This window comes from Meleagris gallopavo, chromosome 28, assembly GCF_905368555.1.
Source record: "Meleagris gallopavo chromosome 28, MGAL_WU_HG_1.1, whole genome shotgun sequence".
NCBI classification, from domain to species: domain Eukaryota; kingdom Metazoa; phylum Chordata; class Aves; order Galliformes; family Phasianidae; genus Meleagris; species Meleagris gallopavo.
In genome coordinates, this window is record NC_139431.1 from 45,290 (window position 1) to 521,538 (window position 476,249).

General features: G+C 53.7%; 26 protein-coding genes and 2 long non-coding RNA genes across 87 annotated transcripts; 16 read left to right on the top strand and 12 right to left on the bottom strand.

The window, feature by feature from the left end:
• Positions 1 to 1,657: 1,657 nt before the first annotated feature.
• On the bottom strand, positions 1,658 to 9,814 carry TULP1 (TUB like protein 1). 2 transcript variants are annotated; one of them, XM_085210611.1, is made up of 14 exons: positions 9,624 to 9,814; positions 9,178 to 9,223; positions 7,798 to 7,915; positions 7,549 to 7,695; positions 7,008 to 7,136; positions 6,811 to 6,924; positions 6,502 to 6,633; positions 6,325 to 6,413; positions 5,967 to 6,137; positions 5,369 to 5,481; positions 5,127 to 5,235; positions 4,880 to 4,978; positions 4,453 to 4,624; positions 1,658 to 3,650 (listed from the first exon to the last, which is right to left on the bottom strand). In XM_085210611.1, exons 1-14 carry the CDS (start codon positions 9,668 to 9,670, stop codon positions 3,517 to 3,519), a joined length of 1,620 nt encoding a protein of 539 aa, XP_085066737.1. In that variant the 5' UTR covers positions 9,671 to 9,814; the 3' UTR covers positions 1,658 to 3,516. The 2 variants fall into 2 exon arrangements, 1 of the variants encoding a protein (XP_085066737.1); XR_014879959.1 differs by having other exon boundaries at positions 1,658 to 3,094; positions 3,204 to 3,650; positions 7,798 to 9,741.
• A 909-nt stretch (positions 9,815 to 10,723) lies between these two features.
• Positions 10,724 to 28,166, bottom strand: FKBP5 (FKBP prolyl isomerase 5). Of its 5 annotated transcripts, none has more exons than XM_010724100.3 (12): positions 28,037 to 28,166; positions 26,189 to 26,257; positions 21,609 to 21,737; positions 20,796 to 20,940; positions 20,536 to 20,678; positions 19,825 to 19,939; positions 16,197 to 16,353; positions 15,516 to 15,606; positions 14,536 to 14,619; positions 13,808 to 13,993; positions 13,091 to 13,330; positions 10,724 to 11,624 (listed from the first exon to the last, which is right to left on the bottom strand). In XM_010724100.3, the coding sequence occupies exons 3-12, from the start codon at positions 21,711 to 21,713 to the stop codon at positions 11,541 to 11,543; spliced, it is 1,350 nt and encodes a 449-aa protein (XP_010722402.1). In that variant the 5' UTR covers positions 21,714 to 21,737; positions 26,189 to 26,257; positions 28,037 to 28,166; the 3' UTR covers positions 10,724 to 11,540. The 5 variants fall into 5 exon arrangements, with proteins under 5 accessions (XP_010722402.1, XP_085066738.1, XP_010722401.1 ...); XM_085210612.1 differs by having other exon boundaries at positions 26,080 to 26,257; XM_010724099.4 differs by lacking the exon at positions 28,037 to 28,166 and adding an exon at positions 27,096 to 27,113.
• Positions 28,167 to 30,906: 2,740 nt separating this feature from the next.
• Positions 30,907 to 37,235, bottom strand: CLPS (colipase). Of its 2 annotated transcripts, none has more exons than XM_085210632.1 (3): positions 36,176 to 37,235; positions 35,841 to 35,963; positions 30,907 to 33,036 (listed from the first exon to the last, which is right to left on the bottom strand). In XM_085210632.1, exons 1-3 carry the CDS (start codon positions 36,263 to 36,265, stop codon positions 32,968 to 32,970), a joined length of 282 nt encoding a protein of 93 aa, XP_085066758.1. In that variant the 5' UTR covers positions 36,266 to 37,235; the 3' UTR covers positions 30,907 to 32,967. The 2 variants fall into 2 exon arrangements, with proteins under 2 accessions (XP_085066758.1, XP_003212872.1); XM_003212824.5 differs by lacking the exon at positions 30,907 to 33,036 and adding an exon at positions 35,584 to 35,757.
• Positions 37,236 to 37,368: 133 nt separating this feature from the next.
• Positions 37,369 to 40,458, top strand: LHFPL5 (LHFPL tetraspan subfamily member 5). 2 transcript variants are annotated; one of them, XM_003212812.5, is made up of 3 exons: positions 37,369 to 37,927; positions 39,528 to 39,764; positions 39,897 to 40,458. In XM_003212812.5, exons 1-3 carry the CDS (start codon positions 37,516 to 37,518, stop codon positions 39,911 to 39,913), a joined length of 666 nt encoding a protein of 221 aa, XP_003212860.2. In that variant the 5' UTR covers positions 37,369 to 37,515; the 3' UTR covers positions 39,914 to 40,458. The 2 variants fall into 2 exon arrangements, with proteins under 2 accessions (XP_003212860.2, XP_085066757.1); XM_085210631.1 differs by having other exon boundaries at positions 37,369 to 37,774.
• A 514-nt stretch (positions 40,459 to 40,972) lies between these two features.
• SRPK1 (SRSF protein kinase 1) lies at positions 40,973 to 63,345 on the bottom strand. Of its 2 annotated transcripts, XM_085210607.1 has the most exons (16): positions 63,042 to 63,345; positions 62,904 to 62,964; positions 53,831 to 53,949; positions 52,865 to 52,973; positions 52,642 to 52,729; positions 52,375 to 52,462; positions 50,865 to 50,971; positions 50,012 to 50,177; positions 49,033 to 49,058; positions 48,348 to 48,561; positions 47,650 to 48,072; positions 46,186 to 46,286; positions 45,188 to 45,295; positions 44,494 to 44,563; positions 43,981 to 44,073; positions 40,973 to 43,422 (listed from the first exon to the last, which is right to left on the bottom strand). In XM_085210607.1, the coding sequence occupies exons 1-16, from the start codon at positions 63,328 to 63,330 to the stop codon at positions 43,238 to 43,240; spliced, it is 2,247 nt and encodes a 748-aa protein (XP_085066733.1). In that variant the 5' UTR covers positions 63,331 to 63,345; the 3' UTR covers positions 40,973 to 43,237. The 2 variants fall into 2 exon arrangements, with proteins under 2 accessions (XP_085066733.1, XP_085066734.1); XM_085210608.1 differs by lacking the exons at positions 62,904 to 62,964; positions 63,042 to 63,345 and adding an exon at positions 56,630 to 56,667.
• SLC26A8 (solute carrier family 26 member 8) lies at positions 62,940 to 85,155 on the bottom strand. 9 transcript variants are annotated; one of them, XM_085210600.1, is made up of 22 exons: positions 84,690 to 85,000; positions 83,417 to 83,595; positions 83,038 to 83,270; positions 80,414 to 80,553; positions 79,951 to 80,067; positions 79,019 to 79,194; positions 78,336 to 78,500; positions 77,521 to 77,670; positions 76,480 to 76,562; positions 75,960 to 76,107; positions 74,919 to 75,032; positions 73,521 to 73,598; positions 72,284 to 72,379; positions 71,786 to 71,892; positions 71,467 to 71,536; positions 70,536 to 70,628; positions 70,322 to 70,456; positions 69,611 to 69,970; positions 68,485 to 68,539; positions 68,156 to 68,354; positions 66,836 to 66,924; positions 63,994 to 64,409 (listed from the first exon to the last, which is right to left on the bottom strand). In XM_085210600.1, the coding sequence occupies exons 2-22, from the start codon at positions 83,489 to 83,491 to the stop codon at positions 64,093 to 64,095; spliced, it is 3,000 nt and encodes a 999-aa protein (XP_085066726.1). In that variant the 5' UTR covers positions 83,492 to 83,595; positions 84,690 to 85,000; the 3' UTR covers positions 63,994 to 64,092. The 9 variants fall into 9 exon arrangements, 6 of the variants coding, with proteins under 6 accessions (XP_085066726.1, XP_085066728.1, XP_085066727.1 ...); XR_014879956.1 differs by lacking the exon at positions 63,994 to 64,409 and adding an exon at positions 62,940 to 62,964 and having other exon boundaries at positions 66,836 to 67,095; positions 68,176 to 68,354; positions 83,417 to 84,998; XM_085210602.1 differs by lacking the exons at positions 83,417 to 83,595; positions 84,690 to 85,000 and adding an exon at positions 85,019 to 85,155 and having other exon boundaries at positions 83,038 to 83,236.
• Positions 85,156 to 85,277: 122 nt separating this feature from the next.
• MAPK14 (mitogen-activated protein kinase 14) lies at positions 85,278 to 108,068 on the top strand. Of its 2 annotated transcripts, none has more exons than XM_010724093.4 (12): positions 85,278 to 85,547; positions 90,761 to 90,890; positions 93,724 to 93,782; positions 94,143 to 94,254; positions 94,779 to 94,808; positions 95,278 to 95,325; positions 95,493 to 95,607; positions 96,656 to 96,727; positions 101,823 to 101,902; positions 104,501 to 104,579; positions 104,872 to 105,045; positions 105,703 to 108,068. In XM_010724093.4, the coding sequence occupies exons 1-12, from the start codon at positions 85,432 to 85,434 to the stop codon at positions 105,768 to 105,770; spliced, it is 1,083 nt and encodes a 360-aa protein (XP_010722395.2). In that variant the 5' UTR covers positions 85,278 to 85,431; the 3' UTR covers positions 105,771 to 108,068. The 2 variants fall into 2 exon arrangements, with proteins under 2 accessions (XP_010722395.2, XP_085066756.1); XM_085210630.1 differs by lacking the exon at positions 101,823 to 101,902 and adding an exon at positions 103,888 to 103,967.
• Positions 108,069 to 109,394: 1,326 nt separating this feature from the next.
• MAPK13 (mitogen-activated protein kinase 13) lies at positions 109,395 to 121,399 on the top strand. 2 transcript variants are annotated; one of them, XM_085210628.1, is made up of 12 exons: positions 109,395 to 110,300; positions 113,281 to 113,410; positions 113,763 to 113,821; positions 114,853 to 114,961; positions 116,105 to 116,134; positions 116,530 to 116,577; positions 117,495 to 117,609; positions 117,941 to 118,012; positions 118,539 to 118,618; positions 119,074 to 119,152; positions 120,403 to 120,576; positions 120,928 to 121,399. In XM_085210628.1, the coding sequence occupies exons 1-12, from the start codon at positions 110,182 to 110,184 to the stop codon at positions 121,005 to 121,007; spliced, it is 1,095 nt and encodes a 364-aa protein (XP_085066754.1). In that variant the 5' UTR covers positions 109,395 to 110,181; the 3' UTR covers positions 121,008 to 121,399. The 2 variants fall into 2 exon arrangements, with proteins under 2 accessions (XP_085066754.1, XP_003212875.1); XM_003212827.5 differs by having other exon boundaries at positions 109,400 to 110,300; positions 120,400 to 120,576.
• A 2,692-nt stretch (positions 121,400 to 124,091) lies between these two features.
• On the bottom strand, positions 124,092 to 128,289 carry LOC146542608 (uncharacterized). Of its 2 annotated transcripts, XR_014879963.1 has the most exons (3): positions 128,141 to 128,289; positions 126,945 to 127,016; positions 124,092 to 126,862 (listed from the first exon to the last, which is right to left on the bottom strand). It is a non-coding gene; the product is annotated as an uncharacterized LOC146542608 (long non-coding RNA). The 2 variants fall into 2 exon arrangements; XR_014879962.1 differs by lacking the exon at positions 128,141 to 128,289 and having other exon boundaries at positions 126,945 to 127,279.
• BRPF3 (bromodomain and PHD finger containing 3) lies at positions 127,354 to 150,305 on the top strand. 5 transcript variants are annotated; one of them, XM_085210593.1, is made up of 14 exons: positions 127,647 to 127,965; positions 132,648 to 134,053; positions 135,062 to 135,218; positions 136,648 to 136,779; positions 137,861 to 137,989; positions 138,364 to 138,676; positions 139,670 to 139,936; positions 140,091 to 140,582; positions 142,609 to 142,702; positions 142,791 to 142,826; positions 144,063 to 144,160; positions 145,429 to 145,526; positions 146,813 to 146,967; positions 148,046 to 150,305. In XM_085210593.1, exons 2-14 carry the CDS (start codon positions 132,669 to 132,671, stop codon positions 148,227 to 148,229), a joined length of 3,540 nt encoding a protein of 1,179 aa, XP_085066719.1. In that variant the 5' UTR covers positions 127,647 to 127,965; positions 132,648 to 132,668; the 3' UTR covers positions 148,230 to 150,305. The 5 variants fall into 5 exon arrangements, with proteins under 5 accessions (XP_085066722.1, XP_085066719.1, XP_085066721.1 ...); XM_085210594.1 differs by having other exon boundaries at positions 127,659 to 127,786; XM_085210596.1 differs by lacking the exon at positions 142,791 to 142,826 and having other exon boundaries at positions 127,354 to 127,786.
• A 1,531-nt stretch (positions 150,306 to 151,836) lies between these two features.
• TBC1D22B (TBC1 domain family member 22B) lies at positions 151,837 to 166,269 on the bottom strand. Of its 3 annotated transcripts, XR_014879958.1 has the most exons (14): positions 166,024 to 166,269; positions 162,276 to 162,332; positions 160,884 to 161,197; positions 160,146 to 160,325; positions 159,617 to 159,687; positions 159,071 to 159,199; positions 158,635 to 158,700; positions 157,677 to 157,791; positions 155,165 to 155,271; positions 154,680 to 154,755; positions 154,241 to 154,368; positions 153,928 to 154,023; positions 152,797 to 153,416; positions 151,837 to 152,691 (listed from the first exon to the last, which is right to left on the bottom strand). XR_014879958.1 is itself a non-coding variant. In XM_085210609.1 (13 exons), the coding sequence occupies exons 1-13, from the start codon at positions 166,077 to 166,079 to the stop codon at positions 153,288 to 153,290; spliced, it is 1,524 nt and encodes a 507-aa protein (XP_085066735.1). In that variant the 5' UTR covers positions 166,080 to 166,269; the 3' UTR covers positions 151,837 to 153,287. The 3 variants fall into 3 exon arrangements, 2 of the variants coding, with proteins under 2 accessions (XP_085066735.1, XP_085066736.1); XM_085210609.1 differs by having other exon boundaries at positions 151,837 to 153,416; XM_085210610.1 differs by lacking the exons at positions 162,276 to 162,332; positions 166,024 to 166,269 and adding an exon at positions 161,532 to 161,688 and having other exon boundaries at positions 151,837 to 153,416.
• A 5,077-nt stretch (positions 166,270 to 171,346) lies between these two features.
• On the bottom strand, positions 171,347 to 174,770 carry PIM1 (Pim-1 proto-oncogene, serine/threonine kinase). Its single transcript, XM_085210378.1, has 6 exons — positions 174,663 to 174,770; positions 174,470 to 174,576; positions 174,336 to 174,386; positions 173,526 to 173,892; positions 172,742 to 172,918; positions 171,347 to 172,566 (listed from the first exon to the last, which is right to left on the bottom strand). The coding sequence occupies exons 1-6, from the start codon at positions 174,742 to 174,744 to the stop codon at positions 172,409 to 172,411; spliced, it is 942 nt and encodes a 313-aa protein (XP_085066504.1). The 5' UTR covers positions 174,745 to 174,770; the 3' UTR covers positions 171,347 to 172,408.
• A 20,026-nt stretch (positions 174,771 to 194,796) lies between these two features.
• Positions 194,797 to 224,572, top strand: CACNA1S (calcium voltage-gated channel subunit alpha1 S). 2 transcript variants are annotated; one of them, XM_010724087.4, is made up of 44 exons: positions 194,806 to 195,178; positions 198,290 to 198,395; positions 201,665 to 201,804; positions 202,578 to 202,711; positions 203,247 to 203,399; positions 203,635 to 203,840; positions 204,377 to 204,480; positions 204,973 to 205,121; positions 205,630 to 205,711; positions 205,906 to 206,066; positions 206,657 to 206,882; positions 207,236 to 207,443; positions 207,713 to 207,833; positions 208,137 to 208,251; positions 208,376 to 208,469; positions 208,618 to 208,687; positions 208,829 to 208,961; positions 209,119 to 209,248; positions 209,384 to 209,443; positions 210,000 to 210,106; positions 210,479 to 210,566; positions 210,810 to 210,917; positions 211,389 to 211,441; positions 211,665 to 211,811; positions 212,064 to 212,265; positions 213,181 to 213,339; positions 213,606 to 213,716; positions 213,965 to 214,048; positions 216,137 to 216,193; positions 216,595 to 216,723; positions 217,010 to 217,075; positions 217,335 to 217,426; positions 217,784 to 217,943; positions 218,364 to 218,491; positions 218,919 to 219,015; positions 219,523 to 219,625; positions 220,550 to 220,651; positions 220,774 to 220,898; positions 221,278 to 221,406; positions 221,804 to 221,994; positions 222,643 to 222,707; positions 223,148 to 223,245; positions 223,721 to 223,825; positions 223,994 to 224,572. In XM_010724087.4, exons 1-44 carry the CDS (start codon positions 195,018 to 195,020, stop codon positions 224,252 to 224,254), a joined length of 5,520 nt encoding a protein of 1,839 aa, XP_010722389.1. In that variant the 5' UTR covers positions 194,806 to 195,017; the 3' UTR covers positions 224,255 to 224,572. The 2 variants fall into 2 exon arrangements, with proteins under 2 accessions (XP_085066421.1, XP_010722389.1); XM_085210295.1 differs by lacking the exons at positions 222,643 to 222,707; positions 223,148 to 223,245; positions 223,721 to 223,825; positions 223,994 to 224,572 and having other exon boundaries at positions 194,797 to 195,178; positions 221,674 to 221,808.
• Positions 224,573 to 225,768: 1,196 nt separating this feature from the next.
• On the top strand, positions 225,769 to 257,408 carry KIF21B (kinesin family member 21B). 3 transcript variants are annotated; one of them, XM_085210296.1, is made up of 35 exons: positions 225,771 to 226,049; positions 234,972 to 235,194; positions 235,395 to 235,577; positions 235,738 to 235,887; positions 236,085 to 236,219; positions 236,559 to 236,726; positions 237,220 to 237,335; positions 237,794 to 237,989; positions 238,551 to 238,740; positions 238,850 to 238,913; positions 239,308 to 239,532; positions 239,815 to 239,896; positions 240,349 to 240,472; positions 240,714 to 240,905; positions 241,432 to 241,631; positions 241,838 to 241,945; positions 242,248 to 242,316; positions 242,468 to 242,697; positions 243,006 to 243,153; positions 243,227 to 243,421; positions 243,841 to 243,942; positions 244,057 to 244,222; positions 244,494 to 244,554; positions 244,860 to 244,917; positions 245,011 to 245,216; positions 245,694 to 245,768; positions 245,953 to 246,066; positions 246,703 to 246,741; positions 248,396 to 248,532; positions 248,802 to 248,982; positions 249,770 to 249,934; positions 250,441 to 250,558; positions 251,534 to 251,704; positions 252,072 to 252,271; positions 253,454 to 257,408. In XM_085210296.1, the coding sequence occupies exons 1-35, from the start codon at positions 226,012 to 226,014 to the stop codon at positions 253,506 to 253,508; spliced, it is 4,884 nt and encodes a 1,627-aa protein (XP_085066422.1). In that variant the 5' UTR covers positions 225,771 to 226,011; the 3' UTR covers positions 253,509 to 257,408. The 3 variants fall into 3 exon arrangements, with proteins under 3 accessions (XP_085066424.1, XP_085066422.1, XP_085066423.1); XM_085210297.1 differs by lacking the exon at positions 246,703 to 246,741; XM_085210298.1 differs by lacking the exons at positions 252,072 to 252,271; positions 253,454 to 257,408 and having other exon boundaries at positions 225,769 to 226,049; positions 250,713 to 251,676.
• Positions 257,409 to 259,872: 2,464 nt separating this feature from the next.
• On the top strand, positions 259,873 to 263,875 carry ELF3 (E74 like ETS transcription factor 3). The gene is made up of 9 exons (XM_010724086.4): positions 259,873 to 260,028; positions 260,597 to 260,765; positions 261,052 to 261,273; positions 261,445 to 261,531; positions 261,619 to 261,738; positions 261,911 to 262,000; positions 262,375 to 262,491; positions 262,632 to 262,827; positions 262,932 to 263,875. The coding sequence occupies exons 2-9, from the start codon at positions 260,603 to 260,605 to the stop codon at positions 263,050 to 263,052; spliced, it is 1,116 nt and encodes a 371-aa protein (XP_010722388.1). The 5' UTR covers positions 259,873 to 260,028; positions 260,597 to 260,602; the 3' UTR covers positions 263,053 to 263,875.
• A 10,437-nt stretch (positions 263,876 to 274,312) lies between these two features.
• GPR37L1 (G protein-coupled receptor 37 like 1) lies at positions 274,313 to 290,016 on the top strand. 7 transcript variants are annotated; one of them, XM_085210699.1, is made up of 4 exons: positions 274,313 to 277,234; positions 278,177 to 278,551; positions 284,876 to 286,729; positions 288,769 to 290,016. In XM_085210699.1, exons 3-4 carry the CDS (start codon positions 286,055 to 286,057, stop codon positions 289,579 to 289,581), a joined length of 1,488 nt encoding a protein of 495 aa, XP_085066825.1. In that variant the 5' UTR covers positions 274,313 to 277,234; positions 278,177 to 278,551; positions 284,876 to 286,054; the 3' UTR covers positions 289,582 to 290,016. The 7 variants fall into 7 exon arrangements, with proteins under 7 accessions (XP_085066825.1, XP_085066824.1, XP_085066828.1 ...); XM_085210698.1 differs by lacking the exon at positions 274,313 to 277,234 and having other exon boundaries at positions 277,573 to 278,551; XM_085210702.1 differs by lacking the exons at positions 274,313 to 277,234; positions 278,177 to 278,551 and adding an exon at positions 279,419 to 279,492.
• Positions 290,017 to 291,581: 1,565 nt separating this feature from the next.
• On the bottom strand, positions 291,582 to 301,886 carry ARL8A (ARF like GTPase 8A). The gene is made up of 7 exons (XM_085210709.1): positions 301,551 to 301,886; positions 296,640 to 296,720; positions 295,803 to 295,876; positions 294,996 to 295,089; positions 293,799 to 293,866; positions 293,064 to 293,134; positions 291,582 to 292,933 (listed from the first exon to the last, which is right to left on the bottom strand). The coding sequence occupies exons 1-7, from the start codon at positions 301,671 to 301,673 to the stop codon at positions 292,884 to 292,886; spliced, it is 561 nt and encodes a 186-aa protein (XP_085066835.1). The 5' UTR covers positions 301,674 to 301,886; the 3' UTR covers positions 291,582 to 292,883.
• A 2,347-nt stretch (positions 301,887 to 304,233) lies between these two features.
• On the bottom strand, positions 304,234 to 312,178 carry PTPN7 (protein tyrosine phosphatase non-receptor type 7). Of its 12 annotated transcripts, none has more exons than XM_085210705.1 (11): positions 312,076 to 312,177; positions 309,959 to 310,023; positions 308,623 to 308,851; positions 308,304 to 308,487; positions 307,952 to 308,036; positions 307,511 to 307,587; positions 306,709 to 306,849; positions 306,334 to 306,444; positions 305,821 to 305,978; positions 305,367 to 305,480; positions 304,234 to 304,964 (listed from the first exon to the last, which is right to left on the bottom strand). In XM_085210705.1, the coding sequence occupies exons 3-11, from the start codon at positions 308,751 to 308,753 to the stop codon at positions 304,871 to 304,873; spliced, it is 1,095 nt and encodes a 364-aa protein (XP_085066831.1). In that variant the 5' UTR covers positions 308,754 to 308,851; positions 309,959 to 310,023; positions 312,076 to 312,177; the 3' UTR covers positions 304,234 to 304,870. The 12 variants fall into 12 exon arrangements, with proteins under 12 accessions (XP_085066831.1, XP_010722382.1, XP_010722380.1 ...); XM_010724080.4 differs by lacking the exon at positions 312,076 to 312,177 and adding an exon at positions 310,437 to 311,317; XM_010724078.4 differs by lacking the exon at positions 312,076 to 312,177 and adding an exon at positions 310,437 to 311,317 and having other exon boundaries at positions 308,623 to 309,418.
• Positions 312,179 to 312,196: 18 nt separating this feature from the next.
• LOC104914459 (uncharacterized) lies at positions 312,197 to 314,819 on the top strand. Its single transcript, XM_010724074.4, has 3 exons — positions 312,197 to 312,691; positions 312,807 to 312,878; positions 314,363 to 314,819. The coding sequence occupies exons 1-3, from the start codon at positions 312,197 to 312,199 to the stop codon at positions 314,729 to 314,731; spliced, it is 936 nt and encodes a 311-aa protein (XP_010722376.1). The 3' UTR covers positions 314,732 to 314,819.
• Positions 314,820 to 317,611: 2,792 nt separating this feature from the next.
• LOC100548214 (receptor-type tyrosine-protein phosphatase V-like) lies at positions 317,612 to 346,033 on the top strand. 5 transcript variants are annotated; one of them, XM_085210694.1, is made up of 40 exons: positions 317,633 to 317,864; positions 322,372 to 322,448; positions 323,330 to 323,393; positions 324,404 to 324,670; positions 325,170 to 325,439; positions 326,041 to 326,307; positions 327,200 to 327,472; positions 328,019 to 328,279; positions 328,763 to 329,035; positions 329,518 to 329,787; positions 330,312 to 330,581; positions 330,921 to 331,193; positions 331,402 to 331,671; positions 331,917 to 332,186; positions 332,551 to 332,823; positions 333,506 to 333,778; positions 334,015 to 334,287; positions 334,923 to 335,192; positions 335,351 to 335,629; positions 335,811 to 335,945; positions 336,031 to 336,241; positions 337,570 to 337,637; positions 337,823 to 337,949; positions 338,295 to 338,342; positions 338,471 to 338,564; positions 338,836 to 338,926; positions 339,074 to 339,150; positions 339,886 to 340,002; positions 340,146 to 340,268; positions 340,824 to 340,984; positions 341,261 to 341,396; positions 341,779 to 341,858; positions 342,508 to 342,595; positions 342,695 to 342,785; positions 343,120 to 343,193; positions 343,282 to 343,416; positions 343,510 to 343,632; positions 343,757 to 343,914; positions 344,361 to 344,496; positions 345,598 to 346,033. In XM_085210694.1, exons 1-40 carry the CDS (start codon positions 317,831 to 317,833, stop codon positions 345,655 to 345,657), a joined length of 6,840 nt encoding a protein of 2,279 aa, XP_085066820.1. In that variant the 5' UTR covers positions 317,633 to 317,830; the 3' UTR covers positions 345,658 to 346,033. The 5 variants fall into 5 exon arrangements, 3 of the variants coding, with proteins under 3 accessions (XP_085066820.1, XP_085066819.1, XP_085066821.1); XM_085210693.1 differs by having other exon boundaries at positions 317,635 to 317,864; positions 339,868 to 340,002; XM_085210695.1 differs by lacking the exons at positions 317,633 to 317,864; positions 322,372 to 322,448; positions 323,330 to 323,393; positions 324,404 to 324,670 and adding an exon at positions 324,690 to 324,851 and having other exon boundaries at positions 339,868 to 340,002.
• A 3,120-nt stretch (positions 346,034 to 349,153) lies between these two features.
• LOC104914458 (uncharacterized) lies at positions 349,154 to 353,787 on the bottom strand. 2 transcript variants are annotated; one of them, XR_014879965.1, is made up of 5 exons: positions 353,279 to 353,787; positions 352,658 to 352,777; positions 349,581 to 351,808; positions 349,380 to 349,489; positions 349,154 to 349,288 (listed from the first exon to the last, which is right to left on the bottom strand). It is a non-coding gene; the product is annotated as an uncharacterized LOC104914458 (long non-coding RNA). The 2 variants fall into 2 exon arrangements; XR_796017.3 differs by having other exon boundaries at positions 349,592 to 351,808; positions 353,279 to 353,785.
• Positions 349,186 to 418,486, top strand: LGR6 (leucine rich repeat containing G protein-coupled receptor 6). The gene is made up of 18 exons (XM_085210654.1): positions 349,186 to 349,381; positions 374,064 to 374,135; positions 380,985 to 381,056; positions 385,760 to 385,831; positions 395,359 to 395,574; positions 400,925 to 400,996; positions 407,687 to 407,755; positions 408,160 to 408,231; positions 408,953 to 409,024; positions 409,759 to 409,827; positions 410,714 to 410,785; positions 411,652 to 411,717; positions 411,980 to 412,051; positions 412,161 to 412,232; positions 412,559 to 412,684; positions 413,205 to 413,365; positions 414,878 to 414,958; positions 416,096 to 418,486. The coding sequence occupies exons 1-18, from the start codon at positions 349,191 to 349,193 to the stop codon at positions 417,322 to 417,324; spliced, it is 2,856 nt and encodes a 951-aa protein (XP_085066780.1). The 5' UTR covers positions 349,186 to 349,190; the 3' UTR covers positions 417,325 to 418,486.
• Positions 418,487 to 419,223: 737 nt separating this feature from the next.
• On the top strand, positions 419,224 to 434,104 carry LOC100545138 (zinc finger CCCH domain-containing protein 11A). Of its 8 annotated transcripts, none has more exons than XM_085210660.1 (18): positions 419,224 to 419,376; positions 421,898 to 421,953; positions 422,721 to 423,173; positions 423,450 to 423,646; positions 423,848 to 423,967; positions 424,438 to 424,561; positions 424,998 to 425,201; positions 425,704 to 425,820; positions 426,310 to 426,390; positions 426,827 to 426,937; positions 427,640 to 427,702; positions 427,950 to 428,033; positions 428,545 to 429,042; positions 429,617 to 429,690; positions 430,288 to 430,432; positions 431,170 to 431,333; positions 431,681 to 431,748; positions 432,440 to 434,104. In XM_085210660.1, exons 4-18 carry the CDS (start codon positions 423,593 to 423,595, stop codon positions 432,702 to 432,704), a joined length of 2,172 nt encoding a protein of 723 aa, XP_085066786.1. In that variant the 5' UTR covers positions 419,224 to 419,376; positions 421,898 to 421,953; positions 422,721 to 423,173; positions 423,450 to 423,592; the 3' UTR covers positions 432,705 to 434,104. The 8 variants fall into 8 exon arrangements, with proteins under 8 accessions (XP_085066786.1, XP_085066788.1, XP_085066784.1 ...); XM_085210662.1 differs by having other exon boundaries at positions 423,121 to 423,173; XM_085210661.1 differs by having other exon boundaries at positions 419,234 to 419,357.
• Positions 434,105 to 434,553: 449 nt separating this feature from the next.
• On the bottom strand, positions 434,554 to 437,720 carry NELFE (negative elongation factor complex member E). The gene is made up of 10 exons (XM_085210672.1): positions 437,215 to 437,720; positions 437,053 to 437,125; positions 436,721 to 436,866; positions 436,110 to 436,184; positions 435,984 to 436,018; positions 435,687 to 435,841; positions 435,227 to 435,371; positions 434,917 to 434,971; positions 434,737 to 434,839; positions 434,554 to 434,652 (listed from the first exon to the last, which is right to left on the bottom strand). Exons 1-10 carry the CDS (start codon positions 437,287 to 437,289, stop codon positions 434,570 to 434,572), a joined length of 945 nt encoding a protein of 314 aa, XP_085066798.1. The 5' UTR covers positions 437,290 to 437,720; the 3' UTR covers positions 434,554 to 434,569.
• Positions 437,298 to 448,194, top strand: SKIC2 (SKI2 subunit of superkiller complex). The gene is given in 31 exon segments (XM_085210147.1): positions 437,298 to 437,327; positions 437,410 to 437,534; positions 437,726 to 437,828; positions 438,294 to 438,403; positions 438,645 to 438,762; positions 438,848 to 438,911; positions 439,013 to 439,087; positions 439,177 to 439,230; positions 439,341 to 439,552; positions 439,633 to 439,767; positions 440,212 to 440,357; positions 440,783 to 440,929; positions 441,148 to 441,232; positions 441,686 to 441,792; positions 442,162 to 442,311; positions 442,524 to 442,623; positions 442,740 to 442,952; positions 443,280 to 443,390; positions 443,469 to 443,580; positions 443,782 to 443,900; positions 444,119 to 444,256; positions 444,653 to 444,758; positions 444,761 to 444,789; positions 445,085 to 445,189; positions 445,527 to 445,674; positions 445,945 to 446,071; positions 446,441 to 446,651; positions 446,991 to 447,101; positions 447,272 to 447,490; positions 447,568 to 447,708; positions 447,965 to 448,194. Coding segments are annotated over 31 exon segments (3,852 nt in total). The 3' UTR covers positions 448,166 to 448,194.
• A 115-nt stretch (positions 448,195 to 448,309) lies between these two features.
• Positions 448,310 to 460,599, top strand: KLHL12 (kelch like family member 12). Of its 2 annotated transcripts, XM_085210668.1 has the most exons (12): positions 448,310 to 448,499; positions 448,729 to 448,926; positions 451,704 to 451,857; positions 452,477 to 452,694; positions 454,292 to 454,441; positions 455,078 to 455,192; positions 455,995 to 456,101; positions 456,990 to 457,185; positions 457,593 to 457,751; positions 458,014 to 458,112; positions 458,840 to 459,026; positions 459,121 to 460,599. In XM_085210668.1, exons 2-12 carry the CDS (start codon positions 448,741 to 448,743, stop codon positions 459,245 to 459,247), a joined length of 1,698 nt encoding a protein of 565 aa, XP_085066794.1. In that variant the 5' UTR covers positions 448,310 to 448,499; positions 448,729 to 448,740; the 3' UTR covers positions 459,248 to 460,599. The 2 variants fall into 2 exon arrangements, with proteins under 2 accessions (XP_085066794.1, XP_085066793.1); XM_085210667.1 differs by lacking the exon at positions 448,310 to 448,499 and having other exon boundaries at positions 448,616 to 448,926.
• A 270-nt stretch (positions 460,600 to 460,869) lies between these two features.
• RABIF (RAB interacting factor) lies at positions 460,870 to 462,074 on the top strand. The gene is made up of 2 exons (XM_085210673.1): positions 460,870 to 461,116; positions 461,203 to 462,074. The coding sequence occupies exons 1-2, from the start codon at positions 460,928 to 460,930 to the stop codon at positions 461,443 to 461,445; spliced, it is 432 nt and encodes a 143-aa protein (XP_085066799.1). The 5' UTR covers positions 460,870 to 460,927; the 3' UTR covers positions 461,446 to 462,074.
• A 35-nt stretch (positions 462,075 to 462,109) lies between these two features.
• Positions 462,110 to 473,224, top strand: LOC100548827 (tubulin alpha-1C chain). 2 transcript variants are annotated; one of them, XM_085210670.1, is made up of 5 exons: positions 462,110 to 462,244; positions 467,955 to 468,177; positions 470,442 to 470,590; positions 471,937 to 472,617; positions 472,835 to 473,224. In XM_085210670.1, exons 1-5 carry the CDS (start codon positions 462,140 to 462,142, stop codon positions 473,126 to 473,128), a joined length of 1,452 nt encoding a protein of 483 aa, XP_085066796.1. In that variant the 5' UTR covers positions 462,110 to 462,139; the 3' UTR covers positions 473,129 to 473,224. The 2 variants fall into 2 exon arrangements, with proteins under 2 accessions (XP_085066796.1, XP_085066797.1); XM_085210671.1 differs by lacking the exon at positions 462,110 to 462,244 and adding an exon at positions 465,385 to 465,539.
• Positions 473,225 to 476,249: the final 3,025 nt, after the last annotated feature.

Consider the following 476,249-nt stretch of genomic DNA (forward strand, 5'->3'; position numbering starts at 1 on the left):
CTTCTGCCCTGTGCCAGCCTTCATTGCCCTCTATGCACATCCTCATCTTCCTGTGCTCGCCTTCCGCACATCCCTATTCCTTCCCGCACATCTTCATCCCATAAACACCTTCAGCCCCAGTATACATTTTCACCCCCTGCACACACCTTCGCCCCTTCCCCTACACTTCTATCACCCTCCACACACCCCTATGCTGTGCCACACACCTTCATCCTCCTCCACCCCCTCCTCATCCTCACACTCTCATCTTTCTGCAAATACCTTCATCTTACCCTCACACCTTCATCCTCCTCCACACATCCTCATATTTTTCCTTGCTCTCATATCCCTATCCTCATCCTAGACCCTCATCTCTCTCCAAACACCTTCATCCCCATTCTCTTCCTCGTCATTGCCACGCTCAAATCCTCATCTTCCTTCGAACGCTTTCATCCCTTTCCTCATCCCCCCCTTCATCCTCACCCCCTCATCCCCCTCCAAACATCATCCCATTCAAAATACTTTCATCGTTATCCTCATACCCTTATCCCCATGCTAGACCCACATTCCTCCCCAAACACCTCCATCCCCCTCCTCTCATAACTTCATCCCTCGTTGCATTCCCCCACACACCCACAGTCCCCCATTTCCTGAACACCCATCCTTCCCTGTGGCACCGTGATGAGGATTTCAGCCCATGCGCCTGTGATTTCCCAGTGGAATCCCAGGGAACCCAGCCAGCAGCAGGGCTGAGGGGTGGTAACACACTGATTGCATGCAAGTTCCTGGCCATGGCCCAGCCTCAGTGTTGGGATCTGTGGTCCCAATGGCAGAAAGCCCGGTGCTGCTGAGCACAACTTCGGCACACAGCAAGGACAAGGGCAGGTTGGGCTACACATGGCACAATGCACGCAGACATAGATCAGGGAATGGGATCCTCCGGGCACTTCACTCGGGATAAGGATGCTCCCTGCAGCCCATCCCTTTCAGAAACATATTTTTCTAATTTTCATGCCGAACTCAGCTGTACTGAAGCATTTCGGGACAAGACAGCCAATGGTGCAGCTCTCCACACGCCCATCCAGCACTTTCAGCAATCTTGGTGATTAATATGGCCATATCGCATTCTTCCACCCTTGGCCTGGTGCTGACTGCAAGAATCTGGACCAAGAACTGCAACAAAATGGCTGCAATTCTCCAAGGGCCGTTCGGAGCACTCGTTACTCATCCCATACTTGGGCAAAAATGACATTGACTGCTCCTGGAGATGACAGACTTAATTGAGTTCAATAGGAGTTTAGTCTGAGTAAGGCATGAGCAAACAGGCGTGCGTTAGCCCATGAAGAAAAGCCTGATCTGCAAATGTTTAGGAACACATGGGGTTCTGCGCAGGGGATCAGCAGTGGGGTTACTGCTGTGCCGAGCTGGATGTGTGCAGTGAGTGGCTGCAACATGGTCTCATCCGTTCCAGTTCTGCCCTCGGTGCTTTGCTGCGGTGCTGCCTATTGGGGCTTTTTCCTAAACTTGGTTTCTGCTATTCTTTGTCCACTGGTGGGAACAGCAACTTCCTTTCCCAAATTATAATATAAAAGAGCTGTGAGCATCAATGCCATAAATAATATTTTCTTATGGCTGGAACATCCAAGTCTAGGCAACACACCAAGAACAGCTACAACACTGTAAAACTCTGACACTTGTCCAGAATGGATTCACTAATTAAAAAATGATTCCTTTCTTAAAGCAGTTGAAAAATATCAGCTTTCCCAGTGCTGCCTATTGGTTATCATGCCGAGAGGAGCATGTCCTGCACACCCATACCACTGGGATGTGACCCAGAGCAGCACCATTCCACTTATTGGAGAGGGATGGGGTGGGGTGCTCAGCATCAAGATAGGATATGCAGCATCAAGGTGGGATGTATTCTTCTCTCTTTTGCTTCCATCTTTGCAAAAAATACAATGCATTTCCCTGGAGGATCCTGGGATGAGCTTATGTCCTCCATGGGGCTAAACCCATCCCCACTCCACAAGCCCAACTCCAACTCCTAAACTCAACCATAAGAAGCCTCAAAGCCTTTGCCTCAGGGTAAACCTCATCCCCTGGATTCAGAAAAGCATTTCTCTGAGGACAATGCACACTTTGGCCTCAGAAGTTGATAAGCTCCCTCCTCTTTTTCTCTACTTTTTTTTTTTTTTTTTTTTTTTTTTTTTTTTGATCTTTACTTGCAGCAAGCATTCCTTCCACACCCACGCACACATCCTCATCCTCACCCATTGGTCTGCCTGAGCATCTGTCACACTTTCCATCGGCCAAAGTAGATACACATTGCAACTGCCTCAATTCTTTATCTCCACTGGTGTTAACAGCCAGCGCAAACAAAGGGCCCGAACATCCAGCACCCTATTAAATTGCTTTCATTTGCTTCTTATGCAGCAGTTGGTTTGGGTTAGGAGGATTTGTGTAAGTGATTTGGGGGAGGTGGCTGATGCTGTAATTGCTGTGGGCTGTGCGTACAGTGCTTGCACATTAGGCTCACTGCTGCTGGCAATGGGTTTGGGATGGGATGATGTTGTGTCTCCAATCCAATGGGTGATGGGTATGGGATGGGATTGCACTGCATCTCCAATACAGTGCTGCTTTTTGCTCTCTTTGGCTGCACCCCAGGCTGGCAATTTGGGGGAATTGCAAGTAATATTTGAAAAAATGTTGGGGTTGCTGGAGGGAGGAACTCCCAGAGAACAGTGATGCTCTGAAACGGTGCACTCTGGGGACCCCAGTACCAAACCCCACTTTCTCACCAAGCTTTGGCTTCCTGCCTCCCACAAATGCACAGGAAACTGAGACAAGTGCAGATGGAGGCAGTCCTCAACCATCAGCTGCTCCTTTCCCAATCTCAAAGAAAAGTGTGGTTGGCAGCTGGATTTGGGCAGCAAGTTCTGGCTTTCCCCCACATTTGCTGGCCGTACCTAGCCAGATCCAGGCCCTAAACCACAGCAGTTGTTTCTCCTTCCAGCTCTCCCACGTGGGTAAGAGATGGGGCTGTCCATGCACCCATGTAGGGCTCCATCTGCCCCCGATGCAGAGATGACTCATGAAGCCCAAAGTCATGCAGCTTCTGGAAAACAGAAGAGCATCACTAGGCTGGCATTATGGGACAAATCTGGAGATTTGTCTCCAAGAAACAGGACTGTGCCTGCTGACAGTTCTTAAATGAAATCAGGTACTGGGTGCTGCTGGCGGCTGGGGGTGACCTTGAGCATGGGTACGAAGAACTGCAAACCAAAGGAGATCACGTCCTCTTCTTGTTTAAAGATTGTGCTACAAAATACAAAACAGAAGCTAAAAAAAGAGAGAAATTCCAGGTTTAACTCTGCCTTCTGCCTGAGACCAGTAACCAGTGCCCAGGGAAGGTGTCCACAGCCAGGCAAGCAGCGCCCAAATGGTGCCTGACAGAGTGGTGCCCAAAGGAGCAGTGCCCAATGGAACGGTGTCAGACACAGGAACCGGGGGAGCGGATGGGGACAGGACAGCATGGAGCTACTCGCAGGCCAGCTTCCCATCAAAGCTGGAGAGAGCAATGGCAAAGGCCTGCACAGCACACAGTGGGTAGTTGTAGTCCATGGTGAAGGCGTCATCTGCCACACGTCCAAACTGCATCACAATGTAATCAGCTGCAGGACAGAGTAGAAAGCGTGTTGGTGTGGGCTGGATGGCTCCCACACCCACACTTTCCCTTTCCAAGTGGCACTGCGAAGAGGGCATCCATGCCCAGCTCATACACTGGCTGCTGCTGCACTGCATTGCAGCTCAATTAACCAAAAAGCAGCGTTTTTCCATTGCACCTCAGAGGAGACGTGGCGCTCTGGGTCCCCCCAGCACCCCATCCCTGGGAGCCAGAGCCTACTGCCCCCCATGGGACACTTGCTGTTACCAGAGCACGGGTGGCAGGAAATCTGTAAAAATAACCGGGGGCCCCCGACAGGTTTTTTTCTGTCCTGTAACTCAACACCCGCGGGTGCCGATGGCTTCTGACTGCGCGGGACAGGTGACGAGGGGTTGAGCGCTGCCCCACGCCGGGACGCTTGCCATGGGGCTGTGTCTGCTTTGCCGTGGGGCAGGCAGTGCCACTGGCAAAGGGGGAACAAATGCTACCCCTGAGCCACATCCGGATCCTGTGCCCGTCACCCCAAAGGGTCACCCTAAGGGAGCATCCCCAAGGCACGATGCACACCAAAGATGCGCATATGGGGAGCACACATGGGGTGCGTGCTGGCAGCGATGCTGCAGTGCTGTGGGGCTCAGCACCCTGCAGGATGCAGTCATGCCCTATTTTGCATGACCATGCACGACCCACGTGCTCCCTCTGCCGGAGCAGAACGCAGGGAAACCCCAGAGCAGTTGGGCAAGAAATAAAGAGCAAAATGGGTGCTGGGAGTCAGCTAAGCCCCCCCTGCGCCCTATCCTTCCACTTACGGTCACTGCCGTGCACAATCTGGAAGTTTTTGACGGAGGCGTGGGTGACACGGCCGTGGAAGTTGAGGACATAGGACTGGGTCTCGTCATTCCACACCGGCGCCTTGTTGTGCAGCTCGATAATGTTGTCCATGTTCTTGTTCTGCCACCTCGTGAGCAACCCGTCATTGTCCTGGGGAGGGCAAAGAGGGTGAGACTTGGCACACAGGGGGATGCTGTCCCTGGGTGCTCTGGAACACACAGCTCAGACGCAGGACATGGCTGGGAAGAGACTAACACCACACCTCCACCTCCCACCAAGGTGCCTTGAGACTGAGGGATGCCTCAACCAGGTGAACCTCAAGTGAACCTCGAGTGAACCCCATCAAACCCAGCCCAGAGGGCTTGCTGGCTCCATCCTCACTTGATCCTTGGCCATCTGACTCACATTTCGGGGCCGGATGGGCACCCGCTCGTTGTCTGAGTTCATCCCAGGGATGATAACTGTCATCTTCCGGGGTCCTTTGAACCCCAGCACATTGGTCTCCTGCAAGAGATGCCCCATTCATAAAACAAGCAACTGCTGTGGGCTGCAGCCTCACTGCACGGCTCCATGGCTCTGCAGCCCCCAGTGATGCCCCAACAAAGGGGTGCAGGTTGGTGATCCCTCAGTCCCTGCTGAGGGCAACTCTTACATAAACCACAGCCGACAGCTCCTGACGCACATTGGACCAATCGGCACTGGCCCGATCAGGGTTAGCGCCATTGTCAAACACGGTGAACTTGGTCCCCATCAGGTTGGACCTGCAGCACAAGGACAAGATTTGGTGCCACCAGCATCACTGTCACACATCAAATCCCACCATGCAGAGCCTCTCCTTTTGCACTGATCCCACTCCCATCCCACATCTGATGTGCAAAAGTTGGTGGCACCCACCTCAGCTTCCCTATGAAGTTCTCCCCACCCCGCGACAGGTCTGTAGGATCGATGGAGATGAGGTAGTTGGAGGTTTTGCTCTTCTTACGCTTCCTCCCAGCAAGCAGGAAGACCTGGAGGCATGACGTGGCCAGAACAGGGCTGTCACCTCACCTTACCCTCTGCATGTTGCATTGTGCAATGGGAACACGGCTGTGACGTTGTGCAAGTTGTAAAGTCATCGAGCCATTAAGTTTGGAAGTGACCTCTAAGATCATCCAGTTCAACCATCAACCCATCCCCACAATGGCCACTAAGCCATGTCCCTAAATAGAATCACAGAATCGTTAAGGTTGGAAGAGACCACTAAGATCAGCAAATCCAACCACCGACATACCACCAGCACCACTGTGGCACAGCTGAGCCCCAAAACACTGTCAGTGTCCCCATGCATGGCACGAGCATTACCTCTCTGGCATCATACCATGCAGCAACATTGGCATTTCCAAGGAGAAATGGAACAGAAGTAACTCAGTGGGGTCATAGTGGGGTGCACATAGGCATGCCCTAAAAACCGTGTGGATGCAGTCTTTGGGTCTCCAGCCCCCTGCCTGCTCACCTTTTTGTCGTTATCCAGGTGCAGGTAGTAGGTGGGGTACAGGCCCCGGTCCATACCCCTCTTGTCCCGCGTCACTCGGCACTTGATGGTCACCCCCTGTGGCGCTGGGGACAGCACAAACTTCTCCAGGTTGTCCACCTCGATGACAGGTGACAGCGGCCTCTCCTCCTTCTGCAGGGCCACACCACAGCTTTTTTGGGGGATCCCAAGCCCTGTGCCATTTACTGCCATCTCCCAGCTTCTTACACCCCACGTGCCCCCAGGAGTTGGCTCTGGGGACAGTATGGCCATGCAGAACCTACCCCAGGAGATGCTCCTGACCCACTCTATGGGTGTCTCTGCCATTTTCCCCCCTTACCTTCTTAGATTTCTTCCCTTTGCCCTTCTTGTTGGAGTTCTTCTGCTGTGTCTCCAAGGTCTCCTCTTCGCTCTCTGCTGCTTTAGGGACTGTAGACAGGAGGGAATGCCAACACATCATTAATAATGCCCCATAGCCAGGCCCCGTGCCCCTGGAGCCCCCCAGCGCTTCTCCCACCTTTCTTCCTGGTTTTTCTCTCCCTGGGAGGATCCCCACCGGTCTGGAAGAGTGACACCGGATTCTTCTTACCCGATCGGATAGGTTTGGTACTGGCATCGGAGTCATCCTCCTCATCGCTGCCAGTGGCAGCTGGGGGGCACAGGGATATGGGGACATGAGGACATGGAGACACGGGGACAGAGTGACACAGGGACATGGGGATATGGGAAAATGGTGCATGGGGACACAGGGTTATGGGAACATGGGGACACCATCACACATCGTGGGTGCTGCTGGATGAGGATGCCAATCCCTCTCACCTCATACCTTTCTTTTTGCTCTTCTTTTCCTTCTTCTCCCCGCTCACATGGAACACGGATGTTGGCTCCTTCTTGGCGCTTTTGGTGGATTTGGCTTTGCTGTCAGCATCACTTTTGTCACCTGGAAGGCCAGACCAGGGTCGGGCAGTGACAGAGGTCACATGGTGACAGTGGACTGGGGCTGTGCCACCCCCATGTATTCACCCTTTGCTTTCAGCTTCTTCTCCCCTGAGGGTGGCTCTTTGGTCAGTTTCTTCTTCAGCTTTTTGGGAGGATCTTTACTCTCCATCTCATCTTCCTCCTCCTCCTCCTCCTCCTCCTCCTCAGATGCCTCTGCCCAGTGGGACACAGCAGAGAGATAGTGGTGGCACACAAGGGACAGAGGGACCCACATGGATCTGGAGGGTCCCCACCTTTCATGCATCAGGCTGATTTGGGGACAAAAACCACCACAGGGTTGTGCAGGGTTCCTGCAGATATCGGTAGCGTGGACATAGGGATGTGGTGAGTGCGGACATGAGGCGTGGGGGCATGGGGCTGGAGTTTCCCCATCCTTTTTGGATGCGTTAGGCTGATTTGGGGGCTGTGGATATGAGTGGGGTGGGCAGTGGGGACAAAGAGCTTGCGATTGTGACACACAGGGATGTGGTTCGTGGGGACACGCGGTACGTGAGGGAACGTGGTTGTACCATGCTGTGAACTGGTGCCTATGGAGGGATGGCTGCTGCCCGCCATGTCCCCTCACCTTGCTGCTTCTTTAGGCCTTCGGCCACATGGGATCGAGGCGCTGAGCTCTCCTTTTTCTTCCGAGGCTCCCGGAGGGGTTTGGAGCTGGGCTGCTTATCACCCTCCTCTTCTCCTTTCTCCTTTTTCTTCCCCACTTTCTTCACCCCTACACATTTCAAGAGCCCTTGTGAGAAGGAGCACCATGGATGCATGGGGCATAAGCTTTGGAGGGAACAGGAGCTGGCAGAGGGCCCCCTAAGTTGCTCACCCTGCACTGGGCCGTGGGGCTCCTCGGTAGCCCTGGGCTCACTCGGCTTCTTCACCCGCAGCCGTCGTGGTTTGGCTTCGGGCTCCACTGCTGGCTCCTGCCGCTTCTTCTTCAGCTTCTGCCCCACAGATGATGCTGCAGAGACCGTGCCATGGTTCAGCATCTGCTCTTACAGCAGCTGGAGCACACTGGTGCATTTTGGAAAGGGATGCTGTAAGAGCACAGTGGCTCTTGCATTGTTCTTGCAAAAGCTCTTGCAAGAGACGTGCTGCACTCTTACATGAACAACTTACCATGGGATCAGCCCACAGAAGGATAGCGGGAAGGAAACAGAACGGGCTGTTAGCAGAGAGATTGGAGGGCAGCAGTACCACACTGTGCTTGTCCAGGGGATGGGGGACATCCTGCTATACCGCCATATGAGAGCCGCAAGGAATACACAGGGGTGTGGGGATCAGAATCCCCCCGGCTCCTCTCGCCCACGTGTTTCCTATGGAAACCGGACTGTGGGGTGGAGATTGAAGGCCATGTGCTGAGACAGGCTGGGGACACCAGAACTGCAGGGATCGAGGTCAGCCGAAGCAGGGCAGGAGGAAGCGGGGGATTAAAGGCAGCACACCTAATCCTCTTTACCCTGGGCTATAAATAATGCTGATTTACCAAATGCAGAGCATGTGGTTCAGCACCAGGCAGGGGACATCAGGGGAGAGGGTACCTGGTCGGGGTCCCCCAGGAGTGACACAGCACTGATTGCATCAGCACTGGTCACGTCTGGGTGCAAAGCATTCCTCCCTTTGTGAGGGATTTGCTCTGGGGGGGGTCCTTCCCAGGCAGAGCCCCCAGCACTTCAGCACCACAAAAGGATGGATCTGCCCCACAGCACTAACCCACTGCCATCTCCCAGTGCATATTCCTCAGGGTCTTGTGGTGGGGCTGCAAATCCCAAATTCTTTCAGCTGGCTACAAAAAAAGCTCTTTCTCTCCTTTAATCGCTTAAGCAGCACAGGGGCAGGATGGCCCTTCACTTTGTTACTTAACAAAGTCTGCTAATTACAGCAGAGTACTCAGATTGCTGCAGAGACCCCTCTGTCAGGGGCTGTCCCAAAGGGCTGCCTCAAAATGCAGCCATACCTAGAAGGGGTCACAGCCTGGAAAGTGACACTGCTGACAGCTGAAAGGCTTAAATAAAGCACTAATTAAGAGCTGAGACCCCATCTGATGGGATGGAGATGGGCTTGGGAAGGATGCACAAATCAGAAGCAGAGTGGGGTCCCACAAATGCCTGCACTCACTCAGGACTGACCAACCCCACTCCACTCCCACCACAGCGTGGGCCAGGGGGTTCACCCATCCTCAGCCCACAGAAGAATTTCTCCTCACCTGCTTCAGCCGCTGCTGCTGAGGGCTGCTCGGCTCCTCGCTGGGGCTGTGGGCAGAGGAAGCAGATGGGTGAGGGCTGGCCCCATTGGAATGCTTGAAAGTTTATTGTTTGGTGACCATGAGCCAAAAGGGATAGCAGTTTTCCAAAGCAGCTTCCCCATATTCCAACAGGACCAAGCACAGGCTGGGCTCTGCTTTGGTCAGTGCTGATGGCAGTGAGGTTAACCAGAGGGAATGTGCCCTAATTAATGCTTTTCCCGTTGCATATAGCACATAGAGCAAGGTGAGCCTCCTGAAGCCACCAAGCACCATGGCACTGACCATTCAAGCAAGCAAGCAAGCAAGCAAAAAAAAAAAAAAAAAAAAAAAAAAAGAAAGAGCAATAATTTGACAGAATAACGCTAAGACAAACCATTAAATTGAAAAGGGAGAAAAAAGGACCTCACCTGTCGGTGGCCCACACCTCACGCAGGATCTCTGTCTGCAGTGGCATCGCTGCAGCGCCTATAGGATCAGAGCAGGTTCCATGGGTGCAGCCTCAGCCCCAGTGCCAGCAGCACAGGAGTGCGCAGAGGAGACGATTAACTTTTTCTTTCTCTTGAAACTCAGTAATAGGATTTCAGGGCTGGCTGGCCCTGCAGGGAGAGTGACAGCTGCCGCAGTAATCCCAGTTAGAGGGAACCTGAGGGATCTGTTTGTGGATTGCCTCCTTTTTCGCACCCAATGTTGGGGACAGAAACACAGGATTTGGGTTGGTTTGCACAGGAAACCCAAGGATCCCTGCTGGACTTATTGCCTACCTAACTCAACATCATGGCAGCACCAAACCTGTTGCTTACCCAACTCAACCCCACTGCAGCATCAAACCCATTCCTTCCTCAACACCCCACTGCAGCACCAACCCACTGAAGCCTCGCTCCCTGCAGCACCCAGTGCCACTAGGTGGCATTTGGACACTGCACACCCCACGCAGAGAGGAGCACCCTAAGCCATGGGGTGCTCAACACTGCCACCCTCCCGCCAGAGTTGCAAGTCTCTGTGGAGCAAGCCAGAGTCATTTCCTAAGGAAAACATGACTTTGGCTGACCCAAAGTGACTTCTTTGCCCTGCTTGCAAAAACATTTTTTTGCAGAGCCATCACTTCCATTCGGCTTTTCACCCCAGCACCAGACCTGGGGCAAGTGACAACCCCAAAGCACCAGCCCCAAATCTCCCAAACGCTGGTGCTGAACAAATAAAGGCATCAGGACAAACCCCCCAGGCTGGGAACACTGCACTGCTGAGACCCCAAAGTGGCACCTCAAAGCAGGACCCCAAAGCAGCAACACAAAGCAAGACCCCAAAGCAGGACCCCAAGCAGCACCCAAAGGGGCATCTCAAAGCAGAACCCCAAAACAGGACCTCAAAGCAGCATCCAAAGGTGCACTCTAAAGCAACACCCCCTAAGCAGGACCCCAAGCAGCACCCCAAAGCAGAACCACAAAGTAGCACCTCAAAGCAAGACCCCAAAGCAGAATCCCAAGCAGGCCTAGAGGACAGCAGTAACTCCATAACACACTCGAACTGCTGCATCCCCACTGGGATGGAGCAGAGAAGCACTTTTTTATTTTAACCAATTTTTTTTTTTTTTTTTTTCAGTTCTTTATTTTCCAGCTTCCAAAGGGGTATTACAAAGATCAGACAGTAAAAATAAAAACCTGAAAGCTGTTCTCTGCAGGCAGTGCCCGCATCCTTCTCACGGGGCTGGAGGATGGCACCGTGCAGCACTGGCTCCATGAGAACCTCCCGTTTGTGCCTTGACCACTGCTTCTCTCTTTTTCTTTTTTTTTTTTTTTTAATTAATTTATTTATTTTTGTTCCTATGGGCCATGACCATGCCATGAAACCTCTGTTGAAAAATTTGAGCCCACAGCTCTGCTGTGGCCAAAGGGAACAGGGAACACAACCAGTGAGCAAAGTGGGGTCCTGCTGCAGCTCCCCCAGCCCTACAGTGAGGAGAAGGAGGAGAAAGGCAGTGCAGGAGGAAGGCTTGGTCACATCCTGCCACACTGCTTCCACATCCCAGCTCCTCCCAGAGGACATAGAGCAAGGTGAGCCTCCTGAAGCCAGGAGTTCCAGCTTGGATTTCTTTGTCCCCCCACCCCTGTGAAGGTGGTCGTTCCACTGGTGATGGTCCCACACCATCCAACTGCTCGCAGCCGGCAGCAGCACCGGGCTGGTCTGATCTCTGCGAGGCATTTTTGCATCCACAATCACACAAACTGGAACAAACTTTACAAGGAAACACCAGCAGGTCCTGAGTCCTGGCAAAGTTCGCGGCACAGGCTGAAGGCAGGAGGCTTGTCCTTCTGCCATCCCCTCCATCATACGTGCCCCTCTGTCTCTTTGTCTTCATCACATGTTGCTGCCGCTGCCTCTTTTTCTATTCTGGTTTTGCTGGCTGCTTCCTGAAAGAGAAGCACAGAGTGAGAAACAAGGATGGGCTATGGAGCCGCAGCCCATGTGCTGGGCAATACCTGTGGTCTATACATGGAGATATAGCTGCAGCTCATACACGACCTAGAGTTGCATCCCATACAGACTTACAGCTACAACCCATGCATAAGTATAGCTGCAGCCCATATGGATCTATAGCTGCTATCCATATACAAATATAGCTGCATTCCATATACAACCTATAGCTATAGCCCATAGATAGACCTATAGCTGCAGCTCATGCAGACCTACAACCACACCCTACACAGACCTAAATAGGTGCATGCCATATGCAAGTATAGCTACACCCCATACAGATCCATAACCACAGCCCCTACATGACCTATAGCTGCACCCCATACACAATCTATTGGTGCAGCCCATACACAACAACCTATAGCACCCAGGTGCAGAACAACATCCTGCAGCCCCTGTACAGCTGGCAGCTGAGCACAGCCCCACTCCCTACCCAACTCCTGGTGCTGGGCCACAGCTGCTCCCTGTCCACTGCACTCACATATTCCACCACCTCATTTTCAGACTGGTTCAGAAGAGATTATACCAAAAATGACTCACACAGACTGCAAAGTTGTGCTCTCCTGTTACGGTACACTGTGCATTGGTTTTTGTTTGAAGGAATTTTGGATAAGAGCCTATTACAAGAAAGAGAACTCTTGTATAAGCAGAGGAGCAGAGCGTTGGGTTACATGATTCAGGAAATCCATACTATCATGTCTCAAAATCCCCCCGGCCTTGCCAGAGAGCAGCTGACATTTCGCTTTACCCATGTCATCAACCGCCACAGGCAGGGGACAGCACCTGGAGCATAAACACCAAATCTGTTGCCAGCTGTCATGAGCCCATGTCCTAAACACTTTAATCGACAAGTGAGCACCTGACAGGAGCTTCTGTGTGCAACAGACCAAGAACCACGGGGCTCCTTCCCATGCTGCTCTGTCAGCCCACACAGAGCCTATAGCTGCAGCCCATTCAGCCCTACGGCTGCAGTCCATAAATGAACTACAGGCACAGCCCATACAGACCTATAGCTGCAGCCCATATACGACCCTCACGGCCTGAGGTTGCACCAGGGAAGATTCAGGTTGGACATTAGGAAATACTCCTCCAAGAGAGTGGTCAGGTGCTGGAAAGGGCTGCCCAGGGAGGTGTTCAAGAAACATTTAGATGTTGTACTGAGGGACATGGTTTAGTGGAAAATATTGGTGATAGGTAGATGGTTGGACTGGATGATTTTGTAGGTATTATCCAACCTTGGTGATTCTAAAATTCTATGAACTCATGCATGACCTTCAGCTGCAGCCCACGCATGACCTATAACTGCCATCCAGACCACCGTCCTTGTCCCGGTCTTCATTTGCTCTGTTTCAGCCCCATCACCATGTGAGCATCCAAAACCCAACCTCCAGGCACAACAAACCTTTGCATCCCTCTCAGCAAACTTGGCAAACATGTTGGCGTAGATCCTCCTGTCCCGCTCATTGTGCTCCTTTGTCTTCTTCTGGCAGACGGCAATCTGCGACCTGGCCGCTTTGTTCTGTGGGTTCACCTCTAGCACCTTCTGAAAGTCACATTTTGCCAGCTCAAACTCGTTCATCAGCAGCCGGGCCTCACCCCGCCGGTACAAGCCCTTCTCGTTGTCCTGGTCCAGCCCCAGCGCCTGTAAGCACAAAGTTCTCCAGAGCCCAGCAACCCTCAGCAACGTGTTCACTACGAATAGAGTGGGTTTTTGTCCCAGCTTCGTGTTATTTCCTTATAGTGAAAGCTTCCTGAGAGCCACAGATGCCTCTCATTGGTAACTTCCTTTTGGGTTAAGGCAGCAAGCCTCATGCAATGAAGAACCAGAGGCAAGATTCCTAAATTTTGGTGGATGCCTAATTCTGAAGATATCCAAGGTCAGGGCTGGACGGGGCTCTGAGGACCTGATGGAGCTGTGGGTATCACTGTGCAGCGCAAGGAGTGGGACCAGATGGCCTTCAAAGGTCCCTTCCAATTCAAACAATTATAAATTTGAGCCTTTTATAAAATAAATAAGTATTCTTAATGCCACCAACACAGTGCCCTTCGGAAACTGCTGCTTGTGCAAAGACAAACTGAATAGGAAAGGAAGAGTAAAACAGAAGCTGTGCTCCCATACCTTATCACAGCACTCAACAGCTTTGGTGTACTCGCGCAGCTTCAGGTAGCACATGGCCAGGTTGAGGAAGGCAGCCAGCAGGAAGGAATCGGAGGCTTTCGACTCCTTCTCTGACAAGCCATACTCCATCTCCAGCCAGGACACGATCTTCCCATACTGAATCACCGCCTGCAGGTATTTGCCTTCCTGAGGTGGAGCAAGGACAGGACACGGGGAAGGGTTTAAAATTAAAAGAGGGGAAGTTTAGGTTTGATGTTAGGGCACAGCTCTTTACCCAGAGGGCAGTGAGGTTATCCAGCACTTCTGCCCAGAAGGCGCCCCATCCCTGGTGGTGCTCTGGGGGGTGGATAAAGGGCTTGGGGGGGCTGTGAGGGCCCTTCTGACCGAACCATTCCATAGTTTTATAGTCTTTAAGTTCTCTTCCACCACAATTAATCCATGGTTCTGTGATTCTATTTTATGAACCCAGATTCAAAAAGACAGTGGATCTGCTGAGGACAGCGAGCAGCCGGGCAGGCAGGAGTGAATGGGGCTGCATGGCCCCAGTAATGCTGCATTGCCTATGCAGTATATTTGTTACGCAGGGAAAGGAACTGGCAGAGGGCTGGCATTTTTTGGGAGGGGACATTTCTGACATTTTTACCCCTTGAAGACCCAGTGAGGTGAACCAGGACTTGCTCCAAGCTCCCAGCAGTGTGGCTTCCTGCTTCTGCCCAGGTGTCACAAACCTTGAAGTACATTGTCCCCTTCTCCTTGACGATGGCAGCCTGCTCCAGCTTCTCTTTGGTGTCCATCTCCCATGACTCTTTGGCCTGCAAAGAAATGCTCAGAGCCACCACCCCAAGGCATAGCAGCAATTGCATGGTAGGAACAGCACCAGATCAACACACCATGCAACTCCAAACACCAGACCTACCTGCAAGCGCAACCTTAGGAAGTGGTAAGAAGAGCGAAATTAATGGGATGCCACAATCCAGGCAGCCCCAGGACACTTTGGAGGATTTCTCTTTAATAGAGTGGGGCTCAGCAAGGTGGTCTTGCATAGGACAGAGTGCTGAATTTGAGGGAGTGGAGAGGATAGGGAATAGGAAACATTCATGGAGTACACAAAGGGCATGCCTTGGGGTGCAGAGTAACCACTGCAGGGATGGGATGTACTCTGAGCCCAGCTATACAGCATGGTTTGTTCACTGCAGTACACCCACAGCAACCCCACAGAATGAAAAATCCCAGCATAAAATAAACCCCCAAAAGATTTTTTTTCAAATAACAAACATAATTTAAAAAAAAAAAAAAAAAAGATCTCTCCCCAGCATAGGGTCTTGGCACCATCCCTGTTCCAGCCAAGGTTAGGGACCCAGCAGCACCTGCCCTATCCCTATGCTGTCCCCAGTCCCTGTCCCCGTCCCCAACCCCTCCAGCATTCACCCCAACCCTCTCCCATCAGGACTCAAAACTTAACATTTTTTTTCTGTGCAGCCCAAGAAGATAGGAAAAAAAAAAAAAGTACAAAAGGAACAAGGTTAGGAACAAATAAGAGAACCAGCCTTGGAGCTCGGCCAGAAAAATGAAACAAACCAACACAAGAACAAATTAAGAACACAGCGATCCTTGCTGACGTCTCCACCTCGGCAGGGGCCGTGGCACAGCCACGCCAGGGACAAAGGGTGAGCACAGTGTGGGGAGTGCGGGGGGGTCCTGCCCTCACCTTCTCAAAGCTTTTCAGTGTGACCTCGTACACCAGCTCAGCATTCGCCTGAATGCCATACTTGGGTTTCCCCGCCTCGCCAAAGCCGTATCTGCAGGGAGGAAACAAGAAGCTCTCAGGGGGGGGGTCAGGGGCACCCACAACCTCCCCCCGGGACCAACCTACCCCCAGCCCCATCCTTTCTCTGCTGATTCCATCATTCTCCTCCTAAATACCCCTCTTCATCAACCAGCATCTTTAAAAAGCAGGAGGAAAGCTAAATCCCCTCTATCTTCATTTTAGCAAGCACACAACCAAGTGGCTTGCTGTTCTCACAACTGCCTCCATGCTAACGCTGTTGGGTTGGAGCGCTATCATCCTCCAGAAGCAAAGATATGCTGCAGCATATGAGGCATTACACATGTGCATCTTCAGATGCACACAGGTGCTCCAGACCTGGCTTTACACAGCTTTCATCATTCATCAGGACAAGGAATGGTGATTTCCTGAGCCCCGACAGCTGGATAAAGCCCCTTTCAAGTCCCTGCCTCCCACTTACCCCTCTGGCATTCCCTGCTGGTGACACTAACATGTCCCGGAGAAGCTCTGTTGGCACATTTGCATTTTCACAAATGCTCTAATGGCCTCCAATGTTGGAAGCTTCAATCCTGCACCAAACAGCGTGGGCAAAGAATCCCTTACCGTGGCCCTAGGTAGAGGACACAGTGCTCTCCCCTCTGCATCTTCTCCAGCGCTTTGTCGATGCCAATAGGGATGTCATGGTCCTCCCCTTCGCCCACCACAAACTTCACATCCTTGCAGTCAAAGCGGGTTCCACCACAGAACCCCTCCAGGTGAACTGTGGGACAGAGTGAAGACCGCAGGCAGTCAGCACTGTGTGGGCACTGAGCCCCGTGGCTCCCCATAAACCATTTTCCAAGGGATTTTTCATTTAGGTGGCACTTAAGGAAGTGGGAGCAGAGATGGGGGAATTCCACACCACAAGACCCCAAAATCCCACATCCTCCCCCAAGCTGAGCCAGAGCCCTGGAAGCACCAGGGGAGACAGTGAACAGAGAGGGGTGGGAGGGCTTGGAGAACATTGCTAAAAAGCAGTGCAGCCGTATCTCATCCCAGCAAGGACCAGACAACAGATAAACATTATGACTAATATGTTCCTCTTGTGCCGCACTGCACGAGTCAGCCTTACTGGAACTGGATACTGCTCCTGGCACACTGCCACGTGGAGTTTATCACGGTGATTACAGATCTCCTATACAACACTATACGCTCGCATTACACCTCAAAAACAAGGCCATGTTCTCCTGCCTCTACTGAACTGAAAGTACAAAATAAACATTTATTTTTTTCATCTTCAACCAATAGGCACACTGTTCCAGCCCATGGAGCTGGCAGAACGGACAGCAGACCTGGCAAATTTGCCACCTGGTGCTCCTGGCATGATTTCCACCCTGAGATCGTTCCTCATTTATTCAATCCTGAGGATGATGTGTGCCTGGGGGACAGTGGGTGTTCCCTGCACTCAAAGCAAACAAAATAGAAGCAATCTCGTAAGACACTCCTACCTACTGCAGGAAAACTCCCCAAAAGCCTTCAACAGGGGGAAAAAAAATCATGGTTAGGCATTAATGCTGCCAAAAGTGCTTCAGTATGTTGCAGCTGCTCATTGCAGCAGAACCCAACAGCATGGATGGATGCACGCTGCTGAGAAGCCAGAAGGGCTTCTATTGCCAATATAAATGCCGATAAAATGGGGAGAGGTGAGAGCCCTGGGAAGACATTAACCCCTTTTCTAAGTGGGGATAGTTTGGCCATTCATTGATGCGCTGCCGAGGACAGCACTCTGCTTTGTGCAGCCAGGCTGCATGATGGAAAACACTCCTGCAAGTCCACTCCAGGGCTAAACCCTGCTGATCTCCTTGGGAAAATGGAATGTTCAGCCCAAAGCACAAGCAGCCCACCAACCTCACGGCTCCTTGCTGTCTTTGCTTGTGTTTTCTGCGCCTGTTGTCTCTGGCCCTGCACCGAGCACATGGCACTGCAGATCCCTGGGTCACCTGTCACCAGCAGGACACAACAGTGATCCCACAAGCCCTCCTCACAACAGTATGCCCAGAAGAACGTGAGCTCCCAGCCCTTGCTTCAAGAGAAGCAGAAGAGTTTTCCTTCTATTCTAATTGCACACTAGCAACGGGGAAATCTCTGCTCTGGTTTCCAGGAGCATTTCAGCGCTATCTGAAGCAGGTCAGCTGGCTGCGGTTGCTCTTGGATTACAGCAAGAAAAGCCCCCGCCGGGCTCTGCACATCCCTTCGGCTGCAGTGCTGACTTATTGTTCTCCCGGTGCCTGCAGTGATTTTGTTTTTGAAGAGCTCAGAACACAGTGTACCGAGTGCGGCTGGCACATGAACTTGATGTGCTGACAGCAATTTGTACTCAGATTAAAATGGAGAGGAGGGGGAGGGGGTGGGGAAAGGTTGTAACAAAAGCTGGAATGTGGGATTTTGACTGCAGCCCGTGTTTTAGGAACTGAACCTGCAAATTATGGCCTGTAAAACTCAAACCTGTAGAACTGCTTATGAATCTCCAGCCTGGAGGTGCTCGCCCTGGTTAGTGCACGTGTTTCCCCAGCATGGTTCAGAGTTTTGGGCACCTGGGAGCTATCCCTGATGCAGGATTTGGTGGGGAGTGAGAAGGACAGAGAGGTGCCTGAGCACTCCCATAAACCAAGGCTGCTCCTTGGGGTCCCACCTCTGCTGCTGGGTGACCCTGCAAACCAGCCTCGAGCAAAATACTCCGAGGTAAACAGCAACGCATTTGGAAAATAAAAAGTCTCTCTGCACCCAAACCTGCAAGGCTGCCAGGTTGGCTCACTGCTCCTCTGCATCTTTTCTCCTTGGGATGTATTTATGGTCTCTGGTCCCAGACTGCAGGTTGGTGCAAAGGACCCGCAGCCACCTTGGCGCAGTGCTCCTGCTCTACGCAGCTCTGCCCCCGAGGGCATCCATCTCTATTATCCTGACTGAGCGAGTGCTCCTGTTCTCTGCGTTCACTTGGAACCGAGCATCCACTTGAAATAGGAACAGGTCAGCCTCAAGGTGCAGAGAAACATGGCCCCACACAGAGCTCCAGTCAGTGCATCCTTTCAGAGCAGCAACTGCTCACAGTATTTTCCCCAGCCTATCTCCATCCTGCTCCGAGCAACCACGCTGTCACTGCATCTGAGCAAAGGGAAAAGCAGGTGGGAAAGCATGGCTCTGCCCTGCTCTCCAGGCACGTGTGCTCACCCCTCAGCCCCTTTGGATAAAATAAAAGAGTGTTAAAAAGGCAGGAGGGAATGGGGTCGGTTGTCATTTTTTCAGCCTGTTTCTCAGGTTAACCTCAGAGACGGGGAAGGCAGCCTGAAACCCTACTCCCAGCAGGGTCCAGCCATGTGACAGGCAGATAGATCAGCATGAGACAAGAACATCTCCTTAAAAAAGTCTGTGAGAGGAACAGACAGTGAGTTTTATGAGTTCAGATCTAATTTCACCTTCACTAATGGAAGTTAATTGGACCCTCTTGAATGAACAGGAGCTCTGGAATGGGGATAAGAAACTAGATGCCTTATACAGATGGCATGTTAGCTCCACTTCTATGGCTGAGTTGTTCGCAGGAGAAGAAAAAAAAGCCTGGCTCTCCCCACCTGGGTAAGACGCTTGCTCCATAAACATGACCAGAATCACTCTGTCCTGCTTACAGAGAGGGAGCAAGGAGCTGGACAGAATGAACTGCAATGGACTACGGACCACACTGACTCCACAGACCCCTTTTGCGTTAATTCATCCCCCTCATCAGAAGTTTGAAGCTGTCCTCTCGTCACATGGGAAGGAAAAGAGCCGATGCTGCAGCAGATGCAATAACCACCAAAACAGCGATAAGCGTCGCAACAAGGAGACCAGAGAGGCTGCTGCCTCCTCCTCTGGACAAAAAGATGTGCCCCAGGCACCTGGCAAGCTGCACACTAAGTGAAAACCTCGGCAATCCCAGTGCTACAGGCTGAGATCCAAATCACAGCCTGAGTTTTCAGCGTCCACCACACCAGTCCTGGATACAACTACATCCTGGTGCCACTCACAGACGAGGGAGGGCCAAACAAAAAAGACCCCATAGGAACTGGAGAAACGGAGCGCAGGCCGTCCTTGAGCAGTCACTCCATCCTCAGCTGGCTGCTCCTACACCTCAAGGTTTTCCAGTAAAACCCTCCGAGCCAGCAGTTCTGGAACAGCCGTCACATGCTGTGCCAAGGGCAGCTCCTAACCCAGTACTCACTTTCCACTGTAGCACCTTCGTTGGGGTTGGAATAGCCTTCTCCTTTCCTCTTGATCCTCCGGATGATCCCTCCATCCTCAAACAGGTCCTCGCCTTTGAAATCAAGCAACTCTATCTAAAGGATTAAAGGGAAGGTAGGCAGAACTGTGGGTGGAGAGGAAGGAGAGAAGAAAAACAACAGAAAATCCACAAAGCAACAGTTCATCCCCAAGCCAGAGAGCCAAGCAAACTAATTCTCCGCTCAGCTGACAAGCAGAAGTTGCCCATAAAAGCCAGCTCCAAGCCACAGCATAATACACCCAATTTATTAGAAATTGGGCCACATCCAGTACCTGAAGTGCAGCACAAAATAACAGTAAAACCGAGTTTATTAATCCTGCAGGGCAGAGCGCAATCGTGGCTGGGAGGTGCAGGGGGAGCACAGGAGAGATTTTTAACCCCTGGAGGTGTTCCCGAGCTGTTTCCCCACTCGCGTGCCTTTGCACAGCCAGGCTGTGCCGGCTCTCCCCGCAGGGCTGCTCCCCACCGCAGACACTCGGCTCACACACACACTGCTGAAAAAACACTGGCATTGGTTCCTGGAGCAGAGGGACACGTTTCAGGAATGCAAGCTGTTTTTTTGTTTGGTTTTTTCTTTTTCCCTCTTTCTCAGAGCTGGCTGGCAAAGCAGAAAGCAGAGAGATCTCCCAGCTCTCCCAGCCCTGTACTTGCCTCGAAAAAGAGGGTGGCATTGGAGGGGATTTTAGGAGCACTGCCAGCAGCCCCGTAGGCGTACTCCGGTTTGCACAGCAAGTAGCAGACCTCACCCTTCTTCATGGTAGCAACCCCGATGTCCCATGCCTTGATCACCTGGCCTGGGAGAGAGGTGGCATCAGGAGGGAACCCCCAAAAAAAAAACCCACACAAGAGCGGGACCCCAAATAGCATGGGATTAAGATCCCATGGGGACATGGGAGTCCCCGTCCCCTTACCCTTGCCCAGGCTGAAGACAAAGGGCTCGTTGCGGTCGCGGCTGGAATCAAACTTCTTGCCATTGGACAGCTTGCCCTTGTAGTGCACATACACCTTGTCTCCAATCATAGGGAACTCATCCTCGTTCCCGGGTCTCTTGATGATCTACAGAGAAAACCCACCCACAGGACAGAGGCTGTGGTGAGCTTAGGATATATATCCATTATAAAAAAAAACAGGTGTGTGTACACATTTAAACCTTCCCCTGCAATGCTGCCCTAACACAGGGGAAGGCAGTAGGCAAGCCATCTGATTCCCCATTCCTAAAACCCAGCCCCACACCAGCGCAGTTCCCCCTGCACGGGGCTTTACCCATGGGGGTGTGTTGTTTCACTCCTTGCTTCTTGTCAACGCTTGTTTTTTTTTTCTTTTATATTGCTACAGCCTGGAACAAGCAGTTCCCAACAGGGGAGGATGCTATTATTAGAGGGAAGGTCCTGTTCAGCTGGAGAAGAGCAAGTGCTGGTAAGCAGAACTATCCAGAAACGGCCCCGAATGAGAACCAGGAGCTGCGAAGCAGACTGCATGACCTAAGTAATGTGCTCTTTCTAATGTCTGTGAGTCACACGCAAAAATGCTTTGTGGATTTGATGCTAATAATCTGATTAGAAACACAATAGCAGTGAAATTCATTCAGCAGACCGAACCCGTGTGCAGTGTGTTCGCTCCATCCTTCGATGCTCCAAAGTTCCCCAAGGGTCTCACCAGGAACACAGGGACAGAACACAGCCACAGGGCCACGACAAACGGCCACAACTGCAGGTCCCACTCACCTTCAGCACGCCGCGGTCACGGGTAGGTGTGATGTCCTCCCCACGCTCCGCCAGTGCGGCCGCCTGCACCTCACCTTCAGGCTTGGTGGCCTCATCAGTTGTCATCGTCCCCAGGCAGGAGCAGCACAGCTAGGGAGAGGATGGAGGGGCAGGAGGAGGGGGAAAGGGTTAAGAACTACAGAGCCCTAGTGCTGCTGGCCGTGCAGGAAGTTTAGAGAACATCTCAAGCATGCAGAGCGGAAAATCCCTTCCCAGGGGCCACCCAAGCTCAGCGCTGCTGAACCACAAGCACACGCAGCTCCGGCGGCAGGCACTGAGCTGCCCTGGCAGCCGGAGCCGCGCTGTGGCACCATAACGGAGACGGTCATGTCCTGCTAGTTCTCACCCCTGGGTCTTCTCACACTGCTACAGAGAGTCCCCCAGAAAGGGTTCTACCAACAAACTGTGCCACCAGGTCAATGCGTGCCGACCAAGTGCACAGCATAATGCAGGAGCTCAGCGCTGTTGGCTGCACCCAACCCACTGGGGCCTTCTGGGGGGACGCTCCACCAGCAGGACTGCAGTCCCAACGGGATGCTGGCCTTCAGCCCAAGGAGTGAGAAACACCAACAGAGAGACTTCAGGCACCTTCATCACCAGACACCACAAACAGTGGTGAAGCTGAGAGGCTGAGATGCTCAGAGGGGAAAAGCAGAGCCCTCAGAGCTCTTCCTTCCCTCAACTCAGCCCCTCTTATATGCCGTCTGAAAGTTTGCATAATGCCGTGCTTCGAGCTACGCCACACACTGATGAGGATTATTTTCCACGAGGAACGACTTCCTGTTCTGTCAGAGGCTGCATTATTCTTAAGCGAACGGCCCAAACCCCGGGATGCATTGTTCTTCTTGCCCCAAAAGACCCAAAAAGGTGCTGAGACTGTGGGTCAGCCCCGAGGCTGTGGGTTACCACATGGTCTGACCCCAATGGGAAGACGTAAAGGCAAAGCAGGGCAATGCAAACCCAGTGCCAACAGAATTCCAACAAAGAAAATCTGCTAGAAGACCGGAAGAAATGGGTTTTTGGGGCAAAGTGCTGCCCAAAGCAACAACTGAGCAGGAGAAGAGCATGCTGCAGCCAGCAGACCATGCCCACACCAGTATGGCAGTGAACGTTTTGCTGAAACAAAATACAAGTGGAACGCAGCACAGTTTGCATGCGGAAGCACTGCAAGGACACGATGCAAAACCCATGCAGCCAGGCACCAGAACTCTGCATAGGCTGCAGAACGCTGCCACGGCGATGGACAACCGCCGCTTTCATCCGTGGCAGCGTTTGTCCAGCTCTGCCCGGTGAGAACATAAATGCTTCTGCTTGAGGAAAAAAACCATTTCCTGATGATTTCCCTTAGATGGGATGACTTGTTTTGGTAGCCACACTACTGTGCAACACGTAATCAAGGAACCATACAACATAGAAATAGAAAGCAATGGGTTTTGAAACATAAAACAGAACTATAAAAGTCAGTGTAATTGCCAAACTTTCCCACAGCCCTTGGTGTGGAAGCTGACGCCAACCAACATTAGAAATCATCCATTCAAGGCTTCATAAACAGCACAGAAAGGATGTTTTCAGCTCCCAAGGCAGATCAGTCACACTGCGAGAACAACTGCGCCTGGGCTGAGCGGGACAAACCCAACTCCAGCCTTCCCAGCACAGGAAACCAGCAAGACACAAAGGGCTCCATGTGGAAGGAGTGAACAGAGAAAGAAGGGAACTGCAGCTGCAGTCTTTGGGGCTATGTTTGATGAGATGCTGCATCTGCTCTGCTTACCCTGCTCTGCAGAGATTTTGGATGGCAACCCCTAAAAGCACTAAGAGCACTGGTACAAGCAGGGCAGTTGGGAAGTTCAGGGGTATTTCTACATTGCTTTCAGCTGAATGGCCCATCCTGCAGTCATCCGCCAGCTTCCCGCCTCTTTCTCTAAGGTGCCCTGCGTCCAGCCCACGTGCTCCTGGCTGCAGCCACCAGCACGCTGTACAGCAGAAATACAGCAAGACCCCATGGAGCTCAGGTCATCCCCATCCATGTGTACAAAGAACAGTGAGCCTTCCAAAGCCTGTTGAGGCAGAGCTTCCCTGGGTGTATCAAGCGTCACCATGGGGGCAGAGAAGATGGCTCGGGAGGTGCCAGCTCTGTATCACCAGTTGCCAAATCCCACCAAGAGATACCTAAAAATAAACCAGACGCATCCTCCTCGTTATTTTTCTACGTAAGCAATTAGTGCAGCTATCCAGGGCAGCTGGCCAAGGCACGGAAGGAGTGGGGGGGCGACGCCCTGCGTCAGCAACAGTGGGAGGGATGCAGCCCACAGGACCACTCTGTACTGGGACAGAGCCCAGGAACCTTCGTCTACCAAAACAGAGAGAGAAGGTGGCTCTGCTTCTGCTCATCTCCAGCCTTGTGGAGGCACAAGCACAGCCAGGGAAGGCTGGTAGGGATCCAGAGTGATTAACAGGAAGCAATCCATCGGAGGAAGGCTGCTGCTCCCTGAGCTCTGCTCCACGCCAGGGCTGCTGCTGTCTCAGGCCAGAATGATCGGCCGGCTCCAGCATCACCTTCATCCTCCAAAGCTGCGCCCAGCAGCAACTCCCTGCTGGGAGCCGTGTACCGGAGGCTGCAGGGCCAGGAGGGATCCGTGTGCACGTGGGCACAATGGGAAATGTCCTGACTGTGACATGTAACCACAACAGGGTGGCTTCATACCATTTCAGTGTACATCTGTAACTTAAGAGCTATAATAAACATGTTTTAAAACCAAGACAAACCCAGAGGCTTCAGTACCTGGACACATAGCCTCTGAGAGCAACATCCCAGGATCGCATTGGATATGGTACCAGCACCGAAACCTGCCCCATAAAAACTGGCCGCTCATTCCCAACATTGAAAGGGGAGGCCAAAGTCTGACAGGTCCCCATTCTGCCACCATCCCAGGCTGCATTTCCTAGAAATCACAATACCGGGAACTTTCCAGCTACAAGTGGAAACTTTGCAGTGTCTCTCCTGGAGGTTGGCAGGAGCTAGGGGGGAAAACATAGTGGGGGGAAAAGGGAGGGTCCTGGCTTGGCATACAGACAGCCCCAAGTGGGACCCCACTGTACCCAAATGCTGCCCCATATGGTGACAAGGGACACGCTGTGAGTGTGTCTCCTCACCACACTGCAGTTTCGCTTCCCTCCAACAGAGCAAACGGTTTTCACTAATAAATACTGTGCAAAGGGTTGCAATGCAGGAGGGAGGAAAGAACACCCCCCAACAGCACCCAGTGACACACCAGGTGCTGCTCAAGGGCAGCTTTCATCAAAGCAAATGTCAGCTCCTGTGCTTGCAAGGAATACCCAATGCCACATGCAGTCGGTACGGCCTCGCAGGTCAGCTTTGTGCCCCTGGGGCTGCAGCCAGGACAAAGCGTGGTGGCAGCAAGGAGCAAGGAGACCGCACATCCCTCTGTGTAACCGTATGTATCATAGACAGATGATAGAATGTGTGTAAAACCTATATAACATGACTCAAAAATAGAGAAGTGGTTTGTACATCAATGGGTATCTATAAATCTCTGCTCTGTGGGCAGCAGTGCTTCCATGAGCTCAGTGCTGCTCACACAAAGGGGAACGTGGTCTCGTTTCCTTCCAGGTTGAAAAAAAACAGAACAGATTTGCTCCTGTCTGCTCATCAAAACACAGCCTGCAGGCCACGGACAAAACTTAACTGGGCTCTGCTGCTGTGTCCCTGCTGCTCTGCATCCCTATGCACGAAGAGTGCATGTCAATACAGCATGGGGCAACCAAGGGATTTCTCGTATGCCAGTTCCTTTCCAAGTTAGTGTTTTTTCCTGGATAAATCCGGAAAGAAATATTATATAGTTATAAAGGCATCTTGCTGCTTGTAACAGAGGGCTTTCTGCAACGCATCTGTCCATTTTGGCCAGGTGATCCTCAACTGCACCAGCTTCCCCGTAATCAGTGGGCTCTATTTCATCACTGACCATCCTTAGCAGCATTTTGTGAGCACAGTGTGAAATCCCAACACATCAATCCATGCACACCAAGAGCCCTGCACACCTGTATGGGGCACAGACCTCAACCTCTGCCTGCAAAGCAGTGCTCAAGAGAAGGTACAGTTGGATGCATGGAAGCTGAAACCTCTGCTGAGCCACACATGCATGCAAATGTGCACAACTATATGTGCATGCACAATATGGACAGCCACCTATGCACACACATGCATAGTGTAATCACATACTAGTATGTACAAACCAGTGCTGCATGCACAAGGGTGCACATACCAACAGCGCACACTGTGCTGCCTTTCACTGGCAAGTGGGGTGCAAGCCAGAAACACTGTTACTGGCAAGCAAGACAACACTGCTTACAGCCAGTTTTATTTAATCAGGCAACTAACATAAATTTAAAAAAATCCTTGAAATGGGACTACCTTTAATTAGGGTAATTCTCCACGAGCAGCACTACTGTTTGTGAGCAGCTCCTTCCCAGAGCTCTGGAAATGCCCCACTTTGCAGAACACACCGCCACCAGCGCCTTACCCCCAATTTCTGCAGCTCCTTAGCAGGTCTGCTCCTATCTGGGCAGTGTTTCCCGGTGTTCTCCCTGTGCTGGGGATTAAAGATTGACATGAGGCTCTGCGCAAGCGCCCAGGGATGCTTTTGGAATGCACGTCCCCACCTCCTTGCAGCGCACAGACCCCCACAGTAATTAGAGTAGAACGTAACGAGCTGGGAAACACTGGCACAGCTCAGAGCTCAGCAAAGCCTTCATCAGCACTAAACAGTGGGGTGGAAGCACTGGCCAAATTTGAGCCCGCCTCTCCCTGGGCTCATCCAGCAACTAATTACCCTCCAGGCACTAACAAAGGTGGGCAGGACCAGGTATCTAGGTGGAGCGACTCAAAGCTTTCCAGTGAGCTTTCTCCTTGTGCATGGCTATAATTAAAATCCACCTAATTGCAGAGCAGCACAGGGATGTTCTGAGCAGGGTGGTTTGGGGTCTGCTTTCTAGAAATCTCCAGCTCTGCTCTCCTCCTGCTCAGAGGGAACTGTCCCACGTCCCTCCTCATCCCAAGGGGACATCAAGAAAACATGCAGTCCATGTCCTGCAGGTCCCCTGGCACCGGGTCCCACGTATGGCCACCTCCAGAGTCACACCAGGGCCACATAATGGCCACACCACAGCCACCTCTGGAGCCAAACCACAGCCATCACTGAGGCTCTTCCAGCACCACCTCCAGGGTCACACCATGGCCACATCCAGGGCCCCTCCCTACTATCTCACCATCATGTGTGCTTTTTCCCTCCCAAGGTTCCACTAACAATCACTTCTCCAGCACCTCCACAGAAACCATATTCCTCCTCCTGCCCCATATTTCCTCCTCTCACCCTATATCTTCTCCTCTTATCCCATATTTTCTCCCCACTATCCCACATCCTGGCTCACCAAGGCAGTGTAATGTCACACAATGGGGTCCAGAACTCACGTGGCACCTCCTGCCACAGCACCACGAGGACACTGGCTTGGCTCAAGCCTGGGTTACTCCTTACAGGTTGTAACTTCCATAGTTCAGGACACCCAGGGGACACCTGGTGTGACAGCAGCACATCCTGCCAAGTGTGGGTTGGGTACAAAAAACAAAACAAAACAAAATAAAAAATAAAATCCAGATGATTTGGGAGACCCACACAGCTACAGAGGGAGGAAACAGAGGGATCTGAACAAGATGCCCCATTTACTTTGGCCATGCTGCTGCACTCATCCTGAACGAAACCATGCACTGCTGCCTGCACTCAGGGTATTTTTAGTCAATGCCGTTAGGAAACTCATTATATCTGAACACAGCTGCCTCATCTTCAGACAACTCTGAAAACAAATTCCCTCTTTGGGCACTGCAGTACCGATGGGCCCCGGTCCCCATCTCAATTGTAACCCTGGTCCCAATCCCAATCTTAATACTGATCCTAATCCCAATCCTCATCCCAGCCCCAATTCCGTTCCTAATCCTGGTCCGAGTCCCGAGCCCAATCCCAATCCCGATCCTAATCTCAGTCCTAGTCTCAACCCCCATTCCAATCCCGACTCTCGTTCTGCCGCGAGGGATGCGCTGCGCTGCGCTGCTCCGTGGGAACGAGCACCATTCCTCGAGCGGAGCGAACCCAAAGGCACAGCGCTACGGACGCGGACCCACCCCCGCGCCCCTCCCTCGTCCCCTCCGTGTCCCCTCGGCCTCCGTGGGCGTGACGCTCCGTTCCACCCTCTCCTCCCTGGGGCACTTCGCAGCCAGCACGAGTAGGGGACCACTCGAGCCCACGCGTGATGCTCTTTCCAACCCTTCTCCCCAATCCCATCCCGCAACGCCCCACCTCGCGCCATTCTGGCCCCACCTGCCCACCGCTGCCCACCGCTGCCCACCGCTGTCCACCGCTGCCGCCCGCGCTCCGCCGCCGCCCGGCTCCGAGTGGCACCGGGCGCTCGCGCCGGCCGGGTCTCCCAGTCGCTTCGCCCCGCCCCTCTGCTAACCTCCCATTGGTAGTTTCGTCCGCCCGTCCACTTTACGCCACTAGCAGCGCTTTTTCATTGGCTGGAGTGGAGGCGGTATGGAAATCAGAGCGTTTTCCCGCCCCGCCGCCCGCTCCGTACCCGCGGAGCTCCGCCCTCCCGCGCGCTGCCCGGGGCAGCAGCAGCGGAGGGGGTGGGATGGCAGAGGCCCCCGTAACGCTCCCGGGGGTGGCTGGAGATTCTCATTCCCACGCAGTGATCTTGGGAGGGTCCTTAACTCCGTGCAATGCCCCCCGAAGGGAGCAGCTCCATGCCACGCCTCTGGGGGCGATCTCACCTCCGTGCAGTAACCCCGGGGGGATCGTCTCATCCCTGCGCAATGGCTCTGCGGAGCTGCAGCTCCCCGGGGCCCCGGGGCTTCTCGTCCCCATGCAATACCAGAGCTCCCCCCCAGGTACTGCGAACCGCTCCCCGCCCCCCAGTCATCATGCAGTGCGCCCCCGGCCCTGAGCAGAGCCTCTGGAGGGATCGGGCAATGCTACCGAGGCCACAACCACCCCACGACCCGGCAAACTGGGACGGACCCCCTCCGCTCCCCCAAGAGCTGCCCTATTCCAGGAGGTGCCCCCAGTGTCCTTCCGTGGACCCCCAGACCTGGGTGATGCTCCACGGGCCCTCAGCACTCCGATGTGAGACCCAGTGATCCCGACTTCTGCTCAAGGGCATTTCCTGCCCCCAAATCTTTGCATTTCTCTCCACCAAATAGTGAATGCCTTGGGGGGGTGGGGGGGGGGAAGAGGGGGAAGGTGTCCTCACTTACACAGCTACACTTCGTGCAGAATCCTGTGATAAAGTCCTAAAAAGCAGCAGCTGTGGGGGGCTGCAGCGGGCTGTGCAACAGTAATGCTCTATTTGTTTATTTGCACAGAAAGAAAAAAAAAAAAAACCACGAAAAAAAACCCGCATACAATAATGTGCATAGGATGAGAGCACTGGGGTGTTTCTGTAACAGAGACCTTCCAGTGGCCGTAACATCAGCACAGTGTGGGGGTGCTCTGTCCTCCCCCACCCCAACTTTGCAATTCGTATTTGTAAGGAAATTCGATGTTAGAAGAGCACGAGCTGACGTCAACTTCCCCACGCCAGGAAACGCACGGTGCAGCCCTGTCCTCGCCTCACCCGCCCGCAGTGCCTGGGTGTTGTAGCACAGCGTTATGCAAGATCCCGCTGCGCTGGGCTGGGAGCAGAGTTGCAGCCCCCAGCAGTGACATGGGACGCAGAGAGGTGATGGCAGGATTGGGACCCACGGGACACAGCTGTGGGCACAGGAAGAGGTGGGACGTGCTGCAGCATGGCGCTGCAACAAGGGGAAATCTTGCATGGTTTGGGTGCAAAGCACTGGTGCTGGGTGTGTTGCCCCCCCGAGTGCCTACCCCATCCCAGGAGGAAATCTACTCCTCTGGAGCAGAATTCCAGGAATAATCTCTGAAGGCACTGCACAGCTGCCAGGGCACTGCCTGTCCCTCGTCAGTCATCCCACTGGCACATGGATGTCCCTGATGGGGACAGGGATCAGGGTGAAGCCTTGAAGTTGGGCACTCCAAGTGACAGCTGGGCATGCTGACACCTGGATACCCCAAGGGTGACAACCTGGGCATGGCCCCCAGACCCTGTGGAATGTGATGGCAAAGCCTTCTGCCCAAAAGTAATAAAACTGAAAAAGGGGAAGGAGAAAAAAAAAAGAAAAAAAAAAAAAAAAGAGGAGGGGGGAGGGAGAGGAGAGGAGAGGCATTCCCTGCTCCCTCCTGCAAAGTGCAGCACCTCTAAGCCCAGCACACTGTTGCTCCCTGAGTCCTTCCTGCAGCAATGGGGCTCCCTACACCAAACTGAGCCCCTTGCCCCTTTTGGGGGTGCAAAGCAGTTTGTTGGGTGGTGCCCCCCTTGCACCTCTCCCCCTCTTCCCTGTAAGCTCCCCAAGCTCCCCACTTTGTGTCCCAGCCCAGGTTGGGGGCTGAGTTGTGCCATGGTGTGAGCTCAGCCCTTTGCTGCAGCAGTCGGGTGTTTACGGAGGCGAAGGGCTGGGGTTGCACAACCGCAGTGTGAGTACACCGTGTCCCTGCTGATGGCTGAGGTGCAGCTGCAATGGGGACACAGGGGCAAGGGGGGCCCACAGGGGTGGGGCCAGGCTATGGGGTGCATGGCTGCATGCTGCATCTCATCCCACAAATCTTTCCAGCAGAGAAGTGATGGTGGGATGTTGCACGCAGCCATCTACATGCTTTTCTCTGAAGTGTGGAAACAGTGCTGGGAAGAGCTCACCCCTAGCAACTGCATGTGGGGACCCAGTGTCCCACTGCTGCTCCATCACAGCCCTGACCCTGCCACCATGCACCCAGCATGCACTTCAACGCGTGCTGGGATCCACTGCTGTTCCCTCACAACAGCTCCCTGTGTCCCACTATGGTGGCACAGACACCCATGGGAATGCACAGCAATGCAGCAGGGGTGTGCAATGCAGTGGGGTGTGCAGTGCAATGGGAGTGAGCAATGCAATGGAGGTGTGTGTTGCAGTGGGGGTGTGCAGTGCAGTGGAATGCTCCCCGCAAGGATGAGTAGCAATGCAATGGGTGTGTGCAATGCATGGGTGCCCCACTCCCCTCCTGCATGGACAGCTTTATGCCACCCGAAGGGTAAATTATACCTCTGGATTATCTCCTCCCCGAGGGAAAGGGAAAAAAAACACCAAGAATGTATATATGTATATTATATATATATTATAATTATACATTTAAATACGTATTTTTTAAAATATATATTAAAAGCGGTGATGCTGCTCTGTAAATGAATGGCAGGAGGGCAGAGTCCAAGGCTCCGGCACGGCACTGGGGGGGCCCAGCATGGCCCCAGCGCAGATAACGCCGTGAGTGCCGGGCGCAGGATGCAGAGAGCTGAGTGGGAGTATAAATAACGGCCGCTGCGCGTTCTGGCTGGGGGCCACTTCTAACACAAAGTACATTCCGGTCTGGACGTAACGAACTGTACCAGCCTCTGCCGGGGCGGGCACAGGGGTGGCGGTGCTCCATGCCAGCCACCCCCACCCCCAACTCAGCCATGTCCTGGGGGCACTGATGGAGATGGGGTGTCGGGGTGGGAGCAGGACCCCCCGGGGTATGCAGTGCAAGGGAGGTATGGAAGTGTGCTGTGCGCTGTGGGTGTGCAGTGCAGTGTAGTGGGGGTGTGCAATGAATGTCAGTGCAGTGCTGTGGGAAGGGGTGCTGGGGACTGCACTGGGGAATGATGCTGAGGGTGATGTCACACGGTTGATTGGAGGGGGTGCGTTGCAGGGGGTGAATTGAGGGGGATGCTGGGGTTGTGTTGCTGAGGGTGATGTTGGAGGCCATGCTGGGGGCCATACTGGAGTGTGATGCAGGAATTGTTGGCATAGGGGTGATGCTGGGCTGATGCTGGGGGCTGTGGTGCGGGGGGGGGGGGGTGATGTGGACGACACTGGAGTGCAATGGGGTGGAGCAGGACATTGAGGACAGAGGGAGCCGAGCGGTTCCCACCCCCACGGGACACCCCCAGCACGGGGATGGGGGTTTCCTGCCCCTTCTCACCTACCCCCCCCTCTCCTCCCCGGAAAAAACAGCTCTCCCTTTGACCCAGCGCTGCCCGCAGTCCCGCGCGGCGGTTTCCCTCGCCCCCTCTGTCGTCGTCCCTCCCCCCCGCTACTGCTGAGTCAGGGCTGTTCCCTCCGCCCGGTACATCGCGTCCCCACGCCGGGGCCTGGCGCCCCGCCCGCCCCCACCCGCGGTGCTGCTGCGGGGTCACGGGAGGCCCCGGGCAGCCCCCCTCCGGAACCCCCCAAGAACCACCCCGGGAGGCTCTGGGTTACAGTTGGGAGCGGCATTTTTTGTAGGGAGAATGCGAGTGCAGTGCGCTCTGCTTTGCACGGGGTGACGTGGCCCTGCTGCGTGTCCTCGTCAGCATGCGTTGCACACAACCATTGCATTGCTCTGTATTGCAAACACTCATTGCATTGCTGCTCATCCTTGCGGGGTGCATCCCCGTTGCATGCACACCTCCACTGCACTTCACACCCCCATTGCATTGCACACCCCCATTGCGTTGCACTTTCTCATTGCACTGCACACCCTCAGAGAATTGTACACCCCCAGAGCATTGCACACCTCCACTGCACTGCATTGCACTGCACACCCTCATTGCATCACCCCTATGTCAGTAACCCCCAGTATCACATCGCAGTGCAGCTCACAGCATTGCCCACAGCACTCCCAGATCCCCCTTCCCCCCAATCACAGCTCAGCACCACTCTGGGGAATTCTACCCTAAAAACATTGATCCTGGAGGATTCCACTCCAGAGTCTCCCCCTATCCCGGAGCACTCCCTATGCTAACACAATCCCATCCCCCCTCCAACATATCCCTCTAATTAATTCCTCCAGTAGCACAAAGCATTCAGCCAGCAGATTGGGGGAATTTGCTGCTTTGGTCCTTCTGGAAATCATCAGTGGCTGCTGCTGTGCTCCTGGGGGAGGCTCAGGGCAACAGCATGGTTTGAGGGGTCCCCACCACAGCACCCCCATATGCATATCCAGGTGATGTCCCCCTGCTTTATAATAGGGCAGTGAAGCGTGGGGTGGAGTGGGATGGGATGGGATGTGGTGGGCATGGGACAGGCTGGGATGGGAGTGGGATAGGAGTTATATGGGATGGGATGGGGGTATGATGAAATGAGATGGAATGTGGTGGTGTGGAGAGCAGTGGGATGGGGGACACCAGCACCCACACTCTGCTACCATCCTGGGGGGCCGCTCAGGGTCTGCTCCCAATGTGTCTTCAGTGTGTCCTCCTCCACCTCCAGCTGTGAGGAAAACATAGGATCAGGAAAACAGGCGGTGACATTGCTCCCTATGTCCCATGTGAAGGCCAAACAGGAGAGGCTGGGAAAAATCTGCAACAATTGCTTTTGGCACGAGGAGAAAAACCAGACCGCTTTTCAAGAATTTTGTTTTTCTTTCTTACCTTTTACCTTTCATTTTTTGTCTTTGTTTTCTTTTTTTTTTTTTTTCTTGAAAGGTCTTTATCCCTACAGTGAAAGTTGGAAACGCCGTCTCCACACCAACATTGTCCCTGAGCTGTGCAAACTCCACAGAGCTTCAGGCAAACCCCAAAAGGGGTCCGTGCCCAGGGTGGGGGGCCATGTGGAGGGGTGCCCCTACAATCAGCCCCATACCCTTCCCCAGAGCTTTGGGTGCACGCAGCAGGACCTGGGGTCACCCCAAGGATTAAAGTTTCCCTGCAGTACAGATGAGACCCTCTCCATCCCAAAGCCACCCACCCCAGTAGTGGATGTGCACCCAGGGGAGTCACTGAGCCCCCCCAGCTGCAGCTGGGACACACTGCAATGCAATGACCAAAACCAACGCATGCATTTCTGCAGCTTTAACCCCACTTTGGGGTGCACTCATGGGGCCCTCCATGGCACCGTGGCACCATCAGATCCTATTGGCACCAGAACCAGTCCCAGTGTGCTGTTTGCCCCTCAAACCCCTCTCCCACCAGTACTCATTGTGCACCACTGGAAATAGTGGGTGGGTGCAAAAAGCTGCCTTTGTGAGAGGGGTACGGTTAGGATTGGGGTTGGGATTGGGGTTAGGGCTGGGACTGCCCAGTGCTATCAGGAAGCATTTGCCCACCCTTCCAACCCCTTCCCCCCAGAGCAGTTCTTGCTGGGGGTGTTTAGTGGATGAGCACTGGGGTGGCACCTGAAGTGACTCCTGCACTGCAGTCCCAGGCATTACATGGGGTGGGGAGATGTAAGGAGAGATCCCTGCAGAAACATCGCGTGAATAACGACAACAGTCACCATAGAAATAATAAGAGAAGAGGTGAGGCTTGCAAAAATGGTGGTCCTAATGTTAACAACAGGAAAATTTATTTTATTTATTTAATTAATTATTTATTTGCAAGAAAAAGGGTTAAGTAAGAGCAGAGAGAAGGAGAGGTGAAGGCCATGGGGCCAGCAGGAAAGGGGGGGGGGGACAGGGGGAGGAGAGAGGGAGGTTGAGGTTGTACAGAGCAGAACATCCTGTACCCTCGTGTTAAAAACAGCACAAGCGGTGGGGGGGGGGGGGAAGACATGACACGCACATGCAGCAATGGGGATGCGGGGACATCATTATATCCCTCTCCCTCCCCCCTCATGTGGCTTAGGGGAACACCAGGGGTAGTTCTCAGCTCCAAATGAGATCTGGTGGCTGTGGCCATCTACCTCCTCCACAAAACCATCTCAGCTGGACTGAACAGCCCTCCCAGCATCACCGGCGCCCACGATTCAGAAGGTCCTGGCTGCTAGGGATGGGGTCCCCTCTGCCACTTCCCTTCCCTTGCTTCATTTTCCCCATTTGTGGCACATGATCCCAAAATGTTGGGACCACATGCCATGTTGGTGTGACAGCTGCTCCCTGCTCATTCTCAGGGCTGAGCATTAAGGAGATGAAAAGTAGCACAGGGAGCTTAAGAGGATGCTGGCGCTGCTGGGCGAGCAGGAGGGCCCCTCTCATGCCTCCGTGCTAAACAGCATCACCCGCTGCATCCTCCTGCTGGAGCCAGAGTTGAGAGATGGCTGCGGGGACCACATTGTGCCCCAGCAGGGTGCTGCTGTCCCTATCCCCATCTCTATCTCCATCCCCGTCCCCTTTCCTGTTCCCACCTCCACCCCAGTCCACCCCTACTCCTATCCCCACCCCACTCCCATCCCATCTCTAATTCTCATCCCATCCCATCCCAACCCTCCCACCCCCAGCCCTGTCCCTGCTGTTCTGTGGACCTACACCTGCTGCTGTCCTGCATGGACGACCCCAGTTGCCATCAGCCTGGTGCTGTATGAGCTGCTGCTACTGCTGGAGGTGCTGCACAAGGGCTGTGCACAACCACGGTGCATTGCAGTGCATGGCAGCACCGACACCTTCTCACTGCACGAGGCTCTGTTCAGGGACAGCTTGTGGCTGGTCGAGCTGCTGCTGGCCACATTCTTACAGCCTGAGGAGGAGGAGCAGCTGCAGGCATGCAGGGTCATCCTCAGCTTGCAGTTCTGCATGCTGGGCTGCAGTCTGGTAGCCACCACCACCACCACCACTCTGAGTGACCACAGCTTCACCACCACCTTTGAGTTCCCCGCATACCCCACTGGCGAGCTGAGAGCATTTCCTATCAACGATAGTGCTGACAGCCAATAAATCCCCACTGCTGCATCCAGCTGTCTCCCCACATCTTTATCTTGAGTGACCCCATTGCTTATTGCCCACCTGTGTCTCAAACTAATAGCTAAATGCACCACACACACAGAACACATGAAGCCCTCCCTGTTCTGTCCCCTCTGCCCCACAGTGATGGCACGGCACAGAGCTCGGTGGGGGATGCTCTTTACTGGGACACATGTCTGTCACCGCGATGTGGTGGGGTCACGTTTGTCATAGCAGACCCCGTAGTCGGTGTTGGTGATGGAGCCCACGATGCTCCAGTCGGCGTCACAGGACAGGCCGCTCTCACAGGGACATTTGTAGTAAACCCCATAGAGGCTCTGGGGGGACAGATGCACGATGGGGCAGCACCCTTTGGGGCCACTCCTGGGCTGGGAACGGGCAGAGGATGCACAGCACCTACCTTCCGGGAGCAGTCCTGGGTCTCGGCAGCCTTCAGGCTGCACCGTGCCAGGCTCAGCCCACTGTCCCGCTGGCAGCAGCCACTCTTGCACTGCGCGCTCTGCACGCACAGTTCTCCAGTGTCCTGCAGCATCAATGGAATCAGCTCACACCCAGAGCCCCACACCCCCCACAAACCCAGCTGACCCCACACAGCCGCATTCTCTCCTGCCGCCCCACAAACCCGGTGAACCCCCTCTCCCTCTCTATCTCCCCATCTGCAAATGAGTTTTTCTCTCTGTCTTGGGGCACCCCAAAATGTATGCTGAATGGTGGGGACGTGTGTTCCCCTATTACCAGGTTGAAGATGAGCCCCCGCTCACTGGGAGCGCCCAGAGCCAGGGCGATGAGCAGCGTGGCGAGCAGCAAGCGGAGGGTCAGCACCATGGTGGGTGCTGGTGGGTTTGGGTGCAGGTGGGTTTGGGTTCAGGTAGGTTTGGCTGCTTTATAGTCAGCACCTGCCATACTCCCTCCTATCGCACCCGGCCTCGTGGCACCGCACTGCAGCTCCAAGGGCGGCTGTGTGGCACTGTGCTGTCCCCAGGTGCTGCTGCTCCTTCAGCCAAAGCAAATGTCATAACGGTGCTGCACTTCCCACGAGGGGATCCGCTGTGCCCAGAGCACAGGAACTGAACCTGCTGAGACGTGGGGACAGCTCTGGGAACGGTGCAGCTTTCAGCACTCGGCAATGATTAACGCCAGCATGGCGGTGGCCTTCTTCAGTGGCCTTTGGTGGCCTTCTTTCGTGGCCTTCAGTGGCCATGCAGTGACGCTCAGGCTGGCCCTGGTAGTGGCCTCCGCAAATGGCACGAGGACAAAGCCCTGTGGTGTCTCTGCATCCTGTCCCCTCCCTGTCTGCACCTCATGTCCCCCTCCCGTGCACACCAAGCTGTACTCTGACAGGAGTACAGAGTTTGGGGTGCACAGCATGACCTGGGGGGCTGCTGGGGGGAACAGCACACATCCTATGGTGCACCCCAATGCAGGCAGCAAGGACATAGGCTGCAGACAGGGGTGGGTGTCACCTCCTGGGCACACAGTGGGGGCACAAAGTGCATCCTGGGGGCACATATCCCACGGGGGTAAGATGTGTCCTAGGGACACTTCCCAGGCGCATGGGCTGTATCCTGGGGTCACATCCTGAGGTTGGACCTGTGGGCACAGAGTGCATCCCCGGTGGGGGCACAGGGAGGCTTTCATCCCTGGGGGGCTCATTCCGGGGCCGTTGGGCACATCCCGGAGGTGGGCACATCTCAGGAGGGAGGCTCATGACGGGGGGGCGATCATTCCAGAGGAGATCTAATCCCGCGGGGGAGGGTCTCGTCCTGGGACACTGAGCTCATCCCGAGGCGGGGGAGGCAGCACATCTCGGGGGTGTCTCACACCGGCTGTCCCACTCCGCGGGAGGAAGGAGGCGGTCTCACCTCAGGGGCTCATCCTGGGCCCGGACCCGCGGGCGCAGAGCGCATCCCGGCGGCACCTCCCCGCGGCACATCCGTCCATCCATCCCCGCCGTACATCCATCCCCGGGGCGGTCCCGGCCCCGCGGCCCTCCCCCCCCGCACCGCCGCTCTCCGCTCTCCTCTGGCGCTGCGGGGCCCCGGGAGGCGGCGAACCCCCCCGTTCTCCCCCTGGCCATGCCCAAGCTGCTGCCGGCTCAGGAGGCGGCGCGAATCTACCACACCAACTACGTGCGAAATGCACGGGCCATGGGTGTGCTGTGGGCCCTGTTCACGCTCTGCTTCTCCATCCTGATGGTGGTGACCTTCATCCAGCCCTACTGGATCGGTGACAGCATCGACACGCCGCAGGCTGGCTACTTCGGCCTCTTCTCCTACTGCATCGGCAACGCGCTCACTGGAGAGCTCATCTGCAAGGGAAGCCCGCTGGATTTCGGTACCATCCCCTCCAGCGCCTTCAAAACGGCGATGTTCTTTGTGGGCATCTCCACCTTCCTCATCATCGGCTCTATTCTCTGCTTCAGCCTCTTCTTCTTCTGCAATGCCGCCACTGTCTACAAAGTGTGTGCCTGGATGCAGCTGGCGGCGGGTGAGCGGTGGGGAAAGGCACTGCGCTATGGGGTGGTGGGCGTGGGGTGGGTGTGGGGTGGGCTCCCTGGAGCGGTGGGCACTGCCATGAGCTCAAGAAACATTGGGACACTGCTGTCAGCTGTAAGGTTTGCATTCTTTCCCCATACCCCCTCCCAGCATGTCAACACCTGATCTGCTGGTAACCCAATCCAACTCAACCTGCGCAGCTCCTGCATCATTCATGGTGTCCCTGCACTCCCCGGGTGGCTCTGGGGACAGGCCGCCGCGTAGGTTTGCTCCAGTTCCCAGCTCAAGCTCAAATGAAGATTAAGATAAGAGGCTTTGGGGCAGCTCAGCCCTGCAGGGAGCTGGGCATGGAAGGGCTTTGCTGCTGGATTCAGGGCTTTTATGGACATTTTTGTGACCACCATTCAAGGAGCCAAAGTGGGGAAGGTCACTACAAGGGTTGGGCTGTGCTGAACCAAGTGTTTTTGTCCCCTCCAAACCTGTTCCCCAAGCTCTCTCTGCTCTTCCTTTTGCTCTTCCATGTAGCTGAGGTCTCCTAAGTGCAGCTCTTCCCAATGCCTGGCACTGCAAAGCCGGGAAACAGCAGCAGTTCCATCTCTGTGCCCGCTCCATGTTGGGGCCAACCTCCACCAGGGCAGCAGCTCCTTTCCAGCTGCCCTCACCTCCTGTGCCCCTCCTTTCTGGCTACAGCAAAGCTTAATTAAATACACAACCAAGCAGCTGGTTCTGAATTGTAAGAGATGCTCTGTGCTGTCCCAAGGAGCTCCCCATGCCTGGGGACAAACCCTCAGCGCAGCACAGAGCAGCTCCCCTCGCTCCATGCACCACAGGTACCTACTCGAGCAACAGCAGTGACTTCTCTGAGCACAAGGATGCAGAGAGAAAAATGCACCTGGAGGGGCCGGGAGCTGCACTGCACAGCAGGTGTCCCCAGGCAGTTGGTGCTGCGTTCCCATGGCAAAGCCGTGCACATGTGGCAGCTCAGCTCCCAGCCCCGCTGGAACTGCAGCAGCTGAGCAAGCGGCATCAATCTGCATGTGAGCCAAAACCCAGCTGTGCACAGAGAAGCAAGGTTGCACAAACACACAATGTTCCAGCTTTGCTCAGAGGCTGCATCTCCTTGAAGAGAGAACTCTGTTGTGTGCAGTGGTTGGAGAGGAGCAAAGTTGCCCAGGCAACAGTGTAATGGGAGCTGGGGCAGTGGCCCGGGCAGTGGATGGGAAGTCAGTGCTGTACCATGCCCATGCTGCTCTTTCTGTGTGTTGCATTGTCCTCACACTATATTGTCCTTGTACTGCTCTGTCCATGTGCTCCATGTGCTCATGCTGCATCATCCCAATACTGTTCTGTCTCTGTGCTGCTTTATTATCAACTACATTGTCCCCTGCTGCTCTTTCCATGTGCTGCATCATGCCCGTACTGCTTTGTTCTTGTGCTGCATTGTCCCCATGCTGCTCTGTCCCTGCACTGCACTGTCATCCTGTAGCACCATCACAAAGGGAGAAGAGCCCAAAGCTCCATGCCCACTGAAGCCCCTTCAGCCAGTGCCAGCGATTGACGTTCTCACACGCCATTCCCCTTTTGCCTTGCAGCCACTGGGCTGATGATCGGGTGCCTCATCTACCCTGACGGCTGGGACTCGAGCGAGGTGAAGCGCTTGTGTGGGGACAAGACAGACAAATACACGTTGGGCGCCTGCACGGTGCGCTGGGCCTACATCCTCTGCATCATCGGCATCCTCGATGCCCTCATCCTCTCCTTTCTGGCCTTTGTGCTGGGGAATCGCCAGGACAACCTCCTGCCATCGGATTTTAAAGTGGAAAGCAAAGGTGAGAGCAGCAGGCTGGGGTGGGGGGAGGTGAACCTTTTGGAAAACAAAGCTGAAAAACACACCTACACCTTCATTACGAGCATTATTAGAACCATGACCCACTAACACAGTGATTATTTTTGTTTTACAGAGGAGGGCAATGAGTGACAGCACTGACCACTGTGTGAATGCTACAGTGATTCTGATGTTTCTTGCACGTGCAACGCCACCAGCATAGCTGCAGAATTACTGGTGCTGTATTCAGATGGGGTTTGTTCGGAGTTGAATGGGAAACAGGCTTTGCTTTGCCTCCATCTGGGAGAATGTAAATCCTTGCCAGGCAACAGCATAAAATGTGATGTTGTGCTCTACCTGGCAACAGTGACTGCTCTCCTTCTCTCACAGAGCTGCCTGGAGTTCTTTGCATCAGGAGATGCGGTCCTTTCCTTTTGAGTGACTTTTCCTACATGTACCATCACCTCTGGACTTTCTACGGCTTTCAGCTCTCATGGAATTTGTGTGATGGGAAGAGACTCACGGGACATCAGCTTTTGGTGGCTTTTTTTTTTTTTTTTTCGGGGGGGGGGGGGAGAACGGGGGAGTTGTTTCATTTTTTGAGTCCGTAGCGGGAGGTCTGGGGCCACAATTTGCTGTCTCTTGGGGTTTGTACATCTTTTGAGGAAATGACTTCTGAATTAAAAGCTGGCCTTTTAGATTGTGTGCCATTTCCTTGAGGCAGGGGAAACCCTCCCCACACTACGGCCAAGGCTGTCCGTGTCACTGCCATCCGGACAAAAACCGCGAGAACAAAGCGGCCTCGACGGGCGCTTAACGCAGCCCTTGAGGGCGCCGCGCACCGCTGCAGTGCCGCCGTTATGCGGCAGGTGGCGCCACGCACCACTGCTCCGCAGTTCCGCGCCGCCTCTGTGGAAGGCAGCAGAGATGGCGGATGGCAGAAAGGCGACACGTTAGAATAGCAGCCTATCCCACTATCCGACGCTTCTACCCCCCTTAAAAAGTGGATCATAATATGGACAAAATCTTTTACCAACACCCAACCCAGTGAGTCTCAGTCTAGAGAACTGGAACTACACACCTGTATAGACCTAAAGAGCCTGGAGTGGAGAAAACAGACCTGCAGAGGGAACATAGGGAGACTACGGCTGAGTAATTAAATAGTCTGTTTATTGTATAGCCTTCACAAAGAAAGACGACGAAGCACCCAAGTAGAAAGAATAAAAATGTATTTTCCTTCAGGTTTTAGACTGACACAGCAAGTACAAATCCTTTGTGAGCACTTTACGGCAATTTGGGGACTTAACAAACCCAAAGTGAATGAGCACATGGAACAAGGCTGAACCCCGACAGCTGCTGCTGCAGTCTCCAACTCACACGTTGGCTCCATCCTCAGCAACCGGGGTGAAAATGTGTCCTCCTGCAGGTGTGGGAGGGGGAACTGCGGCAGGAAGGGAAGGAGCTCTCGATGTGCAAAGCTCTTCCAGGAAAAATTCCTGCACCAGCTGGGCTGAAGCACAACAGGATGGGATGGGCTGTCAAGACAACAGAAATCATTCGCCCTGCCAATATATCTTCACAGTCTGTAGGTGGTGGGTGTTTTGGAATCCAGTCTTGACTGCGGTCCTTCTGTAACAGACATGGAAGTGATACGCAGCTGGAAAAGCTCCGAACAGAAGGGAAAGAGGTCAAATCAGCAGTTTAAACCCATTTGGTATGTTATTACCTTCATTAATGTTAGATTATATGCATAGACAATCCGACCTACCCCTAAAAGAACATGCAGCATGATCTGTGTTAATTAGCCCAGTCAGGCACTAGACTGGAGCAACTCTTTAAGTGGATTAAATGACACCGAGGTTTATGAATGAACAACTCTCATGAACCAGGATTTTCAACACACACAGTGACAGTAACAGCCATCTTGGCAGCTTTGGCAACGCAACAGTCTCAGATCACATCTGCGTGGCCTCCAGTGAGTTCCTAGAGGAACTTCAGTGCTCTGAGAGCAACCACGAATCCATAGCCCCATTTGGTCCAGGGAGAAGACGTGTCTCTGAAGCCTCAACACTGCCAGCTCTTACTTTAGAGCTGGATGCACTGAATCTGCAGTAGGATGGGTGAGCCTCAAAGAAGTCATCATAAAACTATTATACGCCACAGTGATTTAGATTTAATTAAAATTAATTCATTTACTTATTACATCCAACCCCCTCTGAGAAGTTGACACAGAAATCTCACAGATGTTTTGATTTGGGGTAACTCTACAAGCAGCTAAACCAGTATCTACAGAGGAAAGTCCATCAGCTCTCTTCCACCCCGCCTTGTGCTAATGGCCCAGAAAAGAAAAGGCAATCCCAATCTGGGAAGTTATTCCTGAAGGCCATCACCTGAAACAAATTGAAAAAAATAAAATCTTAATATCAGGCTTTCAAGTGTTGAGTTTTGAAGTCGAGGGTGATAGCATGGCTGTGATACAGATGCTGCCCACTCTTTCCGGGAAAAAATGTGAATGGTCAAAAGGGCCAGAGCAGACTGCATTAGTGAGAGCCACTCTCTCACAGGTGCAGCAACTACCTCGAGGAAGGCATAGAAGTGCCAGGAAGGGATAAAAAAAGAATGTACAGCTCGCTAAAGCATGAGAAGTCACCTGCATCACCTCTCTGCAGCCAAAGGGCGCACCTCTCTGCATGCTGAAGGTTGTGCATTGATTAAGCTCCAGCTTTTGCTTTTTTTGCTTGTCACCTTTTAGTCGCAGGCTGAGGTGTTAGAGAACAAGTAGAAAGCGTCACTGAATTCAGAAACTATTCTGACTATGAGGACAGGAGGGACAAGTAAAGGGAGAGGGCACTTCAGAGGAAGAAGCAAATGATACTAAAAATCTAGATTTAAATAGCTCATCTCAAGAGATTTAAGCAGCTAGAACTAAAGAATTATGTGACTGAAAAGCAATGAATACAGCAGACACCTAGAAAACAATGGAGGATTTTGAGGTCTTTGCTCTACAAGGAACTAACACCACCACGGTGCCATCTGTTACTTCTCACCCCATTGCTAGCTACTGGACCAACAGTGGGAAATTGACTCCTGAGTCAGTGAGATGAGTTCAGATCTTCACATCCTCCTTATGATGAAAGGAGAGTTGAGATTTAGTTAAGGGAGCATACATCCATAACACAGTGCATACCATACAAGACGACTCAGGGAAAAGTTGATGTTTTAGTCAATTAGTCTTTGGTGAAGCCCAATCAAGGCAAAACAAAGATGACGCGCACTGGATAAGGAGAGTCCCCACTGAGTCACACCAGCAAACTCAGCAGAATGGGTTAGATTTATCTAAAATCTTGGAAGCCTTGAAGGAAGAACTTCACGCTCAAACTGAACAAGGAAAAAAAACAGATCTGGGAAGGGGCAGCTGGGTGTGTGTATCCTATACTGTAAACCAGAGTGCAGCACAGTGGCACTGGGTTGAAGCCCCTAAGAGAGAAGCCAGGGGTGCCTGAGACATTCTGCTGCTGTGGCTCGCTTCTCTGGGATCAGCTCCAACATCGGTAGTAAGAAGTCTGTGAATGCAGCTGCCTCATCCTGGGACCATTCGTATTTTTCCACCAAGACTTCGAAAAGGCCCCAGGGCTTCAGTTTAGTGATGTGCTTCAGATCACCTGAAAAGCAAGACAGATATGTCAACTGCAAGGCATGGTAGTAGAACAGCCAAATAACCGAAATAACAGCAAACAGCACAGACTGAATTCAAAAAGCTCTCCCTAATAGTTAATTGTGGGGAAGATAAAATTGTGGGGCATGCGGAAGGAAAACTACACTAGAACCTCTTGCCTCCTCCAGTCTGAAGAAATTACGGTTGGACCAGATGACCTTGGAGGTCTTTTCCAGTCCTGGTGATTCTACGATAAACATCTGAAGCACTGTTTTTCAATCTGCTGCATTTGATCTACAACCAAGACGTCAAGTAACAAGGCACCGTGTATTTTTAGCAATCAGACAAGGATATTTTATATTTAGCTGCAGTTTTGTCTTTTCCTTTTTTCTTTTTTTCTCCTCCAGAGAAAGCCTCTCATAAAACAGAGAGACTTTAAAAGACCCATCTTTGCTGACATCTGTTGGTAAGAGCTATTTTCAGCAAGGTACTTTTGTTTGTTTGGGTGTGGGGCAAAGGGAAAGAAAAAAAAAAACAACAAAATGTTTGCTTCATTTCCTTTTACCTTTTTTGGTGAAAAACTCCTTGGAATACTTTCCTGCCAAAATGAGCTTGCGAGGTATTTTCCCCAGAAGTTCTATGATCAGAGCAATGTGATCTGCATTTTTTTCCAAAAGAAAAGACAGTATAACATATCCACAAAAGACATCTTTCTGTATGTCAGTTTCCTTCCCTGGAACATTATGGACAAAGACACAATCTCTCTCAGAAACTACTTGGGCATCCACCCAAAATCAGATTACAACAGCAAAGACAAGAACTCGGAGTATGAAGATGAAGATGTGGAGGAATGATGAGTTAGAGAAGCAAGACAAGAGATTCTAGAGGTTAAAGGAATGGAAGATACCAGGAAGAAGAATGTGAACTTCTACTGCACATGGTCAAGCACAGCAGTCCCTCAGCATCAATAATTTGGCCAAATGATTTTACATTGTTCATAAGAGAAGGCTCTCATTCTGAAGAAGGATTTGTTATATTTCATATAACAATTTCCAAAAAAAGACTTAGATTAATGTACCTTCATCTCGTGAGTAGTCTTCCCCAGAATGAGGCTCAAACAGATAGTCTCCTGTTGCTAATTCAAAGGCCTAAAAGAGAAATAAGCAAAATTAAATCACTTTAATGCACTTCACATGTTGCTAGATGTACTGCAGGTTGATTCTATCTGCCTCTGCTCAACAAAACAAAAGCAGACAAGAGAATAACCTGCACAATTCTAGTATGCTATTACCATCTCAAGATGCACAATCGTTCTGTAGTTTTAATGACAGCACTAAAAAACATCACAGGCATAGCTATGGTAAATTTTGGAACAGATTTTCTAATGATTTCAAATATGCAGAGAACGTATGAGATTAGAATACTAGTTACCCTAATTAGAATACTAAGACATCTATGAAACAGTGCTGGATGTGGCAAGAAGGTCCTTTATATAAAGGCTCTCCAGAATTGTGCAGTCGTCTTGCTCTTCAACAAAGCATGACGTTAAAGTACAGTTCTATTTGAATTCTGCTAGCATTGTACAACAAAACCCTGACTTTCAAAGGCTGCTGTGTTTGTCTGTTTTTTTTTGGTGTTTTTTTGGTGTTTTTTTTTTTTTTTTTTTCTAGATCTGGCTCGTGATTCAGCAGGCTGCAGAGTGCACAGAGCACACAAGTTCACCAGAACACTTGACAGCAGCAGCCTACAATCCCCTGGATGCCAGCACTCACCATACAAGCCGTGCTCCAGATGTCAGCAGGGGTGCTGTACCCCGACCCTATCAGCACCTCCAGGGATCGGTACTGTCTGGTCTGGATGTCTTCAGTGAAGTGCTTGTGCTAAACAGAAGAAACGTTTTACTCAATGGGTAGGGATTGTTTAAAGGAGAAAAATCAATAGCCTGGAAGGCCAGAGCAGATCAAAGCTCGTTTCCATTAAATTTCACCTAAGCTGCAGATCTTTGTTAAGTTTTTCCTTATATTCCTACAAGTACCATTTAACTGCTCTACATGAGACATCACTTTAGAAAAGCAGTCCAGCAACTCAAAGAAGCCACAGAAGTAGAATAGGGAGAACTGTTTCAGAGTCTGCACCCTTTTCTCTCAGATCCTATCTGCCACCATACAGCAGAGCAGCAACACAGACAGCCTTGCCAGCCACTGCAAGCTGACACAGAACTGAGTCTGAAACACTTTATTTTCCTTTAAGATCAAGTATTTTGCCCCTTTAAAAGCCACGTAAAACAGACATTTATTCCACTTGACATTTCAAACATTTAAAAGCAGCATAGAACAATCATCAAAGAATAAAACTATTTATGAGTCTCTTTCATGTACTCATGAATTCAGTGAAATGGTTTGACAAGCTAATAAAGCACACAGTTAGACACAGTGCAGTTCTTTTCAACCTTCCCCAGAGGAGCTGCAGACTCCCTCAGAAGTTTCACATACACAGATTTCTACACACTGTATGTGACACTGTTCAAAGGCCTAATTAGAGTTAATCTAATGACCAAAGAGGCACCCAAAACATAGGCTGAAATCTTACATTAAAGGATCATTTCTCTCTTTGGATCACCGGTCCCAGCTACTTTTTTTCAAGCAGTTTAAAATTATGACTGCTTTCCCAAGCAGGTATAAAAAGGATTCTGTTTTCATATATTCAGCCTTGGCACCACAAACGAATCAGCAGATTTAAAGAGTTGATGTGAGAAGTTTTTAAAACTTACCACCCAGCAGGCATTTCCAAGGTCAGCTATCTTCACCTTAAGCTTATCTGCATTCTTGGGCTCAAGAGGATTAAGAAGGAAATTCCCAGCAGTTGATTTTCCTAGAGGCATCATGTACAACAGCTGATTAAAGCTCTATGGACAGATTCACCATCTGTCATACAAATCCTATAAGCCTCTCCCCACCCACAAGAGATTTTTGGTTAAAGATCTGAACTTTTCCCTCCCTGAAGCCAAAGTATAAAAATCAACTTCAGTCTGCGCTATGAACAAGAAGAGACACCATTTTTAAGGAGAAAGACAAGCAAACATATGCAGGGAGGATTGTTTTCCAGTACAGACTTAAAAGTTTGCCTGTATCAATACGTGCTTTTTAAATAAAGGCACTGCCAGAAGTAAAACCAGTCTTTAAGAGGTCCTCCTAAACCCTTGAAGGAAAAGAGTCCACATGCAACAGCATCTTCTTGACAGTCATCAGTCACTGTAGTAACACAGACAGCTGCAGGAGCTGAAGTATATACTGGGAAAAAAACCTCACTGAACCTGGTGGAGAGCAACAATATTGGCTCTCTAAATTACATCCAGCTGCAGATCTTGAATGCAATATGGGGAGAGTTCCATGAAGTAAAGCTAGTAATCTGGCAGGACCGTTCAAGTAAATGCAGCCAAAATGTCAATATCTTAAGTTTCACTTGCTGCTTTTTCACATAGTTCTGTAGCAGTGCTCTGTCAAATAAGTGCTACTGAGAAATTTAAAAGAATTACAAGTGGGAGCTTCTCCCTCCAACTCCAGGCAGATATATTGATCTGACCCTCACTCAAATATGCAAAAAAGATAGATTCATCAATTGATTCAATTTCTTAAACTCATTCCATGTTGTTTACTGTTAACTGCAGCACATTACTGACTGTCATATCTTTTCTTAAACCCACATGCCTTGTAGCTTCTCCTCTCCCCCTTAAATCACTTTAAACAAAACTACTGAAGCGTTTTTTTTCCCCCCTGTATAACCTTTATTTCAGACTGTCTGCATTTCCAGCTCTGGGAAACTACGTCCTTATCTCAAATAACTGAGAGAAGTCAGCTCTGCTCATATTGTGGAGCAACAGCTATCCAAAGACACCTAGCTACCTAGCCTACAATGGAAGAGCCAGTGACAAGTAAATTTAAGTTCCTAACTACACTGAAAAATCACAAAAGGAATACTTTTTCAAGGAAAAATGTATTTTTTCAGTGGAAGCCCTTGTGGATTCTAAGCTACAGCCACAACTGGAAGGTACAAATGACAGTATCAGAATAAGACTGCCAGGTTAATTACTCCTGGCAGAAAAAGGTTCAAATTGATTGTTCTGATAACTTCAGCCTACAAAATGGTGGTTTCTATCACTATTCTGATGAAGTGTTGTACCAGGTCTCCCACATCAGGGAAAAAGGAGCCCTTTCTCACATGGCTCCTCTTGTACCTTTGTTGTCTGCTGGGCTATTATTCTCATTCTCATCCTCTGATGGCATCTCTGTCCGGATGCTTTCTTGCAAATGGCTGATCTCCTGCTGGTTGAATGATTGCTCTTCGCTGGAAGTAGGCTGACACACCATGGAATCTTCTGAAACTAAGGGCACGAAACAGTCCGACACTGCAGCCCGAGGCCCGTTCTCTACATCACCATTACGTTGGCTGTAATTACAGCTATGGAAGTTCTCCTGTGTGTGAGGGTGATCGCCGCAGTCGTTGGCATTGTGAAGGTCATCCTCAAGTCGCACAGACCCTTGACTGCCAGAGTCTGGGAAGTCCGACATTCGTATCACACCATTGCAATTTATTTCTGCTACACATTTTTCTATGCTGCTTTCCATTAGAACGGACTGTTCATGTACGATGACTTCAGCTGGAAAAATGGGAAAGGAGAAGAGAGCAGAATATTCTATAAAAAGTAAGAGCCGAAGCCGTTTGAGGCCTCAGAAATGCAGAGTTCTCAAAATGTACCTGAACACAATCATTAATTAACTCAATTTATAAAACCATATTGACTAGCCTCTTTAGACAAGTAGAGTGTCACGCAAGCATGCTGAAGAAGAGCCACCTCTCTTAGAGATGCCCAGTCTGTTCACACCAGTACGAGTGAAAGAACGCTGCCACCCCAGCAATATTTTTGGTCCATACCTTTCTTTTTGTCTGCATTTTCATTGGGTGGACTAACTTTTATGAGCATTTTCAGAGGGCCCTGAGCTTCTTCCTCCTCCTCAGGATGTGCCTGCCCAGGGCTTGCTTCCTTCTCCATTTCCTCTATCTCTTGCATTCGCTTCTCTAATAGCTCCGCCTGACGCTTCTGCTTCTTTTTCAACTTCTTTTTCTTATTCTTTGACATTTTGTCAGCCTACAAAGCAGCAGTCACATTTCACTTTATTTCGTATTTCAATCTAACACAAGTTTTAATTTATTCAACATCAGAGGAAGCAGTCTGGGATGAAAACTCTGGGGACAGTTCTCCCAGAAGCAAAGCAGACTCTCAGGTTTTTAGAGCAGACTCTAAGGCTTTTAGAGCAGTTGTCTTTTGTTCTTATCAGTACATTTCTGTCCTGGCCCTGCAAATGAGGGACCCCAGACTCCACAGACAGCAGTCACCTTCACAACAGACCCCAAACCACCAAAGAGATAATTGATGGTGATATATTTGAGATAGAACTGCTCACATCTCTAAGACAGTACTGAATCTGATGATTACAGTTATGACAAACAAATTACACTTTTCCTTCTGATCTTATAAGAAGTTTGCTCTCCTTTACTGCCAACCAGATTATGAAACAATGCAGTAGATGGATACTTACATATGAGCCATTACACTTACTGGTTTTGGCTGTGGTGCAGTACTCACTGAAATGGAAAGCAAGATTAGTAAATCAGTATGTTTCTATTCAAAAACTGCAACCAGATTCTTTATCTTAAGATAAGCTTTTTCCTATGAGAACCAGTAACATTTTCTCTATGCAAGTAAAGCAAGAATAAAAAAAGATGAGAAAATCATTAAATAAGCAAATGCATAATTAAAATCCCAGATTATAAACTTGCTTGACGGATATCAAAGACTTACACTTCCTGTCATGCAGCTTCATTTACTGCATACATTACGCATCTTACTGAAAAGAAAATGCAAAAAATTAAAATACCGTGGTTCCCTAACCTAACCCAGCTAAGCCAGGTTGCAATGGGCTCAGCAAAATGCTGATGTTTTAAAATTAAGACTGATAGAGCTTTTCAGTACTGCAGTAGTTCTTGGGAACTACTCACTGATACAGATGAATACTCTGTAGACCAACAACTGAAAATCTGCCCTCAGCTCTTTAGAAACATCAGTAAGTGAAGGAAGTGATTTCTATTAAAAGCTCTCTGACTTCTTTGAACAGCTTGAGAAGGTAAGTCGTTTTGGTGAGACTTTTGATCCCAAAATGGACTTTATCAGCATGATGCAATAAAGGAAATACTTTGGTAGAAAATGCTGAAAGTACCTCCCCGTATTCTTACTCTAGTAGTTTTGACAGCATTAATATACAGCTGTCCTACCATTTACCTACACTCAATAAAAATAAAACTGCATTAAAAGCAGATCTCAGCATGGATGTATCCCCGCTCCATTTTTTCTTATGCAAATGATTACACTCCTAGGCACTTCCGAGTTAAAATGGTTAACTTCATAATTTGCATTTGCCTTTTCAATAGTTACTTCCGTTATTGTTCCACTGTGCTCAGTGCAGAAGTTTTCCCTAGTGAAATCAGTTATGTCTTGGGGAGAGATGGGGAAACAGTACCAACGTTTATGAAAAAAGCACCTGCAGAGCCAGACGGTGGGGGGGCCCCAGATCTCTGCCATTCTGTTGCTTCTGCAGCCAGTCTGCGGATATACTGGTCATTCACACACAGAAGAATGTTTTCAGGTTTAATATCTGTATGGATGATCCTACACTTTGTGTGCAAGTAATCCAAACCTTGAAGAACCTGCAGACAGGAGAGAAGGAAACCGACCATTAGAAAAGCAAATAACTATAAACCAAAATTGAGCGAATTTGCACAACCAGAATTCACAGCTGCCTACAATGGTCTGAACCTGCTGAGCCTAGAGGACGGCTGTCTTTCAGAATATTCCAGATTAGTGCTAATGTGACCAGTGCTAATTTTGGAGTTCTATAACATACAGATTTGCATAAAGATTTTAATTATGAATTCAAAATTGTCTTTTTGCTGTCATTATTTAACTTAGCACAGCTGAAAATCAAAATTTCAATGCCATACAAAAACTCATGCTCTCCTCAGCCCCTCCATTTCACAAGTAGAAACAGGCAACCATGCGGGAGGAAGAACAGGTTTCACTTGCTAGTCCACCATTGAGCACTGCACTGTGACAATTTAAGAATTACTTGCATTTGTGAGGAATAGTCAGGGTAAGAAGAGGTTAAAAGCAAAATTGGCATTCCATCAGGGCTTAAGAGACAGAAAATATCTGCAGCAGAAGATTTTTGCAGTAGAGAAAGTAAATATTAACCCAAAAACGACTTTGCTGCACAAGAGACATACTACTGATTTTTAACTTTTGTTTTCTTGTACCTGAAAAAGACTTTCCCACCCCCCATCATCAAAGACTTCTCACTGGGTCATGGGGAACAGTGCACCAGAAGTGGAACATACCTGCTTGATGATCTTTTTGACACAAGGGAGTGGGAGCCCCTGATAATTTGACTTGATGATCCACTTCAGGAGATGATGCCCTAAAACTTCAAACACCATACAGATATCTAGAAGAGAGTCAAGAAAAAAGATGGAACTCCTGACCCAAGGAGCCCTACATTCTCAGGACTGAGAATTGAAATAAATCTACCAATCCTTTGTTTCTACATTGAAGAACCCTCATCCTTCTGACACAGCTAAGAGCAGCTGGCTTCCAAACAGCACCACCCTATTACAGACATCAGTGCTGTCATCTAAAACGTAAAATAGAAAAGCAGGGAGCTGGTTACAATAATGGTCTAAAGCAGCAGTAGCAATCTCCTGCTTTGGGTGGAGGCCAGCTACACAAGCAACTGCGCATTGCTATTTCCTGCTAGTATTGAAACAGCTTCAAGCTAACAATGTCAGCTTTGGAACAATTCATTTTCTTGCCCCAGGCAAAACCCAACACTAGATCTCTCTGCACCAGTAACATCTGAAAACATAATCAGATCTCTATTTCATAAGTCACCTCCAAACAATGAAGTTACCCTAAGTTACCAACCCCACCAGCAAAAGAAACTTTTTGCAAGCCTGGGCTTCAATAATATTTACATTATTTGCCTTTTTTCTGTAAGATCTCAAGAGTTCACACTACTCCTTTACACTGGCAGAAGCATGTGTGTGTTTCGTAAGAGTGAAAGAAACACAAGATCAAGTAACATTTACTCAGAGCTAGGTTCTGGAAGAATGTTTGAGGAAATGCATTATGGAAGTACTCAGTTTTCTAAAAGCTTTAGAAAGTTTGTAACTTACAGCCTGATCCTTTCCATCAGCACAGTAACTCTCAGTGATATAAAGCTCAAGATGCTGCAAAGCACAAACATACAAAAGGAAATCCAGCTTTCAAACTGTAAGGATGCATTACTACCACTTCCTACAAATAGCTGCCTATTAGAAGGTAATTCATGAAATTGTATTGTTTTGAAAATATCCTATATTTTAGACCTCTTAACGCTGTTGGTAAAGGCCAACGTAAGATGTTTCCCTAACTAGAAAATCTCTTTATCAGGTTACAGACCACATACATGCTTGCTGTTTTTAATGATTCACCTTGACATTTTGCAATGCTTTACTTAAGTAAGAAGTTACCACTAGGCTGCCTGCAAAATTGAAGAGCTGGGATAGATGGGAAAGGTATTTTGACCAGTAAGCCACTCAGACCTGTTTCACAAATGAGATGTAGCCACCTCAGCTCTTACGTTAAAGGCATGACTAAGCAGCATCGTCTCCACAACTGTGTCATATCACGTCAGGCTGAATGATTCTAGGTTTGAGCTTTGCAGGCAACAGATGCCCACAGAGAGCAATGATTTCAAAGCAGGTTTCCTCAGGCAGTGAAATGGAAGCCTAGGCCAGCCCCTGGCATGACAGCTACACAGGGAACTCACACCTGTATGCAAAGCTTTGACTTTCTTCTACAAAAGGATACGAGAACCATTAACTCCTGAAATCTTGAAGTCATCTAATAACTGAACAACTCTCTCTTTATTTGGATCATTTGGATCACTGTTGCGAACCTGCAGAGAAAAAAGAGGGTCATCTTCGTATGCCTTAAGGTGATAACCAGGCAAGAACACACTTCGCAGAGCACATCTATTGCACTGGGAAGCGCTGCAAGATAATCCAGAAAGATCAAGAATGTGACTAACCTGAACTCCCAGAAGTGAATTAAGTTGAGCCCTGCTCTCACACTCACCGATTTTAGCAACTTGATTTCATCCAGTGCTGTTTCTGTGTAGTGCTCCGCACTCTTCACCACTTTCATCGCCACAAATCTCTTCCCTCTACACAGTAAGTAAACTGGAGTCTGTTAACGCTCCTAAGAAGTTAGTCTCCAGAATTATCCTAAGTAGCTCTTGTATGCAAAAGAAATATATCAGCAAAAAAAGGCTGAAGCCCTCTTGCAAAGGAACACTTACTGGATGTCCCATGCCAGCCAGACAGTGGAGAAGTGGCCCCATCCGAGCTTCCGAATCACATGGTAGCGTCCATTAAAGAGATCTCCAATTTTCACAAGGTGATAACCTCCTGGAAAAACAGTGGGAGGTTGGTATAATAAGGGATCATACAAGCGCTAAAGAACAGATATGTGGAACAAGCATCACAACTTGAGGCATACATACTTCATGTGTTTAAGTATCTATAATCACATACACAAATACAAATGTTTATCTAACCGGGTCATGCCAGAATATAAATTAGAGGCAGAGCAGTGTTGAGCCCTATAGCTGGACTGAAAAATATCTTAGTATAACTGAACTAGGAGGACCAATCATAGAAACATTTGAGCTGGAAGGAACTGTTAAAGGCCATGTGACCCCACTCTCTGCATTGAACAGGGAGGCCCACAGCTCCACCAGGTGCTCAGAGCCCCTCCAGCTCTGACCCTGGGAAGCTCCAGGGATGGGGCAACACCATCGCTCTGGGCAGACCAACCTGATCAACTTCTCCTTATTGTTAGTGCAGGTCATCACTGCAGCAGCAGGAAACACTTTCCTCAAAGAAAGCATCCGAGGTTCACTAGGCTAACAACCTTTGGAAAATGCAGTTTATGAAAGCTCAAATTTAGCTCAAAGTATCATTTTTTCTAATGAAAAAGAACTGGATGTCTACATTTACTCATTTGGAAAGTCCTCTGTCAGATGAGAAGCAAATATGCATTAAGCACAGCTCTCTAACTCGAATCTTGACTGACAACAGAAGCAATCTTGAAGAACAGTTTGTTTCAGGTTAGTTTGAGAACCATGATTATTTTCATCTGTTTCAAAAACTACTTAAAATAATCAAAGAAATGGTCTAATTTTAACAGTCCGCAGCAGATGGGAAAACAAAGGAAATTCTTAATTACATTGAAAAAGCCACACCTTAAACAGGTAAGTTCTTACCTTTACAGTAATCATTTGGATCCTCTTGTTCATCATCATCTGATCCCAAGATCTCTTCTTCTTGCTCTGGAAGATCGTTCTCAGAGGGAGCAGCAGGGCCGCGGTGCTGAGGGTCGGCTCTGAAAGAGGGCACAGCTCATGTCTCACGTTACACAATTCAGTACCTGCTTTTTGTATAAGAGATTGCAGATAATGAAGACGACGGATTCCTCGGCCTCCAGAAAAAAAACGTTTACACGCTTTTACTCCGGAAGGAGAAACATTTTGTCATATGCCAGCAGAAAGACAGCTGAAGGCTCCAGATTCACTTTTACAGTAGAACAAAAAAAGGTCAGACAAGAGTAAGAGTCAAAAGCTCAGGGAGTCCATCAAAATATCAGTGCCTGTGAACTCCTCCTCAGTCCTCAGTTCAGAGAGGATCCTTCTGAAGTAAATTTGGATTTTGAGATGCTCTCACAAAACCTGAAGATTTAAATGCTCATGAAGGCTATTTTGAATACTACCTTCAATTAACCCTTACTCCTTTTGAAAAAAATTAACCTCATTTTAGAACCCGTGCCCTTTGCTCCCTTCACTTTCCAGAGACGAAATGAGCATTCAGCAATTCTGCTGCCTCTACGACTCCAGACGCCCAGTCTCCATCAGTGTGAATCAGCAGAAGTTTCCTGTATTGAGACTATTTTCCCTGAGAAGCAGTAGGTATATTCGACTCTATTTCAAATCCAACTTGTTTTCTTCAAGGGAGGATTAAATTCTGAGACAGCTGCAGGTTACCCAGCGGTACTGTGGATGCACGTGGGCTTTGGGATGCAGGTTCTGCAGCCCCTGAGTTGGAGTCGGGTCACATCCACTGCATCAACTCACGACAAAAATGAACACGACAACTTTTCAGCAGTTACACAGCAGAACGCACGTTCAACATTCACCTGCTGCGATTTCATACATCAACTACGTTCTGTTTCTACACATTAAGACTGTGGTTATCTTCAGTACTTACAGAGCATAGAAAGGAGAAAAAAAAATTGCTCTTTCCAATAGGATTGTGACTGAACGTGTAAGCATTTACAGCAGGAACTGAAGTTCATTAAATACAAGAGGAGCCACAAGGTCATCCCAGACACAACCACAGCACCCCACAATGCCTTCTGCTCTGTGCTCAGAGCCACAAAGCCCTGCTGACTGCCAAATTCAGGAACAGATAAGCAAAGCAGGCAGTGGTTCAGGATCGAAGGAGCTGGAAGAGACCTCAAGAGATCAACGAGTCCAACCTCCCTACTGGAACAGGCACCCTACAAGAGGTTCTGAGCCTTCCAACAGGACTGCCAGATGGACAGACAGACAGACAGACCGACCGCCATTCCACTGCCCTCAGGCTGAGGCATTTATCAGCTGCCCCATAGCTTGATCCAGCTCCAGGATGTTTCATACCTGGATCATTTTTGCCCTAAGCCTTAGAGCTACGAGTCAGGAGGCAAGACAATCAAAAAAAAAAAAAAAAAAAAAAGGGAAAAAGTCTTGGAGGATAAAAATCTTCTTAAAATAAAAGTGCTGCATTCCTGCAGGGACAAAGGAGCTGCAAACAGCCACTGACTGCCTCCGAATCACAGCAGGTAGAAAAGGCACGAAGGGGAGACTGGATGCTAATATGCAGAACCCTACAAACAGGGAACAGAACAACGAACTGGTGGGAATGGGGAATTGAAGCCCAGCAGCCACACCCACAGCATAAGTAATGCAGAGTAATTCTCCCCAGTGCGTTTCCAGATTTCCACTTTGTGACTCTGCAAGATCTAGCAAACAGGAGTGGGTTCAAAAGATTATTCCTCTTCAGAATCACTGATGCAGACAAAACACCGTGCTGCTCTGCAGTCCCAATGCTTTTCAATAAGTTATTTTCAATAACAGGTTTTGTGCACCAGGGCAGAAGTTACTGGAAGCACTGCGCCCGCCTGTTCAGCTTTCTGCACCCATCCTGAAAGGGCTGAGCACAGCAGCCCGCAGCTCAGCCTGTCCTGGGGATCCAGAACCAATTCCTATGAAGCACTTTGCTTGTATTTTACAACCCATTACTCCATAATGTGGTACAGAGCCCTGTTCAGGTCACATACATTTCTACAGTGCTACTTCCTTTATGAAATGCCCTCTAAAACACATCTCATTCCTTGTCTTGCTGCAAACATCCATCAGATGTCAACACATTTTACCACCTCCCTCCCCTCGAGTGACCACATCAACTGCAGATATGGATTAAAGGAGCCTTCCTCAGTGCAGATATATTAATACCAAAGAAAAAACAACCCACAGAACCACAGCCCTCACCTGCCTGCACCCTCTGCGCAGCCAGAGCTCTGCCAGGCACAAAAGGCTGCAAAGGACAGCAGGAAAATCCATGCCCTGGATTTAAAGATGACAGCTGAAAACTGCTGTCAGCAGCACTACAAGACGCAGATAAATGTATTAAAACCCTTCGGGGAAAAAAAAGATGGTTAACAGCTTTCCCTCCAAGAAAAATAAAATCAAACATTTTAAGGTACTTTTTCTCCCCTGAAAACACCTCCATCACATTTTACTTTTGCTCCCCCGATGTCCAGAATTAACCACCAGAATTAACTACACCACAACAAAGTAGTATTTTGCTGAAGGAAGATAGGAATGCTGAGGCAGAATGCCAGCTCCTACGGAACTCTCACGAACCCATCCCCATAGACCATCCCTCCCCTCCCCCAAAAAAGTCCTCATCCTCCCAGGAATGCCCAAAGAACTGCAATTCACGACACGGAGTAAATGAGGGTAGCCCACCTGCAGGAAGCGCGGCCTCCCATTGACACGGATATCCCTGAAGACAGCCCAACAGTTTTCAGAAAAGCCATTAAAAATCGGATGGCACTGCTGAGGAAGGGGAGGACATGGATGGCCAAGGGTTCCTGCCGAACGCCGCCGAGCTTTGTGCAGGAGGAGGAGAGGGACCAGCCTCCACCACCTAGCTGCAGATGCACAGCACTGCATTGCAGGTGACGGCCTTGCAGCGAGACCAGGGGCTGCTCCCAGCCGAGCTCCTGCAAATTCAATCAGGCCGGGGGTTGGCTGAGCATAGACTCATCTCCTCTTGATGTTTACCTGTCTCCATCTTCCCTCTAATAAAATTAGGAATTTGGGCAGATGCTTCATCTTCCTGCACCAGCCGGTTTTATTTGCCTATTCAAAACCCCTGGATTCAAAGCGGGACGAGCAGCAAGGTGGGGTGGCTGCCGACAGCCCAGCCCTTCTGATACAGCACAGCAAGGGCGTTCAAAGTGAAAAAGGCATTTTCTGAAGTAATTCCAAATCTCTTCCTGCAGCGCTACAAGAAAAATGTACCCTTTACTCTCAGAAATACAAAAAAAGTGGGAGACAAATCTTCACCAGATCTTATTAAAAAAAAAAAACAGAAGGAAAAAAAAACACAGAAAAAAGCGCAGAGAACTGAGTGTTCTTCACAGGAATCACTTCACACCGTTCTCCAGCAGTGTAAAGGAATTAATAGCCATTTCCTGTGCCTGATTATCCTGCTTGCTTGTGTGACAGGGGAGAGGTCAGCAGTGTGACATTAGCAGGACGGATGCAGAGCTCTGCTAGAAGATGGTTATTACAGGAGGTGCTCTTCTGAAGCCAGCTCTGTGCTTCTAAACCAACAGACTCAGAGAAGAATGCCATGCAGCTGGCTGTGCACCTGAAAGGTTTGCATCCTGTAAGCTCACACAACACGATGCACTGCAGGGACAGCAATACCAGCTTGGAAGAACTCAGAGTTCGATCACTTGTTCCTCTCAAACCTTTCAAAGAGTTGAGAAAACACACCTTGTTTTCACTACTCGGCCTCCCACGGAATCTGGTCTGCACTACAAAAACGAGGCCAAAAACCACGAAGCAGCCCTGATTACACAATGTGTGCTCTTGCAGATTTGCACAGAGGCAGAGCCAACAACAACAGGGAGACCAGCATGGTCTGCACAGGGCAAAACCAGGCTTTGTGGTGCTGCTGCACTGCTGCTCCCCGCAGAGCGCCGGGAAGGACAGCCCAACCTCCAGATCTCTGCATGCAGTTCCACCTTCACAGCTCAGAACTCCTTTGTTTTCTCCACCTCAGTAACAAGATGCTTCTAGAAGGCAATTTCGTGGTTTAACTCAAAGCCATTAAGAAAAAGTGACTTCTTCAAAACAAGTATTTTTCCTTGTCTTCAAACCACTGTGTGATAATAAAACCCAACAAAGTACTTCTTGTATTCGTCCTCTTCATCTCAGTTGGTCACTCCTTTGCTACCTGGAGAACTGATGCTCATCTGCAGGAAGTTGAAGACGACTGGTTACCCAAATGATTTTCGGACTGCCTCCAGCATTACCTTTACAAACATTAGCAGTCCTTATTTGGGAGAGAAATGACACACATGAAACTTGCATCCGTAAATGTAATTCAGTTTGGAGAATTTAAGACTGAAGAGTAGTCTGGCCCATCCTGTAGGACACACAGGCACGAGCTCTGCAGCAATCTGAGCCTCCTGCTGAAGGAGCACCTTCACCATCCACCCAGGGATTTCCAGGGCTCCAAACCACAGCAAGACTCTGCTTCAAGCACTGTAAGGTGCCTTGTTTTTATCGGGGTGGAAGGGAGTAAGAGGGGGGAGGGGGATCCAAAAGCACGAAGCTCCACACGGCAGGATAAAAAGTCCAGATTTAATACTTCTCCCACTTTCACATCTGCACATCACAACGTCTCTGTAAGGGAAGTGTGCTCACCAGACTGCACCTCATTCCGTAGCGTGCCTGCAATTTCAGGATCATGTTAAGGCACATCTAGTCAGATAAACGGCCGCTTCTGATGCCAGCCTCCGATGTGCTTACATGTAGAAGATCTGCAAGCAAACCCTGAAATTATAAGTACTTTCTTTCTTGTATGCATTTACCTCTTTCTATCCTTTTTTAAAATATATATATTTGAGGGAATTTTTGGGAGCCATATTTTGTGGGGGAGTTCTGAGCCTATAATCCACGTTATTTTGCAACTCTATGCAATTCCTTCGCTCTGCCATCCCTGTTTTTCTGAATGAAGAACTGGCGCTTGCCGCTAGGAGGGCAGATCTGCCGTACTCACTGCTGCAGGTCGATCACTGCGGAGCTGAGGTGTGCAGGAATACCACTGCTGAGAGCTTACAGGACCAGAGGCAGAACATTCCGTTCTGAAAGAACCGAGCACAGAGGCACCAACATATACTTCTGTTCAATAGATGGTGGGAGTTCAGTTTGAAGGTAAGTAATAAAGCATTTCACATGAGAATGGCACTAATGTACAAATAACAGAGGCAATTAAGTTTCTCGCTCCCCAAACCCACTCCCCCACGCAAGCACTTAACAAGCTGTTTGCGGTTATTTGCTATTCCAGCAACACAACCCGAGGGACTTCCATGGAAACCAGCAGAGCTTACATCCTGCCATGCAGAAGTCTGGTCATGACTGCTTATTTGAATGAAAAGTCTTGAGGGCGAGGCATCAAGTTCTGACTCTGCTTTAGATGTACGTCCAAAATACTTAAAGAAATGCAGCTCCGGTAATAACGATGAAAGACAAGTGGGAAAAACACAACCTGAGATCCTGGCCCCAGGAAAAGCCTTCCAGAAGCAACTGAAGGACCCAAGAGGGCTGCCAGACCTCCAGGGCTCTCCAAAGGCAACAACGAAGTGACACAAGAAAGATGTGCAGTAATGAACCGAAAGTACTGGAGACGCTACGAGGAACTTTCTTCGTCCCAGAGCGCACAAAGAAGGCTACCAGCTTCCTGATTGCTCCTCATCCAGCAATTCTACTGTTGTTCAGTTGGAGAGGAAGAAGAAAGAAGATAGGTTTCACCACACGGTGAAAGTCTGTCCAGGTTACAGGTATCTGTAAACCCATCTGCTTGAAGATGCTGAATAGTGCACCCATGTGGGAAGAGGGAGAGGTGGCAGTGCCCCAGCTGAGCCCTGTCACTGCCCTCCCTCCTCCAGCAGAGGCAGCTGGAGGAACTGCTGGAGGAATTGTGAAAAAAAACATCTCCTACTCAGTGGAGCCCACGAGTCGGACCGAGTCACCAGGCACTCCATCAGAAGAAAGTACTGCAAATGTATGTTTCTCAACATGCCACACACCATAGCTTTATGGCTACCATTACCTCTGCAGTTAGTCATGCTTACAGCAGTAAAGCGTACTGCTCTGAGGAACAATCAGTTTGTCCCCCTCATTCCCCACACACAGCTGCTGCTGTTTTTATTTTCCTGGAATATAAAAGACGCTGCTAAAGCAAAACACTAGACTTGATGAAAAACCCAATGAACCAGGCAGCACATAGACTCACAGCCTGGTTCTATTAAGATGCTCGTTTTACTCACTTCAGAAAAATTGAGTTGTAACACAGAACTATTTGTTCTGTTTCTTGTCTAGCTGCTCTCAATTTAGATATTTATTTTGAAGCCTAGTTTTTTAAACCCTGGGTCTGAGACACAGCAGTATCCAGGACAAAGAACAGCTCAGTGATCCCAGAGCTTGCGACAGAGACAGAAAGAGCCACAGACTGTACCTGCCAGCAAAACGCATGCTGCCACAAGTGCTTAATTCCATTACAAATTACCAGAGACATCAGTAAAATGCACTTGCATTTGTATTTTTGGTTAAATAACAGCACAGTTTTGTATCAAGTCTTCCCACTTTTATCTGTCTTCCCACTTCATGGGCTTTCATTCACACGGTGCAACATTTACAGCATAGGAAATGACACTCCAGCAGAACAGTGTAATGTGCCAGCCTCACTTCAGCCACTAACAGCTGTTCTGTCTGCAGACTTAACTACCAGCAATGCTCCCCTTCAAACAGCACTGAGGAGAGGACTCAGAACCCAAACAGCAGCCTGTTGCTCACCTGCTCTGCTTCCAGCACACCAGCTCCACAGAACACACAGCAGCCACCTTGTGGCTGATGGAACACCTATCACACAGCTCCCCACTGCTCAAAGCACACCAGAACACAGAAATTCCATGATTAGTTCCTCAGAAGTCACAGGAGAAAAGTCAGCACAAGGACACAAAAGAGCACCATGCAGCTCCAGACCTCCCAGTGCAAATGCTGTGCCCAACACACCTGCCTGCCAGTGCTGAGATCTGCAGAGATCAGAAACTGCTTCAAACAATGAAGCCATGCCAAAATCTGCATTTTTGACAGTTAAGTAAAAACAATGACCCAAACATGTCTCAAGATCCAGCTGCCTGAAACGTTTGTGGTCAGACCCATAAAAGTTTTAGTTTTGCATTTCTATATTTAACCATAATAAGAGAATTCCTAATACTTACCAATTTTACCCTGACAAAAATCAGGTTGCTAAGCTTTCTTACTAACTTCATACAGAAAAACTTGTAAGTAATCAAGTCAAATAGCATCGAACATAAGATGTTAAAAAGACATTCCTTGTGGCTTCAAGCCTAGATTTTATGGAAGGAACCTTACAAACAACCCGGCTAAGCTTATTTTAGAAGACTTAAGCAGAGCAGCTTTGTATTTTAATAGCATAACTGTTGGGGAGTTGTGCCTCAAAGTTGGAGGCTGAGCTTTTACTGCACCACGTAAAGCACAAAGTATATGTAAGTTTCTTTAACTTCAGGGGTAGAAACCACTGAATATGCTGCTTGAAAAAGCACTGAAGCAGAAGTTTAAGAAAATAAGCACACCATTTTCCAAATAGCACAGTTCTCCACTCCAGTCAAAGTTAGTGGCAATATCAGTCAGCAGTGCTGGAAAGTAGCTACAGTCGCTGTGTGGTTATGAAGTGCATTTAAAAATAAATAAAAATATGTCAGCACTGGAAGTTACTGTTCAACAACATCCATACTATGTAGAAAACAGCCTTTCCAACCACGAGCACTAGTGGTGATCAGCACTGTGTGTTTGCAGCTGGACAAGAGAAAAAAAGAAAGTAGGTAAGTCCAGAACAAAACAAGTCGTTATTCACTCAGAAACCAGGACACAGCATTATAGCAGAGCTCTCAAAAAATTATCCTGATGGTATCTTTAAAAGACACATGGCACAACTACAAAACTATGTGGAAATATAACGCACATCTCCCCAAGAGCTGAGTTCAGCCCTTCACCTCTCCAGAGCCCTCTGAGAACAACCGAAAGTCTGCTGGAGACAGAAACCAACAGAAAAAACTCTAAAACAGCACAATTTGTCAGAGGAAGTGACTAAGAACGTGCTGTAAAGAAAGATACCCAGAACCCCCTGCACCACTAAAGCTTCTATATAGGAACCATTACGAGGCCTAATAGCGATAGGACAAGGGCAGATTCATGTTAGACGTTAGGGGGAAATCCTTCACCTAGAGTGGTGAGGTTCTGGCTCACCAGTGCTGCCCAGAGCTGCGGGTGCCCCAGAGCTGCAGGTGCTGCAGGCCACGGAAGGGTCCTGGGCAGCCTGAGCTGGGGAGCACCCAGCCCACGGCAGGAGAGGGGCTGGAGGGGCTGTAAGGTCCTTTCCAAGACAACCACTCTATGGTTCTGTGACCTTTAAGGTTATTTCCAAGCCAACTAACTACTCCATGGTTCTGTGATCTTTCAGGTCCCTTCCAACCCACCACGCTGCAGTTCTGTGATCTCACTCCACGACAGCAAAGCGCTCACACGCCGCGCAGCGCACAACCAGCCCTGCAGCCAGCTGTTGTTCAGCATCCACTCGCGATCCTCTAATTTCTCTATCTGTACGCCGAACCTCGCCACATGTAAGGCCCTGTAACATTCCTGCGGCCCGAGGGCGGCCACAGGAGAGCATCAAAGTCAGACAGCGACGTAACCGCGCCGTCAGAGCGCCCTACGAGGAGGATTTTAATAGGATGAAGAAAGGGGCGCGAGGAGAGGGCGATACCTCAGGGAGCGGCGGGAGGGGCTGCGGGGCTCCGTTACCGGGACAAAGCGGCTCCGTTCCCCGCCCCCCGCCGCGCCCCGGCCCCGCGAGCGGCGGCCCAGCGCCCCGAGCGGCCCTTCCCGGCGGGGTGAGGAGGGGGAGCGGGGCCGCACTCACTTTCTCTGGGCCTTGTCCTTCTTGGCTTTGGTCCGCTTCTTCCGGGCCTGCAGCGCCAGTACTGAAAGAGACAGAAAGAGCGTGAGGAGAGCGCGGGGCCGCCGGACCGAGGGACCGCGAGGGCCGCGCGCCGCTCACCTTTCCGCTCCATGGCCGCCAGCGCCGGGAGCCCAGGGAGTCCCACGCGCCTGCGCGCCGCGCCGGGCCCCTGCGCCGCGCCGGGCCGCGCCGGGCGGAGCATGCGCAGTGCGAGAGGCTGCGCGCGCCGCCTGCCGACCCCGCCCGCTTCCTCCTCCTCCTCCTCGCCGCTCCCGCTCGAGGCGGAGCTGTGAGGGGAAGCCGCGCCCCCTCGCTGCTGGCACCGCCCCCGCCCGCCCGTCGCGGGACGCAGCTCCGAAGGCTCCGGGCGCGCTTCCGCCAGCAGCATGGCGCGGGGCGGCGGGAGGGGAACGGTGCGCGTGTGACGTCACCGTCGCAGTTGTGACGTTGGCAACTGACAGGCGGGAAGCAATAACGCAGGCTCCGAAAGTAACGCCTCCTATTTATTTCCACGAACGCTCCAACACAGACGGAGAGCACAGTAACACCGTTCGATGGAGCAAACTCTCACCTGCAAAGCGCTGTTTCTCATACAGTCATTGCCATTAGCCGAGCGTTTTTGCCGGTGACAGATAAGAGCTGTCCTGCCACGTCCGTCAGAATCCTAACCGGCGGAGGTGACCCACTGACACCACTGCTGAAACGCCCCCGACTGCCACACTGCGCCCACAGCCGCTGCTCAGCCTCCGTAAACTCTCACCAAGCATCGATGAATGTCATTCGGTGCCATGTTTTCCGTATTCAGTCACACATCCTTGCTTCATTTGTGCTCCCACATCACACACAACATTTTGCCCCTCTGCTGCTACCTCGTGTGCAACAAAACGTAACGGAATACTGCAGGGAAGGTTCAACCTCTCCTGCCATACCACCATCTGCCTCTGGCATCGTGGCCCAACGTAATAAAATAGGAGGCATTACTTTTGGAGCTGCTCTTGTAGCTTTGGCATCAGAGATGTGGATTGGAGTAGCCATGAGAGTCAGAGAAGAATTAAGTACTAACACTCGTTTAATAATTATCACAAAAAGCAATGTGTTGGCTGCTAGGCTGTTGGGGGATTTTTTGCTGTGAGTGCAGACCCACTACTGGTCATAAAGACGTTGATGCATCTCCCTTAAAACTTCTGTCAACAACCAGCTCTGTCAGCAACCGTTTAACATCACGCGGTTCCCGCAGCTCCCGCAGGGCTGCCGCACACCTCTCACACCGCAGCCGCGGCTCTGGTGCTGCTGGATGCCGGCAGGGGGAGCGCGACCCGTCCGGCTCAGTACTGGGCAAGAACCGCACAGCGCAGCCGGGCATCAGATACAAATATTTGCAGGGAAAGGTGGGTGCGATTTTGGAAGGCGGAAAAATCCTTGTGTGAGCTCTGGGGATGACGGGTTCCATTCCTCTGCCTGTTCCCCCTGCAAAGAGTTCTAGGTGAGATACGATAGCACAAAATATGGCAATAATGTGACACGGAGAGGGATAGACTCAGTCCCAGATTTCAGCCTTCCACAACCGCTGTGCTAGAAGTAACACTGAGCTGGAGACCTCAAGCACGACAGAGCACGCTGCTCGCATCCAACAGCAACCATGTAAGAAAGTTCTTTCCTCAAAGAAGTCACGCTACAAACAGACCACAAACATGCTGCGTGTTCGGTGCATTGGCTGCCTGTTCCTGTTGTGGGATCTACTGTCCTGTATTAGCATTGGGACTCCTGCAGTTGGTCCTATCAGTGCATGTTCACACCTCCTGTGTCCAATGTTGCACATCACACTTCAGTGGATTTGGCCCTCAGAGGGGTTCTGAGCCAGCCCTGGACCCAGCTAAGGTCAACTTCCCACAGCTAGCCTGGCACTCATTTTTAAAGCAGAATGAATGCCACCAAAGTATGCCCACACACAACCAGTTTACCTGGTCCTTCCTCATAGCTCCCACAGTGTGACACATTGCAGCCTGTTGCCTAAGAACTGCTCCTGCCACGCTCTGTGTGGCTCCTGAGGTTTCTCTACCACTTTCTGTTTTCTGCAGCCATGTGTGTACCAAAGCAATATGTCAATAAAACGCCAACAGGCAGGGCTGGCAGGCTGCACACACTCTGCATTTTGCGTGGTGATGTTCTGGGATCTGCATCCTCTAATTCAGCACAGTGAGAAAGCTGCCTGGGATTCTGCAGCATGCCCTCCTAGGAAAATGTCATGGGTTTATACTGTTCAGAAGGGCATTAAAAAGTTGCTGTCCGCACAAAACAGCTGCATTTGTTGCAATTAGGTCAGGCGAGAACATCAAACTGCCTCCAAACACACCACTGCAGGCAGGCCTTTGAACTCTGACTCTGAGGTACAGGTGGAGTCCTTGGCCACAAAGTACGTGCTCTGTCACTTCACCACCTGTGTCCAGGGATTTGTGCTTGGTGAATCACAGAAGCATTCTGCATGCATGCAGGAGCTGAGGCACTGTACAGCTGCATAGGAAAATGATCAGGTTTGTCTGAACTTCCGCTCAGCAAAGTATTTGTTTTGCAACAACAATACTCGTAATTTGACAACTAATATGCTGACGTCCGAGTTGTCCCCCGGTGTTCCACTCTGCAGAGTCACGTGGTAGGAAGGAAAAACTCTGAACTCTGCTCAGTAAGCCAACAAAAAAACTCAAGTCTTTGGTTTGTAGTGGAAGCTTTCCACGGTGCCAACAGCTACGAAAGCTATTTCACCTTAAATCAAGGCTGCCATAGTAGAGCCAACAGAATCTGGAAATGAGGACTGTGATTTTCTTGGGTTTTGTACTACTCTGTTTTGAACAGAACTGAGAGGAGCTTGGCATGAAGCCACCGTCCAAAACAATGCAGGGAAGCATATGTGGTTTGAAAATTACTCAATACCATTTGAGCTTTCAGTTTTTCCTATCTTTCAATCCAAACGGTAAGAGGGCTCCAGCACTCAGTTTCCTCTCCAGTAAGTAACTTGGCACAGTTCACCAAAATCCTTTACCACTGTAGATCACACATACAGAACTGCAGCTTTACAGACAAACGCTGTCCACTCATCTAAAATTAATTTTACCTGTGTCCCTTCACAATGTGCAGTCTGTGCCATGGAACAAATAAGAGCATGGCACAGTTCTGTGACATACACTGCTGGTGCAGTTAAACGCCGCTGCTGGCAGTACAGCCCTAGCTCAGACTGATGCAGAAAATATGAGTTTAAGCTGATTTTTTTTTCCTTAAGCATTACCTATATCTTAGTCTACAATTTTTTTCTGGCTCTTCAGAACAGAATAAATACATTCCTCCGTTCTTTATCATTTCAGTAAGAGACTACAAAGAAAATGTAATTAAAATTTTTGTTTACTGCGATTTCGTTCAGGTAAATTAAACAGAAAAAATACTCATTATGTTAGTGCTGACAATATCAACTTCAGCAATTTGTTGAGCAGCAATAAGAAAATGCTTTCCTTTGAAGCTCGCATCACTCTGCACACTCTAAAGATAATGAATCTGCCTGCATGTAATCTATTCAGATATGGCAGATGAGTTTTACTTACTACCAATCAATAAATACATAAGAAGTGCTCAGTTGCAGCATTTAAATTAACTTCTAAAGAATTTCAGAGAAGATGCACAAATCATTTGCTAGAATTCACCAAAACTAAGAATTCTTTTGTGCATTGCTGAAAGTATCCTATCTACTTGAAAATAATTATCCAGATGCTCCTTTTTGATAAGAACCACAAAATTACTGTAGGCACTGGTCAAGCTGTCTATTCTAAAAACAGAGAGAAAAAAAAAAAAAAAAAAAAGAGCACCAAATACTGATAAGAACGACCAGAACTGTTGCTTAACTGTACCTTTCTTCCTTCTACTGAAATCCCAATTCCCCAGTAGTTGTAATTCACGTGTTGCTGTTACACTTCTATTCCTTGTCCCATGCGGGGTCCTGGAAATTCAGTTGAAGGGACAGAGTTTCAAACTGCAGGAGGGAGCTTGACTCTGCTGCATTCTGGGCTGAGCATGAGCTATCTGATATTGCCTCTTCACGCAGGAGTTTGCTGTTAGGCTTCCTTGCAGAGAAAAAGCCCCCATTCTTCTCCGTAAGCAAATTTATTTCCTGAAATGTACACAAACATTACTGTAGGCCAGGGGTGGCCAGTCTGCTGAGCCAGTCATGTTCCCATGCCAAAGCAATATCATGTGAGCAGCCAGAGGGGCACGCTGGCATGGGAGCACAGGGCAGGTCAGATACCCAGCTGCCAAGGAAATGAGCTGGCAGCGCTGACATCACCCCACTGCTGTGGGTCCCTTCTGCACACCCAGCCCCGCGTGGTCTCAATGCACACTCCTGGGGAACCACAGTCACCTCCTGTATGGAAGCAGCTCACAGTCTGCCCTCCACATGCACTAAAGGGAAGGTGGTGAATATGAACTGTCACCTCCATTCTGTGAAGACCTTTCTATGGGAGAGAGTATCAGGAAGGTCAATATCCTTGTGTTAGACTATTCTGTACAGTGCTAAGGTAAGAGAGGCAAACAAGCAGAACAAAAGAAACCTGTTTCCTACAGATTTTGATAGTTGTTTTTTTCCTTCATTCTTCCCTTGTTCAGCCTGGCAGCATGCAGAAGACGATTACCTAAGGTTGGGCTCTTTCCCAAGGAGGGGCAATTAATGAAATCTATGCAGAATAAGAGCTTTTCCTGGAACTTACAACTGTCTACCTTGTTCAAACTTGGCAGAGACATCTAGTGAGCTTAAAAAATTACTGCAGAGGATGACAGACAGAAAGATCACGTGCACAAGCTTCAATCTGTTGGGAAATCAAGTCAGTGCCGTCCTTCACTTCTCCAACCTGCCCCAAGGAAGCTGGTGCAGTAACCTCTGGAAATAAAAAGCTTGGAACTTCGGCTCTGCCCTGGCAGAGTCCTTGCCCGATGCAGGAAATGGAAACTGTCTAAAATACAACAGCAATTCCCTACTGTAAGACAGAGCTGAACTCCTTTCCAGTCTGAATGCAAAGCTGTCTTTCCCCAGGCAGGGACAACAGGACCCTGTCCATTGCGAACAACCAAACAACTGGAAAATTCAGAAGAACATCTGCTCTGCCTTATTTCCTCAATCACATCACAAGACCTTTAAGTTACTGACAGAATAATTTAACAACAGTAATGCTTACATGTAAGCTAAATACTCTACCATCTCATCTTCAGCTTGTAGCTTTTCAGCATGCTCTTCTGCAGTAAGTTCTATCTCATCTGGCTTTTGATGCCTCGCCAAAGCAGCCAGCAGAGCATCATGAAGAGTTAGAAAGAACAGTTCTTTGGTGACACAGCTGTCAAAGAACTCGTTCTTCTCAAAGGCTGCTATCACAGAGGCTATAAAAAATGGGAGAAAATAAACAAAGCAGCAAAATTCATACCACGCAGTAGGGCTATAATATTTCACTGCAGTTTAAAACTTATCCCCAGCGATAAGTCAATATTAATAAGCAAATTCTATACTCACAGTGGCAGCCAGCTACAAGGACCGTAATGCCGATATTGAAAAACATATGGAAGATCTGTGGAAAGAATTCCATGTCAGCATTAGAACAATTTTACTTTATACAAATGCTCTAGAAGTTCAAACATAAATGGGAAAAGAAGTCCTTTGTATGATTTATCCCTGAAGAAAGTCCTTATTCCAGAGTCTCAAACCAAGATTCTTAGTTCAGAACTAAATAGCAAACTATCAAAATCTTCATGAATGAGCGTTACCTCTTCACTTGAACAAAAGATTCTTATAAGTACAGGCAAATTCCAAACATTTCTACATACACTGATGCCACACTCATGTATAAAAACTTTTTTTTTTTTTTTTAAAGCATTAAAACTCATTATTTCAGAGAATTACAGAACTTCAGAATATGAAGCTGGAAGGAATCTGGAAAGACTTATCTCCTTTTCCAACAGGAAAGGCATTTAATAGATGGCACATAAATCTTTAAGGACATCAGCTGGATCCACAGTTATTCCCAATAGGTTGTAGATTAAACAGAAATCTTTGAAGATGAGTTACAGACTTTGAGGAATTTGAGTAAGAATCCATTTGTAACTGTCTGAGAAGCACGGCTACATGAAATTTAGTTTTGCTACATATATATCCTTATTGGCTAGGATCCCTGCTCGAAGACTAAAAACCTCAAGACGTACATCAAAGAAAAGAATATAAAGGCATTCATCAATACAAATAAAATAATTCTAAGAGAAGACAGGAGGCAATTGTAAAACTGACACTTATAAAAAGGGTTTTTTTAAGTGTCAAGCTCGAAGAAAAAAGAAACAGCCAAACTTGAAAGAGCAAATTAGACCTTTTTAGAAATACAGTTTATAGTACAGCTTTAGTTTACACGATTTTAGGACTGGAGATAATGGATGACAGGTTTTAGCTTGTCCTTTGTGTTGATAACAAGGCTTTTGTTTTTGAAAAAGTGACCCTATGGGAAGCTGCTAATTTCTGAAAATAGTGCCCTTGTACGGGTCAACTGGAACATATCTAGATGGCCACGCAGCAGGGCGCCATGGGCCAACAAGAAACATATGACACTGGGTAAACTTTAGGTTTCACATTTAAACACAGTTAAGTTGCTTACCTGTCGCAGTAAGTCTGAACCTTGCAAATCCACAAACTGGACCATACTGAAGTCCAAAATAATGGTGTGAACTGGACCTGGCAAATGCACTGGCTGTTCTTCCTGATCAAACAGTGCTGAGGTATTACCTACTGCAGAGCTCGGTGGAACACCAGTTTGTTTCCCTTCATCCTCATTCTTTTCAGGCTGAAGCTGTGTGTTAATGCCTGGAGATGCAGACTGTGCATTAGCTGCTCCCAGCAAGAGCATCCCATAGTTCTGTCTAACTCCATACTTTGACCAACGTACCAAGTGAACTGAAGATGATGTGGAATTACCGTCTACATGACATGACTTCACCAGTTTCTCTGTATATGGTATCTAATATGGAAAATGGAGAGGAGTACATCAGTGGTTAGAAGTAGTAGGCCCAAGGGTGGATTATTTTTTTTCCAGTAAATAAGCACTGTAAATTGCGTGATCTCTCTTCTCTCCTGGTAAAAACACATCCGAAGGAACACCAAATACAGCAGAAAGCCACAAGAGCATGCAAACTAGCAAGTGACTTAGCCAAGCTTCAGGTATGGTTAGCAGAGTGCCTTCAGCTGCTGGCTGGTACTCTCTATATAAGCATTTACAGCCTTTTAAATTCTAGCAAGAACACTGTGCATGGTGACAGAAAAATAGGTACCTCAAACAGACAGATTAGATAAATATACTTCTAAAGCTTACCCGAGGTGGTGGTAAAGGTGGATCACAGACACAAGAGCATTTAAAATCTTTGCTTTCCACTGAAATATCAGACAGACTAGATGAAACTAAGGCCCTCATTTCACTTGGATTTAGAGGCACTGTTTTCATGTCCATCTGAAAGACAAAAATAGTTTTACTGCAGGGGTAATACTAGCTTTTAGAAACTTTATCTAGCCTAAAAAGTGGCATTTACCTTGTGTAACAAGTAATTTTTGAAGTTATTCATATTTGCAAAAGAAATGGAAGAACAGCACTGGAAGATTTTGACACCATCAATCTCCATTGCCTTCAAAACAAAAGTTGGATCTGTGAGAGTTGTACTTTGTAGGAACAATTTTTCCCCACCTAACCCTCTATGCAGTAGACTGCAAGGTGATATTCTAAGGACAAAGTAACACTGCTGACCACACTGCATGCTGGTAGGAGCATTGGCAGTGTGGACCCAATAATGTGCTAATCTGGAAACATCAATCAGTTCCTCCTGTTTTAAAGACCTCCAGCAGATCTATCACTGATGACAGTCGGCTGGTATAATATAAAACCAGCCAAATTAGATATATAGTTTGATATTATATATAATGCTCTTTGCAGAAAACATACATTATATCACTCTTGTATTTCTAACCTTGTCCTCTTTTGATTTCTGCAAATTCATCAGCATAGCTTTGGGAATGTACTCAGATGGCAAAGACAAAGCTCTTTACTATTGTATTACCCAGTTTGGTATGGTTCTGTCTTCTCAACAGCATATTACAAAGGCCTGTGCCCTACTTTACATCCCTTCACTGTAAGAATCAGCAAGTCAGTCTGGCAGACAGTTACTGAGAATGTCTTGTGTGGACATAACCAGACTGAGAAAAGCAGGTAAAACACCAAACAGTTCTGGAAATGTCAGCAGTGTGGCTTCCACCACTGGGACGGCACTGATTGACACAGGGAGCTCCATGTGGCACAAGCAGGTTGAATGGGCTATCTGAATCGCTTCACACTACAGGAATTTAAGCATTCTTCAGTTTGAAAGTTTTGAACCAAGTGAACTGAGTCCAAATGGTCATTCCCAGGCATTTAAGGGAAAAAGCTCGATTACAGAGAGGTGGAACATTTGTTTTTTTGTTTCCTCTTACAGCTCTGCAGGTGGATAAACTTCTATAAATATTCGTGTTTGGAATCTGTCCCAGCTCCATCATCTTCATTCTGAAACAAGATATTTATTAGACTTTCACATAAAGCAGAGGGAAAAAAAAACTTCCATTCCCAAAACCTTGATCTCCATTTCTAAAGAAGTTACTGGTTTGGGACAGTAATAGACAGATTCCAGAATGACCTGACCAAAGTGTTTCCAAGTATGAAAATACTTGTAAACTTGTTGTTGTATGTACAGCAGCTATCTCTAAAACATCAACTCTATAAGAATGAGTATTTTGCTCTAGGAGTTACAAGTACCTGTGTGACCTGATGCTGAGTATGAAGAATGCAATTGCCAGGGCGATCAGTAAACCAATATCAAGACCAAGACAAAGCACTGCAGCAAAAGTTCCAAGCCAAATTGCCTTTGGTCAAGAGACAGAGAGAAAAAGATATAAAATGACCCCCAACTCAGCCCCAGTATTTGGAAATTAAAGAGATCAAAAAGGAAAAAGAAAAAAAAAAAAAAAGAGCTAGAAATGGTAGTAGTTGAAAAGCCTAGCTGGCACCTTTAGGCCACCTAGTCCTGAAAACAGTCACACAGAAAGATCACAGGAAAGTAGTGCAGGACCTCAAAACACATAGCTCAGCTGTTGTTACTGACAAGGTGGACCTCCCACTTTCCTTTGCCCTGCATCTGCAGATACACAGTGGCAATACACACACCTCCACAATTCTGGCCTGCTCTAAAAGAACAAAGAAAAGTATTTCTCCCTTCAAACACATTCCAGTTACTGGTTTTTTTACATCACTTACTAAATGATACTTATCCTTTCTCCACAGGGTAGGAATGTCCAGAAATTTTTCAAGAAAAGGTAGCATGTTAAATACTACAACAGCAGCCAGCACACTCTGTGCAAATAAGAAAAAAAATGCATGTTATTTATTGCATCTGAGATTTATTGCACCTACAACACAGTAAGGAAGAGATATCCAAGACAAACTGCTTAAAATTTAGATCTTATTTATGTATTTTTTATAAGTAAGTATAGCAGTTGTCAGATCTGCAAACCAACCAATCTTATGTGATTTCACAATTACTTCTGCCAGTGCAACCGGACTTTCTCTTGAAATGCTTTGTGTGGTTTCCACTGCAGAGCTCTCCAGTGAATCCCTGTGCCTCCTGCAGCACCACGACAAATGACAACACTGTCTACAGAATTGAGTTGCTGTATCAAAGAATGGTTTCAATTAGCATGGGCAGTTTGTTGCCAGGTTTGGAAGTTGTTTGACACCATTTGTTGGAAAAGCGCACCTTAGCAACAAAAAGAAGACTGAAGGGAAGTAGATAATTAAATTCTGTTTTGTAATTAATTACAAAGTAAGTAATTCTCCCAACTTACAAAGAAGCCAGGAAAATATCAGGAAGCAATGCCAGAAGTTCCCTAAGAAAATTTACAGAAAAAAAAAAAAAAAAAGTCGAGATAAAATTTTAAGAGAGAGGTGAAATACTGAGTATTCAGAGCAACCTGCAGCAACAAAATGCTTACAGTGTGGGAGTGCATACGATTTTAAAATAAACCCCAAAGACCAAACTAGGATCAGAGATACTAAACCTAAATTTCAATTTTGAATATTTTATTTACCCCCTTCCACTAAAGATTTTGAAACATCTATCCCTGTAATTACTCACACAGATGCAAGACAGGAACTTATGAATGTTATATAGTTGTGTAAAACCTTTAAAAAATGGGAAACCAAAAGTGAAATACAACATTTAAATCTCAGATCCTGGCAGTAAAATTTCAATTCATTTCTAGTCAAGGAATTTTAGTTTGTGCTGAACAGTCAGATATGGGAGAGAGATGCAGTGTTAATTTCCTAATACTTGACCATGCTGAAATTTAGGACAGTTTAAAGTCATTGTTTTGGTTCAGTCTATCCCTTGAAACAATGAAACAGAGAAAGATACAGCCCCAACCGTTAGGGTAATCTTCATATTATGCTTTAAAAGTAAGTAGGCTGCTACCATAACTATTACAAGTTCACTTACATTAGGTATCATCTGGAAAAAGTGTCCTAGTTTCAATGCAATCACCAGCATTATAGATGCTCCCATCAGTGCTGCTATCTGAACAGAGATACTTTATTAGAGAGGCCTTCCAGAACCAATTCCTAGTCTTCTCTAAGCAAACAGGATTATACAGTCCTTTAACACCATCTAATTGAAAAAGCAACCAGGAGACACAGTCCATGGGTGTGTTGTAATGGGCAATATGAATTCCAGAATGCTCATGTCAAAAAGCTTCTGAAGACACAAATTTGGCCTAAATGGGCTATTCTTATGTACAGCAACACAGGATTTGGATTTGATAGTTTAATTTGAAAAAGAAGATACTACTCTTGCAAGTCAGCCTTAGGAACGTCATCCGAAATCCAGGAAGAAAACTCTCTAACTCCAATGTGGTGTTAGAGAGCAGCATTCCTTTATTCCTCATGATTGGGCGACTTGACAAACAAGGGCGCTCTCTTAGAGTTCAGGTTCTACCTCTAAACAGTTAAGACATGCACATGCAGCACACTGGCATACACATTCATTCTTCTCCAAGGAAGTATTAACATCTGCTAACATCCCTTTGGACGTGCTCAGTGGTATCTAGGGTGGTCAAGTGCCCACCTACTTCTTTCCTGCTTTCCACCACCAGCTTCATCACGAAGACCTTTGACTCACTTTCAGCTGCCTTTTCCCAATTTGGAAAATTTCCATTGCTTACTGGGCCTAGTAAGCCACTTTTAAAACAATATATGTGGAATCCAAGAGGAATGTCCTTGCACCTCCTGGGTGCAAAAGATAAAAGTATTCTGTTATGTGCCCATTCTTGAGGAAATCAAGGCTGCTCACCCACTAAAGTTGAAATTGAAAGTTTTAAAACTACTGAACTATCATTTATGGATTCCTTTTGATAAACCAATATTCTTATAACTTACAACTTTCTTATAAACTAAACTTATTCTTATACTAACGTACTAATCCGTATTGCTAAACAAACCAACCCATATCAGGCAGAAATGTTTTATTAAATCAAGTAACTTCTACGATGCAGTGAAGCATGTACAAATACTCAGATAAGAAGTATGTTAAAATCTTCCTAAAAATAAATAATTTTTTAAAATAATTTTAAAAAAAGATTAAGGTCATAACGTCCAGTACTAAAAAGTGCACAACAATTTTCAATTCTGGGCATATTCACTAAAATACAGTTTACAATTGTGTGAACACATCTTATTCACTCCATAGAATTCTGGCTTCCTCAAACACACATCATGTCCTGTAATATCCTACCATTACAGTACATAACAGAGAGCGTGGGAATATAACTTTACTCCTCACAAACTGCTTGGATGAAATGTCAGCCTATACTCAGCCTAGAATGATTTTAGCCTGGCTCACCTGGGTTGTTCCACCTGTCTTCTCTTGAATGACAGTTCCAGAAATAGCACAACTGACAGCAAAGCTTCTGAAAAATGAACTGCAAATATTGCAAAGCCCCACAGCTATTAGTTCCTGTAAAAATGAAACAGGAGGAAGTAGAGAGAACCCAAAATTAATGACTTACCTAAATAGAAGTGGCTTAAAAAGAAGTACATCTGCTCACACTTGCTGGCTGTTCAGCTCAGAAAACTTTCTGGAAACCAAAGACTCTCATGGTTAAATTTCTCTCAAAAGGCACAAAGTTTTCACAGTTGAGGATCTCACGGACCAAAAAGTCAAGTTCCTGTTTACAAAGTAATCTACAGAGAACCCCAAAGCTTCATGCTAATGCTCAGTAAATCTCAGTACACAGTATAATAGAGATGGGACAAGAACTCAAGTACAAAGAGAATGTCTTTTCCATTATCCCCAAAGGCTATAGGAAGTCAGGGCAGCTTTCTGACTGGATTAATTCCTTTCTAATGAAGACTCAAAGCCATCACAACAAGTTAAACAAGGGCACTGCAAACCAGTTAGTGCTTACTCAATCTAGCACACTGGAAACCTACAGCTTTAGCTTAAAAGGCTCTCAGAGCAATCAGCTTAGGCTGAGAATTCACCGAGTTGACAGACACATATAGACAAGAACTACAGCTGCTCTGGCCACTTACAATTACAGCTATTATATTTGTGTGCTATTGTAAGTCTCACAGATTCAGGATAGCAGTGGCCCCCAGGAATCAGCAGCAGCAGTGCGTGTGAGGTGGCAGGGAGGTCATCCCAACCCATGGAGCTACACTAAGGCCTCTTGGTCAGTATGGTCATTGGAGATATTTTGGCCTTCACATATAGATGGCATCTGTCCTTCCATAGAGAAGAATAACAAGTTGATACAAAACAATCAGCTGGCATCATTTGTTCTATCCTTGCATTTCTATCACTACCAGTTAACTAGTGGCTTTACTAATCTGAATTCAGTTTGCTTCTTGGCCTAAGAAGTATGCATAGCTTTGTTCTCACCTGACTGCTGGAAATGCTGTAGTTATGAAGCAAAGCATACTTCTCTCCAATAAAAACAAGAAGGAAGCAGCTTACAATAGCAAGGGAGAAAGCATGCAAGATGATCTTGCTCAGGTTTGATAAATCTGGCAGTGTAGGAGGTAGAAACCTACAGGATCAGAGAACAGAAAGGTTTAAACCTGCTCTGGGCTCTGTGCAGTCTATACCATACCCAGGACCAACATCAGAGGCATCACCTACCACCCCATGGGAGACGTCCTGAACATGTAAGAGTTTGCTTCCACCTCACAAAAAATACAGTCCTTCCTCTGTGTGCTAATAAAGCCTGAATCTAATAAAGAAAACTGTAGTTCAAATTCTGCATATGCTCTGAAATGAAGAGATCTCAAAGCTCTACTGAAGAGTTATTCCTATAACTGCGCTTCCCAGTAAAAATCAGCCTATGTCAGATTTCAAGAACAGACTGAAACATCTTTTGTGTCTCAAAAGTATAACCTCATTAACAGCATAGATAACTAACCTCTGAGGAATCATACTGACCACAGCACTGCTAGATTCAGCATGAAGATGAACACAATTGGCAATAATGGTGGCTGTGATGATCTGGGAAAGAAAACAAGAATAGCACAGATTATACAGCATTTGCACCTGGAACTGCACACAGTGAATCTAAGGACAGTTACTCGTGCAGGAGAATTTGAAGGACCTAAGCACAGATTTTATTCAGTGTATAAACACCGCAGCGTTCTGAAGTAATGTATTTTTGTGGGGTTTTATAAATATATTATACAAATACTTCCTAGCCCTTTGCTAATGTCTATATTGTAGTAACATCTGATAAATTCTGTGCAAAATGTGGACTTTTTTTCTTATTCCAATTTTCTTATTAGCTGTCTGTTACTGTGCTCTGTCAAAGGTTTTGTCCCAAGGCCACTGTTAGGTAAGTGGCAAATGGCTTCAACTCCAGCATCAGCAAGGGGGGACTCCGGGTAGCCTATTCCTTAGAAAAAGAAGCTATCATCTTTTAGACTCCTAGATTGTCTGCAAAAGTCAGAATTTTCATTTCAGTAGAAAAAGTTTTGATTAAAAAAAAAAAAAAGTCAACTCTTCCATTTTCTAGGAAAGAAAAACATCAGGAGAAAACAGCAGCAACAAATATTACCGAATTTACAGTAAGACCTGCCTTTGAATGTAACAAAATTGAATATCTCCTTCCAACAATTCCAGACAAAAAAAAAACCATAACTGAATCAGAACTCCGAACCTTCAAGTCCACAGTTCTAATACCATCCTAATAAAGATTAAAAAAAAAAAAAAAAATCAGTCTGGAACATGGTGGTTTCACTCTACACACTGCTATTTACTCATGTAGCAGTTCACCATGATTTGTGCCCATGCCTTTTCATAGGCAGAGATACCTTATTTTCACAGTAGCAGGGGAAAAACTTAGGAAGTTCACTGGTGAAAGACACCTCAAAGCTCAGTGACAAAGGCTGCTTATGGCAGACAGGCAATCCCTGAACTGTTATTCAATTATCACAACAGCACTGAGAACACTTACCAAGAGAAGCTCCATAGGAAATGCAACAGGACTATAGAGGTAAGTTATCCTGATAGTTTTACTGATTTGTAGTATGGCCATGCTAAGCAAAAATAGCAGTATGCTGGTGGCATTAGACTTTGGGAGAGCCAGTAAATAATAGAATACATTCTGAAAAGGAATTATCATAGAGAGGATCAGAGGCAGGTACTGCAAGTATTTTTACATTCTAGAAGACTGAGACCTGTTGCCCTCACACTTTAACTTATCCTTTACTGCTACGACAGTACCTTCAGTGGGAAGAAAGATGCTAAGAGCAAAACAGTATTTTAAATGGTCTGTTGAGAAACACTGCCACAAGTAACTCAGATCTAGTACAATCACTCTTCTCTACACCATCTTTCTCTCTAGTTGTCTGTCTTTTCTTAAGAAAATTAGGAAGACTTATTTTTAACTTATCTTTAGCTAGGAGACTGCTGCATCTTTGTCAGATATGTCATAGATACTGTGTGCCCACAATGATCCATGGAGGAAAAATGTTCCTCTTTCTCTAACCTTTGCTCCAGAATGATTACAGACATGCTGAAAATGATAAAGCTACATAAGTAATTAAAAATACTCCCTTTTCCTCTTGCATGTCACACAAAAAACTCCATTCATCATTCAAGACAACAGAAAGACAAAGTAAACCACAGCTGAGACTTGCAGAAATATCCCTTAGCAACTGACATGTTGAAATTGCCTTCAATTTTTGTTACTGTTCTCTTGTTTATTCCACAGGAAGCAAGCATTTGTTTATTTATTTATTTTTTTTTACTAATAATGAATTTACTCACATAGAAAATGTCTTGAGAGTCATTATGGAAGTCAAGCACAACGTCAAAGATAAAAGTGAACTGTGATACAATGACAAGCAATGCTGCTGCAGAGAGGTAAGCATCAATGAGAGCCTGTGGCAAGTATGCTGTTACAGACTTCAGGCAGAAGCAGCCTAGCAGCAACTGTATGGAACAAACAAGAAGTGAGGTGCAATATAATTATCTATGTCTAACCTGCCTTTCTTGTTTCCATATTTGAAAAGCATGACTTCTCACTGCCAAACTTGATGGATAGTTATTTGAAAAGCTATATTCATTATGCACAATTAAGTAGGATGCTGCCAAACTAAAATAGGAGCACTTCAAATCAAGTGTGTGCGGTTATACAGGACTACTTAAGGGTCTACAGGTTGGAGAACTGGTCAAAAAAAGAACAAAACAATTGGTCAATAAAAGACAAAAGTAATTTACTTCATGTACTGCTAAATTAACCAGGGACACACAAATCTGAACCTATCCCACATTTTTCAGACATCGTGAGAGAAGGAGGCAGACCTTCATGTTCCATTTCGTACAACATATGTATTCAAGTGCACTGAGCTTGGAACTTGTAAGAACACACAAGCAGTCTCACTTCTTACATTTGTACAAAGATAAACATAAGGACACATCAGTAAGGATATAACAGATTCATCTTCTACCTGAATTATGCCAGTCATAAATGTCACTGACGCAGTGAGCGTCAAGGTCTCCATGTAACCTTTCAAAAGTGTAGGGTCTGAAAAATTGACCAGTGAACTGTTGAAGGACAAAGTTTTGTTGAGATCAACGGACTTAAGAATATTTTTCACCACTAGATTTAGGATGCTGAATGAGCCTGAAAGCAACAGAACAGAGTAGAGAGAATGTAACTGCATGAGGTGCTGCAACAAGGATTTATCTTAGAACTACACATCCATCTCTATGCCCCACCATCAAACACGCAGTATGAGACAGTTTAATAATCCATTTTTGCTGTTTCTGAATAAGCACCAAAAGCTTCTAAAGTTCCATCTGAAAATTTCAGACTCCTGTAATTCTATAAGCGAAGTCTTTGTTTGGTCAGATGCACAAAAGAAAAAAGATTTTAATGTAAAGCACAAAAATGAATGCACTACAATGAACTGCCAGAAAGCCCAAGAAATAAGGTTTGTCTGAGAAAGAACTGCCAAGTTACCTAAGAGGCCAGAACTCCACAGATCCACTTTTATGATGGTGATAAGGGCCTTCTCACATAATAATCTAGTTTCTGAACAAATTAAGAATGTAAAACCATCAACAGCTCAGTCATGGCAAGGAACTGCATGACCCCTGGAGGAAACCAGGAGCTAAGTGGGAAGCAGCTTGCCCTGGCCTTCTACTTTATGCAGGAGACACTTCCATGATGCACCAGCTGCCCCCTTTGCACTGCTGTCTGTGACAAAGGAGCTGTGGCAGTCTGTGCCTTCCGGGGCAGAGGTGGAACAATGAATCGAGAATCTGGAAGTCTGGGTTCTCCCCTAAGTAACGCCTGCACATGAGATGCTTTTTGAAGCAGCACTGAACACAATCTCTAACTCCTGTAGAAACATTTGCAATGCAGAATAGAACTCACCAATTGAGATGTGATGTGAACTTCCAAATACAACATAGAGCATTGAGCAGCAGAATGCAGAAAGGAAGCCATTGATTGTTGGAAGAGGTAAGCCAGCCAGCCAAACTCCTAATAGCCCTAGAAAGCAAAAAATCTAACAGATTTTGCAAGGTGGATTTAAAGATTGCTATTTTTCTTGCAATACAGGGAAAAGGTGCTGTTAGTATATATTTATATACTTAAATCAGAGGGAAACTTTATGAAAAAAGGCAGTGTATTGTCCTCAAAATTGCACTATGTAACATTTGATTATAGAATATGTTTTCTTGCAAGTATGGAAATTAATAAGTTAATGATTTAGGGAATTTGTGAATTAAAGTTCCCACATAATTCGATGACATCTGAAGGAACAGGATAACACACATTATGAAAAGGATGATGTACAAAAGAAGCAAGAGTGTTTTTTTCTTTTCTCTCTGCCTACCTTGAGGAACCTGAACTAACCCAACACTTAGGCCTGCATGGAGGTCCTTCAAGATCCATTCTCTGAACTGATAGGAAAAAAGCCAATTCAGGATAGGGAGCCTCTTGTATATGATCTTTTTGCAACTTTCCCAGGAGAACCTGAAAAGAATCAGATAAGATAAGCTGTGTGTAAAGTTTTTCATGACCACCATGTCTTGCAGCCCTTTTGCATGACCTCATACTCTGCAGGAATAGAAGCCACACTGCTACTCTCAGATCTCTGCAGGCACTGTGTACTCTGAACCCCCTCTGCCTTCTGCAGATCCAGCTGGTGCATAACAAGAGTCCCATACAGGCACTCCTGTGCATTTGCATTCCTTTCAGATGAATCGCGAATACTTTGTGTGCCATTCATATGATACCCTGTCAGCACCAGAGCACAGAGCACTGAATGCATCAAGTACCTGACCTCATTAACACACTGAAGAAAATCAGGAGACAGCATTTTGATACGTCCTATCTAATCTAGAAGGAAAACATACAGCTGCTACATTTGGAAGGGAAAAAAAAAAAAAAAAAAAGAGAGAGAGACAAGCCCATTGCATCTCCAAAAAAGCAGTCAAATGTTTCCTGTATTACACTTAACATGGGAATGCAAGCAGGACTTGACCTACGTGATTTTTCTGCCTAAATGTCTTTGGATCAATATTTCCAGCAGGTAAGCTCTGAGCAGTCATAAAGCCCTGTGCTCCCCCTTCCCTTTTTTAATCCCCTGACCATAGTGGTGATCTTCTACTCACAAACCAAAGATACACAATGCAGTATCTGCCCAATTCTTCTGGTAACCCTGAATAGTGGTTGGGGAGACTGAGCCCCAGTTAGCATTACAGAGTCCAGACCCTTTCCATCATTTATTGTCTGAGGTGATTACATGCTGGGATGACCAGTGAATACAAAACAGAGAACAGAGAAAATACATGAGATGGGGAAGTGGAAAAGAAACAGAGAAAAGAGTATGAGGAAGCAAGAAAAACACAAGTCTTAAATGGAGAATTGAGGGAGGGCAAAAAGATTTCCTGATAAAGCAGCAAGTGCAGTGATAAAGATTCCAATAATACTAGCGTGGCTTTAAAGCAAAATTCTCCCTTTGACTTCTGCACAAGACTTATTTCATTGCATCAGGAATTTGTGAGTGGCAGTCTTAACTCTAGCTCACATATCATAATTATACACAATTCAAGCCTTTCTGTTAATTTTGTTCCTCTGACTCCAATCTTCTTCAATACCAGAAAAAAAACCCTACCGTACATTCCAAAGGATCTCACAATTGCAGAAATTAATCAACAGTGAGTGAGTCTTCAAGGTGAAATGAAAAACTAGAAAGCACAGTAATAACTCAAACTCTAGCTCCACTTGCCTTCACTTATTACCAGGAAATTCCTTTGCAACAGTGCCAGTAAAACAAGATCCATGGTTTTAGGCTGCAGTCACACTCATTGCTGAGCTGGTTTTAAGAGCTAGTTACACAGAAGAGAGAGGTCTGGCTCTTCTGTGCTGCTTTTCCTTCTGTGTCCTGTCCCATCTGGCAGCAGCAAGCTGTTAGGTAGTTCACCACACCTTGCGGAACCTCACCCATAGCTAGACTTGAGTCTCAAGGCATGTCACTGTCCCAAAATAAGAGTCTGAGTTTCAGTATACCTTCAGAATACATGCTGAAACAAAGCTTAGAGAAATGATGAATCAGAGATTTTTTTATTTACTTTTTTAATGAGGACTCTGTAGTGTAGACTCAGCCATAACCACTAGCAGTCCACTCCACATCCAAAGAGATTCACTTGGAAAACCAAAAGCATTCACAGTCAAACAAAACTAAAAGGGAAGCTGATGAAAGAGCTTCCTATTTTTGATTATATTTGCCTTGCTGGAAGAACACCAGGAATTCTCCTAAGTCACCAACAAAGACTGCCTTCTACTGAGCCTGCAGGGATCCTCCGGCAGAAGATATGCTTCTGTCCCTAAGATAATGCCCAAGAGAATTTTGGCAGATGGGAAAATCAGACTGTGGAAACATTAATACTGTATAGGCAATACCATCACCCATTCTCCTCAAAGAATGCAGGAACATAGCTCCAAAATAATGCAAAAGCAATTCAGCCAATCTTAGCCATACCATTATGCAACTTTTCATGTACCCAGCTAAGAAGGAACAGAAAACAGCTCTTGAAATTTAAGAAACACAAGTATCTAAAGGCAGAAATCAGAAAAAATGCAAGTGAAAGCTTGTGTCTGACAGCTGGGCTGAGGGAAGCACTGGAGGGGCTGCAAATATTAACAACTTCTCCTTAGAATGTATATATCCCTCACACTATCATAGTCCTGAAGTGAACAAACACTCCTACAGATTGCTAAACTGGGGGGTAGTGGAGTGCTGTTCTTGCATACTTCACTGCAAGTTTCTCCAACTGGCTGTTCTGCTTCAGTTATCAATCAATACGATTCAGCATTTTAATTACAAGCTGCAGGAAGACATGAGCATCTTTCCAGATTTGGGCTAGAAGAGCCTCCTTAGTTGTTTTTTTTTTTTTGTTGTTTTTGTTTTTGTTTTTTTTTTTACACCTGTCAAATTCCTAGCATACAGCTCACCTGCAATGTAGCCGTGTCTTCTTCTCAGGGATCTGTGGCTCTCCACCAGAGGTGGAAGGTAGGTTTCTTTCCAAGAATGCTTGTATGTGTTCCTCAGTCCACACTTCTCTCGGGATTCTGTAAAATGCCGGTTGCCTCCTGGTACGGACTGTATCACTGTCTAGTTCCATATTTTCTTTTTTATGAGGAATATCAAATACTGGAGATGACAACAGACAAGGTGACTGAAATACCTATTAAAACCAAAATCAATAACAAGCATATGACATCTGTCCACCCCAGCATAATTCCTGTGAAGCCAACAGTACAGCAAGGTAAGTAAGGCTCTGGAGACTAAAATCCTTGGAAGGATACTGCTGTTAGGATCAAGCAAACTTACTGCCAGAACATCAAGTCCTTCTGGAATTTGTCTTGATTCTACTCTGTAGGAAAGACCAGCATGGATGCCCTCCATTATGGGATCCCCAAAGCAGGTCTGTGTTAAAGGAAGAAAATACGGTGCCTCTCCATAAACCTATCACAACTGAGAAACAGCCTGAACTCTCCTTGTTTCCAGTGCTGGAAGAAAAAAGGCTTAGATTGAATTATACAGATCATCTAAATCAGAGGCCATACAATGCCACAGTTTGCAGTGAAAAATTGGTATCTGATAACATTCAGGTTTTTAAATGCCGCAGAACTTCGACTCACATTCCTCAGCATTTAAACATCAGGAAGATCTGAATTCAATCACTACTGCTCGGATTAGATAAGATGTAAGTTCCCAAAGTGAATATTGAGTAAGAAGTCCAGTAAAAGAGCAGATGTAAACCAAAGTTCTCATACTGACAGCTGAGGCAGAATAAAAAATTCAAATCCAGAGTTATCAACTAAAAGTACAAAGACTATATAGGAAAAAGGCTGTGCCACGTGGAAAGGCAGTTTTTAGCTATTGACAGAAAAAAAAGAAGGAAAATGAGAAGCATGAAAAGGCAGAAAGTCTAGTCAAAATGCAATATAAGTACCAAAACCTAGGGGGAAAAAAAGTTTTCTCCTCATTTTTTTGTTTCCTGAATTGTCAGGATCTGTTTGCACAGGTCTGGTGTTTTGCACCACTGAGATATGCCATTTCTTACAGAGCAACAGGGACCCCGGCACCCTGGAGACATTCCCACCAACACACACACACACCCCAGGCGTTCCAAACCACAGCCAGCAGCAGGCAGCCTCAGGCATGCTCCATTCCTAGGACATGGTTTCTTTAAAAAGGAGACACACAAAGGTCTTCCAGAAGAGAGTTTAAGAGACATTTTGTTCATTAGCTCTGCACACCCAGTACAAGTTGCTGTTTAGCACAATCACTTTTTTTCAAGGTAACACAACAAAGAAAGCTAAAAAGAAGCTCAAGTTTGCAAACTGAAGCCTAAGCAGACAGGGATCCAGCAGTACCAGCTCAGCTCCCTGCACCTCCACAGTCCTGGAGACCCCCAGAGGGAACAGAGCACTCCAGTGAACCCTCTGAGGCTCACAGGAGCAGCACTGCTAGCACCTGAGAACGTTTCAGCCTCGCCGAAGGCCCTAGCAGGTCAGCATGGGCCTGCTGCCTTAGGTCAGCATTCTCATGGATTTTCATATTTTGCCTAAAGCACGCCCTCAAGGAGACAAAAGCAGACCTCAGGAAAACGCCACACGCGGGCTGTGCCGCCTTAATTTTAGCCTGCGTGGGCAGAAACACCTCACAGCATCGCACTCTTCGTAGCACCAAACGCAGCGAGCCCGCAGCCCGCGTCTCCCCGCTCTCGCGAGAGCTCCCGCGCGCCACTCCGCATCGCCTCCATATTGGGGCATCTCTGCCCGCGGCGCCTCAACTCTCGCGAGAGCGGCCGGATCGAACGAGAAGGCCTCAGTGGGGAGCGGGGAGGCGGTGCGGCCGGGCCCGGCCCAGCCCAGCCCGAGCTGCGCCGCTGGGGGGCGGGTCGGGGCCTCGTCTTTTCCGTCCTACCTGCGGCGGAGTGCCACCCCCGGCCCTCCCTGTCGGCCGGCCCCTCCCTCACCTCCGGGGGTCGGCCCGCCCCTCGCAGCGCGGAGGAGGAGGGAGAGGGCGAGGCGTGCGTGCGGGGAGGGGGAGGTGACGGCGGCGGAGCGAGGGCGGTTGAGAGGAGGGGAGAGGGGAAGGAGCAACCGCCCCGCGCGAGGCTCGGCCCCGGGCGGCGCGAGGCGGGGAGGGCGCGGGTGGGGCGGCGGCCAACGGTCGGTGTTAGGAGACGGCGGTGTGAAGGGGCGGCGTGGGAGGAGCGAGGCGGGGAGAAGGAAGGAAGGCAGGAAGGCGCTGCGCTGCTGCTGGAGGCGCTGCCGCAGCCGCGGGCACAGCCGCCCCCTCCCGCCGGGCCGGGCGGGGTGGGCTCCGCAGCCGAGATGTCTCAGGAGCGGCCCAAGTTTTACCGCCAGGAGCTCAACAAGACGGTGTGGGAGGTGCCCGAGCGCTACCAAAACCTCTCCCCGGTCGGGTCCGGGGCCTACGGCTCCGTCTGGTGAGTGGCGGCTCCGGGCCGGGTTCTGCCCTGGGCGCCGCTCCGCGCCGCTCCCCGCAGCGCCGGACGTTGCAGCGCACGGCAGGTGGCACCGGGATATTTTTGCAGGGGAAGATAATCGCGTCCCGGCCCCCAGCGTGATCTCATTTCGGCATATTTCGCAGTGCCTTCTCGCAGATGGGAGGTGGGGGTGGAGAGGATGCGGGCTGGCAAGGCCACGAGCTCCGTACAGCTCTGCTGCTATCCCGGTTTCTTTCTGGACCCGAGGATGGATCGTGAGCCGGGAGCTGCAGAGAGCTGCTGCGTCCCCTGGCAGGCGCTGCAAGAACCATTTTAGCGGCGGCAGCGCGGCTCCGTTTGCTGCTCAGCGAGCGCTGCCTGCAGGAGCAAAGTCTGAGGTTGGCGTGCAGGAGTAAGGAGAGCTCGGCTCGGAGTTGAGCTCGGTTTTTAATGCTTGCCTCGTAGCAACGCGTGCCTCGCTTGTGATTTCTCCGCAAAATATATTGGATCGTGAAATGCAGATCAGCTGGGCTGCTGGCATCGTTTAATCTTAAAGACGAGGCTGTGTCCGGATCGCGTTGACGTTCTGACTCAAGCAGTCACGTAGTAGAGGTGAATAAAGCAGCACAGGCTGCTGACCGTTCTGGTTTTTGCTCTGTCAGTGCGATCGGAGTTCTCACACGGGTGTGTGATGACTACATCTGTCTGCTGCTGTCTTGGAGCAGCTGTGCCTATTTTTTTCGTGAACGTAACATACAAATTTATATCATGACTGTCATTTATATTTTAAGGAGCAATGCATGCTGACCTCTATCAGTAGAAAAAGGAGTTGCTTTGCATGAGATGCAGTTTTAAAAAAGTTCTCTCCTGTTCTGCTCTCAGGAAGCTCTGCTGGAATAATACACGTTTCTTAAAACTGTAGTGTCCCAAGTATGTAAATGCTTGTATGTCATAAAAGACAGAGCCTAAGCAATTACAGTGCCCAGGGTAACCAATATATCTTCTGATTTATTTTTTAATAATTGAAGGATTTCTTTCTAGTGAAAGAAGGGGCTCAGTGCCCCAGCTGATAAATGCTCCTTTAGCTGCCGCGGTTACGTAACTCCCTCGTGCAATAGGAAGTGGATTTGCTCCGTGTCTGTTGTATTCAGGCCGGCCCTCTGTGGTGCATGCAGCCCTTTCCTCTTCTGTTCTCCCCCTCCCGATGGTCTGTTGTGTACGTAATGCTTCCAATGTTTGTTTTCACAACCAATTACTGAAGAGTTGGCATCACGAATTTCCTGTCGTGCTGCCTCCGAACTTTCAAAGATTGTGCAACCGCGTTCGGCCTGGATTGAAGCAGTTTCAGATGTGTTGCACGTGGATCTTAGCACAGTCTTTTTCATGATTTTCTTTGTGTTCTACCAAAAATGTGTTTCAGACAGACAAGTTATAGAGAAAAGAATTACCTGTGCATGTATAATTAACTTTGTAATATCAAGCTCCAAACGGTGATGCACAGTGTTGAGGACGTTCCTAGAATGGCTGGTTCCACTCTGTTCCTCTAGAGAGTTTCTTCCCTGTTCCTTATCCTGCTTTGGGAAAATGTACCTGCGCTTGTTTCAGACTGGAGTTTGGAGTGCCTTCTATTTTGGGACAGCAAACTGTGGGGCTTTAACCAGCCTTAAACAGAGCACTTAAATGCACTCCTCTATCTGTCTGCAGCACTGTTAGATCAGAATAGTGAGACACTTTATGTAGTTGTCAGGATGAGAGATTTAAAAAGGAGGACTTTCTAGAAAGTGGAGGAAAAGTTAATAAAAGAATTAAGCCTGCAAATGAATCAATTAGACTGTGCAGTGTCTGCTACAGGCTCCTTTAAATGTCTCACTAACTTGGAACACCATGATAGAAAATCCCGACTTTGTTTTTGCAGTCGGTGGATGGAGAATGGTGTTCTGTGCAGGCAGCCAAAGCATGCGTCCTTAGTGTTAGAGTGAGTGTTCTCATGTCTTCTGGAGCGCTGGGAGAAGGATATTCAAACAGCCAGCTCAGGTGTTTTTCAGGGTCCATATTTAAAAACTGAAAATATGTGGAGATTACAGTAGGACTTTGGTGCCAAAACTTTGAGAAACGTCAATATGTACCCTCAGATCGTTCATCACTAAGCCACATTAACAATTGTGGTGACATCTGTTGTGTGAAGTGATATTTCAGTTCGTTCTTGCCAGAGTTTTGTATATTCATGTAAGTCTTCTGCATTACAAGGATTCTGTCAAAATCAGAAACAAGGTCTGCACTGAAACATGTGTGGGTTACTGAAATATCAGTCTTGCGTACTTCGTGTAAGGGAGAGGTCGATGCAGCATCTTGCAGTGGGAGCTGCTGGGCCGCCTGGGATGGGTGGGCGGTGAGCGGTGGTTCAGCAGGGGGGTGGCTGCTGTTGGTGTCTGCAGGCAGCATTAGTTCAGCCCCTTGTAAGCACAGAGGTGCTCTGAAGCTTGTTGCCATTGGCTTATAAAATGTGAAGGCAAATTTGGTGTGCTCCTAGCAGCTTATTTTATTGATTTTTTTATTTTTTTTCCCAACAGCTATTTCTGAACAACAGTGTATTTGCTTTAATTGCTTTGCAGTCTGTAAACTGCTAAGTCTTACTCTTGCTCAGAATCTTGCATAAGGGTCCTTCAGCTTCTCCTGTTTGCAGGCGGTCAGGCTACAGAGCTGTTACACAACTGAGAGGTCTGCTCCTCGCCTCCATAGTTGTACCAACACGGACTGAATGTACTGGGAGTGACGAAGGTACTGAGATGATCCCCCTGTTTATAAACTAGCAGAAGAACGCAGTGGGTTTAAGACATATTAAACCATCACTCTGGAGGAAATGAAATAACCCTAAATATCACCTATTTAGCAGCAGTTCCTCTCTATGTTTTTTGTGCAGTGTGTGTCCCTAGGCTTAGTAATCCCTTATCAAGATGTGCAGTGCCTCTGTACACAGGAGAGGTACCAGCTTCTGCAACCAGGCGTGCGGGGGTACAGAAGGAGTTGCAGCTCTGTGAGTGGGACGGAGCAGCCACGCAGGTGTCAGAACAAGGGAGAGGAAGGAAGGTTGGCCAGCAGCAGCAGGCGTGCTCAGAAAAGCAGGAAGCAAAGCTCAGGAAGGGAAGGCTGCTGGAAACCTGGTGTGCTAAGGAATGAAATAAGGGTGAGCCTATGTTTCCTACAGGGAGTTTTTTATTGCAAGGTTTATGGAAGGAGAATCCTAAACACCTGAGATACTTGGCAGCTGGTTGAGATTCACAACTAATCACAACAGTCTGTACTGAATGAAGATGGCTAACCTTACTTTTGTGCAAGTCCCAGAAAACACCTCAAGTATTGTCCTCCAGTTAGTCTGAATTAGGTGTGACTGCATATTGCAAAGCGGTGTACGTGGAACTTTATTTTAAAAATGTATTCTGTATTCCTGAGCTGCTGTATCTGAAATATCCATTTTATAGTGATGTGTGAAAACTTAATGTAGATCATTTGAAAGCAAGATTAGAAGATGAACACTTAATTGCATTTTCCATACATGCAGGCTGGGTGAGGTGAGTACTAATGGGCATTCTTGTGGACAGTGTGGAGTAGCTCCAGTAATTCAGCTGTGGCAATTTGGTGCTCCTGTGATCTTCCTTCTAGCTATGTTTTCATACCTCTTCCAGAAAGTTCCTTGTGCTGTGTGTACAGATATCCCTTACACAGAAGGAGATGCCCTTTTCTGTCACACGTGGAGGTTTTCCCATTCCCTTGCAGAGGGGATTGCTGTTGGTAGAAGCAAGTCTGTTATTTTCTAGCTTTAGTTCTTGTAATCATAATACAACAAGTTCCTTGAAACTGCAACTTTGAGATAAGTTATCTTTCTGCAAGTGAATTCATATTAATATATCTTTTCAGTTTGCTTTTCTTTTTTTTTTTTTTTTTTTGGTCTGTGCAATTGTGAGTTTGTTCTAGAACTACTTTTGTGTTTGGTTTTGAACCTGTTAGCTGAATCGCTTCACATTTTGTCTTTGTAAGTGTAACCTTTCCTTGTCCCTCCGTGCAAAGGCTGCACATTCTCTTGTTATGCACTGGGAGCTGCCCTGCGTTGGACTGCAGAAGGAGACTCAACAAATGTTGTCCTTCTCCAACTTTCTCACTTCCACCCTTTCCCCACGTTTGTAATCTTGTATCAGTATAACCTCAATTTCACATCCTGCTTCTGCTCCTTCTTCCTTTTTGACAAGCCAGAGCTAGTTTTAGATAACAGCATTGAAGACAAGACAAAAAGAGTGATCTGATTGCTAGCTAAATGCCTGCTTTTCCTTAGGTCTCTAAATATGCAGCCCTGAGCTCTGGAAGGTTCTGTGCAGCATATCAGGCTGGTCACATCTTTCTTCCAGTGCTTAAAGCTTTTGTTGTTTCACAAGTATTGGACTTTTGCTTCTGAATTGTGTCGTGAAGAGATTATGGAAGAGCTTCCAGGAATGACCTTGCAGTACAAAGTGTCTGTTATGTGCACATGCAACAAGTTATCACACAATTAGTGATTTTTAGTTTTTATGCATTATAAGGAATATTATTTTAATGTTTCTGCAAATTTTAGTAATGTACACTGAAGTTTCACTTATGCATGTACATTTTTTTTGTAGCAAGTGCTGAGGTGCAATATACCTGTGAGGTTTGATTGAGACGAACGAGCATCATCCGTGATTTCTCCTAGCAGCAGGCATGAGATTTCTGTATGGACTTAAAACCTTAAAAGATGGTATCTTGAGCACAGCAAATAATTTTGTGATGAAGTGTGCTTTATGAGAATAGGTTTAAGAATATGGATAGTATTTACAAGTATTCTTCCTCTCTCCAGAGTTTCGTTGCCTTGTTAACGTTTAAAATCATAACTATGTTATAGGCAGAAGAGTCATAAACATTTCTTTCCCTTTTTTCCTGCGAAATTACTTTCTAAAGATACTATTTTCCCTTTAGTAGGTGAACAAAATTCATCTTAGAAACACTTTCAGTAAGACCCAACATTTGTATCAATGTGTGTGAAATTGCAGACCTGGATGCCTGGATGTTATTGGTGGTGGAGAGAGGGAGAAACTGAATCAGCCGTGTGACTCAGTCCCTGCACAGTTGCTATCTGGAGTTGCTAAATGGATTTGAGGGTATTTATAAGTGATTCATTTTGACAGTTTGATTACTCTTTGTTGTAGTTCTGCCTTTGACACAAAAACTGGGTTGCGAGTGGCTGTAAAGAAGCTGTCCCGGCCATTTCAGTCTATCATCCATGCCAAAAGGACCTACCGAGAACTACGGCTACTGAAGCATATGAAGCACGAAAACGTAAGTTGAAGGAGATGGTATCAGAATTGAGCTATCCAGCATGATTGCATTCGAGGCTGATGGCGCAGGTTTTTCAGATAGTAAATACACAGCTTGCAGTCGTCCAGTGAATCATGGTTGAAGGTTTTTTTTCTTGCATGTCATCGTGTCAGAAAGAGTTGGAGCACTTGCTCACTAGATTCCTGTAGATAAACGGGAAAAAAAGGGGAGGGGAGGATATCAGACGTCTGTTCTTGCAAGCCATCCATTTCAACAACAAAGCAGACCATGAATGGTTATGCTTAGCTATGCTATATGCTGTCTAACCATTTTTTTTGTTTAACTTCCATTTGCTATAGAAACCAGTTGAGCAATTCTCTGTGTTTGTGGCATTAAGACACTAGCATATTACTATCGTATGCTGTTCAGAGCAAATATTGCCTGCAATTGAACAAAAATTCTCTTGCCTTCTGTAGAGCTGTCAGTGTCAAGAGGAAAGGAAGGCTCTTAATTTTTGTACAAGTGAACTCCAATGTAGCAGAAGGGAAATACTGTTTTGGAAGAGGACTGAGCAAGCCTAGTGTTTTAACGCAACAAGCAAGTCCAATTTTGATGGAGGGTTCTCCCTGGATGGTTGGATGAGAACTTCTTTTGTGGCTGTGCTGGCTGTGTGCTGTGGCTTCTTACTGGCACAGCGAGCAGATGGTATCCCTTGAATCTTGTTTGCGTTGTCAGTGTGGCTGATGTAATTGGACCTTTTGGTGCACACACACACACTGCACTCAGCAGCACTTCCTCAGTGCCTCTATGTGATGCTGTTATCTTAATAACAGAGGTAGCGATCGATCTTGCTTAGTATCCATCTCCCAAAGTTTTTTTTCTGTACCTTTTTCATACCTGGAATATATTCAAAGTTTTCCTCTAGAATTGTTTGGAGAATGTGTTTAGATGTGTCTCTACATCAGCACATCAATCCGTTTTGTCCAAGCTAATTAGGTCAGATTTCTATGATTCTATGATTACACGGTGGGGGCTAGCCTGGTGCTACAGCAGTTCTGTGTCTGGTGTTCAGTAATATTTTTGATTAGTGTTGCAAAGTGCATATTAGCTTTGAGAGTAAGAGATGATGACGTTTGAATGTTTTGTACATAGAAGTGTTTATTATCGGTTCATCGTACCGCTGTGTCCGTGGGAAGTTTCTCTGGGTTGCGGTTTGAAAATCCTGCAGATGCAGAGATGCTCAGAGCCAGTTCAGGCAGGCTGCTTAGTTGAAGTGAGCTGACTATTCAGATCTTGCTTTGGAAGTAAAATACACTGCTTTACATGACTCGGAACACTTCAGTAAATCTGGTAGGTACAGCATTTTCAGGATCTCGAGCAGGGCTGGTTTTCTCTCCTGTTTATGGGCTGATTGTGTTGATCTTGAGCAAATAAATCGGCCTGTGGAGCAGTCAGGCATGGCTGTGTTATACTTTCAAGCTCCAGGAGGCCTCGTTAGCTTGCCTAAGGCAGATTACTAAACAGATGTGACAGTGAACTTCGGTTTGGTGTCACATGAAGAAATTAACAATCTAAAATTCAAGGGGTGTGCAGAAACTCAGGAGTTGATTCCCAGTCCGTGGGTGACCAGCTTCCTTAGAACTGTGTCAGTGATGTGCTACAGAGTAAATGGATTTGTTTGTGAAACTTCTCAGTGAGAAAGATATGGATAGCTCAGTAGTGTGCTTTACACTGTAGCAAGATGAAAATGGTAAGGGAGGAAATGGAAATCTTGGTAACAAAGTCAGTTTTTGGCTTTTTCCTGCTAAGCTGGGAGGATAATGTTGCATATTTTCTGTAAACATTGGTATGGAGGAGTCCACGGAACAAAGAAAGTGTGAGAGTTATTTTGCAGCATGGATGTTAATGGTAAGAGGTTGATTTTTGTCATCCTTGACAATTGCAAATGATGGGATAAAATTGTGCTGAAAGGGAACCTTGGCATCCAACTCCTGGTTTAATGTGCACACTGGAACCATTGCTGAGGTTACTGAAATGCGTGAAAATTTGAACAATTTATGGACCAGATGGATTGTTTTCAAAATGAAATGTAACTACCTTCTAGGTTATTTACAGGGTAATAAGGTATAATCGTGCATTTCCATGAAGTAACAATTTGTTGCCTTTTGCTCTCCACTGCTGGAACAGTTTAGCTGTGAAAATGAGGGGTGGAGTGGAGACTCTTAGGGCAGCAGATATAAATGGCAGTGTGAAGCTGTCAGCTCTTGGTGAAATTTGGGTCTGTACTGCAGTGTGCTGTTCTTCTGATTTGTTTCACTTCTACTTATTTTCCAGTGTAGACATTTATTATTTGCTGCTTGCATTAGAGATCCTTGGTGGGTTTCTTCCTCTAGCTATTACTCAGTGCAAGTGAAAAAAAAACCTGCTTCTGATCTAACGTGTAGTCAACAGCATAACTAAGAACATAGCAGGAAGCAAACTGATTTCTGCCTGGTGTTTGCTCATCCCTTTATTTCCTCACCAAACTTTAGCTGGGTTTTAAAGAAGGTATTTTTAACCAGTGCTGACACTTGCCTTTTGTTGACTTGGCTTGCTGTGGCTCCTGCTTGATGTTTTAAGTGGATGGTTGGTTTGAAAGACAGCTGTTATATTTGGCTGTAATTTTTTTTACTCAACATTTGAACGCTTGTTTCTGACCCTGTATGAATACTAATTTGCTTGCATCCAAATGATTCATGTAGTTGGAAATGAAACGTCTATTGGAAGGAGTAGTTTCTGTTCCACGAAGGACCTCATTAACTGTATCATTTATATGATTGATGTATTTCATGGCTTTTTCACTTTGCCTTTCCAGGTGATCGGCTTGCTGGATGTGTTCACCCCTGCCAAATCGCTAGAAGAATTCAATGATGTGTAGGTAACTTCTCTGAAAGTTGCATTAAAACACCTTGTGTATCTTCCTCCCCTCTCCCAGGTTATTGTAGGAATTTTGCCGCCTTAATTTGTCTGCCATTATTTTGAATCAGCTGAAATTCAACACGTTACTGGGGCACCCTATGCTAATGGACTCTTCCAGCTTGTTCACATATATTTTGTTGGCCAGTGCTACAGGAATCAGTGCACTGATCTGCTACATTATTTAATGAGCTATGAACTGTATTTTATTCAGTAAAATGCTGAGGAGGCTGCCATGCTACTGGAGCTTTGTAAGGAGTTCTTATCCTAATCATGTTGAAGGGATTGCTTCATAGCTGTGTTTCCTTTTGTTGACAGGTACTTGGTGACACACCTCATGGGAGCAGATCTAAACAACATTGTGAAATGCCAGAAACTCACAGATGACCACGTGCAGTTCCTTATATATCAGATTCTTCGGGGGCTGAAGGTATCTGCTTCTGTCCTGTTTGAATGGTGATAGCTCCTCAGTGGGAAGTAGAAATTGTTGATGAATGTCATATCCAGAATTTCGTATGAACGCACAGAGGGGCTTCCTTAATGTTGCTAAGTATTGTAGGATAGCCTGTTATTGTTTTGGCCTTTCGTACCTCTTTGGGGCTTTGTATCAATAAAGCTATGCATGGTTTCAGAAGATATCTATGTATGTTCCTGTGGACAAAGTCTGGAAAGTTATGACGTGTGCTGTCCTTTAATCTTCCACATCTGTGTCTTCAGTCTGGTTTTCTTACATTGTTCCACTCCTGGCAGTAGTGTTCCTGGATATTCCTAAAGAGAGACTGAAAGCGAAACACTGATGTACTTGCAAGCTCTACAGATGCTGTACTTGGTTCCTTCTGCAAACAAGCTGTAGCTTTTTTTTTGTGTTGGGTGGGGTAGGACAGTGTTGTTTAGTGAGGAAATGAGAAGGCTATTTGAGCTGTCATTTGTAATCTTTGATGTTTTGCCTTACAGTACATCCATTCAGCTGACATAATACACAGAGTAAGTATTTACTCTAAGATTACTTCCTATACTGAACAAATGTCTTTTAAAATTGTAATGCAGAATCTTACAAGGTAGCCTCTATTGGATCAAGAAGAAATTTTCTGAGAATTATTTCAATAGAACAGTGGAGGTTAGTAATGGTTCTCCTCATCCTTAATTTCTTTTCCTACCTCTTGTTGGCTTGTGTCTTTCTTTCTGAAAGACTTTCTGAAATAGGCTCTCTGTTTGTTAAATATTATACCACTACCCTGAGTGCTGCAGATATCTAAACATGCATTTTTGCTTGTCTTTGACACCTCTGCAGACAGCACAAAATAGAGCTGGTTCTGGGATAAAATTATTTTTCTGAATATGGAGAATTGATGTTGAAAGCCACGTAGAGAGTTGATTTTTCTACCTTTAGACTTTTGCAACAACTTATATACCGCCATTAATGCTGATACTGTTTAATTTTTTTTTTTTTTAGGATTTAAAACCTAGTAACTTAGCTGTAAATGAAGACTGTGAGCTGAAGGTAATACAATCATGAGATATGACTAGTTTGACCATGTGAATGAGTGAATGCCCTGTCTGTCCTCCACTCAGTCCAAGACTTGGAAGCTAGTAAGAGTAAACAGCCAGACATGGTACCACTGCAGTAATTGGTGGATGTCTTTTTTTGTTGTTTTTTTAATTCTGTAGATCCTGGATTTTGGCTTGGCTCGACACACAGATGATGAGATGACTGGGTATGTGGCTACCCGGTGGTACAGGGCTCCTGAGATCATGTTGAACTGGATGCATTACAACCAGACAGGTAATGCATTTTACTAATAAAAGGCTTCTGGGTTCCTGAGTTCCTTGTGGGGAGGTGCAGGGAAGGTTCATGTTCTGTTGCACTTGATTGTGTAAATTGACAGTTACACTAATTACACTTCAGTGAGGGTGATTAAAAGAAGTAAGACATAGAATTAATATTAAAACTGCAATCTCATCTCTAAGGTATGAATCATTATGGCAGCATTTGCAACACTTCCTTAAACTTGAACCTTTGAAACTGCAGTCAGCAAAATCTTGTCACTGCTCATCCCTTTCCCTAGCACAACAACTTTTAAAGTAAGCGAGTAGAATGTATCTAGGTGAGAAAGAAGGTGCCTTTCTAGGAAGATGCTGGAAATGCATTTAAAAAATGCCTGTGATTATGGGATAAAGAAATACTAAAAATGCACAGAAGTATTTCTTCCTTTCTTCTTATCCATTTCTTTCTAATTATGTCCTCCTCCTGTTTGGATGGCTTCCCAGCAATGCACCTTTCTTCCCTAGAATGCTTTCAGATCAAGCACAGAAAGGAGAAAGGAGAAAAAAAAAAAAAAAAAAAAAAAAAAGGCAAACTTTTTCTAGTACGTGAATGCATATGAGTCCAAACAAATAACGTGCTGTTCTGATTTCACACCCTACTGATTTTGTCTTTTGTCTTTTCCTCCTATGTGTATGTGGACCTGTCTTGTCTGTAATGTAGTAGTTGGTGATTGTTCAGGCAGAGTTTATGTAAGATCAGATTTGTTCCTTAGAGCTGCCTTTAACAAATTTCTTCCTCAATTCTGTAGGTGCCTTTGTAGCTCTTTGGTATCCAATGCACATTACCTTCTGGAAGGAAAAGTTGCCTGATCTTGTCAGTATTGTGTTATTGGGAAAAGTCTTACATAGAGAGGTTCCTGAGCAGTGTCAGTTTCCTTGCAATCTCAGATTGTTTCAACACCGTGAGATTATTGAAGCGTGAAGTTGGTTGTAATTGTTGGATAGGGTGATTCTACTGAGACTTTATTTTTTTGCCTTATGATTTTTTTTTTTTCTATTTTGTTCAGTTGATATTTGGTCAGTGGGATGCATTATGGCTGAACTGTTGACTGGAAGAACGTTGTTCCCTGGTACAGACCGTATCCTTTACAAGTGACGTATTTTCCTGAAATGGAAGTTAGAGGTTTTCTCTTTGTTGTACTTCACAAGGAAACAAGTTTTGTGTTGTTTGGTTGTTTTTTGTTGTGGTTGTGCTTTTTTTTATTTATTTGTTTTTAACTACCTAATGGCTTCTTTTACTCGCAGTATGATGGAGTTCTTAATTTTGCTGCACGTGGAGTCATCGCAGTGTGCGAGGAGGCAAACCTGTTCGCATCCATTGTCTGTTAGCATCACTAGAGTTGATCATTTCTGGGAATGAATTTCTTTTAAGTTTATCTTAATCCACCTCTTGAATTTGTAGGAGAATAACTGCTTGGAGTAGTGTGTTTGCTGTGAATCCTCTCATGCTTCATGTTTGTAGGAAATGTGAAGTGCCCCTTCTGGCCTCTCTTCTGTATCTTGCTGCTATCTTGGGTTCTGTATCTTGGTATGCTATGAAAGCAGGGAATTTGCAGACTTTCGTGCCAAGGACCTCATCCCAAGTCACTCTGAAACATTTAGATTCTACTTCTGTGCTTGCATGTAAACAGTCTGTAGCTTTCTTTGATCACATGCTTGTACTGACTTGAAAACACAAGCATGGAAAAAATCTTCTCAAAATCATTTTTATGGCATCAAAGGGAGCTTGGTGGGACACCGGCGCGTTTCTGAGGGGTCACTTCATTCCACAGGAGGTCAGAACTGAGACTTGTTCTGCTTAGAATAAGCTTACAGATAACTAACTTCTGTCGGGATTTTTCATTGCCTAAAAGGTGGAGTTTCTTTGTGAAAGACAGTGCTATTGCCCACCCGTAATCAAACTTAATTCTTTTAACTACAGATAGTTTATAAATAGCAGAAATTATTAAAATTATTATTTCTTAATTAAAATAGATTAGATTAAAAAGAAAACTGGTGTTGGAAGTGCTGGCCTCCGTGTACTGTCACTTCTAGAAAACATTCAGGTTCCAAAACTCTATGGAAGAGGGAGCAACTCTCATTCCAGCTTTAAGAGTCTCATTTCCCTTTTCAGTATGCTCTGGCTTCATCATTCTTCTCTTTTTATGCCCATCTTCATATAATCTCTGTCTAAATTTGTTGAACTCTCTGTACTCCCCTGTTTAGTTATCTTTGGCGCGTTTGTCTGTTGTTGAGAATAGAAGCAGAGCTAGCGTGGAAGTGGTGGAATAGGATGGGATGAGTTGCCTTATTTCTACCAGCTGACTTAGCATGTGTAGTTTGGTACAAGCAGGTTTTCTTCGAGAAGAAAAATAATCAAAAATTGGTGTAGCAGCCAGGGCCTTTCAGCTACTGATACATTGCATCCCAGTAACAGTGGCACTTTAAATTTAAAAAAAATATTGATACTTGCAAGTAAGCCATTTCCTGGTAGGATTTGTAACGTAAGAAATGCTTCATAGTGTGTTCTTGATGAATTGAGAAAAATTCTCAGGCTTGGCAGATAACTGTTCTGTTCTTCAGCTGGAATAGATAATAATACCCACAATGCAAAATAAAGGAAAATAAGTTCTAAATGACTTGCTTTGTCAGATTAGAATAGTTGACTGATTTCTGTCTCCCTGAGGATGTGTGCTTACAGTTCTTTACATTGAACACTGAACTTCTTTTGTAAATTATAGTAACGTTTTTTATTTAAACGCTTTTCCTGTTCTGAATTGGTTTGGTATAAGAAAAAAACAGGCTCAATCCTTTTCCATTGTTAGTAAAATTTTGGAGCATTGTAGTTCTTAGAGTTTGCATAACAGTTCCCCACTTCACGTCACGTGCATGCTGTTTGCTCCTGAGGCGGAACATCAGGGGAGTTGTTTGTGCGTGCAACATCTGGAAAGGCAACAAGCTATCAGCTTTCTCTGCAGTTCTAATGTCCAAAAGCAATTAGAAGTGACTGCAATTGACATTCTTGTTGCTTTTTGGTCCCATGGTAGTGATTTTCTAATCTATATAGCCTCACACTTCCAAAATGAAAGAGAAAACAGACTGTATGGACGATGTCTTCAGCATGTCAGGACAACCCTCTTCCTGTTTGAGTGGCTCTGTGTTTGAAATACGGATCCCTCTCACCAAGGACGGGACAGAGGTGATGTGATGTTACTTACAGTCCCTTGGGTGTTTTTTGCAAGGCCTGGAGAAGCACCCAGTGCTTGGTTTGTTCTCTCTGGTAAGTAAAAAGATGTATTCAGAAATGATGTTCAACTTGTGTGTGGTGGTTATACCTCTGACAAGGTAACGCCAAGTCAGTTTGAAGGATTTGTCTGTAGAGTTTCAGGATGTGGCTGTCATCAACTTAGAGCAGTGTTTTAGATACACTTACAGAATAACTCTGCTGTCAGTAGAGGCTGAACTTTCCAAAATCATTACAATATTTCTAACTCAATCTTGAATGTAAACTGTGTCCTTCCTTTTGTGGTCTGTGAATGGAAACATCTGTGTGAAAGATAAATTTCTAATATTGGTAACATCGCAGCAAAGAGGTGCAGGTGGGGAGCAGGGCTGTGGGAAGACTAGAGACTAGTGGCAAAAATAGAGGTAATAAGAATCGGTCCCTGGGGATTTTAATGCTGGGCATAGCTAGAGGCTTCCTTTCTGTTACTAATGTATCTGACATTAAAAATATATGTTCCTGATTGTTGTTTTTTTTAACAGCTCTTGTGATATGAATAGTTCATACAGATAAGTAGGCAAGTGGACCTCGACAGTTCAACTTATGTTAAAATGATAATGCACGAATAAAAAAATGTTCTGTACCAGCTTAGCCAACTTTATATTTCTGTATGTTTTAAGTTGACTGTATTCCTTTTAAACTAACTCTGAAGAACATAAATATGTATACAGATTTGTTCAGTAGTGTAGGAGCTCCATCATAACCAACTAGTCTGAAATTACACGTTCTTCTGGTGCATCTTGGCTTTGTCTGTGCTGGCAGTTACACCAACTTTTGGACGTGGCTTTGCCTGGAACAGCTCTTGTCTTGTTCTGCTGCTGCTGATGGTGGATGGAAGATGGTTTCCTAAGTTTCAGAGTCACTGAGATGTATCAGTTTGTGGGTGTACCATGGTGATGGCATTCGGGATTTGCATGCTCTACTTTTCTTCTCCACGCACATGCTTTTTTAATTTGCTCTGTATTTCCTAAGTTTGTTTTCCTGTCTGTAGTTGCTTATGGGCACCAGAATGCTGTAGGCCCTGTAGTTCAGCAGGTTATAGTGGCAGATGTTCAACTAGATGCAGTGTTTGGTTTTGGCATGCTGTGGCAGTGTGGATTACACGTTCTGTGTCTTCTTGTTTATCTGAGATGCTGAAGTGTAATACACAAAATCTTCCTATAGCATGCTGTCCTTTGGGAAGAGCCGACAGCAAAATAAGCAACAGTGCTGCTGGCATGCCTGATACATTAAACACATTTTAAAGAACTCAAACATAGAAGCCAACATAATGGGATGTAACATCGGAGGTGTGTTGGCAATCCTGTGCTTGCACAACTGTTTCTTGCACAGGAGTCAGTAGAAGCTATTAAGACTGTTCTAAGTGGCACTAAGGAAAAGCCAATTTAAACGAGCTAATTATAGTCTGCTCATTCTCCTGCATCAGTAGGTATATTGATCTCATTTTAAATGTTGATATTTAGTTGACAATTCAACAGGTGAGTTACATCCAGATAGATACAGTGGATTTACTGTTAGGTTTTTAGTGTTGAGTAGGTGAAAGTTGGCCAAGCTGCTGGGTAACTGGGAAATTAGTTCAAGTGTTCTGACCAAGCACTTCTGCCAGAGGCTTTAATGTTATGTAAAACTTTAGCTGGAGACTGCTGAAACCTTTATCTCCTAATGTTAAAGTGTTGGTAGTTTCCTCCATATACAGTTGGCCATTATCACAGGAACTTTGATCTGTTTTAAAAAATCAAGCAAACAAAAACCTTCCCCAGCATTTCTAAAGAACAGTCCCTTGGCAGGGTGCTTTTATGTGAGTAGAACTCCTTCACCATCAGACAATTTTAGAAGCAAATGTAGAGTTCTTCCAGTATGTGAATTAAAAGCCTTTTGAAGAAGGAGTAGTAACTGTATCTGGAAACATCAAGAAGGCATTGATCCTGGGAACAAATACTGTCTAGTGGGTAGATTGCTCCCATTGAAGATGTATAAAGTGCAATATAATTTTGAGGACAAACAAATGTTACAGACAGTCTGGAATCACAGGTAGCATTTGAAGGGCTGCATGGAGGTTAATTCAGAGAAAGGGGATGATCCTTTAAACAGTTTTTGAAAGATATCTTTTCTCTGTATTATCTTGAAGTTTAGACATAATTTTGTATGTCTCGTGTTTTCTCATCAAGTACGTTTTGTCACATATCCTGAATACTAAATGTTTTTGCATTTCTAAGAGGGCAGCTCAGAATGATACGTGGCCTCGCAGAGGCTCTGCTCTGGGTAAACCTTTCTTTGCATCTTCAGTGTTATGAGCCAGGAGCCCTTTGCATAGAGGCCTTACACCTGAGCCTGAGCCCCCTCTGCCCCTTGGTGCTGCAGAGCCGTCACCGAGCCGAGGGGCCCCAGGGTGCTGCAGCAGAGCTCAGAGCTGGGCAGAGCCCGGTCACTTACACGGCTTAGGAAGCAAGGAAGTGGCTGAATTGCCTTGGAAGGTGTTCACAAAAGGCCTTTGCTTTCTTAATGTTAGTGCCTACCCTTCTCAACTTCTGCTTCGCTTCGTCTGTCACTGACGCGGCCTAATCCTGCTAACTGCTGCCACTGGTGGGGCTGCGAGGGCAAGTGTGTGACTGATGTGTGCTGGGGGGCAGGGCGCTTTGGCGTCTGCCCCACACTGGGTAGGGATGCCGTGACCAGCACAATGCATGCCGTGCTTCTGTATCAAGTTGTTCAGCCTGTTTGATGCGGACAGAGATGTTATAAGCGGGCACTTGTCTTTATTTTTATTTTTCCAGGAGGAATGAATGCAGTTTACTTAAAGTAGCTTCTCAGTTGAGGTCTTGGCAGACACCAACTTTCAGTATTACGAAGCTGATGTTTTGCGCTTTTCATTTTGATTTGTCCCAGCATTTTCCTTTATGGTCCATCATTAGATATTGATCAGTTGAAGCTCATTTTGAGACTCGTTGGAACCCCAGGGCCTGAGCTTTTGAAGAAAATCTCCTCAGAGTCTGTGAGTTGACGCTTTGATTGTAATACCTGCCCTGTCGGAAGTCCCAAGTTTGTGTTTTGCCCTCCTGTAGTCCGTCTGTAGTGTGTGTTGGGATCTCTCTTCTGTTGTTTTTCTTTACTTCTGGATGGCTTTGAGTTCATACGCTGTTTGTATCTGCTTTTTACTCCTCTTTACTCTGCCTGTGGTATAATTTCTTCATTCCTTATTCTTTTTTTACTGCTTCATAATTTTTTTTTTCAGTTTGTGAGTTTATGCTTCGTGATCCATGGTACGATCAGATGCTGCTGGGGAGGTATTTCTCATGGCAAAGAACTTGAGGCTTCTCTCAGTTGTTATTTCTCCAGATTGCATACCAAGGATCTTTCTGGTGAGGGAGGTGGAAGGAGAGCAGTCTGTTATCCTAAACGTGCACAGTCCCTTCTGTAGCGTGATTAATCTCTGAAACATCACTGCAACTGCCTTTGGTTTTGTAGTGCGAGGCCCGAAGTGCCTATCAGATACTTCTGTGTGTGTGGGGTCCCTTTGTCAGGAGAATCACGAGCTTCCTTGCTGAAGGCTGACCTCTGTGTTCAGCTGTACTGCCATTTTTATAGTATTTCAGTCCTGGGTTGAGAACTTCTGCAAAGACGGAATGAAAAGACATTTAGTGTTACATGTTTCTCAAGGTGATGTGCATAAAAGTCAGAGCAAAGGATGGTGTAGCGGCGCAGACTAGCAGGGCAATCCGTAGCGGGCAGTGAGCCCGTTTCCAGGCAGCTGCCGTGTGTCCAGCAAGCTGCTCCTTGCTGTGTCTGCTGAGTAACGGAGGAGAGCGCGGTGCAGAGCAGTAAGATGTTCTGTGCTCATCTCGTGTTCCTTCTCACGTAACTGGCAGCAAACGCCGGGTGTGAGGTCAGCCTGGAAGTACATTTCTGTGCAAGTTTGAATGAGTTGGTAAATGTACTGAATGTCACATTAATTTTAAAAAGCACTGGGGTGTCTCTTGGAAGGATAGAAACCCAGGTCTCTGGGTGCCTGCAAACCGGCCCTGGGGACTCTGAGTGGTATCGAGGTATTTTAAGTACAGCAGATTACTGGGAGAGAGCAGCTTTAAAGGCTGACAAGGTTAAGCAAAAGATTAGCTTGTCTATGTAAGACTGAAGTGTCTTCTTTTAACACTGTGCAATAAAAATTGCTCTTAGCTAGGTTCAAATCATGAGTTTACTTTAAAAAAATGAAGTACTATTTCTACTATTCTACTATTTTTTCCACTGTACAGAGATAACAAAACTATTAAGAATTTGAAGACCTTCAATGTGTCACTGGAACAAATTCTGTATTTGTTTTTCTGCTGCATTACTTTAGTGTCCTCTTACTTTCTCCATCCTGATCACTGACATCAACTAACTCTTGTCTTGTGCAGTGCTAATGTTTTGCTAATTTTGCACTTATTGCCTTCTGTCACATCTCCCACGTATCAAAGTGCATTCGAAGCTGTTTAGGAGGTGTCAGTTGTAAGCTGCTTTCACTACACACCACAAGGAACTTAAATTCTTTCTCTGCAGGAAGAAAAAAACTGGTAACCAGAGTGTAGGATAAGATTTTTATTTTTTTGTTCATTTTCCTGAGGCTTTTTGTAGCTGCAGCAGCCTAGGAAAGTTTTCTGAGGAATATATTCAACCAAATGAAATGTCTGCTCTGGCGGCTTAGAACTGCTGGGAAATGTGAAAGCAACTTTGTTGTAGTGTAACGCTGCTTATGGCAGACAGAAATACTTCTTTTCTGTACTGATGCTGTTACCAACTGATCAGTGATTCTGCATTGCCTTAAGTGTTCAGTTGTGCATTTGCTGAGCTTTCACAAGTATTTGGGAAAAAAGTAATTAGTGGACCCTGCCTGTTTGGCTTGTGCCTTGTGGTTTGCAGAAGTGATACTTTGTATGCAGCTATTTTCTGTTTAAAATGGTTTTTGCACTGTTTTTAACAAAGCCTTGACTAGGCACTTAGATATTAACCAGCTTCAGCAGATCATGCGTCTGACGGGAACGCCCCCTGCATATCTCATTAACAGGATGCCCAGCCACGAGGTGAGCCCTGAGCAGATGAGGGGGTGGTTTGCAGGCAGGTCACCACTTGCAGCGTTTGCTGCCTCTGAAAATGATAGGCTCGCATGTGACGTGGGGTGGGCCATTAACCACCTGTTCTTCAGCAACGTTCATGTACTAAGTGAAGACCTGAGATTGGACAGTGCATACTCACCCACAGACTTCTGAGACTCAGGAGAGCCTGGACGTGGGTTGGTTTTGCACTGTGTGAAACACGTGGTCTGCCAGCAGACACCAACTGCACACAGCCTCATCAGTACTCCAGGGCAGGCAGCTCTGCACCTCTTTGCTTCCCAGTCTTGCATGAACCTCAAGTAATGTCAGCTCTTGCTCCACTGTCCTGAGTGGCCTTTAGTTGGGAAGGGATAGCAGGGATGGGCTTAGCAAGTATCAGAGTAAGTACAGAGGAGACAAAGCAAGAGACAGACCGTAACGAGCAGTGCTTCAGGATGATTGAAATGTACTGTCTTGGTGGCTGGGTGGTGTTATACTTAACAGACTCTCTATTTCCACAGGCGAGAAACTACATTCAATCTTTATCTTACATGCCGAAAATGAACTTTGAAAATGTGTTTATTGGTGCCAATCCATTAGGTAAGGCTTGACTCCTAAATGGGCTCTTCCTAAAGCTGAACTTGGCACGTGTTGGCAGGCCAAGATTTTTCCTAAAGTTGCGGAAGTTGTTGAGAACAGGGATGCACACATTTTTCAAGGTTGACAAAGAATGGACTGTAAGGTGTGAGGGAAGAGACTGTGGGCAATGGGGTGGCTCCAGAGAAATTAGAGTTTCCTCATGTACCTTTTATAAACTTGCATTTCAGAATGTGTCACACAGCTCGCTATGTAAAATTCTTTCTTTCTTTCTTTTTGTCTTGGTGATTTTTAGCTGTGGACTTGCTAGAGAAGATGTTGGTACTGGATACAGACAAACGAATTACTGCAGCAGAAGCGTTGGCTCACGCCTACTTTGCTCAGTATCACGACCCAGATGACGAACCAGTGGCAGACCCCTACGACCAGTCTTTTGAAAGCAGAGAGCTTGAGATTGAGGAATGGAAAAGTGAGTCTGGGGAGCAGGAGAGAGCCAACCTGATTCCTTTGCAGTCTATTCCATGAGTTGCAGTTTGATTAAGCCACGGAAGTTACAGGCACAAAAGAAGCTCTTTGAAAGGGTAGATAACAGCAGGACAAGGGGAAATGGTTTTAAGTTGAGAGGGGGAAGATTTAGGTTGGATGTCAGGGGGAAGTTCTTTACTATGAGAGTGGGGAGGTGCTGGAACAGCTGCCCAGAGAGGCTGTGGATCCCCGTCCATCCCTGGAGGAGTTCAAGGCCAGGTTGGATGGGGCCCTGAGCAGCCTGGGCTGGTATTAAATGGGGAGGTTGGTGGCCCTGCATGCGGCAGGGGGGTTGGAAATTCATGATCCGTGAGGTCCCTTCCAACCCTGGCCATTCTGTGATTCTATATGGAGTGAATCTGTCAACTACTGTGCACATAAGTAGCATAGGCCTTGGTAACTCCTACTGTATGCATACAAGCATAGGGTGCCATGGTTGCTTACATGTTTTTCAAATGTATTTCCACATTAGCGCTCTGGAAGTATCTCATTGTGCCTGTTAGTCTCTGAGATGGTTTATCCATTATTTAAGGTGGTTAAGGTTTTTTGCACGAGGGATGTCATTAGTACTTTCTTAAGTTTCCGACACTTTTCCCACCAGGCCTGACTTACGATGAAGTAATCAGCTTTGTGCCACCGCCGCTTGACCAAGAGGAGATGGAGTCCTGAGAAACTGCTCTCTTCTCTTTGTCCCACTTCACTGTGAGGGGAAGGCCTTTTCGTAGGGACTCTCCAACTATCATTCAAGTGCCTCGCCACAACAATATTCTCCTTGGTGGAAGGGTTTTGTGTGTGTTGAATTGGGGAGGGTGGGGGGAGGGAGGAAAGCTGAGTCTATGTAAACATGCTGCATGCTCTCTTGTGTTCTGTGTACAGCCTGGAGCAAGTCTCTGAAGACCTGTTCTGACTGCTCTTTAGTCCTTCCACAGGAAGCTTCAACCAGTTTGTGCTGCTGGGGTGAGGAGGAGAAGGTGACATTCGAAGTTGGTTACAGTTGTTGCCATTTATCAGTTGTTCTACAACTAACCTCAAAATGAGGAAAGTTGGTTCATAGGCTTAGAGAGCCCTCTTGTTTTTTTCAGGAGTGAATGTAGGGTTGAGGGATGTCCTTGTTCCATGCTAGGTGGCTGATTCACATCCAGGTCTTCCTGGTACAGGAGAACGTACAGGTTTTCTGACAACTGTCTGATTTTGGAATGTGAAAAGATTTTGTATGAAACTGTAAATATGTTTGTGCCTTAAATGAATGGGGAAAGAGGGGGAAGGAAGTCTGGAGTGGAAGTGTCTGGCCCTGCTGTTTTTCAGGGTGAAGGCTCCCAGACAGCCAGGCATGAGCTCTGTGTGTTCAGGAAATAACTTTCCGAGGCAACAGCCTCTCCTTGGATTGGTATTCCATGTTTTTTTCCCTCTTTCCCTCCTCTAGTTGTGCAGTTTCTCAGCATTAGCTCCCAGGAGATGGAGGTTGGAGAAGATTCTTGCTAGCCACGTTTGCGTATCTTGTTCCTTAAAAGGTGGGGTGTTCTTGCATGTCATAGCTGTCTGCGCATGTAGAGCTGCTTGGTGTTCGTTGTTACATTGTGGGGGTGGCACTGGGGCAGTCAAATCATCAGTGGACCATTCACTGAGTACCTCAGCCAGTGCCACAAAATCACAGCATCCTTCCTCTTGTGCTGCAGCTCAGCGTGAAATATCTGCCAGTGTGGAGACTGACGAGAAAAGGGTAAAACATAAAGCATAGAAATGCACATTTTCCTTTGTTCTGATCTTTTGGCTGGAGGAGAGATTGGGATGGAGGGCTTCTTGTGAAATCAAGTGTAAAAAATGTTCTTTGAAGAAACAACTGTGGCATCTTGTGCCAGAATTTAATTCGTGGATTTTTTTTCTAAAGATGTTGGAATATGTTGGAATCCAAAGCAAAGAAATAAGCATGCATAAAAACAATCTCCCTGTTGCTGTCCATATAGGTATTTATATAATATAAAACTAACATTTACTAGAGGATTTTTTTTACCCTCACAGATAAGAGCTTCTTGGCTGCTTGTAAGCAGGTTGAGCTCTGATTGAGGAAATGGGAGAAGGGAGTATGTTTGGATACAAACATGACAGAAATACTGATATTTTACAGGACTCTACATGAATTCAATGCCCAGTTAGGTACTGGCAGGAGGGGCTCTTTCTGTGTTTTTTTTTCTGTGCTAGAACTATGCTGTGGATCTCAGGAGCCTGATTGTAGGATGTGGGGAGGAGACTTTTCAGACATTTATCTGTTGCAGGCGTCCTGTACACGCAGCATAGCAGCTGTGTATGTGAGGAGAAGGGCTTTTGCAGTATTTTGCATTCTTGTTACCTATGGGATGGAGAGGAACTGTTCGTAGTATTTTTACCACGTGTCTGAAGAGGTGGCACAAAGGGATGGGACACAAAAGATGAAGCCATCGATTCTTGCTAGGCTACTTTCCAGTGATCTCTTCAGGTCAAACGTTTTACAGAGTCTGGGGTGAGATGAACAGGGAGTTTGTGCTCTGTGATAACGCTCTCTTCAGACCCACAAAATAGAGATAAAACCTCCCTGCTGGACAAGCAGTCCGGGTATTCAAATGAAAAAAAATGTAGATAGACTCTGTAAACCTACAGCAAGATTATTTTTATCAGCCATTTTATGTGTAGATGCTACAGTGTGATTCCATGCGGAAATACTGCTAAAGATTTTAAAAATATAGACATTGTGTGTATGCGTGCGTCTGCGTGTGTGCGAGGGGGGAGGTTTCATTCGCAGCCCTGCTCTGAGGGAGCCGTGGCACCCCTGCTGCAGTGCAGTGCTCTTGGGCCGCCTGCAGTCTGAACGGGAGGATGCACTTCAAAGAAGAGATCTGCTATTTCGTTTCTATCCATGGGTTTTGTTGTAATTGGTTATGCTGGATAAGATGTCACAATACCACTGGTTAAAAATAAAACCTATTTTTCAGATTTACTGTGCTGATGGTTCTTCTAACCCCTTGTGCTAAACAAACGGTTTGGGTGTGAGATGAACTCCTCCCTCGTTGTACAGAATCCTGCGTGGTGGAGGGGTGGGCAGTGCTGCTCACCTGCAGGCACGGTGCTCATGTCCATGGGCCCCCCAAGTGGCTTCCTTAGTACAAACCTAGCCTGGAGTCTGCATGACTACTGGACGGTAAAAGTATGTGTAGTTGTTGTTTTGCTTAGGGAAGTTGTTTTTTTGTTTTGTGGTTTTTTTTACTCAACACAATAAATGAGAGTTCTGCTACTTGCCTGGACCTGGGACTTCTGGCTGGTTGCAGTGATTTGCAGATGTCTGCTATTTAGAAATGAGTGGGTTTGTTTCTGTCTTCAGCTGCCATCCAGTTGGTAGGGGGAGCAGGAACCCATCGCCATAATGGGGATTTCTGACTGCTGTCGTGTGCCAGCACTATTCAATCAGGAGGACAATTAGAGGAATAATTGAATAAAGCTGTGTTCATCACACCAACAAAAGCCTCAGTGCTGGCTGTGATAGAGCAGCGCAGTTGGTGCTGATCTGAGTCAGGTAACTGCTACTGCACTTTGTGTTTTCCTCTGCGGTGCTGCACAGGTTGGTTTGAAGAGGCACAAAGAAAAGGGTGCTTGCTGTGGTGCAAATGGAGAGGAAAGAGGGGAAAAAAAAATCCTAAATGGGGTTTGTCACTTCTTCTAGGGAGAAAAATTCCCAAATCCTCAAAATTCCTGAGTTGTGTTTGGTTACAATATACGTTGGTTAGCAAAAGACATTAAATTCAGCGAGAAGTGAATTAGGGACTTAGACCAATTTAGAGAAAATAGGAAGCCTTAGATTAACTCATCTAACTACGGCCGTGCCCCAGATACTCAGAACTCCCGAACCGTGTGCCAACAGCTGTGTGTGTGTGAGCAACAGCTCTCCATGCTCATGAGGTGACAGATGAGTTACATGTGCTTCTGTCCCAGCAGTTCTGGCTGTAACTCCTCTTGCTCACTGATGTATTTATAGAGCCCAGCCCATTCTGCTTTGTTTCCTTACTATGCAGTTGGTAGAGCCGGGGTTTGTTTGCACCTATGTGTACAAGCAAAGTTAAAATGCTGCCAGTACGCAGACCCTGACTTGTTTTACAGAACTGCAGGCCTTACCACTGCTATCTGGAGAATGCGTGTGCCAATTCTAAAACGTGCTGCGGTGGTTGCATGTAAGCAGGTAAAATGAATCCTCCCTAAAACCGTAGCAGTGCATTTCCCTAAGTCCCAGTTGTCAGGCAGAGCTGAGAGTTGGCAGAGCGTGGCTCCTCAGGCGTAGCTTAGTCACTTCCTCTGGAGGGAGGGTGCACCCCAAGAGCTCTGCTGAAGTCGAAGCAGAGTGCTCAGGCCTCTGCTCAGCAGGAGGGGCTGGGGGCTGAGCGATGGGACTGACTGCTGCAGAAACAAGGCTGGACCCCCCGGACCTCAGCACCTGCAGCTCCCAGGATGGTCCCATCTCGGAGCAACTCCTGAACGTCTCACTGCAGTCACCCGGATGAAGTGAAGCTCAGACAGCCTTCTCTGCGCCCATCATGGGAAACCATGGAGGAAATACCCGCTGCTCCTCGCTCTTCAGTGAATTTAATGCCCTGGACTCCGTCCTGGAGCTCTCCTCCCCTGCGGGGCTGAGTCGGTGCTGTGGCAGGTAACCTGTCCTCTACGCCAGGCATGACCTCAGATTCCTGATGCACCCTTACTCAGCCCATCGGCGATCTCATGAGACCCCCGTGAGCCCCATACGGCACTCGTGGGGGTGGCAGCCGCTCTCCTCGAAGCCCCGGCTGCGGGTACGTCTGCGTTGGGGCGCCTATTGGAGCACCCAGAAATACCTGCACACGGCCGAGGCGTGTCTGGAAACCTGATGCCTCATCCCCGCCATGTGGAGGCGGAGGGAGGAGGGCTGTGAGACATGTCCCTTCTCGCTCACAACAGCTGAAAGCACAGAAGGCAACTCGCTACAGGCCTTCTCAGCAGTGCAGGGCGTCCCGGTCGCATCCCAGGGGCACCACCAGACGCTGGGACTCTGGGTGGGTGGCAGTCCCGCAGCCGCCGGGCGATGAACATCGCAAGGAGAAGAGGCTTTTACAGACAGGAGCTGAACAGAACCGTCTGGGAGCTGCCCAGGAGGTACATCTCCCTGCACCCCGTGGGCTCTGGGGCCTACGGTTCTGTCTGGTGAGTGGGGCCCGGGGGGAGCCATGAGGGCTGGGGGTGAGAGGGGCCTCAGCACCCCCTGATGAAGGGACTTTGGGTGTGACGAAAGCGGTTCGTCTCCTGCTTGTCTCGGCGAAGGGTTGCTTGAAAAACGATTCTGTGCCTCCTGCGGTCACCCTGATAGGCAGTGGGGAGAGTCGTGCCTGGCTCAGCCCTGCGGGTGTCCTGCAGGCAGGGATGGCCTCAGGTCTGAGATCAGGGTAAGGCAGTGATCTGGTTGGCAGGAAGAGGGAAACGCCTGAGAGCTGAAGAGTTGGGCACGGCTGCGACAAAGCGCTGAGCTCTGGGCAGAGCTACAGCAGCTGATGCTCTCGTGGGGGAATGGAGCTGGGTGGTGCAGCCGCAGCGCTGCTCCAGCTCCCTGTTGTAAGGCAGCAGCTGGCTGGGACTTCCTGGCTGGTGGCAATCCCTGGCTGACAAGGGAGCAGCAGAGCTGCTGTTAATTAGTTACTTGGACAAAGGTACCCATAGTGAAAGTGAGCAGAAAAGTCGGATCTCATTTTGTTTACACTGGTGAGTAGGAGGAGGCTGGTGACTTTTAGCAAGGGCAAATCTGAAGCAGCCCATTGTCAGTACCCAAACAGAACCTCACTGCATAATAACGTAAAAAGGAAAAGGAAAGAAGTGTGCCCTCTTTCATGGATGTTCAGCAAAACACCTCTTGCTGTCCCAGAGGAATCCCCAAACCGTCTGGCTGAAGCTGGGGCTCTGTCAGTGCACTGCAGGATGCAAATGGGGACCAGAGGCTTCCTTCCCCACTTTTCTGCTTATGTGCCAGGCAGGGTCCTGGGACACCTCCTGAACCCATAACACTAAACTTGATATTTTTCATATGATAAAAAAAAAAAAAAAAAAAAAGATAAATTCCTCCAAAGTTTTCTTGATGGCAAAACGTCAGTGCCCAAACCAACCCGTTACTGTGGGAGTCTCAGCTGCTCTGCAGACTGGAAGGGATGGGTTAGAGCAGACTGATGGGTGAGGGGGGCTTTGGTATGGGATGGATGGTGCTTGGCAGGGTGGGATTGTGCTGGTTCCTGTGCACAGTACAGGAGGAATGCTGTGCAGTTGGGATTTGCTGTCCTCTGCTGGGAATCACTGGGAAGCTTTTCTATCACAGCACTGTTTGGAGCTGACAGCTTTTGCACATCTTTGAACAATGAATAGGGGCTGAGAAACAAATTCTGGGAGGCCAGCATGGGCTTGTTTCTTTCCCCATTAATTCTGCAGTGATTCGGTAACTGGGGAAGTTTTCTGATGCCCCCGGCCCTGTGCCGTGGGTGCAACGTGCCACAATTACCCATGGAACCTTCATGGTACGCTCATGACCTCACCTCGAGGTCGGCCTTGGTGTCATCCTGAGCTTCCGGCTGCTCCTTAATCTCTGCTGGGAAGAACGCCGTGGGCTCTGCCGGCTGTGGCAGCGGAGTCACCTCTGGGCTGTGCCTTATGGCAAAGGCAAAATAGCTCCATTTGTCCTGGGTGGAATGAAGCTCCAGCTCCTGCGTGGAGTGGTGGGGTTGGATGTGTGTTCTGCAGGCCAAACGCGAGGAAGGCAGTAAGAGCTGGCACTTGGAGGTTGGGAAATCTGCCCTGAATTCTGTGCTTGACTGAGTGGTGCTGGATCCTTCCTCTTTGTTCCTTCACAGCTTGGGGTTCTCCAAGCTGTGCTGTCCTGCCAGCAGCTGCTAAAGGATGAATGGAACTGAGACAAAATTTTCCATTCCTCTCAAGATATCCTTCAGTGTCACTTCCAGTGCTTTCACAGCCTGGTGTGGCTCCCTTTGCTTTTTCCAGCTGACTACATTACAAAAATGCAGTCGTACCAAAGCTCTCAAAGAGTGTCTGCTCTCATCACTGATAGCTCAGAGCAGCCATAAGGGACCTCAGTAGCCATGAGGGGGACGATTGATTGCTTGATGGCATCAGAGATGTCTCTGCTCACTTGGTGAGACCTGCTGGTGAGCTGGACCTCTGGCAGCCATACCACAGTGAATTGCTGGTGGCTGGAAATCAGAGAAAGCTGTTAACAGGCTCCTGAGATTTGCACCAAAGTATAGCAACCCTTCCTTGGTGTTACACCAAAGGGGAAGCTGTGCTGAGCGGGATGTTCCCACCTATTTCCTGCCTGGATCTGCAGTGGGAATGGATGGGAATGGATGGCACATCTCCTTGGTGGGTGAGAGAATCCTTAAAGAGCCTCAGAGAGAGGGAGGGGGTCACAGGATCGTTCCACCCAACTGCAAACAGCCGATGTGATCAGAAGGAATAGCTCGTCTCCAGCTGTGGTGGCTGTACCACCTTCTCATAAACTCATGGAACAAACCTTATTTGCAGCCATACCTGCTTTTATACAGAAGCATACAGAGGACTGCAGGGGAACTAAATCCAGCAGACTGTGTTGTTTTCAGTGTGACATCCCAGCTTTGCTCTGGAATACAGTGAGGAATGTTGACATACCTTCAACAACAACATCTTGCAAGCAGGTGGCAAGGAGGAAATTGCTCTATTCCCTTGTCTCTATGACTTAAAGGAGGAGTAGGCAGAATTAAAACTCATCTTGACATTTGACCATTTGTGTAATGTTGCTCCGTTAGCTTCAGCTTGTTGCTGCAGTTTAAAGCAAGTGTTAAAGGGAGTAAAGACTGGCACTAGTGCTTTTCTTTCTGTTCCATCTAGTCCTCTTAGTCCTCCTGAAATCATGGGCAGTGCTCTAACAGCCCAAGTGATACAGAGGGAAAATCTGTGTGCGAGCCCCACTGAGTTTCAATGCCAACCCAGAGAGATCAAGAGGCCTTTTCTTGCTGTTTTTTTTTCTTTTTTTCTTTTTTTGGGGGGGAAGTCCAGCATTAGCTCTTTTCTCAGAGGGAAATTGATCTGGTGTTGCAAAGTTTGTTAAAACACATTTGCAGTGTGAAAACTGGCTTGTATTTGTCTGTCGCAGTTCTGCCATAGACAAGAAGACAGGAGAGAAAGTGGCCATCAAGAAGCTGTGCCGCCCGTTCCAGACAGAGATCTTTGCCAAGAGAGCATACAGAGAGCTCATTCTCTTGAAGCAAATGCAGCATGAGAATGTAAGTATGCATTTCTCACTGTTTCTGCTAAAGCAAGGGGAACTCCCCTAGGTGCACGCCGACTTTGGTGGCAGCACCTTACCTTTGAGAGGTCTCAACATCTGCCATGTGGAGCAGTCTCAGGGCCTGACTGCTGCCCAGCTGGTGCCACATCGGCTCAGGCAGATGTGTAATGGGTGTTCCTGTGTCTTAGTAAGGGGAAAAGTAGCCGCACAGCACAGCGAGGAGTCCTCACGTTCCTCAGATAGAGCTCTCAGTGCTCACGGATGTGCTGGTGGAGAGCTGTTACCCGAGTTTCACGTGCAAAGCAAATGCCTTCTAGGTTTATGTTTGGGCTTCTCTTGTCTATCAGGTCATTGGGCTGCTCGATGTCTTCACCTCCGCCCCTTCCTACCACGGATTTCAAGACTTGTAAGTGTGGAGTTTGTGTTGCTTTGCCTAGGCTGAATTGTTGCCCCCCACACGTGCAGGCTTTGCAGCAGCACGATGGATCATGCTGAGGTGCAGTTCAACACGCTAATTGGAAAAGGGACAGACTAAAGCCAGACATCCCCAAATAACAAGGAGAATCAGAAGCAGTTCCCGTAGCTGAAAGGCCCACGTGAACAGATGGCATGTCCTGTTCACAGCTGGGAGAACGTGGGATAGACAGACCAGCATAAATACCTGAGGCATTTTGTTCCATGGTGCATTATGTGAGCCATGCTGATGCACGGTGTAATCTAGAGGCTGTAGCCAGAACGGGGAGAAGTGGCGTTCACCAGTCCACAGGGTAATTGAACTTCGGAGATCTCATTTTCTTTTCGCTTTGATTCTGGCAGTTCAGACACCTTGGTGTTGGTGGTCAGGTCAGACAAGCTCTTCTCACTTCTCATCCCTGGGCAGCATGCACCTGCCTCTGGGTTTGCGGCTGCTGGCTGATATTTGGCATCCTGCACAAAAAGCATCCAATGGTTCTGAGATGTTACTGCTGCTAATTACGGCCTCAGCAGGCAGGCTGAAGGAACTTGCAGGTTGCTTTCCAAGGCAGGGCCAAGGAATATTATAAATTTGGGACCAGTGCTGCAGCTTTGCAAGACTCTGTAAAACTGCACAAGACACTTCTGCTGCCGGGTGAACGTAAGCTCGTATAGATTTGAAAATTATTATTTAAAACCAAACTAACTTGAGGTTGTTAAGATTTGGAAGATCTTCTTAATTTATATCATGTATCTGATCTGAGGGGAGGAGAAAGAGCACTTTTCAGAGTAAGCAGAATCCCTATCATTGCTGCAGGCCATGCCAGTTGGCTAGGAATAGCCACAGCCACCTGTCCCAGTTGCACTGATTTAAACAGCCACAGGAAAACAAACCACCCAAACAACAACAAAAATGAGAACAAGGCCAGCCTGGCTCCTTGTGCTTTTCTTCTAGACTCAGAGCTTTGTCTTACTGCCTTTTAGCTACCTGGTGATGCCATACATGCGGACAGATTTACAAAAGATCATGGGACATGAGTTCAGTGATGAAAAGATCCAGTACCTGGTCTACCAGATGCTGAAAGGGCTGAAGGTAGGTGGGGCTGGAGAAACAACACAACTGGACTTAGTGACTCCTTTCCAGTTGATCTTGCTTTGTCATCTCTGGGCTGACCACAGCAACAACCCCTGTCTGGGGAAGATTTGTTTTTCTGTGTGTCTTTTGTTTTGTTTTTTTTTAATGGCACACACTGAGATACAGGGATTTGCCCTTGAATGACTCCTGTCCTAGCACACATCAGTCCAAATGGCTGTCCTTTATGCTAGTCAATCAGGCATTGAAGCTTCTATCAGTTGTAGAGCTTGGAGTGGTTTCTCTGTGACAGCAGCTGTGTTCCCGACTTGCCAAAACCCTGAGCAAAATTCTGCAGGACCAGGAGCGAGTGGGGCTCCTGCCGAATTTCTCACCTGGGCTGTCAGTAAAGAAGATGGAGGGAATGATTTTCTGTTCAATACAGTGAGCAAGAAATGTACTTCTTTAGCTGCCCTTGGGAGAACAAAGCAATCACTCCAAACTCTGAAATGCAGAGATAATGCCCTAACATTGCCATCTGTAACACCCTCCATCTGGAGTTTAGAGCTGTGGTTTCTGAGTGTTAATAAGTACACACTAATAACACCTTCCCCCACATCACTGCTACCTCGAGTTTAAATAAAACAAGGGGAGAATAATGCCACTGGTCTGACTGGTGTGCAAAAGTCACAATCGGTGTTTGAAACAGTAATCTGATTTCCAGTTTTGGTTTAATGATGAGATTGTTGTTTCAGATGTTAAACCACGGGGGAAAAAAATGAATCAAAGTTTTCACGCTATCCAACTGACCTCAGCTGTCTGTAGTCTGGAGGTCTGTTTTGATAGTTCTAAGATACTAGTTAGCTCTGAGGCACTGTTGCCCCGTACCCCACTTCTGCTCTATGCTACTTCTTTAGAGCAGCAGTGTAACTGCAAAAGCTGTCAGAAATGCAGTTGGAGACTTCAGATTGCTCTCGGGTGGCTTTCCCCCATCAGCCACTGCTTCTACGGCTGTGGGTTCTACTGTGGGGTCGTATTCTGGGACACGCAGTGGATGCCGGCACTGCGTTCCCATTGACTTCCTCTTTGGAACTCTCATTTTTCCGCTGGAGAAAACAGTCTTATCTGCTGGTGACCACACTGTGGCTTCTCTTTTTATTGCAGTATATTCATTCTGCCGGAATCGTCCACAGGGTAAGTTCATATGCACCAATACTCTGATTTTGTCTGTTTAGGAGAAATGCAGCTTGGTCATAAAATTAGCAAATTTCTAAACATCATTTTGCTAATGGCCTCATCAGCTCTGAATTCTCTCAGGCTCTGCTGTTCTCCTGTACCCAGTGCTTATTCAGATTTAGCAGAAACGCTCTATTTACTGGCAAGCTGTGAAGCACTTTATGATTTTTGAGTGAAAATGGTTTAAGGAAAAAAAAAGTCACTGCAATTTAAAGCTGTACGGTATTGCTGTATTGGCACTGGGCTCAGGATGTTATGGGAAAGCATCCCAGGTGAGCTGAGGCTTGACTCAGGCTTGTGTTGATGAACTGCAAATCCAAACATTCCACTTATTCTGGTCTCATCTGTTTTAGGACCTGAAGCCAGGCAACCTGGCTGTCAATGAAGACTGCCAGCTAAAGGTAGGAAAAATGCAGGTAGCAGGTCAGAGTGCTCATAAGCTGCTCCACAAGAGGGAATGCTGGCGTGCAGGTGTCATCGTGCTTCCCCTGACGTCCAACAGCTCAATTTGGGGAGCCGCATTACGCAGCGGTTGTAGTCAGCAGGAAGTATTCACCTGCTTATGCAACTTGCTGAATCAGGGCCCAAGCCTTGGAATGAACATCCTGCCACTCATTCTGGCTGCACTGAAATTTGCAATGACTTCCTAAATTAATGTAATACTACTGAGCCATACTGGTGTTAGGTGGATAATCCCTGAAGGATAACTGGATACAGCCCCAGTTACCCTTTGGTTCTTGGCTAGGCCCTGAGACATAATGGCTGTGATTCTAGACAAAGTTATTTTCAATATATCTCTGAAGAGACTGCTTACAGCTCAGTGGGGTGACAGTCTCCCATTTGTTTCCAGTAATGTATATTACTGGGAAAGGCTCTGTTGCCCGTAAAGGTTGGGTCAAGCCATGTTCATCTTCAGTATTGAGAAGTCATCTGCTGTCAGCTGCCGGGTGTTATAGGAAATGGTGAGTCACGGGGAGCATGCCTTGGCCTCCACCTTCTAGAAGTCCATTAAAAAAATCTCATAAGAGTTTAAACTTAAGCTTCAAAGGAAGTGACCTTCCAGGTAGCAGCGCACGACACAGATCCTCTCCACAGGGTCTCCACAGAACAACCAGCTCTGCAGCTGGCTTGCAACTTTCAGTGGAATTAAGACAAACTTGCAGGTCTTTGAACCACCCCATGGGTGGCTTTGGTGCAGACAGAGCTTCTCTCCGACCTGATTGGATCTGCTTCATTTAAAAGCAGATTATTGCGTGTAGGATTGATTGATCGATTCTTTCCTGCCTTTCCTTCTCCCTCTTCTTTTGGTGAGTTGCAGATCTTGGACTTTGGCTTAGCAAGACATGCTGATGCTGAAATGACAGGCTATGTGGTCACACGCTGGTATAGAGCTCCAGAAGTCATTCTGAACTGGATGCATTACAACCAGACAGGTGAGTTGCATTGCTTCAGCTATGTGACTGTCTGGTGACAAACCCAAAGCCCTCTCCTTCATGCGTAGGTCAAATCTCACCTAATCTACCAGATGTTTTTGCTCTTTGTAATCAGTGTCTCCTGACATGGAGCAAGTCACAGCTGGTGCCTGTGGGAAATGATGAAAGCAAAGATTTCAGTAGCATAGAAAGAACTGGGGAGGGCAGAAAATGGGACTGAAATTGAAATGGGTGCCTGCTGCAGACTGAAAATGTAGGCAACAGCTCATGCAATCCTTTTTTTCCTAAAAAATTACTCTTTTTAAATTTTTCCTTCTTTCTTCCCTAACAGTGGATATCTGGTCTATTGGTTGCATCATGGCAGAAATGCTGACTGGGAAAACACTGTTTAAAGGAAAAGACTGTATCCTTTCAAACGAAACCTTTTCCCTCAGAGGGGTAACAATTCTTGGCATGTGTGAAAGAGCCTTAGGAACGAGGCTACGGAGGGAAACCAGTCTAGTTTACTAAGAGATAATCACAGGGGATCAACGTAGTATTTTTGGTGAGGAAAACAGAATATAGAAGGGGGACAAGACACCCTTGGAAATGCACTTTCTCTGTTAGCCACGTACTCTCTGTATCAGCAGCCTAACCTCGAATTCCCCTAGTTTTATACGCAAGCCCTTCCATACTCTCAAATCTGTGGGCATATACTTTGGTAGAACTGCACAAACAGAACTCACTGTTGATGAGGACTGCATCCTAGGAAGAGAGGATGCAAACAGCGTAATGAGTCTCAGTTTGTGTAGCTTTGCAGGTCTGTATCATTTACCTGCTCAGAGCTGCTGCTGTTCCTGGGACGCTCCTGCGCACAGCCCATAGGTTGAGCTGCTGGGTGGAGCCCAGGGCTTGCTCCCAGGTGGATAATCTTTAACACAGCCTGGCAGACCTTGATCAGCTGACTCAGATCCTGAAAGTAACAGGGCATCCGGGAGATGACTTTGTGGAGAAGCTTGAGGACAAGGCGGTAAGGAAGCTCTGTGGCCATTCAGGTCTGCTGCCAGAGGTGTGGTGGGGAGAGGTTAACTCACAGCGAGATGGGCCATGGGGTGCTGTTACAGCAGCCATGAACAGGAGAGATGGCAGTCTTTCCCATCATCAAGGAAAGCATTTTTGTCAGTGACACCTCTGATGTATTTGACTTCAACGCTTGTCACTGAGAACTGGTGTGGATCATGGGGGCTGCTGGGCGAGGAGTTGATGCTGCACCTCCTGCCTCTGTTCTGCAGCTCAGCTGTTCTTAAAGCATCAGCATTTCTGTATCCCAAGTGATAAAAATAGTTCCTCACAAGCTGGCCATTAAAATGTGATGTGAGATAATTTGTTCTCTTCTCCTAAATAATGAGACCTAGGAGCTCTATTTTACAGCCCCCTCACACTTGTCCAGTTGCAGTAAATGCTCTGCCTTCCTTTCTCTTTCAGGCTAAAAGTTATATCAAGTCTCTTCCAAAAATGCCCAAGAAGGATTTGTCTGTGCTTTTCCCCAAAGCCAATCCTCAGGGTAAGTAATCTTGAGCATTTCTCACAAGTTCTCACAACTGAAAAGCAGCTGGGCTGGCTGCCACAGCTGCAATTTTGTTGCTCCTCTTTTTCATAACTTTTCACTGCTTCCTCCCTTGCAGGCTGTATCCCAGCAGGAGGCTGCCCTTCCCAGGGCAAATACACCTGAATTAAAAGTGAAACAATCCTTTATTGGCACTGCAATGTCAGTGTTCTGTTGTTAATGGCCATTTACCTGTTTCATTTTTGTTTTTTGTTTTAAAATGGCACGGTGTGTAAAATATAAGGAAGAGGTAAACTTCACATTCTTGTATTAAGAAGCCAGAAGGAAGCATATGCTATATACAACAGGGATGTCTAGGTCACAGAAAGCAAATCATGGGATCAGGGCAGTTGCATGCAGTGGTACAACACCTTTAGCTCCACTTGGTATAGGATTCGAGATGAATTTTGGCTGATGTTAGCTTTGAGAGCTTGTTGCTCGTAGCAAAGCAGATGAGATTATGATTCAGAGCACTTAAAATGTCTACCCAGCCCCAGATCCAAAGTATCGCAGGTTTTGATGAAGTATGAGAGAGCCCCACAGTCCACTCTAACAAATCTTTTCCTGCGGGAGGAGTTCAGCTCGGATCGCAGCTGTCTGTTGAACACCCGCACCTTTCAGTACATAGCAGGCAGTTGAAATGTGCAATTTTCAGGGTAAAAACTGATCTCCACGTGGCTCTTTCCCCAAGTAGATTACAGACAAGAGAAAAACTCTTCTAAAAGGGGAGCAATATGCTATTAATACCAAGACAGAACAGGGATGACAGACCAGTCAGTATCTGAGTTTCCTGCCTTCCTGTTTACCAGGGATGTATAGGTTTCTATATAGATTACTCAAGCTATTACTATTTTGAGTTGCAGGGGTCAGAATGAAAGCAAGTGACTGAAGCTGCAAATCATCATGAAGTTAATGGTTTGCCTTCACATTCCTGCAGACTATCCATGCAGCAATGCCTACCTGAGGCTAGTTTGTTACCTCTGCACAATGTATACCTCCACTTCTCTTAGTAAAAGTTACCTGCGGCCACTGCTTGGCAGATTTGGCAGATTTCCATGCTGCCTTGGCCAGATTGAGGAATTTGTTTTGTTTTTAGGTATGGAAATGTCTTAGTGGAAACGCTAGCCCTCTCATTTGCAGGGTTTGTGCACAGGATGGCTGTGCTGCACTGTACCCACTTAGCATGTTCCTGTCTTCTCCCACAGCAGTGGACCTGCTGGACAAGATGCTGCAGCTGGATGTGGAGAAGCGCCTTACGGCCACAGAAGCATTAGCCCACCCGTACTTCGATCAATTCCGAGACATCGAGGAGGAGACAGAGGCACAACAGGCCTACGATGATTCTCTGGAGCATGAAAAGCTTTCAATAGAAGAATGGAAAAGTAAGTTTATTTTATTTGACACTGCATAGCACAGACTTTCCTGCCTCTTTCAGTTCCTGTGAGCACGCTGAGTAAGGCCAGCTCTGCTGCAGCCGCTCAGTAACGCCTTGATGATGGCACACAGCTCCCTTTCCTTGCTCTTGCTGTCATGTATTCAGCAGAGATTCCTTCTGCCTCCATCTTTTCAGGATTCCATTTTTTCCCCCATCTGTACTTCATCTCTTCCTCCCAGCTTCTACCTGCTGTACTTCTCTCTGCACACGGTTAATGGTCAAAGTTTCAATTGTGACCTCTGCAATAGGAGATGCATGCTAAAGGTATTCATTATTTGTTTTTCTTCTGTTTTTCAAGAACATATCTATAAGGAGATCTTATCCTTCAGTCCAATTGCACGGAAGGACTCAAAGAAGCGAAGTGGAATGTCGCTGTAGTGACTGCTGCAGCTGTGACTGGGATTCATGTCTCATGCTGGATGACAGATGGAATTTGTTCCACACAGCCTCTTTTGTTGCCATCACTTGGCCTATGGAACTCGTGTGTGTGAACATGATGTCAACGCTGTGACTGTGGGCATTGGACTTTCTTCTACTGATGGGGAAAGTGCGCCTAAATAGTCTTCAACTCTAAAGATAAATATGCTCTCACTGAAACTTTGGGAGAAATTGCTGGTATTTTTTTCTCCCTCCCCCCTCTTCTCCCTGCATATTGCCAGGTTTTTGTTTCTCCTTTCTTTCTAAGCACAGGTTTTTGGACTTGAATTATGTATAACGTAAATAAAATGGTAACACTGTCTGGGGACTGAGTCCCAAGCAAAATAATGAAATGGTGAAATTTAGCATAACAAGACTTTATCCATGTTCCCTTTCCCTGAGCTCATAAAGAGCACCAGCACAGCCAGGTTGCTGACATGATGTTCATTGTGGGTATTGAGTTCTTCGTACACACAAGCTACATTCAGGGCACCTTCTCCCCTGGTTTCTTGCTATGCACAAAACCCGTGCTAGGGTGCTGCCACCTCTGGGCAGGTACTCATTTTTCCTTTTTGCTCTACTTCTCTCATCCTTAGGTTTTGATAGGTGCTGTTTCTTCCTCGTGGCTAGCTGCAAATGCATCCCTGGGAGTCAGACTACATTCCCACATTCATAAACTTGTGATCCCAGGGAGCTGGGTTACCAGCAAGCAGTCCTCCTGCCCTCACAGGGGCCTCTCCTTCATGCTCAGTCTGGTTCATCCCCCAGTTCCCTTAGCCAGGCTTATCTCTGCTGAGCACCCTCTCCCTGGAGCTGCCCTGCCTCTGCAGGTTGCCTTTATCTCTCAGCAGATCTGGTATTTTGTTACACACTCCAATGACATGACCTCTTACGTACTCATTCCCTCTGCTCTGAGGAATCCATTTTACCATTTGTTCTCTGCTGCAGTTCTCTTACAGGGCTGTTTGTTCCTTAATAGGAAGAGACTTTAAACTAATTGTTTGGAAATGTCTTAATAGGTGATTGTCTATCCCAAGGCTCACATCCTTACCTTGAAGTAAGGATCAAAAAGTTTATAGATTGGAGAGGAGGAAAAAAACAAAGAAAAACAGTATGTTGCATGAACAATTCAGCACCATCAGAAACAAGAACACAATGATTCAATTCAGTGAACATGGAAAATAACTTCAGATATTCTGGTATCAGATCAGTTCCTGCAGTCATCAATCTTATAAACATCATCTGAGATGATCTTATTAAATAGAAAACCTCACAGAAACCAGGCTACAAATCATCTTTGTGAATAAGAGTTTCACAGATTCCCATTAATTAATTCACTTTAGTGAGTATTTCTTGGCTATGAGAAACTGCCACCTCTGAGATGCTCATCATATCTGTGTGTGACAAAGGTTGGGAATATGCAGTGCTTCTGGGGAAAGTACCCTGGAAGAGAAAGTTTCAAATGCTGTTACAGATGATGAACTTCTGGAGTCTTGCTGCAGTTGGAAAGGAAGCAGCTGAGGGCCAAGGGCTCACAGCTCAGGATTTTAGGGACCCTATGTGCACCCTAATGCAGACTCCCTAAGAAAGGCCAACTTAGTGTCACCTTGTGGGAACTGGTGACCTGAAAGAGAGCCCTGCTGTGCTGCATCCACAGCCAGCTGCACCCAGCCTTGCCCTCAGATGCTGTTTCTTTAGTAGGTATAGAGGTTTGTATGAGTTGAAGAACAATAAAATACTATCATTTTGCTGTTTATCACTCTGGATTAAGCATTTTCTCACATACAACTTGTCTGGATTTTAATTGGTTTGCAAAGGTGTTCAGATAGTATCGTGATAAGAAGAGTGACATAGACAGAGGGAGGTGATTTTATGAGCCTGGCTGCTGTTTACCAGACTAAGCAGCTCGGCATCTGCAACCTCCCTCCAGGGAATGTTTGTTCCACCTTTGCTTGTGTAATACGCCAAGTAGTTCATTCAAACATAAAAGTATGTTTTGATCCTTGAGGTAATTCGATGTACTAGAAGTATTACTAATGTAATCTGAAGCCTGGAACTCTTGGTATATGCGTCAGTATGTCCCAAGCCCATACTCATGTACATAGGTGTTTGCTGTAAATGTTATTGCTACTGGAAGAGGAGAGATGAAAAACAATTACAGGAACAAAATAAGCAAACTGGATCTGAAAGTGACTCCAGTCTTATTACTATATACGCAGGTCTTAAAGAACCACAGTTTGAGGTAAGAAACCATTCTCTCCTCCTACTCCGTGTGATGCAACCTGCATATTCCCTGGACATAGGAAGGGAGGAGTTCCTGCTCTATCAAAGAACAGTGAAATATCGTCACTTTGAACAAGAACTCTGACTTGGCTTCCCTGTCCATCATGTAATCCTTAGCAGAGGTCAGAGAGGAGCTCTCTGCAGCTGCCGCAAACATCTCAGAGCTGCATGTCTTTGTACTGAATATACTTCCAGAAAATATTTTATATCAAGTCCAGGTTTCGGACTGCTTTCTCTTTTGTGAGCTTACACTGAATACTCTGAAATAGTGAGAACAACCACGAAGTTGTGTGTGTGGACTCCACGCTCTGGGAATCTTTCATTCGCCCACTGACAATGCACAGTGGTCTTCAGCACACTATTCTGTCCCCTAGGGAGCAAATAATTCATGTACATTCATTTTGCTAGTTTTTTTTTTCTCCTTGTGTAATTTACATGACTTTAAAATACAAAATCCAGTGACAAAAATCACTCAACCATTTAGTGAACATCCAAAATCCCATAAATCAGGCCAGATGAAAATATGCTTGCTATTTACACTGAAGCACAGTAAAAAAGATGCTGATATAAATTATTTGTGCCCACCTCACATAATATGCAGATGCCCATCTTGAAATACTTTTTATATCTTAGTCCTGCATTTATTTTTGAATGTAGGAAGCACTACTGTTTTTTTATTATTATTTGGAAAGTGAAGCCTTCATCATAAACAATCTTTCTGTGCAAGTTTTTTGGCAGCCAGTGAGATCTGTGAGTTACAACTTTATGAGAGAGATCTTATTTATTAAGTACTTACAGCTGAGAGAGCGTGAGAAGAAGTGGATGAAGCAATGGTTTTTTTTTCCATAAGAGACACCATAAAGTTATAAGGATTTATCTTTTTTTAAGCAGACACACAATACTCAGCACATTTTGGACATCATCTAGAAAACTTTCTGTGCAGAGCTTTGAAAATATCTGCAGCTTCTTAAAAAACCCTACACTTATTTTATCCCATAAGAAAAAAAAATTGTTTTCATATTTAACCTTTTCACATTCTAAATAACATTCTAAATAGACTAATCATTTTCAGGTTGTATGTGTGTGATAATGGGATAGAAGAAAAACATAGGAAATGATAAACACATCTGAGAACTCGAATGAGATCCTTTAAGAAGGACTGCAATATGTTTTCGTATTTCCATGCCTCACTTGCCTAAGCAGCAAGGGAAAGTTCCTAATCCTCTGCAGTTTCCCATGTCACTGTGGAGTGTGGGCTTCTAACACGATCGTGGCTTTTTGTTTTTAAACCCAACTAAGGAAACAAAACACAAAAGAAACACCGGAAAATTGCCAGCACCAATTCATTTTCACCCCGAAAAGGATGAACATTTACTTCACTAACTGCAGCTGTGTTCATCAGCATCACTCTGCTGTGGAAACATCGGTGTTTCCAAGCAATTGTGGAATATAGGATGTTTTCTCTAATTTCTCTCATGCTAAGTCATTTTCTGACTACATGGTTTATACAACCTTTCATATGATGGCCAGCCAATGCTGCTTCTCCATTGCGTCAGACAGCTCTTTGGCTGATTGATAACTTCTTTCTCTTTTGTTGGGTTGCGCTCTATTAAATAATGTTGAAAGGTAAGCATTTATCTTTAACCTCTAATAATTTTCAGTTGAGTGAGAGCTAACTCCTTTTAGCCAAGTTTGGCTAGAAAAATTAGAATTATCCTACTATCAACCGTAATTTCAGTTCTTTCTTCAGAAAAACCCAAAAAGGGTTTTAAAACTGATTTGCCCATTAAGATAAAAAAGGAATACCATTAATTACTAAGGTGACAGTGCTAGGTGCTTGTGCCATCTCTCTGAAGTCAGTGGGTCTGAAGAGGGCTATAAATACTTCCCATAAAACTAGGATCTCAGGAAGTGCACTTGCAAATCCAGCTGAACTGTACTGCAGCCAAGGCTAATCACTTTGAGGTACCTGGCTTTTAACCTTTAGCGTGCACAGGTCCTTTTTAGCAGTGAAAATATTCCAATAGTTCTGAAGAAGACAGCCACAGAACAAACAACCAAAACACAGATAACAGAAGTACTCATTTTGAGGCTTAATGGATCAACAAATAAAAAAAAGGTCATTTTTCAGTTCTCAATTACAAATGATAATTTTCTCCCTCTTTAAATATGTTTAAATACTTGAATAAAGACGAAGAAAATTATGACTGAATGTGCGTAGCTCTGTTTGAAATGTCTTGGCTGCTGTTTTCATTTGAAGTGACATCCCTGGTTTTGAACTCGTACCATTTAAAAACTGTGAGAGCCAAGAAATTGAATTAAGCTGTGCCTCTGGGATTTCAGATAAGTCCAGAATGTTTTTTCAAATAACACATTAGTTCCACAGCTCTATTTTAAAATTAAATGGTGGATAACTTGTTTTAATGCTCTAACATATGGCCCTCAATCTTCCAAGATGTCTGAGCACACTTCATGTTGTGCAAGAGTCACCCAACTGAACTTAATAGGACTATTCACACAGTTGACATTAAGCACGCATGCAAATCTTTGCACGACGTGATTATAATAAGCCAATTTCAGTGGAAATCTAAGTATAAAGGGCTTCAAAACTGAGGTCAAAATAAAAGAACTTGGACAAGCCTGTCATAATAAAAGAACACCAAAATGCTGAGAAAAAAATACGCACACTAAAACCGTGTGATAAAATCCAAACTATGTTCTCACATAAAGAGGGAAAATTAGGCAAACTGCTCATTGCAGTAACTGAAATGATTTTACTGTGAAACTGTCTTTCCCCAACAGTCAACTCATTTGCTGAAATGTCTATTTTATAGATTTTTTGTTGTTCTTTATGGATAGGACTATGCTTTTGCACAAATGTACTTTGGGGGTGAGATGGGATTTTATGTAAAATGATATGCTTTATTTATCTCCAATTTCTTTTCATGCAGTAAAAAAAGGAATATACTTAATATCCTTGAGTTCCGATGTGTTAACAATAGCTTCTTCAAGAAGTAAACACAGAAATGAGTACTGAGAAGTTCTGAAATGCAAAATCTGTCATAACATTACTGTTCTGCATTAAGTGAAATGTTTTCCCATGTTTTCCCATGTTCTTAAAGCTTCACATTCCAGTCCAATTTGAGTACTTTGCAAAACAAGGTTGTCACAGACTGCTTGGCTGCTCTGATATTCCACACTTAACATACAATGAAAGACAAAAGATCCTATAGTTGTAACTGAGGGAAAATTACATTTTTATCTTTGAAAACAATTCTATATTCTATTTATAATTCTATATGTTCAGATGCCAATATTATGCAATATTCTGTATGATTGTAAGCGGGAAGTGCATATGCACAAGTACGTGCTATGTTCTGTGAGTGTAGGAGACTCTGGAGCTCCTATCTCACCACTTATCTTAGTTGCAAGCACAACTCCTTCCTCATTCGTTCCTCTCTGTCCCTCTCTCTGACCTTCCACCTTGTCACACCTCTGAACGTCAGGAGGCCATCCGGACCTGAAGTATCACACTAGAAAATAATGCACTCTCATTAATCCCATCATTTGTCTGACAGTGCTGTTTGGGTGCAGAGCAGCAGGGACGAGGCTTACATGCTCTCTGGGAGAGCTGCGCTAACTGGTGCCGGGTGATACTGTCATGTCGTTTTGATGTTCCCATGCTTCCTGCAAGAAATACCGGGTGTAGGATGAAGCTCTCATAAACTCATGGCAGGGATGTGGCCAATCCCAGGGGCCTAAAACAGGTCCCTCACAGCCGCAGCTGAGGCCGCAGGCAAACCCCAAACCCAGGGACCGTCACAGAACCCTGAACTGGAGCGCCCCTGGGACCCCCAACCCAACCCCGCCCCCCCGTTCCCGCTGCCCGCGTCCCTCCGCGCCACGTTTCCGCAGTTCCGAGCCCCTTCGGGGACGATGACTCCCCCCACCCCCCCGGGCAGCTCGTCCCGATACCCGACCACTCTCTCCGATAAGAAACTTGCGTCTCGTCGTTCCCCCTCGCCCCTCCCGGCCGCTCAGAGCCAGCAGCACAGCCGGGAGGCGGACGCCTCCCCCCGCTCGCAGCCCCCGGGGCCCTCCCGCTCCTGTCGGCCCGGGGGTGGGAAGGCACCGGGAGGGGCGGGCGGTCTCTGCCCGCGGGCTGGGGGGAGCGCAGCGCGGCAGCCCCCTCCCCCGCCGCCTTCCCTCACCGCTCGGCCGGGGCTGCACCGCCGCCACCGCCTCCATTTTGTGCGTGTCCCTGCGCCCCCCCGCCTCTCCTCACGCAGCGCGGGAGCGGCGCTGGAGGGAGCGGGGCCCCGGGAAGGGGGGAGTCGGGGGTGGCGGGGGGCGAAGCGGCGGCGGAGCGGAATGAGAAGGCGGCGCTGAGGCGGCAGCGGCGGCGGACGGAGCGGCCGGACCGACATCTTGTGCCCTCCCCTCCCGCCGCCGGCTGGGTGAGCCCCAGGGGGGAGGGGAGGGGAAGGCGGATTTAAAGAAAAAAAAAAAAAGAAAAAAGGAAGAAGGAAAAAAAAAAAAGCATCCCCCTTCCCCCACGCCACGAAAAAAAAAAAAAAAACACCAAAACGATAAGGAGGCGGCGGTGACGGCGGAGACCGCGCGCGGAGACGCTGAGGTAACGCGCTGCGCGGGCCGCGGCTCCCTGCCCTCAGGGGTCTCTGCTCCCTCACGCAGCGCTGCGCCGGGGTCGCGGGAAGGTGACAGGGCAGGCAGCAGGGAGGCCACTGTGCCGCGGCTAGAGGAGCTTCCCGCTCGCTCGCCGCGCGCAGGGAGCGACCCGCGGCCCTCACCGAGCGAGGGGTAGCGGCGTTGAGCGCGGGAACGGGCATCGGGCAGCACCGCGTCCACCGGCCCCCCCAGCCGCCATCTTGGCTGCCCGTCGCCGCGGCGCTGGAGGTGGCCCCACCCACCTTCTCCCACGCTATTGGCCGAACGCGCCCCGTTTTACCCCCGCGGCGCTATGCGTTGCTATTGGTGGTGGTTCTGGGACGGGCGTTGGCGGTAGCCAATAGCGTCCTGGCTTTGGTGTGCGCGCTCTGTCGCTCTTTCCGGCCGAGTCCTGCTCCTCGGGGACGTTTTTCGCTCCCCGGGGATGGCGGCCCGCGGTGCTAAGGACCCTCTCACAGGCGCGTTCGTCGCTGTGTTTGTGCCCGCTCCGTGCTCTGTTTTGACCCACATCGCTGCCAGCAGGGTTGCTGTGGCCCTGACAGTGCTCCTGAGAGGAGCTCTGGGACAGCGCCTGCCACAGGTTCCTTCAAAGAGCTGCTTAAAGCCAGGCTGTGCCTTACGCTTCATCCACAGCCTCACGCGACCCGCATCTCCGCCCGATGACAGAAATGTGAAGGGATTCATAAAGTGTGTGTGGGTATCAGAGAGGAGAGTGGGCCCTTGGCAGCCCTGCGGAGTGTGTTGGTGGTGTGGGCCTGTGGGAAGTGCAGCCGTGGAGTGTGGCACTGTGCTTTGGGTTGGGGAGAGAGGAACCTGGAGAGGAGACGGCTGCTGCAGGCCATTCATTTCCTCTGGCATTGTTGCTTTAGTTTCATGGATGTGTTTCTTAAACACTTCTGCAGGTGTTTGTTCCCCCCCCCCCCCTCCAGAGCTGAGGGGTGGGAGGAGGAGAAAATCTCCTGAGCCTGTGTCTGCTCTCTGCAGACACCGGGCTGAGCCTTACCTAAAGCTGAGCTTAGGGTCCCTTCCTCGTGTGAATCACTGAGATGTTCACCGAGGAGGGACCTTGCTTTTTTCTGACATCCACATAGAATCATTAATGCTGGAAAAGGCTCTCAGATTCCCAAATCCAACCCCAGCCCATCCCCACCATGCCCCCTAACCATGTCCCTCAGTGCTACATCTCCACAAGCCGAAATCGAAGCTCCCCCAGCCTCGCTGCCTTTAGCTGCAGCCTTGCATCCTTCAGAGGCTCGCAAAGACTCCTGCTGCCAGTGAGAAAATCCTTGTCTGAAAGCATGGGAAGGAGAGAGGTTGAAGGAGGCTGAGGTCTTCTGAGGTGTGACTGGATGCTTCTGGTCCTTGGTTGCATGAGTGTGGATCACAGCAGTATTTAGTCCTCCTTTTAGAAAATCCACTTGTGCTGGATTTTTCCTGTGTTGCAATGATATTTGATATGTGGATCTCTCACATTTTTTTTCTGTGAAGCTATCTGTAGTAAATTTGAGCCTTCTGATGGGGTTTGTTTTTCTTAGTTCCCTTTTGCAGACCCCAGGCATCTCTGCGCCACAGACATGAAAACTGCTGCTCAGAAGAACTGAACCATTTCAGAACAAACTCGTGAAATAGAATTAAATTTAGCTCCGGCAGCTTTTTGCATTACAGCCCTGTTGTTCATTCAGTTGTGCTCTCTAGGAACTTATCCCTCTGTTCTTGGCGTAATACTCAGTGAAAGTGGATTATGGGGTGTTCTTGGAAAGCCTAAAGCACACTGGTGACAGCAAGAGGACAACTCTTTCAACTTTCTGCTTTTTTATCAACAACATTTGTCCACGGTAGGACAAAAGCAGCATAGGCTGAAGGAGTGTTTAACCCTGCTGAAGTCAAGGCAGTTTAGCATTTCAGCATGCACAGATGCTGTTTTCAGAGAGATTTTTTATACACCTCTAGGGAGGTGTTTTCAAGTGTGCTGAGAAGATCATAACATTCCTGGATTGCTTCTTAGAAGTTGCTGTGTTGCAGACAAGGTGACAGGGTCTTGGCATGTCTGAATTTGTTTTATTGCTGCTTTCGAGGCTTTCCGGAGGTGGGTAGTTGTGTCTCTCCTGATATCCAGATGCCTTTTAGAAATGAGCTGGAATTCTTATCCCAGGCACTGAGTGAGTACTGGCTGGCAGCAATTTCAGTGCTGTTTTAGATGCTTCTATGTAGTGTTAAGTAATTGCGTGTTTTACGAATGGGTTGGTTTAGAGCAGCCAGTTAGTGTGGTAAAAAGCCTTCTTGGGGTAATTTCTCTGGACAGTAAACTGACTGTTTCTCTAAAGCTGCTACAAGAACACCATACTCTTCTTTTTCCTGTCAGCAGGTAAAATAACCCTTCCTCGGAGTGCTAGTTTGGCTGAAATTTGCTCATCTCAGCACAGCCAGTCATCAGCTAATGTCTTGTTTTTCCTGAACACAATGTTAATAATGGCTGTGGTCAGGACATTCCAATTACTTTATCCTCCGCTGTCTTTATGCTCATATAACTTCTTGCACCCACTATCTTCTTTGGTTACACCAGTCAGGTTATACCCAAGCCATATGTCAGCAGGATGTTCTTGGTTTCCCATTTGTTGACCAAGCTGCCTCTAGATGCTGGTTATAGAACTCTTTTTCCTACTGTTTGAAGCAACTGTACAGCTGCACTTCTGCAGTATGCAGGTCAAAAAGATCCTGGAAATCCCAGTGTCTATGTTTACAGGTGTAAATTGTTATCTCATATTTTACATCTGAAAACAAATGATGCTTTCAGGCTATCATTAGAGAAGTGCTTACTGAAAGTGGCACCTGCAGCTTATTTCTGTGGTTGCAAAGGAAATTTTGGACTCTTTTTCCAAAGCCGGTTTGTTTCTTAGTGGAAGTGTCGTATCGTGGCAGACTCATGGATAAGAGGGGCGGTGCTTCCAGGAGAAGAGTGTCTCCAGGAATCCGTTACTCCTTTCTGGAATAACTTCATGAATTCTTGCAGGCACTGATCCATGTGGTGCTGCTTGCTTTGACTCAGTTGATGTTTGTGAGGTTAAGTCCATCATGGAGCAAAAAATAATGTGACAGATAAATACAAATGCTTTTTCTTGTCTGCAGGTCCCACAGAAAGGGGCTGAAAGTGCTGTGCTCTAACTAAGGGTGAGGTGCTGGTTCAGGCCCCTGCATAGCAACAGATAAGCTCTGGGCTGACTTATCTTCTTGGGGAGATTTTACATTTGCTTTTCTTTTTTTCATCTCCCTCTTTCCTTGGCCTGTCTTGTTACTCTGCCTGGTGCTTTCTGTGCTTTGCGCTCTCATCCCTGACTCTGCCCTTCTCCCTTGCATTGCTCACTTGGCTTCTTCTCCACTTTCCCTCTTTCACCCTCGGATCTCTGGGATCCTGCCGCTGCCTTTCCATCCTTCTCCAGCTGTTCTTGACACCTCAGCTTCATTGTTGGGCAGCTCCTTAAAGGCAGAAACTGACTCTCAAATGATTATCTTTGTTGCTGATTAGCAGTTTGTGAGGGCAGAGCTGGCTTGGGCTTTTAGTTAAGGCTCCGTTTGAGCCCCGTTGCACGGTTTCCAGTACAGCTTGGTCTAGATGGTGTCTTGCTGCTTTCCTGCTTATATCCCCGTGGATCCTGCATGCTGAACCAGCTCGGTTGAGGTTTCAGAGGGGCAGATGCTGAGCTAGCGCCTGTAAGTCCGTCTGGATCCATATTGCTCATTCCTATACTTGTTCCCTTTTATTTCTTTGTAGATCCTGCCAAAGAGAAGAAGGGATGCACATCTAGCACCCATTGCATTGCTCAGTTCATCCTCTGGTTCTTCATAGACTTTTGTTGCCCATTTTGCATGATGACATGGGTTAGCTCAGTGCACATTCTGTCTGCAGGGTGGTGTGAGAAACCAGCTGCAACTTCAGGAGAAAGGAGGGCAAAGCTGGTAGATGGTTTTTCACCATGGAACTCTTTCTCAGTGTGGGTGAAGGAAGAAGTGGCAGTGAGATGGGAGGTTTTGGTGAACTTCCTTCTGAACTGAGGGAGCACTGCTGGTGTACGTTCTCATGTGGAGCTCAGCTAAAAAAAAAAAAAAAAAAAGATTGGCAGGGGGCTCAGCTTTTGTAGGGCAGGAAGACTACTTTCCTTCAGGCCTGGAAAACCAGATCTAAGATTCAGTGCATTATGTGCACTGCTGAGAACTCACAGGCAAAAGGACAGAGAGAACTCCTTGCCCTGTGTGAACTAAACATTGAGTTGTGCAAGCAGGTTTAATAAGTTCTGTCTGCATTTCTGAGGATCTGGATGGTTTGCTGATCTCAGTGCATAGCAGAGTGTTTAGATGCTATTCTCTAAAACCCATTTCAACTCTTCTCATCTGTTAGTACGGGAAACATTTCCTGCTTGCAAGTAGAGAATATTGGAGTGTGCTGTGCCCTGCTCTGATATGCACTGCAGAAATGATTGATATATCCAATACTTGCTCGTATTTGAGGTGAAGTAAACTCTGCAAGCCTGAAATTGCTGAGGCCCTTAGTTGAAATGCTTTTCTATTCTGATGCTGTGTGTGTTTTTCAATCTGTGCTCCTCCTTGACTCATGCTGGTCCTGGTTTGTTGCAGGGTCTCTGGTGGACCGCAGCGATGAGGAAGCCTCAGAGAAGATCTCGGCAGAGCCTGGAGGGCTGGCGTTCTCCCTCACCCTACAGCCTCAAGTGCTCGCCCGCTCGGGAGACGCTGACGTATGCTCAGGCCCAGCGCATCGTGGAAGTCGACATCGACGGGCGGCTTCACCGCATCAGCATCTACGATCCCTTAAAAATCATCACCGAGGATGAACTGACTGCCCAGGACATCACAGAATGCAACAGCAATAAGGAAAACAGCGAGCAGCCCCTTTTCCCTTCAAAATCCAAGAAAACAACTTCCAAAGGCAAGAAGAAGGAATCCTGCTCCAGACACACATCAGGAACATCTTTACACTTACCCCAGCCCAACTTCCGTGTGATGGACTCCTTCAAGCAGTCCGATGCCCCTCCTCTCCCTGCCGCCTACTACCGATACATTGAAAAGCCTCCCGAGGACCTTGATGCGGAGGTGGAGTATGACATGGATGAAGAGGATCTGGCATGGCTGGAAATGGTGAATGAGAAGAGAAGAGATGATGGTTATGGGATGGTTTCTGCTGAAACTTTTGAGCTGCTGGTAGACCGCTTGGAAAAGGAGTCATACCTTGAGAGCCGGAACAACAGCACTCAGCAGTCCGTCATTGATGAGGATGCATTCTGCTGTGTCTGCATGGACGATGAGTGTCACAACAGCAATGTCATCCTGTTCTGTGATATCTGCAATCTGGCTGTGCACCAGGAGTGTTACGGTGTGCCCTATATTCCTGAGGGGCAGTGGCTTTGCCGCTGCTGCTTACAGTCCCCTTCTCATCCTGTTGATTGTGTCCTCTGCCCAAACAAAGGTGGAGCCTTCAAGCAGACCAGCGATGGCCGCTGGGCTCATGTGGTTTGTGCCATTTGGATTCCAGAAGTCTGTTTTGCAAACACTGTGTTCCTGGAGCCCATTGAAGGGATAAATAACATTCCCCCAGCTCGATGGAAGCTCACATGCTATATCTGCAAGCAGAAGGGCATGGGAGCTGCTATCCAATGCCACAAAGTGAACTGTTACACTGCCTTCCATGTCACCTGTGCCCAGCGGGCTGGTCTCTTCATGAAGATTGAACCCATGAGGGAAACCAGCATCAATGGCACAACATTCACTGTGCGTAAAACTGCCTATTGTGAGAGCCATTCCCCACCTGGAACAGTGAAAAAAGGGTATTCAGCTGCTACCAGTGAGAGGCAGGAGGGCATTGTGAAGGAGGAGAGGGAGGAGGAAGGCAATTCTGGCCCTCCCAAAGGGTCCCTAAAGAAGAACCAAGTGAAATTGAAGCAGAAGATCAAAAAGGAGCCCAGTGAGGGGACTGATGGGCGTTCATCTATGCCCACGGTGTCAGTTGCACAAATTCCCTCTTACAGGTGAGTGTTGGAGCTGGACAGCAGAAGATGAACAGGGTCTGTTCTGAGGACTCGGTCCCTTTCATTGTTGAACTTGGAAGCACTCTCTCCAGTCCAGACCTAGCAGTAACTGTGTTCAAATTGTGCTCTGCAGGAACATTCCTCACCAGCATTCTTCCATGTAAGTGCCAGTTGTGCACTGGTTTCCCTGCTTTGCCAAGCAACAATCCCAAAATGTTACAAAGTACAGATCTTTGGTGGTACCTAACAGGAAAGCACGCATCTAGGATACAAATTTACGTACATGGCTGTGAAAATGTTTTTAAAATACATCAGGCTTTACAATTGGCAGCTGAATGGAAGTCATCTTCCTATTGATATATATTTTTTTAATCCCCTCATTTCATAGCATCTTAATTGTTCCTTTTATTGCAGAACATGTTAAACATGTAAGTGTTGCAACCAGCTTAGAATCTGGCTGAATACTTTTTCTCCAAGCTCTCATTCAAACAGAACTAGGGAGTGCTGAGTTTTTGTTTGGTGGCTGAGGAAGTGTGGTGATGTGTTGCCAGTATTTCAATAGGCAAACTTTGGAAAATTGCTGATAAGACACCATGTATAATCTAATGAATGGTTTGAAAAGATTAAAATAGGTACTGTATTATTGTTGGGCTCCTGTCCCGGAGTCCAGCTTAAGAACATCACAGTGACCCCAGTCAAGTTCTTCTGGCACTGAAAATAGTTTTGAAGTTAATGCTTAGAGCTGAATTGGTGATTGCGTACTTTGCTGTGGCAACTACAGTTAGAACCTCCAGCCTCATTGCTGCTGAAATAGGGTTGTAGTCTGAAAAGTAAGTATATATATCCTCACAATTTAGAGGCCCCAGATGGTTCCAGTTGCAGGTGTGTTTCAGAGCACAGATCACCACAAAGCTGCACGCCATAAAGCATCGTTGGGAAGCCAGATGGTATCACCAGGCCTCTAATTGCTTTGCAGTTGTTTCCATGACACCTCTTTGCTTCCTTTAGGCTGAACAAAATCTGCAGGGGCATCTCTCTCCAGCGGAAGAACCAGTTCATGCAGAGGCTGCACAACTACTGGCTGCTGAAGCGGCAGGCAAGGAATGGGGTGCCCCTGATCCGACGTCTGCACTCACATCTCCAGTCCCAGAGGAATGCTGAGCAGGTACAGCTCTGCCAGCCTGTCCCCTGGCTCCAGAGCATGGCAAGCATCAGGAATTAGGAATGGGAAAGCCCTTTGAGAGTTTTAACAACAGAGAACAATAGCTCTTCTTGAGTCACTTGTTCTCCTGTTGGTTTGCTAATATCTGAGTTAGTGTATCAGTGGGATGTCACGGTGTCACCAGAATTGGTGTTGATGAGCCAGCAGGTAAGAGTTTTCCACCTGAGTCAGGAGACTTAGGATTGTGCAAAGGCATGATGGGCCCCTGCTGGCCTGATCTGTCAGATGAGTCAAAGAACCACATTCCTCACTAGTGATTAAAGAGGCACTCATTGAGAAAATGGGTGTTAGCTCCAGAGTCCTGGCCAAATTCCAGTTTGGATCATTCTTCCTGCAGCTTGAATTTCTGACCCTTCCATGAACACTCATAAGCAAGTTTAGACATAATCATTAGCTCTGGCCTTCTGTCCTTCCTCTGACCTGGCATCCAGGGTCCCTTGACGCTGTAAAACAGTACTGTGTTTGGCACGAGCAGTTGGTGCAGTAATGAAATACCGACACTCTACCCCGTGACACAGCCAGTTAGTTATTGTGCGTGTTGCACACCATCTTCTTACTGTAGTTGCAGGAGTTTATAGATTTTTGGTTTGCGTAAAGACTGCTCTGGATGAATAATAAAGAAAATATTTCCCACTCATCAGTTTGAAGCCTGGGGAAGTTCGACATTTTCGTGGTGCATTAAGTTAAGTACTTACCATAAGCAAGTTCATAAAAACAAATGTTCTATAAATATACGCCATCTAGATCATGTGAAGCATTTTTCATCCTTCCCTTGGCAGTCGTGCAAAAATGTATACACTTCAGCTATAGCCTCAAAACCATTTGGAAAGCTACAGATTGAGGAAGGGAAGGATGAACTACATTGTGAAACCAACGAACTGTGTCCTGGAAACTGTTAGCTCATCTCCCCGACTTAGCTGTTCCTCTGTGTTTTGGTGAATCTCTCTGTGGCTCTATTTCCTCAAGGACAGTAATAGCTTTCTTTTTCTGCCATACTTTTGCCTGCCTTGAGTTTGTACTGTAAACCCTTTGGGCTGCTTCTTCAATGTGTAACAGCCAACAGAAAGAATTTCCAGCCTCTGTAATTAACTTTGATATAAAGGCAGGGAGAGTGTAAATAAGCACGCAGTATGTTCTTGGAGTGTAGCTACAGTATGACTCGGGCCTAACTTCTGAGATAATGTAAAATCCAGAAAGGCTGATGTTGTGTGTTCTACAGCTAAACACTGTGAGAAGGAGGTGATATAATCTGAACAACGAGACAAGTAGAGAAGAGGAAGACTATGAGAGCATGGAGAAAACACCTATAAAAGAGGAGAAAACAAAGGAAGCCAGTTGTGTCCTCATCTTATCCCACTGTTATGTGTTACAGAAGGAGCAGGATGAGAAGACGAGTGCAGTGAAGGAAGAGCTGAAATACTGGCAGAAACTACGGCATGACTTGGAGAGGGCCCGGCTGCTCATTGAGCTCATCCGTAAGAGGGAAAAACTCAAACGGGAGCAGGTAGGTAGCTTTGGCTGTCGAGTTGCTCTTCAGCACCATACAAGCACCACGTGCTGTGGAGCCTCTTTCTCTTTTCCTGACTTCTGGATGTGCAGAGCAGTTGTCTGTCCCTCAGTCACAGGCTTGTGCTGCCCAGCCTCCGTCCTCAGAATCAGTGCTGGGCTGCAGAGTGCTGGGAAAGTGTATTTGCATAACTAATGGCAAATTATATTCCCGACCCCTATCATCCCTTCTTGAGAAGAAGCAGTTTTTCTCTTTTTGATGCTGCCTGGTTGCTAAGCACGTCCTAGTAAATGCAGTTTGCTTTGTGTACACAGACTTGCTTTCCTTTGCTATTGAAGTGGTTGATTTAATGATATGATGAGGGAATATAAGATCAAAGAAACTAAAACGTTAAAAGAGAAATAAATGCTATTATCCTGTTCCAATCTCCTTTGAGTGGAGTCGCAGTGTAAGAGATCAAACCAATGCTACAAATTGTTTCCTTGAAATCAAAACAGTATTAGAAAACCCACAGAGTGTAAAAAATCTGTTGGGAAACTTGCTTGCTCCAAACCGGTGTTGTTTGGCCCTGCCTTGACGTGTGAGATCTTGTATCTTAAGCTTTGTGCTCACTGCTCTAATTATGAATATTGTTGTTTGTGTAAATGCCTAAATAGTTTTAACTTTTTTATAATGTTGCTAATTGGCATTGTAGTGCCAATCTCAAGATAAGGAGTTCCACAGGATGATTTACCAGCACAAAAAGCATCTTGTCTTCATTTCTAGATGTATTATCTTGTAATTTCATAGTGTGTCCTCTTGTTTTGGCTCTATGAGATTGAATCAAAAGGAGTTCCTCATACAGAAAGTTTAGAGTCTACTTTGCTGTCTATTAATGTGCATCCTGCACAGGGAGAGGAGAGGACAAGCTGTTTGCCAGAAATTTTTCAACAGTGAGTCTGCAGGCCAGTGGTGTGATGATGACCCAAGGTTTCCACCACTGAGTGGAGCTGAGTTGATGTTTCAGGAGAAACCAGAAGAAAATAGTTTGCTTGTCCCATCCTTGAGAACTGTGCTCATTGCTGTTTCCTGTTCCCAGGTGAAGGTTCAGCAGGCTGCTATGGAGCTACGGCTGACGCCATTCAATGTACTTCTGCGCACAACACTGGACCTGCTGCAGGAAAAGGATGCTGCTCAGATCTTTGCAGAGCCTGTTAACTTGAACGAGGCAAGTCTTTTTCCTAGGGGTGTCTGATGGGTCGGAGATGAGATATTGCTGGGCACAAACTCATGTACTGTCATAGTTCGGGAAGCACAAACCACCTTATCCCAAGCTGCTGGTGGACTAAAGAATATTTCAGAGGACTCACAGTGTGGGTATCTTTCTAGGCCAAAATAAGGTATTGTTTTTTGGAAGCTTCAGTGCATCTCAGATAAGTAATGTTTTGGAGAGACAATATGTGTGCCTTGACTGGATGACACAGAAGTAAAGTGCTGGCATTGTCCCTTGCAGGTGGAAAGGGCATTCAGAGTGCTTATGATGGGTGCGCTCTAGTTGGCTAGTAAATGGTTTTTGTAATTGTACAGGTTTTATATGTTTAGGTTCCAGATTACCTGGAATTCATTTCCAACCCAATGGATTTTTCCACCATGAGGCGGAAGCTGGAGTCCCACCTGTACCGAACATTGGATGAGTTTGAGGAAGACTTTAACCTTATAGTTACCAACTGCATGAGGTATAATGCTAAAGACACGATTTTCCACCGAGCAGCTGTCCGGCTCAGAGACCTTGGAGGAGCGATATTGCGTCACGTGCGGCGGCAGGCTGAAAGCATTGGCTTTGACACTGATGTGGGGATTCACCTGCCCGAGTCACCCCAAACCGAGGACTTTTACCGCTTTTCTTGGGCGGATGGTGAGTATTTATTAACCTTCATTTTCAGGACAGATCGTAACCGTGTACCTTGTTCTGAGCGTGTCATTCAGTTTGTGTGAAAATCATAATGGTCGTTCAACAAAACAGGATTTTTCCATCCATCCATGTACATAAGCATGCATCTGACTCCTTCATAGCCTCAGGATTTCAGGCAGGCTGGAGCTAGGTGCAATTTAGCTCCAGCTCTTCTAGTGCATGTTTGCATCAGGAAAGTATTTTATCTGCCTGTGATATCTGATATCTGCCTTGGATGTATTACAAACTTAGTATGTTAAAGAAGAGTGCAATGTGGGTCTAGAGTTTTTTGTTCTGAGCAAAGATCGTATGTTTCCATGTAAATCAGAGCAGTGATCATTGTGTTCTTGTGGCAGTTTATTATGAAGACAGTTCTGTGTTGTTCAGGGGCTGAGGTGAAGCTATTTTCCTTCTCCATTTCTGTGATTCTCCTGGTTAAAACGTGGCAAATAATCAGGGAGAACACAATGGAAAAACTGACGTGATTTCACCTGTATTCTAGGATTGCACAGGAGGTGCAAAACATTTCACGGTAGGTAGCAAATTGACACGGAGTAGGCCAACTAGTTTAGATGGATTACTATGGGCTGGAAGGGGATGATATGGGATTATGGTACTAGGACCCAAGCAGTCCTAGGGAAGACCTTCCATTCCCATTCATTTTTGCAAAGGACTGCAAGCTGTCTTGTGTAGGTTGCAGACACTTCTTCAGCTTCTGTGTCTGGGCAGTAATGGGAGCAGGAAGGCAGTGCAAGTTAATTCAGCTGCTCGTTACCTGATGAAGGAAGTCTGCACTCTAAAGTTAACAATTCCTAAATACCCAAACTAAAGCAATTGGTTCATAAATAGCATTGATGGTAATGCGGCATGGCTGTGGTCCCAAATATCACGAGTGGAGTTCCATTCTCCAAAAAGCCATGCTCTTTCCCTTCACTGTTGCAATTTCTTTTGATGCAGTGGACAACATCCTCCTGCCGGAGAACAGGGCTCACCTCACCTTGGAGGCCCAGCTGAAGGAGTTGCTTGAGAAGCTGGACATAGTGAGCCCTATGCGGTCCAGCGGCGCCCGGACACGACGCATGCGGCTCCTGAGACGGGAGATCAACTCCGTTCGGCAGAAGTTGGCCCAGCAGCAGAGCAGGACCATGGCCAATGGGGAGCCTGTTCTGTGGGAAGAGGGGCTGGATAAAACGTCGAGAGAAGAGGACGAGGAAGGGGACAGAGGTGAGACGTTGTAGCAGGGTACTACCTCCAGTTCTCTTAGTGCATGTCAGCAAGCAACACCTGCTGTTCATACTAAAGGGACAGGAGTGGTCTTGATAGCTTTAGGAATAACTCTTTCTAAAATGTTCAAGTGGATTCTTTATTCCTTTTGCAGATGATGCCAAGCTCCCACATCCTCCCACCCTGGAGCCCACAGGACCTGCACCCTCCTTCTCAGATCTGGAATCACTGCAGGACCCTCCGAAACTCAAACCCATCCATGACAGCAAGACTTTGAACCAGCTGCAGAAGAAGGTGTTGTCAGACAGGGATTTCTTTGACAAGAAGGCACTGCAGCGGGAGAGCCAAGCTTTCCAGCGCCTGCTCAGTGACAGCAGCCTGAACGGACTCACCTTGCCACCTGCAGACAGCCTCATGAGCCCCCCCTTCAGTGGCGTGGGCCGACGGACATCTGTTCTTTTTAAAAAAGCTAAAAATGGGGTGAAGCTGCAAAAAGGCCTGGACTGCTCCCTGGAGAATGGAGAGGACCACGAGCAGCTTTTGCCCTCCTGTGCCAATGGGGAGCGACAAACCCGGAAGCGGCCACAGGGCAGGAATTACAGCGAGAGCAATGGAGAGAAGTCACCCAGGCAGGCAGGGCAGAGAGGTGATTCCATGGGATTTATCTTCCCTTTGTCCACATGGAAACTGCAGATTTAGAGCTGAGAGAGTAGGAATACTGTGTCTGAACTGCTTATGTGAAACTCTGTGTGGAGGAGACGCAGTTGCCATAACCAGAGGTGCCTGAGAAAAGCCCATTCTCTTCCGCAGATTCCTAACAAAGAGCTGACAAGAAATGTCTGTAATGAATTGCACCCTTATTCTGCACTGACTGTTCATGGAGTTTGTGGTAACTTAGCTCAGCTATAGACACCTCTGGTTTAGATATTTAATAACGAGATGAAATCCAGGGTGGGTCACAATTCATTCTTCTTTTTGCCAGTTATAACAGGGTTACTGTAAGAAAGTCTTCCACCTTAGTTTAGGTAGGGCAAGCCACCATGCACAGGTGCCTGCAAAGATGCTGAATGGCCTGGCTAAAGGCTCTGGTGTTTCCAGTAAGGGATGAGAAATGTTGGCATTCCTGCACTCATGGGAACGTTTGCATAGGCTGCTTTTAGGAATGAGTTTCTTGCTGCAGAAAGGAGCCTTTGGTTGAAAGTGTGCATTGGACCAATACAGTAATGAGATGGTAAACATTGCTTTTAAACCAGCCGTAACCCTCAGTTCTGAGATTGAGATAAAATTATTGGGAAGACCGAACATGTTCTTTTCAAATTTGACCTGCAAACATCTGAGATCAAATTTAGAAAAACATGTGGTAAAAAGGAACATTTGAATGACAACAGTGTGATTGCTTTTCAGTTCTTTGTTAACTGCCATTGTGGGACAGTTCCCACGTGAAATACTTGAACTAGCTCATACTTCAAATATTTTCTTAAAGTTACTTGGCTGTCAGAGGCTTGTTAGCAAACAGAGTGGGAGGAAAGCAATTGAACACTGGGAATGACTCACCTGAACAGGTTAAAGGAGACGCAAACAGCTTCTCCAAAGAGAAGCTGCTGGTGGAGGGACTGTGGTGGAAATGCTAAGTTGGGGCTTGAAGCAGTGATGGAGCAGCTGGTGGGGAGGCAGGGTCAACCAGGAGAGCTCAGGTGCAGGCAGTGCAGCTGATTGACTGGAAGGAGTGGAGCCAGGATCCACCCATTCTCAGACCTCATTTAAGGGTTGGCAGTGAAGGTGAGGGTATCTTTCTGGAGATACATGCCTACCTGAGGCCTTCTGAAGGTAGGCAGCTTTTCTTCCTTCATTTCTGCATTTGTGGCTGCTACATTTGGGCTTATCCTTATTTGCTGCAGTCTAGGATTGTACCACCCTGCTATTATTACTGTACTTTCCATCACATTATAGTGTTACAGGGACTTGCTGTTGTTGCCTGCCAATACAAAAAGCAAAGAGGAGTTACTCACAGTGGATAAAGCTTAGAAAGAGAAGCTGAGATTAAAAATGGAATAATGTAGGCATGGCACAAGAAAATCACTGATAATTAGGCAGCGATGTTTTTTCCCTGCTGAAGAAGCAGGTTTTTTTTCCTAAATTGCAGCACTGCTTTTGTGATTCAGTTCCTTCCACTATTTCAAACACAACTGATGTCTCCTAACTGAGGGAGTGTCTGGTATGTCAAATCTGTGTTACTGCAGAAGCAGGTCAAGGTGATCAGGATTGTCAGAACAAGGTGTTTCCCAGCAGTGTGCTCCCTGTGTTAGTTAAAGCTGGAAAAATAGTAGTAGCCTTGGCATGTATTTCCCCTTTGTGTGGCTTTTGGGCATTCGATGAACCCGTGGGCTCCTTTGCTGTCCCCAAACAGTGCTTTTCTAGCACTTGCTTCTTCAAAAGCTGCCTAGTTTTTCATGCGTGGGGAGTAGAAATAATTTTCATTAGTCACCTTCTGCTTCCAGCTGAGTCTGGAGAACTCAATGCAGAATTTTTCCCCTTTTAAAGCACTCAGCATCTTTGTGGCTGATCCTGCCTTTCTGGAAGCAGATCATCAGGCAGCGATGCTTCCAGAGCCTTGGTGGTATCTGTGTGGTGTTGGTGTTCTCTGAGCTGGTCCCCATTTGTCTCCTTGGCAGGAGTGACCAACGGCTTTGCAAAGCACGCAGAGAGCAGCGCAGACTCTGAGCACAGCCCTAGCGTGGGCAGTGGGCTGGTGTTTGAAGCCTGCAGGTAAGACTCTGTGCTCAGCTCTTCCCCAGAATACCTCCTTTCTGGATTAATTGGTCTGACTTTTGTCATCTGACTTCTTTGCTTACAGCTTAGCTTTTCAGGCTCCATGCTGTCCTGTTATGCCGTAAGTCTCAAAACAGTGCTTGGTCTTAAAGTGTGTCTGTTACACTTCTGCTTCTCAGTATGAGTATGTTCTCTTTGCTGATGCGTATTTTCCTGTGCTTCTTGGGAGCCGGAGCTGCAAAACCCTTTGGTCTCAAATGACCAGCCCAGCACTGCAGGTGAAACTGAACATTCACTGCCTTCTCCCCGTTGCTATGTGCTTTGTGCCCAAACGTTCAGACAAGTCGTCATTGCCTCTTGTACAAGGTGCAGATCTCCCACAAAATGATTTCAGTACAGTATTGTTAGGCAAGGAGCTGCCTCAGTGGGTACAAAAAGGAGAGACGTGGATCTGTGCATAGCTGTAGTGCCGTGGGGGCCCTTGAAATCCTTCATGGAGTGAGGACGAACTCCAAACAGGACCAGTAGCCAGAAGCTCACTTTAAAACCACGTCTTGACCTCATGGATCCACCATATTTACCTCAGGGAAATGAGAGAGGAAAATCTGAATTCACATGGGAGTGTGGGGGCTTGTTAGTTGGTGTTTATGAAGTACTTTGAAGACAAAAAGTGCTATATAAGTGCTTATTATGGTAATTGCAAGCAATTCACGTAGCAAAAATTACGTTAGAGCTATGCTACACCCACAAAACAAGGAATTAAAAAACAAGCTTATGTCTCCTGGATAACTTGTACGATTATTCCATTTATGAGCAGCTCTGTTTACTGCTTTTTCTCCACTCTTTTTGAGTATCAAATCCACTCAGACTGGGGTGGTTTTTAGAAAATTGTGAAAAAGAATTACAGTAAGTGGAAAAAACATGATTGCTTCAGATGGAGATCATTTTCTGAGATGTTTGTAATAATGAAGTGGAAGCATGTTTAGGCTGTGGACTGAGAGTTCAGTTGCTGATAGATAGCAGATGTTGGAGCGTTACTCTGTCCTCTTTGAAGTCTGTGCACAACTGAGTGAGCTCATGTGACTTCTGAACATCACTGTGTCAGCCGTGCAGTACGAAGCCTTTGTTGGGTTCCTTCTTTGTGTTAACAACAAAGCTTTTGTTGGCCCCCTTCGCTGCTCATGGAAAAGCTGAGATGATGCCCTGCTTGCACCAGGGGAGACATTGTGCTCAGGTATTCAGTATTCTTATCACATCAGGGATGCATTAGTGCAGTTAACTTCTAAATTATAAACAGCTGGGGACGGTTTACTTGGCTGTGTTTTTAAGGGTGATCTGTTTTTCCCTATTCTGGCAGTGGTTTGATGCCTCCTAAGCGAAGTCGAGGGAAGCCAGCTCTTTCTCGGGTGCCCTTCTTGGAAGGTGTGAATGGAGACTCCGATTACAGCAGCTCAGGTGAGAATGGCTCACAGGAGCTCTGCTTTACAGAACACCTCTGTCATGTCCTGCAGCACAGTAGAGCTGACATCCTACCTGAACCAGGGAAGCAGGTCTCAGTGCATGTTGGAAACCAGTCCTGCAGGTTACGTAGTCAGGATGCTGACCTGCGTTGTGTTAACACACTGCTTCTGGCTAATTTAGGCTATTGCGTGTTTTCTTCTGCTTTCACCTGTGCTGGTTGCCTGTGCCCTGAATTCTCCTCAGATAGGTGCTTACTGTTAGTCTGGGGTAATGTGCCTGGCACTGCCCTCCCCAGATTTACAACTAGTTCTCTTTCATGACGCTGCGATACAAGCAGTAAATCTTAATTATAAGAGATGTCTCTCTGGAGATGACTTCGTAGCTGTTTCCTGTCATATTGCTATCTTTCTTTTCAAGGACTTGGTAACAAAGTCATTATCTTTGTCAGACTGTGCTGTGCAGCAGTATAACTAAGTCACACTCCTCTAATGTTACCCAAAGCAATGCACTGATGTAGCAGCACTCATGTGACCAGATTCTCATCTTGGTTATGGTTTGTCACTGATAGAGTTATTGCAGGTTTACAACGGTGCTGCTGAATCGGAATTCAGCTTTGACTCCTCCCACAGGATCTAAGATAGAATCCCTTGACTGCCTGCACCCTGTGTGCTCACCGCCCTGCTTTAGAGAGAAGCTTACAGAGAGGGGCTGGTGTTGGTAGAATTATAATGGTATTATCATATCATTCTGTGTTGTATAAGATTATTTCATTAACAGATGAATATGTTTGTCATGTAATAGTGGTGAAGCCCATCAGATCTGGCTTGGCTGTACATTCGTTGTATTCAGTGTTTTCTAGATTCAGTTTGACTTCTGGTGAAGTCAGTGTATCGTCCATTCCCCGGGATGTAAACACTGCTTGCTGTAAGATTTTGCAGCAAGGAAAGATTGCTCCTTGACCAGGAACTAGCAGATGAGTTATTTGTGTCTTGAAAGGATCTCCTGCAACATTTCTGACCTGAGTCTGAAAAAATGGTTAGCTAACACTTTTGTCAATGAGAACCAGGCATTTCCTGCTAGAATCAAAGTCCCAAAGCCAGTGACATCGCAGCAGTCTGGGTATTTGCATTTTTGAGGAATGAAAAAGTGCTCTCTGAACAGTGGCCCAAAGCAATCTCAGATACAGCTTCAGTTTCACTGAGGACAGATCTGGCTTGGTGAGCCTTGGGCCCTCCTAAGCCCTGTATTCTTCTGTTCTTTAGGGAGAACTCTCCTGATGTCCTTTGAGAGTCAGGCTGAGCTGGAGCCCTTGGAGCTGGTGTGGGCTAAGTGCCGTGGTTATCCCTCCTACCCTGCCTTGGTGAGTATCTTCTGCTCTCTTGCAGTCTGTAGCAGCAGTGCAGGCAGCCCAAAACACAGCAGTGTAGCCAGACATAAAGGAAAATTTCCCAAAACCATGTAGCACGTGGCTGTTATTTTTTTTTTTTCTTCCGTTTGCACTGTTAGTTTTTCCTGTGCTCATTGTTTCAGAGCATTGGAGAGGATTCACAAAGCTTTGATCTCTTGGTGCCAGGGACAGGAGAAGGTCTTTCCTCTCCTGTTCACTCTGCAGTCCACTCTGCCAACATGTATGGGCTGACACAGCGTGTGTGTGGCCATGGCTGCATACAGGTCTGATACTATCAGAAAGGGCAGGTTCTGCTAGAAGAGTGAACCATGCCCATGCTTTTATCCTAGGTAGGAACCCAGAGGAGAGAACAGCTACAGATCTGCTTGCTGTATTGACCAGCCAAAGCATTTTCAGATCCTTATGTGGCTACAGCTGAAGTTAAATTGTGCTTTAGCATGGTGAGGTTGCCCAAAAATGAGGTATTTTTAGAGCAATCTGGTGGAGTGTCTTAATAAATTCCTACAGGTGGCTGGTTTCAAAGCTTAGCTGCTTTGTCGAGCCCTTAGGAGCTAAGGGAAGATCTAGTACTGAATCCATCTTTTGTTGTTTCATTCGTATGTCATTGTACAGCACAAATGCTGGACATAGACATTTTTGCTTTGTATGGGGAGAACTGAGAATGCATCTGGTGTTATTTCTCTATGAAATGACGTGTGCGATCCCCTAGTCTGATAAAGCTGACATTGCTTGTCAACTCTCTTAAAACATCAGGCCTGATTCACATCTTGTAACAGTACAAATCTGAGCAGTGCCACTGAAGCCAATAGAACTGCACCAAAATGGATCTGTTGTGAAATAATGTTATGCCTCCTGAGTGCAGCAGTGATGTTGAATTTATTGTGCAAGTTTGGAGAGAGGGAGGGAAGGCCTTTGCTGAACACAGTGCTGACTTTGTACTAAATTACTAATCATATGTGCACCTATATCCACACAGAACCACGTACCTACATCCTTTCCCTTTTTCCAAGTTCACATGCTTGGTTTTTGGACTGACTGGTTTCCCTTCCACAGGGGAAGCCTTGAAGATAGGATGGGTGAGCAAAACTGCTTGCTCTGCCTCAGTGTCTCTTTGTAAAGAATTTTCCTAAGTGGATTTTAATAATCTAGCTTGGATAAACTGAAAGAGCAGGAAAAAGAACGCATTTTCTGCAGTTCTTGAAAGGGTTTGTGCTTAAATGTCCTTCCTGTGTCACCAGATAATTGATCCCAAGATGCCACGTGAGGGGCTGCTCCACAATGGAGTCCCCATCCCAGTCCCACCCATGGATGTGCTGAAGCTGGGGGAGCAGAGGCAGACAGAGGCAGGCGAGAAGCTCTTCCTTGTCCTTTTCTTCGACAACAAGAGAACCTGGTGAGTGGATGCAGACAGGCTGGGGCCTCTGGTGAGTGCCATGGCAGAGAGGAATGTTTTAATTTAATCTTTGTGTATAGGGGAACACACAGGATTCATTGTTATGGTAATGTTTCATGGAAATTGGCAAATTTAAATATGCAGTTGTCAAGAAAAGTCTAAATGAGGAAGATGGCCTGCTTTTCCCAGTCCCAAGAACGGGACATCTGACTGCTCCATTTCCATGGTGAACAGCACAACGTCCTCAACCTAGAGATCACATCACCACAAAATTACTGAAGCACATGAAGAGCCCTGGGCTGTCAGTGTTGGCTGGCTGTAAAATGCGTTGAGCTGAGATATATGTAACTCACAGGGGCTGGACTTCATTCAGAAAGATGCCATGTTTCTTAGTGTGATACTTAACCTGGGCTAATGAGTGCACAACAAAGACTTGGTACAGGCTAAGCACTTGCAACTTGAGACTTGTTTTGGGTCAGTGTGGACATGGGGTGTCTGTACTGAAAGCTGCCTGTTTCTGGAAGATACTCAGGCAGTTGCACTCACCCCAGCCGTAGTGCTTACAGGCTCTTGGAAAGCAGAGCTCTCTCGGTGTACTTTCCATCATGGAATTCCCTGTATTTGCTGCTCTGTGGGATACGAAAGTTTCCCCTGGAGCTCTAAGGAGAATTGAAAGGCTTGAGGAAGGAGAGTGGAGAGAAATTGGTGCTCATGCAAGAGGGCAATGCTGGCATTTAAGCATTCATAGCACTACTGTAGGGGGTTAATTTTAAAAAGTAAATCTCATGAAAGTATCTGTTCCTGGGGAGAACAGTGACCAGTGACTAATTGCTCCTGAGATCTGTGGAGTGCTTGAGGGGCTGGAGTACTTGGCCACGTCTTGGTGGCTCTTGGGCAGATCCCTTGGCCTGCTGCAGCCGTGCAGCACGTAGTAGAGCCAGGCACGTGGAGCAGCCGGCCTCCTGCAGAGAGCTCAGCCATCACGTTGCAAGAGGCCTGCAGGTATTTGCTCTCCTTTCCCCCATCCCTCTCCCGATGCCCTTGGTGACAGGGTTTTGTGCTCTCCTCTCTGCTGCAGGCAGTGGCTTCCACGTGACAAGGTGTACCCTCTGGGCGTAGATGACACTGTGGACAAGCTAAAGATGATGGAAGGAAGAAAAACCAGCATCCGCAAGTCCGTGCAGGTGGCATATGACAGAGCCATGGTTCACATGAGCCGTGTGCGGGGAGATCATCCCTTTGTTCCGTCCAGTTATCTGTGATGGGTTGGGGCGGCCGGTCCTCCAGACGTCGCTGTCTGTCAGCACAGGGAGCCTGGCACCGAGCGGCCAAAGCGCGCCGCCTTCCAGCACTTGGCAGCGCTCCCCGAGGTACCTGCGATGTGCCAAAACGCCTGTCCAGCTTCTTTCTGAATGTGTCTTGCTGAAGAGCTGGCAGGAGATGAAATGTAGAGTCTGCAGGGCCAGGAGTAAGGTGTTAGGAGAAGCTGCTGGGTGACAGGAGCCGTGGTGAGCTGGTGCAGCAGAGCTCAGCACTTCGATGTTTGGACCTCATGCACGCTCTTTGCTGCTGCCTCCCCCGTGCTGCCAGGAGTTCGGGTGTCAGTCAGCCCCGAGTCGTTCCCTGAGCCCATCACCTCTGTAAGCAAACCAGGATCCTGTATGGAAATCCCAGCTGGACTTTCTTGTGCCAAACTTACCTGGCCCTCACTGGCCTTTTTGTTCTTCTAAATGAAATCAGTTGTCCCATCATGTCACAGAAGTGGTAGCTGGGAGGCAGTATCATGATTTTCCTGCCTACATTCACAGTGCTTTTACGTTAGATTTCTTGCATTGCATTTAGAAATGAGATATTTTGGTAACTTTCCCCTCTGCTGCACACATACATGCAGATGCACAGAGCTTTAAATATGAAAAACAAATTTCCTGTGGTGTTTTTTGGTGTGCATTTATGGCCTAGAAATGTATTTGGTAGTTTCACACTTGAATTCTGATTTCTGTGACTGTGCTCATTGCAGTAGCAGTTCATATCATGGTTTAGTACAGCCTTGAGTCTAAGCAAAGATAACTTCTTTTTCTGAAGAAACAAAGCTGATTCTGGAGGTGTCTGTGCTGGAGCAGCTCTGCAGGCACTGAGGTTGATCAGGGTTGGAGGGAGACGCATCGCTTGTGTTGCTGGATGCACATTTGGTGTCAGGCTCCTCTTCCTTTCTTCTTTTCTGTCTCTTTCAAGTTCTCCTCTGGCTTGGTTTGGGTTGAAACCGAGCACTAAGTAGAGCACACGACCATTTTGCCTTTTTGCCTTCTCTCACGTACGTGCATCCCTTCCTGGTGTGTGGGTCTCCAGCGTTGTCATCCATTAAGAAACAAACCAGCCTGGCTCTGCTGCAGCCCCTCTTTACTTTCTGAGTTTGCGTTGCAGAACTGGGCAGCCAATGTTTGGAAACAGATGACAAAACCTTTTCTATTAGCCAAGGACTTACAATTTCTCTGATCTCTTCTGTTGTGTGTTCCCCTTTTTTTGCTTTTCCATTTTAAGAACCAAAGGTGCAGAGCAAGATTGTAGATTGAATATCACCATTTTGCTTTTTAACTCGGTATTTTTTTATTATTTTAACTTTTTCATACTGAAGAGAATGTGGGGTCAAAATAATAATAATGAATAGTGGGGAGTAATCACTGCCATTTCTACGTGGTCTACTTTTTTAGAAATACCAATTCTTATACATTGGGACACGGAGCCACACTTTATGAAAGATTCCTTTCCCATATAGAGAAGGGGCGTAGGATTTTGTAAAAATAGTAATAATAATAATGCCTATGGAGTGTGGCGAGGGAAGAATGTTGTGTATATAGTTGTACAGTACTGCTCTAAATTATTCAGACTTACTGTCACCATTCTTGAAGTCCTCAGTCGTGTTGCTGGATCTTTTATATGCACACAGTGTAATTTATTTAAAGGAACATACACTTTTCTGGGTGGTAACTCAGCTGTGGACTTGTGACCTGTGTATATGTTTTCAGAATTTGGGATATTATTATTTTTTTGGTTGGTTGGTTGTTTTTAAATGACATTTTAGAATGGGAATTGGCTGATCTGCTGTTTGCTACGGGACCGAGACGTGACTGTCACTGCTGTAAAGCACAGATTGCTCTATTTATTGTAGAAAGTGAGTTTATTTGCTTTCTAGAGTTGTTTATATCAGATGGTATAAGAGAGGTAATAAGAAAATCTATGCTTGTAAAGAAAAAAAAAAAGCTAATTTTACCTACTATAATCTGACTGTCTGAGACTATATTTTCTCTCTGAGAAATAAATGTTCTAAAGTATTAAAAAAAGGATTTCTGTTGTGCTTCTCGGGTATGCGATGATGGCAGCAGATCCTGGGGTGTGTGGAGGCTCTGCTCAGTGCCACATCCCTGCTGAGAGGGAACTGGAGGCAGAGCAGGGCTCTCCCTGGTTCCTGCTCAGTCAGTGCAGTTCCCACTCATTCTTTTCTTCCTCCTTTAGCAGAGGGAGCTCAGCCCACCTGCTGCTGCACTGCTGACACACAGGGGTTATGCAGGCATGGAGCAGCTGTGAAGAGGAACAGAGGGATGGAGGACTTGGAGGGAGGGTGGCCTTATGTTGCCTCCAATGCCTCCTGCGGGTGAGTTTGTTCCCTGCTGCAGGAGGGGACCCATCTGGCAGCCCTCGGCTTGGGGGGGCTGCAGAGCCCCCCCATAGGGATGGGAAGTGGGAACATGGGGTGTGAATCCCATCTCTGGGCTCTGCTTGTGGGCCTGGGGGCTCCTGCAGCTATGACGCAGGCAGAGTTACCAAGAGATGGAGATGGGAGCTAGGTGCTCTCTGAGCATCACTCTACCCTGAGGAGCATTTTCTCCCTGGGCAGATTCCAACCCTTCTCCTTTTCCCTCCACAGGTGTGACCTGACCCAGCAGAATGGATGAAGGACAGTTTCTGTAGCCAGGAGGGCTTTGTGGTGCACAGCTGCCTGGCTCAGGGAGAGCAGCAGGTGTCTATGAAGGCATATGAATGCATTAAAAGGTGAGTTATTAACATCTTTGTTAGTGTTGTCCACCTGTTGCAAGAAGATTGGGAGAATGAAGATCTAAGGATCAAGCTTCCTCCAGCTTCTTCCTATGGAAGGTCTGAAAAGCAGTTACCTGCAGCCCTACATCAGTGCCTGCCTCTCCACTTCCCTGCTGCCATTTTTGGGTGGGATTATTACACACCAATAAAACACCTTCCCTCCACCTCCTTCATCATTTCCTCCTTGAACAAATGAAATTACGATTTAGTGAATTACTCTGTGGATAAAAAGTTTCCATGATATTGGCATCTCCCATGCCTGGAACCATCAGCAACTTGCCCCCAGCTTCTCCCTGTGAGCCAGAAAAATGGGAAATGAAAGTGAGGCACTGCAAAGGATTAAAATCACAAGAGCAGAGACCTTGCAGTGACTTTGTAGGGTCTCAGCTCAGGTTTTTGTGGGTTTTTTGGGGGGCGGGGAGAAGGATGAACCCATGCTGTGACTTCAATTCTCAGACAATTACTGCTTTCTCTTAGTATGGTGCTAAAAGGTTTTGTGGAGTGGGAGAGTAAGGTATGAGGGAGGAATGTGACTCACCCGAAGGCCCTTGGGACAATGCAAGGAGCTATGGTGCAGTCCAAACACAAGCACGTGCCAGACCACCCTGTCCTGCACACAGCCTGAGCTTCTGTTGATATATTTTTTGTCTTTTAATGAGTTATGTAAAACTGCCAGAGAGCAGCTCTGGCTCAGGGAAACCACAGAAGGTACGCACTGAAATAAAGGAGAAGTCTAAATGCCCAAGAAGAAAAAGCAACTCTGGATTAGGAAAGCAGTTTCTTGAGACACTGGAGTTTTATTGGCAACAAGGCTCTGCCTTTCACATGCTCAGCCCCTGCTGCCCCTTCCCACCGGGCACCTCCATGTTCCGCCCCAAGAAATGGGGGGGTCATATCTTCCTTCCCTCCCCCTACCCCCCCCCAGTCCTCTGCAGGAGGGGGACAGAAGGAAACCAGCCCAATAAAACATTCACAATTGGTTTCATTTAAGAACCCAGGGTGGTTTCTGGCTGTGTTCTCTCTCTCAGAGGATGCATCCACACTGTAGGGAGCAGTGGGCACAGCCAGCACCGGACTGGGGAACCTTTGGTGCCCAAGAGCCCGCTGGTGGCACTGGCACCATGGTGCCCTGCAGCACCATACCCTGTATCTCCTCGAGCTGCTCTCAGCTCCCGTCCCCTTCCAACTCCTGCGCTCCTCTTTGCAGGGGAAGCCTCGAGATACACATTCCTGACACCCACCTTCCTGACAAACTCCACACTCCAAACATGTCAGGGCAGAAATACCCGTGGCTCTGACTTCACCCTCACCTCCAGAGGGGTCCAAAACCCTACGCTGCCATGGAGAGGACAGGGAGAACAAGGGACCCACGTTATAAATATAAAATCATATCTGCTACAAATGGAGGACATATATTGTACATCTTTGACCCATATACACAAGAACACAATATACACAGAACGCCTCGGAAGAATGGGGGCTTTGCAAGGAGGTTCCAGAAGTCCCCCTGCTGCCCTCACGCTGCGAGGGGCTGCGCCGATGGCACATCAGAGCGTCTCATCACAGCGGTGTGCATCATGCAGACCACGTGGGTGGGGTAACCCCCACCGTGCCCACCACACTGCCTCATACCTGGAGAAAGGCAAAGAGGAGGGAGAGGAGAGGGCAGGTGTGAGCAGCTCCCTCGTGAACCCACAAGGCTTGAGGAATGAAGCTGGGCCCTGAGAAACTTCTCACCCTGCAGCCTCAGGGAAGTTCTCCAGCCAGTCACTGATAAGGCATTTTTGTCTGGGAGCTGGATCAAACTGCAGCTGAAGAGAGAAGGGAGCAGACAGGGCAGCACACACATGTGAGGCACGAGCATGTGTGTACACAGGTGCAGCAGTGGGCAAACATGTCACAGCATAGCAAGGCAACCGGCAGCTGGACAAGCCCAAGGCAGGGCTGGGAGAGCTCAGTTATCTGTAAAGCTGTCCCCTGCCCCTTCAAGCCTCTCTCCCTGGCTCAGGCCACCAGCACAGAGTGAAATACTGACAGTGGTTGGAGTGGCACATCCAGGTGTGTGGAGTGGCAGACAGGCACGCAGAAGAGTTAAGTCAACATGAGCTTTGTACAGCGAAGAGCAGCTCCCAGCTGAAGCATCCGAGGACGTGGATGACAAAATGCCACAGTGATCAGATCGGGCCAGGAGGAGGAGGTGGGCAGAGGAGGGAGTTGAGTCCTGGCACCTATCGGCGGTAATGATTGGGAGCATCTGCAAACATGTACTTGAGTCTGTAGGCTTCAGCAAGGAGGAGCCCGATTTCTTCATTGCCCCAGTGTATTGTCGGCAGGTTTTGTAACAACATTAGAAGGCCCTGGAAGAGAAGATGCTCACACTGGGGCAGCTGATGGCAAAACACAGGCCCAGAGGAACCCCAGGGATGGAACGAACAGAGGCAGCAGCATTCAGGAGCTTTGGGTCGTCATGCTGGCAGGTCAGAAAGGCTCAGGAGAACATTAAGATGTGCTCATGTCAGCTCTGAACAAGTGAAACACCCTCAGAAGCCCTCAAACCTCTTGCAAGAAAGGGTGCTCCCATCCAGTGTTACAACCAGACAGCAAAAGGCAGCCACTGTGGGACTCACTGCGCCAAAGCTCAAGCCTAGGAAAGAGCTGGTATTTGTCCAACTGTGCAGTTCTCTGCCCTGAGCACAAAGGCTACGGGTTACTTCTGAGCAAAACTCCTGAGACTGGATGATCTTAGAGCCAGTTTTGAGATGACAGCCGAGCTGTCATTATATATCCATATCCATTGCTGGGTTCCCACCTGAAGCAATTCCCTCCCCTTTTGCCCAGAAGAATTAGCCCCACACTCTGGGGACTTACCTGGAAGTCTTCCTCATCCAGGATCTCCTTCCGCCACTTGATCAAGAAGGCGGCACAGACATAGAGGTGGAAATGCGAGAACCCCTCTGGCTCTGACTGGAGGCAACAAAACCTGGGGTCAGCTCCTATGGCTCTGCTGGAGCACAGCTCCCCCTAACACGTGTCCACACATCACCTTCAGCTGTCTATAAACACCCCAGGGGCCACACTTTGTTCCTCTAATCTCCCCAGCTGCACAGTGCTTCATCTCCCTGTGTGAGGAAGGTGGCCCTACAGTGAGCAGCCAAGAAGGGATGGCAGCAACTCCACATACCTGGTAGGTGTCCCAAAGGCGGATTGTGCAGCGAAGAGGCAACTCCCTCATGAGCAGATTGTTCATCCAACGAAAGGCAAACTGCAGGTATTCAACTTCATACTTCCTAAAGTGATTATGTACCTGCTCTGAAACAGCACAATTCACTTACACACCTGGGGATCACAGCACCCAAGCTCCTGCATAAGGCACTGTCCAAATCATGCTGGCTTACATGTACTTCCAGGCTGAGGTCTCACAAACACCTCCACCACTCACCTCATCCTACCTTGCCAATGAAATCCCAGCCCCAGGAGCCTTTTGGCCAACCATGCTCTGCCCCTACGCACTGTGGGCAAGCATCTACCCCTTGTACAGAGGGTTCCTTCCTACTTGCAAAGAAAGCCTCTCACTGTTGTGACAGAAGTCCTCCCCCCATTCAAATTCCCTTGTCACCTACCATCAATCCGACTCACAAGCTCCTCCAGAGCTTTGACTTTCTTCTGGATTCCTGGCTGTGCAAAGGTGTAGTTATCCTGCAGGGAAAGGCCATGAGTCAGAAGCAGCAGCTGCAACAACTGGAAATGACCAAAACCAGATCCCCAGCTCTGCACCAGCCAAGGAGATATGGCTCCTGATTGCCAGGGTCAGCTCTCTGCTGTGAAGTCCCCAGTAATTGGGAAGTTGGGACAGTGCTGGCTGCGCAGCTCAGCTCTTTTTTTCCCCTGGGATTTTGCCCCCAGATCATGCCCAAAGCAGCAGAAGTGTCCATTAATGCTGGGATACACCGTCAGAGAACTAACATAGGCACAAAACTCCAATTTTAAATGCTAAGAGTGCTGCAGGCCTAGCTAGTTACTCGCTAGTTCCAGGGGATACAGCGAGAAGGCAATGGTGCTGCTGCATCAGGCAAGGGGAGACATCTCTGCAGCTCCAGTTGCTCACCTGTATCCCATCCAGCAGCTTGCTCATGCACCAGAAACTATCAGCTTCAATACTCCGTAAAACATCCTGTGACAAGTTCGTCACATCAAAGTTCTCCACGTCCTCTTCTGCAAAACAGACAGGGAGGAGAATAAGGGGGATGGAGGGCACCAGATGGTTCACAGGAACACCAAGAGGCTTTAAGGCTCCTTGCATGCAGTCACCAGCACAGCTGAAATGAGCAGCTTTTCCAGTATAGAGTAGGACACCTCTGCATCAACCTGCTTCTCCAGGCCAGGTGAGCACCAGCACCCAAAATACTTAGCAACCATGATCTGAACCCAGCCCAGCTCCTCAGGGGACCAGGAGAGGGTCTCCACTGCTGTTGTCACCTGAGGGGCCAGAGCAGTGCATGCATGAAGGCTCTGACATGAGTGACCTCTGCTGCTAGGGCAAATCCCTCTGTGGGTGAGGCAGCTCTGCCAACACCACGGGAACAACCAAGAGAGGCAAATCCAGCACTGCTGACACTGCTGAGAAAGAGTAACAAAGCTGTTTCCCAGCTGTAGGTCATCATCCAGAATTACCAGTTACTCTTCTGCTGGCTCCTCAACAGCCATCCTTAAGTCCCCAGGTAATTATAAACAAGAGTTTTTGCCTGCCTTTAACAGATATCTGCCTCCTTTCCTCAATCACTTCCCCCTAGCAGGAGTATGGGCAAGGTTAAGGAGCAGAACGAGGCCAAGTGTGTACAGCTGGTACTGGTGGCTCAGCCACACAGCTGTCACCTCATGCAGAAAAGCTCCCTGCAGGGCTCCAGGCACAGTGAGTTCAGTACAAGTGTGACAAAGAAAAGGAGGTGGTAATAAGCCTAGGTAACAGGGAAGAGCCTGCCGCTTGCACAGGGACAAAGGGACAAGAGCAGCAACTCTGACAGTCTCAGCAAAGAGGCTGCTAGGAAATCCTGGGCATGCTGCAAGAAGCTTTGGGGGGGAAAAAAAAAAAGAAAAAAAAAACCTAAACATAAAAATAGTCTCCAGAGGGCATGGCTCAGCTCAAACATCTGTTCAGAGGCATCATTAAGAGGCCCTGTAGAAAGGAGCAAGATACTCAACATATGGCTCTGAAAGGGAGCTGGTGGCACAGTGGCAGCCACACAAGGCAGGCTGGGGGCAGCCAGGACACTGCACCAGTGCCACAGCTGCCCAGGGGCTTGGGAGGGGGGGCAGAGCTCCTGTGAGTGACACTTCAGTGGGGTTTCGCTGGCCGCTGAGACGTGAGTACATCATGCTTCTAACCTAACAGTTGGCTCTGAGTCCCAAATTCTGGGGACTGAAGGGGATGTGTGGTATTGCTTGGGTACGTACAGCTCTCAGTGTCAGACAGAAGGCCACATTCATTCACAGGATAAAAGGGGCCTGAAAGATGGGAAGAAGTACGGCCTCAATCAGACAGGTCCTAGCCATGAACAGAGAGTAGAGACCCAATATCCAACATGGCACATGACTGCAAGAAGTCGTACGAAGTACCTAAAGCAGCTCCAACATCACACCAGCTCTCTTCTGGCTCAGCTGACTCACTCTTTACTTCCCAGAACAGGGAACTTGCTCCAGGTAGCAGCAGAGCCCCACACTGCTTTCTCCTTCAGACTGTAAGGAGCAACAGTATGGCTTGGAGACTGGCCCTGATCACATGGCTCTCGCAGTGCAAACTGAGGTGGCTTAGCTCTTCACAATGCCCTCAAAAGACAAAGCTACTAGTTTACAAAGCTTTAGATAGATAGTGGAAGGCTTTCAGTGACTTCAATGAGCTGTGGATCAGATCCTAAATCATTCGGCAAAGAGGATTTCTCTGTCATTGTCTTAGAAAATCCTTTTCCTTTCTCTTTACAGTGAAAAAATAATCCTTATGCTTAAACATTCTTATGGCATCCCAGTGTTCATGTCAACTCCAAAACTCAGCAAGAGCTGGAGAAAGAATGAAAATCCCATGGGTGAAAATGACTTGCTCTCCAGCTAAAAGCAACCGGCTGACAAGAAAGCCAAAAGCAGCTGGGAGAAGTCAGTTTAGTTTCTGAAACTCTCAGCTTGACAGAAACACCTGCACTAGCAGCACAGGACAGGAATCATTATTTGCACTGTTTATTTTACATTCTCAACAGGGTCTCTTTATACTTCTGTCTGTCCTCCTAGAGCAAGAATGAGCTCCAAATTCAAGCTTTGAGAGCAAGATCCTCCCCACCACCCCAAGGGCACCAAGGCTTTGCCTAAACTCCCTCAGCACCTAGATTGGAGGAGGGTGGGCTCTTCTGAGTACGTTCAAATGCAGATCTACCGTTACTGCTTCAACTTCTGCAGAGCTCAGCGAGGTTATGAAACTGAAGTCAATTCAGCCAGGCAGCAAAGATGCACTAAGAGATGCACAAGATGCATCTCTTGCATGGCACAGGAGCTGAAAGAAAACACATCACCTCCAGCAAGGCAATGCCAGCACTTCACACCATGGCAGTTAAGAGGCAGTGAACATCACTTACCAACATACTCAGAGAGGAACACAACAAAGAATGGAGTGACCAGGTCATTGATTCCCTGTACATAGCCACTGGCTGGGTGTCGAATGGCCCATATAAACAGGATTCTTTCAAAGATCTAGGGAAGAATTGAAGGAAAGCAGGTACCTGCATTAGCCGTGCACAAAGGAGAGGCAGAAAAGCATAATTGCTAAGCTCAGGGAGCAAAGATCATGCACTGACAGGCTCTTCTGCAGCAGTATGGTTAAGATAAGAAGATACCAGTCCTAAGAGACTCCTGCATGATGCACAGATCCCCACAAAGGCCAGCCCACTCTTCCCAGAGCAAGACAACCCAGACTCCTCATCAAAACTGCTGCTTGAAGACCAGACACCAACTTTCCAAGAGCTGCACATCTTGCTGAACATCATGTGGACAGCTAAGGCTGTTACCTGTGCTCTTTATCCATCAGCTGTCAGCACAGCATTCCCAGCAGAACATCACAGATTACAGTACCCAACAGAGCAGCCTCCATGACCTACATATTTTACTCCCAGCCAGCCCCAGGATATCATACTCTGACATACCGCAAACACACCGAGGCTGTTTCCAAAGACAACAGGTGCTCACCTCCTGGCCACCTCTCCAACAGCCCTACTTGATTTTCTCACACACTGCTTTGCACAGAGGCGTATTTGTAGTGAAACACAGCTGATGTCCTGCTCTGTTTCAAATTCATTGTATTTGTTTCAGAACAAAAGCTTCAGGACCATTACCAATTCTTCCCAGAAAAAAATGCTGACCTCACAGCCCCTGGTCTCTAAGACTGATGTGTTTCAGAAAGTTGAAGACTAGACCTGGCAGCGTGAGCACGTATTTACTGATCAGCTGGACAAGGTTTCGGGAGCTGTTGTCCAGGATATCTGGTCTGCAGAGTTAACTCAGTCTAATGACACTGTTGGTCCAACTCTGTCCCCTTACCTCCTGGACAAGTGGCTGCTGAAAGAGGGGGATGAGTGGGTTGGTCCTTGGAATGTCGATGTGAATCTGGAAGAGAGCATAGGTCAGACACATCAGCCATGCTTTTAAGGGGCACAATAACTAAACATGACAGAAGAGCATCCACCCTGCAGTGCCTCTCAGGCAAGAGCTGCACTTGTTGATGAGTACTATGAGTGCTACAAATTACAGCCATGTAGGGAAAGTCACCTACAATTCTGCGTTCAGCGTCCTTTGCTCAGAGCTGGGCTGGTGACAAGAGATGGGCTGGGAAATCCAGTTATTTGGTCAATTTAGGGAAGGCTTAATCCAGTACTTGTAACTTCTACCTGTAACTAACAGGTAGAAGTCCTGGTATGACCCCAACTCAAAAACATGCAGTGGCAAGGGGCCGAAAAGCCGGGCAGACGGCAGGTACCTGTCGGTAAGTGTCCTGATGGTGCTCTTCGTTCCGGGAATCGTAGTACTGCTGGATGAAGCCAAAGTACTCCTCCCGCTTGCGCTGTAAGGTTAGCTTCCGACGCTCCATGTTTGCAGGGAGATAACCCTGCAGGAGGAAACCCAGGTCAGGGCAGCCCCTACTCCCTCACCACAAACCAATCCCTAAAATCCTGCCCGGCAGCTGTGCACATAATGCAGCAGATATGGGGAATCTGGAGCAGGAGAAGAGTACTTGTGGTCTTCGGCTTTCCCACACTCTGATGCCTTTTCTAATCTGATACAATCCAACTTTACAGGATTCAGTTTCTTGAAACAACAAGCGACATTCCCAGCACCTGCCTGGGGTTTGTGCTCGGGAGATGTAGCAATTACAACCCCTGACCAGAAAAATCCTACAGCTCATTGGTAGGCTGGCCACAGGTACAACATGAGCAGAACCAGATACAGATTTGCCCCACGAAGGTGTACAAGCGAGTGCCCCAGATTCCCTCCAGCCTCCTGCATCCCAGCTCCAAGTACTCACTGAGAGGAGACGCCATGTCACAGGCCGGACCTCTCTGGGCACGCCAGGCCAGCTGCATTTCCTCAGCTCATCTGCAAACGGACAGTGGTGGCAATGGATTAGATCCTAGCCACGTCCAGGCACCACTATACCTAAAAGGAGAGGAAAGCCCAGTCTGCTCCTGCAGGCTCTGGAGACACTGAGCCTCCAGGAAGGCTCCACATTAGCAGTGACTGGGGATGTGGGTCTGTGGCTGGAGAATGGGGACACTTGGCTCAGCACTGGGACAGGAGCACTGGCTGCCAGGACACTAACCACTGGTCCCTCCTCAGCGGGGCTCAGTTCTCATGCGAAGCCCAGCAGCCCCGTGACCACAACCAGCACTTGTGACCAGAAACAAACTGGAAACATGCAGCTGCTGGAAGAGGTCAGCATCTGCCAACACGCAAGTCATTTTTTTTCAGCCTGGAGTAGAGAGCGAACCACGTTTCACAGAAGCAGCAGGCTTCCCTCTGCCTCCCCACCCACAGGCACCCATTACGCCACTCACCCAGGTCCGTGTTATGGCTGGAAAGGAGCTGCCGAAATTTCTCCAGGCGGGTTTTCTCCCTCACCGTCATGGGGGGAGCACCCGAAGCGTTCTGGTCGGAGATTCGGGCGACAAGTGGAATGACAGGCCGAAGGGGGAGGGACTGCTGCTTCTGGAGGGGGGTCCGCACACAGGTCTCCTCTGCACAGAGCAGACACTGCAGTGAGGATGGGGACAGCAGCTCTTCAACCCCACTGTGCTCCACTGACTACTGCCAGAGGCTCGGCACAGCAGGCGTTCTCTCTCTTGCCCAACCCCAGCATACAGAGCACTGCTGGCCCACTTGGAAGAGCAACAACAGATCTCTGGGAATGGCTGATCCATCACTTCCCCCCATTTCTTTTCCTTTCCTTCCTTCTGCGTCAAGATATCTGCCTGCCAGCAGGTCAGACCTCCCCTATGAAATATGGGAGGACATGGGACAGACAGAAGATGAGGCAGAAGGAAGCTGAGGGAACCCCAGAAAAACCAGCTTGCAGATATGCCCCAACGAGCTTCAACCCAAAGAGTGAACAAGCTAACTGCAAGGTCATCTACAGGGTCTCATCCTGACCTTGATTAAGAGCAGCACATGCTGACCAAGAATTTAACAGACTTTCAAAACTCCTCAGTTTGTCTCTCTTCAAGGACCCTTGAAGACAGACATGTCTGTACCTACGATATTGAGCTCCAGAAGCTGCTCCTAAAGACAGCTCTTACCAGACATCCTGGAGAGCTGGGCCTCGCTGCTGGACTTGTTGACCTTGCAGTTGGTGGGCACCTCACTGAGAGCAGGCTGAGTCCTCTCAGGTTTCACCCGCATCTTGCTGTGGTTCTCCAGGACCTGTGCAGCTGTGGCCTTGGCCACTTTAGAGTTCAAAGTTTGCAAAGAGGAAGAAGAGGAAGTGAAGTCTTCATCTTCATCATCACCAATGTCCCAGGCATCACTGGTGTTGCGGGCAAACTCATGAAAGCTGGAGGCCTTCTTACTTTTCATAGGCAGCGCACTGGCTTTGGAGCGGTCCTTGATGAAGCTGGAAGCCAGAGAGAAACAATGTCAGAGTAGCACTGTTAGATAATCCACGTTCTTTTCCTTCACTGAGTTCCAGCTCCACACAGGCAGTCCCTGGCTTCCCCCAGTTTCCTAGTTCCACCTCCGAAACCCCAGGGCACGCATTAAGCTCCTCAAAGCTGCCCAAGCTGGTATGATCTCAGGGCACAGAAAGCCACAGTGCCAGCTAACAGCTGGAGAGGTGCCAGCCTCCTCAGCTCAGAAGGGCAAACAAGAGAGACATACAGTTTCTCCAGCTCTGCTTCCTCCCAAACCACAGAAAACAGGCAGATGAATGCAAAAAGAAGTCTTGTGACCTGGGGAGAGGCATGCCAGAACCAGTCTATGCTCCTGGAAGCTCCTGGCACAGCTGTAGTCGCTCCCAGCAGACAGACCAGGCTGTTTCTTTTCTCAGGTGCAGGAGGAGCCTTTCCATTTACCCTTAAGCTGCAGGAGTCAAAGTCCACCAGCTGAAGCGTCACGGACAGGAACTGCTGCACAGCACAAGATAGGGACAAGGAGGCCGTGCAGATCAGTGCAGTGCTGCCTCTTCCTGCTGGGAGGGGTGCTGTGGTTGTGCTGCTGACTCTGCCTGCTTTACCTCGCCCTTCCCTCAGCTCTTCCCTATCCAATGGGTGCAGACATCACTGCTAAAGAATGCAACTTCTCCCTTCTTGTGCCCAGTGCTAGATCTCTGGCTACAAAGGCAGCAGCAGATAAGCTTTCCTGCGAGCATTCACAGAGCCCAGGACAGCACCATACTCCTCTGCAGCCCTTCCTGCACATGCCTGAATCACAGCTGCACCAGAGAGCTCAGACTGCACGGAGCAGGGGGACGCACAGCAGGGCTGTGCTGGTGCCATCTGAGTTTGCTCAGGAAATGTGAATGAAGCTGCAACATCATTTCCACATTCCCAGCAAAATGAACCAGTCCAATCAGGAGGAGATGGAATATCACAGTGCTAGGGATGCTGGAGACTCCTACCGAGACTGTGCCAAAAAAAAGAAAGACAGAAAAGCAAAGCACACAGGCCATGCCTCAGGGGACAAACTGCACTTACTTTTTGGTGAGGCGGGAATCCAGTGGAGGATGCTGTGCTCCATAGACAGGCTGAATGCTGCAGGGAGGGAAAAAGAAAGAGACAGTGCAAAATATCTCAGGGCGCCCACAGTGGTCTGCTCAGCCTGAACTGGGATAACACTTCTTGCACGCTGTTGGGAGCCAAATACAGACCAAAATCAACTTCATTAAGCTTCTGCCTTCAAAGCCTTAGATCCAAAGAGCCACAATTAGCTGAAGATTTGTTCTTTGCAGCAGCAAAGAGAAGCTTTGTTTAAAGTCGTAGGCTCTTTCCAGCCTGAACTGGGATTTGCTTCCTCGAGCACAGATCTGCTCTCTGCTCATTTCAGCCACCTGCCACAAGCATTGACATTCATTCTCTTTTTCATCCAAAAGTTGCCCGGGTTAGAGAACCCACACCTCTGAGCCCTCCACAATAGGGAAGGACTCCATCCAGCAACACTGGGACTCCTCAGCACTGAGGGTTTGACCCCCACACTGGCACTCAGGCTTGCAGCCAACGTTACAGCAAAGCAGCCTCCAGTATGGGGTTTGATGCAGGTCCAAATCCCAGCTTAACCACTTCCTATGTGGTCTGGAACAAGTCATGGCTCAGCCCCTGCGGAGCTGGACGAGTGCTCCAGGGCACAGAGAGCCTGAGGGCTGCTGGCACTGCATGGGGAGCACTGCCCCAAAAAGGAGCTGATAGACACCACTCATCGCTAGTTTTACAGGCTGTGGAAGTGAGACAGAGATCCTCAGTTATTACCTCAATTTGGGAAACTATTCACAGCCACGCCGCCACACTTGAATCTCTGGACACAACCAGCACTCTGTAGCCCCAGTACACAGCACACCCTACATCCCACAGCAGAGACAAGGGCAGATTCAGAGCCAGCACACAAAGGACAGGCTTCCCTCAGGTCACCTCAGGAGCCTCAGACGGAGCCTGGCTGTGGCAGGGGAGGATCACAGCCTGGCGCAGTTGGAGAGCCAGCAAAGGACAAGCGGGTGCCAGGGAAGTGACAGCAGTAGGTCCATCTGGAAGGGAGAGGCACGGAGACCCAGGGCAGAGGCTGGGAACAGCTGCAACACAGCGAGAGGCCAAAGAGGGGTGGGCTCCAGCTGCAAGGGGCGGCTGCTGGAAGTGCTGAAAGACTGTGCTGGCACACCTCCAGTCAGGGCTAGGAAGGAGTCCATCGAGTAATTAGCATTGAGGAGTCGGGACAGCTATTAAACAGAGGCAAACTCACGGGTGGGCAGAGCAAAAAGATTATTGGGGTTAAAAAAAGCTGTTTCCAAATGACTCGTGGCAGGTCCCCACAGGAGGGGAGCCCTGCAGAGTCTTTCCAAAGCTCAGCACCAAGCTCACAACATCTCCTAACAACAGTCACAGCACTGCTCTTCCCTGCGAGGGGACCGGCACCGCCCAGGAACATCCGCATGCTTTGTGGTACACGATCTGATTCCCATGTGAAGGGATGAAAACCACACATGGGTCTGTGTGATGCTCATCAGCAAAATGAACAGTCAGAATAGGGGATGTGGGAGCCAGTAGTGGATGAAGAAATCCCTTCCTGATGCTCTGAAGCAGTCGGATGATGCTGTCGCTGCTAACGGCCGACACGACAGCAGTGTTCCATCTCCCAGGCAGATCTGTGAAGAGCCCAGGCTCCCACAGATGAAGTGTCCTGGGCTGATCCATTGCACAGCACATCAGCTGGAGCTCCCACACAGGCAGCTGAAGTTGACAGGTAGAGCTGAGTACCACCATTCCACATATGTTTGTATATAAAAATATACACATATATATAAAGCAAGCTGGAAAGGAAGCAGAGCATGCAACAGGTGACCTGAGACATGCACGCACCTTCACAGCTGCCAGGTGGCAACTCTGCACCACAGAGCCCGAGCAGACTCAGTGCCTGATCCTGCTCCTCCAGCTCAGCCCATCACTGACTCTCAGCACATCCTAAAGTGCCTCACAAAGCTGCATCAGCAGATCCCACTGCTACAGCTCAGAAAACAGAGGCAGGGCAGCAAGAGGCAATCTGTAAATACTTCATTTATTCACTCGCCTGGCTCTCCCTAGTGCATCAGTTAGATGAAATGGCTGTCTCCAAGCTTAACTGACCTTTGCACAAATGGGAAGCTCAGGGCAAGCACCATGTGTTAGCAAATACCACTGAGTCAGGAGTTGAGACCTGTGCTGATGCTGTGCTCCCAGATTGACAGCACAAGTCCCCGTCCTCCTTTAGAGCTCGGTGGGACAAGGTATTTCCCATCACCTCCCTACCCAGTGCCTGATGCAATCTGTGCCTGAGCTCTGCTGTGGCACCTGTGTTACAGCTCTTATGGGCAGATCATGGCAGGGCTCGGGTTACGGGCGCTGCAGCAGAGAGCACATCTTCAGCATGTTAGGGCAACTGCAGAGACTGAAAATGTTTTATTCCCAGCAGACTCTCTCAGCTTCTCCCTTTTTTAAAAGAGCATTTAAACAACGCATACACTGATGCCTTACTACTCAACTCTCTATAGGGCAGGAAATAAACAGTGCATCACACAGGACAACGCGCCAGACCAACCTGCCAGCACATCCCAAAAGAATCACAAGGTTGAGAACTCCCAGTGCAAAAGATGCAAGGCAGCACCGAAGACATGAAACACCATTTATTAGTAAGAATCTCTGGAAAAGACTGGCACGCAGAGCATACAGAAGTGGTAATGAGCCTCCTCCACACCACAGGACAGAGTATTTGTAAACTTGTCTGTTAGGAGGGGAGAGCTCTGACAAAGCCTTGATGTCGGAGCACACTGTCTGTGCAGGACTGGCTGCCTCCCAGACCGGTTCACCTGGTTTGAGCTTTCCAAGCTAGCTCTAAAGTCATCAGTTGTGCAAGAGAGATGCTGGCAGCATAGCCCAGCACAACATCCAGGGATGGGACCACGGGGACACAGAGCAACCTGGGGGCAGCACAGCACCGTCCTCCCATAGGAGAGAGAGGAGGGATGCACAGTGCTCAGTGCTTTCCCTTTAGTTGCCACAAACTTAGGCTGCCTCACCAGTCCAAGGGATGTCACAGAATCATTACGGAAAAGACCTCTGAGATCACCAAGCACAACCATCAGCACCACATCCACTGCACAACAAAGGCTGAGCCTATGGGGAATCCGTCGAGCTGGGACAGCTCGTCGGTTCCCTCCACCTGCTTCGAAAGGCCCCAAAGGCTGCACTGCAGACCGAGCCGGGAGAGAATTTTTCATGGGCAATCCCAAATCTAATCGCCCCCGCAGCCAGCTAAGAGCACCGGGAGGGGAAGGGCAAGCTCCAGACGAGACTACTGAGCGTAAGCGAGGCGGAAGGGAGCACCAGAACCGCGGGCGTCCCCACGGGCTGCTCTGCTCACACGGCCGCTCAGGAACCTTCCTCTCCTCCCCCCCCCTTCCTACCCGAGGCCGCGCGGCCCCGGGCGCCGCTCCTTCCCCTCCACCGCCACTACGAAGGCCGCAGCGGGAGGGGAGCAGCCACAGCCCAGGACCCCCAGTGCGGCCTGAACCGGGAGAGCGGCACCCCAAAGGCTCCACTCGGGGCGAATGGCCGAAGACCCGGACCCGTTCCTCCGCTACAGCCCGCGGGGCTCCGGCCACGCGCGAGGCACACACGCGGCCCCCGCGGCCGGGGCGGCCCCACGGAGCCCAGCTCAACCCCACGAGTCCCCAGCCCCGGGTCGCTGCCAGGCCCAGCTCACCTGCCCGGCAGCTTGGCGCTCCGCTTCCAGAACTGCCGCCCGCTCTCAGCCGCCATAGCGGAGCTACGCAGGGCCGGGCCCGGCGGCCAGCCAGGCAGCGGGCCCACCGGGCCGGCCGGCCGGCCCCGCGGCGCAGCGGCGGAGCGCGGAGAAGGCGGCGCGCCCCCCCCACCCCCAGGCCGCCTCACCACTGCCCGCCTGCGGCCCCTGGCGGCGCCATCTTGGATGAGGGCGGAGAGAGCGTCGCCATTGGCCGCTATGCTCCAGGCCCGGCGGCTCAGCCAATAGGAAGTGGGAGCATTTGTGACGTCAGGGCGGAGGAGGGCTGGGGTGGGGCTGTGGGCACAGGGAGAGACCATTCCGCCCCGTAGGGGGGGAGGAGGGGGCTGAGAGGGAGCGCTCCATTAGCGCCGGGGGGGGAGGATGGGAAAACCCACCCACCTCGCGAAGGGGAGGGCGGGGAGCGTTCAGCACCGCCCTGAGCGGGAAGGGCCAATCTCGTAGCGCGGGGGGAAACGCGCCAGGCGGGCATCTGAGCTGCGAGGGCGAAATCATCGCGAGGGGGCGGGGGGGCAGCGGGTTAAATCCGGGGGGGCTGCGGGGGGCGGCGGCGGAGCGAAGGGCGCACGGGGCCGGGCCGGGCCGGGCCCTCTGCGCGGCCGCTCTGATCGCCGGGGCAGCCCCGAGGATTTCGGGCCGTTTCCAGTCCTGACGGCCCCGCGTTGTCCCCGAGGTCCGTCCTGCCGCGGGGCGCACGGAGCGCCGTCACCGCGCGCTCAGCGAGCGGCCGCCAGGTGGCCGCAGTTGCCGCCTCCTCGAACCGCTCGTAGGGCCTTCGAGCGATGGGGGTGCTCCAAAAGGGGCAAAAAGACGCATAATTCTGCACAAAAGCGCACGTTTCTGTGTAAAAAAGCGCACGTTTCTGTACCGAAGCGACCTATTTCTGTACAAAATCGGTTCCGGAGGACAGCAGGGGGCGGCACAGCCCCGCACCGCGCGCTGCTGGAAGCCGGCTCTGCTCTGCTCGCTGCTCCCGCGCGGGATGCAGGGACGTTTCGGGCCCGGCAGCTTTCAGTTCTGAGCGAGATCGAAAGCTGAGAGGGGAATCGGTTCCTTTTCCCGTCCCGAGGCTGAAGCGGGGAAAGGAAACTTCGGGCTGGTAAAAAATAAGCGCGCGTCGAGGCGCCCAGCTGCAGGTCGCTGCCCTCCGTCAGCGGGCCGGGCGCTGCTGGGGACGCTCGGCCGTGGGAGCCCCGCCGCGCACGGAGCTCGCGGTTGCTGTGTGTCTACGAGATGTGTTCAAGGCTGGGTGTGAGGGAAAGGCTCTGCCTCAGCGGGCACGGCGCGGCTCCGCAGCATTAGGACGGCGCTCAGCCATGGAGTCTGGGTTCGGGTGGGGCTGTGTGGGGTTGGACTCGGGGTCTGGAAGGATCTAACGTGGGATTTTCTGTGGTCCCGACCTGCTTTGAGACGCGCACGGAGCAGGGCTGGTGTCCCCGAGGACACGCAAGCTGGTGGTGGGAAGTTTGAAAGCTCAGCGTTCATACAGGGAAATGGAAGTGTCCCTGGTGTCGGGGAGGCTGAGCATGGCGCTTGGGTGCGAGGCTCTGCTGGTGCTCAAAGCCCCTCAGTGCTGTTGTCCCCTCCACCTTGCAGGGTGGGTTTGTTTGCTGTCCCTCCCCAGCCTGAGCGATCAGTCCTTGTCAGAAATCTCCCTCCTGCTTTGCGATGGCAATTCACAGGTCGTCTTCGCGTGATTCATTCATTCCCAGGCTTTATCAAAGACTTTGGAAACGCCCTGGGGGAAAAAGCATGGAAGGGTGCTCATCAGCTCCGTTCTGCCCCAAAAGAAGGGATGGGGGATGAAAGGATGCCAAGGACAAAATCCAAGCATCTGTAGCTGCCTTTTGCTGGCAATAGCAGCCAACCTGAGCCAAAGCCATCCAGGTCCGCCTGCTTAGGGAGGATTACATACACTCAAGCAGGCGTGTGCCTTCCTGTACCCGTGCACATGTGCAGCAAGCAACAGGCTATGAGCGGTGGCCTGGGGCAGGTTGCAAGCGCAGGGCAGTTTCCATTGGGGTCAGCACTGCTGTGTGCAGGCCCTGCCTGCACCCCTGTGGGGGGAAAGTCTGAAGAATTTCAGCGTGGGTTGACCTGAAATGACATTTTGCTGCTTCTGTTTTTCTCACAGCCTTCTCAGTGGGGTGAGATCTCTGTTCCTGCAACCCGCTCTCCCTTCAAACGCTGATGTGTCCTGTGTGTCATTTCAGGTTAACTGAACTGGCTGCTTGGGTTTGAAACGAGAGCTGTTTCATTTTTCGGGTCGCTTAACACCCTCCTAACTGTAACAAACACAGTGATTAAAAACATGAAAAATTACCCTGGAGGAAGGGGAAAAGCTTGGAAAAGGATGAAAAACACTCTGATTACCCCTTTACAAATATTTTTCTTTAGCTGAAGTTGCTAAATTTGACTCAGCTTTACACACTGGAAAGGTTTTGCGGTGTGTGGGGTTTTTGGTTTTTTGTTTTGTTTTGGTGTGCTTTCTTTTTCTTTTTTTTTTTTTTTTTTTTTTTTTTTACGGTGAATAAAGTGTTTCTTCCTTGCAAAAACCCCCACCAACTCTCAGCCCAGTGATGCAGTTTCAGTGTGTCACGGACGCAGAATCAGCTCAGGTTCCATCTTGGTAAAATTGGTGCAAACCCCACAAGGCTTCAGGTGCCTGAAACCTGCACCTGGGGTCACAGCACAGGGTTTTTCCAGAGGTCTGGGAAGGGACATCTCCCCCCGCTTTGTTCATTTTTGCCAGGGTTGAAATGAGTGCAGGGCTTTGCCCTCAGCTCCCGTACCTGGGGGACATGGGGACATCGCTTGGTGGCCGGTCCCACCCAAAGAAGGGTGCTTATGCTGCTGGGACAGTTCTGCCTGTGGTCTCATCTTGCTCGTTGGCTGCAAGCTCTTGGCACTCATAAACAAAGCCGGGAACCTCTTGCTGCACACTTTCTCCTGGCTGACATTTCCCTTGTGGGAGTGATAGGGCAGGGAAAGGCTGAGCCCTGCTCTTAAGCTCTGCCACAAAATGTCTCCAGCAAGCCAGTGTGCCGTGCCTCAGTTTCCCCACACGCCCCATGGAAATGATGCTATTGCCACACAGGACTTTGGCAAAGCACTGGGAGATCAATGTTCACACACAGTGCTTCATTACCAGGGAGCTGTGGGATCTGCTGCTCATTCCTCTCGTCCTAAGGCAGGGGTTTAAAATAGCTTCTGTGACTCACTGTGCCCAGAAGGGCCCAAAGGTGCCACCTCCAAGCCCGTGTGTGCATTTCCAGCATGTCTGGCTGCTGCTCACCTCCCATTCCCAGGAAGCGATGTGATAAAGAGAGTTTGTTGCCTTTGCTGTGGCTGAGCACCGTGCTGGATATGGGAAGGCAAAGGTGTGTTGAGTGCTGACCCTCTGCAAGTCTGCAGCTGTCTGTTCAGCCCTAGATCTCGAGATTGGGTGGCATGAAGACTTGTCCTGGTCCTGTTTCATCCTTTTTGTTTTTGCTCTTTTGAGGTTGGATGTTAGGATACATTTCTTCTCGGAAGGAGCGGCGATGCATTGTCACAGGCTGCCCTGGAAGGTGGTGGGGTCACCATCCCTGGAGTTGTTCAAGATGTGGCACTGAGAGATGTGGTCAGTGGGCTTGGTGTGCTGGGGTCGGACTTGGGGATCTTAGTGGTCTTTTCTGACCTTAGCGATTCTATGATGTAAAAGCAGCAGGAACAGCTAGACGAGTAATAAAACATCCATCATCTCCAACCCAACCCTGCTGTTCTTGTCTGGGAGAAGGGAAACTTGCCTATTGTGACTGGACAACCTTCGAGGTCCCTCACAACCCAAGCCATTCTATGCTATTGACTTTGGGTCTCCCATCGCCATACTCCTAGAGGTGCAGGACATGGATGGACCTGGTGGCTCTTGGCTACACGAAGGTGCCAGCAGGAGGGAAGGCTGCAGCGCAGGGCACAGCGATGGTGGACGGGATCACCAGCGGCAGACGGAAACGCCGCAGCTGTCAGCGCGCTGAGCAGCGCCGGACCAACTCGGCCCTTTTCTAAGAAACGCCGCAGCAGTTGTGAGTGTTTACGGGAAGGGTGGGCTGTGCTCAACCCGGGCAGCCGCGATAGCAGCGGGAGGATGCGGCGCGGGGGCTCTGCGCTGCTCTGCTTTCGTGTAAGAGCTGCTTCCCGGATGGTCCGGAGGAAAAGCGAGAGGGGAGGTTCAATGCAAACCGCATCTCTAAATAGGGCTGAACTTTGAAGGCATTCGGAGCAGTGCTTCCTGCTCTGAGCGGCCTCGAGGAGGAGATGAAAGATGCAGCTGAGCAGGGAAAAAAAAGCTAAACAAACGGAATTAACGCTTTGTGCAGAGATGCAGCAGCGACACAACACGGGATGCATCCAGAGCTGGGACAGAGCTCTAGGAACCCCAGTTCCCAAAAAGCAGCTCTACTTGGAGAAGAGAGCATAGGGAACGGGATAGGAATGCTGTTTTTATGCGCTGGCATAAATCAAGGAATGGCCCGATTGGGTTGAGCTGGGGGTCTTGCAGAGTAACTTTCAGACTGCTCGGTGCCCTTCCTTGCGGCAGGAACAGCACAATCCCGTGATGGGCATCCTCCACAAAGCAGCACGGTGCCAACAGCTCAGTAGTAGCCGAGTGCCAACATTCTCATGACATCAAATGAAACAAAACAAAACCTGACCAACAGCCCCAAAGCCAAAGTGTTGCAGAGCTGGGAAGTGGGGTTTGACAGCTCAGAAAGTATAACACGAGCAAAGTGTCACCGCTGCCGACCGACAGTAACCGACTTCCCGTAACCTGGCCATGGGCTTCCTCTGGGGCTGGAGGTGGGGACAGCACAACGCCAGCTGCCTGCACCCCGTGCAACACCCCCAGCACCCACACAACACCAACATCCCCCGCGCCGACAGAGCCGGAGCAACAGGCTCGGCAGTGCCCGAATGTAATTGGGCTGACAACATCCGGTGTTTCGCAAGCTGGCTTTGATGTCTGTTTACTCTCCATCCCCAGCACATGCTCCTCAGCGGCCTGCAGCAGACAGGAGGGCTCTGCACTGCTTTGATCTCTCCCAGACCTGCGGGGAGTGGTTGAGCTGAAGACACCCTGGAGGGCCGTGCTGCCCCACGGGGCTGGAGCCTTCGGGGCTGGGCTGTGTCCTCCTCTCATCTCCATCGGGATGCTGCAGCCCCGTGAGGGGTCAGTACCCCACTTGCTCTCCGTCCCACCCTGCGTAATAAAGGGATGCCTCCGTTCCATGATTTTCTTTTTATTTAAAACCGCATTGTATAAAAAAAATAGGATTTCTGAATTCCCCTGTACAATATTAACTATTAACAAAAACCCGCCAGCGACACGCAGGTTGCATGTAGAGACAACAGCGCTCTCTGCAAGCTCAGCCCAAAGAGTGCATGGGCACACACAGCCCCCCCCAGCCCCAAAAACCCCAAATCCATCCGTGATGTGGGACAGCACACATGGACACAGAGCGAAATCCGACTGGGCACCGAGGGTCAGCAGCTGCAGAAGCAAGGCATGAGTCGGGGACCCACGTGGGTTATAAATAAATAAATAAGTTATCCTCCTGGCTCAGGCTCTTCCTTGCAAAAAACAAACAAACAAAAAAAAACAAAACAAAAATAATAAAAAAAAAACAAAAATAAAAAAAAAATTATCCACAAAAATAAATTAAAACTTGGATGGGGAATAAAAACGGCAAAAACATTACCATTATTAACAACTGTACACCAAGCTTTGCTCCTGTATAATAACTCTGTACACGCATTTACAGCTCTGTTGGGTTGCATTGTTTGTGCATTGGGAAGCAGAGGGCTCGGGGAAGGCATCGCCGCAGGGCTCTGAGCTCCTCCTGGCCTGCTTCCTTCTGGGAAAAGTAGCTCTGCACCCAGGTGAGGCATGGAAAAGCAGCAGTGTAGGAAAATTCAAGTATTTCCTCCAGCACAGCCCACGTCACAACTGAAGGCACTCGAAGATGGTGACGGCACACAGACCAGAGCACCTGCCCTGCCCTCCCCAGACAGCCTTCCCCCCATTGAAGCTTTTCAGAGTTCCAATCCTCTCACAGTCCCGAATTCAGCAGGCCAGGAAGACTCACGGGAGCCCCCAGAGACAGAACGAAAACCCCAAAGTTTACTGAAAAAAACATCAAGTGAGACAGGACCACTGAGTCCAAGTCCAGCTGGGATCCAACCTCTGGGTGCGTTTGGCTCCGGAGAACTGCACCGAGCGATGATCTCAACTCAATCCCACAGTCCCAAGACGACGGTCCGTTCCTTACGGGAGACACCAGAGACGTTATTTGCCCGTCTCCTGAAGCAAGCTGTGCAGGTGGATCTCTGCCGCCTCCTGGGATAGGTGGACGCTCTGCATCCAGGAGTGGTTGGAGATGTCCTCAAATGAGGGCCTGTCGGAGGGGCGCTGGGAAAGGCACCACCGGATGAGATGCTCGCACTCTGGGGACGCAAAGCAGGGGTCAGGGTGGGCGGGGGGCACTCAGCACCCAGCCTCCCCGTCCATCCACCACCACGTGCCGGAGGACCGCAGGGCACCGAGAAACGCGCCGCCCCCTCCAACTCCCCAGTGGGTGACAGAAGCCCCGTGCTGCTCCCTCTCCCGTCTGGCGCCCACCTGGAGAGACCCTGTGCCTGAAGTACACCTGGCCGCGCAGGATGTCCTCGTCGTGCTCGAAGGGGATGTCCCCGCACACCATGTCGTACAGCAGCACGCCCAGGGACCACACCGTCGCCGAGCGCCCGTGGTACCGATGGTAGCGGATCCACTCCGGCGGGCTGTAGACCCGCGTGCCTGCGGAGAACGGCCACTTTTGTCCCCAGACCTTTTGGGGACGGCGGGGACGCGCGGCCCGCGGTGGGGCCGGCTGAGGACGGGTGGTGGCGGGGGGGTCACCGGGCGTCGCACCACCCCCGCCAGCACGTGACTCTTGTTTACAAACTTTGGGTTGTAAAATAAAGGCGGTGGGGCCGGAAGGTGGCAGCACGGGGTCGGGGAAGGCCGGGACCAACCGTTACATGCAAAAAATAAAGCTCCCGAGGGAGGGGGGAAACCACACCTTCTTCCCACCCCTTTGCCAAAAGAAAAATTAAATAAAAATTTTAAAATAATTTTAAAAAAAGCAAACAAGGGGAACGGAGGCCTCCTCCTGTGCCGCACGCCAGGTTTTGCAACCTGCCATCCCGTCCCCCCAGGAGCTGTTTGTTTTTGTAGGGTGCCCTCCCCCCGCCCCAGCCCGAAGCGTTGGTTGGGTGCTCAGGCCGGGAGCCGGCTCCCATTTCACAACACCGAGTGGTGCCAAACACTTTGCGGGCAGCTGAATAACGCCACATTTCCACCCCCCACCTTCCCACGTTGCTGCATACAGGGGGGACGCCTCCGGCGCACGGCAATGTCTCACCATCAAAATCAGTGTAGACGGTGTCCTTGAGGAGGGCACCGGAGCCAAAGTCGATGAGCTTGAGCTCGCCGGTGGCGAGGTCGATGAGGATGTTCTCGTCCTTGATGTCGCGGTGCAGCACGCCGCGGTCGTGGCAGTGCTGCACGGCCTCCAGCACCTGGCGGAACAGCTCCCGCGCCAGCTCCTCCGCCAGGGCCCCCCGTTCTGTGATGAAGTCGAAGAGATCCTGCACTGGTTCTGGCCGCTCCAGCACCAGCACAAAGCTGTCGGGACGTTCAAACCAATCGAGGAGGCGGATGATGCCGCGGAAATCTGTGCCCACTTTCTTCAGCAGAAGGATCTCCATCGGCACGCGCGTGCCACTGGGCTGCAGGGACACCGGTGCTGTCAGCGCCAGGTCCCTTGGTGCATCCCCCAAAGCCAGGGATGCTCCCTGCCCCATCCCCCGTCTGGATATCCCAGTTAGCTCCGGTGCCCTCAGATCAGGGATATTCCGGTGGTTCCCCTTGGCATCCCAGAACCAGGGATGCTCTGGATCGCCCCACTCCTACTGTCCATAAAACCAAGGATGCTCCGGATTTCTCCCAACCCATGTCCCAGTCCAGGGATGGTCTGCATACCTCCCAGTGCCTTAAAACGAGGGATGCTCCGACCCACCCCCCCATGCCCCAAAACCAGGGATGCTTCCAACCTATCCCCCCATAGCCAGGGATGCTCCATCCTCCCCGCACCCCTCCGACCAGGGATACCCCAGCGTTTCGTCCCCTCATCCGCAAGCCCCCCCCCCTTCCCCCGTCCCCCGATGCTCACCAGCTCGCCCCACTCGGAGATGCGGTCCCTCGCCACGTGTTTGATGGCCACCTGCGGGGCGATGCGCGGCACTGAGCGGGGCCGAGCCGGGCCGAGCCCCGCTGCCCGCTGCCAGCAGCTCACCCCGCACTTACCGGGGCGCTGTCGGAGAGGCGGATCCCCGAATAGACGGAGCCGAAACCCCCGCTGCCCAACAGCGGGCCCACCTGGTACAGCTTCTCCAGCGGCTCCTTCTCCTTCCCTGCGGGAGGAGCGCGGCGTCAGCGCTTCCCCAACCCGAGCCCCACACCACACCGCACCGCCTCGCACCGCCGCGCGGCGCCTCACCTGCGGGCAGCTTGGCGGCGTGCAGCTCTGCGCCGGGCCCGGAACGGAGATGGGCCAACGAGTTGATTTTGGAAAGCAGCATCCCCGCCGCCGCCGCGCTCCGGCTGCAGCCCCGCCCGAACAAACCCGACCCAGGCGGCTCGGGCAGCCCAGCCCGGCTGGAGGCGGGCGAGGGACGGCGAGCCGAGAGGAGGAGGAAAAAGAGGAGGTGGAGGGAGAAGGGGCTGGGGGGGGGAGGGGGGCGCCGCGGGGCGGGCACGGCGCGACCGCTCCCCGCGCTGCCGGGCTCTCGTGTGGCGCGCCGGCCCCGCGCCGGCCGCGGGAGTAGCGAGAGGCGGGGGCGTGGCCGGGGAGAGCCGGGCGGCGTGGCCTCCGCTGGGCGCGCCGATAGGACGCCCCGCCCACTCGGCCGCTCCTCAGCCAATAGGACGCGTCCCGCGCGGCGGAGCGACGGCGGCGGGCAACGACGTGGCGGGAAGGAAAAGGCGCCAAAGGAGCCGGGGAGGGAGGGGGGCGACGCCGTCAATAGGCGAAGGGAGCGCGCGGGTGGCGGGAACGTGGGGAGCGGCCCTGCGGGGGTCCGGGGGGAGGGGCGGGCGTTACGGGGCACTGTGCGGTCATGGCGTGCTGTGCGGTCAGAGCACCGGGGGGGGGGGAGGGTGAAGGGTGAAAGAACGCGGGGACGGAGAGCTTCGTGAGCGGGACGGGGGGTTATGGAGGGGAACGGGGGCTCACGAGGAGCAGCAGGGTGTCGTGAGGGCAGCGCCGCGGGGAGTGGCCGGGCGCGGCTGTGAAGGTGACACCGCCTGTAGAGCGGGGGGGGGGCGGCGGCTCCGCCCAGCCCCGCGCCCCCCGGCAGCGATTCACGCCGGCTGCCCCCCCGCACAGCGCCCCCCCCGCACAGCGCCCCCCCCGCACAGCCCCCCCCGCTCCGCCGTGCCGGGACGGGCGCTGAGCGCCGGCGCTTCCCGTCCTCATCGCAGGAATCCCCCACGGCAGCTGCAGCTCTTCGTCTCTTCGCATCGCGTTTCGCACCCCGGCTCTCCCTGCGCCGTCCCGGCCTTTACTTCATCCCTTCCTTCACAATCCGGGCAAACCAGCGCCTGAACTTTTCCCTTTTCTAGTAAAAGTGGAGGTTCCCGCTGGGGCTCTTTGATTAACAGCTTTCTTTTATCCTTTCCTCTCCTTTTTTTTTTCCCCGCAGAAGTCGCAGCCCGAAATGCTTCGCCGAGTTCCAGAGATAAGATAAATAAAGCCCTGGACGGAGGTCTCTGATTACTCACGCTGTTACCACGCGGAGCAAAGAGCCGCGGCCGCTGCTCCAGACGGAGCCCATCTGTGCCCGAGCGGCCCCGAGGAGTTCCCAGCATCCCACACATATTTGTGGGATGAATTGCCGAAATTGAATGGGTTTTACTGGAAGTGCTGGTGAGCGCCGGGCTCGTTCTGTGTTTCTTTTAAAAGGAAAAGACTCCGGGATGTCGCCCGCCCCACCCTGCCGCGGCGCAGGAGACGCTCACTGCCTCTTTGGGGCTTACGGGGGATGCAGGGCGTCCCAAGGGCTGAGAACACCTCAACCTGCCGGCGTTCTCGTTTTGATAAAGCGTGGAGAAGTCTGACGCGGCGGCCTCCCTCCCTTTTGTTGTTTTTTATTATTATTGTTGTGGTGTGGGGGTGATGCAAGCTCGGGGTGGAGCAGGGCTGCATTTCTCCTGCCCTATTCCCCACCCGAAGCCCGGGCAGGTTCGGGATGACCGGTTCTGCCAGTCCTCCATGGGCCCGCCTGACTCAGCACCGGGCCCCAAACTCATTGCCGGATTCCTGACGGTGAAAGGTGCCACCCGGGCTGCCCTGGAAACGGAGACTCTTTATTTACAAACAAGGCTCACCCTGGGAGCAGCAGGGCTTTCCTGGGGGCCGCCTTCCTGACCTCCTCCGGGCCTCTTCCTCACCCTGCCCAAACCACTCCTTAGCATCCAGGGGAGCAGCACGTCTTGCAACCCGGATGATTTGGGGCCAGCTCATCGCTGTGCCCAAGCACTGAGTTCCCAGGGCCTGAGTCAGTGGCGGCTCCTCCTGCGGGTGCGGAGGGCTGGCAGCTCTGTCCCGGAGGTGAAGGGAAGGCATTTCTCCACGTGGAGCAGGGCGATGGGCGGCACGCTGCCCTATTTCCCAACCGCATCCCCTCTGTTCCTGGAATATCCCACCCAGCTGTATCCCAAATGACCCCAGCCCATGCTGGGAGCTACCTGTTACCCCAGGACCTGACCTACATACTCATCTTTCCCTCGTGCCAGCCTGGCCGATGCAATTGGGATGTGTCAGGCATTCAGGCTAACGTGAGCCGAAGCTCATCCTGCAGGAATTGCCTCTTTCCCCAGCCCGCTTCCACTTAATGAAAGCTGTCAGCAATGAGGGCACAGCAGAGCAGCCCGCATCCTCTTGCATGCTTTGTGCTTGCGTGGATGTGTGGGTCGTACATCCATAGAATAGTTGGGTTGGAAGGGACCTTACAGCCCCCAGCCTTAACCCTGCCATGGGCTGAGTGCCCCCCGCCGGACTGAGCTGTGCGCACCTCCAGGGATGGGGCCCCACCCCTTGAATGGCCCTTTGAAGGTGGTCTCAGTGGCCCAGCATGGCTCTTTCTACACCCGGGTCAAACCCAAGAATTGGGACGGCCAGTGCTTTTGAGGGGGGTTGTGCAGGGCTGCGAGGAGGAAAACCGAAGGGGTGAAGCAGAACCCGGCTGTGTGTAGTGCTGGGGGCAGCCTGCAGGAGAGCAGCTCCCAGCAGATATCAGATCAGCTCTCTGTGCTGCAAACAATCCTGGCAGCTTTTGGGCTCTTCAGTGGCATTCCAGTCTAACCAGGGCTGTCTTGCATGATAATCAGGCTTAATTACTGCTTTATCGCTTGATTGCTGTGCTGGGCCCTTGGAGCTGCAGTCTTGCTTTCTCAGTTTACTTTTTGTTTCCTCCTCTGCCTCCCGCCCTTCCCCACTGGCACAATTAGCAAACAGGTGACGATGGGGAGGGGAATGTGCTGGGCTGTGCGGGGAGCAAACAGATGTGCAGCCCTTGGAGGAGAGACCCCCGGTTTGCTTTCACCCATGTGAGGTCACCCCAAGAGCGGCAAAAGTGTGCCCTGCTGTCACCAGCGGTGCAGGAGACGCGATGCGCACAACACGCCGTGCGCTGCGCTGCAGGACGCGGCCACGCACGGGGCACGTGGGACCATGGCTGCTCGGGGCCGGTGTGGTCCATGGGGTTCCGACACTGGATGAGCACCAAAAAGAATAGGACCGTAGAACGGTGGGGTTGGACCTTTCTCCCCATCCTGAGGCTCCCCTGGCCTGGCTGGGACGCACACGTCCCATGGTGGGATGCGTCCCGTGGCGCATCACCCCGAGCAGCACCGCTCCTGTGGTTCTGGGCACCGCTTCCCAGTGCCGGCTGCGTCGGCCTACAGAGAATGGGGCGAAGGAGTGGAGCTGGGAATGGGTTCTTTCTGTATCGTCTGTTTTTCGACTTGATTCTTTTTGTTGGCTTTCAGCGTGGGCTTTTTCGGGCGCGGAGGTGCGCGTGGAGCCGGCAGCGTGGCTAATCTGCTCCGTGAATGGAGCCGCACGGGGGGCGGCGGGGGGGACCGGGAGGTTGAGAGAGCCGCATAGTTGGGATGCCTTCATCTGGGTGGGCTCCTTCTCCCCAGACTCTCAGGATGTGGGAAATGGAAGATGAAAGGCGCTGCATTTCCAGCCTCTCGGGTTACAATGTCTAAAGGGGTGGCTGGGGAGGGGGGTCGGGGGGGGGATGCTATAGGGAAACCTGGGTTGGGAAATGGCCCCGGCGAGGTTGGGGCCGAGCCGCTCGTGTTTCACATCACGTCAGGGCTGAGGAATTTCCTCTGCTCTGGGGGTGCCTCGAAGAGAAAGGGGGAGGCTTTAAGGTTAGCGGGGAGGAATAATAGCCAAGAGGCGACGGATTAGAAGTGTTACCCGGGGATCGCTGTTTACAAGCGAAACCCTCTTGCAGAGCGGAGGGGAAAGGGGGGCTCGTGGGGGCACGGGCCCACGTGCTGCCACGGTGCTGAGGCCGCGCGTCCCCTCTGCTGGGAAGGTCCTGTGCAGGATGGGGCAGCACCGGGTTTAGGGTTGTATGGGGCACAGCTCCTGGTGTCATCCCACAGCGCCCCGAGCTATGCCCCGGGTCCCATCTCCATTCGCTTCCATTGCATTTCCCCTTTGTTATTATTTTGGGTGATGCAAGGTCAAGGTGGAGGAAAGGGGAAGGAAGTGCATTTCTCCTGGATTTTTCCCTGTTAGCCTCTGCCTCTGGTCCTGACAGCCAGGCCAGGACTCTGCGGGACCCTGGGCTGTGCCTGGAGAGTCAGGATCCATTCCAGAAACCAGCACCACAGGCTGGCACCCGTATGGCATCCCATGGGAGAAAGGACACAAACCACAGCCCCGAACAAGGCTCAGTGCGTCTCTGCAGCTCTGGTCCCTTCTGTAGAGCTCTTGCATGAGTGAAGTGCCTTTTAAAAGATGATAGTGATGCATTTGCTCATCTCCCCTGCCCCGCTGCCCTTCTCAGGTACATTCCTGGCATTGCTCTGTCCGGGAGTGCAGGGGGGGACTGACCCTCCGAGCATGGGAAAAATGCCGCTCCGTGTGCAGGGCAGCAGCGCGCAGCACGGGGTGATGGGGTCGGCCAGGAGATCCCTTTCATCTTTTCGCGGGTTTTGGCGGCCACACATCTGAGCAGCGCGGGACTGAGAGGGTTTTGTCTGCGGCTGCGGCTGGGGGGCTGCGCTGCCACGTGGGGCGGATGGAGCGGCGCTGGGAAGGACAGCGGTGGAGGGACGCCGCATGGGTGATGGGCAGTTGGCTTTGGGCTTTGTCTCTTTGCACAGCCCCGGGAGTTGGAAATCCCAATGGAAATTCAAACCTGTGGCCACGAGGTTGACAGCAGAGGCTGGGAGCAGCCCTGGCACGAGGGCTGGGCCTGGCGCAACCCCGGGGTGTCTGCGGCCGCCCCGTGCTGCCGCCCGCCCTTGTTGGCCAAAGGAGGAGTCCCAGCACAGCTCTGCCCCGCACAGAGCCGGATCCTGCCTGGCTTCCAGGAATTGGCTGTGGATGACAGCTGGTGCCTGGGCTGGCATCCGCTTCTCCGAGTGTACCCAGGGACGGATGCTTCCATTTCCTAATGGGCTCCACCCAGCTCTTGGTGCGCCCGTTTCCTAACGCAGCCAAGATGTGATGCACCCACTTCCTAATGCATGTCCCGGTGCACTCATTTCCTAATGCACCCTGTTCCTTGTGCGCTCACTTCTACCCGATGCACCCAAGTCCTGCTGCACCCACTTCCAAGTGCGCTCAGTCCCTGGAGCACCCATTTCCTAAAGCACCCATGTCTGATTGCACCCAACTCCTCCTGCAGCACCTGGGGATTCCCCTTGCCTGGCCCTGGCTCTACCACACGGCACAGGATTCTCCTGCAGGCACAAAGCAGATGGTGAAACACGGTCTAATGAGATCAGAGATTAACCTGCGCTTTGCTTCCAAATCGCATAATCATGCAATTATTCTCGGTATCGGGGTGGAGCGAGCCCTGCTCCCTGCTCGCTCCCAGGGCACCGCAGCAGTGCTGGGTGCAGGCAGTCAGCTCCCCTGGTGCAGAGCACACCCAGCGACTCCCAGTTTCCACCAGTATGAGGCAACAAGGGTGGAAATGGAGCTCCGCTCGGTGCCGCCGCACACCCCATGTGCAGCCCAGGCTGCTGCCTCCCCAGCACCACAGTGGCCCTTTAGAGGAAAGGAAATGGGAAAATCTCGCATTTTGGGCAGTTTGTGCGGCCAGCAGCCCCAAATTCCTGCGCAGCGGCGGCAGCATGGCCCCATTATCAGCAGGCGAGGGCTGTTTGCTGGAAAAGGGCGGCAGCGGGGGCCGGGTGACCCCACACTTCCTTCCTTTCCTGGAAGCCGAGCATGACGCCAGCACGCCGATAACGGGCTGCTTTCACAGCACAGGGCCCCGCTCCTCCTGCAGCTCGTGGCACACACTCCGTGCCTCAGTTTCCCTTTTTTATCCATCTTATTGCCAGAGGAAAGCTGTTGCGGGACCTTTATGAGGTGTGGGGCAGCACGCGGTCCGCAGGGTGCCTGCTGCCTGCAGGGTGGTGGGCATGGAGCATCCCCAGGCCAGCACCAGGAGCCTTATCAGGGCTGAGCCAGGAGGAAGTTTGCAGGGTGGATTCCAGCAGGCAGGTAAACAGCGGCCAGATGGGGCCCAGATCTCTGCCCCGAGACGCCCGCCAAGCTGGATTTGCACAGCCCAGCCAATTATTTGCTCTACGAATGGCTTTTCCCTCTACCGAACGTCAGCAGCAGTGCTGGGACGTCACTGGGGCTGTCCCACGGGCTCCTCCATCACCTCCCTGGCCCTATGCCTGCATCCGGGGTGCAGGCAGTGCCATGGCACTGTGGGTGCTGTGCAGCATTGCAGCCCTGCATGCCTCCGGTCGGGGTGCTGCATCCACCATAGACACGGCTCAGAGGGACACCCACAGCCAAAAGATTTGGGATGCTTGGGGTCAGGGATGCACAGGGGCAGGATGTAGTGTCCTGGCCCCATAGACCTCTTGGCTCTACCATTTCACCAGCCAGCAGCCGACTGGCACATGTAGGGCTGCATCCATTTCCTCATGCGTCCATTCACCCATTTCCTAAAGCACTCATTCCTACTGCTCCCAGCTCCTGGTGCACCCATCTCCTAACATACTCCATTCTTTGATGGGACACGGAGGGCACTGATGTGTCAGGGAGAGCCCAGCAGCTGCTCGGGGCATTTGTTGGCTGTGTCAGAAGGAAAAGACGTCAAGTTGCCCGCTTTAATTGAAAGCCGCTGCTGTGGGTTTGGCTTAATCCGCCCTCCTCCTCCTCCCTCATTAGATAACGTCTCGCTGAAACCACTTTGCAAACTCACAGCATTCCTGCGTGCTGAGCCCACTGCAGTGCACAGAACTGACCCGCTCGTGACATGAGTGGGAATGAGATGGGTGGGTGGAAGGGAGGGATGTGGAGGAGAAAAGGCATCGTGGGGCTGGCAGGAAGGGGACCGAGTTCTTTTAGGGAATAAAAGATTTTTTTTAGAGATTTTTCTGAGCAAAAGGGCAGAATGAGGTCCTCCAGGGGTGGATTTGAAGGGCTCAAATTGGAAAGTGAAGGGGAAACATTCAGGGTGAGGGCAGCTCTGAGCAGTGTGCCCAAAAACAGCGCAGGGCAGAAGCAGTGGTGCCCCGACCCCCACAGAGCATCGCCCAACGCTGCGACGTGGGGGTGTTGTGGGGGGGCCTTCCTCTTTGTGATTCTGCAGAAACGGCCAAAGAGGAACCCTGCAGGCCCAGGGGAGGAGGTGCATTTCCCACTAACTGCCCACATTGCCCTCCCCAATTCAAGGACACCCCAGCACTGTCAGTTGTGGGGAAAGCATCCCTGCTATGCAGCACATCGCGCTCCCAGCCAAGCACAGCGCTCCAGAGCTTGGGTTTGTTTGGCCCGGGGGGGGCACGATGCTTTCAGGACCCCATCCTGCAGAGAAACCGCACCTGGCCGAGGGGTGGCCGCCCCGTGGCGTCTGGCCGCAGAGGGGACACGAGGCTGGAGACCACCCAGGGCTGCCCCACGGCTCTCCCGCATGGCCACCTACATTTGGAGGCACGGAAGGGGTAGGGATGCTCCCGGTGCTCTCGACTTTATCAGCTCGCCGCAGCTTTGTGCCCGGCCTTGGGGAGAAAGGTTTTTTTCCCAGTGGAGCCTTATCGAGGCGCCGAGCCCTGGATGGTGCTTTGTTTCAGCTCAGCGTTAAATGAAAGATGGAAAAACGGCGTTTGGGTGAACAATCGAAATTCCTGGAAGGTTATCTGAGCGCTGCAGCTGCCCCCGGGGCTGGGACTGTGCAGAGTGGGCACAGGGTGGGCACAGGGCAGGAACACCACGAGAGGGGGAACCCCTCCGTGGGAAACTCCAGAGCATCCCTCCCTGGGGAGCATCGGGGGCACAATTTCACAGGAACGGCCCAGCCGTGGGGCTGGGGGAGATGTGCAGCCGTTGGGTGATAAGGGAGGGGATGATGGTGGCACTGCAAGATCGCCTCTCAGTGCCTGTCCCCCGCCCGGGGGTCTCCGAGGTGCCACCTCTGCTCCCCACCCCTCTCCTCCCATCCGCCGCTCCTCTTTGCAGGAGGAGCAGAGACCCGATGCTCTTGTGACACCTAATGGCAGTGAGCGACCATCGCCACCTGCCGCACCCGCTGCCCTGAGCAGCTGCAGGCTGTTATCAGCGAGCCAAAACCAGAGGTTTGGGAAAATGAGATCTGCCCAGGGAAGAGGAGCTCGGGAGTGGGACGTTCCCCTGTTCCATAAGGAAACGTGGTCACACTGCTGTCCCCAGGATATCTGGCCATCCCCAGCTGCAGACACAGTGAGCAGCATCGCTTGCAGATATGGAGGGGAAGGTCCCAGACTGCCCTGAAGCCCTGTGCCAAATGGGGAAAGCCTTTTAATTACGGGGGCTGATCCCCCTCTGCAGCCCTGGGGCCGCTGCCCTCAGCCTAATGCCAACCACCACCCTGAACTCATCTCTGATTTTCTCAGATCCAGCCCATCTGACTGCAGTACTCCAGTCCCTCTTGGTGAACCTATTCAGAGGGAATAGGCTCATCCTGACCCCACTGGGGTGTGGGAGGAGAGCAGTTCCTTTCCCACTGAGAGCAATCCCAAGTTATGCTGCCAGCCGAATGCTTTTCATTGCTGGGTACGTTCAGCCTAGCATTTATCTCAGCTCCTCACTCCAGCTCCTGCAGCAGAGCCCCTTCCCACCTCTGTGCCATCCTTGTTCAAACGTGGGGCCAACCTGGAAGCAGGGAAGGATCGGTTTGGGGGAACTTTGCTACCAGCACACGCACTGCATTCACCTCTGCTTCCTTTCCTGGAAAGAGAGGTGATGGGGTCACGCCATGGACACCGTGTGGATGCAACGTGGGCAGCACTGGGTGGGGAAACTGAGGCATGAGGCAGGTTTAGGGGAAATGTGGGTACTGAAGGAGGTTGTGAAAATGCTGTTCCTCACTGCCAACCGGCCATTTCCCTTCCTGGAGAGGCTCTTTGCAGGGTGGTGGGCAGAGGGGGGCACTGCCTTTAAGTGTATCTGATGGATAATTCCTCATTACTTTAATGCATTTTCAAGCTGGGATAATTGATGGATGTTTAACAGGATGCGCTTCCGACAGTCGGCAGGAGAAATGGACTCCCATTACTCTGCAAACGTTTCTTTTTGCCATTGAACTCCTTTGTTCCGATTGATCCTCGCCTTTCCCATCATTCGCTGCTCATTAATAATCCCCAAAGCAGCTGCTTCCCCCCCGACCCGCGGTGCCGATGGCTCTCGCAGGGCTTCTGGGTGGATTTCATCCCAGTTTGGAGATCTCGGCTTTTCCCCCAGAACGCGGGGTTTGAGGCAAAGATTCTCACCCAAACCTCATGAGAACAGAGGGGGAAGGCATGATGTGGCAATGTCCCTGCTGGTCAGCGCAGATGCATCCTGCTTTTCCAGGGGGAATTTTGGGGTGAGACCTGGAGGTGGTGGGGCTGAGCCCCAAGGGAGAGGTCAGCATTGGGGTATCAGTGTGGTGCAGGCACAGAGCTGTTATCTGCAGCTGCTGCAGCTCAGGACGGGCTTATCGGGATGGGGCCGTCAGTGCTGGCCCCACGTCCCCACCCTGTGGGACTCAGCACCGAGCGATGCCGAGCCATTCCTACAGCCAGGTGCTCCCCCCAGTGCTTGCCCTGTGTGCTCAGGTCACCGCTGCTCACTTCTCCTTTCCACTTTCCTTCAGGAACACTGCAGCATCCTTGTGGGATTTCTGTAGGGTTTGCCCTGCTCTCGGCCCCATTAATAACGCACAGCCAAGATCCTCTGCCACCACTCATGTACCCCATTTGCACCATCTGACCCTGCCCTGCATCATCCCCAGAGCTTTCAGCCCTTATGGAGCAGAGGAGTGCTGGCACAGCAGGATGAGCAGCCATGGGTCTGTTTTAAGACAGAATCAGGGAGATAGGAGCCCCACAAAGACAGCTGGGGCTGCTCAGGTCTTATATGGTGCCAGGCAGGTGGGGAGGGGGATTGGATTGGATGGGAAGAAGTGATGGAGCAGGGCTGGGAGACCCCTCTGGAGAGGTTTCTGGGGCTCTGCCTTTGGGGATCTTGGCAGAAAGACATGGGGACTGTACGACCCACATCCATCCTGATCTGGATGAGGCCCTTTTGGATGCAGAGAGGTGTTGAGCAGAAGGAGGACATAGGCACATTCAAATCTCTGCTAAAACTGAGGCTGCCATGTCCCTTCTCACATCTCAAATGCCAGTGGGGTGAGGAGGAGGGCTGGAACCCCATGTCCTTGTCCTTACCCAGTCCCTGGTGTCGATCCCACAAAGCCAAAGGGGATGATTGTGAAGGGTCCAGGGAGCGCGAAGGGTTTGGATGGTTCAGCTGAATACCAGAGTGGGGACGGCACAGGGGTGGCATGAGGATTGTGTGGGAATGGAACACGGATGGCATGGGGATAGGCCAAGGATTGCATGGGGATGGCACGAGGATGGCACAGGGCTCCGGCACAGGGATGTGTGTGCAAGGACACCGAGCTGCCACTGCTCTGCTGTTAGGGCACGCGGGGCCATTCCCTATGGCAGGACAACCCAGCAGGCTCAGAGCCTCTTTCAGTGGAGCCCCAAAGTCACCAATGGGGACTGAGAGCCCTTGTGTGTCAGGCTCTGCCCTGCATCCCCGTGGGATGTGCAGCACTAGCATTCACCCCGTTCCCATTTTCCTTTGAGCCCTTTGGGTACAGCACAACCCCATGCACACAGCAGGAAGGACAAACCCATGGAGCTGCTTCCCTGCCCTGAGCCCCCGTGTCAGCTGCCCATTCCCCCCGGTGTCCCCCAGAGCCCCCACTCTCTGCCTGTCAGGTTTGTCCCCTCCACATCCATCACTCTGCTGCGGTCCCGTGTCGGTGCATTTTCCCTATTCCCAACCAAACCCGGCTGAATCTGCTCCTTTTCTGCCGCAGCGGTGGATGGGGCACAGCCTTCAGCTGCTGGAGGGGGGAGAGCGCGGAGCTCCCCGTGCTGCCTCATGTGAGCATCTCTCATCCCTGCACGAACGCGCTCGCATTTAGGGCGTAATCACCGCGTGACTCAGCTTAGCGGACGCTGGCAGCTCCGTGCCCGTGTGCCCCCATTCCTCCCCAACCCCGTGGGCGGGGGGGCAGCTTCCAGGTGGGGTTTGGGGGACGTGGACTCACGCATCCCCCACTCGGCTCCTGGGGATGGTGATGCATGAGGGATGCGGGAGTATTCTCAGCGCGGGATGCGGCGGTCCAGCATCCCCAGAGCATCCTAAAGAGGGGAGCAGGGGAGGGATGGGCGGCTGCGATCCTTCAATCTGGAGCAGCCCTGACCTGCTGACAAAGGCAGAGTTATTTTTAAAAAGCAGCCACTCAGCAAAACGCACCTCCGCCGTGTCCTGCAGCCGCTGCCCGCCGAGGGATCAATCCACGCCGGGAAAATGGGGATGGGAGTGCGGTCGCTGCCCCGCACGCTGTCACGCTCCCCCTCCCCATGGCTTTTTGGGGCTGCCAAAGCCTCGTGGCAGCACCGCAACTGCTTTCCTGCACTATTTATAGCCCGGGATGCGGCGGGGGGGCACAGCACTCAGCCCCCGGAGCATCGCCCGCTCCCTCCACAGCACTGCAGCCTGCTCAGCCTCGTGGCCCTTTTTGTTTAATTTCTCAGATGATTTTTTTTCTTTTTTTTCTTTCTTTCTTTCTTTTTTATTTTTTTTTTCCCCACATTTCCAGGGCAACCGCCAGCCCCACGTGGAATGTGCCGGGCGAAAGGCACCCCGCGCCTCGTTCCCGTTGCCTTCAGGTGGTCGGTGCTGCCCAGCTCCATGGGCAGGGAGCTCTGCCCGCAGCTGGGTGCTCCCACTTTGGAACCCCTCAGGTCTGAACCCCAAAGCTCTCGGGATGATTTCCTATCTGGGCTTTTTTTGCTGCAATGGGGCACAGCTTGGCCCTCCCCAGGGCCCAGCGCTCTGCCTGGGAGCCCTCCTTCCCCTTTATTGCCTCGATGTGAATTAATACCCATTTCCTGAAGCTTTTATGGTTTCCTCCCAAATGGCTCTTACATCAGGGGGATATTGGGTTACAGCAAAGAGCCGGGGCTCTGCGCCATCCCAAACCCATTGCACCCAGGGTCGGGCGGTGCACGTTACCCCATTGGGACGGAGAGGAGCACCCAGGACCCTCCCAAACCTCTGCAGTGGGTTGTCTGAATGCACGGGGCATTGTGGCTGGGGGCGGCCAAGGGATTCAGGGGGGTTCCCTGGTTTCAGGGTGATTTCAGGGCTTTGCTCTCTGCTTTGCTTTGTGCCATGGGACCGGGCGCACGCACACCTCTCAGGCTGGTTACTGTAGAAACGAAATTAGCACAGGGAGGGAATGCAATCCCAGAGCTAATTAAGGTAATTACAGCTTCACACCAGCTGCTCACGAGGTCCAAGGACCTTCTGTAACTTGTGGAGGGGATCAGCCGCTGCTGGGGAGAGTCTTTAAACCCTGGATTCTGCTGCGGTGCCACCCCTGGGCTCCCACGGACCCACTGGGGACAGGATGTGCCACACGGCACCAAGTGACACCGCACAGTCAGTGCCCCAGCTGTGCTTCCTCCAGGTGTTCTGGCCCCATCACAGTAACGCAACCCAGGGTGGGTTTGGGATTTGGGGTCCCAGCAGCAGTGCTACCACTTTGGGACATCCATCTGGCACTGGCAGCACGGGGACGAGAACCGGGGATGCACTGACCGGGGGTGGGGGGCTGCATCCCCCAGGGTGAGGCTGCAGGGAGGCAGCAGAATCTGGGGGTGTCAAGGATGCTGGGGGGGGATATGGGGCTGCGAAACAACGGAGATCAGCCCCAAGGTGGGACCCAGCGGGTGGGGACAAGGCAGCAACGAGGTGGCTGTGGGGTCTGCAGCGGGGACACATCCCAGAGGAGGACAGGAGCGTCGCCACATCCCCGCAGCATCTCATCACCCATGGAAATACCATTACCTAGCGGCTGCCTGCCCACAGAACATGATTTGGAGCCGATTCCCGGCACCGTCCTGGGGCGGCAGCCAGGGGAACGCGGCCAAACATATTTGCTGCGGCCAGCACGGCCCCGTGGTGGGGCGGCGTGGGGCTGGGGGTAGCGGGGGGGCCAGGAGCACTCGTGTCAGCAGGCGGTGATTCACCGCTTACCAGAACGCCGATATTTATCACCCGGCTCCGCCACGAGGCGAGACGAGACGCTAAAATAACCGACCAAAAAAATGAATAAATAATAATAAATCTAACGCTAAGGCTTGGGTGGCAGCATCTCCTCTGCAGAACCGAATGGGTTTCCTCATCTCCTCCTCCCCACCCCGGTTCTCTCTGCGGCGGGTGGATTCGGATGGAAGAAAATAAACGCAGCCGCTCCCTCCCTTGCGTGTCCCCGATTGCCCCGCGCTCGGCAGCTCCAACGGGACGCGCCGGTAACGGAGCGGGGAGGGATGTGGGGGAGCCAAAGGGCAGCAGGCGGGGACCCCTCTGCCACCCCCCCACCCCGTCCCCCGCCCCACAGCTGCTTGTCCCCTGGCTTCGCTGTGGCTTTTGATGATCTGGGGATGGATGCGGACGGATGAATGCGGTGCGGAGGGACAAATGCAATGCGGAGGGACAGATGCGGATACGGAGGGACGGGGCTGGCTGTGGTGCAAAGGGACGGACCCATCGCAGGGGCTGGACCCGCTGCAGGGGCTGGAGCTGCTGCAAGGGGACGGCTCTGTTCAGGGCTGCAGCTGAGGCGGGCGGCACACGGTGGTGGCTTTGTCCCCCTCGCTGCCCCCACCCCTTCCTCACCGCCCCACCTCCCTCTGCTTCCCCACCCGGGGGCAGTGGCTCCGTCCTCATCTTCCCGTCCGCCCCTCCAGCGGCACAGCGGGGCGGGGGGCGCCCGCCTTTACCGCAGCGGCCGGGGGGACGCGGGGACAGCGTGACCCCACCCCCATAGGCTTCTGATAACCTCCCCCCTCCCTTCAGCAGCGGCGCGCAGCGATATTTGCAGCCGCCTGCGGAGAATTTCGGCGGTCACCCCTCTCCCACCGCCCACCCTTTTGGGGGAGGAACCCCCCCATGCAGTCCCCGCTCCCCCCGCCGCCTTCAGCATCCATCCACGGGCGGGGACCCTCAGAACGGCACCTCCGGGGGGTGCAGCCCCGCAGCCGGGCGGGGGCTCTGCGGGGGCTGCGGCTGCTCCAGACGGGGAAGCGGCACTGTCTGCATCGCTAATGGAGCGCTCCGGCGGCTCCTCCCGTTCCGGGGGGGGTTCGGGGGTGCAGCACCACTGCGGGAGCTGCGGGAAACCCGAGCGAGGGCAGCCCTGCCCGGTGCGGCCCCGCGTGTGCGTGAAGCTCCCCCGCCCCCCCCACCTTGCACGTGGTGGTGCAGGGAGGGGTGTGTGCGTGACGGGATGGGGGTGGAGGTGGTACCGGAGCCGTGCCGCAGATGCAGGTGGGGAGAATCGCTCACGGGGATGAATTTAGTGGGCGGGGAAGCGCCCCCATTTTGGACACCATGGATGGGGTACAGGGGGCGATGGCCCTGCTGGGAAGGAGAGGGGAGGCTCCTCTGCCACCCCACACCCCGTGCGCAGGGCCGCTCTGCAGCATTACCCAGCGCAACCCCACACGTCCCAGCTCCTCAAGCCCACACCGCAGACCACCCCGAGGCCCCCACCCCAGCGCGGGGTCGTGATGCCAAGCGAAGCCCCCATGCTCCAGGCAGCCTCCCAGTTTCCTCTCTCTGTCTCCGCTGGGGTTCCAGCTGGCAGGACGGCACTATAACTGTGCAGAAGGGGCTCATTTCCACGGCGGTTTATTCAGGAGCGCATTCCGCAGCCGCCCGGCAGAGGCTCCGTGCCCGGGGACACGCTGTGGCTGTGCCTCAGTTTCCCCATCTGCACATCGTGGCGTTTTGGGAACAGCTTTCCCTGTGTTTTTAAGATCTATTCCTGGAAAGCTCTGCGTGTCATTATCAAGGCTATTTATAGTGTGGTAAATGGGTTATTAATCTGATTATTCGCAGCGTGGCGATGGGGAATCGCCCCTGGGAGGGGGTGACAGCAGCTGTGCCCAGGGGTGGTCCCAATCCACCCCATCCCATGGGAAGCCACCCCAAAACCCCAATGGGGTCCTGCTGGGGTTGGGGGTTCACGGCGCCAGCTCTTGTTTCAATCATGATGATGAGCTGAGTCACAGCTGGGGTGCTGCTAATTAAATGTATTTCTTAATTAACAAGATCACAGAGAAGGGCCTGCCAGCCCAGCTTGGCTTTCCATCACGGCTGACAGAGGCAGCTGAGGCCATGCCTGGGGTGTGATGAGAGTCACGGTGCTCAGCATTGTCCTTGGACCCCCAGAAACCGTCACCATGAGGACAAGGAGGGGCAGCACGTGGCCATGGGATGCAGTGAGAGTGCTGGGGTTCAGCATAGGATCTCCCCATGCAGTGCTCTGACCCCGCGCTATGCTTTGATCCCACGTGCAGTTCAGTTTCCATTGCACTGGGGGTCTCCCCGTGAGAAATGTGGGTCTGAGCAGCACTGCAGGGCTGTTCCCCTCCTTTGGCATTCTGCATTCTGCTCATGTCCTGTGTGAGAGCAGCGGCACTGAGTCACGTTCCAGTGACTCACGGCTGCCCCAGCCTCCCCGGGAGCAGCACATTGCAGAGATTCCTGGATGGAGGCAGGAAAATAAAATTAAATAATAACAACCTCCCCCCCTCCTCCCCCGTTCCCCAACACACGCGCAAACAGTGAATTCCTGCGCCAATGGGAAACACCTCCTGCATCTTCGCCAGACGCCGCAGTGTACGACCTGGTTCCATTGCATGAGACGCCCTTTGCTGGAGGCCGTGGAAAGGAGGCAGAAACTGCATCCTCCCAAAGCTCCCCTGAGCCTGGGGAGAGCCTGCAGCACGCACTGCAATGCATAAGGGGTGCAGTGCAATGCAGAGGGCGTGCAGTGTGGTGTGAAGGGGGTGCAGCTGGGTGGGTGCTGGGGAACCCTCAGCTTTGCATTGCTCCCTGGGGGGAATTTGCGGGGTGCAATTACTAGAGGCTCCCATCTTTTTGGCCATGCTTCAGAAAGGGCTTTATGGGAATGCTCACAGAGCAGCGCCAAGCACAGGGTTGCAGATCCATAGGGCAGGTGTGGAGCAGCAGTTCAGCTCCAAACAGTGTGGATTCCCCAGCTCTGCTCCAGCAGGGATGCACCTGTGAGCCCAACAGCTAGCGAGCAAGCCCCTTTAGAGCCCAGCTTTTATATATCCCAACCCAACCCAGCACAGATGCTGCCCTAGTGATGCAGTCTGCTAAAGACCTCACAGAGACAAAAACAAAACAACAAAACAAAACAAAACAAAACACAACCCATTTTGCACAGCAGAGTGCAGCATCTGCAATTACCAAGCAAGAGAATATCCCCAGCAGAGTAGCAACTGTAGAGAGGGAGTGCCTATGGAAAGGAAAAACCCTACAGAGCCTGTCCCTTTCCAGCCCCCACCCCACAGGGCAGACTCCCAGCGATGTCAGTGTGATGCTGGGATAGCTTTGGGGAGGTGACAGTAGCCACACACCTTCCTGCATCCCTGTGGGCTGTGGGACCCAGCTGGGATATGGGGTTGTGGTGTGGGATTTCGGATCGGGGTCCCTGGCTGGGGCTCAGGGCAAGCACAGGGTGCTGCAGCCCCTGCAGGGATGCTGCTACCCCCAGAGATCCCTCTTTGCCACGGTTTTGGGTTTACTCAGTGATAAGTGGCCCAGCCCCCCATGCAGCAGCCGTGTGTGGGTTTCACAATGTATTTTGGTCAGTGTTTACAAGAAAAGGCTGCGGCGAGGGCTGTGGCTGGGGATTCCAGTAAATGGCCCCTGGCCTTCCTCATTCTCAAGAATAGGAAACTGTGTGACTTCTGATCGGGGTTTTGCTGCGCTGCTCCTGCGAGGGGCCAAGAGGAGCAGAGAAAGTGCCATAATCCACAGTGCCTTGCCGAGTAAGGGTCGTGTCCTGTGTGCAAGGCCCTCTTCCCTCTGGGAAAACACACCGGGGGATCGCAGCGCTGGGTCCCACAGCGCCTGTATGGGGGATGCTCAGGGCCCACAGCGTCCAGGGATGCTCCGTGCTCCCATAGGGAGCGGGGTGGGCAGGAGTGGCAAAAATAGCACCGGGCGCCCTCTGCCCCAGCAGCTCCGTAAACAGGAAATCTATTCTTAGCCCCATTCATGAGCCGTGTGCCGGTGGCAGCTCCCCGCTCCAGGCTTGTTTTGTTCCGCGCCGGCACGCGGTGACGCCAGGGCGGAAGGCGGCCACGCCGCGATCCGACCCCAGGGCTTCCCCTCGGCTCTGCGTCCCTGAGCCGCTCGGCCCCTCCGGCTGTGGGGCTTCCAGGGGCGGGCGAGGATCTGGGAAGCGCTGCGCTGTGTCCCAGGGACGTGGTCAGTGGGCATGGCGGGACGGGCCGAGTTGGGTGACCCTAAAGGCCTTTTCCAACCGTAGCGATTTGATAATCCTGTGAATGGGCGTAGTGGGGGTGGGCTGGTGGTTGGGTTGGGTGGTCCTAGAGGTCTTTTCCAGCCTCACCGATCCTATGAGTGGGCACGGTGGGGACGGGTTGCGGTTGGACTCGATGACCTCAAAGGTCTTTTCCAGTCTTAAGATTCTCTCGTTCTGCGGTGGCTCTGTGACTCTGCTGGCCTCGCGCCGGGCGGCACCGCGGGTCCAGGCGTCACCGGGGGCTCTGCCCGCAGCTCCGAGCTCCTCTCACTGCTCCTCAATGGCACAAATTGCTCTGGAGGAGGCGAAGCCATCACGGTTTTCCCGCGCTTGGGATGGGCTGAGCTCGGTCGCAGAGCGGCGATGCCACCGCCCGCACGTGGCTGCGCGTGGACCCGGCCCCGACCCGGAGCGCCGCTCCCCAGGAACCGGGAGACCGGGAGCGGAACGGGGCGGGGCGGGGGGCGCGGTGCACGGAGCACCGGGGACGCGCGGAGGAGCGGATCGCAGCTGCCGGGCGCGGAGCGGCGCTGGGGCGCTGCTGCCCTCGGGCGGCCGCTGTCAGCACTGCGGGGCCGCCGCCCCCTGCAGGACTCACCCCGCGCCCCCGCCCTCCCGCAGCGGTTCCGCCCTCGCTCCCCCTCCCCTCACGTAATGGCCCCGCCCGCTCCCCCCGCCTCTCCCGCGAATGGTCTCGCCCACCCCTCCGCGTGGCACCGCCCGACGTGATGACGCACGACGCACGGCGCGGGGCCCACGCGGCGGTGTCATGGCGGCCGGCGGGGCGGGCGCGCGGCCTGCAGGCGCCTCCAGGAGGGTCCTGTGGGAGGGGTGCTGCGGACGGAAGGCCCTGGGAGGCGTCTCTGCTGAGGCAGCTTTAACCGGCGGTGCCCGAGGGTTGGAGTTTCCTGCAGAGGCCTCTTGCGTGGGGCTGTGGGGCCGGGCGGGGCCCGCGCTGCGCTGCCGCGGCCTCACCTGGCTGTAAGAAGGGAGAAAGTCGTCGGAGAGCGTCCGAAGGAAGGCAGCGGGGAGAAGGAAAGGAATAAAGGGCAGCAGGAGGAGGGGCGGCGCTCACCTCTGCTTTCTGGTGGCAGCCGCACAGCGATGGCACGGAGCTGCGTCGGCGGTCCGGCCGTGCTCGGCCCGGGGGCGGTGGGCTCAGCCCCGGACTGCCGGAGCTCAGGGAGCGTCGGGGCGCCGCTCTCAGCCGTAGGGTTTGGGTGGTGCCGAGAGTTGGACCCGGGGATCCCTGTGGTTCCCTTCCAGCTCGGGATGTTCTGTGGTTCTGGGAGGTCCCGTGCTGCTGATGTCCGTTACTGCAGCCCGCTGCTGTTTCGCCACTAGGTGGGCCCCCAGTCCTTGCTGCTCTGCAGGAGGCAGTAGCAGAAGTTAAGCTCTAGCTTCCACAAAGGGATAGGGGGAAGAACGAGGGCTAAATGAGATGAGAGATCTTCCCGGTGCCCAGCAGGGCCAGCTCCACAGCGGGTTAAGCGAACCGTGCAAAGTGAAGGCAAGGAAACTTTGGGCAGCACCATGCAGTGGGCAGATCGGCTCGCTGTGGTGCAGGGTATTGGCTGGGACATGGCTGTGTTGGACCATAGCATCTCAGGAGGATGGGTGTACAGTGACTGTTGACTGCTCCAGCAAAACCGCTTCCTTGTGCCTTGGTTTCCCCTGTGGCAGGGAGGTGCTGACAGCCCACCTCTGCCAGCACTGCTGTAATTCCTGTGTCTTTCATTCACCCCCAGGAACGGCAAACCAGAGCGTGTTTTGGACTCACTGGAGTCTGAGGTTGGGGTCTAATCCCTGCCTGCATCAATGTGGTGTGCTCAGCCTCAGAGACCTCACAGCTGCAGGATGAGGGCTGAATTGAGCAGTGCACACCAAATGAAGCTGAGAGCCTACAGAGGGAGGAGTGTAACAGTGTGGGCCACGTGTAGAGATTGCAACAGTGGGTTGTGAGATTCTGCAATGCACAAGGGCATGGAGGTGCTATTTCCCTTTTATTCCAGGTTACCACAAACCACCGCTAGAAAATATAATTAAATATAATAAATATAATTTTTTAAAAGGCGGATGTATCTGGATAACTTCTTATAGCTATCACCAGGAAGTGTGTGTGTGCATGTAGGTGTACATAGCTCACCTTTGTGGCTACACCCGAGAGGCCACAAGAATATTTCTTTGGGAAAGTGCCCCACTGGCTGGAGTCCTGTTGTCCATTTCACCCCAAAAATGTGATTTAACAAACAGGACTGCGTGTGTTTCTTCTGGTTGCCTGGATTTCCTTGCTGGCTGGGGCACTGGGGAAAGAGGTGACAAGGGACAAAGCACTTTTCGTTTGGAGAAGATGAGCGTGGTGCCAGGCAGCCGTCCCCACCCCCAGCCCACTCAGTGGCATGCGAAGCACTCGCCCGCCTCGCAATGCGCCGGGTAAGGAAGCAACAGCTGCTGGGGTTCTTTTGCTGCCTCAGGAGCTGCGACAGCACCCGGGAGCCAGGGATCTAAATTTAAATCTGTGCTTTGTGTGCTGTGCATGCGAACGCAGCCTCCAGCCCCCAAAGTCCGGCTCCTCTAAGAGGGGGATCCGGAGGAGTTCTGGCTGGCTGGGGCTGGGGGCTCAGCCGTGGGGTGAGAGGAGGAGAAACAGCGTGGGGAGAACCGCTATGGAGCCTGTGTCCCACCAGGATGATGCAAAGAAGAGGCAACAGAAGGAGAAGTCCAAGAAACCGGTGCCACCAGTAGCCCCTCGGCCAGCCAGGGCTCTGTTCTGCTTAACCCTACAGAACCCACTGCGGAAGGCATGCATCAGCATCGTGGAGTGGAAGTATCCTTCAGGTGGGGGTGCTGGGGATCAAGACCCTCGATCTGCAGGAGGAGAGCTCACAGCACGCTGCTGCAGTGCCATGCTCTGAGCTCGGGCTTTGAGCTTGGCTGTTCCACTGAGCCACTGGGGGAGCAGGAAAAGCAATTGGGGACACCTGGAGGATGTGTTAAAGGCAATGGTTGTGCCAGTTGGGGTCAGATGAGCTTGTATGGGAAGATGGAGCTGTGAAGCCGCATGGATCTTTTGTGTGGTGGTGTAGGAACAGCCGGGGTGGCAAGGGACTGCTGGGTATGAATGTATTTTGTGCCTGTAGAAGCTGTGCTGAGAGAACCAAGACGGCCTGCTGGGATGGGAGAGGTGTGGTGGGGATGGGGATGGGGCCAGGCAGAGCAGCAGAGCCAGCCTGGGAAGCAGCAGCTGAAGATGGAGCTGGAGGCTGCAGTGAGAGGGGTTGGGGTTAGGCAGTGAAACCATGGTGAGCTGCTTGGGATAGCTGTGTGCATCACCTCTTGCCTTGTCCTGCACCCACTCCTTGCCACATGGGGAGGGCTGCCAGTGTCCCCCAAATCCTTGCCAATGCTACTGTCACCTTTTCCCAGCCCTTCCTGGTACTGATGTCACAGGTGAAGATTTTTTTGAGCGATGCTTTTCAAGGGGATGTGACCTTTCAGTGCCCTTGGTTTAATTCAGGGATGGGCTTCTGGGACTTGATTGTTGATTGGCCACCTCCTTACTGGGATGTTTTAGCATGGAAGAAAAGCACAGCCTCTATTCAGCCTTTCTGCCACCCTAGGCTGAGAGTAATGATACTGCCCGCTCTCCAGCTGCCTGGAAAAGATCCTGTCCCATGTCAGTGCCTCAGCTTTGTGGCTCTGACAGCAGACGCTGCAAAGCAGAGATGAGCCCCACTAATGGGAATGTGTGCAGCGATACCAAACCCATACACTAGGTATCCCCACAGAACATGGTCGCAGCTAATCCCCACTTGGCAGCTCTCCTGGCCTGACATCCCTAACTGTCCCATGAGGGCTTGTACATCCTGACCCTGAAATGAGGGCAGTCAGGTGCATGGGGGTATAAATACAGCCGGGTGATGCCGCTGAAATCCAGTGCCCAGGGTTCTTTGTACTACCCAGGTGAGAAACACCTCCCTGGTGGGACACCACCTCTCCCCCAATGCTCCTTTCCTGATGCATTGATGTGAGAGAGGTCCTGTGTGCTCTGCACACTCTGGCATGTGCTGACCAGGATAAGGAATGTGTTTGAGAGTGCTGGAAAACATAGGGCCTGTTTCCAACTCTTCCCCTGTTGCTCAGCTGTACGCATAAGTGCCCTCCACGCCCATTGCCCATTTGAGACAAACAGCTCAGGGAAGGATGTGCTGGTGAGGCATCCCAGAAGCAGAAAAGGAGAATTCCCCGATTTGGGCTCTGCTCTCCTTAATGGTCAGAGTCCCTTTGCAGCGTGGGAACAAGAGATCAAAATCCACTTCCAGCACTGCGCTGCCTAGCTAAAGTGGCAGGACCTGAGCCGTGATTCCTGCTCTGCTTACACAGCTCTCACCAAATAGTCGCGCATCTCCCTCACCCTCCATCCCTGTACCCACACAAAGGCTGTGATGAATGGTGGCAGGGTGGGCTGCCCCTTTCACCCCCGTTGAGCAGGCACCCAGGTGTTGCTCACCTATGGTGCTGAATCAGACAGTGGCATGGCCGCTGCAGCTCTGTGCTGCATAATTATCTGGGAATGCAGCTAATTAGTTGATTAACCATAGGGTAGGGAAATGGTAGTATGGCTTCAGGGCTGCTGTACTGGGATGCTGAATTTCAAGGGCTGAGCTCGCAGGAGGCTCTGCCCAAGGGTGGGATGGGACTGCGGGGGATTTGCAGTTGACAGTGTAGTTACAGGTAGGGAAGGGGATGGCAGATCTCAAAACAGCTCAGGAGAAGGCACTGGCTGTGGTTGTAACAGTGGTGTTGGAGAGGAGGAGGAGCCACATGGAGCGTGCTGATTTACAGGTGGAGCAGCACTTTCATTTCCTTCACCTGCATTTTGCTCCAGTGCTGCTGATGGGCGCAGTAAGGGAAACGAATTGGAAGACTGGGAAGCACTCAGCAGTGAACTGGAACCAAAAACTTTTACTGTGTTTTGTGCCATGCTGTACCTAGAGCTGGCAGTCATAAGGTCACCAGGTGCACAGAGAAGACTCCTTTGCTTTTAGGCATGTGCACAGCTGGAGCACAAACCTGTGTGGCCTGGATGCGACCAGCAAAGGGCAGCAGAAGAGCATGGCTGGCTCTTCCAGGGTGGCATGGGGTGGTGGGTTTGAGCTGTGCTGAAAGAAGGAGAGGCTGCGGTCCATGGGGTGGGAGCCTTGTCATGGCCAAGGTCCTGTGGGAGTGTGAGCCCTTTTGGGACCGCTGGAATGTGACAGCTGAAGCTTGACCTTGAGGTTTCAATGGCCCAGCAGAGCAGGGACCAAGTGTCTGTCCCTGGGCCTTGGAGGTAAACAGCATCCCCTTTGCCATCCCCTTTGTTCAGAGGTGCCCCAGGGCCCAGATGACCCAATTCTCTGTTCCATGGAGGGAAAGAGACTCTGGCACTCAGCAGAACAGCCATGAGTGCGCTGCCTGTGTGGGCTGTGGGACGCTGAGGGGTGAGCCGTGTGTCTGCTGGCTCAGCTGCCAGCCTGGGGTGGCACAGTGCACCTGAGATCTGCTGTTCTGCAGCATCTCCCTCCTGGCAGCTGAGCACCTCAACGGCAGCCAGGGCCAGCATGCTCTGGAGTGCAATGCTCTGTGATCTCTGTGTTATGGGAGAGGATCTTGAGCCTTCAGAGTGGCTCGCTGAAGGATGAGTAGGGGGAAGTCCCAGGTTTCCAAGTCCTCAGCTGCAGCCTTTCACTTTGTGCTTTGCCCCCTTACGTCCTGTGCAGGTGCTGCCCCTCTCCAGGTCCTGTGTCTGACCCTGCTTCATTTCCCTCTCCTCTCCAGAGACCCAGGAACGGGCAGAGGGCAGCTGTTTCCCTATGCCTCCCCCACATACACCCCAACAGGCTACAGGCAGGGACTGCTTTCCCATCTCTCTTTCTGCTCCTTAACGCTGTTTCAGACCTTTCGAGATCATCATCCTCCTGACCATCTTTGCCAACTGCGTTGCCCTGGCCATCTACCTGCCCATGCCGGAGGATGACACCAACGTGGCCAACTCCAGCCTGGTGAGATTCAGCCCTCCTGCCACCCTCCTGTCTGTAAAGCTGCAGTCAGCCTTCAGTGCTCCATGGAGCTCATCCTCAGTGTGTCTGGGTGCCAGGCGATGGCATCTGTAGGGCTGCTGCGCTGCGGGGTGGCATCACGTCAGTGCAGCGAGACGCCACAAATCAGAGAGACGCCACTGCAGAATGGGTTGGAGAGTGGCTGGAAAGAAACTGTAGGTTGAGGGCAAAGGCAGCAGAGTGGTGCGAGAAGTACACGGGAAGGAAGGATATATCTCTTCCTTTTTTTTTTATTTAATCTCAATGCTTCCAAAGGGAAACTTCCAGAAAGGCTGAAATGCTTTGTTTTAGCATATTTGGGACTGAATTTCCTGGCCATTCATTTCTAAACTGAATTTTAATTCTGGGACATTTTTTTAAAGAGGAAAAAATAAACTACCCAAACCTCTGTTAAGGAGAGATCACTTCTTCCCAATCCATTATTTCATTGTTTCCAGTCCCTCCATCTTGGAATGTTTTGGTGTGATCCAAATCAATAGCTGTCATTATTTTTAGTTCACTGTCTCTTTCCCCCTCTTAGATCCCGACTGTAGTTCAATCCGTATTGATTTCTATTGTGAGTCTGAGTTTGGGCACTGAATCAATGCATCCAAATGTGTTGTTTATACCAAAATGTTCTCTTTTCTAATTTCAGGACTCCCCAGTGCTGGGGTGGATGTTGTGTGCAGGTAGTGCTGGTGACTTGTGGCTTAAAAACGCCTCTCTGTATTCCCTCTGTCCCTTACAGAAAAATCTTAAAGCAGTCCAAAAGTTTGAGATATGGAATAGAAAGAAAGGATTTTATTTGAGCAGGTTTCTTCCCTGGCCGTGGGAATGTGACAGGGTTTGAAAGGTGCAGAGAGGTTACAGAGGCGAAGAGGTCCGTACCAAGAGATGGGGTGCAGTGATGGGGGAGAAGCAGGAGGTAGGGGTGGCAGCAGTGGATGGGATTTGGCTGAGACCAGGACGCAGGTGTGTGCAGAGCCGTGGGACAGGGACACGTGGCAGGGCGCTCACCGAGCTAATTGTATGAAGAAATGTCATCTGCTTGTATTTATTACAAATTATTTTTTTAATACTCTGCTCAATTTTATTTTTCTCAGCCCGTTGCCATACCAACAGCCCTGGGTATCAGCAGCCTGGCAGCCCCACTCTGCACATTTCTTTGTCTTCACGTTCTGGTGCCTTTGGATGAGCAACCCCTGCTGTGAGCAGAGCCAGATGCCCATTGCTGTGGGTGATGCTGTGCTCTGCACAGGGCTGCAGACAGAGCAGCAAAGCCTCGTTGGAGGCATTCCTGCCAGCAGCAATGAGATGCTGCAATGGCTGGGGGCTGTAGGGAAAGACGTGGCCAGTTTTGGAGGGTCCTGTGTGGCCTCAGGGACTGGGAGCTGATGTTGCTCTGCAGGCTGGAATTGTGTCGTGTTGCATTGCATTGGTGTGGTGCACGGTGTTATTCCTGCTGCTGGGTCTCATTCAGAGCCTGCAGGTCAGGTTACTCCATGTCGTCTAACATTGTTGAAGCATGTCTGTGCAGCAGCCCAGCAGGCTATGAAGATCTGCAGCTTTTTATAGTACTTTTTAAAGGCTGGGCTCGTTGTGCACCCAACCCCAGGGCGGTGCCAGAACAGGTATCAACCCTGCCAGGACAAAACGTCCCCTGGCTGCTTTCTGCTATCCAATGGCAGCAATAAGTCTGTCCTGGCTCAAGACATGGCTTTGTGGCCTTGTGAGTCTTCTGCTCAGTGTGTCCTGCAGCTACACCCATAATGTGGGAATCCAGGGGGTTTGCTGTGATCTGCCTGAGTGAGAGGCTGTCCCTCCTCAGCCCAGTGACACACTGACAGTCAGGACCTGCTTTTCCTCTGCTGACATTAGCATCTGTCTACAAATTACAGCTAGACAAGGGAGGAGAAACCAGACTCGCAGCCGTAGGACAGGTTGTGGGGGGATCTCACCAACCAGCACTGATGGAACCCTGCATAGCACTTAATGACCATGCTGTGAGCTTTGCTACTTCCTACAGAGGTTATACCAGCAGGACAGGTCAGGATGATCCAGCTCTGTGATTGTATGTGATTGGGTCTGCAAAGCACAACACAGAGCTGGAGCTGTACGGATGCTTGCAGTCTCCAAGGATGGAGGTAACTCAGGTAGCAGGAGCTGCCTGCTGCCTCTCTCTTGGCCCAGGAGTTCTCTTTTGGATGGCTGGGTGCTGATTCTGGGACCAGCCTGGGCCTTGACAGCTACTGATCTGAAACGTGTGTGGTAATTGTGTCTGTGTACCTGGGATTGCAAGGATGGGCCACGGGGGATCCATCACTGATAAACAGGAAAGGCAAGCATTGAATTGGCTTAGCTGAATGGTTGAAGGTGCAGCCCCGATAACACCCATAAGTGCAGTGTTGAGGTCTCTGTTCTCTCCACTGCTTCCCACAGACCTAGCGAGATCTGGTGCTGTAGGATGGCAGTCATGCAGGGACACTTGGCATGCCCACTGCTTGTGGACGTGGTAACTGAGCAAGCACCGCGTCTGTCTGAGCCTTGGCTTTGGTTGCTGGTAAATGGGCAGTGTTTTCTATTTGTCAAGGCAGATGGCCCTGGGGGGGGTGCAGAGCCACGGAGTGCTGCTTTCCTCTGCCCTCTGGGCGCCGTTCCCTGCAGAGCCCGGGGCCGCTCCATGCCCTCCATGGGGTGCACAGTGAGGAGAGGTGCTGTGGAAAACCAGAAATATAAATATCCCAGTTCATTCGACTGCTTCAGAGGCATTTTAATCCTGGCCTGGAAAGAGCCATCGGCATGGCTGGCTGCAATGGCAGTGACAGGCAGAGCCAGGTGGGCACCCAGCTCTTGGCCGTGCTCCCATGGAGCCAAGCTATTCCGGGCTGGTGGCTGTGCGGGGTGCCAGGATTCAGCTGGCAGCAGGCACGGCTCTGCGTGGTGAAGCCCCAGGGCCGGTTTCCTTCCAGCAGCTCAATCTGCCATACTGGTGTCTGCTGTTCAGCGGGGGGCCTTGAAGCCTGAGAGGCACCAGGGAACCACAGCACAGCCAGCTCGTGTCATGGCGGCTGTGGGATGGCTGCAGGACGGGCCCAGCATGGCCTCAGCAGGAGAGGCTGTGGGAGGAAGGCCGTGGGGCAGTGGTTACAGCGATGCCGTAGCCGTGTGTGGTGTGAGGCTGAGGGTGGTGGCACTGCTCTAACAGAGTGCATTCTGCTGCTTGCAATCCCCAGGAGAAGTTCGAATATGCCTTTCTGATCTTCTTTGCCATCGAGGCCATGCTCAAGATAATAGCTTACGGGTTTCTGTTCCATACGGACGCCTATCTCCGAAATGGCTGGAATGTGCTCGACTTCTCCATCGTGTCCCTGGGGTAATGAAGGGGGAAAGCTGCTGGCATTCCGGTTGCATGGTCCATAGCCTGTCAACCACGCTCTTCTTTTCTGGTGATTGCAGTGGGTTTTAGGGCAAGATCGTGGAGTCACTAAGATTGGAAAAGACCCCTGAGATGCCCAAACTCAACCCCAATCCATCCCACCATGCCCACTGACCATGTCTCCCAGTGCCACATCTCCACATTTCCTGAACATATCCAGGGACGGTGACTCCACCACCTCCCTGGGCAGCCTGTGCCAATCTTGACCACTCTTTTGGAGAAGAAATTGCTCCTAATATCCAACCTGACCCTCCCCTGGTGCAGTGTGAGGCCATCACCTCTCGTTCTATCACTGTTACCTGGGAGCAGAGACCAATCCACGTTGCTCCAACCTCCTTTCAGATAGCTGTAGAGAGCAATAAGATTTGTCCTGACCTCAAGTTGAGGTGTCAGCTCATGGCCTTGTCCCAAAGCCCCATTTTCTTGCCCTGGAGCCCTCTGTAACTCCTGTTTCTTCTTGCCTGTCTTCCCAGTGCCTGTCAGATCTCCTTGCCCTGGGTAGCAGGAGGGCACAGTGTCTTCCAGTGTTTGGCACAGGGGATGGGCCCACTAGGGATAGGATGGGAGGGCCCCTGGGTGCTCAGCAGAGCTGCTTGCACCAGCTGCTCCAGCAAAGATTCCTGGTCTCCATCCTCATGCGCTTCTCTTCCTCCTCGTCCTTCCCTCCTTCTCCCCTTTCCCTTCCCTGCACTGTACCCTGGCTCTTTCAGGCTTGTCACCATGACCCTGGAGCAGATCAATGCAAAGGAGGGAGGGTCTCTGGGAGGGAAAGGTGGCTTTGATGTGAAGGCCCTGCGAGCATTTCGTGTGCTGAGACCTCTGCGCCTGGTGTCTGGAGTGCCAAGTGAGTGCCGGGCCCTCGTTAATAGCAGGGGCTGTGGGTGGGTTGGCTATAGGACAGATTCCATTTGCTGCTGGTCCATGCCCAGCCAAAATATGGATGTGGAAGAGCTGCAGTGTCACATCTCCCTGCTGTTTGAATTTGTCAGTGCTGGGATCTGCAGGTCAGCATGCACATAACTCCCACCGTGGCTTGGTGTCAGCACCTTTGGGTGGTTGGTGCATTCAGGGTCTCACTCTAGTTTCTCTTGGTAGAGCTCTCATTTTCTTGTAGCTTATGTAGAACAGCCGTGAAGAGAGCAACAAAACGGATGGATGGGCATGAAATAGTCTCCAGCACTGCCTGGAGAATGGCTCTGCTGGGGTGTTCCAGGTGCCTGTGTGGTGGGTGGAAAGTAGCAAGAAATTGCTGCAGAGATTTCAGTTCATGTTGGGACTTCACTTGGTGTGGGGCATTTCAGAGGGGCTGTCAGGAACGCAGGGTGCATCCAAAGCTGTTTGGGATGTGGCTGAGACCCTCTCCTTTCTCCCTGGTGCAGGTCTGCAGGTTGTCCTGAACTCCATTATCAAAGCCATGGTGCCTCTGCTCCACATCGCGCTGCTCGTCCTCTTCATGATCATCATCTATGCCATCGTGGGCCAAGAGCTCTTCAAGGGCAAGATGCACAAGACCTGCTACTACCTTGGGACAGGTGGGGCTGTGGCAGGGGTATGAGAAGTCAGAGATACCTCTGTGTGGCTGTGGGGACCACGGAGCCTCTGTGGTAGCAGAAAGCCTGGGAGTGTGGTGTGGCAGGCTGGAAAGGCACGTGGTACAGGACGCAGACGGTGTGAGGAAGTGGTGAAGGCCTCTGCAGGAGATCTGGGGGTGCTGGGAACTGCTCATCTTGCCCAACCTGCCACTTATGTTATGGCTTTTCCCCACAGATGTGATTGCCACAGTAGGGTCAGAGAAGCCAGCCCCCTGCACAATCTCTGGCCATGGGCGTCACTGCTCCATCAATGGCACCGAGTGCCGAGGCGGCTGGCCGGGACCCAACAACGGCATCACTCACTTTGATAACTTTGGCTTTGCCATGCTGACTGTCTACCAGTGCATCACCATGGAGGGCTGGACCGAAGTGCTCTACTGGGTGAGCTCCAGTGGGCTGGGCTTGGTGCCCAGCTTGGTGCTGGTGAATGCTAGTTCTGCCTGGCAGGACGCAGGAGGACCCTTTAGTAGGGTTAGATCAGCCCCCACTGAAAGATGCCCTTCCCCAGCAATCTTCATTCTGTGGTGCACATCCCATCACACACCACGCGTGTCCACATGTCACTATCCAAGAAGCCTTTGCTCTCCAGATAGACAGACAGCAGAGAGCTTTATCTCCCACCTTTGGGAAAGGTTATAGACCACTCAATGTTTTTTTATTGGAAAAACATGTTTTTCAGTCTTTGGGAGACTGTCTTGTTGAGGCTTAGGTATGAAGCTGATGTGTAAATCTGCTCCCAAATGCTTAGGTCTGGCTTTTCCTCCACTAAGGTAAGGAGTTAGGCTCTCAGGTGAATTTACATCCCACCCAAACACTCCCTTCAGAGGAACAAAGCTTCTGCAGCCTGTTGGGGGCTCCCAGGAAAGACAGCTGGAAGAGCATTTTGAGGATACATCATCTGCCTCTCTCCTTGCCAGGTTAACGATGCCATTGGGAATGAATGGCCCTGGATCTACTTTGTCAGCCTTATTTTGCTTGGTTCCTTCTTTGTTCTCAACCTGGTGCTGGGGGTGCTCAGCGGGTAAGTGCCCCGGTCCCTTCTCTTTGCCAGACTGGTGAGCAGAGTGTGGGCGTTGCCTGTGTGGGAAGAAAGCCTTGATATGTTTCTGTTCTTTGTCCTCTTTCAGTCAGCCTTTTTCCTTTGTATGCTTGAAACACTGAACCTCCAGTTACCTTTTGTACCAGCTTCTGTGACCGTCTGAGATTTTAGCTCAGTGCAGAAATCCTTTTCCTGTAGTACAAGCACCCATCAGCAGATGCAGCATTTAGCCCTAACTGGCCTGTCTAGCCGCAGCCTCCTGCAGCAAGGAGCTGCACTGGTGATGGGGAGGAAGCCAACAAGGAGTTGGTGATATCCCATGATCTTGGATCATGGAATGAAGCCAAGAGAGAGAACAGTCAGTAGAGCGGTCTCTTGATGCTAGGGGAGTTCAGGCTGTATCCTTGTCCAAGGACCAGTCTGCCATAGGACTGTGGTACACAGCTCCTCTCTCTGCTGCTTGCCTTGTCCCAGGGAGTTCACCAAAGAGCGTGAGAAGGCCAAATCACGAGGCACGTTTCAGAAGCTGCGGGAGAAGCAGCAGCTGGAGGAGGATCTGAAGGGCTACATGGACTGGATCACCCATGCAGAGGTGATGGACAGTGACCGGACCAGAGGAGAAGGTACCAGCAATCCGTGTGGGTTGGGTTCCTGGGTGAGCATTGGAAAAGTTGCAGACTTGTTTTGCCTAAAAACCCAGGAAACAAAATGCTTTTGCAGAAGCTCTACCTCAGCCACTGTCCTTAGCAGACTGCAGGGTTACCACTTTCCCACAGGCAGATGCATGAGTTTCCCAAGAGGGCTTGGGGAAAGACCAAACACAACTTCCATGCCTGCAGCCAGTGCTCTCCTTCTGTTCTGCATTTACTCACATCCCGGCTGAGCCCAGTTTTCTCTGTGCTGGTGACGCTGCTGCTCTTGTTGCAGGGAGGCTGTTCCTGGGCCTGCTGGGTGTGCTGCATCTGGCAGCAGCCTCCTGCTCAGCCTGTCTCTGCTGTCTCACTGGGACAGTGGTTCTCCTCGTCACTTCTGGTGGGGGCACTCTTCCAGGCATGCTTCTGGGAGAGATGCCCTCCTGCATGTTCTTCCCAAGGGCTCTGAGGACAGCCTGGGCTGTTGTTCCCTCTGTAGGTATGATGCCGTTGGATGAAGGAGGGTCGGAGACAGAGAGCTTGTATGAAATTGAGGGCATGAACAAATGGATTCTTTACTTGTGAGTATGCACAGGCTGAACCATCTCCTGGGTTTGCTGGCAGCCCTGGCTGGGCCAGGCTTTTTGTTTTGTGGAGAAAGCCAGGGGCTGTGTGCTCAGGAGGAGCAGAGTCACAGGAGAAGGAAGCAGAGGTGGCTTTGCTCCGTGTTCTGCTGGCACTGATGGCCCTGCTGACCCTGTGGTCTTCTCTCCAGCCGGCAGTGGAGGCGTTGGAACCGAATGTTTCGTAGGAAGTGCAGGGATGTGGTGAAATCCAAGTTCTTCTACTGGTTGGTCATCCTGCTGGTGGCACTGAACACCCTCTCCATTGCCTCTGAGCACCATTTCCAGCCTGAATGGCTGACGATTGTACAAGGTAAGGTCCAGGGAGAGGGAGGATCCGGGACACCTCACTACCATGTAGACGTGTGTGGGTTCTTACTGTGCGTGCACAGCCACTGGCAAAGCACAGCGACTGTCAGACACGTGCAGACATGCACACGGTGTGTGTGCACCATCCACACGTGCACAACTACACATTGCACACACATGCTGTGTGCACATACGTGCATAGAGTGTAGTCTTTGGCACAGTGAACAGGCAGAGTGCATACATTTACAGGTGCACATGCCTAGTGCACATAAGCACACATTGCATACACTCACAGTGCAGACATGCGGGTGTCTGTGTGTTATCACACCACACATGCTCACAGACACACGGCGTGTAGCACACACACACAGCTCAGCCATGCGTACACGCACTGCATGCAGACACACTCTGTGGACTCGAACATGACTGCATGTGTCACTCTTCTCCTTCTCCTTTCCTGGGTCCTCCTTGGAAAGTTGCTATTGCTGCAGTGGTGGCAGGGCAGGATGTGGCAGTACTGTCCTCCTTCCCTTCCTGCTGTGCCGTGCTGAGATGAACAGGTCCATGTTCTGATGGCCTGAATCTCCCCCCCAGACAATGCCAACCGGGTGCTGCTTGCACTCTTTGTGGCCGAAATGCTGCTGAAGATGTACGCACTGGGCCTGCGCCAGTACTTCATGTCCCTCTTCAACCGCTTCGACTGCTTTGTTGTGTGTGCGGGGGTCCTGGAGACCATCCTGGTGGAGCTCAGCACTTTGTCACCCCTGGGCATCTCTGTGCTGCGCTGCATCCGGCTGCTCCGCATCTTCAAGATCACCAGGTTGGTGTGGGAGCTGGGAAACAGAGCTGGTATCCCCAGGTGTCAGTGGCTCCTGGGGTGGTGAACGAGGCTGTGCTGGCGTTCTCTTTGTCCCCAAGATGTGGTGTGAGAGTGAGGAGGAAGACAGAGCAGGGATTAGTGGAAATCTCATGGCGTCCCTTGGAGCTCTGGGTGCTCAGCTTAGATAAATGGGGGTTCTGGGGCCCAGGACCAGTGGCTTCAGACTGTCTTGCCTGTCACACCACTCCTGGAGCTCCATTTCCACCTCCTGGGGCCTGGCTGGAGGAGTCCCAGCACTCAGAGCCCATTCACTGGATTGCCTCATTCTACCTCTTGCACACTCCTCTCTCCAGGTACTGGACATCACTGAGTAACCTGGTGGCCTCTCTGCTCAACTCGGTGCGCTCCATTGCCTCTCTGCTCCTCCTCCTCTTCCTCTTCATCATTGTCTTTGCCCTGCTGGGCATGCAGCTCTTTGGGGGCATGTATGACTTTGAGGACATGGAAGTCCGACGCAGCACATTCGACAACTTCCCCCAGGCCCTCATCAGTGTCTTCCAGGTATGGGGCTGCAGCAAGCAGGGCAAGAGAGATGTAAGATGGGGTGCCTGGATTTTCCCTGGGCTGTGGGACTCCTCGGGATTAGGAGAAGTATGGGTTCATGGGAGGTGGTCTGGCTTTGAGGCTGGAATGGGAAGATAGGAATGGGGTCATGAAGAGTATAGGTTCAGGGGTGGAGCAGTATGTGAGATCTGGCAGTGACATTGGAGCAGGACTGAGCTTGAGGTTCTGTCCTGCTTCTCCTCACATCGTGTCTGCTCTTCTCTCAGATCCTAACTGGAGAAGACTGGAATTCAATAATGTACAATGGGATAATGGCTTACGGGGGCCCATCCTTCCCTGGCATGCTGGTCTGCATCTACTTCATCATCCTCTTTGTCTGTGGGAACTGTATCCTCTGATGTCAAGGCTGTGTCCAGGCTCCGTCTGCCCACCCCCATTGACTGCTCCAGCTGCACAGGACTGTGCAGATTGCTCTGTGTCTGTGTGTGTGCGTGTAAGGACTGAGCTGAAGGATGGGGCCATCAGCCCAGAGCTCAGCACTTGAATACACGGGGTCAGGAATCACCAGCCAAGGCTGTAACAAGAGCTCATCTCCAGGAAGGTTTCTCAGAGCAAACCGGAGACCACAGACAGCCCTGGCTATATCCTCCAAACATAGCCAAGTTGATGTCCTTAGTGCTAGCCCTCCAGATATCCTCCTCAATGTCTTCCTGGCCATTGCAGTTGATAATCTGGCTGAGGCTGAGAGCCTGACCTCAGCTCAGAAGGCCAAAGCTGAGGAGCGCAAGCGGCGGAAGATGTCCAGGTGAGTGCTGCAGCACAGGGCAGTGGGAACTCCCCAGCCAGGTGCTCTGGGCAACAAGACCGAATGGTATTACCTGTGTCCCTTCCCTGAGTTCTGCCCTTGTTTTCCTCTGCCCTCCACTCAGAGGTTACCCAGAGAAGTCTGAAGATGAAAAACAGATGTTGGCAAAGAAGCTTGAGCAGAAAGCGAAGGGAGAAGGGATTCCCACAACAGCCAAGGTCAGTGCTGGTGGGTTGGGCCTTGAGGAGGTCTTGGTGAAGGAGCAGGTGCCTCCTGCCACCAGCCAGGGCTGACAAAGGCTTGGAGCTCACCTGAGTATGGCACGCTTACCTGCATGTCTACCTCTCGGTCTCTCCTTTCTTTCAGTTAAAAGTGGATGAATTTGAATCCAATGTCAATGAAATCAAAGATCCCTACCCCTCTGCAGACTTCCCAGGTCAGTCTTGTCCCCAGAAATGCCGGGGATGTTGCAGAGGGACGATGCCGCAGCCTGGCTATATAATGAAGGTTATGAGATCGGGGCACTGAGGTTACACTGCCTCTCTTGCAAAAAATCTTCCTATTGACCACCCTGCAGGTGATGATGAGGAGGATGAGCCTGAAATCCCCCTGAGTCCTCGGCCACGTCCTCTGGCAGAGCTCCAGCTGAAAGAGAAGGCTGTGCCTATGCCTGAAGCCAGCTCCTTCTTCATCTTCAGCCCAACGAATAAGTAAGCACTGAGCCTTCTCCCTGCTACTGGCACAGATATCCCTTTGTGCCCGGGGCCTTTCTGTTCTCAAGACGTAGCCAGAATTCTCTTGCTGGCTACCACAGCCTCCATCTAACGTCTCTCTTGTACTGTCTTACACTGTCTTTGTCCCCTGCAGGTTTCGGATGCTGTGCCACAGAATCGTCAACGCCACTTGGTTCACCAACTTCATCCTGCTCTTCATCCTGCTCAGCAGCATCTCCCTGGCAGCTGAGGATCCCATCCGAGCCGAGTCGTTCCGCAACCAGGTGCCTGTGTGGCTCTGCAGGGCTGCGCTCCTCCATGCACAGAGCGGAGGGCAAAAAACAGTGCCAGGCCTTTGGGAATTACTGCATTTCTCATGTCACCCAAATCTCATCTAATTCTGGTGCTTATGCCCCCAGATTCTTGGATACTTTGACATCGGTTTCACTTCTGTCTTCACTGTTGAAATTGTCTTGAAGGTAATTCTCTCTGCTTCTGTGGTCCCAGCACATGGGTCTAGATGTGCGCTGGCCATGGGCACAAGCGCCAGGCCCCACGAGGGGAAGCTGTTAGCTGAGCCTGAAGTTCTCAGAGCTCATAATGTCTTGGCAATGCGTGTTCTGCCCCAGGGGCCTCGTGCAGTCAGGTCAGGCAGCTGTGTCAGCTGTGCTGTGGTGCTGGGACAGATGGGCTACAGCGACAGTGTTTTTGTTAAGGAAAAAAAAATCAGAAAGAGTAAGCAATGACAATCTGTGAAGTAAAACAGTAATTCAAGCAGCTGCTGCATATTGCTCTCACTGCAAGACATGCACTCTTCTCCAGTTTGCTGAATGACTGGAAGAATTTTTGCTTCCAGCCAGTGCTATGCAGAGGATTCCAGCTGCAGCCAGCTGTCTGCCTGGCTTCAGAGCCAGGGTGTGAGCAGCACAGAGCCCGTGGAGCTGCAAGAAGCTCCCTGCACCCTGTCTGCCTGGGGCTGCAGAGGGACACTGCCCTGAGCCCTGCCTGGCTCTGCTAATCCCTTCTGCTCTCCAGATGACAGCATACGGTGCTTTCCTGCACAAAGGCTCCTTCTGCAGGAACTCGTTCAACATCCTCGACTTGCTGGTGGTTGCTGTGTCCCTCATCTCCATGGGATTCGAGTAAGCACCTCCATGCTTTGTGGAGCAGGCACTGATTTCTTGGCCTGGTGGGGCAGCTGGGGTGGTGCAGCTGGTTCTGTTGGGTAGAAAAGGAGCTGCTAACCCTGGGCACCCAAAAATTGTAGCTTTGTGGCCATCAGGCATGGGTGACTGGGAGGCTGGGAAGCAAACTCCTTGAGTAACAAAGGAAAAGTTCTGGGTGGGAATTCAGTCTGGAGTTGCTTTGTCCGAGTGTGGTGTCCCTAACCCTGATGTGGGATGACGGCTTTAGTGACATCTCTGCCATCCCTCAGCACTGGAGCCTTTCTGGGGCTGTGCTGGGGTGCCAGCATGGAGGGAATTGCTCTGTCTCAGTCCTGCCTTCCTCCTCAGGTCCAGCACCATCTCTGTGGTGAAGATCCTCCGGGTGCTGAGGGTGCTGAGGCCTCTGCGAGCCATTAACAGGGCGAAGGGGCTGAAGGTAAGAAGGTGGCTGGTGTCCTCAACCCATGGGAGGTTATGTGTCAGGCTTTGCGCCCTGTAGGGTTCACAGGGCTGGGAAAACAATTCCCACACCCCATCTATGGAAGGAGCCTGCTGCATCCCACTGCCCCTTGGCAGATTCCTGCTTTACACGTCTGTCCCTGCTGTCAGTGGGCCAGGAGCGCATGGTGAGACCTTGCCACAAGCATACTCACGTGTCCTCTGTCCTCAACCTCTGCAGCACGTGGTCCAGTGTGTGTTCGTGGCCATCAAAACCATTGGTAACATTGTGGTCGTCACGACGTTGCTGCAGTTCATGTTTGCCTGCATCGGGGTGCAGCTCTTCAAGGTGAGAGGTGTCTCGGATGGGCAGGAGATGGGCAGCTTTGTCCTAAAAACTGAGCCTAAATTCCTAACTGATGTGGGGATGGCTTCCAGGACTCCCTGCAGGCTGAGCTGACCTATCAGCATCTGTTAACTTCTAGTTCATTTACTTTGGTTGCATCTTTCTTTATTTTCCAAATAGTTTGCTGCCAGGCAGAATGAGCTGGTTATGTCTCAGCTTGGGGCTCTGGAAGAAACGTCCCCACTGCATCACTAGGCAGCGTTTGTCCGTCTTGACCTAGGATTGACCAAAGGGTCTGCCATGGCCCCAGGGCACCCTGTGAGCTCCAGGCTGGGTTGTGCTGGCAGCACATAAGCATGGTGGGCTGAAGCAGAGCCAGAGCTAGCATGGTGGCTGGGAAGGGACTGATGGGTCTGTGCAAAAGTCGAAGCTCACAGCAAAATCACAGCTTTTTCTGATCTCTGTCAAATGCAGGGCAAGTTTTACAGCTGCACAGATCCCTCCAAGCTAACAGAGAAGGAGTGCAGGTAAGAGCTCCATGCAGTGCAGTCCAGCAGGGCAGCAGCAGAGAGTATGGGGACGTTTTTGTGCCTGCATGGGGATCTTGCAGATAAAAATAAGGGGCTGGGGGTCCTGTGCTGCTGCCCCTCATCCTGGGGTAAAAATAGCACAAGGTCACGTCCTCTCCCAGGGGTAAGCAGTGGGTGGGCAGGGGCTGTGCTGGGTGAGTCCCGCATCTTTTCTGTGCAGGGGGCATTTCATCAACTACGTGGATGGGGACCCAACACAGATCGAGCTGAAGGAGCGGGTCTGGTTCCACAATGCCTTTCACTTCAACAATGTCTTCTCAGCCATGATGTCGCTTTTCACTGTCTCCACCTTCGAGGGCTGGCCAGAGTGAGTCTGGTGTGTGCAGGGCCAAAGGGCTGGGTCTGTGCTGTGAGCTGGGGAGCCTTTACCAGGGAAAGAAGAGCTGCCCAGGCTGAGGAGCAGGGCTAGCCTGGTAGGGGCTGTAGAGCCAATGGGATAATCTCCTGTTCCACCTCTGTTGGATTAGGATGTCCCCAGCGTTCTCCGTATCCTTCAAAAAGACAGATGGACTTCCTCCCCTTAAATGGGGTCTCTATTGCCTTATTTTCCCTCCTGTAGGCTGCTGTACAGGGCCATTGACACTAACGATGAGAATAAAGGCCCTATATACAACTACCGGGTGGAGATCGCAATGTTCTTCATCATCTACATCATCCTCATTGCCTTCTTCATGATGAACATCTTCGTGGGCTTTGTCATTGTCACCTTCCAGGAGCAGGGGGAGAGCGAGTACAAGAACTGCGAGCTGGACAAGAACCAGGTACTGGAGCTGCTGGGATGGGGTGAGCTGGACCAGCCCTAGCTCTAATTGAGCTGCATCAGCTCTGAGTGCTGGCACTGCTGCCCCGGGATGAACTGAACCTTCCCCAGGTCTCAGCACGCTGCTGGGGCAGGTGCAGCTGCACTCCTGGCTGGCACAAAGAAAGCCTGCACCAGGTATCAGCTTTCCAAGGGAAGAGCAAGCTTGACCAGAATCAAGAATGGGATTTGTGGTGTGGCTGGGGTGCCCACTGAGCTGGAGCAGAGGGCTGTGCCCTGTTCTGGGCTCCCCAGTGCAAGAGACGTGGGCATGGGGTGAGTCCAGCAAAGGAATACTGACATGTTAAATTGTCAGGAGTGTCTGTCATATAAGGAGAGGCTGAGAGCTGAAACTATTTGGTATTGAGAAGGGAAGGCTTCTAGGAATCTTACCTATGGGCATAAATACCTGATGGGGAGGGTGTAGAGAAGACGGAGTCAGACTCATCTCAGTGGTACCCAATGATAGGACAAGAGGTGATAGGCAAAGACTGAAGAAAACAAGAAAATCCATTTAAACATAAAAAAATACTTATGGTGAAGGTGGTCAAGCACTGGAACATGTTGCCCAGAAGTCTCCATCTTTGGAGGTGTTCAGAACTCCTTGGGCCTGGGCAACCTCAGGGCTTGGGAATCAACATGGCCATCTGCAAAGGCAAGCGGTGGCTTTGGAAACTTGTCCCCACTGAGTGCCACCTGGCTGCCTCTGCAGAGGGCACAGCAGATAACAACCACTGCTGTCCCTGCCCCCTGTCACAGGGCTACAGGCTGGCATCTGTGGGGTCGTGTGCTGTTACCAGCCATGCTGGCTCTGTGCCTGTACCCCTGGCACTGCCCCATGCAGCTCCATCTGGTCACACTGCCCTGCTCTCCCCAGCGCCAGTGTGTGCAGTACGCACTGAAGGCTCGCCCGCTGCGGCGGTACATCCCCAAGAACCCCTACCAATACCAGATCTGGTACGTGGTCACCTCCTCCTACTTTGAGTACCTCATGTTCTTCCTGATCATGCTGAACACCATCTGCCTGGGCATGCAGGTAAGGGATAGAGTGCAGGGCTCGGCGGGTGGAGGGGTGTCCATGGCTCCCAGAAACCCTTCCTGGGGTCTTTCTTACATGGCCATGCTGCTGGCAAGGGACAGAGTGGGGGAGATTGGATGAGGGGAGCTGCAGGGAGTGGATTTTTGCTGATCCCTCCTGAGCCACGGGTCTGGAAGAAGATGGACTTCATGCAGCCCACGCCTCTGGGCTTACAGGGGAGGCTGGGACTGCTGTGGTCTAATGGGGTTCTCCTGCCTTCTCAGCATTACAACCAGTCTGCAGAAATGAACCATGTCTCAGACATCCTCAATGTGGCCTTTACTGTCCTCTTCACCCTGGAGATGATCCTCAAGCTCATGGCCTTTAAAGCCAAGGTGAGAGCAGGCATAGCCTTTCACAGAGCATTGCATTTGGCAGTGAGGTGATCCTCCTCATCCTGGATGATGCTATTTGGGGTGCTCACTTTCTTGGTGTTCCTTGCTGCCAGTGGACCACTGGGCTCTACCAGCCCTGTGCTTGGGGCAGCACCGCAGCCTGGCAGCTAAGGTGTGGGATCTGCTAAGCCCTCTTGTTAGATTCTCATTTCTATGGGTTCCAGCACAGGTCTGCTCTTTCCTGGCAGGGCTACTTTGGGGACCCCTGGAATGTCTTCGACTTCCTCATAGTGATTGGCAGCATCATTGATGTCATCCTCAGCGAGATTGATGTAAGTATCAGGCTGGTTGGGCAGAGGGTGTCCCAAAGAGCATAAGTGCCTGCAGCACCTGCCCCAGGGTGAGCTGGTGATGCCCCAGCTCTGTGGGGCGCAGGCATCCTCTCTTCTCCCTCTGCCATGCTCTGAGGAGGGACAAGCCAGGATCAGCCTGTGGCATGGCTATTTCATGGACACAGGGGTCTGTACCCAGCCTACCAACATGTCACACTGTTGTCACAGCTCACACTGTGTGCCCTCCCTTCCCAAGAGCCTGTAGACACTGGGATCCCATGGCAAGCAGCATACCTGGTCCCGGCTGGATGCGTGGCAACCCCAGCCCCACTTGCCCTGCTTATCTTCCACGTGTGCACCTCTGGGCAGGGAATCTCCCATGTGTCCATCCTCAGATCCTCAGTGCACATGGGCAGAAAAGGTGTTCCCCTCAGTTCCCTGTACTCACAGCGCACTGCTGGCCCGCACTGCGGGTGGATCAGACACGTCAAATTTCAGTGCATTGGCTTTGTGTGTGTCCTTGTATACAGCAATCGATACATGTGCACATGTATGCACTATACGCTATTGCAGAAGCTCTGTACCACATACACTGAGGGAAGGGGTGAGGGCAGGCAGTGGCTAATTGCTGAATGCTTTATTGGGAGCACTTTCAGAGCAGTGTTGGTAAGTCAGCGTGCCACTGCCTGTCACAGCACCGGGACTTCCACACCCCATGTGGAAGGAGGGAGGTGATGCACTGCCTTTGACACATCCCACAGTAACTGTGGGGGCAGCTGTAGGATCAGGTGCCACAGCCATGGTGCGCTGAGTGACCTCCAGCTGCTCTCAGTGCTGGGCAGAGAGTGCTTAGGGGCTCTTTGTTGGAAACCGCCTTCCTCTCTGGAGGATGCTCCAGGGCTCACGGAGCCTCAGATATTCCACCCTGCATGGCCATTCTTGGAGCCTCTGTGCTTCTCAACCTCACTGTGCTCCCAGTGAGTGCCCAGGAGCTGTGTGCAATCACTGTACCCACCACTGCTCACCTTGCTGCTGCAGGGTCCTTGGTGGCTGATGCTTTTTCAAAAGTGTGACCCTCACAAAAGAAGTCTGTGCCCACCTCTCAGTGCTGAGCCACTCCTGAGTGCCCCAAGGCTCTGGTTTGCAAAGTCTGTCCTCTCTTCCTCTCTTTCCATTCTGCTTCTTTTCTACTCCTTCATGTCTCTGTCGGGGATGAGAATGTGCTATCAGGAGACCTCGACTCCTCCCAAAGCCCAAGTTCTCACTGTTGTTCCATCACCAGGTTCCCACAGACCCCATGGGATATTCATAGAATCATAGGAAGGCTTGGGATGGAAGGGACTTCAAAGATCATCTAGTTGCAACCTCCCTGCTGTGGGCAGCGTTGCCAGCTGCTAAATCAGGCACTAGATCAGGTTGCCCAGAGCCCCACCACCCAACCTGGCCTTCATCACTGCCAGGGATGGGGCACCCTCTGGTCTCGGGAAGGGGGAAGTGGAGATGGGAGACCTTCTGGCAGTGCTACCCGTGGAGAACATGGGGCTGGCAGTATCTGTGCCCATTGGAGCTGGCTCCCCAGCAAACCAGTGCTGTGTGCTGGGTTTTCAAAGAGGCAGAGCAGGAGCAGCACAGCCTGCAGGGCGGGGAGCTGTGGGTTAGCTTCAACCTGTCAGCTGGAGTCCAGATCCCGCCTGCCACAGTCCTGTGCCTGGTCTGGGAGGTAACTGCTGGCAGGCAGCTAAATCCCCCTGTCCTGAGCTTTTGCACAGATTTCCTGGCCTGTGTGCCTCTGTTCCAGGTGCAGTGAGTGAGGTGCAATGGGGCACGGAGGTGATAAGCCCCTCGTGGGCACTGTGTTCCTGTGGCCATCTGTCTGCTGCCTCAGCCCCACAAAAGACACAGTGCCTTGTCTGATGAGCCCCCGTGTTGGCTTCCTGCCCGTCCTTCCCCTGTGCTCCTCTCTCAGTCTCCTCCTCCTGTCCCCAGTTTCTGTCTTACTCTTTCTTCTGTATCTGCACCACCACCTTCTGCAATCATTCCTCTCTTATTTCTGCCTCCCTTCTGCTGACTCTCTTGTTCTCTTGACAGACTGTTCTTGCATCCAGTGGCGGATTGTACTGCCTTGGCGGAGGCTGTGATAACATTGTAAATATCAGCTGCATGTGCTTGCAGTGGTTCCCTTCCCCCTTTGCTGCCCTTACCCTTGCCAGCCTTCCTGTGGCCAGCACATGCATGTGTCCTGCATGTCATGAAGACACACCAAGCCCTGCTGCTTTCCCTGGTTTGCAGATCTCCCCTCTGGAAGCCCAAGTGCCAAGCTTCAAAAGCGAGTAGAGCTTGGCTGTCAGGGTCCCACGTGCAGCACTGGAGGCTGGTGCATCCCTGCGCCCCCAGTTTCCCCCAGGGAATCTTCTTGGGGGTGCCAGGGTGCTGGGCACTGGAAGAGGCTGTCCAGAGAAGCTGCGATTGCCCCACGTCTGTAGGACTGGGGACCCCTACCCCCCAGATCCGTTCCTCTCTTGTCTGCTGTCCTCTTCTGCCTGCAGGATCCGGATGACAACTCCCGTGTCTCCATCACTTTCTTCCGGCTGTTCCGGGTGATGCGGCTGGTGAAGCTGCTGAGCCGGGGAGAAGGTGTCAGGACCCTCCTGTGGACCTTCATCAAATCCTTCCAGGTCTGTGAGGAACAGCACTCCCCTCCATAGACAAGCACCCACCTGGGCTGGCAGAGAACTCCTCCCCTCAGGCTGCAGAGAGCTGGGCATCCCAGGCATGAGAAGTAGAGAGTGAGGCTGGTGGGAGGGTGTCTGGGGGGGGGCTGAGGGGGGCAGAAAGCTGTCTTTTCTTCATGTGCAGACCAAAGTGCTGGCCCCCTGAGCAGCTCCAGAGCCAGCCTGTTGTCCCCGGGTCACCTTGGTCCTATGCTGATGTCTCTCACGCGCTGTGGTCCTTTTGTCACAGGCTCTGCCCTATGTTGCCCTGCTGATCGTGATGCTGTTCTTCATCTATGCTGTGATTGGGATGCAGGTGAGAGGGGCACAGGGCATTCCTCTTGAACAGAGATAGACCTCAGCCTGGTAGCATCTGGGAGATGGGATGGAGAGGGACTGGCTTCCCAGGGACTGCATGTGGCGGGACCATTTTCCCCTGGTCTACAAGGATGCCCCCAACCCCAAAAGCCTCAGCACCCAAAGCCAAGCAGAAAGGGAACTTAAGGACAGAGGGGCTTTGGAAGGTAGAGAGTGCCTGAGGAAGGATGCTGGAGACCTGAAAGTGTGATTTACAGATGTTTGGGAAGATTGCCATGGTGGACGGAACCCAGATCAACCGAAACAACAACTTCCAAACCTTCCCACAAGCTGTGCTGCTGCTCTTCAGGTCAGTGCTGGCAGCTGCAGAAGGGAGCTGGGCTGCAGGTCAGTGTGGAAGCCCTCTGGTTTGGAGTAAGGGACGCCAGCATTTCTGCAGCTGATTTAATTTGCTTTCCTCAAGAAAAATGTCTTGTAGGAATGGAAGCATTTTAGGAGTGGCTCCTGCTTTGCCTGGTGCGGCTGAGCTGCAGACCAGGAGCCCTGTGGGGTTTCTGTTCTGAATGTTTCCTTCCAAGACTAGATTTTAATCAGTGAATTTTTCAGAAAAGGGGAAACAAAATAGCAGACCAGGGCTTCCCTTGACTCCACACACTTCACAGCGGAGCATGCAATAACAGATCCAAGCAGCAACCCCTCTCCCCAGGTGTGCCACGGGGGAGGCCTGGCAGGAGATCCTGCTGGACTGCAGCTATGGGAAGCGGTGCGACCCTGAGTCCGACTACGCAGAGGGCGAGGAGTACACCTGTGGCACGGGCTTTGCCTACTTCTATTTCATCAGCTTCTACATGCTCTGTGCCTTCCTGGTATGGCAGCTGCTGCGGTCTGAACTCCCCTTGACACACCGGTCCTGGTTTGGGGCAGCTCCTGGCTGCTGAGCATCTCATGGGGCTGAGCCCACAGCACCTTCCTCCCAGAGGCACAAATCCCCCAGCCCGTCTCCCTGGCCATGTTACACCTGGTGCTGTACTCCACTGAGGCCCCAAATCCTCTGAGTTCCATCACGCAGCTCCATGTGCTGCTATCCAGAAGGGCACTGAGTGTCCATGTTGTGTCGTGAGGATGGAAGGGGGAGAGCTGCCCCGAATTGCTGCAGCCTTTCACATAATGCCCTTGGATGGGAGATTCAGCTCCGTATGGGGTCATCAGAAACATCCTTGATTCTGAGGACCCTGAGCCCATTCTGACTCAGGACAGCAAGCTTCAACCCTCTCCTTTGCCCTCAGATCATTAATCTCTTTGTGGCTGTCATCATGGACAACTTTGACTACCTCACACGTGACTGGTCCATCCTGGGCCCCCACCACCTGGACGAGTTCAAACGGATCTGGGCTGAGTACGACCCTGAAGCCAAGTGAGTGACCATGTGGCACGGCAGGTGGAAGCAGTGCCAGGACCTGGGGCTGCCCTTTGCTGCAGCCCAGGGCAGTGTGAGCTGTAGTGCTCCTGGCATTAGATCCCACAGTAGAAGTGTGTGTGGACTTGCCAGCCTGTCCCAGACTAATAGAAGCCATCAGGAGGTTTGGGGACCCCAGACCTCCAGTCCTAGCCTCATCCAGTCCAGATGCTGCTGCTGACTCTTTCTATGCCACTGCTCACCTTTATCTACCATCTGTTGCCTTGGGGAGCAGTCATTTCCCCCAAAAGGAGCACAGAGAAGGGATTTGCCCACCGCAGGAGTACAGGGCAGGCCATGAAGATGATCCCACACAGCCCTTGCTCAAAACCCTGTCCCTGTTTGCATGCCACAGCCCTGCTGACACAGCTTGTCTCTTCTGCAGGGGCAGGATCAAGCACTTGGATGTGGTGACCCTGCTGAGACGTATCCAACCTCCCCTGGGCTTTGGGAAGTTCTGCCCTCACCGTGTAGCTTGTAAGGTAGGAGTCAAGGAGATGGGAGGGTGTGTGGGCAGAGGGCACCTTCCCAAGCTGCATCCTCCCCTGGGAGGATGAGGAGGAGAACTCAGCTGGCTTTCCAATGTCATCATTCATGCTCATACTCTGACTTCTGTTATTTACTGGAGAGGAGCTGTCAGGGAAATGAGCAACACTGCAACCTGGATGGAATTGATGCATTTCAGGGTTCTGAGATTCAGGACCTGTCTGAGCTCAACTCCACCCCCAGGGGGAATGGCACTGAGGTGCTGCTCCCCCACAGCCCTCATTGCAGAGAGTTTTCCAAGCTGTGCTGGGGTGCTCCCCATCTGTGCATCCTCATCTCCACCGGGAAGCCTCCAGCTCTACAGTCTTGGGTGCACTGCTCCTGGCGTAGCTCTGCACAAAGACAGGGGCTGTGTGAGGCTCAGAGGGAGGGCAGCTTGTACATTTGTGGGGAGCTTACAGCCTGCTCTGCCACCCAGCTCACGGTTGCTGGTTGTTTTGCAGCGCCTGGTGTGCATGAACATGCCCCTGAACAGCGATGGCACTGTCACCTTCAATGCAACACTCTTTGCGCTGGTGAGGACAGCCCTCAAGATCAAGACAGAAGGTATGAATGCTGTTGTCTGCTTCCCTGGCATGGGGAACCATCTCCTTGTGCTGAGGGTGCACGTTATGCACCCTTCCCTGCCCTGTCTGAGGACCTCAGGGCACCTTGCTGGTGGGGCAAGACTCTCTGTTCCAACCCACAGCCTTGGTCCAGAGACCATTGGCACATGTATGGGGATCAGGCCAAGCCTGGAGGTTGTTAGTTGCAGGGCTATGTGTTGCAACCATGATGAGCAAACCAATGCCACCCCGCTGTGTAACTTCACTGTGCAGCTCAGGAGTGCTTCTGACCCAGTTCCAGTTCCTGCCTCAGTGCTCAGCTGCTGGAGTCCTTCCCACACTGCTGAGTGTAGTCTGATCCCCTGCACCTGCCATAGCACTGGTTGTTCCAGTTCTGCATCTCCCCAGGTGTGCATAAACCTCAGACTGGAGTGGAAAAGGATGGCTCCTCTTTGAATTTAGCTATGCTGGGGAGGAGTTGCTTTCTTCCTTGCCAGCAGCATGGTTTGCAAAGCTTTGCTTTGGTAAGAAACCACACCAACTTGTTTCCATGCCTGTGGGTTAGGCAGCAGCACATGAGAAGCCAGCACAGCAGGAGGTGGAGCTGGGCAGTGGGGCCAGCTGAGGCCATCATCTCCCAGTAGCAGGACACGGTGCCTTCCCTTCAGCTGGGGTGGGGAACACAGCATCCAGCACGATGCAGGGAGCATTGGGAGGATCACAGGAGATCTGAGAGCATGGATGAGCACAGGCTTTTTGCTAAAATCAAAGCCTAATTCCTACAAAGCTCATGTCTGCTGGGTGGGGAGACTGCCGAGGAGCTGTCACACCCTGCAGGAGTCTGGCCAGGTTTCCATACGCTTTGTCTTTGTTCATGTCCATATTCCCCTGAGAATGAACCTCTTTGTCCTCCCTTTTCCCACAGGTAACTTTGAACAGGCCAATGAGGAGCTCAGAACCATTATAAAAAAAATCTGGAAGCGAACCAGTATGAAGCTTTTGGACCAGGTCATCCCACCTATTGGAGGTATATCACCCACTGGTACTTCCCCAAGGGCCCGACCTCCCCCTGCCCGGGGGGCTCAGCTGCTGCAGCAACTCAGGGCATCATGGTGGGCAAAGTCATCAGGTTGGTTTCCTCCCCTCCAGATGATGAGGTGACAGTGGGCAAATTCTATGCTACTTTCCTCATCCAAGAGCATTTCAGGAAGTTCATGAAGCGCCAGGAGGAGTATTATGGGTACCGTCCCAAGAAGAACCCTGTAGAGATCCAGGTTGGTAGCGTGGTTGGTGGAGCAGTGATGCTATGTGAGGACAGGAGGGCACGATGGGGCATCCTGCAGACAGGGAAGGGGGCTCTCCCAACTCTAGAAAGCCCTTGGTGACTGGGAGAGACAGGGCTGAAATGGACATGGGGACCTCTGTCCCTGAGGTCTGGCAATGAGGTGGCCCCAAGTGAATCAGTGCTGAGTTGGTCACCAAGCATAGAACCAACCAGCCACAGGGTCCCTGGGAGGGACAGCTGGCAGGGCAGCATGGTTCACCTGGAACCATGGCCTGGAGACCAAACTCCAACACGTTTCCCTCTCTAAAACCCAAAGTGAGAGGGGTTGTGCCAGCCCACATCCAGCCATGCTTTCCTGTCCCCACCAGGCTGGACTGAGGAGCATTGAAGAAGAAGCCGCTCCTGAAATTCATCGAGCCATCTCTGGGGACCTGACTGCTGAGGAGGAGCTGGAGAGGGCAATGGTGGAGGCTGCCATGGAGGAGGGGATATACAGGGTGAGCACAGCCAGGTGGGAGCTGTCCTACCCAGCCCCACTGCCACGTACTGGGGCTCAGCATGGGTACAGCAGATAGAGAACAGTCCTCAGAGATGAGCCTGACCACGTGCAAGAAGTGTGTAACAGTGCTCTTCCCTGAGGATCAGGACATCCTGGGCTCTGGTCTCGCAGTGAAGGATTTCTGCTGTGTCCAAAAGTGCTGCCAGTCCAGAGGGTTTGTCACACCCCAGTGCTGCTGCGTGACATTTATTTCATCCCCTCTCAGTTTCCCCTCCTGGGCAGTGCAGCTTAGAACACCACGAGGCTGCCATTCCCACGGGCACCCAAACACATCTCCTCCACGGGAATGCCCCAGAGCTCTGCAGCCCCTCCTGATGCCCTCCTGTTGCTTGCAGAGGACGGGCGGTTTGTTTGGCCAGGTGGACAGCTTCCTGGAGCCAAGCAGCCCCCTGCAGCCCCACGTGGCCAGCCAGAGGCCCCTGCAGTTTACAGAGGTGGGCAGCGAAGACCTCGACTCTCCTGTCTTCCTCGACGACTTCCCCCAGGAAGGCAACACCAACGTCAACAACGCCAACTGGCTGCAGGGGTAAGGGCTGGTGAGCTCCCTGCGGGCTGTGGGTGCCGGTGCAGAAATGACCCTGCAGACACAGAAGCTCTGTGGAGAAATTTGGCTGTTGGGATGGGAGGCGCTGCCAGAGATGTCCCCAGGATGGGATGTGCAGGGTGAGCGCGCTCTGGATGTGGGCTGTCTTACCTAAACCCCATTGCAACGTGTTGGGGCAACAGCAGTTATGTTCCTCAGAGAGGGCCATAAAAACCAGGAAAATGTCAGTGTTTCTTTCTTCTCCCTGAGCATCAGGACATCCTGCATGGCCTGTTTCCTGCCTCAGTTTCCTCCTCTATAAGAGGAGACCCTAATTATTAACGTATAGGGTTAACGTGTGGCTACATGCACTGTGTGCCCTAAACACCTTTCTGATCATTCCTTCATCTTAGGGCATTAGGATCAAGGTGGACACGGGAAATGCAGGGATGATCCTTTCCCTTCCCCACCAATCTCTGAATGCCAAGGGCCACCAGTGCCTAATGCGAGTATAAGGGTCACCAGTGTAAGAGAACATCCTTATCCTGATTCTTGGGGTCTGCATCCAGAGTGGAGAAGATGGGGAGGGCTGCATCCTGGGTTCAGGGTGGTGGTCCCTGCTCTGCTGACCCCTCTGCCTGTCCCTACCAGGTTGGAGTACGAGGATGAGGTGCTGAGGAGGGCAGTGCCGGCAGCACCCAGGCCTCCAGCACGGGGTGAGTGTCAGCATCATTCCTGTTCTGGGGCACGTCAGGCTGTCCGGGGTGGTGGAAGGGGCTGGTGACAGAATGCAGGAGGAGGAGGTGCAGCCCCTTGCAGCTCGGAGGGCCAACTGAGACTCCTGAGGTCTGGAGAGTTCCAAGGGACCACCTCCCCCCTGCATGGTGGTGGAGCGTGGAGCCGTGCCTTGGGCTGAGGCAGGACCAGGTACCCCATGCAGTGAGGCCACGAGGCCATGTTCATTTCCAGGAATAGAGGATCATGGACTGTTCCTCCTTCCTGACTCGGATTGAGGAGCAAACGTGGGGCAGAGGCGGGAGCTGGGATTTCCACTCGTCCCATCCCCTAGATGCAGTCTCCTCGATCTTGATCCCCTCTGGGCTGTGATGGCCTTGCTTGTGTGCCCACCTGATATTCCCACCTTTCCCTCTCCTAGAGACTGACCTCCCCATCCCTCTGGAAAGGCTGCGGCGGAGACGAGGAGCTGCCTCTGAGCATCACCCAGCATCGGGGCAGTGCCTCCATCCCCAGCAGGTAAAGGGGACAGCGTGAGTCCAAGGGAAGCAAAGTGGGGTCATAGGTTAAACGTCCTGGGAAGGAGCATCTCCCTGCCATGAGCCCAGCTTTGCTGGGGCCTCCTTTCCTCATCAGCTCGGGGAAGGAGCCCCCACTCGGTGCTGATCCATGCTGGGGAAGCTCAGAGCAGCATCCCTCATGCTTCTGGAGACAGGTCAGAAAAAATAGGGTCTCGGAGTTGATCCCACACTCCTCTGCTGCCCTTGGCTGTCTGTGCCCTGTCACCTGGGTGCTTGGCTCTTGCTTCAGTGCCCAGGTAGGGGGGTAAGGGTTGGTTCCCTGCCAGTCCCATTGATGGTGTTGCACTGGACCCAGGAAATTCAGAAGGATGGGAGTCCTTGTGCAGCCTGGGTTGCGGCTGAAAAAAATAACACAGAGGTGTTCCATGATCATCACCATGCTTGAGCTGCAGCTCCTTGCTCCTTTCATCCAGGACAGCACAGTGACAGCAGCAGCATCCAGCTCAGAACACCGGTGGCATGAAAGCATTGACACAAACACATCTTCCACCCCTGCCATCACCTTCCTCATTCAAGAGGTAATGTGCAGACTGACAGAGGGAAAAGGGGCTGGTGAGATTCCATGGTGGGAAACTGAGGGGAAGAGCTTAGCTAGGGAGGTGGGCAGCAGGGCGAAGGCAGTGAGTGTGAGCCCTTCTGCTACAGATTTATTCCACACGGGGCTGTGATCCTTTCCTCTGCTGCAGGCTCTGATCTCCGGGGGCCTCGCAGCTCTGGCCCGCGACCCATCCTTCATTGCAGTGACCAGGGATGAGATGGCAGCCAGCAGTCAGCTGGAGGTGGATGAAGTGGAGAAAGCAGCAGTGGAGCTGCTAAAGGGAAGAGAAGCACTGCGGGACACAGAAAGCAGCTTTGCCCCCCGGGACACCTTGGCTGCATCAGGAGTCAGCACCCCAGGGCTCAGTGTGGCCACATCCCATCAGACCAGCTCTGCTGCTCGCCTGTGAGCCGCCTGCCATGCAGCCCCATGGGTACAACCCCATTAGGGGGGATAACAGAGCAGTGCTGCACCTCTCCCCATCTTTGCCTGTGGGGCTGCTGGGCTCTGTCTGGCCGCAGGAGGCTTTTTGAACTGGGTCTGCAGGATGCTGGTGACAGGACAGGGTGATGCTGTGCCAGAATGGTCTTTGCAGGAGCTGGACAGATCATTAAAGTGTCCCTGCTGTGTGACTCCGTGGGTTTCCCTTGTCCCCTCCTTCCTCTGCTCTCCTGGCTGCAGGCTGCTGCCTGCCTGAGTTGGCAGAGACTCAGACCAGCTGAGGGAGAGGGCTTTAAGAAGAGCTGGCAGTGATTAGAAATGTGGTTAGTGGGCATGGTGGGGATGGGCCAGTGGTTGGGCTTGGTGGTCTTAATGCACTTTTCCAACCTTAATGATTCTGTGATTCATGTGGCAGCCCCAGTCCTGTCCTGAGACCTTTCCCCACTCCCGTGTGATCCTGCCTCAGTCAGTCGCTTTAAGGATGGCTACACACTGGCATCCCAGCAGCTGCACCCTGTGTCACATCCCTGCCAGTCCCTGTTCCTCCTCCTTGCAGCCCAGCCTGACCTGTGGGAGGAGATGGGCACCACCGGAGGAGCATGGCTGGGAGCAGATCTGCCTGAGGCTGGGAACTTTGCCACTCGGGGCAGAGGGGTCGTTGCTCTGCAGGAAGGGGTCTGCCTGAGGGTTCAGGTTTACAGACTTCAGTGCCCCAGAAGAAAAGTGTTTGCCAAGCGCTGGGGCAGCCCTGTCCCCCGGGTCAGCTTTTGGCAGGGTTCTTGCTTCAGGGGGCCTCCAGCCCATCCAAACCGAACACTGCTGGGCTTTTCCTTGCCTAATATCCATCAAAATGCAGCAAACTGATAGGTCCCAGGAGACATACTGAATCAACGGGGCATGTCTGCTCTCCAGCAGGGCATTTTGTTAACTTAATAAAAGGGAGATGGCTGTTGCTGAGCTCCATCTGCAGCAAGAGCTGTGCTTGCAGAGGGGACGCAGGCAGGAGAGACCCCATAGGGACAGCCCTGCCCCCCACGGTGCTGCCCCAGGGCAGGACAGCCCCTGACACCCCTTGAGTGCTGCGGAGCTGTCTGGCATTTGCTCTGCTCGGTGGATATTGAGGATGTGCTGCTTTTCCTACAAGGTGGACAGGGGTGGTTTATGGGTGAGGTGCAGAACTCTGCGCGTCCCTTTTTCAGGCTGGGGACTTTGTGCAGCCCGGGAAAACCGGACATCCCAGTACAGCCCCGCACAGCTCCGTACAGCTCTACACACCCCTATAAAGCCCCGCTGCAGCCCCGCACGACCCGGCGCAGCCCGGAGCGGTGCCGCTGACCCGGCAGAGGGCAGCAGGGACCGACGGCTGTCCGCGCGCGCGCGTTCATGCGAGCGTCCGTCCGCGCGGGGCCGCGCACCCCGCAACACCTCCGCGCCCGGCGGCCTCGTGGCCGCGCTGCCGGTGGGCGGATCCCATCTGGCCCCGCCCCGCCCCTCCCGGCCCGGCCCCGCTCTCTGCGGCCGAGGCGCGGCGGAGCCCCCGCTGCGGGAGCGACCCCGGCGGCAGCGCCCGGCCCGCCCCGCGGCACCTGGGGCCGCCCCGCCGCCCCCTCCTACTCCTACTCCTCCGCCTCCCTCCTCCCTCCCTCTTCTTCCTCCTCCTCCTCCTCCTCCCGCAGACGCGGATGCTCTCGGGCAGCGGCGGCCGCGGTGCGGGGCGCTGGGGGCATGGCGGCCCCGGACAGCTGCGTGAAGGTGGCGGTGAGGTGAGCGCGGAGCTGCGGGGTTCGGGGTCCCGGGGCGGGCGCGGCCTCCGGGGGGGAGGAAGGAGCTCCGTGCGGCCCCGGGGGCTCCGTGCCCGTCCCCTCTGCGCCGGCACCACCGAGCCGTGCCCGCTGTCCCCCGTCCCGCTCCGTGCTGCCGTGGGGCTGCTCCGACCCCGCAAGACCCCGAAGCCCGCAGTGCGGGGGGACCCCCGGGCCGCCTTCGTGCGGTGCGGCCGGGGCTTAGACCCCTTCCCCTGCATGGTGTCAAAGGGACGTTGAGGAGGGGGTCCCCCGCAATGTGTGCGTGTGGGGGGGGGACGGCGTCTCTGCAGCATCTCCGTGTCCTTTGTGCCGCCTCTGAGCTGCGAACAATGCGCCTTACGGCTCCTGCACCTAAATAAAGGAGCTGCCGGCAGCACCTCGTTCGTGGGCTGCAGGGGGGGGTCGGGGCTGAGGCCCTGAGCGGCACTGCAGGCGGTGGGCACGTCCCAAACCTCCTGCACGGCGATGGATGGAAGAGGGATGAAAGTGGGGGGCTCTTTGTTAGCGCTGGACCGGGCTGGGTGTATTCTGAGTGCTGCCGCTGGGGTCCTGCAGTTCGGTGCTGTTCTCTTTGCTTCTCTCTATTGAGAAAGGAGGAAGGAGTCCCCGCGTCCCCCGCCAAAGGGCTCCTGAGCCCATCAAGCGAGGAAGGCAGGGACAGACCCGGAGCTGCCATCCGCATGGTGTGAACTGCATGTGTGCGTTCCCGTTCCTCCCACTCACCCTATGGTTGCCCTGGCTCAGCCCGTGCCTTCCAGGCCAGCCCTGGGAGCACTGAGTCCTGTGCAGGATGAGGGGATGTTTGGGCCCTTCCCCATCCAGCTGCTCCTGCATTGCTTTCCATCATGGAGCTGTGGGATGGGGCAGCTCTGTGGGGGGCAGAGGGTGCTGTGTTACTGCTATGGGTGTGGACCCCGTGTGTGGCACCATGGATGCTGATGGGATGCTGCGGTGGGACTGCATAAATCCTTGATGGAGGATACACAGAAGTGCTGCCCTGGGCAGAGCAAGAGCACAAAAGATGCTTTGGGTGCAGTGTCAGTGATGAAGGGGAAATGGTGGGTGTGTGGCTGCGTGTACCGCATGTCTGTGCACCCAAACACCTCCCAGCACCACTGCCCTGCAAATAGCATTGGGGTTTTCTGCACCTCTCCATTCAAGGGGCTGAGAATTGAGCCAGGCTGCAGTCTCACAGGCTGGGGAGCAGCGGGGAGGTGACAGCATCCTTGTCATGTGGGTGTTCCTACGGTGCCTGCGTGGAGGCAGGACGGGGTGTCCATGCAGGACACTGACCCGGGGTCCGAGTGATGCCGGCGGCTGCGGGTGGAGATTTCCTGCTGGCCAGACTCTTCCCATCCTCCATCCTGCGCTTTTCTTAGGATGGAGCCTCGTAACAAAGGTCCGGGGCTGTGTTCCTTTCTCAAGCAGTGCTGTCATGGGTGGTGGCTGTGGGGCTGCTTTGGTTGCTCTGTTTCCACCTCATCTTTTAGCCCCCGTCTGCCACGGGGCCAGAGCTGTTCTGTGCATGAGGGGATCGCGAGCAGAAGATGTTGGAAATGCACAGCCTTCCCTATGCGGTATTTTGGTGGGGATGGGGTGTCCACGGTGGGAGCTGGGGTGGGAAAGGAAGGGTCCATCCTTCTCCCACCCCCTCCTTGGTGAAGTGATCCCCGCTTGGTGCAGCGCTGGGGCGATCGTAGCAGAGGTGAAGACAAAGGAGGGCTGGGAGTGACGATGCTGCCAGACAAAGCAGGCAGCAGGCAGGTCGGGGGCTGGCGAGAAACAGCCTCTCGCCCCACTGCTTTTGTGTCAAAGCAGCCCCGGGGGGCTGGCGCTGGGTCCTCTCCCAGCACAGCGAGGATTCTCTTTGTGTGGCACCTTGCGGGGGAGCAGCAGGGCTGCGGAGCCCTCAGACCCCCACCCACCGTGCAATCCGTGCAGTCCCAGCTCCTGGGATGGGGCAGCAAGGAGGAGGATGAATACCTTTGGGTGTGGCAGAGCGGGGACAACGTCTCCCTTTTGTTCCTTTATAATAACGTGAAGGTGCAGCTGTGATGTTTATTCAGTCTCTGTCGCTGCTGTTGGTGAGAACGAGGTGGGCTCACCAGTGTGGGGGAAAGGGATGCTGGATACTGGGATTTTGGGGGAAGGTGCTGTATGCTGCTGGGGTTAAATGGGTGATGTGCGTGGTCCCACTGCTGTCAGGAGGTGCTGCAGCCACCAGGCAGGACCCAATTCTGGCGTCCCTGGGGTTGGGTGGTGGAGCTGCCCCATCCCTGTCGATCCCCGGTTCCCGCAGCCGTCCCGCCCTGGCACAATGAGGCAGGGGAGATGCCGTGGTGTTTTTCCTGCTGTCAACCTCAACGCACAGCTTAAATCTCCTCCGTTCCCTCCAAGATCCCTGGCTGGCGCTGGGGTCCCGCAGCGCTGGATGTGGGGGGGGTTATTTAGGGCACAGGGGGGTGTGTTCGTGCTTCCTGTGTGCCAGCAGTGAAATGGCTGGTGGCTGCCGCAGCGCTGCCGTCAGCAGGGAGGGACGCAGGCCCAGTGGCTGCTGCTGGCCTCGCGGCAAGCTTGTGGCTGCAGGCAGGGCTGCCTTCCCTTTGCCATCAGCATGAAGCCTGACGCATTGCTTTGTGGGCACCTCGGGGCTGCCTGGCTGGGGAGGGAGTGAGGGGCTGAGCCAGGCGCACTGTGCCACATTCGGGTGCCGGGCAGGGAGCCCAGGGCTCCTCGTGCTCTGGGTGCTCGCTTGGAGTCCTGGGGAGGCACAGCGTCTGCTTCCTTTGGCAGGTGACCTTCACAGTGACTGCTGCAGCTCGCTCTGCAGCTGCTGCTCCATCCCGGAGCACACTGGTTACCTGGGGGCTGGGGGCACCCCTCTGCTGGGCACGTGGGCTTGCAGGCGGCTCCGGCAGCTGCAGAGCCGTGTTCTGGGGCTGGTGGCCAGACAGGGCCCTGCTCTCCAGGGTGTGTGGCTTTGCTGTGTCAGGATGGTGGTGTAAACCTGGAGAGCGTTCAGCCCCGTGGTGGGGGGGGCTGAGGAGTGGGGGTGGCTGCAGAAAAACTCCTCGAGACCCCAAATGTGGTGTCGACTGGGGGACTGCAGCACACGAGTGTGCCCAGCCAGCAGCGACTCAGGAAGCAGAGCTTGTGAAATTGGGGAAGGAAGTTGAGTCGGGTTTCAAGTTTATTTAAACCCTGCAACCTCCAGTGCTCTGCCGCTCTCATAAACACTCCTGCTGAGATGCTCCGTGCCCCTGCACAGCAGCATGGGTCCTGGCTGCCTCCTGCCCTGGGAACTGATCCAGTCTCCTTGGGAGCAATGATGGGATGTTCCGCTCAGGGACAGATTCCTGCAGCCATTGCAGCGTGCCCTGGAGGGCCTCAGCTCAGTGGGAACGGGGTTGCAAAGCATCCTGCCCGCATCCTGCTGCTGCGTGGCTGGGGCTCCTCTGCTTGCTGGGTTGGCTTCTGCAAACATGAAGCCTCTGGGACCAGCTGTGTTTCAGGATGATTTTGGATGCGGGTGGGGAGGTGTCATCAGCCTGAGCTGTGGGTGCTGCCTGAGGTGATGGCACAGGGAGGGGGATGGTGTAACCCAGCACTCACTGTCATCGTGGTGCTGCGTCATTCCTGGGAGACCATCTATGGAAAGCGTCCCTGGGGTTGAAAGTGAATGTTCTTTCAGTTTCCCTTCCAACCCAAGCCATACTGTGATGAAATGACTCCCTGGGGTGACCCATAGGACACAGTCCTCTTGTGATTCCGTGACACCTCCAGGTCTGAGTGGTGTTGGATCGGTTTTGTTCAGGCCATGTAGGGCGAGCTTATGAGGTGGATGTTTGGGCAGAGAGGGAGGTGGGATAAAGCTGGGGATGTGCCCAGCTCCCGGGGTTACAGTGCCATGGGATTTCCTTTCTGCAGGCACAGGGTGCTCCCCAGAGAATGGCACTGACTCATGGCTGCACCCCAAGACCTGTAAGGGAAGCAGCATCACAGGCACAGGGACCCCAAACCACCTTCCCCGTCCTTCGCCTCCCCCCGGGTCAGCCTCGGGCTCAGTCCTGGGGGAAATGCAGAGCCCAGGTGTGTGGGCGAGAGGGTTTTTTCTGCGCCTGGCTTCAATCAGGCGCACGCTTGCTGGCTTTTACAGCGGAAATGTTAGAAAGGAGATGGAAACATTGCTGGTGCAGGGGGGGAGCGCGGCTCCGCTCTGCGGTTCAGTGCAGAGACGGCGCTGCCTGCAGCCCTGCCCCAGGCAGCGCGGCTTTAAGAAGCTTTTAGTGCCTGCAGCCAGTGCCCGTCCGTGGGGATTTAAATCCTTAATGCCCCGAAGTACCAGGAACGAGGGGCTCCCTAAGCCAGAGGGCAGGACCGGCTGTGGCATTCCTGCACCAGGAGCGAAGTTGGAGGCGGGCAGGAGCAAATTGCAGGAGACAGAGCTCCAAACAAGAGCAAATCACAGGAGCCAAAGCTCAAAACCAAGCTGTCAGAAGCACAGCTCCTGGTCTCGCAGGGGGAAGGCGATACTCCCACCAAGCCCGTGCTAATTGAGGAGCCAGCCTTGTCTTTTGTGCCCTTCCCACTGCCCCGAGTCCCAGGGGTCTGTTTCCTTCCCATTGCTGTCAAAATAGTCCCTGCTGTGGGGTTAAACAGCCAGCAGGTTTGGGATGTGCTGGATTGCACGGGGAACTGCTGCCAGGCTCTGCTGGCTGCATCCCTTTGTGAGCGACTGTCCGGAGTCGGTCTGCAGACATCCTTGTGGCATCACCCACCCCAGGTCCATCATGAGGTTGATGGCATTGCCAGCTGCTGCTCATCAGCTTATGGGAGCTGAGGAGGAGTGCAGGGACTTTGCAAACTCAGCCCCTCCAGGTGATGCTCTGGGTAAAGCTGAATTCCCTGCTTCCCCAGGCCCTGCCAGCCTTTTTCTGTGGCCTTAGGTTGGGGTTCCCCAGCGAGGGGTTCCTGTGCAGGCTGTGTGTCCCCTGTTCCGTTGTGGGTCCTGGTGCCGAGCAGATGGTGCAGCTTGGGGCCAGTTGCTCCTGCCAGAGCTAATGAGCAGCACACGGTGGCTGCCAGGACCTGATTGAAAGGTTTCCCTAAGCCTGAGGATTAGGGGGCCCAGCGTCCTCTGGGGTTCACAGCAGTGGAGATTGCCCCATAAAGCTGGGCACAGCCAGCACCCCGTGTTTGTGGCAAGCAGAGGCCTACGTTGGGGTCACTGAGGGGATGGATGCAGTGTGGTGGCAGGTCCCTCTGCTGAGCCGTGTCCAGCAGGTCTCCATACACCCCTTGGCTCTGCAGAGGTTCTCTCATTTCCCCAGCAGGGGTGTGGGGACCTGGCAGCCAGCCCTGCTGTGTCCTTGGTGCCAGCCACACGCTGGTGTGGAGGGAGGCTGAGCCCTTCCCCGTGCTGTGCTCGCTCCTGCTAGGAAATGCCTTGCTATATCTCTTAATCTGCGTGTTTTCTGACCAGACCTGGCAATCCCAGGAGAGCCTTATTCAATTTTCTCTGATTGCTGAGCTGCTTCCCTGCTGTGGTAATTAAATGCTTAACTTTGTCTTGATTTGGGTCCAGAGCAACCTGTGTGCCAACAGCCGCCTCTGGGCAGCAAGGATTCTCCCAGGACTCAGTTGGGAGTGGGGCTGGGCTTTGTCCTCCTTAGGACCCTGTGGGACCAGGCCATACCAAGCTGATACTTGGGAGCTGCTATCTGCTGGCAGGGATGGACAGCAAGGTGCTTTGCGTGCTGGTGTGGAGATATGGGAAAGCCTGGAGTTCTCTGCTCTGATCCTATTGCTGGTGGTGTGGAGTGCTGTGCCTCGCTGTGGAGAAGTGGGGTGTGGGGGTGTGCTGCCGTACCCTGCAGAAGGGAGCTCTGGAGCCTTTGGGGTTTGCTGTAGCCGTGAAACAGGGAGAGGAGAAGCTCAGGCAGCAGGAGGCATGAGGACATGATTGCAGCCATCCACTTCACTTGAATTGAACCTTCCTGTGCATTGGAGGCTGTGTGGGGTGTCCCAGTGGGTGCAGCCCCTTTTCCTGGCCAAGCAATGGGTGAAGTGGGGATGTGGGCTGTACCCCTCCCAAAGCCCGTTCTGTTGTCTGCAAGGCCAAGAGATGCTGGGTTCTTCCTGTGGGCTCTGCTTCTTCCCCCAGGCAAGAGGGACCCCGAGGGCTGCCTGTGGGATCTGCTTCCCCGTGGCGCCCATCGGGCACTTGGCTCCCAGCCTGGCCCCAACAACCCTGCCTTTGTATGTGCCCCCATACTCCCTGCCCTGAGGGTGCAGCCCCACTCCGCCGCTTCCTCCCAGATGCTCGGTCGCCCTGGCAGCCGAGCCATGGAGACGAGTGCTTTCACAGCCTGCCAGCATGGCAGGAAAGGGGAGGAGAGAGATGCTGTGCCTCTGCCGGGTCTTTGTGTCCCCTGCTCGGCTCTGGGCCCTGCCTGGCACAGGGGCTGCCACTGCTGCGGGGTTTGTGTGCCGATGCCAAAGCAGGCAGGATCTGCTGGGCCGTCTGTTACCCCCTCGGTCCTTTGCCACCAGCCCAAGTGCAGGGCTGTGAGGGGTGGTTGGAGTGCCTTGGTTTGGCCCCGAGAAGAGGAGGCTGATGTGATGTGACCCACCTGGTCAGGTCCTGCATTGCCCAGTGCCTGGCATGGCGATGCTCTTCCTGGGGTAGGAGGGGATAGAACGGTAGAACCATTTGAATTGGAAGGGACCTTTGAAGGCCATCAGGTCCCACTCCTTGCAGTGAATAGGGACACTCACAGCTTGATCAGCTGCTCAGAGCTCTGTCCCCCTCACCTTGAGTGTCTGCAGGGGTGGGGCAAGGATGGGAATGGATGAGATCCCCCCAGTGACAAAGAACTGGGACTGTCTAATGACTGTGAGCAGGAAGAGCAGCGTCACTGACCCAGAGATTTCCTCTGTGCTGGCTCTTGGTGGTGGCCACATAAATCTATCTCCCCATGCTGGCTGGTAGGGCTGCTGGTGACGGTTGCTGTTTCCCCAGAACATCCCATGCAGGGTTGTGTCTGCTGGAAGCTGCTGCTGCTTCCTGGGCCCATCTCTGTTCCCCGGCTCCTTGTGCTGCTCTCATGGTGCGAGGAGGGGCTGATGTTTGCACCGTCTGCAGCAGCTTCCAGCCTGTACCCAAGTGGCCCTAAGTTGCACCGGGGCAGGTTCAGGCTGGATATTAGGAGCAATTTCTTCTTGGAAAGAGCGGTCAGCATTGGCACAGCTGCCCAGGGAGGTGATGGAGTCACTGTCCCTGGAGGTGTTCAGAGCTGTGGAGATGTGGCACTGAGGGATGTGGCTGTGGGCATGGTGCGGTGGGTTGGGGTTGGACTCAGTGATCTCAGAGGTCTCCTCTAACCTCAATAATTCTACGGTTCTATGAAATGACATTTGGGCCAAGTGCTGAGGCTCAGGACCTGCCTGTGGGGCACCCATGTCCCCAGCCACTCTTGGGGACACGGGTGGTACAAGGGGATGCTGGCACCTGGGTCTCCATTCAGACCCTTGCAGGTCCCACAGTTGTGGTCCCCAGAAGTCCTATGGAAAGTCCATATGCAGTCGCACTGTGCTGCTGCACAGCCTCTCTCCCAAACCCACACGCACGTATTAAACCACTTTCTGGGGAGGGAAAGGAAAAAAAGCCTTTTGCTGAAAACTCTGCTCTCATTTTTCTTGAGAGGAAAAATTTTCCAGAAATACAGTGGTTGCAGTTTGTTGTTCTGTCTGTTCCTCAGGAACGCTGTGCGTGTCTGGGGAGGGGCAGCACTTCATGTCAGTCAAAAAGTAATTAAGACTGGGGTTCATTTTCCTGCGGGAGGGTGGGACCCTGGGAAGGCGACAGGAGCGAGTTGGGCTGAGCACATCAGAAGCTGCTTTTTATTGTGGCTGCGGTGCTAAATAGACCCTCTGACACGGGTAGCTGTTCCCACACGTCTGCTCTGCGGCTTCCCGGGGGGGTCGTGGGCTGGTGGTCCCCCCGGCTCTCACTGCCCTCAGCCTGGTGAGACACGGGAGCCCCGACCTGCAGAGCCTCCGCTGCGGTCGCTGCCAGCCGTGCGGCTTTGGAGGAATTAATAGCTGTTTTCATGAAGCATCCAGGGAGGGGAGATGTGCAGTCATTAAGCTCTAATGAGAGCTGTTTGCCAGGGCGTTTGGCTTTGCGTTCCCTTTCTCCGCAGCTCCCTGGGGCACCCGGCTGCTTCCCGCAGCCAACAGATCCCCAAAACCTGGAGCTGTGCGGCCCCGATGTGCGCCGCTCTCCGATGTGCAGCAGATCCGCGTCTGCGCGGTGCTCCAAAGCCCTCGGGGTGGGGTGCAGAGCGATGGTCACGGCGCTGCTGGAGCCCAGCACGGCCTCTCCTGTCCTGGCTCCACCTGCAGAGCCCACAGCCTGGGACAGCCATTGGGCTGGGCGGTGCTTTGGTTCAGGCTTTGTTTTGGCGCTGGGACCGTCTGGTTGCGTTTTGCATTTCAGGCTTTTGTGACTGCGGTTTGATCTCGCTGTCTCCTGTGCGGGTGCACCCATGCTGTGTCTGGCTGCCCTGCATCTCTTCTGCCTACCGTGCCCTGGCAGGCCGGGTTGCTTCCACGCATCAGTTAGTGCCTACGTGCAGCCCGGAGCTCGTTGCCTGGCTGGGGACACTGCAGCAAATGAGCTGCTGTAGGTGTGGGTTGGTGCAAGGGAAGCTTTAAGTGCAGCCTGTGGGTTGTTACCCCATCCTGCTTTGTGTGCTGTTTGCTGGCACTGCTGGGCCTCAGCCTGGAGCGGCCACAGTCCCAACACAGAGCGTGTCCCCAGGGCCACGCGGTGCGGTGATCTCCGAGGCCGTCCTCAGCGTGTTCCTCCTCCTGCAGGATCCGTCCCCAGCTGTCCAAAGAGAAAATCGAGGGATGTCACATCTGCACCTCCGTGACGCCCGGTGAGCCCCAAGTGCTGCTGGGGAAGGACAAAGCCTTCACCTACGACTTTGTCTTTGACCTGGACACGTGGCAGGAGCAGATCTACACAACGTGCGTGGGCAAGCTCATCGAAGGCTGCTTCGAGGGCTACAATGCCACCGTGCTGGCGTACGGCCAGGTACCCGCTTCACTCTGCCCTGGGCTTTGGGTTCTCCCGGGGCAGCATCGCAGAAGTTAGGAGCAGGCAGGGGCGTGAAGTGCAGGGTGTGGAGGGGTCGGAGCTGTCTCAGGTTGGGTGGGAGTTGCAGCAGGGAGAGAAGAGGTGGCGGGGCTGGGGTGTGGGCAGGGGAGGCGTGATGGCCAGCTCCACCTTTGCAGACTGGTGCGGGGAAGACGTACACCATGGGCACTGGCTTCGACATGAACATCTCTGAGGATGAGCAGGGCATCATCCCGCGGGCCATCGGCCACCTCTTCAGCGGCATTGAGGAGCGCAAGCGGGCGGCACAGAGTCAGGGGGTGGCAGCGCCTGAGTTCAAAGTCAGCGCCCAGTTCCTGGAGGTGAGCGACGAGGAGTCGGGGGTGGCGGCATGGCCTGCGTCCTCTGCACAGCTTCCTCCTAGCGAGGATGGCAGGAAGGCGTCCTCTGGCACGTTTTGAAGTGCCCGGCTCTAGCAGCCTCCTCTTCTCTTTTATTCACGTGCATCTTCGCGCCATTCAGCTCTACAACGAAGAGATCCTGGACCTGTTTGACAGCACCCGCGACCCAGATGCACGTCACCGCAAATCCAACATCAAAATCCACGAGGATGCCAGCGGGAGCATCTACACCACGGGGGTCACATCGCGGCTCATCAGCTCCCAGGACGAGGTGGGTGCAGCATCAGTGAGTGCAGAAGAGGGAATGAAGGCGGGGATGTACTTTGTGGGCAGCAAGAGAAGGATGAGCTCATCCGGGATGGGACAGGACAGCGCCAGCGTGGAAAGGTCAGGACTGCCAAGAGATGCTGTCCTGATTCTTCAAAAGGGTGCTTGAAGGTTTTCTTTCTCTGCTGTGTGTTGTTGCAGCTCATCCAGTGCCTCAAGCAGGGAGCTCTTTCCCGCACCACTGCCAGCACCCAGATGAACGTGCAGAGCTCCCGGTCCCATGCCATCTTCACCATTCATCTGTGCCAGATGAGAGTGTGCGCCCGCCCAGAGCTGGTGAGACTGAGGGGCCCTGCCCCTCCACTCTTGCTTCCTAGCTGGGCTCTTCCTGGCTCTGTGTGGGTTCCCTGGGAAGGGGAGAGGGTCTGAAGTCTCCCAGAGAGGCAGGGTTTTGTCTTGTTTCTTTGTAGTTGCAGGGAATATTAGCATTTATTGGGAGCTAAGATATTCGCCAAAGCAGCCCTGTCCCAGGGATGGGGGTGACCTGCAGCAAGTTGCTGTTGGGCTCCTCTCACCTGATCATCAGGGGGCTGCAAGCTGAGGGTAAATGCTCGTGGTTGAGGGGGCTCCTGCAGGGTCTGCGGTAGTGAGCCCACTGTGTGTGCCTGGCTGCAGGTGAACGGGGAGATGACCGGCCTGCCGGATGGAGCCCAGCCCACCACTGAGTATGAGACCCTCACAGCCAAGTTTCACTTTGTGGACCTGGCTGGCTCGGAGAGGCTGAAGAGAACAGGCGCTACTGGCGAGAGAGCCAAGGAAGGCATCTCCATCAACTGTGGGCTGGTACGACCCTGGGCACGCGAGGGGCAGCATGGGGAGGGCAGGGGCTGCCTGGGGACCCAGGGGACCTTTGGGTCCTGCTTGCAGTTGCTCCACGCTGCTGGAGTTGCTGTGGGTTATGCTGCCTGGAGCTGTAGGGAAGATTCTGTGATCCAAAATACTAGTGGTGAGGGCATGGCTTAACTGCTAGGGCAGGACTATGGGGTACAGCACAAGTGTGCTAGTCCCCAGAAAATTGAGGGCGGCTAATTTGAGCTTAAAAACTACCCTGAATTTCAATGGCGTTCTTCACTGCTCTGGTGCTTGTGAGAATGAGAGGCACAACACAGGGAAGGAGGGCAAATACTGAAACTGGCTGGGAAAGCCCCATGCCTTCCCATCTCGCACCGCGTACGTGTGTCACAGTGTGCGGTCTCAGCCTGAAATTCTGGCTGTGTGGCAGCTGAGTACTCAGCAGGGGCCGAAGTTGGATGGTGGCTTTCCTTTGTGTTGGCAGCTGGCGCTGGGGAATGTCATCAGTGCCCTCGGAGACCAGAGCAAGAAAGCTGTGCATGTGCCCTACCGCGACTCCAAGCTCACCCGCCTGCTGCAGGATTCCCTCGGTGGCAACAGGTGCGGGGACCCCAGCATAGGGCTGTGGTGGACAAATGGGCTGAGGGGCCATGGAATGTGTAGGAGCTATTTCAGATGACTCGTGGGTTGCCTGCTGTGGGTTGAGTGCCTCCTGACAGGGAACGTGGCATTGCAGATGTGAATGCCTTGGCTGCTCGTGAGTCCCAGCTGCAATTAGGCAGCTTTGGTGGCACTAGCTGGTGTTAAATGCTCCGGAGCCCTTGCAGATCTGCGACGCAATGGGTGCTGTTGCGTGGCCAGAATTCTCTGCCTGCTGTGAGGGCACTTTTACGTAGAGCCCATTCCCGATGGTGCTCTGTCACTAGGAGGGATTGAACCCAGTTTATGCATCAGTTATGAACCATAGGAGGGCCGGGATGGGTGTCGAGGCTCAGGGCTTGAGCTGAGTGTACTGAGTGAGGAAACCACCCCTTCACCCTGCCCTTCACCTTCCCAAGCCAAACCATCATGATCGCCTGTGTGAGCCCATCTGACCGCGACTTCATGGAGACCCTGAACACTCTCAAGTACGCCAACCGGGCTCGCAACATCAAGAACAAGGTGGTGGTGAACCAGGACAAGACAAGTCAGCAGATCAGTGCCCTGAGAGCTGAGATCGCCCGTCTGCAGATGGAGCTGATGGAGTACAAGGCAGTGAGTGCCCAAGCGAGTCCATGCAGGCGGAACGGAGCCGGGAGGAGGAACCCTTCTTGTGTTTGGTTTGGGGCAGTTTTAGCAAGCAGGACCCTCCTGCCCTTGATTCTTCCTCCCACGGATAACGTGGCCATCTCCGGCCCTGTTGTAAGACCCTTTCCCCTACAGAGTGTGTCCTGTGGCCCTGGCCAGTTGAACTTCACTCTGGATGAGTGTTTGGATGACAGTGGGATGGTGTGAGTGAAGCTGAGACACTGTGAGGATGGCACTTTGCCATTGCTGATGATAGCTGCTGAGCTGCTAGCTGCCCGGTACTCCTGTGGGGCAGAAGGTCGGATTGGTGGATCAAGCTTAGAAGGCTCAGACTAGGGCTCAGGGATTCTAGGGCACAGAGAAGCCTTGAAGCATCTCTGACCCTCTGCCTGTTGAGTTCAGGCTTTCCTGGTCCTTAGGTTTTTCATTCTCCTGCGTTGGAGACTGGGGTTGCCCTCAGGAAGGCAGTGGTGGGGCTCCGTGTCCTGGCACACCCCATGCTCAGGATCTGTCCGTGTGTCCCCACAGGGCAAGAGGGTCATTGGGGAGGACGGTTCAGAGGGCTACAGCGATTTGTTCCGTGAGAACGCCATGCTGCAGAAGGAGAACAGCGCCCTGCGCATGCGGGTGAAGGCCATGCAGGAGGCCATCGACTCCATCAACAACAGGGTCACCCAGCTGATGAGCCAGGAGGCCAACCTGATGCTGGCCAAGGCAGGTGAGGCTGGGCACACGCGTGTTGGCCTGGTCCACCCAGTGTGGGAGGGACGGGTGCTGCAACACTGTCAGTGTCTTGCCTTGAGCCCCTTAAGCCTCTGCTTCTCCAGGTGATAGCAATGAGGCCATCGGTGCTCTCATCCAGAACTACATCCGAGAGATTGAGGAGCTGAGGTGAGCCGGGCACGATGTCTGTTGGGTCGTTTGGGCTGGTGGGTGCCAATGCAGGGTGCGAGTCAAGATGCTGCTCCTGGCTCTGTGTTTCCACCATTTTGTTTGTAAACCTCAAAGCAGCTAAGACCACTGGACCTGTAGTAGTCCCAGTCTCAGTGCTGGGCAGTGCTTTGGCCAGTACCACTCTTTGCATGGCTGCTGATGGATGCAGGGAGTCTCTGTTGTCCCCCACGGGCTGACCCACAAATCTGGGTCCATCTCTGCCTCATATGACCCATGGATACTGCCTCTCTGCAGCATCCTGCCTTCCAGTCCGAGGTGTCTGGGCACGGTTTGTGTTTGACACGTCAGTGGCACGTCTCCTCATTGACCACGTCTCGTCTCTGCTCCCCAGGACAAAGCTCCTGGAGAGTGAATCCATGAATGAGTCCTTGCGTCGCAGCCTCTCGCGCCTCTCTGCCCGTCCCCCCTACTCTGTGGGCTCATCCCCAGCTCCTGGCCTGGCTGGGCTGGGCAGCCCTGCTGCCCCCGTGGAAACTGAGGCCTCTGACGTCCTGCGACGGGCCAAGCAGGACCTGGAGCGGCTGAAAAAGAAAGAGAGGAGGCAGCGGAGGAAAAGGTGAAGGCTGTGTGATGCTGGGAATTGGGGGGTGCCCCGCATCAGCCCTCTGTCCTCACGAGGATGGATATCTCACTTTTTCCCCTATCCTTGCTAAAATCAGAGCACCCAGACAAAGCCTGGGCACATGTGTTCCTTTCCTGGCACTGCCTTGGTTAGCTTTTCACCCACCAAGTGTCTGGAGGCTGCTTTCCCCATAGAATACAAGAGCAGGAGGTTGGTGGGTCCCTGCAGGGCTCATTCTGACATTAAGACTCATCTGTACCCACTGCTCTCCCCCAGCCCAGAGAAGGAAGCATTTAAGAAGCGACCAAAGCTGCAGCAGGACAACGGGGAGGAGACAGATGAGAATGAAGCAGAAGAGGTGAGAGGGGTTTCATGTTCTTATGGAAGGGATGCTTGCTTATGGAGGACTGTCATCACCCTGAGAGGGAGGGTGATCAAGTTCTGGCCTGGCCCTGCAAGGAAGGGTTGTGGACGTGCAGACACAGCCAGGAGTCAGCCCTGCTGTGCAGTGAGGAGCCCATGTCTCTTTGGGGCCTGGTTTCACCAGAGGTAGCTGAAGGAAGGCCGGGGGGCGCAGTGCTGTTCAGCTGGTAGGGAATGCATGTCGCACAGAGCTGTCCTTAGCTGTGGTGTGCACTGTGGGCCCAGAAGTGATGCTTCAGCCCATGGGCATCCCATGTAGGAGACTGAGTCACTCTGCAGGGGCTGCAGTTGCTTGCTGTGGGGTGAGCTCAGGTTTGGAGCAGGGGAGAGGCCACAGAGAGAAGGGCAAAGCCATGCTGCAAGTTGAAATATGGCACTTTCTCTTAGGAGGAGGAGGAGGAGGAACAGGATGAAAGTGGCTGTGAGGAAGAGGATGGACGTGAGGATGAAGATGAGGACTCAGGCAGTGAAGAAAGCCTGGTGGACTCGGACTCAGATGCAGAGGAGAAGGGTAAAGTGCAGAGCCCAGAGCACGGGGGTGCATTTGCTGGACTGGGCTCCCGTCCTGGGAAGGGAGAATTCCTCAAGATGTTGGGTTGTGTCCTCACTGGGGGACGGCAGAGCACCAGTGCAGGGAGCCTCCAAGTTCCCATCAGCCCCCCCCGCTCCCTCCTTGCACTGTGGCTCTGTGGGGCCACGGGAGCCAAGCTGTCCCCATCCCTCTTGGCCTGACTCTGCTCTCTGGCTTCCAGCGGTGAATTTCCAGGCTGACCTTGCAGATTTGACTTGTGAGATAGAGATCAAGCAGAAGCTGATCGATGAGCTGGAGAACAGCCAACGGCGCCTGCAGACGCTCAAGCACCAGTATGAGGAGAAGCTGATCCTGCTGCAGAACAAGATCCGGGACACACAGCTGGAGCGGGACCGGGTCCTGCAGAACCTCAGTGAGAGTCACCTCATCCCAGCAGCACTGGGTCCCTTTTCTCCTCCTGCCCACCTGGCTAAGGGCTGACACATCCATCCCCTGCATGCAGCCACAGGCTTTGCCATCCACCCTGCTCTGCTTGAGCAGCTGGGATCCCAAGGCTGTGCTCTTATCACTGTGTGAGTGGGAGGTGGGGACTGCTGGGGAGGATGGTGAGGCGAAGCCTTTACTGAACACTGCTCTGTGGGGTGTAGGTATTCCTGGGTGAATTGTGCTGTGGGCATATGAAAGAGGCCAAAGACCCACAGTGTAGCTGATTTCCAGGCCCAGCATCAGCCAAGGAAGCTGCACTTGGCTGTAGGTCCAGGTCCACGTCTCCTTTCAGCCCAGCGATGGTGTAACCGACTGCCCCTGCTTTGTGTCAAGTCCCAGTCTGTCATCCCACTGGGTGCTCCAGACGGACCCCAGCCTGTGCAGCGTGACAGAGGGCTTTAGTAAAACAGGGGGCACAGTGACCCTTACAAACTCTCTCCCTACTCCTGCAGGCACCATGGAGTGCTACACAGAGGAGAAAGCCAACAAGATCAAAGCAGACTATGAGAAACGGCTGAAGGAGATGAACAGGGACCTGCAGAAGCTGCAGGCTGCCCAGAAGGAGCATGCCCGCCTGCTCAAGAACCAGTCCCGTTACGAGCGGGAGCTGAGGAAGCTGCAGGCAGAGGTGGCTGAGATGAAGAAAGCAAAGGTACTCGGGGTGGGAAGGGCATTGCTTGGGGACAGCGAGGCTGAGACTGGTTTGGCCAAGCCTAGCTTCCTTCTCAGTTCAAGGAAAAAGCTGTTTTCTGTTCCAGGCAGGCATCCTGTGAATGCAGGATGCCTGCCTAGTGGATGGCTGTCCTAGCTGCCGGGAACACCAGATGCCCGTGCAGACATCACACCTTCCCTCTGCAGGTTGCGCTGATGAAGCAGATGCGGGAGGAGCAGCAGCGGAGACGACTGGCAGAGACGAAGAGGAACAGGGAGATAGCACAGCTCAAGAAGGAGCAGCGCCGGCAGGAGGTGAGAAGGCAGCCTGCCTGCGTGCTGCTGGGTCACCTGGTGCCAGGGACGATCCTGAATCTCGCAGTGTGGTTGTTGGAGATCCGTGAGCTCCCCACCGTGTTCAGGGGAATAGTGCCAGCAAAACCAGCCTTGAGGCTGGAATGGAAGCTTCTGCACTGTTAAAATCACAAGTGATACTCATGCCAAAGCAACTGCTCTAGTGTTTGGTGGTGGAAGTGCTGGTTCTGCAGCCATTGCTAGGGTGTCTGGGCAGCTTTTCTTTCCCCAACAGGACCTCATAGTCTGTCTCTCCTATGCAGTTTCAGATCCGGGCTCTGGAGTCTCAGAAGCGGCAGCAGGAAATTGTGTTGCGAAGGAAAACTCAGGAGGTGAGGGGGGACCACCTTTGTGCAGCCCTTAGCCCCGAGGGGGACCCCAAACAGTGGCTCAGTGACACCAAGTCTGGGAGCTGAGGTCGGTGATGGGTTTTTTTGGGGACGGCTGTGTGATGGCAGCACGCTCAGACTGTCTTCTGGGCAGGTGTCAGCGCTGCGCCGTCTCGCCAAGCCCATGTCAGACCGAGTTGCAGGCAGGACGAGCCAGAAGCCAGCCATGCTGGACTCTGGTGCAGAGGTCTCAGCCAGCACCACCTCGTCTGAGCCAGAGTCCGGCGCTCGCTCCGTCTCCAGCATCGTGCGCCAATGGAACAGGAAAATCAATAACTTCCTGGGAGACCCCTCACCTTCTGTCAATGGAGCTCGGCCAGTCAGGTCAGGGCAGTGGTGGCACTGCGGGGCTGGGTGAATGAGCGACGGGGAATCCCAGGGCTCACGGGTCTGCCTTTTTGGCTGATGGCAGAGGCTGGAGATAAAGTGCCAACACAGGGATGGGCTGTGCTTGGAGTGTGCTCTCTGAGGAGCTGTTAGAGCGGGGAGGGGTGACAGCAGAGGTGGGTAATCCAAAAGCGAGACAGACTCCTGTGATGCAACCAGCACTTAGGCATCTTTTGGGGACAGCACAGCTTCCCAGACATGGTGAAACTGGGTGCCCATGTGACTCTGCTCCCCTTGCGCTGTAGGAAGAAGTTCCCCAAGAAGGGATCGAGTCAGACCTTCAGTAAAGCTGCCCGCCTCAAGTGGCAGTCGCTGGAGCGGCGCATCTTCGACATCGTGATGCAGAGGATGACCATCGTCAACCTGGAGGCTGACATGGAGAGGCTCATCAAGGTGAGGGTGGCGGCCGTGGGGCTGCGGGTGGCCGTCTCAGCACAGTGCCAATCCTTCTCCCTTTTCCCCTCAGAAACGAGAGGAGCTGGCACTGCTGCAGGAGGCCCTGCTGGGCAAGAGGGCGAAACTGCAGGCAGAGAGCCCTAAGGAGCAGAAGGGGCTGCAGGAGCTGAACGAGGAGATTGAGGTGCTGGGGGCCAACATTGACTACATCAATGACAGCATCTCTGACTGCCAAGCTACCATCATGCAGATTGAGGAGACCAAGGTGGGCAGGGGGAGGGGCTGGGAGGGAGATGGGAGCATCCCTGGGAGGGAACTCGGGCATCACGGCACTTCCTGAGTGTGGGAAAGTCGCTCCCCACTTCACTGGTCTCCATGCAAGCTTTTGTGGGGCCTGTACTGGAAACTTGCTGGGAAAAAAGCTGGGCCTCAGCACAAACCCCACAGGTTTTGGTGCCCGGTTCTGACACCAGACACAACGTGCACGGCTCCTTACCCCTCTGTCATCAGGAGGCTTTGTGCTCTCTGCAGCCTCTGGGACAGTGGCTGTGCACGGCCAGGACCCAACGGGCAGCGGTGGAGCAGCCTCAGCCCCGAGTGTCTGTGCAGGCTGTGTTGCCCGCTCTGTCGGGCCCTGCCCTGTTGCCATTCCCCCTGGCCTCATCCAGTTCCTTCCCCTTCCAGGAGGAGCTGGACTCCACGGACACCTCGGTGGTCATCAGCTCCTGCTCCCTGGCTGAAGCCCGGCTGCTGCTGGACAACTTCCTGAAGGCGTCCATCGACAAGGTGCTGCTCCTGTTTGGAGCACTGTCTGCACGGGGGGGCTTCTCCCACCTGTGGGATGTGCGGTGGGGATCCCATAGCGCCTGTCTGAGGACGGTGTGATCCTCCATCCGACAGGGCCTGCAGGTGGCACAGAAGGAGGCCCAGATCCGCCTCCTGGAGGGACGGCTGAAGCAGACGGATGTGACCGGCTCCTCGCAGAACCACCTCATCCTGGATGCCCTGCGGGAGAAGGCCGAGTCGCACCCTGAGCTCCAGGCGCTGATCCACAATGTCCAGCAAGGTGGGCCAGAGCCCAAACCACCCTCCCTCACACTGGTATGGCCTCCACCTCTTCCCCGTGGGATAGAGCTGGACTTTCTGTGTTGGGTGCTCGGGAAGCACCAGGAGGTGCCACCATTGTCATCAGCGTGCCCTCGGGCTGCGTGGAGGGCGCAGAAGAAGGCCTGCCTCCTCATGGCTGCCCAGACTGTGCCCTCAGCTCCAGTGCCGTGTGCTTTGGTTGGGACTTGGTTCCCTTCATGCTGCTGAGGTGCCTTCTCCCTTGTGTGCAGAGAACGGCTACACCAGCACAGATGAGGAGGTCTCCGAATTCAGCTTGGCCTCGGATGGGAGGTGAGCAGCCCTCCACTGCCTGCAGGCTGTGCGTGCATGTTTGGTGGCTGGAGATGGGGAGGGTTGCCACCTACAGGAACTGGCAGTTAGATATTGAAGAAAAAAACACCATCTGCACTTTCTTGTGGTGCCTAGCTCTTTGGGGAGGGGAGCACAGACATCTCTTAGACACTAAAAGACTTGATCATCCTTTGGAGAAGGGGTGCTGGGGAGCAGGGAGTGACCTAGGGAGTCTGAGGGACTGGTAGCAGTCTGTGAAAGGAGTTCAGTGCTGAAGATCCATCTCTGCCACCTTCTCCTTGCAGCATCTCCCAGTCTTTCAGCATGAAGGGCTCAGCAAGTCAGGATGATTTCAAGTTCAAGGTGAGTTGGCCATTGCGTGGCCCTGTTACAGGGTGTTGGAGGAAGGGTGGAGGGACATGTTGGGTCCATGCTGAGCCCCATGTCCTGCTCTAGGGAGAGCCCAAGCTCTCGGGGCAGATGAAGGCAGTGTCAGCTGAATGTCTAGGACCCACGCTGGACATCTCCACCAAGAACATCACCAAGTCCTTGGCATCGCTCATGGAGATCAAAGAGGATGGGATCAGCTTCTCAATCCGAGACCCCTATTACAAGGAGAAGGTGTCGCGCACCGTCAGCCTGCCCACACGAGGAAGCACTTTGTGAGCAGAGGGCGATGGTTCATCGGGCACTGGGAGGTTGGCTGGGAGCCGTGGGCCACTGGGTGGGAAACTGTGCCCTGGATGTCGAGGGGCAAAGCAATGAGGGTGAGCCTCATTCTGCCATCCAGGTCAACCTGCAGCACGTAGCAGTGGGTTTCTCCAGCAGGCTTTTCGAGAATGTTGAGGCTTATGTTGGCACTCTGTGTGGGTGGAGGGTGGTCCAAGAGGAAGGAAAGAAGGGGTGGTGTGAAGGGCCCTATCTCACTGCCCTTGCTTATCAGCCTTCATGGAGGCTTCTTGGGCTGGCAGAGGTTTCTACGCTCAGAGGGTGACTCGAAGCATTTTCTGATGTCATGGCTGTGACACCAGGCAACCCACCTTCTCCATTTGGGAGTGGGGGATGTGGAGGTTCAGCACTGAGGTCTCTGGATGGAGGAGGGCAGGCATCTACTATGTTTTGTTTTTTGTTTTTTTAAGTCCCAGACAATCTCGTGTCTCGGACACGTCGCCTCTCACAAGGAGGAAATCCTATGACCGTGGGCAACCTGCTAGGTGAGCCTGGGAGGCCTTGGGCAGGGGGAGGCTGGGAGGTCTGGGCGGGCTGGCAGAGATGCCTGCTGATCAGCTCTCGCCGCTTCAGCTGCGCCCTGGGGCGTCAGCCTGGGCAAGCGGAGTTTGGCAGCTGCCAGGTGAGCAGTTCCCAAGTCATGTGTTCCTCTGATCCTTCCTGGCTCAGGCCTCCAGATGTTGGCTTCACTCCTCCCTCATCCCCACCCACTCGCCCTCGCAACGACCGCAATGTCTTCTCTCGTCTCACGAGCAACCAGAGCCAGGGGTCTGCCTTGGACAAGTAAGTTGAGGTGGGGTGGGAGTGTCTGAGCGAGGGGCACCTGTGCAGTAACAGCAAAACCTTATCAAGTCCCACAGTGGGGTATTGGAGTGCAGCACCCGGGTTGTCTCGAGCCACCCTCCTGGCACTGCTTTTCCTCAGTGCTCCTCTGGCACTAAGCTAGATGCTGTGCAGGGGCCCTGCTGGACTCCTGCCCTGTGTGTATCCCTCTGAGCTGCTTGCAGGAACTCCCAGTCCTGGGCTTTGGCTAAGCTGTGCAGTGCCAGGCTGGGACCACTGGAAGATGTGAAGCAGGATGGAGTGAGGCAGGGTGGGGGTTTGCAGGAAGCTGATGGAGTGGCACTGACCCACAGACGCTCCGGCCGCCCACAGGGCGGGTTGGGCAGCTGTCCTCACCTTGGAGCACTGCTTGCAGCGCCGGCGTGTCCTGACGGAGATCTGCTGTCTGACCCTCAGTTCCCTGCTGCTCCTCTGCCCTTTCCTCTGTTCTGTGTGTGTGCTTCTCTTTCCCTCTCTCCTCTTTCTCCGTGTCCTCCCCTGGCTTGGATGCAATAACAATCCTCCACTCTGACTCCCCTGCTGCCTCTTCTAGTCTGGGTTTTCTCTCCCATAATCCTGCTAATTTTCTGCCCCTAGGTCTGATGACAGCGATTCCTCTGTCTCGGAGGTGCTGAGGTATAGACAACTTTCTATTTATTATCCCTTCCTCTTCTTTTCTGTCTCACGAGTTTGCTCTCCCTTGTCCCTGCATGCTCCACCTGTGCCTCGCTGCTTTGCCCATCTCCCAGCTTGTGTGTGCTGTCCCCTCTTGGCACGCCACCGATGGTCCCTGACAGTGTCCCTCTGGTTGTGAGTTTGAACCGTTCCTGCTCTGCTCAGCCTTTGGAAGCCAGGCACTGGGCTTGCCTGCAGACACGGGCTGCTTTGCAGAGGCAGCATGCTCTGTGCCATCTCTGATGGGCTCTTGTCAGCATGTCCTGTCCCATCCCTGGCTCTCCAGCAGGACTGCGATGCTGGGATGAGCAGCACTGAACACTGTCAGTGTGTTCTTCTTGCAAGCATCTTCCAGAGAAATATGTGCAGGTGTTTCCCGTGCTTGGCTGTATCTCTGCAGCACTGGGTTGTGGGTGGGCAGAGCTCCTTGCCCCAGAAGCCAAGTCACTGCTGTGCAGAGCTCAGCACAGGGGTGAAGGTTTGTCCCAGTGCAGTGGAGAGGATCCCTGGTGCGAGGACAGCCTTCTCCCTGCCTTGAGGAGCACCTCTGGTGCAGGTGATACTGGAGATACGGCACCAGATGTGTGTGTGCTTTGTCACCTTGAGCTGTTTGCTCTGATCACGTCTCACCCTGGGGAGCCAGAATTTCCGTTTGGTCTCGGTGTCACCTCAAGACCAGTAGAAACACTAGGGGTCAGAGGAGAGCTGCTTAATTTGTGAGCACAGCTGCTAATTGAGAAAGAGATCGCACGCATGCGACTTCCAAACCCGAATTAATGAGCTTACATTCATCCTTCTGACTACAAACATTATGTGGCCCAGGGCCTGCCCTTCTCCAGCTTCCTCATAAGATTTAGCATAGCTCAGAGCCCCTGGCAGTGCTTGGGAAGCCAGCAGGGAAGAGCTGCTGATGGCCATAAACATCAGGACTGCAGCTGTGGGGCTGTTGGACCTCAGTGCTTTGAACACTCTGATGTGGAGGTGATTGGCAGATGCTGTGCCCAAAGGGCTGAGCTGTGTGTCTGCAGGCATCCCTTGGAAGAAGGTTTGGCAAGGATAGATCCTCTCCTGCCCTGGGCCAGCCTTGTGCACAGGGATGCTGGGTACTGATGCCAGTGCTGCCCTCTGTCATCCTTATGGTCTTAAAAGGAGTACAGCTCTGTTTCCAAACGTTACCAGCCAAAGGCTGGCTGGCAGGCTCGAAGGAGCTGCCATCATATTGAAGCATTCCTAGCACAGCTTCAGGATGGAGAAAGTGCAGTTTGTCCTAAACTGAGCTGAGGTCCGATGAGCTGAGCCTCCTGGTTCATCTCAGTGCTGCTGAGGCTCGAGTGGCTCAGCAGCAGAATAGAGGCCATGACACCATGTCTCACAGTCTGTGTCCCCTGGGCGGAGCCGTTAGGCAGGGGCTGCTCGTGGGGAGATTCCCAGGTTTTCCATGAAGGTGTTTGCTCACGTGTGCCTGAGTTCAGACTGAGGGGCCCATTGCTCTGCCAGGCAGTGGAAGATGCTTGGGGTGAGGCACCTCGTGCTTTCTCATGCCCGTAGGACCTTGTAGTGCTGTGCTTTTCCACGCACCTCCCCCACCACAGTTGTTCTTTCTTTCCCATGCAAGGGGCATCATTAATCCAGTGGGTGGCACCAAGAACGCGCGGACAGCCCCGCTGCAGTGCGTCTCTGTGGCAGAAGGACACACCAAGCCTGTGCTCTGCCTGGACGCCACCGATGAGCTGCTCTTCACCGGCTCCAAGGGTATGCGGTGGACAGAGGAGGTGTGGGGGTTGCTGGCTTTTATGCACTATGGGAGCAGGTTGTCATGGGGAATTGGTGGGCACTGCGGGGATGGTTCCTCCTGGCCTGCGCTCCTGTCCCTGCCCTCTGATGTCCGTGTGCTGGAGCAGGCTGGCTCTGTTCCCCTGGAAAGGAGCTGTGGGTGGTGGGAGGCAGCGTTTGGGAAGGGATCGGTGCCTCCGTGCCGTGGAGGCTCTCTGACGCTCTCGGACGTGTTCTTCTTCCTACAGACCGGAGCTGTAAGATGTGGAACTTGGTGACGGGTCAGGAAATCGCTTCCCTCAAGGGTCACCCAAATAATGTCGTTTCCATCAAGTACTGCAGCCATACGGGGTTGGTGTTCACTGTGTCCACGTCGTACATCAAAGTGTGGGACATCCGGGACTCAGCCCGCTGCATCCGCACCCTCACGTACGTGGTGGGAGGGTGGCTGTGGGCACTGTGGGCACCTCTGGCTTTGCAGGTCTCCAAAACTCCTGGGGTCCCCCAGGGTGGAAACAGAGCCCAGCTGCTTTAGTACCAGTATTAACAGTACTACCTACCAGTAGCTGTAGGAAACGGGGGCTTAAGAAGATCTTGGAGGGGAATCTGTGAGGACCCTCTGCAGCAAAGGCTTAAAGGAAGGGGCCTTGAAGAAGATTTCAGCCCTTTTGGGGGTGGCCAAGAGCACCAGCAGCTCTGCAGAGGAGGCCCAGACCAGAACAGCATCGGAGCTGAGTACATCACAGGTTTTGCAATGGAAAACGTGGGTCTTTAAGGAGGAGTCTAGGATTGGAACAAATCATGGCTCAAAGAGCATGGCAGACCAGTGTTACCAGCTCATTTCTGTGCCTCAAGGTCTTTCTCCCTCCCTCCTCTCCTGTGATGGGGAGGCCAAATATCTCTGCCTCCCAGTGTGGGCTGCCAGCAATAATCCAGCTCTTCCTGCAGGAGGACTGAGAAAGAGCAGCACCCAAGTGGGATCTAGGGCAGGATACTCTGTGTTACGTGCACACCTAACATGGCTCCACCCCAAGCACTGGTCTGGAAGGTGGAGGTGTTCCTGGTTCCATGGCCAGACAGCTGATGATACCTGCAGGACCGTTCCCAGTGTGGGACCAGCTGAGAGCCAACAACCCTTTTGGGTTCCTCAGTGGGGCCTCGGAGGCTCTGACCTGGTCTCTGATCATCCTTTCTCCTTCCTCCTTCCCTCCTCCAGGTCTTCTGGCCAGGTGATCTCTGGGGATGCGTGCGCTGGGACGACTACCCGCACTGTGACCAGTGTGCAGGGGGAGCACCAGATCAACCAGATCGCTCTCAACCCCACTGGCACCACCCTCTATGCTGCCACTGGTAACTCCGTCCGCATCTGGGAGCTGAGCAGGTGAGGGGCAGCACAGAGGCAGGCAGGACAACTTACTGATTCTGTGTGGACAGTGTCCATCTGAAAAGACTCCCCTAAGGAAAAGGAAGATCATTTTAGCCGTGGAAGCTTCCTGAAATGAGGGCTTTCAGAACCCTTCCGTACACCTTCTCTAGTCCCTGTTTTGGGACCCAAGGAGTGATGAGCAGCAGTGGGGCTGCTTGAGGTGGGGTTCCATCTGTGAGAAGAGGGATGAAATGGGGGCTGAACAGCAGTCTCCCCAGGCTGTGCCACTGACACTGAGCCCTCACTGCAGCCTGGGCTCTGCAGATGGCCGTTGCTGTCCCCCCAAGCTGCCTTCATCCCTCAGCATCGCTGTGAAGCGGGGTACCCCTGGTGGCGATGTCCCCAAAAGGACCTTCGTCTGTCGGGGGGTGCTTTGAGGGCAGTGGGGTTTGGCTGGGGGAGGGCCCTGAAGGAGCTGTGCTGTTGGGAAGGGGCTGGCTGACCCTTGTCACTGGTTGCAGGCTGCAGCCTGTTGGAAAGCTGAGTGGCCACATTGGGCCCGTGATGTGTCTGACGGTAAACCAGACTGCAAGCAACCATGACCTGGTGGTGACAGGCTCCAAAGATCACTACGTCAAGGTACTCTCCTGTGGCTGCTGGGCAGAGCTCAGATGTTGTCACCCCCCCTGAGACCTCTCCTCCTTGCCCAGATTTCTGGTTTTCCCTGTTCTGCACGTGGTTTTTTGTGCATCTTCTCACCCCAAATCTTGCTTTTTTATTTTATTTGTGATAGAAATGCAGCTTTGGAGATAGGGGTTTGCATCTCTCACTCCTTGGACTCTGTGGCTCATGCTTCCATGTCACATCTGACTCAGCTGAGCAGTTTGTCCTGTTCTGCTCAATCCTCCCTCCTGTTAAAGATGATTTGCAGCTCCAGAACAGCAAAAGATCACACCTTCATTTTGTTATTTTAAATTTTATTTTATTATTTTATTTTATTTTATTTTTCTGGCTCTTAGTAGGTTTGAATTGGAGCTGGCATGGGGGGAGTGGAGAGGGGTGGTGAGGTGGGGGGGTGGCAGGATTCCACTCTTGTTAGCATCGTGAAGATGTGTGAAAGCTCAAAATGTAGCAGGATAGAGGCTCTGTGGTGGCACATCTCTCCCAGTGGTGGCACATCTCTCACGTGCCTGCTGAGACCTCATCCCCCAAAACTGCCAACACTTCTTCCCCTCTGCAGCATTATATGCTGTGTGTCCCAGCCCTGAAATATTCCCTTGTGGAAGAAGGAAGAGGGTCAAGGAGGCTGAGAGCCCTTTTCCTGGGGATGGCTCCCTTGTTCCATTTTGCTTGCCAGAGAGAAAAGCAGCCCACTGGGAACAGCTGCCAGCACAGAACCTTCCTGGTTCACAGTAGTCACCCTGAGCACTGCTGCCCCACGGAGCTCACTCAGCTCTGAGACTTCTGGTGGCAAGCAGCCATGCCTGGCACCAAGAGAAGCAGGAGCAATGATTGCTCAGCCATCCACAGCAAGAGATTGAGTGCTCAGAGCCAAAGAGGCTGTCCTCCATTTCCAGAGCCATCCGGGGTCTCCCAGCTGCTGTTTTCCCCCAGGTGTTTGAGATTGCTGAGGGCGTGGTGGGCAACGTCGGCCCCACTCACAACTTCGAGCCCCCTCACTACGATGGCATCGAGTGCCTGGCCATCCAAGGGGACGTCCTCTTCAGCGGCTCCAGGGACAACGGCATTAAAAAGTGGGATCTGGAGCAGCAGGAACTTCTCCAGGTCAGGAGGGGAGCACAGGGAGTAACGTGGGGCAGAGCAGGATTGCTGCCGTGGGTCTGGGGAAAGGCTGAGGGACCTGGTCCGGGTCCTGCTATCCTGGGAGGGCAACCAGCTCCTGGGGTCTGGCAGCGTGTGCCAAGTGCTCTGCGTGCCTATAGATGTGTACTGCAGGGCACCCAGAGCTGCCGGCTCCCCTTGGGACATAGGCTTGCAGCATCAGTCTCTGTGTTACTCTGAAAATAGGATTCAGGCCCTGAGTCTTGAGTCCAGCTCGGTGATTCGGATCGACCCTGGGGCAGCAGTGATGATCTGCAGCCCTGCAGCTGAGGTGTGAGGCTGACTGTGGTCTCTGTCCCCATGCCTACAGCAAATCCCAAATGCACACAAAGACTGGGTCTGTGCCCTGGCCTTCATCCCTGGCCGCCCCATGGTGCTGAGTGCCTGCCGAGGAGGCGTGATCAAAGTCTGGAACGTGGATAACTTCACCCCGGTTGGGGAGATCAAAGGCCACGACAGCCCCATCAACGCCATCTGTACCAATTCCAAGCACATCTTCACTGCCTCCAGGTGAGCCTCAGGCTTGTACTCCCCAGAGCCCCGGGAGGTGGGAGAGCCCTGGGTTGACCTGTCATCCCTGGGCCTGGGTGGGTTTGCGCTGAGCAGGGCAGGGAGCCTGGAGGGAGAAAAGGGTGGGAGGGATCTCGCAGCTTTCTGGTCCCTCCGTGCCTTCATCTCGTCTTGCCCATCTTAGTCTGTCCCCTGCCCGCTCTCTGGGATATCCCCACACAGGGACCCCTCTTCCCTGGGGCTGGGCGTCCCCCGCTGCTCTCGGGGAGCAATTTGGCAGCAAGACTCTGATATCCTCTTTTCCACCGTGTCCCTTTTCTCCCTTCCTTTTTCTGTCTCTCTCTGTCTCTCCTCCTCCCCACCTCCCATCTGTGCCACAGTGACTGCCGGGTAAAGTTATGGAATTACGTGCCTGGGCTCACCCCTTGCCTTCCACGACGCGTCCTTGCCATAAAGGGCCGTGCTACTAGTCTGCCTTGACCCTCCTGCTCTTTCTGACTCTCTTGCACATGCACTCTTCTGTCTTTTCTTTCCTTTTCTCTCTCTCCACCTCCTCTTCCCTCTGTCTTTCTTGCTGTTGCTTGCTTTTGTTCTCTCTTTCTCTCTCTCTGGTCTGAGCTGCTTCTTAACGGTATGAAACTCTTTTGCGTTTTTCCCCACTTGATAAATCCTTACTGGAGGTGACTTGCCCCTTTGTCCCAGCCATACCGGTCGTTCCCCCGCGGAGTTTTGTTTTGTTTCCTTTTTCTTTTTCCTTCTTTTTTTAACCTCTTGCCCAATGCCCACATCTGTGGCAGCCGTGTTCCGCCCTCACCCTTGCATGGATGGTGGGGGGGAGTCGGCAGCCCCCTGCCAACCAACCCATGCCCTGGGGAGACCAAATTCTCTACCCCACCACCACTTTGAGCTGTAGGCAGAGCCGATGCAGGGGGTGTGGGAGTCCTGCGGGTCACTGCTTGCCTTTGTCCTCAGCTGCTGCCAGTGGGGTGAGCCGGAGGCTGAGCCCCATTGGGCCTGCCTGCTCCCTCAGACAGAGTAGCATCCTCCTGCCAAGAGAGCCTGGGAGCCTCGTGGGCTGCATGCTGCCGTGGGCTGGGGGTGGGCGGTGCTTCTGCTCGCAGTGCCTGTCCGAGGCTCGCAAAGCTCCTGGTTCACACCATCTCTCCCGCTTTTGTTTCTCAGCGACCTGACAGTGAAGCTCTGGAGTGGGAGGAGGTTACCCACCAGCTCCAACTAGGAACTGCAGAACTGCTGGAAGATGTGGCAGGAGGGTGAAGGCTGGGGTTCATCTCCCTTGCTACCAAGACCCCATCATCTATGGGAGCTCAGCCCAGGGATGGGAATTTTTGTTCCTGACCCGGCAGGGTGGGTGAGATCCATCTTGTCCCGTCCTTGAGCACTGACAGGTCCCGTGAAGAGGCAGCTCAACAAAGCACTGTCAGCTCCACTTTGCCTCCTGCTGCAGTTTCTCAGTGGTTTTCCAGTGACCAGGAAAGACTTCATCTCTTTTCTCACCCACCCTACTGTGCTGCCTGCCAGGTCTGTGAGGGGTTGGAGTCCAGGTGAGCTTCCTGGCTCCTTTTCAGAGACACCCAGCTCCCTCCTGCCACTGTGGCTTCATGCAGCCTCTGCCTGGATTTTCTGCTTTTGTCCCCCCTGTCTCCAGGCTGGTTCCTGCAGGAATCTTTCTCTGTTCCACAGTCTCAAGGCTATTTGAAGTCTTCTGGCTGGGACCAGAGGTCAGGTTATTCTTTTTTCCTTTGGAGACATTTCTTGTGGGATGTCCTCTGTGCTGCGGTGGATCTGCAGAAGGACCTTCAGTTCATTCCATCCTCCCCTAACCTCAGCATACCTGGCTGCAGCAGCTGGAGCTGCATATCTGACCTGGCTCACCCTGAGCTTCCCTGCTGTGCCATCACACCACTTCCAGCCCAACCTGCTGTGCTTCCCTGCAGCCATCTCTGAATTCCGACTGCAAACTCTGCTGACCCTCTGCTCTTCCCCTTGTGCCCACTTTGCTCTGAGGTGGGGTAGGGAAGGGCTTCTCACCCTCAGCTGTGGCTGCAGATGGGTGAGGATGGAGATGGTTGTGCCAGGAGCAGAGTGCAGACGGGTTGGACACTGGTCCTGCACGAGTCCCCCCATGGCTGCACGCCTGAAGGACAATCCTACAGAGAGTGACTGTGCACAGCTGGAGCCCTTCGGAAGGCTGAAGGCTCAGCCCAGGAGTGTCAATGAGGATGCAGCCTCTCCAGCTGCGCTGCTCACTTTTCTGTGGTCAGGGGGCCAACGAGGCCCTGGTCTCACACTGGAGCTTTCTTCTACCTCTCCTGTGGTCCCTCGGAGCATCCCCTGCTCCATCCCGCCCTGCCCCATGCTGGGCTCGTGGGGGAACGGCTGTGTTGACCCTGGGAGTGGTGTTCTCACCCTATGTGCTCTCACTTCACTTTTGTCACTGAAGAAACAATGTTTGAACTCGGACTTAAGGATTTCTCTGTGTGATCCCATTGGTGCTGAACTAGGATCTCGGAGGAGCTCCAGGATGTGCCCCGTAAAGCACAGACCAATTTCCTTCTGCTTTCTGCAGCCCTGTTTTTTTTGGTCACCAGCCCTCGTTCAAACCACTGCAGGAGGGAATTTCTGCACACCTTGAAACAGGAGCATCTCTACTGACTTGATGAAATCTTTCTTTTATCATTGGGGGGGGGAAAGAAAATGCTGTTTACACGCCCCAGTGGAGGGCATGATGGCGTGCACAGGGTCACCCTGCCCAGCACAGGATGGTGACTGCTCCTGGGTCACAGCTGAGCCCTGTGCTGTGGGGCTGGGGGTGGGCAGAAAGGCTCAGAGGCCCCACGGCTGCCCTGAGCCACACAGCACTGGGAGGTGGAGGCAGTGCTGCCCTCTCAGCCTGTTCTTTTTCACTGGGATGTGTGTGTCTGCATCTGTGTGGCTGTAGCTGGGTGTACCATAGGCATTGGTGTCTAAGTACCTGTGTGGCTTGGTATTTCCCATGTGGAAGAGTGACTTTTTTTTTGGAGGGGGGGGGTGTTGATTTGGTTTAGCTACCTCACGGTGCAAGCTGGGTGCTGTTGTCATTGATTTCATTTTGGGGGTGGGCTGGGGAGCTCGAGGGGTTTTTGTTTGTTTGTATTCCTTTGGCCATTGCTGTTATGGATTTGACACTTGAGTTTGTCCCAAAGATGCACGGCTTCACTGCGCCTTGCTGTGTTTCTGAGCCCCTCCTGTTGCTCGGCACAGGGCTCTGTGCTTTTGCTCTTAGGCATTGGGTTGATGTGCAGCCTGAGGGTTCCCTTGAAGGACAGGAAGGTCCCTCTGTAGGGCTGAGCTCAGCCTGTGTTCCTGCCTCTGCTCTCACAGATATTTGCTGTGGGCGCAACGAAGCGCTTCTCGTCTGGGCGATGCCATGCAGGGCACGTTACTGGAAAGGGCTGGTCCTAGTCCCTGTGCTCCAGAACCTGCTGTGATGTGGTAGCAGCAGGCAGCTGGTGCTGTAATAGCCTCTGCCCGAGATGGAGGCAGTCTGCGATGAACTGAATCTCATAGGTGCTGTTAGAGTTGTTGTCCCCAAAATGTAGTTCAGTCTAGATCTGTCCCAGGCACTGAACATGGCTAGGACAGCTGCAGGAAGCTGGCACGGGGCTCTGCCCTGCTCCCCAGCACCGGGGGCTGTGGGAGGGGGCAGCTCTGAGCCATGCTGTCAGGTGGGGGGGGCAGGTCCCCTGAATGCTAAAGCACAAAGTCCCACCCCACCTGAAGTCCACCAAGTGTGGCCCCTTGGCCTCCGGTCCTTCAGCTCCTTCCCTTGCTGCTGGCTGCCCTGCCTCTGCCTGTGGGCAGGCACCAGAAGGCCCTGGGGCTGCACTTGCCCATTTTGCCATCTATTCCAGGCCCCAGGGTACAGTGCCTGCAGGTCCCGGCTGGGGCTGTGGGTTTTGGAGGGTGGAGGTTAAGGGCTGGGATGCAGATGGGGTCCTTTTGCACTGTGCTGGGTGCTCCTTTGGGGCTCAGGACTTGCACTGCTTTCTTGTGGTCTCTGAGCCTCTCTGCACCTCATTTTGCTTCTCCCTCGGTGCCTTTGTTTGTGCTAAGCAGGGGGTGATAGCTGCTGTCCTGGGAGCTCCTTCCCTTGCTGAGAACTGGGGGACTTTTTGTTCCTGGGCTCTGCCTCTTGCTCCTGAATCTCCTCCTCCCAGCACACAGGAGCCAGCTTCACGCTCTGCTGAGGGCACAGCACTGCCTGGAGCTGCGCTTTGCACAGAAGGGATGGAGTTGACTCAGAAGCCCAAATTTTCGGGCCCCCAAACCACTGTGAGCCCACCCAGGGAGCTGCAGCTTTCCCAGCACAAAAGACGAGGCTGTAGGGCTGTCCCCAGCCCAGCCAGCTGCGAGAAGCACAAGGGTACGTCGTTCCTCCCCAGCACCTCCAAGCACAGCTGCTTTGGGCTCCCTGCCTCAGCATTCTGCTCCCAGAGTGCCCTCCCGTCCCACCTGGATGGGGTCCAGGTACGATCCCACAGAGCACTTGTTCCTTGTCCCCTTGCCTTGCAGCCTGCTCACTGCTGCTTTGCTCCATCCTGCAGGCAGCATCACCTCCCGGCCCCCCAGGTCTTGCACCCTGTGGTGCTCCCACTCCAGCTGGGAGGGATCCCAGCACAGTCCCACTCCCCCAGGCCTTGTCCCCAGCAAACCATCACCCTTTGCTTCCCCGCCACCCTGGGGCTTGGTCCACATTCCAGTGGAGCAGCTCTGCCCCTTTATCTGCTCGCTGCTCCGCATCCCACAGCCACCCTGCTCTCTGCTCCATCAGCCCATCCCGCTGCACAACTGGCACAGCAGCAGGTGCCTTTTCTTGCTGGGAGCTGTTGTACACAGGCCAACTCCCGTTTGTGAAGGCTCTTTTTGTCTCTGCTGGGTGGCGCAGCCCAGCGCTGCGGTCTGGGTTTGTCAGAGGACAAGGTGTGTACAAATATTTTATACCTCGATGTGTTCCTGTAAATAGTGTAACTTATTTCGGTCTCATGATGTATGTTTGTTTGGATTTTTTCCCAATGGATGTGTTTGTTCCTTGCCTCTTTGTCTTCACAAATAAAGCGTACTGAAAGGAAGAGACAAAGCAGTGATGACTGTTATGGGGAAGAACAGAGCTGGAAGCCGCCTGTCCTGATGCGCATCCTGTCCTCCTGGCCGTGCCCTGGGAGCTGGGAGGAAGCGACCGTATGGGAACCGGGCCCTCAGGGACTGCAGGGATGTCCCTGTGCCTCTGGGATGTGCCTGAGCTGCTGCCTAGGCTCAGTGAGCCAGTGCTGTGCTGGGCAACGGGCAAAATGCATTTTGGGGCGCTCCACCCTATGAAAAGGTCCTTGAAAGCATCCCCAGGAGGCAACAAAGCTGATAAGGGCTGCAAGGTACATCTGTACGAGAGGCTGAGGACCCCCGGGTTGTCCGAGCTGCAGGAAATGGGGCTGAGAATCTGTCCCGTTGCTCGTTGTGGCTTCCCAAGCAGGGCAGTGGCACAGAGCCGTCCCTAACTGATGATGGATGCGAGGGAGGGCTCGGACGGGGCTCTGGGAAACGCGTCTTTACCACACGTGTTACCACAGGTGGGGGTGGTGACCCAACGCTGGCACGGGCCCTTCGGGGGGCGCTGGGTGCCCGGAGCCCGTCAGCGTCCGAGTGGCATTGGGACAACGCCCCGAATGCGCTGCGTTAACTCCAGGTCAGCCCTGAAGCGCTCAGGACCCGATCGGACCCTTCCGGCTGCTCCATCCAATTCTAATCGCCTCGGCGTTTGTCCCGCCCTGGGGGCAGCCCGGCTGCTGGAAGCCCCCCGCCCCCAACCCCCCGGCGGTGGTGCGGGGGCCGCCGCCAGGTGGCAGCGCGGGCTGCGGTGCGGGGACGGCGGCGGCGCCGGGGCGTTTTGCGGGGATGTGGTGAGGTTCCTCCCTCCGTCCCAACCCGTTCTGGGGCCCCCTGAGCTGTGACCGCGCCGCAGCGCCCGCGGAGGTGACGATGTTGGCGCCGCGCTGTGCCCCACGCCGGGGTTGTGGCGTCAGTGGGTCGCAAACGTGGGGTACTGTGGGCTCAGCTTCTCCCAGCGGGGCAGGTGACAGCAGGGACATCGATCTCCTGCCCGCTGTCACCCGCACGCCTCGCTGGCATCGTGTCAGCAGCTCACCCCAAACTCGTGGCTGCTTCTTCGTCACCCCAGCACGACACAAAGGCCAGGCTGACAGCGTGCCGTGCTCCCTGCAGGACCTCGCAGAGCCGTGTCCCTGCTGCAGGGTGCTCTGTCTCACCCCAACCATGGCCTTGTTTAATCTTGAGGCCAGGAGGAATAGAGGAAAGAGTCAAAGGGTCAGAATGTTTGCAGCAGGGAATTTGTGAATTTGTGCAGGCAGGCTCAGGGTTGCTCTGTGCCCACCAGCACTGCAGCTCAGCGTTCCATTGGTGCCACCTGGCCACCATGCTGGGGCAGCTGCCAGGCACCAGGATGCTGTGCCTGGGAAACAAAAGGGACTGGCAGCACCCAGCACTCGTGACTGTGCCTGCAGGAATGAAGCCGGGCAGGTGCTCAGCTCGCGTGGCTCAGTGCCACCTGGGTCGCACGCTGGCCCTGGTGCCCAAGGCCACGACATGGCACAGCAGGGCAGGGTGACGTTACGTGAGGGATGGGCACGCAGCCACCTGCCCTTGCTGGGCTGGAGGAGGGCTCGCGTATTTTCACCGCTCTGCCACCATCGTACCTCACACACTGGTTTGAAGTGAGCAGCAGAGAGAACCTGCTGGGGTCCTCCCCAGCACTCAGACGTGGCAGGGGCAGCACCAGGCAGGTGGGTGCCAGGCTGGAGGCTTGGGCACATCCCAGGGACAGATCCTAATTGCCAGCACGGGGCTGAACCCAGCAGGAGCACATCCAGCCTGGGTCCCAAATACACCGGCTGAGGGACGGGCAGAATGCATCCCGCATGCATCCCTCAGTCCTGCCCTGTGTGTACACGTGTACCAGTGCACAGGCACTTGTGAAATGACAACAAATGGACCAGCACGGCTCCATCACCCACCCCAGCCACCTCTCCTGGGCAAAAAGTGACCCACGACAACACGAAGAGCGGCGATGCTTGGCCACCAGCCCTGGGCTCCATTCCCAGGCTGACAACCCGCTCCCAGATCTGCCAGGCGTGGTCACCAGTGAGTGACCCAGCACGGGGCATGGCCACATCTGAGCACCCTGCAGGCACCGGGTGCCCTCCCCTCGGCGAAGGGGATGCAGCATGGTGGGGGTACGCTTCCCTGGGCATTGCCCCCAGGTGGGATCTGCAGCCCTGGGGTTGGTCTGTCCCTCCTGGGCATGTTTCTTGGCAGCAGGACGGAGGTGAACCCACCGCTGTGAGCAAACAACCAGAGAGCATCACCCGCACAGCCGGTGTGGGTGAAACTCCGGGCAGCGCCGTCCGAGGCTCTGACAATGATTAAACTGGCCAACCCAGATTTCCCGGCAAGGCAGCGCTGGGCTGGGGCCGATGGTTCATATTATGCAAATCACCTGGATCAGGGAGCATGAACGTTTCAGGGCTGGAATTCCCCTCCGGCCTCCAGATCGCGTTACGCCACGCATGCTATAAAAGAGAGAAGGCAGGGCAGGATCTGCCATCGGCGCAGCTGTGCGTGGCGGCGGGCAGGGCTCGCTCGCTGCTCTCTGGATTAGCCGCTGCCCAGGGATTACATTGCAGAAGGTACCCAAGATTTTCCTCTCTGGTGGGGAAGTCCCCCAGCCTCGGCGGCCGCTTTGCTCCCTCTGCGTGTGCTGGGGACGTGCTCGGTGCTTTCTGGCTCTACATGGTTTTCCCATCGTTGCCTTTTGGGGAGCAGCCAGGCGGTGGGCTCCAGGCGACCAGCAGGATGCAACTGTTCCACTGTGGCCTCGCAGCCCTGCAGCTGACGGGATTTGCTTCTTGTACCAACTTGGAGGATGGCCCTGCTTGTGGGGCATCTGTGGGGCTGGGGAGCATTTGATGTCCTGCAACATCCCCCCCCAGGGAGGGGCTGTCTCACCGACAGTGGGACCACCTGCTTGCCGTCCCTGCGGTGCGAGCAGGGATAGGTGCTGGGGAAGGGGCTTTGGCGAGGAGGATGCCATGTCCTCATCCTGCTATGGCTCAGCCCCGGTGGCAATCAGTGCAGCACTGGGTGGGGGGCTCAGCAGCGGCAGTTCCGGATGGAGGCACAGAGATCGTGGGGTTACAGTGGGTGCCGTGGGTTTGGGTCTCTGGTGCCAGGGCTCACTGTCACCTCTCGTCACAGAACTTGATGGCGGCATCCTGTGAGATCAGCAACATCTTCTCCAACTACATCAGCGCCATGTACCAACCCGAGGAGGTGCAGCTGCCCCTGGATGTGCTGGGATGCCCCGGGGAGGACAGCAGCATGGGGCTGAGCCTCTCCACCAGCCAACCCCTGGCAGAGGGCACAGGTGGGATGGGGCACAGCGGCGGTGGGGTGCAGTGGTGGTGGCATGCAGGTGGGGTGCCCAGCAGATCGGGCATAAATGAGGTGGTGCTGGAAGAGCATTGCAAGGACACAGTCCCACTGGGACAGGTCAAGGCTTGCGTCGTGCCTCAGTTTCCCCAAGGGTACTTTGGCTGGAGGGTACTTCAGCTGGCACAAGGTGTGATGGCAGCCCCATATAACACACGCTGCCTGTAGGACTGGCTCAGGTGCCCAGCCCTACACTAAGTCTCATTCTCTATCCCTTACAGACAAGCCGGAGTGGTTCGGTGAGCTCCCGTACTTCTGGACCAAGGTGCAGGTGCTGGAGTGGATCAGCTACCATGTGGAGAAGAACAAGTACGATGCCAGCTCCATTGACTTCTCCTGCTGCAACATGGATGGGCGCGCGCTCTGCCACTGCACCAGGGACCAGATGCGCCTCATATTTGGGCCGCTGGGGGATGAGCTGTATGACCGCCTGCATGAGATCAGTGAGTGTCCCGTGTCCCCTCAGTCCCCAGGTCTGGCAGCTCACAGAGTGAGGCCAAGACCCCCGTGCCAGTCCAGGGTGGGGGCACAGAGGAAGGCCCATACAGGGCTGGGCTCTGTTCTCCACTGTGCTGAACAAGCATCACTAATCCCTGTTCCCCGGAACCCCGTAGCCTCTGATGAGCTGAGCTGGATCATCGAGCTGCTGGAGAAAGAGGATGCGGATTCCCAAGAGACCTCTCTGGACAGCAGCCACCTGGGTACGAGGAGGGCCACAGGCTTTTCCCCAGTGCCACAAGTGGTGCAGGAAGGGCTCACCCTCTTCTTCACTTCTCTGCCTCCTCCAGAGCTCGGCAATCCCTGTGCCAAGGACTCCCTGGAGGACCTGAAGCCCACAAACCCTTTCCTCGCCACAGACTTCACCTGCTTGTCTGGCGCCATGTCCCCAGGCAGCTCTGACCTCTCAGGTCAGTGCTTTCATAGAGTCATAGAATTTTACCTGGCTGAGAGCTCCCTTTGCTCACACAGAGCTGAGAGAGCACTGTGGGCTCCATTCCTGGCTGATGCTGGGAGGAGGGGGCAGAGGCAGAGGGAAGCTGCAAAGAGCCACAGTCTGAGCCCCGTCCCTCTGCCCCCCAGGGCCCGTGATGTCCCACAGTCCCAACTCCCAGGACTCCGGTGGAAGTGACCTTGACCTCGATCCCTTGGAAGCAAAGCTTTTTCCTGAGGGTGAGTTGCTGGGAGAGCAGAAGGACGCTTCCCATCTTCTGGAGGAGCAGAGCCAGGCAATGATCTAGGAGCATCTGCCTGCCCCACTGGGATGGGTTTTCTCTGTGCTCTGGGCCCGTTTCTCCCCACTGAGAGTGGTGGTGGTGCATGGGGATGGTGGAACAGAGGTGGGGCAGTGGGGATCTTGGTGGGAGGAGGGAGGGACGATGCTGGATGGAATGGGAAGACTCTGCTCTACAGAACGGGCTTGTAAAGAGGGTGCAGCCCCTGTCCTGCTATCCCCAGCCAGCTCTCCTCCTGGAAGGCGTCTCTGAGCCCAGGGTGAGGGAGCTGCAATCTACAGGCAATTAACATGTCCCCTTGTCGGTGCGCAGATGACTTCGCAGGCAGCAAGAAAGGGGATGGCAAACATGGCAAGCGGAAACGGGGCCGGCCCCGAAAACTCAGCAAGGACAGCAGAGAGTGCCTGGAGGGTCGGAAAAGCAAGCACTGTACGTCCTAACCCGAGCCCTAACCCTTACCTTAGCCCTAACTCTGCTGCTCCTTGGCAGGGCATGAGGGGCAACATGGCGCCCACTGGCTGTACCCGTGGCAGGAGGACCCCTCCCCTAACAGCTCACTCTCTTCTCAGCCCCACGAGGAACTCACCTGTGGGAGTTCATCCGTGATATCCTGATCCACCCCGAGCTGAACGAGGGGCTGATGAAGTGGGAGGACCGACGTGAGGGCGTCTTCAAGTTCCTGCGCTCCGAGGCGGTGGCTCAGCTCTGGGGGCAGAAGAAGAAGAACAGCAGCATGACCTACGAGAAGCTGAGCCGAGCAATGCGGTGAGTGCCCCCCACGTCCCCTCCAGGGAGGGGGACTGCCCACACACCAACGTGAGGGCTGCATCCAGAGCCCTGAGCCCTGAGCCCGCCTCTGTCCCCTGCAGATATTACTACAAACGGGAGATCTTGGAGAGGGTCGATGGACGCCGCCTGGTCTACAAGTTTGGGAAGAACTCCAGTGGATGGAAGGAGGAGGAGGTGCTCAACAGGAACAAGGAGCTGTAGGAGCCCCAGATCAGCCCCTGGCTCCTTGGCAGGAGTTTTTTTGCATGCAGACGGACTGGAAGTTGCTGCCCCATGCAGCACGTGGCACTCCGAGCCTTGCGTGGGCACATTCATGTGTGCTGGTGTCCACCAGCACCAAGGTGTTTAAAGCTAATATTTTGGCTCCAGTAGGTTATTGTAAACCATTATTTCTCTTGCTGGATTTGTACCTCCAACTGGAGAGGCAGTGACTTTGGGACTTTGTCTGTTTCAAAGCCTGGACAAGAACAATGGGGAAGAGAAGCGTGAGTGGCATCAGGCACTGATGTGATGGTGCAGCAGGTTCCTGCTGGCACCCACCTGTGACTTGTCCCAGCCACCTGCTCCCTGTGGGATGGGTGAAGCCCCTCCGTGCAGCGTCTCAGAGCAATGTCTGCCACGAGAAGATGGAAACACTGCAGAGCTTCACCTGATCCTGGCAAGCCCAAAGAGCGCCCAAGGACTGAGTTCACCAGGACTTGGCTGCGTTTCCAGCCCCGCTCCCCAGGAACAGGCTTTTTCCCTAAGAGTAGCTTCTAATTTATGTAAGAGAAAATGAACATACAGATATATTTTTTCATGTGTAAGGCGTTCTCGCGTGATGGTGTGCACTGTAGGGCACATGCATGTCCTGCATTGCTCACAGGAGGTGATGCTCAGCTGGACTGAAGTGATATCAGGGGGCACAGGCTGGAACTGTGTTAGCCCTGGGAGGGAGATGCCGACCCACCAGGCACCCACAGATCCCTCCTTCTGAGCTGGGAATGTCAGAGGAATAAACTGTTGTTTAGTTGGGGTTTTGTAACCCTGTCTTATCATGACTGCTTTTGTTGAAGGCGAAGTTGGGACTGGACTCTGAGATGCCCCTGGGGAGCCTGGCAAAGGCGCAGAAATGCATTTTAGCAGGGGGCTGACTGTTGTTCCCTCCCTCGCTGCACGGCACGGTTAGGGATCGCCCTTATGACACTTGCGAAGTTGCAAGGTGACTTGTGTGTAAGCTGTCAGATACAGCATCTGTGCCAGCTGCCCTGGGCTGTGCTGCCTGCAGGAGCTGGAGCTGCCCCAGCGTGTGGCCACAGCTTGCAGGTGGGGCTGTGCCTTGCAGCAAGGATGGACTTAGGGATGGGAGAACCACGGGCCCTGCTGCAAGTTGTCGCTCCCAGGCTCCTCGTGGCCATGGCCCCGGGCACCCCACACCTCTGCTGAGCTGCTGAGCCCACCCAGTAGGGGATCCCAAGAGGGAATTCAGTCAGACAAAATCCTGGAGATGACAAAATGATGGATGAGAAGGAAAGGCCGCCCTTATATCCCTCTGGGCCGCAGCCCCCGGGTGCACACACCGAGATGGGACCTCCTGCTGAGGTGAGGAGAGGTCCCACGTGTGGATGTGAGCTGTGCTCCTTACGCAACCCAGCGCTGGGAGCGGGTTCTCCTGGCAGCTCGGGGCCCATCCTGACCTCAGGCCGCGCCGGGAGGCAGGGAGATGCCCGGGATGCCCAGGCAAACACGGCACGCAGCACGGGACCCGGCGGTGGCACTGGGGAGGGGGGCGGCGATGAGGGGAGGCCGGGAGCCGTGCTGCGGCTGCCATCCCTGCTGCGGAGCTCAGGGCTGTGGGCGAGGTGTTTATTCTCCCTCCATAGATAACCCAGCAGGTTGGCAGGCAGAGCGCAGCGCTTTGTCACGCAGCCCGCTGCCTTGCCAAGCGCGCCCTGTTTGCTCAAGCAGTTTCATTTCTTTCCCGCTGCGGTTTGTGTTACCTAACGAGCTCGGGACAATGTTTAACCAGCCCTTGGAAACAGAAGGAACCCCGTCTGCCTCGCCTCGCCGTGTCCCCGCTGCCACCCCACTCGGGCCCGTCCTCCCCCCGCCCTGTGCCATCGCAGCTGTGAGGGGGCAGAGCAGGGCTGTGTGTCTGTGGGATGGGGCTCACGTCCTGCATCTCCTTCTGTGGGTCCGAGGATGGAAGGGGCTGAGGTCACTCCCACGTGTGCACACAAACACACACTCATGGAAACCTCTGCCGTGACCTCCACGCCCGCGCTGCGCCAACCCGGCAGAGCCTCTGGCATGAAAAGGAGGTGATTTATCTGAGCGCTTTTTTCCCTCGTCTCGCAGGAGGTGCCCGGATCCCACGGCCGAGGCAAACCGGGGCGAATAGAAATAGAGCATTTTCCACCTCGTGCACCAGAACTGCTCCCACCAGGCGGGACACGGGGCTGACGCTCAGCTCCCGCGGAAATGCCTTCATCAGCCTTCAAGGCTGTGCATTAAAATGGGGTTCTGTCTTCTGAGAACACCCACTGGGATGGGGGGACCCCTGATCCCAATGGGAACACAAGGGTGGGTGGCCCTGGCCAGCTCTCACCAGGACCCTTGTTCCCAGAGCACGCTGCTGTGGCTGTTTCTCTGTGGTGGGACGTTTCTCTGGTGCTCTTCTTCCTGGGGCACTTTGTCCAGGTGGGAATCAGCCCTTTGGATTCTGGGAGCAAGCTTGCAGAAAGAAAAAGGTGTGTAAAGCTAACAAGGTTTGGTCCTGCTGGAAACATCTGATGAAAAGCCTTGGGAACCAGCCTGTGAGACATTTACTGCAGCCCTGATAAGAAGCACTCTCCCTGCTGCATTTCACTCCAGTCCCTGACCAGCCCCAGGCTTACTTCATGCAACCCAGGCTAAAACCTGCTGGGTTCCAGGGCAAGTTGTAGCTAAGTGTGGTTTGGCATGGACAGAACCAGGCTGCAGAGCTCCCACACTTTGCTAAGAACACGGTCAGTGCTGTGCCATTTGGGCTGCCCCATTGCTTTGGGTGCTCTTCCAGCAGTGGGTCAGGCTACCAGCTCAGCTGGCATAAATACAGCCAGGGAAAGGCCTCCCTGATGGGGCATCCAATCTGTGTGCGTGAGCAGGTGGGATGGGTTGACGCTTGGATGAGATGATCTTAGTGGTCTTTTCCAACCTTAATGATTCTACAATACCCCTGAGCTGAGCTGAAAGCAGCTGAGCACAAGGATGGCACTGGGGATTGCTGTGCTTGGGGACGGATGTCCCTGCAGTTGGGTACAAGTGAGGTGCAAGGGTGTTGTGTGGGGAAGCCCCTCCCTGCTGCACAAGGGAGAAAAGTGGTTTGCTGCTGACTGCATCACGGTCCTGGAAAGAGCCTTGTGGTTTAGGGCTTAGCAGCTTTAGGGGATAGAAAGAGGGGACATGCTGTAAGGGTGTGGAACAGTTATACAAAAGGAGAGTAATGGGGAGGGAAGGGCTGACAGCCGGGGATGCGTGCTCTATAGCAGCAGGTAGGACGTGGTGCTGGGGGTTTGTGGGAGGTCTCTGCCAGTTTCAGGGCTGAATGGGCACCTGTGGGGCCCGTCCCTCTTCCCCGGGTCACAGCCATCACTGGGGCTCACAGACCACGCTCCCCCCACCTGGCAGCTTAGGGGTTCCTTGCCTAATTGCTGCCAGCAGCAGCTGCCCCGGGGGTGTCTGGCTCACCCAGCAGAGCTGATGGTAACTCCTCTGTTCAACCCTGGGCTGTTTGGTTGTTAAACAAGAGGGTGGCTGTTCCCGCTGTCGGAACGGGGAAGCGGTGGCTGCCTGGAACCAGAGGCAGCAGGCTGCCAGCAGCCGGGCGCACGGGGGGCACTGCAGGGCGCCGGGACCACTGGGGCACACCAGGAGTCCCCACCAGCCCTCACCCACCTTCTCCTTGCCAGTGCTGGAAACCTTCCCATCACACTCACCCAGGGGCTTGGTTCCTCTGCCCCACACTCTGTTTGCTGTGCCACTGGGGCTGAGGCTCTGCCCTACACACGTGCAGCTCCGGCTGGCCACGTGTCCGTGATCTTCAAGATCAGATGTGGGGCTGAATCCTCCCCATCTCACATTCCCTGCCCAGAGATCTCCCCTCCTGCAGAAAACGGCACATCACAGGCTGCCCAGATGAGGACTGAATGGCCTCTGGCGCTGGTTGGTCTTCTTGTCTCCCCTTCCTTCTCTCCACCACTTCCATCAAAGATCCCAGTTCTGTCTCACGGTGAAACAAAAAGAAATGTTCATTGCATTCTTGTTTCCTGGCCAACTCTACCCTTTGTTATCCACCAAACATGCCATGGAGCCTGGCTCTGCACCAACTTGTAAACGAAGCCACTGGAAAGTGCAGGAATGAGGGGGCAGGACCTGAGGGCCCCATGTGAGGGGCAGGTTGGCTTTGGTGCCTAAAGCAATCCAAGAAGATTTCTGCCACTCTTTGAAGATGATGTGTGGGCCCTAAAGCCATGAGTCCTGCCAAGGTTGCCATGGGGCAGGGAGGGGGATGGGGACACTTAGAACCATAGAAATCCCAAGTTGGAAGGGACCCACAGGGATGGCTGGACCACCACACGCGGATGATGGAAGGCAGCATCACCCCGCTGCGGCTGTTTCTGGCTGAAGGGGTTGGGGAGCAGAGATGGGAGGTGTGCCATGAAAAGTCTGTCCTGCCATGCCATGTGGGATAGGACTTTCCCCTTCCAAAGCTTCTGGAAAAGTACAGCCTCAGAGAATGTAGGTGTGCCCCAGGGCCGCCGGTCTGAGTGATGGATCCCATGACTGGCCACGAACATCAGAAATTTCCAGCTGTGTATGTACAGGGGTTGGGGCCGGCGGTGCCCTGCGCAGCAGGCACACCCCACTGAGCCTGAGACACGCTCATGCGTCAGCTGTGCTCTCCTCCAGAGCCTCAGGGTAAAGGTCTGCTGGGGCGGAGGTGGCAGAGCTCCATTGGCCTCCAGAGCTGGGGTAGCCCGGGGGATGAAGATCCTGGGGGGGATGAGTCGGGGAGGGGGTCCGTCCTGGCCACGCCATCACAAAGCCTTTGGTGATGCCCAATTGATCCCATTGGAAAGGCTTTTCTCACACGTAGATCCGTGGAATGGAGGTTCCAACCATTAAGAATGGAAAAGACCTCTGAGATCCCCAACCTCACCCCCCCCTCCCCATTGCGCCCCCTCAGTGCTGATCTCCGAGGTTCTGAGCCCCCCCGGGGACGGTGACCCCACCGCCCCCAGGCAGCGTATCCCCGTGCCTGACCACTCATTCCCATGTCAGAGCGGTGGCAGATCCCACGGGACCCCCAGGCCATCCAGCAGGGGTGCTCCTCCAGGTTTTGCCTGCAGGACTTTGAGCAAGCAAGTCCAGACCTGAGCCTGTTCTCGGGCGCAGGGTGGGTCCCACAGGAGGATCTCATCGCTCCAGGCCTTTCTGAAAGGAGCCAGGTTTCAGAGCGCGCTTTGTGGGCACGGCACGGCGAGCGGCTGCCGGATCTTCACCAGCTGCCAGAACTGTTGCAAGTCCCGGCGCTCCTCTCTCAAAATTCCCACTGCATCCAGCAGGCACAAGAGCTCACTCTGCCTGGCAGCAGGCTCCTGCTGGTGCCTTTCTGGGGCTGGGGCCAAAGGTACTGGGATCTAATGGGATGGGCAGAAGGTGGCTCCCACTCAGCCTCTGCTGGGGGCCGGGGACCTCCAGTGTTTCTTCCCCAGCAAGGTGGTGGCACCCCACAGCCGGACCCCCTTCCAACCCCAGAGCTGGGAGGGAGAGGCAGCCCCGCGGTGTCCTGGGATGTGCCTCAGCTTTGGGGTCCCTCACTGACCAGGGGAGGAGATGTGCTCCTGGAGGGGCTGTCCCTAGGCTGCAGCCCCACGTCTTGTGCACAAACCACGGCTCTGCAGAGTCCCCAGGGCTGGGAGCCCTTCCCAAACCATCCTCACTTCCCTGCAGCTGCCTCAGCCCAAGGGTCGCTTTGTGCCCTATGCCTTTACCTTCAGGCACTGAGACCTGTCCCTCTCTCACATCCTCCCTTCCCAGCAGTGACGGTGGCAGGCAGCCAGCCCCACCTGCCTGACAGGTAGAGCAGGGGTGGGGGCAGGCTGCTGGCACCCGCCGCTCCGCGCCCTGCCCTGTGCTGCCAGGCGCTGCTCACCGCCCTGGGCACGGGGAGCTGGGCACCACCCCACCACGTCACCCCAGGGGCTGCATGTCACTGCCCTGTGGGAAGCTCAGAGGAAGCAGGGTGCAGGCGTGACTCCGATCCGTGCACACAGCTGTGCATGCAGCTATAGGTGCCCATACACAGCTAGAGCTGCATGCGGTGTGTCGTGCTGCTGAATGACAAACACAGAAGCTCAGCAGATGTGTGCAGCCTTACTTCACAGGGGTACATGCAGTGTGTTGCACACACACGGGTGCATGCACAGAGCGAGCTGCAAACATGCGCAGGCTGCAAGCATGCACAGCCTGACCCCCAGCACGTACATGTGTGGGTTCTGCAGGACGTGGGGCCTCAAACAGCGGGGTGATGGAGCTCGCTTGGATGCAGGCAGTGAGCAGCTTTACCATGGGGCACACAGGCAGGCTGGGCTTCAAAGCAAATGACTGCAGTTGGGCAGTGGGGACGGCCGGGGGTGCAGCAAAACAAGACATGCTGTGCAGCACCTTGCTGACATCCAGCTGCAGGGCTGGCCAGCAGGGATGGGGGGCAACTGCTCACTCTGGAACTATAGCAGCTCTTTAGGAATCCAAGAATAGATGCTACAACTTGATCCTCCGTCCTCAAACACCACTGTAACCCAGGGGAAGAGGCACCCGGCACAGACAGCTCAGTGGGTAAGGGGACAGGGAAGGGGCTGCTGCTCTGTGTCCCCAGGACTGTCCCGTGCTGTCCCCGGGGTGACGCTGAGCTCATTTTGCTGTGGTTCCCCTCCCCGCTGCATGCCAGGTGCTTTGTCACAAGGCAGGAGGAGTGGGAACAGGTTATTCAAGGTCTGCATGGCTCAGGGCAAGCGCTGCTGAGCTGGGGGGTCGGGGCACAGAGCAGGGCAGGGGGTGCTCAGGCAGGATGTGACCCCTAATGGCAGCCCAAGGGAGGTGGGGGCTCAGCAGCCCAGGGCCCCGCAGCATTACAGCCATGGGGTGCAGATGGGGGGAGCGGGACGCTGCCCCCACCCACGAGGTGTGGCTGGGAGGCTGAGCAGTCTGCGGGGTGTAATTATCGTCACAGGTGGATTGGGGTCAGGAGGGGTCACACCGAGGTCAGATCTGGGGACAGATCTGGGGGGGGAACAACAGAGAGCCCCTCTCTGGGGCCCTGCAGCACAAAAACAGCCCCGCAGTGTGGGAAAGGGCCTGGCTGGATCCCTCACCATCATCCCCCTGGCCTGGGAACCTGCTGGTGGCTTCCAGCGAACCAAAAAGGAAAAACAGAAGGGAAATAGGAGGGGGCATCCCAGTTACCAAAGCATCCTCCATATTCGGGTTGGATATCTGGACAAATTGCTTCTCTGAAAGAGCAGTGATGTGTCGGCACAGGCTGCCCAGGGATGGGGGCTCGCTGTGCTCGGAACAACGGGGATGCGGCACTGAGGGATGTGTCAGTGGGCACCGCGGGGTGGGGTTGGGGTGAGGATCCCAGAGGTCTTTTCCAGCCTTAATGATCTGTTGGTTCTATGAGCTCTGTCCCTTGGGCTGGTGGCTCAGGTGTGGGAGAGAGACTTGGACCTGACCCACGAGATTCCCTTGGAGGGGGTCAGGGTGGGAAAGTTGGTGCCACGTGGTCTCTGCAGTGAAGATTTGGCCTCCCACCTGCACCCAGAGCATCAGCAGAGAGCCCAGGGAGTGCTCTGGGAGGTGAGGATGCTCTGGAGTCTGCTGCTGCTGCTGCCCTGACACGAGCCAAGGGTTTGTTCTGATGATGCTTCCCTTGGCCGCATCCCCAGCATTGCTGCTGGGGCCAGCAGGGCGTCCTGCTCCAGGGGCTGCAGGGCCCCCGAGGTCCCCTTCTTGCAGACAGGTCAATCATAGCCTCAGCGCTGCATCTGGTCTTTGCCTCAGCCTGAGAAACTTGCAGCATCCTGCCCTAACTGTTGGAAACTTTCTGTTTTTCGGCTGAAATACGGTTATATGAAATAAGTCTTCTGTGACCTTTGTCCATCAATGAAAGATCTCTCTCTGCTCTCCCGTGAGCCTGTGTGAGTGCAGGGCTGCACCTGGCACCTTCCCCAGCAACACCTCAGGAAGAGGCGTCCCACACAAACAGCTCTCAGGGCACTCACACGTGTCTGTCTGTACGTGTGTCTGTACATGTGTGTGTGTGTACGTGTGTGTGCGTGTACGTGTGTCTGTACATGTGTGTGTCTGTATGTGTGTGTGTGTGTACGTGTGTCTGTACATGTGTACATGTGTGTGTGTGTGCACACGCGTGTACCTGGGCCGGGTGCCGGAGCGCAGAGCTGAGCGAGGACGTCAGGTCAGCCCGGGGAGCGGCACCGCCCAGACATTCATTTTGCAAACAGCCACGGGGTCATGAACTGCATAAATGCAGGTGTGGGTTCTGGCAGCCGCCCGCATCCAGGTCACCCCAGGAGAGAGGCCCCAGCGGGGCGGGACGGGGAGCTGGGAGCCTGCCGGCCGCTGTGGGGGTCTGTGGGGGCTGTGGGGGCTGTGGGGGCTGTGGGGGCTGTGGGGGGCTGGGGGGGCTGTGGGGGCTGTGGGGGGTTGGGGGGGCTGTGGGGGCTGTGGGGGGTTGGGGGGGCAGGCTCTGGTTCTGCTGGTGGCACAGAGGTGAGCCTGGAAGCCCTGCATCCTTGTGCAGGGACAGAAGACATTTGGGTAATGCCCTCAATAATCAAAGAACCATGGAATGGTTGGGTTGGAAGGGACCCTAAAGATCACAGACCCTATAGAAGGGTCCTTAAAGCTCCCCCAGCCCCACCCCTGCCGTGGGCTGGGTGCCCCCCCCAGCTCAGGCTTCCCAGGGCCCATCCATGCCTTGAGCACCTGCAGGGATGGGGCACCCGCAGCTCTGGGCAGCAGTGCCACAGCCTCACCACCTCTGTGTAAATAATTTTCCCCTAACATCTAACCTAAACCTCCCTTCTTTCAGTTTTAAACCATCCCTCCTTGTCCTATCACAATTTGATGGTGTAAAAAGTCATATGCTTAGTTTTTTCAAGTGCTCAGGTAGTTGGACTTGATTTTTTTTTTTGTCTGTTCCACACAAACTATTCTACTCCATTCCATTCCATTCCATTCCATTCCATTCCATTCCATTCCATTCCATTCCATTCCATCCCATCCCATCCCATCCCATCCTATCCTATCCCATCCTATCCCATCCTATCCCATCCTATCCCATCCTATCCCATCCTATCCCATCCTATCCCATCCTATCCTATCCTATCCTATCCTATCCTATCCTATCCTATCCTATCCTATCCTATCCTATCCTATCCTATCCTATCCTATCCTATCCTATCCTATCCTATCCTATCCTATCCTATCCTTCTGCCCTGCCTAGGAGCACAGCAGCATGGATAGTGGCAATGGGTCTGGCAACAGTTGCAAAACCCCCATCTCCTTCCCCTGCCAAGCCCTGCAGCTGAAGCCACCACACGTGCCAATGTGTTTGCAGCTTTGTCCCCAGCCCGGTGCCACTGACTCATGGTGTCACCTTGGGTTGGCCACCTCCCCACTGTGCTATTGAACCTCCCAAGGAGAGCGCTCAGCTCAGCTGCAGCAGTGAAATTTCCCCACTGACCCCGAGACCTGCTGTGCCTTCGCACCCAGGAACGGAGGGCTCTGCCCCCCTGGATCTCATGCCCTGAGGAGCAGCCCTTGGCCAACGTGCGGGAGGAGCCTGGCTGCAGACAGTGGCCCCTTTGTAGCACTGGCAGCAGGAGCGCCGGGCTCCGGGTGTTTATTTATTTATGGAGGTGAATGCTAACAACTTGTTTGATAGCAAGGTGTGCACCTCGGGGCCCAGCGTGCCCTTGACCCAACCTTTAAAACCCAAATTAGCGCAATTGGATCTGGTGGTAAATTCTGTAGCTTTAAGGACATCAATTCTACAGCTTTAAGATTATTTTATAAAAGAGCCTCTGCAGTATTACTTCTGTGTATTTTCTTGTTGTGTAATGGTACGGGGTCTGCCATGTTGGAACTTAAGATTGGTTGGCCTGATGGCACTATGCCACTTTCTTGAACTGGAAGAGGGGAGATTTAGATCAGATGTTGGGGGAATTCTTTACTCAGAGAGCGGAGAGGTGCTGGCACTGCTACACACAGAAGCTGTGGGGGTCCCATCTCTGGAGATGCCCAAGGCTATGGATGTGGGTCGTCCTCCAGGAAAACGTTGGATCTGTTGGATCTTTCGCTGGTAGAGCTCTGTTCACCCTCCAGTTTGGCTTAAACCAGTTCACAACTGACACTGATGAGCACATGAGCCACCCCATTCCTGCTGAGCACAGACAGCCCATCAGCACCAACCAGTCCAACTTTATTGCTTCCAATGTGCCCCACAGAGACCGGAGTGCGTTGGCTTTGTTGCCAGCAAGCTTTGATCTGCCATTATCTTTACGTGGATTCTTACAGACTTGGAGAAATCAACTTAAAGACTGTTACAGCCCCAGGGTGCGTCCACCCTCCCAGCACCCACCCTGCCATGGCACAGCGCAACTCCCATGCAGAAATACGGCGTCACCATCATCACAGTGATGTGGGGATGATGGCATCTGCAGGTGAAGCTGCTGAGCCTCCCCGCTCCCCCCAGCAGCCCCGCTGTGCCATCCCTCCCCACCCTGCAGCCTCCCGGCTCAAACTGGATCCACATTTTTATTGCAAAGCCCACGCCGGGGGGAGCACAGGGAGCTCCCTGCCAGCTGCTCGTCTGTCCCCACGCTCTGTTTGCTCAGCACTGGGTGCCATGAGAAGGCAAACACGGCTGTGCTGGGAGGGGCAGAAATGAGGGTAAACAGAGGCCAGTGCAGCCCCAGTGGGTGATGAGAGGAGTTTTGGGGGGTCCCAGGGACCCAGCAGGCCCAGGATGAGTGAGCTCAGGTCTGAGCATGGCACGCGTGGACCCCAGGGGGTCGGGATGTGAAGACCTTGCATCCTGTGCTGTGTCACGTCTACACTTGGAGGGACTGGGAGTGAGGATCTCCAGCTCCTCACGCCCTCAGGTCCCTTTAGCTGCTCTTGGTGAAGACAAGGGAAGAGAGGGGCTGCAGCATCACTCCGGTGCTGCCTGGGGACAGACAGGTCACACATCCCCACCTTCTGGGACATGCAGCCCTCCGTCAGGGCTGCCTCACTCTCACTCAGGACCACCAACCACAAGAACCTCAGAGCCACTATAAACCATCTCCTTATGCTTTAATTAGCTCCACAACTCGCTGGGCAGCTGGGCCGCTTTCACAGATGACCTCCCGTGGCCGAGCATCCCGATTCTCCTCCTGACAGCACCAAGCTCGACCTGCTGAGACCGCACCGCACTCGCCGCACACGTGCTGCAGGCCGCGCTTTCTGTGCTTCGGAAACCCTTTCGAGAGGGTCGCCGCCCCTCCTCCCCCCCCGGCCCTCCCCACGCTCCCAGCCGTGCCAGGAGCCGCGCCGTGGCGGTGGGGTTGCATCACGGCGCCGGCATTTGCGGGGCCGCCGCTGCCAGCTTCGCGCAGACGGAGGAATACGGCGCTGCTGGGCCGACAGCCGCCCGCACGAGGTGTGTCTGCAGATAGGGACGGCCGGGGCTGAAGTCCGGGAGATAAGCGGTGGGGGAAGCGGCCGCCAGGAGGGATTTCAGCTTCTGCACGGCGCTGGGACTGCGGAGTGAGCCCTGCTGCGGGGACGCGGGGACATCCCTGCGGGATGCCCTTCCCCAACAACAGCCCTTTGTCCGCAGCGCTCAGCCCCGCGGCCCCGGCGACTCCCACGGGCGAAATGGGAACAATCAGGAGGTGCCTTTATGACAGGTGTCTCTGGAGGGCTGGCAGTCAGAACCAGGGGGGCCCTTTGATCTCGGCCTTTGAAACCCTAGAGCAGTGCTGACAGAGCTGCCCTGTGTCTCCAGGCTGGGCGGATGATCATTTCCATGCGGGAACAATGAGTTCTTTATGCTGCTGTGCACCATAAAAGGATGGCACACGGGGAGCCCGTAGCAGGGTCAGCTCCATCCCTGCGTGGTGGTGGATGGAGGGACAGGGAGGGGTGAGCCTGAGCCTCACCATCACGGCAAGCTCACCACGTGCCTAGTGGCAAATAGGAGGCTTTTAGGGGCAGGCGGGCAAATTTCCCCTCTGTGGAGCTCTGAGGTGACCTCACCCAGCAGTCCCACCTGCGTCACCCCAAGCCTCAGTGCTCAGCTACGTTCCCTCTTGGTGCCTCTTCCAGCTCCCCAGTTGAGATTACACCTCCATCCCTTCTCTCTTGCCCCACAGATGCCAGCCCATCATTCCCACACGCTGTGCCAGAGCCATATATCTCATGTGCCAGAGGCACTAAACACCGGGAGCAATGGTCACTGTCTCTAACAGCTCAACCCCAACGGTGTCACACCCCAACGGTGTCACACCCCAATGGTGTCACTCATCAACTGCCTCATAGCCATGGGGCCCAGGCTGGCAGTGGGACAGGGTGTGCAGAACACAGCTCCCATGGCAGCGGCTGCTATGGAGACCATGGCCGTGGCAATGGCCCTGCGGATGAAGCAGACGGAGCCAGCAGTGCCCCAGTGGGACATTTCTGGGCATGTTTGCTGCCCTCTCTTTCTGCTGGAAGTCACCTTGTTTTGCAAAGCAAATCCAACTGCGGGTGGTGGAGCAGGGCACGGGCTCATTTGCCAGGGAAATGCCCCTGGAGCAGAGCACACACTGGAACCAGCTGGCAGCACAGCCCTCCCTAAGCCAGCAGGGAGGTCTGGGTGCACCCAGCTCCACAGCAGCCCAGCATGCTGCTCCCTTCTTCCTCCATCCTCCTGCAGAGCAATCTCTAGGCAACCCGGGCAGCACCAAGGCGCGTCTCTCCCCTGCCGAGCTGGTGTGCTTGAGCTGGCACATAGCTCACATACCTGCAGGCAGGCATCACCAGCAGGGCTAACCCTTTCTTGCTCTCCTGCAGCAGGGCCTGCCTGTCCCCAGCCTCGCACTGAAGCCTCCTGACCCATTCCCAAGATCCCCAAGATCCCGGCAGCTCTGGCACAGCCGGCGCTGATGTGGGCAAGGAGCCAAGAGCGCGCAGTGCCAAAATCTGTGCTTTGCCACCAACGTATTGCATCCTTGCTGTCTGAGATCTGCTCTGCTCCATCAGCAACTCAGAGGGCAACTCACACTGTGCAAACCCCTCTGCCCATCTGCTGCTCACTCCTTCACTTTGCACTACTCTGCATGCCATTGGGTCCAGTGCTTCTCGCAGATGTTTGCAGCCTCTCGTGGTGCTGAGTGCTCTCTGCAGGGATGGATGCAGAGATGCATCAGTGTACAGGAGCTACAGATCCTGCTCCTTCTGCATGGGTTCTGCATGCAAGGAGCCCATGAGCTCTCCTCCCCCTTCCATCTTACCCGGTCATGCTTCACTCACCCTCAGAGTGCCTCCATTGCCCCAAGGCTCAGTCGGGGCTTTTGGTGCAAGGCAGAGGACAGCCCGAGCAATGCCATCAGCACTGCAGCTGGTATGGGTGCTGGGGGCTGCACTCATCACACAAACAGAACTGTTTTGAAACTTCAATAAATGATACAGAGAAAGCAAAAGGGCAGTCCAAAGCTGAGGCATGGCATGAGGATATGCAGTTGCCTTTGGAGCGTGCTAAGGGTGAGCTTTAGGTACAGGTGCACGCTGTGCTGCAGGCTCTTTGGTAGGGTTGAAGTCTCTGCTGCTTGGGGGTCTCCTGCCCAGGAGGCAGTGCTGACCAAGGCTTGTGCTGGGCTCCTGCTGGGCCTGCAGTCCAAGAGGCTCTGCCAGGTGGTTGCTGCTCCAGCCTGGGCACAGCTCCATGCCACTGGCAGCCTCTGGACGGCTGTTATTTTGCAGGTGACTCACGGTGAGTGCCCAGGTGGTGAGGCTGGCACTGCTCCTGAGGGCAGATTGAGTTGGCTTGAGCTGGAGATGCAACCGGTGTCAGAGTTTTGCCCCATATCTGGTGCTGGGTCCTGGGGGCATGGCATGGAGCACAGGCAGAGAAGGCCAGGCAGGATGCTCAGCACACCTGGAACACAGTCTGGCACCTTCCCTGTTTCCATCTCTCCAGATGTTGTTGCAGTTCCTGTATTGCCAGATCCTGAAGAGAGAAGAGTTAAAGGAAACCACAGCCTGGTGCGGAGAGCAGATTGAGATCTTGTGGCTGCTGCAGGAAGCCTGCTCCCAGGTATCTTCCAGCAGAGAGCATGCAGCCTGCAGCAGGTTCCTAAGCTGGCAGGAGCCTTGTTCCATCCCAGGCAGTATGGCTCATGGTTATCACAGCTGCTCGCTGTCTGAAGGCAGCCTGGAACTGGGGAAAGTGATGTGTGAAAGCAGCCGGGGTGACACAGCAGTGTGTGCATGGCACGGCCACACGCTGTGCAGCATGCTAGGCATCCTCCCACAAGCAAACCTGTATGGTGGATGGGAACATGGCTTTGGGACTTATGGGACTGAGCCAAGCACCGAGAGCTGACCCTGCTCTCACCTCCATGGCTCTGAGCATTGGAGTGGATGCAGGGGAAGTCCTTGCTGCGTCCACCCTCTGAGCTGAGGGACCACATAGTGCCGCTGCACAGAGCAGGAGGCACCTGGCCAAGCAGGGATGGTGAACGGAGCATGGAGCACGCGGTGGTGACTCAGCTGTGACCTGGCTGCACCAACCCCAGCCTTTCGCAATGTGTTTACCAGGATGCAGGCAGCCTGTGCTGTGCACGAAGGGCAGCCTCAGCCCTAAACCTGCTCGCCAGGCTCCCCACCCCACCCCGCTCTGCTCCTGTAAGTGATGCCCGTGCTGAGGTCAGGCAGCGTGCTCCTAGCACAGCCAAAACCATCCTAAACACAGCCCCGTGGGAGGTGGTGGCGCATGGGAAGTGGTGCTGTATCATTGCAGGGAGGATGGCAGAAATTCCCCTGCTTTCCTGACGCCCTTTGCTCTCTGTCCCAGCCACCCCCCACCTCCTGCAGCTCCCATGAGTGTATCCCAGGTGGACAGGGCACAGAAAACCATGGGCAAGTCCCTTCTGACAGAAGATTTTGGAGCAAAAGGCATAGTTTTGAAAATTTTCCCTGGAGCAAAGCCAAGGGCAACAGATCTGAGTCATATTCTGTTTTGTTTCTACATTTTGAGGAATCTGAGATGGGAAATGCTGGTCAGAGGCAGAAAGCTCCAACATTTCACCATGCAGTGAGCTGAAATGGGCAGTGCCTGGCGGTGCTCCTGTCCTGGAGTGGATGAATGCCGACTTGTGGTCGCAGCACTGCCAGGGATGAGCAAGAATTGGAAATCAGCGCTCCTGCAGCAACTGAGCTCAAGGCCAGCCATGGGCAGGAGCACGTGGGGACCCTGGAAAAAGGTCTGAGAGCCATCAGGGAATTTTAGCATGGCCACATTGATCCTTTCTGCAGTGGGCACCCCAGGGCACTGCAGAGCGATGCCACCCTTTGCAAGAGTGCTGCTTGTGTGTGACCATGAGGACTCTGCCAGGCGCCCATTTTCCAGCAGGTAACCTTAAATCTCACCTGGCTGAGCAAACTGTGTGCCCACATCCCGCCGGGCTCTCTGCTGGCAGCTTTCCATCGCACGACTCGTGTCAGCTCCCAGTGCCAGTGACCTGTGTCACTGCATTGTCCCCGGGATATTTACTGCTGTCCCGTGCGGTTACCAGGCACGGCTCAGGCTGGCAGCAGCTCACACTGCAGGCACAGACTGGCATTCACAGCCCAGCAGAGCTGCAGCAAAGGCTCAGTGGGTGGCTGCACAGCGCTGCTGTTGGAGACGTGCACAGTGCGTGCTGCTGTGCCAGGGCTGGAGATGCACACAGTGCGTGCTGCTGTGCCAGGGCTGGAGATGCACACAGTGCGTGCTGCTGTGCCAGGGCTGGAGATGCACACAGTGCGTGCTGCTGTGCCAGGGCTGGAGATGCACACAGTGTGTGCTGCTGTGCCAGGGCTGGGCGCTGCTGCTGGCACAAACTCAGGCTGCAGGGCTCGACTGCCTGCACTGCACAGCGGTGCCCGCGCCCTCACCCCAGCACCGCAGCGTGGGGCAGGGCAGGGCCTGCCATGAAAGAAAAAGGTCTGCACCCACCCCATGCCAGGAATATCTGCCCGTGGGGCGTGTGCTGCCGCGGGCACGGCTGCTCCCACCGCTGCAGTTTCCCCGAGCTGCAGCCCCAAAGGCAGCTCAGCTCCCTCCCCTGGCGGTGCGGTGCCCGGGGCTGCCCTGCAGCGGGGCTGGGCGGGTTTTGGCTGTTAAAACATAAATATATATATATATATATATATATATATATAAAATATAAAATTTGCACCCACATCGCCGGGGGGGGGGGGGCGGAGCCGCGAGGCACATCCAAGGTCAGCCGTGCCGGTGACGCAGGGCAGATCCTCGGCTGCTGTTTCCCCACTCGTGTGACTTTCCCCGTCTGCAGCCTCGGATGGCGGGTAGGGACGGGTGACGATGTGACGGGTGACAACGTGACGGTGTGACAATGTGACAGTGCGCAATGTGACGGTGTGACAATATGACAGTGCGACAATGTGACGGTGTGATGGTACGATGGGTGACGATGGGCGGCTGCTGCCGCCCCGCCCTGCGGCACTGGGACGTGTTCGGGTGGGTGACCTGCCGCCCAGGTCAGAGCATCTCCCCCCTCCCCAGTCCCGAATGGAAGTTTGGCTGCAATTACCGCAGCCGTGGGGCTGAGGGATGGAGCAGGCAGAAGGAAACGGCCGGTTGCTGTGACAACCAGCAGCGCGATGAATGGAAGCGGCGCCGTCCGCCTGCAGCGCACGCCCGGTGGCACAGCGGGCTCTGCCCAGCTCTGGGCAGGGGGGCACTGCGGGGCAGTGGTCGCTCAGCCCCCCCCGGCGCACCGCCCCTTCCCCCCCCATCTCAGCAGTTCCCACGCCATTTTTGTCTCCTGCGATAGGAAACGCCGTGCGCTGAGCCCGTGTCGGCAGCGCAGCCAATCAGAGCACAGCTGGCGCTCCCGCAGGTGCGGCGGGGAGGAGCTGTGATTGGCTGCTTGCGTCCCTGCCGAGGGGATCTTGCCGACAGCTGCGCTCTGATTGACCGCTTCAGTCCCACCTGAGGGGACCTGGGCTCCGATTGGCTGCTTTGGTCGCTCCTGGAAGCTCATTGGTGAGAGCTTGGGTTTGGTTTCTGGTGGTCGCGGTGCGCCCTCGGGGCGCTGCCGGGGGTCGTTCAGCCGCCGCCCGGCCGCAGCAGCAGCGCTGCGCCCCGCGCTCGTGGGGAGGCTTTGCTGCCATCAGCTGAGCGCTGCCGGGGGGTCGCGGGGTCTCCCGGTGCCCCGAGGGCCGCCGGCTGCGCTGCTCCGAGTCGCTGCGCTCTCTTCGCTGCTCTTTTTCTGTGCGCTCGCTCGGTGCGCTTTGCTGGGCTCTCCGGTGGGTAACTGCCCTTCGTGTGCTTAGAAATGCTTGAATGTTCACTTTTATGCCTTTAGCGAGTCGTGCCTTAAGAAAAAATAGCAGCGTTGGCCCTCCGTGCTGTGGTTACTCGTGTCACTTGCCCAGATTTCACTCTTTGTTTAGGCAGGGTTTTGCCTTCATCAGCGCCATCGCTGTGCTTCCAGCAAGCTCCTCCTGTTGCTTCGTAAAAGCTTCTGCTATAACGCTGCTGGAAGCCCTTTGGACAAACGGCGCGCTTACAGCCAAACGCGGAGCTCCGCTGACAGCCGGCCGAGCGCCGCCCCGGTGCTGAGGGCTCGGTAAGGAGGGGCTGTGCGCCCGCAGCGAGGTGCCGTGCATCTCACAGACCCGGAGCCGCGTGTGGTGCTGCATGGCATCAGGAGCTGTGGGGGTGCTGTGTTACTGCGTTTGTGTTGCTGCTGGAGGTCACTGCTGCTGCACTGCCCCGTTGAAGCCACTTCTACCCCATATAAGCAAAAAGGGCATCCCCACCTGCGGCTTTCCCACGGTGCCTGAGCAGTTCTCACCACGCTCTGCTGGCAGAAGTGCCACCCGGCAGCATTGCCAGCAGCCCAGTTGTGTGGCACAGGCTCAAGCACTCACCCATGGCTGTTTGTCTGCCATCCAGCAGTGAATGCTGGGATCACAGGGACAGCCCCAGGTGTTCCTACGTTCTGTGGGACCTCTGTGCCCACAGCTGGGAACCTGCAGGAACCCAGGTGTACGGAGCAGGATGGGCTCTGCCCTGTGCTTCCCCATCCCTTCATTCAGCACCCTGCAGCTCAAGAGGTGCTTTGCCACAGGTGATGTGTATGGGGATTCTGCTATTCAGTCCCCAGTTTCTCTCTTTCCTCCCTGCCTTTGTGTCTGCTGGCAGCCCCAGGTTTGTTCCCACTGTAGTGCTTTCATTTCTACAAGACCCGTCAGGGAGAGACAGAGCCTGGCTTCTCCAGGAGGCGATGACCCGAGTCCTGGCAGATGTGGGACGGCTCTCAGGCAGGCAGTTAGACCCTGAGCGAGGTGTGAGCAGCAGGACGATGTCACAGAGTTATCCCCCACCTCAAGTCACGAGTGCAGGGAGGGAACACGGCCACACTATCAGCTCCACGCTGCAATTACAGCCGCATCGCTGCCCGTGGGCTCACGTCAGCTGCTGAGCTGCCACGCCTGGCAGATACCGGGATGGGGCTGTGGCACACGGTGACTCAGTGCCACCGGCTTCAGTGTGGGGCTGGAGGCACTGACCTGGATCTCAGGGAGAACGCCTTGCATGGTGCTGCTTTATTGCAGCATGGAGAAACCCCACTCTGTGTGGGCTGCTGGATGGTGGCCATGTGGGTCAGTGCTGAGCAGCTCCTCTGTGCCCATCCCATGTCACAGCAGGATGATGCCCACCCTGCTGGCACGGTGCTCAGCTCCCTGTGTTGGGCACAGCTGCCGATCCTGCATAGCACAGCACAGATGGTGGCTTTTCTCCTGGGCCTCCTGGATGAGATCTCCCCCAGTTTTGGCAGCAGCGATGAGAACGTGAGCAGCTCCAAGGGACACCCGCAGCACTTCAGGTCTTGATGTGACCCTGGGAGGACGGAGGGCTTCTTGGGCACAGGGTCTCCGGCCCCAGCCCTCATTTGCATGCGTGCCAAGCAGGGAATTTCCCCCCTTTTTTCCGTCAGCAAGCAGCCGAACTTTCTGCAGGGTGACCTTCGTCCCCACCCAGGGTGGGGCGACAGCAGCTGCGAAGTGTCACCGCAGGGTTCTGCTCACCACTGGCAGGACAAACTCCACTGCAGGGGGCTCCGCAGGGCTGGGGGCAGTTGGAGTGGGATCTGCGCCCACCCTGCACTGCATAGCGTGCCCCAGGAAGGACAGGGACCCCCGGGGAAGAGGCCCCAAGGGAATTGACCCCGGGGCAGGGAGGGATGCAAAGTGGTGGCATTGGTGGCACCGTCTCTGCAGTGCGTGGCAGAGGCTGTCAGCGAGGCTGGCTGATGTGTGTGCAGAAGGGGCAGCACCGGGTCAGGCTGTCAGCAGCCACTGAAGGTTTGAGGGGAAGTGGGGAGATCAGCTCAGGAGATGAAGGCTGGGTTGGGATGGGGTCTCTGGGTGGCACATTTGCAGCACGGGAACCTGCGGCAGCTGCTGCATGGCCATATCAGCCATTAAGCCATGTCCTCTGGGTGCACCAGAGCTCTGGGTGCAGCCCCCCATCCCTCTGTGCCCCATAGAGTGTGTGCTGCCAGACTCTTGCCAGGTCCACAGCACTCAGACAGCAAGCTGTGGTGTTCCCAATAAGCAGAGCTCAAAGAATCATTGAACCATAAAATAATTTCACAGAATTCATGTAGGTTGGAGATGTTCTTCAGGATCACCAATTCTAACCGTCGCTGTGACCTACTGTGTCCCATCTCCAAAGTCCCCCTGCAGCCCCACTGGGTTTGGGCTGCAGGAGCAGCTGAGAACAGCTCAGGCACTGAAGCACCATTAGATTAGGAAACAAGGGTGACAAAACTCCTGCAGCACAGTGCCCTGACCAGGGATGTCCCCAAGGGATGCTGCAGTCATCTCTCACATCACAGCATCACACCAGGTACCATATTTGCCGAAAAAAAGAAAGTAGAGGGTTTGAAGGCGGCCCGTTTCCTATCAGGAACTCAGTGGTTTTGCTCCCAATTGCATTCACGAGTCCTCGAGTGTTCAAAGGGAATTTGTGAGCCAAGTGCCAAACGGGTTCAGACAAAGGGGCTGAGCTCGGCGCCTCTCCAAACAGCCTGCGCCGCTTCCAGGACATCGCTCGTTTTGTGCTGCCAGATATTGCCTTTGCCCTAAGCTGAACTCGCCTTGAGCTTTCAGATCCTTGCCTGAACACCCAGCTGCAAACAGAAGGGCTGATGGAAATGGCTGCAATGCTCGGGGAGGCCCCGCAGCCGACATCCCCTCCCCCTGTGCCGAACAGAGCCGAGCCTTCGGGCCGCGCTTTAAGGCCGCTGGGAGCGGTGCCACAGCTCTGCCTGTTTGCTGTGTCCTTTCCCTGCCCTCCCCCACTTTCCAAAGAAGAGGGCGGATCGCCGGCAGGGCGCTGGGCAAACAGGTGTGGCCGAGCCCCTGCTCTGCTCCCAGGGGGCTGCAGGCAGGGCTGTGTGCTGCAAACGCCAGGCTGCTCTCCTGGCATCGGGCGGGGACCCAAAAGGCTCATCGATAAAAAAATCAGACCGTAATGATGCCATATGAACTGCACCACCACTGGGACCCATCCAGGCAGCCCCTATTGTGGCAGTAGGGATGTAGCAGGTAGGAGGTGAAGCGGTGCTGAGCAGCTTCATCTCTCCCTTTGCTGCAACAAAGACCTCTCGTTACAAAGCAGCAGCTTTCAGAAGCCCCAGAAGATGGGGAGGACCTTTGCTGTGGTGCTCAGAAACTCTTCTCTCTTTTGCTCCTTTTCTGACAGCTCCAGGCTCATTGTGGTATTGTCCCCATGGCCCCGAGGAGGGGACGTGTCAGATGGGGTGTGATCTGTGTGCAGAGGCGCTGAGGGTTGGATGAAACATCAGGAAAAGGGGATTTGGGCAGAAACCTCCCCTGGTGACATTTGGGAGCTCCGACTGATGCAGCGCTCCCAGGAGATGCTCACAGAGCCCGGCACACTCATCTCCAGAGAAACAGCCTCAGCCCGTCTGCGAATGTGGGCTGAGAGGGAAAATGCGCGGTTCCCAAAGAGCCTCCGGGCCCCGCGGTTCGGGGCCGCCGTTGGCTGGGAGCTGCTGAGCCCAGGAGGGCTGCGGTTCCCGGGCAGCAGAGCCGGAGGTCACTGCCGTGCCGCGGTGTCACCTTGCCCCAGTGAACTCCGCTGCTGTCTGCAGGCGGTTCCACGCCGCACCCGCTGTTGTGCAATGAAATGAAACTAAAAATAGCCCCGCTCCCTGCGGAACAGCACCGGGCTGAGGCGGCAGCGGCCGAGGGCTCCATCCAGAGCGCGGCTGTGGGCACTGCGAACGCCCCGTCCTCCCCCCCTCCTGCAGGGGGCGCTGCCCATCTCTGCCCATAGCCTGCACGGGGCGCGGGGCTCCGCGCTGCGGGTCGCTGGGGAGGAGGAGGAGTCGCCCGTCCTTCGGTTATCCAGCGTAATCCGAATGCCGGCAGCGCTCGGCTGCCCCGGCTCTGCGTCGCTGCCTCCGGGCGCTGGAAAGCAGCTCTGGTTTTCCTCTCTCAGAGCTCACCCTTCTGGGGTTTGCTCTCCGCTGACGAGAACGTGCGACTCATTTTAAATTTGCTTGGCTGTTCCCCCTGATGTTCCCCATGGCTGCCGGTGTCCTTGGAACAGAGCACCTGGAGCACTCAGCAGCCTCACCTGGTGCTCAGTCACTGCTGAGCTCCAGCTGAGCCATTCCCCTTTTTATAGGTTGGCCAGAAACCGGTGCAGCCATTGCTCCCAGGACAGCCCTCGGGCATCTCACTGTGCTCCTGCAGACCCCAGCAGGAGCTGGAATGCTGCTTCTCCCTTCAGAAGTATCCAGGGATGAGAATCCTCCACCTCTCTCTGCCTCCCGCAGCCCATTCATTGCCCGGAGTCTTCTTCAGAGCCCATGGACTCACGGAGATGGCACGGACCGAACCTCCGAGCTGGAAGGCAGAAATAGTCAGCTCTGCCCAGAAGCTTTTGGAGCAGATCCGACAGCTGCTTTCCCATGTGACAGCGGGGACACCTGCACGAGGGAGGAGGAAGGAGGAAGGAGGAGTGCTGCCACTGCTGGCACAGGGCAGGAGTTGGGATGGATGCGAGTTACAGGTTACAAACTGCGGGGGAAAACCTGTGGGTTAGAAACCTCGTGAAGTAAAGCGATGAGTGAATGGATTCACATGTTGGGTTAGCCAGGACCAAAGGGATTCAGCTCTTGTTTGTTGGCTTTGTTTGTTTTCTAAGGAGTGTGTAGGATAAAGTTTAGTTTACATAACACATTGTTCTGTGATAGCAGAGGTGATGGGAATGGAGAGAGGTGAAGGCAGGAGGTCAGGGACCTTCAGTCCTCCTGAGACCCCTGCTGGGGGGTAGCACTGCAGCCAGGTGCCAAGCCGTGGGCATCTCGGTCTGGGTTCAGAGAATCGTATCGTATATCATACCATCATAGAGCCACAGAGCCATGGAATCGTGGAGCTGTAAAGCCAGAATCATAGACTCATAGAATGGTTGTGCTGGAAGGTCCCTTAAAGATCGCAGAACCACAGATGGAATGCTTGGGTTGGAAGGGCCCTGGAAGATCCCAACCCTTGCCTTGGTCTGGTTGCCCCCCACCAGCTCAGGCTGCCCAGGGCCCCATGGGGAGATGCTGGGGGTCGCTGGAGCGCAGCGGGGGATGCGCATCCCGGGCTGTGGCTCTCAGCTTTTGGCAGCGTCCCGGCAGCGGTGGGTGACCAGCAGAGGGCCCGGCTCTGCCGCTCCTTTATCCTGCCCGGAGCGCTCCGCAGCGACCACAGCAGCGGCCGCAGCCGGACCGAGCGGAGCTCCTCCGGCCCCTCCTCGTTCCCCGCAGCCCCGGGGCTGCTCCGTCAGACGCTTCCCGCAGAGGCTGCGGAGGACATCATGCCTTCGCCCCCATCGCTCGTCCTCCTGCTGCTGGCGCTGCCGGGGGCCGCGGCGATGCCGGACGCAGCCGGGCGGCGCGCAGAAGGCGGCGTGCGCCCAAACCAGGGCGCAGGTGGAGGTGGGACGCTGCCCGTGGCTGCGCAGGATAACGCAGAGCTGAAGGCGCGGCCGCGTCGGGGCACGGTGGAGGACTCCAAGTCGGTGCAGCAGTACGTGCCGGGGGTGCGGGTGGAGTTCCCGCGGCCCATCAATGCCGCCGGCCTGCACCCCACCAGGGCCATGGTGCCGTCCAGCACCGACCCCTCTGAGCAGCAGCGGGGGGTCCCCACGGATGGGGGGGCTGAGCCCGCCGCCAACCTGACCACGGTGTCCGACAAGAGGCTGCAAATCCAGAACCCGCTGTACCCGGTGACGGAGAACTCCTACAGCGCCTACGCCGTCATGTTCCTGTCCCTCATCGTCTTTGCGGTGGGCATCATTGGGAACCTCTCGGTGATGTGCATCGTGTGGCACAACTACTACATGAAGAGCGCCTGGAACTCCATCCTGGCCAGCCTGGCTTTCTGGGACTTCCTCATCCTCTTCTTCTGCCTGCCTGTGGTCATCTTCAACGAGATCACCAAGAAGAGGCTGCTGGGGGACATCTCGTGCCGCGTCGTGCCCTTCATGGAGGTAAGGGGCTGCTCTACTCCCTTCTTTTGGGGGCACCATCGCTGCCCAGGGCCTGGCACCGTGTGCCCAGAGACCCCACCACGGGGAGACATTGCCCGTGCTGACTGCTGAGCAGGGCAGGGGCAGGGATGGGAGTGGGAACCTGAGATCTCTGCTCATTCCTTATGGGTGAAAAGAATGACCCCAAGATGTAGAATCACGGGATAGAGTCATAGAGTCATTCAGGTTGGAAAAAAACTTTAAGATCAAGTCCGACCAGGAACCTAATGCTACCAAGTCCAAGCTAAGTCCCAAAATCACCCCAAATCTTCTGGAGGTGAGCTGTGCACGCTCCTGGGGGCAGCCAGGCTGGGTATGAGAGCAGGAGGCCTCAGGAGTGATTGCTCACGGTCTGGATGCACACACCTGCACAGGGCACGCAGTGATGCTACTTTGGGTACTGGCCTGGGTGATTCCAGGCACAGCCCTACGTGTGCCCTGACCGCAGCCAGCACCTGCATATTGCAGCCCAGCACAACGAGATGATGGGCTGCCACCATCCCAGCAATGCCTCTGTTGCTCAGCAAAGCAGGAGTTGCTCATTCCTGGAGGACTCCCATCCCAGACTTATTAAGTGAGGGCTTTGTCCCATTCCCATCCTCCACCTCAAGCATTCCATGGCACGACCAGGCAGCTGGAGTACTCAGATAGGGGCAGGAATATGGATGAGCATTTGCCAAGGCAGGTTCAGTGTTGGGTGAGAATGGAGAGGAAAGAGGGATGCCCCCAGAGCAGACCCCTTCATGGGGAGGTGTTGCTGTGACCTGAATCTGGGCAGTCCAGTTTGATGCACTTGTGAGGGTGGCACCTCCAGGATCAGTGAGCCAGCAGCACTGGAGTGCCTCAGGATCCGCCAAAGAGGGATGCTGAGATCTTGGGGCTGCTGAAGGATGGGCATGGCGTAGCTCCAGGGATGTGCGGTCCCTGCACAGTCTCCAAGGACCAGGAGAGGAGAGCCTGGGGCAGCCTTAGGGTAAAGGAGAGGCGGTGGTACAGCTGATGTTGAGCAGAAGTGCTGGGACACGAGCAGCACTGCTGGGTGGTGAGGCTGGGTATGGGATGGCGATGGCAGTGCTGTGCTGAGGGCCATGGTGCTGTCAGGGCAGTGCTGCACAGAAACTGAGTGGTGATGCTGGGTGTTTGGCATGAGCTGCTGTGCCCTGCAGCACTAACGAGGCCAACTCAGAGCCACTGCAAAGGGCTCAGCGGGGATGCCAGAGCTGTTCTGGGTCAGAGGTGCCAGGTCTGTTTCTTGCAAAGCCCACTGGCAGGTTGCTGCATGCTGCACACACATCAGAAGGTTTCCAAGTGCTGGGAATGCCCTTCAGCACAGGGGGATGTTTGGTGGCTTCGTGAGGCCAGGAACAGCCACGGGGCTTTGGGGCAGCAGCATGTGACTGCCGTGCTCCTGGCCAGGGGCTGCGGGGTTGAATGCTGATTGTGACCCTCAGCGCCTGGGCAGCCCTCCCTCTGCCTCCTTTGGCCTCTTCCCTTTGGCAAACAGGGATGTTTCTCCTCAATGCAGCGGAAATTGCCCTGAGCTGGTTTGTGGCAACGGTGTCCTCAGCTCTATTGGGCTGCCTGGGAAGCAGGCAGCAGATCTGCAGAACAGGGCAGGGATGAGCCAGCCTGGGCAGCCAGGGCCATGGGAAGGCTCTGACGGGAGCAGCCGTCCATGCTTTTCCTCTCCAAAAACATCCAGAATAGAAGAGCCTGAGGGACAATCCTGCTATTCCCACCCTGGCTGGATGGACAGACCGGCATCCAGCAAAGCTTTGTGCAGAACAGGAAGCAGTGCAGGGACACGTGGGTCAAGGGACGCTTATCCAGCGCCCCTCCAGGAGTCGCAGGAAGGCGGCTCCAAACCTGGGATGCGACCTCAGTCAAACCTTGGAGGAAGGGTCCGGGGCTGTTGGGTGGCTGGGAGCTTCCAGTGCCATCAAGTCAACCCCTCGAGGCCCCCACAGGAAGTCCCACCTGTTCTGCTTCCCCTTCACCAGGTATCGTCCCTGGGAGTCACCACCTTCAGCCTCTGTGCCCTGGGCATCGACAGGTTCCACGCGGCCACCAGCCCGCAGGCCAGCGCCCGGCCCATCGAGCAGTGCCAGTCCATCATTGCCAAGCTGGCTGTCATCTGGGTGGGCTCCATGACGCTGTCGGTGCCCGAGGTCCTGCTCTGGCAGCTGGCCCAGGACACGTCGCCCGTGTCCGGCGTGGTGACCGAGTTTTGCACCATGAAGCCTTCGTCCAACCTGCCCGAGTCCGTCTACTCGCTGGTGCTCACCTACCAGAACGCCCGCATGTGGTGGTACTTCGGCTGCTACTTCTGCCTGCCCATCCTCTTCACTGTGAGCTGCCAGCTGGTGACCCGCAGGATCCGCGGCACCGAGAAGAAGGCCGAGTGCCGGGGGACCAAACACAGCCAGTGTGAGAACCACTTGAACTGCACCATCATCGGGCTGACCGTCATCTACGGGCTCTGCACCACCCCCGAGAACGTCTGCAACATCGTGGTGGCCTACATGTCCCCCGACATGTCCAAGCAGACCTTGGACCTGCTCAACCTCATCAACCAGTTCTTTCTGTTCTTCAAGTGCTCGGTGACGCCCGTCCTGCTCCTGTGCCTCTGCAGACCCCTGGGCCAGGCCTTCATGGACTGCTGCTGCTGCTGCTGCGAGGGCTGCGGTCCCGACGCCGCCTCCAGCGAGGGCAGCGCTGACGGCAAGCTCAAGACAGAGATGTCCTCCTCCATCTTCTTCGACAAGCCCCGGGAGTCCCCTCCGCCCCTCCTGGCCCTCGGCACGCCGTGCTAAGTGCCAACCAGGAGCCGTAGAGAGCATTTCACCACCTCCTCCCAAGACCAAACGTTGTTTTTGCCGTTAGTGCCCCGTGCCCGGACGTGGAGCAAGCAGGAGAGTCAGCTCAGGGGCTGCACCGTGGGCTTCAAACCCCGTGTTGGGCGAGGGGCGTCCCGTCCCCGTGGCTGCATCAGTGGCCTTCTTGCCTCTGCCCAAAGGACGTCGGCTCCCTCTGTGCCTGGCCAGGCTGGGGGGTTGCTGCTCTGCTGATGGAGTTGTGCAGGAAAGGTCCCATCTGCTACTAAGGAGGGTTTGCAGAGGACTTAGCAAACACAAAGTGCCCTCGTCCTGTCCCGTCCCCTCCCGCCAGCCCTCTCCACAGTAGGAGAAGGTCCTAGCGACCAGATCCCAGCAGTGCCCTGTAAGAGCTCAATAAACCAGTAAACTAGAGCACATCGTGCACGGAGACATGCAGAGCAATGGGGGTCAGAGCAGGGTGGGTTGTGTGACCCCACGCTCTCCCCTTAGACCTGGGGGCTCTGGGTGGGCACGGGCAGCTCAGTGGGGTGAGGACACGTGGGGGTCAGGAAAGCAGCGGTGCTGGGCCAGGCAGCACCTGAGGGCGATGGTGGTGCCTCCAGCTGAGTGCCAGGGCAGCCTCTGCCGAGCTCCTCCAAGCGCTCAGTGCTTTGTGGGGTTGAGTTGGTCCCAGCAAGGCTCAGCACTGAGCGGCCCTACAGCCTGCAAAGCACTGTGCAGAACCAAGATCCCACATCTCATCCAAAGAGCCCCACGCAGCGCTCCCGGCTCCTCGTCCGCTTTGCCCATCAGGGGCACAAAACCCACCCGAGGTGCCGATCTCAAACCAGCACACGTTCCAAACCCAGCATCCGCGTCTCACCAGGGCTCCTACCAAGGCAGGCTGCCGGGAGCAGCGAGGGCAGGCTGGCCGTGCCGGCCCCCCCGTGCTGCCCCCAGAGCCGAGCTGTGAAAGCGCCTTGTGTGTGCGGCTGGCAGCCGCCCCAGCCCGCGGGATGCCGGGGAGAGGGAGACGGTTGCTACGGGCGGGTGAATGCGAGGGGCTCACTGTGGGCTTTGTGCAGCAGCACCCACCGAGCTTTGCTTTCTCAGCCCTGTTGCCAGGGAAACAAAAGCCCCAGTTTTCTTCCCAGTAGCACAAAACTGAGTTTTTCCTTTCCCTCTGCCAGCCCTCCCCGCGTTGTGCTGACGATGCTGGGGCTGTGGGGGTTTGGGGGCACCTCACAGCACAGGGTGCGTACTGGGGCACAGATGCCCGCCAGGGTCCTGGTTGGGGCAGGGTTCCCCAGGGCTGGGCCCCCTGCACAGGCAGCAGCGTGGTGGGAGGAAGGGCGAGGTGGCCGCTCTCATGCGCTCACCCAGTGCCGCTCCGTCCTGAGCCCCGGCCAGGGGCGGACAAAGGCCGCTTGTTGCTGCGGGCGCGTGGGGAGGAGGGAGCCAGGCTGGGGGCAGGGAGGGGGGGCTGTACAGCCCGTGCAGGCGAGGCATGGTGCGTGTTGCACCCCAGTCTCACTCAGAGCCCACGGCCGGGTAGGCAGGCAGGGTGCTCTGAGCTCAAAGCATAATTCCAGGTGCAGGGGGACAGCCCCTAGGAGACACACGGTATGGGGCTCCCTGCCACCACCGGTCACAGCCCACGGGGCAGAGATGGGGCAGGACTCTCCAGCATAGCTGCTCCAAATCCAGCACTGCTAGCCCATGATAGGCCCAGAACACAGTGTGGGAGGGAGGAGAGTCCAGAAGCAGCGACGGCCACAGCTGGAGGGCTTGGAGCCCAGCTCCATGTGTAAACAATGCACTGGGAGCCTCGGATTGGCTCCAGCAGGTCCTGAGTGTCATCAAGGACTGCAATCCGGACAGAGGCACCAGGTACTGCAGGGCGAGCACTGGGACCCGGGCGCTGCCCCCAAGGCACAGGCATAGTCCTGAGGGGGGGAACAGTGGCAGAGAGGAAGCAACGACTGCAACCACACCCACCAACGCAAAATTGTTAATTTATTATTATTAGGAGGCAAAAAAATTGTACAGTTACAAGAATCATTTCCCAACAGAGGTCAAATTTGAGCCAAAATCTCTCTTAAAAAAAAATGGGGCGGAGAGGGATGACGACACTTTACAATCCATTAAATTAAAAAAAAAAAAAAAAAAGAAAAGGAAACCTCTCTTTGTGCAATTCTGCAAAAATGAGAACAGAAGAGAACCCCCCGCCCTCACCACCCCCAGGAGCCATGCAGGAGCTGAAAGCCCCCATCGCTGCCCATCCCCACAACCTCACTGGGGCTGGGGACAGGGCCAGTGCCTTCCCACTATGTCAGTCCTGGCCTCCTCCTCCCTGCTGCTGCCAGCATGCCCCCCCCTTGCCCAGAAATCTCCCACCCCCCACTGGCCCCAAGCAACCCCAAGGCTGCACCAGCACAGAGCCAATAACTCGGCACAAAGGGACAAAGACTCCCCGGCTTCTTCGAGGTCTCCTCTCCTCTCCCGTCCCCACGTAGGCAAGGAGCCAGCTGTGCCACCCAGCACCCCGAGGGGGGCAGCAAAGCCAGGGCCAGTGTGCACAACTGGGCAGCCCTGGGGCACCCAGGAGTACGGGGGCGAGGGGCCCAGGGCAGCGAGGAGAGGTGGGGGCAGCTGAGGGCAACATGGGCAGGCTGATGGTAGTGGGCTGTGAGCAATCCCCATCCCCCCCATGTTGGGGTGAAGAGCTTTGGGGTGGGGGGGGAGATGGCATTGCCCCCACAAACCCTGCCTGTGGGGACCGAAGCCTGGGGAAGGACAGCACAGATGTGCTCCTCGCAGCCCCAGGGTGCTGCACCTCCTCCTCACCCCAGGAAGGGGTGAGGACTGCTGGGGGACTTGCCTGCAGCCCTACCCAGCCCCTTCCTGGGGGCTGCTGTCTGCCACGCACCTCATCCTCCTCCCAGTGCTGAACTCGGGCAGCCCACAGCCTTCCTACAGCTCACAGGGCCCAGTTTAGTAACAGCGCTAGTGCTTAAATTAAAAAATTAAAATATATATACATATATATATACTGTATACACAGACAACAACAGAACAGTGCCAAAATGGGAAGAAGAGACAGAGAGAGGAAAAGAGGGCAGAGTCGGACATTTTCTTTACAATAAAAACAAGGGCTCCACCTCAATGCGAGTGGAGTCTGGGGTCCCCTAAAAATACCCATCTAGAGAGAGAGAGCTGGAGGGACAGAGCAGGAGAAGGAAGGGGGTATGGGCTTGTACAATGGCATCTTCCCGATCTGAGCTGCAGTCCAAGGGTTCTCAGCTTCTCCTGGACTTCGAGTGCTGAATAAGCCACTGTAGGGTGATGTCTGCAAAGGCAAGGCGTGCTTACAGCCTCTCCCTTCAGCTATCCCCCCCCCTGCACTGGGGGAGCAACCTGGGTGCACTGCAACAAGCCCTGGTCCCCACCCACCGGCACCCTGAGCCACTGGCACTCACCAATGTTGTCCTTTTCTTTGCAAGAGATGGAGTAGCAACAAATCTCTCGGTCCTGGATGGCAGAGAGGTTCCTGCAGGAGAGGAAGAGCTCTGGCTGAGTGCTGCAGACTCCACAGGCTACACCCTCTGCAGCAATGGGTGATGCCTCAAGTCCCTTTGGACTCAGGCTCTCAGAAGGGGGGTATCCCTGTAAGGGCCAAGTCCCCAGCATCTTGGGGACTCCAAGGAAGGTTGAGTGAAGACACCGTTGCATTGCTCCTGCTGTCTGACAGCCAGCCTAGCACAGGGGCTGCATGACAGGCAGCAGGAACCTGGCCTCAAGGTGATCCTGGCCAAGAAATCTCACAGCCTTGCTCAGAGCATCCTAAAATTCAGTTACACAGCACAGCTGGGAGATCACAGAATGGCCAGGGTTGGAAGGGACCTCAAGGATCCCAAATCTCCAACCCCCTGCCACACGCAGGGCCACCAACCTCCACATTTAATACGAGACCAGGCTGCCCAGGGCCCCATCCAGCCTGGCCGTGACACGAGACGGGGCACAAAGGACTTGGGAACAGGGTGCCCAGAGGATAAGGGAAGTCTCTGAGCAGCGGTGCGGAGACGCCCAGAGCTGAGCTCCCGGGACGGTGACACCCTGTGCGGCCGCAGAGCCCTGAGCGCGGCGTGCCGGGCCCCCACGCCCCCCAGTGGCACCCGGAGCCCAGCTGCCGTCCCAGCTCCACCCACACTTACATCTTCTCAATGAGCTCCTTCTCATCCAAGGCACCGGGCAGATCTCGCTTGTTCCCCAGGACAAGGACCTGTAGAAGGGGAGAGGGGACACGTGAAGCTCCTGGGCACCAGAGTGTGCGGGGAACTGAGCCTGGCACCCTGAACCAAGACCTGTTTGGGATGTAAGAAGTCCGGGCTACTTCACCAGAGTACCTGGACAGAGAAAATCCCTTCAGCAGGCAATGAGAAGGCAGAGCACCTCCATGAACGGTGCTAATTGGCTTCTACCCAGCATCTCCTGCGAACTTCCTTGTCCCATTGGGAAGCTGGCCCACAGCCTATCCTCTCTGAAGGGCACCAGTTTCCCTCGAGGCATGTAGGACGCTCCTCCAGGAGCCATTTACCTTTGAGCAAAAAATCCAAGTGAAGCTGGATGGGCTAAAATTGACATTATCAGGATACAAACACCCTGCAGAGCCTTGCTCCCTGCAGGCAGCCAGCCCAAAAAAAGCAATGGCTGTTTGCAGCACCCCTGATCTCTTACTTCAAGGCTTTTCACATCCACAAAGAAACCCTAGGACTACACAAAGAAAATAAACCCCAGGCAGGACCTCCTCACCGCTCCTGAGCGAACCACACGACTCTCATCTGACAAGGACAGCACTGAGGCTGCTGTAAATCAGGGCTTCTGCAGCAGCACAGCAATACAGCGGCCCCAATTTACATTTGGAGTAGCCTTGTTCTTAAAAAAGAGCACTCTGAAGTGCTGCAAATGCAGTGTGTTATGTCAGAAGCTTAAATTAGTTGGCCACGAATGCTTGGGATGCATTGGGATGTGGTGCAAGGTCCTAGATTAGCTCCTTTCCAAGGATGCCAATTCTGGAGGCTCCGTCAGCATCCTACCCTGGCACACAGTGTGCCAACTGTGAGTCCCACTGCTGACAGCTCATCTCCTGCAAATGTCACAGTCCAGCAGCTGTGCTACTGGGTGATGAAACTTAAGGTCTCCCCTCATAAAAAGGTGCAAATTCGTGCAGGTGGACAGTCTCACACATAAGGGTTTCTCTTGGCCTCTTCTAAGCCTCCCTCCTAGCGCTGGAAGCGCTGTTCAGCCCAGCCCTGGGATACAAAGTGCCACCTTCCCAGTTTCAGCAGGAGTGCAGCGGGGATGGTGTGTGTGGCAGTGGATGAGGGCATCCTCCCCAGGCAGCAGCTCACCGGGATGCCCTGGAGCTGCGGCTTGTCGAGCAGGTTATGAAGTTCATTCTTCGAGGCCTCAATCTTCTCCTGGTCAGCAGCATCCACCATGTACCTGAAAGGGAAGGAAACCTGAGCACAGCCATGTGGCAAGCAGAGAGAACTGGTCAGCTGGTGAAGACCACAGAAATCTGATTTTCTAACTGGCTTTGAACAACTCCAACCTCAGCTCTCAGGTAAATATTTGTTCTTAGGAGTATGCAGTCTGCTTTCCATGAATGTCTTTGCCAGACTTGTCTCCATCTTGGACTCTCTGGGAGTGAACTTCCTGCAATATTTGCAAGTAGGGGACATGCGAGGACACTCACAGACTGCTGACAGTCAGCAGCAAGTGTTGCACAGACTCCTCTAAGCACAAGGTTCACTCAGCAGCATAAACACGGACCTGGGAATACACTGCTGGCCATTACCCTTCACATTATCCTCTTGAAAAGGGCCAAGACCCCACTGACCTTTGCTCAGTCCCTCTGATGACTGAGCAGCACAAAGAAACCAAGGGTGCAGGGAAAGGCAAGATCCAAGGCGTACAGCTGGGCTGAGGAACGCTGAGTGGAAGGGAAGGTTCTACAGGGCTGTTATTCCGGAGACACTCGAGGTCCATTTGCTGCCCACGGAGGCACTGAGACTGCAATGCCCTGCACTGTGCCAGCCCCAGTGGTGGAACCGCTCAGCCTTGCTCAGTACCCTCAGGTAGGGTGAGAAGGATGAAGGGAAGGTCCCTGTGGCTGGCCAAGCTGTATGCTGTCACTGCCACTGGTGGATACTCACACGATGGCACTCACTCCACGGCAGTACCGCTCCCACATGCTGCGAAAGCGCGGCTGGCCACCGATGTCCCAGAGCTGTGAGAGGAAGAAGAGCCATCAGCACAACCCCCCATCACAGGCTGCCCCCCCGCACGCACCAAATGCAGCCCCGTCTCCAGCCTGATCCCAAACCCAAGGATGAGGCTCCAGACTCGATAAAGAAAGAAGAAACCTTGGCAAGCAGCTGGAGAGCATTAGTCCTGGGTCAGTGCCTCCTGTGACTTAGAGAGGCTCCGACAAGCCTCTGCTCACACAGAGAGCTGCCCTGGCCAGAGCACAGGGCCTCTTCCCCACCATCCCAGGAGCCTGGAGGAACTGATGCATTTGCCACTTGAAAGCAGTAGGCCTGCTCTCAGAAACACTGAAGCATTTCCAGCTGAGCTGCAGTAGTGACCAGCCCACAGTTACCTCCCAGTACAGTCTGGGGACCTGGAAGACCCAGGGGGGGCAGGAATCTCTTCTCCCTTCACCCTTGAGGCAGAGAACACACCTGAAAGCTGTGCCCTTTCTCCCCAACCCTCCCACTCTCAGCAAGGTGACCATGTCTACAAATCCTGACCAGCAAGCTCCAGCTTTCAGCCTGGCCTGGCTCTACCACAGAGATCCAGATCTCCTCCATCCCTACTCACAATCTCCTCTGGAGGGTACCGTGCAAACCTAAAGGGCAGCTCTTCCTAATAGCAATCCTTAGGAAGCAGCTGGGATCCTTCAGCCTCCAACAGGAGAGCCCACAGCTCAGCCCTCACCCCAACTTTCACCCCAAGAGCCCGCACTTGGGAAGCTATTTTCTGCACCTTACCTTTATGGTAACGTTCCCTTTGGTGATCTTCCTCATGTTGAAGCCCACCGTTGGGATCATGTCTTCATTGAACTGGCCTGACTGCAAGGACAAGCCAAAGAGCATTAGGAGGCTCAGAAACCCACCAGCCTGCCCCAGGGACCACAGCAGCACCCAGGGGCTGAGAGTCTGGCTAGAAACAAACCCAAATCCTCTGCGGGGGCCTCATCTCCCATCCCCCCATCCCCACGAGCTGCCCCTTGGCTGCTGAAGTGCCTTATCCACACACAGGCAGCAGAGCTCAGCCCCGTGCTGGGCTGAAGCACGGAACTGCTGCAGATTTGCAGCATCCACTGCCACCACAAAACTGGGTTAGTGCTGTCAGAGCGGTGAGCAGAAGCCATCCCTCTGCTCCGGGAGATCCGCCTCCGTGCTGGAGGGGTGGGACAGCGCTGGGCTTTCACAGCCCCTCAGCCTGGATCCGACACCTCGGTGAGATAATTACACTCCCCTCCAATCAGCTCCAGCCCCCAGGCCCTCCAAGGTGACTTCAGGACAACAACGAAGGCCCATTCATAAAACCCATTTAAAGCCAGGATGAAATCCTGCAGCCCGAGACCTGAAACCACACAAAGAGAGGGCAATTGATGCCATTTTCTGATAAGCAGAATCTAGCCAGTCCTCAGGATTTTCCAAACCTCTTCCAGCAGTTCTGCAATACGCGCCGCTTCCGTTTTTCATTTCCCTTTTGCATTCTGACAGCAAAGAACAGCAGCCAAGAGCCTCTGAGCCAAAGTGCACTCAGAAAGCACCCTGGGGACCAGCGGTAGGGAAGAAGGGTGGAGAGGAGGGCTGCAGAACCGCGCCAGCACTCAGACCCACTCCCCCATCCAATAAGCCCAGGCTGGACACGTGACATCCCCAGGTGCCTTCAGCATCCCACGCAGCCACGCTGCTCCGGGGTCCCACGTGAAGACAAGCGATGCTTCAGCCCAGCCCCACCAACTCCCCGCTGGGTTCCTGGCTCCCGTGGGGATGAGCAGAGCCTCCAGCTCAGTCCCAGCCCCGTCCTCCGCAGCGCACACCCACACCAGCACTGCCAGGCCAGGCATCGTCCCTCGCATGAGGGGCCGGTCACCCCTCCTCAGCACAGCACTGCCCCAGACATGACCTGCTCCGGCTAAACCACACCTGCTGCTCACAGCCCGCCATCCTGAGCTGGGTATCCCAGGATTTCCTCGTGGCAGGAACCCCAACCAGGCTGCAGGGACATCCAGCACTGCAGTCCTCAGCTCCAGGGCCCGGGGGACACATCTCTGGGCTGCCCCAGTTGCTCCAAGAGCCCACGCAATGTCAGCATGGCCCACGCTGCCCTGACCCACAGGCGTCAGCTGCGATGGGGCTCCACAGGACAGACCCATCCTACTCCCTGCAATGCAGCTAAAACCTTGTTTGTTTTTTTTTTTCTTAATGAATACTGTAGATAAAGAACATGGTAACACTGAAGCTCAGTTTCTTTCAGGAAAATGAGGTTTCTCAGATAAAAGAAAAAGATCTTTGTGTTGTTTTTGCTTCTTCAGCATCACAGCACAGCCCCAAACGTGCCAGACCCCACTCCCCAGTGCTGCCTTCTCCCACATCCCGTCCCAGGGCACGATTTATCCCCTGGGATGCTGCCATGCTGGTCCACTCGGCCTGCAGAGGTGAGAGGGGCAGAACCCTGCTGATGGCTGCTGCAGTGCTGAACAGCACAGGGGGGCAGAAGGAGTGGGTCCAGGCTGCTACCATCCTCTGCCTTGAAATTCTGGGGTGTGTAGCATGGTCTGGGAGGTAAAACTGAACCCAAATGAAACCCTTCCTTCCTCTGAGGTTGTAAAGATGAGAAGGAAGTAAATATTTAAGCAGTGCCCATAGAAACCAATTCTTCCACCTGCTGGAAGCTGCTGCTACTGAAAAGTAGAGTCAGTGGAGAAAATCTGCATAATGGCAATAATTACCAAGTAATGAAGCCCAGAGCTAGACCAATGTTGACACATTCACTGGTTTCAGAGGAAACGAGGAATGTGCTTTTTTTGCATTGAGAAAATAATAAAAAAAATAAGAACAAGTAAAACGGGGAACCCAGCAGAGGGTGGATGGGCCCCAAGCGTGCCCAGAACTGAACTCCAGCACTTTGTTGTTCATCCCTCGTAAGGAGCAAGCATCCACAAAACAGACCGACTGGGCACCAGACCCCAAGTTTGGGGCTCGCACCTCACCCAGCCCTCCCACATCCACAGGCCCTGGAACATCTGCTCCTCTCAAACTCTACAAAGCACTCAAGGAAATCAAGCCAACCCCCACCCCAAGCAGCACGTGCCATGGGAGGAACGGGTGGAGTTAAAGAGCTGGATGGCACCGAGACATCCAGACACAACCTCTCAGTCCAGGCAGACCATGGCACAGACCAGGAGATGCTACAAGAGCCAGGCAGAGAAACAAAGCTCCACCGAGCTCCTCAAAGCTGGATCCATCTCCGAGGCTCTGAGAGGGTTTGGACCACAGACTTCCAAGCTGAGCTGCTCGAGCCCCACGCTGCCTTTTATCTTCGCACCCATCTGCACCCACTGATGTTTACATTCTCAGTGAGGCTTCCTTTTAAGTTTGTGCTCTTTCATTCAAAAAAAATATAATTACAACACAGCTCTTTGCTGCACCTAGAGCTTAGGTTACGCTGTGGGGGAACTCGAGGACATCATTGGGAAAGAAACACCAGCCGGGTGACACACCAGGAGTTCCCTCTGCCTTTGGCTGACCGCGGCCACCTGCAGCAAAGCCCTCCCCTGGCACAGCAGCAGCAGGGCTGCAGCTCTGCAGGCAGCCAGCCCGTCTTCCAAGCAGCTGACTTCCATTTTTGCAGCCAGGTGAAGAACAGCAGCTAAAAATGCTGGAAGATGCAAAGCCTCCACGAGCAGCTCCAGTGCTAGCACAAATCTTCAGACTGTGGAATGTCATCTGGAGCCACGGATTTCTTGGAAAATCTCTGCAACAGTGCTGAAATCAGATGCTTTTCAAGGGTTCCGTTGTTTTTTCTTTCACCCAGAAGCCTGAATCACAGCTACTTCTTCTAACACTTCCATTCCAACACCTTAAAGACAGATGAGATGGCTCAAATGCTCCTCACGCAGATCCTGTTGGGTTGGGATTTTTTGGCATCTTGTTTTTTTTCCAGTTCTCTCTGGCAAGTTCACATTTACAGGACGTTACCTCAAAGATCACTGTTTGTTTTCAGTCTGTGTCTGCCAAAAAAAATCTGAACTGTCCAAACAACTTCACAGACAGGAGGCCCACCTGCAGAGCCCGAGCACCTTGCCCAATAGCCAGAGCCAAAGCGACTGCAGGGTGCCACACAACCCATCACCAGCTGCTTAACACCAGCAGAACACGCAGCCAGCTTTAGCCCAAGCACTGGAACCTCCCTCACGAGCTGCCGGAATAACCAGACGTCCCAGATCCCTGCACCAGCCGTAGTGGCTGAGTGGGATGAGTCTTTGAGTCTCGCACCCGAGTCCTGTCTGCTGCAAACCCTTCACATGTGAGCCGTTCATGTGCAGAACTGGGAACTCCAGAAGCCACCCAGGCATGGCTGGGGAGGAGGGACGCATGGGGACGGGCTTTTGGAAAAGCAAGAAGGCGGGGGGCATCCCCACTATTTCCAGGCACACGCAGTCAAAACAGCTCAGCAGGTTTGGAGTAAAGCTCCATTTCAAGAGGGAAGAAATTATTTTCTGCTGGATTTTTCTTAATGCAGCCTCTGTTGCTACTAACAGAGAGGCTGTGGAGGACCAGCCCACACATGGCACCGCCGCGTCCCACCCCACCATGAGACTGCAAAGCAGAGCACTGAATGGCAGGGACAGCGTGGGCCCTGGAAGGACTTACAGACAGAGCAGGCACGGAGCTCCGTCAGCCGCTGCTCACGGAGGGGTGCTGGGGGCACCAGGCTGTGTGCTGAGTGCGTGCAGCAGCCGCCAGCAACGAGCTTGGGAGCACCCAGAGCTGCACCTCGGGGCTCAGAGCTGGGAGGGGCAGCACCGTGCCGCCGGTTCTGGGGGAAGGCCGGTTTTGGGAACGCTGGTTTTGGGAAGGATGGTTATGGGAAGGATGGTTTCCATTCCTGCCATGCCCAACCAACGGAAACCCACCCGCAGAGCACAGCTGCAGTGCACTGAAGCTTCCAAATGAGCTGCAAAACCACCTTTGACAGCACAGCAGCTTCTGAGCGAGCAGAAATAACTCGCCTTGCTTCAGAGCCGAGGAGCGGGGCGGCGCGTGCAGCGGGGCCACAGCCGGGAACTGGGACAGCCAGAGCCCAACGAAACCCTGATTCCCGAGAGCCCAGCCCCATCCCTTCGGGACGCACCGCGGGCGGCTCCCATCGCACCGCGCCGAACTGGAGACGGCGGGGAGAACCCAAAAACGGCCCGAACGTGGAGGGCGGAAGGGGCTTCGCGGGGCAGCCCTGCGAGCGCAGCCGGCGGGGTTCGGGCTGCGGGGCCGCGCGGTGCGGGATGGCGGGCGGGGCGGGGCGAACCCCGCGGGGACGCGGCGGCCGGGCTGCAGCCCCCAGCCGGGCGCCGGAGCGGCGCTTCGGGAGCGGAGCTCCTCGCGGCCCCACGGAGAGCGAAATCCGCGCCGCGGTCACGGACGGGAAGCGCGAGACAAACGGGCCTCGCGGGCCGAACCCCGGCGGCAGCGGGCGGAGCGACGGCCGGGCCTCGGACCGGACCGCGACGGAGCGGCGGCCCCGGGGCGGAACCGAGGGCGGCGCCGGGGCTCCCGCAGAGAGCGCGCCGGGCCGGGCTGCCCGGGTGCGGGGGGGGGGGGAGGAGGCCCGGCCCCGACGGCCGCGGGGTGCGGGGCGGTGCGGGGCGATGCGGGGCGCGGACTCACCGCGATGACGTTGACGAACGTGGTCTTGCCCGAGTACTGCAGCCCCACCAGGGTCAGCTCCATCTCCTCCTTCCAGAACAGCGCCCGGAACCAGTCCAGCAGCTTGTTGAAAAGGGCCAGCATGCTGCCGCGCCGAGCCCCGCCGGGCCGAACCGTGCGCAGCCGGGCGGAGGCGAGCCGAGCCCCAGCAGAGCCGGGCCGAAGCGGGTGGAACCGGGCCGGGCCGCGCCGAACCGCGCCGCGCCGCCGCCCCGGTATTGTCCGCGCGCCGCCTGCCGCACCGCGCCGCGCCGGGTGGGGCCCGCGCCGCTCGCCGCCGCTCGCAGCGCCCCCTGCCGGCCGGGAGGACGCGAGGCGCGGCCCGCACGGCGCGGTTCGGGCCCGGTGACGCGGCGAGGCGACGCCGCGCCCGGCAGCTGCGCCGCGTGTCAGAGCGCCCCCTGCTGTGAGGGGCGATGGGGAACGTGCAGGCCGGTCGGGGGCGGCGCGGCACTCGGAACGTCCCCGTGTCCGTGACCCCGGGGCTCCGCGTAACGGCGCCTCTCCTCGTGCAGGAAGGTGCGACCCCGGCACGACTCTCAGAGCATCCTTAGGAAAGGTCATTTCGCAGCCTGCTGGGAGCAGCGATCCGAAAGGGCTGAAAGGGGACGGAGTCCATAGCGGGTCTGTGCGATGGGCGAGGGGAGGTGGTTTCAGACGAGAAGAGCAGGGATTGAGATTGGTCACAGAGAAGCGGTGCTGCCCCGGCCCTGCAGCCCCCGAGGGCAGGGCTGTGAGCACTGCTGGGGCTGGGGGTGTCCCCGTGCGTGGCAGGGAGTGGGGCCAGATGGCCTCTGAGGGCCCCTTCCAACTCAAACCGTCTGTGACTCCATGATGTTGCAAACACCGAGCTGGCAGGGCTGCTCCGCGCTCCTGGCGGTGGGGGCAGCAGGCAGAGCCTTCATCTCGGCTGCGGAGGGCTCACTGCCCCGGCGGCTGCTCGCGCTCCCACGGCACGAAGCTGCGGCTCTCTGTGCTGCAGGGCTGCCCGAGAAATGGGCACACGGAAAATAAAAGCTGAGCTGTCATTGGATCTGCTGTGGTTGTCTCGGAGCCCGTGATAATTCAGGGTGGGAAGTGATTTCCATCATGTGCTGTGAGCTGCTGGGAAGCTGCCTTGTTTTTCAGAGACAGAAACCATTTTGTTTTCAGAGATGCTGCAGGCTGCTGAAGATCCCCACACTTTCGAAGGGGGGCCCTAAAGAAGCAGCAATCTCATTGCTTTGTGTCATTGCTCTCATGTAGCTTCTCCTCATACCGGTGAAAAATTCATTGTCTCCCAGTTCCTGTGTGCAATTTCTGCCTGAAGATGTTTAGTAACAGATTTCAGCCCAGAGAATGTCCCTGCACCAGTCTGGGGCTTCCCACCCAAGCGCCCGCAGCACTGATGCTGTTAGCACAGATTGCCTCCTGACAGCACGTGTTGTTCTGCAGTCCCTGCCAGAGGAACTCCATCAATGCAGCATTCAGACAAAACGCAGCAGAGGGGGACCTGGGCGAGTCCATCCCCACACCAGGGCAGACGTGAGCAAATGAGCAAAAAAAAACCCTTTTGTTGCATTGGCCACAGCGCGGGGTAATGGATGGTAATGGATGGCTTATTCCCCATGTTCCCCATCCCACTCTTTAACTCTGTAACCAAAGAGCAGCAGGGATAGATACCACTCCCACAGCCCTCAGTGTCCCCAGTGCTCCCAGCTACCAGGTCAACCTGTCCCTCTGGTGCTGAGAAATGATGCCGGTGCACCTCATCCTCTACGGGTGCCACCACTGCTGGACCTGTCGGGGAGACCGCAGGGCCTCTGTGAGCTCCCTGAGCTCCCTTGCAGTGTCAGTGTGCCTCAGCATTTCTCCTTCCTGGGCCATGGCCGTGGACTGCTTGGAGTCCAGCACAGATGCTGATGGGAAACTTGTCTGCCCAAGCTCAGGGAGTTGATATCAGCCCGGGACACAGGGCAACACGACACCCTTTCTGTGCGGGATTTTGGAGTGATTCCTTTCCTTTGCATGCTGGGCACATCACAGTTTCCCAGGACATGCCCTGACATAGCCAGACCAGACAGAACACCTTTGCCCCTGACATTGCAGGAGCCATGGGATGGTGTTTTGCAATAACGCAGCAATAGCTCAGCATGGCCCCGAGGAGTGCTTGGGGAAAAAATACAGGGAGGATTGAGAGATACCCAGATGATAGTGCTGCGGTAATGGCTGATAAGTGCCTTGAACAGATTGAGTGGGTAGAAATTGAGATTGAAAGACAGGAAAACTGCTGAACTGATTGTGATCAGCATCAGAGAGCTCATCTGGCAAAACTCCCAGCCCCGATAGGAAATCTGAGAGGGGTGACAACATCCCCCCCAGCCACGGGTCCCTGCCTGTCTTGGGAGAAGCTTTGTGCAGCTCCTGCCCTGGCAGCTCTTCTCTTGATACGCATCTGGAAGCACGAGACGAGTTGCACGTCCTGGATGGGAGCGCGAGGAAAGGCCTTGGCGTGGTCTGCACTGCTGTGTTAGCTCATGGCCACTGCTCCATTCACTCCCTGAAAATGTAGGAACTGCAAGGAGAGGATGCAGATATTGTGGGGGGACACACAGAGAGGTTCCCTCTCCTCCTGGGCTGCTGATAAGACAGGAGAACTGCAGAATTAAGGATGAAACTTTCCTATTTACACAGTGAAAAAGGAACAACAAAACGGGTGTATTATTTTGCTCTGATTCCAACAAAAAAAACCCACAACCCAAGAACACAAACACCCACCCTCGTGTGATGAGGCTGGGTTACAATTTGGAGCATAGTGCTTGCGAAAGTGCAGACACACTTAGGAGTATCCCCTACTGTAAGGCAGGTGGGAAGGCAATGGCTGAAGGCAGAGAGGAAAGCAGGCCATGTAATGAAGGCAACCAGCAGTGCAGCTTTGGACTAAATCCTCCAGGTGTGTCTTTAGCAAGAAGAGCATCGAAGAGTTTGCTGGGAGTGAGCCCTGCGTGTCCCAGCTTCTGCCCGCAGATGATGTGCAGCTGGAGGAGAAGCTCTGTTTGTTTCTAGCAGGCAGATCGCTCAGCATCAGTTCCCGTGCGCAGCTTGCTCTTCTGCATGGTGCATCCTGCCGCGTGCCTTGTGAAACCCAAACCCTGCTTGCGGGGCCACAATCCGGACGGCTTTGCTCAGCCTGTGGGAGGCTCAGGCTCATGGCCGGCTGCAGCAGGAGCAGATTCAGCAGAGTTGTCCCCAGGTTTGGCACCGGGGGGCTCAGAGCGAGGCAGCGCTGGTGGAGCCCGGTGCTAATGGCCCCCTGCTTCTGGCAGCTGGGAAGCGTACAGGGCTAGTGTGTGATGGAGAAACTGGTACTGCTCACTGGTCTGGATCATCCCGCCTCTGCAAGGGAAATGCTGACGCTCACCAAAACCCCAGCCCTGCTCCCACGGCACAGACTTTCCTGTGTCTCCCACCCCATCTACATGCACCCAGAGCTGCTCAGAGAGGGCCCGTTTTGTAGGTCAGTGGCTGAGCTGGAAGGAGCGCACCGGCTGATGGCTTTGGGGCTGCTCTCCTTCATGTCTTTGGGTTCCCAGAGCTAAAATAACCCTGACAACAAAACCAACCCAAAACCAAGCACTGGGCAATCCTTTGCTGTCCCCACATCTCCATCTTTCAGAAACCCTTCCATTTTCTACCACAAATCACCTCCACGCCTCTTGGGATGCTCATCCCTGCACCCCTCCCTCACCCCCCCTGCATCCTCCAGCATCCTTTAGGGACTCCTTCCCAAGCACCAACCTGTCGATGCGGAGGCGGCACACGATTCCCAGGATGTCCACATCTCCCTTGTCCTTCAGCTGCTGGCACCCAATCCTGGTAGCAATGAAGCAGCCCGTCCGACCGACGCCTGCACTGCAGATGGACACAGCTGTGCCGAGCGCCCACAGTGCCTGGATCTCAGGCTGTCTGAGCTGGGTGTGCTCCTTGGCTGCTTTGCTACCCTGATTCATCCCTATAGGGATGCAGAGGTCCCAGTCCCAGCTTTCTCAGGCTGGCTCCATTCTGCCACCACAAGTGGTTCTTGCTATCATGCCCGGCCCACCCAAACCACTCTGGATGCACAAAACCAGTCTGTGCCCCTGTCCTCTGCTGGAGGACACCTGCTAGGGGTTTGCTGTGCCCTTTCTGCACAGAGAATGGCTTGTGGGTGTGAGCCCAAGCTGAGGGGCAGGGCTGAGGGCTGAGCGCTTACCTGCAGTGCACAACGATGGGCCCTGGGCTGGCTGCAGCCTGCAGAGTCTCCTCCACTTTGGACACCAAGTGCAGCAGGGGCTTGGCTGACTCAGGTGTCTGCTGGTCAGGCCAGGAAGGGAAGAGGATGTGTTTGACGTGGCGGCATTCACCTTCCAGCTTTTCCAGCACAGAAGAAAGAGAAATAAGGATCAGGTGGGGTCAGATTGGGATGTTCCCATCCTGCGCCCATCTCATCTGCTCTCCTCCTGACTCATTGAGCCTCTGCCAGAGACCCAAGGAGCCAGGGGCACTTTTGGGTTCCAAGTGATCCGCCTGGGAGAGTTCGAGTCATGCCCAGGAGCCCTCCTCAATCTCCGTGCTGACAGCCCTCTGTCCCCCCCCAAGGCTCATCCTGCACAAGTGTTGCTCCCTGCAAACCTCACTGGGCAGACAGAGCTCTGCAGACCTCTCCTCCTACAGAGCCCGGGCATTTTAGAACCCCTGCTGACCCCAAGATGGGGCTCGGACCCACCTGGATGGACAGACTGCGGACCACGTATTCCGCACACTCGCTAATCCCCTGCACACGGATGGTGAAGGGGCCGTAGGTGCCCTCCTTCTCAGGCCAATAGTGGACACATTTCTGCAGGAAGAATGCAGTGTTTGTGCTTTGGGCATCCACTGGGGTCTAAGCTGCCGTTTGGTCATTGCTTTTGGGAGGTTTGGAAGAGTGAGGAAGGTGGATGTGGACTGATAGGAAGGGAAGGTAAGGAAGGAAGGATCCCAGTTCCAACACCCGCTTCCCCTGAACACTTTGCCAGCACCCTGCCATGTGGTTTTCAGCCCCTGGGGGTTCTCCCTCCCCACCCCCTCCAGGTCAGGTGCTGTGGAGCAGGGACGGCGGTACCTCCTTGCGCTCCTGGAGCTTGGTTATCATGACGATGATGGGTGCTTCCTCCTGCCACACCATCTCCCAGAAATCAGTCACGGTGTTCAGCATGGGCCCCTGGGTGGCAATGTACTCCCGGGGACGTCCTGCATAGCCCTGCTGAGCACACGGCCCTTCAGGGACAGGGGGCACCTGGTCTGCACCTCAGCCCCCCAGCGCTACCTGTCCTCTGCAGCAGAGCCTGACCTACGCTGCCTATTTCCTCCCACACGTGCCCTTGAAATCCTTTCACAGACCCAGCCAGGGCTCCTCTCCATCCTCCTAGCCCAGCAAACCAGGAGCAAGCCCATGGAGCACCTGTGCACCCACACTCCATCCCAGCATCCCCAGGTTATTGCTGTGATGACAACAACGGTCACCTTGAGTCTGGGGATATCTGTCTGGGGACCCCATCGGATGCTGGAGACAAGCCACAGTCACCCCTTTTTCCTTCTGGGCAATTAAAACAAACCCTTTGAGGGGAAAGGCAGTTCTTGGATGTGTCGATACCAGGCTGGGATGCCCAGTTGGCACGGCTTGCTTCCTGCACTTAATAACAGACCAGTGCATGGAGATGGAGAAGTATCTGGGAGGGAGCGTGTCCAAATGCTCTGCTCACCCAAAAATCACACTGTTAAATGTAAACCAGCTCGAGCCGTATCCCACAGCCTATGTGACCCCCCATTCCCTCACGTGGACAGAACCCAAGATGTCCAGCACCCCCAGCCCTGCAGCACCATGAGATGTGGGACACCGAGCGCCGCAGGCAGGCAGTGCTCACCGTGATGTAGTTGGCATTGATGTAGCCGTCTTCCTCCTGGCTCCCTGCCCTCCTGAGGCAGACCCGGCTCTCAGGATCTGCAAGACGCAGTGAGAGGTACCCTGGCACTGTCCTTCAGAGCTGTGCTCTCCCGCTCAGCTCCATCCCATGCTCAGACCTGCCCAGCACCGACCCCCCACAGCCTTCCCACAGCGCATGAAGACGACCCGAACAATTCCTCAGCCTTTACACCTCCAGCCTTTACCCTACCCACAGGCCGGGCTGTGATGTGCTGTATGCCCCAAAAAGCTCCCCACAAACCGCCCCATTGCTGGGCTCACATCCCTGCAAGGCGGCTGCCAGCAGCAGAACCAGCACAGCAGGGACACCGGGGACACCCACAGCACACACATCTCCCTGCACGTGGGGGAATGTGAGACAAAGGGATGCAGCAGCACGTACTGGGGAGGATGGTTTTGTATCTGTCCTTGGAGGCACGTCCAGGGATCTCCAGCTCCTCCGGACTGATGAAGTTGGGTGGGATTTTCTGCAGCAGGGGAGAACAACTTTGAGGAACCCCTCTTGGTGCTGCTTGCGTCCCCTCACCGGGCACAGCTGGCCCCGCAGGCAGTGAGATGCTGACCCAGCATCGCCAGAGCTGGCACGAGCTCCATCCACACCCCAATGGGGCGGGACACCTCAGAGATGGGAGCAGAGCTTGGCACAAGAAGGCTTTCCACAGACACGAGGGAGAGCAAGGAGCGGGCAAACAGGAGATGCGCAGTGCCCCCCAGCTGCACACCCACCCTCATACCGAGAACTCCTCCTGGAGCTGTGCCAGGCTCTGGGCGCGCTGCTGAAGCTCCTCCGTCCTCAGCACGTGGCTGGATGTCCTCAGGAACTGCAGCGTGACGTCCCGCGGGGTGCATACGGGCTGGATGGGCTCCACGCTGCCCAGCGAGCTCATGTCCAGCACCAGCGACACGTTGGAGCCCCTCCTGCAAAGGAGGCAAAGGGTCCCCGGTGACCCCCGACAACTCATGGGCCAGAGGGGGGGGTTTGGGGGTCTGCGCTGTAGGGCTGGGCAGTGCAAAGTTTGGGCTGTGGGCATTGCCCAGCCTGGCCACGCTCACCTCTCTTGGAGCCGCACGTGCTTCTTCGCAGAGGGACTGGGCTTGTCTGCCTTGTCCATGGCTTTGGTGGCCACCCGGGCTGTCAGGCTGCTGTTATGAGCTCTGTGGCACACTGAGCAGGCTTGGACCATGCTGCGGCAGCCACGAAGCGCTCACCCTGAAGCACGAGGAGTGGGAGTGGGGGGGCCTCAGCTGCCGAGGGAAGGAGTTGCCATCAGAGGAGAAGCGGCTGGAAAACACAGGGCAGATGAGAGAGACACAAGGAGACTGGTGAACCCCTTGCTGGACCAGGATGAGAAAATCCCTAAGCAGAGGAGGTGTTTCGGGTCCTCGTTGCCGTGGCATCAGGGCTCCAGCATCCACGGGTGACATGGAGAGAGCGCCTGTAGCACCCCACCAGGAGGATCTGTGGGTTGGATGGGGTGGGATGGGAGCTCGTGAGCTTAACATGGAGGACAGCAGCCCCCCAGGGATGAGGAGCAGACGAGGATGCTGTGAGGGTCATGGCCAGTTCCTGTTGTTTGGACATACTGGGGTGGGGGGAACGGCCCTGGGACAGCTTCCTCCATCCCACAAGTATCAGCAACTGTCAAGAGGAAACTGCTCTATCTGAATGGTTGAGCAAGAGGTGATGGGGTGGTCTGGCTGGAGGAGGCTGCCAAGGCTCCACCACTAGCAGCCCCGAGCAGCCCCTGGCAGGGAGATGTGGGTGATGCCGGTTCTTCTTTGGGCAGTCGTCCCCATGGCGCGGGCAGCAGCTCAGGGTGGCAAAGCTCCTTCTCCTCCCCAGCTTCCTCTGCGAGGAGAGATGGACCCAATGGGATGGGGATGCTGCAGGGTCAGAGCTCTCAACAGGCACAAAGCAGGGTACCGAATGGCCCAGAGGCTCAGGGACGTCCCTACAGAGAACTGGGCACAGACAAAGCCGGGCTGGAGCAGGGAGGGTCACAGTGTGGCCATGGCCGTGCAGGGTGGGAACACAGTGAGGCATGAGATGAAGCACTCAGGGTCAATCCTGGCTGATCCCACAACTGTCCTCAGTGCCACAGGCAGCCATCATAGCTGCGAGCCGTAGGCTGGGACCCCAGCATCACCCAGGAAACACCTGGGAGAGGCCCCAGCCGAGCTGAAGGCACACAGGAGGACCCGAGGATGAGCTTTTGTTCCCGGCATCTGCCCCAGGAACATCCCCACATCCCACCTCCCTGCCAGCATCCCTGCGAGGGGCACCTGCACTGCCCGCAGCGAGCACACGTGCCAAGGCCTGCCGCTGCTGCGGGGCTCCCCTCTCCAAAGGGACCCCACGGCCGTGCCCGCAGCCCGGGGTTTGCCTTACCTGCCGCCCCGAGGCGTGGGCTCCGTCCGTCCCGGCACGGGGCCGCGGGCGCTGTGCACGACGGTCTGAACCCGGGGGTTTGAAAGTGTTCAGGAAGCTGCTTATCAAAGGAGCTGTTGCCTCTGCCGCTTCCTCTCCCTCCTTCTCCCCCACCCTGCCTGCCGCCCACACGCATACCGGCCACATCGCCGCAGCTCGGCTCTGCCGGGCAGCCCGCGGCCCCGCTCCCCACCAAAGCCCCCTCGTGTGGGCACGGCGCTGCTGCCCCCCGATCCCGGCGCTCCTCCGTGGGCATCGGCGCTCGAGGCCCTCCGTGCCCATCTGCAGCCCGTCGTGGAGAGACGGGAGGGAGCTGCACGGTGGGTCTGAGCGTGTTCTCGTGGCACGCGGTGACCCCCCTCCCCTCCCCCACGGGGGGCCACGACGAGGCCCCGATCGTTGCCGCCTCGCCGCATCCCCCATCCCACACCGCACCCACCTAAAGGGAGTGAAATGCCGCTTTGTTCCCATATCAACGTGCTCGGCAGCCACATGGGTGCCATCGCACCCTGTCTGCGGGTCAGGGAACGACTGGGGGGCGTTTTACTGAGGGTGCAGCTCAGGTACCGCAGGGTCTGCCCTTGGGGCGCTGCACATCCTGCCTGCGATGCCCGCTGATGCTCACTGCCTCCCACCGTGTCCCTGTTGCTCTTCCTGTTTGTCGCTGCCCCGGCTCCGTGCACAGACACCGCACGCCCCGCTTCCTTCCTCTCCTGCCCCCACCCTGCAGCGTCCCCTGCTGCTCCCCCCGCTCTGGGATGCAGCGGCCCCAGTGCCGCTCCACAGCCAGGGGATTGGAGCTGCCCAGTCCCATTGCTTGGTGCAGCATACAAGGGCCACCACCATCTGTGGCTCATGAGCAGGTGATGGGATCCCAGCAGCCTCTGCAGGCGTGGCGCCAGACTGAGGAACTGACCCGTCCTCGTGCAGAGTGAAAGAAGTCAGCTGCAGGGGCCTAAGGGCAGCCCAACGTGGACAAGGAACAGCACTGTCCTGCCCTCCATCCTCCCATGTCAGAGCATGGGGCAGCCACCAGTCCTACAGGAAGGAGCTGTTGGGGCTGGGTGACATGGAGGAGGGCTGGGTGGTGCTGGGTGGGGATGGAGGATGGAGGATGGAGGACGGAGCGGGCCCCATGGGGTCACAGCTGTGCCTTGTCCCATCCTCCCTCCCTGCCTCACACAGGAGCCCTGCTGCATGCCCATCTCCTGACTCACTCCTGCCCCTATTCCTGGAGCGTGCCATCCTCACTGCATCCCCAGTACACAGCAGTGAGCAATGTGGGTAATACTTCACACCGTTCCAACATTCTCCTTCACTCCTGCTCTGATGCAAAACCACAGCACTCACCAAGGGTTCTTGAGATCCTGCTGTCACACAGCAAACGCAGATTAAGGCCAGGGGTGTAAAGGGGTGTTTGCTTCCAGGAGCGGGGGATGAAGCCTAGAGCTGTGATGAGGAATGGTGATGGGGACTACTGATAAAAAAACAGACCCAAAGGAAAGGGATGAAGCTGCTACCACATCACCACCTCTGATGAGGTTCCCAGTGTGCCAGGATAGGTTCGGGTCAGAGTTAGGGTCCTCTCTGGATAGCTGTACAGATGCATTAGGGTCATGAGTTGGGATTTAGGGACTTTAGAGATCTGTGGCAGTACCATAGAGGTCTTCAGAGGGCTGTGTGATAGTGGTTTTGTTTTCAGCATCCCTAACAGAAAGTGCCCTACTGATCTGCTGCTTGGGGGACATCTAGGTTCATCCCTGGGTTGTTCATTTGCATTTTACAACCCCACTTCCACGGGGTCACTTTGCACCCTGAGCACCCTCTGCCCACACACAGCAGCTCCCAGCTCCAGGTGATAGTTTTTCTCCCTCAAACAGTCTCTTTTCCCTTCTCTGCCCCCCAAACCTGAGCACAAACCCTGCCCCACACCCCCCAGCCCCCCTCTGAGCAGCACCGTGGCCCCAAAGTCACCACCATGGGTCACTGTGCAGTCACTGCTCCAGCACCCAAAGTTCTGGTGGTGCCCCACAGCCGCGCTCCCCGGGGTCACCCACCGCAGCACGCTCTGCTCTCACCAGGCCTCCACCATCTTTGGGTCTGTGCTCACGCGGGGCTCCTGCTGACACAGTTTGGAGCTCAGGATGTCCTGCAGGCTTTTGGAAACGTTCCCATCTCCTTTCTGCCAAAACATCCCTCATGAGTACGAAGGTGAAGCGGCCGCCTCAGCATCCAGCAGCCGCTGCTGGCAGGGCTGCTCAGCTCCCAGCAGGTGCACAGAGGGCCGTGCCATCACCCCGAGCGTCCCGCAGAGCCAGCACAGGAGGTGCGAGCAGCCCGGGGGCAGCGCAGCATCGGGGGGCTCAACGTCACAGGGACAGCAGCCGGCAGCTCAGCCACGCACTCCGCAGATTGCTTTTCCCGGAGCAGCTTCCTCTCCCTGAGCGCATTCCCAAGGACAGCCCCAGGCTCTCAGCGCCGCGCTCCGGCCCCGCTGCACGCACGGAGCTCCCGGCGCGGCTCCGCTCCCAGCCCGGACCCCCACACGTCCCCTGCATGGGGCTGCTGCTGGGGACGGAGGGCTGGGAGCGGTGTGTGACCTTCCCACCGCTTGCAGGGACGCAGCCTGCCGGTGCGGGCTTTGCTCCTGCCGCTGCCCGGCTCTGTCTGGAAGTGCTGTTTAATTTTTTTAAGGTATCTGCAGTTGAACTTGCCAACCCGGCACTACTGCTTCTCTCCTCAAGGAGAAGCAAGAGGACGGCTTTCTGCATGGATTTCTTCTTCACTGTTTGTTTTTCCTTCCGAACAGAACTACTTTTTGTTTCCTAGATCTCTTGCAAACAAGCCGAGCTGCCGTCCCATTTGCAAAGGGAGAGCAGAGGTAAAGCGGTGACCCATCAGCCCCGTGTGCGGGGGGCTGGCAGCGACACGGCCGGGGCCGACGGGGGTCAATAGGGCTGCGTGGGCACAGGGCAGCCCCTGGAGAGGCGCTCTCCTGCTGCGGGGTTGCTTTATTCCCAGCTGTGGTGTTTGGATATGGGCACCTGCAGCCCTCGGTGCTGCCCGCGGGGCACAGAACACGGTGACCTCTCGGCGGGTGCAGAGGCTGTTATCAATAACAGGAAACGAAGTTGTCAGGAGGGGCAGAAGGGAGAGACAGACCCGCAGAGAAAGGAAGCGGTTAGAAGCAGCCACTTCCATTTTTGCTGCGCCCACGCTCTGCTGGGCTGGGGGAGCAGTGCTGGCTTTCTACAGATCTGTCTGGCCTGGGATCGGCAGCGAGCTGCTCACAAAGAGCACGCAGAGCCCCTCCAGCCCCACGATAACAGCAGGAGAGAAAAAAGCAAACCAGGGGCGGTTAAAAATAGCCAACGTCCGGTGGTGAGAGATGCAGCGAGCCAAGCAGATGCTGACTTTGGCAGCCCATGGGGGTTCAGCTTCTGAACCTGGTGAAAAACAGTGACGCTGAGGGCACCATGTGAGCCCTGCAGGTCAGAGCTGTGGATCCGGTGTGGCTCAGAGCAGCGGGGATTTGCCTGCAGCGTCTGCAGGAAGCCGTGCAGATGGGCTTGAGGGGCTGCCCAACAAACCAGTGCCATTGGGTGAAGGTGACCCAGAGCGCAGCTCCTCCAGCTCTCAGCTGCTGACGTGTCCTTCCCTCGCGCAGATGGTTGCACAACTCGCCCCAGCGCCTCTTCCTCTTTTCTTGGGCAAGCTGAGCAGCTGGGTCCCAATGGATCTTTGAATTAAGGCCACGTTTTCCAGATCTTTGCACTCTGTTCTCCTGCTCTCTTTTAACGTGTCAGAGTACGGGTAGGCCAGCATTGGTGAGGCTGCACTTGGAGTGCTGGGACCAGTGTTGAGCCCCCCAGAACTCGGGTGCATTGGAAAGAGCCCAGTGGAGGGCCACCAAGGTGGTCAAAGGACTGGAACATCTCTGCTGTGAGGAGAGGCTGAGAGAGCTGGGGCTGCTCCACCTGGAGCAGAGGAGGCTCAGGATCCCATCCATGGCCATAAACTCCTGCAGGAGGGGCGGAGAGGCAGAGCCCAGCAGCAGGGCAGGGGGCACTGGGCGCTAACGGGAGCCCAGGAGGGTCCCCGTGTCCATCAGGAGCACCGCTGTGCTGTGTGGTGATGGAGCACTGCACAGGGACCAGACAGGCTGCGGGGTTCCCTCCTCAGAGATCTTCAAACCCACCTGGACGTGGGGCTGTGCACCAGCTCTGGGAGTCCGTGCTGGACCGGGCTCTGAGCACCTAATTGAGGTGTAGGTGTGCCTGTTGATTGCAGGGGGTTGGACCAGATGGGCTTTAAAGGCTCCTTCCAGCCGAAACAATTCTCTGATTCTGTGATCCTCTCCTGTAGGCACACCCTGCATGCAGACAGTGGGATAAATGGCACGTGCAAAGGAGACAAATTCCCAAAGTTCAAGTCCTCGCTCCTACACTTCGGCCCTGGGTGGCAGCACCCAGCCTGGCTGGCTGTCACCCTAAAACACAGCAATCTGCCCCCAGAGGAGCTCCCAGCATTGCTGTGCACTGCGGGGCTCACCGAGGATGTGCTGATGCAGCCAGAGGGCAGCAATGCTGCGAATGCATGGGCTGCAGCGTGCAGCTCCTCCAGCACACAGCCCAGGCACGCCTGCATCTACGTGTGATGTTTGTGGGTCCCCTCCGATGTGGGGGATTCTGTGGTTCTGTGATTCTGTGGTTCCATGTTTATGTGATTCTGTGATTCTACAGTTCTGTGATTTGGTGCTTCTGTGATTTTGTCGTTCCATGATTGTGTGATTCTGTGATTCTAACGTTCTGTGATTGTGAAATTTTATGTTTCTGTGTCTTTGGGTTGCCCCAGTACGGAGCACATCTTGCTGGTGCTGGACCTGCAGGTGCTCCCAGGAGACTCCAGCTGTAGAGGGGGCAGAAATGGGCACAGATATCTGCCCAGCTCTCCATCCCAAACGCAGCCAGTTTTCTGATGCTGTCAGGGTCATGGATGCAGGGCAGACCATGAGGGGTCTCCTGTCGCAGTGACAGCCGCCCCACGTGTCGGTGTCCCCTCTGCCTGTCCCCTCTCCGAAGCTTGGGCTGTCCCCTTGCATGGACGCTTGCAGCCTGGCTTTCAGCACAGACTCTCTGCCAACAGCCTTATTTTTTTCGTAATGCTCAGCAGCAGAGGGGGAAGAGGATGTTTGTCGGCCAAACAAATATCTGTGCCTGTCCCTGGGGGGGGCAGAGGGGAGGACAGAGGAAGAAGCAGCGGGGATGGAGGGGCTTGCAGGGGGTCAGGGAGCAGGGGGGTGTGGGGGTGCTGGGGGGCAATGCTACCGTGCAGGTGACCTTACATGCATGCACCACTGCTCAGAACCCCAACACAGCTCTGCCTCACCTGCTGACCTTGCAGCCTTATAGGTCCGAAGCTGGGGTTGTCCAAGGCAGCACTGTGCTCAGGACACGCTTTAATCCCAGAGAGAAGAGCACAATGCAGTCTGCTGCTACAGGTCTCTGCTGCAGCTCTCGCTGATCCTGAAGCTCTTTCTGTGTCAGTCATACAGCAGCTTGGCTCCCCAGTGAGGGCACGCTGCAGGGCTGAGCTCTGCGTGGACAAGTCCTCTGCCCCAGTGGAGCTGGAGGAGCTGCTTAGAAAACAGGAAACCATCTGACCAGGAAAAAGCAGCGAGACGCTCCCTTATTCCGCAGTGTTTGTTGTTTTAGGCTCTCCCAGCCAAGCAGACCAGCTGATCACCCTGAGTCTTGGAGCAGCCCTGGACCCACGGCCACAATGCCCATGGGACAGGCAGGGCAGCGTGGCTTCGTGGCCCAGATGCCAAACCCCCTGCTCATGTGAGCCATCCCATCACCGACATCCAGTCCGCTGCCCTCCCTCCCCTCCAGCAGCACAGCAGCTCTGTGCTGCCCCATGCACAGAAGGTAAACTGAGGCAGGGCAGCTGTGTCAGCTCAGCAGTGAGAATAGCTCTTGGCAGAGCTTTGGTTAGGGCCCAGCTCTCCATCATGACATCTGGAATATCTCCAAGTCCCATGGACCCTCCATGCCCCTACACCTGTCTTAGACTCACAATGGTTGAGTTGGAAGGGACCTTTAATGGTCATCACATCCAACTCCCTGTGATGAACTGAGACATCCACAGCTTCTGATGGTTGATCAGACCCAAGGTCCCCTCCATGGACACATCCCTGGGGCCACCAAATCAGAGCTCCGCGTTGCCTCATGGATGCTCCCATCAGCCTGAGTTGAGCAGCTCAGGCTGAAGGAACAGGGACTACACAGGGCTCGGGGAGGAGGCAGCCAGCAGGTGATGGTGGTTCCACATCCCTCTGCCAACACTTCACCCCTGCTCCAGAATTGCAGCACCCGCCAGGGATGAGGCAGAGCTGCTAGAAAACCCTTCAGCAGTTGCCAGCACCGTGTCCAAGAAATGACCCAAAAAGCAGCATCAGGGGAGGAGAGAGCAGAGTGCCTCTGCCCGTGGGGTGGGTGCTGTGTTGGATGGGGCGAGGTGGTGGGCAGCGCAGTGCAGCGGTGGTGCTGCCATTGCTGCCAGAGAGAGGAGGGAAAGCAGCCAGGGAACAAGATGGGACATTGCCCTGCCTTCGTCCTGAGCTGCTCCTGCCTGGGGGCATGGAGGATGGGGAGGGCTCGTGTTTACTCCTGCAAAAAGAAAAAATAGAAGAGAGACCTTTCTCCCAAAACCGAACCCTTTTGTGTGCAAATACAGCCGTCCTTCAGGTTTGTTCATACACAGGAAGCTTGGAACCAAAGGCTGGGGCTGGTTTCATTTTGAGGTGAGCTTTTCAGTTCATGGTGGTGTTTGGAAGCTGAGCTGCTTTCCAAATTTGGAGCCTGTGTTTTTTTGCAAGCTGCAGCAGCGTCCAAGGCTCCCTCACATCCCTCCCATGCGGGTGGGCTGCTTTGGATAGAGCTGGTGCTGCTGGTCCTCTCCTTTTTCTCTGCAGAGATCTTGCCAAGCTGGGGAAGAAATTCACTGCTGGAAGAAAGTCACTGCTCCTGCGTGGGGCTAAGCCAGGTTGGCTTGCTGGTGAAGAGCCCTGAGATATGAACTGCAGGTGGTGCATTCGGCTGAGGCCACAGGGACAGCATCCTCGTGTTCAGGGCTCTCACTTCTCCTCCTGCTGCATCCATTGAGCCTACAGAGGGGTCTGTGGGAGTTGCTCCTCTGGGCATGGCTTTCCTCCAAACCACTGCCAGGATCCCAGAGCCCATGTGAGGATGTGGCACTGCCCTTCCAGTGAGCTCTGGGACATCCCTAGCCAACATTCTGACCCTCCTCTTTCCACATCTCCTCAAAGCAGGGCAATGAGCCAATGAGGGGCTCTCAGTTTGGACTCTGACGGCACTCAGGGCAGCGAATCGAAGCTCATCACAGCCCACAGTTATCTCCAGGAACGGAGCGTGGGTTTGGATGCCTGTGCTGGCTCCGTTGTGGCCTTAGAGCCCTCCCTGTCCCTCTGCAAGGGCAACACGACGGGATGCTCTCCGTCTCCAAAGGCCCCATCACAGCATCCCCCCACCACCCGTGGTGCTCGTGGCGCAGGGGGCTGTGAGCCATGCCCAGCCCTGCCCCTTCCTGCAGCCCTGCCCTCCCCGCAGTGCAGACCCCTGAGCCATGGGTCTGCCGGAGAAATCCCCATCACACTGATCCCATTCCCGTGGCATCCCGCTGCCGCGGGGCGAGCCCAGGCGGGCCAACCCATGGACCAGCCCAGACTTGAGCGTCAGAGCTGTGCACACGCGGGAGCAAACAGCAAAGCAAGTGGGAGCGCGCCAAGGCAGCGCCGCGCACGGGGACGGGATGAGGAGCACAGCAGGGACATCCACCAACAGAGGTACTGGGACCACTCCTCTCCCCATCTCCTTTCCCAGACAAAGCTGGGATGCGTGCGGTGGGGATGGAGCGTGAATGCTCCCACTCTAAATGGCACAGCGTGGGCAAACTCTTGCCTTGGGTAGGCTGCAGTGGATGGGGCAGCTCTGTATGTGTACCACTGAGGTTACAGGAGGGGAATGTGTGCCTTGAGTTCCCTGCCTGCGAAGCACAGGGCTTTGGGAGCTGCTCACAGCGTTGCCAGAAGTGCATTCCTGGATCCGTGGGTGCAGGGGTCCTGGCAGCACAGGGTGCCTTCAGCGTCAGCCTGTGCACTGTGCACTGCGCTCCAGCACTGCGTCCCAGGGTGCGAGCAGAGCCTCATGGGGTTACTGGTGATGGTTTGAGGGGTTTTAGAGGTGCTGCCCTTGATGCAAGCTGCTCTGAGCCCTCCCTGTGTGGTGTCCCTTGCCTCAGCCAGGGGAAGGGGACCGAGTCTGAGCAGCCTCAGCAGAGTCACCCACACCCCAGGAGGGCAAAGCAGGTTTGCCCGGCTCTGCCGGCTTGCTGGGCGTGCTCTGAGTCACCCACAGCCCTGCTCTTCCCAGCCAGGTTGATGCTCGCAGGCATCCCAGCTGCTGCCAGGTCCTTTCTGTCACCAGCAGCAGTCAAGGGGTGTAGAGCATCGCCTTATGTGGGACTTGCTTCCATCCTCCTTGGCTTCCTGGTGTCCTCATGCCTGGCTCTGAGCACAGCTCTGCCCTGCATTCCCCTCTGCAAAATGGGAAGAGCTCCAATGCTGGAAGGTGTGGGGCAGGAGGCAGAGCTCAGCATGGAAATCATCAAACACCTGTGAGGGGTTGGAGTGAGAGCATCATGGTGCTGTGGAGCTCAGGGTCCCGGCCCTTCAGCGTGTGAACCTCACAGAGGGAGAGATCCCAGCGGCACCTGCATCCCCTGCAGGGATGCACCCTGCTCCCCTTGTTCCTCCCTTGCAGCACTAGGCAGTGCTCAGTGCTTGGAGTTGGCAGTGGGAAGAAATCATGGCCTGGGGCAGCCCGCAGTGCTCGTGGGCACAAGGAGAGACTGTGACTGGAGGGACTGGGAGCTGACAGGAGTCCCAGAGCTGCTCCCAGTCTGGTTGCCGTGGCACCAGTGTCTGTACCATGGGGTGATGCAGAGTGCAGGCTGGCTGCAAGGCGTCCTGTCCTGCCCAGGGAGAGACAGCATTGCTCTCAGTGCCCACAGGTGTGCAGAGTGCTGTGTGATGCTTTGCTCGTGGTGCAGGGCCAGGCCACAGCTGTGCCTGCTGTACTGTGACCTCTCCAGGTGACAGGCTGTGTCCCTTGGAGTGGTGTGGCAGCACCCATGCCCACATGCTGCCCCTGGCAATGACCCTCCCATGCCCAGATTTGGTGACTTTGTCACCTTGCAGACCCTGTGACACCAGGAATAGTCCGGTGCCACAGACTCATGCCTTGCTGCACACCTTACCCTCGTCCTCCCTCCTGCTGCAGCTTACCATCAGGCTTCCTTTCTCCCCCAGGCACAGGGACCATGCAGGGCCGAGCCCTGCGCCACCAGCACGGTTCCCAGAGCGCAAAGGGCACAGAATGCAAAGGGCTCCGGCATTCCGGCACTCACTGTCTGCTGGGCGTCCCCCTCCCCCTGCGCCTCGCGGCAGCCTTTGCTGCTTCACGGAAAATGTGATGACTCGGCAGCCCCCGAGTTTCCAGGCCTGCTTCCAGCCGCTGGGTGGAGAAACCTTCTGCAGTTGTTTTTGGGTCTGGAACAGCTAAAGGCTTCGCCGTCGGGGGGGACCGCACAGGGGCTCGGCATCCCCAGCTGACGGCGTCTCCCTCTGCGTCCCCGCTGCGGTGGCACAGTGGCACTGGGGTGACCACACAGAAGGCAGGGCTGGCACATAATGAGCAGCTTATCCACCGGCATGGGAGGCTGCTGAGCCCCGCGGCGCCGGGAATAGGGCCTGGGTTTGGCTCCCGGCAGCGCTCTGGGCTGGTCTGCACCACAGGCACAGCCCTAGGATGAAGTTGGTGGGGGTGGCACGGATGCGTCCCCAGGACCAGCAGGGTGCCGGCTCTGCTCACCCTGTGCATGGAGGGTGCTGGCAGGCAGGAAGGGGTTTCACCCCAGCAATGGTAGCATAGAGGAGCAGCCCTGAAGTCTGTGCCAGGGGTGTGTAAAACGAGGATGGAGAGGCTGGATGGGCACAGCGAGTGCAGGCAGGCTCAGCTGAGCTCCCAGGGCAAGCTCAGAGCTGGCAGTTCCTAGGACTTCCAGGGACAGGGGTTGTTTTCTGGCTGGCCCAGAGCTCTCTGGTGTGCTTGGAAGCTAAACGAGCCCCACCTTGAGTCTGCAGACCAGGAAAATCTCCCATCTGTGCCATTGATGGTGACAATGCCTCCTGTCACCCGCACTGAGGGAATGCAAGATCTCTTCCCAGGGTCCTCCATCCCCCCCACTCTGGATCAGAGCTCCCATCCAGCTGAGCTCTTCATCCAAACCCCCTTCACCAGCTGCCTACTCCTCCACTTCATCCCTGCCCTCCCTGCAGCCCCTGCCTCCCTCCAGGGCCACCCTGAGGAAGCAGCCCTGTGTCCCCAGCCACGATGTGGAGTCACTCCTCTGTGAGGCCCAGTGTCAGAGTGTGTGGGAAGACAGAATCAGCCAAAGCCTCTTTGCAAATGCATCTGGTCCAGCTATAGCCTCCAGGCTCCTGCCCTGGGCCCCTGGGTAATCCTGGCCGTGCCTGGCTGCAGTGGGGAGCTCCAACCTCCTCCCAGCTGGCTGCAGCCGCCCAGCGCTGGAAAGGGGCCTTGGAAAACAGCCCCCTGCCACTGTCAGCACCAAACTTCCCTCTGCCCCAGTTTGTGGATGTGGCTGGGAGACACAATGGCAGCACATGTGGGCATCTGCCCTGTACTCAGCTACTGTCAGATGCAGGAGTGCTGACCAGCTCCCGGGTCACTGCTAGTTTCAGCAGCAGGATGGATATCCCCAGCTGTGCTGACCCATGTCAGCAGTGTGACTTGATGGGTCATACCCATTTCCTATGGTGCTGATGTACCTCGGTCCCAAATGTCTACTGGGGGTCCCTAAGAGCTTTTAACCACTTGAGCAGATGCTCCACTTGCATGTTTGGCCTCTCCTGAGCCGTCCATATTAAGCTTGTCCACGCTAAAGCAAGAGGATTCTTGGCACCCTTTTCCATCCTCCATGTACGGAGAAAGGGACTCCCTTTGTCATTTTCCTGGGCAGCCCCAATGGCTCTCAGCAGATCCCAGTGCAGGACCTCTGGGAACATCTACCTGCTTTGCTCCCAGCTGCTGACAGCTTTCCCACATCTTTGCCCAAGCACTGGGGAAGGATCTTGTTCTCACAGGCTCCACCTGACAAAACTCCAACTTCTGGGGGAGGGAATCTTCTGTCCCGGAGCCAGTTAGGGGATGTGCCCCATGGGATCACATCCTGGCAGCTCGGGCAGCTGACGGCGATAGGCACAGCCTGAATAGCTGCTGTTGGTGACCACGCTGGCTGTTGGGACAGACTCCCACGGCCACACAGGCTGCACTGCTGAGATTCTTCCAGCACTGTCCCAGATCTCCGGCGCTGATGTGGAGCCAATGGCATCTCTGCTCTGAATCAGAGCTGGCACGCAGCCACGCGTTGCACAGACAGCCCCGCACGGCACAAAGCACAGCCTGCACACGGCTGGGGCACAGCGCTGCAAAGTGCAGATCCGACAGCCGTGAGCACGCAGGGCGCAGCTCGGACCCTCAGCCAGGCCAAGTGTGCTGCAGGCATCTTCACGCCCAGGCGATGCAGCACACAAAGCTCTCAGTGTGTGCAACCCCCGGATCTGATCTCTGTGCATCACATGGGGCCACATGTCTCCCGCACAGCGCAACCAAAGCTTCCCTCCTCCATCTGCACCCTGCACAGAAATTCGTGCACGCGCGGCTAAAGGCTGCACAGAGCGCAGAGCCCCACGCACCCACGCGTGTGCCAACGCCCCCCAGCACCGGGGCTGCGCTCCCTTCCCTCGCCGGGGGCCGGTTCGGGCACTCCCTCCCAGCTCGGAGCCGCCATCCGTCCCGTCCTGTCTCCTCCCCTCTCCGCACAAATCCCACAACTCCGCAGCACTCCTTCTGATGGCCAACCCGTGCTGCCGCCGCGCAGAGCCCCCCCCGGCAGCCCCCAAGCGAGCCGCTCCCTGCCCGCACCGCACGGGGACAGCTGCGGCGTCAGCGCAGAGGGACGCGGAGCCACGGGAGCAATAGCAAATGCGCGCAGCGAGGGGCGCACGGCCGCGTTGGACTTCTCCCAGCCCAGGGACAGCTGGCACGGCTGACGGGCAGCGCGCTGGCATGCGTCGCTCACCCCCACTGATGTCACCCCGTCGCTTGGGGAGCGTGCGGGGATGCGTGCTGCGCTGGGATACGGGGCTGCGTGGGGACAGGCGCTGCTGAGGAGCCCCCACCCCAACGTGTCACCCCTCTGATCCGCAGCCCCGCTCCCCATGAGGCCACCGCTTCTGCCGCTGCTCGTCCTGTGGGTGCCGTGGCTCCTGGGGACCCTGGCGGAGGTAAGCCCCCATCCCTCGGACCCCCCCGTCTGTCCGTGTCTGGCTCGGAGCGTGCTGGCGGTGGGGGCTGCTCGCATAGTCCTACCCCGCTGAGAAATGACGGCATCGTTCTGGGCTGCCTCTCCAGCCGTGCAGCTGCACCGAATTAGCGGCGTTAGCAATTACGAGCTGCCGCTTTGCTCCGCTCACCCCCCCTCGCCGTGCCATCGTCTCCCGGTGTTTCTGCTGCCGTTGCTGCCAGGCTCCCCCCGGGGGTCCCGAGCCCCTCCGTTCACCTCTGTGCGCACAATCCCCAAAACCACCGCACTTGGGTTGGGAGGAAGTCAGAAATGAATCATCCTGCAGAGCAATGGGGAAAATAACTAATGATTACTTCTCTTGTTGCGGGACAGGGAGTAGGCAGAGGTTTCCTTTAATGTGGGGGAACTGTCCCCAACCTAAAGCAGGACACACCCTGCTCGCCAGCAGGCTGTGGGGGGATGGGTGTCCTGCCAGCAGCACCCTACAGTCCTCACGTCCTCACTCTGCAGCCAGGCTGAGGTCTGGGGCACCTCCGACCCCCCACTGTTATGGGGACACGGCAGTGAGATTGCTTGTCCAGAGCTCCCTCCGTGCTCAAATCCTCCCCCTGTGCCCTGGCCCTGCTGGTGGGATGCCCTCGCCCTGTGGGCACAGCTCCGTGTGGGTCAGTGGGCCCAGGAGCTGTGCTAAGGGTTGTGGCAGCTCCCATGTCCTGCCTGCTCAGTCTGTCCCCTGCCTTGGCCAGGGGTGTTGGTGCTCTCCCAGGACATAACAGTCCTCAGGAGTCGCAGCCCCCAGGACCCCCAGCTCTGAGCACCTCACCTTGTCCGCAGCTCAGCCAGGTGTTCTCTGTCCCACAGGAAGAGGGCTGCAATGGGACAACGCGGGCAGGGCTGGAGGCACGGGATGCACCTGGTGACAGAGGTGAGACCTCCAGCTGCCAGGTGATCTGCAGCAGCAGGGGGGTGTGGGGGTACCTGGATGTGGATGCGGTCGGCAGAACTTGTCTGTGGGGTGTGAGCGGTGCTGTGACCCTGTGGGCTGCAGGATGTGCCCTGCTGGTTTGGGGAGTTGGGACATTTGTGAAGCAGCCCATTGCTAAGTGAGGGACGAAGGCAATTCAGGCGGTTGGAAACCTGAGACAAGCAAATAAACATGGGTGGAGATCTCATACCTCGGGGAGGTGAGAGAGATCCCGCAGTGAAAAACCACTGCTGCATGAACTCTGTGCAGGGTGCAGCCCCTCTGGCTGTCCTCAAGAGGAGCTCAGCCATGCTCTCAGCTCCGCTGGCTGCTGGCACCCCGGCGTGCTGCCCGGTTTTCCCAATTACTGCCTCTAAATGACAGCACTGCATGAAGTGGAAATCGTACGTTGTTCTGAAAGTTCTGTGCCTCTCTGGCTTTGTAGGGAGGGCACGCGCTGCACCTAGCAGTCCCAAAGGTGCCCCTATTCCCAGGGCTCACCCCACACTGCTCTGCGCTGTGTAAAGGCAGCCCCAGGCGGCTCTCTGGGGCAATAGCTGTGCTTGTTTAAAGCTTTCTTGCCCTCTCAGGCCCCGGGTAAACCTGTTCCAACATGTTGCACATTGCAAATTTTAAGTGCTAATGATTACACAAGTGTCTTATTAACACTAGAGCTGCTTAGAAGCCGCAGAGCTGGGGACAGGAGCAGAGATGGAGCATGGAGGGGTCCCACTGCAGCTTGGCACTGGTACTCAGGCTTAGTGTTGGGCAGCTCCAGGGGCAGGGATCTGATGGCAGCTTTGGCCACCGACCCACCCTTTAGACAAAGCCCCATATGCCGCTTCCTCGTCTCCCCACGCTGCAAAGCAGGTGATGGCCTGAAGCCTTTGGTGCTCTTATGCAATGCAACAGATGCTCAGGAGCACCTCTTTCACATCCATGAAGTTTTCAATCCCTTCTTGCTCCTGCAGGGCTGATCCTGAATGTCAGTGCAAGTGATGAGGGCCGGTCGGGTTCGCTCCTGCTCTCCTGGGATGAGCCAGAGGGGGGTGCTGAGGGCTATTTGCTCACCCTCTCCCCGCTGGGGTCGGGCACACTGCTGCAGAATGGATCTGTGGGACCCAACGTCACCAACTTCTGGTTCCACGGGCTGACCCCTGGTACATACTATGAGATTGAGGTGACAGCTGCTCTGCGCTGCATGGACGCCGCCAGGCAGACAGTCACAGCACAGACAAGTAAGGGCTTCCCCTGGGACTGCAGGTCTGAGAGCTGCTCCGTGATTTTGGGACATCTCTGCCAGTCATCGTCAGACCCAGCTTTGCTCTATGCCCCCCCTGGTTCATGGCAAGGGTTGGGGAAGGGGCAGAGCTGGAGAGCCAGCATCCCTCTGGAAGGCCCTTGAGCAAAGTGGTGCAGGTGAAGGCAGAAAAACTGGGACAGGAGAGCAGCACTGAAGGGAAGGATGTGGCCAGGAGAAGGGATGGGTTCGGATAGCTGTGGTGTCCCGGGCCAAGCTTCCCTTCCCTGTCACTGTGCAGAATGACCCAAAGGGACATAGTGGGGATGGGGCAGCTCACACTACTAGTGGGAGGGCAGGGGCTGGCAGGGAGCGGATGGGGCCGTGCGCGGTGGATTGGACCCAACTGGCGGGACCTCACCTGCGGAAAGCCGCATCCCACCAGCTCCTGAGCAGCACGACAGCCCGCCAGCCCCATCACGCTGTACCTCATGTAGGTCCTTCACCCGTCCGCAACCTGAGCCTGAGCAGCGGCGGCAGCCCGGCCTCACTGCACGCCTCCTGGGCAGCCGGCAGCGGGCAGCGGGATGGGTACCAGCTCACCCTGTACCACAGCGACTCGCAGACGATGGTGAGAAACGCGTCCGTCCCACCCAACACCACCGCCTTCCTGTTTGATGGATTGGCTGCTGGCAGTGAGTACGCCCTGAAGGTCAGCACGCTGGCTGGGGCCGGCCAGGCGAGCACCAGTAGCCACCAGTGGACAGGTAGGGAGGGATGGGTGGGCCTGTCCTGGGGGGAAGGGCTGGGCGGGATGAAGGGTTTGGGAAGGAAGGGTTGAAACACGTGGACTGGTGGAGAAGGGGACGAGGATCTCAGTTCGGAATGGGCAGTTTGTGGAGGATGGGGAAGGGCTGGGAGCTCATCATAGAGACGTGGAATCACTAAGGTTGGGAAGGATTTGTAAGGTCACCGAGTCCAACTGCTGACCCATCTCCACCATGCTGTGAGCTGAGGGATGTGGAAAGGACCGCCAGCACTTGGTGTGTCAGACCATGGGGACAGCCCTACACACCTGTTCTGCCCTGTGGGGCCCCATTGCTTGGCGGGGCTTCTCTGCTCTGTAGCAGAGGAGGGCAGCCTTAGCAAAGAGCCTCAATTGGTGGGAGCTGCACAAACGTTGCATTCCACGGCCTGGGAGAATATGGAGAGACCTCACAAGGCCCTCAGCTCACCTGGGAAGGGACATGGGGAATCTGCAGCCCCTGTGACAGTGCCACGGCGGAGTAGGAGACCCTGGGGAGGGAGGAGGGTGATGGCAGCCCCCAGCACAGCTACGCACAGCCCAATCTCACCGTTTCCCCCCAGCACCCTCCATCCCCGCCCAGCTGAGGCTCAGCCCCAGCTCCAGCACCAGCCTCTCAGCCACCTGGGTGGGCGCAGGGGGGGCTGCCTGGCTGCACCTCGTGCTCCGCAACCTCCACACCCAGACGGTGACCAAGACCCTGTCAGCCAAGAGAGGCCTCACCAGCTACAGCTTCCAGCACCTCCAGCCTGGCACCCAGTACTGGCTGGGGCTGAGCGCCGTGGCCGGGCCCTACGCCGTGGAGGGGCCCAATGCCACAGCGTGGACATGTGAGTAATGGAATGGGGGCTGGGGGACCTCGGCTGCCGTGACTTCCTCTGATCCAGCCTCTGAGTGTGAATGTGAGTGTGAATGTGCCAGCACCTGGGGGCAGAGGTAGAAAGCCACCCCAGGACCCAGCTCTGGGGAGCCATGATGGTAGATGAGGGGACAGGCAGCCTGTGGTCCCCTTTGGTTGCTGTCGGAATAGTACTGTAGAACCATAGCAGCTTAGGTTGGAAGGGACCATTCCCTGCCATCACAGTGGCTGTAGTGCTGGGAGCAGCTCTGGCCTCAGACTTGCTCTCTCAGACCAGGAAACCACGAGGAAAATGCAGAGCGCAGTCCAAGTCCTGGACAAGAGCAATGCTCTCCAGCCCTTCCCTGCTCTGCCTGCCAGTCTGGGCAGCTGCAGCCTGCTGACTGTGCAGCTCGGATTTTGGAACAGCTCCACACCCCCAGCTGCTTTGGTTCTGCTGTAGAGCCTGACTCAGTCTCTGCAGTTGTCTGACCGACCCGACTGCACAGCGCCCGGAGCCAGACACACAGCCCAGCCAGGAGCTCCATCCAGGCTGGATCCTGGGAATATCAGCGAGGTCGTAACAGGACACCCGTGGAGATGAGGGGCCCCTTAGGAATTTCCCAGCAGGGCTGAGTAGGAATGGTTGTGCTGGGGACTGGAAACGGCACGCTCCAAAAGGATGCTGAAGGCTGGATGCGGATTAGGGGTGTTGTGGGGCAATTGTGGGGTCTCACAAGGCACCTGCACACATGGCTGTCTGTCCCCTCTGACCAAGCAGGTATTGCTGCTGTACCTGGCAGCCCTGAGTTACAGTGCACAGCGAGCCTTGGGCTGGGAGTCCATACACCCCATCACCCTGACCCCATCCCGTTCCCCTCCAGACCCCCTGAGCCCCACCAACGTGACGCTGAGCAGTGCGGAGGAGCAGAGCTCCCTGCAGGCTCACTGGAGCACCCCGGCTGGACAGAGGGACTTCTACCTGGTGACACTGCGGGAGGAGGAGGTCGGTGCTCCCACCAGGAACATCTCCGTCGGGGGAGACAACGGCCACGTCACCTTCCATGGGCTGAGCCCTGGCAAGCAGTACTCTGTGCAGGTGACAGCGGTGGCTGGGCCTTACCGGGCTTCTGCCCGCAGCGCGGCAGCCTGGACACGTAAGCAGAAAGCTGAAGCGTGTCTTGTTGGGTCATTTGGGTGCCTTGCAGAGAGGCTGAGCTCCTGCAAATATGGCTGTGGGAGCAGAGATGGGGCTGTGTGATACAGCTGCGCCTGGCCCTACAAGCAGCAAAGTCTGCTGCGCTGCTCTTCCTCATGAGAAGGGACTTGAAGATCCATGGCAAAGCTATGCCAGGTTGTGGCAGGCACCAGCCAAGCCTGTAAGCTATGGGCTCTCCTCTCCCTACTCCCAGCAGCTGCTCTGGGGGCGTGTATCTCCACCAGCCCCTTTAAAGCAGCATCTTCCTTGTGCCCAGCCCCTCCTGGGTGACTTGGAGCCATGGCCAGTGCCCAGGCAGATGCCCCAGAGCTGCCGCTCCTGGAAGAAGGACTGGAGCCCGGAATAGTGAGCGGGGCACTCGCCCAGTCCTGGGGCTGAGAGCAGCAGTGTCTCTGCAGCCCCGCCTGCCTGTATTTGATGGGAGAAGTGCTGCCTGATGACATGACCCTGCCCTTGTGCATGACCCTGCCCTTGTCCCTTGCAGAGCCGCTCCCACCGTCTGCTTTGAGCCTGTCCAGCCACGGCAGCCCCTCCAGCCTACGAGCCAGCTGGGAGGAGGCCATGGGAGAGGGCTACATGTTGGCCCTCAGCCCCACAGAGCACCCCGTGAAGAACAGCTCTGTGCTCAGAGGTGCCACCAACGTCACCTATGAGGGCCTTCGCCCCGGGACCCTCTACACCTTTGAGGTCAGCACCGTGGCTGGTCCCTACACCTCCACGCCCCGGCGCATCACCAACTGGACATGTGAGTCCCTCCGCCCTTGCTGCAGCCAGCCCAGGGGTCCCACTGCATCCTGCCTGTTTCCCACGTGTTGTGCCTCAGGGAATGGCATAGCAGAGATTGTTTGCAGCCTCACCCAGTAAAAAGGCAAAAGGCTCAGGAAGGAGGCAGAGGTGTTGCTGGATGTGTCTGACTCATCTGTGTCCCAGCCACCCAGCATGAGGGTCAGCAGAGCCCAGTGCCCTTCTCCCTCCTCTGGCTTCGTTTTGGTGGCACTGCTTGGGCTGGATGTGCCCTGAAACAGCTTTCCTCACCAAACTCCTTCTCCTGTCTGGGCTCTGTGCTGGGCCAGTCTCTGGGCCAAGCCGGTCTGTAGATGTCAGCAGGGATGGCACACTGACCCACCCTGGTGTGGATGTTCCTAGGAAAGGGGCTCCATCTCAGCATGCTTGGGGCTGCACCTTTGCAGGTGACCCCAGTTCAGTGGCTCTGCACCTTCTCTCGTAGATCCTTTGCCCCTGGAGCAGCTGACGCTCAGCAATCAGGGCTGCAGCACTTCTCTGCAAGCAGCCTGGAGAGCAGCGCCTGCGGGCAGCACTGGCTACACAGGCACCCTCTGGGAGAGCAGATCTCAGGAGCGGGTCAGAAATGTGTCTGTGGGGAACAACTGGACGAATGTCACCTTTGAGGACCTGGTCCCTGGGCGACAGTACACACTGGAGATGGCTGCTATGGCTGGGCCTTACAGATCCAGCGTGCGGTCAGCCACAGACTGGACATGTGAGTGTGCAATGCCTGCCCCAACACTACTGCAGATGGCAGCCACGGCCTGGCCAGAGAGGGCAGGGAGTGGAGCATGTATGGGGGGATGGACAGACAGACAAAGGAAGAGCAGGACAGTCAGAGCCACTTTCAGCCGTGTTGGAAACAAAAGAGTCCTGTGCAGGAGAAACCCATCACAGAATGGAATGTGTTACTAATGGGTACCCAGCACACCAGGTGGGGTCCTGCTCCTATGTTGCAGAGCAGACATTCATGCTGTGTGGGGTTTAATTTCCCAGTGCTGATGACCTGTCGGGGAGCAAGCAGCTGAGGGTGCCCATGATGAGTGCACGGCAGTGTAGGACCCTCTTTGCAGCCAGCTGCCCTGCACCCACCTCCCCTTGATGCTGTTGGGCTGCAACTCATCCTCCGTGCCACATCCCCACCACAGCCCCCCAGCCCCCACCCCACTGCCCCCCCTCACTTCTTGCACCCCCCAGACCCGCTGGCTCCGTCCGGTGTCACCCTGACCAACACCCGGCGCCCGCTGGGACTCTCAGCCTTCTGGGACAAGGCCGCAGGCGACGTGGACCAGTTCCACCTCCAGCTCTACAGCAAGAGCCATCCAGCACAGAGGAACATCTCAGTGGGGCCAAACATCCACAACTTCACCTTCCTGGGGCTGTCCCCTGGCGTGCAGTACTTCCTGAAGGTGTCCGTCCTCGCTGGCCCCTACCGATCCTCGTCGCACTTTGCCACCGAGTGGACATGTGAGTGAGGGCTGGCACTGCCTGCAGGACCCCAGTGACACAGATGTGCCCGGGCCATTCTGTGGAGCCAGAGCTGCGTGCTGCATGCTGATGGGAATGGGAACATGAGTTCGGTGCTGTGTGATGGCTTCTGGGCCCTCCAAGAGCAGCCCTATTGAGCTGCCCAGGGCATGCATTATCTCCAGGCTGGCCGCAGAGCAGCAGAGAAGGATGCAGGAGTGTGCACACAGTGCCGTTGGGCTTGCTGCTGCTGGGTCACCTGCTCTTAGGTGGCTCTGCTTGGACCAGGTGACCTCCAGAGGTCCCTTCTCACCTCAGCCATTTGGTGATGCTGTGTGAGCAGTTCTGGGGAGCTGAGGGCTCTGTTCTGTGCCCCCCTGCACACCAGTATGGGCAGTGTGCACAGCGTGCTGGCCGTGTCACCACTTCTCCCTTAGTGTGGTGCAGAGGTGTGGGCTGGGTCCTGTCCTCTCCAGCTGCTTTCCCCTGCCATCTCACAGATCTCTGTGCTGTGTTTCCTCCAGATCCACTGTCTCTGACCAATGTGAGCGTGCAGCCTGGCCGGAGACCACAGGAGCTGCACGTGAGCTGGGTGGAGTCAGGTGGTGGCAGAGAGCATTTGGTGCAGCTCTCGGTGGCAGAATCCCTGTCCGTCATCAGGAATGTGTCTGTGCCCCGTGGTGTCACCCACCTGGACCTGGAGGGGCTGGTGCCGGGCTCCCGGTACCGAGTGGAGATCATTTCTCAGGCTGGGCCTCATCGTATCTCCTCTCAGACTGCCATCGGCTACACAGGTAGGAAGGCAGCCCCTCCGCCCATGTCCCACGTCTGGTGAGGGGTTGGGGGCCATGAGGAGACCCCCAGGGCTGTTCATCAGTCCCACAGCCTCCCCGGTGCCTCTCTCCTGGCTCTTGTTGGGACCTGTGCTCACCCTGGGCCCAGTGGCTCAGTGGCTCAGTGGCTCAGTGGCCACTGCCATGGCCCCATCCCACGGGGACGCTCTGACCCAGGAACACCCTGCAGCTCTCAGCACATGGGAGCTCGCAGTCCTGCGGATCCCAGCTCCATTCCCAAGCTGGAATCAGTCCTGGGCGTCCCAGCCCTGCCCCTGTAACTCCGTTTCTCTCTCACAGTCCCACTGCCTCCACTCTCCCTGTCCACCAGCCCTGTGGGTGCTGCCTGGGCTCTGGCTGTGCACTGGGAGACCCCTCCAGGGCAGAGGGACGGATACCTGCTCAGCGTGCTCGAGGAAGGCTCTTCCTCACCAGCAAGGAACCTGGAACTGGGGAAGGACAGCACCAACGTCACCCTGACACAGCTGACTCCAGGAGTGTGCTATCTTGTTGGCATCTGGGCAGTAGCTGGAGCCTTCCGCTCCTCCCCCAGGAACACCACTGGCTGCACAGGTGAGCATCACAGCACCCTCAGGTGGCTCAGAGCTGCAAGGAGCTCCTTATGGGATGGGGATCTATGTCTGTACCTGGATGTTCTGGTGTGCTGCCTCCTGCAGCCTTCCTGCACCAAGAGCAGCAAGGAGAAAACTCCACAGAGTTGGTGGCGTGTTCAAGGCTGGATTGTTTTCTCTCTGACTCGTGTGTCTGTCCTTCCTTGCAGTTCCTGCTGCTCCTACAAACCTGAGCCTGACCAACCCAGGCAGCTCCTCCGAGCTCCACACGTGGTGGAACAAACCCCTCGGGAGGAGGGACCACTACCGTGTTGTTCTGCACAGCCTCACCCAGGGCAGAGATCGGGTGCAGACCTTGAGCCAGGATGCCCAGAACATCAGCTGGACTCACCTGGAGGCAGGCAGCAGGTTTGCTGTGCAGGTCATTGCTGTCAAAGGCTCTTTGGAAGCCTCCTCTGCCAACATCACCCAATGGACATGTGAGTATGAGAGGCTGTGTTGTGCCTCAGAGCCCCCCCACGTGACCTCCCCGGGGTGCTCACCATCGCCTTTCCCATCCCAAATCCTCTCTGTTGTGCTATCTCCCCTGCCACATTGCAGGCCCTGGAGATATTGTGCTTGGACCACGTGCACTGAGCCCGTGCTTCCCTCCAGGAGGAACTCTGGTGGCCATCCCGTCCCCTCCTGGCACACAGGAGCTGACTCTCTCCCTCTTGCTTTCCAGATCCCTTGGCCCCTGCCAACCTCACCCTGGGCAGCCCCTCAGCCTCAGCACTGCGGGCATCCTGGGCAGCCGTGGGGCGAGGAGCAGAGAGTTACGAGGCAGAGCTGTATGACGCAGCCTCCGGCCGCCGTGTTGGACACGTGGTGCTGGCTGGGGGTGCCAGGAGTCACATCTTCCACAGCCTGAACCCCGGCACCCGCTACAGCGTGGCAGTGAGAGCTGCAGCTGGGCCCTACCACGCCAGCACCCCCAACCTCACCCACTGCACACGTGAGTACAGTGCTCTTCTTGCGGCCGTGTCCTCCTCCATTCCCAGCTTGATTCAGAGGCCATTCTGCCTTCCTCTCCCACACACATTATTATATTGCCTGGATATAAGAAGAAATTTCTTCTCAGAAAGAGCAGTCAGGCACTGGCACAGCAGCCCAGGGAGGTGGGGTCACCATCCCTGGAGGTGTTCAGAGCTGTGGAGATGTGGCACGGAGGGACGTGGTTGGTGGGCATGGTGGGGTGGGTTGGGGCCGGATTGGTGATCTTAGAAGAGTTTTCCAACCTTAAGGATTCTACGATTGTATGGTCTCCCCTCCATCAGCCCAGGCTTGGCTCCTGGCAGTGACTCCTGTCTCCTCCCCAGGCCCGCTGCCCCCGACTGCCGTGCGCCTGCTGAGCACCGGGCACCCCGACAGGCTGAGCGCGTCCTGGGGGGCTGCAGCCGGGGGGCACGATGGCTACATGCTGACCCTGTACCATGCCATGCTGGGCACCACGGCAGCCACAGCCTCAGCTGGGAGAGACACCCACAACGTCACCTTCATGGGGCTGGCCCCAGGGTACGAGTACTCCCTGGAGGTCAGTGCCACGGCTGGACCATACCGGACAGCAGCACCCAACGTCAGTGGTTGGACACGTGAGTGCCCAGAGGAATTTCCCCTGCAGAGGGGTGGGAGGCTTGCACCACCTGGAGAGTTTACGGGGGCCCTGGTGCCTTTGGAGGTGTGGATGGGTGCAACAAGCAGAGGTTGGTGGGCACACTGCTGAACTCGTGGATGTTCTGTAGGACATGCAGGGTTCCCCAGCTGTGCCCACATGGGGATATCCCCCTGCCCAAGCAGCCCCATCTCCCTGCACCTCCAAGGATTTGTACGCACTCTAGCTGAGCTCCTCTTGCAGATAGAAACCATGTTATCATAAGGCTCTGCAAATTGGTGCAGTAGAAGAGGCTGGTCCCTCTTCCTCCTAGGAGAACAAATCTCTGTTCTGGAGGTGGGCTGATCAGCCCCTCTGCTCACCCAGAAAGGTTTTAGGGCTGGGCAGGGTTTGGATTAGTCCTATGCCAATTCTGTTGGAGGATGAGTACACACAGCTGTGGCAAATGCTGGCAGGTGGGCACAGAGAGCAGGATGAGAGTAGGAGCTGGATGGAATGAGGGCCACAGGTGGGAAGGGGATGGAAACGAGGAGAGCTGGGAGTGTTGCAGAGTGGCACTGCACATCCCAGCCCTCAGGGATCGCTGGTCCTGCTGTGTGCTGTCCTACTAAGCACCTTCTGCCTGATGTCTGGTCCCTAACATCAGGTCTTGTACCCCCCAGCCCCGCTGCCCCCAACTGCCGTGCGCCTGCTGAGCACCGGGCACCCCGACAGGCTGAGCGCGTCCTGGGGGGCTGCAGCCGGGGGGCACGATGGCTACATGCTGACCCTGTACCATGCCATGCTGGGCACCACGGCAGCCACAGCCTCAGCTGGGAGAGACACCCACAACGTCACCTTCACGGGGCTGGCCCCAGGAAGCAAGTATTCACTGGAGGTGGCCTCCATAGCTGGGTCCTACCAGACACCTGCGGGGAACGTCAGCAACTGGACGTGTGAGTAGCTGGCTTTGGAGTTTGTGCCTTGGCTGAGTGCGGGTCACAGCAAAGGATGTGGCCCCACTGATGCTTATGGCAGACTCTGAGCCCAAACCCCAGGGCTCAGCAGTGCTGTGGTGCTGAGCACAAGGAAGTGCCCCATCTCACGCATCCCGTCCGATGACACTGCTGGGATGCCTGAGCCACGTCCTCAGACTTGCATGGACATGTGATGCTCATCTTTGTCTCTGCAGATCCCCTGGCACCCCGTAACGTGTACATGACAAACCAAGGGTACCCCAACAGGCTGAGTGTGTCCTGGAGAGCCGAACCGCAGGGACACGACGGGTACAGGCTGCTCCTGTACCACTCGGGGTCGGGTGTGTTGGCAGCCAGCACATCTGTTGGGAAAGGCATCAGCAAGTTCACCTTTTCTGGCCTGGATCCGGGACACAAATACCTGCTGGAGGTGGTGTCTGTGGCAGGGCCCTATGCAGCCTCCGCGGGGAACATCAGCGACTGGACGAGTGAGCGGTGGGGGCTGCAGGGCTGCACGAGGCTCAGTGTGCTGGGGTGGGGGGAAGGGGGCAGGGATGGGTTGGGGATGTCGCCTGGAAGCTGCAGTGGAGAGATCGTGCTTTGGGGGTCATGGAGGAGAGCAGGCAATACATTGCCCTTGGGTACCCCTCACCCCCACTGCCTTGTTCCTGGACACTCAGAAAATTCCTGGCATGGGAAATATGGGGAAGCTGGGCTTTTTTTTTTTTTTTTTGTAATTTTCAGGAATGTGGAAATGGCAGATAAGCACAATAAGTCTTTTCATGTGCTTATCCCCACAGTCCCTGCGCTTTGCTTGGGGGATCCAGAGGTCTCTGCTCCCACGCTCAGCCAGCCCTGCAGGGTACTGGGAGTCATGTGCAGAGCCCTTCAGGCAGGTCGCTAACGAAACTGCTAATTGGCAGGAGGAAGCCATCTGCTCATGTTCATCATCTGCATGTCCTCCCATTGCCATTTAAAGGCCATTTCTCATAGTGGCAGCCAGCAGTGTTATCACTGAGCATACGAAGCTTCCCTGCATATTACCCATCTTCTGCTTACATCTCCGCGGAGCACAAGAGTGCCTGCTGTCCCAGTAACCGCCCCGCTGTGGTTTCCCTTGCAGCCCCCTCAGTTCCCCAAAATCTCTCTGCGGTGGCAGAGGGGAACAGCACAGTGCTCATCTCCTGGGGCAGCACCCCTGGGCAGCAGGACGACTGCCAGCTGTGGCTGCGGGACCCCCGGAACGGCTCAGTGCCACGGCGGCACACACTCACCAAGGGGCAATTCCAGCTCCTCCTGCACGGGCTGACCCCAGGCAGGAACTACTCCGTGTCCCTGAGCTGCGTGGCCGGGCCCTATTGGAGCAGCACCAAGCCCTTGGCAGTGGCTGTGGGTGGGTATGCACAGCCTGGGGCCGGGGGGTGAAATACAGGGTGGGGTGGATCACCCTTTGGCTTCAGCAGTGGGGTGCAAGTTTTCTATGTGGGAGATAAGGAGATCCTATCAGTAAGGTGAGCCCACCTCTCACATCCCTGGGTGTCTCATTCAAAGAGCCAAATCCAGTGGAGGATGTGCAGTGCCTACCGGAGTCAAGGAGCCTTTTTGTGAACTGGAGCGGCTCTCCTGGAGACGTGGAGGCTTACGAGGTGGTGACAGAGGGGCTCTCGGACAGCCCTCCCACCCCCAAGAACTCTGTGAGCGTTCTCATGAGCCAGGCCAGCCTGGAGGGGCTGCAGCCGAACTCTTCGTACCGAATCGCTGTGAGCGCTGTGGGCATCAATGCCATGAGGAGCCCGGCTGTCACTCTGCTCTGCAACACAACAGCAGAGGGTGAGTCCTCTTCTTCCCCGCACAGCCAGCAGAAGACAGCCAGCATTGCTGATTAGATGCAGGGACTGTTCCATCCGTGAGCTCAGTGCCGTCCTGGCAGCGCTCTGGGCGGTGATGCTGGGAGCACTGCTGTGGGAGCAGGGATGTGCTAACAGGCTGTGCTTGCTGGTTCCTCTTGCAGCCCTTCCCCCGCCCCTGCGAGCAGAAGTCTTCCAAGTGGAGGCCAGCTCCACCGTCATCATTTCATCTGACCTGTTCAGCGAGGAGAACGGCCAAATCGAGTACTATGGAGTCGTTGCTACCACTAATGACTCACGTAAGTGGCCCCGTGTGCTCGGAATTGCAGCGGCTCCCAAAGGGATGTGGGTCCCCCAGGCATCACCTTGTGCATCGCCCTGCAGTGCTGAGGCCCACCCAGGACATCATGTCCAGCACGTGGTACGACCACTACTACGGGACGGAGGACTCCTACCTGGCTGTGCTCATCCCCAACCCCTTCCACCCGAGCTCCTCCCAATCCACTGAAACCTGGCGAGTGCCCGTGGGGACAGAGGAGTGCGGCCAGACCCGGGCGATGTGCAATGGGAAGCTGAAAGCCAACGAGCAGTACAGGTGAGAGGTGTCAGCCTCTGTCCTGAGGGGCTGCAGGAGGGTCCCTGTGTGTGGCTGCACGCCCACCCTGCCCTCATAGCAGACCCCCAGCTCTGCCATGCGGGCAGAAGGAGGGAATGTTTGTGTCAGTGGAAAGGGGAGCAGGAGTGAAAGGGGAGGTTGTGAACAAAGAATCATTTCTTCAGTCAGTCCTTGGTCAATAGGGGCCGTATCCCCAAGCATCCCTCTGACAAAGGGGACCTCCAGATTCTAGAGGACCGTGGCTCTCCATTCTAAAGGAACTAACAGCAAGGATGGCTGTCATGAGAGCTCTGGGAGCTCAAGAGAACCATTCCCTTGGAAATCTCACCCTTAGAGCAGGATCGTGGAGGCTGGCAGTGCTTCAACTGCTCTCCCGAAGCGCTGTGCTCTCATGCCCAGCAGCACAACTGCACTGTGATGCACTGCCATCCCATGGTCATCAGACACACTGGGGTGTTGCACCCCCAAGCTGCCACAGGAGAGCATCCAGCTGATCCAGGAGCCCTGACTTTTCTCACTGCTAACCCTCGCTGCTTAAACCTCGCAGCCTCGAATCCAGATTTCTGCTCCAGCTCTGCTGTGAGTCAGGGATTTGCACAGAGCAGTGCCAAACACAGCAGGACACCCCTCTGCCCCCCAGGTATTGTCCCAGCCTCCAGCCAGTACACTCTCAGTGCTCCCCTGCAGTCTATCGTTAGCTTTCTGTGAGGAGGCATTTAAGGCACCGTGTCATTATTCAACCCATGGTTGAATAGCGTGCACTCAGAAGAGTTTGGTTGCTCAGGGCTTTTGCGCCTCATCAAAGCTAGCTTTCATTTTGGCTGCCCTGAAGAACAGACATCCTTAATCAACTCTTGTTTTTCTGGTCAGTCGTTAGCAGCAGAGTGCAAATCAGATGTCCCTGGCTGCTCATTCCTCTGACAGCCAATGCTTGTTTCCTGTCTCTGAGCTATCTGTCCACAAACCCGTATGTCATTCCGTGGCTCCATTCGCCCCCAGCATTGGGTTTGGGGTGCTGCCAGTGGGAGCTCACCCTGCGTCCCACAAACTCAGCTGCTAAAATCCAGAGGTGCATTTAGAAATGCTGCATTGTGTGTAGGGCACTACCTGCGAAGGAAGCTGGCTCTGCAGGGAGCTGGGAGGGCTCCCTGTGGGAGGAGGAAGGAGGGCAGATCTCCACGGGAACGGGGTGCCCCGACATCTCTTTGGGCACAGGGAAGGGTCTGTGTGGAGCTCAGCCCCGTGTGCCGGGGTGCCCAGCTCTGCTGGCTCTCAGTGCCTGGGCGCTGTGCTCTGCTCTGCCGCAGGTTCAGCATCGCTGCCTTCACCAAGTACGACCCTGTCACCCCTGCAGTGACATTCACCACATTCTCGGGTAAGATGGGGATGTTATCTCCCAGCTGTTCTCTCAGCTTCCCTACCTGGCTACGCAGGTTAGAGATTATTAGCAGTTAGCTAATAGCAAGCCAGAGGGAGCTCATGGGCTGTAGTAAATGTAATGATTGGAGGAAACCTGGTCGCGTTCTGGCTCCTACTTCTGTCCATTCTTTCTGATTCCAGCTGCTGGAGATAGCATGGACACATCTCTGCTCCCAATGCCTATAATAGCTGGAATCGTCGTGGGATTTCTCTTGACATTGGCTGCTATTTTTGCTTTGGTCTGTTGGAAGCAGCTCAGAGCGAGGAGGTGAGGATGGGCCATCTCTTACCCAACGGGTCTCAGCTGAAAATCTCAAGCAAGACCCAACCAGGCTGGGGGGAAGAGCAATGAGAGGGCAGAAAAGGAGCTTTTGGCCAACCAGGACACCCCCTGCGTCTGATTTTTGGGTGTGAAGCCACCAGTTGAACTCAGTGGTCCTTATGGGCCCCTTCCATTAAGATATTCTATGACTGCAAAAGCAGCTGCCCGTGGTTAATTCAGAGAACCCTGCCAGTTGTGCTGGGCAGTGTGCCTGATGCTTGTGGTGCTCTGTGGGCCAACAAAACACAGCACACGACAGCATCAGTAACAGCTCCCACGTTTTGCTTCCAGGACACAGAAGAGCAGCCTTCCCCAGGAAATGGTGACCTACAGCTTGAGGTTGGTGCTGCTCGTTGGGCTCTTCCCTCTCTGCCTGCCTCTGTTGCCCTCTAGCTCAGCACTGGGCTCTGCTGCCCTCACCTCCCAGCAGCTGAGGCAACTTTTCTTCTGGCCTTCATTTCATGCAGAAATGTCCACCGGCCGATCCCCATACAGAACTTCAAGCAGTACTATGAGATGAAGACAGCAAGTGGTAGCCATGCTTTTTTCCAAGAGTTTGAGGTGAGATGGGACTCCTGCAAAAGATGGGACTTAATTTCCCCCTAAATAGGTCATTCCAATCCATCCTGTGTCAAAGGAAGTTGCCATGACCCAGTTGCTGGGCAGCCACCAATGGCTCAAATTGGGTACCAGTGGCAGTGCTGGGTAAATGGTGGAGCAGTTCCCTGTGCAGGGCTGAGCCCTTCCCCGGCCTCATGAAGCACCAGACAGCCATTGGTGATGGGCTGGCAGCTCCCTGATGCTTGTACATGGCTTCTCCTTTGTCCCACAGGAGCTGAAGGAGGTTGGGAAGGAGCAGCTGAAGGTGGGGGCTGAGCTACCAGCCAACGTCTCCAAGAACAGATACCCACACGTGTTGCCCTGTAAGTGCTCCTTGCTGCCACCAGCGCCCTCCTGGGCTGTGATCTGTGCTGCAGTGCCCCGAGATGGGCTCACCATGCAGCCTGGCTCCTCTCCTGGGAGAAGTGGTGTGTGCACACCTTCAGTTTCACACATCTCATCTCTTTCAGACGATCACTCTCGGGTCAGGTTGAGCCAACTGGGGGACGACCTGCACTCGGACTACATCAATGCCAACTTTGTGCCTGTGAGTGCCCCATAGCAACATGGCCAAAGGACCCCAGGACGGAGGCTGTGAGGGCTGTGGGCAGGAGCTGCTGCTGGGACCACAGCTGGCAGTGGCGAGGTGTTGGGCTGCCTTTTAGCAGAGGTTGATAGACTGCTTAATGGCGAGTGCTGTGAATGCAGAGGAGACCAGCAGGGCTTTCTTCTTTCTTCTTCAGCTCTGTCCTCTTTCCATCCTCTCTCCGCTTGCTGCCCTGTCTCTGTCTGCTCTTTCTCCTTCTGCTCTGTGCAGCTGCCTTTGAACCACCCCGGAGCTGTGCCCGCGTCCCACACCCTGGAGCTGTTCCCAGGTAACAACGGGAACCCACAGGGCATGCATGTGCCTGAGGGACAGCCTGGAGGAGTCTGGGACCCCGCATGCTCATCTCACCTCCAGCAAGGAGCAAGGAGCTGGAGAGAGACCCGGAGCTGTCTTTCCCTGGTCAGGCTGAAAGAGGAACTGCTTGGGGGGAAGCGGGCTGCCATTCCTTATTCCAAAAATGTAGAGCACGTGCTGAGCAGCACTCGCTTCCTGTGAAATCGGCTTCTTGCAAAGTCAGTTGCCCAGGAAACTCTGCCCACATGGGCTGAGGGCAAAGGCTATTCTCCATCTGTAGGGCAGAACAGGGCCTGGCTGTCCCAGGGCAGGACCCACCTGCCTCAACCGCTTGCCGACTGCTCCTCTCTGGCTCTTGTTCAGGGCTATACATCCCCGCAGGAGTTCATTGTCACCCAAGGGCCCCTGAAAAAAACCATCGAGGACTTCTGGAGGCTGGTGTGGGAGCAGAACGTCTGCAACATCATCATGCTGACGGTGTGCATGGAGAACGGGCGGGTACGTCTGTGCTGCTGGATGTGGACACACCAGCCCCAGCCCAGCCTGCACCCTGAGCTGGGTTTGTGCACGCTGCCCAGGGAGGTGTGAGATCACCCTGGGTGAGGCAGCCCCCCCGTGACCCTGTCCTGCCTATGTCCCAGGTTCTCTGTGATCACTACTGGCCGTCTGAAGCTGCTCCCATCTCCTACGGGCAGCTCCGGGTTCACCTGCTGTCTCAGAGCAGTGCTGAGGAGTGGACCATGCGTGAGTTCAAGCTGTGGCATGTAAGTAAGGATCCGGGGACCCATCAAGAGCTGCGAGTTTGCATGGCATGCAGTGGTTTTTCTCCTTGGTGGTGGTGCAGTCTCCCCGGCCTGCAACAGGGTTCAAAGAAGACCCAGTCCTCAGAGGAGTCATCCATCTCATAGTCATGGAATGGTTTGAATTGGAAGGGACCTTTGAAGGTGCCTGGTCCCACTCTCTGCCATGTACAGGGACACCCACAGCTCCAGCAGTGCTCAGAGCCCCTGTCCTGACCTTGGAGGTCTGCAGGGATGGGTTACCACCACCTCTCTGGACAACCCGCTCCAATTACTGCTGCCTCAAACTTAGTAGCGCAGACACATCCAACACATATCACCCCTCTTACTCATCCTTTCTCTCTCCTTTCTGTTGCTTTGCTGTGTCCCTGCTATGGGATGTGCCCTGCTGCTTCAGGGATGCAGTAGTGTGGCAGGTGGGGTGGACGTGGCCCTGGCTGGAGTCGGGTGTCCCTGGGTCCCTGTGTGCTCCTGGAGCTGCGGGGTGCACATCCATGATAACCAATGTACCCCTGGCAGGAGGGCCTCCGGGCAGAACGGCACGTGTCCCACCTGCACTACACTGCATGGCCTGACCACGGGATCCCAGAGTCCACAACATCCATTCTGGCCTTCAGGGAACTGGTCCGGGAGCACATCCAGAACGCCAAGGATGCTGGGCCGACCCTGGTGCACTGCAGGCAAGGCGCTGCTCTGCGGGACAACAGGCGGCAGAGGGTGCAGGGAGGAAGACGTCTGAGGGCACTGAGGGTCTGCGGAGTCTCCTTCCTTGGGAACTGGGGATTGCACGTCCCCAGCATGACATCCAGTCCCAGGGGATGGGGAACTGCGGATGCTCAGCCCTCAGTCGCGCTGGGGCCGGTGCCCCATGGCACAGCGCGGGGGGACGTGTCCAGGAGGGGACCTGGCAGTGTCAGGGTCAGGCAGTGTTCCAGCTGTGCTCTCTGTGCCCTCAGTGCTGGGGTGGGCCGCAGCGGCACCTTCATCGCTCTGGACCGGCTGCTGCAGCAGATGAAGCAGGAGAAGGTGGTGGACATGTTTGGTGTGGTCTACACCCTGCGGATGAACCGCTACCAGATGATCCAGACGTTGGTAAGATTTCTGCTCCCTCTTCCGCAGCCCCATTGGGACAAAAGCCTGCAGGGCTGGCAGACAGATGCCCAAGAGCACATAGCAACGGGACCAGAACCTTTGCAGGCAGTTCTTGCCCACACCAGGTCACTGGTCTGTGGTGTCCCGCCTCAGCTGATGAGCCTCTCCCCCAGGTTGGGTCACGGAGTCAGTACTGCCCTTCGTGACGTATCCAGGGGAGGGATGCAGGAGCTCTGAGATTGGGCCAACCAAGGCTGTGGGTGTGAGTGTGGGGGGCATGAGTATCGGACACACCCTGCCCCCTAGGCAGTGCCATACCCCCCTGCTCGCTATCTGCACGGCGCAGGACTGCTCTACATTGCTGTCTGCCTTTGCCTTCCAGTCCCAGTATATTTTCCTGCACAGCTGTATCCTGGACAAGATCTTGGAGGAACCACTCCTGGGTTTATCAGGGACAGAGACGTAAGGGCCTGCTGTGTTTCTCCTGCCCTCTCTCCACTCTGCCCCGTGCCCTGCAGACAGCGAGCTGGGATCCCAGGACAGGAGGACAGGGTGACCCAGCAGCTGTCCTACCCGCTGCTTTAAGAAGGGCCAGCCTGGGGCTGGTTGTTCCCTGCAGCACAGGGAGCCCAATCCAGAACAGTCCTCCCCTCCTCAGTGTCATTTTTCTGGGCTATGCCAACACCAAATTGCTGCAGAGCTCTCCTGGGGCAGGCATGGATATCAGCCTGGGATTTCCCAGCCCGTGGGATTCACCAGAGATGGGTTCCAGCTGGAGGGGCTCGTGGCAGCTGGGCTTTTGGGTGTCCCTTCTTAAAGAGGCCAAGAGGAGGGAGCAGGACAGGCTTTGCCCACGTGCCTTGTCATCTGAGTGTACTTCTGGAGGTCGCACACCTATCTATATAGCCACATTCTCCTTCCTTCAAAATGCCCTTGCCCATGCTGCATCTTGGGAATGGGTTAGGATGAGGGTCAGGGCTGCAGAGCTGGGCTGGGGAGCTGCATGAGCCTGGCCATGGTATGCCCACAGCCCTGCTCAGCTCCTGCAGGCACGACCTGGATGCTTCTCCATTTGTTCACCCTCACCCTCACCACCAGCCTCTCTCCGCAGGTCCTGCCCCATCCCACTGAAGAGCTTTGCACAGCACTACTCCCAGAACTCAGCCAAGTCCAACATGGGCTTCCTGAGGGAGTATGAGGTGAGAGCTGCCCCACACGGCAGGGAGCACTGCCAGTCCCTCCTGCTCCCCTGGGCCTGCTCTGCTCACAGCTTTCACCTCTGTCTTTTGCTCTGGCAGACCCTCCTGGAGGTTGCTAAGGAGGAAACCAGCTCAGCTCCACCGTCACTGGGCACCCAGCAAACACGGCCCTCATCCAGCATCCTGCCGTGTAAGTGCTGTGACACCCCACGTCCCCTTCCCACCATGCTGGGCCAGAGCCACGCAGTGCCAGACGTGCTTGGAAACATGGGAGTGAGTCCACCAGGTGGCTCTGGGGTGGCTGGGGACTGACTGTGTGCTGCGTGGCACTCAGGAGGGTGGGTTTGTTTGGCTTTGAGAAGGCGAAGGGGAGCTCTTATGACTGCAGGGAGGGTGCTGAGAAGAGGCAGGACAAGAGGCAACAGGGACAGTTTGGAAGATGTAGAATATTCCAAATCAACGTAAAAGGAAAAAAATCCCATGAAGGCGGCCCCAGCTCACTCTGTCTCCCACCTATTTTGCAGACGATCGCTCCAGAGTGAAGTTTTCCCTGCTGGACCAAGGCCCTTTCTCGGGTCTGCAGGTGTGGCGTGTCCCAGTGAGTCGGCCCCCCGCAGCCCTGCCCACCCCTGCCTGGGTTCCCGTGCTGCCCTTGCCAGAGGGTGACGTTCTCATTCCCCACCCAGGGCTGCAGCTCCAGCAGAGACTACCTGGCTGTGCAGGGGCCTGACAAGCTGACCACGGAGGACTTCTGGACGCTGGTGTGGGAGCAGGACATTCACACCATCCTAACGCTGCTGCCGTGGCAGGAGATGGGGGAGGTAAGGCACTGTGCCTGCTGCTCCTTGGTGGAGCTATTAGTGACTGCTGTGATGTCCACCGTCGACATGAACCGAACCTGCTGCTGTGCACAGGTCCCACACGACGTGTGCTGGCCGCTGGAAGGAGATTCTCTCTGCACAAAGCTGCTGACCATCCAGTGCGGCACGGAGAAGCCTGCCTCGGGCTGGAGGTGCATCCAGCTCAAAGTGAAGCACGTATGTCTCTGTGGGGCTGTTCTGGGTGTTGGAGGGCATGGGCTGAAAGGTGTGTGGAGATGTGGCTGAGCTGTATCCAAACTCAGCCATCCCCATCAGCCATGTCAGCTCTGTGTCTCCCCAGGAGAAGAAAGGAAAGGAGAGGCAGGTGCAGCAGTTCCTGTACAGGCTGTGGAGCAACAAGGAGCAGCCAAATGTCGAGAGCCTGGTGGAGCTCCTCAGTGCTGTCAGGCGGTGCGTGCCCAGCAGGAAGAGAGCCAGCCCTCTCCTTCTGCACTGCAGGTACGTGGGGCATAGAGTCATAGGATCATAGAACAGTTGGGTTGGAAGGGCCCTAAAGATCTTCCAGTTCCACCAGTAAGGCTCTGCCCCACCAATGGCCTGAGGAGTTTGAGATACGTGGAGAGTATCACAGAATCATTAAGGTTGGAAAAAACTTCTAAGGTCATGAAATCCAACTCATTAAATCTCACCCCGCTCTCTCATAGCATCATTGAATCATAAAGGTTGGAAGAGACCTCTAGGGTCATTCATCCTTTTCCCACCATGCCCACTAACCATGTCCCCAAGTGCCACACGTCTCCCTGTTGCTTGGTGGGGCAGATTGACTGTGCCTCCAGGTTTCTTTGATGGCACTTGTGGGCTCTCATACCTCTGATCAGTGCAGTGCTCACAGACCCAGCTCAGCCCGGCCTGGCGTCAGTGACCCCTCCCCCCGTCCTTTGCAGTGGTGGTGAGAACCAGATGGGGACCCTGATCGCCCTGGATTGCCTGCTGCACCAGCTGAAAACAGAGAGGACTGTGGATGTCTATGGGGTGACCCTCCAGCTGATGAGAAGCTGCTGCCTCATGACCCCCACGCTGGTAGGCGGGCAGGAGGGGACACTGGTGTGTGATGGGTGCTGCTACCTCAGATGCCTTCTGGCAGCGCTTCCATTGTGCTGATGCAGCGTCCCTGTAACCCCTCCCTGCAGAGGACAGAACTGGGGCAGATCTCTCTGGGGCTTCCCAGCTGCAGAGCTGCCTGCAAAAACCGCCTCTGCTGTCCCACACCAGAGCTCCACAGAGAGCACCGTATTCCAGCGGGGCTCTCGCTGAACAGGACACAGTGTGCCCATCAATGCATAAAGCTGCTGCCCCTCGGGGCGGTGCGGCTCTGCTGCCTCCCCACCTTGCTGCAGGCAATGCTCCGTGCTGGCCAGCAAAGGGGAAACAGGGCTGGAACCCCAACCCCGTGCTTTGTGGCTGCCAGCATCCTCCATCAGTGGGATGCCGCCTTCATCCCCGGTGGGGTCACATGGGTTTGGTTTAATATCCACACGGGGGTGAGGATGAACTTTTGAGTCGTTGCTATGGGTAACCACTGGACATTGAAGCACACATCCCCAGGGCTGTGCTCCAGGTTCTCACTGCAGATTACCCAATCAGAACAGGCTCATAGAAAAACTGCAGCCACTGTGGGCTCTGTGGCTTCCCTGGCCATGCAGCAAGGCTGAGCCCAGTGCTGCCAGGGAGGGAGAGGCTTCTCATGCCTTGCAGCTCAGCCAGCACATCATCAAGCTGCTCAGGGGCCCCTCTGTCGGGTCTACAGCCCACAACCCCTTTTCTGGCTCCCGTGGCACTGCGACCCACAGCAGCTGCCCTGCTCCTGGGCTCTGTGAATGGGGCTCAGCCCTTTGCCTTCCCCACAGCTTGCCTTTCCCAGAGCCCTGCCAGGAGTTGGTCCTCCCCTGGCCCTTCTCTGAGGGGTTTTGGAACCCAGAAGTGTTCTGGAGCAGTTTGTGCAGAACATCATAGCAGAAGGAAATGAGGGTGGTATAGTGAGCTCTGTGCCTGATGCTTCCTTTCTGGTGGTACAGAGCAGTCGTGGACCACTTGGGACAGTGAATCCTGCTTTACCATCACCCTGCTAGTTAATTGCATAATAATAAGGCAGAACCCCAGAACCCTCTTTCTCTTCCTTAGGACCAGTACATGTTCCTATATACCTGCATCCAGGACATCATCACTCAGAAGCAGCCCTGAGGCCCCTTGGTGCTTCCCGGCAGCATCCTGCCCTCTGAGTGGGAGCACTGAGTGGCTCCTGGCACAGCAGGAGCCCTGCAGCAAGAGGGAGACCCAACCTGGCACTGTCACCCCACTGTCAGCATGGGGACACCCGGGCAGCCTCAGACAGCGCTCCTCTGCCTTGCTGGGGGTGGGAGGTGGGATGCTCCCCCTCTGCTCACCTTCTGGGCTCATTGGTGCCCGGGATGCTGAGCCGGCTGCAGCGCTGGGTGGAGGGCGGGTGGCCCCAGCATGGAGAGCGCAGAGCTCTGCAGCACTGCTGCGGGTGGAGCAGAGCGTGGCCTGGGCTGATGGATCAGCGTTGGGTACAGCCAATAAACAGCCCTGGGAAAGAGCACGCTTGTAACTTGTCTTACTGTGTCGCATCAGGAGCTTCCTACAGCTCCCGGGATCTCCTTGCACAGGGACACGCCGTAAGGCAGAGCTGATGCACGGCCTGCTGCGCGTTGCTGCCGGAGCTGCTGGCTGCAGGCTGTAGGGAAGCAAGGGAAACCCACAGTGAGAGAGGCTGCTGTCTGCAGGGCTTCCTGACGCCCAGGAGCAAGGAATCCCATCTGGCAGCACAAAGAGATCGCAGTACAGCCGGCAGCCGAGGTGAACCTGCAGACAGCTACAGCTGCAGCACAGCTTGGAGGGACCAGAAGGACTTGGAGGGGACGAGCACGTGGCAGGGAATTGTCCTGCAAGTTGGTCAGCAGGTTTCACTCAGTGAGTTCAGTGCGACTGCATCTCCGTGCTTCACATCCCAGCTGCAGGGAGGCCGAGGCGGCGGCGATGCTGAATTTACGACCTCCCACCCACTGCTGGAGCTGCAGCTGTTTCCAGAGGGTGTCGTGGGAGCTGTGGTCGGGATGAATAATTTTCCAGCCCTGAAGCTCAGAGCCACGAAACCCAGAGTGGGAGAAAGAGACAACAAAACATTAACACAGAACAAAGCCTCCAGCACGGGCCGCCCAGCAAGCTCTGCCCCTTGCCACGTCCTTCAGCATCCAACCCCCACCTCCTTCTTCAGCCCCCTGCAGAGGCCAGAACCTCTGAGACAAGCAGGATCCCTTCTGTTTGGGCCCCTCCTGCTCCCATAGCAGGGGCACACTGCGTTAGCGCTGCTGTGCGAGAGGAGGGCAGGACTCCCACACACATCTGCAGCCACGGGGCCATGGTGACTGCTGGGCACCACAGCTCCTGCATCCCACAGCTCCTCTGTTTGCTGGTGCTGATGCTACGTGACCCTCCAAGGTACAGAGCCCAGCAGCTGCAGCATCTCCCCCCAGCACCGTAATGGGACACTGCTGAGCACCACCACGATACTCTGGGCTGGCTGCCCCAGCTGGATGCATGCTGTGGGGTTCCCCATTGCTCACTCCCCTCTCCACCCTCCACCTGAGCCATATCAGCACAGGCGTTGCAGCTCATGGATCTCCAGCATTCTCTCTCATCAGCCACTGCACCACTCTCATCCTGGAAGCACCAGGGCTGGATGGGACGGTCTGAACTGGAGGGGGAACTCCTCCTGGGATAGTCAAATGGGACCAATGCTGAGGCTCGCTTCTGTACCCTGCTCTTATGCATGCTGAGCTTGCCACGGCTTCAGGCCCCTGACCCTGGGGCTCTCTGCTTGCTTGCAAGGGCTTGCGTTTACCACCCAGCCCTGGCACTGCCTATTTTCCTGCAGCATCCCTGGCACTGTGGCCCTCTTGTCCCAGTACACAGCCCAGCAGGGGCTCAGTTGTGACAGTAGTGATGAGCAGCCAAAATCTTATGGGCTGCAGCAGGGACTAGGGACCGACAGCCAGGCCGGGGTGGTGCCAAGCCCCTGAAATAGCAGGGAACAAACAGAGGGCACAGTTTGCCTACAGGGCAGAAGGCAAGCTCTTGGTTTGCTGTTAACAGCAGCAAGCAGCCCGCAGCCCAATAGCCCAGTAACTCTCACCTTTGTCACAGCCTGGGACCGTCCCCAGCTCTGGCAGCACCCTGGGAGCAGTGATGCGGGAGGACTGGGTGCTTTGGGGGCTGCCGAAGTGATGCACAGAGGCAGCTCAGCTCGCTGCTCAGCTCTGCTCATCCCATCTTCCCAACCCGCAGCTGCCACTAGAGGACAACACAGAGGTTGTGTGCCGTGCAGGAACGCATCCCCTCACGTTCATAGCAGCGAGTTGGATGTGGAGCTCCGGCGCCTGTAACCGGGGCACCTCACAGCACAGAGCAGTTGCAGTTAGAAGACTTCCACCCCAGAGGGAGGTACTCAGGTTGGCCGTGGACACACCAAAGCTCTCAGGTCCAAATGAGGTGCAGGCTCTGTTTCTGCCCAGTGCCCTTCAGGTCCTGCACTGCTCTCTGCCAGGGTCTGTGCATCAGCTCCAAACCTGAACTCCATTTGGAGCAGAGCTTTTTGGAGGAAATCCCCACAGACCTCTGTGGATGAGGGATCACACCCCAGCCCCACTGGAGGTTTTAAGTCCCCTGCTTTGCAGCTTGACCCCATCTAACTCTCCCACCTCTTTTAACCTGAGAAAATGGGGACATCAGTTAGGAAAGACTTTTATTGCTGGAAGCAAAAGCACCCTCAGGTCAGGATGTGCAGCTGTGACACGCAGCTCCCAACACGTGCAGCAGCAATGTGACATCTTCCTCAGCACGGCCACAACCAGAGGGGCGACTTCGTGGGTCACAGCCACCCAAAGGGGGTCCGTCCTTCCTCTGCCTGTGCCCCATCCCCTCGAGGGGAGGCAGGGGGAAGCTCCTCTTGGAGCAGCGTGGCTGCAGCTCACAGCCCGGTTCGACGAGCGTCTCCAACATCACGGCATCCCACAGCCCTGCAGGGCGCTCTGGAGCCGCCCCACCGAACTCAGCCCCACGGCAGCGACTCCCCACACCCTGCAGCCCCCCAGCCCCTGCTCCGTGGATGGGGATGGTGAGAGGAGCAGGGCAGGACCCAGCAGCTCGAGCTCAGCCCGGCTGCACCCGGACCTCCCAGCTGCCGGCGCAGACACAGCGTTATCTGGGGTTGTGTTTCAGCGTCCCGAAGTCCGAAGCGCTTGCAGTGCAGGTTGGGCTGCTGCCTCCCTGTTGGTGCTTCAGCTCTGCCTTCCCCTGCACTGCTCTCTCACAAAAATCTCTGTTACAGCCCAAGCGCTGCTCCCGGAGTTAAGAACACGGCATTATTTGTTGAGGTTTTTTTTTCCCTTTTTTTTTTTTTTCTTTCCCCTTTCTTCCCTTTGAATGAAATTCCTGCCAGCTCTTGAGAGAGAGAGGGAAAGAGCAGAAGGTTTGACTCCTCCCACCGGAGCGCCTCACGCCCCTGCCCAGCCCTTGAAACCCAATAACCAAAATCATCCAACAATGCCTTCCCTTCCCCGGCTGCATCCCCACCGCTCTCCCCATTGCCGCAGGTCGGGCGCGCGGTGACGGAGCGCCCCGGGGCGTCCCGTCGGTGCAGCTCTCAGGTGGGGGTGGATCCCCGTCGGCTCCCCGCTGCTTGCAGCGAGCTGAGGATGGAGCGCTTCATCTTCTGGGGCGTTTTGCTGGCGTGCTGTGCCCACATCCGAGCGGCGGAGCCGGGCGCTGCGCCCTCGTGCCCGGCGCAGTGTCACTGCGAGCAGGACGGCATCGTGCTGTCGGTGGATTGCTCCGAGCTGGGGCTGCCCGAGGTGCCCTCCGCCCTGAGCCCGCTGACCGCCTACCTGTAAGTACAGCCCTCGCTGCTCTTTTTGTTTTTTGTTTTCCTTTGCGCCGCTTTTCGGACCCTCCGGCTCGGAGCTTTGCGCCAGGTTCCACACAAATTACATTTCCTCTGGAAATTGGAAACAAAAATGAAACAGCCGAAAATAAAGAAAGGCAGCAGTTTCTCCAGGAGCTGCCAAGCAGAGGCAGACCCCCCTCACCCCTTCCTTACTCCCCGCACCACGACGTTCTGCACGCGTTGCTCCGGGGCTGCTTTGCTGGGCGGACCCGAATCGTCTGAGAGCGGAACGGAGCGGTGGTGCAGCGCAATGACTGCCAGCTGCTCCAGGATCCCTCCTGTCAAACACTTCCACAGGTGTGATAACTCACAGCTTTTGGGGTTGAGTTGGGCTGGCCATCAGCTGTGCCCAAATTGCCTCTTTGAAATCAATACTAAAGTCCTACAGGTGTTTTAGGTGCTCTCTTTTTTTTTTTTTTTTTTTTTTCCCCTTCTTTTTTTTCTTTTTCTGAATGGATTTAAAGGTTCCTAATGCTCTCAACGTCTCCCATCCCCTCTCGTATGAATATCCCAAAGGATTCCAGTCCCACAGGGACTGGGGGAGCCTCAAAGCTGGGCTCAGCAGTGCCGTGTGATGGCGACCTGTGGGCTGGGAAGGATCCCACATTTTGACCAGGGGGACGGGACGCACCGGTGGGTAATGGTGCACCCTGGGAGGATGCTTGGTGCTCCTATCAGCAGGGTGCAGTGCAGCAGGTCGGGGAGGACCTTGCTTTCCCCAGCCAGGCGTGCTGCTGCTGGAAGCTGCTGTGCGTGAGGAAGGACAGGTGGCCAGGTTGGCATCCTGGTGTTCCAGGTCCTCCTCAGCACTCCGAGTTCACGAGGGGCTCTGCAAAACGCGGCTGGGCCGTTGTGGCCCGGCGAGAGCTCCCGTTCACCCGAGGGCATCGCTTTGTGTACCGTGCAGATGGGCAGCTGGGAAGAAAACAGGGCAGGAAAGGACGAGTTTCACCATAGATCATGCGAAGGGAGAGCTGTGCGAGGCAAGCTGCGTTCCCGCGGCAGGGCGGACCGCGCAGCACTTTTCACACGAGGTTCCCCCCGCGCCGGGAGCCGCGGGCAGCCGCTGCCTGCATCCCCGTTACCCGGGTTGGGGGGCGGTGGGACACGGAGCCTCCGCCGCTGATCGGCGCTCCCGGTGCGAAGCGGGCGGGGAACCCGCGGCTGCCACCTCGCCGGCACCGCGCACAGACGGCGCCGCTGACAGCGGATCGTCCGCCGGGCGCTGCACCGCATCTCCGTGCCGCACCGGAGAGCCGAGGGATGCGTGTCGCAGCTCCGCCTCCCGCTGCCAGGGGAGGGCCGTCCTGGGGCCGGCGGGGCGGGACGGCAGCGAGGTGGGAGCGCGGGGGATGGGAGCTGCCTGCGAGGACGTCCCGGCCCCCTCCGCCCCTATGCCGGTACCAGCCCTGGGGAGGGCGGTGCGGGACGGAAACAGACCTCCGCCGGTTGAAGCTGCCCCCGGACGGCACTGCTGCTGCCTCACCCGTTTCGAGTGTCTCTAATACCTCTTAACGACCCGACCCCGTTACAGCGCTGGCCGCTCTCGCGGATCTTTCATCCCCCTCTAACAACGGGGCCAGGGGCTCTCGGGGCCCTTCTCGCTTTGCAGAGACATTTGGAGCAGCTGTGTGGGGGTCTGCAGGCAGGGATCCGCATCGAGATGGAGCGGAGCAGTGGGGGCGCAGCAGAGGGTTCAGCCCAGAGCTGCACAAGAGCCGATGGGGTGGGATGGTGGGATGGAACACGTTGTTTCACTGGGAAGGAAATGCTTAATGTGATGGAACAGAAGAAATATTGAGAGATTATTTCAGTGCTTTTGCTTCTCTCAAATTCTCCTTTTGAAGTTTCCATTTCCATATTTTCACCTGCTCGTTTACCTGTCAGCCGTTTAATGTTCACGTTGTGGGACTGCAGAATCATCACGGCAAAACACCCCGGCCTTTCTAAAGCACATTCTATTGATTTTGTTAGTGGTGGTCAATATTGATTCGTTGGCTCTTTGGGGTGGGTTGGGAGGAAAGGAACAGCTGAAGACTGAATTTCCAATCAGGTGGAAACCTGCAGGTCCTTGGAGGCTCCCCCGTCTCCTCCCTTCTTCCCACCTCCCAGCCCCTCTCTCACAAGCTCTGCTCCTTTTTGCCTCTCAGTACCATCAGCTAGAGCAGTTTGGGTCCAACAGTGCTCACAGTGGCCCCATTCGGGGCTCTGCTGTGGCTCGTTGGGCCCCGTGCAGCTCCGTGAGCCCCCAGCTGGCCGCAGTGCTGCAGATCATCGCTGGACCCTTCCCCAGTTTTCAGTCCCAGGGGCAGAGCCGTTCCCTGCGGGGCTTCTGGGGCGCGGGGTGTCGGCAACGTCCCCTTTTCGGCTCTGCAGGAATGGGAGCAGTCAGCCCTCCCCACACCGCTGGCAGGGATCGCCGGCTCGGTTGTAGGGGATGAGGAGCGCGCTGATGAAGGCAGCACGGAGCGAACGTGCACGAGCACACGGCCAGCAGAGCACAGCAGGAGCTGCTGTCCGTCCGTCCTCCCCGCGCTCTGGGCTTCAGCATCGCGGTCCTTGCTCGCACCCAAAGCCCGTGGAGTCGTCCCACCCCCAACCCCGCTCCTCCCTGCCCGCCCCCCGGGCTAAGCAATACGCCACAGCCTCCCCTCTCTCTCTCCCTCCCTTCCGTGAAGAATAAGCTCATAAATCTGCCCGGGGCAACGAAAACACTGAGCTCATGGCCCTTAGATCTGCGCAGGAGGAGCTCTCGCTGGCGATTAAAGGAGTTTAGGGTTTGCTTTGAAATGCGCTTTGATTCTGGCAGAGGCTCCGGTGCCAAAAGGCAGCGATGGAGCTGCGAACGCCTCTCCCCCTCTGCACCTGCCTGGGTCAGGGAGCAGCAGGAGGGTGGAGGAGGGAGAGGGAAGCACGGCGCTTCCCTGGGGGCTGCATGGGGCTGTGGGACCCCCGGCACTTCTCCGCCGCCCTGCTTGAGGGACCCCCTTCCTTTCGTTCTCGGGTTCCACTACGGAGACCCCGCGAAGACAGAAGAGTTTCCAGCGCTCGGCATCCCCGTGAGGCACCAATTAGTAACGCTGCCCCTCGTTCAGATGGAAAGCGATGCCCGGGCACCGCAGCGCCCAGCGGGGCTGCGCATCACCCGCGGGCGTGGAGAGGAACATCTCTGCTGAGTAAGGCGGGGTGAGGCAGGGGCTGCCTTCCCCGGGGTGTTACCGGCGTAGGGGTGGCTCTGGGTGTCGTCGCCTCCCATCCAGGACGGCTTCCAGAGGCTTCTCCATTCCGGGCACTTCCCAACCCGAGTACAGCGAGTTTTCGTAATTGCATGCACGAAACCTGCGGGAAAGGCACTGGGGCTTACAGACAGAAACTCAGCTCCTATTTCTCGTGGAGAACACGAGAAAGAATTCCGGTAACGGGGAACCACCTCTGCTGCTCCGCTTTAACCCGTTCCCCGCCGCCCCCCCCGGCTCCGGGCAGGTCGGCGCTACGGGCGCAGACGCAGCGCTTCAGCCCAGGGGAGGAGGAGCAGCAGAGGCTCAGAGCAGCGCTGCGCGCTTCCTCCGTGCCCGCAGGCCGTAGGAGCTGCCGGGAGTCCCACGGAGCGGTCCGTGCCGGGATGTCGCCTCCCGCAGAGGACGGGACGCCTCTTAGGGGTCGGCTGCGGGGTGTTGGTGCAAACGGACCCGCAGCCACATCCCAACCGGGAGCTCAGGTAGGAGGCTGGGTGAGGCCTTCGGGCGCTGCTGTGCTGTGGTCCCACTCAGGTGAGCTCCACGAACGGCTCCTGAACACAGCAGCTCGGCCAGAGCTCCTGCAGCCCCTCTTTAAGCTCACCTGTTTGCTATAGGAAGCTGCCTTGCTTTGAGCACCCTGAACGCACAGGTGTAAATAGCAGCTACTTCACCTCTTTGACTAAACAAACAAAAAAAAAAAACAACAAAAAACCAAAAACAAAGGAGGAGGAAAGGTTGGCTTTCATTAAACAAATAGATTTTTTTTTTCATGTTTCCCGTGCAATTAAGACCAAACCAATCCAAAACAAATCATACTTGTTTTGGGTATCCCTGAGACGTTTTGCTTTGAACCTAAAAGGAGAATTTTTGGGCTACTTGAAAATCTCTCAGCCCTTATAAGAGCTTTCACTGAGAACAAGACCGTCTCCACTCCTTTCTTCTCTCCAGTGGAGCATAAATTCATCACTGGCCTGGATGTCACCCAGTGCCAATGGCCTCCCAGTGCCACTCCTGCCTGCCTGCATCCCACTGCACACACGCTGCCTTGCAGCAGCACCCCCACCCCATAGCAGCACCCCCACAATGTGCCGTGGCTGCACTTATTTCCCAGGGAGATCAGATAGCGGCCAGGAAAGGGGAGGAAGGAATCCACGACGGCTCCTTTTGGCTTCAGAGCTCTCCTGCCTCTCCCCAGCTCCTGCCAAGACACCTTCGAAACACCTCTGAGACGTGTTGGGCACTGTGACTGGGCTGGAGGGGAAATCCACGCTCCCTTTGAAGTCTGGATACTTGAGGAGTCTTGGAATTATAGGGCTGTAATGTACAGGAATGTGTGGGGCTGTAATTGTGACTTAGATCCTTGGATGAAAGGTGCTACATACGTGCAGAAGGTATTATTATTATCGCTGTTATTATTGCTATTATTATTACTACTATTATTATTATAGGGCTGCGATATGTGCATTGGAGATGAAAGTAGCACCAAAAGATCCTGAAAGATGGGAAATGTCAGGCTGGGATTTGGTTTGTCTGCGTGGGGGAGTGGGGCAGGTTGGCTCCATGCACCGACAGCAGTGGGGCTGCCATGGAAGGAGGGCTGCACGCAGACCCCCTCCCCAAAGCCCAGTTGCTCTGCAGGCTGTCTGCAGGAGGGGCTGTTGCAGAGAAGCTGCTGTGGGAAACATAAATGAATAAATAAATAAAAGACATCGGACGTTTTCACCATTCCCTCTGATTGCTGCCATCCCCAAACAAGGCTGTGGGTACAAAGCGGTTCACACAACGTGTGCCTACAAAGTGGTGGCTCTCAGGAGGGCTTGGGGATGGGTCGTAGGGGAGGGAGCTGGAGCAAAGCCCCAGTGGTGCTGAGCGGCAGAGCTGGGTGCTCTTTGGTCCCCCCACATCCAGCAGCAGAGCCAGGACCCTACCCAGCCTTAGTGTTACAGCTGTGCCTGATGGAGGTGGATGGATGGATGGATGGATGGATCCAAAGACCTATCCTGGGTGCCACGCTGCACTCCAAGCAGACTTTACCTGCAGAGCAAATGGAGATCACTGGGATTTGGGTACAGCCATGCAGTGCTGCCAAGCAAAACTTGCCACCAGATAGCAGTAAGCAGTTTGTTGGCAGCCCAACGCAACGGCTTCCTGAGAATGTTTGTGTTCTGGTTTTGTTACTCCACATGCCTTGTAAAATCTGATGCACAGGAACAGGGCACGGACCCAAACCAGAGCAGCCATGGAGCTGGAGAGCCATTGCAGTTTGACCACTGCTCAGCTCCACTGCCCAGCAGGAGGGCGCAGCTCCCAGCCCTGCCCCGCTCCCTCCAGCAGCACCTCTGTGTGCCCTGAATTCCATGGGCAGCACCACCACTTTCCCTCAGAAAGGGCCGTTTCCTGCAGACGTATCCCGCATGGGCTCTCAGATGTTGTCATCTTGGGATATTGCTGGCTTTCAGTTGTTGCTCACGCTGCTGCGACTTGTCTGGACAGGACAGGTGAAGTGCATGAGCAGAGGGAGTGCCACTGAGTCACCTGCAGGGCATCTGGTTTCCAGATGTGCCCCAAACACTTCAGTGCCTTTCTCCCAGGAGATGGGGCCGCAGGTGTTGGGGTCACTGGATCTGCATCTGAAAGGGGAGGGAGCAGAGCTGGAGCACGAGCAGCAGGCAAAGGTTTCCATGTCCTGAAGCCACGGGAGCTGGGAGCAAACGTGGCTGCTGGGGATCCCCTCTTCTTCACTCAGAGCAGTGCCAGGGTCAGTGCTCTGCCTGGCTCTGTGGGGAGGAGGGATGGAACGGCTGCCTTCGCTGCGCTCCCAGCAGGAAGGGGCAGTGGGGCAGCGCTGGGAGCTGAGTGCAGGCAGCACGGAGCACGCAGGCTCTGGTCCAGCGTATGGCAGCCAGAGAGGGGAGGTTTGCATAAGCTCTGCCTATGATTTCCCAGTCTGGGAGAGCATCAGGAAACACTGGGCTTGCCCAAAAATGTTGGCTGTAGCCAGGCTAAACCCCCCACTGTGTAAAAACTCCTTGTAATTAATGAACCTTCTTCCCATTAAGTGTCACAGTGGAACAATTCATTATTACTGATATGTGCAGACTGTGCATTCCTTTGGCTCTGCTGCCTCCTACAACAATGCGGAGACAGATCTGTTTAGAGATGAGTCTGTCTCATCTGCTCTGTCTCTGGTATTCGCTCATTCCAGGTACTGTTCTCCAGCTCTTCGTCCTGTGCCTGCTTCTTAACTCTCCACATCTCAGCTTCCAGCTGATGCAGACAAGCAGTTTTGCACTGGAGAACATCAGTCAAAAAAATACAAATAGAGGGGGGAGGATTTGAAACACTGCAGCACTGCTCAGAGCACAGCCACCACCAGCAGAGGTGCCACAGCTTCCAAACTTCCATGAAGTGCAGACACTCAAACCCGTTTCTGCTGTCAAAATTTCTGCTTTTACTCCGAAATTCTCAGCAACAAGGTTGTCTGTGGGTTTCTTTCTCTAGCTGGGGGCAGCGTGTGTGGGGCAGAGGAAGTCACGCATTACAGCCGATGGAGGTGACCCAACGCAGACAGCCCGCACCCGATGTTCTCAGGACGTTCCGCCCCTCCTGCACGGCGCTGGGACCGGACTCCCGCCCTGCAGTCTGCTGAGGGAGGTGCAGCCCTGGAAATCACGGCAGTGGTGGGCCAGCCCAGCACAGAGACTGGAGGCCACGCTGGCCAGGGCGCTTCAGCAGCTGCTGATGGGGCGGATCTGCTCCAGCACTTTGTGTTCCTGTCTCACTCCTCATCTCATCCAGGATTATCTTGGAGACACCGAGGCAGCGCTGTGACCTCTCAGTGGCCATTAACTGTGTCAGGGCTGCCCGTGCGTGTGCTCACAGCCCATCCACGTGCGGCAGCTCCTGGCCCCCACAGTGGCGGTGCTGGCTGAGGCTTTGCCAGCAGTGACTGCTCGCGTGGCAGCTCCCTCATTTCCAACCGATCCAAGTGCTTCTAGTCTGCTGCTCTTCATAAGAAGGCGGACAAGGAGAAAACACTGCAGTAACCCATTTGACACACTCAGAGCGTGCGCTACATCCCTACTGTTGTGGCTTAGTAGGGTTTAAGCTTCTCCACTAAAGCAACCACTGAAAACAGAACAAAACGGAAGCAGAGTGTGTTTCCAGAAAGAAACAAGATCTCCGCCACAGGAAAGGCAGCTCAGTGCTCTTGAGGAGCCGTTTGCTGCTGAGAGCAGGAAGCTTTTGGGATGGCAATATGAGCATCTCATTATTTGGCATCTAGCTATAGGGCTGCTGCAGATGGGTTCCCCAGGACTGGGATGCTCCTTACAGAAACCATGCCTACTGAAATGAGAGAAAGAGAGAAGGCTATAACAGCTCCTGTTAGCCCAAAGGATGCCTGTGTGCTGGCATGGAAAGGGAGCCGTGTGGAAGCCCTGCAGTTGTGGGGCTGTCTCTGGCGACGTGAGGAATTGGAATAAGAGGATCTTTAAGGTCCTTTCCAACCCAAGCCGTTCTATGAGTCTATGCTTCCATCTGCCACCATGTGTCCTAGGCTTTTTTTTGGCATTTGCTGGAATGAGGGAGAAGGAGGAGAAGGTCTTCAGGAGTTCTCCAATGAGGATTACTCCCGAAGCAATGAAGCGCTGTCTGTGAATCTCCTCAGAATCCACTAATTTTTGGATTTGATGCTCCAGAGGATCAGAAGTTGGGGAGTGGTTTTTCAAAAGTCTCTTCATGGGGATTCACGAAAGAGTGAAAGAGCTCAAAGCAGCAAAGGTGTAATTTATTTGGTTGATCTGAGCAGAAATTGTGAAAGCCCCCTCACCCTCCCCAAAACCCACAATGGTTCAGTTTTTCAGAGTGAAGTTTGTAGGTGTTTTGTCTAGACTGCCTCTCCTTTGATGGAGCTGGAGACTCCTGACAATGAAAATCTGGCTGGGCTTTAAAGACTTCCTTTGATTTTTCCAGATGGGACTGTAATCCCAGTGCTCAGCCTGGCCCAGTCTGCTGCTCTGTAATTTAATGGAACAGAGAGGGAAAGCATTGATAGACCTCAACTCGTCGGCCCAGAGAGCCGTTCAGATAAGTGAATGGAACAATGCTATGGAAATTTTGGAAGCAGGATAATACGTCCCCAGCCACCCAAATGCTACAAGCCTAACCATCACCTCAGAGCTTGTTTTCTTTATTTACCCACTGCCCTAAAGTCAACAAGCAACAGATAGGACGTGTTTTCCCAAGGATGGCCCTCAGTCAGGAATCACAGCAGGCAGAAGCCACAAGAGATCGTGGCATTTCCAAAGGGGCCGGGGTGTGACTGGTCTCCATCTAGAAAGCATCCCCAGTGTAGGAAGGTGAGTCACACAGCAGGAGGATCAGCCCCTCTTCGTGGAACTATAAAGGGAACCCAAGTCTGGCTCAGATGTAGACGTGCATTGGAGGCATCCAAATGGTGGTGAGCTTCAAACGTCCCCTCTTTAGTAATTCCAGGAATGGGGAGATCATATGGTGAAGTCTTTAATTAATTGGTGATAAAAGTTAATGAAGCTAATAAAACGCTGAAACCTACTAACTGTCTTTGGCGTGGCCAAGTCTGTGATTTCTGAGTTCATTTCCATTGCCTCTGGGGAGGTGAAGCCCAGGGATTCGGTGGAAGAGCTGTCAGGATTTCACCTCTCTAATTTGGCAGGCTCTGATACGCTGGGACTGCTCGGGTTGGTTCACATCCCATGGAAAAAGCAACGCTGTTGTCCTGGATTATTGTGATAAAAGGGATCTAACAAATCTCCACAAAAACCCAGAATTGCTTTTTTTATTTTTGCAAGCCAACTGCATCAGCCGGGCCAAAAGTCACACAGAGTGTCTGCCTCTGGTCCAAGAGTTCCCTTTCTTTTCATCCTTTGGGGATGCTCTCCCCAAATTACAAGACTTCTGAGGAACAGCTTTGTAAATACGTGAGCTGCCACCTAATTTCCAAGATCAAGGGCAACGGGCGCATTTCCTGCAGCTGGCTTAGCTGAAACCGGAGGGTCCTCAGGGGTTAAAAAGGAGGATCAGAGGTCTGAGTGCCTTCTGCACCAAAATACGTGGTCTCAAAGGTTCAAGCTCCAGAGCCCGGAAAAGAGGCAGCAAATGCAGACGTATGGAATGGGAGAATTGGCCCTTAGCACTGCTTCTGAGTCCTTTCTCTCCTTGGTAAGTCAGGCAGGTCCTGCCTTTCTGCCCCGGCCGGTTCCAGGCGCCTTTGACTTGGAGCTTAGGGAAATGTTCCTTTCGCCACCCCTTCCCCTGCTGTTCTTTCTGCTGGTGTTCGTAGAGTGGTTCCCATGATGGAAAACACTTTTGTGGAGCATTTGGCTTCACTGGGGGCTTTAAGGCCATGGTGGGCGCAGTGTGCTCTCACCATGTGGGAACTGCTGGTGAAATGGCTGCAAAACCGATGGCCCCACCACCGCCTCCCCCACTTCCCTCACCTTGCCAAAACAACAATAACTTCACATGAGCTTTATTCCACATTTCCTGCTTCCTCCCATTCAGTCCATCCCGGGCCAGAGACCCTCTGAGGATGCCTGTGCTGCACGGTTTCCACGCAATGCTGCATTTGGGGCCGTGTTGCTCAAAAACAGAGCAGTGTGATGTCAGGCACTGCTGGTACCGCTGTGCTGTGAGATGCAGGCTGCCCCGAGGGGCCTGCAGGGAAGCTGGCCCCAAAGCACTCGGTTCTGCCACCACATTCTCAGACAGTGCTCTGAGCGCCGCGGGCTGACGCCTGCCCATGGGAGAGGGAGAGAGGAGTTTCTCTTTCAGGGCTTTGTTAATGGAAAAATGCATTTTTCTCCCCAAATTGAACACTTCCTTCAGAACATCGCGCTCTGTGCCAGGACGTCTCAAATTTCCACTGGAAAAGCTGAGCTGTGACGCGTTGAATGGCGTCTTCCAACCCTCAACCAAAGCTCCTGGCTGAGACAGAACCCTGTTGGACTCACAGCGACCGAACCCTGCAGCAGGAGGCACCTGCAGCTCAGACAGCCCTGAGATGGGGCTCCTCGTGGGACCCAGAGTGACTGCGACGTGACAAGGATGCTAACACTGGAAGTGTGTTTTCTATGCAGAAAACAAATGCTGTATCTCAAGCTTTGCCTTTCTTCTGAAAAAACACATCATGAGAATTTCGTAGAGCCTCAATGGCCTCCCACTGGTTCCCCGTATTCTCCTTAGAGCCTTTCTAGGTGGAGATGGACAAACTGGAAAACCAGAAAAAAAATTATCCCAGGAGGAATTATTGCAGCTGCCCTCACAAGCTGAAAATGGGGACTTTGTTCTGGGTTGAAGACAATGTTTTGTCTGAATGGGTTTCAAGCAATTCAGTATTTTTGAGAGCGTCAGCCTGGATGAAGGATGATGTTGTCCAAAGGACATTGTAAAAACAGAACAATGTTCTGAGTTTTGCAGCCTTTGCCTCCACAGATCACTGGGAAAAATGGGTGCCAATTTGCTGAGTTTTGCTTTGTTGTCCCATCAGTGCGTCTGGCAAAGCAAAACCTTTCCCCCACCAGAAGCCCATCGGGTCGTTCTGTTGTGTGCTGGTGGATCGTCCCAGCACAGCAGGAGGCAGTGACTGCCCAGCACTGTGAATGGCACTGAGTTTATTTCCCTGTGGTGGGATGGAGGACAACACTTACTGCAGATTTTCTGTTCCTTAAGATTTATCTTTACGGCTCTTTGCACGGAGGCAGCGGTGCCAGGGGACCTTTCATTTTGGTCCTCCTTAGGCTGTTGTTGTCTTTGTGACCCAAAGCAATAGCAGCTGCCTCTGGTGGCAGGTGATGCTGGGAGGTGCCGGGCTGAGGGCAGCGGCGTTTCTGCAGGGCCCCACGTGGGTGAGAAGGGACAGAGCTCTGCGGTGAATGCTGGAAGCTCAATAGAAAAAGTGGGAAAAGCCGTGACATTTTTGTCTAGTGAGTACAAAGCAGAAAAACAAAATCCTGCTTTTGCAGCGGGGAGATGTGGGCTGCGAGCTCTCCAGAAGATGCTCCTCTCCAACCACGGCAGCCAGCTGCATGGAGCAGGGCTGGTGGGAGGGGGGGATGGGATTTAGGGGGAGACGCTGAGGCGTGACACCCATCAGCAGTGTGAGAGCAGGAGGTGTGGGCTCGTGGCAGGAGCTGCTGTGGGCAGGAGCTGCGGGGCGGTGCGGGACGAAGTGAGGAGGACGGGCTGTGCCACGCTGCTGGAGCATCCTCCTGTGTGCAGAGCTGGGCTCGCTGCTTTCTTCTCCCTGCTGTCAGGAGATTTACAGCTTGTGGTAGGGAAGACAGCAAAATTAATAGCGCAGACTCCTTTGAAGACTCAGACTGAACGGAAGGATGGTCTGGCATGGATGGGAGCTGCGCTGCTGCAGCCAAGCCCTCAGCCTTCCTGCAGGCCCAGCCCGGACAGCAGCTGAAACCCTGCAGAACCAAGGGCTGCTGCTTTTGGAGAAAAGGCACTTTCTGCTGAAACCACTGCTCTGCCAGCTCTGGCCAAGGGCCAGAAAACGTGCGGTCAGAGTTCAGAAGCTTTTCTGCTGATGTGTGTTGGAGGTGACTGGGCAGCAATGTGCCCTTACCTTTTGCTGCCTGGATGGTTTGGGTTCAGCAGCAAGGTCTCCACAAACCCAATCCTGCTTGTTTCCAAAGGGTCTCATGGGCCGAGTTAAGGGAGGGACCGGCGGATCGTCCCACAGGTAAACAGCAGCATGCTTGGAATCAGGGGATCACAACTCTTCCAAGCTTCCCCCACTGACAGCAGTTCCTCCCAGCCCAGTTGCCTTCGCAGGACTTGTAGGCAGATACATCACAGCAGATGCAGGCACAGTGCCCATGCAGCAGGACATGGACATTGGGCTCCTTGTGCAGCAGCTCTGAGTCCCTTCTGACTGCTGCTGTGCTGGTAGGGAAGGCAGTGGAGCTTTCTCTTATGGCTCTTCATTTAGCAGAGAAAATGCACAGGGAGCAAAGTCAGAGCTCCACCACAAAGGACAGCACTGCACGCATTGATGTTGGTCCTTAGGAGCATTCTGGCATTGAGAAATGTTACAGTATGGCAGAAGGAGAGCAGGATGGTGAGGAGGGAAGAAGGAGATGCGTCAGGTGTCAAGACTGGCTGAGAGAAATCTCTTTAATTTGGGGGTACCATGGCAGCAGTCCTGGATGTTGACTTCATAGAATCACAGAATCACTTAAGTTGGAGGAGACCATTAAAGGCCATGAGATCCCTCTCCCTGCAATGAACAGAGAGCCACAGCGCCTTTGGGAGCTGAGAGCCCCTCCCCTGACCTTGGCTCCCTTGGCTCATCCACTCTAAGGAGTGCCAGTGGTTGTCTCCATGAAGACATCAGTGTCCCAGGTCACTGTTGGAAAGACCAATGGGTGTTGATGTCAGGGCACAGGTGGCAGTGCATGGGTGGCTGATAGCAATGCCAGACCTTCACACTTCTTAGAGCTTCTAGCAAAACAGTTCTTGCTCTCACACCATGAAGTGAAGCTCTCTCATTTGAAAAAGGGATTTCCTGAGCTTCTTAAGGCTCAAAATTCAGAAAGCAAACAAAAGAAACCCAATATTCTTCATCGTTAACCCTTTTGCCCAAGCAAGTAGGCAATATCCAGAGTCACGACGGGCTGGTTTTGTTAAGATGAAAAGTAAATTATAGGAGTTGGGTGTACTCTTGATGTAATCTCATTTATTTACCAAGAACACACGCTGGGGCCTGTTCCCCTGAGCACTGGCAGAACAAACAGCCACCAACTTGGCTCAGAAATCCCACACCTGCTCCTCGGTGCCCAGGAAGCCCAGCTCTGTCACCCAGCAGCAACCAGACCCAGGGCCATCGCCTGCAGCCTGACTCCAGGACTCAATGTCACACATCTCGCTTTTGATCTGAGCTTCCTCTGCAGGAGTGATAGCAATAATCAGGATGATGTTTTTAAATCTGTTTGCTAAAGTTGGTCTGAATTTTGGAGATAGGTCGGATCTGTTCGTACAGCCATTGCTGGAAGGGAACTGAGGTGGTTGCCTTGAAAGTCTGATGTCTCTTTTAAGATAAATGAGTATTTGAATCATTCTGCAAGCAAGCAAGACAGTTGAAGGCCAGAAATGGGCACCTCTGGCATCCAAAGGAAGGCGAGAAGGAAGACCAGCGCACCTCCCAAGACCCATGTAGAGCTCTGTGCCCTTCCCATGAGCACCACCTCGGCTCATCCCATGATGGCATGTGGGACATGCTCCATTTCAACAGCACGGATATCTCCCATAAGCAGGGACCTGAGCGGGCACAAGACTTCAGCTCTCCAACAGAGGCAAAGTTTCAAAAGCTAAAGGCAATTCCCACTGAGCCCATGTCACCCTGCTGTCCTCAGGGCACGGTTTCCATGAAAGAAACTCAGAGGTCTACATGTTTGGATTGCCTAATTCTGTGGCCAAATCCCCATCTCCAGCCCAGGCTTCTCTTCACATTTCAAGCACTGAGAAGTGAAGAGCGATGCCAGATGGGGACACAGGAACCCAACTCTGTGCTGCTCTCTGCTGGGGCACTGGCAGACGAAGAGGTTGTGGTCACACTCAGCTTCATTTCACACAGCCCATCCATCAAAGGAAGCTTGACCCAGCCCAGCTGACCACCAGAGCAGGGTGGGGACCACTCAGAGTTCATGCAGGACCATCGGCCTTTGGTTTGTGGCAGCTCAAGATAGCGAGGGAGTGAAGAACATCTGCACAGCACCTGTGGAGTCTGCTAACACGACTGAGGTCTCCATCAGTCCATCAGCCGTCATTCCCCACAATAGTCTGGGTTAGCACATCACTCTGTGGCCTTCATTGCCTTCCCAATGTTCCACGTGCTGGTGGTCCATGGGAGTCGTGCCATGCTCTAAGGCACAGCATAGAAAAGGGCTTTGTCTTTCTCTGTGCCTCAGTCTGTCGGGGCAGTGGAAGACTGATGCTCCAAAGCTGAGTCCAAAACTCAGGGGGCAAATGACACAACCACCGATTTTCTCCAGAAATGTTTTGCATGTTTGAACTGCACAAGATGAAAAAAAAGATCAGGCTAGAGTTGAGTGGGAGCACTGAATCAGGCTGGGCTCTTGGGGAAGGCGCCGAGTCTCACTGCCATGAGGAAATGCCACCTTCCACCTTACGGGCAGGGAAAGGACCTGGAGCACTGGATTTTATGCAGGATCAGGCTGCCAACAACCCGCAATCACGGGAAGGCGCCTGCCCATACCTCAAGGAGCACAGCCACATCCCAGGTGGGGAGGTATGCAAAACCCAAAGTGTTCCCTGGATTACCCACACAAACACCTCAACCGCTGTGTCGAAGGTCAGCTCATCTCAAAGCAGGCAGAGCAGTCTGAATCACAAGAGTCGGGGGGCACAGCATCCCCACCTCTGGAACCTCCATGCTGAGAGCCCCAGCCCTCCCCAGCACTGCGCTGAGCAGGATCCAGCCTGAGCAACACCTGCAGAGGCAGCAAGGCTGGATGCCTCCTGAAGCCAGACACCCATAGCTGGAGCTGCCTCTTGGGGATCTCCTCCCCACCCAGCTCTCCTTGGCCCTTTCCCTGCTTTATTCTTCCCACTTTTAGTACATCCTGTGTTTCCCAAGCCCACTGATTGTTCTCCCTTTTGTGCTGGGGCAGACAGCCGGGCTCCCCAGACAATAGACAGGCTTCACCAGTGACTGGGAAAGAGAGGTGGAAGATTTACAGCCATGAGGTAATGGGCTGGAGGAATTCAAACTCTCTTTGCTTTAGGAACTGCCTCCCTCGTCCGCTTTGTCAGCAAAGTGGAGACAGGGAGGGTCCCGAGCTCCATTCAGAGAGCTGGGCCAGACCTGAATCCTTGGGCTGGGACTGTTTTCTGCCTCTGGGTGCAGCCTGCCCCGCCTGCTCTGACACTTCTTTTGCCAGGTTTCTCAACCTTGCCGAGTTGGTGACCCCCTCCCCTTTATTCAGAGCACAAAAATGTCCCAGCCCTCATCCCAACTGTAAGAACCAAAACGTCTCCCGATGCCTTTGATATTTTGCATCTTTGCATCAGAACATGGGCAGGCAGCACTGCACACCAGATAACACGAAGCGTGTGGGTGCATGGCGAGGCCAGCAGGAAGCTGTTGGTGCAAAAGGTGAGCTCTTGTGGGCTGTGTGGGGGCGAGGAGGCATCCACTTACAGCCAGAAGAAACGCTTTTGCAACTTGCAGCTGCCCGCATGGTTTCAGCAGTCCCAACTTGGTGTGGGTGCAGCAGGCGCAGACTGGGAAATGCGGCCTTTTGTCACGAAGGCCATTTCTGGGGGGACCCATAACATAATTTCAGGCTGCCGCGTTGTTTCGTACCTTGGCTGCTGCAGGCAGGTGCTACATCTGCATTGAACGACCGCTGTGAGCCGATATGTGCGCTGTGTCTGTACGACTCCATCACTCCTCTGCAATGGCTCCGGGCTGCTGAGTTCTGCAGCCTTCAGACACTGTAAGCGTGCTGGTGAGAAAACTGAGAAGAAATGCCAAGTTTACCCATTTTGGGGTCCCCTCAGCACAGCCTGCATTGCCAACAGCTGGACACCACCTGGCAGACTGCATGCAGCACACTGTGTTCCATGGACAGCACTTCTCCTCCCCAGCCCAGGGGAGATCAGGATGAAGGATGCTCTGGGGCCACAAGTGTTGTGCCCCATACGGAGCCAGCCCAGCTCCTTCATGTGAAGGTACTGTGAGCATTTTCTGAGCAGCCTGGGGGCTCCATACTGGGCACTGTTATCCCTCCAGCAGTGTGTCTCACCTCCAGCCTGCTTTCTGCACACCTGGTCTGCAGGGTTGGCTGTCCTGCTGATAGATAACATCTGAAAATGAGCATTCATGGACCTGCCTGCGAGCTTCTCCGGCTCCATCCCAGCTGCCTGCAGGGGAGCTGCAGGAGCAGAGTGCAGAGCACAAAGCTGAGCGATCTCAAAGGTTGAGTGGTTTCCTCTTCCTTAACCCAGATCAGCAATCAGAGCACCTTCAGCGAGAGCCTGCAGCGATGATCTGGATGTTGCTTTGGTGAGGTCCAGTGTTGGTAATGGGCACACGTTGCTCCCACAAGGGCAGAGCTTGGCAAGGCCGTAGCATCTGCATCATCCTCTGCCAAGGCTTGTCAAGACTTGATGTGCTGCACAGAACTCCCGTGGCCGAAGCAGTCTGAGAAGTCTGTGAGATCACAGCTATTGTGGGTGGTTTTCCCATTTCTGGGGCTGCCCAGGCTGGGCAGCAGCGCCTGCACTTTGCCAGTGGCCCATAAGAATGAGAACAGATCGAGGTTTCTTCTCGAGATGAATGTTATCTCCTGATTTTCTGCCTATAGCTTCATGTCTATCCCTGTATCCTCTACCTGGATACCCCGACAGATAACTCTGGTGAATACCCTTGGTGTGCTCACCTCAGCCATGGCCCGTGTGTCCCAAAAGCTCTGTTGGGTGGCAGGGAAGGCAGCAGGCAGAGCTCCTGTCCCAGGGCTGTGCCACGGATTCTGTCGTCCCTTTGGATAAAGGTGGGTGCTGTCCTGTAACACCCTACCTCTGCATGTCACATCACTTGCCCTGTTATCAGCAGGAACACTGGTGTTGCTCAGTTTTTGTTAAGCCCTAGGAACATTTTAAATAATAAGCACAACTTAAAATATCATTATCTATGCTTCTAAATGATCTCATATTTTTTTTCCCCTACTTTTCCTGCCTTCCTCCCCAAGCATGAGGTCAGACAGAACAAGTCCCACCCCAGAGTCCATCTCAATTGCTTGAGAGGTGATATTTCCCTTCTCATTCTGCCCAAATCCAACCTCCTACACGAAATTGAGAAGGAACATTTGCAGGACCAATTATTTATGATTTCCTTTACTCAAAATCTCACGAGGAATGGAAAACACTCCGAGGTGGGGCTGGGCACGAGCAGGGGTCAGATCCTCCATCAGGCTGTGATGCTTCCCTCCATCAGCCCACGTTCTCAGGCACGTTAGAGAGACTGGCTGTTTCTGACCAAGGCCAGCACTGTGTCTCCAGCAGCCCTCACTCCATCTACCCCCCTGGAAATGGAGGAGGGCAGAGCTGTGAGCTTTTTCTAGCGGCGGTAGTTAACAGTTGGCTGGGTCTTAAAGCAGGATGGTTTAAATTATTTTTGGGACAGGTTGAATACAATAGAAAACCAACATCCATAGAAGCACCTGCCAAGCCTAACTCTAAATATAAATCATCTGCAGTGCCAGACCATCCGAAGCTAGTCCTGCTCCACTTGAATTATTGCTTTCTGTTGCTGCGTGAGCGCCTTGCACACATCCAGCCTTGTCACAGCACGTCCTCCTTCTCTTACTTCAGCAGAGCACAACTCCTCTAAGGTGGGCGAGCTGACAAAACCTGCTCAGTCTCACTTCTCAGCTGGTGTCACTTCATGACATTTTCTACTTTCTGAGGCCACCACTCTCCAGAAGTTCTATTTGTGGATGGCATTATACTGGCTGGAAGTTTGACGTGGATGCAGTGACCTGGGAATGCTTCCTGGGGGCAATACTGACTGCCAGCACTGATGCAGGTGGCCACTGGGCTGAGCAACCCCCACGTGTTTCATTTCTGCTGTGGGCAGCTCTCTTCTGGGGGTAGGACAGGCAGTGAGGTGATTAGCAGCATCCTTAGCATTGCCGTGCATGGGCAAATGAGCCCTAAGGACATAACAAGGCATGTGAACCTGTGATAAAATGCAGAGGGTTACAGATAACCTTCAACAGCTCCTCCCTGTTTGTCTCTGTGCGTTCCCTGTGTTGGGGGGAGGATCAGGCACTGTTGATTCATGTGCTGTAATCTGATGAGAACCACCTGAGAGGTCTCCCCACCAGCTCAGAGTCAAACCCAGCTGCCTCTCTTTGCTAAACCAAAGATCTGCAAAGATCTTTTGGGGTTGGATGCCATTCCCTGAGCAGTGGCTGCCTGAGAGACCCATGGAGATTCCTGGTGTGATGGCTGGAAGTCCAGGTGAGCGTGAGGACACCTCAGGTCATCTGCAGCTGTGGGTTGGTATAGGCAAGGTCTGAGGGGGCTGCTGCTCAGTGCTGACTCTAAGCTGATATCTGGGCTTGTTTTCCCAGCTGATTCCAGCTCACTTGCTGTTGCTGTAGGTCAGGGTGAGCTCACAGTGGCACTGGTATGAGCCGGGCAGTGATGCTGCAGGAGTTCTGCCTCGCACTGCAGCATGAGCCAGATGGGAGCGTTCAGAGCAGCCCACCTTCTTGTGTCTGCCAGCATTGCAACACAGCTGGCACCGCAGCGGTGTCAGAGACACCACAACTGAGGCTTCCGCCCATTTCAGGCATGGGAACACGTCCTTGGCTCTTTGGGTTGTTTATGACGCTGAATTGTCTTTGCTGGTTGGCCATGCTGGCTGGGAATGTGTAGGAAGTGCCATTTAAACAGGCTTCTGTAGCACAAAGTGTTTCCAAACCCAACGTGGCAATGGCCAAAGTGTGAGCATTCATGAGTGCTGCCTCCTGGGGCCAACTCCCAGGCTGACACGGCTCCTGCCCACTGAGCTGCAGGTCAGAGGCCATGGATGGGCTGTGCTCATCAGCATCTCAGGCTGAGGCTGGTGGTTCTCAGCACACGTGTGCTGCACAGACGTCCCCACTGCTTCCCGCAGGTGCTTGCATAGATCTGCACGTGCACTGTGTGCTTGCAGCCCAACTGACTGCTCTGAGGCTGGAAAGTGGGAGTCTAAAAGAAGCACTTGGAGCAAAATGAGGTGTAAGGGGTTTTTGGGGAGTGCTGAGTCCGAAAAAGAGTTTTGGTTCAGTGAATCACTGCAGCCACGGTGGTCGATATGATGGGGGGAATTCAGGGTTGGCTGTGACATGGTGAGAGGACACAGGTGCAGGGCTGCATGCAGCCAAGGCACAGATGTGGCTGCTCTGCAGCTTTTTGCCAGCAGAAATAAATCCCCCCTGAGACCTTCATCCCCCTGGGGATCTGCACGCTTTGTCTAATAGAGCTTCCTGACTCCGTGGGAGAAGCACTCCCTCTCCATGAGGTCAGGGATCTGGGCAGAAAGCCTTCAGCCTGCAGCTGGCACTTTAGCAGCTCATCTTCCTCTGACCTGAGATCTTTCTTCACCTCCTGGGTAACAGAAATCTGTGATCTCTGGAGCTGTCAGTCTGCTCCAAGGAACAGGAGGCACGAGGACACCAGCCTCACACCAACACCTGTCCTCTTATTTCTTGCCAGTGAGGCTCCTGTGCTTTTCCGGGAACTTTAGAGAGCCGCTTCAGAAGTGCCAAATCAGGCAGAATCCTCCATTCCCAATTAATTGGGTGCCTGATGGTGAGGGAACGGCGTGAGCAGCTGCAGTGCTGTCATCAGTGTTTGGAAAGCTGAGAGGTGATGAACAAGGAGAGGAAGTTCATGTAAATGCAGACCTGTTCCCTCTGCCAGCTCTTGCATGTGGTCACCCCTGGTACCGGAGTCCCTCCTTGTAAGCAGCAGCAGGAGTGCTGCCGGTGTACGGGGGAACAAAATCTTTCATTACCTCCAGCAAAAGCTGTTCTCCATCAAAGCCCGTTTTCCAGGCAGTGTGCAGCTGTGGTTGAAATTTTTTTGAATGAAAACATATTGTAAAAGTGAAAGGTTGTGTTTCAGTTTGGGTTTTGTTTTGCTTCTGATTTATTTTTTTTTTCCCACGTTCAACCTTAGGTTAATGCATGCAGATAATGTATGTAATTAAATACTGTGTTCTCATGGCTTGGCATTTAGTGAATGAAATGTTTTGACGTCGGCTTAAAGCATTCCAACCGGAGTTTCTGAGGCTTCCAACTGAAAATATACATCAGAATTTTTCTCCTGTAAAATCTCCCTGACTTCTGAATAAGTTCTTCCAATTTGTGTCAGACAAACCCCCCGAGGTTCAGCAGTGCATCTCCCCGCTCTATGGTTTGTGTGTACATCTTGTGTTCGGGTTTGGGGATGGAGCTGCAGCTCTCGGGATGGTGCTGTGCTCTTTGGGTGCTGCTGTGCCCCGGTTGCTCCCCTGATTTACTCCCTGCTCAGAGCTCCGTTGCTGATGGGGTGGCACGTTGTGTGCGACCATCATGTCTGCCAGGTCTGTTCTCTGATTTCTTGCCAGACGGAGAACTAACAGGAGTAACTGCAGGCTGCCAGGTCCTCTCAAAGTGAAATAAAGCAGCACGTTTTTGTGTGTGTCTCTGGTCGATTGCAGGCTATCGGTTTCCTCTCTGCCATCCCCTTTCTGTAGGTCTGGAAGGGAATGGAGCAGGGCTGCTGCCTGGGACTCCTGAGCAGAGCTGGGGGGAGCAGCTGGCAGTGGGGAAGGGATGCCCCAGATGTGTGGGGCTTTCGAATGGGCAGAGGTTAAGTGTGGGCATGGTAGTGTCCAGGAAGGCTTTATTTCATCCCTCCTGCCCGGAGGCATGGAGTGGTATACAGAGCAACTGAACAGGGGTTGGATGAGGCGACCTTCAGGGATCCTTTCCAGCCCAAGCATTCTATGACTGTCAGCCTTCCCTCCCCCAGGACACGTGGGGCCAAATGCACCTGGTGTGGACTTGGTGCAGTCTTAAGAGGGATGTGGATGGCAGGGGTTGCCATGGGGTGCCCCGAGATGCAGGTAGCAGCTGTCTGCAGGGCGTGGATAGCAGCGCCCAAAGGATGTGCTCTGAAAAACACCTTCACCTACCATGGCTGAAATAGGAGAAAAGCCTTTCGGAATACATTTGGCAGCATTCGAGTTTTGTCTGTTTGAGAAGCAGTCAGCATTCGTTCACAGCCCTGGCTCCTCAGATGGCTCCAAAGCGTTATTTCTTCTCATTGTCTGCTCACAGACAGAGCTGTGCTGCCTCCTCTGCTCAGCCCATTTCTATCTCCGTGCACAGAGGCCGCAGGACACCAGCAGAGCTGGGGCAGCGGTGGGATGAGTTGGGAGAGGATTAGTGAGGGCTGTACCAGGGCGCTGCGTGCCAGGGCTGTTGGTACGCGCCGCACGGATCGGATTCTGACAGCCAGCGGTGCAGGGATGGGCTGAATCTCACCCTGCCAAGCTGCTCTCGGTGGAACCTTTGTTATTGAAACGCTGTGGAGATCTCAGGTAGGGCCCACATGGGGGGGTGATCTAAGATGTCTGATCTGTTTTCAAACTGTAGAGGTGGGAGTTGAAACGCATTCTGCTTCTGCCTCTTGCAGTGATAGGGGATTGCAGCGGGGCTGGTGCCTCCAGATACGGTGCAATGCAAATGAGCTCTTGCTGCTTTGATCTCTTTATCTTCCCTTTCTCTTTTTCTCCACCAAGACTACCTTTAGCATGGTTTTCAACCTGCAGGCTTTTAGGAAAAAAATTCAGCTGGCTCTATGGCTTCCAGTCCCATTCATTCTGCAGCCTCAGCTTTACCCAAAGCAGTGCAGGCATTTTGTGGTGGCCTCGGAGATCTCAAGATACAAGGAAAGGAGATAACAAGAACCTTTATGAATCACTCTTGTACAATCTGAAGAATTTATAAAAACCATCATTTATTGCCTTTGGGCTTCTTTAATAAAGGTGGTTTATTTGTGCATTTTTTTTTCACTGGATGCTAAAGAGAGTGGCCAGAAGATTGGTGGAGATATCGCTCATCTCCGGGTGATTTCTGCAAGACAAGAGCGCTCCGTGCCTTGCAAGAGCAGGTCCAGTGATAGATCTTCCAGGGATAAGCATGGGAATTTCGGTCTGGTTTGTACAGCTCCCACAGAAATCAGACTGCAGGACCAAAACTGGGAGGCTTTAATGTGTTTCTGTGTAATCAATTAATCAAGAGAATACCAGCTTGTTGGCTTCTCCCCACAGTGATCTTAAACGTTTCTGCTCAAATACCTGGGTGTAAGGAATCTCTGTTTGATGGTCAGGGAACTTGAGTTCCCACACTGAGGACCTGGGGTTGAGTCCGTGCTGGGAAACATCCCACCAAAATCCTGAGCTTCCTGAAAAATGGAAAGATATGGATAGAGTGGACTGATTTTTAGGGCTTGAGGAGATGGTCACTATTTGGGATTCTTAACAGCTTCCAGAGGGCTCAAACCTGAGGACAGCAGTCACTGTGTTCTTTGGGGTCACTTTGGTCCCTTACAGAAGTGGACCAAAGTCTGTTTTCCTGAATAGTGGAAGTGCTGCTCAGTGGTTTGGGCAGCGTCCTCCTGGCATCCCACCTGCCACAGGTGAACTGCTTTGCTCTTTAAATCTCGTTATCATTCCTGAAGTAGAGCGCTGCAGTACCCATCTCATAGCTCTTGTAGAGACCATGGTGAGCAGTTACTGGAGAACCCGCAGCGTGCTGTGTGTCACGTCATTCTCTTTGGTAAAGAAGATCAGCTCATCAGTGGATGCTCAAAGGTTGCTCATGAAAGAAGGTGACATCAAAGCAAATAATTTAAGGAACCCCTGGAGGGCCAGAGGAGTTGTAAGGTCTGAGGCTGAATCACATGGGCTCAGTTTCCATGAACTGTGTCTCAGTTTTCCTGCAGGTACAAGTTAGAAATGCGTCTGATAAATGTTTAGGATGAGTTGGGGAAGGAGCGGGGGACGGTTTTAAATCACACTAATTACAGCCATGATGGCTTTGGTTCAGCGCCATTGGGAAGCACAGGTAACCTGAGCACCTCGTGCAGGAGGCCTTCAAAGACATCGCCTTGTGGGTGGATGGAGGTGATGCAGAGCCACATTTTGGTTCTGGGAGCTCGTGTTACTTCTCTGACAGCGTTTCATACTGCTGCCACATCATGTGATTGGACTGCAGAAGGTGTCCTGCTTTGATCCTGTAGCTTGTGGAGAGGGCAAAGAGAAGGCTGTTGGGGAAAGAGGAGCAGGAGAGCTCTGGGATGGGATGCTAGAGGCATGTCTCCCTGCACCAGAGCAGCGTGGTCTCCTGGACACAAAGGCAAGCAGCTGGGCAGGGTGCTGAGCCCAGTATTTGTTTGACTTCAGTAGATGCTGTTGACTTAAATTTTGGAAAGACAAAGTCATTGGAGGACCAGAGAAGCATCAGGAGAGCCTGCGATCCACAGATCCCAAAACCCCGCGTGGATGTGCCTGAAAAAGTGATCCTGAGAAGGGTTTGGGTGCAATGGCTTCCTTTCAAAATGAGCTGAATGTGGCTGGCTGGAGCAGTCATCCCCAAACACCTGAACAGATGGGCAGCCCTTTCCACCCAAACAGGAAGCTCTGCCATGCTTACGTGTGCTGGGTTGTAACGCAGGAAACGTTACTAAGAGGAGAAGCACGAGCTTGGGAAAACAAGCAACAAGTCAACAACACCCTGATATGAGCAATAAGTCAAACACTCCAGCAAGGCTTCGGACAGGAATGCTGTGCCTTCACACGAGGGTGGACGGCCTGGGGAGAAAAGTGTGTTGAGATTGAGTCCTGCAGGAGAACTGTGGATGAACAAACAGCATCCAAACCCCGCAGCAGCAGAGATTTATATATTTGTAGAAAAATGACCCTAAATCTCCCCTGTGCCTGGAAAATCTGTCCTCCTCTTCTTTCTGCCCTAAGAGGTGATGGGGGAGGGCTCTTCTCTTTGGCCTGAGCACAGGTGGGAGCCCTGGGGAGGCAGGGCAAGGAGAGCAGAGTGATGGGTAGGGTATTTCTCTGACATCTGGATGACTGCTTGAGAAAGCAGCGTGCTTTCCTCTCTGAGGTTATGTGGGTATTGACCGAGATGGAGGAGAGAAGGAGTCAGAATAGGTGCTTTTATGCGAGATTGGAGAAGTGCCTTCTGCAGGGAGCAAGCAGTGCTCCCGCATTGCCAGCAGAAAGCAGCTCGAGGAGCAGGCTGCAGAACTTCCAGGAGATATTGAATGTTTCAGGTCTGTGTTTTGTTTCATAGCCTTTCATTTCGTGCTTTTCTTTTTTTGTTGGTTTTGTTATTTTTGCATTGTTTCACGACGTGTCAAAACATCAGACTGATTCATTACAGTGTAAACACGATGCACTTTGATGCAGGGAAAAAAGATGTTTTAATGGGTGCTAAGTAGCAACTGCCCTTAGGGATTTAAAAATAAAAATAGCAGCAGCACAAACTAATATTTTAACCCTTTTGTTACACCACGGGATCACCCAAATATAGAGCATGGAGTGGTACACAGAGCAACTGAGCAGAAATACACTTTGCTGCTCTCCATCCCTTTGCAGGCAGAGCCCGGGCTGCACTGAGCTGTTAACTCTGAGATGAACTGTGCAGGGTTTTCTCTCACCGAAGTGCTTTCTGTCAGTGGAGAAGTGGAGCCTGGCACACGAGTTATTCCGTGCACGCTGCAATGGGACTCATCTGAGAATGTCTTCTTCCCCACAGGGATCTGAGCATGAACAACATCAGCCAGCTGCAGCCCAGCGCCTTCCACCGCCTGCAATTCCTGGAGGAGCTGTGAGTACCCACGGGGGGTCCTGCACTGGGGGCTGTGTAGTTCTGGTGGGACCCCCGGCTGAGACGGGGGCTGTGTGCTGGGTGGGGGTTAATTGCTGCTGTAGGGTTGGTCAGGATACACCTTCAGGCTTTTTTTTTTTTTTTTTTTTTGCGTGTGCCAAATGCCAGAATTTAAGAATCGATGCATTATGCAAAAATTCGCCCCAGAGCCGAGCCAGAGAATAGGGAGCTTCGTTCACCCGTCTGCACACAGCTCCCCTCACAGCCCTGCAGCCAAAGCCATGAAGCCCCTGGGCACCCTACAGCTGGGGCAGCAGTGAGGCTGGAGCTGCGGTCCCACAGATCAGAGCTGTCCTGCAGTGCATCGTGAGTGCTGTGCTCTGGGCAGGCACAGCAGCCATTCCAGTCTCCAGGGATCAGCACGTGGCTGTGTGTCAGCAAAGGAGTGGCCACACTTCTGAAAGTGTAAAATTAACCACCAGCGTGAGCAACCACGGCGTCCCTGGGGGCCCCCAGCAGTCAGAGCCTGGGGGGGCAGAAGGCTGAGGCTGGCCTCGTATGGTTGTATTCCTCTTGACCATGAGAAACACCTCCAGGTGCTGTTCTCATGCCTTTGCTCTTCTATGCAATGCCTTCTGCTGAAAAATGCAGTTTCTTCAAAACATCATTATTACATAGCAAGAAATACTGATGTTAATGTTGTATTTGAGGTACGCGATGTAAAGCTGTGGTGTATGTAACACCTGAAACAGTTCGGTGTCTAAATGGAGCACTTTAACTGTACTGAGTCCCCTCTCATAGCCAACGCTGCAGATGACAGATATTTCTGAAAAGGGCAGGTTTCGAAATGTTGGATTCCTTACCAGTAATGTCAGTGTGATGCTGAGGCATTCACGTATCCCAGAGGGGCAGCAAGCGATGCCATCCCATGCTCTGCTACCTGTGCTTGTGTTCACAAAGCAGTGACCCCAAATCATCAGTGCTGTGCAATGAACAGCAGCTCTGCCGCGAGCAGAAGGCTTTCCCTGTGCTCATCTGTGCTGATTTGTGGCTGCACGTTTGCAGGTGGACTTCTTTGAGCAGTCAGTGTTGACCAAAAAGCCCAGAGGAGATACCATCATCCACTGTTCCGTAACAGCCCCAGCCTCACAGTGATCAGATTGCAACAGAGGCTTTATTTTCAAATGGTCTTCGAACCCATCTTCTTTATCTCTCTGTCTCTTGCATTAATTATGCTTGTAGGGACTCCCAACCTCCCCATTTCCAAGCTGGACAGGACTCATTTTTTTTCACCCTCCTGTAGCTCTGCTCTCGTGCTGCCCTCAGGAGATGCGTTTTCCAAGGTCTTGCCTCCATCTTGCAGCCTTTCTTCTCCCATTTTGTCAGCACCTGCACTGCAGTGTGGACACCCAAAGCACTCACAGATTCCCACACACAGACCATGCTCTCTGTCGTACACAATTAATGGCTGTCTTGCTGCAAGCATCATGTCCTGATTACACGTCGTGCACAAACAGAACAGTCGAAACCAGCAATGAATAAATATTCATAGACTCCAATAGAGCCAGCTTCCCACAGCCAAAAATAATCATGAGTGACACAAATCAAGAGGGAAACATCAAACAGGAAAATTTGAAAAATAATTGGAAGTCGTTAAAGAACATTTCACTGGAGTTTCCAAATGCCACAAGTGCACATTGAGAAGGTGGAGGTGTTTTGAATAGGAAAAAATCACCGCCATAAGGAGAAATGGAAACTGTGATGTTTTGGATCTGTACATATCCCATCATATGGTAAAATGCAGTTGTCATAGTTATGGACATCAAGCAATGGTTTGAAACCAATGAAGTGAGGAAAAATTGTCGTATAATACGAAGAACTAAAAGTGACCCTTTCAGCAACAGCACCTGGCCAGCAGCTGTGTGTGTGGTATTCACAGGGTTGTCATGGAGCAGCACTCAGCTTAGCTGGCATCTCCCTTCAGCTTTCACTTTCCTGTAATCCTCAGAGGCATCTCAAAGTCTCTCTGTCACTTCTGGCCTTGGACACGTACAGAATCACATCGTCCTGGGAGGGACGGTGGAGCAGAACGAAATTCCAGCCTCAGCCTCCTGTTAGACTGTGCTGACTGGGGTCTGATACGTGATGGCACCCGAAGGAGGGAACTGGGGAAGGGTCTGGAGGGTGAGGTGTGTGGGGAGCTGCCGAGCCAGGAGTTGCACTCAATGGTCCTCACGTTCCTTTCTGCCTCAGGCCGTGCGCTGGGGCAGTCAGTGCTTCAGGTGACGTGCGGGGAAGGAAAGCTGCCCAGAGGAGCAGATGGGCCGCGTGCTCCCATTGCTGCTGAGGACAAGCGCTCTGATAAGTGTCCATCACGTCCACCTCCACCTCGGCAGGGGTGGAGCAGAGCCCATAGGGATGCATGGGCCCTTCCCTGCAGTCCTCCCCTCTGGAGGCAGAGAGGTGCTTCGACGTGGGCCTCACGCAGACAGGAGCTGCCCTGAGTTTCCTTTTTGTTTCTTTTTTTTTTTTTCCCCCCTTTTCTTTCTTTCTGGCAGCGGGAAGGACGTTTAAAGTTGCTAATAAATTCCAGTTAATGAAGCCTGAAAAGCCAGAGCTGGGTGCCAAGAGAAACAAGAGCAATCAGTAGAGAAGGAATAGAAAGAGGATCTTGAAAGCCGGCCTGGGAATAACAACATGTTGAAATGCGTTCACCGGCAAGGGCTTTGTTACCGTGCTTTGAATCCAAACACGAGAGCTTGGTGCCAAGAGGAGAAACTGCAGCCAAAGGCAGGTGTTCATTGCCATTCACCTCCCGCTCCGGGGCACAGCGGCAAGATCAGACCCCTTCCCAGCCACTGGCTCTTTCACCTGCCTCTTCTTGGGCCCCGAGGGCTGGGGGACTCAGCATCCGGGGGGTGCCATGCTGTGCACTGATCCAGGAGCAGCAGGAGCTGTGGTCTCCCCTTCCCAGGCAGCTCTTGCAGCATGGAGCACTGCAGGTCCTCTGAACATCTTCCCCAGGACACCGCCAGGCTCCTGTGCCTACAGCAGCAGGATGCTGTGACCGAACGCTGTGTTGGGGCTCTTCTGCAGCTCATTAGAGACAAGACACCCAGCCCTGGTGCATCCAGGGCTTTATGTTCTCCTGGCTGACGCTGCTCCGTGGCAGAGGACAGCACTGATCATCAGTGCAGCGGGTGAGCAACAGCGTGGAGAGGATTAAAGGGTAATTCCTCCTATGAAGCACTCCAGAAGTCACTGCTGTGCAATCTGCAAGGTGTGGAGGCAGATGTTGGCCAGGATACAGGTGAAGACAGGAGAATAGGACTTCCAAGGGGTTCTCCGTTGTGCGCATTGAAAAATGTTGCTGAGGAGGCCAAAGTCCAGTTCAAAATGTTGTGGAGCACTGAAATTTCTGTTCTTTTTATCCTCCCTTTGTGCTGGGGACAGAGTTCAGCATTTGAAAAATCCTTGCGAGGGAGAATCTCTGCCCCTCGTGTTCCTGTAAGTGGTCCCCAAACAACCAACTGCCAGAGGGGATCCCAAGTGAGGCACACAGATTGGAGTCAAAATTCCAAACTAAAGGTCTGAAGGGCGTAAATCCCCTCCGAAAACTTTGACGTAAGGGGACAAAATGAAGGTAGTCTGTGTCCTGTATCGGGTTGTTCAATAAGGAACTGTCTTACTAAATCTTCCTTGGCAAATGAATCCAGACTAGCTTGCATACGAACATTCGTGTGGGTTGAAAACTGGCTGGAGGACCATAAACAAAAGAAGCGAATGCCATCAATCTATCGAGTTGGAACAGGCATTTGGTGGGGGCATGGGGAGCTGGGTTAGAAACAGGCCTGAGTCTCCTCCTCAGGGATGGAGTAAAGCAGTAAGACCATGTTGGAGACACCTCCAGGTGATACCGCAGCAGGACCAGCTGCAGATTCCTGTGTGGGAAGGGAGAGTCCAAGCCTGACTTTCCTCAAATGTACCATGTTTTCACTTGCTTGACTTAATTGGCTTAATTCCTGCTTTGCACCAGCAGGAGAACAAACTCAATCATAGCACGGAGTCTTTGGTCCCCCATGCACCTGGGGGATGGCACGATCTTGACTTGATGACACTGCTTGGACAGGAGTGCAGAGGGTTCATCTGGGAAGAGATTCTGCCTTGACAATATTAGAGCTTGAGAAATGAACCAGAGCAGGAGATCAAAGAGGAAGGCTGACATGAATGTAATGATCTGGCAAGGGGAAAATTCCACTGGGATATGGACATGTGTGTTCATCCTGTCCTGCCAATGGGCAATGTTCCTGCCTCCTAATGTGAACGATAAGGGCATCATCATGTTGTCTGAGCACACGACGTGAGCAATCATGCCCAACAAACAGCCTTTGGGCGTGCCATGAAGTTGTAGCATGACCAAGAAGCCCGAGATACAGGAGGGGGTGGGAGCCTGTGGTAACCGAACTACAGCAACCATGAAGAGGTAAACCATGAGTTTGTTCCAACTTGGAGTGTATTGGGAATGCAGATCAAAGCCTGGAGGAATGTTCCCAGAAATCACTGGAGGGGGGAAAGGAGGGGAACAGAATCTAAAATCCACCAAACACGCAAGCTTTCCAAAGATAGTCAGCCAACTCTGGCTCCCACTCACCTTCCACTTGCCCCTTCTCTCCCTCTTCCATCAGTCATTTTAAATGCAGCTTTCCTTTCCTGCCAATCCATCTCACCTTAAAAGCTCCGGGACAGAAGGACATGCAGATGAATCAAGACTGCCTATCCTAAAGAGAGACCTGAGCAGGCTTGGAGCTGTGCTGTGGGTCAGACGACCATGGCCACAACAGCAGCTCCCCTTGCCCTGCGCCTGGGGCACAAAGGAGTGCTGCCTCTTGATCCTTCTCGCGGAGTTTTTTGCTTTGGGCCTCAGAAGCAAATGAAGAGCTGTGTCAAGGGAAGCCACGCTGGCAGCATCACTTTGAATGTTATTGTTCCCTTTTGAATAGGAAGGAAATGATCATTTCAGTAAATTTCCTATTGAATTTTGCTTCTGGAGATGTGTTCAGTGGGTGCCTCCCTGCCAGGCTGAGAGATCTGTGGGCAGTCAGAGAGCGAGAGGGATGGAAGGAACCAAGCAGCAGGAGACTGCCAGGTGACAGCGAACTGCTGGACAGGAGGCCCCAAAAGACCAACGCGTTCCTGGCCGACATTCAGAGGAATGGCACAGCTCCCTTGCCTGGGACACCCGGGTGCCTGGTGTTGGGAAGAAGGCGAAAGTAGAGGAGAGAAGATCTGGAAGCGGAGGTGAGCTGGGAAATGGCACAGGCCCCACGGGGCACAGCCAAGGACAGGCAGCAGCAGCAGGGACACGGCTGCCTTTCCTGAAGCTGGGAACGCTCTGCCTCTAGATTCACCCTTGGGCAGCACCCAGTGAAACCTCCCGCAGGTCTCCTTAACCCCAAGTTCTGTTTTATTGCGGTACTGAGATGCTGCAGGTGACCTAGCGCGTGTCCCTGCCACCCTGCTCCAAGCCAAGAGTCACGAGCTCCCATCCTGCCACTTCTGGAGGTCCCAGCTCCATGTAGGGATCCGGCAAGCAGGAGCGAGCCCTGCAACCACCTGACCGTACCCGGGAACATCAATACGAGGGCTCAGAGCCGCCGGGAAACACACCAGAGGCACACGCTGACACACGGAGCGCTGCAGCAGGGGCAGCCAGGAGCTGCGAGGACGGACAGACCCCGGAGCGGAGCCGGGACAGCCGGCCGGAGCGGGTGAGGATGTGCAGGAACACCTCCCCGCCTCCCGGACAGCACTCCCTGCCATGTGGAAATCAGCAATCAAAAGAAGCAATTACCCCAAATCACAGCCCCCAAGTGACAAATAGCCCAGCCTGCCAGGCAGCTTGCATGCTGCAACGAGGCAGGTTACGACCTGCTCACACACATTAAAGGGACGACCCTGTGCTGTTTATGCTGTCAGAGGCCTAATTACGGCAGTAATTTTCTCTGGATTCCCGAAGGGAGAGACGGGGAAGGAGGGAGCCTGGGCACCCAACGAGCCTGCTCTGCCACGGGGAGCTGCCGCCTCAGATCCTCTGCGTGACCTCTGCAGTCCTCACTGCAACGTGCTCCGTTTCCAGCCCGGATTATGCTGCTCATCCCCTGCACTTGTCGTCTTCACAGCCAAGACATCTGAAAGGAAACGGGCTTTGTCAATGCTAGGTGAATAATACAGCTTGTTTCCTCGTATCTGTGCCAGCCTCTCGGGTCTGCGTTGGAGTTTCTGAGAGACTGAAGATTCTCCTGATCACAAATGATGTTCACTATCTCATTTGGGGGATGCAATATTCCAGTTCAAATCACGTGGACAGCAGCAAGTTCCTTGCCATGTGTCTGTGGGAGCTCCAGCCTCCACGCCTGTCTGAGCGCAGGAGGGTCAGAAAGTAAAGCACAAACACCAGAATAATTTGGGATTAAGAATCAGGTCACCGAGCCAGTTTCTCATCTGAACCCTGTCCCCTGCTCTTTGTGCCGTCAGCCTGGTGGTCCCACTCTCATTGTGAGGCTGCTTTGCATTTTCTCTGCCCCTCCCGCCCCTTCACATCAGTCTCTTCCCCAGGCCACACTGCCCCTGTCCTTGCTTCATTCCAGAGCCCCTTTTCCTTTTCTGCCCGGATTTTGGGAACAGGCAATACGGAGGGGTCACACACCAGGCGTGCAGCACAGCTTGCAGGTGTTGCTGCGTTCTCCCCAGGAGGGCTGCAGCAAGATGCATCAGTTGTGAAGTGTCTGCAGACAAGGGGCTGTCATTACAAGGATGCTGATGCGTTACTGGCTCTTCTTTTCACTGCAGACGCCTCTCTGGAAACCAGATCTCCAGTATCCCAGGGGAAGCTTTCTCTGGCCTCTACAGCCTGAAGATTCTGTAAGTAATTCATTCCCCTCTGCAGGGCCACCACCATCCCTGCCCCCCAGCACCCTGAGCCAGGCACTGGCCATGCACTGAGTTGCAGAACGCAGCTTTACCAGGCGTTGCAGTGCCAGTTGCTGAACACGCAGAGGCTGACACGTCCCTGGGTGACTGAGGAGCTGCACCCACCCGAGGACCACCACACATCCCCAGCTTCCTCACTTCTGCTATGACACCCCATGGCGCAGCCCTCCACTCCGCATGGAAATGCACTGCAGGAGAACCTGCAGAAGTTCCCCTTTGGGTAAAGCTCTCCAAATCCCCCGAGGTGATGTCCCCCAGGTGCGGTGTCTCGGGGTGATGTGGACCCACACAGTCGGGTCCTGGAGCTCCGCAGCCATCAGGGCTGTGCCTGAGATCTGCCAACCCCAGGAAATGCACATCATAGTGACCACCCCACCTCTGCCTGTCCGCTGGGAAGGGCTGGGACTGCTCCTCAGGAAGCTCCGAGGGATGAAGGCCACCAGCAAGTTCTTCCCCCCAGGGAATGGTTCCACAGCCCAGGGCAGTCTCACTGCTCGCAGAGTCACACTTTTTGCATCCTGCAGGTCTGTGCAGGGTATTCAGCTGGGAGTCCCTCTTCCTCTCTTTCAGGAACCATCTTAAAAACCTGCAATAAACATTTCATCCCCAAAGGGATGTTTTGAACTCAGCCGCAACGTGAAATTGTTGTAGCCGGTCCAGTTTATACAGAGTGAACAGGTACGGACCTGCTCCGGGATTAGAGAGTATAGGGCTGTTTACTGTGTCTTCTGAAGATGTAAAGTATGAATCCTGCCCTAAATCTCAGGGCTTAGAGATTTATCCATCCCCTGCATTAGGCAACAAATCAAAGGAACTGAGGAAAAACCGCAGCTCTCCCACCCAATTTCAACAAGAGGAACTTTCTACTTCAGGAACTCGGGAGCTTTTAAAGCCGCTTTTGATCAATTTCTATTTGTGTCAGGCCTGGGGAACTACTGATGCAGAACGTAAGAGCACAGCTCCTGCAGGTTGCAGTCATGAGAGCAGTGTGCTGCTCTGTGTGATGCCTGCATGCACCCAGGAACAGCGCTGTGAGTGGCTGCAGTGCAAGGAGAGGGCAGAGGGGCTGGAGATAGAGCTGAGCCCAAGACTTCTGCTTCTGGCAGCGTGCCCTGCCCTCAGCCAGGCTGTGCTCCTGACACAGAGTGCCCACTGGGCTGCCATACCAAACTCTCTGGCTGCAGGGCTGCCCTACGTTTATGCCTCCCCACTTCCCATGGAGGTCTGCAGGGGACTACCCAGCTCCAAGACAAGGAAGGAAGGGTTGATGCTCGCAAAGAATGTCTCTTTGAGAGCAGTTCTTGCTTCCAAAAAGAAAGGCACTGCCAGCCCTTCAATTTCCAAAGCCTCGAGTCCCTCCTGCCCAGGTTTGCAGGGTATGTCAGGCTGCCATGTGCTCCTGCTCTAATTGCTGTCTGTAACCCCACAGATTATGTGTGTATGTAGCTATGAGTTCACTCCAGCCAGTGAGTCCCTGCTGCCTCCAGAAGCAGCATTCGCCTTCACATTTTTGTCACTGTGATGGTGACTGGGGGATGTAACCAGGTGCTGGAGGTCTGTAAGTTGGTGTACCTGCACGGCACACAGAAGTGTGCCCTGAGCTGGTCACACTGAGCTGGGGAGCATCAGACAGCCCAGCTGCACCCACGTCCTACAGAGCTGCACGGGGAAGGGCGCGGTGGCCCAGGCTGCTTCCTCACTGCTCCCCATCCAGATCACATCCTTGCTCCCTTGGGACCAGTAGAACCACTCCTGCAGTCATGTGCTTTTCTCTTCACTTTAATCTCCAACAACAAACCACACATCTTGAAGGAGGTATCTGGAGAGGGAATCTGAAAAGCCCATGAGGCAGGAGAGATCAGAGAAATGCTGGGATATGAGGTATTACAAGCGAGGAACGTCCTGTCTCTCGCTTTCAAAAGGGCCGAGGCATCAAGCTGATTCCTAACCGGGCTGCTTCCATGGGAAACCAAAGAAGTGGACGTGGGGAGGATGAGTCACCTGTCAGGCTGTTCCCCTGGAGGTGCCAGGCTCCATCCGACAGCCAGCGAAGGCTCTGGGATGCGCTGCTGGGATAACTGACTGCACAAAGCTGGGGCTGGGCAGCTGAAAAGGGGCGGGGGGAGATGCCAGAGACCCACGGCAAGATGAACTAAAGGGAAAATGAGGCAACTGAGGTCACCTGCCCTCAAAGAAAGGTGAACGAGGATGGAAGTGATCCTTTAAGGACAAACAGCACTGCGATGAGGAAGGAAACACTTCTCCATACCTGAATGGCAGGACTAGCAGGCTTTGGAGCGGATGGCACAGGGGAACTGAGGACACATCACCGCCGAGGATGTGCTCGCTGTCACGGGGTGGCCGAGGTGAGCCGGGCAGCGCGGGCTGTGCACCCAGCTGCAGCCTGCAGCTGTTCGGAGCTGAGTCACTGGGCTCGGAGCTACGGCCTGTGTGACAGGGTGACCCCAAAGAGACAGGGACGGTAATTAATTCTAATGCAGTGGGGCCTTAGAGCTCGTTGCAGTCATGTGCGTGCCCAGAAGTAAACTCTTGGGCTGCTAAGGGGCCTGGTGCTTTCCCGGTCTTTCCAGAGAATTAACTTCTGTTTAAAAATGGATGGGAAACACCCTGGGAATTCCTTCCCAAACCTGCCCATGCAGATGGTCCTCTCCCTGCCCTCAGAGTGAATCCCAGAGCTTCTGGAAGCAGGACCAGCTTGTTGGCTTTGCCTCCTCCGGCTGCTCCAGTGCACAGAAACCACCTGGAAAGTGGCCATAAAGATAGGCCTGTGCAGAAACCGTGCGGGGCACAGCCAGGGGAGCAGGTGTGGAAGAGAGCAAGTGAAAAGCCAGGCATTTTGCTGTCAAAAAACCACCGTGACACAGAGGAATGTGCCCAGGATCTTCATTTACTGAGCCCTAGGCCTGCCCCGAACCAAAGCAAGATGAGATGTGTCCTCCTTGGCTCCCTTAGCTGAGCACAGGCTGGCAGTTGATGGGAATGTCTCCGTCAAAGGGCTTTGTGAATGCACCTCTCCCAGGGCTCTGCTCTGCAGCATGGCCAACCCTGACCCTCCCCGTGAAGTCCAGGATCCATGCTTCGGGGCCAGCATCATTAGAAATCAGCTCCATTGGCTGCTTCTGTCCTTTGCCAAGCTACTTCTCTCCAAAACTATCTCCTCAGTCTGTGCTCCCCCATCCTTGGAACTTTCCAGGGCAGCAGAATGGAAACTGTCCCATCCTTCCAGAACTCCTCGTGAGCCGCCCAGACCCTCATCTCCAAGCTGAGCTCCATCAGCCATGAAGCACAGGTCCTGATTGTCCACGTGGCTGATCCTGCGCTGCCATGGCTTCACACCGCATCCCACCCCCCCTCTGCACAGAGGGGGTTGCCAGGCTTCTTGTTTTCCTGGCTGAACATGCTGTAGCAACGGCAGCACTCGCAAGCCAAGGAGGGATCCCACACCAAACTTCACAGGGAAAAATTCCAAGCACAACCCGAGCCTGCCTCACCCCGAAACATGGAGGGCAGAATGCCTGGGTGCATCCTCTTGGCTGCAGAGCCGGCACCCCCGCAGCCAGCCAGCCGGGGATGGCCCACCCCATCGCTCCATTCCTCAGCAAGCCTCAACCAGCCCATAGCAGCACACAGCCCCAGCACTGCCCACAGCATGCCCACACTGCGCAGCGCTGCCTGCACAAGCAGGCTGACCCCGTGCTCCCACCCCACGCTGCCCCGCAGCCACCACCAGGGCTGCTCTCCATCAGCTCGTAGGCTGGAGTGAGCATGGCACGAGCGGCCTCGCTCTGCGCAAAACACCTCTCCTGGCTGGTGGGACCCTTCCCCATGGGACACACTGGTCACATCCCACACTGAGCTGCAGCCTCAGCCTGTCAGGTGGTGCAGGGCGGGCACTGGCTGGCTTGGTGTGTGAACGCACATCAAAAACGTCACCAGAAGGCCAGTCTGTCCCAGGAGGGCGGGTTTGCAGGTGGCTTGGAATGCTTGAGGATAGGCTCTGCCTGACAACCCCGAGTTTGAGCAGAACAGACCATGGGAATGGTGTCAAATCCAAGGGAGATGCTCCCGTGGGGAGGGAAGAGGAATGTGCAGAGGTTGGAATGTCTCTAAGCCTGATACACGAGCTCCAGGCACAGTTGCCTTAAGCAAGACCAGCCCTTTGACTGCGCTGGCTGAATCACTTCGGCCTCCCAAGATGGGGACACTGGATCATGCACAGACCTGTACCTGAGGGCTGTGAGTCTGCTGAGACTGTCTTGTGCAAGGATCCCGGTGTGATGGGACCATTTTCCTGGTTGTTCAGGTGTGGTCTCTTCCAGTAAATAATCTTTCAATTTCTGAAACCAAAACATGCCCCTCTGAAGCACCATGATTTATGCTGACCCCAATCAGAGCGACCTCGCCTCCTCTCGTAGGTGTGCAGCCATCCTCCCCTCAGCAGCAGCGCTCAATGTCAGCTCCAGGGTGGAACCCCCAGACCCTGAGATGTCCTTCCTTTGAGAGAGGACCATTTATCTCTGTGTGTATGACACACAACTTCTTGGCAACTTCTTCCATTTGGTCAGAAAAACTTTTGTATTCTTCACAAAGTTTTCCTTTTTTTCTAATTATAGGATGCTGCAGAACAATCAGCTGAGCCGCATCCCTGCAGAGGCACTGAGAGATCTTCCAAACCTCCAATCTCTGTAAGTCATTAAGAATCAATGCTGCAAGCTGTGCAGTCCCTTGGGGGCAGGACTTCCCAGCACTTGAGTCATTAGTTCCTTTGTCAAGGATGTTCTGTCCCTTCTTCCTTTTCTTTTCCAATTAAAGCAAAGATTACTGTCACTTAGCATTGAAGGGAGGGTGGTTTTCATGGAAGGAACACTGTTGTGGTAAAGGATGTTGAAATTACAGCTCCCCATGTGTGCATAGTGACGAAAAGGCCACCAGAGCCAATGCACTTTTCAAGGAATGCTGGAAAATGTCCACCCAGGAGGGTTCTGTCCTCATCACTGCAGACCACAGCGGGGCAGGGACCTGATGGCACACGGAGGAGGAGCACTGTCAGCACGGGAGTCCTGCCCGCACAAAAGGCCGTTGTGTCAGAGTAGGAAACGCCTTAAAACACTTCCAGTGATTCAGGCACGAAGCTGAAGCTGTGATGATGCTCTTCATTTAAAGTAACTGTACCTACAGCAGCTCTGTGCTGCTGCACTCAACCAAAAATCACACATCACCAAAACACGAAGATTTCCTGAGTTGGGGACAGGTGGCAGTGTAAATAGCGCGTGCAAAAAATGACAGGGGTTTGCACTTTCTCCACTTTCCTGAGGACATCTGAGCACGGTGCAGGACCCACTCCTGGACTCTGGGAGCCCGGCGTGGCTGGGGGGCACAGCCCTGCTCGGGGTGGGACATTTCTGAAGGTGCAGTGTGTGTTACTGAGGTTTGTTCCGCCTCCGTGCCACACACTGCTGCAAGCATCACCTGCTGGTGTCCATCCAGTGCTGCTCCCCCAGGGGAAGGCACTGCTCTCAGGGCTGCAGTTCTTCTAGTTCATACTTGAAGGAGAGAAACTTTTCCTTCTCACTCCATTCTAACAGGGCAGCACTGCACTGAGAGGAAGGATACCCAGTGTGAAAAGCAGTGTGTCTCAGTGTGGACAGTCTCTGTGTCTTTAGACAGGTACAGAGCTGCTTTGCTTGGATGTCACTGTGCTGCCATGACTTCTCTGCCTAACCTCAGGCCAAGAACCTCCAGTAGAGGTCTGTGTTAGAGAGATCTTTTTTTAAATTTTATTATTTTTCTAATATCTGAGTCATTTTCCACACATTTATGAGACTCTCGTGTATTCGTTGCCAAAATATGAGCCAGCCTGGAACACCCATGAGACACCACAGTGCGGTTTCTGAGCAGCACTGGTTGTGCTGCCTGAGACCCAGTGTGCTCCTATTGCCCCGAGCCCGTTCGTCTCCATTCCGAAGGGAAGTGGCCTCATGCTGCACCATGACAGATCCTGGGTGGCACTTCTTGGAATATTAACTATCTGCACTGCAAGTTGGAGACTCAGCTGGGCAGAATGGGCAGCAGAACAGGGAGGTGAAGATGGGAGCCAGCAGGAGTGGGGGGGAACAGATATGGACTGCGTGCTGGTTGTTCTCTTGCTCTTTCAGATATTTGCATTTGATGTCCATGTTGGTCATTCTGGGATTGAGGTGGGATCTGAAGGGAAAGCATGCACCTTATGGACATGAGAAATGGAGTTCTGAGTACTCATCTCTTTTCTCAGGAGTCAAAGTTATGGGAGCTGAGAACAACAGTTCTGAGCTTAGCTCTGTTTGTAGGACTGCCCAGGAAATTCAAGGGATGAGATTGAGGAAAGGGCACAGAGCGGGACCCACTATGGGACAGGGAGAGGCTGGGACCGCAGACCAAGCTTCCTAGCAGGCGCTGGGGAGTCTTGCTTCATCAGGGAAGCACGCTGGGGAGCCGTGGGGAGGATTAGAAGGAACACGCACGGCTGATGGCAATGCTGTGAGCCCTGAGAGGGGTGCCAAGGCCTCACGTCAGGCTCTGATCCCGCTGTGATCCCCTGGCAGGGTGTTTGGTGCAGTAACAGCACACCATGTGTGTGCTGAGAGTCGTGTGTCAGTCTAATTAACGACTTTGTGGTTTGTGAGCACTTACCTAAAGGAGATGGGCACTGTGTCTGTTCCTATGCCAGGCAAAGGGAGTCCAAGGTGTTTCAAAGTAAGCAGGTGCTATGAATTATAATTACCAGGCTTGCAGAGGTAGAGGAAGGAAAGAGAAAAGAAAGCTGGTGGATTAAGAGATCAAGATAAACTCTTCATTTCTCTTTTCCAAGCACTCATGGAAAGCGGTGGGAAGAACTGGCTCTTTCTGGAGCTCAGCACTGCGCAGAGGGGCTCAGTGTGTGTCTGGTTCTGGGCAGGGGTTGGCACTGGGCGTCCCTCAGCCAGGGGCAGGACTGCAAGACACAGAGCACCCAGTCAGGATCCTCCCTGCTGGATTAAGGCATCCACCCACTGATCTCCTGACCCGCAGGAGCTCATTTCTCCTGCAGAGAGCAGGATCACGGAGGCCCTGAGCAGCCTGGGAATAGAGCCTGGACACAGCTGGCACAGAGACACTGAACATCCAGCCTGCAGCGGGACATCAGCAGGCTGAGGGGTTCGTCTGAGCTCAGCTCCTTGTATCTAAGCAGTACCCTTTGGTCAAGGGAGAGAAGTAGGTGCTTTGGGGGGAAACTGAGAAGAACCCTTCCAGCTGAACCATTCCATTCCACTCCACTCCATTCTAAATGGCACCTCTAACTAAAGTAATATGGATCCTCCAACCCGCTGTCTTGGGATCTTTAGCAGGAATGTTATGAAGTCTTAAGGAAGTTCAGCAGACTGCTTCATCCCCTGTCCCTCGAGGCATGTAATTATTGTTACATATATACAGCTAGAGATTAAAATGCAAAGAATGACTTATAGCAATTTGCAAACATGTGGACTTTGATGTAGACAAAGCAGGAAAGCTTCCCACCTGATCAGTTTCTCACAAGCATATAAATTCTTATGACAGAAGGAAGGAGAAAAGACTTTGGAGTCGCCACAGCCTGAAGAGCTCAGTCAATTCATTCCTCATTCCACATCTTTGATCTCGTTGAGATTTAGCAGTTTGCTGTTAACAGCAATAATCTCTATAAATCACAGGCAATGCAGTAAGGCTTAAGGAAGGTGTTGTTTCCATTGAGAGATGGGAGGATAAAAGTTGTAGGAAGAAGCAGACCTCTGTAAGGTCAGCTGGAACGTGGCATTATGGTGGTCAGTCTGGGTCGGGTCTGTTGGGAAGCCAGGTGGCTGGAACAGGAACTGATGGCTTTGTGTTGGTGCTGAGACTACAGTGGTGGGTCCTTCCCTTGTGGTGGATGGGCGCTGCCAGGGAGGAAATCAGTTCTTCTGAGTCATCCTCTATGGCTTCACTACCAACCATTCAGGTAAGCCTCTGCTGTGCCACATCTCCCTCAGGCAGACCAGGTGGATTCACTCCTCTGACTTTAGCCATCTTGATATTACTCATCTCAGGCAGTCAGCAGTGGGAAACGATCAGCATCTCCAGGGCATGAATCATCCCTGCTATCTCTGAGCCCTGTCTGGGGGATGGATGGCTCTCTGGAGCGGTCTGGTTTTCCCTATTGGCTTTGGAGAGACACTATAACTGGTTTCAACTTCTACGTGATAACAAATGGGTTTTTCCTACCCCCGGAAAGCAAAAAATAGTAATCAAAAAAAAGCTCCTCTCCTCACCCTGCACACACACACCCCATCAGAGCACGAGTACCAAACCAGAGCTGAGCATCTCATCTCCCACAGCTCTGTACAGAACCCACTGCATTCTTATATGGCCCCCAGAGAAAGCTCACAGAGGACGTCTTGCTCAAAAACATGACTGCGAGGAATTTCTCTGCACTCAGAGCTATATCAGAGAGGAAAACACCTTTCAGGGAAGGTGTTATCTTGATTGCCCTCCCAGTGCCCAGAAGAGGGAGGTGAGACCCAGAGGTTCCACGCACTGAATGTGTGAGCACTCCTGAAGAACCACAGTGTGTGGGAATTGCTAAGTCATGGCCTGCACCACTGATTGAGCACCTGGGGAAGGGACACGGCCAGCCCTGGGAGCACAGGTGGAAGCAATTCAGGTTCCAGCCCTTCCTAAGCCTCAGCACGTTCAAATTAGGCACACATAGGTAACATTGGGTCCTCTGTGTAAGACGCAGTGCTGCTGTAGGCTGCTGTCAACTTTTGCTCTCTGCCTCTTTCATAACCTGGTGGATTTCAAGGAGCAGCTCCATCAGCCAGGCATAGGAGCTCTCTGGCAAGCACCAACTATGCAGGACCTCCTCTGCTTGGTCTCTGGCTGTTTCTGCCCCTTCTGTGTTTCACTATGGGCTCGGGGGGTGATGCCAGGCTCCCAGGGAGATGGCAGATCAGGGATCAGCACGGCAGCTGCCCGCCTGTCAGCAATTCCCAGAGTTGCACAGGGATTTTGGCAGTCCTTCTTGCACGGTTCTGACCTGAGGGGTTTTGGAGGTGTCTGCAGCTGGAGATAACAAAGCCCTCTTGTCTGTACCAAAGGCACTTTGTGTGGAGTCCAGGTATTGCTCTGATTTCATTTCCTGAGCATCCCTCATGGAGGGCTTCCCAGAGGTGCGCGTCCCATTAAGTCAGGAGGGAAGACTCACTGCGTTTCAAACAGAGCCCTGCAGACTTTTCCACCAGGTCCTGTTGCCTAGCCAAGGGGCTGGGAACGTGTTTGCAGCTCAAACCTTCATTCGTTGCCTGGGATGGTAATCACAAGAGTTCTTAGTCTGGAGATGGAGCTAGGAAACTCTTGCAAGTTTTTCTGGAGGGCTGTGAGCTCTCCTGTGGCAGGGGCAGAGGGCCTGGTTTTGGAGCAGGTCTGCAGTGCAGTGCTTCCTCTACTGAGTAACATGAAAAGTTAGAGTCATAGAGTGCCTGAAGTTGGAAGGGACCTTAAAGGTCATCTGATTCCAACTCCCCAGCCATGGGCAGGGCTGTCAGCCCCCAGGGCCCTGTCCAACCTGGCCTTGAATACCTCCAGCGAGGGGCACCCACAGCTCTGGGCAGCAGTGCCAGCACATCCCTGTGCGTGCAGTGCTTTATGACCACCAGGGTACAAATGGCAGCAGAGATTGAAGCTACTTTCCAAGCCAGCGGTGCAGTCCCCGGCTCCTCTCCTCCTATCCCTTTTGGTACCTACTGATAGGAGGAGCCCTTGCTCCTCACTGAGGCTGTTGGGGTGGCTGGGGACCCTCTGTGCGCCCAGCTCTGTGCCTGGCAGGAGGGGCCACGTGCATGGAGCTGGCATGGGAGATCCAGGAGTCCTTGTGAGCTGCTCTGTGCGGCTCTGGGGCCATCCTTCCTCGCTAGGCCCTCAGTTCTGAGCACGGTGAGGTGAGCTCCCAGGAGCTCGGAAGCCAGGCGCTGACTCAGTGCATCCAGGAGCTTTGCCTGAGAGAGGAGCAGAGGTGTTGGCCATCCTCATTATGAGTTATCAGAGAAGCTGAGCTGCAGTGACATCATCTCCTTCTTATATTACTACAAGGAACTCAGATGCTATTATGGGATAGGAGGTAACTCAATTGAGCCTTTCAAGATAAACTCAGACAGGAAGAGAGACACGATTGCCCGAAGGCACCAATTAGACGTTTCTGGTGAGATCAGCTCTGTTCAGCAGACTCATGCACACTGGGGTAGGCAGAAAGCAGCTCTCTTCCTGAGGAAGGGGTGGTCTCTGGGCAGAATCCTCACTCTTTTGGAGGTCACAGCTCTCTCCAGACCTTCCTTTTTTTGTGTTGCTGCTGAGAGATTGGAAAGGTGCAGAGGATCTCCTGTGTTTGGATGGAAAACAGCTCAGCACCACTCAGAGCCGCCCATGAATTTTGGTGGCAAGATTTCTCCAACTTTATCAAGGGAAATAATAGCCAAATATATTGCAGAAATGCTGGGAGGATGGATAGGTACCTGAAGCCACAGTGTCCTGTTGTGGTGATGCTGTAGGAGAGTATTGCAGAGTCTACGCTCTGTAGCTTTAAAATAGATAAAGGAGCAAAATCTGGGCGCTTTGAAGACGTTTTTGTTTTGTCCAGGCAGCGCATTGAGGTCACATCGCTGCCCATAGCCACCAGTAGCAGACTCAGTCCTGAAGTCCACTGAGGAAGTGGAGGCTTAGAGCTGCTGGTGATTTTCATGTGCCATCATTCTTGAGTGTCCCACTTGGAGTCAGCTCCTTCCTGCACCAGTCAGGGCACAGCTGTGCAGTGCATTGACTCTTGGTTCAGCTTGTGAAGTCACTGGGAACTGTTGTCCAGGCAGACATCTGGGGACCGTGGTGTCTCATCCCCTCTGCAGACCTACAGCACTGCTTGGAGCACACATCACACCACGTCCCACTTCCAGCAAGGAGACGTCTTCTGTTAGCAACAAATGAGTTAATGCTGCAAGGAAACCGACTGAGTGATTTGGTGAAATAAAGAGGAAAAAATCTCCGTGGAAGGTGAGGAGCCAGCCCCAGCCTGCGCCGTCCCATTTACCTGCTAATCGGCCCAATTATCTTAGGTATAAATCATAACAGCAAACACTTACAGAGCCAGAGTCACACACTGAAGAAAGGAGAGAACTGTTGGGTTGGTTTTTGTTTAGTATAATTGGTATAATTACTAACAACTCCTTGCCAAGAACTTCAGTTTTTCTCCTTCCAGATGAGAGTGGAGAGCTGTCTGAAAGCCATAGCAATTAGCAATCCCCACATGCACAGCTTTTATTAGAAAGAATGCACCTCTATTCCAGAAAGAGCCAGCAGCTCCCCGGGGAGGAATTAAACAATCCAGAGGTCTTTTGGTAGCAGGAACGTGGCCACGGCTCACTCTTTGCTCCCTGTTCCCTCACTGGCACTGTGAAGGCACATCAGAAATCCTCTGCCCGTCAGGACAGGAGTGGAATGCCTTTACATGGACCCTTCCCTGCTTTGTTTTCCTCCTCTGGCTCCACGCAGGGCTGGGCTGTGGTCCCAGCAGGCTGTGATATCTGAAGGGATGTCCAGCTTATTGATGCTCCCTTTCAGTCTGGCTGAGGCCTGACTTGAACGCCCTGGAGCAGATTGAGGCAACAATTACGTGGCTGGAGCAAACGAGGGAGGCAGACAGCATCTCCCAGGGACAGCAGCCAGCTCAGCACCCACACCGTAGCCACCGTAGTGGAGGTGAAGAGGCAGAAGATGTGGGGCTCCTTCTGACCTTCAGAAGGATCCTCCCAGTGGCAGCAATAACAGGGCATGGAGCAGAGCCTGGCTGCAGCATGCTCCATGCAGGAGCACTTACAGATGAAGCTCACTCATCACCCTACTTACCGTAGGGATCCACCTCCATACCTCTGAGCACCTCAAAAAAATCCACCAAGGACCCATCCTACTTCACTGGCACCGCTCTGAGACCTACAGGACCATGCATGTGAGAAAGTGCCTTTACTGAGCATATGCTGAACAGCTGTGAGGAAATCTGGCCTCGTTAACAGCTCCTCTAACACCTGGGGCACCATCACTCTGGGGCCAAATTCCCCTGGATTGCTCCTTGCCTTCACATAGGAGCTCATGGCCAAAGCAGGATGGAGAGCTCAGAAATACTGGGGGAACCCTGAATCCACGAACCCATCCTGGACCACCATAACCCATTATGAACCCATCTTGGACCATCACAAACCCATCTTAAACCGTCCCGGACCACCATCAACTCATCTCAGACCAACGTAAACCGATTTTAAACTGTTATGAACCCATCTTGGACTTCATGCCAAGGTATCAGCCCTTGGCTCTCTTTCAGCGTCTCCATTTCTGAAAGCTTAATTTGGTTTTGAAATATTATAACTCTTCTCAGCAGATATTTTCATTGTCTGCTCTTTAATTAATTAAACTTGAAAGAGAGTATTCACTTTAAAACAATTTTCGGTAAACATATAGGGATTAAGTAAGCAGTACTTTTTTATTTCTGAGAAACGAACGGTGGTGCCAACAACTAACAGAATTCTTATGCTGAAGAAGGAATGGAAAAATCAAGCAAAGATTAACATTTCCCACACGAGTTTTAATTTTGGTTAAAAAGTTCTTGTTTGTCCCAAAACATTTTGATGAAAACTTTCAAATAGGCTCTTTAATCTCACCCCGAGATGCTGCAGGGTTTCCTTTCCTTCTCTTTGTTCTTTGAATTTGTGGGAAGATGAGTGGGGCTGAACTGGGTGATATGGGGTAAACTGAGGCAGGATGTGCAACGTGCTCTTCCTCTTCAAGGTGAAAACATTCACTCTCATGTTGGTGTTCTGAGCAAAAGTGCAAACCCTGTAGCAACCACACTGAGCTCTGGGTGTGATGTCTTCTCATCTGCAGCTCCCCCTCCCAACCAAGAGAGCTGAGGGAAAAACCTGCACTGGGAAATAGAATGAGCTGTTCTAGAACCCCTTTAGCTGGGGTTCTAGGAAGTGAGTTCTGAATTGCTCAGCTTTTGTCAAAAATGTTACTTTCAATAGCCAAAAAGATGAACTTCTAAACCACGTTCTTGCTATGATGTCCATGGATCCGAGGCTGTGCCAGGCAGTGCTGCTCCCTGCCTTCCCTCGCGCTTCGATAAGAGGCGCAGCGCCTTCCTGCTGCGTGTCTGAATTCAGAGATCCTTCAGATGATTTGGAGGAACACGATGGGCTCTGTCAGCCATGGGTGAAATCTGAGTTTTCTCCCCGTTGGTGCAATTGGTTCCTGGTAGTCTGTCCAAATCTGAAATGTTTTCCTCTTACATTTTGATTTCGAAATCTACAGATAACGCATTTTATCCACCTCGCTGCTGTTGAAATAAGAGATGTTTATGGAGATGATTCCCAAACCTATTTCTTCAACTTTTTTTTTCCCATAATGAGCTTAATATCTTTTGGCTTCTCTCTTTGTTTTGGAACAAAAACAAGTCTTAAAAATTACAGATTCTAACCAAATTAAATCTCTGCTTTTCAATTGCCTTAAGGATTCCATAATTTAAAAAGGAAAAAAAAAGGACAATTGGTGAATCAAGGAGAATGAAAGGCCTGGACTTGTGCAACATGGAGCTCACAGGATCAATTCCTGTGCTGTGACTGGCGGTCTGATTCGCTCCTGGTGTTTCCTGCCCCCCGTTCTGCAGGCAGTGCCGACTGCTCGGGTCTCACAGGGTGCTGCTCACTTCAGGGTGCCTCTTCAGGCAAAGCATTTTCCTCTTGAATGGAGCTCTTCCCGCTTTGCTTGGTTTGCTGTGCACCCTGTGGCTGTGAGCAGGGCAGAGCTCTGCGGGGTCAGGAGGACTCACAGCAAGCCTGGCCCTGGGCAGCATGGCTATGATGCTCCACCGTGAGTGCGGCTGGAGAGCTGCCATGCCCGCCTGCTGTGTCCGTGGGCAAGGAACCAGTCCATCCGTCTTGCTTCCATCCACGGCAGCGCCTCGTGGCCGTCAGGAGGGGCTCACCCTTGGCAGGCAGGACCCTGCACCCTGCGCTCTTCCCACCCGATCTCCCTGGCCATCCATCCGTCCCGCCTCGGCACCAAAGCTCCCTTTGCGTAGCGCTGCGGGTGCTTCGAGCGGTGCTGGACCCACCCCTCACTCCTCCCCTCCTGTTTGTTTCCCACCCAGACGCCTGGATGCCAACCTCATCTCCGTGGTGCCCGAGGAGAGCTTTGAGGGGCTGCAGTCCCTGCGGCACCTCTGGCTGGACGACAACGCGCTGACGGAGATCCCGGTCCGGGCTCTGAACCGCCTCCCGGCTCTGCAGGCCATGACGCTGGCGCTCAACCAGATCTGGCACATCCCCGATTTCGCCTTCCAGAACCTCAGCAGCCTCGTGGTGCTGTAAGCTTTCTCCATTTGTTATCCCTCCCGTCAGGTCAAGGTGTTGTGGCCGTGCAGCGCTCCTCTTGCTGTGGGATTGGCTCACGGCAGCCTCATAGCCCACTCTGTTTGATGCCAAATGCCACTTCAGTCTTTTTTTTTTTTTTTACACCGTTTCCCAAGTGGGGCAGCCAAGAAGCTCCCCGTCACCTTCCAAAAAACACGGTTTGCCTTAAAGAAAAATTGATCAGTATCTGGAAACAAAGAGCAGATCTTTTTCTGCTGGGGAAAAAAAAAAAAAAAAAAAAAAAACCAAGAAAAAGAAAACAGTAAAATGCCTCTGATTTCTATGAAAACTTTGAGCAAATCTGACTCTGAACTACTGGGCTGAACTCAACACCTTGTCCACACCTCACACGTGGCTGCGACACGCTCCTGCTGTCTGTGCTGGGCTCCATCCCAGCCCTGCAGTGCGCACTGCTGCTGCGTGGGTCCAGGTGGGTCCAGGAGGGTCCAGGTGGGTCCAGGTGGGTCCATCACCTCCATGGGGCACAGCAGGCAGAAACCAGTGCTGTTGTGCCAGGAGGTGCATCCCGTCCATCGGCAGAGCCCTGGGAATTATCTAACGCTTAAAGGAAGTTTACATGTGCAAATTAGCTAGTCATTAATTTTTGGGTGTTGATTAATAAGCTCAGGAGTGATTGCCAATTAATTTGGAGCTCCTGTATCTACATGAAATGCTGTCAGTTGGGTGATGTGCACGTTGATATCGGGGTGTGAAGAAACCTCAGCATGCGGTGCCTGGGGAAAGTGTGGCAACTATTTCACTGTCAGAATGCAGAGTGTGTGCTGGCACATCTGTCACAGAGAGAGCCCAGACAAAGCACAGCTCAGAGCTTCATTAACGTCAACTTCGGTTGTTTAGGCAAATCATAAAGGCTTACTTAAGAGAAGTGCTGGGTGCAACTTAAGAAATGTCAAATAAGTCGTCGCTACCCACAGCAGCGCCCGTTCTACCAGGACATCCCATGACCCTCAGTGCAACCACTTCGCTCAGCATTAAGAGCTAGCACGGAGGCTCAGCTGACATTTGGGTTGTTATTTCAGTCTCCAAAGCGTGCTGCTCTCATTCTTGCTTATCCCATACTCTGAGTGAGAAGCAACTCCTTAATTAAACAGGCAAGCCCAGGAAACAAAAGCCACTGACCGTGAGGTCGTGAGGGAGAGAATAACGTCCCACCCCAGGCAATTGGGAAGGAGCAGATGTGTGGTCCTGCCGGGCGCTTGGGACACGGCGTGGAATTTTTGTGGGCTCACAAAGTGCTTGGCAGAACTGCCCCCGTAAATCTCTCCCATGCTGCCATGCAGACCCCCGCTGGCAGCAGTGCAAACAACCCGGCGTTGTTCTTGTGCTTCCCGCTCTTCATCTGGGGGTGTTTCCCCACCCAGCTGAGCACGCGCTCCCAGTCGCCGGCTGAGGAAGGCAGTGGGGTTTGCAAGGAGATTTTCCCTACCGGGATGCAAACGATTTTCCCTACCGGGATGCAAACGATGCGCACACTGTGCAAGGGGCTGAATGTGCGCAGTGATGGCAGAACGGTTTGAGTTGGAAGGGGCCCTCGGAGGCCATCTGGTCCCCAGCCCCAGCAGTGCTCACAGCCCTGCCCTCGGGGGGCTGCAGGGACGGGGCAGCACCGCCTCTCTGTGCACCTGGGGAGGAGAGCCGAGAGCGGCTGTGGCGGAGCGGGGAGGAATCTCCTGCTCGATGTGATGGATGTTATGGGCACGGCCCGTCCTGGGGCACAGATGTGCTGCTGCTCCTCCACGCACCTCAACGCCTTTGGGAGAAATGCAGATGGCGACCCTGCGCTTCTGCACTGACCCAAAGGACCAACATCAGAGCATCCAAACGCATTCAGGGCTTCGCTCTCAGCTGATCAGTTACACCTCCGTCGAGGAGCTCCAACAGAGCTGAGTGCAGTGGATCAGGATCCAGGATGTGGTGCCAGGATGGACCTCAGCAGTGCCGTCCCACCTGTGCAGGGGCGATGAGCCTCTGCCTGGGAAGCTCAGTGCCGGTGGGCAGGGCTGGGCACGTGCAATTCATTACCAAGAACTGCTCTGCCTGGAACACTGGGCCTCGTTCGTGGGACCTTTTTAATTTGCAGAAGTGCCTTTTCTCATGAGGACTGAGTTTGCTGCCTTGGGAAAAGTGAGTTTCCTTCTTCAGCACTTGAGGAAGAAATGAATAGTGCTCCAATGCTGACAGCGTCACTTCTGATCAAGCTCTCTTGTCTCTGCCCGACAAGTCTAATGCTTGTCCTGCACTACTGGCAATAATCAATGGGAATTTGCACCATTTATGATTTCGATTTCTCTATTCACCCATAGCCAAATGGAGAAAAAGGACAGAGTCAACAGAGTGAGGAATTCATCGTGGCAATAGCTGAGCAGTGGGAAAACTCACATCAAGTCAGATTCAACCTTGTACGAAATCACACAGTGCAAACAACTGATGGAGACTGTTTGCATTTGTCGTTTTTTTCCCCTAAGATGAAAACATGAAGTCATTAGGAATGAAAGCAATGGAGAATCACCACTTCTCTTTGTAGTTTGTTCCAGTGGTTAATCACCCTTGTGTTAGCAGAAAGAAAAAGAAAAAGCTCACATTTCCCATTTGAATTTTCTTTGGCTTCGACTTCAGACGTCTTATTATTCTTTTCTCTGCTAAATCACAGAACTATTTCAGTACCCATTTTCTGACCAGGGGGGATCCTATACATTCTGCTACGCTCATTACCCTGATCTTATTTTTAATAAGCAGAACAGACTGAGTTCTCTAACTCTCCATCCCTTGGATCCCCATTGCTCTTCTCTGTGCCCATTCCAAGTTATCATCATCCATTTAACAGAGTGGGTACCAGAAATACACAGAACCTTCTGGAGCTGCTTTCACCGCCGCACTGCCCAGGTGGAACATCCCTTCCATGCCCTCTTGTTGATGCAGGGAAACACCTTCCTGAAGCACATCAGCTACTCTTCTTGGAGTGCTTCTCGTCTCACCAACCAAGGGGCCGAGCAGGATGAGGCACTGCCGTCCCATGAGGCACTGCAGAGCAATTTGGGCTCTGCAGACACAGCAGAGGAGCTGTGAAGATGCTGGAAATCCCAGCTAGAGGATATGCCAACCAACAGAAAGCAATGGCTGCCTTACTCCTTCCTGAGCAAAGCCACTTCCATGGGTGATTGTCCACAGCCACCCTGTCCTGTGCTGCAGTCCTGCACATGGAGACGCACGGACCTCAGTGCTTGCTGGCTTTGCTAAGGACAGAGTGAATCCCAAATCCAACAGGAGAGGTTCACAGACTTCTCATGTTTGTGCATCGTGAGATGGTTGTTTATAGCCCAGAACCAAACATCTCTATCTGCCATCACACCAGCTGTAATTTACAGGGCAGAATATAACGCTGTGTGGGCTGAGCTCAAATTGACAAACATTAGAGATGTTGCAATTCCACTTGTTAAAATGTGTTTACCATTGGAGGAAAAAAAAGGGCAGGATGGAAGAAAAGAATGTCTTTTCAAGTGTTTACCTTTCCAGTTTATATTGCGTTCAGACTGGCTTGTTTCTATTATTGCCATGTGGTTGGATAATGACTCCAGACTTGAGCTTGGACAACAATTTTTCTTATAACTCCCTTTTTCGATTGCTCTTAATTTTCTCACCAACAAAGATCACCCTTCGGATGACTTCCATTACTCTGCCTCCAAGCAAAGCCCATCAGAGCCAAATATAAACACAGCAGGTGATGGTTTTTCTGTTCTCTCTCCTTGCCTGACGGATAGCAGCAGTCAGACTGAGCTGCTCCCATGCCCCAGCCCGGACAGGACGGGCTTTTTGTGCCACCCCAGCACAGCCCCAGGGCTCTCACTTCTTCCCCAGTGCTCAGCATTTCCTCCCTCCTCACACTGAGCTGCGGGTTCCTGCGATGAGGGTGAGAGGCTCCAGATCCAAAACCCCCGTTTGCCAAGTGCCATGTCCAGTGTGCAAAGGGACCCAAACGACTGGCACCATCCTGCTCCGGCGGTGCCAAATGAAGTGAGGACAACACGATCTGCGGCGAGCTCGTAAAATCTGATAGAGGAAACCATTTGGACCTGAACTTCTTCTCTTGTGACAAAGAGAATTCCTCCTGCAAGATTCAGCCCCAGAGGAGCAAACGCATTTCATCACACTTCTCTCCCTTCCTTTCCCCTTTCTCTGAATGTTTGCACGTCCCCACAGCTCGCATCCATCTTGGGCTGCTTTCTGAGCCATGCTGCCCTGGAGCCTCCCAGCTCCCTCCTGTTTTACCCCAAGAATTTGGCAGTGGGAGCTGTGTGCGCTCAGCCAAACGGTTCCCACTTGAAGCCAGGTGGAGCGAGAGATTTTTCAAGCTGAGACAGATTGAGATCAAGCAGCAAATAATGAAAAAAGTCATTGATTCACCTGCCAGTGTGCAGCCTCCTGCGGGCTCTTGGAAGGAGGTGTTGGACTAAGGCTGGTGCAGCTCTGGGTGTGGGAGGGGGACCCCAAGGCAGCAGCAGATGAACCACATGGGGCTGTGTGTTGAAGGAGAACCTGAACTGGTGGGGAAGCCCACCCTGATGGCGATCAGAACAGAAGTGCCCTGCCCTGGAGGATCTCACCTCTGTGGTGGGCACTTCTGCATGCAGGGCAGGACCTCCCCAATGTGCTTGAGGTGGGCTGCCTGAAGTGCAGGCTGGGCAGCAGAGTTGTCTCATGCTTGATGATCTTTAAGGTCTTCTTGAAGATCTTTAAGGTCTTTTCCAATCTGAGCAATTCTATGGTTCTGTGTTTCCATAACTTTCATTGCAATCAGGAACTAATCCAGGACTGGAAGGATTTTCTTTTTTTTTTTTCTTTCTTTATTTTTTTTTTAAGGAACAATAATAAACTGTGATTAACAGGATGATTTGGAACTCAAAGCCTTCTTGCTGCTATTAAGGCTCTGAGGAGTCTTGCTCTGCCCTTCGGTAGCACCCAGTGCCCATGAAGCCACACAGCTTTGGTAGGGTTGGGTCCAATATTAGCTCTGCAGGGTCAGATGCAGAGTGTTTCTTGAGGATTCAGTTTAAGCGTTTTCACCCAAATTTAAGGTCTTAGGAAATGCCTGGACTTTCTGGGAGAATAGGGGCTGCTCCATGAGCACTACTGCACCTCGCGTGTGTCCCACGAGATGGGAGAGAGCACCTTACAGCACCCCTCACCTCAGCACAGTCCACCTCAGCTTGCAGGCTGGGCCACGGCTCAAGTTGGCAGGAAAAGTTCATCTCACATCTGCAGTGAACACCTCTGTTCTGTCCGCAGGCACCTTCACAACAACCGCATCCAGCGCCTGGGGGCGAATGGCTTTGATGGGCTGCACAACCTGGAGACGCTGTGAGTCGCCTTTTCCCCTCTGTTCCTCCCCGGTGTGCTCTGCCCTGCCTGGTGCTGGGGAGCGGTGTGTGGCCGTGGGTCCCTCTGAGCTCCCCCACGTTCCAATAAGGCCTGGGCTGCCTCCAGCGCTGCCCCCAGAAGGGGTTGATGTCTCTGCGTCAGCTCCCACTGCATGTTTCCTCTTTGCCAAGAATGGGGCAGGACAGACCCGGATTTCTGCCTGCTCCTGTGCGAGCCACGCTGCTGCTGCAGAGGGGTCTGCAGGAGGGTGGGGGGCTCTGAGCTCAGGAAACAAATCTGCCCTCGGTGCAGCGCTTGCTCAGTGCGTCCCCAGCTCCTCACCACTCACACGCAGTCCCAAAGCCTACAGAACAGCAGACGCTGCCAAAATGAGGGGTTGGATTCAGCACAGGGCTGGTTGTGTTCGTGGGGATCTGTGCAGCATCTCTCTCTGAGATGCTCTCATGTCACCTGGCAGCACCCAGAGCTGCAGCCCAGGAAACACGCAGCAGTGGAGCAGTCTGCCTTACCCTGCAGCCACGGGGCTGATGGCACCCCACTGCCCCTACCCTGCGGCTCCTGGCCCTGCTGAGCAGGGGGGGTTCGCCCTTTGGGAACGGGGCTCTGCTGGAGGATCGCTCCACTCAGGCTCTCATGGCCCCAGCCTGAGCTTGTGACTATTCCACATCCTCCTCGAGCCGCCCGCAGCTGCAGGGCAGTGCTGTGGGTGAGCCCTCCTGATCCAACAGAGCCGATGGAGCACCTTAGGAAAAGAGAGAGATGGCTCTTAGCCCTGAGCTCCGATTCCCAGCCTCACACAGAGCCGGTGCTCTCTGGGGAACCTGTTGTCCCTCCGTGACTCAGCACCCATTCACCCACAGCAGAACTGTCCATGCGTGGTGGCTGCACCAGCAGAGCTGCCAGCGCCGCAGCTCCCGTGCGTGTGGGGACTGCTGCAGCCTCCTGCACGTATCCTTTAATTCAGGTTATGATTACATTCTGTTGACAGCACTTAGCACATTTTCTTGGCTGGTGCTGGCAGAGCTGTGCTCTCACCCCGTGGGCGTCACCTCCTGGAAGGCTGCAGGAGGGGAAGAGCTGGTGAAGACAGAAACATCTCCGGGCTTCCTAAAATGAGTGTTTGTGGCCAAGTGCTGACTATAATCCAGGCACAATGGTTGAAGAGCTGTAGAACTTGAGTGGAATGAATCGTTTTGGGGGGAGTGAAGAAAAGCCTGCAAAGCTTTAGATGCAGAAACCGAAGGGAAATGTTTCTCTTCATATTCAGCTGGACAGGAAAATGTCTATTTTAGCAAATTCTGGCGAAGCTCTTGGAGAAACAGCACCCGACAGGGCTGTGGGGGAAAGCCCACCATGGACGAACCGTGCTGCCAGCTGCCAGCTGCCTGAACTGGGTGACCACGGCCTCCTTCCACCTTCTGCAGATGACACAGCGTCACAGAACCATAGAAGACCTCCCCGTCCCCATCCCTGCCAGCTCCCCCCTTCGTCATACAAACCGCTTGGAAGGAGCAAATCTTCATTCATTTAAAAAGCTTTTGATTTTTTTTTTTTTTTTAATAGCGCTAATAAATTAAAACCATCTCCCAGGAGGGCCGGATCCCAAACCCTCTGCTGCGGGCAGTCAATGTGCCTAACCTTGCCTCACACGAAAAGCCTGACCACAGCTTTCACAGCACACTGCCCCATTATCTGGGTAATTAGCCGAGGCTGTAAATGGAGAGCAGAGCTGGAGCCTCCTCTGAGAGCTGCGTTTTCTATGGAAGGAGAAAAGAAAGCACTAATATTACGTACACCTGAGGAGCTGAAGGCAGAAGGAAGGAAATGGGAAATATCTCCACCACCGTTCGTATGAGGGCTGTTTAACCCTTTTAGGGCAAAAGTGTTGTTCTGGAAAACACTCTGCCTTGCTCTTCCGGTGGGATTTGACTTTGCCAACATCTTCCCCCCCCCACGAATGCTCTGCTGGCTGCCCAAGGAGGCAGGGGATGGAGAAAAGGGTTTTGGGAATAGGGGCCACAGCTCAGAGCTGTGTGGTTCTGCCCCTGGTCCAAGAACAGGGCTGCAAAGTGCATCACCTGCTTCAATCATCGCATGGAAGGTGACTTTTCCACCCGGGCGAAGTCCAGAAGCACTCAGTGCTGCCTGTGTGCACAGCGATGGCCCCCACGGGCTGCCAGCTCCAGTCTGCTGCTCCTCTCCTGAGCACAGGAGCCCGCGGTGCCTCAGGCTGCAGCTCAGGCTCTGAACCCCCACCTTCCCACGGGGCTCGGAGCTTCACCTGACTGTGTCCCCGTGCAGAGACGCGACGTCTGGGGAGATTATAAGAAAGAAATCAAGCAGTGAGCGGAGCCAGCCCAGTCACTGCGTTTCACCAGCTTATGGCTGTGCTGTAAGGCTCATCCCCTTCTGCTGCTCTGGACCCCCCCGGGACGGCGACCACCCCCTGTTGTGCAGCCCGTGCCAACGCATCACTGCAGAGAAGAAATCGCTCCCAGTACCCAGAAGCTCCGCTCCCCGTCCCGTTCCTCTCTTCCAACACCAACGTGCCGCGGGGGGCGCAGGTTTGTGCCCGGGGGTCTGGGGGTCCCCGTGTCCTTCCTGCCGGTCAGCTCAGCAGCACCCCGCTGTACCCGGCGGCTCTGCCCGCCCCACCGCTCCCCCCGCTGGCAAAGCGCGGCCGCTCTCCTCCTCCTCCTTCCCGACCCTTCGGCCCCGCCGTTATCGCTCGCGTCCCGCCGCCGGCTCTCCCCCGGCCCGGCTCTGCGCTCCGCTCCCTTTGTCTCTCCTCAGTGCTTCGTGCGTGGCAGCGCCGCGCTCCCGGGACCCCCCAGGAGATCCCGCTCTCAAAGCCTTGTTTCGACCTTGTTAAATAAATCACACGGAATTGAAAACACATTTAATTCAGTACCTTCCTCAGTTAGAGAGCAGACAGCAGTGCTGCGTGGAAGAGACGCATTCCGGGCACTGCTGCGTTTTTTAATGGAGAACAGAGCTCCAGGACAGCTGCAGGCATGCAATGTGGAGATACAGACCGGTCCTCTGCTGCGCCCTGTGAGCCCTGCGGGATGTGAGCACGGCGTGAGGGGTTCGGTGCTTCTGGGCCGGGCTGCCAGCACACAGCCCTGTCTGGAGCTCACTGCCCTTCTGGAAGAAATGGGGCGCCAGCATCACCCACAGCTCTGCCATCGCATCCTGGCTGCTCCTTGTTTCCTGCTAAAATGGGCACCTGTGGGCCATGTTTGCTCCCGTGGATGAATCCCACCATAGGGCAGCTCTCTGCCCGGTGCACACTCCTCTCAGAAGTCTCCATCTGGGGTTTGTGCTGCTGTGACACGAGAGAAGCGTGGCACCAATGGCTGCTCCTGGCAGCGCTGTGTTTTGGCGAGCAGCTCGGTTCAGTGCCATGGAGGAATGCAGCGGGTCGGCTGGGCTCAGCACAGCTTCTGAGCCCCAGTTAAATCTCTCCCACTGCAGCAGTGGTACTGGAGAGCTGGCAGTGCAGGACAGGAGGGGATGCAGCACCGCTTTGGGACACAAACAGCCAGCACTGTGCTGCCTCCTGCTCCTAATTGTGTGCATCTTCAGGTTTATTAGCTGCAAATTTGCGGTGTTTTGTGGCTTATGCAAGAATTTATAGTACTGCATAATTGGTTTTTTTTCTTGTCTGTCTTCTTGCGTGGAACCACTAACAGCCCCTAGCAGGCAGAAAATTGACCTGAGACTCTTTCCCCTCCTTCTCTCTTTCTGGCCCTATTGGAGGTATTAATAGCGCCGTGTGCTGTCGGCTCCAAATCAGCCCAGCACTTACAGCCCAAAATAGCTGCGCCTTTGATGTCAGTTTGCTTTCATTTCTACATAGACAAGGCTGGTTAAGATTTTCCTCATACAGAGCTGCAGGCTCACTAGAAATAACAGCAGTGTGAAGTCAGCCACTCCGCTGTGCTCGAGCTGAGCCCTCTGAGAGGTTTTCATTGTAACGTGGAGCACAGCTGAGGAAAGCAGTTCTTTCACAGTCGGTTTCTGTAGGACTTGTGGGCTGGGTGACTTTGCTTCCAAAGGCCTTTGATGGTGGGCAAAGCTCCCTTCCTTGTGCCGTTTGGCACTTCTTCCCACTTGAGGTTTCATGAAGTTCTCCTATTGTTTTGGGGCGAAGATGTCCGCGGGGTGTTGGTGTTCTCCAGTCCAGCAGTGCTGGCGTTGGCTCTGCTGTCCCAGACGCACCACCCCTCAGCCGCGAGACCCCCGGGCAGCCCTGAGAGCCCCCCGCGGCCACCCCTGCCCCCGGGCTGCTGCAGTCAGTGGGGACGGTGTCACCTGGTGGCAGGTTGGGCCTTCTGCAGCCACGTCATCCCAAAGCTGGATGCTGGGGGAAGGACCTGATGGTGGGGTTGGGAACAGCGAAGCACCAGGACCAGAGAAACGTTGGGATCAGCAAAGTGTTGGCACCAGCAAAGCACTGCAAAGCAGCTCAGATAAGGCATGGAGAGGGAGTGGACACTTGAAGGAGTTTCCTGCAGCACATCCATTTTCCATATCCACACACCCCCCAGAAAGAGGCTCAGATGTCAGCAGAAGGAACCGAGGACTGAACTTCCCTAAATGAGCAGAAATATCCGATTCCTGTGGAGCTCCTCACCGCCGCTGCCCAGCGTGATGGCTGGGGACCATTTCTGGGCCACCGCCTGAACCAGGGCCAGGCTGGAGCTCCGGGAAGGAAAAGGAAGAGACAGAGAAGCCACCCTCGGGTGCTGCCCTGGGCTTGGGGCTCGGGGAGAGCTGCCCCTCTGCTGGGAAGGGCTGAGGCCAGGAGCAGCGCAGTGCCCGCCTCACCCAGCACCCAGCCAGACGGGCTCCCCACATGTGGCACTGCAGTGCCGGAGGCAGGGCTGCGCCCAGAGCTGGGGCAGCGCTCAGGGAGGTGGTAATGAGGACAGATGGGTTTATTTCCCGGGAGGGAACCTCACTACGCCAAAAACCAGGAAGCACCGGCAGGAGCGAGCGTGGGCGCATCGCCTCTCCTCCTGGGCACGGCGGCGTTGCTGGCGGCCAGGCTGCAGCAGCGTGACAGCACCTGGGTGCACTTCCACTTCCCAACAAGCCCAACACACGCCAGAGCCGGCGGTGGCTTTTCTTCCCCAGAGGGATCTGCTGAACACAGCGCTCTTTGTGTGCGCCGAGCGCGGCGGGGGAGGCGCGGGGACGCTGCCAGCTGGGAGCGGTGTGTGCTCGCTCAGGAAGGACGGGTCCTGTGCGTACTTGCACACACATCGAGGTACAAACAGAATGTTCATCTGCTGATGAAAGAGCAGCCTGCCTGGAAGAGACCCGGCCTGGAAAGGAAGTGCATTTCTAGAGAAAGACGGGCGCAAGTCCCGCAGCGCTGAATTACCCCAGTCAGTAGCATTGGGTGCAGATCCAACAGCTCCTCTGTTCGTGAATCACAGGTGATGTGAGTTCTGTCTCTGTTGGCAATGCTTCCCACCTGGCGGCTTTGCGGGCACGTCGGGTATCGCTGCAGATTTACCATGGCAGCACCAAAGCAGGGACGCAGAGTGACCGCCATACGGGGATGTGGGCAAAGGAGAAGGTCTTGGGGGGGAAGGAGATCAGAATGGAATTACTGTGCCTGGGCCCAGGGATGAGGATTACAAGGAAATCGGGCAGCAACTCACTGCTGTGTGAATGGGTGGTTATTTCTGTTCTGTAAACCACAATCCAGGTTACGTGGTAATTACTTCAAGGCCCATTAAGTGTAATTATACAGTAATATCCAGGAGCCCGTAATTACCCTCATGTTCCAGAGTATCTCCCACTTAAAACTCAGTGAGTTTCATGCAGGGAGGAAGCAGTCAGTTTTCAGCCCTCGGGGTCTGGGCTGTCCAGAAGGAGCCAGAGGGGTCCGTGTTGGCTGGAGCTGCCCTTAGGACTCCTGGTTGCCAAGTCAGGGTAATAAACTGCACTTGTCATTATGACCACCTGTATTACACATCTTCCATTTTAATTATTATACTGCAAATTAAACTTAACCTCCAGAACTGTCCACACCTCTTCCCCATCACTTCCACCTTTGGCTCATGGTTTCAATGTGAGGTTCACCTCAGCCATCAGAAGAAGACCTGGACCTTCTCAGAGACGTTCCTCGTAGTGGTCCCAGCACGTCCCAGAGCTGGGAGCTCCAGCTCCCCTACGAGAAGCACCAAGGAAGCTGTCCCCTGCTCTGCAGGTCTCTGCTCCTCTCGACAATTAGAGAGAGCCCTTCCATGGGCTGAGCTGACACTGTTCTCATGTTTCTTGTTCTTCATAACCAAGATAAATGGCTCCCAGCCCCAGTGCCTCGGGGAGAGACCCTGGGAGAGGGGAATTGGGCTCTGGGGACACAAGGCAGCAGCGTGGCCCAGCTCTGGGCACCAAGAGGCTGGTGGGGAAGGAATGCAGATGGCAGCAGCTGTGGTTTGGACTGGCCTTCACCCAACAGTGCTCCTCATAGGGAACATTCCTGCAGCAGGAACATCTGAGAGTCAGTGTCCAGGCAGTGGCTGGGTGGGCACGGTAGGAAAAGCCTTTCTGCCACGCTTGACGACCAAGTTTCCATGCCTTAAAAGCACAGGTGCACTCCACTGGGTTCCTCCAGCAACACTGATGACTGTTCTCCTCTCTGTCTTTCAGGGATCTCAATTACAACGAGCTGCTGGAATTCCCAGGGGCCATTCGGACGCTGGGCCGACTGCAGGAGCTGTGAGATTTCCTATTTATTCTTTTTCAGAAGGGTTCCCTGTTGGAGAGTGACCTATCAAATACTGCCCATGCTTTCACTGGGAGGGCACTCAGCTCGAGCCCTTCTTTTCTTTCACCCACTCTTCCCACTACACACATCCAGTACTTCATCCCCTCAAAATCACCCGAGTTGACACCCACAAGGGTAGAAGACCCAAGATAGGGCCAAGGGCAGCTGGTAGGGATCCTCAGTCCTGAGAGAAGACTTTGTCCACTTGCTGAGCTGATGCTGCAGGCAGGACTGAGCCTTCACCCCCTATTTTATGTACATCTAAAGGCCCTCTGCCTCCAGAAGTGTTGAGGAAAGCAAGCACCTCCAAGCCCTTCTAATGCATTAATATCAAGATGTTTCTTTCTCCCAACAGTGGTTTTCATAACAACAACATCAAAGCCATCCCAGAGAATGCATTTGTTGGGAATCCCCTTCTCCAAACAATGTAAGAAAATTAAACGGTGTTTCCTAAATCTTTACATCCCCCAGAAAGAGGCATTTCCTTACATCTTTGGTTGGGATTTCTGACAGTTGTCAGCATGACCGCAATTTGACATTTGTTGTATGGAGGTTAATGGAAGCTGAAATTATCTCCTTCCCAGCTACGCCTCCAGTTCTCTGCCATGGGTTCTCCTTTACCCTCAGCTGAACTCTGCTGCAGCCATCAAGGCTGACAGTGGTGAAGGAATGGGAAACGCGAGGCCATGCTGTGTGTAAGGGGATTTCCTAAGCCCTGGGTGACATCTGCCTCATGTTTAGAAATCCCAGCAGAGCAGTCAGCTGGGTGAAAACAGTCCCTGCCCCGGTCAAAATAAAGCAGCCTCCCCCCATCTCCCCACGGAGTGATGTGGGGGTGGGACACATCTGGCACACGCACGTCCCCACTTCTCTCCATTGAGTGCGACAGGTGGGAGAGATGCTGTGGGTTTGTGAGATCAGAGCTATGGCCACATGCAAGGCGTTGCACCGTGGAAGGATCAGTGGAGGGCTTTGCCTCATTGCAGCCTGCCTGGTTCAACAGAATACTAAAGGATCCTTTTAGAGCAGCAGGAGTGGAGACCTCAGTTTAACCAATGTTAATGCCTACTGCCCCAGGCTCTTACCTGTAACTGCACCTTCTCCTGCATACACAGCAAGATCTAACCAGTTGCCCATTTCCTTTGCAGCCATTTTTATGACAACCCCATCCAGTTTGTTGGACAGTCTGCCTTCCAGTACTTGCCAAAGCTACACACTCTGTAAGTTCCCCAGGCAGGTCCTCAGATACACAGCCCAGGCCCGAGCCTCACGAGCAGGACACCTCCGCGTCCTTCTCCATGTCCTGTTTCCCAGAGGCCTCGTGCCAACAGGAGGCCATGGTCCACTCTTCTGGCCTGCCCCAGTTATTAACTTAGCTGAGCAGCCAGAGGTGCCAGTGCTTCCTTTGCATGGTGCTCACATGGTGCTCAGGGCCACCACTGAGTGCCGGGCACCACAGCAGCAGCTCCACACCCACCATCAGCAGCCCTGCTGGAGATTGGGGCAGAGGTGACCTCAGAACTGCTCCTCACAAGCCACAGCCAGCTGTCACTGCAGGAACACACACAGACTGTTAACATCCTTCCTCTGAATGCATCCTTCCGCAACGGATGCCCAGGCTTGGGAGGTGTGGCTGGGATGCCCTTCTCGAATTCCCAATGGAAATCACTTTTTTTTCTTTTTTAATGACACAATTTGGGTAGAAATCCTGCCCAGAGTGTCAGTGGTTGGAGGAGGTCTGAGCTTGCCAAGCCTCCCTGCAGAGCAACACTCATCCCCAGCGCAGTGCATCGGTGCCATGGGAGACGCTGCCCACTGCCCAGCAGCAGTGGCACACAGATGGGAGCAGCACCTCTGGGTCTGGGCCTCCCATCACCACATTTGGGGTGAGGGGCAGCCTGGGCCCTCAGGCAGCTGCTCCTGACCCGCTCAGTTCTGCCTCTTCTCCTTGCAGGTCTCTCAACGGTGCAACGGACATCAGAGAATTCCCAGACCTAAAAGGCACCACCAGCCTAGAAGTTTTGTGAGTGGCAAATCTCTCCCTTTTACCCCACTATTTGTGCTCTGCCCTCTTCAAGGCGGTCCAGGACAACTCTCACAGTGCTGTGCAGCTCTGCCCCTCCTGGGCACAAACCTCTCTGCTTCGTTTCATCCCTGTGGCTCCTGAAAGCGGCTTTCTTCTCCGTGAGTTGCTCTCGGTACTGTTGAGCATGCTCTGATCTTTTGGGGTTGTTTTCTTTTTTTTTTTTTGGATTATTTTCTTCTTTTCCTTCTGCATCTGTGAAGGAATGAGCCTTTGGCTGCGGTCTGTTGGGATCAGTGCCTGTCTGCCCGCCCCAGGACCAGCGCCGTGCAGTGCAGCACGGTGCTGTGATGGGAACCTCTGCTGTGTTTGCCACATCGGGCTGGGGGCTGCATGCCCAGGGGAGCAGGCAGCAGCAGGACGCAATGTCTGCAGCCCCGTGGGTCTCTGTGGGGCACGGTCTGCGAGCAGTGCTACAGTGGGGGCACAGTGAGTGCCTGCCCAGCCCTGGCTGTGCCTTGCTGCCGGGATCGGGGCACCCCACTGCCCCACACATGGGATTCTGAGGCAGCGGTGGCTCCGGAGAAATCACCAGTCTGGGTGGTGGGGAACTGGGACAGCAGGGTGTGCAGCCAGCTGCCCCAACACAGCCGAGGACACCACTGAGTTCAGTACCCAGCAGTGTCTGAGTTTCTTGCATTCACCTTTACCAGGCCCAGCAGCAGTGCCCGTTTCCAAGGCAGTTTTTGGTTCTTTCTGGGTATCTCATTATCTCACATATGTTGTCTCTCCTGCCTCTTCCTGGGGTGGGTAGCTGGGCTTGCAGGTAGCAGAGTCTTTGCTCCAGTCCCACCGACACCACCTCTCCCCTCTCCTTTCCCCCCAGGACGTTGACCCACGCAGGCATCCACCTCCTCCCCAGAGCCGTGTGCCAGCAGCTGCCCAGCCTGCGCGTCCTGTGAGTAATGTGCATTTCTCTGTCCTGTCTGCTCTTCAGAAAAGCACCATCAGAACCTGGGCTTTCCTCTTGTCCGGCTCAGGGAGTGGAACACCACCTCACGGTTCTGTATCTGTTGTGAACACGCCTTCTTCTCAGGCACTGCCTTGATTTCTGCATGCCCTATCAGCTCAGCAAGGCTTGGAGTGATGCTGAGAGGGAGAGGATGGTTTGTCTTTAACCTGGCACCCACTGTGCCAGCTCAGGAGCACACCCCTCTGATCCCGAGGTCCCCAACCTTGTCTGCAGTCAGTGACATCTTCAGGAAGTGAGTCATGAGCCAGATTTATACAAGTTTGCAGCCTGAGGGCAAGAAGAAGGTTTGCCTCTCATCAGTCTTTACACACGCGAGCTGGAAATGAAAACAAGCCTCTTCCAGGAAAGCAACAAGAGTGAATTCTGGATCACAGAAGTTGGAAATGAGAAAAACACAAAAATAAAAGAACACCATTTATAACTTAGCAGATCGTAGTGTTTTGGCTCCAGCTGTCCCTGCAGGGAAGATCTCTCAGCTTTAGACATCTGAGCCAACTCGATGCCACCAAAATGTGCCCGCTGCCTTTGGGACGGTCGGGGCTGCAGGGCCCCATGTGCTGTGTCGATGTTTGCAAGTTACCAGGCTGTAAACCTTCATGTTGTCAATGCCTGCCCCTCCTTGTGAGCCAGCTTTTACGAGGACACCCCACCTTGCTCCTTGTTCCTCTTTCCCCACTCATTTACTGACATTAATTGCACCGCTATCAGGGCTGCACACCTGGCGCCAAAGAGAGGCGCTCGCCCTTCATTTCTTCTCTCCCTGACGTTCTGTGCTGGTCTCTCCCCCACAGAGAGCTGTCACACAACAAAATCGAAGACCTGCCCAGCTTCCACCGGTGCCAGCGGCTGGAGGAGCTGTGAGTACAGAGCTCAGGGCAAAGGGGTCACATTGGTGGGCAGAGCAGCCCAGCACTGAGCTGCTGGTGCTGGGAGGGCTGAGCACTGCGCTCACTGCTGGGGATGCAGACGTGCGGGATAAGAGCGCCTTGCCCCTGCATTTTTGCCCCATGAAATAAAAGAAGTTTCCCAGACTCGCATGGCTTGCCCTGTGCCAGCCTGCTGCTGTGAGGTGTGCACGCTGCCTTCAGCTGGTCCTCAGACCAGTTTCTGCTTTTCCAGTGGTCTCCAGCACAACAGAATCCACGAAATCAGAGCGGACACCTTTGTGCAGCTGACAGCCCTGCGCTCCATGTAAGCTCTGCAGTGGGGACGGCCGCCCCGCGCTGCCGGTCAGGCTGTCCTGTCCTTCCCTCCGCTCGCTCTCCGGTTCTGCTCCCATCTCAGTATCCTTCCCTTGCAGAGACCTGAGCTGCAATGACATCCATTTCATTCACCCCGACGCCTTCGTGACGCTGCGCTCGCTCACCAAGCTGTAAGTGGCGGTGATGTTCGTTTGATGTTCGTTTGACGTTTGTTTTGCAGTGCCCTGTGCTGCCTGGCAGGCAGTGCCTGCATGGTGCCGGTGGGAGCAGACCGAGTCACAGTGCTTCCTACTGGTGTCAAAAGTCACACAGAGCTCCCAGCACACACATTAACCCATCACTGCCCCCATGGCCTGCAGCCCCCATCCATCAGCTCCAGCGGATCCTGAGCCCAGGCAGCGCCCAGCCCCACTGCAGCACTGCATTTCAGGCAGAAAGCATGAGACAGCCGGCACAGCTCCCGGGTGCACTCCAGCTCTCTGCTTTCCTCCCACAGGGATCTGTCAGACAACCGGCTGGCAGTGCTGCCGCTGGGTGGATTGGGCAGCCTGACCCACCTGAAGCTGCAGGGCAACCCAGCACTCTCTGAGCCCTTTGCCGAGGACAGCTTTCCCAAACTAAGGTACTGCCTGCATCTCAGGCCCCATCCGCTCTTTTCCTTCCTGCTCTCTGTGTAGTCTCTACTTGTTTCTATCAGTCAGCCTCCCACTTTCATGGTTTATCCCGTGCTTTCCAGGCCAACAGATTGAGGATGCTCCACCTGCTGCCAACACACCTCACGTTTTACAGGCATCCATGGGAAGGCAGCGCTGCGCTCCCAGAGCAGCCCCCCTCCCCAAACCCACACACACATCTGGGAAGTGTGGAGCAGCTCAGGGCTCCTCTGGGGCATTCCTCCACTCACCCCACTCCTGCCTCTGGGCTGGGTTCAATTTGTACTGGGAGCACTGAAGGAGCCCATCAGTGTGGGGTGATGTGGGCCTGCACTCTGTCCCACGCGGAGTCCCTTTCAGGGAACCAAAGTTGTGCTGCAATGTGACCACTGGATGACAGATTGGCTTCTGATGCATGAAAATTCAGCACAAAGTGTGCAGCAGTAGGGAGCCAGAGTCACATACAAGTTCCCTTTTCTCCCTCTGCAGAGTCCTCGAGGTACCTTACGCCTACCAGTGCTGCGCCTATGGAAGCTGCAGTGGGTTCTTCAGAGCATCCAACCAGTGGGAGGCAGAAGGCGAGAGCCCTGAGGATGAAGATCCCCACAGGAGGGCCCTGGAGCTCTTCCCAGGTCACACAGACAACCACTGTAAGTAGGCTGAGCGGGATGATGCTCTGCAGCACCGTCATGCTGGCAGTTTGGGTGTCAGCCCAGGCTTGCAGGTCGGATGCTGCCAGCCGCCTCGGAGCAGGCAGAGGGATCCTCCTCCAGCTCTGCTGTGAATGGGCTTTGAGTGATGTCAGTGCGTGGGAGGAAAAGTGGATCAGGCACTTCTAAACCTTCATTCACATTCTAAGAGAAAGATCCAGTGCTCCTCAGAGGCACAGACGTTGCTCATTTCACTCTGCTGGCAGCAAGGTGGGACTCGGGCTTGGACACTTTGGGCAGCGCAGAGCCTCTGGAAGGATGTCTGCTGTTATCACTGGGACACACAGAGGGCGGACCCTGAGGTGGAGACAGTGAGCTCACAGGAGTGGAGTGTGGACTGTGTGGGCACCCCGCCTGGGAGGTGGAAAGAGAAGGAAGTGCGTGGGGAATACAGACCCATGCAGGGCACACAGGTGAAGCTGAGCAGCACTTTCTGTTCTGCAGTTGATTTTTCTGTTCTTCAAAATGTACTTCTGCATTAACCTCTGGATCCTGCTGCTATGAGGGGAGCACAAAGCACACTGCTGGCACGCAGACTCAGTACAGCCCTGTGTGATCCCATTGCAAAGGAACCTCAGAATGACACAAAGCAAAGCATGAGTTCCTTTCCCTCTTCTGTAACTGCTGGAGAGTGGAAATCGAGTTTCAGGACGCAGCTGGGAGGCTGTGTTTGTTTATACGCTCACATAAACACAGAGGCCATCTGCACTGCCCGGGTCTGTGTCCGTTGCTGCTGCCATCTGCCCTGCCCCCATCCTGCTCCTGCTGCCGCCCGGTCTGGGGCTCTTTGATGACCCTGAGGATCCTCTGCCAAAACACCAACCCAGCCCCTCCCGCGGTGCCCAGCCAGCCTCAGTCCCATGGATTCCACATGAGACTGGAGGGGAACAGCGAGTGCTCGCAGGCTGTGCCAGATGAGTCTCTTAGCAGCTCATAAAGGCTCACATTTTCGGATGTTAAAGCACTGGGTTTGCCTGAAATATCAAACCACAGCACTGCAAATGTGGAGTGAACACGAACATCCTTCCTCCTTTCCGTTCAGTAACACGTGGGCTATTTTTGATGATGAAGCTGTTGAGATATTACTGCTTTACTTAATCTATTTGTGTTTCAGCTCTTCTTTTCTGATGGTCAGCAGTGGGATTTAGCTGTGTTAGATGAATCTTGTAACAGGAGGAAAAAAGTCCCCAAACATTCCTTCCCTACAAGAAAATGACCTCATTAGAAGAAAATAACTCCAAAACTTTTGCTGCTTGGGATATGATAGAATCACAGACCTATGGGATGGCTGGGTTGGAAGAGACCCCGAAGAGCCATAAAAGTGGTTGGGTTGCCTCCCATCAGCTCATGCTGGGAAGGTCTAAGAGGAGGGCAGGCGCTGGGAAAAGCTTCTGGCCCTGCTGGCCCTGCTCATTCTTCTTCAAGCACTGCTTCTCTGTTGCTTTCTTGCAGATGACCTCGAGGCAGATGAGCTCCAGCTGGACCTTGAGGACTCAAAGCTGCACCCCTCTATCCAGTGCACGCCCAGCCCCGGTGAGCAGGCAGGGAAAACCTTCCCTCTGAACATATCTGCACTCCTTTGAGCATCGCTAAACTCTCAGGCCCCCACAACCCTTCCTGCAGCATCTCATGTGGAAACCACATCTGAGATCCTGGCCCACCTGAGAGTGAGGCTCTCGAGCTGGGCTCTGTGAGATGGGCAGCTTCTTTCTCCCACTTGGAGGGAGCTGCCCTCTGATGGGGAGAGGACAAAAGCGTGGTGTCCCAGTCCGGATATCAGCAGTATCACCCCTCCATCACCCACCCATCGTCCTGTAGTCAGGCTCTGGCACTTGAAGCAGCCTGTGCTGTCTCCTAGCCACTCCAGACTATTGCATGACAAAACCTTCTCCTTCATCTCCCATGAAATCCAAATCCTTCCCAAAAGCAACTCTCCCATTTCACTGTCTCCTCTCTCCTTTCTCCTTTGGCAAAGAGCACCCACTATCTGTCCCCTTTTCACCCCTGCACGACTCCCGTCTCTCATTCCCTCCTTTCTCCACCTCAATCCTCCATCATTCTCTCTCCTGACATCCTCCCACATTCTCTTTGCTCAGGTCTTTCGATCCCCTCCCTGACACCGCAGCTCCCTCCTTCTTTCTCCTTGCCTGCTCCCTCCCTCCCTAACACTTCATCCCATCCTGGCCGTCCCTTCTGCATGGAGGTCATTCATGCCAACACAATAAAACACAGCTCAGCCAAAGCTGTGGGTTTAGGGCAGAGCTGGCAGTGCAGAGGGATGCAGCATGCTGCCATCTCTCTTGCATCCCCTCTTCACAACTCTGTGATCCCTGGGGTGTGGGGGGAAGAGCAGCTCCTGGCAGAGGAGCCCAAACGCAGGCTGAGCCCAGGAGCACCGATGGGGCTGGAAACCCACAGAAATGTGGGGCATTATGGCCATGAGCTCCTCTGAAAGAAGTCCCCCTTGACTTCAGAGCCTGAAGAGGATTCAGCATAGGGCAGGGGTGGGACAAGAGAGCAAAAGGACTTTGCCATGCACAGAGTCACGGGGTGACAGTGCCGGGATCTGCCCTCTCCTCTGTCCTGAGGAGCTGGGGCCACCGCGCTGAGCAGCAGCACCGGAGCAAAGCACTGGTTTGGGGTTTTAACTTTGGGTTTGGTTTCTTTCAGGCCCCTTCAAGCCTTGCGACCACTTGTTTGAGAGCTGGATCATTCGCCTGGGCGTCTGGGTCATCGTTCTGGTCTCGGTGCTCTGCAACGGGCTGGTGGTCCTGGCCGTCTTCGCCTCTCCCAGCTACCTCTCTCCAGTTAAGTTTGTCATCGGCTCCATAGCCGGAGCCAACACGCTGAGCGGCGTTTCCTGCAGCATGCTGGCCCTCGTTGACGCCCTGACCTACGGCCACTTCGCACAGTTCGGCGCCAGGTGGGAGAGTGGCACGGGCTGCAGGGTGACCGGCTTCCTGGCCATGTTCTCCTCCGAAGCCGCCATCTTCCTGCTGACATTGGCTGCAGTGCAGTGCAGCGTTTCGGTCTCCTGCGCGCGGGGCTGCAGGAAGGCACCCTCCCTTGGCAAGGTGAAGGCCGCAGCGCTCGGCTGCCTCTTGCTGTCCTCCGTGGCCGCAGTTCTGCCTCTCTTCTCCATCGGGGAGTACGGAGCATCCCCGCTGTGCCTCCCGTACCCCATCCCGGGTGGGAAACCCGCCACCCTGGGCTTCACCGTGGCCTTGGCGATGACGAACGTGCTCTGCTTCCTGGTGGTCACAGGCACCTACATCCGACTGTACTGCAGCCTGCTGAAGGGCGAGTGCGGCGCTGTCTGGGACTGCGCCATGGTCAAGCACGTGGCCTGGCTGATCTTCACCAACTGCCTCCTTTACTGCCCGGTGGCCTTCCTCACCTTCTCTTCCACGCTCAACCTCTTCCTCATCACCCCGGAGGTCATCAAATCCGTCCTCCTGGTGGTCCTGCCCCTGCCCGCCTGCCTGAACCCCGTGCTCTACCTGCTCTTCAACCCCCACTGCAGGGATGACCTCCGCCTGCTGCGGCAGAAGGGCCGGGACAGGGGCGGCTGCCCCCAACCCTGCGGGCTCGACGACACGGAGAAAAGCTCCTACGACTCCACGCAGGCTCTGGTCAGCTTCTCTGACATCGACCACATATTCGAGACGCCCGATTCCCTGGGAGCACATCCCATCCTCGACAGCTACCGCTTCCCCCCCACGACGCTCGTGCCCTGCCAGCAAAGGATGGGCGCCGGGGGGAGGGAGCGGGGCTGCTCCGAGCTCTGCCCCTGCCTCAGTGACAGCGCGGTACTGACGGCTCCAGAGAGCGGGGAGCCGACCGCCCGCAGCCCCCGGGCCGCCTCCGGCCCCCCCCCGCCCTACATCTCTCACGTATAGAGCTCGGAGCAGCCGTGCCCACAGCGCGGAGAGCCGGCCCCGGCTGGGCGGCCAGCAAGGTGCCAGCGGGCTGCTCCACCTCCAGCACCAGCACGACCCGTCTACCCCCACCCCCCCACATCCGCTGCCCGTTGCCGAGGTCTTGGAAGGGGCTCCGACAGCTCCAGGCGCTCCGGGCTGCCACGGGAGGGGACCGCGTTTCCCTGCTAGGGGCTGTGTGGGAGGGAGCCCACCGGCTCAGGGAGACCCTCCTCCTCATCGGCAGCAAAACCCAGCCCTAAGGACAGCTTAGTACACACAAGGCAGTGCTCTGCAGCAGAGACACGTGGAAGCAGCCAGCTGCAACGACGCGGTCACCCATAGGTGGTGGTAAACCCGGGTCCCTGCGGGCCCGCAGAGCTCTGGAAGTGGGCTTGTGTGCCCTTAACACCACCAGCTGCAAAGGCAGAGGAGATGGGTTATGAGCAGTGGACTCGTGGGGGCTGCTGATGTCGAGTGGTTTCTGTGCTGGGAGCCTTGCTGCTGGGCAGTGCCTGCTCCTTCAGCCAACACCCCGGGCTGGAAATGCTACTGCTCTTTCAACCCAACAATGGGTCTCTGACCCCCAAAGCAGCCAAATCCAAACACCTCCCCCAAGAAACCCTCGTGCTTTGCCTGTAGTCACCTGGCCAGGTTGCCTGGGGGCATATGGGCCTCCCCACACTCACAGAGCTCTCCACCTTCGCACCTTCGCCCAGAGCTGCCAGATTCCATTGGGAATGGTGGGGATGGGGTCTGGCTCATTCCCTGCCCCCAAATCTCACCCTGTAACATGCTCTTACTTCAGGAGCACGCTGAAGAAGACCTCCATAGAAGAGCCCATGTGGGGGCTGTGCTTGTCCCTCCCTTTGTGAGGACAGCTCAAATAGGAGGGAACAGAAATCAGCTTTGTGGGATGGCAATGTCAGGAGGACGCAGACCACTGTGAATGGTCCTGAATTGTCTCCCCACAGCTCAGGGATCTCCCAGATCCATTCTCCCCATCACAACCCACCACCACCTGCCACCCGCGGTCAGCTCTGGGCAAAGCTTTAGTCCTGCCGGTGTTACCACAGCTGTATCAGCCATCCATCCCTGTGAGATAATAAAGGAGCCCCGCTGCTGACCAGTGGCTGCTTTCTGATCTCTTGCCTCGTGCCCTCTTGGTTTGCCCTGCGGCTGCCTGCTGCTTCCCCCCAGGGGAAAAGTCTAATTGTGTGTGTTGTTGTGTCTTGTTTTTTTTTTTTTCTTTTTTTCTTTTTTCCCCTCCTGCATTTCTTTCCAACGGAATCAATCAATTAAAATAACTGAATTGTTTTCCTCTTCCCCCTCCTCCCTTTCTTCACATTTCGGTAGTTTTTGTTATGGGAGGAATTTGAAAGCAAGAGAACATTGTCCTCTTCTGGACGTTTCCAGAAATGGCAGCGAGGCAGGAGGGCGCTCAGCTACGGGGGAACTCAACCCCTCTCTCCCTGCCACCGCGCCTCAGCGTCGCCCAACGCCCATTAAACGTCAAGGGAGAGCTGACCCGGTGCTGAGCCTCTGTATGTTGGAAGAGGATGCGTTTGTGCGAGCCCCCTTTGGGATTTTACACGTGTAGATGACAGTACTGAAGACACAGACACAAATATTTGTGTGAATGTTTATAACTTTGATACCAAAGACTTAAACAGCTCGCCTGGCGTTAAGGCAGCAAAACCCACCGCACCACACCGGAAAAGGGGGCGGCCCCTGGCGGAAGTGACAGCCCCCCCCGCCCCACTTCCGGCGCGAGGCCGCGGTGGGCGGGGCCGCGCTCATTCTGCGCCTGCGCACAGCTCCGTTGCCGCTCGCTCCAGCGGGCGGAAGCGGATGTAAGTGAAGCCGCGTCGGCCGCCATCTTGGTTACGGGGGTGCCGAGGTACCCGTATGTCGGACGCCATATTTGAGGCTGGCAGTAGGGGAAAGGCGACGGCCCGAGCGGCGGCCCCAGCGGAGCGGGGAGATAGAGCGGCGGCCGCGGTCCCTGGGGTTCGGTAAAGTCCCTGCTCGCCGGTAACTATAGCCGCTCGTAGACCGCAGGGGGCGGGGAAAGGCCTCCGCCCGGCCCGGGTCCCCTCCGCTCCCGCCGGGGGAAGCAGGCCGCATCGCGCCGGGTGCCGCCAGGCCGCGGCCCTGAGCCTCCCGACGGGCGCCCTTCCCCGCCGGGCGGTGCGGCGAGGCGTTCCTCGGCTTCTCGGGGCGAGCGGCTTCCCCGCCCAGCTCGGGCCGGGTTCCTCTCGGCCCCGCGCTGCTCCTCGCCCGTCCCCGCGCTTCGCCGTTCCCACGGGGCTCTGTGCGTCCGGACAGAGGCAGAGCCCGTTAGGGAGGGCCGTTGGTTAGACTGAAAATCCCGCTTCTGGCCCTGCGGAGTTACAGCGTCCTGCCTTCCTTTTGCAGCAGTGCCTGTGGGGAGTGTGCCGTGATTGACAGATCGCCCCTCCGTTCCCCCATAGAGCTTCAGGGTCCGACTAACTCTGGGTGCACTCGGTTGTTGCCGTAATTTCTCCTTTAGTTTGCTTAAAACCAAACTTTTGTGTTTGTTTCTTAACGATTGGGATTAAGAGATGCCTGTTTCCTCCGGTTTGGTGGAAGCGTGTGATGTGTGAGGTGACCTCACAGAGCCACTGCAGAGGTGGGATTGTTCGGCCTAATGCTCCTTAGCAGACCTGTGCTCTGAGCGGGCTCTGGGCCTTTCTTGGAAAGCGCAGCTCTGTGTTATTTCATCCTGAAAAAAGACAGGATATTCTGAGGGTAGTTGGCTTGGAAGCCCATGTCAGAACCACCACTGTGCTGTGTGTGAATTGGACAGGCCTCGGGCTGAGCGTTTGAGTTGGGTTGGTTGCCAAATGGTGGCTGGAAGGTGCGTCAGCAGAAAGGTTTGTCTGGGGCAGAGTTCCTCCTGCTCTCCCTTCCCATCTCAAATGGCTGTTTCCAGGGGAAGTTGGTTATTTTTTGAGACTTCATATGGTGTTTCAGTGAGGATGATGAATCATCCTTACTCTCTTAGTTAATTGCTGCCAGAACCCAGCAGTGATTTCAGAAATAAAAAAGGAATGAGTGTGTTCTCTCTGCTGAGAGAAGCAGCAGCTTCATAGTATCCTTCATCTGGAGGAGGTTCCCAGCACCTGGTCAGGCACTAAGGAGGAAGGGGACAGAGAGCTGCTCAATATCAGTGTAGGGAAAAAAGGAGTTGTGGGCTAGGAGAGAGCAACTCCATTAAAAATTGGTACTTCCTAAAAATCTGTTGAGGACTGGGATTTGTAGGTCCTGCCTCCACATGGTGTGCTGTGCTCATGCCTGTTGTTGCTGTGCAAGGTGGGGGGCACGACTTCATTGAACAGACTGTGTTGCCTGGAAGAAGAGCACAGACTCCAGAGTGTGAGCCCGGAGCATCTGGAAAAGGCAGAGGGAGTTTTCTTCATGAAAGCAATACTTTCAGAAGTGCTTTCATGTCAGGAATTCAGACAAACACTTCTGTTGTCTGACCCTTCTCTTTGGCCCTCAGCACAATGGTGTGCAGCCTTTCCTGCCCCTCACAGCCCTGCGAGGTGCCAAGTGCTGTGCTTTGGGTCTGCAGGTGGGTGAGTGGCAGCAGAGACTTTCTGAGTGAAATACTTCGTGCTGGAGATAAACAACAACAAATACAGCTGGGTAAATGTGGTCATCTTCTTCTAACATATTAGTTGAAGCACAAAAAAATCCTCTTCCCTTCTTGCTGTTCTCTGCAGGACAGCAAACTGGAAAGCAAGAGCAGGGAATAGACGGTGTTGTTTGGCGCTCAGGAAGGCGAGATGCAAAGAAATGAGATGCTTCCTTTGTGCTACCTGTCTTCTTTTGGCAAGGGCTGGGCCGTGTGTGTGTGCACTGAGTCCCAGCTGCTGTGACCTCAGTGTAGCTGGAATTCTTTTGTACAGAACAAACTTGAAATCTCTTGATATAAAAACTTGACTGGCATTCTGGAGGAGAATTCTGGGGGTCTTTAGAAAGGTGAAGCAAACTGCTGAGAGACGTGCTGAGTGCTCCAGAGTTACTCGTTGTGCACAGGCTCCCAGGGCTCAGTGCTTGGTTGGTGTTCGGGCTGCTGTGCTAACAGATGTGTTTGGGGTTATCCTGTTTTAAAATGGAAGGGCTTGTAGGGAGTGGAGGGCTGTGGGATATTTCTGGTTGTGGTTTCTTCCTGCTCCTGAGTCTGGATCCCTTCCAGTTGCAAATTGTTTTCCTCTTCCTCCTCCTCCCTTTCTTCGCATTTCGGTAGTTTTTGTTATGGGAGGAATTTAAAAGTTCCACAGAGCAGAATCCAGAGACGTGTTTGTGCCCAGCTCTGTGCTGGGCAGCACTGAGGTTGTTAGGAGCAGGTGCCTATGGGAATCTGCGTGAGATGAATCTGGTTGTGAAGGTGCTAAAGGTCAAAAGGGAGCATTCCTATCAGTTCTGGAGAAGGAATCTTTGCCCTTAACTGCTGTTTTTATTCCCTTTGTCACGCAGTCAAGCCAGCAACTGACTGAGAACCCGACTTCTCCTCTCTTTATTTTAGATTTGGGAAAATTCCCTGCCAAAAAAATATTTCCTGGAAAATTCCCTAGTGTTTGTGTGAGTAAAAGGTTCCAACCTTTCCTTATTGATTGTCGGAAATCCTTTGCACAGAAATGTGCAGCACTTTAATGAAAGAGTTCAGAATCACTTTAATTTGAACTTCTGTCTGGCCTGGTTGCAGGTTTTACGGCATTGAATAACTTTAAAACAAGTAAAAGATCAAAGTATTTGATTTCCCATCAGAAAAAAACAACCAACCAACCCAAACCCTTCTTGTGGCTGAGCAGGAGGTGCTGCAGCTCCGTGCAGCTGAGCCGAGCTGCTTTCCCCGCGCTGTGAGCGGTGGCTGCGGTGAGGGAGCAGCGCGTGCTGGCAAACCCGCAGCACTGCTGCGCCCGAGATCCGATTCCTTACAAAGCCCAGACCAATTGAAGATGCTCCGTATCGTGCAGCCACGCCGTTCCCAAAGTCAGCCTTCCCCTCCTCGCCGCTTGCTGTTCCCTCAGCCTGCTGTCGCTGCTCCCTGCGTGGAGCATGCAGCCTGTCTGTGTGCGCAGAGCCCCGTACACCATGTGCATGCACGTGTGTTTGTGTGCCAGCACCAGTCCCACAGGCGTTTCCCACCGGCCGCGGTGCGGCTCCTCTCTTTGTGGCTGCTTCCCTCCAGGTGAGAGGAGCAGGCGGCCCCACATCCCTGCTATTGCTGCTGCTCTTGCTGGGTTCTGCCGCTCACACCTGTGTGTATCCGTGTATTGATGCGCACTGGCATGCTTTTGCTGTACAGGTAATAAAGACGGGGGAAGGTTTTTGTGTTTTCTTAATAGGTGAAGAAATCTTGAAGACCAGAAATTCCAACTTACAGAATTTTAAATTTTAAAAATATAATATAATTAAAAAAAAAAAAAAATTGTCCGGCTGTGGAAGACGGAGCCTCATTTTTGCAGCCGCTTTGAGTCACGAGTTCGCCTTTAAGTGCACTGGGTTTTTTCTTTTTTTTTTTTTCCCTTTTTTCCTTTTTTTTTTCCTCGAAGAGCTCACTAACCCTGGCTGCCTCCGCTCTGAGAGCATTCCAATGGACTCGCTTCCTCCATTAGTTGTAAGATGTTTAAGAGCACATCCCGTGTTTGACTTGTGGATGAGAGGTTCCCTTGGCAAAGTGAGGAGGAAAATTCTTTCTACCCCTTTATTATTAATTCACGGATTCAGTGTTGGTTCGGCCTACAGGAGAAGTTAACTGGAAGGCTTTGAAGATCGCTGTCTTTGCTGAGGTTGTCCAGGTGGGTGAGCTTGAAGATCTGCAGCGGTCGCACAGATGTGTTGGGGGTTGCTGACTGAGTGACACTCGTGGTGTTGAAGGAGGGGCTCTGTTTGTGGGCTTGCAGTTGCACTCCAGGGGCTCCGTGTGAGTCAGGGCGGTGTCACTGCAGTTTGACCAGTGTTGAGGAGGGCAATGTTTTGAAACAGCTGCTTCCGAGAGACTAACTTAATGGACAGCAGAAAGCTGGAAAGGTGTGTATTCCTCATTGTTTTCCACTTGTTGGCATTTTGCTTAGGGTTCCTTTCAAAAAGAAGATTTCGCTGATCCAGGCAGTAGAAGGCGTTCAGTCCAAGGAAGCACGAGCCAGCTCTTTGAGAGAGCACAGAAGACCTGCACAGAGATCCTTGAGACCTGAGCTGCTTCTGAGACTCGTCCAGCATGTCGAAGCAAGGAGATGATTGCTATTTCTACTTCTACTCCACCTGTAACAAGGTCTGCTTGGGCTTCTTTTCCTTCATTTTTCTTTCTTTCAGTTCTTAAGAGGATGGAGCGGAGTAGGTAGAGGCATTACTGATCTTTGGCCAACTTAACAACTAATTGCTTTGTGCATTCAGCTAACAGCGAGCTAAAAGCATGGCCAGTTCTCAGGCTGTACTTTTTCATTTCCCTCTCTTTGTTTCCGTTGGGTTACAGGGAGACAGCTGTCCCTTCCGGCACTGCGAAGCTGCTCTGGGCAACGAAACCATCTGCACACTGTGGAAGGAGGGCCGCTGCTTCAGGAATGTCTGCAGGTTCAGGCACATGGAGATCGATGTGAGTGTTGGCTCCTCAGAATTCATCACCAAAACATCTTCTCATTGCTTTAGGTGGGCTGAATGGGCTTTTGCAGATTAGATTCGTTTGCTTTGAAATGATGGGGGTTCCTGTTGTTAAGAGGGAGCTGGGAGGAAGTAGAGGGAAGAGAACTCAATGTCTTTGGTATATCTTAGCAGGAAGCTCTTGCAGTAGACACCAACAGTATTCTCTCAACAGATCTAAAGAACCACATCAATCAGACAGGCGTTCTGCTAGGTGTGTTAGTTTAGCCCCTTCTAGACTGGTGTCCTCTCCCATGGAATGCTAGGAGCTCAGCGAGCCCCGTGCTCACAGCCTGTGCACTCCTCAGAGTGGTGTTTGAGTGCTGCTTTGTGACAGTCTGCTCAGAGGCGTGATCTGGAGCTCAGTCTCCCTCTACAAACCTCAGGTGCACGTTACCAGCAGCTTTTCTCCCTTTGTATCTTCAGAAAAAGCGCAGTGAGATTCCCTGCTTCTGGGAGAACCAGCCGGGAGGCTGCCAGAAATCCAACTGTGCCTTTCATCACACCAAGGGACGTTATGTCGATGGGCTCTTCTTACCACCAAGCAAAAGTGAGTTTGTCTTTTCTAAGTATGAAGGATCAACTCTGAGTGTTACTCATGGGTGCGCGTGGTGTTGTGAAGGATGCCAGGTAACATTCATTTGTGAGTGCAGGAAGAAGCGCACTGATAGGTGCAGAGCTGAACTGTGTGTGCTTCTGATATTTCAGTTTTTTCTTTCATGCTCAGCTTCTCTCTGCTCCTGTGACCGTTCCCTTGCAGGTTGTTTTCCTGCATTTAAGCTTTTAGTGGTGTTAGGGAGGTGAATGTTGTGGGGGGGGGGGGGGGAGGGAAGGAATTCTTTCACAGAGTAGCCAGTGATTGGATGGGCAACTGGAGACTCAGCTCTTATCTGTGCGGGTTGTCAGCCTTGCCTGCCATCTCTGTGCAGTGGTTGTAAGGTTGGGGTCAAAGTTTTAAATTCCTGATGGTCCTCTCCTTCCTGTAGCTACGCTGCCAAGTCCACCGGAGTCTGCAGACGATGACCTGAAGGCAGCTCAGATAACGCTGCAGCAGAGCAAGCTTTCTGTGCAGTCCAATCCCTCCCCACAGCTGAGGGGAGTGATGAAAGTGGAAAACTCAGAAAATGTCCCGAGCCCTACGCATCCTCCAGTTGTAATCAATGCTGCAGATGATGATGAAGATGATGATGGTGAGTGTGGTTGCTGCTGCTTTTGATCTTGAAGGTTTGTGTTCTATGGCTCTAGAACACCTGCAGGCTGGTGAGGATGGGGCAGCAGCTCACTGGGGTGTGCCTGGCAGCAGTGAGCAGGAATTGCAATGCAGGAGGGAAGCTCAGAGCCACTCCTGCTGCTGCTGGTCTGCAGTGTGGACCTCTGCCTTAAGCCAGGGGAGAGTTTTCTCTGTTCTGTCAGAAGAGGGACAGAGACACTGGTTAAAGCCACGTGGAGAGTCTGGAGCCCTAAATGCTTTTTCCAGTTCTCCACTAGTTACTCTATTCACTTAGGCTGCTTCTATGGGTTCACCAGGTCAGTATAGCTGCTTAAATAGGGAGCCCTTCTGTAATCATTTATGTTTGTACTTAAGAATATTAACTGTGGGCTGAAGTGTCATTGTATGAGCTACAGAAACATTAGAAATCTGATTGAATTCCTACTGCATAACTGAAGAGGCTGACTTCTTTCCCTGTACAGACCAGCTTTCTGAGGAGGGAGAGGAAACAAAAACACCTGTCCAGCAACCAGCTGAAGAAAACCACAACGGATTGCGGATAATTTCCACTAGGAAATCTAATGCTGATACAAAACAAGGTATTCCAACACCTCTGGTAGGATGAATCCGAAGAACTTGCCAATTAACTCCAAAGCAATTTATTGTGCAAACACAACAGAATACAGGGCTGCTGAATGGACTCAGCTGTTCCCATGATCTTGTTCCTACCCCATAATTTCATGTGCCTTTCAGATTGGAAAGGTAAACTCCTTTGTTTACTTCATTAGAGCAAGACAAGGCCACAGCATGGAGTTTAAGTGTCTGTACATCTTTTCTATCACTGGTGAAAGCCACATTTGCTGATAGAGAAATCTAATGTCATGTAGGTGGGTTAAAATAAGGGATAAAGCCTACTTTTTGTATTCAGAAGGATGAAAGGAGGGCAGTAGGCATCAATTCCATGGTGCTCTTACCTCTGGGGAGAGCTGACAGGGTTTCTTATGAATGCTTCTGAGCACGAGGCAGTTTGCATGTCCCTCAGCGTGTCCCTCTGTCCCTCAGTCTCATTAACTGCTTTGTGTTCCCAGATGACAGTTTGAATTTTGGAATAAAAACACTTGAAGAAATCAAATTGAAGAAACAAAAGGAAAAAATAAAAAAACAAAGTGGTGAGTCAATATGCCCTACTTTATCTTTCTGTTTGTTTTCTCCCCTTTTTTTTCCTTCTGATTATACCTGGATAGCTGGCGATGTGTTGGGGAATGGAGCCATTCACAGAAGTGAACCTTTTTCTTGCACTGCTGAGTTTGGAATAGCAGTTGCTGATGGCTGGGAGCTGCATGAGAGATAGGCTTCCATTTTTAGCTGGGGGTATCAATTTACTTCAGCATGCGACGTGTTGTTTTAAGTCCAGACAGCTGCTCTTCTAGATGGGAATTCCAAGAGCAAACTGGAGGCAAATTATTCACCTCTTCTTTACATGCACTGTTGTTGCATATTTGACAGTAACAAGTAACAAATGTTTTGTGATGGTTCTGTCAGGTCTGTTTTGGTTGTTGGCAGTGCCTTTTCTCTTCTTGTAAACACTTTGCTCACTTTGATCAGAAGGGCCTTCAGGAGTTCCTGCTCATCCGCTCCAATCTCGGGCTGTTCCTGTGCCAGAGAAGGAGAATGTGAGGACAGTGGTCAGAACTGTGACACTGTCTGCAAAGCAAGGTAATGATGAGTACCTTTGTTTCCATTTCATGGCTCCTAAATGGACTGGGTAAATAACAATTAAGGTAGTTGGGCCATGTCAGTCTGCTGACGTTGCTTTTTGTATTCAAAAGATGCTTTTATACCAAAAGTCCGTGGTTGTGTTGGGAAGGTTGGCACTTGTAGGTGCTCTGTCTGTTCTGTTGTAGTAAGGGATCATGAAGCAACTTCTGTGAACCTCGTGGTGAGCTGTGTGTTACTGCTAACCTGCAGCCTCCCAGAGGCACTGACCCTGTGCCTGCCGTGCTCCTGAACTTGAGTGGTGTTTGTTAATGAGCTAATGAGCTGACAGCAGTGACAGAATTAGTGCTCAGGTGAAGCTCAGCAGCGGGCTAATGGTGTAGTAATTGTCAGTGTGCAGCTCAGGAGCCAACTCGAGCAGAGTAACTCAGAAATGAGAGGGAAGAGCCCCAGAAGGTGGTGCTACACAAAGAGCTTTGGAGCCACTGAAGAAGCCGAGGAATTGAAAGTGAGGAATGAAGCAACTGAGACTTACTCTGAGTGCATTACAGTTGCAATATTATTTTGTGTCAAGGCTGTCAAAACTGTGTCTTTTGGGTGGTGGTGGTTTTTTTTTTTTTTTTTGTGGGAATTGAGCTAACAGGACAGTAATTCTGTTGGCTGCTGGTTTCTGTGAAATAAGCAAACTGTACTTTGTTTTAGGGGAGGAGCCTGTGATTCGATTGAATATTGCTGAGAAACCTGGAAAACGGAAAGCCTCTGTAGGTAAGGGCTGCTTGTGAGCTGTGGTTTGGGTGCCTCCATCTAAACTGACTGCATCAGAGGGCGTTGCTGAAGTACAAGAGAGGAAAGTGTGTCATGGATCTGTGCTGACTGTAGAAATGGTACAGAACTGAGCAGCTGAAAGGTGAATTTGAGAAAATACACTTGGAAGAACTGAAGTTTGTGGTTGACTGTTCTAAAATCTTCCTCCCAAGAAATTACCTTAGCAGTGTTGTTGTTTTCTCTCTAGCTGATGTGAGCGGCCTTCCGCTGAAGCGCAGCCTTGCAGAAAGGCTGGGGAAGAAGATCGAGGTTGACAGAGCACCAAGGAGAGGTAAACGAGCATCTGGGTTTGCTGCACAGATTGCTCTGGGCTTTCTGCTTGTTCTTTCCTGGGAGTGCTGTCTTTGCACACTTCCTGAGGTCTTCATCACTGGGGTTTATAGTTATTTTTCCTGCCCTGTTTTGAAACATGAGCCCAGAGCTGGAATTTACACAGCAACCCTGGTTTGTTCTGTTCTGTGGCTCAAGGCATGAAGTCTCTGAAGGAGAGACTGGGACAAGCTAGTGCTCAATGGGTAATAACTAGATATTTTTTCCCCTTTTTCCTTTTAATGAACTTAGACCACTTCCATAGAGCCCTAAACATTAATTTGAAAGGGGAAAAAAGGGACTGGTTTTCCAAATAGGACAGGTGGCTTAGAAGAGAAAACTTCAGTGCAGAGTGAAGCTGTCCTATGATGCGTTGTTGTGAACACTCGTATTCTGTAACATTATGACAGATTTTGGAGCTCTCTTTGGACTCTCTTTTAATCTTTATGCTTCTCCTTGCTTGATGATGACAGAGAAGGGTGCCAAGCCAGCAGGAGAGATCCACGTGAAAACGCTGGAAGAGATCCGTCTTGAGAGAGCTAATCAGCGAGGAGAAAGCCCAGCTGCCCCCCAGGCAGAGGGGTGCTGTAAGGTGGAGGATCCCAGCTCAGGGGTGAGGCCTTCCCCTGCAGTTCGCATCAAAACCTTCTCGGAAGCCCTGGCTGAAAGGAAACACAAGCGACTGGAAGAAGAGAAGCAAAAAGGAGAAGAGTTGCTTACTGAGAAGAGAGCTGAGGGTGAGCGCAAGAAGCAGAGAATTCTCCCTCCATCTGTGCCTGGTAAAGTGAAACTGGAAGAGCCAGCACGTAAAACCAAGCCTTTGGAAGAAGTGCATATTAAAACCTTGGAAGAAATCAAGCAGGAGAAAGCTCTGCGGATGCAACAGAGTGGGGAAAACGTTTCAGCTGCAGCAGCGCAGCCTGGGCCTGCCCCTGCAGGGAGGAAGTTGTTGCGGATCACAAAGCTTGCAGGTAACGAGGTGCTTCGCTGTCTGCTTCCCCTGTCAAGCAACTTGAGTTTGCTCAGAATTCCCATGGCTTTTTTTTTTTTTTAACAAAATGCAAAGTCAAGTGCCTTTATCCGTATATTTTTCCATTAAATCCGTGGTGTCTGCCTGCATTTTCCTCTGGAAAATTGACTCGCTGTGAGGCTTCATAGTTCAATTTCTCTTGTACTTCTTTTTCCTGCCGTCTGTTTTTGGTGTGCAGTGTTCTGTGTTGAGTCCAGGGTTACCTTCCTCTTTGGCACGTGTTGCTTATTATGTAAATGTGTTTGTAAAGCACGGATTGACTCATTGTGGGGGCCAACCTCTGTCAGAAAGGTCAGGAGGGTGAGTTATTGACTGGGGAGGCGACAGAGGCTTTGTGAAGAGCAGTGCAGGAAGGAGGTAAGAGCTTGTATGCCGTATAGTCTGCGTGTTGTTGCCTCTCTGTGCCTTGTTATTGGGTGTGAGGAAACAAGCACATGGAGGAAACGTGGGCACTCAGGTTTCTTTATATCCTTGCTGTTGACCAAGTTGTTTTTTTTTTTTTCCTTGTTTTAAAGCACCTGGAAGAGAAGAGAAGAAGTCTGTGGAATTGAGCAGGGCTTCTCCCAAAGCTGTTTCTGCACCTGCAGAGGTGAGTCCCTTCTGAAGATGGACACATGACACAATTCCTTAACGTGTTGCCATGTCTTACTGCTCACCGTGTGCCACCATTCCTACCTTCCTGCCTTTGCTGCAGCTCTTCACCAAAGTTTCAATCCTGCCACTTCCAGTAGCTTTTCCAGACAGCATTGTTCTCAAGCTCTGAGTTAATCTGATTGTAGCTGGCAATGAGGCAGTAACCCTGCTGGCACCAGGTACAACTTGTGAGGTTGTTGAGGAGGGCATTGGATACAAAAAGGCCATGGCTTCGTGTTCAAGGAAAGCAGCGTGCAGGTGGATGCTGCATAGGGGAACAGGAATGACTTTCTGTTGCTCGAAAAGAATGTGGCAGGTAACAGCTACAGCACTGTGCTGATTTAAAGAAGCTTGCTTTGTTGTGAATTGCACAGTTCTGAAACAGTGTTTTCACAGCAAAGCATGGATCTTGTAGGCAGACATGTATGGAAGGAAATGTCAGTGACCCGAGTGATAGCAATGTACTGCTGGAGCCATTTTGGAAATATTGCCAATCTGATTTTCTTGATACATTCTCCCTGGTGTTCTTACTTTGCACGTTATTTCTTTTTAGCCCTTGGATCAGAGCACACCAAATTCTAAAGCTCAAGTGAAGAGCCTTGAGGGGACAATAAAGGAGAAGCCGCAACTGAGGCAACCAGATAAGCTGAGGAAGGAAGTGGCTGCTTTGCCATTTGCTGCTGAAGAAACAGTCAAAGGTAAGAGTCCAGAGCTCAGCAGCCCTGAATCCACCCTGGCTTCAGGGTCAGCTTATCAGCTTGCAAAGACATCGGTGGAATCTCAGGAAGATGGGAGACTGTATTGCCAGGGAAACCATCAGACCAACCTCAGGAACAGAAAACCGTTGGGTGTGAGGTGGTCCTCAGAAGTAAAGGGATACGAGGGCAGTTCTCATGGTGGGTGCTTGCCACTGCTTCGTGCTAGGAGGGGAAATGCTTATTTTCTTAGTTCACCTGTGTTCCTTCCAGCCAGGCTTCAGCTTGAGAATGGGAGAGACACAATGGCACTGCAACTGCAGACTTGCACACGTGATGAACAGCTGAATGCATTCTGTGGTCTGCTGTGGTTTGCACAGCGTCTGGTTCCACCCTCATGTCTGTTATAGCTGCTGCTTTTTCCTTTCTCTAGAGGGACTGAGACTTTAAATACACAAGTAGTCCGTATTTGTGAATTTTGTTGGACTTCATAGAGTGTCTTAGAAAATATTGCTTTCTCCTGGGATTATTGTTATTTGGTGTAGCTGCGCAGTTTCTTTGTTCCTTTGCTCAGACTGTTGGTAGGCAGTGTGAAAGATATCGCTGAGAACTGAGGAAAGAGCAGTGTAACTTTGGTGGCCAGATATATTTAACGGTGTGTAAGGGCTGTGGGAACGATAGGAGAGCCTGGACTTCTCTCGAGGCACAGTTGTACCAGCTTTCTCTTCCTCTTACTGTAGCCAAGTGCAAGGTGAGTGCGAAGGCTTCAGACAGCAAAGCCAGCACCCCCACGAAGCGGGCACTGAAGCGGAAGGCTGCTGAGATCTCTCCCTCTGCTGTGGCAGCCGTGAAACCTCTGAGTAGCACTGAACCTGAGGAGCCTCCAGCTAAAAAAGCAGCTTTGGTAAGGAGGGGGGAAGCGTCACTCAAACGTACACTGAGATACAACTGCTGTAAGGTGTGGAGAACTGAAACGTTCTGCAGGCTTTCTTCCAAAGCAGTCGCTGTGTGCAGGATGCTGGATGGATGGCAGTGCACACAGTGCTCTGCAGTCCTGCGAGTCCTCTGTGGTGTGGAGGACTTTGTCCATTAATGCTGTGTGTTAAAAAGACCCGAGGTGCTCAGCTTTCACGTGGTGGTTTAACATCCCTCAGGAGCTCTGTGTTGGGTTAAGGCTCAGCAGTGCTGAAGGAGAAGCACTGGAGGAAGGGTCTCCTGAGGAATCATTGGCTCTGTCTTGCTTCTTCCCAGACTGCTGCTCCAGCCCTGCCAGAGGACGGCCTGCTCACCAAGCCTGGCGTAGAGAAACCCCCCAGCAGGTGACAACCACAACTTCTTTTTCTTAAGCAGCCAATGTGGGAAGGATAATGGGGTTGAGATAAAGAATGACAAAATCCAGTAAAAGAATAAGTCATCTCAAATAACTTTCTAGCAACTAGCAGAGATGTTTATTTAGATGATTTTCTTAAAATGCTGCAAGTTGGTGCAGCTCTCCAGTGTGTTCTTGGGTTTCTGAATGCCCGAGTGACCGTGAGGTGAAGTGATGAGTGAGTTGTCCTACACGTGTTGGTCCTCAAGAATGCCACTCAGCCAACAAACACTAAGACAGATCTTTTGAGAGAGCAGAGAGAGGTGATGGATGGAAATCAGCTCCTTGGACTTGAGAGCAAACTCTGCTGAGCACACTGGGCAGAACTAAATTAGGAAATATATTTGCAGAGGTTGACTTAACGCTTTTCCAGTCAGTCTAACGAAGGTGGCAGAGCATCTCTGGCTACAGAAGTGGAGCTGTGTTTGCTGGCCCTCAGTCGCAGTGTTCTCACAGATAAATCCCCACACTGAAAAGGAACCTTGTCAGCGTATGGGCTCTGCAGGCAGCCTGGTTAACGACTGCAGTCCCTGTGTGTGAGGTGCAGGAGGGGTAACTGGCTTTAAGTGCTGGTCAGCAGAAAATGTATCTCCAGCTGAGAAATGTTGTGTAATGATTGTTCTCTTCCTTGTTCTCCCAAGCCTTGAACTGCATCTGGGAAGCCAAGCAGACTCTGTGGAGCAGTTGGAGGACTCGAGTTCAGCTTCAGCTTCTTCACAATCGGCGGCCAAAGCTCAGCAGCTGAGCTCCACGGGGGCTGGGAAGGCGCCCTTATCTGTAGAAGATGACTTTGAAAAGCTAATCTGGGAAATCTCAGGAGGGAAACTGGAAGCAGAAATTGACTTGGACCCAGGGAAGGATGAGGATGACCTCCTTCTTGAACTTTCTGAGATGATTGACAGTTGAACTGCACAGTCTTATGGTATATATATAAAAAAAAAAATTGAAACTTTTTTTTGTTGTTGGATACCCCAGGGTGATACTTTTTCTGAAGGAGGCTTCACAATGAGTCTTAAAGCACAGTTGAACTGGTAGAAATTGGCAGTCTGCATTCCATTGTCCTGAGTTTTCCTGCTGGTCAGAGTTGAGGTCCCGTGCACCCATTCCCTGATCCTGGTTGGCTCCTCTCAGCAGCAAGAGGAGAAAGCAGTTCTGTGACTCAGCCCAGGAGGACGTCCGTCTGTGTGCTGTGAATTGATCTACTGATTCAGTGATGCTCTGAAGGCTTAGACCTAAAGCTTCTTCCTTCCTCCTCCTTGGCCACGTTCAGCGTTGGGTGCAGCTGGAAGCTTTGGTGTTCCGATTTCTTGGGCAGTTGCTGTGTCTAGCCTGGAGTTCTGCCAGCTCTTGTTTTGTTTGTGTATGCTTTTGTTTTGACTGGAATCCCTTAAGGCAACTTAATGACAGCGGAGGGGTGGGAGGGAGCAGAATTATTCTGGTATTTTGGACCAAATGTGCCACCAAGGATGGGGGGTCCGCCCCTCCCTTCCAGTTCTCAGCGGTGATACAGCATCGGTGTGAGCAGTCGAGCTGCACGCTGCACTGCATTACTCTCACTCCCTCTTTCTTTTACCGTACTTCCAAGGCGTTCTGGTAGGAACGGGATGCTGGGGCGAGCACTCTGTATTCCTCTGGTCCGCGGCAGGCGGGGCTGTTGAGGATCGGTTGCAGCGCCTCGGGGCTGCCAGGGCGGCTCCCTGTGCTGGGGCTGGAGCTGCTGCAGCACTGGGCGCGGCTGTGACCCTGCAGGGACGTCCGGGATGGCTGTGCTGTGTGCCCTGCCTCTGCTCAGCGTTTTCCCTAGCAGATACTTCGGAATTATTTTCTTATCTTGTAGCAGAACTTTAGGCTTTTCCTACTGTGACGTGTGATGCCGTAGGGGCCCCCAGGCGTTTGCTGCCGGCAGAGGAGTATCAGTCGTTGAGTTTATTGTAAATACTTTATTTCTGTAAGACAACACGTGTGCTTTGATGCCCCGCAGCGATGGCTCAGCTCGCCGTGAGCAGAGTGCAGCCGTGCTGGGCTTGAGGGCAGCGCTGTGGGTGCAGTGCAGCCCTGGGCTGGCTGAAGGATGCCGTGGTCACGCTGTGAGTCGGCAGAAGATTTTGTGATTTTCTGCTGTCAGCCTTCGCCTCCGGGTGGGACTCTGCCCATTTTGTGTATGCCATTATTGTTACTGTAAATATTTTATCCTTTCGTTTTATATTTGCCTTCTATTTAAGATATTGTATGAACGTAGTCAGGCTCCTCTGTTTGCGCCAGCGGCTCTTGGCTGTGTTTTTAAATAAAGCTGGCACAGGACAGCAGTGCTGTACGTCTGTCTGCAGCTCTCAGATGGTGCAGGAGGGCAACCAGGGATGGTGCTCATCCAACATCCCCTCGCTTTCTGATTTCCCAGCTGTGCTGCTGCCACCAGGGTTACTGCTGTGTTATTACTGCTCCGTGGAAAGAAAGGAGCTTTGGCAGCACCTTCTCTCACTTATTTGGTTCTAAAGCCTTCAGCTGCTATTGGCTGTGGCACATTCTGTGCAGTGTGAATCTCTCGGAGAAATAATTGAACTGTGGGGACTGGGAGGGATTCACAGAGCTGTGCTGCTGAGAGCCGTGCCAGGCAGCCCAGCATGCTCAGGACCACAGCCAGGTGAAGCCTGCAGTTGAGTTATGGGTATGAGCTGATCACCACCCAGCCTCCCCCATCACAACCACCCGTGTCCTGCAGTCCCCCATCCCCCTTCTCACCCAGTCACACCGTTGCTGCGTGCAGTAAACCTTTATTGCCCCCCGAAGAGGTCCTCATTGTACACCACCTGCGCCCGCTTGTCGCGGTGTGAGCCCTTCGCACTGTTCTTCACCGCTGTGGGGGCACAGGATGGGGGCAGGGATTCAGCACTGCTGGCACCCCCGCCGTCCCTGTGCCCCCCAGCGCCCCCCAGCTCACCCAGGGATCCCCACAGCGACTTCCCGGTGGCAGCATCCAGCAGCGGCTGTTTGCGGGCGATGCTGACGCGGAGCTGCACGTCCTGCACCACGGCACCGTTCAGCTGTGGGGCGGACCGGGGGGGTCAGCACTCGGGAGCACCTCACGTATCCCCCACAGCTCCCACACAGCAGCACCCACCTCGGCCATGGCCTGGTCAGCCGATTCCATCTTCTCGTAGGTGACAAAGGCGCAGCTGCAGTGGGGGTGAGGTCGGCACAGCTCCACCCCAACAGCCGCACCCACAAATCAATGCCCCCGCCCACAACCTTCACCACGCCCCCAGCCCCTCTGCCCATCCCCCTCCCCTCCTTTAGGCCCACCCATCACCACATCCGCACACCCTTAGCTCCACCCAGCCCCATCAGCCCCAAAACCCCACCCCACCATTGGCGCCATGACGAGCCCCGCCAACCACCCGGCCCCGCCCCCTGCCCGTGGCCCCGCCCACTTGCGCGGGCTGTCCAGCGAGAGGTCGATGATGGCTCCGAAGGGCGCGAAGGCGCTGCGCAGCAGCTCGGGGCTCAGCTCCGCTCCGTGCACGTACAGCGTGTTGCCCTTCCGCGGGGAGGGGCGCTCAGGGAACGAGTCGGAACCTGGGGGGCACCGTGGGGGCACCTGAGGGACATCCCCACACGGACACCCCAATGGGACACCAACCACAGAATGTTCAAATGGGATCCCGCCCCACAGGGCCCATCCTCAATGGAACCTCCGTAGGACCCCCATAATGCGACGCCCCCATAACCCCCCCACCAGGACATCCCCCAACACCGGGGGCCCTTCTATGGAAAGCACCCGCAAACGAACCCCCAGAACCACCGCAGGACTCCCTAGAAACCAAAAGAACCCCTTAACTCCCCCAGGATTTAGCCCCCCTCCACCCCCCAGATTTGAGGACCCCCCCCTACGCCTGAAAGCCGCCTCGCGCTCACGGCCCCCCCGCTCCTCAGGCTCCGGCTCCTGCTCCCAGTCCAAGCGGCGGTCACGCTCTCCCCGCTCAGGGGGGTCCCCACGTCCCCCCCCGGCTTCGGGCTCCCGCAGCCGCTCACTGGCACTGACAAAGCTGGGGGGGAGGGGAGCAAAATAAACACAGAGAGAGGGCTCGAAAATGGGGGATGGAAATGGGGGGGGAGAGGAGCGTACATTAGGGTAGAGAACAAAATAAAGGGATGGGAATCTCAAATAAAGGAGAGGGTGGCACTCACCTCTCATAGAGTGATTTTCTCTGGGGTCGCCGTGACTGCAGGGGTAGGGAAGGTTACAGTGGGATCCCTGTTTTGGATATCCTGCCCTCCCCCTTCAATAACTGTGCCTCCCTGCCCCCCCAGTACCTCAGGGGTGTCATCGTCAGCCGAAACGCTGCGCTGGAAGGGCTGGAAGGTGGGGGCTGGGCCCTTCTCAGGGTCCTGGGAGGAGTATAAAGAATAAAGAGGAAGGGGGCGAGGGATAATAGGGGGAATTTTGAGGGCGTTTGGGGAAAATGGGGGAGTTGGGTAGGATTAGGTGGAGTTCACAGGGTGTTAGATTATTTGGGGTGGGATTTGGGTGGAAATAAGGGAGGTTTGGGGGCAAAATGAGGAAGATTTGAGTGGTTTTGTTGGACTTAGCATTTTTGAGTGGGATTTGGGCCAAAATGGGAAGGATTTAGGAGGGTGGTTTGAGGCAAAATACAGTAATACGATGTGGTTTGCTGAGTGTTTTGTGGCATTTTGGGGCCTTTCTGTAGTATTTGTAGTGTTCTGGGGCTGTTTTGGCAGAATTTGTAGCAAGATTTGGGATTTTTTGTGGAATTTGTGGTGTTTTGGAGAAGTTTTTGTAGAATTTTGCTGTTTCAGGGCTGTTTCCACAGGACTTGGGATGAGCTCTGTGGTTCTGTGTGGGGCTCTGGGGGCACTGTGGCTCTGGGAGTTTTTTCGGAGGGATTCATCTTCACACTCCTCACCTTCAGCTTCCCCTCCAGCGTTCGGGAGCGTTTGAAGCCCGAGTTCTTGGTCTCGGCCTTGATGGCGCTGATGGCGCCAGACTTCACCAGCAGCTTGGCCTGCTCGGTGGCCGTGGCGGTGTCCACCGGGGGCTGGTCCGACATGGCTGCAGTGGGGGGGCTCAACCTCATTCCTCCCAGAATGAAAATAAACCCCACCCCCCCAACTCCCTTCCCCAAATCCCATCCCCACATTAACCACGCTTCCCCCACCGCGAGCCCCCCGCATCCCTTAGGCCTTGAGGGGCCCCAAGCCTCCCCCCTTCCCTTAGGGCCCCCCCACCCTGACTCACAGCGCTTGATGCCCCCCTGACTGCTGGGCCCAGTGTTACTCTGCTGCTTCTTCAGCGCCAGCAGCGCCTTTTTCTGCGGGGAGACGGCGTTCAGGGGGTGGGGGAGAGAGGGGGGAGGCACTGAGGGGCCGTTGTGGGGTCCGGGTGGGTCCAGGCCGACACCTTTTTGCGCAGTTTGGCGAAACGCTTCTGTAGGGCCTCCTCCTCCTCCGTCAGCCCCGGCGGCAGCGTCAACATGGCTGGGAATGGGGGATCCCGGGGGGGGCTCTGAGAAGGTGCGGGGGGCCCTGGAGGTCCGGGGCAGTCCGGTCTCCCTGACAACGGCCGCAATGCCGCACTTCTTCCGCTCGGCTGCAGCACTTCCGCTCGGCATCCGGAACTTCCGGTTATCAGCCGGATATTCCGCTTTGCGCTAAGGGCGGGGGGGAACGCTTCCGGGTCAGCGCCCGGCGGAGCAGTGGGGATGGAGTTGGAGCGGATCGGTGGGGCTGGGGGCGTCTGTGGGAGGGTCTGTAATGTGGGAGGGGCGGGTCTGTGGGTCCTGTGGGGGTTGTGAGGACCTGTGGGGGTTGTGGGGCCTATGGAGGGGCTTCTGTGGGGTTTGGAAGGGGGGCGGTGTTCTATGGAGCTCTGATTCTCTTCCGTATTTTTTCGCCCCTCTCCACCCCCCCAGTGCTGCCCCCCCCCGGGCCCCTGCACCTCCCCCTGGCACTGTTGGAATTGGGCTGCGCCGGGCGCTGCGAACTGCTGCCGGGTCCCGCCCCCCCCGCAGCACGGTGAGTCCCTCCTGGACACCGTCTGACCCTACGTAGCCTCTGCCTCCTCCCCCCTCCTCCCTTCCAGCCCTCCTCCAACGGTCCCCCCTCCTTACGGCCCCCCAGCTCCCCTCTGAGCCCCCTAAAGAGCTTTGTGAAGCCACCTCCCCAGGGACCCCCCTGACCTCTCCCCAGAGCCCCTCAGATCTCTTGGCAGTTCCCCCACCAAGGATTCTGACTTCCCCAGGGGACCCCCAAAGGGGCACCCCTGAACCCCAGGCCCCCTCTTGCTCCTCCCAAAGGACTCTCCCAAGTGACTCTTCCAGTCCCCTCGAATCCCCCTAAAGGATCCCTTCAGATGCCCCACCCACAAGAAAATTGTCTGCCAAGGGACCCCCTGGATGCCCTCTGATCCCCCCTAAAGGACCTCCTTTCCCCCCTTGGAATCCTCTAAGTGTCCCCTCGTGCCCCTACCTCCCCCCCCAGCTCCCCCAGGGCCTCCCGCCCTTCACTCCTCCCCTGACAGCGGAGTTGGAACAGCGCTTCCTGGGGACCCCCTCCTGGCTGCCGCCCCACCAACATGAACGGGCTCAGAGGTACGGGGGGGGCACTCATAATGGGAGTTGTTGGAGGGCAGCGCAGATATTTGGGGGTTCTGGACTTCTCCGGGGGGGGTCTGAGGATGGGGGGAGGAGGTATTTATAGTGGGGGAACATTGGGGCAAAATACCTGGGGGGCTTCAGACTCATGAGGGGTTTCTGATCCCTCAGAGGGGTTCTGAGGGGTGAGGCAGATTGTGGGGGGGCTCTCCAACTGTTTTTGCTTCCCACCCCCCAGGTGCTGGACGCGGGTGCCCACCCCCCGGGCACTGTTTGTGTTGGAGCCGACCCCGGTGCACAGCAGCGTGCGGGCGCTGCGGGACCCTGGCACGGGGGCTCTGCAGGGCTTTGTTGAGGTGGGGGAACACTAATTAACTAATTGGGGGTTAGAGGTTGGCATAGTATAAGACCCCCTCACACCACCCTATAACCGCAACATAGGAGCTGCATGAAGACTCGGGGCTCACCTCTTCCCCAGACACCAGCAACGTCCCTAAGTGGGAAGGTGGGCACCCCCAACCCCTCACCCTTTTAATACCTGCTGCCCCCCTTTCTCTGTGACCCCTAAAGCTGACCCGTACGCTCCCCTTTTTGTAATCCTCCCAGGTGGTTTGGAGGAACCCCCCCTGGAGTTGCTCCACACCCAGGGGCCAAACGAAGAGGATTTGGACCTTGAAAATGGTACAGAACTGCCGGGGGGGAGGGGGGAGGCTATTTTGAAGGTGCCTCTTAATTCTATCATTTCATTGTGTCTTCCCTCCCACCTTCAGATTTACTGACCACCCCACCCGGGCTGAAACGTGGTGTTGAGTTTCAGGCCAGAGGTAGGGAACAGCAAGGAGGACCTCCTTCTCAACCCCCAAATCTGTGCCCCCCCCGCAGCACACTGAGCCCCTCTCACCTCACTGTACCCTGCTCCTTTGAAAATAAACAGCCCCTGGAGCCCGGGGGGGGGCACCATCACTCCGTAGCGTTTTGGGGGCATTGGATTCCTTGGAGTTGGGGGGGACAGAAGAAGAGGAGAAAAAGCAGGGGGAGGGTGCTGGGGGGGGTGCCCCCTCTCAGCAGCCCGCTGACAAAGGAGGGGTGCCTTCCCCCACACCCCCCCTGCGCCGTGCCGACAGCCTGGAGGAGCTGGTGATGGGGGTAATTGGGGGGGAGTGGGTGGAAATAAGGGGGTCCCTGCAGCTCCCCCATGCTGAAAGCCCCCCCCCCCACACCCTCAGGAGGTGCTGGTGCCCCCCACCACAGCCGCCCCCCCTGTGCCCCCACAAAGCGAGGAGGAGGAGTGGGCGGTGGAGGAGGACTGCAGTGTCCCTGTGGAGGACTTCGAGGAGAAGATCCCAGATCCAGCATTCAAGGCAGGAGGGGGCAAAATGGGGAAGGGGAGGCAGGGGGTGCCCTGGGAGGAGACTGTGGGGGAAGCGTGGGCATTTAGGGGGATCTGGGGACTTGAGGGATGTAGGGGGTGGTTTGGGGGAGGGTCTGTGGATGATTTGGGGGTCCTGGGTGGGGCTCATAGGACAGGGTGATTTGTGGGGGTGTCCTTGGTGGGTATGGGGTCGTGGAGGGAGGTTGGGGGTTTGGGGGTGTCTGGGGCGGTTTGGGGGAACTTCTGGGGTTTGAGGGGCCATTATGGTGTGATGTGGGGTCAGTGTGGGAGCTCGGGGGGGCTTGTAGATATTGAGGTTCCATGGGCACCCAGGATTGCAAGGGTGTGGGGTTCCTCTATTGGGGCTGCCACGGTTTGGAGTCCTTGGGTTTTGGGGTTCCCTCCTTTTTGGTGCTCACCCCCCCTCCTGCAGTGGCCGTTCCGCCCTGACGCGTTCCAGCAGCGCGCGGCGCTGTGCCTGGAGAGGGGGCAGTCGCTGCTGGTGGCTGCTCACACCTCTGCTGGCAAAACTGCCGTGGCCGAATACGCCATCGCATTGGCACGGCGACACATGACACGGTGAGGGGGGGCCCACAAGCTGGGAGGGGGAGGCGGCTGGGCAGAGGGGTGAGCCCATGCTGGGGGTCCTGAGCCCTTTCCTTGGTCGCTGAGCCTGTCCTGGGTGTCCCTCCATCTCTTCCTCCGAGCTCTGGGGGCCCCTGAACTGTTTTCAGCGTTCCTGTGGTCTCCGGAGGGGCCCAAACCCATTTGTGGTGTCCCCGATCCCTTCCTGGAGTCCCCAGCCCCTTCCTGGGTTCTCTGGGGGTCCCCAGTCTCTTCCTGGAGTCCCCAGCCCGGTTCTTGGGGTCCTTATGGGGATTCCTGAACTCTTCTTGTGTTCCCTAGACCCACACTGGGGTCCCCCTGGGGCACCTTGAGCCCTTCCCGTGGTCCTGGGGAGGTCCTCAACCTGCTGTGTGTCGCTGACCCCTCGTGCCCCCCAGGGCCATCTACACGTCGCCCATCAAGGCGCTCTCCAATCAGAAGTTCCGCGACTTCAGAGCCACCTTTGGGGACGTGGGGCTGCTGACAGGGGACGTGCAGCTGCGCCCTGACGCCTCCTGCCTCATCATGACTACTGAGATCCTGCGGTGAGCCCCAAATGGCCCCAAAAAGTGCCCCCAACACCCCCAGAATTGTTCCAAAAACAGCTCCGAAAGTGGCACTGAAACCGTCCACAAACTGCCCCAGTGCTGCCCTCAGACCAAAAGTAACCCCAATTCCCCTCAAAATCCCCATCCCCCCGGAAGATCCACCTTGAACCCCTAAAAAACCCTGAACACTCCAAATCCTCCCCCCACCCCCCCAGCTCGATGCTGTACAACGGCTCTGAGGTGCTCCGTGAGCTGGAGTGGGTCATCTTCGACGAGGTGCACTACATCAACGATGCTGAGGTGGGGGCTGGAGGGTCCCCAGAAAGCGGGGGAGGTCCTTGAGTGGTGAGGAGGGTGGGGTCCCATTGTTATAGGGTAAAAGTGGGATTTGGGGGAGGAGAGGGGGATGGTTTGGAGGCAATTTGGCATTCTCTGGGGCAGGGGCTTTGTTCATGTGGGTCTGGCTGTCCTGATGGACCTTAGGGTCATGTGGGGCCATGGGCTCCTGTGGGGCTGCTCCATTTTCTACTGCCTGGGGGGAGGGAGGGGGCTGTGTGGATCTTGGGGTTTCCTGGGGGGGGATCTTAGGGTCATTTGGGGAGGAAGGCTGTCTGGGACATCGGGGATGCTGTAGGGTGTTGTGGGTCTGCACCATCTGCTGCGATTGGGAGGGACTGTGGGAATGTGGGATGCCATGGGGGGTCCTGCTGGGTCCTGGGGCTCTGGTGGGGGTCCCATATCCTGCCCCCCCAGCGCGGCGTGGTGTGGGAGGAGACGCTGATCCTGCTGCCTGAGCACGTGGGGCTGGTGCTGCTCAGTGCCACCATCCCCAATGCCCTCGAGTTCGCCCAGTGGGTCGGGTAAGGGGCTGTGGCGTAGGGGGGTTGCTATGGGGCTGGGGGGGGTGAGGGGCTCTGGGGTGGTCATGGGGCTGGGAGGGGTCTGTGGATAATTGTAGGGGTTGGGGGTGGTTGTGGGGCTGGGGGGTACACAAGGGGTACGGGGTGGTTGTCTGTGGGGGGGTCATGGGGGGATTCTGGGGCTGGGGGGGCTGCGGAGGGCTGATAGGTGGTTGTGAGAGGGGCTGGGAGGAGGAGGGGGACTGCAGGGTGTTGTGGGGTGCATCGGGGTTAAGAGGATGGTCATCCAGGGGCTGTGGGGTGTCTGCGGGGGAGCCGGGGGAGCTGTGGGGTGTTTCCCCCACGCCCCCCCCTCTGTCTCTCCCACAGCCGCACAAAGCGGCGCCGCCTGCGGGTGCTGAGCACACGGCAGCGCCCGGTGCCCCTCGAGCACTTCCTCTACACCGGGGGCGGCGGTCCCCCCTCACCCCGAGATCTCTTCCTGCTGCTGGATGCACGGGGTGGCTTCAGCACCCAGGGGTGAGCCTCACTGTGCCCCGCAGTGCCCTGCAGCCACTCGCAGTGCCCCTACGGCCAGCCATCGTCACCCTGTAGAGCCCAACAGCCACCCCATAGCATCTCATGGTGCCCCGCAGTCACTCTGTAGTGCCCTACAACCATTCAGTGTTTACCCATGGTGCCCTACAAGCGTTCCCATGGCGCTGCCCCATAGTGCCCCATGGCTCCCACAGGTACTACGCCGCGGTGGAGGCACAGAAGCAGCGGGCGAGCAAACACGCACAGAGCTTTGGGGCCAAACAGCCCCACGGGGGGGGCAGCGGCCCCGGGCAGGTGAGGGGGGCCTAAATGGGGTGGGTGGGTCTCTTTTTGGGATCCTCCCATCCTGCTTTGGGCCCTCCTTTGGGCTCTCTTGGAGCTCTTTCGGGCTCACTCCGTGCTCCCCCCAGGACCGTGCCATGTGGCACTCGCTGGTGGCGCTGCTGCAGGCGCAGGGGCAGCTGCCAGCCGTGGCTTTCACCTTCTCCCGCGGGCGCTGCGATGCACACGCAGCCGCCCTGGGCCGCATTGACCTCAGCTCAGCCGCCGAGAAGGGACGCGTGCGGGGCTTCGTGCGGCGCTGCCTGGCCCGGCTCCGGGGGGGGGATCGCCGCCTGCCCCAGGTGGGGGCTCTCTCTCGGGGGCTGTTACTGGGGGGCCGTGGGTGTGTGGGGAATTGTTGGGGCTTGGGAGGCTGTTAGCGGGGGGGTTAGGGTAGGTTGTAGGGGATCTGTGAGAGGTAGGGGGCTGGGGGGCTTTAAAGAGCCTTGGGAGCTCTTACTGGGGGTTGGGAGAGGTCTGTGGGTCTTGGGGGGCTCTTATGGTTGTCTGTGGGTGGTTCAGGACATCTTGTGGGACTCTGTGTGGGGCTGGGAGGAGTTGTGGGGCACTCAATGGGGCGGTGTGGGTCCGCTGTAGGTCCCACCTCTGTCCCCCCCCTCCTCCCCCAGGTGCTGCAGATGTCGGAGCTGCTGGAACGCGGCATCGGGGTGCATCACAGCGGGGTGCTGCCGCTGCTCAAGGAGGTGGTGGAGATGCTCTTCAGCCAGGGGCTGGTCAAGGTATGGGGCGGCTGTGGGGCAGCTGTGGGACTGAGCCCCACATGTGTCCCCCGCCGACCCACCCCCCGCACCCCCCAGCTGCTCTTTGCCACCGAGACCTTCGCCATGGGGGTGAACATGCCGGCACGCACCGTCATCTTCGACTCCATCCGCAAACACGACGGCAACAACTTCCGCGACCTGCTGCCAGGTGGGGATGTGGGGCGGTGTGGGCAGGGCTGGGGGGCGAGCTGGAGGGTGGGGGGCAGCTTTTGTGGCTCTGGGGTGGGTTTTAGGGTCTATGAGACGGATTTGAGGGCAGGGTTGGGGCTGCAGGGTGGGTCTGGGGGCCGTGGGATGGTTTGGGGATGTGGGGCAGGGTGAGGCTCTATGGGGCAGCCCCTCTCTCCAGGTGAGTACGTGCAGATGTCGGGGCGCGCCGGGCGCCGTGGGCTGGACCGCACCGGGACTGTCATCATCCTGTGCCGGGGGACGGTGCCCGAAATGGCCGACCTGCACCGCGTCATGCTGGTGAGTGCCGCCCACGTCACCTCCTGTCACCACTCCTGTCTGTGTCACGCAGACACCCCAGTGTCACCCCGCATCCCCATCCCGGAGTCACCCCAACACCACCCCGCGTCCAGCTGGTGTCCCCTGGCTGCGTCACCCCCACGTCTCCATTTCCTCCCACGTCACCACGTGCTGTCACCCCATGCTGTGACGCTGCAGTGCTGCCCCTCTGCCCGCAGGGCCGCCCGTCGGGGCTGCAGTCTCAGTTCCGCCTGACGTACGGAACCATCCTCAGCCTGCAGCGCGCGGCCGCGCTCAGCGTGGAGGGGTTGATGCGCAACAGCTTTGGAGAATTCCCTCTGCGGCGCCGCGCCGCGGTACGGGATGGGGGAACGGGGATGGGGGGCATGTGGGGGGAATTGGAGCAGTGGGGGCATGGGGAGGGTTGCATTGGGGACATACTGGGGGCACTGGGGACAGTGGGGGCCATGGGGATAAGGTGGGGGGTATGGGGACGATGGGGACACGTTGGAGGTGGAGGTATTGGGGACACTCTGGGAGCAGGGGGACATTGGGGGCAATGAGTGGCGCTGGGAACACTGTGGGGTGTGGGACATGGGGGCAGTAGGCATGTGATGGGGCTGGGGGGCTCTGGGGAGGTGCTGCCGCAGTGGGGTTGCGGGGCTATTCGGGTGCTGCTTTACCTCATTTTGGTGCCATTCTGTGACATCTGAGCCATTTCGGTGCCACTTGATCCCATTTGGGGCCCCCAGGCGCAGCAGCGGCGCGTGGCTGAGCTGCAGCAGGAGCTGGCAGCGCTGGGAGAGCCCCCGCAGGAGGGAACCCTGGACGACCTCCCCCAGTACTACGAGGCCGTGCAGGGCTGCTGGAGGCGCGGGCGGAGCTGCAGGTCGGGCTGGGGGATGGGGGGTCATGGAGGGATGGGGGGGGTGGGAATGAGGGGCTGGGGACATTAGGGATGTTCCAATGGGGATGGGGGGACACTGGGGGTCATGGGGAGGATCCTGAAAGAATGGGAATGTGGGGAAATGGAGGGGCTGCGGGAGGGGGTGGGAGGGTCCTGGGGGAGCTGTGGGATTCCTGATGTGGGGGGGTGGGGGGACATGATGGGGGGACCCTGGAGGAGGAGGCTACATAGGGACATGGGGGGGTCCTGGTGCCAACCCCCCATTTTTCCCCTCCAGCGCCGCGTGGCGCAGTCAGTGGCAGGGCTGAAGGCGTTGGCCCCCGGGCGGGTGGTGGTGGTCTGCACCCCCCAGCACCGCAATGCGCTGGGACTCATCCTGCAGGTACAGCCCCCACCCCAGAATACCCCCACATTCCCCAAAGTGACCCCTGAACACTCGAATGTAACCCTCAAACATCCCCAGATACGTAAAATAGCCCCGGAATGACCATAACCAACCCCCTCTCCCCAAAACCCCAGAATAACCCACGAATTCCCTCATGTCCCCCCAGAATACCCCAAAGGAATGCACATCACCCCCAATCCCAATGTTCCCTAAAATAACCCCCAATGCCTCCCCCCAAAAAAACAAAATGTCCCCAATCCCTCCCACCCTCAGTGACCCCCGAATCCCTTCCCTCACCTCCTGCCCCCCTATCGTGCCCCATTTCCCCCCACAGGTGACTGCTGAAAGTGGGGGGGGCCGCACCATCACAACAATGGTGCTGAGTGAGAAACCCCCCGAGGAGGGGGGGCCGCCCCCCTCGCCCCCCCCGGACGCCCCCTACCCTGAGGATGTGCTGCTGAGTCGGCTCTTCCTGCCTGAGGGTGGGTGCAGCAGAACCCCCCCCCAAAAAATGGGGTGGAAGGGGCTCTGAGCCAAATGAGGAGGGGCTTTATGGGGGCTGGGAGGCACCTGAGGGCCTTTTTGGGGTGGGGGGCACCCGAGGAGACCCCTATGGGAGCCCCTGTTTTGGGGTGGGGGCGCTGGTGGGCCTTTACTGGGGGGGGGGGTCATCCCAAGCCCCGACTTCCCTTTTTGGGGGAGGGTTTGGGGTTATCTAGGGGTTATTTTGTCCTCCCCCTCTTCCCCTGCAGGCCCCCCCGGAGCAGCTCTGGAGCAGCTGCACCCCGAGGACTTGGGGGGCATTGTGGGGCGCACCCTGCGGGCAAACCCCCCCCGGCTGCTGGAGGAGCTGCGGCGGAGGCAGACAGCACGGGGAAGGTGGGGGCTTTGGGGGGCTGATGGTATTATTGGGGTCTGTGGGGGTTCCATAGGGTTAATTTGAGTCTCTGGCTATTGGGGTCCTCGGGTGGGGGGGGCTCTCCATTATTTGGAGGTTATTGGGGGGGTCGTGTGGGTATCGGTTCCCTGCGAGAGGGCTTTTATGGATATTGGGGTCCCTGGGGAGAGGGAGGGGAGTGAATCCACTGTGGTAATTAGGGCTACTTGGGGGGGAGGGATCCTTACAGCTGTGGGGGTCCCCGGGTGGGTCCATTGGGGATACTGGGTTTGGGGGGAGGGGGGCTGTTGGGGGCTTTTTATAGGGGGTGTCCCTGGGGCACCTTATTCTCCCTTCATCTCCTCCTCCAGGAAGGACCCCCCCAGCCCCGAGCTGCTCTCAGCCCTGCAGGAGCTGCTGCGCATGGCAGGGGGGGCTCCGGGGGGGCTGCCCCTGCTGGACCCAGTGGGAGCCCTGCAGCTGCGGGACCCCCCTGCTGTGGAGGCAGCTGCCCGTGCCCGAAGCCTGGGGGCGGCCCTGGGGGGGTTCCGCTGTGTGCACGGCCCCCGCTTTCCCCAGCTGGTACGGGGGTGAGGAGGGAGGGGCATTTTGGAGCTCTTGTGGGATCGTTTTGGTGTCTTTTGGGGTTGTTTGGGGCACTTTGGGGCTGTTTTTGGGGATCCTTTGGTGTCATCTTGGGAACATTTGGGGTGTTCTGTGCTATTTGGGGACTGATTTGGGTCACTTTGGGGCCATCTCGGGGCTGTTTGGGGGATCATTTGGGGTTATTTCTGTGCGATTTGGTCAATTTTGGGGCCATCTGGGTCTCTGGGTTCACCTGACCCTGCTCGTGTCCATTCTGGGGCTGTGTACTCGTTTTTTCTTTGCCCTTTGCTCCACCTGGGGCTGTGTGTCCCGCAGTACTCGCAGTTTGCTGCCCGGCGCCGGCTGCAGGAACAGGTGGAGCAGCTCCAGTACCAGCTGTCGGACCGCTCCCTGCTGCTGCTGCCCGAGTACCGCCAGCGCCTCGGCGTGAGTGTCCCCAATGCCCCGTGTGTCCCACGTGTCTCTGTGGGTTGACCCGATGGCTCTTTTCGCCCATAGCCTTACATGGGTTGACCTGTTGGCTCCATGCGCTCAGTGTTTTGACCTCTTGCCGCCACGGAGTTTCTGTGGGGCTGACCCCCAGTTTCTCCCCACAGGTGCTGCGGGCTCTGGGTTACGTGGCCGAGGGGGGTGCGGTGCAGCTCCCCGGGCGTGTGGCCGCGCTGCTGAGCTGCCACGAGCTGCTGCTGACCGAGCTGCTGCTGGGCAACGTGCTGAGCCCGCTGCGCCCCGAGGAGGTGGCCGCGCTGCTGTCCTGCACCGTGCACCCAGGCCGGGGCGAGCCGCCCCCAAAACTGCCTCCCAACCTGCAGCGGGTACGGGCTCTGGGGGGGCCGGGGGCTCCGCGGGGCTGCTGGAGGCTGAGCGGAGCTCCGCGGGGCTGCGTCCGCAGGGCATGGAGCAGATCCGCGCCGTGGCCGAGCGCGTGGGGCGGCTGCAGGAGGAGTGGGGGCTGCCCCAGAGCGCCGAGGACTACGTGGGGCAGTTCGGCTTCGGGCTGGCCGAGGTCGTGTACGAGTGGGCACGCGGCATGGTGAGCCTCCCCAGACCCCCAGTGTCCTCCAGACCCACCCGACCCGACAGCCGCCCCCGCCGTTCCCCAGAGCCCCGTGGGCCCCCCGACCCACACAGCCCCCCGTTCCCTTCCGGACTCCCCGTTCCCCCATTCCCCTTTGGGATCCCCCCATTCCCCACGGCTCCCGGATCGCCACGGCCGCTCCGTTTCGCTTTGGGCCCCCGCTCCTCCCTTCCCGCCCTCATCCCCCGTTTTCCCCCCGTTTCCCCCGCAGCCCTTCGCCGCTCTGGCCGCCCTGGCTCCGCTGCAGGAGGGCGCGGTGGTTCGCTGCATTCAGCGCCTGGAGGAGCTGTGCCGGGAGCTGCGCCGCGCCGCGCGCATGTTGGGCGACCCGGGGCTGGCGGCCACCATGGAGGCGGCGAGCGGCTGCATCAAACGGGACATCGTCTTCGCCGCGAGTCTCTACATCCAATAAAGGCCGCGGGATCCGCCGCGGGGCAGCGCTGCGCTCCGTCCTTCCCCGCGCGGCGCTCGGGGCCAACGGGGGTGGGGCGGGGCGGGGCGGGGCGGCTCCCGGTGCTGTGAGCGCTGCGCCCGCCGATCGAACCCGGCGGCGGTGACCGCCGTGCCGCGCCGCCGCTCTCCACGTTCTGCCGCGCGGTTCCGGCGGCGCGTTGCCGAGCAACCGCGGGGCGGGTGGCGCCGTGCTGCCGCGCCGCATCGTGACGTCATCAGAGCGCGCCCGGGCGAGGAGAGGGAGGGGAGGGGGGAGGCGCGCCGTGCGGGCCGGGACCTCTCCCCGCGGCGCGGTGAGTGCGGGCGGACGTCGCCGCGTCGCGAGGGCGCCGCGCTGCGGGGCGGAGGGGCGGCGGGAGGACCCGAGGGGCGCCGCGGGCGGGGCGGCGCGGCGCGGCGCGGCCCGGCGGGGCAGAGACGGGGGGAGGGAGGGGCGGCGCGGCGTTGGCCGCCTGTGGTAGGGCGCCCCCTGGCGGCGCGGCGGCGGGCCGTGACATGTGGCCGTGCTGGCTGTGCCCGCAGGTGCCGGGCGCCATGGCCCCCCCCAAGGACATCATGACCAACTCGCACGCCAAGTCCATCCTCAACGCCATGAACGCGCTGCGGAAGAGCAACACGCTGTGCGACGTCACGCTGCGCGTGGAGCACAAGGACTTCCCGGCCCACCGCATCGTGCTGGCCGCCTGCAGCGACTATTTCTGCGCCATGTTCACCAGCGAGGTCGGTGCGGGGCGGCGGGCGCGGCCCGGGCTGCTCCCTGTGCCGGGCGGGCGTCGGGCCGGGGTCCTCCGGAGCCGTCCGGGAGGCGGGCCGGGCTCCCGGGGCTCCGTGCCGACGGCGGGCCGGGTCCTCCGGATCCCTTTGGGTGGCGGCTGTGGGTCCCCCGGGTCCCTTTGGACGTGGGCCGGGATCCCGGCTGTGGATCCCTCTGGGCGATGGCTTCGGATCTTCTGGGTCCCCCTGAACGGCGGGCCTGGACCCTTCTGGATCCCTTTGGACGGCGGCTCTGGGTCCGCTGCATCCCCGTGGATGGTGGACGTGGATCCTTCTGGATCCTTTTGGAAATGGGCTGGGATCCCCCTGGGTCCCGTTGGGATGTGGCTCTGGATCCCCCTGAGCGGCGGCTCTGTCTGTATCTCCGTGTTCCTTCAGGACAGAGCAGAGCTGCTCCCTCTGTGCAGAGCTGAGGGCTGTCGGTGGGAGCTGCACAGGGCCCCTCTGCGCTGTATTGCAGCTGCACCATTTCTGCCTTTGGATGAGTTCACGGATCACAGGGTGTGCTAAGAGCTCCTCATTGGCTCCACCTCAGAAAGAAGCCGCTCTGTCTTCTCTCAGTGCAGTTCTGAGGTCTTTGGGCTTTGTGTTCCTTCCTATTTTCCCTGGGCCACGCAGAACTATTCTTCTAATTGTGAAAATTAGCAACTTCTGTTCACGTTTGGATTCATACCGGACCCACAGAGGGGTTGGAACCAAGTGGTCCTTAAGGTCCTGTCTGACCCGAGCCCGTGGTCTGTGCCATGAGCGTCCCTCAGAGCAGCACGGTCACACCAGCGTTCCCTTTCCCTGTGCGCAGGGAGCTGAAGGGGTTTATTGCAGCACACTTTGTGTATCTGTGGTAGTGAGGACAAAGTCAAGGAGTGGGCTTGGATAAGAAAGTGGAACGAGGTGCAGTTCCAAAATGTTGGGCTGAACCCTGGGAACGGCCACACTCCTGCACAGCAAGTCTGTGATCTTGGGGTGCAATGGAGGATGGCAGTGCTGTGTGCCACAGCGCCTTGGGCATCCCGGGGTGAAGCACGTGGTGTCTGCAAGGTCAGTTCCCATGGAATGATGCTGCCCTGGATGCTCTGATGGCTTTCTAACCCTGTTATGCTGCATGGGGCGCACTAGGAATACGTTTGGAATGGAGCTCTGTAATAAAGCCTGTGTGCTCTGGAGCTCAGAGCCCTGATGGGACATTCTGTGCCACAGTCAGCTCCGGGATCTTTCTTTAAGGTGTGGTGCTGGGATCCCATATTCTCTGCATCCCATACAATACATGAAGCGATTGGAAAGGCTTCTAGTCACAAAGGCCCAGTAACTCCTGTCCGCTTTTTTCTGAGGACACAGCGTGCACAGACAGGACAGTACAGCCTCCACCTGCACCGCGTATTGCAGTCACACGAACATCCAGTCCGGTCACTTCTGGGCTCCGGTGACACCGGACGGCTCAGTCTTGTTTTGGGAGTGCTTTGTCTGACCCGGGCTGTAATGCATTACAGGCACACCTGCGGCACTGTGGGCCCAGCAGGGCAGTCCGTCCTTCCACGAGGGTGCACGAGGTTCTGTGCGTGCTGATCGCGGTCCCAGCACTGCGCCGTGCTGCCTCTGCAGTGCAGAGTGGCTCAGTCTCAGCAGTGACCTCTGCTCTGCTGCTGTGTCACCAAATGCCTCTGTGGGAGTATCCGTGTCTGCTCTGATTGCCCCCCTCCCATCCCCTGCGGTGGCGCTTTCAAAGCGCAGCAGTGATGCTTTGATCACACGTTCTCCTCGCTGAGTGTGCCTGCAACCAACTTCGCTCTCATTCTTGGCAAGAAAAGTGAGGAGCTTTCATCTGAGCTGCTTGCACTGATACGCAGAGGGATCGGTTTTGCGTCGTGCTGCGTGGAGGCGTCCCTCTGTCGGGGTCCACCTGTGCTCAGAGCTCCCACGGGGTGCTGCCCCCACGTGCTGTGCCTGCAGCTGCTGCTTGGTGGGGTGTCAGCTCTGCACCGAAGGGTTCTCACGCAGTGGATGCTTGCAGCCCACGGTTCCCACAGGTTGGCTCAGAGGGTGGGGGTCCTCAGAGAAAGTAATTGTTCTGAAATGACACACCGTAGAGCTGACAGAACAGCAAGGGGATGAAGTCAGCACAGCTTAAATGCCATCACTGCATACACTCTGATTTTACTTTCTAATATTGAAGTTAAAATCCTGTTTATCTCTGAATTTCATAGGCTGCGGATTGTCATTGTTTTTAGGGACTTTAACCGTAAGCTCATAGGGTGGATGGGTGGAATGGTTAGGAAAGCTTTCTGTGTGGGCTGGGGAGAGCTTTGGATGTGGGCTGGGCGTAGAGCAGAGGAGTGAGAGCCCTGTATGCCACGCTTGGCCCCACGTGCACAGCCCAGGATGGATCCCCTGGAATCCCTCCTTCTGCACAGCTGGGGGTCCCTGCGGTGGGCAGCTCACGTGAATGATGGGCTCACTTTGGCTCAGGGTCCAGTTTGTGCATTTTGCAGTGCAGCTGGAACATCTTCCCCACGCGTAACAAACTCTGCTTTGCTCTGCGGCTCATCTGTCCATGTGTTCTCCAGGGGGATTTTCTCCTCCCTCTTCTTTTGGTGAGCACAGGGAGAGAAAAGATGGAGTTCTGTTGGAATCTTTTTGGCAAACCACCTTTTTAGCACCTGCTGAGCACTGGTGTCTTTTTGACCAGATTATTGAAAAATAAACTCTGTCTCTTCTCCGATTTACAGCTCTCAGAGAAAGACAAACCCTACGTGGACATCCAGGGGCTGACGGCTTCCACCATGGAAATCCTGCTGGATTTTGTGTACACAGAAACCGTTCACGTGACGGTGGAGAACGTCCAGGAGCTGCTCCCAGCAGCGTGCCTGCTGCAGCTGAAAGGTAATGCTGAGTGCTGGTGCGGGCTGCACGGCTGCTCTGCGCAGAGGTTTGCTGTGTCCTCCCGTGGCTGCGATGCCTCTGCGCTGTGCTCAGTCCGGGCCTTGGAGCCATTCACCTTGTGGCAGACTTCTGTCCTTTGCACGCTGGTCTCGGTGTAGCAGAGCTGACCCACCTAGAAAAAGAGACGTAGGATGGATTCTTTTCTCCATGCTTCGTGCTGCTGTCACTTAGTACTGTCTGCTGACAGTGATAAGCAGAGCCCCGATGCCGTTTGGCTTTGCCAGGTTAGCGTGACTGCTCACAGCTGGGCAACGCCATGGCTCCTTCACTTCCGCTTTAGGAGCCATGAAGTCCGTACAGCTCACAGTATCAGATTTAAGCTGGGGGAGGAGGGGTTAAACACAGCAGGCACAAACAGCCCAAGCAGTTGTCCTGCTGCTCAGCATTGCTGTGCCCCTCGGCAGAGCCGTTTGCATGCCTGTGTTTGTGTGGTGTTATTCCACTGTTGTTCAGTCGGTCTGTCCTTGTTGTTTCCAGCTTCCCTGTACTGAAGCCCTTTCCCAAGCAGAGGACTGACAGGATGTGCTCAGTGCTCATTCACCCCTCCGATTTTCCGTAGGTGTGAAACAAGCTTGCTGTGAGTTTCTAGAAAGCCAGCTGGATCCATCAAATTGTTTGGGCATTCGGGATTTTGCTGAGACACACAATTGTGTTGATCTAATGCAAGCTGCAGAGGTCTTCAGCCAGAAACATTTTCCAGAGGTGGTTCAGCATGAAGAGTTTATCCTCTTAAATCAAGAAGAGGTTGAAAAGCTCATCAAGTGTGATGAAATTCAGGTAAAACCTGAACGTACCATTACTCTGCAAAGCGGGGATGTAAAGTGTCGAAAGCAGTCAGAAATCAGCCCGCAGCGCTCAGAGGCCTCACCCGTCCTTCCTGAGCTGGGAGTTCACTTTCCAGGAAGGTTCTCCTCATTCCTTTGGCCCCATAACCTCACACCAGCGGGTGATGTGCAGCCTCGGAGGCTGGGCGCGTTGTCTCAGGGCTGCACACCGCCGCCTCCATGCACTGCGCTTCCCTCTCCTCCCCCTCTCCCTGGAGGAGATCACAGCGATGCGTTGTGTCAATGCCCACATTTCAGAAACACCCACAGGACTTTAATTTCTGCTTGCAGACCGTTGTGTTACTCAGCAGCACGAGGACGCGCGCCGCTCCCAGCACGTGGTCCTGCTGGCACAGGGCAGAGTGGTGCCGCCGGGCGCTGCTTCAGGCGGTTACACGAAGGCGTTATTGCCTCTGAGTTTTGGTACAGACCTTGTTCCCTCAGAGTTGGTTTCTGGAGGTGTTACTGCATGGCTGGGAACTGTCAGATTTTTTTTCCAAGTTTTCTATGAGCGTTATTTTGTTGAGAACTGAAGTAAGGTGACCATTCCCTGAGAATAGGAAGGGGACCGTTCTGTTTTGTCATAGCTGGGCTTTGACATGAGGTGGTGTTTGCTTCAGCCCTAAAAGAAGTGATGGGTCATTATTCAGAGCTCACAGCAAGGTGAGCTCCTTGGAGCAGGCCGTGTCATTGGTATCTCCTGAGTTCCTCAGAGCCCCGCAAAGGGGTGACCAGAGGAGAGATGTGGATGTGTGCTCTGAAAGGCTGCAGCAGAAGTGGCCTTCGGCCAAGCTGATCTCTTGTTAACAAACCTTGGGAAGGAGCACTGCAGGGCAGCAGTGGGGGCTGCACACAGGTGGTGCTCAGTGCAGGGCGTGCGGTGCTTACAGCTGTGTCTTCAGCGCTGAGGTTTGATCTGGGTGGGTTGTGGTGAGAGCTTCTGGGCAGCCAGGGATCCCAGGGCTGGGAGTGCTTTGTGTTGGAAGGGATCATCCCCCAGTCTTTGCCACCTCACACACCGCCTGCTCCCCACCTGCCTGGTAGCACTGCTGGAAGGGGCATCCCCTGCTCCTCCACACAGCGTGTTTTGCTGCCTCACTGCTGTCGCGGTGAAGAATTTTTTCCTTACACCTAACATAAACCTGCTCTCTTTTAATTTAAAACCATTGCCTGCGGGCCCAGTTAGGAGGTCTCTCCCCATCTTTTTTGATGAGCTGCTTTAGTTATTAAAGGCTGCTGTGAGGTCTCCCTTCCCCACGTCAAAGGAGTGCAGCCCCTCAGCCCATCCCTACAGGAGGTGCTCCATCCTCTGAGCATCCTCGTGGGCTCTGGGCCCTCCGTGTCCTCGTGCTGGGGGGGCCCAGGGAGTGGGGCAGAGGGGCAGAGGGGCAGAGCTCACTCCCACACTGCCAGCTGGGCTCCTGTCAGTGCAGCCCTGGCTGTGATGCTGATGCCCAGTTTCTCACCCACAGCAGGCTTAGATCTGCTCGCCCCCCGGCTGCTGCTGGGCACTGTCCTGTGCTCAGAGCAATGTGTGCCTCTTCCTGCAGGTGGACTCAGAAGAACCTGTGTTTGAGGCCGTTATAAATTGGGTGAAGCACTCGAAGAAGGACCGGGAGGCGTCGCTGCCGGAGCTGCTGCAGTACGTGCGCATGCCGCTCCTCACCCCGCGCTACATCACGGATGTCATTGACACTGAGGTATGGGCAGAAACCAAAACGTGGATGATGAGATGAGATCGTTAAGCTTTTGCAATGGAAGTTTAATTCCAGACAAGCAGTGCTGATCCAGTGCAAGGTTTGGCAGCAGGGCACGGTGAATTCAGTCTTGGTGTGCTGCAGCAGCACATGGCACCGAACACCTGCAGGGAGCTGATGTGGAGCTGCAGGTGGGGTTGGTCCAGGCCCTGCTGGGGAACGAGGAGGACATGAGGCAGTGCTCGGGCTGCTGTGCCCACAGCTGCTTCTGGAGGAGACTTCCCTGCTTCAAGTCTGCTCGCAGCGGGGTGTTCCATGCACAGCTAATGGCAGAGCAGTGCAGTTTGTGCTTTGCTCCATGCTGTGTCTCTGGCAGGCCCGTGTTGAGCTGAGGCTGTGGGGCAGACCCAGCCAGGCCCACCTCAGCCCTTGCTCCCTCCTCAAATGGATTTCTGCTGACTTACGTGTAGCAGAATTCGATTTTCCTCAGTTTTCCAGCGTGTGGTGTTTTATCCTGCAATCTGCAGTGCCACAAGAGATGAGCTGTATCTTCTCAGCGGGACTTTGCACAGCCCCAGGGCAGCTCCTGGGAGATCTTAGCACAGACCACAGGTACCAGTGACCGCTGTTTTTCTGCAGCCGTTCATCCGATGCAGTCTGCAGTGCAGAGACCTCGTCGACGAAGCAAAGAAATTCCATCTCCGTCCCGAGCTCCGGAGCCAGATGCAGGGACCCAGGACCAGAGCCCGTCTGGGTGAGCGGTGTGGGGTGCCGGGAGCGGCAGGAGCTGCGTGTGTGCCATGCAGTGCCTCGATGCTCTGTGACAAAAACTTCTCGGTCTGCAGTGCTCAGTGGCACGGAGGGGGACGGGTTGGTTTGTTAACAAGTGGCAGCACAAGGGACAGCTGGTTGTCCCTGCTGTCGTGCCAGCGCTCCCAGGTGGGTTTGTCTGAGCGCGCAGCCGTCTCAGAAGTGTGGGCAGTTTCTTCCTCTCTAAAAGGCGGTTATCAGTGTCAGAAATTCACAGAGTGAGAGGTGAGAGATGGCAGCACTGGAGGGAAGATGGAACAGGAATTGTGAGGGGGAGCTGGGAGGTGGGCAGGTTGGTTTGTTGAGAGACACGGCGAGGAGATCTCTGTCCTGAAGGCAGTGCGGTGTGCTTTGACCTCCAACATAGTCCGCCCACGGCACAGCTCCTGTTTTTCCACGAACACCCACATCAGTGCTCAGGGACATCCGCTTCAGCTCGACCCACTGTTTACAAAGAGGCGTTGCGCTCTGTTCCGGGTCAAAGCTGAAAAAGGAGGTGTCACAAATACACGCCGTTACCCAGGTGAAAATTGTGCGCTTTGCTTCTGAGGACCATCTTCTGCATTCTGCCTTCTTTTTTATAACATTCAGTACCGCTGCTGCCAGGAGCACTCTCACCACGTGCCCTCTTGTTGCCTGTTCACTTCCTGGCTGGACTGCAGTGCTGTGCCGTGTGCTGCCCGCAGGGCTCTGCTCCCATGGTTGCACAGGGGCTGACGTGGCTTTGGTCTTCCTCTCTGCTGCAGGAGCAAACGAAGTCCTGCTTGTGATCGGCGGCTTTGGCAGCCAGCAGTCACCCATTGACGTTGTGGAGAAGTACGACCCGAAGACCCAGGAGTGGAGTTTCTTGCCCGTAAGGAACCTTTTCTGACCATCATTGTGCGGAACGGGAGCGCTGACATCAAACACTGATCGCGTGCTGTCGGCCACATAACCTGCTCTGGGCTGTCCTCAATTCATTTGGGTCGTGGAGGTGTTTATAGAAAATGCTGGAATTGCTTTGCATGTAAAGATTACCTAAGAAAGCTTTGTGGGAGAGGTTGCTGCCATATCTGCTGGGCTGAGCCTGCAGACACCGCATCTCTGCTGTGGGAGTGAGAGCTGAAGAGAAGCGCGTTTTGTCGTTGAGGGGAGTTGAGCTGCGAAGTTTGGAGGCGATAGCTGGGATGTCAGTGGGAGCACTGGGGTCAGTGCTGCTCCGTGGTGGGCTGCGTGATCCCTGCTCACACTGGGTCTGAGCGCGATGGGATTTATTAAGAAAGAGCTTCTGCACTGCCATCTTAAAAGCAGCTGTATCAGTATGAAGTAGTGCAGAGCTTCTTTGTTACCACTAATTTTGTCTCCCAAAATTCTGTTCTTTTTTTGGGAGGCCAAAAGCTTCAGCTGCATCCATCAGATCTCTGTAACCTCCACATTTCCCCATTGACAAGGAGCGGTGGGAGGCATGCACACCTCCAGGATGTGCCAGGGATTCAGCAGTGACAGGAGATAAGCTGACATTTAACGCAGAACACTTCTGTGCAAAGAGACCTGGGCAGCAGGAGCAGAAGCTGCAGAAAGCAGATGCAGTCCTGGTGCATTTCAGCCAGAGCTGCATCCCTCAAATCCACGATGTCGTGTGCCTCTGCCTCGGTGTGCCATTTTCCAAAAAAGCAGCAAAGACGGGATGGGAGAACAGCAGTTGTTCTGCATGCGTGGGGCTCATTTCTCCTCGACCCTTTGTTTTTCTGCACCGTTTCAGAGCATCACCCGTAAGAGGCGTTACGTGGCGACCGTGTCCCTGCACGACCGGATCTACGTCATCGGGGGCTACGACGGCCGCTCGCGCCTCAGCTCCGTGGAGTGCCTGGATTACACGTCAGACGAGGATGGGATCTGGTACTCCGTGGCACCCATGAATGTGCGGCGCGGGCTGGCAGGAGCCACAACCCTGGGAGGTGCGTCCTGGGCAGCGCGGGCGGATCTCCGGGGTCCTGCAGGGCTGGCAGCTCTTCGCTCGGATGCAGCGATGGAAACCTGCCGTGCTGCGTCTCCATTCTTTGTGCCGCTGTGCTCTGAGCGATGGGAGCTCAAGGAGGGGCTGTGGAGGGGGAGCTCTCATGGTGGATAAGCAGCTGGAAGGGCCGGCCGGGTTGTGGGGTTGGTTGGATGGCTCTGCGGGCGGGCTGGTGCCGTGAGGGTGAGCGGTCTGCATTTCTCTCAGCTTCAAACGTGCCAAGCTCTGCTGTGGTTGCTGTATTTTGCAGTCCGCGCTGTAGATTGGCTCCATTTATAAGGGCCTTCGTGCTCCTCATGCACGTTTGGTGCTCGATCTGCTGAGCCCAGCCCTGCTGTGTCGTTGCAGATATGATTTATGTTTCTGGTGGGTTCGATGGGAGCCGGCGCCACACCAGCATGGAACGCTACGACCCAAACATCGACCAGTGGAGCATGCTGGGGGACATGCAGACAGCACGGGAAGGAGCGGGGCTTGTTGTAGCCAACGGAGTTATCTACTGCCTCGGTAGGTGCCTGCAGGCAGCAGATCCTGAGCCAGCGCCGGTCCGGGGAGCCGTGCTACGCTTCGGAGGGATGGCAGCAGCACAGTGCAGTGGTTGTGCTGGCTGGGAGCGCTGCACTGATCCTCTTTGCTCTGCACTGTGTTGTGAGTTGTGCTGCTCACAGTGCAGCGCCGTGCTGAGGCTGAACCAGGCACATTACTGCTCTCTGCACAGAAAACTTCTCCAGAAGTCAGACCCACGGTTTGCTCCTCTCTTGTGTTTCAGGTGGCTACGATGGGCTGAACATACTGAATTCTGTGGAGAGGTACGATCCCCACACGGGACACTGGACTAATGTCACACCGATGGCCACTAAGCGCTCAGGTAGGAGCTCGCGTGCTGGCTTAGATCCCCGGGAGGAGGATCCATAAAGGAGCGTGAGTGTGGCTTTATAGGCTGCAGGGAGAAGTTAAGTCTGCTGTGACTGCCCTAACTAGGGACCGGCAAGGAACAGGCAGCATAGCTATTGTGTGTGAAGTAATGGGACAGTGTGCGAAGGCAGCTGCAGGGCGCAGTCGGTGAGGGGTGCTGAGGGAAGCACTGGGTCTCATCCCCTGGGCAGCCAGGACAGCAGAGAGCAGCATTGCTAGGACAGCGTTACACGGCCAACTGGAGCCACTGTGCAGCCACACAGCTTGCAGCTTCTCTTTCCTGCTTGGCGTCCTATCTGAACTTCAAGCTTGACAGCTGGATCTAGTAGAAAAGTATAGTCCGAATGCTCCTTTTGCAGAAAGTCATGTCTCAGAACTTGTTTCTTGCAGCTCTTTTTTACCCATGCTCTGCTGCTGTGCCCTCTGCTGCTCGCGGTGCCTGGGGCTGCCGTGCACCCTGCTGACAGCACAGTTCTTCTTCTGTTGTCACCACACCCCCCAGTTTGGGCCAACAGCCTTACTGCTCTTAGTGAGGCAGCTGAGCACCTGGCGCTGCTCCTGCTGCCCTGGCTGCAGCTGGTGGCTCCCCCTGCCTGGAAATTGAGCAGAAGTTGGCAGAGTTACAGCTGCAGCGCTGGGCACAGCACTGCCAGCACTCCTCTGTCCTCCTCTCTCCGCAGGCGCCGGAGTGGCTCTGCTGAACGACCACATTTATGTTGTTGGTGGGTTTGATGGGACGGCGCATCTTTCCTCTGTGGAAGCCTACAACATCCGCACCGATTCCTGGACCACTGTAACCAGCATGACCACCCCCCGCTGCTACGTGGGGGCCACCGTGCTGCGGGGAAGGCTGTATGCAATAGCTGGGTAAGCGGCGGCCGTGGGCTGCAGGAAGGTGCTCCGTGCGTCAGGAAGAGGTGTGAGTGACTCGAAGTGACACAGTAACTTTCTGTCCTTGCAGCTACGACGGCAATTCACTGCTGAGCAGCATTGAGTGCTACGATCCCATCATCGACAGCTGGGAAGTGGTGACCTCCCTGGGGATGCAGCGCTGTGACGCCGGGGTCTGCGTCCTTCGGGAGAAGTGATCTGGAGAGAGCTTTCGAAGCACATCCCAGTACTGTCTGCTGGAAGAAGAGTCCCCAGTGATTTGCAGTGACTGTTTTTGAGAGTTGTGGATGCTGTGGAAATAGGCACCAGAACAGCAGCTTTCTGTGCTGCTTTGACTAGAGCATGTGCATAATCGTGTGATCTCAGCAGTCATTTGAAATCGGGGGCTCTGTGTGAAGCTGGAGGAAGGTGGTGAAGTGGGTCGAGAGAAGCTGCATTTTCTGCTGTTCCTGTGGCTCATTTTCCCAGCAGAGCAGAGCAGCCCCCAGCTGGCCTGGTGAGCACACGTGAGGACGTACACACAGCTGGGTGGTCTCTGCGGCCGCTGCAGGACCGGCTGGGTGCTCCGGTTGCTCTCAGTCCCGTGGATACGTGCGGGTGGAATCCAGCTGCTCTTACGTTCCCGCTTCAAATCATCCTGTACATACTGAATGTTCTCAACTCGTTCCTCAAGCACACGGCAGTGCAGAGCCAAACTGAACGAGCACATGTGTGTGAGGGGTCCTGCGCTGCAGCTGCGGGTTCTGAACGCGAGGAGTCGCGGATTGAAGCTGTCAACTACTGAGACCCAAAAGCCTGAGGCTGCGGGGGCAGAGGGGAAATCACTGCCTGGCATAAAGGCAGCACTGTGGCATTTGTGCTCTGACGGGGGGCTCGGCAAGGCTCATCGCATCGTACTTCCCTTGAAAAGCTTGACAGTCCCAGCTGCAAAGAGCTGCATTTTCTGGCCACAGGAGCCCTGCTGCCAAAGGCGCTGCCTTCGCTCCCACCCCTGCGGGAGGCTGACACGCAGCCTCGGGCCGCGGCACGGCGATGCGGTCGCTCTGTCCCTGCTGATGAACTGGTTCTTCCCTGGACCGCTGTCTGCCCACTGCACCCCGTCAGGCTGTAACCCAGATTCATGGTGTTGGTTTTCCCGTTATTTAGGATTTCCCTGCTACCGGGCCCGTTTTGGAGCCACATCCAGGGTTCCGTTTTGCCCCCGTGTTCTCAGCTTTGCCCTCCCCGCCCCCAGCTGTCCGCCGCCGCCCGCAAGGCTGAGCCCCAGCACGGCCGCTTCCAGGAGCGCTCCCGGCAGCCCCGCATTCCTGCTGCCCGCAGGCTCTCCTCCGCCGCAGCGCCTGTGCTCGTAGTGCTGCTCGAGTTACTGCTGGTCCCCGCTTGGGGCACAGGTGGGACCAGGGACGTGGTAGCATGACTTAAGTATGCACTTTCAGCCAACGCTCTGACCTTCTGCGTTTGTTTCTATTACACAAGTGTTCCGTGGTTTTGTTTCCTATGTTTATTTTTTATTGAAAACATAAAGAATAAAATATTTCCTGAGCCAGAAGGAATTCACCTTCTGTTCCGTGCCCTCCAGACGTTCATCGACTCCCCGCATTGGGGACGCCTCCAGCGCTGCCTTCGTCCCGCAGCTCACGGGCCGGGCGCTGCACAGCAAACGCTCCGTCCTCGCGATGCGCAGCGCAGGACCCCAGCGGCGCTCGGCGGCTCCGCCCGCTTCCCCCAGCCTCTCCGCCCGGGCTGCAGGCGCGGCGATGGGCCGAGCACGAGGCCCCGCCCCGCCACGAGCGCCCGCCTCAGCGCTGCGCATGCGCCGTCGTCACCGCTCAGCCCCGCCCTCCGGGCGGCGGCGGCCCGGCTGCGCCTGCGCGGCCATGGCGGCGGCCTGTGCGGAGATGGAGCCGGCGGCGGCGCCTCCTTCTTCTCCTCCCGCAGCCGCCGCCGCCGCGCCGGGATCGGCCGGGCTGGTGTGCGCGCAGGGCCGGAACCTGAAGGCGGTGCTATGCCAGCGCTGCGGATCCCGGGTGCTGCTGCCCGGAGCCGCCACCTTCACCTGCCGCGAGGTACCGGGGAGCGGCCGGGGGAGGCGGGCGGGGCGGGGCGGAGGGCGCCCCCTGGCGATGTCGCGGTGACGCTGTGCTCCCCGCAGCTGCTGCTGCCCGCCATGAGGAAGAAGGCGGCGGCGACGGCGGACGGCAGCGACGGGGACGTGGTGCGGGAGCACTGGCTGGTGCGCGACATGTTCTCCTTCGAGAACGTGGGCTTCACCCGCGACGTGGGCAACGTCAAGTTCCTGGTGTGCGCCGACTGCGAGGCCGGGCCCATCGGCTGGCACTGCGTGGACGACAAGGACAGCTTCTACGTGGCGCTGGAGCGCGTGGCCCACGAGTGACAGCAGCGTGGGGCTGGGACGGCTGGCAGCGCAGGGTGCGTCCCTGCTGGGCGGCACAAGGACCGCTGTGATGCCCCGAGGTGGCACCGTGCCCCTCAGCCACCGCCGGACTGCAGGACACACAGCACAGCAGGACACACAGCACACAGGACACACAGCACAGGCAGCTCTCCAGCACGGCCCACGTGGGAGCAGCAGCGCTGGTGGCAGAGCTGCAGACCAGCACAGCAGGGTGGCTCTGCAGGGCAGCTCGGTGTCATGCGTGCTGGGAGCCGTCCCGGGCCTTCACGGCTGCTCTGTCACTCCTCCTCGTGTCGTGGCCGTTCTAAACGTGCTGGGATGTCTCTGGGGTGACTGGTTTGTGGCACAGCCCCGGCAGTGCTGGTGCAGAGCAGGAGGAGGAGAGGACTGCTGTGCTGATCCATGAAGTGTCTGACCTACAGCAGGGGCAGCTGCAGGTGTCAGGCTGTGTCCCAGACCTTAACGTTTAGGTTCTCTAAAATCTCACCCTATTTGACAACTGTAACCTGTAAGAATAGATGGTACCTAAAGTGTCTGTAAGGTATTTTAACTGATGTGGTTTTATTAACGGAGTACTTGGAAATAAAACGAGATACAGATGCCGGGCAGCGCAGGCTGATGGAGTGGCAAATAAAGAAAACACGCAGGATGGTAATGTGTTCAGGAAGGAGGAATGCGGAGATCCCATCCTGAAAAGGACTTGGATGAGCAGAGTGTGATGATTCTGTGTCTCAGAGCTGAAGAATGTCAGAAGAGCGGCGTGCACATTAAACAGGAGGTAAGTTCCTTCTGCTGGCAGGAGCAGTGCTGGGATGTTGCCTCCGGCAGTGGCCTCTCTTCAGAGATGGTCACAAATCTGCACGTTGCAGGAGCCCACAGCAGCTGTGGTTCTCACAGCGTTTTATCTTTTGGTGGTTGCAGTCCAGTCTGTTTTCCAGGTTTGCAAACCCTTGTATGAATAATGCAGCAGCTTTACGGGGTGGCTGCGGGTCACGCCTGCAGAGGACGTGCCTTTCTGCAGTACATGTGTCAGCAGGCTGTGCTGTTAAACACTTTTGGTACCAATTCAGCTAAGGTGCAACTGGCAGTGATGAATCTGTGTGTTCACAGCCGAAGTCACGGTCTGCTGGGGGCAAAGACTAACGGTGTTACTCCTTAGGGCTGTGGGACAGACTTTCCCTCGCTTCTCTTTTCTTAAACCATTTTGCTGGCCTAAGGCAGGCACAGCCTCAGGGAGGTTATCCAGAAATTAAATCCTGTTCTGGTTTGATGACAGCAGAGGAGGGAGAAATGAGTCCTTTCTTTCCCAGTGCTTGAGCACCTGCACCGTTAGTATCAGAAAACTGGCATAATAGAAAAGTAAAGCAGGCAAGATGTTGGTTATTCTGCCACAGACCCCTGCTGTGGGCAGTCCAGGTTTAGTAAAGGGAGGAAGGGGTGGATGGAGGGCGTACCTTTGGCATCCGTACAATACTTCCATCTTTGCAACATCAGAGTGCGGGACAGGCTTGTGGATATCAGCTTCACTAAGTGACATCTTCCAAAGAGTTGTGCACGTGCTGTCCTGATACTGGGAGCTGCTGGTGGTGCTGCTGGGCTGGAGTTGAAACGTGGCAGCTTTGGCAGCTTTATTGGTAACCTGGAAAGAAGCCTGCTGCCATCACGTGTCAAAAGAAGGGGCTCAGCAGGGCTCAGAGAGGGGCGGTGGATGGATGCAAACAGTGCAGTTCTGCTAGGAATGTAGCACTGGTATTGTCTCTCTTGCCTGAGTTGCACTGCTTATTTTCACAGAGCAGCAGAGCTCTGTAATCAGATACTGCTGCATCCACATGGCAGTTTTTACGAGGTGTGAGTGTTCGGGATATCTGAAATGTATTATGAAGATTGCGAGTGTTATTTTATGTGCCTAACATTACATTCCTTGGCAGGAACAAGCAAAGTAGGAGGGAAGGAAATAATAGGAAATAGCTTCAGGGTTCTTAAACAAATAGTGCAGGGAAATGCTTCCCTGCCTCCTGCAAAGCCAGGTTACAACAAAGCCTGGAATCAAAGGAGCACGAAACCACCAAGTATTTTGCCTAAAACCACCGAGTGTTTTGCAGCTGCTGGGGAACATGGAAAGAAACCGCAGCAGATGAGCGGAGTTTGCCATAAAAGTGCAAAGAGAAGAAGATTTTGATAAAAGCCAGTTTTACGCTCCTTTTAACCAACTCCTCTTCTGCATCTCAGTGTAAATAATTTTTCCATGCTGAGCTGCTCGCCAGCCCCACTCTTAAAGCGCAGCTTTCTCACAAATGTGCTGGGAACTGCTGGTGCTGGTGAGGCAGGGAAGTGGGGGAAAAGGTTCCTGGGTGACCAGGGCTGTGTTTCCCTCTCCTGAAGAGGAAAGCAGGAATCCCTTTGGGGAATTTGGTTCTTGCATCTTTCTCCTAATACTTCATTTGGAATGGCAGAGCTCGACCTGCAGAGTGCTGGCAGCACAGCTTTCAGTCCTGCATACCTGGGTGTTAGTGTGCTGTGTGAATGGCAGTGGCTCATGGCAGAGGGTGTCCCGTGGTCACTTTCTGGGGGCTTTGATTTTGCCTTTGGTTAAAGTATGAACTGTTCAGATACAGCTTCTGCCTGGAGAAATGCTCTGCTATCCTTCTCTCCTTGGCACAGCTGTGAGCAGCTCAGGGCGGGCACAAATCCCATGATTGCAGATGGGCCGAAAAGCAGCTCATGTTCTGCCAGAGCAGCTGCAGCTCAGCCGCCAGAAGAGGACAAAGTGATGAGAGCCAGAGTGGAGGTTTTCCAGCAGCCTGCCCTCCTGAGTGAGCGCTGTCTGGCAGGACAGGTCAGAACTGCAGGCAGCCTGCCCTTGAAATGCCTTTCGGAGCCGTTTGTGGTGTCAATAGGAGCTGGCATCCCTGGGGCGAGAAGCCATGCTAGAAGAATCCCCTGCATGGGTGCATATATCCACGATTTATCCAGGATTCTTGCTGGGGAAGCAGCAGACAGCGCTGCATCTCAGCTGGGTTTGTTCCCCATTTCACGTTCCTCATCTTCCAGCAGTCTCTACATTCCCTGGAGGAAGGCAGGCAGCCACTGTGCGTGCAGAACTGCTGTCGGAGCACTGCTAGAGGGAACCTAGCAGTGTCTAGCTGCAATTGTTCAGAAGCAACTGGAGGAGCCCTGAGAGCCAGGGAAAGGACGCAGACGGTGCTGCTGCAGGTATCCATGCGTCTGCCCTGGAGCTGCTGGCTCTGCTGGGCCGTGCTTAGCAGCGTCTTTCTGCGGCACATCCAGCTCACAGCTGGCCGCAGCTCCTCTTGCTCTGGAATCTGGCACACGAGAGCTGCTTTGGTTTGACTCGCGCACACTGTGGAAATCTGCACGGATGCCTTCTGCTCGGGAAGAGGAAAACAGCATCTCGTTCGTCAATATTTAAAGCTCATGTCCTGCCCTGGAAAGCTCAGCTCGGCTGAGGGAGGAGCAGCCGCCTGCGTTATGCCGCAGCACTGCTCACACAGCAGCTCTTTCTGCTGATTTATAAACGTTAAGAAACACGGCAGGGATTTTGAATCGTTTTTACGCTTCTCTTAACACCCAGCCTGAGTTGGGACATTTTAACTCCGGATGCACAGATTTCAGTGGTCTCTACGCGGCCGTTTGCGTTTAAGTCCTCTCAGAGCGCCTGGAGAGCAGCGCGCCCAGCGCCTGAGGTGAGAAAATGGGCGCTGGCCTCCGTTGGCGGGAAGGCGAAGCCCCACCCCGTCCCCGCCCCTCTTTACGAATAGATCAATAGTTAGCGCAATACGCTGAAATTCATACCTGCGGCCCAATGGCCCGGCTCGCTCGGCCGCTGCCCGTCGCCGATTGGTTGAGCGGATCGTCTCGCCTCGCGGACTCCCCAATAGCACCGCGAAGGGGTGACGCCTCCGCACGAGGCTTAACCAATGAGCAACGCGCGGGGACTCTGCCGCCCCGTCCCTCTCGCTATATAAGCCGTCCCGGGAAGGTCGGCCGCGTTTGTGGTGCCGCTCAGACCCGTTGCGCGTCTGTCGCTCCCAGCGCTGCCGGCCCGAGCCATGGTGAGCGGGGGGTGGGGGGAGGGGCGGCAGCCGGCGCTGCTCGGCTCCGCGCGGCGTGGAGGGGCGGGGCGGCTCCGCCCGTGCGCGGCGGGAGGCGCGGGTCTGCCGCGGTGTGCGGGTACGGAGCGGGCGGGCCGGGGAGCGGCGGCCGTGCGGGGCCTCGTCCCAAAATGGTGGCGGCTCCTTCAGAACATGGCGGCGCCGGGCCGGGAGGCTCCAGAGCGGGGCTGGGAGAGCGGCGGGCGGCAGCGCTGTGGGGAGACCGAGCGGGGAGAGCGGCGCGTCGGCGTCCGTCCGTCCGTCCGTGCGTGTGTCCGTCCTGCTGCCGCTCGCCGTGCCCCGCTCCGTGCCTTTGTTCCGCTGCTCGCTTTTCCCGGTGCCGCTCCGTATCCGGGAGCCGCTCCCCGTTCTCCCCGTGTGACCGCCGTTCCGGTTTCACGAAATACCCGCCTAACCGCTGACACTCGCGTTGCAGCCCGGCGGTGGCGGATCCCGTCGCGGTGAAGCCCGCCCTGCCGCCCCGCTCGGCTCTCAGCCGCGCGGCTCCTGCAGCGCAACGCGTCCTTCGCCTCGTTGAGGCACAGCGCCTTGCTGAGCGTGCGGGATGCTTCCTGTAGGAGCCCCAGCGTCCTTCCCGCAGAGCTGCCTCCCGGTTAATCGCAGCCGTGTTCGCACCAAGGCACGGCTCTTGCTCTGCCCCCGGTGCTGGACTTTCTACCTGCACAAAGTAAACATACACGTGTTCAACACCGCACTGTGGTTGTGCTGCCCAGGCCGAGGCTTTCTTTGTAACGAACTGTCCTTGCTTTGTGTCATTGCAAGAAGTGCCGCTTGTTCATTTGATGCTGGAAAGCTGATATTTATTTTGACCTTTCCCACGTCTCACCTTTTGGGGGCACACTGGTCCCTACGTGTCCATCAGTGACCTCCCGGCTGCCTGGGAGCTCTGCTAAGGAGCACATCTCAGCAGTAGATGTCACTGCAGGTGTGAGGCTGAAGTGGGGGAATTAATTCTCTATTTTCCTTCTGGGTGGAGAAAAGAGCCGTGGGCTGTCCTGAAGGGCAATGTGACCTCCTTGCTGTGACCTCCTTGCTCTGACCTGGCTTCTGCTGGACAGCACAGCCTTACTGGGCTGTGTGCTGAAGCTGCTTTTCCTCTTGCTTTCTTTGCAGTGTGTGGGTTGGTTGTCCTCTGCCATAGCAGTGCTTTGCAAGGCCCAGTGCTTCCACTTGGACAGGGATGAAGCTGTGGCCCTGGAGAGCAGTGGGCTGACAGCAGCTTTGTGTGGTTGGCTGCAGCAAGGCTGTGGATTGCTCTTCTGGAAGCTGTATGTCTGAATGTAGAGCTGAGATGGGGCTTGTTCTCAGCTCTCCATCATGTATTCTCAACCACAGCACTGTTCTTTAGCAAATAGATTATGATTTCTGAAGGTGGAGCTCCCAAGGAAATAGAAAATTTGCTCATGCTCTCTTGCATTTGTTCCAGGTCCTGCTGCCCTGGAGTTTTAGGGAACAATTCATATCACCCACTCACAGGGCCTGAGTGTAGTCCAGTGTGACTGACTCAAAGCTGTCCTGTGCTCAGCTCTTCTGGAATGCATTGAGCTCTTCACTCAGAACGAGAAGTTGGTAAAATGAGAAGAACGTGAAATGCCACGGATCAGGAGCTTGGAGCTGGTTCAGTTGTGGTTTGGCTCCTTGTGTTCAGAGCTGTGTGCTGCAGTGTTGAGGAAGCTGGCGTTGTGCTCTGGACATCAAACGCACCTTGGGAACTATAAATTGCTAGGGATGATCTTCCTGCTGACAGAGCTGTTTTGGCACAATTTAAACGAGGCCCAATTTTGTTCAGTCTCATTCTGTACAGCAGTGCAACATGGGGCCTGTTTCAGACTTCAGCAGCAAAAGGAAGGGTTTGCTTAGGGAAGGGCTTCCTGGTGGAGCTCCCTGAAGTGATCAGGACACTTCTTCTGATGTTACGTGCATTAAGCAAAATGGCCACGGATCTGAGGAAAGGTTTCAGTCCCTCTGGTGGCAGTGCTCCTGGGCTTGGAGTGCAGGGGTGTTTTTCTGGAGGCTTAGGCCAGTGACGTGCAACATCAGCTCATCTAAATCACTGTTTGTGATTGTGGGCTGAAGGGCTCAGATGAGTTAAGCTCTCCCTGTTTGGTTGAGGATAGGGTGAATGAGGAGAGATGAGTCTGTAAAGATGACAGTGTCCCAAAGGGTCTTCCTAGGTGGGTGGCTGAAAGGATCTTTTGTCCTGCTGAGTCTGTGCCCAGTGCCCTCAACACCAAGACAATAAGGCCGATGTTCAAACAGCCTTGCAATATGGGAGTTCAAGCTGTGTGTGCCGAATGTTTTGTAAACAAGGAAGCTGCTGTTTCTGCCAGTGATCCAATCTTTTCCTTCCCACAGCGTGAGTGCATCTCAGTCCACGTCGGTCAAGCTGGTGTGCAGATTGGAAATGCGTGCTGGGAGCTGTACTGCCTGGAGCATGGCATCCAGCCCAACGGGACCATGCCAAGCGACAAGACCATCGGCGGAGGCGATGATTCCTTTAATACCTTCTTCAGTGAGACTGGAGCAGGAAAACACGTTCCTCGTGCTGTGTTTGTGGACCTGGAGCCAGCAGTGATTGGTAAATACAGTGATGTACACAAGAGATTGTAGTGCCTGCTGTAAGATTGGATTTAACTTGCACGCTTTGCCCAAGGGATCCATTCCTCCAGGCTCATGAAGTGCTTTGGGGCTTTGAATTCTTACTGCAGAAAGGCTGCCGACTTCCTGGTGATGGGGAGCACTTGGCTCTATGTTCAGTGGGACTCCAAAAGATTAAACATCACCTTCTGCCAACGTGCAGAATTAAATTCTGAATATGCCACCTGCTTTTGCTACAGAAGATAGTTGTAACCTCTTGAAAGCACACGGAGTGGTATGTTCAGTAGACACAGGTGCCCTTTTAGAAAGCTGTAATACATCTCATTAAGCAGATTTCTTGTATATAGCATTATTCCTCTGCTTTTTCAAAGCAGTGTTCTGGCCTCTGTCTTGCTGTGTCTGAGGAAATGAATCTCAGTTGTGCTTCTAAAATCAAATACATTAAATGCATACTTCAGCTTTGTGCCCCCTGATCTCTGACTACCCCCCTTATCCTGAACATCAGTGTTATCCCTTGCTGTGGCAGTGCTGTCACTTCACGCTCAGCCCACACTTGTGCCACTGACCCACTGCGGTGCTGGCTGCTCTGTCACCAGTCTGTGTGCCTCACTAATCCTGCTGGAGTCAGACTTGGGGCTGTCTTTGCCCTCAGTGGCAATTCTGGGTGCTCAGATCTGCACTGCCTATGCTTGTACAGTTGCTGTGTTTGTGTGTTCTGTTTAATATATAAAAAGTTGTGAAGGGAAGGAGTGAAAAGGCAAAACTACTCCTATATACCCCAAGAGTGAGGGCTCCTTGCAGCTTACTTTAATTGTAGCAGTCCAAACCATTCTGTGAGCTGCAGGAGGCAGGCTGTTGGGCAGGTCAAGGCTGAACATTCAAATAAAATCAACCATTTAGGTTGGAGGTTACCTTCAAGGTCATGAAGTCCAACCACCTATTGAGTCCTTCCCAAAACATGTCCTTTAACACTATATCTACTGAGTGCAGCACATTTGGACCCTTTGCCAGGAGCTGTGGCTCATCAGGTGTAGTTTTCTTGAGCCCCACAGCTGCTGCTCCCTCTGCTGCTGGCCAGGTGGTGGCTCTGAGCAACCAGGAAAGGCTGAGAAAGGAGGTGAGGGAGAGCAGCTGGCAGAGCTCTTGCCTTGCTGCTGGAGGAATAGCTGCTGAGCCGTGGGACTGCTCATACATGGTAGTGTTCATTAGTGCTTGCTAATGATGGAAGTGCAGTATGGGAGATGGGCAAAAGGCTGCCTGATGAAATGCTTGGCAATACTGAAAGAATTGGGGCCTTTTGTTAGGAAGGTCACACCACGTGCCTTTGGGGCCAGCATTCTTTCCTTATTCCTGCTCTGATTATTCTTTCTGTGCGTGCGTTGTGCCCCTCTGCGCTGCCTCACAACATCTCTGCACGCAGCACCCCTGTAGATGCCATGTGTGTACACTGGGGATTGCTGGGGCTTCCTAACAGTGCTGCCCTTGGTGAAAGCAAGGGCTGCTGCATGTGTGCACCAGCTCTGTGCGTGGTGTGCAAAATGCTGTCAGAGCTTCCTGCCAGGAAATAGGGCAGGAACCTGTCTAGGAGTTTGATGGAAGCGACTTTAAATCTACCGTGGTGAAACATAAACATGAGGGACGGGGTGTGCAGAGGGCAGCGTGGTTCTCCTGCCTGCTGGCCTCAACACACAGCCCAAGGGTTATTCCTCATAATTCTCCAAGTTGTTCATGCGAGAGCCATTAATGCTAGAGTTTACTTTTGCTCTAATAATATTTGAATAACATTTGTTCCTTTAGAACATTCCCTTCTGCCCTTGGCAGAAAGAGCAAGGAAAGGAAAGAAGGTGACTGAGCGCCCACAGCTGCAGGAGCAATAAGGCAGCAATGTGGGAGACTTGGGAAACGTGGGGAAAAGCAGCACTTCAGACCCACTTTGCAGATTAACATCAGAAGTTGAGTCCCAGACTACAGCACAGCGATTCTGCTTGTGTAGTTTAGCTGCAAGTAGTTCTGGCAAGTCAAAAACTCCTTGTGAAAATGGGGCAGTTTTCTGGGCAGTGGATTTGCTCAGGTGTGCCACGCTTTGGCTCTGCTAGGAACTGAGCACCATCTGCTGATAGGAAGAAAAGCAGTTACTTCTTATCTGTAAATAAGGGCAAGGTACCTTAGTCTGAATAGCCTCAGAAGCTTGAAGAATTCGTACCTAGAAAACCAATGTCTTAAAAAACTCTCTTGTCTCTCCAGATGAAGTTAGGAATGGGACATACAAGCAACTCTTTCATCCCGAGCAACTGATATCTGGTAAAGAAGATGCTGCAAATAACTATGCTCGAGGTCATTACACAGTTGGGAAAGAGATAATTGACTTAGTCCTAGAGCGTATCAGGAAACTGGTAAGACGTCTCACTGAAGGCACTTAAACGAGATTCTTTAACCTGTTTTACAGGGTTTGGAAATGAGGTTGTCAAAATAGATAGGGCTGTAAGTTCTGCTTTGACTTGTTACATGGTTGGGAAGTTGTGGAGTTACTTTGTGTGCGTTTTTATCCTTAGCTTGCTGGAAATGGCCGAGTTACTCCTGTTGGATAGAGCTTTCAGGTGGCCTAAAGTGCTGATGAGATGCCCAACATTTTATGTCTTCGTGTTCAACTTCAGGAAGCCAGGTCTGAGATGACACTGTGACCTGCGCAGCTCCTGCTGGGAAGGGATTAGTGCCTGGCTGGGGCTCTTGCAAGGAAGTTTAAGTTGGTGTCAGCTCACGTGGTTTAGATTTTTGTTCGAATTTCCTTCAGCTGTAACTTCTGACTCAGTTTTATTGTAGCAGCAGTAGAAAACAAATAAATCTCAGAGGTCTGTGATAGCTCAGTTTCCCTGGTGCTTTCTTCATGTGGCTGATCCTGAAGATGACAACGTAGGTTAGAGTTCTCTTTTCTAGAGCAGCTAGCGTGTACTTTACCAACAGAGGCAGGGTGTTCTCACTGCATAAAATTTGAGAGTTTACCTCTGGTGCTTTAATATGGAATGCTGAATGAGTTAGTGAAAGGGACAGCTTCTGCAGATCAAAGCTGGTATCAAGAACTTGGCTGCCACAGGCTCTGATGCTGAGTCTGGACTTTGACCTGAGAAATGTGGTCATAACTTCCCTCTAGAAGCTGTTTTATCTCCCTGTCAGCCCTGGGAATAAAGGTAAGCATCATGCAGCACTCTTTGCTGGGGAATGCAGCCTGGCTTCATCTGAGAATGGTGAAGTAATGCAGTTTGACAGCTCGTCTCTGACATAAGCTGCATGCCCACAGCCCTTGCAGAATTGTAGCAGTAGTTCTGGCACAGGAGACTGCTACATCTTGTGCAGGAGGAGAATGTCAGATCAACGCGAGAGTGAGACAGTTTATCAAGCAAGGCAAAATTCAAAGAACTATAACTGCTAATGGCCTCCCATGGAATGGGAGTAGGAAATGTTTTGAGGCAGTAACTTAGGAAGAAGTGGAAAGGTTGTCTTCCAGTATGTTGGTGACTTAAAACTGCTAAGAATACCAGTTTGGAATGGTTGGTTGGTTGGATTTTTTTTGCTTGTTTTTTGAGATGCTTCCATGATTAATGGTACAAGAATTAAATGTTACTTTCCTGAAGCTTGATCAGTTGGTATGTCAGATTTGAGCGGTTACGTGAGTCTGGAGTAGGCTTGTTTGGGGATTCTTAATGTCTGTACCCTGCTGTGACATGTGTATCTTCTCTTTCAGTCGGACCAGTGCACTGGCTTGCAGGGTTTCCTGATTTTCCACAGCTTTGGGGGAGGCACCGGCTCAGGTTTCACTTCCCTGCTGATGGAGCGCCTGTCTGTTGACTATGGGAAAAAGTCGAAATTGGAATTTGCCATCTACCCCGCACCTCAGGTCTCAACAGCTGTTGTTGAGCCATACAACTCCATCCTGACCACCCACACCACTCTGGAGCATTCTGACTGTGCCTTTATGGTTGACAATGAGGCCATCTATGACATTTGCCGTAGGAACCTGGACATTGAACGCCCGACCTACACCAACCTCAACCGCCTCATTGGTCAGATCGTGTCTTCCATTACTGCTTCCCTCAGATTCGATGGTGCCTTAAACGTGGATCTCACTGAATTCCAAACTAACTTGGTGCCTTACCCTCGCATCCACTTCCCGTTGGTAACGTATTCCCCAATTATTTCAGCAGAGAAAGCCTATCACGAGCAGCTCTCTGTGTCTGAGATCACCAACGCGTGCTTTGAGCCTTCCAATCAGATGGTGAAGTGCGACCCTCGCCATGGCAAGTACATGGCCTGCTGCATGCTGTACCGGGGGGATGTTGTCCCCAAGGATGTCAATGCTGCTATTGCTGCTATCAAAACCAAGCGCACGATCCAGTTTGTGGACTGGTGCCCTACTGGTTTTAAGGCAAGTCTCAGTTGTATCACGAGCCTTTGTTTTGTTTTTAAGACTAATCGTTCACCGTAATGGACTTATTAAATGTATTTTCTCATTAAAAATGTGTAGGTAGGTACCTGATTTGTGTTGAGAAATGAGTCTTGATGTTTTTGTCAGAGCTGCTTTCTCTGGCTTCTTTGACTGTGGTCACTATTGAAACTCATGGTCTTCTGTGCTTCTCCCACAGGTTGGCATCAATTACCAGCCACCAACAGTGGTTCCTGGAGGTGACCTAGCCAAAGTGCAGCGGGCAGTGTGCATGCTGAGCAACACTACAGCCATTGCTGAGGCGTGGGCTCGTCTTGACCACAAGTTTGATCTGATGTATGCCAAGCGTGCCTTTGTTCACTGGTACGTTGGAGAAGGGATGGAGGAAGGGGAATTCTCAGAGGCTCGGGAAGATTTGGCTGCACTTGAAAAAGATTATGAAGAAGTGGGCACAGACTCGATGGATGGAGAAGATGAAGGTGAAGAATACTGAACACAGCCAAAGTGAATTGCAGGTCTTCTCCAGTGCCTTCTTATTAGCAGTGTAAATCATGTCTAATGATTGGAATAAACTTCTTTAAGACCTCCAGTAGTGTCCAAACACTATGTACCTTCATCAGCTGTACAAACAGTCCATAGTCTAAGACGCAACTTTCTGAGAAAGATAGCTGAATAAAGTAATCAGCTGCAGCTAGAAGTTACTGTCCTTAAGGCATTGCTGTTTGAAGAGTGCATGTTTGCTCCCAGAATGTGGGGCAAACTACTCTAACTTGGTGTTTGTGAGTAATTGAGAGAGTAAGCAGGAAGGGGGATGATGTTCTGATGTGTGAAAGCAGGAGGAGCTCTCGGGGCCTGTGGTGGTTGCCCTGCTGCTTTGTCCTCCTGCAGTCCCTGCCTGCTGCTGTCTGCACAGCGCCTTCTGTCTGAAGCAAAATCTGAGTTAGCTGGTTGGGGTTAAACAGCACTTTTCCCTATAAGCGATTATTTTGCAGAAACAGTAAGCTTGTTGGTTTAGCTTTATGTGGAAGGCAGAAGAAAGGATTGCAATTTGTGTATCTGATGTAATGGGAGGATTTGGCTAATGCAGTTATCTTCAAATGTGAACACCTCTGAAACATTCTGCGTGGGCTGGGTGGAGGCTTGGGAGCACAAAGCACAGTGATCCACAAATAACCTATTTCCATTTCTGCCTTAGATGGGTGATTATTAAATCTCTCCCACGGAAGTTGTAAAGGGAGAATAGTCAAATATGTTATGGTGCTTGAATTTTGGTGTTCACACGATGCCAAAGTCTGTAAGAGACTGGATTTGAGATGGAGAATAACTCCCAGTCCTATTTCAACCTTATTTGTTTTCCTTCTGACTTGATGAACATGACTTAGGCTAAGCCCCGGAGCCTGTGTTAGTTGATGAAGGTGAGTTATACTGCTTAGCAGGAGGCTGTGGTAAGAAAAACGCCTCACGTCCTGTGTAAGGAAACCTACAGTACTCAAATAATGCTGCAACGTTTGACATGGACTCACAGAATGAAACAGAGATCAGGAAAAGACATTGACCAACTGCAGAGAATTCAAAGTCCTCGACAACTTATTTTCCTGTTGATTAGCTAATTAAGTAAATGTGCTAGATGTAGCTCAGGAGGCAGATGCACTCATTGCAAGTCAGATCGCCTTCATTTCCTTGCATGTATTCAGACTGGTAATGTGATGGCAATGCCATGAGCAGTGCTTGAGGAGGCTGCTGCATGCCTTACAGGTGTTGAGGCCTTTGGTACAGGATCTCATACTCAGATGGTGAAGGCCCTGTAATTGCTGGTGCCAGCAGCACGGCTGTCCTTAGAGCCTGTGTGTACTGGGGTGCATAGGAGTGGTTTCCTGAACTGACCTTCAGTGTGGTCTTTCGGCAGAGATTTCTCATCTTTCTATCTGGGATTCTTTTGGTTTTGTGAGGCCTGCCTGCAGCTTCCTGCTGGTACATTTTATTGCTTTATCAAACACCAGGATTACCCTTTCTTGGGACGCTGCTCCTCACGTGATGGGGGTTGACTTGCAGTGTCAGTGTTCCCTGTGCGGCGTACAGAGATGGATGAGCTGATGCAGGACACAGCGCTGCAGAGCAGAGCATCCTTGTGGAAGGACTCAGCGTGTTGAGTGCTGAGTTCTCTGAGAACCTGGATCCAGCCGGGGCATCTTGTTCTCCGTGCTCTTCAGGTTTGAGCACGTTTGCTTTCACGTGTTAAAAATAACATGTGCTGTTTTAATAGAGAAATGATAAGCTGCCACTGCTAGGTTTAACAGGGGATGCTTTGTCATCTGTCAACCACTGGGCTCACGCTGCAAACGCTGCGCATCCAGTCTGTGTCATGCACTGGTTTTCTTGGTAGCAGCATTAAGAAACATGCTGTTGCATTAACTGGTGAGCACTTAACCCTCAGTGTGGTCATACTTGTAGCGAGTGAAGATAAGACTGTTTTTCTCAGACTTAAAGCAGAGATAATTACAGCAGGGAGGTGCTGCTGAATGTGTCTCACTTGGTAAGAAGCATCCCCTACTTGTGCTCAGAAGGCAGCAGTGTGCCTGTTGGTGCAGGCACTAGTGGGAACTAAATGTACCTTCACCCGTGGTGACACAGCTTTCTTCCAGTGCTGAGATTGGCAGTTAATGGCCATAACCTGATAGAGCAGCACTGACTCGTGGAGTGGAGGAGGAGGAGGAAGTGAGCCGGCACCGTTGGTGAACTGCCTGCACGTTGGTGAGCCGCCCTGTGCGAGGCTGTTGTGTCTGTAGGTCTGTCCTAAGCTGCTTCTGGTGCCACTGCAGGGAAATGCAGTGCAACAACTTCATTTCCACCCACTGCCTCTGGATGAGGCAATAAGTGAGCACTATCTGGTGGATGGACTCGGTATTAAGGATTCTCTGGTTCAGCTTGTGCCTTTGCTGCTGTGTGATAGCAGGGGGAGTCACAGAACAATACCTCAATGGCAGTTTAGTTGTTTACTGCAGAAGATCTGGAATGACTGGCAGAGCTAGAGGAGCAGCAGTGTCAGTTCACTGCCTTGCTGATGTGCAGTTGTAGGTGGTTGAACTGCCTTGTCCCAGGCCTGCAGTCTTCAGCCTTGCTGAGCCCTCTGCTGCCGTGCTGCTTACTGCCTGAGCAAAGCAAGGGGAGCGAGGAGCAGCCATTCAACGCTGCCATTTTCAGCCAAACCTGCACCAACAGCAGCAGACAGATCTTGCCATCTGAACTGCAGCGCTGCTAACTCTACAGAAGCCTGTACTAGAGCCAGATGAGACTTCTGCCTTTGTACAAGGTCATGTTTTCTCTTACGAAGGGCGTGCTTCACAAAGGCAGAACTTCAGTTGTGCACAGTTACAATGTAGAGATCCTCTAAACAGCAGTTTTCACTTCATTGCTGAAGTTTTGTGTAAACCTTAAAATTCACAAGTTTTCTTTTTTTCCTCAATGTTTTTGATGTTGAGTTCATATTTCTTTTCCAAGTCTTAGAAGTTTCTTAGAAGAAAAAGTCTATTAAAGATAGAGATACCGTGTCTTGTACAGGAGCTGTGTGTGACCAGAACTTGGAAGGTATAGAGGAAGGGTAACTGAGCCTACAG

Coding starts and splice junctions, on each gene's coding strand:
- TULP1 (XM_085210611.1), bottom strand. CDS start 9,670: ATGCCACTGCAGACAGAGATCCTGCGTGAGGTGTGGGCCACCGACAG. Junction 6,138..6,324: donor AAGGGAAGAAATCTAAGAAG/GTAAGGGGGGAA, acceptor GTGGCCCTGCAG/AAGGAGGAGAGGCCGCTGTC. Junction 5,236..5,368: donor AACTTCATAGGGAAGCTGAG/GTGGGTGCCACC, acceptor CTTGTGCTGCAG/GTCCAACCTGATGGGGACCA.
- FKBP5 (XM_010724101.2), bottom strand. CDS start 21,713: ATGACAACTGATGAGGCCACCAAGCCTGAAGGTGAGGTGCAGGCGGCC. Junction 14,620..15,515: donor CACTGAAAAGCTTTGAGAAG/GTGAGGGCAGGA, acceptor ATTTCTTTGCAG/GCCAAAGAGTCATGGGAGAT. Junction 13,994..14,535: donor AGGGGACAATGTACTTCAAG/GTTTGTGACACC, acceptor GCTCCACCTCAG/GAAGGCAAATACCTGCAGGC.
- CLPS (XM_003212824.5), bottom strand. CDS start 36,265: ATGGTGCTGACCCTCCGCTTGCTGCTCGCCACGCTGCTCATCGCCCTG. Junction 35,964..36,175: donor GGGGGCTCATCTTCAACCTG/GTAATAGGGGAA, acceptor TTGATGCTGCAG/GACACTGGAGAACTGTGCGT. Junction 35,758..35,840: donor CCCAGGACTGCTCCCGGAAG/GTAGGTGCTGTG, acceptor CTGTCCCCCCAG/AGCCTCTATGGGGTTTACTA.
- LHFPL5 (XM_003212812.5), top strand. CDS start 37,516: ATGCCCAAGCTGCTGCCGGCTCAGGAGGCGGCGCGAATCTACCACACC. Junction 37,928..39,527: donor CTGGATGCAGCTGGCGGCGG/GTGAGCGGTGGG, acceptor TTTGCCTTGCAG/CCACTGGGCTGATGATCGGG.
- SRPK1 (XM_085210607.1), bottom strand. CDS start 63,330: ATGCTGCTGGCGGAAGCGCGCCCGGAGCCTTCGGAGCTGCGTCCCGCG. Junction 46,287..47,649: donor TAGCCCAGCAGACAACAAAG/GTACAAGAGGAG, acceptor TGATGCCTCTAG/GAAAATCAACTGCTGGGAAT. Junction 43,423..43,980: donor GGAGTTTTTCACCAAAAAAG/GTAAAAGGAAAT, acceptor CTTGCTTTTCAG/GTGATCTGAAGCACATCACT.
- SLC26A8 (XM_085210600.1), bottom strand. CDS start 83,491: ATGGAGGGCATCCATGCTGGTCTTTCCTACAGAGTAGAATCAAGACAA. Junction 76,563..77,520: donor TTCCTATGGAGCTTCTCTTG/GTAAGTGTTCTC, acceptor TTTCTTTCCCAG/ATCATCACAGCCACCATTAT. Junction 66,925..68,155: donor GTAGAGTATTTAGCTTACAT/GTAAGCATTACT, acceptor CTGAATTTCCAG/GACCCCGCATGGGACAAGGA.
- MAPK14 (XM_010724093.4), top strand. CDS start 85,432: ATGTCTCAGGAGCGGCCCAAGTTTTACCGCCAGGAGCTCAACAAGACG. Junction 85,548..90,760: donor GGGGCCTACGGCTCCGTCTG/GTGAGTGGCGGC, acceptor TCTTTGTTGTAG/TTCTGCCTTTGACACAAAAA. Junction 101,903..104,500: donor AGAAAATCTCCTCAGAGTCT/GTGAGTTGACGC, acceptor CTATTTCCACAG/GCGAGAAACTACATTCAATC.
- MAPK13 (XM_003212827.5), top strand. CDS start 110,182: ATGAACATCGCAAGGAGAAGAGGCTTTTACAGACAGGAGCTGAACAGA. Junction 113,411..113,762: donor AGCAAATGCAGCATGAGAAT/GTAAGTATGCAT, acceptor CTTGTCTATCAG/GTCATTGGGCTGCTCGATGT. Junction 120,577..120,927: donor TTCAATAGAAGAATGGAAAA/GTAAGTTTATTT, acceptor CTGTTTTTCAAG/AACATATCTATAAGGAGATC.
- BRPF3 (XM_085210593.1), top strand. CDS start 132,669: ATGAGGAAGCCTCAGAGAAGATCTCGGCAGAGCCTGGAGGGCTGGCGT. Junction 142,703..142,790: donor CTGGTGTTTGAAGCCTGCAG/GTAAGACTCTGT, acceptor CTTTGCTTACAG/CTTAGCTTTTCAGGCTCCAT. Junction 144,161..145,428: donor CTCCGATTACAGCAGCTCAG/GTGAGAATGGCT, acceptor TCTGTTCTTTAG/GGAGAACTCTCCTGATGTCC.
- TBC1D22B (XM_085210609.1), bottom strand. CDS start 166,079: ATGGCGGCTGAGAGCGGGCGGCAGTTCTGGAAGCGGAGCGCCAAGCTG. Junction 160,326..160,883: donor CCAGCTCTCCAGGATGTCTG/GTAAGAGCTGTC, acceptor TGCTCTGTGCAG/AGGAGACCTGTGTGCGGACC. Junction 155,272..157,676: donor GTTCCTCTCTGAGTATGTTG/GTAAGTGATGTT, acceptor TCTGTTTTGCAG/AAGAGGACGTGGAGAACTTT.
- PIM1 (XM_085210378.1), bottom strand. CDS start 174,744: ATGCTGCTTTCCAAAATCAACTCGTTGGCCCATCTCCGTTCCGGGCCC. Junction 174,577..174,662: donor CGCCGCCAAGCTGCCCGCAG/GTGAGGCGCCGC, acceptor CTCCTCCCGCAG/GGAAGGAGAAGGAGCCGCTG. Junction 172,567..172,741: donor CAGGCACAGGGTCTCTCCAG/GTGGGCGCCAGA, acceptor TTGCGTCCCCAG/AGTGCGAGCATCTCATCCGG.
- CACNA1S (XM_010724087.4), top strand. CDS start 195,018: ATGGAGCCTGTGTCCCACCAGGATGATGCAAAGAAGAGGCAACAGAAG. Junction 210,918..211,388: donor TCGGGGTGCAGCTCTTCAAG/GTGAGAGGTGTC, acceptor TGTCAAATGCAG/GGCAAGTTTTACAGCTGCAC. Junction 211,442..211,664: donor CTAACAGAGAAGGAGTGCAG/GTAAGAGCTCCA, acceptor TTTTCTGTGCAG/GGGGCATTTCATCAACTACG.
- KIF21B (XM_085210296.1), top strand. CDS start 226,012: ATGGCGGCCCCGGACAGCTGCGTGAAGGTGGCGGTGAG. Junction 240,906..241,431: donor CCGGGTCCTGCAGAACCTCA/GTGAGAGTCACC, acceptor CTACTCCTGCAG/GCACCATGGAGTGCTACACA. Junction 245,769..245,952: donor GACCGTGGGCAACCTGCTAG/GTGAGCCTGGGA, acceptor TTCCTGGCTCAG/GCCTCCAGATGTTGGCTTCA.
- ELF3 (XM_010724086.4), top strand. CDS start 260,603: ATGGCGGCATCCTGTGAGATCAGCAACATCTTCTCCAACTACATCAGC. Junction 261,274..261,444: donor TGACCGCCTGCATGAGATCA/GTGAGTGTCCCG, acceptor GGAACCCCGTAG/CCTCTGATGAGCTGAGCTGG. Junction 261,739..261,910: donor AGGCAGCTCTGACCTCTCAG/GTCAGTGCTTTC, acceptor TCTGCCCCCCAG/GGCCCGTGATGTCCCACAGT.
- GPR37L1 (XM_085210699.1), top strand. CDS start 286,055: ATGCCTTCGCCCCCATCGCTCGTCCTCCTGCTGCTGGCGCTGCCGGGG. Junction 286,730..288,768: donor GCGTCGTGCCCTTCATGGAG/GTAAGGGGCTGC, acceptor CCCCTTCACCAG/GTATCGTCCCTGGGAGTCAC.
- ARL8A (XM_085210709.1), bottom strand. CDS start 301,673: ATGCTGGCCCTTTTCAACAAGCTGCTGGACTGGTTCCGGGCGCTGTTC. Junction 296,721..301,550: donor CGTTCGTCAACGTCATCGCG/GTGAGTCCGCGC, acceptor TTGTCCTTGCAG/TCAGGCCAGTTCAATGAAGA. Junction 295,090..295,802: donor CGTGGAGTGAGTGCCATCGT/GTGAGTATCCAC, acceptor CTTCCCTTTCAG/GTACATGGTGGATGCTGCTG.
- PTPN7 (XM_010724082.4), bottom strand. CDS start 308,753: ATGGTCCAAGCCTGCTCAGTGTGCCACAGAGCTCATAACAGCAGCCTG. Junction 308,488..308,622: donor CACGTGCGGCTCCAAGAGAG/GTGAGCGTGGCC, acceptor CCTCCTTTGCAG/GAGGGGCTCCAACGTGTCGC. Junction 305,979..306,333: donor TCCGCAGTCTGTCCATCCAG/GTGGGTCCGAGC, acceptor GTGCTGGAAAAG/CTGGAAGGTGAATGCCGCCA.
- LOC104914459 (XM_010724074.4), top strand. CDS start 312,197: ATGAGTACGAAGGTGAAGCGGCCGCCTCAGCATCCAGCAGCCGCTGCT. Junction 312,692..312,806: donor TGCTGTTTAATTTTTTTAAG/GTATCTGCAGTT, acceptor CCTTCCGAACAG/AACTACTTTTTGTTTCCTAG. Junction 312,879..314,362: donor TTTGCAAAGGGAGAGCAGAG/GTAAAGCGGTGA, acceptor CCTCTCCTGTAG/GCACACCCTGCATGCAGACA.
- LOC100548214 (XM_085210693.1), top strand. CDS start 317,831: ATGAGGAGCACAGCAGGGACATCCACCAACAGAG. Junction 334,288..334,922: donor GAACATCAGCGACTGGACGA/GTGAGCGGTGGG, acceptor TTTCCCTTGCAG/CCCCCTCAGTTCCCCAAAAT. Junction 335,946..336,030: donor TGCTACCACTAATGACTCAC/GTAAGTGGCCCC, acceptor ATCGCCCTGCAG/TGCTGAGGCCCACCCAGGAC.
- LGR6 (XM_085210654.1), top strand. CDS start 349,191: ATGGAGCGCTTCATCTTCTGGGGCGTTTTGCTGGCGTGCTGTGCCCAC. Junction 374,136..380,984: donor CTGCAATTCCTGGAGGAGCT/GTGAGTACCCAC, acceptor TTTTCACTGCAG/ACGCCTCTCTGGAAACCAGA. Junction 408,232..408,952: donor AATCCCCTTCTCCAAACAAT/GTAAGAAAATTA, acceptor TTTCCTTTGCAG/CCATTTTTATGACAACCCCA.
- LOC100545138 (XM_085210658.1), top strand. CDS start 423,593: ATGTCGAAGCAAGGAGATGATTGCTATTTCTACTTCTACTCCACCTGT. Junction 426,391..426,826: donor AAAAATAAAAAAACAAAGTG/GTGAGTCAATAT, acceptor CACTTTGATCAG/AAGGGCCTTCAGGAGTTCCT. Junction 431,334..431,680: donor CAGCTAAAAAAGCAGCTTTG/GTAAGGAGGGGG, acceptor GCTTCTTCCCAG/ACTGCTGCTCCAGCCCTGCC.
- NELFE (XM_085210672.1), bottom strand. CDS start 437,289: ATGTTGACGCTGCCGCCGGGGCTGACGGAGGAGGAGGAGGCCCTACAG. Junction 436,019..436,109: donor CTGACGATGACACCCCTGAG/GTACTGGGGGGG, acceptor CTACCCCTGCAG/TCACGGCGACCCCAGAGAAA. Junction 435,372..435,686: donor GCGCGAGGCGGCTTTCAGGC/GTAGGGGGGGGT, acceptor GGTGCCCCCCAG/GTTCCGACTCGTTCCCTGAG.
- KLHL12 (XM_085210667.1), top strand. CDS start 448,702: ATGTGGCCGTGCTGGCTGTGCCCGCAGGTGCCGGGCGCCATGGCCCCC. Junction 454,442..455,077: donor CGGATGTCATTGACACTGAG/GTATGGGCAGAA, acceptor GTTTTTCTGCAG/CCGTTCATCCGATGCAGTCT. Junction 458,113..458,839: donor GATGGCCACTAAGCGCTCAG/GTAGGAGCTCGC, acceptor CTCTCTCCGCAG/GCGCCGGAGTGGCTCTGCTG.
- RABIF (XM_085210673.1), top strand. CDS start 460,928: ATGGCGGCGGCCTGTGCGGAGATGGAGCCGGCGGCGGCGCCTCCTTCT. Junction 461,117..461,202: donor CCACCTTCACCTGCCGCGAG/GTACCGGGGAGC, acceptor TGCTCCCCGCAG/CTGCTGCTGCCCGCCATGAG.
- LOC100548827 (XM_085210670.1), top strand. CDS start 462,140: ATGCGGAGATCCCATCCTGAAAAGGACTTGGATGAGCAGAGTGTGATG. Junction 462,245..467,954: donor GCGTGCACATTAAACAGGAG/GTAAGTTCCTTC, acceptor TCCTTCCCACAG/CGTGAGTGCATCTCAGTCCA. Junction 470,591..471,936: donor TAGAGCGTATCAGGAAACTG/GTAAGACGTCTC, acceptor CTTCTCTTTCAG/TCGGACCAGTGCACTGGCTT.